Source organism: Ceratotherium simum, chromosome 17, assembly GCF_057802395.1.
Source record: "Ceratotherium simum simum isolate JZ-2026a chromosome 17, ASM5780239v1, whole genome shotgun sequence".
Classification (NCBI taxonomy): domain Eukaryota; kingdom Metazoa; phylum Chordata; class Mammalia; order Perissodactyla; family Rhinocerotidae; genus Ceratotherium; species Ceratotherium simum.
Genome location: NC_141916.1, coordinates 18144548 through 18574476, shown reverse-complemented (window position 1 = coordinate 18574476; position 429929 = coordinate 18144548). Strand labels below are relative to the sequence as shown.

The 429929-nt window shown below is 39.4% G+C and overlaps 5 protein-coding genes and 2 pseudogenes across 12 annotated transcripts in view; 6 read left to right on the top strand and 1 right to left on the bottom strand.

The window, feature by feature from the left end:
- The first annotated feature begins 27645 nt into the window (after window positions 1-27645).
- Window positions 27646-240483, top strand: DIP2B (DIP2 acetate--CoA ligase B (putative)). 3 transcript variants are annotated; one of them, XM_004429014.3, is made up of 38 exons: window positions 27646-27858; window positions 129500-129571; window positions 146065-146193; window positions 160391-160516; window positions 170949-171161; window positions 173895-174050; window positions 174563-174682; window positions 178082-178279; window positions 179780-179871; window positions 181829-181939; window positions 183268-183391; window positions 183994-184103; window positions 187198-187300; window positions 188499-188563; window positions 190621-190714; window positions 191202-191321; window positions 193395-193509; window positions 194081-194220; window positions 194874-195010; window positions 198610-198690; window positions 201062-201189; window positions 202906-203020; window positions 206925-207126; window positions 212699-212808; window positions 212944-213024; window positions 217384-217507; window positions 218794-218915; window positions 220052-220163; window positions 222715-222824; window positions 223312-223442; window positions 225325-225493; window positions 226310-226480; window positions 227523-227584; window positions 228469-228526; window positions 230665-230739; window positions 232260-232437; window positions 234470-234593; window positions 236404-240483. In XM_004429014.3, the coding sequence occupies exons 1-38, from the start codon at window positions 27759-27761 to the stop codon at window positions 236654-236656; spliced, it is 4731 nt and encodes a 1576-aa protein (XP_004429071.1). In that variant the 5' UTR covers window positions 27646-27758; the 3' UTR covers window positions 236657-240483. The 3 variants fall into 3 exon arrangements, with proteins under 3 accessions (XP_004429071.1, XP_014641938.1, XP_014641937.1); XM_014786452.2 differs by having other exon boundaries at window positions 174563-174685; window positions 181829-181921; XM_014786451.2 differs by having other exon boundaries at window positions 174563-174685.
- A 13576-nt stretch (window positions 240484-254059) lies between these two features.
- Window positions 254060-307082, top strand: ATF1 (activating transcription factor 1). Of its 5 annotated transcripts, XR_015554946.1 has the most exons (9): window positions 254070-254621; window positions 261334-261432; window positions 282558-282677; window positions 285156-285256; window positions 294479-294609; window positions 298521-298703; window positions 298789-298948; window positions 301606-301726; window positions 305576-305649. XR_015554946.1 is itself a non-coding variant. In XM_014786456.2 (8 exons), the coding sequence occupies exons 2-8, from the start codon at window positions 261340-261342 to the stop codon at window positions 305718-305720; spliced, it is 933 nt and encodes a 310-aa protein (XP_014641942.1). In that variant the 5' UTR covers window positions 254358-254621; window positions 261334-261339; the 3' UTR covers window positions 305721-307082. The 5 variants fall into 5 exon arrangements, 4 of the variants coding, with proteins under 4 accessions (XP_087298540.1, XP_087298541.1, XP_014641942.1 ...); XM_014786456.2 differs by lacking the exon at window positions 301606-301726 and having other exon boundaries at window positions 254358-254621; window positions 305576-307082; XM_087442414.1 differs by lacking the exons at window positions 298521-298703; window positions 301606-301726 and having other exon boundaries at window positions 254060-254621; window positions 305576-307082.
- Window positions 307083-321826: 14744 nt separating this feature from the next.
- TMPRSS12 (transmembrane serine protease 12) lies at window positions 321827-350640 on the top strand. Its single transcript, XM_087441967.1, has 5 exons — window positions 321827-322070; window positions 322973-323168; window positions 336310-336578; window positions 347881-348023; window positions 350389-350640. The coding sequence occupies exons 1-5, from the start codon at window positions 321827-321829 to the stop codon at window positions 350638-350640; spliced, it is 1104 nt and encodes a 367-aa protein (XP_087298093.1).
- Window positions 350641-361557: 10917 nt separating this feature from the next.
- LOC147914735 (signal recognition particle 9 kDa protein pseudogene) lies at window positions 361558-361860 on the bottom strand (annotated as a pseudogene).
- A 5783-nt stretch (window positions 361861-367643) lies between these two features.
- On the top strand, window positions 367644-373455 carry LOC101389976 (thiol S-methyltransferase TMT1A-like; annotated as a pseudogene).
- A 30659-nt stretch (window positions 373456-404114) lies between these two features.
- LOC101390233 (thiol S-methyltransferase TMT1A) lies at window positions 404115-409084 on the top strand. The gene is made up of 2 exons (XM_004429020.3): window positions 404115-404612; window positions 408812-409084. Exons 1-2 carry the CDS (start codon window positions 404115-404117, stop codon window positions 409046-409048), a joined length of 735 nt encoding a protein of 244 aa, XP_004429077.1. The 3' UTR covers window positions 409049-409084.
- Window positions 409085-424638: 15554 nt separating this feature from the next.
- Window positions 424639-429929, top strand: part of LOC101390487 (thiol S-methyltransferase TMT1A-like) — a 6148-nt gene continuing 857 nt past the window's right edge. The window contains exons 1-2 of one of the 2 annotated variants that reach the window (XM_004429021.3): window positions 424639-425136; window positions 429391-429929. The exon at window positions 429391-429929 is cut by the window's right edge and continues 857 nt beyond it. In XM_004429021.3, the coding sequence (XP_004429078.2) occupies window positions 424639-425136; window positions 429391-429627 (735 nt within the window). In that variant the 3' untranslated portion in view covers window positions 429628-429929. Of the gene's footprint in view, window positions 425137-426679; window positions 426725-429390 lie in introns of those variants that run through there. The other variant, XR_015554884.1, reaches the window with a different exon arrangement.

Genomic DNA, 429929 nt, shown 5'->3' with positions numbered 1-429929 from the left:
TGTGTGTGTGTGTGTGAGGAAGATCAGCCCTGAGCTAACATCCTATGCCAATCCTCCTTCCCCGCCCCCCCCCCAAGGAAGATTGGCACTGAGCTAACATCCATGCCCATCTTCCTCCACTTAATATGGGACGCCACCACAGCATGGCTTGACAAGCAGTGCGTCGATGAGCGCCCAGGATCCAAACCTGCGAACCCTGGGCCGCTAAAGCAGAGCGCGCACATTTAACCGCTTGCGCCACCGGGCCGGCCCCAGAATGAACTTTTTTTTATAGTGGAAATCTAGGTCTTTTAAATATGGGCTAATTTCAGATTAGATTCTCTAATTCTCAAAAATATTTAGAAATGTTTACTGTTTACCAAGTTATTTGATGTATGTTTGTAAATAATATACATTAAGGTAACAGATTTAATGTGAACATTCACTTCAATAATTACTTAACTCATTGGTAATATTGCCTTTTAAACAGCTAAAACTGTAATTTGCTCATCAACAGTTATTTTATATTCATGAAGATGGCTAATATCAGTGAGCAAAATGGTCCCAGTGTTAACAGGTTTAGAAGGGTTCTGTGCTAACAAAGCCTTAGGGCATTATATCAGTGTGTTAGTAAGTCAGTGTGGCCAGGAGAGTGGGGTGCATAACTTAAATTTCTTCTTTATCATATGAGGAACACAATGTAATTGTGCATTCTTTTTCGTGGACTAATAACCAAATTGGTAAACGTTAGTTATGTAGGTTTTTGAGTTGTATTTAAAATGAATGGATTTGGCAAGAGTCTCATCACTGAGATGTACCTTTTATATTTAGCTATGCCTTGTTAGAAAATATTAACCTAAATGTGTCTCCAGGTTTAAATTTCAATTATATGCCTGGAAGTTTTTATGGAAAGTTTAGCCATTACTACTAAAGGATTGTGAATTTCCTTAAAAGTCTTTGGAATGAAAACTCAAAGGTGTCATTAGTTTGTATGAGGTTTTAAAGGAACTGAAATGTTTTCACTTTCTTCATAATGCTACCAAATAAGGACCTTCGTATTCTTCTGGTGTTGTGCAAAGGAGCAACCTACCTAAATGCTATTTTTTAAAATTCGTGTTGGGTAGCTGTTCTGCAGATCTTTGAAGCTGCTGTACTTTTCTCCTGTTTTCTTTGTATACCTCCTGTATCAAACTTAATGAACCATAGAAGGACTCCAGCCTCCCTATAGTATTATGTAGGCTGTTATTTATCTTCACACACATGTATTTTGAATGATGCATCAATTACAATTTTGCTATTTTGCATTCCAAATTCTGCTCATACAGTACAAGTAACTATGACCTTGACCTGTCAAAACTGAAGGTATTGATTTAGCATTCGAGTTAATTGTGATGGGTGAAGTATTCATTCAACCGGTATTTATTGGCTGTGTTCCAGGCATGGTGCTAGGCAGCAAAAATAGGTAAGATTCCTGCCCGTATGTTGCTTAGCATGAAATAGTCATAAGTAATTGCAAAATTAGACCAGTAGTAAATATGAAAGCTGGAATCATAAAGAATATGCAGTTGGAGTGGGAGATGGTGCAGGGATAGAATGCTTCCCTGAGAAACAAGACAGAGATCTGAAAAAGTAGGAGTTAATTAGATGAGCAGGAGGAAGGTGTTTCAGATGAGAGAACAACCTGTACATACTACCTTTTGATGCGCTGGAAGAATTGTGGGGTCCTGCAGATATAGCACGGGGAACATTGTTCTATCCTCCAAGCTCGGGCTGGAGAAAAAGGTAAGAACCAGACTCCTGGGATTTGAAACTTGTGCATTATGGAAAACAGATGGGAGACCAGTGAGGTTACACCTGATGATACAGTTGGAGCAAAGTGGATGATTTGAGAAACATTTAAGAACAGAACTTGAATGGATTAGATACGGAGGAAGAGAGGAAGGCATCAAAAATGACTTGAATTTTGGCCCTGGAATTGGATGAAAAAGTTTATGCCATTCACCATGATTGGTTACATTGACCAAGAATCTTATGTAGAGAGGGAGATATGAGTACAGTTTTGAGATGGTTATGCTTGTTTTTGAAGTGGAAAGTAATACTAAAAATAATAGTAAAATAAAATCATTCCTTCTTAAATCCGAAAGACACAGTTCAACTCTAGCATAGAGTAGTTTTCATTAGATTACATTTTCTTTCAGCTAATTTTTTTTTTTTTTTTTTAAAGATTTTATTTATTTATTTTTCCCCCAAAGCCCCAGTACATAGTTGTCTGTCATAGCTGCACATCCTTCTAGTTGCTGTATGTGGGACGCGGCCTCAGCATGGCTGGAGGAGTGGTGCCTCGGTGCGCACCCGGGATCCGAACCCGGGCCGCCGGCAGCGGAGCGCACGCACTTAACCGCTAAGCCACGGGGCCGGCCCTCTTTCAGCTAATTTTAAAAGTGACTGCGTCAGGGCTAAAAGTTGTTTGGTTTATGTCTGCTCTTATTTCTGTATCTTAACTGTTGCTTCCTTAATCCCAGTCATCATCCTTTCTCCCTCCTGGACAGTTCTCCAGGCCAGAACTATTGTGCTAAGCACTTAACGTATGATTTCAGTCAAGACTTAATGTTTCCAGTCCTCGCCGATAACATCTGTCACGTATTGGAGAGGAATAAAAAGGGTTAAGCTTGTCGTGACTGTTGATCACCTCTAAAATAAACATTTTCCTTGTTACCAACTTGCCAATTTTCTATCTGTAGATCCCTAAAAGTCAATTCATGCCTACCTCGGCAAACCAGTTGTGTGCTAGAAATCATGTAACACATCCATAAACATGGTCTAAAGGTAGAATTTGAATATTAAACTTTTCCCCCCACCTTGAGTGAAATTATAGCCTTCCCATAGATGTAACCAACTCGGCTGCTAATCTTGGTGTGTTTAGGAAAATCATTTAATTCTCTCACCTTGTTTACTCACCTGCAAAATTAGGGAGTAATAGCAGATACTCTTCAGTTTCCAGATGTAAACTTATAAAGTAAATTTTTTTTTTTAAAAAATGTGTTTTATCTTACCACTATCTTCTTTCCTGGCTATTCGTGCAGTATGCCATTTTTCATCAGTATTCAAACCTTCAGAAAATCCCTACGCACTAACTCCCTATGACCTTGATTGTTCCATTTATGTCCATTTTGAGCTTACATATCTAAGCCAAGATACTAGGTGCACAAGATGCTAAAATTATGCAATTCCTACGCTTAATAACTTTAGAGTCAGGCATTATAAGCCAAAATATTGCTATAGTGTTTTGAATGCTTTGATAGAAATACACAGGGGGGCCAGCCTGGTGGTGCAGCGGTTAAGTGCAGGCATTCCGCTTTGGCGGCCTGAGGGTTCCCAGGTTCTGATCCCGGGTGCACAGCAACACACCACTCAAGTGTGTGGCGGCGTCCCAAATAAAGTAGAGGAAGATGGGCACGAATGTTAGCCCAGGGCCAGTTCTTCCTTGGCAAAAAGAGGAGGATTGGCATCAGATGTTAGTTCAGGGCTGATCTTCCTCACACACACAAAAAATACGCAGGAAATAGTGGTCAGCCCGCCTGGTGGGGGAAGGCATTAACCTTCGAGTCTTGATCAGTATGTGTTGGCTAAGTAGGCGAAGGTGGAATGGGCGGCACACTGGCAAAGAAGAGAGCAAGTAAAAGCACAGAGACCTGACGATACGGCAAATTCATCATAGTAGTCTGGAATGGGCACAGATTTCAATAGAGCATGGCAAGAGAAAAGTTGAAGAATTTCATTCGTAGTCAAAGCATGACCAATCGTGTGGTAAGAAAATGAGTTTTCAGGGCCGCCCCGGGGGCTTAGCCGTTAAGTGCGCATGCTCCGCTACTGGCGGCCCCGGTTCGGATCCCGGGCGCGCACCAACACACCGCTTGTCCGGCCGTCCTGAGGCCGCGTCCCACATACAGCAACTAGAAGGATGTGCAACTATGATGTACAACTATCTACTGGGGCTTTGGGGAGAAAAAGGAGGAGGATTGGCAATAGATGTTAGCTCAGAGCCGGTCTTCCTCAGCAAAAAGAGGAGGATTGGCATGGATGTTAGCTCAGGGCTGATCTTCCTCACAAAAAAAAAAAAAAGAAAGAAAATGGGTTTTCACTTGATTCTGTAGGGAATGGAGAACCACTGAAAGTCTTTAAGCAGAGGCTTATGAGAACACAATTCTGATGGCTACGTAAATAGTTTGGGAATTGTCCAGGTGAGAGAGATGTTTGGAATTAAGGGAACAGCAGTTAAGATGGTGTGTTAGGATGAATAATTCTCTCCCACAAAGATGTCCGCACCACATCCCAATCCCCAGAACTTGTGAAAGTTACTTTATACAGCAAAAGGGGTTTTATAGATGTAATTAAAGATCTTGAAATGGGAAGAGTATCCTGCATTGTCTGGGAGGGTCCAATATACTCATAATAGTAGTTGTAAATGGGAGGCAGGAGATCAGAGTCAGTAGTAGGAGATGTGACAATGGAAGATTAAAGTAATGCATCTATGAGCAAAGAAATGCCGGCTGCCTCTGCAAGTTGGAAGAGGCAAGGAAAAGATTCTTTCCTGGATCCTCCAGAAGGAAACAGCCCAGGCAACGCCTTGATTTTAGTCCCATAAGATTCATTTGGGATTTCTGACCTCCAGAACTATACGAGAGTAAAATGTGTTGTTCTAACCACTACATGTGCAGTAATTTGTTTCATTTGAAAGAAGTAGAATGGACAGGAATTGCTATTTGGTTGGATGTGAGAATGAGGGAAAGATTTTAGAATGCCTGTGAGACGTGTCTGGTAAAAGTGAAAAAGATTAGAAATAAGTTACAGAATGAGAGGAGGGCTAAGTACAGAACCCTGGAAAATGTCAAAATTGGCAAAATTTTTTTTAAAATATCAACACATGTTTTGGCAAGGATGGGAAGTTACAACAGTTCTCATATACTGCTATGGGAGTGTAAGTTGATAAAACCATTTTGAGAGCTATTCGGCTGTATTCAGAGAAAGTGATGAGCAATATCATGATTCCACTTTTAGGTTATATATTCTGGAAAAACTCCTGGACTTTATTCATGGAGACTACAAGAATTTGCAGCTTTTTATTTTTATTTTTACTTTTTTCGCTGGGAAAGATTCACACTGAACAAACGTCTGTTGCCAATATTCCTCCTCTTTTTTTTTTTCCCCTCTCCAAAGCCCCAGTACATAGTTGTATATTCTAGTTCTTCTATGTGAGCTGCCACCACATGGATGGCTACTGACAGAGGAGTGATGTGGTTCCGTGCCTGAGAACTGAACCCAGGTAGCCAGAGCAGAGCTTGCCAAACTTGAACCACTTGGCCATCAGAGCTGGCTCAGCTTTTTTTTTTTTAAACAATGAGAAGTGGAAAACAATGTCCACCAACAAAATAATTATAGTATCTTATGATGGAATACTATATATGACAACATGAATGAACTGGAACAGCTTTAATGTGTCAAAAGAAATGTTGACGGAGCAAGTTAGATTGACATGTAGAGTTTGATACCTTTTACTTACAGTTTTTTTTTTTTTAAAGATTTTATTTATTTATTTTTTTCCCCCCAAAGCCCCAGCAGATAGTTGTATGTCGTAGCTGCACATCCTTCTAGTTGCTGCACGTGGGACGCGGCCTCAGCATGGCCGGAGAAGCAGCGCGCCGGTGGGAGCCCGGGATCCGAACTCGGGTCGCCAGCAGTGGAGCGCGCTCACTTAACCACCAAGCCACGGGGCCGGCCCCTACTTACAGTTTTTAAACTACTATATGTTGTTTATGGATACATCTAGTAAAAGCATAAAAATGTACTAATATGCTTGGAAATGATACCCGTGCAAGATGGTGGATACCTTTTAAATAACCATCTTTGGGGAAGAAGGGAGGGAGGTGAATAATATTGGGGATGCGTTTATAGAGCCTTCAAGTGTATCTATAACGTCTTTAAAGTTCTGAAGCAGAAATAGGTGGCGAGGTAGGTACACAGGTATCATTCTCCACACTTGGAAATGATTTCAAATAAAAACAATTTTTAAAAATATAAAAAAGTAGGCAGAGGAAAAGGAGTTCCCAAACAATACTGCCACTGAATGTTCTCATAAGAGAAGCAGAAGAAACAGATGTCCAAGAAATTAAGAAAGGAGAAAATTTCGAGGTGTAGAGTGTTCAAGATAAATGCCACATCAGTGAGATGACTGAAGAGTTCGTTGGATTTGACAACTGGGCAGTTACTGGTAACCATAACCAAACTGATAGACTATGAGTGGAAGCCTGATAATAGAGGGTTGAAAAGAGGTTGGAAAATAAGTAGAGGGAAGCCAGTGGCCTACTTTAAATGTCCAGTGGTGGAGCTGGATCCAAATGCATAATCAATCTTACCCTAGCCCCTATCTCTCCATCTCTCTCCTTCTTCCTTCCTCCCTTTCTCCCCCTCTTTTCTTTCCCAGTCTACTAGCTGTGTCTTGACATCTTTCTCAAGTGGGCTCTCTCCATATGACAGGAAAGATTGGCCAATAGCGGTTGTATGGTTACATGGTCCCTGCAGCAACTTCCAGAGGAGAAAAGAATTCTCTTCCTCAGTGTCCACATAGAAAATCGTCCACATAACAGGACAAATCATCCTCAGGAGTTCTGGGCTTTGGTGATCTCATAGCTTATGAATCCCAGAGATCGAGAGACATGATACTCCCAGCATGTATATATCATTTAGGCATCTCTTATCTGTCATTGCTAAAATTGTACTTCCTTGATTCCTGGTGAGTTTTAAAATCTTCTCATATGTTTATTAGTCATTTATTATTTGTTACTTATTTTTCCATTAGGTTGTCATTTTTTGTTTACTGATAGGGCTCTTTTATGCTCTGGATATTTCATTGTCTGTTAAATATACTGGAAATATATTCTTATCTGTAATTTTTTACATTTTAACTTGTATGTGGTGTCTCTTATTTTTAATTGTTTTTGAGGCCATATCTATCAACCTTTTTCTATACAACTTTCTTAGGAAAGCCTTCCCTATTCTGAGGTTATTAAATATTTTTTCTTCTATTTTCTTCCAATACTTTAATAATTTTGATTTTTAAATTTTAGCTTTTTGGCCAGCCCTGTGGCTTAGCGGTTAAGTGCGCGCGCTCCGCTACTGGTGGCCCGGGTTCGGATCCCGGGTGCGCACCAATGCACGGCTTGTCTGGCCATACTGAGGCCGCGTCCCACATACAGCAACTAGCAGGATGTGCAACTATGACATACAACTATCTTCTGGGGCTTTGGGGAGAAAAAGGGAAAAAAATAAATAAATAAAAGCAGACTTTAAAAAAAAGTTTAGCTTTTAAATACATTCAGTTTATTTTGGTGCATTATGAAAAGTGTTTAACTTATTTTTTCTGAATAGTCATTTGTTCAAAAACCATTTGTTGGATATTTGATCTTTTTTCCCAGATTTGAGGTCCCATCTTTATCATAAAGGAAATTCCGTTATGCATGAGACTGTTTCTTCAATATTTATCAAATACCTTTTATCCTATTCCCACATTAATAACACCCTGTTTTAACTCCTATAACTTTTTAGTATATTTCATTATTTGAAAGGGCAAATTACTCCCATGGTTGTTTTTGTTTTGCCAAGAACGTCCGGCCATTCTTCTGAATTTTCTTCTTTAATATGAATTTTAGAATCACCTCACAAATTTTGTTAAAAAATTTTTTTATGGATATTGCACTTATAGAAAATTTTGGGAGAACTGACTCTACAAAAAGTCATGTAGTCTTGCCACTAAATAATATGCATGTTTGTCTTTCATCATTCAGACTTAATTTTTACATAGATCAGTCACTATTCCTTTATGACTTTTGGGGGTTTTTTGGGGAGGGGAGGAAGACTGTCCCTGAGCTAACATCTGTTGCCAATCTTCCTCTTTTTGCTGAGGAAGATTGGCCCTGGGCTAACATCCACGCCCATCTTCCTCTACTTTATATGTGGGACGCCTGCCACAGCATGGCTTGATAAGCGGTGCATAGGTCTGCGCCCAGGATCCGAACCTGCGAACCCAGGGCCACCGAAGCGGAGCAGGCGAACTTAACCACTACGCCACCGGGCCGGCCCCAACTTTTTTTTTTTGTGAGGAAGATCAGCCCTGAGCTAACATCCATGCTAATCCTCCTCTTTTTGCTGAGGAAGACCGGCTCTGAGCTAACATCTATTGCCAATCCTCCTCCTTTTTTGTTTTCCCCCCAAAGCCCCAGTAGATAGTTGTATGTCATAGTTGCACATCCTTCTAGTTGCTGTATGTGGGACACGGCCTCAGCATGGCCGGAGAAGTGGTGTGTCAGTGCGCACCCCGGATCCGAACCCAGGCCGCCAGTAGCAGAGCACGTGCACTTAACCACTAAGCCACAGGGCCGGCCCTTTTTTTAAAATTAATTAATTAATTAATTTTTTATGAGGAAGATCAGCCCTGAGCTAACATCCATGCCAATCCTCCTATTTTTTTTTTTTTTGCTGAGGAAGACTAGCCCTGAGCTAACATCCGTGCCCATCTTCCTCCACTTTATGTGGGACACCGCCACAGCATGGCCTGACAAGCCGTGTGTCGGTGCGCTCCTGGGATCTGAACCCGGGCCGCCAGCAGCTGAGTGTGCACACTTAACTGCTAAGCCATGGGGCCAGCCCCTGGCCCCAACTTTTTGATTTTAAGGCTTGTAACTTTTTGGTGTGTTTTGACATCTGGTTAGGCAAATCCCCTTTTTAAATTTTTATTCTTAATTTTTCTTGACTTTCCTTGAACATTTTATCTCCTATTTAAACATTAGAATCAGTTTGTCAAGTTATGATTTAGAAAATTACAATAAGATTTTGGTAAATATTGCATTGATTTTTATAGATTAATTTTTGAAGTATTGATATCTTTATGATATTGAGTCTTCCCATCTGGGAATAGGTAACTATTATTTAGGTCATCGTCGTCTTTTTTTGTTTTTTTTTTCATTTAGGTCTTCTTTTAGATCATTCAGTTAGCTTTTACAGTTTTCTTCACATAAGTCTTGTACATTTCTTGTTAGGTTTATTCTTATGTTTTGCTATAACTGTGAATGGATTTTTCTTTCAATTGACTGTTGCTGTAAGACAGGAAAGTTATTTATTTTTATATGTTGACCTAATGTTAAGCCACTTTATAAAAATCTTATAATAATTCTTATAGAACTAGACTGTAAGCTCTATGAGAGTATGATGGACTTTTTTCAAACACTGTATCCCTAGCACCTACACAGTGCATAACATGTTACATTAACTTAATATATTTGAATGAACGAATGAATGTTGGTATTTTCATTGATTCTCTTGAATTTCTGGGTAGGCAATATTTCCAATTTTTCAACTATTATAATTATGAGACTTTTAGTGAAAGATTGCTCTGTAGGTTCATGTTTTGAAGTACTCTTTCTCCTACCTATACATCAGTATTAGAAAAATAGAAAAAGTTTACAAAGCTGTGACCTTATGCAGAAATAGGAAATATTTTTCTGTACTAAAAAAAAAATGTTCAGTTATGGAAATTTTTAAATATATACCAAAGTAGAATAGTACAATCGACCTGCATATTCTCATCAACCAACTTCCATTACGATTTCAGCCAATATTATTTCATCTATACCCCTACTTTCTTCCCACCCAACCCCCCAGTGGGTTATTATGAAGCAAATCTCAGGTATACCATTTCTTTTTTTTTTTTTTTATAGTTTTTATTTATTTAATTTTTTCCCCCGAAGTCCCTGTAGATAGTTGTATGTCATAGCTGCACATCCTTCTAGTTGCTGTGTGTGGGACACGGCCTCAGCATGGCCGGAGAAGCGGTGCGTTGGTGTGCGCCCGGGATCCAAACCCGGGCCGCCAGCAGCAGAGCGCGCACACTTAACCGCCGAGCCATGGGGCTGGCCCCTCAGGTATACCATTTCATTCATAAATATTTGAGTGTGTTTTCCCTTTAAAAAATATTCTTTTAAAGTTATATAATCACAATTCCATTACCATATGTAAAAATATAACAATAATTCCTGAATATCTGGTGTTCAGACTTTTCTGATCCTCAAATTTTTCCTTTATTTTTAAATCTCTTATAGGCTCCACTCCCATATGTTTATTTTTTGTTAATTCATTTATGATCTATGAACTTTAAAAGGAACAGAAGCTTAAAGCAGTAAGCATAGAGCCAAAGCTTTTGTCCTGTGGGATTTGGGGGCCGAGAACAGGCAAAATAGGCTATAAGTTTGGATTCAGTGGGTAATGGAAACTAAAGTTCTGCATGCAAGAGGAATCAAGGACCAGACTCATTGCTTGAGACCAGGGGCTATAGTCAGACTCCTAGGTAGGAAAAATGGCTTTAGAAAAAAAATTGCTGCACCTTAACAGAAGGCTTCAATGAAGCTGTGAGCTTGAGAAAGTGGAAAAAAGATGTCATAGGCTTGAGAAAGGGAATTGAATGAAGCCACTTTACTGTAAGCTTGGTGACTACATTGGCTGTATCCTCAATATTATCATGGTGAAAGTACTTTGCATAACCAATTTAAGTCATGATACTGAACTGGGACTCCATGAGCCTGGGTAAAAGCAAATAAAACTATTAGGAAGTGGTATGGAATAATAAAGTTCTTCCTGCAAGGAATGAGCCTGTAATCCAATTTTCCAAAACACGTTACAATCAGAATGGCAGAATATGAACCTCTGAAAATCCACTCCTCCATAAAAGCAATGAGAATACTGGCAAAAAAAATCTAAATCCACATTTTCAGAACTCTGGAAATTAACTAAAGGCTTGCAATGATCTGAAGAGCTTTTATCTAAGAAAGGCAGCTGGATCTCAGTAAGAACAGCAAACTTTGTGGTACTTTAACTTGATCTATTCCCATCCCCCTCATCCCAACTCTGCAGTAGCCTTGAAAACCAGAAGTCTTGCAGCCACTGGAGAAGCAGAATGTATTTGGAGTCCCCAAAAGTCCCATTCGCAGAGAACTGTCACTATTTGATCTGTCTGGTAGGTCTCTGAAAAGCTCCATTTCCAGGGCTTGTCTTTATTGGACCTGAATCAGAGCTTGCTCAGTGTGAATAACCATATCTCTGAAGTGTTTGTCAAAAACAATCAGTGGCAATTGTTTAACATTGCATCTACCTGAGGTTGTGATGCCAGTTGGGACTAACAAGAGGCTGAACCACAAATCTTAAAAGTAAAAACTAGGGAGTGAGATGTTCAAAGAGAAGCCCTGGGAACGTATTTCTTGGGAATCTAGAAGGTCTTGTGCATGTGCAGGGCTGTGTGCATGCCCAGGAAAACGTAAGAAAGCCCTAATCTCTCCTCTGGCTGAACTTAAGGCTCTGTGCAAGCAGGAAGTAAAGATTAAAGAAGAGTTGTAAACTGCCTGCTGGAGCTTTGAGGGCATGCCCCAACACACACACAGCCTCTTAGCAAAGTCTGGGAGACTTAATGGTTCAAGGAATTTAAGAACATCTCTGTCCAATCATTAGCTGACCACCAAGCTAACTGAGTAGAGACTTCAGTGGCGACACATGACAAAGGATACAGACTCTGCAGAATTAGTCCAGAAAAGTTACTAAACAAGCAGCAGCAACAGCCACAACAACAAATAGTAATAACAACAAACCATGGGGGAGGAGGAGATGATATGATTTCCGGAGTTGCCATACTATACGTCCAGTTTTCAACAATTACAAGACATTCAAAGAAACAGGAAAGTCTAGCCCATGCACAGGAAAAGAAGCAGTGAATAGATACTGTCCTAGAGGAAGCCCAGACATTGAACTTACTAAACAAATAAATCAGCTATTATAAATATGTTCAAAGGACTAAAGGAAACATGTCTAAAGAATTAAAGGACAGTATGAGAATGATGTCTGACTGAATAGTGACTATCATTAAAGAGATATAAATAATAAAAAAGAATCAATTAGAAATTCTGAAGTTGGAAAGTACAATAACCGAAATTTAAAAATCACTAGGGGGGGCCGGCCCCGTGGCTTAGTGGTTAAGTGCGCGCGCTCCGCTGCTGGCGGCCCGGGTTCGGATCCCGGGCCTGCACCGACGCACCGCTTCTCCGGCCATGCTGAGGCCGCGTTCCACGTACAGCAACTAGAAGGATGTGCATCTATGACATACAACTATCTACTGGGGCTTTGGGGGAAAAATAAATAAATTTTAAAAATTTAAAAAAAATTTATAAAAAAAAATAAAAAATCACTAGGGGGACTAGTAAAGGGCTCAACAGCATATTTGAACTGGCAGAAGAAAGAATCACCAAACTTGAAACTAAGTCAATTGAGATTATCCATTTTGAGTAACAAAAAGAAAAATGAATGAATAAAAATGAACAGAACCTCAGAGACCTGTGGGACACCATGAAGCATATGAACATGTACATAACTGGAGTCCCAGAAGGACAAGAGAGAGTGAAATGAGCAGAAGGGACATTTGAAGAAATAATGCCTGAAAACTCCCCAAATGTGATGGAAAATATTAATCTGCACATTGAAAAAGTTCAACGAAATCCAAGTAAGATAAACCCAAAAAGATCCACATCTAGGCACATTGTAGTTAAGTTGCCAAAAGACAAAGACATAGAATCCTGAAAGCAGCATGAAAAAAGCAACTCATTATGTGCAAGGGATCCTCAATAAAATTTTTTTTTTTTTGAGGAAGATCAGCCCTGAGCTAACATCCATGCCAATCCTCCTCTTTTTGCTGAGGAACACCGGCCCTGAGCTAACATCCATTGCCAATCTTCCTCTTTTTTTCCCCTTTTTCTCCCCAAAGCCCCAGTAGATAATTGTATGTCATAGTCGCATGTCCTTCTAGTTGCTGGATGTGGGACGCTGCCTCAGCATGGCCTGACAAGCGGTGCGTCGGTGTGCGCCTGGGATCCGAGCTCAGGCTGCCAGTAGCGGAGTGCATGCACTTAACCACTAAGCCACGGGGTCGGCCCCTCAATAAAATTAATAACTGACTTCTCATCAGAAACCATGGAGGCCAGAAGGCAGTGGAATGATATTCAAAGTGCTGAAAGAAAAAAACTGTCAACCAAGAATTCCACATCCAGCAAAACTATCCTTCAAAAATGAAGGAGAAATTAAGACATTCCTACATAAACAAAAACTAAATTTTCCAATTGCCCTACTAGAAATGAGTGTCATTCAGGTTGAAATGAAAGATCACTAGTCAGTAACTCGAATCCACATGAAGAAATAAAGAGCACTAGTAAAGGCAACTATAGTATAAATACGGTATGAATGTATTTTTATTTGTACCACTTTTCTTCTATCTGATTTAAAATATAACTGCATAAAGCAATAATTATAAAACCATGTGGATGAATGATGGATTTATATTGTATAAAGATATGATTTGTATGATGATAGTAGCACAAAGGAGGGGTAGGGAATAGGGCTATGTTGAAAGTAAGTTGGTATTAATCCAAGCTAGATTGTTTTAAGTTATTAATTGCAAACCCCAGAGTAACCACAAAGAAAGCAAAAGAACAAAAGAAGCAAAATAGTATTCAAGGAAATATCTATTTGACACAAAAGAAAACAGTAAAGGGGCCAGCCTCGTGGCATAGTGCTTAAGTTTGTCATGCTCTGCTTCAATGGCCTGGGTTCACGAGTTCAGATCCTGGATGCAGACATATACCACTCATCAGCCATGCTACAGTGGTGACCCAAATACAAAATAGAGGAAGATTGGCAAAGGTGTTAGCTCAGGGTGAATCTTCCTCAGCAAAAAAAAAAAAAAAAAAGAAAAGAAAAGAAAGAAAACAGCAAGGGAAGAATAGAAAAATTAAAAAATACATGACATATAGAAACTAAATAGAAAAATGTTAGATGTAAATCTTAGTAATTACATTAAATGTAAATGGAATAAAAACTCCAATCAAGGGCAAAGATTAGCAGAATGGATTAAAAAAAAAAACATGATCTGACTATATTCTGTCCATGAGACACATTTTAGATTCAAAGACACAAATACATCAAAAATGAAAGGGTGGAAAAAGATATACCACACAAAGAGTAGCCAAAAAAGAATTAATGTGGCTATACTAATACCTGTCTTAAGATGAAATGAATAAAAACTCAAAATATGAGGAACTCTAGATTGGACAGGGGAAGAAGGTATTGAAAAAAATACCATACTGAGAATACTCAGTATGCAGAAAAGAGAAACAGAAGAACCTGACAGAGCAGTGAAAAGAAAGGAAGAATAGATTGAGAGGCTCTAAAATATATCTAGAAGGATTTCCAGAAGAAGAGATGGAAGGAAATGGCAGAGAAATAATTTTTTAATTTTTTTTTTTTTTTGCTGAGGAAGATTAGCCCTAAGCTAACATCTGGCCCATCTTTCTCCATTTTGTAAGTGGGACACTACCACAGCATGGCTTGATAAGCAGTGCATAAGTCCACGCCTGGGATCCGAACCTGAGAAACCCTGGGCCGCTGAAGCGGAGTGGGCGAACTTAACCACTATGCCACCAGTTGGCCAGAGAAACAATTTTTGTGGAGAAAATGGCTGAGAGTTTTCATTGAGCGTTGAAGAAAAAAGATGAATCTTAATACACTCTGAATAGCTATACAAGGATAAAATAAACAGATCCATAGACACTTTGTAATGAAACTATAAAACATCAGGAATAAAGAGAAAATCTGAAAAGCTTCCAGAGAGAAAATAGATTACCTAAGAATAGGAACACCAGACTGGTAGCAGACTTCTTATCAACAGCTATACTCACCAGAAGACAATGAAGTAATCTTTAAAATGCTAATGGAAAATGACTCTCAACTTAGAATTTTATATCCAGGTAAGCCATCTTTTAGGAGTAAGCCAAAATATAATTAATTAATTAAAACTAAAGATAAAGAAATTTTCAGATACTAAAGACTAAGGAAATTTACTTTCCACATAACTTCCCTAAAAGAACTATTAAGAATATACATCAGGGGGCTGGCCCAGTGGCGCAGTGGTTAAGTGCTCATGCTCTGCTTCAGCGGCCTGGGGTTCACAGGTTCGGATCCTGGGCGTGCACCGATGCACTGCTTGTCAAGCCATGCTGTGGCAGCATCCCATATAAAGTAAAGGAAGATCGGCACGGATATTAGCCCAGGCCAATCTTCCTCAGCAAAAAGAGGAGGATTGGCATCAGATGTTAGCTCAGGGCTGATCTTCCTCACACACACACACACACACACACACACAATTACTAAAATAAAAAAATATAGGGGCCGGCCCCGTGGCTTAGTGGTTAAGTGCTCGCGCTCCGCTGCTGGCAGCCCGGGTTCGGATCCCAGGCGTGCACCGACGCACCGCTTCTTGGGCCATGCTGAGGCCGAGTCCCACATACAGCAACTAGAAGGATGTGCAACTATGACATACAACTATCTACTGGGCTTTGGGGAAAAAGAAATAAATAAATAAAATTATAAAAAAAAAATATATATATATATATGTATGTATACATCAGCAAGAAAAAACAAGCCAAGAGGGAAGACATGGGGTACAAGAAATAATGTTAAGCACAGAAATTGATAAAATGTCCTCAAAATTTCACTTGGTTATATATTTTTAAATGTTCGTGTTTAAATAAAGCTAAAATTAAAATTCTAGATAATAAGAAAATAATGAAGATGGAGGTTAATCATAGTTAAAGCATATTTGGATACTTGTGTTCAGGAGAAAATTTTAAGGGTTAAAACTTTTTAAATAGCCACAAAAAGAATAGCAATACAATCTGTAGCTCCCAAATAAGCAGAATAAAGTAAAGTGCTATCCAACACTTTATTAATTCAACAATAGGAAGAAAAGAAACAAAAAGACAGAGATCCGTAAACAGAAAACATTAAATAAGGAGGAAGAAATAAGTCTTAATATATCAGTAATCACATTAAATGCAAATGAATTTAACTGATTTGTTAAACAGACAGACACACACACACAGAAAGAGGAAGGGAGAAAAGCTGAAAATAAAGGAATGAAAAAATATATTACAGCAAATACTAATTTTAAAAGGACTGGTATAATAATAATATCAGGACAAAAGGGATTTAAGTGAAAAGAACATTAGAGATAAATACATATATATGATAATTCCAGGAATAATCTACCAAAAAAGGTGGAATAATGTGGTGGAAGACTTTTTTTCATCAAAACTTTTCTTTAAATTTTTTCATCAAAAAAACAGATCATGCATTTGTTTTTTTTTTTTTTTTTAAAGATTTTATTTATTCAGTTTTTTCCCCCCAAAGCCCCAGTAGATAGTTGTATGTCATAGGTTCACATCCTTCTAGTTGCTGTACGTGGGACTCGGCCTCACGTTGGACGGAGAAGTGGTGCCTCGGGGCGCTCCCGGGATCCGAACCCGGGCCGCCAGCATCAGAGCGCGCGCACTTAACCGCTAAGCCACGGAGCCGGCCCAGATCATGCATTTGTATGCACCTAATATAAATTTCAAAACTTACTTAAAAACAAAAAAAACAAGTAACTAACTTACAAGAAGGAACCGACACATATATACCCAAAGTGCAGCTTTAATTTAATATACATATCAGAAGTTGGTAAATCAATCAGAACAAAAATTAGTATGGGTATAAATGTTTTAAACATCAATATTAACATTAACATTTTGGGGGGCTGGCCCCATGGCTTAGCGGATAAGTGCACGCACTCTGCTACCAGCGGCCCAGGTTCAGATCCCCGGTGCGCACCGCACCGACGCACCACTTGTCCGGCCATGCTGAGGCGGCGTCCCACATACAGCAACTAGAAAGATGTGCAACTATGACATACAACTATCTACTGGGGCTTTGGGGAGAAAAAGGGAAAAAAACGGAGGAGGATTGGCAATAGATGTTAGTTCAGGGCTGGTCTTCCTCAGCAAAAAGAGGAGGATTAGCATGGATGTTAGCTCAGGGCTGATCTTACTTACAAAAAAAAAAAAATTAACATTTTGACCCATGTACATATAGAACATTGCACCCAATGGAGAATATATTTTGACTACATATGAACCATTAATAAAAATTGACCACATTCTTAGATTACCTAGGAAAAAAACAAATTTCAGTGTATCAGTTTGCATTTTTTTCTAATTAAAGACAATTAAACTGAAAACAAACAAACAAGAAAGTAAAAACCAGTTTGGAGGAAATAGAAAACCTGAATAACTATTAGCCACTAAAGAAATAGTGCCAATAATTGACCTTTTCCTCCCTACTATTATCCTCCTTTCCACTATATTCTAGAAAAAGACAGCAGATTTAGATGGTTTTGCAAGTGAGTTTTACCAAAATTTTAGGGAACAGATATTTTGTGTCTTTTATATATGTTCAGAGAAGAGAAAGAGAAAACCTACTCAGCTCATTTTATGAGGCTAGTATAATTTTCATAGCAAAACAGGAGGAGGACAAACAAGGAAACGATAGACTAATGTCACTTATGAACATACATTTTTAGAAATCCTAAATAAAACATTAGCAAATTTAAATAACTAGTATTTTTTGTTTGTTTGTTTGTTTGTTTTTTGGTGAGGAAGATTGGCCCTCGGCTAACATCCGTGCCCATTTTCCTCTATTTTGTATGTGGGACACCTCCACAGCATGGCTTGATGAGTGGTGTGTAGGTCCGCACCCTGGATCTGAACTCCTGAACCCCGGGCCACCAAAGCAGAGCATGAGAACTTAACCACTACACCACTGGGACAGCCCCAGTAAATTTTTTAAAAGTGCTTAGTAACCAAGTAGGGCTTATCTCAAGAATGTAAGGGTAGTTCAACAATAGGAAAATGTATTAACAGAATTAAAGAAGAAAAATAATGCAATCATTGGTACAAAAATGCTATGTAACAAAATTTATAACTTAAGAAAAACTCTCAAGATAGGAATACAAAGAAATGTCCTTAATGTGAGAAGGGTATCTCTCAAAAACCTAGAGCATACAGAAGATAATTGCAAAACTTTAGACACATTCTCTATACAGTCAGGAGGTAGGAGCAGATGCCCCCTACTGCTGCGTTATTCATCACTCTAGTCCAATGTGCTAGGTGAAGAAATAGAAACAAGGCAAAAAGAATTGGAAAGGAAGAAATTAAGTTGTCACTATTCATAGACATTCATTGATTGCCTCCACGGAAAATCTAAGAGAAACCACAGAAAACTTACTAGAATCAGAAGGTTGCTGGATACAAGAGCAATGTGCAAAATAGCTTTCTAATTTCTAATTATTATCTAGATATGTAACACAGGATTTCAAAATTTGTTTAGTAACTGGTAGGGTTAAAGAAGAGAAAAGCAAAGTTTTCCTGCCTACTAGTATGCAATTAGAAAAGATAATTTTTAAAGATCCCATTTGCAATAGCAATGATTTTTTTTTGAAATCTTCTTTTTGTGTGTGTGTGTGAGGAAGATCAGCCCTGAGCTAACATCCGTTGCCAATCCTCCTCTTTTTGCTGAGGAAGACTGGCCCTGGGCTAACATCCGTGCCCATCTTCCTCCACTTTATATGGGACGCCGCCACGGCATGGCTTGGCAAGCCAAGTGGTGTGTCCGTGTGCGTCCAGAATCCGAACATGCAAACCCTGGGCCGCAGAAGCAGAGTGCGCACACTTAACCGCTTGTGCCACCGGGCCGGCCCCACAATGATTTTTTAAGTACTTAGGAATGACTAGCAAATGCCATGTAAGACATTTTTGGAGAAAATTTTAAATCTTTATTGAAGGACATAAAAATAATGAGTACGTTAAATGGAGATAACATTTCACAGAAGAGAACACTCCATTGAAAGATGCCAATTTGGGGCCGGCCCGTTGGCACAAGCAGTTAAGTGTGCGTGTGCTCCACTTTGGCGGCCCGGGGTTTGCAGCTTCGGATCCAGGGCACGCACCGATGCACCACTTGTTAAGCCATGCTGTGGGGGCGTCCCACATAAAGTAGAGGAAGATGGGCACGGATGTTAGCCCAGGGCCAATCTTCCTCAAGAAAAAAGGAGAGGACTGGCAACGGATGTTAGCTCAGGGCTAGTCCTCCTCACAAAAAAAAAAAGATGTCAATTTTCCCTCAATTAATCTATTAATTCAAAGCAATTCTAATTATAATCCCAACCGTTTTACTTTTTATGGAACTTGACAGGTTGATCCTAAAACTCTTATGGAAGATCAAAAATTGCTAAGACATTTACTAAGATCTTTTATTTTTTATTATCTACTTTGGAGAATAGCACTAAGTTGGGGTTTATTTGTATGGAGCTAAACCAATAGTTCTCAAAGTGTGGGCTCTGGGCCAGCAGCATCAGCATCACCTAGGAGCTTGTCAGAAATGCCAATTCCCGAGCCCCACACCAAACCTACTAACCAGAAACTCTGGAGGTAGGGCTCAGTAATCTGTGTGTTAACAAGCGTTCTTCAGGTGATTCTGAAGCATGCTAGCATTTGAGAAAATCCTGGACTAGACAAACAGACCAATGGTACAACAGAGAGCATCAGAAATTGATTTATGCATAAATGGAACTTGATTTTTGGCAGAATGGTATTTCAAATCAGCAAAGAAAAGATAAAACAGGGCCGGCTCAGTGGCATAGTGGTTAAGTTCACACGCTCCACTTCAGCAGCCTGGGGTTCACAAGTTTGGATCCCGGGCACAGACCTAAGCACATCTCATTAAGCGATGCTGTGGTGGCATCCCACATACAAAATAGAGGAAGATGAGCATGGATGTTAGCTCAGGGCCAAACTTCCTCAGCAAAAAGAGGAGGATTGGCAACAGATGTTAGCTCGGGGCCAATCTTCCTCACCAGAAAAAAAAAAAAAAGATAAGACACTCAAAAATTAGTACTGGGAGAATGAATAAACTAATTGGGATGAAACAAAATAGACCACTATCTCACATCATGCAAATACATGGTTTAAAGACCTAAATGTAAGAACATTTAGAAGAAAATATAGAATGCCTTTAACACTGAAGTAGGGAAACATTTCTTAAGGTATAAAAAATGCAAATCAGGGGTCGGCCTGGTGGCTTAGTGATTAAGTTGGCGCATTCCTCTTCAGTGCCTCAGGGTTCGCTGGTTCGGATCCTGGGCGTGGACCTGCGCACTGCTCACCAAGCCATGCTGAGGTGGTGTCCTGCCTAGAGCAACTAGAAGGATGTACAGCTATGACATGCAACTGTCTACCGGGGCTTTGGGGAGAAAAAAGGAAAAAAGGAGGAAGATTGGCAACAGATGTTAGCTCAGGGCCAATCTTCCTCCGAAAAAAAATGCGAATCATGAAGGAAAAGATTAGTAAAAATGACTACATTAAATTAAAACTTCTGTACAACAAGAAATCATACCTGAAGTTAAACAACAACAACAAACGAAAAACAAGACATAGACTGAAGATACTTTAACACATTTTACCGTATGGAAGATTCATATTAAAAAAAACATTTCTACAAAACAATAGGAAAAAGACAACCCAAAGAGAAAAAGGGCAAAGTTGTAAAGGGCAATTCACTGAAGTGGCAACCCAAGAGCTAATAAACTCAGCCTCTCTCATAATCAGGGAGAAGAAAATTGTATTTTGAAACAAAATATCATTTCATATCCATCATACTGGTGACATCGTAACAGTGATAATACCAAATGCAGTAAGATACAGAGCAGTGGGAACTCGCAGACGTTTCTGGTAGGAGTAATGAGTTTGCAAAGCCATTTGGCAATACGTAGTGTAGATTAAGGTGCTCAGACTCAACAACCTAGATATGTACAAGAAACTCTCACATAGGTACTCACGAAGGTGTATACAAGAATGTTCTTGCAACTCTGTAATAGCAAAAAACAAAAACAAAACAAAACAAAACCCCAAATCCTAAATGTCTAACTGGGATGAATTATAATATTTTCTTACAATAGAATACCAATCAGCAGTTAAAATGAATCATCTAGAACTACACGTAGTTACAGAAAGATGTGTACAATATGATGCTATGTCCATAAATATGCAAAAGATAATGTACATTTGTATAGCCATATTATTTACAACAGACATGTGCAGTGAAAGTATAAAACTTTGCAAGGGATGAAAGTGTTCACAGGGACTTAAACTCTATAATATTTTTCTTGTAAAAAATAAGACATGGTAAATGTTAATACTTTAAGCAGTGTAACAGGTGGCTGTGCGTTTGTTATATTACTCTTTATATTTAACTATGTGTTTGGAATATTTTGTAATTTTTTTCCCTGGTCCTTCTTTGTTTTAAATAAATATTTTTAGAATAGTTTTAAATTTACTGAAAAGTTGCAAAGATAGTACAGAGTGTTCCTATATACCGCTCATCCAGTTACCACTATTGCTAACAGTTACCACTATTGCTAACAGTTACCACTATAACATCTTACTTTACTGTGGTGTATTTGTCACGACTAAGGAACCAGCATTGTTACAGACTCTTAGTAAACTCCACAATTTATTAAGATTTCATTAGTTTTTCTTTAATGTCCTTTTTCTTTCCAGGATCCCATCTGGATACCGCGTTATTTGTAGTCATCACGTCTCCTTATACTCTTCTGGTCTGGTATAGTGTCTCAGACTTTTGTTTTTGATGACCTTGACAGTTTTGAGTATTGGTCAGATACTTTGTAAAATGTCTCTTAATTTAGTTTTCTTCTCATGGTTAGACTAGACTTATGAGTTTTGGAGAGAAAGACCACAGAAGTGAAATGCCATTCGTCCCATCACACCAACATGACTTATCACTGATGACGTTAACTAGGATCGCCTGGCTGAGATGGTGTTTGCCAGGTTTTTCCCCTGGAAAGCTACTTTTTGTTTCCTCTTTGCATACTCTTCTCTTTGGAATCAAGTCACCAAATATAGGCCACACTCAAATGGTGAAGCTCCACCTCACGGAAGGGAGGAGTAGTTAGCTAAGTTATCTGGAATTCGGCATAGGAGATTTTCCCTTCTGCCTTGTAATTTTATTTATTTATTTATTTTTCCCCCCCAAAGCCCCAGTAGATAGTTATATGTCATAGCTGCACATCCTTCTAGTTGCTGTATGTGGGACGCAGCCTCAGCGTGGCTGGAGAAGCCGTGCGTTGGTGCGCGCCCAGGATCCGAACGCGGGCTGCCAGCAGCGGAGCGCGCGCACTTAACCGCTAAGCCACGGGGCCAGCCCCCTTCTGCCTTGTAATGTCTTTTTAAATTAATAATTTTCTACATAATTTTGTATGGCTTACTATTTGCCTTATATTATTTCCTACGAGGTATATTCCTCCAAATAGAAGTTTTTTTGTTTATTCTATTTTTCTACTGCCTGCCAGCATTTCACTTATGATTACAGTGAGAAAAGATGACTTTCCTTTTAAAGCACACCTCAACCTCCCCCAGTAACAGGTCACAACACATTTAGGAGAAGACATTTTTTCCTACTGTTTTTCCAAACCTTTCTAAGTTGAAGAGAGACTATTGTATGCTTCTTGTTTCCCCCCTGGTTTCAGATGGACTTAAAAACATAAAAATCTCCACGTTAATCATGAAATGTTGGTTCATCTCACAAAAAGCTTTCGTTTGTGGAATGTCTTCTAGTTTATATGGAGCTTTCTTATATAGTTTCAAATGTAGGTAGGTTTTGTGTAATTAAATTTTCCCAATATTCAGTTTAGGGGTACAAGTGAGAGCCTACTAACATGAATGTAAAAATGTTGTTGCTTCTGCCTACAGGTCAGAAACTCGCTGACAAGATCCTTCCCTTGTTCTTCACTCGGCTCCGGTACCTTGGATATTCTTAGGAGGTAGATCACAAGTCACTCCAGGCTGCTGCTTTCTGCCACCATCTTCAGGACTCTGTGGCTGTCCCTCTGTTCCAAGCTTTTGTTTGCCAATCTTGCCACTGCCACTCTCTTCTGAAAGTATAATTATCCAAGAACCTAGCAGAGTTTTCAGGATTCTCCTCATATGTCTCCCCTCTCAGGGAGGAATATCTTTCCCAGAATTCTGCCAGCCCCCCAGCCCCAGCAGACTTCCCTTTAGGTCCCTCAGCCAGGATGGGGCGATACGCTCATGCCCTACCAGCAAGGGAGGCTGAGTAACCACCTCTATGGTGGTAGGTGGGATCTCTGAAACAGAAAAGAGGGGAAATGAGCTTTGGGTAGACACCTCGCAGACTCTGCCACAGCCCACTCAATTGTGGCAAACTTTTATTCCATTATACACAATTAAAAATGTGTATAATTCACTTATGTGAAATCTCATCCCCTCCCTCAAAGGGAGACAACCTCATCATCATGCAGCTCCCTCCTCCAGCTCCAAGACCAGGACCTCTGGGCCTATGCAATCTTCTCCTTCAGGTCTGGAGATGATTCCTCATGGACCAGCAACCTGGAGTTACAAGACAAGTTAACTCTTTCCAACACGTCCAACAGACCAATGGTTCTCGAAGCGTGATCCTCACACCAGCAGCATCAGCATCACCATGCGACTTGATAGAAATGAAAATTATTGGGCCACATCCAAAACCTACGAAATCAGGAACTCTGGCTTGGCTCCAGCAATTTGTGTTTTAATAACATTTCCACATGATTCTGATGCATGAAAAATTTGAAAATCACTGCAAAAGACTATGCTAGACTAGGAAGTGTAAGTCCAATAATACTCCCATTCAGAAAGGAAACATTCAGTAGACACTGTTCCTGAGCACATTCCATACCGGTTTTTATCAGCTTTTGCCGTGTAACAAACCGACAAAACTTAATAGCTTAAAACGGCAACTGTTTTTTGCTCATGTGCATTGGCCATTTGGGCTAGGCTCAGCAGGGCTCACTCGTGGCCCTGTGATCAACTGGCAGTCTATGGCCTCACTCGTATACCTTCCAGTCGGTTGGGTTTTGTCTGGGACAAGGAGGGTAGCTGGGCCATATCTCTCCTCATCTAGTAGTCTAGCATATGCTCATTCACAAGGCAGTGGTTTCAGAGTTTCCAAAAGCAGAAAGAGAGGGGCAAGCCCCAAGGCATGAGCACTTTCCATGTCCCTGTGTCATATTTGCTATTGTCTCATTGGCCAAAGCAAGTCATATGATCAAACCCAATGTACAGGAGGGGTCTACCTAAGGGTGGTGAATACTGTGGCGGGGAGGGCCTGAGGAAGAGGGTAGTGCAGCCATTTTTGCAAACTTTCTACCACACTGCCTGACTGGACTAAGTGAGGATGCCCTACTCTGGCAAATGGAGTAAATTAGTTAGCTAGTCTGGCAGCCTCTGGTTCTGATCTCCGGGAGTGTCTTGGTCATCCATCGTCCTTCACTGGCATCCCTAATATGGGCCTTGGGTATATGTCCTTCTTGGGGGCTGCAGAACTTTGGCAGCTCTTTTCCTGTGGGTGGGAGCTGGGAGTTTAGGGTTTGCTTTAAGTGTGGAATAAGTAGAGGCGGTTAAAGCCGGGTTTGCAGTGTCTTTGGCAATACATTTTCTTCAAAAATTCAGTGGGCTTCTGGACTATTTAATCCAGTCAATTCCATGTGCTAATAAAGCAGGTAAAGATTGTATCTAGACCTGTGCTGTCCAATATGGTAGCCACTAGCCACACTTGAAATGTTGCTAGTCTGAATTGAGATGTGCTTTTCTTTCTCCTTTTTAATGTAGCTACCGGTAAATTTAACGTTACACACATGGCTCACATTGTATTTCTGTCGGACAGCACTGATCCGTCGTTAAGCCTGAGAACGTCTGCCTCGCGGCTCCTGTCCCTGTGCTCAGCAAATACCCCTTCTCCTTTAGTTTAGAGGTCTGTTCCTTGAGACAATTTGAAATTAATGACCTCAGGGGAGAAGACCACCCTAAATTGGATCTTTTCTGCCAGGCTTTTGTATTCATTACTAAATGTACCCCCTTCATCTGACAAAGACTGTTTAATGAAAGGTCCTGGGGTCCTCCAGAGATCTGGAGCCCCAATCTTTTCAGTTTTATCACCTGTTAAATCTCTCATGTTTGTGCTTCTGTGTATCCTAGATTTCACTTGGGCATAGAAGAAATGGGCTTCTCCAAGCCAACAAAGCCTCACTCGGCCGTCCCTGTCAACCTAGATTGCAGCCTGAAATGCAAAGCCATATTCCACCCTGCCACCGTCCTCAGAGGGGACATCTTCAGACGGTTTATCTCTTGTATGAATTTACTGAAAGCCACATCAAGTAGTCAACTCACCCCCTGAATCCTGAGTTTTTTGGATCATTTCCCTTGGCAAAACCACCCCAGTCTATATGTGATCTGTGTTGTCACAGTTCACTAGACATTTTGCAACCGTACTTGGCTGTTTTACATTTTGCTCACCCGTAATACCTCATTTTTGGTAACAAATTTAGTATCAGATGGGAAGATTTGGGCTGTAAATAGCAGAATATTCAACTAAAAAAGTTTAAACCTATTATCTCATATAACAAGAAGGAGAAACCCAATAGAGATGGTTCTAGGACTTGCTATTTTAGCAGACAAATTCTGTCAAGTTCTAGGGACGTCTCTGTACCTCTCTTAGCTTTTCCCTTATGGTTGTAAGATGACTGCTGAGGCACTGGACAAGACAACATCCAAATATGGGAAGGAAGTGAAGAGGCAGTTTCTCCTGTGCATCTCTCATCAGGGAGGAAAATCCTCCCCAGACGCTCCCCTTCCAAGAGTTCCCTCAGTGGATCACACACCTGCCAAGGAGGGGGGCGGGGAGTGAGAAGCTGGCATATTCAGCCTCAATAGGAGTTGGTGTGGTCTGGGGGCTGGAATCATCTGGAGGCTTCTTCACCCTGGGCTAGGATGACTAAAAGGCTGAGCTTAGCTGGGACAGGTGGGCAGGCCACCTCACATGGCCTCCATGTGGCCAGCTCCCTGCATCGCTGCTGGGTTCTCAGAAAGAGTGTCCTGGGAGGGAGGATCCTGGGAAGGGTTCTCTGGAGAAGGAACATTCCAGCAGAACCAGGGAAGCTGCTTGGCCTTCCAGCGCCTAACCTCGAAAGTACATGGTGTCACTTGTGCCCTATTATTTTTTTATCTTTATTTTTAATTTAATTTATTTTATTATATTTTTAAATTGAAATATAGTTGACATACAATATTATATTAGTTTCAGGTGTACAACATAGTGGTTTGACGTTTATATACATTATGAATGTTCACTATGATAAGTCTAGTAACCATCTGTCACCATAGACAGTTATTACAATATGATTGACTATATTCCCTGTGCTGTACTTTGTGCCATATTCTATTGGTCAAAGCAGTCAGAAACCCATCCAGATTCAGGGGAGGGGACATGGACCTCACTTTTTGATGGGAGGAATGTCAGTGAACTTGAAGCCTTTTAAAAAACATGCAGCAGGGCCGGCTCTGTGGCTTGGCGGTTAAGTGCGCGCGCTCTGATGCTGGCGACCCGGGTTCGGATCCCAGGAGCGCCCCGAGGCACCACTTCTCCCTCCAACACGAGGCCGGGTCCCACGTACAGCAACTAGAAGGATGTGAACCTATGACATACAACTGTCTACTGGGGCTTTGGGGGGAAAAAACTGAATAAATAAAATCTTTAAAAAAAAAAATAAAAATAAAAAACATGCAGCAGTCCTCATGTAAACCAGAGGACATATGTAAATATATTCCTACAGATTCTTCTTACATTGTTGTAGTTAAAAGGAAACTTCCAAGTCCACCCCTCAATCAGCCATGACGTCACATTTTTTTTCAAGCTGAAATTCTTTTCTCAGCTTAAAAAAATTTTTTTTCCTTCCAGCCCGTGAATGATATAAAACTGTCTAAAAACTCCTAGTGAATAGATGTGGAGTTCCTTTCTCTCAGAGGGCCAGTTTTGGGTCAGCATGGAAGGAAAGTGAAAACACTAGAAGCACTCAAATTGTGAAGGGGAGCTTTGGCATTATAAAAAGATCCAACACTATTAAAGAAACAATATGAATGAGAATTTAAAGTGTCTGCCCAGTAGCTCCTGGTAAACACACACAAATGTTTGGATCCTCCTTATATTGAATTAAAATATTAATATTTTTGGAACACCTGTTAAGTCATACACTGAGGAGGATAAAAAGATAAAGAAGAGTGAGTTCCCCTCTTGCAAGTAGTTGGAAGTCTAGGTAGGAGGAAGCATATTCTCCCTCCATTGTCTTAGATGCTGGAACTGAAATAGAAACAAAGTTTCTGGCAAATAGGACCATAGGACAGGGAAGCCCCAGTACAAGAAGTGGCTTGTGTTCAGGTCCTTATAAATGAGTAGGTGTCAATCGGGGGAAAATGGAGGAAGGGGCAAGACAACGGCATACACTACTAAGTGAAGAGAACTGGAAAAAGTAGGGCCTGGGGCTTCTGAAACCTTCTTGGTCGTGAGTTTGTAAAACGTAAACTCTACGTGTCCACGCGAACATCAACACCATGAGCCCATTTCTCCTAGGAGAACTCGGGGTGGCGGGCTGGGGCTCGTAGTTTCAGAAATTCCCAGTAGAGGGCGCCCGAAGCTCGCGAGTCCTCAGCGGGACTCGGCTGCGGAGGCGGAGCGTCCTGGGCCCGGGGGCGGGGCCGCCACGCTCACGTGACCCTCGTTCATGGCGGCGGCGGCAGCGGCGGCGCTGGCGGCGCTCGGCGGCCGGAGCCGGATCCTGTAGCCGGGGTGTGGGCCCGCGTCAGTCCGTCCCTCCTTCGGCGCCCTCTCTTGTCTTCCGGAGTGCGGCTGGCGGAGCCGGGATGGCGGAGCGAGGCCTGGAGCCCGCGCCGGCCGCGGTGGCGGCGCTGCCGGCCGAAGTGCGGGCGCAGCTGGCGGAGCTGGAGCTGGAGCTCTCTGAGGGTAGGAGCGGGCGGGGGCGCGGGCGCCGCTGCGGAGCGCGGCCGGGGGAGCCCGGGTCCCGCCGCGCGCCCTGGTGGCCGTGCGGGGAGGGGAGGAGGCTGCCGGAAATCTGGCCGGCCGCTGAGGCTCGTCTGCCGTCCTCTCCCACTCCGCGAAGTGGGTTTCCCGGGTGGTTCATTGTGTTCTCGGGGCGGGGGTTCAGGAGGGGCTGGGGGGAGGTCCTCCCCAGGCCCAGGCTGCTTCTGCGCTCCCTGCCCGCCAGAAGCCGAGACAAAGCTGCGCCCTCCCGCTCCTGCCCTGGCGTCTGGGCACGGTGGGGGTGGGGGCGAGGCTGCGAGCCGGGTGGCTGACAGCTTTCGCTTGTCCTCCTCTACGCTTTTCGAGGGGAGGGCCCCACGCCTGTTTCAGTCCCCTTTCCCCTCTTCAGAAAAAGAGAAAGACACATGGGAATCCGCAGCACTTCTTCCTCCTTCTTTAACAATGCGAGGTGCTTCCCCAGTGACAGGAGTGGTTAGAAGCAGGGTGGGCCGTGGAGGGTCCTGGGGAGATGAGAAGCTGTGGCATTAACCGGCATTAACCCAACGTGAGACGCACGGGGCTGCTTTTCCACCACCTTTGTCACAAGCGTTTTTCCTGGTGCCTGTATTCGGGCTGGATTTTCCGCATCCGATCACCTTTTGGAGTCTTTGAAGAGGGAGGGAGAGGCGGCTACCGGTTACATGCAAATCCTGGCCGGCACCCTCTTTCTTTTGACAATGGATTGGTACGAGGAGGGTAGGATTTATTTTGAGAGTTAAAAGAATGGAATAAATCAAGCCACTGTGATGAGAGAAGTCTCTTGGACAACAATGAGAGAAACATTGCTCTGTCGTGGGCATGTGATCAGGCTTCTTCTGCAGTTGTGATCAGTTCTCCATAAAGTTCCTGTTTTTATCACAGGCTGCCTCAGACAAAAGCAGCTTTTTCTCCAAGCTTGATGTCAGTACCGTGCTGGTGTCCCCAGAGTTGCATATTCTTCCTGAGTTCCTTGCCGAAGGCCCCCTTCACTAGCATTTTTCACGTGGATTAAAAATTGTTGATTGGAAAAGAAGAATGTGACAAGTTCCCAGGAGAGAGTTCTGATTTTTTCTTTACTTATCAAGGCATTATCTCCCCAGCTCCCTCAATCCTTTACAGCAAAAAAAACCAGAAATAGATTTGAGTGTTATAAATCCAGTTGGGCATGGAAGGAAATAATTATTTTTAATAACCCCCTGTGAGATTTTCCCAATGTATAGGGAGGTGCTGTTTTCATTTGCCCTTAATTACCAACGTATTATTTTTCAATTAATCAGTTGGGAAGTTATTCTTTGGCCAGTCAGTTCCCAGAATCAGTTTGTTTCTGTGAAGTGTTTAGGGCATTACCGTGGGTTTTGCCTGTGAAGGTACCTCCTTTTTCTTCTAGACTAAAGCATTGTCATTAAATCTGTGATGACTTCCATTCAAGTCTGACTTTTAAAGCAGTTACTTTATAGTAACAGATCAGCTATCTGTGATTAGCCAGAGAGAGAGAGGTTTGGCTGGATGTTTGCGTCAGAATAAAATAAAAAATAGTAGTTGATTGCTTTTACACGGAGAGGGAAATCCTGGAAGCTCCTCATTCCTGCTATATCTGCTTCCAGCTGATTATTGTTTACTTCTCTGGGTGTTTCTAGAGAGGATTCCGAGGAACTGTTTCTAGGACTCACACTGATGAGCTCACCTTTCTCTCCTTCAGCAAGGTGTGAGACTCCTACATAGAAACTGTGGATGCCGAGGCTTAAACAGTTTCAGGACAAGTGCATGGTTTGCTTTCCACTGCAGGATTGTTTTGGTTGGCATATGACTTCGTTTGAGTTGGTTTCTTGTAGCTTTATGCTACGTTATCCTGTATTCATCTCTTTTAGCCGTGGATAACGGGAAAAAATACAGTAGGAAAACCCTGTGCCTGCAGTGTCAGCATCCCAGCCAGCTGTCTTTCTCTCTTGCTTCAAGTACAGAGGATGGTTGACCGGAGAAGTCCGTAGACATTTTTAGGAATTCAAATGAAATTAAAACAAGCCAGCAGCCCCGCATCTGTAGCATGGTGTTATTTGTGATGTCTGTAGCAAATTTTGAACGAACCTGTGCTGGTTTGTTTGTTTTACATTTTCTCTACAGCTACTGCTCTGACAAAAGTACTTTTTTCTTCTGAAATAAAAACGGTGCTTTAACTCTGTGTTTATCGTGTGTTGCTGGCTTTGGTGCACCCATTCCTTGATTTTATTCTTTTTTTTTAGGTTCAGGTTGTAGGTAGTCCTAATCATAGTGATAGTCTGAGCTGTATGCTGTTAAAGAATTTTCTTTGTGCTGGCCTTTATTTGCAGCTGCAGGTTTTGGTCCTGGCTCAGCCAACTCTGAACTGAAATGCAGGTCTCTGCCTCCTTGGCTGTGTGCTGCAGAGCGCGGTGCGGAGCCCTGTGCTGCGTCTGCTGCTTCCAGTGCGTCACCTGGACTCGGTGGGTGAAGCCTCCTGCTTCTGCACCAGAAAGAACAGCCCGAAACTGTCTGGAGAGTCATTTAAAATTGAACTTACACGTAATCACGAGCTTTTCTATAGATGAATTGAATAGGTAGGAGGTTTCTGCAAGTATTCCCAGGATTGAAAATTTTTTCATAATGCACAAATATTATAATATTATAATATTTATTATATGTTTGACAATAAGCTCTGTTGTCTGAACTTTATTCATATGTTTTAGTCAAGTGCGTGTACAGAAAGTAACACTAATGATGAGAATTATTTGTTTAAATCTGTCTGATAATACATTATATTTGTGTAATGATCTTATACATTATGTCATTTGAGCTTCGCTGTGACTTTGTGATTAGGTAGAATAGATATTATTACTACCTTTCTCACCTTTTCTTTCTTTTTGGTTTAATAGAAGGGCAAACTTAGACTCAGAAAGGCTAAGTGTTTTGTGTAAAGTTGCTCGTTTAATAAGTGCCATTATCCTAAGCTGCCATGTAATTATGACATCTGTTACCATTGAATGATTTAAATATCTTTCCTGTTATTGCACAAGCTATTAACTCTAATTTTTACTCTAAGGAAATGCTACAAAACAGTTGTATGCCACAACACCAAATAGTCCTGTTGATTCTCTTTCTGAAATCTCTTTCAAGTCTATTGTTCACTTATTTGACTCAGCAGACGTTTATTTTCTGCCTACTATGTTCTCGGGATACAGAGGTGAGCAGGGTACTGTGTTAGCTTTCAGGGAGCTCTGAGTCTGGGAGGGAAATCACTTAAAAATACCCACAGAACATCACATGAGACCACGATAGAGTTCTGTCCAGAGGCTGCCTTCTAAGAAAAGAGGAAGCTATTGGCTGTATTGTTGTTGTGAAAAAGAAACAACAGAGCTCTATAAATACAATATGCGATTGTGGGGCTAATAGAGAGGGCTAGGAGGTAGCTTGTGCAGTTCAGTCTGGGTGTGAAGGAAAGCGGGACGTAAACGCCATCCTTCTGTGGCATGTGGGAAGGAGCTCAAGTCGTTCGGTGTCTGAGAACAGTCCAAAGATGACAACTAGAAAGATATTTAAGATAAAATAACACTTACAGGAAGAGATCCTCCCTTTTTTTGTTTGAACACTTCTCTGAGCACAAACACAACACACACAGTCACATCGTCCCCTTCTCCTGTCTGTTTCATCACGTACATAGGCAGTCCTCAAAGCATGGCGCAGGGGCCACCATGAAGGCCAAAGGAGAAGAGAGGGCTTCTTCCTGGGAGTTGAGGTGAATCCTCTCTAGGAGTGGGGAAGAGGTCAGCAAGTTGAAGAAAAGGGAAAGACGCTGGATGGAGATTGTATTTCACGGTCTCAGAAGTGGGCAAGTAGAATTAAGTCACCAGAACACCGGTAAATCCCTCCTGCTTTACCTATAATAGGAAAGTGGGCCACTTCCCCCCAAATACATAGCACAGTCATGAATTCATCGGATACACCTTTACTGGAAAATTACATCTAGGCAGTTGTCACACCTGATGCTGGGAGTATTAAGGAAAGCAGGTGTATGGATTTTTATTTTATTTTTTTTTGTGAGGAAGATCGGCCCTGAGCTAACATCTGCCAATCCTCCTCTTTTTGCTGAGGAAGACTGGCCCTGGGCTAACATCCATGCCCATCTTCCTCCACTTTATATGGGAGGCTGCCACAGCATGGCTTGCCAAGTGGTGCATCGGTGCGCACCTGGGATCCAAACCGGCGAACCCTGGGCCGCCGCAGCGGAACGCGCGCACTTAACCGCTTGCGCCACCGGGCCGGCCCCTGGATTTTTAAATAAGCAAAGCCAGGCATCATCTAAGTGATCTACTGAAACTTGCGTGTCTGTATTCTTGGTGGGCCGTACTCATCTTGTGTTGGAACTCATCGTTAGGAATTGCTGTCAGCCTGTAGCACATTCCGTTGAAAATCATCATGGTGGCCAATTTTAATTCTTTGAGGGTGGAGTTTCGTTGTATAGGTTACTTGGCGTCAAGTAGAGAAAAGCTGGTTGATGTTCTTTTGGAGTCCAAACTAGCTATGGTTGAAAAAATTAGAGTGATTATAAACTGCTTTTAGTTGTGACTGTCAAAAAACTGAGAATTGGGGTGGGCCCTGTGGCTTAGCAGTTAAGTGCCCGAGCTCCGCTGCTGGCGGCCCGGGTTTGGATCCTGGGCGTGCACCGATGCACGGCTTGTTGGGCCATGCTGAGGCCGTGTCCCACATACAGCAACTAGAAGGATGTGCAGCTATGACATACAACTATCTACTGGGGCTTTGGGGAGAAAAAGGGAAAAAAAAGGAGGAGGATTGGCAATGGATGTTAGCTCGGGGCTGGTCTTCCTCACACACAAAAAAAACAACTTAGAGTAATTTTTAACTGGTTTTGAGGGCAGTTCCAGAAGAGAAGTGACAGACAGATTCATTGGAAGAATGACTCACCTTACTGTAAAGGATGGTGCTTCTTTGAACACCCTAAGTCTGGTGTGTATTTTGAAAAGTTAATCTGGTTGTTTGACAGTCCCATAGCATTGAGCTGGATTTTTGAATGGAGAGATCAGTAACTCTTCAGTCTTAGTGTAACTCTCAGCCCTTGGTGGCTACTTTCTTTCCCGGCCTATGTAAGGATTAGCACCTCAGAGTTGAAAGTTCAGAAGATTGGCTAAAAAGGGCCTTCACACTATATTTATATTACATATAATTACAGTTCTCCATGGTCCTCTCTCGTGATTAATTCAGGAATGCTCTTCGAAATGCTCCTTCCTCCTTGTCTGCACAATTTCTCGCAATTCTTTAAGAGTTCAGCTGAAGTAGTACCTTTTTTATAAACCTGACCCTGACCACTGTAAGCTCTCTCACTTTGAACTTTATAGCATTTACGGTTTATATCATTTTTGCCAATTCTGTATTTTTTAATTACTTAAATTGTCTTTCATTTCACCTCAATGTAAGCTCCTACAGAGGTGGCTCATATCTTAAACTTGTTTAAATAACTACCCCACTGTTTCTTTCTGGCATTGTTTTAGGAGTGCAATACATTTTTGCTCACTTCAATTTGATTTGAGTTGAAGCATGAAGTCTCTGTCTTGGGGATTTGATTTTGGCACAAGGCGGGGTTGTGCAGTCATTTGAGAGCACAGGTTTTGGCATCTAGTTGGCCAGGGTCCAAGTCCTGGCCTATCACTTATTAGCTCTGTGACCTTGGACAGACTGCCTAACCTCCCTGGTTTTAGTTTCTTCAATTCTTAAAAAAGGAATGACAGCCTCATTCATGTTATAAGGAGGTTTAAAATGAGGTAATAGGAGAAAAGCTGAGTGTAGTGTGTGGCATGCCGCAGGTGCTGGGTACACGTTGTCTTTCTTGTTTCTGATAGTGAATGGATGCATAGTGACTTGGCTGTTTTTAATATCTTGTGTTACTTAGTAGAATATGGTTATGTATGAAGTGATGAATGGAATCAATTTGGTATATATTTTTTACAACTGAGACTTCACTCCACCATCAGTTGCTCCTGTCGGCACCCTCTCCCCTCAGTTCAACACATGTTCGATCACTGCAAGCAGTTGACTAGAGCAGAAAAGAGTAGCTCGTTTGTTTCATACGGACATCTGGCATGTGGACATTTTTGAGTCTCTAGGTTCTGGCAATGGCTCTGAAATTTAAGCATGGTTTCTGATACTCAAGCATCTACAAGCTCTGAAAAGGCACATGGGGATGCTCAGAACCTTCAAATCATTTTTGACTCTTCCCTTTCTTAGTCCTCCATTTGTCATTAGTGAACAGATCCTTTCGATTCCTGCTTCAAAAGTTTCCTTGCATCCTCTTTTCCTTTGAGTTGCATTTACCACCAGCCTTGTTCAGTCCTCTATCTTCAGACGTAAAGTCTGATTTTTTGTCTCTCTTCAACTCTAGATTGATCTTTCACCTTTAAAAAATACTACTTTAATCTAAAGCCATTGCTAAACCCAATGTCTGTCACTCTGTCTTTAAATTCTAAGTTTCCTAAGGCAGGGACGGTCTCCTATATCCTTTATCCCTAGAGTCTAAGTTAGTGCTGTTGTATACATCAAAGAGTCCATCTCTTTTGGTTGGTTGATTATTTCATAGAGGTTTAAGTGAGAGTTTTTCACATCTTTGTGTTTATAAGGAATAAGTTGCTTTCTGTCTGGATGCTCTTTTATGAACAAGATAGGTTCTGAAAGGTCATTTCTTTGGAATTCTAATGCATCGCAGCTGACAGAATCTTTGGATACATGGGTTGGCTTCAGCAGATCTGGATACTCTCTGAAATCATGTGCAGAATTTTTGAGTGTGAGTGCTTATGTGCCTTTTTTGGGAGCAGAGTCTACAACTTTCAACAGTTTCTTAAAGAGAAGTAGGAAGCCAAGTAGGAACCAAGTCTATGTTTTATCACCTTTCCTTCTCACTGGCTTGTAAGGAAAGCCAGACTCCCTCTGCTTCCCTCCTCAACACTAACAAACTTATCTATCTCAGTTCCCACCCTTATGCCCTTTCCTCATTTTCTCAGAGGAAGAGATCTCCTCCTCCTGTTGTACTTTGTAACCCTCTGACTGTGTTCTCAGTCCCGTCCCTTCTCTTCTGGGATCTTGGGATCTTACTTCATTGATTGATCTATTCATTCATAGTCTTTTTGTCTTTGTCTCTTCCTCTTATCTTCAGCCTCTCACTTAGCACTTGGCTCTTGGCTCCTTCCCTTCAGCCTATAAGTATGCTGAAGTTTCTCCCATCTTAAAAAAAAGCAGCTTCCCACAGTCTTGTATTGGAATCTGCTTGCTCTCCTGTGCTTGCGTTCTCTTCTCATAGATCCTGGAAGGTGGAGCCTACATTTCCTTTATCGTCTTTCTTACTTTTGCTCACTACTCCTCAGTCATTACTTCCGCCTCATTAAGGCTCTGAAACAACTGTCTCCAAGGCCACCAATGACTTCTGATTTCAGACTGAAAAGTACCCACTGGATACAGCATCTTTCTCTGCAGCGTTGGATACTGTGGATTATCTTTATAAAACTCTCTCCTTCCTTAGCTTTTGTGGCATCATTTCCTTCTGGCTCCCTAACTTTTTCTTCTTATGCTCTCTCTTGGGCTTCTTTTTCTCTCTCTTCCTGCTGATGTGGGTGTTCCCGATTTCTGTCAGTAGCCTTCATCTCACTTCATATACACTTGCTGAGTCATCTCATCCATGCCCAGGGCTTCAGCTGTCATGGCTGCAAGATGGCTCCTTGGTCTATATCTTGAGGCCTGACTCTCCTCTGCCCTAGATATCCCATCGGTTTCCTCCAGACAACTGTAACTTAGTAAGTCCAAAACTGTGCTCCTTGTTTCAGCCCGTTCCACAAATATTCCCCGCGTCAGAATGTCCACTTACCCAGGTCAGAAACTTGGGGCTCATCCTTAACTTCTAGAAGATCACTAAGTCCTGTTGATTCTGCCTCCTCCCCTCCATTCACATTGTGTCAGTCTTTGTTCAGGCTTTTACTATCTCTTGATGAGGCTATTGCAATAGTCTCCTAACTTGTCTGCCTGCCTTCAATCTCTTCTGCTTCCAGTGTTTCCTTCTCCAGTCTGTGATGGAATGATCATTCTGAAACACAGATCTTTTGTGTTCTTTTCCCTGTTTGAAATGTTTCAGTGGCTTCCCCCATCCACAGGATGAAATTCAAGCATCCTTTGTGTACCAAGACCTGTCTGCTTTTTAGCCTCAGTTCCTGCTCCTTCCAGGTTTTTTCTCTCCTTTCTGGCCAGGCCCAACGATTTGCACTTCCTTGAAAGCACTGTGCTTTTTCACTTCCATGCCTTTGTACACGTTGCCTTTCTCTGAGAAGTGCCCATTCTGGCATGTTCTTCCCCCTTTTCTGCCTGGTTTCTGTTCCACTCAATTTCCTGTAAGAAGCCAGCCTTTCCTAAGCTCTCTTAAGAAGTTAAGATCTCTGTATAAGTGGCCATCAGTTATTGAGTGCTTATTATGTAACAGGCCCTGTGCTTAGTACTTTATATACTCTGCCTGGCCGGTAAGTAGGTTCTGAATAAATAGCTCCTATTATCATGGTGATGAGCAAACTGAGCTAGTGAAAAGCACCTGCACATTGAGTGGAATGCAGTGTGTGCCAGATCCCCTCTTGTTAACACCCAGCCTGATCTTTCCCTTACTCCCTACCGGTAACAGTAACATTCTAAAATGAATGGGCCTGGGCCGGCCCCGTGGCTTAGCGGTTAAGTGCGTGCGCTCCGCTGCTGGCGGCCCGGGTTCGGATCCCGGGCGCGCACCGACGCACCACTTCTCCGGCCATGCTGAGGCCGCGTCCCACATACAGCAACTAGAAGGATGTGCAACTGTGACATACAACTATCTACTGGGGCTTTGGGGGGAAGAATAAATAAAATTATAAAAAAAATAAATAAAATGAATGGCAAAGGAGAAAGAATGCTGGATTTGAGTCATTTAGACTGGGTTCGGGCCGGCCCCGTGGCTTAGCGGTTAAGTGTGCGGGCTCCGCTGCTGGCGGACCGGGTTCGGATCCCGGGTACAAACTGAGGCACTGCTTCTCCAGCCATGCTGAGGCCGCGTCCCACATACAGCAACTAGAAGGATGTGCAGTTATGACATACAACTATCTGCTGGGGCTTTGGGGGAAAAAATAAGTAAATAAAATTATAAAAAAAAAAAAAAAAAGGGGCCGGCCCCGTGGCTTGGTGGTTAAGTGCACGCACTCCAATGCTGGTGGCCCGGGTTCGGATCCCGGGCGCGCACCGAGGCACCACTTCTCCGTCCATCCTGAGGCCGAGTCCCACATACAGCAACTAGAAGGATGTGCAGCTATGACATACAACTATCTACTAGGGCTTTGGGGGGAAAAAATAAATAAAATAAAAATCTTAAAAAAAAAAAAAAAAAGACTGGGTTCAAGTCCTGTTTCTGTTGCTTACTGTATGACTTTGGGCCAGTCTTTGAAGTGTGCTTCTAATCCTAACAACTCCTAAAGATAGGTGTGTGACTTCCATTTTGTGGAGGCTTGTTAAAGAACACGAAGCCTCAAGTACAGTGTGTTGGGGTTGGAACCCAAGTCAGCTTGGCTCCAAACCCCACAGTTTCCACACTTCCATCCGCCTCCATCTCTCTGAATCATGTTTCAAGTAATTTTGGCAAAATTCTTTACTATCTTAACTGTTGGGCCCCATTTTCTTAGGATACAGCTTCTGTCTTTGGAGTGTTGGAGATAGGGCTCCTTGAAGGGAAAAGAATGGGAGTGCTCTATCCTGTTCTCAGAGAAATAGACAGAAATAGGAGTGAGGTTGGGTATTTCCGACCTGGCTTTGCCAGAAGCAGAGGAGTTAGCACCCGAAAATATAGTTGGAGGGTTTCCTTCATGCCAGCCTACTTTCTGGAAAACTGTGACTTCTTTATTTCTTAAAAAAACAAAAAATATTGAGTAAAATCCTATAAGACTATTTATAAAGGGAAAGATAATTTTATATACTTATATTTTGATATGAAATTAATTTTTCTTCCTTGAATTGAGATGGGGATGATGAGAAGCTGAAAAGGGAAAAAACCCAGGAGGAAAATATTTTGGATGCCACCAGGACTGCCCTAAATGAAAATCCACAGGTCTAGCGTCTCTGCGAGGTCCTTTGTACTGTACTTGAGCTTCTGGACTATGGATACGGTGTTGTAGTTACATTCTGGCTCAGAAAGAGTTTTTAGTGTTTTTTTCTTTAAGATGTTTAATGTTTAATTTTAAAATTAATGTGTAAATTAATGTATATATTTCTGTAAGTGACATATACTTTAATTGATTTTTCTTGGAGTTACTTTTTTGTGAAGGAATAGTTCTCTAATATCTCTATTTTCAGAGGAGTATTGCTTTTAGGGATAAATTAAAACATAGATAGGTTTCTTTCCTTTCTTTTTAAGGACCTTGGATTATATTGTCTCAAGTTACTCATAGACTGGAACTTGTGGGTTTTAACTCGGGTCAGGTGTGAATGTATTATGGTGCTGACCAATCTTGTCACTAAATCTCCTTTTTAAAAATAAACCCAGCAGGAATTGTTAGGTAGAAGCTTCTCATAGTTTCTTGTTTAGTAAATCTGTGACTGAGGCAAACAGGCTGTCTTAAAAATTTCTTTTTTATTGAGGCATAATTAACATACAACGTTATATTAGTTTCAGATGTATTACCTAATGATTCGATATTTATATGTATGGTGAAATGATCACCACAGTAAGTCAACATCCATCACCATATATAGTTAAAAAAATTTTTTTTTCCTGTCTTAAAATTTTAGAGTTGTCATTCTTACTTTATTGGACTTCCTCTCTGGCTAGGAGAAACTTTCATTTTTAAATTGAACTTGTAGAAAAAGCCTTGGTATGAGTTTTCCTCCCATAGTTCTTTGCTTGTTGTTTTTCTTCAAGGAGACCAAGGGAAGTATTAGAAGATGAACTTCCTGTTAAAAAAAAACTTCCTCATTTGTTGGTTCTCTGAGCTCTGAGCTGTAATAGTACCCCTATATTATAACTATTTTTCAGATTATCTTTAAGTTATGAAATTATCATTTGCCTAAATATTCTCATCTCCCTTTGTAAGCTACTTGAGGACAGCACGCAGCATCCTTCAGAGTAAGTGCTTTTCAGAACTTATTTAACCAGTGAATGAATCTAGGCTCTGTCATCAACCTCCCTGTCTATTCTTATTTCCCTACTGGTACTGACAGACTCTTCTATTACAGTCAGATGGTGTCATCACTTTTTCCTGGCGGGTTCATTCCCATCTCTTTGCCTTTGCAGTGACTGTTTTCTTTGTCAGGACTGCCTTTTCTCCTATTAAAATTTACCCGTGTCTAATGGCCTGGCTGATGTCCCCTCATCATAAAACCATCTGACTGCTTTAGTCCATATTAATCTCTTCTATTTTTAAACTATTGTTGTATTCAGTAACACAGTTTAACACTTAACTGACCACTATTTATTTGTTCCATTTCTGTTATTTTTGCCTCCTCAGTTAGACTTTACATTTCTTGAATGTAATGACTAGGTCTTCTACCTTTTGGAACTTGTAAGGTACTGAATATATTAATATATCAATAAATGTATGTATTGAGTGCGTATATTTGTAAGATCTTTTGAGAGGGTGAGAGATGCACAGAAGGCAGATTCCCTGCTTTCAAGGAGCTTTCAATCTAGTAACTTCTCAACAAATGGCTGTTTGGGTTTTAAAAGTATTAATTTAGATAATTATCTTTTGAGTACTTAGAAGCATTTTTATTTTCTACGCAAGTGATAAGATAGCATTTAAACAATCTCATTTGAAATGATTCTGGGAAGATGGCAGCTTGAGCACATTTCTCCTGCCCTTTTCTTTTTTTAACTCGGGTCAAGTAAAATAACAATTTCAAAGATTCGAACAAAAATACCAAGAGTTAGAATGGGAACTCATGAAGATAAAGTGAAAGGACTTGAAGGATAGATCCAGGAAACCTAAAATGGAAATAATAAGAATCTTAAAAGGAGAAATAAGTAATAGAATAAAAATTCCCCAAGCTGAAAAAAGATTCCCTGCAAACTGAAAAAGACTGCAGGTTGAAAGAGTTCACTGTGTTCCAGGCAAGGTTGATGAGAAAAGGCACAAACCTAGGCATGTTCTGATAAAATTCCTGAATTCAGTGATAAAGAAAAAAACCTCTACAAGCTCCTAGGTAGAAAGATAAAGTTAAAACTACAACAACAACAAGAAAACAGACTATTCTCATTTGCAGTACTACAACTTTGGTGATGGTGTAACAAACATCCACAGAGGATTTAGAGAGAGGTCTACACTGCAAGAATCCTGTATGCAGTCTAGATATTATTCACCTTTCAAAGAAAAGAAGGCTTTATGTGAGTGTGCAAGGATTCAGAGATTATATCACCCATAGACTCCAATGTGAGCAGTATCCTCTAATCAAAGAGATAATACAAAACAGAGACCCCGCCCCCCAAGGTAGAAGGAGGAGAGGAAACAGTGATGGACAATGGACTTTGAAATATATATAATTACGTCTATTGAGAGTGACAAGGAATGTGTAATATAAATGCTAAATAAGGATCTTTGAAATAGAAGAGACATATTGCAAGAGAAAACCTAGCTGTCTGAGTGAAATATTCTAAATGATTTTAGCAAAACTCAGATATTGTGGGACAGGGTAGTGCGGGGGTAGGTGAGAAGTAAAAACATTAGTTGGTATCATTGGGATGTTGCCAGGGGAATGTATGGAAATGAACAGCCTTGTTGAGGAGAAAATACTTCATTTATAATAGTGTTAAGAATTATGAACTACTTAAAGATAAATATCATAAGAAAGGTATAGGATCTATATGAAGAAAATTGTAAAATCTTAAGGATGTAAAAAACAAGATCTGAAAAAATGGAAATACATGTCATGCTCCTGGATGGGAAGACCAAATATATATAAATTTAGGGGAAATCAATTAACAACTCCAATGGAGAGTTCTCTTGGGGGTGGGAAATTAAATAAAATGATCTCAGTGTTCATGTGGAAGAATAAATGTTTTAGAATAGCCAAGAAAATTTAGAAAATAGTGAGGTGGTCCTTACTTTACTGTGTATTAAAACAGATTCTAATATTACTATACTCAAAGCAGTATGGTATTAGCATTCAACTAAGTATGAGTGAACAGAATAAAGTGCTCAAATCCTTGTATATGTAGCAAAAATAATTGTGAAAACATGAAAGTTTCATGGGCTTAGACCAGCTGTCTTTCCAATTGTCTCAAATTAGAAAAGCTCTTAAAGTAAGTTGCTTAAGACTCCATAGGACATTCAGAAATACTGAAATTCTTGAGATTTTATTTATCCTGCCTAGAGGACCACACTGGAACCAGAAAGAAAAGCCTATTCCTGGGCCGGCCCTGTGGCTTGGTGGTTAAGTGCGCGCGCTGCGATGCTGGTGGCCCGGGTTCGGATCCCGGGTGCGCATCGAGGCACCACTTCTCCGTTCATCCTGAGGCCGAGTCCCACATACAGCAACTAGAAGGATGTGCAGCTACGACACACAACTATCCACTGGGGCTTTGGGGGGAAAAATAAAATAAATAAAATCTTTAAAAAAAAAAAAAAAAAAAAAAAGAAAAGCCTATTCCTCTTGCAGCATCTTTCCAGTGCTCTCTACAGGCAAAGCTTAACATCGAGGCATCAGGCAAAGGAAGACTACTTCAAGGGTGCCCCTTAATTTTCACACAGCAGGCAATGAAGGATAGATTTGGGGCTGAGAAGCAGTAAATTGGTAACTGACACATCCTTGATTCCTCTGCTTTCTTCAGTCCAGATCTCCGTATCTAGTCCATCAGTGAGTTCTTTTGGTGCTACCTTGAGAAATACCCCAAATCTGCTTCTCACCACGCGAATCACTGCTAAGCAGTGCCTTGACTGTTTCCTCATCTCCAGATGTGCTAGCTCCGTACCTAGCGTCCCTGCTTTCTTCTCTCTGACTGATTTTCCACAGAGCAGCTGCAGTGAACTTTTTAAACTACAAATTAGATCACGTTGCTTCCCTGCCTTACAACTCTTCAGTGAGTTCTCTTTGTTTTTAAAATAAAATCCAAACTCCATTCCATGGTCTCCACGGCCTACACAGTCCTGTCCCCTCATGCGGTGCCCTCATCTGCTGTACTTCAGCCACGCTGGCTGGCTCTTCTCTCTCTCCTTCCTCTTTGCCTCCTTCCCACTCCTCCCTCCCTCCCACCCCTCTCCCTTCCTCCCTTTCTTTTTATTTATTTAGCTATTTATTGAGTGCCTACTATGTGCCACATAGGTACAGGCCGTACAGCAGTGGCGAAAATAACAAAAATCCCTGCCCTAATTCCTACAGGCTTACATTCTGTAGGAATAGACAGAAATTAATTAATAAATTAATAAAGGAATATATATTGCCTGTCAGATGGTAAAACTTCCAATGGAGAAAAATTATGAGGCAGGGTAGAGACTACTGGGCCTAGTCAGTGGATACAGTTTAAAGTCAGGCAGTCAGGGCCACCTCATGGTGAGATGACATTTGAACCAGAACCTGAAGGCGGGGAGGCCTTTTCCCTTCCCTTGAACTCCCTAGCCATTCTGCCTCCAGGCTGTGTTCTTTGCTTACCTTCTGCCTGGAACGCTGTGCTCCAGGGTCTCTGCTTGGCCAGCAGCTGTGCCTCTGTTCTGTCTCAGCTCAGAGATGCCTCCCCTGCCCACGGAGTTTAAGTGAGCAGCTCCTCTCCTCTTTCTCCGTCTCAGCTCTCCTTTTTCTTTCTTTTTTCTGTTTTAAATTTTCTATTTAAGACTTCCCACCATCGGAAAGGATCTTGTTCGTGTCTTTGTTTGTTACCTGATTCTCCCCCAGTAAAAGGTCAGGTCGCGAGAGCAGAGACCTTGCTGTCTTGTTCCCCACGGGATGCCCAGGGCCTGGAACAGAAAGCTCTTGTAGACGCTCGTTCAGTGAACAGATGGACTTTGCAGGGAGAAGAGTCCAACGGGATTCCTTGGGTGGTGGCAGCCTTACAGAGTAAAGAAGTATAGGCTCTGTCCCCAGGGCCTCTGCCAGGAAGGAAAAGGGACCCCTGTGGGAGCTGGCTAGGCTGGCACTCAGGGGCTCATGGTGCTTCCTGGCATTTGGTTAGTGTCTAAAGTTCGTTTGTTTTTGCTTGGTTTCCCTCACCTATTAATCTGTGCCCTCTGATTTTCCATGTGACTTTTACAGTTGGATGATGTGTGACAACTTTCCAGTTTGTCAGCCTACCTGGCTGCTTTGCTCGTTCAGTTCAGCTGATGTTTATTATGCAGTTACTTACAGAAGACACCGCGCCAGGCCTGGTACAGTGCTTGTGTGAGCCGCTGAGTGCCTCTGCTCCCTTCACGGGGTGGGGGGTGGACGGTGGACTACGCGACACATCCGTGTCGTGTTTTGTTGTGCTCTGCCCATCTGTTGATTCCCTTTTTCCTTTACCTTAACCAAATGTATTACCCACAGGGTCTGATCTGAGGCCTAAGCTAATTGGGTAGGTTTTTCTGTAGACCAGATATTGTCAGCAACCTTCATTTTGGTTTAACTGGTTGATCCTGGTTGGGAAAAACTAAATATTTCATATACGTGGTTTTCCAGCATCTTTTTTTGGCCACATTACATCTTTTGCAGAATGTTGGGAAACCAGGGCAGTGAAGTATTTAGCCATATGGTAAATATTGGGTTTGTTGAACTAAGTCAGACCTTTGGTTGATTTATCCTAATGTGTGCAAACAGTGTAGCCGCCTAGACTGCTAAGGACATTCATGGGCCACCCATAATGTCCAACTGTGCACACACAACACTTTTGTCTTAGGTCCTACCAATTTTCTCTCAGGTGCCTGTTTGAGTATCTATGTCCAAGATATTGTTCAAACAATAAATTTATTGTAATTTTTCTCATAGGATAAATATAGTAAAATTTCACATATTCCATTTATTTGTTATTCTATCATGAACTTCAAGTTTATCTTTGTGGCTAAGAAAAATAACTTGTGAAACATCTTAATAATTAAGATTATCCTATTTCAGTAAAGATTAAAAAAATCATTAAAATGATTATCATGTTGAAAACATGACTAAGATGATTATTAAAAGTTAATTAACAGAAGATCACTATTGTCAGAAGAAGTAAATTGCTCAGAATCCTGAATTTGATTTGATTATCTTCTAACTTTCCCTTACAATTGTAGAAAGAAGAATTTTTCATTAGAGGTGGGGATTCTTTCCTGCTTTTTTTGTGTGTGTGTATGAGGAAGATCAGCTCTGAGCTAACATCCATGCCAATCCTCCTCTTTTTGCTGAGGAAGACTGGCTCTGGGCTAACATCCGTGCCCATCTTCCTCTACTTTATGTGGGATGCCGCCACAGCATGGCCTGACAAGCGGTGCATCGGTGCGCGCCCGGGATTCGAACCTGGGCGGCCAGCAGCAGAGCGCGCGCACTTAACTGCTATGCCACCAGGCCAGCCCCTTTCCTGCTTTTTTTTTTTCTTGTAGTCGGTTTTAGTTGTCTCGGTTTCCTTGCCTGTAAAATGTGGATAATAAAAGTACTTACCTGAGAGGATTGATATGAGAACTAAGTCAGTTCATACATGAAAGTATGGTGATTAGAACAGTGCCTGGTACATGGTAAGCACTGTCTTTGTTATGCCCACTGTGCTGCTGTGTTATCTTATGTTCCTAAAACTTCCTTCCATGCAGAAATTGTGATTAGTTAATAGAGTATCTGGACGTGGTGTATGAACCAAATTTGGTTTCCAGCTTTATCTAAAACGAGAAGAGAATAGATGGGTTCACGCAGGACAGAGGGCCGAGAGTGAATTGATCGGAGTGTTTCAGACAGCCCCTAAGGAATGCTGACCTGGGCAGAGGGAACGGAAGCCTGTTGTTGCAGAGAGTTTAACTAAGAGTAGACTGAGAAATGCTGTTGAGATTTTCAAGAAGAGAAGGTCGTTGGTGGTGACCTTTGTCTGAGCTTTTAGTGGTGTTGGGGGCGGGGTCCCGCACACCTGTCAGGAGCAGGGTGAGGAACCCATGGCGGAAGAGGAAGGGAAGTAGAGGCAGGCAGTGTACACGGCTCTTTCAAGCCTGGCTGTGTGAAGTGACGGAGAGAAAGGTCGACAGTTAGGATGCTTACACACATGTCTGTTCTTTGTGGCTCCTGTCACTAGAAAGTAAGTTGCATGAGGGCAGGAGCTTTCGTTTTATTCACTGCTTTATCTCCAGGGCAGAAAAGAGCTCCAGGCACATAGGAGGTGCTCAGTAAATATTTGCTGCCCGAATTAATGGATTATGTTAAGAAGGGAGAGATGAGCATGTTCATTTGTAGCCTGGAAGGGTAAGAGGTCTTGGAGAGGAGGGGTTGAAGGTCTAGAGTAGAAAGGATATGATGGAACAAGGTCTCCACGAGTCAGGAAAGTTTGAGATCCCAAGCACCGCTGGAGTGAGTGTCCAGGATACCAGGAGTGACTCCTTTTCTGCTGAAACCGAAGGGAAGGAGGAGAGGATGGGAGCAGAGGCAGATATTTATAGGTGGCGGAGGAGGAAGTTGAGGGAGTTCTCTCCTGATGGTCTTATGAGTGTACTCTGAGTTAAAAATAAATTGAGAATGAGTGTCATGTATGTATCCTTGGAAAAGGCTTTGTGAAGACATACAAAAAAGCCACCCCCGTTTAAGCAGCTATGCTTATGTGGAAAGTCATGGACATATAATTGTAGGCACACACAGGGCTGTGGTCAGTGACATAAAGGGTAGATGAGGTAAGGATGCGCCCGAGAGGATGAGTAAGAGTAGGTGAGACAAGAGGTCTCCAGTCTCAGTGTGAATGCAGGGAGTGGCTGTGAGCTGAGAGAAGGGAATCCACACACCTGTGTGAAAGCCGTTCCCTTCTGCCCAGAGATAGCAGGAGACTGTCCTTGGGCGCTAGGGAAGTGGGGAGAAGGAAGGGCAGTGCGTGAGATAAAAGGAACAGAAACCTGAGCCTTGTGAAGTAGAGTAACTCTTTGTTAGCAGCTCCTCTGGTCCTAACCAGGTGGGTTTTCCAGTGATTTACTTCTGATTCATTTGACAGGAAACTGCTTTCCCAACTTTTGACAACCTGTTATCTAAAATGATTTGTCTATTTAGAAGCAGAGGTAGTAGTGAGAAAGAGGATGTGACAATGTCACAGTGACTCATAAAGAATAAGACATGGTCATATTTGTTTACCTCACCAGGTTTTATCTAGAATTAATTTAAAGAATACTAAAGTGTCCATTTTGTTTTAACTAACAGTTGTGTAGTAATAAGTTCTCACTTGTTCACAATTCTCCATTTTCAGTCTAATCAAGTTCAAGATTACATATTTCTCAGGAACTTTCCGAGAGGGAAGATAGAGTAGTAAGGATGGGTCTTATAGTCTTCTAGACTTTAGTTGAAATTAAATAACCCAAGCAAGCTGATTTTTTTTTTTTTTGCTGTTAACCTCACCAGCCATTATTGCAAATTGACCTCTGACAGTTAAGCTATACAAGGTAGAGTTGGGCTTGAGTTCTGGTTGCTTCTGGTTTTGCATTTCTCACATGTTAAAACATGTTCCCTGTAAAGGAGCAGAGAATCCTTCAGAAAGGGAGCAGATTCTAGGAGTAAAAGGGGTTTTGCTTAGAGCAAGTTGCAAATTCTGGTCATTTATTTAACTGCCCTGTCAGGGAAGACAAGTTCATAGTGTAAAAAGCACCTGTCACTTGTTGGAGATGGAGAGAAGTAACTTTTTTTTTCTCTGACAGAAGGTGAGATCAGAGGTTGACTAAGATATGCTAATTGGAACTTGGTATTGTCACAGTTGGCTCAATACTTAGAATTCATCGCTTCTAAGCCATCTCAATTCTGATGGGGGAAAACCCCATGTGGCTTGCACTCCCCCAGATTCTAAGTTTTTTAGCCATTAGTTGAATAGAACCCAGTTAGGCCTTTATTCTGGGGAAGAAAAATAACTTTATCAGCATTTTGGGAGAACCTAGGAAATGAGAGAGTCTTCTGGTCAATTTCACACCAACAAGCTGAGGACCCATTTCTCATTTTTACGGAGACCTAGGCTATAGCCAGATCCCCATTTTCCTGGAATTTATATTATGTGCGTGTGTGTCTAGGAGACCACGTTCAAGACTTTGAAAGAGACCTGACGTCTGGACCCTTTTTACAGATTCTCATTTCTGTTTTCTCTTATGGGAATCAACTGGGAAAGCGTTCTGAGATGAGAGACACGTCAGAGGCAGTGAGCGAGGTAACATGGAAAAGATCACTGGAGTCAGGTCCCATTTCTGCTTTTTACAAGCTTTGTGACCTCAGGCAAGTCATTTAACCTTTGGTAGCCTCCAGGAGATGAAGTGGCTAGATGAGAGTTCTTTCCAGCTCTTAATTCCTGAGATGACCTTTAAGTATGTTTATGAAAGTATACAAAAAGGAAATCCTATTCTAAAGTCATTGGGACAGTTATTATTTAAAGAAAAATCTATGTATAGTGAGAATCATCATTTCCTGCTTTATATTCAGTCAGTCAAAACTTATATGTTGAATTTTCTTAAAGCAGGGAATACACCTAATTATTCAGGATGTGTGCTGTTACTGCTTTGGCCTAGTGAGAGTTAGGGGACAGGATTTTAGTTCTGACTCTTAGAATTTACAGCTTGTTGAATTTCCCTCCTAATGCATCTCCTCTCCCCTTTGGCTCTCCCTTCCTCCCAACCTCAGCATCCTGTGCATTTATCTTTTGTAATGCTTATCAAATTACTTTATAATTATTTGCTTACATTTCTCTTTATCCTTCCCAGAGGCTGGAAACCATGTCTTATTTATCTTTACTTTCCCTATAGTAAAACATTGAGGAGAAGAAATGTGGTGAGAGATGAGGAAATAGGTAGCAGCCAAGTCAAAGAAGGCCCAGGTTGAGTTTGGGTAACCAGGAGAATGATGGTGTTATATATAGAAACACCTGAGGTGCTGGTTTGGGGAGAAGATGAATATAATTTGGACATGACGGAATCCGTGGCATTGGCAGGAAATTCAGGTAGACTGTTCACTAGGCAGTTAGAAATGGTGAGTTGCATCCTGGAACGGCTGAAGGATTTGGGCAGCATCTTTGTGAGGTTCATCAGAGTGAATTAGATCTTTGAAAAGGAAAGTAAAAAATGAAGCTGACAGGGAATGCTTGTATTTAGGAGGCTAGAGGAAAAAGAAGAGTCATCCAGGGTGCCAGAGGTGATCACGGAAGTAGGAGGAGGACTGGGGTGGGTAGTGTACTGCTTTTATGGAGATAAACACTCAACAGTATCAAAGCTCTCGAGAGGTTAGGAGAATTAGATGAGGGAATGCAGATGATTGGATTAGTCAGTTCCGGTCCTGTGGCTGAATCAGAGGCTAGATTAAAAAGTGATGAGGACATAGAAATGATGAGTGTAGGCTTCTCATTTTGAAGTTGGGAAAAAGGAATGAAAGAACAAGGGCAGATTCAGAGGAGTACTTATTTATTTTACTTTATTACTGTTTTAATAAGAGAAGAGACTGAGAAATCTTTATAGGCCTAGGGAGGCTAAGAAAGGAGGCTAAGAAAAGATTGAGTTGAGTTGGCTAGGGAGATTTGGACACAGATTAGATCCCTCGAGGGTAGAGGAGGGTCAACTTGAGAGCAGGATGGCGGCTGTGGTCCTGTTGGAGTGGAGGGAGGAGCACCTCTCCCTCTGAGACAAGAAGAAGGGTTTGGTTGAAAAGATTGATTTGGGGAGAGGAAATTGGTGTGGGATTAAAGGGAAAAGATTCCTCAGAAAGGCAGAAGTATAGGGTTTTGAGAAATGTGAAAAGAGTTGGAGCAGCAGCAGCCACAGGGGCGTGTGAGAGGAGTGAACGAAAGGATGGGAGCGATGCCAGTGCCGGTGAGGCCGGAGCCAGTGTGGTCAGCCGGAATTTGGCGTGGACACAGTTGTGATGTTTGTGCAGAACTATGAGATGAGGAGGTCATACAGGTCATTAGTGTGAATGACGGTGGCTCCAAGGGTGATGACAGGACCTGGGGTCTAGAGAAAAGCCAAAGAAGCCAGGTTGTAGAGATGGGAACATGCTCTGAGGAGTGAGGGCCTCAGGACCAAGGTGCCCTCCGTTCGGCTTCACAGTTCAAACTGTGCTGTGTTGTTGATTCCTGAGCATTCCTGCGCCACTCTTTTTTGCGTGTATGTGTATCAAGCGGGAAGAAAAGATTGTCTTATTTAAGAGTTAACGAGGTGGAGGCAAGGTATGAGAATACTTGTAAGAATACTATGCATTTTTTCCTATTAATTAAAAAAAATCAAATGGGAACATTGTTGGAAAACTCTATGAAATGGAAAAATCACCTCGTCTCTCTCCCACCCCCAAGCCTACTTCCCAAAATGTAACCGCTTTTTATCAGTTTTGTAGTTCTGGTAGTTAATGGTGTAACTTTCAATAATATGCCAAGTCAGCTTGAGAAAGCATCTCTTGATTTTCTGCTGTGAACAATGAGAAATTTACGCATTTCTAGGACTCTTTTCCTCTTGAGTTTTTATAGTCATATTGTTCTTACGTTATCAAAGTGAATAATGTTTATATTGTTTTGTGTAACAAGAAGTAGACTTCACGCTCTGTGTACAAATTAAGCCTAAATGTTTATACTCCACAAATACCGCTTTTGCAATATCATTATTAAATAAATATCACTTACGTCAGAACCTAGAAGTGTCGTTGGATGCCTGGAGAAGGAGATGTAACGCTGTATCACCAAACCCCTCCTCAAAGAGAGCGGCGTAAACAACAAGATCTATGAATCCTCTTCTAATTTTTTGCAGCTTTCTCTGCTTCTTCTAGGTCTTACTCAGCTGCTGTTGTCTCTCATACTTTATGTTGTCATTTTTCTTATCTTTTCTCAAAATTTGGAGTAGTTATTTTTAATATGGTGTACATGAATGTTAAAATTTAAGTCCTTGCCGTTCAAAAATATCTTTGTCTCTCATTTGATTGTCATTTCTTTGAATGTAACCTATTTTTATACTCTAGAAGCTTTTAGGATTTGCTTTTTGTCCTTGGAGTTCTGAAATTTCGTTATGATGTGTCTAGATGTGTGTCTTTTCTCTTTCATCCTGCTTGGCACTTGGTAGACTCTTTGAGTCTGTCTTGATTGGCTGGCTTTCTAGAGCCCAGGGGGATTTTGTTTTATTTTTTCTTCCCTTCCATGTGTCATGTTTTTAATGTTTTGTGTTTCTCTCTTTCTCGCTTTTTAAATTTACTCTGTCTCTTTTTTAACAACAGTTTATTCTTGATTTTTATGGACATGAATATCCTCTTGAATCTCTCTGAGCATGCTAATTAGAATTTTTAAAAAGTTCTCTTCTAATTCCTGAAATATCTCTTATTTCCTTTGGGACATGTCTTCCAATGGTCCATCTTGGCCTATTTCTTCTGTTCTGGGGGTTTCTGTTCTGTTGGGTTTCTTCAAGTGTCAGGTAACATGGTTAATGTGAGTGACTAGGTTGATAAGTAGAGGTAATTGGCCTTGTTTTCTTCTGGATTTGAATAGGTCTTACTAGGTATTTAAGTTTTTATTATGGAATATCACATACAAAAGAGTATATATTATGTGTGTGCACAGTTTAAGGAAGAGTAATAAATTGTCCATGATCTAATTTAAGAACTAAAACTTTAAAATGCCATTGAAGGCCCCCTGGGCCTCTGCAGTTACTCCTGCCTCACCCTCAAATGTAACCATCATCCTGGATTTTGTTACTTATTTCCTAATTTTGATTTACAGTTTATATATATCCCAAACAAAATATTATTTAGTTTTGCAAGTTTCTGAACTTTACCCTTAGAATCATGCTGTATGTATTCCTCTGTGACTTGCTTTTTTTTGCTCAGCGTTGTTTATGAGATTCATTCTGCTGATGCAAGTTTTTATAGTTCTTCTTTTGTTTTCCTGCTGCTCTAGCATTCCATTGCATGAATTCACCTCAGTTTATTAGTCCGTTCACCAGTCGGCAGATATTCTAGTTGTTTCTAGTGTTTTGCTATCGCAAACATCACTGCTATGAACATTCTTACATATGTCTTTATATTTAAATATATATGTATTTATACCTTTAGTCATGGATTTTCAAATGCATATGTAAAGGTCTAGAATGATATAGAACAAAACCTTTGGGCGGGAAATTGTGAATGATTAAAAATTATTTTATAAATGTCTTTGTATTTTCCATAGTTCCTTAAATGCCCTTAGTTTTATGTTCTAGAATTTAAAAAAACAATTTAACATATACACTGTTTTCCATTGGAGAATATAGAAAAGGGTAAAGGTTAAGAAAAGAAATTTGCGTTAATAATGTGGAAAGAATCAATGCAACTTTTCATGTGTTAACTACGATTTTTGCAAGCTTAATGATTTTGTAGAATCATTGGCATTGCCACCTGTATCATATTAAGTCTATTTGTAAGTACTTCCAGGCTGGAATTACAATGTTTCTGTCAGGTTTGTAACTTTTTAAACTTCTTTTTCATTATTTTCCTTTTCATCTACTGTCAGTCACTCAGATTTCCTTTGTCAGCATTATGCAGGTTAAAGGAGACCCGTCAAAAACTGTTGCTGTTTAAGGACAAAGAATATTTTAAATTGAAAAGATGTAAGAAATTTATTAGAATTAATTGAGCTTTTGAATTGTAAAGTTTTTGATTTTTGTTTTGTTTTTAGTGCTAAGGTTTTTCAGACTGAGGCATGTTATACTTTTGATAATGATTTTTGATACTCTGCCTAAATTATGTAGGCTTACCTGGGGTAACAAGTTTTCTATCCCTCACTGACTCAGAGCCAAAGGTGATTGAGCAAATAGAGGCATTCAGAGCAACTGATCACAGAGCTTGGGAAATTTGTACTCAGTTTTGATTGATTGATAATAGAGCTGATAAACTTGGCCTCAGACATAAGGAGAAATCCACTTTAAATACCTCTAATCTTTGTGGAACAGTTTTGTTTGACCTTCATTTAAAGATAGCCCCCTCTGGGGCTGGCCCAGTAGTGTAGTAGTTAAGTTCGTGCCCTGTGCTTCGGAGGCCTGGGGTCTGCAGGTTCGGATACTGGGCATGAACCTATGCACCACTTATGCCATGCTGTGGCGGTGTCCCACATTTAAAGTGGAGGAAGATGGGCACGGCTGTTAGCCCAGGGCCAGTCTTCCTCAGCAAAAAGAGGAGGATTGGCAACAGATGTTAGCTCAGGGCTAATGTCCCTCACCAAAAAAAAAAAAGATGCCCCCTTCTGACAAACGTCACCCATAGGCCTCTGGAGTTCTCTCTGTACGGCAGGCATCATTGAGTGTTTCCTGAAGTGTAAAACGTGGTGATACATTCATTTAAACATATTATGGGAGTTGGTTGGAAATTTTCTGATGATCACCATGGTACTTCAGTTTGGATAGAACCTAAACCTCGAGTTTTGGAGGGATCCCAGAGGTCTTCCTCACTTGCACCATCCTTGCAGCAACATGTATTGTACAAACTTGAGAAAAATTTGGCCATGAAGACAGGCTTAGTTCAGGAAAGTCAAGTTTCAGAGTTGGGGTGGATGAAGAAAGTTTCTTGATAATAGCTCAGACTTATGTATGGCTCAAGAGATTAGAAAGTAAAAATCGAGGTTGATGCAACAACCCACTTAATGTCTGTGTGAACTCCTAAAATGTGAACACTTCATTTGCTATATCATCTCCTTTTCATATTTCACCAAAGTACTGGTGATCTCTCTGTGCCCTACTGTGGGAAAGCCTTTTAGAGATTATATTTTGGTCCTGGCTGACTTAAAAATATTTGTGAGTGTATTGTAGACTAATGTTAGTTTTTCCCACACAGAATGTAATGCTCTTATTCATTCATTAGCCCCATCCCTAACAATTTATAGAGTCTGGAAGAGAAAATGACCCAAAATATTGTGTTCAACATTTTTGTTATTTTTAAGACAAGTTAGTAAGTGAAAGAGATCCACATGTACTTTGTTTGAATGAAAAGCAAAACCTCTAAAAGTGCTTAGGATGTTAGTAATAGTGGTAATTCCGGTGTGAAATTTGCATCATTGCAGTATGAGAACTGAACTGATGTACTTAAAATCAACAGCATATTTTTTTAACCACGGTCACAAACAGCTTCTGTTTGGAGAACAGAGAAAGGCAGACTAAGAGAAATACAAATAGAAAATGTTTAATCCTGTATTGTGGCTTACTGTAGCATTTTTATCCCCTTAAATTTTGGGCTAGACTTCCACCGGAATTTTATAAACTTGAGGGGTATGTGTGATTGCCAGCTGTCTGACCTTTCTAGGTTTAGAACTTTCTGGAATCTGATTTCTTCTTCTCTCTAACCTGTAGTGTGGGAAAACAACACACACATACACACACACACACAATTAGGGCAAGCTAGAAAATCTCATAAATAGAACGGTAAAAGGCTGCAATTGTCTTGGAATTCATAAATGCGTTCAAAAACTATGTTTTTTCCATCTTTGTAGATGTGTATGTCAGTAATAGTTGTTCCTCTTTTCATTTTCCCTCATGAAAGGAAAAGATTTGATATTCCTGAGTTATTACTCTCCTGAAATCTACTCAGTTTTGCTCAGATTGTCCTATGTATAGAGTGTTATGTTCCTGCCCACATCTGAGGTGGAAGGAGAGACACAGACAGGAGAGTGGGTGACTGACTCAGAGAGATGTAAATGATCTTATTATACTTGAGCTGCAACCACACCTAGAAACCTTGACAATAACAGGGCCTGTGTTTGATATACCTTACTTGTTAAATCCTGTCTGGATTTTAGTATGTCACATGTGTGTTGTGCATCAGCAAAGTTGAACAGGTGCTAGAACAATTACAAAGCTTTAATCAGACTTATGATTACACTGTTTCTCACTTTGGCCATACAAAGAAAATGAAACACATAACCAAAACAAATTTCTAGTTGTTTCTTGTATTGTTGGTTCTGGTTCAGTGGTTTCGATGCTATAGATCCTCCAACAAGATAGATTTTCATGGGTAAATTCATTAAAGTTAAGATAATTTCATTGTCTGTGGCAAGCTGTTAATGTTTTTAAAATAGCTTTTCCCTCATTATAAAAATAACACATGCTTAATCGAAAAAAAATAAAACTAAAGAAGAAAATGAATATTTCCTTAAACCTAACACCCAAATATAAACATTAATACTATGTAAGTAAATTTCAGTTACTTTTCTATTTAGATATCTTTTTAAAAAATTGAGGTAATATAGTAAATTCAGTTATATCAACTTTAAAAAAACTATTTTGAACCTTTTATTTTATTTATTTATTCATTCATTCATTCATTCATTCATTCATTCTTGTGAGGAAGATCAGCCCTGAGCTAACATCCATGCTAATCCTTCTCTTTTTGCTGAGGAAGACTGGCTCTGAGCTAACATCTATTGCTAATCCTCCTCCCTCTTTTTCCCCAAAGCCCCAGTAGATGGTTGTACGTCACAGTTGCACATCCTTCTAGTTGCTGTATGTGGGACGTGGCCTCAGCATGGCGGGAGAAGCGGTGCGTCAGTACGCGCCCGGGATCTGAACCCGGGCCGCCAGTAACGGAGTGCGTGCACTTAACTGCTAAGCCACGGGGCCAGCCCATTTTTTGAACATTTTCTATTTCATCATTCTTTAAAAACATAAGTATGTAATATTCCATTGGTTTGGATATACCATAATGTTTGAATATTCACCTGTTGTTGGACTTATAGGTAACTTTTAATTTTTCTACAGTAAACTTTAATTGAAGTATAACTTACATACAAAAAAGGAGTCCAAATAATAAACGTGTAGCTTAGTGAATTTGTAGTGAATTTTTACAAAGTGAACGCACCCATGAAACTACCACCCAGATCAAGAAAGAGAACATTAATTACCAGCATCCGGAAGTCATGCCCCCTCCCAGTTTTTATCTCCCCAAAGTTAGCCACTACTCTGACTTCTGTCATCATTGATTGGTTTTGCCTGTTTTTGAGTTTCACATAAATGAAGTCATATATATATTCTCTTTTGTGTCTGGCTTCTGTTGCTCAATAGTGTATCTGTGAGTTTCATCCATGTTGTTACTTAGAGCAATAGCCAGTTCTTTTTCATTCTGTACAGTATTTAATTGTATGACTATACCATGATTTATTATTCAGTCTACTGTTTATGGACATTTGGTTTGTTTCGAAATTTTTTTTTTTTTGGTGAGGAAGAACAGCCCTGAGCTAACATCCAGTGCCAGTCATCCTTTTTTTTTTTTTTTTTTGCTGAGGAAGATTGGCCCTGGGCTAACAGCCCTGCCCATCTTCTTCTACTTTATATGGGATGGCGCCACAGCATTGCTTGACAAGTGGTGCGTTGATGTGCGCCCGGGATCTGAACCTGCAAACCCCAGGCCGCCGAAGCGGAGCGTGCGCACTTAACCACTGTGCCACCGGGCCAGTCCCCTGTTTCCAGTTTTGACTTTTATAAATGCCCTTGTATATGTCTGTTGGTGCCCATATGTTGGATATATACCCAGTAGTGGAATTGCTTGGTCATAGATATGTGTATGTTCAGCTTTAATAGGTATTATCAAAGTTTTCCAGAGTGTTTTTGTACCAATATACATTCCCATCAACAATATATGAGAGTTCCATTTGCTCCTATACTTACCAACACTTGGTATTGTTAGTTTTCTTCCTTTTAACCATTCTGGTATATATGTAGTACTCTAGTAGTATTCCCTAGTGGTTTTAATTTTGCATTTCTTTAATGTATAGTAATATTGAGCACCTTTGCATATATTTATTGGCTGTTGGGAGATCCTCTTTTGTGAAGTATTTGTTCAAGTGTTTTGGCAATTTTTAAATTGTTATTTGTTTTTTTCTTATTGCTTTGTAGGCATTCTGTATATATCCTGGATATGAGTTCTTTGGTTGTATGCATTGCAAATATCTTCTCTCTGTGGCTTGACTTTTTATTCTTAATGATCTCTCTTGATTACACAGTAAACTTTAAAAAATTGACAATGTTATTTTGGTAAAAATGTACACACATCATATCTAGCTAGAGGTCACTTACTTGGAGGATGGTGCATAAGAGGATAATAAAATCAGAAGTTCTGTTGTAGTCAGCTTTGCCCAGCATCATGATGATGGTTTGCCTCCCCAGTGGTGCCAGCTGTCTTTCAAATAAATGTGGGCCCTTGGTCACAAGGGAAACCAGCTGAGCAGGTAGATGGATCAGTGAAAATTTCTCTCTAACCAGACTGCTAAAAGCTCCATCCCTGATGATATTGGGTTAGGAGGGTCATGTTTTTATATGAAGTATTGCACGTACAAGTTAATGCTTCAATTGCACACAGTGGTTAGGATCTTGATATGTTTTAATCTGTCCATTTAAAAAGTAGGGATTAGGGGCGGGCCCCATGGGATAGCGTGGTTAAGTGCGCGCGCTCTGCTGCTGGCAGCCTGGGTTGGGATCCTGGGCGTGCACCGATGCACTGCTTGCCAGGCCATGCTGCGGCGGCGTCCCATATAAAGTAGAGGAAGAGGGGCACAGATGTTAGCCCAGGGCCAGTCTTCCTCAGAAAAAAGAGGAGGATTGGCATGGATGTTATCTCAGGGCTGATCTCCTCACACACACACAAAAAAGTAGGGGTTATATAAACGAGTAAAAGTTGACTTTATTTTTCTCCAGAGTTAGAAGAAAATAAGAGCTGCAGGCCAAAAGTTAAAAATGTAGGTACTGAGGGCAAAAAGACAGAAAGGTAGTACCATGTAGTGGTTAAGATCTCAGGTTCTGAGCCAGCCCTCATGGTCTAGTGGTTCCAGTTCCGTGCTCTCACCGCTTCGGCGGCCGGGTTCGATTCCGGTCGTGGAACCACACCACCCGTCTGTCAGTAGCCGTGCTGTGGTGGCTCACGTAGAAGAACTAGTAGGACTTACAGCTAGGCTATACGGCTGTGTACTGGGGCTTTGGGGAGAAAAGAAAAGAGAAGAAGATTGGCAACAGATGTTAGCTCAGGGCTAATCTTTCCCTGCAAAAAAAAAAATCTCAGGTTCTGTAGTAAGTTGGAATTCTAGCTCTTTCGTTTGCTAGTTTGGCAGTTTCATCTTGTTATTTCTCCTCGTTAAGCTTTGGTTTCCTTATCTTTGAAATTTGGGTAATAGTGAACCTACCTCATAAGGTTTTTGTGGGGATTAAATGAGATAATTAATGGTAAATGTCTGGCCCATAGTGAGAGCTCAGTAAATGTTTACTATTATTGGGAAGTAAAGGATAAAGAAAATAAGATTAAAAACATTTATTTATTTATAAGGAGAAGCCAAATTTACATATGCTTTCAGGAAAACAGAATTTTTTTTTTTTTTTTGTGAGGAAGATCGGCACTGAGCTAACATCTGCCAATCCTCTTTTTGCTGAGGAAGACTGGCCCTGGGCTAACATCCGTGCCCAGCTGCCTCTACTTTATATGGGACGCCACCACAGCATGGCTTGACAAGCGTGCGTCGGTGTGCGCCCAAGATCCAAACCCGCGAACCCCGGGCTGCCGCAGCAGAGCGTGCGCAGTTAACCGCTTGCACCACCAGGCCGGCCCTGGGAAAACAGAATTTTTAAAAGAGCTAGAATAAAAAAGATGTAAATGATCGCAAAGGTTTAAAATTTATATATTCAAAAATTATTTTATCCCACTTTTCTCCTTTTCGGTTCAAAGTCCTTTGTGGGTTTGAAATTGCCTCTCCTGTGGACTAAGCTTTTGTCCTTTGTGGGTAGGTCTTCCAGTGGAGCTTTGGCAGTAGACACCAGGAGTTCAGTTTATACAGCCCAACCACTTGCACTTTTTAAGAAAATAAATGATTTTTAAAAAACATGTAATACTTGCACTGTTTTCTAAAAAGTTTTCTTTGCTAAAAAATTAATCTCCCTCCAAGACTACGGTCATAATTTTTGTGTTAAACCATCCTTTGATTCCTTTGGAGGACAATGTGGGAATCCTAAAATTAATTCTCTTCCTTGAAAGTAAAGTAACACAAAGGCATTGTCCCCTGGTTAAGAATTCATTCTGTCCTTTCTGTGATTTGAAGTTCCAAAAAGCAAACAAGATGTATCTGTGATTTCTTATAAAAACAAAGGGAACTGGGGACCAGTTAAGTTTTGAAATATTTCTTCTGCCATGGATTTCTAAATGAACAAAAGGAAGCAAGAAACTTCATGAATATTATTCTCTGCTGTTATAGACTGTCTAAATTAGTGCTTTGTGTGTGTGTGTGTGTGTGAGGAAGATCAGCCCTGAGCTAACATCCGATGCCAAGCCTCCTCTTTTTGTTGAGGAAGACTGGCCCTGTGCTAACCTCCGTGCCGGTCTTCCTCTGCGTTATATGGGACGCCATGTGACAAGCAGTGCATCGGCGCATGTCCTGATCGGAACCTGCGAACCCCAGGCTGCCGAACCCGAGTGTGCGCACCTAACCGCTGCGCCACCAGCCTGGCCCTAAATTAGTGCTTTTTTATAAAACATTTTTTATTGTGGAATATCTCATTGACAAAAGTAGAGAGAATAGTATAGCAAATCCCTATGCACCCATCACCCAGTTTAACAATTACCAGTTTATGACCAGGCTTATTTCATTTTCATCTTTACCGTGTTCCCCCTGCCCCCATACTATTTTAAAGCAAATCCCAGACATATCATTTTATACATAAATATTTTAGTACATATCTCTAAAAAATAAAAACGAAAGCAAAAAAAGTCTAACAAAAAACAAGACTCTTTGAAACAAAAAAGCCCCCATAATACCATTATCACCTAAAAAAAAAGTCCCAATTTCCTCAAATATTCAGGCGTGTGTTCAGAATTTCCCCAGTTGGCTTATTAATTTTTCTCTGTCTTCTTTTAACGATTTGTTAGAATTGGGTGGATCAGTGCTTTTTGGCTGCTGCTGGGCCTTATTCCAGTTCTAGTGTGCTGTGTTTGGACATTTATTTCATGTGTGGGTATTTTATAACAATAGATTTGGAAGAGGGTGAGGTAGGGGACTAGCAGGGAGTATACGAATCTTATATGAGCATACAAGTTAGTAGGCCCGTTTGTGGCTCTGATTATTTGAGCAGGAGAAAAGTTATCAGTGCAAATTGGCCAGTGGACAGTGGCCGTTCTTTAAATTTCACAAAGGGGTCCTCCACACTCGCTGTGGCCACTCTCTTACCTCCCACCCTCCCTACTGTGCCTTCTACCTCCCCCCTTCCCTGGATATGTTCAGTCTGTATCTCTAAAATATTTTATGCTCTTTTGTGTTAAACCCTGTTCTTACCCCTATTAGGGTCATTGCTCTTTGTACTGTAATTATCTTTTTACTTGCTTTTCATCCTTATCCGAATGTAAACCTCTTGAGGGCAGATGCTTCCTTGTTTACAGTTAACAATTCCAGCACCTAGCACAGCTTTAAGAGTTAGTGCTCAGTAAATGTTGTGGAATTATAACTAGGTTTTCTTTATTACTATTGTTATCAGATATTACAAGATTTCAGATCTATTGTAACACTTGCTTCTTTGTATTAAACGAAGTCATGGGGGCCGGCCCCGTGGCTTAGCGGTTGGGTGTGCGGCCCGGGTTTGGATCCCGGGCGTGCAGCGACGCACCGCTTGTTGGGCCATGCTGAGGCCACGTCCCACACACAGCAACTAGAAGGATGTGCAACTGTGACATACAACTGTCTACTGGGGCTTTGGGGAGAAAAAGGGGGAAAAAAGGAGGAGGACTGGCAATGGATGTTAGCTCAGGGCCGGTCTTCCTCAGCAAAAAGAGGAGGATTGGCATGGATGTTAGCTCAGGGTTGATCTTCCTCACAAAAAAAATAAATAAATAAAAATAAAAGAAGTCATGGTGACTAAAAATCTTCTATATTGCCCTTGGCCCTTTACATGAATTTTCTCTAGTCCTTTTAATAACTCTAATAGGTAGATGGAGTCTCAATTTTATATTTGAATAAAGTGAAAGCTCAAGAGGTTAAATAGTTTTCTTAAGGCCATACTTGTCCACACCTCTGTGGCTTTTAAGCCAGTGCTCTTTCCATTACACCACACCTCCTAAAGGGTGGATGTGTCTGTGGGGGGAAGAGGGGAGGTTCTGATAGGAAACCCAGCACACTGCCTTTGCCTCCTGAGATAGTATTCAAGAAGAGTAGGCAGGACCAAGGCAGAGGTCAGTTATCAAGAAGGCTGTATAAAAACAGTTTCCATGAAGGGACTAGGGAGATAGAAAGTAGACCAGGAAATAAATTGGGAGGGTCAGAGCAGGAAAAGCTACTTAGTTAGACATCAGACTGGAAGGACTGGAGCAGATAGGAGGCTGGAGAGGTGGAGATAGAGAACAGAGAAGGGACAAGATAACAGGCTGTCACAGACTGGTTGAGTCAAATCTCACAAACATGGCGTTTCTCCAGCAGTAAGTCTCCTTAAAGCAGTTTGATGTTTCTTGCTGGGCCAGGAGTGGGTCCTCAAAGTGAAACAGCAGACTGAATAGGGCACTAGACCCAGGAACCAGGAATGCCTAATTAATATTCTTAGCTGCTTGCTCGTGCCTGACATCGTAGATAGTTAATACAGGTTTTTGAGTCAATGATGGATTTATTTCTGATCTTTCAGAGTTGCTGACATGGAAGAGAGGCTAAGAACACTGTAATTTTGTAAAAATGCATTTTATATTCAACTGACAATGTTCAAAAAGGGAAAAAATAGCTCAGCTTGAGATTTGGGGCAGAAGTTTGGGAGAAATACTGAAAGATATGTTCAGAAAAAAAATTCTTTTCATATTTGGACTTTGAAAAGAAAGAAGGGGCAAGATAGTGGAAGTTAATGACTTGGTACTTGGTCACCAATATAATTAAATTCATTAAATGTCTTTCGAATACCTACTAATGTGCCAAGACAGTGTGCCAGATATTGTGCTCGGCTAGTAGAAGAGGGATAAATTAGATAACACCCCTCTTTGGGAGCTCACAGTCTAGACTAGAGGAAGACACAAAAAACAGTGTCAATGCTTATCATTGGTGCTTTTGTGAGACTATGCCAAAGGCAGTAAGGGACACAGAGAAGTTCTATGTTAGTTAGAGTTAAGTTCAGCTGAGATAGACAGAACACCCAAACTGACAGTGGTTTAAGTGAGACTGAAGTTTGTTTCCCTCTTATGTAAATGTTAGGTGGATTGGGGCTGATGTGGTGTTGCATGATGTTAGAGTATCCATGTTGTTGCTCCACCGAATGTGGCCTCAGCCTTATGGTCTGAGATGGCAACTTCTTCGTTCAGGCAGCAGGGTGCGGAAAGAAAGAAAAGGAGGCATAGAGCTGTCCCTTAAAGAAGGTCCGTGGAAACTTGTGCTTACCTTTCATTAACGAGAGCTTAGTTATATGACTCCACGCCTACCCATGTGCTTAGCTAAAAATGGGGGATCCCTAACTTAGGAGAAGGGGAGGATGAATTTTGCAGATCAACTAACAGTCTCTGCCAGTAGTACCAAATTGTACCTTTCAGAGAAGGTGATGCTTAAACTGGGACCTGAAGATGACTGGGGTTAGCCAGGTGGACCAGATAAGGAAGGCAGAAGGAGGCATAGGGATGGAAGAGAGGTGGGTAGTTCGTGGAACTTCAGGGCTTAGGTTTGGCTTCAGCATTGGGTAGGTGGAGGAGAGTGGCCTCAGATGAGCCTAAAGAATTATAAAGAGCTGTGTCTGTCATTTTAATGAGTTTGCATTTTATCTTGTAGTCAGTGAGACTCATTGAAAAATTTTAAGCAGAGGAGTGACATGATGAAGTTTCTTTTTTTTTTTTGGTGAGGAAGATCAGCCCTGAGCTAACATCCCTGCCAATCCTCCTCTTTTTGCTGAGGAAGACTGGCCCTTGGCTAACATCTGTGCCCATCTTCCTCCACTTTATATGGGATGCTGCCACAGCATGGCCTGACAAGTGGTGCATTGGTGCGCGCCCAGGATCTGAACCCGGGCTGCCAGCAGCGGAGCACACACACTTAACCACTAAGCCACGGGGCCAGCCGCTGAAGTTTCTGTATCAGAAGGGTAGCCCTTGTTATTTGAAAGACAGATTTTGGGTGTGGTAAGCCCAGTAGAGCTCCAAGACCACTTAGAGAGTTGTTGCAGTGGTCTAGGAGAGAAACGATGAGATAAATTTTGAAGTGATCATAACGAACTACTTTTAGTTCCCTAAGCATGCCACAATGTTTCTTTGTTTTTTTGGTCTCTCAATTTTAAAAAATCAAATTCACATACCATAAAATTCACTTTTAAAATGTGCAAATCAGAGGTCTTTAGTATATTCCTGAAGTTGTGCAACCATCACCACTATCTAATTCCAGAACATTTTCATCACCCCTATAAGAAACCCTTACCTATTAGCAATCACTTCCTATTCACCCCTCCACCCAGCCTCTGGCAACCACTAATTTCTTTCTGTCTCTATGGATTTGCCTATTCTGGACATTTCATATAAACAGAATCATGTAATATGTAGCCTTTGTGTCTGGCTTCTTTCACTTAATATAATGTTTTCAGTATTTATCCATGTTGTAGCATGTATCAATACTTCATTCCCTTTATTTGGCTGAATAATATTCCATTGTATGTGTGGATATACCATGTTTTGTTTATCTGTTCATCAGTTGATGAATATTTGGGTTGTTTCCACTTTTGACTATTATGAATAGTGTGCTGCTGTGCACATTCACAGACAAGTTTTTGTGTGAACATACATTTTCAGTTTTCTTGGGTATATACCTAGGAGTGGAATTGCTGATAACTCTATGTTTAATTTTTTGAGGAACTAATAGACTCTTTTCCAAAGTGGCTGCACCATTTTACATTTCCACTGGGAGGGTTCCAATTCTCTACATCCTTGCCCACACTTATTATCAGTCTTTTTGATAATAGCCATCCTAGTAGGTGTGTAAATGGGTTGTCTTTTTATTGTTGAATTGTAAGTTTTTTATATACCTGTGGATACTCGACCCTTATCAGATATATGATTTGCAAATATTTTCTTCCACTTTGTGTCTTCTTTTTTTTTTTTTTAATTTTATTTATTTATTTTTCCCCCCAAAGCCCCAGTAGATAGTTGTACGTCATAGCTGCACATCCTTCCAGTTGCTGTACGTGGGACACGACCTCAGCATGGCCGGAGAAGCGGTGCGTCGGTGCACGCCCGGGATCCGAACCCGGGCCACCAGCAGCGGAGCGCGTGCACTTAACCGCTAAGCCACGGGGCCGGCCCTGTGCCTTCTTTCTTGATAGAACAAAAAGTTTTGAACGTAAAAGTTTTTAATTTTGGTGAAGTCCAATTTATCTATCGAATATTTGGTTTCTTGTGCTGTTGGTGTCATATCTAAGAAACCGTTGCCTAATCCAAGGTCACGAAGATTTACACCTATGTTGTCTTCTAAGAGTTTCAGAGTTTTAGGTCTCTAATCCATTTTGGGCTAATTTTTGTATATGGTGTGAGGTCGGGGTCTGTATTTATTCTTTTGCAGATGGATATCCAGCACCATTTTTTGAAAAGATTCTTCTTTTCTCCATTGAATTGTCTTGGCACCCCTGTCAAAAATCAGTTTTGAAATTGGAAAGTGTGAGTCTTCCAATTTTTGTTCTTCTTTTTCAAGATTGTCTGCCAATCTGTTTCTTGCTTTCTGACTTTCTGTTCTCTTTGTCTGGAAGACTTATCCTGTCCTTGTTTTCCTGGAGAATTTTATGTATTCTTCAAAATTCAAATCAGCACAACTTCTCTGTGAAGCATTTTGGTTTTGCCTTTGCAAAACTGAGTTATCTCTCCTTCAAGCCACCACTTTATTTATGTCGGTCTTCTTGAATGCAAGAATGGGCAAACCGTAGCCAGAAGGCCAAATCCAGTCAATTACCTTTTTTTAATGACCGGGAAGCTAAGAATGGTGTTTCAGTTTAAAAGGGTTACATTTTAAATGGTCGTATAAGTGTCTACATAATAGCCTTGATTTTGCCTTTTGGCCAGTAAAGCCTAAAATACTTACTATCTGGCCCTTTAAGAAAAAGTTGCCAACCTCTGTGTTTATCATACAAAGTGTATGTAATATTTTACATGTCTTTCATGTAAACTGAGCTTTTTAAGGACAAGGACTGAATCTTGTTTATTTTTTGTTCCTGTTGTCTACGAAAATACTTGATATATGGTAGGGATTTAGTGAATATTTTTTGAATGAATGGTGTGGCACAAGGTGGTATTTTTTTATTATAATTTGATTATTTTTATAGTATCTCTTCCATTTTTTGCCTTATATCACTAGTTATATTTTGTTTATAAATATAAATGATGTAGATTTCAGAATTTCTTTATACCTTAAAAAAGACTTACAGAATATACTTCTAGAACACCTTTTTGCCAGAGAGAAATATCAGAATACAGATTAAGTAAGATTTATTGAGGAATTGTATAGCATGTTACAAACAAAAGCAGAATTCCTTCTCTTGATTTTACAGTTCCTTCTGTAGAAAAGATATGAGTACAATTGCATACAGCAGGCTGCTGTGCCTGTCCACTCTGTTTCCACCCTGCACTGATGCCATCATCTTACCCTCTCCTAGGCCAACCACATGTGCTTCCTTTCTCCCGTAAGATGAAAATAGTTCATTGGATATGCACACGTGCAAATAATGCACAAGTATAGCAAAAGTTGGTCGTGTCCTTCTGGAAATATCATTAACTAGTATTAAGAGAGGCAGCATGGGGTACTGCAGGGATGGCATATGGTTTCAGGTATTGACTTCTTCCTTGGTTGAAGGTACATGTTGTGGAGAATTCTGAGGCCATGCCTGAGATCACTGAATAGTAATGTCTGCTCTTGTTGCAGGAGTGACGTGTATGACACATATTTACCTTGGTGGAGTGAGGCACAGTATGGAACCTGACCGATTTAGATATTTCCAACACTTGCGTTTAAGCAAGTTATTTTGTTCTTCAGGAGTCTCAATTTCCTTATTTGGCAGATGGGTCCAGGGATACCTCCTTCACATCCTTGTTAGGATTAGATGGGGTAATGCATGCAAGTACCTACCCAGTGCCCTGCAGATAATAGGTGCCTAGTGACTGTTGGCTCTCAAATAGGGATACTTTTTTGTGTGTGTGGTGTGAGGAAGATGAGCCCTGAGCTAACATCCATGCCAGTCCTCCTCTTTTTGGTGAGGAAGACTGGCCCTGAGCTAACATCCATGCCGATCTTCCTCCACTTTATGTGGCATGCCGCCACAGCATGGCCTGACAAGCAGTGCGTTGGTGCACGCCCGGGATCCAAACCTGGGCCACCAGCAGTGGAGCGGTCGCACTTAACCACTGTGCCACGGGGCCGGCCCCTCAAATAGAGATACTTTCAAGCCAAGAATGGTTGCGTCATGGCCCTGTGCCTTACCTTTCAGGGCTAATGTAGGAGGCAGTGTGGAGAAAGAAAAATAAATGAGATGTCTCTTTTGAATTCACAACTGGTTTTATGAATATAGATCATTTAGAAATGCATTACTGGGCTGGCCCCGTGGCTTACCGGTTAAGTGCGTGCGCTCCGCTGCTGGCGGCCTGGGTTCGGATCCCAGGCGTGCACCCACGCACTGCTTCTCCGGCCATGCTGAGGCCGCGTCCCACATACAGCAACTAGAAGGATGTGCAACTGTGACATACAACTATCTACTGGGGCTTTGGGGGAAAAAATAAATAAAATAAAATTATTAAAAAAAAAAAAGAAATGCATTACTTACAAAACAGTTTTAAAATGTACCACTTTCTATTTGGCTTTATTTCCTAGTTTACTGACGCCTCTGACTCAAAGGGTTAACAAGTCACCTTGGCTTGTTTTTACTCCCCTTCCTCCTTGACATTCCTAGCACTGTTAACCACCAACTTAGTTGAAGCCCTTTCATCCCTTGGCTTTAGTGAAAACACCACTTTCTAAACAATGAATTTCACTCTTTTTGGGGGGGAAGAGGATGTCCTCTTTTAGAAGTGACAGACTTGTATGTTTCACTTAACCATTGATTATTGATTCAATTGGTAGTTAAAATTAAAGTTCAAAAGATTGAAAGGTTTCTGGGAGGTAATAATTTCCCTGTGTAACTGAATGATGACTATACAGCACTAGATAAGAGTAATTTAAAAATACTTAATGGAAATATTAATTGGTCCCATCATTTTTAGAAGATAATTTGGCAGTTAACTCAGAGCAGGGTTAATTTTGTGTAAAATAGAGCACAATGATTGCATGTCTGGTGATCTCTTTCATAAAAATAATAGCATGATGGTAAAAATATATGTATTGAGATAAAAATCAAAGCATTATTTGTAAGAGCAAAAGTAGGAAACAACATAAGCACTTGTCAATAGAAAAATAGTGAAATTATGGTTTATCTTTCCTATTCATCTCTTTTAAAAAATGGGCTAGAGCTTTATATATGCTGAGGTAAAAAAAGTCTATGAAATATTGTTAAGTGAAGATAATCAGGCTGTTACACAGTATGTATAGCATGATTTCATTTTTGTTTTAAAAAGGCGTGTGTGTATATTAAATTTTGTATAAGCATAGGAAAAAACACATTAATCTTAATGGTGATTTTCTCTGGGATTGGGTTTAGAGAGGCAGAGTAAGGAACTTCCACTTTTTACCAGATGTACTTCCAAAAAAGGTGATACTTAGAGGTGATTTTTAAATTTTTGTGTGTATTTTTCTCTGATTTTTCAAATAAAACAGTCTTACGAGAAACAAACATTAATGGAGAGTAGTAAAGAGGAGATACAGATCCAACTAGCTACATTAAGTTAACCTTTAATTTAACAAGGATGTCCTTTAAAATTGTATGTATTTATGTGCAAACTCATGTATATATATGTATATTTATATATATATATGCACAATCACGTATAGACTGAGTACACTTGGACATTCAGTTAAGCTACAAGATTCATTGTATTGACCTGCGTTTTCAAGTGCAAAACACAAAGAAGTGTTTTTCACACATTGCAGTGTACAGTAATAGTTCTGAAGTTCTTTAAGAGGTGACAAAGTTTGTTCTAGAAATGTAGTTTTCTAGTGTTGTGGTAATATGTACTCAGATTTCTTTAATGCAGGTCAGAGCTTGTTCATGTCTCTGAGTTAAAGTTTAAATTTTATGGTAATTAACCAACTGCATGACCTTTGAGCAAAGAAAGTATTCCAGAGCAATGAAACTCGCTCAGTACAACTGCTCCAGGTTTGGACTGTAAATAGGAATTCCCTTCCACTGACCAAGTCAGGGATGAGAGTGGGGGCTGTTAAAGAAGCTGTGTGGTTGGCTGTTCATGGTTTCTGAATTTTATGTTTAATAGGACATTGGTAGCCTATTTAAATTCATTTTATAATAATGTCCTTCACACATAGAAATATGTAGTTTATGTCTATGTGCTCTTAATTTTGCTTCATTCTGAATAATTTTTTAAAAATTGAATTTTATGACATGTTCTTTTTTAGATATAGAAATTTAAGCTCCTTATGTAGTGAAAAGTCCTATTCCAAATTTAATTCTCGAGGTACCTAGTTGTGTCAGATTTGGAAATTTCTTAAACTTTCCTTCAGTGTCATTGGCAATTTTAGATTTTCTGGGGACCCTTCCGTTGCAGGTTATCTAGGCTTCTGTTTTCCTCCCTCAGCGCCATGCCTACAGAATAGCAACCATTTGCTTTGTATTAGTTCTTTGCCTAGTAAAGGAAATGAGATGCCTAGAAACTGTGAGTTTTGTTTTTTAGGCCTCATTAATTTTGTGTGCAATGGATAACATTAAGTTTTTTAACTTTCCATGAGATCTCTTGGGTGTTTTAAATTTAGGGTTAATAAGAGTGTACTTGTGGGGCCGGCTAGCTTTTTTGAGACTTGGAGCTTCCCGCAGATTTGGACAGTTTCTTCACTGATGGTTTTCCTTCATCTTTCTCATTCCATGGTGACATTCACAAGTGAATTGAGCACTTGAACTACTCAGAGCCTAACTATGAATGTTTAATGAGAGACACCCAGTCTAAAAGGATTAGCCCCTAAGATATTATTCATCACCATTAGTATATTAATTGCTCTGTAAAAGTTTCCCATATTCCAGGGTTCCTGAGGGGAATGGTCTGGATAACCTAACAGGCTTCTCCATCTCTCATGATTCATTTTACCATATGGAAAAATTATCTTAAACAGAAGGAAATGAATGGGCCTGGTGGAACCGGATTCTGAACAGTGCTGCTTCGGCGGGAAGGGAGCAGTTTGTGAGTCAGTGCTCGTGGAGGCTGTCCTTTTGCGGGCAGCACCCCGGCTGACTTCTGTGCAGTTAGTCAACACAACTGCAGGCCGGTGACAGGGGCTGCCCACACACATCTCAAAGCAAGTGACAAATTGTTATTTTTCTAGGGGTTCCATTTAGCTACAAATTTCAGGTTTATGGTAGTGTTTTCAAAACATGAAGTATTTTGAGGACCAGATTCTGTCATTTATTTGTTTTGAAGTCCATAGTCAAAAGCAATTTATGTAATGTATACATTAATAATAGCTTAGATTTATTGAGTACTTGCTTTGTGCCAGGCACTGTGCTAAGTGCTTTACATATATGATTTCTGCAAAAACTCTGCAAGTTGGATTTTGTTATTTTCATTTTACACATGAGGATTAAATAGTTGGTCCTCTATCAAACTTCTTTTTGGTCAACTTCTGTATTTTTCCTTTCCTTTACCTCTTTTTTCATAACAGCTTTATTGAGATATATTTACATGCCATAAAATTCACACTTTTAAGTGAGTATACAATTTAGTGGTATTTATAACTATATTTATAGAGTTGTGCAACCATCACCACTACCTAATTTTAGAATATTTTCAACATCCCGTAAAGAAACCCCAAACCCATTAACGGTCACTCCCCATTTCCCTCTCCCCCAGCCCAAGGCAACCACTAAACTACTTTCTGTCTCTATGGATTTGCTTATTCTAGATATTTCATATAAATGAAATCATACAATAATATGTGGTCTTTTGTGACTGACTTCTTTCACTTATCCCTTTTCTTTTAAAAGATCAATCAAATGTTACATTGGTCAGGGTAGCTGATTCAAAAGAATGAAGCAATAATAATGGGGTAATAATTCTTTTATTATTGTTGAGTAATATGATATTTTGAATGTGTAGATTCCCCAGATGACTGATACTTACCATAAGCGCATTTTAAGAGCAAAGCTATTAGAATTTGAGTCATAGTTGATGGAAGTCAACTGAAATTACATGACATATTTCTCTAATTTTTTGAACATAGCGTAATTTAACCCTTTGTTAATAATCTGGGGTTTGTTATTTTGAGTGTTTATTTTCTTGTACTGTATTATTATGATGTCCTTGGGCATTTGAGATGTGTAAGACTGTTCACTTCTTTTTTTTTTTTTTTTTTTTTAAAGATTTTATTTATTCATTTTTTTCCCCCCAAAGCCCCAGTAGATAGTTGTATGTCATAGGTTCACATCCTTCTAGTTGCTGTACATGGGACTCGGCCTCGCGTTGGACGGAGAAGTGGTGCCTTGGGGCGTGCCCGGGATCTGAACCCGGGCCGCCAGCATCAGAGCGCGCACACTTAACCGCTAAGCCACGGAGCCTGCCCCAAGACTGTTCACTTCTATGCTGAATGGCCTCTGATTGCTGTGCTTTTATAGTTTCTGATACTTCTGTCTGAGATCGGTTCATTTACCTTAGATTTGAATTTGATTAAAATTTTTTCTTAATTTTTCCCATATTGAGCAATGCATGTTCATTGTAGAAAAAGTAAAAAGTCATAGGTAAGCAAAAACAAATGAAAAGTTAGCCATGTACTTACAAACATAACCGTTGTTAATATTTTGTTGTATATCCCTCAAGTCATATACACACACTTGCACGTGTGCAGGCAGGGGTATATATGTGCATGTAAGGACTGAATATAATTTAAATCTAATTTTTCCTTTTTGCCAAATGGAATCATATTCTTTTGTAATCTGCTGTTTACATTTCAATAAATATATTTTCACAACTTTTTTAAAAAATAAATGAACATATATCAAAGAATTTTACAGCCTACTCAAAAGAGAATTCAAAGAGTAGACACTTGTACAGACAATCAGGAATGCTGAAATGAATTTACTAATAGATGTAAAATTGGTCTTTTTGGGGGAGTGGGGGTGGGGCGAAGTGGGGAGTATCAATTACTTTTCCTCTGGTCAAAATTCATTTGCATTAGTATCAATTTTCTACAACTTACAAAGTTGTAAAATAGCTCAGTCAATAACAGTGAAAGCCCGAGACTCCTGTGGAATCAGATAAACCTGCAAGGTTGTGCCTATATTCTATTGAAAGGGCACCCAGTAATCTTTTTTTTACAGAATCATTTTCAATGATTGCTTGCTATTTCATAGTATGTAACATAACATATTTAACCCTTCCCCCATTCTTGGACATTTAGGTTCTTTCTGTTTTTTCAACTTTATAAACAATGTGCATTGTATAGTCTTAAGCACTGTTTATCTTTTCTTAATTATTTCTTTAGAATCAGTTCCTATGCCCTGCCTGCCTTCTTCTCTAGCCCTATAGTAGCACTTGTGGGTCCTGGAACAAGCTGTGTATTTTTACATCTCTGTTCTTTTACACAGTTTACTCTTTTTGCCATTCTCGTCTTTTAAGTCACAGCTCAGTTGACTCCTTCCCCTATCAGTCACTCCCCAGGCTGGGTTCTAGGTGCCTTTCAAATGCCACCTCTTAGTTCCTTTTCTCAACCCTCTTGTAGCACCTCCCAGTTTTTTGTCTGTTACTTGTCGTCGGCTTCCATTAGACTCTGAGCTCTGAGCTATGAACTCATTGTGGGCAGCGTTGGCATCTTCTGTCTCCAGCACTGAAACATTGCCTGGCACGTGATGTATCTTCGTGTTTTTATACGGGTGTTTTTTCCATCCTCATTTTGGGAATCAAATTCTCCCTTCTCTATTCTTGTATAGCACTTACACCTACAGTCTAGAGCTTACCATATACCACTTGGTATTATAGTTCAGTGCTGAGTAAGTCTGATTCATAGGTTGTCAGTTCTTAGGGCAGAGCTGCAGTCCCCTTCATCTCTGTAACCCCCAGAGAACCTAGGGCAGTGTCTTGTAAGCAGCCATAAATGTTTACATGGAATTGATTCATATGCGCCAGAGGGCCTATATTATTCATTAGGCTTCTCTTCCCACTTATCTGCCTCTTACCACTTGTTTGCTTGCATCCCACTTAAGCTTTTTCTTTTTAATATATATATATTTTTATTGTGGTAAAAAACAGCATAAAATTTACAGTCTTAACCATTTTTAAGTGTGCAGTTCAGTAGTGTTAAGTATATTCACGTTGTTGTGAAACAGATCTCCAGAACTTTTTCATCTTGCAAATCTGAAACTGTACCCATCAAACAACTCCCCTTTTCTCTCTTCCCGTGATTACCAGTCTCCGGTAACTACCATTCTACTTTCTGTCTCCATGAATTTGACTACTGTAGATATCTCATATAAGTGGAATCATATAGTATTTGTCTTTTTGTGACTGGCTTATTTCACTTGGCATAATGTCCTCAAAGTTCATCCATGTTGTAGCATGTGACAGGATTTCCTTCCTTTTTAAGTCTGAATAATATTCCATTGTATGCATATACCATATCTTTATCCGTTCGTACCTCCATGGACATGTAGGTTTTTTTCTACCTCTTGGCTATTGTGAATCATGCTGCTGTGAACATGGGCATGCAAATATCTCCTCCAGATTCTGCTTTCAATTTTTTGGGGATATATACCCAGAAGTGGGACTGCTCTATCATATGGTAGTTCTATTTTTTTTGTGTGTGAGGAAGATTAACCCTGAGCTAACATCCGTTTCCAATCCTCCTCCTTTTGCTGAGGAAGGTTGGCCCTGGGCTAACATCTGTGCCCATCTTCCTCTACTTTATATGGGATGCCACCACAGCATGGCTTGATAAGCGGTGCCTCGGTCCGCGCCCAGGATCCGAACTGGTGAACCCCAGGCCTCGGAAGCAGAGCACGCAAACTGAACTACTACGCTGCTGGGCCGGCCCCTGGTAGTTCTATTTTTAATTTTTTGAGGAACCTCCATACTGTTTTCCATAACAGCTGCACCACTTTACATTCCCATGAACAGTGCACAAGGGTTCCATTTTTTCCACATCCTTGTCAGCATTTATTATTTTCTGTTTTTTTGATAGTAGCCCTCCGAATGAGTGTGAGGTGATATCTCATGTTTTTTATTTGCATTTCCCTGATGATTACTGATATTGATCATCTTTTCATATGCTTGTTGGCTATTTATATATCATCTTTAGAGAAATGTCTATTTATAAAGTCCTTTGCCCGTTTTTTGATCAGGTTATTTGGTTTTTTGTTGTTCTTGAGTTGTAGGAGTTCTTTATATATTCTGGATTTTGGCTCCTTGCAGATATATGATTTGTAAATATTTTTTTAAATTTCAGCTTTATTGAAGTATAATTGATGGGCCGGCCCTGTGGCTTGGTGGTTAAGTGAGCGTGCTGCGATGCTGGTGGCCCGGGTTCGGATCCCGTGTGCGCATCGAGGCACCACTTCTCCGTTCATCCTGAGGCCGAGTCCCACATACAGCGACTAGAAGGATGTGCAGCTACGACATACAACTATCCACTGGGGCTTTGGGGGGAAAAAGTAAAATAAATAAAATCTTTAAAAAAAAAAAAAAAAAAAAAAAAAAAAAGAAGTATAATTGACATATAAGCTTGTAACATGTTTAAAGTGTACATCATGGTGATTTGATATACATATACATTGTGAGAAGATTTACCCCATCCAGTTAAGTAACGCATCTGTCACCTCACAGTTATCTACATATTTATCGTTTTTTTGATGAGAACATTTAAGTTCTACTTTATTACTAATTTCACTTATATAATACAGTGTTATCAACCATAGTCACTGTGTTTTACATTAGATCCTCAGACCTTATTGATCTTGTAGCTGAAAGCACCTCATGTTCTCTTTATTTCTAGGTGCCTCCACGAAGCAGAGTAACCCTTCTTCCCCTTTGGTTCTTGTCAGTTTCCCTGCTCCCTAGTATACAAAACACACCCATCAAAGGATAGGTTCTGGCTATGTTTTGTTAGCTGCTCAAGAGGCTCTTCTGAACAACAGCAAAAACCACACACAAATCTTTAGAAATTAAATCTGTTGATTTAGCACATGTCCTGACTGCTTCTCTCTCCTTTGTGCTACCCTTTATACTGTGTTGTGTCTCTTTGACTTCTCATCTTTATGCTAATTACTCATCTATTGATATGTCTTCCTCCTTGCAGGGTTTTGCCACCAAGAAGACAGGTATTTACTTTTTACATAGAATAAGATTATGAATAGTAGAACAAACATTGTATTAGGAGGGCTGAGTTCATTGTCCTAAATGATATTATTTATTGTGAGACTTTCTGAATTGCTACGTCTTTATCCTTTCTCTATAAAATGGGGATAATAATCTCTTCCTACTTTGTGGGACTTTCAGAAGCAAATGAGATAAGAGTGAGTGAAAGTGTTTGGGAAACTCTGAAATGATATGTAGTTTGTGTACCCTGCCCATCTTACCTTCTGCAGATGGTCCACCCTGAGGTCCGGGGGCTGCTTTCCTTCGCGTGGTATATGGGCACCAGTGGGACTGAGTAGATCCCTCCAGGACGTGGCTGTGGCCTGGCTGATACCTCCATTTTCGGGTGGAAGCCATCCCTGCTCTGTCCTCTTAGCCTGGCAGATTTGAAGCATTGATTGTACCATTCTTGGTAGGGGCACTGGTGTTCTCACAGCAATGGCCAAGGACATCTGTGAGGAGTACACGAGGGTGGCTGCCACCTGCTAAACTGTGGCTAGTGGGGTGCTCTGGGGGAGATGTTCTGAGGGATCTGCTGGAGCCCATGGTGGGCAAAAGCCAACAAAAATTTTATTACCATTATTGTGACTACATCTACATGCATGGTCTCCTTAGCCCTGGAGGAATTTAGGTTATGTAAGCTTTGTGATTCTTTTTTTTTTTTTGAGGAAGATCAGCCCTGAGCTAACATCCATGCCAATCCTCCTCTTTTTGCTGAGGAAGACTGGCCCTGGGCTAACATCCATGCCCATCTTCCTCCACTTTATATGGGATGCCGCCACAGCATGGCTTGACAAGTGGTGCATCGGTGCTCGCCCGGGATTCAAACTGGCAAACCCGGGCCTCCGCAGCGGAGCGCGCGCACTTAACCGCTTGCACCACGGGGCCGGCCCGCTGCTTTGTGACTTTTAATAAATGGATTCTAGCATTCTTGTTGTTTCTCCTAAGGTTGAGCTTGCCTCTCCGCCGGGTAACTGGCACTACTGATTTGTTTAGCTAACTAGTTCTTCAAGAACAAGGACAACTAAGTACATAACTGAGAGTGTTACAGAGAGTAAAAAGTGAACTTCAATCCAGTATAGATTGTCAGAAATTTCAAGATTTATGGAGTTTTATTATGTAAATTAATTCAGTCTTGTTCGAAAACTTTTTAGATCTTGCATTGTTTTGATCAATCTCCTTTACCCTTAGGGGTAACACAAATAATAGAAAGAATTAACTAGTTCTAGATACAGCAATGCTGGCTGAAGACATCAAAGTGATTTAAAAGTTTCTGTGCTCTAAGGGTAAAATTGAAGAATCATACACTCCTAGGATTGAAAGGAACCTTAGGAATTCTCTGTTCTAACATTTTTTATAGATGTGGAAATTGAGGTCCTGAGAGTGAAGTAGTTTGCTTGAGGTCACTCACTTGGCAGCCCTGTATTTCTGGACTTGTTTTCTACTAACAAGAAGCATCTCAAGAACAGCTCAGGGAGCTTCTAGTCAGAGATGGTAGAATGAATATGCCTAACAGCCTCTGTTCTTTCTCATACCTCAATAAATGACAATAAAGAAAAAAAAATTTAGACATTAACTCACAGGGACAAAATAGAACTGTAGAAGAGACAACAGCAACAAAATTCTGAAATTTAGAGATCAGGTGGATGAGTGATAACTGACAGCAGACCAAGAAAGCTGAATCCTAAGTGGCATTGGGGGAACAAGGCGATGATTTACACTATGAAAATCCAAAAAGTTCAGAAATGGATTGGTCCGATTCCCTCTCGAAATCGGGGTAAAAGTAGGTTACAAACAGGAAGATTCATTGAAAGTTTGCTTAAGAAAAGTTGACTCCCAGATCCTCTCCCTTCCTCCATGCAGCCAAGAAAATTCATCATCCTAGCAGAAGACTACAGATTTACTTTCTAAAGAGGGTAAAATAGAGGGTCTCTAGAATGGGGACACGAGGCACAGTTGGAGTCAAGGAGAGCACACTGTCAAGCCACTGTCAACTTGGGTGTAGTTTTGTCCACACCCAGAATCATCTATCAAGGTCGGTTTAGTTCCAAACTCAGAACACAGCTGATTAGCTGACCCCCTACCCCGACCCCTGCAAGGTACAGACTTCTTATTAACTGTTCTCCCACTGAATGAATCATTGAGGTTTTGGGATAACATTTCATTTTTCCTTTTTTTTCCTCTCCTGTAGTTTAAAAGTTAATCTTCACAGAAAAGAGGAAGGTGGTGTAATGAAGTTTAAAAGGTAGAAGGGTAAATATTTTCTTGAGTATTATACCAGTTTTATCCCAACAATTGGACTAATCAACAATTGGTGCTTTAAAAAAATTATCATTTTACTATACAAGGCATACTTTGCAAGGCATCTTAGATGTTTTGGCCATGGGGGAGGGGGTGGAGTACAAAGAAATCTAAGACATGTTCTTTGCCCTCATAGAAGGGATGAGCACAAGTTCAATCTAGCTGTCATTCTTTGTGTACATATAAGTGTAAGACTGGGCAAAGAGTTAAAAAAGAAAGAAAGAAAGGAAGAAAGAAATCTTGTTCCCTACCCTCAGAGTTTTCAATCAAAAATGGTCAGTCTTATTATATTCTAATGTCCATTAATCTTGTTAGATATTCTGTCTCTAAAAGATTCAGTGGTTTCTTGAGGTTCACATTAAACAGAAGTATTAAAGGTTTAGGCAAGTATCTGGCAAATAAACTGTTTTAACATTTTTATGGTTCAGTATTTCCTAAATTCTGTAGAATAAAATTTTAGGCAGTAGCAACCTATCTAAGAGCACATACCTCTAACTCCCATGCAAATTAGATTGGCAGTAAATTATATTTAAATCATCAGCCTTTTCCCCCTATTTACTCAATATAGATTGTTTAAGAAAAGTTAGACCCCCGGATCTCCCTTTCTTTCCTCCACTCAGCCAAAAGAATTAATATTGGTGAATATTTGAGATTTAATTTTTGTTGTTGTCCTTCGTTAATTATGCTTAGGGGCCATCATTTTGAATCAGAAACATTTCCAGGTTCTTAAGGAAAGCTGATGAGTGTTTTTTTAAATTATATATTTTATTGTTTGTCGTAGTATTTCCAGACATTTTAAAAGGAGCAAGAATCTTCTGTGGACATTCTCTAATGCTTCCATATGCAGACCTTTATTCATTATCTCCATCTCTAGTTGTGACGTTCACATAGTTAAATTTATTCGTTTAAAGAGAGCTACAAATCTGTCTTTTTTTTTAAGGAGAGCTACAAATACTTTCTCTGCAACTCTTCAGAGTTAAATTAGCACACGCGTAAACACGGTGCATCTAAGATGACGAAATACCTTGATTTATGGAAACGATATTCCTGAGAGGTTGTCTATAAAGTAATTTTTGTATATATAAATTTGTTTTTATCATATAATTGGGGAAATTAATTGACTCTAATGTAATACTCTTCTATCTCTTTTGTAATTATTGGTCTGTTTCCTTTTGAGGGGTTCTTAATCTACTAGTAAGGGACTATGTTTTTTATCTCTGTATTGCTGGGGCCTTTAAGTGCTTGTTGATTGAATTAAAGAGAATAAATAATATACTATCATAACTCAAATATTTGGAATCACTTTCCACAGTGACATGTGAATTGTTTTAGTTCTCTTTCTGACCTAGACTGCCAGGAAAAAACTGTCTTTTTTTAAGTTTTTGTTTTTAAAATATTAAACACAATAAGCATTACCTGAAACCACTACTCCAGATTGGAAAAACTTTTGAATAAAAATAGGTGGTGGCAGTAGGGGGAAGTGTTGTAAGCCGTTCTTCCAGATTTTGGAGCAAGTCTTAAATAGTGATTATACTGGATTCCAGAATACAGAAGACTATCGTACCTAATGAGGGAGTATATATGGTAATAAGGATAGGAAGGAAGTTATCATTTAGGTCTCTTGTGTACACAGGGTTTTTACATTTTATTTATTTATTTATTTATTTCCCCCAAAGCCCCAGTAGATAGTTGTATGTCATTGTTGCACATCCTCCTAGTTGTTGTACGTAGGACACGGCCTCAGCATGGCCAGAGAAGCAGTGCGTTGGTGCGCGCCCGGGATCCGAACCCTGGCCGCCAGCATCGGAGCGCGCGCACTTAACCGCTAAGCCACGGGGCCCTCCCTATGTACACAGGGTTGAAGCAAATGCTTAAAGCATAGAGCAGGGCTTTCCCATACCTTTTCAGCAATGCAGTTTATATATTTGAAAGTTATGGAGTCAGTTTTCTTTAAAAATATCCTCGGATTTTTTTAATAGTCAGATTAACTTGTCACCTAAATACAGTTCATTACTATGACGTTATGGCCATCGTGTGTGTAGGGGTGGAGAGGGACTGATTGATAGTAATTATGATACTGAAATGTAAGTCAGATGAATACTTAGTCATGTTGGTGCCAAGGGAATGATTTTAACTCTTATGGACCACCAAATCCACTTTAACTACCTTGTAAAATCAGTATCTCAGTTGACTTAGCTGCCACAAGGGAACCTATTATACTTCAATAAAATTAGCTGTAGAATGATTGTTAAAATTTTTAAGATTATAAACCACAGCTTGACTTACTCAAGGAGCCAACAGACCGGTGCGTTAATTTTCATTCACTTCATTTGTTTGGGAGCTACTGGTTGGTGTCAAGACACGCTTATGTTTTGTTGAGATGTAATTTCTTCCACTTTGTTTCCTTTTGTTTCTTTTTAAAGATTTTATTTATTCAGTTTTTTCCCCCCAAAGCCCCAGTAGATAGTTGTATGTCATAGGTTCACATCCTTCTCTAGTTGCTGTACGTGGGACTCGGCCTCACGTTGGATGGAGAAGTGGTGCCTCGGGGCGCTCCCGGGATCCGAACCCGGGCCGCCAGCATCAGAGCGCGCACACTTAACCGCTAAGCCACGGAGCCGGCCCATCTTTTTGTTTCTTTTTAAATCCATTGTTCTCTGTACCTTAACTTCTTTGATCCTTAAGTCTTGAAACTTTGACGTGATGTGGTGAACTTATTTTTTAATAAATTTAAAAAATTAGGTGGCCTGGATTGAGCTAATCATATATCTCAGTTCATGGCACACCATCAACGTTGGTCTGTGCAAGTCCTCTCTCTTAGCTTTTAAAATTAATTAAAATGAATTAATTTCCCTTTTACCTCCACTTCCCATTTCTGTTCCCAGTCTCCCAGAGTCAACTGTTCTAATGTGTTTGATTTATATCCTTGTATTTATATGTATTTTTGTAAATATGTAGTGTTGGTGTTTTGGTGTGTTGTGAAATTTACCTAAATGGTACTGTGCTATAGCCTTTGTTCTGCTTCTTGTTAGTCCCCCACCCCCCTGCTGTTTAAGGACTATCGAAGGACAATCTTTGTTGCTGTGTATATGTCTAGTTCTTTGTTGCTGACCGCCATTGACTCTTCTGTGAATGATTTGTTCTCTCAGCGATGGACACCCAGATTACCTTCAGCTCCTCACCACCACAGACATTGGGATGAACAGCCTTGCACTGTTCTCTTATGGTTCTGTGGGAGAACTTCTCTGGACACGTGCATAAGAGTGGATCCTTGTACTTAATTTGCTTAAGCATTGCCAGATTTGGGCTCTTTGTCAGTGTGCGCAAAGGACCCTATTTCTCCATCTTTCTGCTAGCACTTAACTTTATCCACCTTTCTCATTTTTGCCTATCTGATAGGGGTAAAGTGGTGTCTTGATGTTTTAATTTGCATTCTCCAATTACTGACTTGCAGCTTCTCTTTGTATATCATGAGGGCCATTTGGAGTGTCCTTTCAGCAGCTTACCTGTTCACATCCTTCACCCATTTCTTTAATTAGGGTTCCTGTCCTTTCCTGGTTAATTTATAAAAGTCTCTTGTCTAGTTTAGAATATTATTCTGGTATTTGCCTTTTCCCAGTCTGTCATAATATGTCAATGTTGTCAGTGGTGCCTTTTGTTGAACAGAAGCTAACTTTGATGTAATAAGTCTGTAATTTTTTACCTTATGGCTTTCTGGGTCTTGTTAAATATAATAAAGATATTCTACATTTTAAATTATATATTTTATAGTTCAGCCTTTCACATTAGGTCTTTAATCCATGAGTCCATCATTGTGTATGGCTTAGAATAGTAATCCAGTTTTATTTTTCTCCATAGGCTAAGACTGTTTTCCCCACCCCATGAGCTAATTTGTGGTACCAGTGTTCTTATATTTTATGTATCATGTTCCTATATTTCCATGGCTAAGAGTTTTAATTTGTTTTATTGGATATATTTGGTTTTTCTCACATCAGTACCAACAGTTCTTAATACTCTGCTTTGTGGTGTTTTAAACACTCAGGTTACATAAATTAAAAATATATCATTTCTCCCTCAAGTTAATCTATAAAGTTAGCATAGTCCCAATTAAATTCCATTTATTATTAAGAATAAAATTCTTACGTTAGAACAAGTTTAGATTTACAGAAAAATTGTGAAGATGGTAAAGAGAGTTCCCATTGCTTTCGACAAATTCTTTTAGCTTTTTTTTATCTTTATTTTACCTTATTCTTGAAGGATATCTTCACTGAATTTAGAATTCTGGGTTGACAGCACTTTTCTTTCAGCACTTTAAAAATATTGTTCCACTGTCTGGCCTCTGTAGTTTCTGATGAGGAATCCTCATTTATTTTAATTACTCTCCCCCTATGTGTAATATGATGTTTTTTTCTGGCTGCTTTTAAGATTTTAAAAATAATTTTTGGTTTTCAGCAATTTGATTATGATGTGTCTGGGTGTGGTTTTAAGTTTATACTGTTTGGAGTTTTCTTCAATTTGTAAATTTGTGTCTTTCACCAAGTTTGGGAAGTTTGTAGCCATTATTTCTTCAATTATTTTTCTACACCAACCAATTTCTTTCTTCTCTCCTTCTGTGATTCCAATGACATGGATGTTAGGCCTTTTGATAGTGTTTCATAGGTGTCTGAGGCTGTGTTAAATTTTTTTCAATCTCTTTTCTTTCTGTTCTTCAGATTGAATCATTCTATTGATCTATCTTTCTGTTCATTGGATTTTTCCCCTGTTGTCTCAGTTCTGCTATTCAGCTCATCCTGTGGTCTTTTTATTTGACGTACTTTACTTTTCTGTTGTAAAATTTCCATTTGATTCTTTTAAAAACACTTTTTGTTTTGAAATAATTATAGATTTACAGGAAGTTGCAAAGGAATGTACAGAGAAGTCCCACACACTCTTTTCTGAGCCTCTCCCAATGTTAACATCTTGTATACCAATGTTAACATCTTGTATAACTATAGTGCATTATCAATACCAAGAAACTAATATTGGTATAATCCATGGAGCTTATTCAGATTTTTCCAGTTAAACATGCACTCGTGTGTGTGTGTGCGTGTATGTGTATGTGTGGTTTTATGTAATCTTATCGCAGTTATAGGATCATGTAATACCACCACAGTCAAACTACAGAATGTACCATCATCCATTTGGTTATTTTTCATAGTTTCTACTTCTCTGTTGAGAACATCTATCTTTCAAGAGTGGTTACTTTTACCTCATGAAGCATGTTTATAGTAACTTCTTTAAATTCTTTGATAATTCTCATATCTGTTTAGTTTTGTTTTTGGCATCTATTGATTATCTTTCCCCCAAGAATTGGTTATATTTTCTCCGTTCTTTGTATGTTGAGTAATTTTGGATTGTCCTGGACATATTGAATATTATGTTGCGGGACTTTGGATCCTGTTAGAATCTTCTGGAGAATGTGGAGGTTTTCTATTTTAGCAGACAGTCAACTTGGTTAGGTTCAGATCTCAAGTTTGTTTTCACTCTCTGTGGGTAGTGGTTCCAGCGTCATTTCAGTTCAGCACTTGCTATGCTGTTTGGAACTACTCTGCCCATGTGGTAATCAGACTTGGGCAGTGTCTTATATTGTAGTTCAAGGCAGAAAAAGTATCAAATAACAGAGAAACTAGTTAATAGTATGGATTTGTGGAAGCAGAGAACTAGCTGGTATGCAATGCCTTGTAAGTTTTCCGTGGACCTGCCTCTCAGTCTGGGGAGAGTGTTGAGCTGTTAGCATCTAGCAATGTGTTAAACGTTGTGGGGAGATTTGAGTAGTGAGCTGGGGATGCAGTTGTGTCTGGTACACCTTGCTGTAGACCAAACATATTAGGTTGAATCATATGAAATTTCCATTTTTGTAAGTCAGATGGTCAGATATTGTCAATTTCATGTGATTCAGCCTGTATTTAACTCTCAGTTCTGAAATTTGAAGAAAGAAAACAAAACCTCAAGTTTAAATATCCTCTGTGTTAAGGTAGTACTTGCTGCTTTAACAGACAAATCCAAAATCTCAGATGCATAACAAAGTGCAAAATGAACATTCCTGTAGTTGGACAGGGAATAGGGGAAACTGCTCAGTGAAGTCATTCAGAGACCCAGGATGATGAAACCTTCTCCATTGTTCGTATATGGCTTCCAGGTGTCCTGGAGATTGATATCCAGCCAGGAGACTGGGAAAGGGAGATGGTGATGAAAAGAGAGAGGGTGACGAAAGTGTACCCACTTCTTAATCTCAGCCCAAAGTGGACATACTGGTTTGGTGAGTCCCGACCTAGATGCAAGGGGGGACAGGAAATGTAGTCTCTATTTGTCAGCTGCTTTCCAGCACCAGATGTGAAGGGAAACGTGAATCTCTGGTGGGCAGCTGACCATCTCTGCCACACCACCACTTGATCACTTGGAAAACATCTTTTTATTGTGTGTATTAGTTTGCTAGGGCTGCCATAACAAAACCACAGACTGGGTGGCTTAAACAACAGAAATTTGTTTTCTCAAAGTTTTGGAGGCTAGAAGTCCAACCAAGGTCAAGGTGTCAACAGGTTCGGTTTCTTCTGAGGTCTCTTTCCTTGGCTTGCACACAGCACAAGTGTGTCCTCACATGGTCTTTTCTCTGTGTGTGTGGGTCCCTGATGTCTGTGTGTCCAAACTTCCTCTTCTAATAAGAACATCACTTCGATTGGATTAGGGCCCACCCTAAACAGCCCATTTTAACTTATTCATCTCTTTAAAGGCCTTATCTCCAAACACAGTCACATTCTAAGGTACTGGGGGTTAGGGCTTCAATATGAATATTGGGGAGGACACAATTCAGCCCAGAAAACACAATGTTTGTTACAAATGAATATGTTTTCACTAAAAGTAGTTGTACTCCATTAGAAAAGAGAAAGGAATGTTAGATTTATGTTATAATTATACTTTTAATGGATCTGTAATAAATCTTGAATTATATACATTAATGAAGATTGCCAGTGTCTCAAAGGCATTTTTCCTTATTTACTAGTCAAGGAGAAAAGTCTAGTGATGAAGGTAGTATCGTTTTTAGTGGATGTGATTATTGTTTTTCTCTCTTTCAGAGTCAGCTAAATGTTGAGTCCTTATTGTATTTTATCCAAGGGATATGTTAATTATCAGTAAAGAGAGTTCTGAGTCCTTATTGTATTTTTTCCAAGGGATATGTTAATTATCAGTAAAGAGAGTTCCTAAACATGTCACCTGTAAGGAAATTCTGTGTCCTGGGCTATTCTCTTCTCACCACCCTCTACAATGTAAAAGTAAATCTCTAGTGTATATTGGACTTCTTGGAAGAATTTTGTTTCATTGTGACACGTTAAATGACATTTTGTTATTGAAAACCAAGGCCGTGTTATGTGGTTGGTAATATCCTTTTTAGCCTACCAGACATTTGAAGGTGCGAGAGAATGTGCCTGTGAATTCCACCATCTGAACGTTGGACCCCTTCTCTTGGCCTGCTCTTTTGTCCCTTATTTCCAGCGGGTTGGGGGTGAGGCTCTAAGGAAAGGATGAGGCTCTTAACCCTTTTATAGGTGGCAATTAAAGATTGCTTAGGCTCACTGGTGACTGTCACACGCTTTTTTTGACTTCTCAGTATTACCTTTTAGCAAATCATGGCTTAAAATTCAGGTCTCTTTTACAAAGCTTTACTCCACCTCTAAATGAACTATAATTATTATTTTATGTTATTATATAAATATCAGATAAATATTGGTCTCTTTAAAGATTTTGCTTTTATACTTGTTTTCATAATTACTAACTTAAGAGTTCTAAAAATATCAGATAAATACTGGTCTTTTAAAAGATTTTGTTCTTGTTTTTATATTTATTATGAAATGAATAAGTTTAAAAATCATCTAACTTCCAAGAAAGAGTAATAACTAAGCTTCTGTGTTGTCACCTGCTGCTAGTTGTTAAAGTCAGAAGTCTTTTGCAGTTTGGTTGTAGAAACTTGTCACCTCGATGAATGAAGTTCTCTGATTCCTTTATGAGAGATTCTGTACTTTCACTGGTTTTTTGCTGTGTCATGATTCCTTTAGCACCTCTGAAAATCAACTCTAGAAGATTTCCTAAGTCCTGATTAAAAATGAGAAAGTTCTCTGATTTTCCTTTATATGATATTTAAAATCTTAATATCTTAAAAACGGATCTAGGGAATTTGTCTTTTATATTCTGTAGTGTACGGTATATATATTCATTCTCTCTCTATATATGTATGTATGTGTGTATGTCTGTCTGTCTGTATATTTGAACACCCAGAGTGTTCTAGATTTATTTTGGATCAGTATTTATTGGATCAGTAGATATTTAAGCACCTACTAAGTGCAAACATTGTTCTACATGAGACAGTTGCTGACATCCTAAGGTATAAAGATATAGACAGACAATATGTGGATATATGATGCATAAATAAATAATTTTTTTCAATACCTCAGGTTACTTGAAGCCTTCTTTTGAGTGAGCAACCTTAAATTTGTAAAACAATATTCTCAGAAGTTTTGGTTTCATTCTCTCAACATAACTTTTATTGACTGCTTACCGTTTAGTGTAGATACCGGGGATAGCAAAATGACTGTGATCCACTTCCTGTCCACAAATTGTTCACAGTCTAATCAGGAACTGATTTGTAATAAGAAGGAAATTAAAATTTGATTATATGCTGAGGTAAGTGATAATAGAGGTATGAAAAGAAAATGCCATGGTGACCTAGGGGAGGGGTCGGGAAGGATGGGGTTGCCAGGAAAAGCCTCACAGAGACTATATTATTGTTGGCAGCCTCTTGAACAATGACTCTGGCTGTAGGTAGATGAGAGTCAAATTCCCTGTGACTCTGGGAAGCTGGGCCTTTTAATTATTCGTGCAACTTTAACATACATCCTGGACTGGAAGTTTATTTAAAAGATGCGTCTGTCTTTCCAGTTGAACCTTTAGTTTAACTAGTCCTCTAGGAGAAGACATTTATGGGTGCAGCCGTGTGATGGCATTGCCGATGTTTGCTCTTTACACTTCCTTACAGCACAGCTCCAGTTATACTGCTTTCCTTAGGTTGCCCTTTCCTTTTAACACAAAATACTTCTCATTTGTCTTCATCCACTCTGACAAACAGAACAAAACTTTAAAAAAAATCACAAATTTGAATCTACTCTTTTACTTTGTCATCCTTGTGTGTCTTCCTTTTCAAAGCTAAGATGCCCATCACCTGCTGATACACAAATATTACCCCCAGACTAAGACCCTAGTTACCTCAAACTTGGCTGAGTAGTATATGGCTCCTTTTTTAAAAAAAATACACCTTTACAAAAGAGATTCTGGTTTTTTTCCTTTTTTTTTAATTTATTTTATTTATTTTCCCCCTAAAGCCCCAGTAGATAGTTGTATGTCATAGCTGCACATCCTTCTAGTTGCTGTATGTGGGACGCGGCCTCAGCATGGCCGGAGAAGCGGTGCGTCGGTGTGTGCCCAGGATCCGAACCCCGGCCGCCAGCAGTGGAGCGCGCGCACCTAACTGCTAAGCCACGGGGCCAGCCCTGGTTTTTTTCCTTTATGTATTATGAAGTTAAGATATATTTCCTAGAAAAATATCTTGCCGTAAGCGGAACTGAAAGCATTTGCTAGGGAGAGAGGGAAGGGTTGCTGGACTCGGGGCTTGCTGGATTGGTGGTGGTGTGCTGAGAATGCTTTTGCAACAGTTTGATTCAGGAAACATTTACTGAATGCCGTGGTCAGAGCACTACTCGAACAGATTAAAAAAATGAACAAAACACAGGCTCTGTTTTGAGGGACCTTGCACTTTACTGCACTGTTTCTGAATCTCCTCTCTTCCATTCTCCGTCTTTGGCATTTCCCAGATAATGAAAATTTGAGCTGTAATTTATCACTTCTGTAAACTGGAAGGTCTATAAAATTAGTTTGCTTAAAATGTTGGTTGCTGGTTCTCCTTTGTGCTGCCAGTATTTAAAATAACAGAAAACATTTGGTGCCTCCTTCTGTAAATTAACATTTGCACAAGTGGCTGCTTTTTATAGAGCATCTTGATCCAGCTCCTCTGGTGCTGTGACTCTTCATTGACAGTATTAAATCAGATCTGAGCAGCTCTAGGAGACAGTTGAGAGTTTGAGAATATGCTCAGTGTCAGCATCTTGGCTAGAGAGTGCTGTTGAAACAAAGTACACTCTTGGCACTCAAAAACTGATTAGACATGTACCATTCTGCATGTGAGCTCTAATAAATATAGACACACAGGGCATTCCATGCTTTCATTTGAGCAGAAGTAAATGGTTAAGTATCCTTTTAGGCTTTCCCCTAAATCTATCCCAGACTATTAGCACATCATCCAGAAAAAGTAAATTCCACAAAACCTCCAAATATAGCCACTTATCCAGAAGCCAGAGTTCTGGCTTCATCAGCCCTAACACTCAGTTCCATGGAACAGATAACTACTTGAACATTTACTATGTAAGGCTCTGTGCTTCAGGGTATAAAGAGACAAGTAGGATTGAGTACCTGTCGAGTAGTTTACAGATTTAGTAGAGCACCCTGCTCTACTAAATCTGTTGTTGTTCCATCTACCATCCCATTGTAAGTCCATTTCTTCCTGGCCTACCTTGGTTTGTAGTCACCCACAACTCGGTGTTGACCCAGACTCGTGCAGTATGAATATCACAGCACAATCTGTATAACTTTATCATCCTTAATGTAGAGTAGATATTAGAAACAGTAGAGGAGATGTGTCGTGATCCCTGGACAATGTCTGCGGTGATTGGTGGAGCAGCCCATTCATTGTAGCACTAGTCACTTGAGGTACTGTTTCAGGGCAATTTTATTTTCCTAACAGAGTCCCATGATTGTCGTGTTCAGACAGGCAGAACCCAGATGAGAGGCGGTCTTTAAATGGTTAGTTCAGTTTTGTTTACATTTCCTTTTTCTACAGAATGTGTATTTTCTCTTCCTTGGACTAAAAATGGCACAGTGTAGTGTATAATAGTGTGGAATTATTTTGTATGAAATCACTAAATTCATTCAGATAATTTGTCTTCTCAAGTATTTTTAAAGTGACCAGAGATAAATATTTATGAATTATATTTAAGTACTTGGAGGGCATTTTGGAGATGTGTTTTTCAAGAGTAGAATTGTGCTATGATTTCCTTGACTATGTTTGATAATATTGAGAGTTCTTGGAAATTTTTTCCAAATCTTGCAATCTGAAAGTGGATGGAATATTTGAAATTAATTTCAGCTGTAATTATGCCCTAAACGGTGGTAGTCTCTTGCCTGTTTCATATTATAGACAAATGTCAAGGGCAACGCTCTCACCATCAAAATACTTAAATTTCCATCTAAAAGGAAAATGGAGTACTAATGTAACCTGTTTAAAAGTCTTGAATTATTTTATTAGGATTACATTAGATTAATTAGATTAGATTACTCAAAAGTTAGTTGTTGTTTGCTTAAACCTGATGTTAGGATCTAGAAGGGAGGGGAGAACAATAAATCTAGAAGGGAGGGGAGAACAATAAATAGCACCTCTCCCCCACCCAGGTTTTGAATAAATTGAAAAAAAACTAAAAGATTAGCAGCTGGGGGCCATAATATCACCTTTATTATCTGTAAAGGCAAAGGTAAAGGAAGCAGCTTAGTATTAGAGCCAAATTGGCTTGCTAACCGAATTCCAGAATTAGGCAGACTTACCCGCCCCCCCCCCCCACCCCGTCACAGGCGTGCTGGATTGGAGAAGTCATGTGGTGTACAAATCCTCCACCCAACCCAACTTCTACAGGCAGTTCACTCATGTGAGGAGAAGGGCACAACCGGACTGTCTGTTTTTCCCAAATTTGCCAGTTAGATCAGTTGCTTCCCTCCCCAGTATAGAGTCATCAAAGTGGCGAAGAAATGCCAGAGACGTTACAACTGGTGGACCTCTATTCATGGAAGGGGACTTCAGAAGTGAGGATTAAACACTTCCCTCTAGCACTTGGTTTCTTCGTCTATGAGTGGTTTATATGAAGAATGGGTTGGTGCCAGAGCAGGAAACGAGAGTGTAACTAGGCCAAGGAGTAAACCTTTGTTTTGGGGAAGAGACCTTACAACAATTGGAAATTATAGCAAATGTTTGTTTACCAGAAACAGGGGCATTGTCTGTCCTTAAGCAGTCCTCACTGTCCGTCTCAAACATCTGTGATTTAGCATTCTTTCCTGGGCGGTTAATGAAGGTCCACAACTTGGTTTTCTCCTGTCCTTCAGCATTTAAAAGTATACCTGCCCCTGTTTCTTCTTTGTTAGTTTCCTTCACAGACTCCTTTTGTCCTTCCCCCAGCCCCAAACCCTCTCGTTTCCCATGATTGTAGCCAACTTTCTTTTCACTTGACACTCTCACCTTGGCTGTCAGCCACTTAAACACAGTTTTAACTGCTTCGTATCTTGATGATTTCCAAATCTTTGTCTCTTACCCAGACCTCAGTTCTGAGCTCCCTGTTTATATATCCAACACTGTTTAACAATTCCACCTGGGCCATCTAAAACTAAACTTACCTCTTCCACCCACCCTCTCAGCAACAACAACTCAGAAACCCTTGCCTTTTATTTTGTGTTCAGTCTTTGTGAGTGGCACCTCAGCCTGTCTACTAGGGTAGGTCAGAAATGTGGGTGTCACCTCAGGCTCTTCCTCCTCCTTTATTGCTTATCTCCCAGGTCAGGGGTCAGCAAATCTGTCCAGAGACCTGTGAACCAAGAAAGGTTTTTAGTTTTTACATTCTTAAGTGGTTGTTTAGAATAAGCAAATATATATGTTTGTGACAAAGACCTTATGTGGTCTGCAAAGCCTAAGTATTTACTGTCTGATCCTTTACAGAAAAAGTTTGGCTACCCCGTCTTAGGTCAGCAAGTTCTATCCGTTCTCCCTCTAAAACATCGCTTTTAGTTGTTTCCTTCTCTCTGTCCCCACTGTCCCCCTAGATCTCGCCTGCCCTGTTTTCTCTTGGACTAACACAGTAGCCTCCTAACTTGTCTTTTTCTCCATAGTGTTGTCAGATTTCTTTATAAAACACAAATGTATTCATGTCTTCTCTTGTTTAAAATCCTGTGGTGTATTTTGCCCTTTTCTCATCTATTTTCTGCCTGCAACAACCTCTTCACCCTTTAGGACTCTGCTCAGTTGTCACCTTTTCTGTTAAAACCATCTGTCTCCTGTGGAGTTGTGCCCCCATTCAACCTTGTTTGTGCTTCTGTTATTGCACAGTCAGGATTGCATTCTGAGCACTCGTTTGCCATTCAGTCATCCCTGCTGCACTGTGCATACCTTGAGGGCAGGTTCCAAGTCCTGTTCATGTTTATATCCTCTTTACCTAACAGTGTCTGGCATGTTACAGGACTGTAATGAATTAGTACTTATAATGGGTGCTTTGAGGAATAGTTTTTATTCCTAAGATATGAAAAAATATTAGTAGTCTAAAGATTATCATTAATCAGTTTGAGTTGGTAGGCAGGATTTATAGCTTCTAGATTTTTGATAATCAGTCATGCTACATTCTATTGATTTCTCTGTTTCATAGGTTTTTAAATATTAGATTTTTTATTTTGAGATAATTGTAGACTCACATGGCAGTTGTGAGAAATAATACAGACATCCCAGTTACCTTTTGCCCGGTTTCCCCAATGGTAACATTGCAAAACTGTAGTACAAGACCACAACCAGGATATTGACATTGATACGATCAAGATACAGAACATTTCCATTACCTTCTGTTGCCCTTTTATAGCCACACTCATTTCCCCTCCCACCTTAGCCACTCCCTACACACACTACAACCACTAACCTGTTCTCCATTCCTGTAATTTTGTCATTTCGAGAAATGTTATATACAGTAAGTGGAATCAGAATGTGTAACCTGGATTGGATTTTTTTCACTCAGTATAATTCTTGAGAGCTTCATCATCTAGGTTATTCTGTGTATCAGTAGTTCTTTTTGTTGCTGAATTTTCATAACTTTCAAAAGACGAAGCAATCCCCTATTTATATATCACTGCAGTTTTATCTTTAAAGGCTATTTAAAATTGTTACCTCTTGTTCTTTATCTACAACAGTGGTTTTCAAACTTTGCACTCTTAAATTATTGAGACTCAAAGAGCTTTTGTTTATGTGGATTATATCCATCATTATGTACCATATTAGAAATTAAAACAAATATTTTAAAAATATTTATTTAAAATAGCGATAATGCATCTATTATATATTACCATAATTAATATGTTTTGTGAGAAATAAATATATTTTCCAAACCAAAAAAATATATAATGAGCAGAAGAGCACTGTTTTACATTTTTGTGACTCTGATGTCTAGATTCTCATATCTACTTCTTCATTTAATCTGTTATGATAAATTGTTTTGGTTGAAGTATATAAAGAAGATCTGGCTTCACACAGCTATGTAGTGGAAAAGTTAGGAGTATTTTAGCAGTTTTATCATATAGCTGTGGATAGTCTTCTTTGATACTACACCCAAACTCAACAAGTGGTAGTTTATTAAAAGGTAGTTACAAAGTAGAATATGAAACCATATTGACTAACTTTTCATACTATGTTACATTAAAATCCATTTATCTGTCTTGTTCTTTGAATGGATGTTACCCATGTATGATTTTTTTTTAATATGCGTTGGTCATTTGGAAAATATTGAATCACTGAGTTATGCACATCTTGCAAATTACAACATTTCATTATACATTATCAAAAGTCGTATTTGTTAATATCATATCCAATCTTATTGGATAGTTTTCTAAACTTGCTTAAGTTTTCTAAAATTTTGACTTTTGCTTGAAATCACTGTCAGTTCACTGAAATTTATCATTGTCATGGTTGCTCCAGTGACAAGCTCACTTGGTTCATTTTCAAGAAAATGTCCACCAGATACTCAAGTCTGAATAACCATAATTTGTCCATCATTCATTCTTTCAAGTAGAAATGGTGTTAAATAAAAAGACAACCAGTTCAGCTCACAACTGAGGTATGCAAGTGCTTTTTCTTGAGACAACAAAGAATATTAAAAAGATGTGGACTCCCGGGTCAAGATGTAATAAAATCAATAGCTTCCACTGTGAGTGCATGGCCTAAGTTGCCACCGTCTTGCGAAGCCTCCGGCAGTTGTACTCACTGCTGCTTTTGTACCATCAGTGGAAATAATTTAAGAGTGTAAAGTTTGAGATTCATTGTTATAGATAAAGAACAAGAGGTAAAAATTCCAAATAGCCTTTCACACAGTAAAAAAAGGCAAATAATGTCTTATTATCATTGTAAAATATTTTTTACTTTGTGGACTCCTGTAAGTTTTTGAGGGACCCTCAGAAACCCATGGAACCACGTTTTGGAGAACTGCTGATTTACAATAAAATAATTTCTGACTTTTATTTCTTTCTCTCTTCTCTGATTTCTTCTCTTTGCTTTTTCTTTTGCTGAGATAGACCCTGTAGCTGTGCTGATCTGAGTCGAATACCATTACTGGTCAGATCTCCACTCCTGACTGGCAGCTTCAGCATGGGCACTAGGCAAATGCTGAGAATGACCTTGGGCACAAAGGAGAAGACTGGTTCACAGCCTCACCTCGGCCTTGAGGGACAAAAGCATCAGGGAAGGGCCACAAACCTGCTAACCTTGTTGGCTTGCTGTGTGTGCATTCAGAAACTGGTCACGTCACATGGACCTGAGTCCACAGGGAGACATTATCTATGAGTCAAGTGCTTCCTTCTGAAGGAGTCTTTCAGGCTCCAGGGCAGGAGAGATGCTCAGGTTGAGAAGGGCCCTCGATAGGTCTCTCAGACCTACACACTCTAGTCCCAAACCTTCTGAATCATATCACAGGTTTTTCATTCTAATTATCTCCAGGAAAGGGCCTCCAGTTTCCTGGCTGTAAGAAACCTTAGGAGTTCAGAGGTTTTTCCTTATGACTACTCCAGATGCTCCCTTTTGTAACATTTTGTTTTTAATAAAAATAAAGAGCTTATAACAGTGCTTCTTATGCTATTGCTTTATACTTTGAAGACAATTTTTTTTTATATATCTTCACCCCCAGTTTCTTTCTTCTATTTTTAACCCAGTTCCTTTAGTCCAGTGGTTCTGAACTGGGGCTGTTTTGCCCGCCAGCGGACATTTGGCAATGTCTAGAGACATTTTTATTTGTCATGGCTTGCGGGGGGATTGCTACTGATATCTAGTGGATAGACGTTAGAGATCTAACATAAATCAGTTGTTATGTTGTTACAATAAGATTTTCACAGAATTTATGTTCACATGATAGGAGCATCCTACAATGCACAGGACAGCCTCGATCAGCAAAGAATTATCCAGCCCTAAATGTCAGTGATGCCTGTCTTAAAAGACCCTGCTTTAGCCCTTCCGTGTAATTTGTTAGCTCTTTATTAATATTTTTTTGCTGAATTAACAATTCGGTTTTACTTTGTCTATTATCTAGAATTATGGTTTTATTTTGGAGAAAATGTTTTGATTATGTTCAGAATAACTAAAGATTTTAGAGGTAGGTCACTCTTGAATTATGACTTACATTTGTGCCTTAGGTTGTGCTACAACTTTAAGTTTCTAAACCTGAGTGAGCACAACTGCCTGATAACTTTTAAAAATACAGATTTCTTGGCCCCAACCGAGTCTTAAAAAACTCCTCTAGAAATTCCTGTAATTAGCCAGATTTGGGAATCACTGAAACAGATATGTATTCAAAGCTAGAAAACTGATGGACTTCTAAAACTGCTACTGCAAAGAGAAAATGTTCTTTGTGGCTCTCCGAGATAATATGCACCCTCCTGGGCAACCAGTTCTGTCAGTAAAACCAGTCAGGTAACCCTCGGATTGGCAAGGCTAAACTAAAGCAGTGGTGTCCAGTAGGATTTTGGTTCTTTCCAGCTATGTGGTGTCCAGTTAATCTTATTTATTACAAGTTTGGTTTTAGAAGGGGGAGGAGTGAAAAGAGATGTGGGAAGGGAAAGAGGAGAGTTACTAGTGTGCATTCAGAAACTGGTCATTCAGAAAAGAGATGTGGGAAGGGAAAGAGCAGAGTTACTAGTGTGCATTCAGAATCAAAGATATCCTACTTACGTTGTAGCCTAGGAGGGGAATTATTTACTGCTGATTTCCCCTTCATAGTGTCCATTTGTTACCCACAGTCACCACAATGGTGAGTGTCCTTAAAAGCTACTTCTGGTGTAAATGAACCTGACCAAGGTAGCAGGGACAGTGGGAAGCACAGAGGGCTGTCCACTCTATTCCCACTGTCGAGGATGCTATGGTCCCAGTCCTTACTTTACTTCTTGTTGGCTGAAAGGAAAGTTAATAAAGGCGAGCTTGTTCGTTGCAATGGTTCCATAAGCTGTGGAGATCAGAAATTTGTTGAGGAAGGAAAGAAAAGATGATAACTCTTGTTTTCCTTTTTTCTTTTTCTTTTCTTTCTTGGGGTCAAAACGTCACCTTTAATAGTGATCGAGGCAGAGCTTAGTGTGAGAGCCAGGTGAGCCTGCAGCTGAGCACCCGAGTCAGGCAGCAGTGCCCCCCCCCATCTCAGGCTGCACTGGACCCGGGCAGGCCTCCCACAGTGAGATGCACGGCTCTGTGGGCAGGCTTGATCTGGAAAAAAGAGGGAAGGGCAGTAACTTTTGAATGAAGAGAATTTTGCTTGGAGGCATAATAGCTTCTTTTCCTGATTAGTTGATAAGGAAGCAAACTAGATTTTATGAAACTTTGGAATATTAGTTTATATTGGAAGCATAAAATAAATATTGAGGGGCTGGCCCGGTGGTGTAGTGGTTAAGTTCGCATGCTCCACTTCGGCGGCCCGGGGTTCGGGGGTTCGGATCCTGGGCGTGGACCTACATACCGCTCCTCAAGCCGTGCTGTGGCAGCATCCCGCATACAAAATAGAGGAAGATTGGCACAGATGTTAGCTCTGCAAAAATCTTCCTCAAGCAAAAAGAGGAAGATTGGCAACAGATGTTAGCTCAGGGCCAGTCTTCCTCACCAAAGATTTAATAAGTAAATAAATATTGGTTCCATTTTAGCATTCTGGATTTCTTTTATTATTGTTTTTACCTTTTTAACAGAGATTTTCTAACATACCAGAGTAAAGAGACTAGTATAGGGAATCAGCGTTTACCCATCACCCAGTATCAACAATTACTAATACATGGCTAATCTAGTTTCATCTATACCCCGTTCACTATCTCTTCCTGCCCCCCAACCTGTCCCCCCATCCCATTATTTTAAAGCATATGTCAAGCATCAGTATATACTTTCATCCAGAAACATATAAGGTGTTCAGTCTGTGGTCACATTTCCCCTGATTATATACATATATCGTTTTTTTTCTGTTTGATTTGTTGTCTGGTTTCTTTTTTAAAGATGTGGATAATCAGATGACTGAATCAAATTCTGGGAATGTGTAGAGTCTATAATATTCTTTTGTGAAGAGGACACTTACTTATATCAGATCAGTGATTTCCAAAGATGGTATGACAAATCTATTTCTTGGTATAAATTTGGATAATAAAATTGATTGAAGGAAATATTCACTGTGTCCAGAAAGTGTTACTAGAATTCCGTGTGGACATAACCACAAACTTCACATGGGCTTCATTGCTGCCTGGAAGCCCAGCAGATAAGTTTGTTTTCTCAGGTTCTGAGAGGATATTTCATACCCTTTCCTCAAACCTCACAGACTTCTGTTCTCAGCTGATAGCTTTGTTTCATGCTTCTCGGAGAAAATAGGAATCTGTCCAGAGGGACACCCTCATCTTCCCTCCGCCACAGGTACAATTTTTTTTAGCAGCGGGGCCACTCTTCTCGCAGGTCCCTCCGGTTGGTTATAGTGTAGCAAGTACTCATTTCCTGTGTGCCCCCACCCACCGCTTCAGCCCTCCCTTTGCGCTGAGCGTCCCACCTGCTGCACAGGGACCTTGCCGCTCCTGTGATCTCCATCTCTCCTCTCCATCTTCAGGCTCTCCCTTTCTGCTGGAGCCGCCATATTAGCACACAGATATGCTCTGGCACACCCCATCTTAAGAAAGAAATTGTTGCTAGTTAAATCAGCCTCTCTCTGTAGCTAATGACACTTTTTTCTCCCCTTCACAGCAGAACTTTTCAAGAGTTGTCTGTACTTTCTTCGACCTTTTCTTCTCTTCCATTCACTCTTCAGACCACTCAGCTCTGGCTTCCATTCCTCACTACTTCACTGAAACCATTCTTGCTAAGAGCACCAAGGTCCTCTGTGATGGAATCCAGTCATTTTCTTTCTGTCTCACAGACCAGGCCTTCTGGTTCTCCTTTAGTGACCCCTTTCCTTTCCCTGACCTCTGAATGCTGGAATGCCTCCAAGCTCAGTTTTGGGCCTCGCTTCTCTTTTTTTTTTTTTTCCAATTTTTTTTGTGTGTGTGTGTGTGAGGAAGATCAGCCCTGAGCTAACATCTGCCAGTCCTCCTCTCTTTGCTGAGGAAGCCTGGCCCTGAGCTAACATCCGTGCCAATCTTCCTCCACTTTATGTGGGACGCTGCCACAGCATGGCCTGACAAGCGGCGCGTTGGTGCGTGCCCGGGATCCGAACCCGGGCCGCCAGCAGCAGAGCATGCGCACTTAACTGCTACGCCACGGGGCCGGCCCCCTGTGCCTCGCTTCTCTTTATTTGCACTCTCTCTCCTGGTGATTTCACCCACTCCCATGGCTTTAAATTCCATCTTTATGCTGATGACTCCTAAATATGTGTCTGCAGCCCAGGGCTCTCCTCTGAGTTCCCCCTGGAGATCAGTAACGGATTATCCAGACTTCCCAGGTGCAGAAGCGAGTTCTGGCTTTCCTCCCCCCAATTCTTTTTCATTTTATTAAGTGGACCCTAATACACCCAGTTGCTCAAGTCAGAAACTTGGGAATCATTTTAAATCTTTCCCCGTTCCCATTCAGCCCATCAGCATGTCTTATCAATTCTACCTCCATGCATATCTCAAATACATTCACTTCTCTCTATCTGCGCTTCCACAACTAAATCACTATTGTTTCTCAACTGGAGGACTACTTGAGTTTCCTGATTGGTCCTTCTGCTTCCATTTTTGTGTCCTATACACTATTCTTGCAGCAGATAGCGTGTTCTATTAAAAACATTTAACCATATCATGTAGCTCCTTGCTTAGTGCTTAATGACTGCATTTCATGTAGAATAAATGGCTGACTCTCAATTTATTCTAGTACCATAGCCTTCAAGGTCCTGCCTCCTTCTCCAGCCTCATCTACTGCTCCTCCCCTCCTTCACTATGCGGTGGCTTTCCTGTCCCCTTTCACACCAGGGTCTCTCATGCCCTGGGGCCTGGACACTTGCTGTTCCTCCTCTGTGCACTGTTCTGTTCCTGGCTCTTGTCCTTATTGTTCTTCAGAATGCAGCTTACATGTCACCTCTTCTGAGAGCCCTTTGCTGATCTCCCTTCCCAAAGTGACCACTTACCCACCTCAGTCTGTTCTCTGTCACATCATCTGTTTTTCCCAGCAAACGTTTATTGAGGGCCTACTCTGTGACTGACACTATTCTAGGCACTGGGGAGATAGCAGTGAACAAGGTAGACACACTCAGAAGGCTTACATATAGTGGGAAGCAGACAGACCACAAATATATCATATTCTCACTGTGATCTGTGCTGTGTAGACAGATGAAGCAGGTTAGGGGGATGGCGTGAAGTGAGGGATGCTATTCTAGACAGTGATCAGAGGAGGAGACATTTCAATAAGGATTCTAGTGAAGTGAGAGAGCATCATGTGAAGACTTGGGGGACGAGTGTTCTAGGCAGAGGCAACAGCAATTGGGTCCCAGGGGAGGACCAAGCCAGGTTCCTTGGAAGACTAGTCAGCAGACATGGGGCCAGAGTGGAGTAAATGAGGAAGAGTGGAGAGGGAAGACCAGATCACTTGGGGCCTCATGGGCCATGGTGAGGGGTTTGGTTTGTATTCTTTTTTTTTTTTTAAAGATTTATTTATCGCCCCCCCCGCAAAGCCCCAGTAGATAGTTGTGTGTCATAGCTTCACATCCTTCTAGTTGCTATATGTGGGTTGCGGCTTCAGCATGGCCGGAGAAGCGGCGCGTCGGTGCGCGTCCGGGATCCGAACCTGGGCCGCCAGCAGCGGAGCGCGCGCACTTAACTGCTAAGCCACGGGGCCGGCCCTGGTTTGTATTCTGAGTGTGGGAAGTTTTGAAGAAAGTATATAGGTGATTTGATGCACATTTTTAAAAAATCACTCTGCTGAGTGACAAATAGCACAGAGGCCAAGAGAAGACAGAGAGTTGACTCCCTGGAAGTCTGGACTCCCTGGAAGTTGACTGCAATAATCTAGACCTGAAAGAATGGTGCCTTTGTAACTATCCTGGGTACTTACTTGCTTCTTTTTCAGAAATGTGTCTAGAAATATAAGCTTTATGAAGTCAGGGATCTTATCTCTCTGCTCACTGCAGTTGCTGATACCTAGCACAGGGCCCGGCCTTCAGTAAACATTTATGCATGAATGAGTGACCTTTCAGTTCTCACATAATGGTGGCATTCTGTGAACCTGTGCATTCTAGCTGTGGCCCACTCACTTTGTCTCTCTGGGCTTCATTCTTTTCATGTGTTCAGTGAGGGAATCCAACTCGGGAAGCGATCTCTAAAGGCTCTGCCATCTCACTGTGGGTGATCAAGTACCCTGTTCCTAGTTTCACCGAAATGGTAAAAAAATTGTAAAGGAGTTGAGCGTTCACGAAAAACAAGATTTGCATTTAAAAAATTATTTCTGCTACAGTCCTGAGTAGAATGGCTTGGAGGAGGCCAGAGGGTGGATTATTTGGAGGAGATGGAGGGGCCCGGGCAAGTCCAGGCAGAAGTTGATGGTGGCCTGGACTCAAGAGGTGGCCAAGGAGATAAGGGAGAATGCCAGCGAAGTAAGGGGACTTTCCCAAACTTGACCGAGTTGAGGCTAGAACCCAGACTTTCTAGTCCAGTACTTTTACTCTGCTATATATTTTTGTATCTTTGGGTTTTGAACCATGGGTGAATGTATTATAAAAATAACTAGTATACATTAATTAAAACTGAAGCTGGTCTGGGCCGGCCCCGTGGCTTAGTGGTTAAGTGCGCGTGCTCCGCTACTGGCGGCCTGGATTCGGATCCCGGGCGCGCACCGACGCACCACTTGTCCGGCCATGCTGAGGCGGTGCCCCACATACAGCAACTGGAAGGATGTGCATCTGTGACATACAACTATCTACTGGGGCTTTGGGGAGAAAAAAGGAGGAGGATTGGCAATAGATGTTAGCTCAGGGCCGGTCTTCCTCAGCAAAAAGAGGAGGATTGGCGTGGATGTTAGCTCAGGGCTGAGCTTCCTCACCAAAAAAAAAAAAAAAAAAAACTTAAGCTGGTCTGCTCTTAGGTTTCTGTCTCTTCCAGATGCAACCACTTCGTTTTTACACCTGTGCACCCTAGGCGGATGTTTTTCTTCACTCCAGTTGGAAGTACAGTCGTCCTTCAGTATCCTTGGAGGATTGGTTTCAGGCCCCCATGGATACCAAAATCTGAGGATGCTCCAGTCTCTTATATAAATATAAAATGGCATAGTATTTGCATGTAACCTACACACATACTCCCATATACTTTAAATCATCTCTAGATTATTTATAATACCTAATGCAATGTAAATGCTACATAAATAGTTGTTATACTGTATTGTTTAGGGAATAATGACAAGAAAAAAAGTCTGTACATGTTCAGTATAGATGCAGCCATCATAGGCCTTTTGCTCTGTGGTTGGTCGAATCTGAGGATACAGAGGGCCAACTGTATATATGAGGCTTCTGGATAAAATTGGAGCTTTACACGAAGTGAGGGGCTCCTTGTCTCTTCTCTTACCCTTTCCCATGTCCTCTTATTTGTCTATTTTCTTGGGGTGTACAGTGTGATGATTTAATACTTGTATTCCCTTGTCCTCTTAGATTCTGTGGGTACTCTGTTGCTGACCCTGACCAGCCTTTAGACTACCCTCATGCTTCACCGTCCACTTGCTATATGGCTCTTATTAAGATATTTACTTGATGACTAATTAATGCAAAGTTACTTTTTTGCCCTCTTTGTTTTGGATACCTGCCCTATTAGAGGTTCTGGAAGTGTCTTTGACGGGGAGGGAAGATTTTTCATGAGATGATTTGTTAGATTCTGTCCAAAGTAAAACTTATCATCATTTTAATTCATAGAAGTGCATAGAAATATCTTATGCCAGATTGTGGTAGCCTAGGAATATGCCAGTACTGTCTTACTAGTTCAGTCCTAGTCTCTCTATTTTCAGGTTTTTTTCCCTCTCCTTTGTGTCTCCTGTGCTTTGAGATCTTATATGGAAGCAACAACCCTAAAAATGTTTTAACCTTTTACAATTCATTTCTGAGAGCTGAAAACCCACATATACGTTGTATGCCACCCGTGCTTCTCTCATCTACTCTTCCCACCGTTCTTTTAAGTTTTCCATTTACTTGGTAGATATTGCAAGTGTTCTCCTACATTTCTGTTTTGTGGTGAGTCTCAGAGAATAAAAGGACAAGTTGTGTTATACTTTAAACTCTGTCCTAGTTGTGTTTGAAAACCAGGTATAGGAAAGAAAATTGTGTCTTGAGATCATTTACTTTTATAAAAATATAGTCTATACCCTTAGCATTTATTTTGATAGCTATAGAATACTAATGGATGAAAGCAAAGCTAGACTTAAATGTTCAGTTACAAAGAAAACCAACCTTTGAAGTAAGACATTGGTGAAACAGCTTTAGAAGTTTTATCAGGACTTCTACTGTACTGTACTTACCCTAGATTCAGAGTTCCCTGGTACATTTTTTCAGTGGATGTATAGTAGTTATTTCTTTAACAGTAACTTCACTGAAGATCAGGAGCACCTTTTTTAGGGAATGCTATCTGAACAAGATATCTTCTATCCCTTGGGTTGTATACCTCTGCTGGGTGGGGAACAGGCACTCATAACGAGACCATGTTAACTAGAATTCCATTTTAACCCAGCTGCTGAGTCCTGTGTTTATAGCCCCTACTTCCAACTGAATTTTGTGCCTTTCTGTATAGAACGTTACAAGTTCGGAGAATGGGGATGGGGCCTGGTGAAGTGAAGTGAAGTATGAGGGAAAAATCTCTTAATGTTCAGAACTTACATTTCATCATCTTTAAAGTCAGTTGATTAAATTAAGTGATTGCTAAGTGTCTTATTAATTTAGCATTATGGAAATCCTTCTGGTGCTTTAAGATGGCTGATTTTCCTTAGCAAGTAATTGCCATAGTGTGTTACTTTCAGTAAAATAAGGTAAAACTGAAGGGTTAGAGAGTGCTACTTTCTCTAGAGTGGTCAGGAACAGCCTTTCTGAAGAGGTGACGTTTGAGCTGAGACCTGGAATGATGAGAGGGAGCCGGTTTATGAGCAAGTCTAGGGAAAGTGTGTGTTAGGCACAGGAAATGATTGGGGCAAGAATCCTAAAACTTGGTGTATTTGAAGAACTGCACAGAGTGTTAGGCAGGTGAGTTAGGAGAGTGGTGGGAGATCGGGTCTGTAGATAAGGGTAAACGTGGGCCAGCTATTGTAGGCTCTTGTGGGCCAGTGGGAGGATTCTTTGTGTTACCTAAATTTTTAACAATTGAGTGATTTAGGACCATTGGGAAGAAAAATTAGAAGAGGTCAAGAGAAGAAACTTGAATATTACAGTGGAAATATACACTAATCAGGAGCTAATTATCTTCCAAGATCCTCATGCTGCTTTCTTTCTCTTTTCTACCTTGCAACGGGTGAAAGTAAGGGGGTGGAGGAGATAGGCAGAATAACATTTACAGTGTGGTTTCCTTCTCTGTTTAAAGATGCTGTTTGTGGCCCCCACTTAAGAAATGATTGAGGGTTCATAGGTGTGGCCCAAGGAGTGAATCAGTGGTTTAATTGTTACAGCACCTGTTCCCAGAGAATCATTATTGTGATCATCATTTCCAGTGAAAGCATTTTTTTAAAAACAGGAATTTAGACTTTAATATAAAATTATAGATTGTTCAAATTTTGATATTATAAAATTTTAGCCTGTTTATGGACCAGAACCCACATGGGAAACTCCTTTTACAAATTAGGTATACCATCTTTTCAAAGAGCAGGAACTTAATAATTTGTCTCACTTCTCCATGTATTTTCAAGGCCAAGAAACTGGAGGCTACATCTGGTGTCCAATTGTTGAACCTGAAGTTATGTTAAGTTTTTATTATATTGATTTTTTTTTTCTTTTTGTTTATCCATCTGGCATGGTTATTTTAATTCTTTTTTTTTTTTTTCTTTAGTAGACAACTGAATTTCAATCTGAGCTAAACTTGAGTTTCACATTTCTCCTACAACTTTTCTCATTGTTTTTTATGCTTGCTGGAATTAAAACCCATACGCTAAAGTAGAATTTAGGTACAACTCTAGACTTAATTTCCTGGCGTAAGACCAGAGCTGAATTGAATCTTCTAGAAATGTAGAACATGTTGACTCTGTTGAACACAAAGCAGCTGCTCGTTAACGATATATTCCAACTTTAGCCATGATTCCACCTATTTTACATATGAGAAAGAGCCCTTCAGAGATTAGCGAGTCACCTAAGGCCACAAATGGAGATGATGTGTGGGCATTATTGGGAAATCAGTAGTTCCTATTGGGAACCCACCCCTTTGTTTCGTTTCAAGTATGAGGTGTTGGAGCCCAACCAACCCTTCTCTGCTGCCTCAGTAATTAGAGCACAGAACCAAATGTCATTCTGAGTTTGAATTTGAACCATGACATCTTTTGCTCTTCTCTCTTTGATCTGATTCCCACACCTGTAAGGATAGTGTTTACCTCAAGAGATTTTTTTGAGAATTAATTTAGACTTAATATATTTAATAGATGAGGCCTCTGGAAGGAAAGAAACTCTTCCCTTTTTCATTTGGCTAATGTTTAGGCCAAATTTGGAACTTAGCAGAATTTTGTTTAATTTTATGAAGTAAAGCCAATATATATTAATGTGAAACTTGGTACGTGGATTACCTCATCATGTGATATAGATTAAGACGTATGTACTTAATCAGCATAATGCTTTATGTGAACTGTGAAGCAAATTAATCATCAAATTATTAATCTAGAACTCAACATTAACTGTCAAATAGGAAAAGGGCATCAGAAATATTAAAATAATGTATTTTAAAAGCTTAGCCCAGTTCAAACGTAACATATTAAGATGTGTTTATGGTTTGATATATGATAAAATGTGTTGCTTGTTTATCTCTGTCTTTTATCAATTTAGATGTTTTGCTGTTTTTAATTTGCTTGACTGGTTTTTAGATGAGCTTATCTGGTTTATTTTAACAATGTAAAATAACTTAACAGTGTTAGCCCTGGTGTGTCTTGAATGACGAGTCTTAAGGGCTTGTCTTTCAGAATCTGTGATCCACCTTTTAGCTGTAATGTGATTCTTTTGGTTTGCTTGGACATTTTCTTCTTAGCGAGAGGGAGGAGCTGTACTTTGAATAACATGATATGTTTAAAAATTTATTTTCATAGTACCATTAAGTTAAATTGGCCATATAAATTATCACGGAGCTTAGGTTCAAGGTCTAAAAGGAATAACACTTTGGCAGCTATTGGCTCTAATGAGAGTAGACCATTCCGACTCTGGTAATGCATGTTAGCAAGCTAGTGGTGCACGTAGCTGGTAGGTTTCCTGTCCCTTTGTGTATTGATGAATATATTTAGAACTGGAGAGTAAACTGGTAAGGTTTTATTGACAGGAAACTTCAAGTACACAAAGATTATACTTAATGTGGTCATTGAGGAGAGTACTACATCCATGTTGCTCAAGTATGGTTTTCTCTTAATTTGTGATGATTAAATGTATTAACCAAAAGTCTGTGTATTGATTTACATTATAAAATAAGCCATTTATTCATAGAAGAAAAATCTCCAGATGGACTAAAGTAAAAATGTATGAGAAAAGAAATAGATGATCTCTGGCACATGGTCTCCTGGGGCTATAATGAAGGGTTCCTGTCTTCTTCTTTTCTCTCAGCCTTCTCTTTTCTGCCTTCAAAGAGTAGGATTTCTTTGTGCCTTTGTAATCTCATAACTCCAGTTCAGTTCCTGGAGCATAGTTTCTTTCCTGCTCTGTTTTAGATATTTACAATATTCAGTAAAGCTGAACAATTCTACAGCACTTTGCCAATAGGTGGTACCATCTTACACAGAGTATTCCAGTCCCAGAGGTCCATGGCTTTAAGACTGGTTCATGTAAGAAGAATTCCATCTCATTGATCAGGGCTTTATATAACTAATTATGTAAAAGGAGGTCTTTGGCAGGGATAGAGTTGTTTTAGAAATATAAAATAAGAATCATAAGTAGAAATGAAAAAGTGAAAAATTGGGAGAGGGTCTTAAAGATAACAGGTTGACAACAGCAATGTATATGGATAGTTGGAGGATGGTTGTTACTATGTGTCGCCAGTCTGGGGCTGTTGCGTCTTAGAGCTTTTCCTGATCATCTTGTCCTAATGGCTCTATAAGTGCCAGGCCAGCCTGGACTTCCCCTTTGACATGTATGTCCAAGACCAGGAGACTTTCAGAGTGTTACTCTGGTTTGGATGATCCTAAAAAAGGCATTTTTCAACTGGAACTAGAATAGACTGAGGATTCAGTAACTAAGGAGTTCGGTAACCCAAGGTATTTAGATAAATCTGATTTGCATGTTTTTAAAAATAGCTATCACTTGTCTCAGTTTTATTTCTTTGAAACTTGGTTATTTTTACTTTTTATGACAGAAGAGGTAATATTTGGTTTGAACATAGTCAAATATTTATATAAGATCAGTAAAAATTTCCACTAACTTTTTTTTTTTTTTTGTGAGGAACATCAGCCCTGAGCTAACATCCGTGCTAATCCTCCTCTTTTTGCTGAGGAAGACCGGCTCTGAGCTAACATGTATTGCCAATCCTCCTCCTTTTTTTCTTTTTTTTTTTTCCCCCCAAAGCCCCAGTAGATAGTTGTATGTCATAGTTACACATCCTTCTAGTTGCTGTATGTGGGACGCAGCCTCAGCATGGCCAGAGAAGCGGTCCTTCGGTGCACGCCTGGGATCCGAACCCGGGCCGCCAGCAGCAGAGCGCGAGCACTTAACCGCTAAGCCACGGGGCCGGCCCTCCACTGACTTCTTTTAAAAATTATGTAAGCTAGTTTTTTTGTTATATAGGTATTTAAAACTCACCCATTTCTCCATTCTTTTGTGACTCCTTCTATTAATTTGCCCTTTAGGGAAAACTAGCATACACGTGCAGACATATACTCTTTTTATGGAGGGGCTGCACTCTACAAACTCTTCTGCTCTTTGTTTTTGACTTAGTGTATCCTAGGGAACTTTCTGTATCAACATAGATTTACTTCATTCTTTTTAAGGCGGGCATAGTGCACATTGGGATGGGAAATCCATCATTTATTTGACAACAAAACTTCATAAATCACTTTAAAAATTATCTTAATTTAAGCAAAAGTGTTTGAAAATCTGACATCTTATTAGATTGAAATGTTTGGATTCTTTATCAGCATTATGGTATTTCATAGAAATGATTTTTTTAATTTATCCACTGTCCTCAGAGTTTGCAGACAGCGGCTACTTCACTATTCTGATTACTCTAGGGAGGGAAAAGGTTAAAAGTGAGAATGTTATCTTAATATAACAGTGGTAGGTGGGGCCTTCTGAGCCTGGAGAAGTGTTATGAAAAATGAGCACCACTTCTTTGAGTTAGATGGTGGTGTTGGGATGCGTGATGCACAATAGACTGAGAGAGCGTGAGAGAAGGGAGTTGTGAGAACTCACGCCAGCGTCAGTGAGGGGGTCTCTTGGACCTTTCCTGCGCAGTCCAAGACTTTGTCACAGATGACACAGAGTGACATGTGTGTAATGAATGCTGACTCCTGTTTAGCTGAAACAGTAGTGTTTTAGTAATATTTTAGAGGTTCTCTATAAAAAGTTACCTTCTCAGTCTTTGTGAATATGAAGTATATGTTATATTACAGTGCATGCTCACATTTAAGGGAGAAGGTTGCAAACCGAACAGTAAAGTTCTTTTGATGGTTTTACTCGTTGGCTTAGTTGTTTTCAGCCCTTCAGTTTTCTTTATCACGTTTGGCAAGTATGCTTTTCTGCCTCCCACTGGCATGAAGTGAGCGCTCTTGCAGAACGTGATCACACTTAATTCTGTCAGGTTGGGTCCAAAGCAGCCATGTGACTGATGTAAGATTCAGAAATAACTCAAGTAATTTCTAAATATGAGTTTGATTTGTTTTCCTTTTTTTAATGCCGTCAGGTCATCCACACCTACCTATTTCTACGTTACTGAGCAAAGGACTTCTTTTTACTTTAAAGGAAGGACAAACTAGGCATCCTGATGATTTATAAAATCTGGATAATCCACTTAATTCAGGTAACGATAATGATAGTGCCTTGGGAACAGTGGATATAACCTCATCACAAGACATACTCTTCTTGAACATAATTTTCTTAAGTAGTCTTAATCCTGGACTTACACCCGTACGGAGAATCTTAACACAAGTCCTTTCGGTGGTCTGCCTCTGGTCCCTCACACACACTACCCTTCTTCTCCACCTATCTGCTATCCTCCCCTCCTGGGAGACTTTTGTAACATTATTTTACCTGGCTTTTCAGCTGCTTCTCATGTTGCTCTAAAATGTATCCTTGTGCAACTCCAGATCCTTCATGAATGCTGCTGCTTCATCTCTCTGGTCATCTGTGAATGGGTAATTTTACAAGGCAGCCTGCTTTCCTTTTCTCCTTTGTCTAGCGAGAATATAAAATACCTCCTTTCCCTTTTTTATTCTTTCCTTCAGATGCAGCTTTAATGATGATGATCCTTTTTACTAACACCTTTCTAAAGCTTTTCAGATTTATTGCTTTCCTTTGGTTCCTCATACACACAAACAAACCACTGTGGAGTAGGTAAGTTGGATATTCATATCCCTATTTTACAGATGAGGACACTAACAGAGGGCTGGAAATGACTTGCTTAAGGTCACGCAGCTAGTTAGGGATGGAACCAGATCACCAACCAGATCATTTTATTCCCAAACCAATGCTTTTTATACTGTACTATACTGTCTACCTTGTATATTTAAAAAGTTTTTTCCTAAACAAAAGTAGTTCCTTTCTGCTAGAGGAAGTCTTAGTAAACATCTTTTTTGCTAGATACATAGTATTCAAAAATAATTTTTTAAACTGTTCCCCGTTGTTGAACACACAGTTGTCACTATAAAAATAACATTGAGTGGACAAATTTTTATCTTTCTTTTGTGTAGATTCCTAGAAGATGTAACGGGTTAAAATATATAAACATTTTAAAGACTCTTGAACACTGCACAATTGTTTCGCCTGAGGGGATGTTCTGATTTTATTATTTCTTCATATTCACCAGATATCATATCATATAATACAACATAGAAAGCTTGACAGGGTATAATTATAGCCTTTGCCTAGGGAGGTTGGAATCACTGGTTGTTATTTATTAGTTTAGCTGTTATCACCAACACCATTTCTATAAAAATTACCTGTTTTCTGTGATGGCAGTAGGAGATTTTGAGATTATGATCTTTTGTATTGTGTTGCTCTTTTCCTGGTCATGTAATTTATGACAGCAGTTCTGTAAGGACATCCGTATTTACATTCACATTCAACTGCTTCCATTTCCTGCAGCTCAACTGAACAGGAAAAAAACCTGAAATATTGGGAAGCTTTGTTTTTAATTAGTAAGCCGCCTCAAATGGCTGAGAGATGGTGTCAGTTTATAGAACCAGGAAGAGCTATTTTTGCTGATGGTTAGTAATTAACATTTACTCAGGGTAGGAGACAAGTAAATTCAAGAATCCTGTATGTTTGAATGAAATACATCTCTGCCCCTCAGTTTTGTACATAAAACCAGGACAGTTAATTTAGGCATCTTTTGATGTTTCAAATGATTTCCAAAACCACCCTTTGGCCCTTACTAGCTAGTATCTGATGAGAACAAAATATTTTCTTAGAATTTACTGTTTTAATTATTAGCAGAATTAATACTAGAGTAAGTTGATTGCTGTTCTCTACAGAAAAGCCATTGTTGTAGTGTGTGTAAATGTGGGTGTAACTGGCACTTCACAAATGAGAAAAACAAATCTCTCTGTAACCAGTCCCAAACTAGATGTGTTTCCTGTGCAGGGCAGCGGCCTGATAGCTGCGTGGTGAAGATCTACTCCCCGGAAACCACAGGCTGGATCTGGCTGGACAGAGGAGCAGAGAGGCTGGGCACTGGGAGCCTGGCCTGGCGTTAGCTGCCCACAGGCACTCTTCTTTCCCCCGTTGGATAGTTCAGGAGAACATTCACCTACCTATTTAAGATAGCCATTTTAATTGATTGGTTTTTAAATCAGTGGCTTGCTTTTTTTTTTTTATTTTTATTTTTAAAGATTTTATTTATTTATTTTTCCCCCAAAGCCCCAGTACATAGTTGTCTGTCATAGCTGCACATCCTTCTAGTTGCTGTATGTGGGACGCGGCCTCAGCATGGCTGGAGGAGTGGTGCCTCGGTGCGCACCCGGGATCCGAACCCGGGCCGCCGGCAGCGGAGAGCACGCACTTAACCGCTAAGCCACGGGGCCGGCCCTAAATCAGTGGCTTGCTTTTAAAAATGTTTCTATAAAATCCAGGTGCTCCTATTTATCTTTTTTTAACCCCCTTGGAGAATTATTTTCCAAAGATGAGTGAGTGTTTGCGAGAAGCTTGATATTTGTGTCTAGTGTTAAAGTTTAAAACATGTTTATATTTCTCAATTCATTGATTTGCATAGCTGTTTCCTCTTCCTGGAAGACTCCTACTGGAAGGCTCTTCCCAAGATGTCTGTATGGCTAACTGCTCCTTCAGGTTTTGCTCAAATCGCATGTTCTCGAGTTCTGATTGATTGCCCTGGCTCTCCCTTCTGAATCCCCCAGACCCTGCTCTCCTTTTTCAAACTTTTTCTATTTCGGTAGCAATTTCCACCTTCTGACGTTCTATATGATTTATCTACCTGTTATAGTTTAGAGTTTATTGTCTGTCTGTTCCCTCAAGTGTAAGCTCCACAAGGGAATCTGTCTGTTCTGGCACTCCCTAAGTGCCTAGACCGGTGCCTGGCTCCTAGCAGGCAATCAGCACTGGCTCAATGAAGGATTAGTAACATGTACGTATGTGCATGCCTGTGTCTATGTGGACAGTACGGAATGTGTGGAATAGGCTGACCAGAGAGAGCCTTTTAATTTAAAGTGTTTGCTTTTTATATTTTATATAAAATATTTTTATTTTATATATTTGGTTTTTACATCTTAGCCCTTTCAGCAAACACTTCTTTTGCATCTATACGTTGTTTTTGTTGGCCTTCATAATGTTTCTATGCATTCTTACTACATCTTGCCTCGTATTTAACCTGCTATTTTTATTCTAGCACTTAAGTCTTACCCTAAGTCTCATGCCCAGTCTCTAAAGAAGCCAAATCTATTTGCATATGATTTTGGTGCTAGGCACCATCTTAACCCATGTTCTCTGCTCTGTCCTATCCTGGTTTGCCACAATTATTGCTCCTGTTATATAATTCAACATTCTGATCCTGTGATCAGAGAGCAAAAATTCTCTTACTCTTGTTATTAGCCACTCAGGGCTGGGTTACAAAGGAGCTCTTGGGGTTCTGGAAATCCCCCTTGTCAGCCTTGAGCAGGTTCATATATTTCAAACTTGAAGCTTGTATAGTAATTTACTGAAGTAGTTCCCACTTTTTCCCTCTTAGGACTCTATCAGTAGAAAGAAATGAGGCAGAAATAGAGCAAGACTTTGCACACTCATAAATGGTATGGTAGTACCGAAATTGATGTAATTTAATACATACTTATCTCAGCGGTATAATTGGTATCTAAGTTAAAATTCAATATTTAATTTAATATTTGCAATAACTTTTTCTCAAGCAAATAAGTGATGTCTATTTACAGAGGAAAATGGGCAAGGTCATGCCTCTTTATAAATTAGCAGAGAATAGTGTTGCCTTTGATGTGTCCGGGTCTGAAAAGAGGACTAGGCAGAGTAGGGAACTCTCCACAGTGCAAGCAATGGATGCTTAGTTTTGTCTCCATCTGACTACTGCTTAGTCTAATAAAAAGCAAGTGAAGTAGTTGGGAATTGGGTCTTTTCAAAAAGGCTCAAGTCTTTCAGTGACATTTAGCCTGGAAAGGAGAAGGGAGAGCTATGACTTGGTGCGCCATTTTAGCGATGAGGAAGATTATTGGCTGTCTTTCAGATTTTTAAGCTAGTTGGTTGCCTCAGGTGATTGAAGCCTGGTCCCATTTTTCTGCTGGGTTAGGACCCAGTGTAGGTCTTTTCTCCGGAAATGCTCAGGGATAAATCCACAATGATGATAAAGCCATGGACTGGTTCCAGGCCTTGGCTTGCTGAATTAGAAGAACACTTTGGGGAAATGTTGACCTTGGCACTGACCAGAACACCAAATTCCTTTCTCTGCATTGTTTTGCATCTCTTGCAAGCTCCTGATGGATTGTACTCTCCCAGATAGTGATAGTGCACTAAATACTCTGCTAAATACAGAATAAGCTTTTGAAAGAATTAAGTACAGACAAGTTAGGCAATAATTGTTTATAATATGAAAAGATCTACTCCATGAATCCTTTAAATAGCAAATTCCCTAATGCTCCTAAATATGATTGATTACATACACTTTTTGAGAAACAATTGTATTAAATATAACAAGGAAGTCTGTTGGCAAACATATATCCAACCTCAGCCCATTTCCTGATGAGCTAACATCAAGTGGCAATATGCATGTATTTCATGCACAGTATATGATGCAAGTAAATGACACAGTAGTAGACTACTTTTATGGCTGGCCTTTAAAAAAAGTTATCTTTTATTAATTTATAACTTGATGGCATTGTTGACAGATGAAGTGGTCTATATGATACCAGTTCTTTGAAATTTTTATATCTTGCTTTATGGTCTGGTATATGATCAGTTTTCATAAATGTTCTGTTTGTTTAAAAAGAATATATGTTAATTGGAGTTCCACAAGAGAATTAAGCTCTACAGAAAATCGAGTAGCTTGTCTCAGTTCTCCCAGGTATGGTACATAGCTGGTATAATTTTAGATGCACAGGACATAAGGCATCCATTGTATATAATGAGTAGAAAGAAATGAACATAATAAACTGCTCAGGATTCTTATAAATGGCTTACAAGTTTATATTTACATACCCATGATGTAGTCTATTTTCTAGATGACAGTGTATTTTGAATAGCTATGATTTGATTTATTAGATGTTAGATGCAGTGAGGTTTTTTTTTTTAAAAAGCTTTATTGGAGTATAGTTCACATGCCACACAATTTACCCATTTAAAGTATACAGTTCGTTTTTTTAGTAAGTTCATAGTGTTGTGCAACAACCATCATTACAATCTAATTTTAGAACATTTTCATCACCCTCAAAAGAAACTCCATACCTATTAGCAGTCACTTCTTCTCCTATTCTGGACATTTCCTGTAAATGGGATCATTACAAAATATGATCTTTCATGAATGGCTTCTTTCCCTTAGCATAATGTTTTCAAGGTTCATCCATGTTGTAGCATGTATCAGTACTTCATTCCTTTTTATGGCTGGATAATGTTACATTGTATGGATATATCACATTTTGTTTGTTTATCAGTTAATGAACATTTGGGTTGTTTGCACTTTTTGGTTATGAATAATACTGCTGTAAATATGCACATATAAATTTTTGTGTGACTGTGTGTTTTCATCCAGGGAAGTATTGTTAGCTATTCTTCAACATAAATATCACCCATTGCAAAAAGGCATACAACCCACATCAGAACCCTTTCATTGTAATTTATTCTGAGATTTTCATGATTTGTGGTAGGGGCAGAGTGGGAAACTAGCAGTTATTGAGTGTCTACTCTGGACTAAGCACTCTGCTAGGGGCTTTGCCTACATTATCTCACTTAATCCTGTTAACAGACCTGAGAGACAAGTGTGGGTTTCCTCATTTTACAGATGGAAAAAAGCAAGGACCCAGGAACCTCAAGTAGCTTGTCCAGTGAGACATACCTGGTAAGTGATGAGCCAGGCTTAGAATCTAGATCTGTCTGACTTCCAGAGCATCACACAGATATGGAAGATCCAGAAATTTTTAAACGTTAAAAAAAAAATTTTTTTAAGGATAATCTCATTACTTCTTTTCATCAAATCAGGTCTTCCAACGATTTATCTTTCTTCCTTTCCTTTTCTGACAGCATTTCTTTTCAACCGCTAAAAAGAAGGCCATTGCTCTATGCCTATGAGCTACATATTGAGTAGTTTTAAAATCTTTTGACTAAGGTTAGGGTCTTTTGTTCAAACACAGTCTTATACTGAAGCATGACGGAGTATAATCAGTAAAAGCAGAGTTGCTGTGGTTGAAGGTTGGAGAATTTCCTGGAATTACTAATGGCTCTGGTACAGTAAGCTTTTAGTCTGAAAACGGGAAAAACATCATTCCTCACGCAGCTTGCTTATTTCTAGGCTGTAGTCCTTCAACAATTGACAAATTAGTAATTGGAGTTTGTGTTCACACATCTATTTTTAACTGATAGTTTATTTAGATAATATTTTGATGGGGAACTCTTAGCATATCAAATGGTTGCTGTTTTAACTTCAAGAATAAAAATAAATGCAAGTACATTGGGGCTGGCCTGGTGGTGTAGTGGTTAAGTTTGTGCGCTCCGCTCCGTTGGCCCCGGGTTCATGGGTTCAGATCCTGGGTGCGGACCTACGCAGCGCTTATCAAGCCATGCTGTGGCAGGCGTCCCACATATAAGGTAGAGGAGGATGGGCACGGATGTTAGCCCAGGGCCAATCTTTCTCAGCAAAAAGAGGAGGATTGGCAACAGATGTTAGCACAGGGCTAATCTTCCTCAAAAAAAAAAAAAAAAGCAAGTACCATGTAGAAATGCAATTTTGATTGTGCTAAAACCTTTCTTAGAAACAGCATCTATCAGAAATGTTAACACTAGCACAATGTATTGATGAACTCAATTCAATTCCAGACATTTTTTTTTCCCTCCCCAAAGCCCCAGTACATAGTTGTGTATCCTAGTTGTAAGTTGTTCTTCTATGTGAGTGGCCACCACAGCATGGCAATTGACAGATGGGTGCTGTGGTTCTACAACCGGGAAGTGAACCCGGGCCACCATAGCCATGAGCGCCGAACTTGAACCACGAGGCCATCAGGGCTGGCTCCCCAGTTCAAGACTCTTAATGTGTGTATTTAGATAATTTTATATTAGTGTAGGAGTTGCTTTTCAATGTTCTGATTTCAAATAAGTAAACCAGATTTACTTTGTAAGAATTCAGCTTAGATAAAAATTTCATTGATGTAAGATTGGATATGAAAAAAGATTTATCAAGAGGGTTAATGGTAAACAGTTTGTAAGGATATATCTAATCTATGTAACAGTTAAATTAGCTTTTAAAAGTTTTGGTACCATGGTTTGTGGTTTTGGTGGGGACATCAAGTAGCAGCAATTATTTGTTGCCACTTAATGGAAATGATCTCATTTACTACGTATTGTTGGATTATGGGTTTGACTATTTGTAACAGAGACCCCAAATAACAGGTATTTAAGCAAGATAGAAGTTGATTTCTGTGTCATGTATGGCAACTTAGCTTCATGAAGTCGCGGGGCTTCAGGCTCTTTCTATCCTTTTCCTTCGCGGTCCTTGTACCTGGCTGTCAGCTCATGGTCTGAGATGGCTGATTACCACAATCCCATTTCAGCCATCAGGAAGGGAGAAAAAGGGAGGACGTGCCCTTTCCCTTTAAGAACAGGACCTGGAAGTTGCACACATTCTTTCTGTCCGTACCACGTTGGCCAGAACTTAGTTATTTGACCACACCTAGCTGTGAGGGGACTGGAAATGTGGTCTTTATCCTGAGTGGTTATTTTGGCCAGCTAAAAAATCTGTTATAAAAGAAGAGATGATGGGGGCACTTGTCTCTCCTTAAACCCCTTAGCACACTAGCTGCTAATGCTTGGCTTTTTTTTCTTTTATGCTAGGCTTTTATAATGATGTTTCCTCGTCTTTCATGTTTTGTTAAAATGCCAGACTTACATTCTTAAAAAAGCTTCATTCTGAAAAACTGCATTACAAAAACACTTGTTTCAAATGGAAAAATGAATAAGGAAATAGTGTTACAAATTCACAATGACAAAGTATTTTTAATGCAAGAATTTAAATAATAAAATTTTTTAAAATTCTAAGTATATAGCTATAACACCTAAGCGTAATTGAACGAATCCATTTGATTATTTCTAGCTTTTATTCTGGAATAATGGCTTTTCTTATTAGTATCACCACTGTCATTATGAGAAATGTTTATCCTGCTTAACATTCACATTTCCATATATTGACAGCATTCAAAGTTTGTTATTTTTTCGTAATACTGTATTCAGACATGTGATGGTGTTTTGTTGTTTTGGGGTTAAGGTTAGAGAAAGAATAGCGTACTGGGTTTTTTGTTGTTATTAAGGGTAGGTAGCAGTGGTGTTTTTTTCCTTTTAATTCCTAGTTTTGATTGTGATTAGTACATTGAGTGAAGTACAGGAAATATCTGTTCAAACTCTGAAGTATTATTCCTCGCATTGTTGTCTTTGCTATTTTAGGAAGGAATTTGTTATTGTTTTTTTTTTTTTCCTCCAAGTGAAACTGCAGGAAATAAGTAGATTTTTTGGTAATGATATTGGAGATTTAAATATCTCTGGGGGAACAATAGACACACAAAGAAAGAGAGAAACCATACTATATATCAGCCAAACCAAAAGTTACAGCTTCTAACATTGGTGGATAGATGTTTATAAAATTAAAAGTCATTTAAGAGGAGCTTTAAGCTGTTCATCATATTTCTCTCTTTCACTCTGCTTTTTTACCTGTTAAAGTTATCAGCTCTTGGACTACCGAAATCCCCATGGCAGCTTTCTATTACAAATTACATAGCTACAGGATCATTTTTATTCTTTTTTGCTTGTTTTTCCACCTGTGCTCAGGGAGCCTCTATTCCTAAGAGTATTATTAACATTTAACATTTATTCTTTTGCTGAGGCTGCATTGAGGGGCGTGGGTTGTTTTTATTTAATCTTTAAAAATAGTGACCACCAGCTAGTTATTTTAAATTTTGCCATGGTGAAAGAGGAACCAGCAGCAGCATCTGGCTGTCTTTTATGAATCTGATCCAGGGTGGAGCCTGTTGGGTTTAGGAACTCCCTTTTCCCCCCACCGCTACTTCTGATGGTTTTATTTTCTTCCTCTCCATCTTCCTCCCTCTGCCTCTTCCCTAGTAATCCGTCCCTCCAGTTGCTCTCTCACCGTCTCTCACCAGACCTGATCCCACCTCAGCTCCCACCACCAGCTCCCCCAAGCTGCTCCCTGCATCAGCAACGATCTCTTTATTTACAGTCTCTGGCCTTCCCCCGGGTCTTATGAGGAAATGCCCAAGAAAATTTCAATATTTAGTGTTTCTTCTAAAACATAATCTTCAGTCTTCTCTATTCTTTACTACTTTTTTCATGGCTTTTCTCTTTAATAGTTTTGTTTTGTTTTTTGGTCTGTAATAGATTCGAAGTGAGAAAAGAAAAGCAGGATGGGAAGTCGGAGAGGAGAATTAGCCCAGCAGGGAACGTTTCCATAGCCTCCTGATATCCCTTCCCCATTCCTGTCAGCTCTTTCTTGTTTTGGAATCCTTATTATTTCTTCCCGAGGGTGATGTGTTCTGACGTCCCAAGATGAATCCTGAGTGTATTTCCCATAGAAACTGTGAAAAGTTATAGAAGTTAGGTTGATAGTATGGTAAATCATTTATTCAATAAGTACTTTTAATAGGTTGATTGATTATTGATCAATAAATACTTGCTAGCCTGGATCCCATCATCCTCCCTTTCTTCTATCCCCCTTTGCTATCAAACCCCTTTGGGGTTTGGGGAGTTGGTAGTGGGAGCTGAGATGGGATCAGGTCTGGTGAGAAAGTGCCTGAAGGGACGGATTACTAGGGAAGAGGCAGAGGGAGGAAATTATTCAAACCATCAGCCTTCTCCCAGGGACTGCTGGAGAAAATCGCCAGACTGGAATTGGTGCCACTAAAAGTTCTGTTCTCCATCTCCCTGGATCCTCAGCAGTGCCTGGCACGTTCTACATTTCTTTAGCTATCTCCCTCCGCCATTAGAGTAGCAGATGTCACTGCATGCTTACTCTGTGCTAGGAACTAAGAACTTTGCATGTATTATCTCTTTAATTCTCGTAACAACCTACATGTTCTATCATCCTTGTTTTATAGTTGAGGGAATTGAGGCTTAGAGAAGTTAACTAATTTTTTCAGGCACGACTGGTTAACAACTGGCAGAACTAGGGCTACAGACTATATCAACTTCAGAACATGTGCCTCCCAATCCTCTAGTGGCCACTCAATATCTTTACTAAAACCCTCTCTTCCAGCTCCTCTGTCCCTCTCAGCAAAGCCTTAGAGAGGCAGCTCTGAGTAGTGGTCAAGGACTTGGACCCTGGAGCCAGACCATCTGGTGTGAAGCTGGCTCTCCCACAGTGTTGTGTGCTTGTGCAGGTCACTCAGTCTCCTTGTGCCTCACTTTCTCACCTGAAAACTGGGACTAATAATAATACCACCTCATGGGATTGTTTTGAAGATTAAATTAGTTAATACATGTGAATGCTTTAGATGAATGGGACTGGGCATGAAATAAGTACTAAACGAATATAGAGGGGAAAATAGACCAAAAACCTTTACTCTGACTCCTACCAGAAAGAAATTTAAAGGTTATCAGACCAGAGCCCTGTCGTCTTCTGCCCTGCCCCCAGTGCTCCCCCAATATCTAACTTACTTATCCACTCTTATCTCCTTTCTTAGAGAAAGAGATATTGTTAAAGCCCTACAGTGCTTCCAATCATACATCTGGACAAACATAGAGAATGATAATATTTGTTCAATACAGTGGGATAAAAAGGCTGTTTGCCTACCTAAGGTGACTGCCCCAGGGTTTCCAGCTCCTCTAAGCTCTGTTTCCACCAGGGGCTGAGGATAAGCATTTCCACGCCCATAAAGCACTCACAGGTCAAGGACATGCCACGTTCCCAGCATAGGTCGTGACTTGGAGCTAACCCATGAGGTGACCTATAACCCCACCTCTGAGTCTTACTCCTAGTCTCAGAACTTCAGTCTTTATCAGTTATCTTGTTCCTTTGCTATATTTGATCATGTTACTCTCCGTCTTAAAGCCCTTCAATGTCTTTCTTCCTCATTTATAAAAAATCCCAAATCCTTCAGGTGGTCACCATGGCCTTGCAGGATCTGGGCTCCATCGGCCTCGCTAGCCTCCTCACCCTACCCTGCCTGCTGCACTGGCTTTCAGCTGCATTCCTGCCCAGACCCATCCCACTCAAGGTCTTCACAAGGGATATGCTTAGCATACCAATACAGGCCCGAGCCCCTGCCCCCAGCCTCCTGTTTCATTTTCAAAATATTTAAATGTGTTCATTTTTTTTAGGTCTCAGCTTAAATGTTACTTCTTCAGAGCAGCTTTCCCCAGCTGCCCAGACTAGGTCAGGTCTGGAGTTTGAACCTGCCTGCGGGTTTGTGCTGAGCAATGTGCCTGCTGAAGTCTCTGTCAGAGCTCTCTCTGCCCCCTGGACAACTTCTGTGTAGCCCTTATCAAACTTGTAATTAGGTCATTAATTATATAATGGTTTTTGGATGTCTCTCTCTGCTGGAATAGTCTATAAAATTCATGACCAGGATTATAAATTTTGGGACTATGTCCATCCTCTGTCCTGTACTTCTAAAGTAGTGCTTTACGGGTAGGAAGTTGTTAGTATTTGTTGGTTGAATCAGTGTTTCAGCCTCTTTCTAATAGCTCTTTCTCTATAACATATACATTTGTCCATCCTCAGGAAAAGGAAAAAAAGGCTTACTCTCGTTCACTCTGTAGCCTTCTGCCCCCATTCACTCTGTATCCTTCTGCCCCGTGTCTCATTCACTTTATAACAAAACATATTGAAAGAAAAAATCTGTTACTCTCACTGCACCTCTTATTCATTCTTCAGTGCTCTAAATAATGTGTTCTTCCTTCACTGTTCCTTTAAAACTGTTCCTAACTGAGCCACTGGTGATCAGCTGCCAAGTCTAGCAGGTATTTCTTGGTCTTCATTTTACATTTGTGACAGTGTACATTATTCATCTTTTCCTTCTGTCTTTCCCTCTCCCTCCTCTCTCCCTATTCCCATGATTCCCTCCTGGTCTCCCTGCTGTGTCCCAGTATCATCTCTTTTTCCTTTGCCCATTTTTTATTTTTATTTTTTTTAATTTAATTTTATTTATTTTTCCCCCAAAGCCCCAGTAGATAGTTGTGTGTCATAGCTGCACATCCTTCTAGCTGCTGTATGTGGGACGCGGCCTCAGCATGGCCGGACAAGCGGTGTGTCAGTGCGCGCCCGGGATCCGAACCCGGGCCGCCAGCAGTGGAGCGCGCGCACTTAACTGCTAAACCACGGGGCCGGCCCTGCCCATTCTTTAAATGCTAGTTTTCTCCACAGATTCCTTTCTGGCCTTCTTCTCTTCTCACACTGCATTCCTTCTGATGATGTTATTCACACCCAAGCCTTCAGGTACCAGCTCCTACACTGGTAGTGAAAATCTGTATATCTGTCCTAGAGCTCATCTGTCCTACTGCCTACTGGATATCTTCCCTTGGCTTTGACTTGCCACACGTAACAGCGCCAGGCAAGCGGCATTCATCGAACATTGACCAAAAGCAGCCTTAGAGCTCATTTGATCCTTGTTCCTACGGATGAGGAAACTGCGGCCCAGGGTAGTATGGTGGCTTGTCCAGGATCAGAGAGCTAGTGTGGAGCTAAACAGGGAGGAAAACCTGTCTCCTGACACCTGGAGTCTTTGATCATACATCTGTGCCAAACGCGTACAGATTATCTGTTTTCTGTCTTATTGGAAAGGCCCTTTCCACTCTGATCTGAGCGAGCTGCTGCTTTTGTGATCCACCTAGGGTAGAAGTGGCAATATTCTCCCTACTTAGGTTTTTCCCTCTGCATCTGTGGTTTCCAGCGAGTATGAATTGGCTACCGACAACATTCTTCATCCGTTTGTAAATTTTCACTGTATTTCTGTACTTGCAAGAGGATATACGTAGATTTTTATCAGTTGTTAATTTTTTCTATATCATTGATAAAGAATGCCTGTCACATGCACTGTTTAATTCAGATTCAATAATTGATATAGATGTTATTAGTTATTGCTTGGTTTTTAAAAATTATTCTGGTGGCTGCCAGAACAAAGGCAGAGTAATTGAATATACCTAGCTATTCTTGCAAGACATAGTTTTCTCATTTTCTGAGGAAAATTAAAGATAAAAGTCAGGTAAAAGAAGAAGCCATAAAGAAAGTCACCCTTTTTTCTTGGGAGATTTTTCCTAGGCATTTGCAGTTTTAGCCCTAAATTAAAATTATAACATCCATAGTGAGATGCATGTAATCTTGTTTTGTGCATAATGGTACTGTTTTATTTACACATATTTTTAAACCAGTCTCTGCTCATTTCTGGTTTAAACATTTGTCCCCTTGTCTTTGATATCAGTTTTCCTTCGTTTAGACTGTTAGCACCCAAAGGCACTAACTTTGTTAGCTCTTAATGCTAAGGATCTAGCCCCATGATGTGTCTTGAAAGATATTTAATGCATTCTCTCCTCTTCCTTTTCATTTCTTCCCCAAGAGAAACTACCAACCTGGAATTTTCTAAATAAGCCTTGTAAGGATAAAGTTATTGTTAGGACTTAAGGGTGGGGCTGGGGCTGGGGTGGTGTCACCTAAAACCATGAATGTGTGCTGTGTGCCAGGGACTTTGGCATTTATTTTCTCATTTAAGACTCATCACAAGCACTCCAGGTAGGAGTTATTCCAGTTTTACCTATTATGAACTTGAGGCAGAGTTGTTCAGTAACTTGTTGAGGAGCCAGTAAATGACAGACTCCAGGTCCAAACCCAGGTCTGCCTCATGCTAGACATGCTTTTTCTACCGACGGAACCATCCCGGGGATTCCTCCTGCTCCGTTTAAACACTCAGGTCACTTGTATAGCAAATTTCTTTGCAGACATGGTTTTTGTAATGGACAAATGAGCATACCTTTTGCATTAGAGGGATTAATTTAGCCAGCTGCCTGCTGATGTAGTCAGACTTAGAGTGTTCAGTTTCTCAGTGTGTTTCAAGTGTTTTACTCAGTTGCTTTTTGTTTGTTTGAACTTGCTTGGTGCCTTAGGTGAAATACCATCTGTAAGAAGTCATATATGTTTGACCTAGAAAACAGTTGTGCAGCCAAAACAATTCTGATTTGAGTTTTGGGAGAAAGCAGTCTGGGCTTATTCTCAAGTTCTTGATGCGGAAAATGTCTAGTTACTGTCCTAAACGAGGTGAGAGGACATCCACAGAGAATGGAAATTTGAATGTCCTGAAGTTAATTTCCTTGAAAATGGTTTGTAAAATTAGCAAGATTAAGTTAAAAAAAGACTTTTAAAAGAAGAGAAGCTTTTATAGGCTGCCAGTTGAGGACTTTTAGAATCACTGATATTTTTTTTCCAAAAGAAAAATTAGATAAAATAAAAATTCTCATCTTCTTTCAAAAGATTGAACTATTTTAACAGAGGTTTATTTCTGGCTAAACTATGAAAATATTATATCTTTTTATCCTCCTTTCAGCATAAGATTAGTTCTACCTGTGTGTAGAAAGAAACTATGGAGAGTTTTTAAAATAATTCAAGGTTTCTAATTCTTTGGAATCATCTCGCCACTTTCAGTTCAGATATGGCAAGAAAAATGGTAGGAAAGACAAAGGCCACAATGCCCCGTCACTGGTTTCAGGGTAAGGCCATTGTTCTGTGTGCCTGTGACCCTCTCCCACTCCTCCTGCTGCTGAAGTGGTTAGGACTCTGTATAAATAAAAACAGTGCTTTTGGGAAAAATACTATGTGTGTGTGTTTGTGAGCCTTGATATACCACCTCGGGAAGGGGGATGTTTGAAGGACAGGTGGCTGGTATATGTAATTCATTGAATGGAATTATCCTTGTAAGGAGAACGTGATAAAATTTAATAGTAAAAAATTTTCTTTTTCTTTTGCCACTGTCTCCTGGATATGATCCAAATCCTCTGCCTTTTTCAGTTTTGCTAAAATTTACCTCGTTCACATTCTCAGCTGTACTTTTGGCACTTTCTCTCTATGTATTTACTTACATCCCTTCTGTATGAATAGCCATAACCCCCGTCCTCCTCCCCATCTCCAGCCGTAGCCAACATGTACCACCTTCCTGGTCTAAGACTTACATGTAGAGGATAGAATAGGTTTATTAGGTACAGGTATAGATTTGAAGATGATGACTCTAGAACTTTTTCTTCTTAGTTTCTCATTTCTTTCCCTCTTAATCACTCCACAAAAAAACAGGCCAGGGCCGACCCCGTGGCTTAGTGGTTAAGTGCGTGCGCTCTGCTGCTGGCGGCCCGGGTTCGGATCCCGGGCGCGCACTGACACACTGCTTCTCCGGCCACGCTGAGGCCGTGTCCCACATACAGCAACTAGAAGAATGTACAGCTATGACATACAACTATGTACTGGGGATTTGGGGGGAAAAAATAAATAAATAAAATCTTTAAAAAAAAAGAAAAACAAAAACAAAAACAAACAAACAAAAAAAAAAAACCAGGCCACATTCTCTGTTAGCTGAATATTTAATAATGATGTATAATGACTTCTTGCTGACTGTTTTAACTGCAGTTGGACATAGTTTCCACAGTTGGCTGTCTCATTTAAAAGATGATTAAAAGGGGCCGGCCCCATGGCTTAGCGGTTAAGTGCACACGCTCCGCTACTGGCGGCCCGGGTTCGGATCCCGGGCGCGCACCGCCTCACCGCTTCTCCGGCCATGCTGAGGCTGCGTCCCACACACAGCAACTAGAAGGATGTGCAACTGTGACATACAACTATTTACTGGGGCTTTGGGGGGAAAAATAAATAAATAAATAAATAAAAGATGATTAAAAGAGACAGTTCACCCGGGGCGCTATTGAGGAGGGGGAGAAATTTTTTAATGCCTTGTGGAAAGTCATATTTTGGAGTGAATCATAAAAATTATTTATCCCATGTTGTTCGTTTTATGAACAATAGGTTAATTTTATCCTTTTATTGCATTTGATTTGGGGGCTACCTACAAATAAACAATGGACAAAGAACAATAAGAAAACGCCAGAAACCCGGATTCTAGTCTAACTGTCTGTCCTAAGCAAGACATTTATCTTTTCACATCTCAGTTTTTTGTTCTGTGGTAAATTCTGTTTATTGAAGAGGATTTTTAGGCAAATCAAATGAAATGATGTCAGAATATTTTGAAAAGTTAGAATGATGGTTGTGTTATATGGAGGCGTTTAATGAAGAGTGAAATGAATCGATGACCCATGAGATAAATATCAGCCCTCAGCTTCAAGTGTCTGAGGATTCCATGTTGAGGCACAAATGCTGGAGTCCTCCTGTTTGGCTGGGCCTCAGGAGCAGCAGTAGGGCCAGTGTCCTGTTCCTCAGAGACTGGGTTTACAGCATTCATCTCCTTCTGTTGCTCCAAGCGTGCCACTCTCTTCCACAGCTGTGGGTTTGAGAAACTGTATCTTCACCCTCAGTTTCTGTCTCACCTGACAGTCATCCTTCAAGACCCTAACCTAAGAGCAACTTCTGTGAAGTCTTCCCAGTCTTTCTGAAGCCAGATCTGGAGTTTCTCTCTGAACATTAATGTAGGGTAGTATTTAAGAGGAGGGGCCCTGGAGCCAGGTCTGCCTGGGTTCAGATGCTGATCACAGCACTTACTAGGTATGACTCTGGGCAAGTTGCTTAAACTTCTGTGCCTCAGTATCCTCACCTATAAAATAGGAATGATGATAGTATCGCCTTATAGGATGGTTGTGAGGCTCATGGAACAGACTGATACATAGAAAGCCCTCGATCTTATTGAGCATTATAATAATTATTATTATTTTTTAAGATTTTTTGGTGAGGAAGATTGGCCCTGAGCTAACATCTGTTGCCAATCTTCCTCTTTTTTGTTTGCTTGAGGAAGATTGTCCCTGAGCTAACAACTGTGCCAGTCTTTCTCTGTTTTGTATAGGACACGGGCACAGCATAGCTTAATGAGTGGAGTGTAGATCTGCGCCTGGGAGCTGAACCCACGAACCCCAGGCTGCTGAAGCGGAGTGTGCAAACTTAACCATTAGGCCACTGGCCCGGACCCCATTATAATTATTTTTTATCACCATTATTTCCTTTGTGCTTCCACAGGACTTTGTACATAATATCTAGTGTAGCACTTGTCACTTTTATTGCAGTTGTTTAGACCGGGAGCTTCTTGAAGACATGGGTACTATTTTATTCATCTTTGGTTAACACTCGGCATGTCATCCATTTGGTGCTCAAAAAGGTTTTTTCTGGCATCTCCAAAGTCCCCCTAGCCATTGCCACCTCTGACTGGATAGGTGTGACTTTGAGGCAGGGCTACAGTGACACATACCCTTTTATTCCATTGGAACAGAAAGAGTTTACGGCTGGAACTGTAACCCTTGTTCTCTGTCCATCAAGATTATACATACATGTAACTTGGTGACCTTTCAGAATTTCCCAAACTCTGTTTATTTAGCACGTAATTGCTCATGGTGCTGCACAAGGTCATCTATGAAAATTACTTAGCATTGCCCTCCTTCTCTCTGGGAGATAAGAATCCTAAAGGAACTACCAAATATGGCCATACTCCTACAGAGCCAATCAGCAGCAGAGGAAACCACTAAATCCTTCGGAGTTTATGTCGTATTTCTGATATTAGAATGAAAGGCCAGACCCAAACCAAATGTCACCCGTTCTAAAGCTTTCCTTTTCCTACCCAGGCAGAGATCATGATGCTTCCTTCTGGGTTCCACACTGCATTTGGTGTACATCTCTCCCATGGCACTTAATTATGGAGTATTAGTAATGCTTGTTTACTAATGCTTATTTAGTATTAGTAATGCTCCTTCATCTCCTCTCTTTGTGACATAGTTGCTTACCACTACCCTCACCTGGCTGGTAGGATAGGCTTCAGTAGGCTTTCAATAAATACTTGTAGCCCAGACCCCATACTAAGTCCTATTTTTTTGCTCAGGAAGATTTATCCTGAGCTAACGTCAGTGTCCAGTCTTCTCTATTTTGTATGTTGGTTGCTGCCATAGCATGGTGATGCGTGGTGTAGGTCCACGCCTGGGAACCTAACCCAGGCTGCCGAAGTGGAGTGCGCTGAACTTAACCACTAGGCCATGGGGCCAGCCCCCCATACTAAGTACTTTTAATCACAATAAAAACTTTGCAAGGTAGATGTTATTGTTCTGCATTTTACAGACATGGAAACTGAGATTTATCAAGAGGTTAAGTAAAACTTGTGTTGAGTCAGATAGTCAGGAAGTGGTAAGGCTGTACTCCATCTAGTAGTTCTGTTTAGCTCAGACTCTTAAGTTGTTAACCACAGTGTGGCACCGCTTCATCGGTATAAATATACGCTGGAATGGCTAACCGATTTTAGGACTATTCCTCCTGTCACCACTGACCTTGAAGAGGCTTGGGGTGGCTGGCAAACACACACGGCCTGCCAGCCCCCTCTGTCGGTGCCCTTGAAGATGATTTGTGGATTCTCTGTGCCAAGCCGCTTTCATTGACCCCGGGTGGGGAGGAGAGAAGTTGGGAACATATTTCCTTTCTGTTCTGCCCCACATGTATATCTTTCCGTATGTCTGGTGTTGCTGGTCAAGATTGTGGTAGTGCCGAAGCAACTAGACAGTCTCAAGTCATGTGGGTCCCCGGGCTTGGGCCCAGAGCTTGTCTCCTGGTTGTTTGGGTCAGTATCTTCTTATCAGGCCAGGTGCTCCACACCTGCCAGGCACTGCAGACCCCTGGAAGTGGCTACTCATCTAAGTGTACACGTGGGTGGAGGAATACGTTACCCTAGTGGGAGGGATAGGCTAATCCTCCCTTTATTTGTTTAGTTCTCAAAAAACTTGAACAACAGGTTTAACTTAGATCTGTGCCATTTTAATGCAAATGTTATACAGGTATAGTTATGGCACTCCTTTTTGTTTTGTGTGCCAGATGGCAAAAAATCTGTTGTGAGTAAGAATGTCTGTGGTGTGACTAGTGTCTGTGAGCTCCCTGAGCTCTCCCTTGGGGCTGTATTGCGGCCGAGACAACGCTCTTGCCCTTTTCTCGTGTACCCTCCTCACATCAAGTCAGCAGAACCGCCCGGCACACTCCAGACGTGGTTCTTCAGTGCAGCAATTTCCAAACTTGCCAGATTTTCAAGACTCATTGGAAGGCACTTGTTAGAAATACCGGTATCCAGATCTTAATCCAGACTCTGTGAATAAGAATCTTCATGGGAGGGGCCTGGGATTTGTATCTTTACAAATTCCTCAGGTAGTTTTTAAAAATTGGGCACATTTAGAAAACACTGCTTTAGTGCAGCAAAAACTGCTTAACTACAGGTGATGAGAATGATAAGGGCACAGACTCTAGGTGGGCAATGGCAGAAAGGTGAAATAACAAATTTAGTTATGTGGGGTAACTGAATTCCTCTGTCTGGTCTTGCTCTCTGGCTAAGGGATTCATCGATAGATATCTGGTGGAGTTCCCTCGGTGTGTAGTGCCCACCGATTTGTGTGCTAGTTCTCTCTTCAGGCTGGCCCGGTATTGTCTTCCTGGCTACCTTTGAGGTCTAGCTGTCAAGTTTCAGGAAACTTTTGGTTCACTAAATTTCTCTCCCTGGGCTTTTCAGCTCTTGCTGATGTAAAGACCTCTTTTTCTCCCATTTCCACTTTTCCACCCAAGAACTCATGTCTCTTTGATTTATTGTTCTCTTGTGACCCCCATCTTATTAATTCATGCAGTCACTCATTCAGCAAGTGTCTGTTGTGCCAGGCTGTGGGCGAGCTACAGAGATGAACAAGACACAATCCCTGCCCTCAAGTGTACAGTCTAGTAAGGACACAGATGTTTAAACAAGTAATTAAAATACCAGTGATGTGCTAAGCAGCATCTATGTGCAGAGTTCTAGGGGCACTGGGAGGAGGTGACTGACAAGTGGTGGCAGGCGTCACAGAGGAGGTGACTTTTGAGCAGGGTCTGGTGGTCAGAGAAAAGGGGGAGGGCATTTCTAAGTTATTACGTGGCTCATCACCGTAGGCCTCACATTCTCATTGCAGTTCATTTTCTCCTAGGTCTCCTTAACGTTTATGGATCTAATGGAGCTAATTGGCATGGCTGATGAATTAGACTCTCTTGATTGACTTTTTTCAAACCCTGAGATGGTTAGTAGTTGATTAATGTCCAAGATACCAAGACTAACAGTTTGTCCTCCCACGATCAGTGACTGACAGTGAAGGATTGAGACTCTAAGCACTGAGGAAAGCTTTTAAAGGCCTTTCACTTTATCAGATGTGTTCTGAGCCAGCAGAAGTGACCTTTGTCCTTCAGGGAGAATGTGTGTGTGTGTGTGTGTGTGTGTCTTGGAGGTAGGGGAGTTTGGGAGCAGAGAATGAGACAGGAGAATGCTTCATTGTTTCTTTTGCAATAAAAGACACATTTCCTGTGTAGGCATTGTTGGAGATGACCTAAAACTCTTCAGTTTGCTAATTTGGCAAGCTTTGGATTTTATTTCCAAAAAATACACTGTTTCTCTTATTTCACTAGAGAAACAGAGATGCAAGACCATTGTAATTAAATTTGTATAGTTTAATAAGTGGTCATGATTGCAGTTTTAAAATATTGATCGTTTCTTGAAATAATGGATGTCCATTGTGGAAAAATTAGAAAATACAGGCAAGCAAAAAGGAAAAAAAGCTAAAACCAATTCATAATCTTGCAAGCCATAGCTAACCACTGTTACTATTTTAGTGTAGAAAAATCCAGGTTTTTTCCTATGCATACGTATATGTGTTAAGATATTATCATTCCAGGGGGGCTGGCCCCGCGGCTTAGCGGTTAAGTGTGCGCGCTCTGCTACTGGCGGCCCGGGTTCGGACCCTGGGCGCGCACCGCTTGTCGAGGTGGCGTCCCACATACAGCAACTAGAAGGATGTGCAGCTGTGACATACAACTATCTACTGGGGCTTTGGGGAGAAAAAGGGGAAAAAAGGAAGAGGATTGGCAATAGATGTTAGCTCAGGGCCAGTCTTCCTCAGCAAAAAGAGGAGGATTGGAATGGATGTTAGCTCAGGGCTGATCTTCCTCACACACACACACACAAAAAAAGATACTGTTATTCCAGAAATTGAATATACTGTGTAAACTGTTTAGTATCGTGCATTTTTCCTGTTATTTACTGTTTTCCTGTTATATACTGTGACCATCTTATCATGTTAACAAATATATATTTATAGAACCATTCATTCTTAATGAAAACAATCTTTATTTTTGAGATTAGACAAATCATTCAGGCTTGTTTTTTTAAATCAAACTCTGTTAAAGTGTATAAAACAAGTGAAAATTCCCCCCATACTTCTGTTCCCCCAAGGATAAACATTAATTTAGTATATATACATACAGCCTTCCAGACTATTTCCCACATATATGCAAACATATCTATTACTATTTTTTACACAGTTAGCTCCTATTATAGCTACTGGTATGCACCTTGCCTTTTACCATTAATATATTTTAGACATCTTCCTGTGCCAATACGTTTGGAATACCCACGTATTGTTAGGTAGATCAAAGTTTCTCATCCTCAACACTCTTGGCATCCCCAACCCACTATTGGGTTGGATAGTTCTTTGTTGTGGGACTGTCCTGTGCATTGCAAGAGGCTTAGCAGCATCCCTGGCCTCTGTCCCTTAGATGCCAGTAGTGCCCCTTCCTCCAGTTGTGACAGAAATGTCTCCAGACATTGTCCGTTATCCCCTGGGGGGCAAAATCACTCCTAGTTGAGAGCCACTGATATAGAGGGTCTATAATGTAAGCATCTAGAGTCCTTCCAGTCTTTTCATTACAAAGAATGGGTCAGGGAATATTCTTATATTGATTTTTGTGCACCTGTGTGAATATTTTCACTGAATAAATTCCTAGAAGTGCAGTTGGTGGATCAAAACTTTGATAGAAATTGCCAAATTACTGCAAAGAGCTTGTATCAATTTATTTTTCAACTATATCCTGATGATTCCAAATCTGTATCTCTTTCCTGAGTTCTAGAGCCATATACCCAACTGTTGATTGGACATCTGTCTGTCTCATGGGCCTTTCCTAAGCTCAATTCTCATCTTCAACCCACCAAACACTCACTTCTTGCTGTATTTTTCTGTCAAAGAATGTCACCCACCATCTGCCTGGTTGCTCAAGCCAGAAATCTTCTACCATACATCTAACCAGTCGTCAAATCCTATCCAGTCTTCCTCCCTAATGTCTCTTTCAATCTATTCACTTCTTTTTTTTTTTTTTTTAAAGATTTTATTTATTTATTTTTCCCCCCCAACACCACAGTAGATAGTTGTATGTCATAGCTGCACATCCTTCTAGTTGCTGTATGTGGGACGCGGCCTCAGCATGGCCAGAGAAGCGGTGCGTTGGTGCGTGCCCGGGATCCGAACCCGGGCCGCCAGTAGTGGAGCGCGCGCACTTAACCACTAAGCCACGGGGCCAGCCCTATTCACTTCTTTTTTTTTTTTTTTTTTTTTAAAGATTTTATTTATTTATTTTTTCCCCCAAAGCCCCAGTAGATAGTCGTATGTCATAGCTGCACATCCTTCTAGTTGCTGTATGTGGGACTCAGCCTCAGGATGGAGGGAGAAGTGGTGCCTCGGTGCGCGCCCGGGATCCGAACCCGGGCCGCCAGCATCGGAGCGCGCGCACTTAACCACCAAGCCACGGGGCCGGCCCCTATTCACTTCTTTTTATTCCTTCTACCGCTTTTTTTTTTTTTGTGAGGAAGATCAACCCTGAGCTAACATCCATGCTAATCCTCCTCTTTTTGCTGAGGAAGACCGGCTCTGAGCTAACATCTGTTGCCAGTCCTCTTTTTGCTGAGGAAGACTGGCCCTGGGCTAACATCTGTGCCCATCTTCCTCCACTTTTTATATGGGACGCTGCCACAGCATGGCCTGACAAGCGGTGCATTGGTGCACGCCCATGATCCGAACCCGGGCCACCAGCAGCGGAGCGCGCACACTCAACCGCTATGCCACGGGGCCAGCCCCTACCACTATCTTTAATTTAAGCTACTACTAACTTGCCCAGATCACTGTAGTAGCACTGGGGCAACAACCAATATCTACCCTTGGTCCTGTTCTCAGGAAGAGAGAACTTTTATACTCTGCGATCTGCAAGTGTTACTCGCTTGCTTAAGCCCTTCAGTGAGCTCTGCTACCTCTGCACCATGTACTCCATCAGTCAGATGCTGAGGCCAACAGCAACTGACATTCATCACCCTTGATTTCAAATCTGTGTGTCCATCCAAATATACTTTTTCCTCCAAATTGACTATATACTAAGTAAATGTTGTAAGTCTGAATATATAAATTCCTTTTTATTCTAGATTTTGACTTGCAAATAAAGATTTCTGTGAATTAAAAAAAAAAATTCTCTTTTGGAAAACAGTGCTCTATCGTGTCACCTTACCACATATGTTTATTCGCCGGGCTTTGAATTACTCATTTTCCCTTGACTGTCCCCTTGTTCTCCTGCATTTCCTGTTCCTTTCAACTCTGCTCTCTATCCATCCATTTGCTGCCCTTTCTTTGGTACCTAGCATATTGCTTTACACTTGGACCACATGTTTTCTCCTCTCTTAATCAATTTACCCTTATTGCATTTATTGTATATGTACTTTTTGTGTGCTTCATGTATACTTTCTTATTTAACCTTGTGAAAAAGACATATGTGTATATAAATATTACAAGCCAGTGAACTGAGGGGAGATGGTGTGGGAATTCCTGCCCCGGGTTCCAGCATAGATACTAGGGTGCAGAAGAGCCTTTCAAATATCGCATCCCAGTGCCTGAACCTTGACGTCGCCCCTTAACTAGATTTTTGATTTTATGTGGTTCTGTACAGCAGTGTAATTGAATACCTCCCAAATCAATTGCATTCACTTGGTGAAACTGAAACTTTGGAGAGATCATTTGTCTGCCAGCCCTGCAGCATTCCATTTTGGTGTATCTTAAATACCAAGGCAACGAGGGGTGCCTCGAACGCGGGAATCTCTGACAGGGTATGCAGCATATTGCTGTGCTAGACTGGTGTAGGGACAAGCCCTACAATTTTCCACAAGAAGTCAGCTCCAAGCCTGTGGGAAATCACACATGGCAAAATCCTTGGCAAAGGACTATACATTTTTTCCTACTCTCCATGTGGTAATTTTGTAACACTCTATAATTAATTTTTTTTTTTACAGTGAACAACCGCAGAGTAAGAATAATGCGTAACCTATTTCTGTTTCTTGCTATTTTAGGGGACATCACACAGAAGGGATATGAAAAGAAAAGGTCAAAACTCCTGTCTCCCTACATCCCGCAGACACAAGGTAGGCAATGAGAAGTGGTTTAAACCTTTTCAGTATTTTTACACCAAAAAATGTTATCGTGTAGGAGATCTGTCTTTTCTTGGTTCCTGTTTTTTCCCTCCCTTCCTCACCAGGGGAGAGAAAAAAACGGAAGGAAAGAAAGGAGGAAATGAATCTTAATTGAGCATCTGCTATGTGTTAGGCACTTTTAAAATACCCAAGGTCATCAAATCATTTACACAGACCTTGGGTGATACTGGGTCTGTGCTTGTCGACATGATTCAATGGCAGAAAATTCCAGGTCATGGAAAAACTGCATCTTATTTATGCCTGAGCGTGAACTGTGATGGAGAGGAGCAGGGGGAGCAAAGATAAGAAGGAAGGACAGATTCAGTGTTGCAAGGCAGCTCAAGGATTGTAGTGCCTGAGGATTTCGGGGTAAGAACCCTAAGTAAACTTTTAAATTAATTCACAGCCTGACTTATTCCTTCTGCAAAGAGACTGGTGTGTTCTTTATATATCAGAAAGTCCTGAGTCACTTTTGTGCTTAATTCCAGAGGGGTTGTTGTAAGCTTTGCCTCTAGACAAGGCTGTCTGTCTCTAAGTCATCATATTTTTTAAGTTACTCAGATTCCAGGATTTCCTTTGATAGCCTGTTTCTGCTTTAATCACTTTTACTAATAGGAATTTTTTCTTTATTTCTAATTTCCCCTCTGCAATCCAAGTTTGTTTCCACAAGCCTGTTCTTTGTGCAACTAATTGCTTTTACTTCTTTTTTTTTTTTTTTTTTTAAAGATTTTATTTATTTTTTGCCCCCAAAGCCCCAGTAGATAGTTGCATGTCACAGCTGCACATCCTTCTAGTTGCTGTATGTGGGACCCGGCCTCAGGCTGGACAGAGAAGTGGTGCCTCGATGCGCACCCGGGATCCGAACCCGGGCCGCCAGCATCGCAGCGCGCGCACTTAACCACCAAGCCACAGGGCCGGCCCTAATTGCTTTTACTTCTGCATTATAAATACCTTTCGGACTTTGTATCCCTCATGGTTTTAATATCAAGCCTTGCACAGGGTGTATAGTCTGTAGATATTTGTTGAATGAATAATGGAATAAATAAATGAATAATGGTGGTATATCAATATATTTCACCGAGGACCTTGTTATAGTTCCTGCATTATTCTTGGAAATTCCTTCTTACAAAAACTAGTAGGTCACTGCAGTGGCAGCCAATTTAAAATATCTTAATGAATAGATGGCTGTAGAAACGAATTGAGAGAGAAGAGATAGAAATTGGGCAAGTGACAGCTAATGAAAAGCCAGCTTTTGCTGAGCAAGGCATGCCAGAGAAGCAGAGTACTCTGATTGGCTGCCTAATTGTGGATCTGGCTCATGCCTGTGAAGGCCCAAAGGTTTACTTGAGTCATTTTGTGCAAAAGCAAGCAGATTCTGAGAAAATAACTTAGTAAGAAATATAACTAAAAAGGATCATGATCTGTCTGTTATCTGTAGTCAGGCTACATAGAAACCAAATCATGTTCAAAAACCAGTTTATCAATTTACTATGAGAAACCACTGAGACGTACTCAAGTCTGTGTGGTCAGCACATTCTTGCCCCATGGGCAGGCCTACATGGGGAGTCAAATCACAAATAGAGGGTTGCTTAGTGAGTATGGATTTGACGAATCAGACGTTTAATTGCAGTAGGCCAAGAGAATGTGACATAGTTGTCTCACAGTGGGGATGGTCTTGCAGATGACCTCATGGGGGAAATAGAAGCCATTTGATGGTAGCTCCTTCAGCTTCCTGCTACCAGACTTCAAACTTGCCACATCTATGCCTGTCACGTTTACCTCTTTCCTTCTGGTTAAAAAGGTGATCTGTCCCTCTTATCCAAGGACAGTCCTTCCACCTGTGCTTTGGATCCCGTCCTCTCCTCCCTTTTCAGAAACTTTATACTATTGTCAGTCACATTGAGGACAAGGCAGTGGGAGTGGGCCACCCCCGGTTCAGGCAATAAGGGGTGCAGTGTCTGTAGAAAATTAAAAACAATAATAAAACCAACAAAACATTAGTCTGCTTTTTATTGTCACCATGTGTAGCAGTTCTAAACCCTGTAAGGAATAAAATGCTCCTCCTGCTGATGCAGACAGCTGCATTGCCCCCTGGGTATGCCATTGCTGTCAGTACCCCGTCTCTCTTGTACAGTCACACTCTCCCTCTCAACCAGATTCTTCCCCTCAGCAGTTCATCATGCTCATTACTGTTCTGTTAAAAAAATCCTCTCTTGTCACCCGCTCCCCTCTCTACTTTCTCCATCTCCCCTTTATGATCAAACTGCTCAGAACTGTCTGCACTTAGTCCTATTTTCTCATCTCCCGCTCGCTTCTCAGCCTTTCCAGTCCCTTCTGGAGCTATCATAAGTGATATCTCAGTAATATTTACCACTCTACCTCTTGAAACACTCTCCTCCTTTTCTTACTCTCCTCTTCATGTTGCTCCTACTCATCCTTGCAGGCTCATCCTCCTCTGTTAAATGTTGGAATTCTCAAGGCAAGGCCCCAAGCCCTGTTGACAGCTCACTGTGTATCAGTGGTTCTCAAATTTTAGCCTGCTTCAGAATCACTGGAGGGCTTGTTAATACACAGATTGCAGGACCCCATCCTCAGGGTTTCTGATTCATTAGGTCCAGGATGAGCCCGAGAATTTGCATTTCTCTCAAGTTCTCAGGTGATGCTGAGGTTGCTTATTCTGGGACCACACTTTGAGAACCAATGCTCTGTCTCTCTAGAGTATTTAAGCCATACCTGTGGCTTTAATTATCTTTTAAGTACAGGTAATTTGAGCCAGCCCTGGTAGCCTAGTGGTTAAGTTCGGCATGCTCTGCTTTGGTGGCCTGGATTCGGTTCCCAGGCACGGACCTACACCGCTGGTCTGTCAGTGGCCATGTTGTGTGGTGGCTCACATAAAAAATAGAGGAAGATTGGCAACACATGTTAGCTCAGGACAAATCTTCCTCAGCAAAAATAAATAAATAAATACGGGTAATTCCCAAATATGTATCTTCAACTCAGATCTCTCTTGAGTTCCTGATCCATAGATGCAGCTGCATATTTAACATCTCCATTTATATATCTTAAAGGAACCTCCATTTCAACATATCCAAACATGTCCATTAAATTTAACACTCCACACACCATCCCTACCACCAGCACCAACCCCTCCCTACACATACACACACACAAAACAAAAAACTAACTGAAATGACATCCAACCTGCTCCTATGCTCCTCTTCTAGCTTTCCCCTTCTGAGTAAACAGAACTCATATCCATAAGCTCAACAAGTTAGCGACTTAAAGTCATCCTTCAGTCTCCTTCATTTCCTGTCTCTTATCTGTTACCAAGTTCTATCAGTTTTCTGTTTCTTCATGAGCCAGTTTTGGTAAGTTTAATTTTTCTAGGAAATTGTCTGTTTTGTATAAGTTTTCAAATTTATCGTTTTTGTTATTCATAATATTATCATTATTTTTTAAAGCCTTTGCTTTATTTATATTGTTTACTTGTATCTCTTATCTTTTTTCTCTTGATCAGTCTTCCAGAAGTTTATCTTTTCAAAGAACAAGGTTTTGATTTTATTGATCTTTTTGTTAGTATATTTTTATTTTCTGATTTATCATTTTTAGCTCCTATGCATATTTCTTCCTTTGTACTCTTTTTGTTTACTATTTTGTACTTTTTCTTAGTTTCTTGAGTTGTATGCTTAGATTTTCTGTCTTCTTTCTGAGGTAAGTGTTTCTTAATTTCCCTGTGGTCCGAGCACATGCCTGTGCAAAATCAAGTCTTTGTTATTTGTTAAGACACACCTAGTGTTTGGTAAATTTCTGTAACTCATCTATTTGTGTTTTATTTGTTGAGTGGATGGTTCTGGTCCATTAATTCACCGTAGTCAATTGTATTGTTTAGATCTTTTCTGTTCTTACTGACTTGTTGACTGTTTGATCTATCAATTCTGATAGAAGTGTGTTGAAAAATCTGTACCATGACTGTGGGTTTGTCAGTTTTCTTTGTAGTTCTGTCAAGTTTGCTTTATATGTTTTAAAGCTATGTTACTAGGTACACACAAATTAAGAATTATTATGTCTTTCTTTGCAAATTGTTCCTTTTATCATGAGTAACTGTCTTTGTCCCTGTAGTGTTTTTTTATCCTAAGGCTTTTTTTCTTTTTATCTAAATTGTCTAGAGCTATTAGACATCTTAATCCTCCTCCCGACAAAGACTTTAAAAATACTTTAATGTTCACCACCACTACTCCTTGTCTTACGTTTTAGTACCACCTTGTTTACATACCCCCTCAATTATCAAGTATTATTATTATTTTATGTAGTTAACAGTCATTAATATTCGTTTCTTTGTTAACTGTTCCTTTGTAAATCTCACTGCCTTCTCTCAGTTCAATTTCCTTCTTCCTAAAGTCCATGCTATAGTAGTTACATATTTTAGTGAGTGCTTCTTAGTGGCGAATGCTCTCAATTCATGTTTATCCCTTTCTTTGCCCACCTTTGTTCTTGAGTCTATTCATATTTTTCCCAGAAACGGATTGTTTGTAGGGCTGGGTAATCTATATTATGTGGGTTCTGAGTACAGGAAGAGATTACCCCTTGGCATATTTACCCCATATATCTCTGTAGATTTTTTTTTTTTTTTAAAGATTTTATTTATTCATTTTTTTCCCCCCAAAGCCCCAGCAGATAGTTGTATGTCATAGGTTCACATCCTTCTAGTTGCTGTACGTGGGACTCGGCCTCGCGCTGGACGGAGAAGTGGTGCCTTGGGGCGCGCCCGGGATCCGAACCCGGGCCGCCAGCATCAGAGCGTGCGCACTTAACCGCTAAGCCACGGAGCCGGCCCATCTCTGTAGATTTTGAAGAAGGCATTTAGTTTGATTTTTTTTTTTAATGACATTGGAATGCAAATTTTAAACTTATAACTTATATTAATTTCTGATATAGGGTTAAATGAAATAAAAGTCATTTTAACACTTTGGTAGGAGTTTTCTACTTCTTACTTCTAGAGGGATTCAACCTCTTCCAACTCTATTACCTTGTTAGAGTTCATTCACTCCAATTGTGAGAGGCTTCATTGTGAGGAGGGCTACTTGAGTGTAATGTATAACATTCTCCACTAATCTCTTCTGAAATAAAAAATTAATACTGCCTGCAACATTGTATTACTAGAACAATTATGTGCAGATGCTTACCTAAAAATTTATATTATCTAAAAATTTAGTGAATAGTTTTCTGTCTGGAATTGATTTGGAGTTGAGTTATCTTGGGTTGCATATTTATGTATATTTTAGGTTTCTTTGCTCAAATGTTATGTAAATCTTTAAAGTAGGACTTCAGAAAAAAATTAACAATGTAACAGGGAGAATGGGGAGATACGGAAGAGAACACAAGGTTGAAGAACATACTTAGAAATTAAATAGTGGAAATTGAGTGAGGACAATTTTGGTTAATAATAACCATAGTTTAATTCACTAGCATTACAGGAGTTAGATTCTAAAGTCACTGAATGACAAAAATCTGATGTGTCAAAATTATCCTTGAAAATCACTTAAAACTTCCCAACATTGGAACTGATTGTTGTTTCTTTAGTTAAACAAAACCCAAGCTTTATCTGGTATTTAACTGCCATGCTGCATGAAAAATTCATATCTTGATAAAGGTTAAAATCATACTCAGGGTCTCAAGATGTTCTCACTATGAGAGGCATGGAAGAAATGAAGGTATGACAGGTTCGCATTTCCTACTCATTCTGAGCCATATGCTCTTCAGAAGGAATAGCCCTTAGAACATCTTTCAGTAGTTGGAAGCTGCTAGAGCCCGGATGTAAGGCTTCCCACATGCCTCAATTAGCAGATTTGCAGGGAGAAGTGGCCAGAAATTAGCTCTCTTTTGGCATGGCCCAAAGAATTGAATTTGCATACCACATACGCTCTAACTCCTCTGTAAATTAGTCACTCTTGGCCGCTCTTGGAGATGCAGGAAAATGGAAGGTTTTGTGTAGGAAGGCAACTTCCCTGGACTGATCCTGTGGAAATTCAAAGGGACGGGAACTTAAAACCAGCTATTGAAATCAGGAGCAGCATTTTGGAATGCTGTGGAACATTTCCAACTATATAAATATTAAGACGGCAGTGTGCCTCTATGCGTGGGTGTGGAGGCGTCGGGGGTGAATCTGATGATACAGTGGTTACTGACAGAACCTCAGACCAACACGTATTTACTAAGTGCCTCCTGTGTTCCAAGTACTTTTGAGACACCGGGTGGCAGACAGCATTGGACAAGACTGACGAGTCTGCCCGGGAACCCCTGGCTTGCTCTCTCAGTCTACTAGGGGTTTGCTCAACTAGAACTTTGTTTAGAACTTCCACAGAGAAGCCTTCCTTGACCAGCCCCATCAAAAACAGTCCCCACCCCCATTACCTGAGTTGCATTTTTAAAAAGCTGTCTCTGACTGCCCTGTGGATTATGGTTTGTTTGTGTGTTTTACTCCCCTACTGGACTCTTAAGGACTTCAAAATCAGGAACATTCTTTTTTTATTATTATTTCTGTTCTTCATGTCCCCAGTTTCTAGCATTAGTGCTTGGCATATAGTAGATGTTCTGTAAATGTTTGTGGAACCGAACAGAAAGAACATTTAGAATTTCTAGGACCTCCTTTGTTAAACATCTGTGAAGATGAATGTAATGAAAGGTAATGAAGGAAGCAGATTATTCTACAGATTGGAGAGTGATTGGTCCTGGCAACTTGTCTCCACCCTCAATAAATCTTTTAATTTAGATCTACTAAACCTCAAGAGACTGTGCACAGTATGTAGATTCTCATCTCGGATCTAGCGTTTCTCTTTATTTAATTTTTATTTTTAAATGAAATTAATGCATCTATTTTAAATAGTCAAATAGTACTACAAGGTTTGTAATCATAACAGAAATAAACAATGTCCTCGTCTTTCTTAGAGACTACTTCTTTCAACTGTTTCTTCTGGCATTTACCTTTGTATTTCTTTTCTTTTCTTTTCTTTTTTTTTGTGAGGAAGATCAGCCCTGAGCTAACATCCGTGCTAATCCTCCTCTTTTTGCTGAGGAAGACCGGCTCTGAGCTAACATCTATTGCCAATCCTCCTCCTTTCCCCCCGCCCCCCCCAAAGCCCCAGTAGATAGTTGCATATCATAGTTGCACATGCTTCTAGTTGCTGTATGTGGGACGTGGCCTCAGCATGGCCGGAGAAGGTGTGCGTTGGTGCGCACCCGGGCTCTGAACCCGGGCCACCAGTAGCAGAGCGCGCGCACTTAACTGCTAAGCCATGGGGCCGGCCCCACCTTTGTATTTCTAAGTAACGTTTTACTGCTATGTCTTGACTTTGCTTCAATTTGAAGCATTATTTATTCATTTCCTACTATAAAAGATTGGAGTTTTCTCTCTTACATATTTCCTCCCTCAACTACACAGACACCCTTTTTCCCATTACTACTTCCTTCACATCTCCCTTCTCATACTCATTCTGGGCTGTACGCTCAGTATATTACTTTTTTTGTTGTTTAAGTCAGCATTCAGTGTTTACGTTATTATGATTATGTAAATATTGTTCACAGCTAAGTCACTTGGTTTACTAGGATTACGTTTCCTTTCTTTTTCTCCAGTTAATTTGTCAGTTTTATTATTGTTTTTGTAGAAATGACTCTTGGTGCCATCTCCCTACCTGAATCTCTCTGAATCTATTGTCTTCTTGTCCTGCACGGGCCTTCATTATCATTCTGGTGGTGTATTGGGAAGGAATAGGAATAGGGATAGGTAGACGTATTCATTCTGCCATGTTTAATCAGAATTCTTTATCCTAACATTTCTATTTAAGGATTGTTCAAAATTTGTACAAAGATAATTTCTATCAATCTAAAAGCTTTCCAAGACCTTAGTTCTTCATTTTGGCTGTTAAGCAGCCAGCTAATCATATGATCTCCACAACAGCCCAATTATGTACTGTTGTGTGAACTGGGAGGCCTCCCTTTTCTGCATGGGTCTGAGAGGAGCCCTGCCTCAGCTGTTTTGCAACTCTCTGCTATTTAAAATTGCCCTTGACATTCAACGGTGGCGTCTTCTCTTGGACCCACATCTTTTGCTTTGGCACCTTGCTGCAGCTTCTGGTTTTGATGGCATTGGTGTACACATGCCGTTCTGTCTTCGTGTATTTGAGGTTATTTGTGTCCTTGGTGAATTTGTTTTTCTTCCTTCATCCTTTGACTTTGTTCTGCTTTCACTTCGTTTAATTTTGTTCGTCTCCTGCTTTAGACCAGGATCTCACCTGTTACGTGTTCTTTCTTGGCCTAGGTTTCCATGTTACTTTTTCCCCAGACCCAACCTACTACCCTCTGAGGGATAAGACATATCAGTTTATGAATATGGTTATGTGTTGACATTCTCTAGCTCGTCCTGGTAAGAAGTTCTGGTGACCCAAAGGTTTTTCCCAAATTTGGCTTCCTTTTGTGACTGCTGGAGGGTATTTGCTCACCAGTATTTCAATGTGTATACATACGCTCACTGCATTTGCCAGTGGTTCTACACCCTTTTCATCACAGTTCTTCTAAGTTCAGTCCTGCCTTTGAGATGGTGCACATGTGTATGACCGAGTTAAAATCAAACAAAAGAAAACCCATGTGTTTTATGCTGTCTCTCTAAAGCCTCTGACAACGCCTCTCAAGGATAGTCTGTGATCTTGTTTTTCTTAATGAACTCATGTAATTGTATGAAAATTTTGAAAGGCACAAATTTTTGCATAAATCTTGTATGGCTTAGAGATATACAAATAAGCAGGCTTTTCACATTAACATTTAACCATTTTCTTTAAATTGGTATCTCTTCATTTTTGTCTTTGTTTTTCCCAGCCACCCCCTGTCATTAGTGGATGTGAGGAGGCAGACAAGATCTTAATTATTTATTTTAACTAAACTATGGGGCACCTGCAATGTGTAAGATCCAGAGCCAGTGACTGCAGGAGTTATGAGATGAGTTCAGACCAGCCTCTGACCTCAAGTTATTTATACTATAGGAGGAGAGATAAGACAGGTATACAAATGAGGGTCATAAGAGATAGAGTGAAATAAGTACTGTAAGAGAGTTCTAAACAAAGTACTGTGGAAATTCAAAGGGACGGGAACTTAAAACCAGCTATTGAAATCAGGAGCAGCATTTTGGAATGCTGTGGAACATTTCCAACTATATAAATATTAAGACGGCAGTGTGCCTCTATGCGTGGGTGTGGAGGCGTCGGGGGTGAATCTGTTGTATTTTATCTCTCTCATTTGATTTAAAAGTTCCTTCCCAAGTGAGGATCACAGCATAGTGGAAAGAACGTGAAGTTTTTCATTCTAGTCCCAGTTCTGCTCTTTCATTTGCCAGGTTTAGACAGTATTATAGTCGCTATGAACTGGAGCACACATTGCAATCATATCTGTCCCCACATGCCTTATCAGAAAGAAGTCCGCTGTCTTTCTCTTGGGACTTCTCTTTCCTCCCGAATTGTCCAAGAACACCCTGGGATATAGGTAGTGCGGAAGGAGAGGTGGTCAGTGCAGCTACCACACCCAAAAGGGAAGAGCCCCATGGTCTGCTGCTGCCTCTCAGAGCCTCATGGGTGCTATTGAAAACTGATCCTCACCCTGCCCAGTAATGCTGACCCACTGCTAAGCCTGCTTCGCATATCAGCCCCTCTGACGGAGGAGCCCACACTGCTCGGCTCAGCCAGGGTACCCCACTTGGTTCTCAGGGCAGAGCTCTTGATATTGTGCTCTTTTAGCCCTGTACACAGCCATTTTCCTGATGCCAAGAGGCCAGGAAGCCCTGGGTCAGGATCTCTTCAGACACTCACCACTTCACAGACTCCCAGAATCAGGCAGGTGGCCCCTTTTCCAGACTCCAAATGCAGACACTCTCATTCTTTCCTCCCTTTCCCCAGGCAGTGAGGTTAATCACCTATCCTTCTAAGGAAGGTTCTCCTCAGTGACTCAGGGGTACGTTAGCTCCCAGGGAAGATTCCCTGAGTGACTCAAGGTACCCTCACCTACCCTTCTTGCACGGGGTGGGAATGGGAGTGGGAGTGGAGGCTCTGTAAGGATTCAAGGTGCTTACTGACACACTGTCACTATAGAAAAACATATTTATTCTCTGATGGGTGTCCTGCTTCCGTAATGGTATCTATCAGATAGTGTTATTGTGAAGATAAAATGAGATGGTGTTATGAAAGTTTAAAGAGCTGTAGAAATATTACTGTCATTGTTATTCTGTCATTTCCTGTTTAAATCTCTTCAAAGGCCCTCCTTTGGCTTAGGACAAGTGACCTGACCCGGCTCTTCTTCTCCAGCCTCATTTTGTATCACTCTGCCTCTTCACCGTGCTTTTAGCCCCACTAGTCTTTCTTAGACTTGTCAAGGTTTTCTCTCACTGGACTTCTACAGATTTCATGCTTTTGAATAAAATAGCTCTTGCCTCTTTCTGCCTAGCTAAAGCCTACATCAGTGTCTCCTTTTAACAGACCTTCCCTGAGACTCTGATACCAATTAAATTCCCCATTATGTGTAGGCCTCACAGAGCCTGTTCTTTTCTTTCTCAGCACAAATCACGATGTAAGAGATATACGTGCATTGGTGATCATTCATTTAGTATATTTCTTCTCTGGACACCAGCACCAAGCAAGACCAGTGAGCATGTCTGCTCTGTTCACTCCAGAAAGTTGAATTATTATGTTACTTGGTTCTCAGAGCACATCCTGCCTCACTCTGTTATTCTTACAGGTGAGAATATCTGTTAAATCATAGGTAGAGTTGAAAGATAAGAAGCTGAGGTTGGCTTTCTTCCATCTTCCTGTTTGCAAGTTTTGCATAGTTTTATAACTACTAAATATCAACTTCTTTTTGAGGCTATCATTGTTATTATGTTCAAACAGTAGAATCATAGAAGACTCTGATGTCTCTTTCTGCCAAAGAACAATAACTTATGTACATATTGATCATTGAGAAAGAAAGCTTTGTGTTGCAGAAGAACTTAAAATTTGTGGTTTTTCTTAAACTTACTGTTATTCACCTTTGTAACTTCATCACTATTTAAACGTAATGGTGACCCCTAGTGGATATTCTGTATAACAAACCAAAAGATGAGGAACCCCCACACAGGCACTGTCACTGTGATAATCAGCGAGCAGTCTTTTTCTTTGGATCTTAGGTATGTGATATTCCCAGCTCTTGTTCCAGCACTTATGTGTATTTAGTGTCCTTTAAAATTACTTTGATTTTATACATCACTCTTTCTGTAAATAAAATAATGAAATGGTAAAGAACTCCAGCTGCTTAGGGGATTTTATGTCCCATCTGATCCTTATAATTGTGTATAAATAGTTTTTACATACATAATTGGGATCATATTGTATACATAATATTTTATGTTCTTTTATCACTTCACATTATTTCATTTAGACCATTTCACATGCCTGCATACTCAGCATATTTTTCATGGCATATAGTATCTCATGATGTTGACACATGTAGTTAATTCTAGCTTTGCTTTTAGCTTCTTACTGTGGTAGCGAAACTGTGCACATCTTATTCAAAATATAGAAATCTCTATTTTCTGGTCCCGGGTAATTCCCGAGATCTGGTTGGAGTGTGAAACCCTGGCCAAAGAATGACTCATCTTTAATCAGCATCTTGCTTGCCCAGCTGATGTCGGACATGCTGTTAAATCATGTCCTACTGTGCTCCTGTATCCCCAGGCCCCTCCTTGCTCTCTTAGAGGAGCCCTGAGGTCCCTTGTTTCTTTCCTCCTTCCATGATAAATTGTTGCCCTGGCAAGTAAGCTAAGGTGAGAATAAGCCTTCCAAAATTCTTTTAATCCAACTGGGACATAGTTTTCTCCCTCTCACCCCCAAATATGCATTGATTTGCCAGTTGTTTTGGGGGAAAGAAAAAGGAGACAATTGATTTTAGAAGATTGGAAAATCTTGCTCATAGGAGTCATAATTTATCTGGGAAGCTGAAAAATGAATATTATTTTAACTTATTTTGGTAAGAATCTACTCTGTTTGAAGATGTGACCTTCAAATTAAGAAAATCCAATATCATTTTTATTTTCTTCTTTAAACTTAACTATTTCCTTGATGTTTTATAATGAACATATATTATTTTTATATTCTGAAAAAGAGTTACTAAATTGTAGAAACCCAGTAAAACCTATGGAAAAGTATGTAAAACATCCAGAATCTCATTACCTAGAGATAATTGCTATTAGCATTTTACTGTATTTGCTTCCAGTTTTTTCAGTGCACATATAAAATATATTTGTAAGGCTTATATCTTAAAGAATAAACTCCAATACATGGGAATAAAAATTTATAAAATTCATATGAATCAGAGAGTGATTATATTCACATTCAAAGAGATTATCTAGGGTTTCGTCATTAAGCTCCCCTGTTATGCTTAGAGTGATTCAGTTCCTAAGAATCCATTTTACTCTTATTTTTCTTTTGTATCTCTTTTAGATAGTCTCTCTTGAACTTGAAGCAGGTGTATTACACGTTTGAACCAAGGCTGTTCTGTCAGAAATCCGTGTTTTTGTGGCGTTGTGCTTTGGGCACCAGAGGAGTGCTCACTGAACACACCTGTCAGCCACTTGTTGAAACTGCACATTGACCTCTGGCAAGCTGTGAGGAAATGTTTGTCATGATTTTAGACCCAAAAAAGACCTGGTCTGCTTGGATGACTAAATTCCTGAGGGAACTAAGTAAACATTGCGGAGCATCATACTAGTGTTGCTTGGTGAATAGCTGTTGTGAGGCCCATTTTTTTTTTTTTTTTTTTTTCAGTACCAGTTCAGTAGATCTCTTGGCTAAGTGTCATCTGACTCTCAGTTCTTATCAAATGTTTGTATTTGTGTTGCATTTCCTTGTAGTTTGATTTGTGATAACCTCTAGATAGTCCTGAGTGAAAATGTTCATTCTCCCTAATTCTTCCTCAAACAAATGTATCAACTCCCAGTTCCCCAATTACCTCCCTATTATTTCTTTGTAACAATTTTTAGTCTTTAGCTCACATTATTTTCTTTCTCCTAATTAATTACATTGAAAAATACAAAGTAAAAACATAGGTGAGAGAGGAATGGCAAAAAATACATAAATCTGTATGTGCATCCTTAGTGAAATGAGAATCCATGTGCATTCTTTTCACCCTTTGGATTATTAGCTATCTAATATGGAAGCAGCGTGTTTCTTAGGGTGGTTTGGTCTGTTTTTGCGAATCTGCTTATTTAATTAAAAAAATAATCAGTGATAGGTAATCCAGTTACATATTCACTTATGACACCCCCCCCATTGGTACAAAGCTAGTATTTTAAACTTGGTCACACCATTTTCTCTGTTTATATTTACAAGCAAAGTAACTCATGTGTGCTAATCTGATTTCCTTGCTGTATATATCATCTGACTATACAAATAAAAATAGCCCTTTTCTATTTATTGTTCTCTATTTAAAGTTAATGGGAATAAGTTTTTTTTTTGTTTTTGTTTTTTTTTTTTTTGTGAGGAAGATCAGCCCTGAGCTAACATCCATGCTAATCCTCCTCTTTTTGCTGAGGAAGACTGGCCCTGGGCTAACATGTGTGCCCATCTTCCTCCGTGTTATATGGGATGCTGCCACAGCATGGCCTGACAAGTGGTGCCTCGGTGCTCACCCAGGATCAGAACCTGGGCCGCCAGCAGCAGAGCGCGAGCACTTAACCACTACGCCACGGGGCTGGCCCCTGGGAATAAGTTTTAAATAATTTCTCTATTGAATGGCTGAAAACTTTTATTTGGAGGGGCTTTTTGCCAAATCTTTCACATGATGATGGGTGATTATTTAAAAAACACTGTTATCTAACTGCTAACTGTAAATCTTGAAGCACTTAGACGCTCCTAAACTAAATTATTAATTCTGATTGCTTTTCTCTTTAGAGTTTTGGGAGAATTTTCTGGTTGAGAACTGGTGGAGTTAGACAGACCTGGGTTTGAATCCTGGCTCTGCCATTTCCTGGCTCTGTGACTTTGGATAAACTAATCCATGTCTCTGTTCCCTTTTCTATAAAAAGTTGGTAGTGATAGTGCTGACTCTGTAGGGTTGTTGTGAGGAATAAATAAGATAAAATGTGCAGACTTCTGTATGCACAGTGCCTGGCACAAAGCAAACACTTAAATGTTAGCTTTTATTATTACAGACCAGGGGTTGGTAAACTTTTTCTGTAAAAGGCCAGATAGTAAATATTTGAGTCTCTGAGGACCATATAGTCTCTGTCACAATACTCAGCTCTGCCTCTACAGCATGAAAACGTCCATAGGCAATATGTGAACAGATGAGAATGGTGTGTTCTGATAAAACTATTTGTAAAAACAGCCATGGGCTACTGTTTGTTGACCCCTGTCCTAGAGTAATAAAGCTGACAAATGAAACAAGGTATGAAAATATTAAGAATTCAGTATAGCTCTTCTGTGAAATGGATTATCAAGAGAATTTTGGTTAATTAAAAACTTCAGTTTACAACCCCAGACATTACATTTCAAAATCTCAGTGTTGAAACATGTTCTCCTCAGTTAATATATTTTATTAATAAAAATCTCAGCTACCAGGAACCATCGAAAATAAACATTTCTAGATCCATACAAGCCCTGTAGTGGAAAGTATCCTAAAATATACTCTTCCTTCCCTTCCTAACAGCAGTGCATAAAAAATAATCTAACCATTTAAAAAATTAAAAACTTAATTTTAAGTTATATCTTATGATTTTGAGGGTGAGGAATTTGGGCAGAACTCAATTGGGTGATTCTTATGCTCCACGTGGGAGCAACTGGGTTCACTAGGTGCTTTTCACCTGGTGGATGGGCTGCTCTAGAAGGTCCGAGATGGCTTCTCTCACATGTCTGGTGCCTTGGTAGGGGCAGACGGAAGGCTGCGCTCAGCTGGGACTGTCCACCAGAGCTCTTACACATGGCCTTCCCAGTATGCTAACCATCTTTTAAAAATGATGTGATATTGTCATTATGAGTCTCATTTCCTGTAGTACTGTGATGCCCTCAGCTTTTCCTGAGGTACATGAGACTGTTACTTCCACTCCCCAGACCTCTGTGCTTTCAGTCTATTTTTTTATTTTTTGCTTTATTAGGCGATTCTCAGCTGTGGTCTGGAGCAGTGCATTTGCTGGATAGGTGACACCTTACTATAGTGGGCACGTAATTTGCTACATGTAAGCTGCCTTGTAGGCACAACTAAATGCTATTTAAGGCACTTAAAATACACCTTAAAAAAGAAGGAAATCCTGGGGAGTGGGTGAAATAGGTGAAGGGGGTTAAAAGGTACAAACTTCCAGTTATAAAATAAGTCATGAGGATGTAGTGTACAACGTAGTGACTGTAGTTAATAATATTCTATTACATATTTGAAAGTTGCTAAGAGAGTGGGTCTTAAAAGTTCTCATTGCAAGAAAAAAAGTTTGTAACTATGTATGGTGACATGTTAATTAGACTTACTGTGATAATTTGCAATATATGAAAATATCGAATCGTTATGTAGTACATCTAAAACTAATATAATGTGTATATTATACCTCAATAAAAAATAAAGGAAATCCTGCAATATGTGACAACATGGGTAAACCTGAAGGACATGATGCTGAGTGAAATAAGCCAGTCACAGAAGGATAAATACTTCATGATTCCACTTATATGAGGAATCTAAAGTAGTCAGACTCATAGAAGCAGAGAGTATATAAAGGGTATATCTCATGTTAAATAACTTACTACAATTTAAAAAAATTATGACTTGGGAGCTAACACCATTTGAAAAAAAGAAAGGCTGTAAAAGATCAGAACTTAAAGTGTTTTTCTTCTGCTTATTTTACCTGCTTATTTCCCCCTTCCCATATTCTTGATAAGACAGTAAATGTCGGGAGAGCAGAGTGTGGGGGAAAGCTAGGGACTGGGAAGTGACAGGTTCAGTGTTAGCAGCCTTGACTTGAAGCTCTGTTTGCATAATAAGCATCCTAGTTTTGTTTAAATCGTGTTTATTTGAAGTAACTTATGTTGGGGAGGCTAAAGCTCCCCAAGTTATTCTTTGTACCACTGTGCGGGATTGGGGAGTTCATATGCACGCCCACCTTACCCCACCCCACCAGTTCTTGGAGTCTTTGGAATGGCCTCTTCACTTTACATATAGCTTCTTGCTGTTTCCCCCCTATCGCCTGTTGGCAGTTACGGCTGTAAGATGATATTTTTTAGTCTGGATGTCTTTGCATCATTTTTATGTATATATATTAAAGCTCTTTGACCCTTTACTATTGGTGGGGTAGTAGTACCTACCTCAAGGTGTTGTGAGAATGCTGTAAAGTGCTCAGAAAACATTAGCTATTATTGTTATCAGATAACCATCTTCCAAACTTTCTTTTTTAGAAACTGATTCAGCAGTACAGAAGGAACTTAGAAACCAGACACCTGCTCCATCTGCAGCTCAAACTTCCGCTCCGTCTAAGTACCACCGAAGTCGATCTGGGGGAGCCAGGGATGAGCGATATCGATCAGGTGAGAAGAAACTGGAAATTAGCCGCAGAATAGTTTTCACTGACTGTAGTATGAACTGTGTATCCTGAGAGCTTCCACTGTTTGTTTTGTTTTTTCCCTTGAAGCGCCAACAGGTCTATATTAATTCATTTATCAGTCATTTATTGAGTACCTATTATGTGCCAGGTGTAGTAGATTTTACTCAGTATTTGCTGGGGATACAGCAGCAAATAAGACGTTCCTGCCCTCAAGGGCAGACGGGGAGCCAGAGAAGTACAAAGGCAATGTGAATAGATAAATAAGAAAGCAGAGGGCTGGGATGGAGTAGGGTGGTCCTGGGAGAGCTCAGTGGACTCTGTTGGAAGAGGCAGGTCCTGCTGTGTTTGCCAGAGCTGTTGATTAGGCTCTTAACTGATGGGGCTGGAACAGAAACTCACAGTGAAATTTCAGATTAGTAAACTCTTAAACTTTGTTTCTTCTGATACAAAAGGTACCCATGGGAAGGGAAAAGGCAACATGCCGTGTCTGGTAGTAGGAGCCTGTCCAGTCCTCCGTGGCCAGGACTGATGAGCAGAGACACAAATCATAGACCCTCAGGAGGACGTGTGGCATAGTGGGCCTGCCCCCAGCCATCTGCTGTCCGCTGTGCTAACATAGTCTCTGCAGCGCATTTTTTGTTTTGAGAAGTAGCAGAAGTAATCCAGAAGACTAACTAGAGCGATAGTTTACTTTCTCCAGATCTTTGACTCTCTCGTACCGGCCAAGGTTGCCTTAACCTTTTCTTGAATTTAGAAGCAGGGTGTATACCATATCCTCTCAGAAACTGCTTTAGGAAAAACAAGGAAAAGGGCATGGTTGCAGAGCCACATCAGCCATTTGTGAGCTGATTGTATTAGGTGTATATTTTCACTCACTAGAAGGAAGGAATGAGAAGTGTTTGATCGAAAAAATAGAGATTGCATGCCACACCAAAATTTTCTCTCAAACCTAACTTGGTCTTGAGTGATCAGGGGAGGCTTTCTCGGAGAATAAGACATCTAAGCTGTGTCCTGGCAGACAGAGTTAGGGAAAGAGTATCAGATACTAGCCCTGACAGTAGTTCATTATGGCCAGAACGTAGAATGCAAGGGCCCAGAAAGAGGTGGGTGATGAGGCTAGAAAGAAGACCAGGGACCAAATCTTGAGGAATCTTGAACCACTGAAGGATTTTCAGCAGAGCAGTAGCAGATTTATATTTGTTCTAGTAGCTTGCTGCAGCTGCAGCCTGCCTGCCCTGCCACTGCTGTGTCCCAGTGCCTGGCACGGGGCCTAACATATATAAGAGCTAAATAGATATTGTGGAGAAAGGAAGGAATGAAAGCAGTGAGTAGTTAAGGAATGAATTAGACGGAGGCAAGGCTGGATGTAGACAAGCATGTCAGGAGCTCCTGTTTGTTTCCAGGACCCAAGCCTGATTTCCCAGACGCCCAGTGTTGCCTTTTGAGCCTGGGGCCCAGGTTCAGCAGCAGCCTGTTCTAACCAGCCCAGGAGGGTTTTAGCCTTTACAACTCTCATCTCTGGCCATCTGGGAGTTTTTTTTTTTTTTTTTTTTTCCTTTGTTTTTTTGTTTGTTTTTACAGCATATAAAAAAAGGAATAGTAAGGAACCAAAAAGATGAATCTCTGCATCCTGTGTCCAGGCTGATCACAGATAGAAGGCTTTAGTGAGCTCATTCAGTAGTGTAAAAGTTTGGCCTTCGCCTACTAAAACCCAACTGTGATCTCCAGCCCCTGTTCCTTTACACCAGTTCTTTCAGGTTTACCCCAAACATCAGAATGTGTAGTCTGTGAATCAGATACTGGAAGCAGACTGGAGTCTCTTGGTTAGGTGCAGGGTGTGGAAGAGAGTTTGATAGTTGGATTTGGGATATTTGTCTCAATGGGACTGTTTTTAGGGTGGTAGTGGGAACTAGGCCAGAGAGGAGGTAGAGTAGGAGGAAATGATTTAAAAAACCCTGGAGATCTTGGAGGCTGTGAGAGTACTGCAGGATCATGAGGGGAACGTGCAAGAGGAGGCATGCAAGCACGAATTTTGGGTGAAAATCACGTTTTTGAATACATTAGGAATTGCCCAACTAAATAGCAAAGGACAGCTCAGCACACTCTGAGAATTCTGGCTTTTCCTTGAATAAGAAGAAACCAACAGTAGCAGAAGTAGAGCAAATGAGTCGTAAAAATGGATGGGAGGTGAACTTCACCTCTTCGCCCCTCCGTTCATAAGAAGAGTTACATTTACAAGTCCTGTGCAAAAATAGCTTAAGAACGTAGGGTGTGTTTAGTGAAAATTATAAGCATTCAAAATAGAGTGATGGGTACAGAGAAAGGATTTAATATGAATGTCAGTGAGTGTAACTGGAAAATCCTCTCCTATTAACACCTACAACATTTCAACCAACCATAGTGAAATCAAAATAGACTTAGTGTTTCATGTTTCAGACATGGTGTAAAGAGCTTATATTTATTCAGAGTTTAGATCGTCTGACTTGATTCTGTTCTTTGTTCTTAGCCAAGAGGGTCTGACATTTCAAGTACACTTATTTAGTACCTCTTTTTTCTGCACATCAAGGCGTGATGCACCTTTCTATACATGTGTGTTATGGTCACAAATGTAGAGGGGGGAGGGAGGAGGGCGAAAGGGATAATTAGGCACATGTGTGTGGTGATGGATTGTAATTAGTATTTGGGTGGTGAACATGAGAACATGATGTAATCCATGCAGAAGTAGAAGTATAATGATGTACACCTGAAATTTATGCAATGTTATAAACCAATGTTACCGCAATAAACAAACAAAAAAAACAAATGTAGAAAATACACAATTAGTGCCTGAGATGGAAAGTGATCCAATTGTAGGTCATTCTGACAACTTTAATGTTAATATTTTGTGCAATTAAAAAAAAAAGGACTTTAAAGGAGTATTTGTATCACCTTACTCAGCTCAAACATTAGTGCTGGAAAGTAATTCCCAGCTTTCGTTTGCTTCTGGTAGAGATGTCCAGAGTCAGCCGTGTCTGGGGACTGAACTTGGGAAGTGATTTCTTTATCAAAGATCAAGGTGAGGGCCGGCCCTGTGGCTTGGTGGTTAAGTGCGCGCGCTGCGATGCTGGCGGCCCGGGTTCGGATCCCGGGTGCGCATCGAGGCACCACTTCTCCGTTCATCCTGAGGCCGAGTCCCACATACAGCAACTAGAAGGATGTGCAGCTACGACACACAACTATCCACGGGGGCTTTGGGGGGAAAAAATAAAAAAATAAAAAAAAAAAAAAGATCAAGGTGAATTGTCTGCTGGTGAATGAGTCAAATCCAGTTAAGAGCGCTGCCTGTTTTATCAATAAGAGGCTTTCCTAATACAGTAACTGTGAACATCTCCTTTTGACACAAGGGTATGTGTCAGGGTTTATCGTGTTAGAAAATAGATGGGTGGTTTGATTTGTTCTGTGGTCTGATGCTATGAATCCTTGTGGCAGAGAAGAGCATCCTCTGTAATTATTAATGATCCAAATGTTATGGCCCTTCTAAAGCTTATTTAATGTGAATAATTCCCTCGTTTTAGCAAGTTTGCTGTCACGTTTTATATCTCATGCAAAAATATACTTTTGAAATGTAGATTTAATTAATAAGTGAGCATTTGATTTGCTCTTGTTCTGTTGAGAAAGTGCTTTTTATCAGCGTAAGCAGTTAATCATTTGTTTTGAGACAGCTAAAAACCATATTTCATCTAAGGATACTTTTCAATTTTAACATATCTAAAATCAGTATATGTTTTATATAAGATAGCATCATAGATTCAATTAAATACGACAATTGTGATTCAACTAAGTAAACCTCAGGACACTAAAATAGTATCAAATATAAATGCAGTATAAAATTATTTCTTTTCAGAGCCAAAGTGAGTTGGTACTGTGGTTTTAAAAGAGATCTCACAACAGTTTGGAAATATCTTTTAACTTTAAATAGTCATACACTTTGACCCAGAAATTTCACTTCTAGAAATTTATTTTATAAAAACACCTATATATGTGCACAAAAATATGTATACAAAGATGTTTGTTGTAGTATTGTTCACAATAATACAATGGTTAAGTAAGTTATAGTATGTCCACACAATGGAATTCTATGAAAGCTGATTTAAAATTCTATGAAGGCTTCTTTAAAAAAACTGAGATACATCTATTAGTGCAGATATGGAGAGATGTGCAAAATATATTTTTAAGTAATAAATGCAAGACAATATGTAGCATATGATCCAATTTTTGTAAATATTAGTAATAACAGTAATTACATATATTAGTATATACACAGACATAGAAACCTGGGAAAATATGTACCAAACTGTTGAGGTGGGATTATTTCTGGGAACTGATGGGTCTAGGGAAAATTTTCACTTCAGCATTGTATTTGTATAGATCTTTTTCCAGTATGTATATTAATTTTTTCCAGTTTTTTAAATTTTAAAGATTTTATTTATTTATTTTTTCCCCCCAAAGCCCCAGTAGATGGTTGTGTGTCATAGCTGCACAGCCTTCTAGTTGCTGTATGTGGGACGCGGCCTCAGCATGGCCGGAGAAGCAGCGCGTCGGTGCGAGCCCGGGATCCGAACCCGGGTCGCCAGCAGTGGAGCGCGCTCACTCAACCACCAAGCCACGGGGCCGGCCCTAAATTTTAAACAAAAAATGATGAAGATAATTTTTGAAATGATAGCCCTGGGTAAATGATTTAAAGCCTTAAATCAATTATTGTTCTTAATGATTTTCACTCTAAGTATGGACTCTTCTGACTTAATGCTAGGAGCTAAATGCAACAATAACTCCCTCTGAAACCCTAATTGAGAACTTTCTTGTCTCTGTCCAAATCCCATCTCTGATCTGGTGACATTTGCTAAGGTGACTGCCACTGGTACACCAGGACCATTTTATTTCTATATTAATACACTTTCTCGTCCCAAGAAAGGTAAATTGAGTTCAGCTCAGCAAGCATTTATTGTAGACCTCCTATGAGTCGAGCACAGTTTAGATGCTAGAGAAACAAAGATGAAAACACAGGAATCCTTTATACAAGGTACAGAAGCAGAATGGAAGAGGGAGTGACAGGGGAGGGAGCCTGGACCCTGGGCACTGTCAGGGGCAGGCTTCATGGAGGTAGTGAGGTCATTTTGAGATGAATAGCTGTTTGCTATATAGATATTCCAGGCTGAAAAAATAATTTGTAAAGGCAGGGAAACGTGAAATGCAAATTAAAGTTTCATTGCCCCTCTCCACCAGCACACAGAGTAATATCAAAATTAATGTCATATCCTAATGTTCCAGAACTTTATAGTTGATGCCTCTGCCTTAATTTAAAAGGTTCAGGTAATCGGTACCTTAGAAATTGGTAAAAATGGCATGACTGATTGTTGACTTGCAGGTAACTCCTTGAACTGTACTTCTCTACTTAATGACTGAACCCACCTATGTATGTGTTTTAATCTGTCCATGTCTACCTATCTACCTGCCTGCCTGCCTGCCTGCTTGCCTATCTGTCTGTCTGTCTACCTACCTACGTATCTAAAATAATATTCTAACAGATAAGGGCTCTTGGTGTCTGTTCTGCCCCTCGTCCTTAAAGCCCAGTTCTACCACTTATGTACCATGTCTTAACCTCTTCATAAAAACAAGCCAGGAATAGAAGCAGCTACTTCAAAACCTGTAAAAAACATTTTCCACTTATCTTTTTGGGAAAGATGAAAAAAAAAATGGTCCAGTGTTCAGACAGAACTGTTTGGTGGTTACCAGGGGCAAGGGGGCAGGGGGGTGAGCACAAGGGGGGAAGGGATACATTTATACAATGACTGACAAACAAAACAGCTAAAATATCACAGTTATTAACTATTATGACATCAATTAAAAAAAAAGAGAAAAAAGGAAAAAAAAATGGTCCAGTGTTGTCCATAGATGTGGGGAAATGGACACTCTCCTACCCTGTTGGTAGCGGTATTATTTCTCTTATGTACTAATGATTGGGCATTTGAGGATGTGTTTATTATCCTTTCGTGCATCTTCTGTAAACTACCTGTTTATTGCCTAAGCTTATTTTTTTTTAAATTGGGCTGTTCATTTCTTTTCTTATGTATTTACAAGAGGTTTTTTTTAGTTCTAAGGGTGCTATCAGTTAAATCGTACTAGAGCTATTAGCCAAGGCAAATAGACAAGAGAAATCAATTGGAGGTGTAAGAATTAGAAAAGATGAAGTAAAACTATATTTGCAGTTAATATGATAATTTATTTAGAAAACCCAAGAGAATCAATGGCAAAATTAATAAAGTAATTCAGTCAGGTAGCAAGATGTAAAATTAGTAAAGAAATCAGTAGCCTTCATATGTGCAAACAATAGCCAGCTAAAAGATATAATGGTAGAACAAACCTCATTTACAAAAGCAATAAAAGAGATAAAACATATTTAGGAATAAACTTAAGAAATGTGTAAAACCTTTATTAAGAAGACTTTAATACACCCTTGAAAGACACAAAAGTAGACATGATAAATGGAAAGGCATCCCTTGTTCTTAGATAGGACAATTCAACATCACAAAGATGTTAAGACTCCTGAAATTACTTTATAAATATAATCTAATCCCACTAAAAACACTATCAAATTTATTTATGGAGCTATAAGGTATATTTTTGAAGTTTATTTGGAAAAATAAACGTAAGAATAGGAAAACCTGTGAGGAATGACTATACCTACTCAATACCAAAACGTTCTTTAAAGACTCTATAATTTAAAACGGTGTGGTATGGCAAGACAACTTGGCAGACTGACCATTGGAATAGAATAACAAATTCAGAAATAGACCAAAGTATATCTGGGATTTAGTGTATGATAGCGATAGCGTTGCAAACTACTAGGGCAAAAATACACTTTTTAGTAAATGGTGCTAGGACAGCTGGAAAAAGAGGAGTTAAATCCATACCTCACACCATAAGCAAGCAAAAACTTCAAATGGATCAGAAATCTACATGTAAAAGAGAAACCATACAAGTACCAAAAGAAAACATCAGTGAATTTTTCTATAATCTGATTTTATGTAAAGGCTTTCTAATTGAGACTCAAAATCCAGATGCAATGAAAGACTACATAAAAAAATTTTTTATTATGGTAAAAAACACATAAGATAAATTTACCCTCTTAATTTTTAAGGGTACATTACAGTATTTTAACTGTATGCATATTGTTGCACAACAGCTCTCTAGAAATCTTGCATCTTGCATGACTAAAACTTTATACCATTGAACAACTCCTGGTTGTCCCCTTCCCCCAGCCCCTTGCCAGCCACCATTCTACTTTCTATGTCTATGAATTTGAGTACTTTGGATACCTCATATAAGTGGAGTCATGCAGTATTTGTTTTTTTGTGGTTGGCTTATTTCACTTACATAATGTCTTCAAGGTTCATCCATGTTGTAGCATATGACAGGATTTTCTTCTTTTTTAAGGCTGAATAATATTCCATTGTATGTTATACCACATTTTCTTTATCCGTTCATCTATTCATGGACATTTAGGTTGCTTCCACATCTTGGCTATTGTGAATAATGCTATGATGAACACAGTGTGCAAATATTCCTTCAAGACCCTGCTTTCAGTTCTTTTGGATATACACCCAAACGTGAGATTGCTGTATCATATGGTAGTTCTATTTTTGATGTTTTGAGGAACTTTCATACTGTTTTTCACAGCAGCTGCATCATTTTACAATCCCACCAATAGTGCACAAGGTTCCAATTTCTCCACATCCTTGCCAACACTTGTTACATTCTGTTTTTTTCTTTTTTTCATAGTGGCCATCCTCATGGGTGTGAGGTGATAGCTCATTGTGATTTTGACTTGCATTTCCCTGATGATTAGTGATGTTGAGCACCTTTTCATGTGATTTTTGCCCTATTGTTTATCTTCTTTGGAGAAATATCTATTCAAGTTCTTTGCCCATTTTGAGTTATTTGGGGCTTTTGTTGTTGTTATTGAGTTGGAGTTCTTTATATATTCTAAATATTAACCCCTTATACAATATATGGTTTGCAAATATTTTCTCCCATTCCGTAGGTTGCCTTTTCACTCTGTTGATTGTTTCCTTTGCTGTGTGGAAGTTTTAAAGTTTGATATAGTCCCATTTGTCTATTTTTTGCTTTTGTTACCTTTGCTTTTGGTGTCATATCCAAGAAATTATTGCTTATTCCAATGTCATAAAGCTTTCCCCCCTATATTTTCTTCTAGGAGTTTTATAGTTTCAGGTCTTAGATTTAGGTCTTTCTTTCATTTTGAGTTAATTTTTGTATATGGTATAAGATAAGAGTCCAACTTCATTCTTTTACATGTGGATATTCCAGTTTCCTCAGCACCATTTGTTGAAGAGACTATGTTTTCCCCATTGTGTAGTCTTGGCACCCTTGTGAAAGATCATTTGACTATATACACAATGGTTAATTGCTGGACTCTCTATTTTGTTCCATTGGTCTTTATGCCAATATCATACCATTTTGATTACTATAGCTTTGTAATATGTTTTGAAATCAGGAAGTATGAGGCCTCCAGCTCTGTTCTTTTTCAAGATTATTTTGGCTGTTTGGGGTCCTTTGGGATTCCATATGCATTTTAGGATAGTTTTTTCTATTTCTTGAAAAAATGCCATTGGGTTTTGATAGGGATCATATTAAATTGTAGATTGCTTGGGTTGTATGGACATTTTAACAATATTAAGTCATCTGATCCACAAACATGGGATGTCTTTCCATTTATTTATTTAAAAATTGAAGAGGAGAGAACACTTCCAAACTCATTTTATGAGGCCAGCATTATCCTGATACCAAAGCCAGACAAAGATACTATAAGAAAAGAACACTAGAGACCAGTATCCCTGATGAATATTGGTACAAAATTCCTGAACAAAAAACTAGCAAACCAAATTTAATAGCACAGTAAAAGTCATTGAATAAACAATGGTATACAGTGGAGTGCGATGCAGCTATAAAAAAGAATGAAGAAGAGCTCTAGGAGCTGATATAGAATGATTCCAGAATATATTGTTAAGTGAAAAAATACATAGTGCAAAAATAAGTATATGTAATATGCTGCCCTTTCTGTATGAAAGATGGGAAAATGGGAAAATAGACGCATTATCTGCTTATTTTTGTAAAAAGAAATATAGGAAGGATAAATCAATAACTAAGGAGATTGGTTACCTATCGAGGGTGGGTGGATTTGGGGTAGAAGTGATTGTTGGGGATGGTGAGACATCTTTAGGCTTACCTTTTGGAACCATGTTAATTAAAGGAAAACTGTTTTTCTACTCACACCACTCCTGATACCAAGTCTGTGGGTTTTCTTTTCTGGTTTTTTGTTGTTTTATGGACGTATAGTTGACATACAATATTATATAAGTTTCAAGTGTACAACATAGTGATTCAACATTTATATACGTTATGAAACGATCACCCTGACAAATCTAGTAACCATCTGTCACCATACAAAGTTATTACAATATTATTGACTATATTCCCTATGCTGTACATTACATCCTCGTGACTTATTTATTTTATAACTGGAAGTTTGCACCTGTTAATCCCCTTCACCTATTTTGCCCACTCTACCCACGCCTCTCCCCTCTGGTGACCACCAGTTTGTTCTCTGTATCTATGAGTTTCTGTTTCTGTTTTGTTGTGTTTTTTAGATTTTATGTATAAATGAAATCATACAGTATTTGTCTTTCTCTATCTGACTTATTTCACTTAGCATAATACCTTCTAGGTACATCTAAGTTGTCACAAATGGCAAAATTTCATTCTTTTTTATGGCTATTATTCCATTGTGTGTGTGTGTGTGTGTGTATATATATATATATATATATATATATACACACACATACATCACATCTTCTTTATCCATTTATCTATCAATGGACAATTAGGCTGCTTCCATATCTTGGCTATTGTAAATAATGCTGCAGTGAACATAGGATGCATATATCTTTTCAAATTAATGATTTCATTTTCTTAGGATAAATGCCCAGAAGTGGAATTGCTGGATCATATGGTAGTTCTATTTTTAATTTTTTGAGGAACCTCCATACTCTTTTCCATAGTGGCTGCACCAATTTACATCCCCACCAACAGTGCACAAGGGTTCCCTTTTCTCCGCATCCTCGCCAACACTTGTTGTTTGCTGTGTTTTTGATAATAGCCATTCTGACAGGTGTGAGGTGATAGCTCGTTGTGGTTTTGATTTGCGTTTCCCTTGTGATTAGTGATGTTGAGCATCTTTTCATGTGTCTGTTGGCCATCATGGGTGGGTTTTCTACATCAGACAATTCTCTAGTTCTCTGCAGACACCAACTAGTTGTCCTACAATTTAATTCAGTTCTGACATGAATTACCTGGAGTTAGTGCAGACCCCACAGGTTAATTCCTACAAGACTGCCCTCGTTTTCAGACACCAATTGCAAGTAGTGGGTCCCCACGTTACCCACACTTCTGTCAGACTTGCCCATAAATCGGGGTTCCTATGACCCTCTCCTCAGGTTTGATAATTTGCTGTAACGGTTCACAGAACCCAGGGAAATACTTTACTTACTATTACCAGTTTATTGTAAAAGATACAAGTGATCAGCCAGATGGAAGAGGTACAAAGGGCAAGGTCCAGAAGGGTCCCAAGCCCAGGATCATATGTCCCTGTGGAGTTTGGAGTACACAGGGTTACACCACCCTACTGGCACGTGGATGTGTTCACCAGCCCAGAAGCTCTGCAAACCCCTTTATTTAGGGTTTTCATGGAGGTTCCATTACGTAGGCATGCTTGATTAAATTGTTGGCCATTGGTAATTAGCTCCATCCCTAGCCCCTTTCCCCTCTCTGAAGATGTAGGGGAAGGCTGAAAGTTCCAAGCTTCTAATCGTGGCTTGGTCTTTCTGGTGACCAGCCCCCATCCTGAAGCTATCCAGGAGCCCACCAAGAGTTGCCTCATTAGAACAAAAGACGCTCATATCATTCAGGAAATTACAAGGGTTTTGGGGGCTCAGTGTCAGGAACTAGGCAGAGACTGAATGTATATTTCTTATTATGGCACATAATGTTTAATCTGCTACTTTGGGAGGGACCTATGGAATATGAAGAAAAACGAATGAACCTAACTGTATTATTCAATGGTACAATATAACCACACCAAAGGGGGAAGGGATGAGAACTAACCCAAATAGCTTTTGAACACAGTACTTTACCTCAGTCTAAAGAACTACAAACAAATATTGAACTATATAGTTAGAAGATTTATTTTTCTTAGTAATATGGAATAGCAATTTTGAAACTACTTTCTGTGTATCATAGGATTGAGTCAATGAGTAAAAGATATTGAGGATATTGTGAACCAAATTTCTTACTGTTAGAGAAGGGAGTTATAAATGGAAAAGGGGAAGATTAGAATGAACTCTGTGGTGTTGCATTGGAATTGGAGATATTAATATGAACTCATGGTTTTTAACACAGATATTAGATGGAAATAGATATATGTGTGTGAATATTTGCTTATGTTTACATTTATATTCCTTTATCCACTGAAACGGAGCTTAGAAGAAAGATACTTCAATAGTACTGAGCACTCCTAGTTCTAAGATCTTGGTTTCTAAATACCATTCTCCACTGAAAGGAGCCAAGGGTCCTTGGAGAAATGTATAATTCCGGTGCTGGAGCAGGGACCATACCAGTTGAGCCTGAAATATCTTTTACCAGAAAACAGAACTGCTCAAAATGATGGGAATATGTCAAAATGACATAAAAGCTGGTTTGAAGGGGCTCCTATTGGCCAAATCTGGGATGATATGAGCATCAAAATAAGTAATGATAGGGCCGGCCCCGTGGCTTAGCGGTTGGGTGTGCGTGCTCCGCTACTAGTGGCCCGAGTTCGGACCCCGGGCGCACACCGACGCAGTGCTTCTCCAGCCATGCTTGGGCCACGTCCCACATACAGCAGCTAGAAGGATGTGCAGCTGTGACATACAGCTATCTACTGGGGCTTTGGGCAAAAAAAAGGAGGAGGATTGGCAATAGATATTGGCTCAGAGCCGGTCTTCCTCAGCAAAAAGAGGAGGATTAGCATGGATGTTAGCTCAGGGCTGATCTTCCTCACAAAAAAAAATAAATAAATAAGTTATGATAGTAACAGAATAGTCATGGAATAAAACAAGAATCAATAGATCCACCATTTTGGGCCGGCCCCGTGGCTTAGCAGTTAAGTGCGCACGCTCCGCTGCTGGCGGCCCGGGTTTGGATCCTGGGCGCACACCGACGCAGTGCTTCTCCAGCCATGCTGAGGCCACGTCCCACATACAGCAACTAGAAGGATGTGCAGCTATGACATACAACTATCTACTGGGGCTTTGGGGGTAAAATAAATAAATAAATCTTTAAAAAAAAAAATAGATCCACCATCTTAACCAAGTAATCCAAATTACTATCACCAGTAATGAGGCAGGTGTAACCTGACGTGTTTCAAGAAGACACATTACTTCTGTGGTATTCCTGCAAAAATGCATAACCTGACTCTAATTATGAGGAAATACAACAAACCAAAATTAAGGGGCGTTCTATAATATAACTAGTCTGTACAAAAGGTTGAGAAACTGTTTCAGATTATAGGACGGTAAAGAGACATGACAACTAAATGTAATGTGTGATTCTATATTAGGTCCCAGGTCAGGAAAAAAGGGGAAAAACCATAAAGGAGAATATTGGGACAGTTGACTAAGTTGGAATATGGGTTGTGGGTTAGATAACAGTTTGTATCAATTTTGAATTTCTGGATTTTGGTAGATGTGCTGTGGTTATGTAACAGAAAAGTCCTTGTTCTTAGGAGATGCATCTCAGCAATTGTTGGAATTAATCCTAAAGAAAAAGGATTAGGCTTGTGTGCTAAGGTGAAAATACTGAATTATTCTTGCTGTGAATAGTTGCTATGAATAGTAGCAAAACTTTGGAAACAAAGTTGCTTAAATAAATTATGGCACATTCATACAGTGAAATACTATGCAGCCCTTTAAAACTATGTTGTAAGTCTATATTTACACAGAAAGATGTTTCTAGTATATTAGTGAAGGTTTTTTTGGTTGCATGAAATAGACCAACTCAGGTTACCTTAAATAGCTGGGGTAGGTCGTAGAAGCAAAGGAACAGCTGAGAAATCCCTAGAAAGGGAGAGACAGCTCTGAGGAATCTCAGCCTTGAAGTTCAGGGAACCTTCCATCTTCCTAGGGCACTGTCATTAAAGTGACTTAACTCTAGGACCTGCAGTTTCTTGATTCAGTTTAAATTCCCCCCAAAAAGGATCTGATTGGTCTGGCTCTTAGAAGGGGCACAGCTACATAGCACAGATTGGCCTTTAAGGATGGTTTACATGTGGATTGGGCCCATTGCTTGAGAAGAGGAACTTGTTTGTTGTGAACTAGGAAGCCATCTCAGTTGTTACCTACCTCAGTAGGATTTTGTAAGCGTTACAAAAATCAAAGCACAATACAAAATACTGTGTACGGTATGATCCTATTTTGTAGAAATGTAGAGTGAGTTTTGGGGTGGGAGTGGAGAATTGAGTTCAGTCTGGATGTGTTAATTTTGAGATTCCTATTAGACATTCAAGTGGAGAGCTGCAATTCTTTTGTGGCCAAAGTATAGTAACATCAGTCCTTAGATTTTTCTGGATCAAAATTAGCCCCTCTGTTCCTGTGGCATAGAACTGAGGGGTCTCAACCAAGTGTTGTTTCAGACAGTTAAGCAAATCCTAAGCTTCTTTTCTTGAAGAATAGTGGGTGCCCTCTAGGCACGTGTACAGCACTCACTCTGCTTGGAGGTGGGAGTTCCTGCCTGGCACAGGTGCCTGTTAGACTCTTTACCCTCCCGCCACCCCCATCTCTATCAGCTCCTTTTCTGATGTGTTAAGCAGTCACACAATCCTTCTGGGCTTCATTTTTCTCCTCTGTAAAGTTGTCCTCGACGACTTCTTTTGTCTCTGTTTTGATTTTGATTTTTAATTGTTATAACACAAATGATAAATAAAAATAACCAAAATATCCCCTTTTCAACTGTTGAGGCAGTGATAGTTGAGTCCACGGAAGTAAACACTTTCAGAGCCAGGAGCTAATAAATGCAAATGTTTACTCTTTCAGATATCCATACGGAAGCAGTTCAAGCCGCACTGGCAAAGCATAAAGAACAGAAAATGGCTTTGCCCATGCCAACCAAAAGGCGGTCCACATTTGTCCAGTCTCCTGCGGATGCCTGCACACCTCCCGGTAGGTTTATCAGAACCTTTCTCTCTGACAGTTGCTGCTTTGATGTTCCTGAAATAAGTTCTACTCTTTCTTTTCTAAGATAGGAGCTGGAACGCTCTCCTCGTCATCAGAGGTGTATAAGAGTATACGTTGAAGGTGGCAAGTTTTGGTTGTTGCATTGTAAACAGCACACACAAAGAGGCCTTAAGAGTAAAGCTATTAAAAAATTTTTTTTTCCTTCTGAATTTCCAGCATATTCTTGCTATAACCCCCAAATTCGTGTAGTCATAAATAAATGCAGGCTAAAGCTTAGGATCTAAAAAAATACTGCTGTGATTACATAGCTGTTTTCACTGACATCCAAACTATGACCTGTAGTCATATATTTCTTTAACAAATTTCTACTCCTAAATCAGGTGCTTTGTCTGCAATAATCATAGGAATAAGTGGACTTGGGACAAAATTTTGTGTGTCATTAGAGATGATGGGAGAGCAGTCGTGCAGAGTTGTAATGGATTAAAACATATGTGTTTATGTATTTGTGTTATTATATACATTAATACATAATACATATATATTATGTATACGTTGTGTCTATTTAAGAATCCACTTGTTATAATGGACTTGTAAGATCTAAATGTCTTCATCCCATCCCCATTCCCCAGATTTGGAATCCTTACTCCCCCTAAAGTAAATTTGAGAGTTATAGCTTCATATTTGAGGAGCAACTGGAACAACTTTGATTTGTCATGTCTATTCAGAATCTCTCCCGAAGTTTTTAAAAACCGTAAACAATTGTTTTTAGATGAAATTTCAGACAAGATCTCAATCTAGGCCTCTGAGACTAAACATAGTAAATCTATTTCAGAGCATCAGTATAGTGTCTGTCTCCCTCCTGTCATGTTACTGGCAATGAAATCTTTCGGGGGAAACAGCTTCCTCATCCTGTTTTGGTCTAAATGACTTACTGTGTCTTTTTGGGAGAGTCCCAGGAAGGTTATGTCTTTGTGGTTGACTTGGATTCATGGCTGTCAAGTTGAGCTATTCACACCGATCCTATTCCCTGGTCTAGGTTCATGTTAATAGTTTTCTCCTAGGTTTTGGCTAACTTCTCAGAGCATTTGAGTGTGCTGTGGGCTCATTAACTGTGTGTGCTTTTTTTCTTTACATCTGTGGTGTCAATATGTTTGAAAGAGAAATAGCTCTGTGGCTTCAAGTGTTTCTCAAAACGTAACACGGGATACCTCTAGCAGACCATCACAATAAGATATTTTGTGTCTATAATGGTGCATACTTCCAGCCCACTCATTCAGAATCTTGGATGGTTTCCCTTCCACATTAGTACAGCACCAGTTGGGTCCCCGTGGACAAAGGAGGCTCTCAGTTTAGTAGCTATTCCTTGGCAGATTCTGCTGCAGCACAGCTGAAGGTTCAGTTGTAGTAAATGGCAAAGGGTAGGGAGCGATGTGACTTGTAGTTCTTAGAAACAATCCTCTCCATAGCTGTATTAAAGAAATGCAGTTTCAGTGTAAGTAGTCTGCTCTCATGGCCTTGGGTTAAATGTGAGAGTGCAGCAAAGGATCTTGAGAATGCTCAGAAGGAATGGAAACCTTTTTTATCCCCTTTTACAAAAGTCACTGCCTGAGGGGAATTTACCAACTCTAGAAACAAATCATGGCTGTTCATTGCTGAATGAGACCATAGTCCTTTGGAATTCACTGCAGGCCTCTGTGTTTCTAAACACTAATGTTCTACTCTGTCTGCAGCCTTAAAGATGTGGCGTAATGTTCCTGATCACCTTACAGGTTTTAATAATTTTAAGATTGTAAAGATACGGTCCTCTCTCCTAAGAGCTCTGTTGAGCAGAGCAGAGTAATAAAAGGGTTTCCTATCCATTTATCTCCCGTTCTGGGGATCTCTGAATAGTATATGAGAAACCTTGGTGTGCTGTTAGGGACATCTGTGTTGTCAAATAGAAGAGGAATTCCCTCCCGTCGGGAAGAAACATTGAGAGTAGCCTACATCGTGATTTCTCTCGCAGTCCCCACATGGAGGTAGATCTTGATGCTCTCGATCAACAATTATGTACATAGGACATAATTGTTGGACAAATACTGTGCTCTAGTGTGGGGAATGTGGGAAGAACTGTATCATAAGGCGTCTGTTAGCACCTTTCATTTTAAGGGATGGAATTTGCTGCTCCCAAGTTAGGATTCAGATTCCATTCTCTCCAAGCTTCTGAGAGCCACCGGCTAGAGCTCTGGCTGTCTCCTGTTCCTGTTGCCGTTTACACTCGTATCACTATCTCCCGGAACCTGTTACAGGCTAGCCCAGGATGGCAGGTGGGTTTTTATCTTGCATATTTACTCTTATAGCCCCTGAAACACTGAAGTTTAGAAGAATGCTGAGGCTACACTCCAGGGGTAGGGCGAAAGAAGTGAATTGACACTAATTATTGCTGGTTATAGGCCTTTTTTAAAAAATCAGGTTCTGGGAAGCTATAAAAATGACCTTTCTATGACTTTCTAGAAAAATTATGCTACTTTTGCAGGGCAAAATTAACCTCAGATTTCACTATTTTAGTCATGTTTTCCTTTGTGCACTGAGAGGTCACACTGCACATCACAAAGCATGTTTCTGGTCAAGGCCCTCACTCTGCATGTGCTGTCCGGTGTGAACCTGGTTTCTGGGACACCTGCTGGGCTGGCCAGCCAGTCTGCTTCTTTGGGAGGCGCTCAACACATGTTACTGATTTAGTGAATTGATGGCAATTTTGAGCTATTTTTGGAGGGATTTAATAAAAAGGATTTAAGTGGGGCCATCCCGGTGGCACAAGTGGTTTAAGTGCGTGTGCTCCACCGCGGCGGCCCGGGTTCCGCAGGTTCCGATCCCAGGCGCACACTGACGCACCACTTGTTAACCCAGGCTGTGGCGGCGTCCCATATAAAGTAGAGGAAGATGGGCACGGATGTTAGCCCAGGGCCAGTCTTCCTCAGCAAAAAAGAGGAGGATTGGCATCGGATGTTAGCTCAGGGCTGGTCTTGCTCACAAAAAGAAAAAAAAAAAAAAAAGAAGGATTTAAGGAGTAAAATAACTCATAAATCTTGGCTTCATTTATAGTATTATATAGTCAGGAAAATATGGTAAATAGTTCGCATGGGAAATAATTTGTCTCGATCATAAATCATTCTCAAATTATAAACTGTCAGTCAACCTAAAATTTGCTTATTGATATGTACACTAATTTCTGTCTGGTGGATTGAAAACTTTAAATTCTCCAAGTTGGTAGCAATCGATGGTTCTTTTAGTGCCTGTGTCCTTTTCCACAGTCTTTTAGACTGCTTGAATTACTGCCATCCAGTTCCCTTTATGTGCTGAAATCATTAACTAATGTCATGAGGCAATTAGCTCAGCTCTTTCTTTGTAGGGGTTCTTTGTGTAATGCTATGACTCATTCATACAGATAAACACAATGCAGAAACTACAGCATATGTTTATTCCCCTCTAAGCTTTTTCTGCACCCATGTGGAGTTAGCCTACACTGCATTCTGAGAGTGACCAGATAGACCACATAATGACCTAAAAGCGCAGCAAGCTATTTTGACTGGCTTGGGTGGAATGGAGCTTCAATTTAGACATTTGTCTCTCCCAGGGTCCTGCTTGAGAGTGACTATAGTAGTGATTCATAGGGCCAGGCGAGGAGAAATTTACCTCCCTCTATTTCTCTGATGCCCGTGCACAGCCTGGGATATTGTTATACTTTTAACATACTCTAGTAATGCTTCATGGCATTATAGTACATTACAGTATATAAAGGACTTGCACATACCCGTGGCAGCCCTGCCTCACTTGTTCCTCATAAGCACTGTGTGAAGTAGAAAGGGCAGATTTCTTCAGAGATGAGAAAACAAACAGTTTCATAGTCACTAAGTGATTTGCCCCAGGTCAAACAGCAATTGTGTGTCAGACTCAAGTCTTCTTGATTTTGTTTTTTACTCTTCTAAAGTGTCATATTTGGAAAATCATTTTTTACTTAATAGATATTCATGTATGAGTGGTACTCGAATGGTTATTATTCCAAACAAATTGAAAGCTATTGCCTTCCGAGAGGTTATAGCCCAAAGCACGTTATCAGTCAATTTGAACTTAAAAGATTAATTTGAATTTAAGAGATTACCTGTCTGAATTACCAACCTGGGCAGTTTTTCCCAAATATTCTAATTTTGTTCAAAATTACAAAGTAAACTGAGCTGACAAATCAGACCTCTCTATAAATGTACTCTAATAGATTTGGATCATTTTAATAGTGTACTTTCATTATTGGTCTGGGTTTGAGCAATGGTCCGCAATTACTTGGGAGACTAGTAAATATTCAATATTCTTTAAGCCAAAGTACAATAAAACCCCATTCTATCAAATTGAATTCGTTTATTTCAATAGCTGATTGTAAAATTTAAGGTTGGCCAGTAAAAGTAATTTCATAGTTACCATTTGTTGAGTACCCTGTGTGTACTAGTCAAAAGGCTAAGTGCTTAACATATATTTTTTCATTTTTAGTTCTCTTGACAATCCTCTATCCCATTTTACAGATGAGAAAACAGGTTTAGAGAGGCTCAATAACTTGCCCAGACTTCCATTTCTAGCAGTGTGGTCAATTAGGTAACTTGAGAATTCTCTCCTAGACACAGGGGAAAGAAAACTTCCCTTAGAAATGCTAGCTAAAATATAACCAGCTTCCTCTTACGTACATACTGGAGCAAGAGAGAGAGAGAACGGTCACTGAAAATCAGAGTGGTGAGAGGGGGCTCACTTTGACTGCCCTGAGGGGAGGGGAGGCAGAAAACAAGGGACCTACATTTTAGTTACCCTAAGGGTAGAAAAGATGAAACTTTGGACCTATATCAGGTTGGAAGCTGGAATCGAGATCCCTGGAAAGACTTATATCTTCAGCAGAAGAGTGACTTTGAAAAATTAAGCTGCCAGCAGAAGATGTTGTCAAGAAAGCTTGCCTTGTGCCTGGCCTTGGGATGATGGGGTTAGGGACCTTCCCGAAGAATTTGTGGTCAGTGGGTACAAGATCTGAGTTTCACTATCCTGCCTGGTAAGAACCAACATTAAACATTAACTAACATTAAAAAGAACTAACATTAAAAGAGGCTGATGATAACCCTCAGGCACAAATGGTTTCTGGAAGGGTGCAACCTCAACCCAGGGACGTAGGATTCCCACAGATTAAGATCCAAGAATGTGAGCAGACAATGCAAAAATAGAAGACACTCCCCATGAGAGAGAATCAATAGGAAAGGAATAACAACAACAGATAGCAGAATGAAGACCCCTAAGAACTGATTAGCCCAATAGCCATCAGTGGCGGAGCTAAGATGGAAATCCGGAGCAGTCAGACGTTAAAAGCCCATTCTCTAAACCACTTGGCGTATTGCCTCTCATTCTACCATATTGTCAATAAATATTTTCTGGTAATTTGGAGCTCTAACAATTGCCGCGTGTTTGCTCCAACTTTTCAAATAGGCAATAAGTGAAAAAAATCTCTCTTCTCACCCCAATATTCTTTGTAATATTAATCAGTTTTGTAATTTTCATAGATGTGGGAAAATAGCTAGAAAAACAGTGCTTGGAGATCGCTTGTCGGTAGAGTGACCCTGGAGTAATTATTAATAGTGCGTGCCCCTTCTCTCAGAAGTATCCCAGTTTGGATGTTGATGGTCAGGCAGCTCACGGACCTCCTGCCAATTAGGCTCTGCATGGTGATTTCAGTCCCAGCCAGCTTTCTGTGCACACGGATTATTGTGGGATGCTGCGAGTCTCTTGGGTAGTTCTGAAAGTCTCTGTAATGCTTGTCTGGTGAATCAGTACCCACCCTGGTTGGGTTTAGTGCTAGATTAAGTTGCCCAGAATTTGTAGCCCAAGGTAGGTTCAGATTGGCTTGCTTCCAGAACTAACCTTTTAATATTCTCTTCTATATGTGCTTTTACGGCTAGGCTGCCCCCTCTTGGGTCTCTAAGCATTTTCCTTCTTAAGCTTCAAACTTTTTCCTTGCCAACAGAGAAACTTCCTTTGCCTCTCTTGAAGGTATTTCTGGAAGTCTTTAATTCCCCTAACCCACTAATGCAAGAGAAAGTGACACTTTCCTGCCTGACACCACCCATTCCCACCCTACCCCGCCAAAACACACACATATACACTTCTTCCATGGGCTGCAGAATGTCGCACACTCGCTGTCCTGGTGGTTGTTTCCCTGATTTATTCTTTGATGTTCGCATTTCCTGGCCCAGTTTAGGTGGCATATTTTGTACTAGTTGTTAGGATGAGATCTTTCTTTCAGTGGATCTTGCCTTACCTGCTGTTCTAAGCTGGTATCTGGGCCTAATTTTGGTGTCAGCTGCCAGAACCCAATGGCAGGCACTGTCTTTTCAGGCACTTGCCAGACTTGCACAATACCCCTCAGGCTGTGTAGACTGACTCTCCAGTGTTACCATCCTCTCACCAAGGCATCATTTTCACCCCCACAATTCTTTTTAAATTAGTTTTTTTTTTTTTAACAGCTTTATTGAATTATAATGGCCATACAATAAACAGCACATATTTAAAGTATATACTTTGCTAAGTTTTGACATAGCAAAACTATGAAACCATCACCACAATGAAGATAATGAACATATCCATCACCTCCCAAGTTTCCTCATAATCTCTTTGTAATCCCACCTCTCCCCATCCCCAGGAGGTAACCACTGATCTGTTTTCTGTCACTATACATTAGTTTGCATTTTCTAGAATTTTATATAAGTAGAATCATACAGTTGTACTTCTTTTTTTGGGTGGGGGTAGGGAGAGATTTGGCTTCTTCCACTCAATATAATTATTTTGTGATTCATCCATGTTGTTGTGTGTATCAGTAGTTCATTCCTTTTTATTGCTGAGTACTATTCCATCATATAGATGTACCATAACTACTTTATCCTTTTAATTGTTGATGGGCATTTGGGTTGTTTCCCATTTTTAGCCATTACAAATAAAGTTCCTATGGACAATCATGTACAAGTCTTTGTATAGATATATGCTTTCATTTCTCAGGAGTGGAATGGATCTAGTAGGTGTTTAAATTTTTAATGTTTTTAGATAGAATAGGTATATTTTCCACCAAGAAGAGGGGAGTCATTTCCCCACATAGCTAAAGTCTAAAAGTGCTACCACAGTTAAAAACAGTTAATAGATTTAGGACTTTTCTTCCCTTAAAATCAACAAGCTGATAGTTTATATGTTTCCTAATTGGTTATAAATGGATTTTAGGCTTCTGGTGATCAGTATTAAATGATGCTGTGTTAAAATCACATCAGTTATAAACTGAAGGGCAAACCATGTTTTCAAAATTGTTTTCTGTTGTGTAGACCCATTGTATTCATCATACAGAAGAGCTTAGCAGGGACTTTAGTTACCATAGGTAACAGTTGTGAGTTAATGTTCAACCAGAGCAGAATCAGTGGGGAATTAACTTTTATTTCTATTACTATTAATTTAATCTTGCCCAAATTTCCACTAATCCATTGCAATTTCCTGGGTGACAGTTGCCTTAAAAAAAAAGAAGCTACCAAATAAACGTATAAATATTTAAGGGAGCTTGTTTTTACTTAGTCCCATAGCAGTGCTTATATTTTATGTGATCTTAACACATGATCAGCTTTAAGCTTGGCCCGGTCACAGTTTTGTGTCTGTGAGGTAACACAGGGTGTGTGATTCGGGGAGGAGAAGGGGAATAATGTTTATTGGCCGACTGCTGTGTGCTGGCCCTGCTGGGGGTGCTTTCTGTACATCGTCTTGTTTTGTGGTCTCCCGCTGCAGTGAGCATGAAGGCGAGCTTTCTTAGCATGTCCTACGCGGCCCTTAGCAACCCAGTGCTGTCCACTTGTCCAGCCTCATTTTTCATCATCACCGATTGTGCTTCAGATAGTCTCATTTCTTTGATCTTCCAATGTGCCTTGTTGTCTGTCCCCTCCCCGCTTTCTCACATGCTGTTCCTTCTACTGACTCCTCGCTCCCCACCTCTGTGCCCCTCATAACTAATTCCTCCTTCCAGCCTGGGTTTAGGTCTGACTCTTTGCACACCTACCTTGAACTCCTATAAGACTCTTAAGTTCTATTAAGTAGGGAATGTGTTCCTGCTCACTATTTTATTCCTACCAACTAGTGTAGAGCTTAGTAGTATTTGTTGAATGGATGAACAGACAGCCTTCTCAGATGGGTAATTTTATCCCCAAGTCACAGAGCTAGTAAGTGTTGGACCCCAGAGTTCAAATGGAAGACGAACCCAAACCCATGTTTCTTTCACTACACTAAGCCGCCCCACAGTTGCAGTCACTAAACACTCTGAGGACTGGCAGGCAAGTGAAGTAATTGAATTGAAACAATACACCTAATTACATAATTGATTCAATATAGAAACATAATGAAGCCAATTTTCCATAAACCTAATCATGAAAATACTGGTTTTACTATCTTTTGAAAATTGGATTATTCTGATTTTAGACTTACTCAGATTAAAATAAATGATGCAATAAAGACAGCCTGCAAAGCTAGTGGAGTTTGTGGGATCCTGTGATGTGTTACCCTGAAAATATTTTATTCTTAGGGTCAGATTCATCTGTCCCATGCTGCTGCCCCCCGCCCCCCCCCTTTTATTTAGCGTGTTTGCAAAGAGAGAAATCGCTGCCTCTCATGGTACAGTTGGAATGTTAATCTCTGGAAATTATGCAAGACACTTGCCTTAAATAAAAGTTACAGATGCTGTTACTTTTCTTTCTCTATATTTTCCTTTGATCACCTTCTTTTGCATTATAGATCTCTTTCCCCTTTAAAGAACCTCATCACTTTACCCCTTTGGGGTCTGGTCACCATTACCTCTCCAGCCTCATCTTTTGCCCTGTGCCTCCTCAAAGTCTTTTCTCTATTTGCATAGAAGTACTTGAAATCCTGGGCTGAGATTGGTGCCCCCTCTCGCGTGAAACCCTTTGCTTACTCTGTTTCTTAGCATCTGTTGTATTCTTGTGAAACAGTCTGTGGAGTTGTGTGTCTCCTAAACTGGACTGTAAGCTTTTAGGGCACTTACTGTCTCATAAGATCTCACACATCTCAGAATCCCCGGAACCTGACAGTTCCCGGCACATATTGTAGTTATGTAGTACATTGTAAAAAAACCAAAAACAATCAGTCTTGGGCCTCAGATCTCCTTCAATATGAGATAATAAGTTGGATGTAGTCCAGAGTAGGAAGCAAGGATATAGTCATTATTTCAACTTTCTCTCTTACTCTGGCCCTGCAGAATTTGACTTCTAGATTAAATTCATCTTTTGTAGTTCAGATTTCCATTGTTGGCACTAGCAGTGTTCTGGCCCTGTTAATTATTATCTCTGGCTTTCTGAACCAAAGTAGAACATGGACCTACAGTTTCACCTGAGTTAGAAGAAAGTGTTGGCAGGACTAACCCCAGAATAGTTAATTTAAAAAAAATTGAATGAAATACAGTCCACAGGCCATAAATTGTAATCCCCAAGATCATTTAGAAAGGTTTGTCTCACATCGGACCAAATGTGCCTTTAACTTGTATGCCTCATAAGCTTGGAGCCCTGGAATAAATTCTTGACTTCTGCTTCCCTTGGCTATCCTATATTTGGTTGAACTTTTCTTTTTTTCAACATGCTTTTCTAATTTAGGCCTTATTTTCCTAAGTCAGAGCCAGGCTAAATACAGACATCAGTGAATTTCTCACAATTCTTCTCCGACTGAGAATTAAGGAGAAAAATACAGATCTGTGCCCTCTCCTCTCATGTTTGGAAAGCTTACCTGTGCCCTGTGAGCAGCTGGCTTTTCCATTAAAACCATGACTGCCTCCAGGCTGAGCACTGTTTCTTATTCCGCATCAGTTCCCTAGCACCTAGCTCATTGTTTGGCACTTAAGTTGTTGTTAACAAAAATAAATTTTTATGTTTCCCTATCAAGATCATTTCCTTTCAAGTAGACACTAATTAATAAGTACTTGCCAAAATTAGTATAGCAGCCTATCATAAGGTTCTCTAATTAAGAGATTGAGAAGATATGTAAGCACTTCAGTATTATTTGATCATAAGTAGATAACACAGAACAATTGAGATACTAGTTAAGCTCAGAACAAAAAAACAGTGAATGAAGTTTAAATGTTCTAAAAGGGTTTTTTTTTTTTAAAAGAACTTAAAATTACCTATAGATTTCAGCTGTTTTATTTTTGCAGGTTTTGGTCCATAGACGTTTCCTTGAGATTCTTGAGAAACTTTACATATTAATCTACCTTAAGAATGCGAATGTTTTGCTGCTGTCAAAATTGAATGTGTGATCAATGAGCAAGAACTGAAAGGTCTCTGTTCTAGGCAGGATCCAGAACTTCTTTTTTTCTAATTCCACACAGACACATCTTCAGCCTCCGAGGATGAGGGCTCTCTGAGACGCCAAGCTGCGCTCTCTGCTGCCTTGCAACAGAGCTTACAGAATGCTGAGTCCTGGATCAACCGTTCAATTCAGGGATCGTCCACTTCTTCATCTGCATCTTCCACGCTGTCCCATGGAGAGGTCAAAGGAACCACTGGGTCTCTAGCTGATGTATTTGCCAATACTCGAATAGGTAGGAGCTGAATCTACCCAAGAAGCCCAAATTATGTTCCATTTGGCTCCTAGTATCCAGGAAATAGTTGATGCTTTGTATTAGGTTTTTTAGAGTGGCTTTAAAAAATAGAATCAGAAAGAACATGACAGTTAATGAAGCAATAAGGAAACACCAGGAGTACATTTGGAATGATAGGTACCATCTGCATTATTGGTGCATAGTATTGCCCACCTGAAGCCATAGCTATTTCCATAAGCAATACTCAAGCTGCAAGATATAACACCAGTCTTAGCATGGGTTTATCCCCATTGAAGAATACTCCATCTGTTAAAAGGTGTTAAAATATATAACATCTTAGATTTTCCCAAGATTGTTGTCTACATTCTCTCAAACAAAAAACATTAAACCCAAGCAAATTCTGCACTAAGACAATATCAGTGAGGCCTTGTTGTCTTTAGCATAAAGACTGGATTTATTGTCCTTGCTGCTGTGTTATTGCTACATGTGGAGTGTGCAGGCTGAGGATGTTGGTACTCTGAGAGCTGCCACCTGCTGCTGATGCTTCTGTGTGGAGTGTAGCTTTTGCTTGGCTCTGCTTTATGTCTGTCTGTGTGTGTGTGTGTGTGTGTGTGTGTGTGTGTGTGTGTTTTAAGAGTTTGTGACATCTGCAGATAAAGATAGAGCTCAGATCTCTGCTTTTGCTTAATTGGTTGGTGCACATTGCACTAAGTGATGTATGTGAACATCATGTGTCTGTGATATTTGCTGTCTTAATTTTCATATCAGTGACCTTTCTGTATCACCTTACATATATCTTTATTGTATCACTTGACTTCTGAAAAGAAAAACTCAGAAAATTTTCAGTTCCAACCTGTAATTTTTAAAGAAAATATCTACCTTGAGGGTATGATTGCCCTTATTAAAAAGCCAAGTGCCGGCAGCTGGTGGCTTGTCCTGCACGCACAGCTCTGCCCTGTAATTCACTGAACACCCTAAAGCAACTACAGAGGCGCATGCTCACCACCTCTCCTATTTGGAGGGTAAGCAACAGAGCCAGGGTTGGGTCAGGTGTTTACTCCTACATTTGTCTAAAAGAAAGCAGTTTCACTTGTTAAAAATGTTGTCCTGATACCCAGTTAACTTTATCTGCATTTTTGTTAACAAGATGATTTCCTCTGACTTCATATTTTTCTACTGCTTCTACTACTCTGTGAAACATTGTTCAGGCACTCACAGAAACCATTGTATCCAACATTATTGCCTTTTGGATGTTGGTTCTAACAGAAGTAATTCATTTTTCTAATAGAAAAATTTGAAAATACAGATAAAAGAAAAATAAAATAACTTATAAACCTACTTCCTGTGGATAACATTTTAGTGTTATCACTTCAGTGTATATTCTTCTAAAGACTTTATTTGCATATAAATGGATAGGGTTTTGGTTTTGTTTTTACAAAAATGAAATTGTACTAAATATAATGTTCATAACCTTCTCTTAGCAGTGTATCACAAACATCTTTTATATCATTAATATAGAATTACACTGTTGTTTTTACAGTTTCAAAATATGCCACTGCATGGTTGTGTCCAGGTTTATTCGGCCGTTCCCCTATATTGGACATTTAAGTAGTATCTGGTTTTTTACTCTTATAAAAACTGCCGGAATGAGCATCCTTGAACACACAACGTGTGTGCATTTGTCTGATTATTTCCTTAGGATGTATTCCTATAGGAATTACTGGGTCAAACAAAAATGTCTATTTTTAATGCTTTGTTATCCCCTTATCCTACAGAAAGGACATACTGCAATATGCTTGTGCTAGTATATTGAAAACTTTAAAAACTATTAAACTAGTAATTAGAGACTTGAGGGGCATACAGACCTTACTCCCAAATTGATTTTAGAAATTGTTTACATTATGATTTTTTCCTTTTTAGTTTTGAGTGGCTTTTCGTTATTCTTGTGAATTGTATATTTTTCTTCTCCTAATTTTCTTTTTCTTACTTCCCCAGATGTTTTCTTCTTCTAAGTTTTTTGTAACATATCCCTGTTGAATGGTTCTCTTCCAACTTATACCATTCAGTTTCTGTATATTAAGAATGCCTACGTGAAGCAGAGTACCATAACACTATTTCATCACGCTTAGAACAAGGGAAGAACCTTGTCTGTCAAGGAGATCCAAGTAGCCTCTGGGTTATTTTATAAAAATTAGAAGTGGACTTTATCTGGTTTTCTTCATCTGGGAACTTGAGTGATCTGACCCACTCCCAAGACATAATTTCGGTCTCCAGTGGAAAAGGAAACATTATGGATAAATCAACATAAACATGAAGAAAAGCTCAAGAGACTAGAATATTAGTAGCCATTGTGATCATACTCACTTTGGTTTCGTTTTGAAGTCACTTGCAATTTTTATTTTATTATGATTATTTTTATAACATTGGGTTTCTACGAGACTTTCTGTGTAGAAAAGAATGTTTTTGAGAAACATTTGATATGTGATTTGATCTTATTAAGGCTATCCAAGTTCTTGAAAATAATAATTTTGGAAAGCTGATATGCCCTGGCTTAACCTCTTGCTCTCTCATTATGTCTTGTTAGTAGATTTGGATTTGAAAGGTTGTTTGACAAGAGCTAATGCCTGATTTATGTAGTTTTTTTCCTTGTTAAAAACCACAAAAGATTTGAAGGTTCTTACTTTTCCTGCTAATGTAATATATAATTCTAAACTTTGTTTTCTCCCCTCTTAGAGAATTTCTCTGCTCCCCCTGACGTCACTACAACTACCTCTTCTTCATCATCATCTTCCTCAATACGCCCAGCAAATATTGATCTGCCCCCCTCGGGAATAGTTAAAGGCATGCACAAAGGATCCAACAGGTCCAGCCTTATGGATACAGCTGATGGTAGGGAGTTCTTTTGGGTAGCTAAAAAGGGAATATTAGTTAAACTGGAAAAATTCAGATTATAAACAGTAACACCTGACTGGTCCAGCGGTTACAGAACTACACCGTGGTGGACCCACTAACATAAGTCATCTTGAACGCCCTCTGTCCATCAGTCGGCACTGTGGCAGCACTGACACTTGTTCATACTCAGTCTATACTTTCAAAAGATGCTTTGAGCAAAAAAATAAGTATGGAAAAAGAAAAGAACGCTATAAGAGAAAGGTTAGATGAAGAGATTGAACAAGATTAGATGAAATCTTTAAGCACTGTATTAATAGTAGTGCCATATTTGTTCGCTATTGTCATAAAACTTGTTATGTATGTATTTGTACCTATTTGGTCCAGTTGAAATAGAATGAGACTGTGGGCAAAGCCCAAATATCATTAGAAATAAAAGCTCCTAAGAGAATTGAGGAACTAAAATATCCCTAAAATCAACTAATTTTGACTTACCATTTTTTCCGTTATAGGTGTTCCTGTCAGTAGCAGAGTATCCACAAAAATCCAGCAGCTTCTCAACACTCTGAAACGTCCCAAAAGGCCTCCCTTAAAAGAATTTTTTGTGGATGACTCTGAAGAAATTGTGGAAGGTAGTAGTAATAATACCAAAAACATATATTCCTTAAACATTTCTTAAGCAATTACTACATGTCAGGTACTGTGGGATTTAAGGATGAACAAGGCATCATTTTTGGTTGAAAGAGTTCATAGTTGTCTGCTCTTTTTTCCCTAAAGATCATTTATATTTTAAATCTCAGATGAAAATAAGGAGGGAGGGAAAGAGATAACTATGAAGCATAGAACTGTCCTTGGAAATATGCTCTTTGAAATTAGGAACTTTCCCAAATACATAATTTTTAAAATTATTTATATTTGACATTATCCTAGAATAGAGATGTCGTATCCTAGAATACAATCTCAAAAGTTGGCCCATCTTTTTTGATATAACATAGTCCTTTCATTAAATCAGCCAGTCAGCATGTGTGTATATGTATCTGCCTTCTACAAGACAACATGGTGGATGGTGAAAAAGGTTCATGAAAATACAGTCACTTCCTTCTTCCTTCATGTTGTTTACAATTTAGACTGGTGCTAAACTAAATACTTATGAAAACCGAGCTTTGCCGATAAGTATGTATCAACTCATATAGACAGTTTAGAGAAGGGAGGAAATCACTTCCATCTCTGTGGTTAAGGAAGGCTTCATAGAAGAAGTGGTAACAGTCAGTGATTTATTCATTCAGTAACTTAAAAAATATCTATGGATGAAATCATATGATGTCTAGAATTTAATAGGAAGGATTGAGAGGGGAGTGCTTGGGAGTCGAGATGGAATGAGGGTGGCCATTTGATAATTATTGAAGCTAGGTGACGGATATATCTACCTAACAAAAGAACTAAGCCTTGGTGCTTTGTATTCCATTTTTACATCCTGAGACTAATACTGGGCTTTGATCACATCAGACCTGTTAATGGAACGAGGCGCATTAGTAGACTAGATCCCCTCTTAGCCCACTTATGCAGCAGGAAGCAACAAGCAACCTGAGGTACAAGATTAAGGTGAATTTCTGTTTCTTTAGGAGTCACTAACCTCATTGAACTATGGACATCTTTCTTGATGCACTGATGTTCAAGATGCTCATGCCAGTAATAGCCTCTCCAGTCTTTTTAGCACTGTGTATTGACCAGGCAAATGAAGGTCAAAGTTTAATAGATATCATACTTGAACAATTTTCTTTGGCAGAATAGAGCTAACAGCTTTCCACTAATTGTAAATAGGCAACAATTGTTTATTCGAATAATGATTGCCTTTAGAAAAGAAAATTACCCCTATGTGTTTGGAAGTCTGAAAGAATGTGCCCTAGGGTCTGCATTGAGGCCTAGTGGATGGCAATAATGTGCAGACTTTTATGACCAGAAGACTATGCCTACCATATATACAGTCTTCCCATAAAAACAAAACTAGTTAGAATTAACCTTTTTTTTTTTTTTTTTTTTACTTAGACTATGCCTACCATATATACGGTCTTCCCATAAAAACAAGTTAGAATTAACCATGTTTTTTTTTACTTAATCTAGTGGTTTCGGGTCTGGAAATATACAAAGTAGAAGGGCAGCTGAAATGTTCTTTACCTAGGTCAGTGAATTGGGAAGTGAAACTATTTCATTAGTTTTATGTCAGTAGAAAATGAATTAAGACATTTTAAGTAAATTTCCCAAATCTGTCATTAAATTGAAGAGTAAAATACAATTTATTTTGTATTTCATTTCCCTTTCTAATGCTTGTTGCTCATTCTGTCTGTTCTCCCTTCTATGGCTCTCCTCTCTTCTGTTCACCTGGCTGATTCCTACCCTTCCTTTAAGACTCAGCTCAGGCATTACCTCCTCCAGGTGGGGTACCCTAGCTCCTGAGCTGGGTGCTGTGGCTCTCTTCTGCCCTCTCTGTACGTATTTCTGTCATGCACTGCTCGTGTGTATTTAGCTCCGTGTATGAGTGTGTGTCCCCATTGCACTCTAGGTGCTCCTGGAGGCCGTGGACTCTGTGCTGCTTGCACCTCCCGTCATTACAAACAATACGTGTTTGTTCAAGGAATGATATGTGCAGTGGTTATTTTCTCAATGTTTATCACATCCTGTGCACGTAATTGGCACTCAGTAAATACTTGACTTTTTGTTCCATGTGTAAATTATCTTTGCTGCTACGAAAATGTAGGATTTTTTTGCTTTTTATTTGAATAATACTTGTTTATTACAGAAAAATTAAGAGGACTTGAGTTTTATCTATATGAAAGAATATGAAATATTATTCACCTCCAGTTTCTGTAATACCATGTTAATAATCTGGCGTGTTTTTTTCTCTCCCAAATTCAGTTCAGTTTAATTAAAACTGATTGAGCAACCGTTGTGTATTAGGACTGTAGGCAGTAAGAGGAATAAGAACTATGCCTTCTCTCAAAAACTGTCAGTCTCGGGCCAGCCCCAGTGGCCTAGTGGTTAAGCTTGGCGCTCTCCACTTCAGCAGCCTAGGTTCAGTTTCTGGGCACGGACCTACACCACTTATTTATCAGAGGCCATGCTGTGTTGGCGGCTCACATACAAAATAGAGGAAGATTGGCACAGATGTTAGCTCAGGACAAATCTTCCTCAGTCAAAAAAAAAAAAAAGCTGTTAGTCTTAAGGGGAAAAAATTCGTACGGTAGTAATAGAAGCCCTTGAGAATTCTCAATGCTTTAATAAGGATGGACCACCACATAGTGTGGGAGCGCTAAGAAAGGAATGGTTGGAGACAGCTTCCCAGGGAATGTGCTGTTTGAGCTGCATCCTGAGAAGGATGAGGATGAGTTCATTAGGAAGCAAAGGGGTTGGCAATATGAGATGTGTACAAAGGTATGGAGACGTGGAAGGAACATTGTCATTCATGCCCATTATCTGTTTGAGTCTAATAATGACCCTGTGGTATAACTGTAACCATCCCCATTTTACAGATGAGGAAAAATGAGGCTCAGGTAACTCAGTTTGCCTAAGGTCACACTAGTAAAAAGTGAATGTAAACTTGAGTTTTCTGACTCAACAGTTCAGTGCTTTTTTATTAAACATAACATGGTGAAGTGGAACCTGGCTGTCTAACATTGGACGTAAACTCTTTAGTTTAAAAACAAGTTTACTAAAAATTATAAAATGGCTTAAAGGAAATTTATACTTTGTGCTTTTCTGTGTGTTCAGTGATTTGCTTTGTCAGGGTCAGGATTTGTTTATTGCATAAAATATATTAAATATGATTTTACAATTATGGAGAAATGAAGTAAAGCCCAGTTTGTGGATTACCGTTTCTAATGACGTCCTTTCTTTTCTCAGAGTGAGTTTAAACCAGACAAAGATGAAGAGAAAGAGGAAATGTATTTGAGATTAGAGACCTAAGCTGTGGTTAGTTGGTACTTGTACTTATTTCAGATCTTATTTTCATAACCATTGGGGTTTTTTTGGTACAGTACCTCAACCAGACCCCAACCAGCCCAAGCCTGAGGGACGGCAGATGACCCCTGTGAAGGGAGAGCCCTTGGGAGTCATCTGTAACTGGCCACCTGCTCTTGAGTCTGCCCTGCAGCGCTGGGGCACCACTCAAGCCAAATGCCCCTGTCTGACTGCACTGGACATGACAGGGAAACCAGTTTACACTCTTACATATGGTGAGTTGACAGACTCCAGCCCCTCCCTTTTCTCCTAATAATTCCTCAGATCATCATGGGGAGTGTTTTTATCTTGATATTTAGTAGTTGCTGGTCATTGTGTTTCAATAGCTCTTTTAAATTGAAGAGAATTTTAAGTTCTAAGTACATCTTTTGCCAAATATTTTCATTTGCTAAAGTGACATTTACAATCCAGCTAATATTTAAAAGAGCAAAAAGAAGAAAGAGACTTTGTAGATCCACTAATGTTTTAACGGGGAGGATTTTAGGAAGACATTTGGGCAACATTAATGGTGTATGGTGAAAATCAGATATAGTTTTATCTAAAAATTGAAAATGATTACTCTGTAGATCTTTATCGTTTACTTCATCCTGCCTCTTGCTTATAATAGGCACAAAATTCTATAATGATCAAAGAATCAGTACTTTTCCATTTAGTTTTACATCCCAGCTAACGTTTTTATTTTTCTTTTTAAAATAACTTTTTAAAGTAACTTACTTTTCTTTTATAAACTCTTTTAAAAATAACTTCATTTTTCTTTTTCTTTTAAATAACAAGAAGGTGAGATTTTGTACTAGTTTATTCAAACAGATTCCTTTTTCCCTTCACAAGTGGGGCATGTTGTCCATAGACCTAGATATAGAATAATTTTAGAGGACAAATAGTTATTTAAGGAATTTTGCGGATTGACATGAATTTAAAACTTAGATGCCCCTCTGAATGCGTTGTATGTAAAACTAACATATCTATTCAAAATAACGTGATTTCTCTTTCACTTTCTTCATAATCTAAAATAAGAATTTCTAAGGGTGGTTGGGGGGGAGGGAGGAGGAAGGGGGAAAGAATAGGGTTTTTCCCCTAGAACAATTTTTAGTGTTCATTTCAGAAGCTGTGTATTAATTTCATCCATATAACTCTTACAGAAAACAGTCAGCTGGCCAAATCTTTACACGTTTATTTAACATCTATGACTATATCCACGTTTCACATAGTTAATTTTCATTTTACTGTCTGTTTTCACTGAAGTACAGTGGTATGGAATGCTTAATCGTTTGAGTCATACTTTTGCTTTGTAGTTACTTCGTCTCTCATACCATATATGTAAGTGGTTCTTCAGAAAAAGCTTATAACAGAAGTAGTCCTCTGATTTTCAGTCCTGTGATAAAAAATTCTTTCCTTCCCTTTAAATGTGATCAGCGCACATTGAATTATTTCTAAAGATACTCAGATTACTTCAGAAAAGATTTTGAAATACTATTTAAACCAGAATGAGCTTCCGGTGATGTTTTCTTTTTGCTTGGAGGCGGGACTGGCTTTCCTAAACTAGAGTGAATATAAAGTGTTTTGTGGGAGGGGGCTCTTTGTGTGTTGGGTCGATGCTTGTCTATGCGTCATTTGGCAGTGGCCACTGTCTTATTAAATGTGCTGATGAGCTGAAGGCCTTCTCTCGGAGGTAGACCTGTGTTTTTCTATATGGCTATTTTCTTTTCTTTTTCCAGGAAAGTTGTGGAGCAGAAGTTTAAAGCTGGCCTACACACTGCTTAATAAACTGGGGACCAAAAATGAACCTGTATTAAAACCTGGAGACAGGGTAATTGGTTTTTTGGTTTTAGGGAGGTGATAGTTTATTGTTTTCTAATATGCACCTTCTGGATTTTTAATGTACGACAGCATAATTTATATAAGTCTAGTTCTTGGAAAATGAAAATGATTTGATTCCAATCCAGGTTAGCCCAATGCCTGGTGATAATTCCTGCATTCATAGATTGAAGGAAATTCATGTGTCCCTTCCTGTAGCTGCTAATCAATAAACTCTTGAAGTGCTAACAAAAAGAAAGAAACCTAAGTCTTTCTGGAAATAAATGTTTCAATATTTAGACAACAAAAAAGCAGTGAAGTTTACTCTCTGATTTTTTTTTCTTTAAAAAATAAAACTTTTGAAACAATTTTCTGTGGTTTTATGTAGAAAGAGAGGGAGACTCATGTTACTTCTAAGAAGAAACAAATTGACGTTGTTTAATTTCTTCTTTAATTGGAGATGACATTAAAAAAATTTTTTTTAATTTTTGAGGAGTTTTTCCTATTAATGACTTTCTAAATATGATTACTTCTTACCATCAGACATTCCTTTTCATTTGAAATTTGTGGAATGAAACACCAACTACACAACAGAATTCTTTTTAGTAGGCTTATGATTACAGAATCTCCTAAACTAGCCTTTTTTTTTTTTTTTTTTTTTTTGGTGAGGAAGATTAGCCCTGAGCTAACATCCGTTGTCAATCCTCCTCTTTTTGCTGAGGAAGATTGGCCCTGGGCTAACATCTGTGCCCATCTTCCTCTACTTTACATGTGGGACACCTGCCACAGCATGGCTTGATAAGTGGCGTGTAGGTCCATGCCTGGGATCTGAACCTGCGAGCCCCGGGCTGCTGAAGCAGAGCGCGCGAACTTAACCACTACGCCACCAGGCCGGCCCCCTGAACTAACCTTTTAAAGATACTTGTGCATTGTGGCAAAGGGCATCTAAAGGATGACTTCCACTTAGAAATGTGACGCATGGGTGTTTCCTAATCCTCACTGAACCCAGAAAGGTAATTTTGTGTCTTCCTAGCAATGTGGACACTTGTGTGCAGGAAAGGAATGGGTTGTTTAAATATCTTGTGGAATTAGTTTTTTTTGGAACCCTAGAAGGTTTAGAATTGAACTTATCTTGAGAGTGAGTTAAGAGAATTTGAAAGCAAAAGAAGGGAAAACAAGAGTCTGGTGACATAATTAAGTTTCAAATGTTAATCTATGAATATCCAAGCCAAGTAGCAGACTCCACAATAATAGTGGCTTCTATGTTTTTGCATTCCTTGAGTAAATTAAGTCAGTTATCCCTGTGATGCATTACAGGTTGAGATCACAGGTTTGAACATATTATAGAAGTTTCACTGTTTGTCTTTCATAGATGAATTAACTTTATATCCATAATGGTTACTGCCATTTTGCTTATACCTATAACCAAATGCCTTCATGCTTAGAATACTTGCTTTGTTGGTTAAGTGAGTAAGGATTAATACAATGAATTTGTTAAAGGGTAAGAAACCTTAGGTTGGCTCTAAGGTGGTAGTCGAGTCAATCAGTGCTTGCAGATTCTCTCTGAGAGTTGTAAGGCTTATTCTTTAATATGCTGATCTATCTAGAGAGATCCATTACATTTATTTTACTATGTTAGCCCTGCACTAAAGTAAATTGCCTTCGGTTTCACAACTAATTAACTTACTACTTAAGGTGAGTTGTTTACTGCTAAATCACCAATAGAATTGGTGAAAAATTCTTATGATGATGATGAATTGCATTGTATAGTTCCCAAAATGTGTCTAGTATAATCATGGGGACGACAGAGATCCTTCTCAATAACTTAATTTCCTTTGGGCTATTAAATAGTTTGATTTATTGTGTTCATGATAAATGTTATACATAACAAATGTGTATCTTTGAGAGTGACATTGAACATGTTAGTCTGTTTTTATTCCTCTGTTATTGAATGTCATTATGCATTTTAGGTAGCCCTGGTTTACCCCAACAATGATCCAGTCATGTTTATGGTGGCTTTTTATGGATGTCTCCTGGCAGAAGTGATTCCAGTGCCTATAGAGGTACCTCTTACCAGAAAGGTAACATTGCTAAATTTAAGAGAAATGTAGCCTGATGTGACATGGTGGGTGTCAGGTTCTTAGATTGAATGACTCAGTCACGACATTAGAAACAGTCTGATCATTTTCTTAAGTACTCAACTTCACTTTCTAAAAACATGAAAGTTGTAGACAAATTATTTATTAATATTTATAAGTTTCGTGAAAATAACATGTTTTCAACTAAGGTAGAATTTTTATAGTATTATATATCACTTAAAAATCATGGGGCATAATTGACTTTTCAACAATTACCATTTATAAAGAGTACCACTCTTGCTTCAGAGACTATAGATAATCCACATTTACTAGGTGAGACCTTTTTGTAAAGAGATTTCCTTTAACTGTATCATACGATGTAGGATTTCCATTAAGTCCTGGCACGTTGCTATGCTAGGGTATAGGATTTTATTTTGATAACATATCAGCTCTACTAAAATGAAGTGTATGTAACAAATTTCCAGGTATAACTGATTTCTCTATGAACTGTTTGACCCTAATTTTCTCATGCGGTTATATTATTGAGAGTTGATGATAAAGACGAATATGGTGAAGACTATGGATTTATAAGAAAAAATTTATTTTCTGAAAGGAATATAAAACAAATTGTTAACATCACTGAAACTCTGGTTGATGGGATAGAGTATCTTTAGATTGGTCAGAAAATCATAGGGTTGTTCTTAAGTTATTAAGTTGGCAGTGTTTGTGTGGTTTCATAATGATACTTTTAAGATGATATTTTAATGGAAATACTTGAGACTATATCTTTTTTGTTGTTTTCTCTGCTGTTGTTGTAAGGCTTAAATCTACCTCCTTTAAAATAGAATAGTAAGGAGTATATGGATTTGAGTATAACCGTCCATTCACTTTCATTGTAAATTTGGACATTTGGTGTCCATTTACATTATTTATTTTGTTCTGACCTGAATTGCTTTGCTTTTGAATTTGGGGCTTTGGTTAGATCAAGACAACTTGACCATGTTAGCATTTATTTCATCTGCCTGAAATTAATCTAAAAGAGGAGGATTGCTGACCTTTGAATAAAATGGTCACATTTGGCTGGTAGAATTCATCATTAGCAATGTTGGATTAATAAAATATTTGATTTGAACTCAGGAAATCATTGAATTGTAGAAAGTATTTGGAAGAACATATTGTCGCTGGATTTTGACAATTGCCAGATATCAGTAGGGTTTCATGAATGTTATCACACAAGTGCCAGAGCGTTACGAAGTTACGAAGTGTTAGATTCTGGGCATGAGTCTGCTCACGTTCGCTCCCCTACCGTGCTCATTATCTTTTCTCCGCAGGATGCTGGAGGGCAGCAGATTGGCTTCTTGCTAGGAAGCTGTGGTATTGCCTTAGCCCTTACCAGTGAAGTTTGTCTAAAGGGACTGCCAAAAACCCAGAATGGAGAAATTGTACAGTTTAAAGGTTAGTAATATTTGTACCTGAATTATCAGTTAAAAGTTAAAGCTGCGTGTTTTAATTTAATAATAGCTAAGTACTTAACATATATTTTCTTATTTAATTCTCACAATCCTATGAAGTAGGTACCATTATTATCCCCATTTTACAGGTGAGGAAACTGAGACACAGAGAGGTTAAGTAACTTGCCCAAAGTCACAGCTAATAAATGGCAGAGCAGCGATTTGAACCCAAATCTGATTCCACAGCCCACACCCTTAACCTTTATGCTGATGGTTGGAAAAAGCTACCACTCTGTTCACTAAAGCTAAATGCTACATGTAGAGACAGAGGATAGACCACTAACCTCAGTGGACTTCCACTGCCAAATGGACCTCCCAGTTGTTGAGGTAATGTCAAGGTCTGGAATTAGCATGTTGAAAGATTGTACTTTTGAAAGAAGGTATAATTGTCTGGTGACTTATCTCTAAAAACTAATAAAAATAAAGTATTTTACTGATTATAAAGTGACCTTGATTTGGTCTCTTGATATTTAAAATGACCAATTCAGTGTGAACTTCTTCCCTTATGGCTTAGGCAATTCAGTTTTTATTTTGGGATTGATTTAGGTTGGCCCCGGCTCAAATGGGTTGTAACAGATTCCAAGTACCTTTCAAAGCCACCTAAGGACTGGCAGCCCCACATCTCACCTGCTGGTACAGAACCAGCATACATTGAGGTAAGTCCTGAGACTAGAACATACATTCTGGCTTTTTCTTTGGCTTCACCTGCTGTCTTACAAAATTTTAAACTAACGTTTTGCAGTTTTAATGTTAGAAATTCCTCCTGGCTTGTTAGATTTCCATCTTTTGGCCTGTGAAATGCCTTGTAGTGGACCTTCTATTCTAATTATTTTTAACATAAATACACGTTTAAGAGAAAGACAGCAAAGAAATCGATCCTGGCCATGTAAGAAAGTTATGAAAGACTTAGAGAAGTACAAAGGTTTAAGAAGTGATTTACTGGCAGAGATATTTCTCTGCTGCTGTGAGGGGGCTGAGTGGGAAGCCAGAGACGGGAGAAATGAGGAGGGAAGACAGCTATGCTTGAAAAGAACAACTGTAACAGATAAAAGATAAAGAGCAAGAGGAAACAAATGGCTAGAGGGTTTGGTATTGAAGGTTAGTGTAGGAACTTGATTGGTTGATAACATGATCCAGTTGAGGGATTAAGTCCTGCTGCATATCAGACACCAGGCTAAGTGCTTTATTTATATTTATTTATTTATTTTTTTGGTGAGGAAGATTAGCCCTGAACTAACATCTGTTGCCAATTGTCCTCTTTTTGGTGAGGAAGATTGACCCTGGGCTAACGTCCATGCCCATTTCCTCCACTTTATATGTGGGATGCTTGCCATAGCATGGCTTGATAAACGGTACATATGTCCGCACCCAGGATCCAAACCTGTGAACCCTGGCCGCTGAAGCAGAGCGCACGAACTTAACCACTATGCCACCGGGCCGGCCCCGAGGCTAAGTGCTTTATTTTCATTTTATTTATTTATTTATTTTTTGGTGAGGAAGATCAGCCCTGAGCTAACATCCATGCTAATCCTCCTCTTTTTGCTGAGGAAGACCAGCTCTGAGCTAACATCTATTGCCAAACCTCCTCCTTTTTTTCCTTCCCCAAAGCCCCAGTAGATAGTTGTATGTCATAGGTGCACATCCTTCTAGTTGCTGTATGTGGGACGCGGCCTCAGCATGGCCGGAGCAGCGGTGCGTCGGTGCGCGCCCGGGATCCGAACCCGGGCCGCCAGTAGCAGAGCGTGCACACTTAACCGCTAAGCCACAGGGCCAGCCCAGGGTAAGTGCTTTAAATGCATTATCTCAATCAAGCCTCACAAGTACCCTGTGAGGTGGGGGCTGTTATTAGACCTGCTTTTAGATGAGAAAAATGAGCTTGAGCAACCAACCATAGGTCATATGACTCAAAAATGGGAGAGCTGGGACTCCAACTCACACCTGTTTCACTCTAAAAGCTATGCCCTTGACTACTCCGCATGCTGCTTGAGACATATTAGTAAATGCTCACCAACTGTTTGCTAAATTAATGAATAAATAAATCAATAAAGTTTTTTAAAAAAGGTTTGGAGGAAAAAATCCACATGTCCTTGAGCCCTGTGGTGATTACTTTGGCTATCAAAGAGAGTGGCAGTAGCTTTGAGAGGTGATCTGGGAATGTTGGATGCAAGGGTTGCTTTGAAAGATGGAAGAGATTTGAGTATGTTTAAATGACAGACAAGTAAATAGGCGATTAAAATACCAAATTTAGCGATCAACTCTCAGTCCATATCATCTCTCAGTGATGACATGGGTCATCACTCCATCCTCCTTAAAACTACTCACCGGCTTCCCTGACTGCTCTCTCTGTTCTCCTGCCTCACTGACCACTCCTTTTCAATCTTCTTTATTAGTTCTTCCTAAAAGGTGAAGGGCCTTTCATTATATGGCCCCTTCTTAGCCCTCTGGCCTCATGTAGAACCATTACCCTCTACATTTCTAGGCTTCTGCTATTCTGAATTAACTTGTAATTTTCACTTGGGACCCTCTTATTACCCACAGGACAAGGCTAGTGAATTTAAAATATCCTGTGGGTAATAGGGTGCTCTTAAAAGGTGATAAGAATAAATATGTTCTTAAAGATTTATCTGGTTTGGTTGAGTTAAGAAGGGAAAGAGGGAGACCAGCTTTTACAGTTATCCAGTTGGGCCCAAGCTCATGGTGATGGGGGTAGAGAAAGCAGATGGAGTTGAGAGACACTAAGGAAGTAGAAGAGGCAGGACTTCGTGACTGACTCTGGAGAGCGAGGAGGCAAAAAAGACTCTCAGGTTTCTGACTTGGGCATCCAGATGGCGCCATCTTTCAATAAGATAGAAAATACAGCAAGAGGAGTCTTCATGGGTGAGGGGTGGGGGTGAAGACAGTCTTGGATACTTTGCGTTTCACAGGACTATGGGTCATTCAAGGGGAACAATTGACTCTATGAATCTGGATGTCTAGAAAGAGGTCTGGGTTGGAGATAGAGAATTAGGAGTCATCAGGAATGTGGTACCCTGATTGAATAAAGTGAAAAGAGAAGAGGAAGAAGAACAAAACTTTCAGGGAATGCCAACATTTAAAAGATGGGCAGAGAAAGTGGAGGGGAGAGAGAGAAGGAATAGGAGAGAGGAGTATCACGAAAGCCAGGGAAGAAGGGTCAAGAAAGGAAGCGTCAGATGTTACAGAAAGGTCTGATAAAATAAAGTATGTGGTGTGTCCTTTTGATTTAACAATTGAAAAAGTTGCTTGGTAAAAGCAACTTGAGTGGAGCATTGAGGTAAAAGCAAAACTATAGTTGACTGATTTGTGGGAATGAATGGGTCATTTCTAGTCTCCCTCTTCCAAATTGGGAGCTTCTGACACACGGGGACGCTGTCTTTCGCACCTTTGATTCTTCAGTGCTGAGTTTTTGATACGGTGCTTCTATTAATGCAGCTCAAGTCTCGTGTTTGTTTTAGCTTCTTTTGCAGCCACTTCACACTGATGACTAATTAAACTTTTAAGAATTTTTCACACATGCTTTTGTTGAGCTTTGTCATTCCCCAATCCTATCTTTGTGTGATTAGAGTTTGGGGCCCAAATGCATAGCCTCAAATATTCATATGAAACAATGTTAAATTCAGCCCATTATCATGGCTTATCTGAGGTTTTTTTTTTGGATTCTAGTTTTGTTATTTGAAATAACCCATTTTATTGTGTTTCTTATGTTTTGTTTTTTGTGTTTTTTCCCCCTAGTATAAAACAAGCAAAGAAGGGAGTGTGATGGGAGTTACAGTGTCCCGCCTTGCAATGTTGTCTCACTGCCAAGCCCTGTCCCAGGCCTGCAATTATTCTGAAGGTCAGACTTCATCCCATGACTGCCCTCATTGTGAGCCTCAGATATACGGGACGACGAGCAGGGTGCTTGGTGATTGGCTTCCAGTTAATGACCAGATTCAGAGGGAAATGTTCTAAGACACATTCTTGGCTTGCTTTTGCTTTCTTCTTTTTCACAAATATGCTGTAATTTAAAGGAACTAAAATTCTGGGGAGACCAAATCTGTACAGCATGATTTCTAGAGTGCAGAAATAGAAAACTAATTAAAACCGTGTGTTTATTAGCTGCGGAATATCAGTGTCTCCATCTTCCTGTGTATATGGAGCTGCCACCAGCTGTACGTTTGGAGTTAGAGTCAAAGAAATTCACCTACCAAAAAGCACAAATTAAAACACAAAAGTATATTCTCTTTTGTTGAACTTTAGATGTGTTGATATATATTGTGTAATAACTATTTGCCTTAGAATATTCTTTACAATATTAATTTTTTTAGTGTTTTATTTTCCTTTCCTAGAATGAAATAAGTTAATACATCTTCACTATAGAGCAGCATTATTGCCTGGTAATATATATATAAAATAATGTTATATATATATAATGGAAGCAATAAAAATGCCAAAAAATAAGGATTGATTAAATTATAATACATTCATATAATGGGTTATATACCCTGAGGCATTAAAACTCATGTTCTTGAATATTAAAGATATAGGGAAATTGTTTCAATATATCGTTAAGTGGAAACAAATTAGATACAGAGCAGTGTATGACAATTTTATGTTAGATATCTTTCTGTATATAAGTATGCTTAAAAATAGATATGTGTATATATAGATAAAATATACAGATATATGTACACAGCAACATTTTTAATTTTCTCTAGGAAGTATAATTTTTTACATGTGTTTGTGAAACTTCCAAAGTTTCTAAAATAAACACATGTTCTGTATATAATTAGGGAGAAAATATTATCTCTTGGAAGACAGTGCCTAAGTTATAAGGAATTTCAAACTCGTTGTCTCTTCTTTCACCACATCACCCTATGATCAGCTCCCCAGCCAGTTTGAGGGGACCCTCAAGTAATCAGAAGATCCTGAGAGCTTTTAGTAATTTCTTTAAAAGTACCAAATCAGTTGTTTAATAGAAGTAAGTGACATGACTTTGCTACTTAACACTAAAGATGATTTCCTTATGTTTTTTCCTATTTTTTCTATTTTAGGGGAGACAGTAGTAAATGTTTTAGACTTTAAGAAGGATGCCGGGCTGTGGCATGGCATGTTTGCGGTAAGCTCCTCAGAATTAAGGCCTTTAGTGTAAATTATGCTTAGGATTCAGGTGAGTATGCGTGCTATGTAACCAGAGCATCTCTCAGTGCTTGATTGAAATTTAAGCCCTCAAAAGATCAATAATATTTTCCAGAAGAATTTAATTTTGTAATACAAACAGTAAGTTTTTTAAAGGAGAAGGTAATTCTGTTTTTTCTTCATGTGTAGTTGGGCATACCCTTCACATAATATTGTGGGGGAGAACTGAGGATCAAAAATTATAAAAACATCTGCTATGATGGCTCAAAGCCTAAAAGATTCTACAAATGACTATACATTTATTTATGATTAAAAAAGTATGTTTGAGATTTTCCTCTTCTCTTTTCTGAAGGAAGGATTACATACATATATTTAGAACTTGGCAACTGTGGTTAATAACATCTAGCCTTTCCATGGGACAAAATGTATAGAACGACTGCATGCTGCAGTTAAAGAATAGAGTAACAAGGGAGATCAGGCTACTTTCTGTAATAGAGGAAACAGAAGATGAGTTCCTCTCAGCTCTGGCATCAAGGCCATTTTTATGGAAGAGGTGACAGCTGAGTTGGACTTTATATGGCTAAATTTTATCCATTTTTCAGAGATATTTTTGAGGTGGAGGTAGAGAGAGGGGACATTTCAAGTGAGAAAAGCTATCATATGTAGCAAGCTGATTGGGAGTGGGGAGAGAGAAGAGAGACAGATTCTAGAATTAGAAAGGACCTTTGAGAGGATCTCATTCACCTTCCTTACGCATTGCAGGAGTCCGAGAAGGAGTAGAAAATGAAGCATGGGGGAAGAGGAGGAGGGTCCCTTTTCACCCAGGACCCCTCAAATTAGTAAGGGCCTCATTCCTTGAGTATACATACTTTATGGCTCTTTTCTGAAGCCCTTCCCATTTTGTTTTTTATCAGAGGTTAAAAAACCCTTGTGAGAAGTTAGGGGGATCTTCTCCTTGTGATACAAAGAACGAGATAGGGACATGTGTGAAGAATTAGTTATAAAAACTCTTCTTTACCTGAAATACAAACGTTTGTCATCATAGCTGGAAAACTTGGGTTGGGGAGGAAAAAGAGGTTTATAATGGTATCTTGGTTTGTTTGGGCCACTTAGGTGGTGAACAAAATGGCCAGTCTAAATACCAAGACTTAGTTTCTCTGCCGGGCTGAGTCTCTTTGGAGACAGGAAGTCCTGGGTATGTTTGGTTTGGGTGGCAGGAGAGATACCAGATTGCGTGACTCCCTCAGCTCCCTCGGCTTTATCTACCCAAATGCCTAACAGGTCTGGGCAGGATCTCCTGTAAGCAACAGGGAAACTTTGATTTCTTGCTTTGTAATACCCAAGCCTTTGTGGTATGTGGTGAACATGAGCATGGTGAAGGCACTTGGTGGGTTGGAGGGCAGTTTGGCGGTATCTGCTCAATTTAAAAAGCATATATCGTAAGGCCCAGCATTACCACTTTTCTCTGTCTACCCTGGAGAAACACTTGCACACGTGCCGAGGGAAGTGCGTATAAAGGTGTTCCTTGAAACATTGTTTGTAATAGCGAAAAAATGGTCAGTAATAAAGAAATGCCTAAATAAATTGAGGTATAGTCATACTATGGAATACTATGCAGCGGTTCAAAAGAATTATGTAGATCTCTTATACTGATGTGCATAGATTTGGCTCTAAAACAATTTAAGTGAAAAAAAGCAAGTTGCAGATATATGTGTAATATGATGTCTTTTATCTTAAAAATACTTTTACATTTCTATGGGGACAAATACGTATGTAAATACATAGAAAAAGGACTGGAGGGACACATGCCAGATTCATAACAGTGATTATCTCTGAGGAGGAGCGGAGGGAACCAGATTTGAGGGTAGGTAGCAGAGGAGACTTCAACTTGAAAGTTAATATTTCAGATTTTTTTTAAAGAGCATGTATTTGAGTATTACTTGTATGATTAAAATCGTTAACAAAATATCAGTTCAATTTTAAAATGCTAAGTATGTATTAGGTGTTGGTTACTTTTTATCTTTCTTTGCTTTTCAGAATGTGATGAGTAAGATGCATACAATTAGCGTACCCTACTCTGTTATGAAGACTTGCCCTCTCTCTTGGGTCCAAAGAGTACATGCCCACAAAGGTAGTTACACACAGCATCTAAGCTTCCGTTATGTGACTGTTGGAACCAAGATTTCAGGGATTTTCAAATTTCTCTTCCAGAGACATAATTCTATGCCTAGGTGGCTTGATGAATTTTAGAGTTCAGTTACTATAAAATTAGGTATGTTGTCTATTTCATCTCACTTGATGTCCTTTCTTAAGAATTGAGATGAATTTGCCTGAATCTGAGCCCTGAATTAGATTTTTTGGGTGCTTTGGGGTTCAAAGCTTCCTGGGCTGGGATATGTAGCCTACCTACAGGTCACAGTGAGCAAAACAATTGTGTGTCCAGTCAGTCGCTGCTGCCTCAGAGCACCTGGCACAATTTCTTTGAAACATTTTTTATTTTCTCTTAGTGAAAATGATGATCTCTAAAATAAGTAAAAATGTTTTTATTATAGTATATTAAATATCTACCAAATTTAGGGTGTATGTCTGTGTTAACTTTATTCCTTTTGAATTTATAGCCAAGGTAGCTTTAGTGAAATGTCGAGACTTGCACTGGGCTATGATGGCCCATCGGGACCAAAGAGACGTGAGCTTGAGTTCCCTCCGGATGTTAATTGTAACTGATGGAGCTAATCCCTGTGAGTATTTCTAGAGTGTGGGTCTGGAACTATCCTTTCCTTTGGTAGGTTGAGGTTTTGACCCCTTTATGTTTTTTTTTTTTCTTTATGAGGAAGATTGGTCCTGAGCTAACATCTCTTGCCAGTCTTCCTCTTTTTTGCTTGAGAAAGATGGTCCCTGAGCTAACACCTGTGCCAGTCTTCCTCTACTTTGTATATGGGACACTGCCACAGCATGGCTTGACAAGCAGTGTGTAGGTCCGCGCCTGGGATCTGAACCCCTGAACCCTGGGCCGCCGAAGTGGAGTGTGTGAACTTAACCACTATGCCACTGGGCCGGCCCCTAAGTATTTTTTTTTAAGATCTGTATTGAGATATAACTCACATACCATAAAACTTATCCACTTAAAGTGTACAGTTCAATGGCTTCGGTATATTCACAGAGTTATGCGACTATCACCATGATCTAAGTTTAGAACGTCATCATCCCCACAAGAAATCCCATACCCCTGAGTAGTCACTCTCCATTTCTCCCCCTCTGTCCCCTAGCCCTAGGCAACTGCTAATCTGTCTCTATAGATTTACCTATTCTGGACGTTGCATATAAAGGCCATCATATTGTATGTGGTCTTTTGTGACAGGCTTCTTTCACTTAGCGTGTTTTCAAGTTCATCCATGCTGTAGCATGTGTCCATACTTCATTCCTTTTTATTGCCATATAATATTACATTGTATAGATATACCACATTTTATTTATCCATTCATCACTCGATGGGTCCATAAGCTTTTTTTTTTTTTTTTTTTTGAGGAAGATCAGCCCTGAGCTAACATCCGTGCTAATCCTCCTCTTTTTGCTGAGGAAGACCAGCCCTGAGCTAACATCTATTGCCAATCCTCCTCCTTTTTTTTTTTTCCCCCAAAGCCCCAGTAGATAATTGTATGTCATAGTTGCACATCCTTCTAGTTGCTGTATGTGGGACGCGGCCTCAGCATGGCCGGAGAAGCGGTGCCTCGGTGCGCACCCAGGATCCGAACCCTGGGCCGCCAGTAGCGGAGCGCACGCACTTAACCGCTAAGCCACGGGGCCGGCCCCATAAACTTTTAAAACCACTCCTTGCTCACTCATTTATATCGTTTTTCTATCATGCAATTAAAATGAACGTTAAGAGGGTGACTTGATGTAACCAAGTGTCTGGACTTGATGAAAATTCCCCTTATCATCAAATCAAAGGAATTTGCAAAAGCTTTTAGAGATCTTACTATGTTACCTGCTTCTCCCCACAAGCACAAACACCCTGAACCACCACACAGTAGGATCAGGTGAAGCCTTAGATACTGTGCTCTTTGTCATAAATGGATTTTGTCAGTAGTCACAGTGATCATCCAGATATAAAACATAGACATGGGGGGCTGGCCCGGTGGCGCAAGCGGTTAAGTGTGTGCGTTCTGCTGCGGCAGCCCGGGGTTCGCTTGTTCGGATCCCGGGTGCGCACTGACGCACCACTTGGCAAGCCATGCTGTGGCGGCGTCCCATATAAAGTAGAGAAAGATGGGCACGGATGTTAGCCCAGGGCCAGTCTTCCTCAGCGAAAAAAAAAAAAAAGAGGAGGATTGGCAGATGTTAGCACAGGGCTGATCTTCCTCACACACACACACACAAAAACATAGGCATGGGATTGACTTTAGTAAGAAACAAGGCAGAGAATATCACATAGAAGAGAATGGAAGTCAGAATATTAGTACTGCACTGGCTAAAATAGTTACTTCAGGGAGAGTTGCTGAGTTCCAAACTGGCTACCTACTGCCTGCAGTGCATCTCTGCTATTGATTGGGCAGTTTGGTGGGAGCAGCCTTGATTCCAAATTGTAACCTTAAATAGTGTCAGTGACCTTTCACGGGCTGGATGAGTATTCATTTGTCCTTGAAACGTATCAACCATCTCACAGGCACAATAACATATTTGTATGGAATTAATGATGTACAATGAGAGTTCTCATGAGAAACAAATATGTTGGCTCTCCATTCTTTACCAGTTTCCTGCAGTAAGGAAAGTCACAATTTCAGCTTTCAAGATGATCTGTTCCACCTCCTTAGGGTCTGTGTCATCCTGCGATGCCTTCCTGAGTCTGTTCCAAAGTCATGGGCTGAAGCCTGAGGCCATCTGTCCATGTGCTACTTCTGCTGAAGCCATGACTGTTGCAATCCGAAGGTACTGTTCAGAATGTCAGTGCTCTTGATGTAATTTACAATTTCGATCAAATGTGCAGTACTTACCAGGCGATGCCGAGGAGTGCTGATTTTCTGCTTCATAAGTCTAAAAGTGGAAAATGACTTTGTAAAGCAGTCTGAAGCATCTCGTTTATTTTTCCCACTCTTGCCTTGAGTGTAACTGGCAAACTGAAAATTTACTTTAATTATTCTCATCTCGTATTTGGGAATTAGTTCTTTTTCTGTGTTGTTGTACTCTTCAAGAATCCTTAGTTAGCAACTTAGACTAGAAATAGTCTGTTCTTGATTGTAGTTTAAGTATAGAAAGTACATATATAGTACACCCAAGCCAATCTGTTCTTAACAACTGATTAAAATTTACTTTTTCCACTTGAGTGAAAGTTGACCATGCTTTGTACATGTAAATTTGATTAATTTGGCATGTTTTTGGTAGAGAAAATGAGGATTTTTGTGTGTGTGGTAGCAAGAGGAAATTTGGTTTCCTACCTATTCATACTTTTTACTTAATATCATTTAATTTGCCAAGTTTGATGAGTTTATGTTGTTTTCAGGCCTGGAGTTCCAGGGGCCCCTTTGCCGGGAAGAGCCATTCTCTCAATGAATGGATTGAGCTATGGGGTCATACGGGTCAATACTGAAGATAAAAATTCAGCACTGACGGTCCAGGATGTGGGACATGTAATGCCCGGTGGTGAGTTCTCAGGAGCACGTTTGGTTTTCCATAAAGATTTATTGTTAGGGATAGTCAAGTCTGATAAAATATGAGATTCAAAACCAGGAATCCAAAATTCAGTACTTAGTCACTTAATTTCTCAAAGCCTCTCTAATGGTTAGGTGATTCTGATTATACTTACCTTCCAGCAGTGTTGTATGATTTAATTGTGAATTCTTCAATTACAGTCGTTCACATGGAAAGCTAAGTACTGAGTGATACTAAAATTGTCTGGTTTTCACTGTAATTGCCAAGACCTTGGGGCTGGCAGAAAGTTAGAGCACACTGCTTTCGTGAGTGTTGGATCTACCTAGGGGTAAATTCATTTAACCTATTTCTTTGGACTTTGCAGTCATTTTTAACAAGTCACTGTCTTTAAAAGCTTCAGTTTGCATCTGTTGTATGTTTTATTTGCTGAATTTTAAAAATTATTTGTTTTTCATTAGGGCTGAAAAATGGAAATTTAAGATATCTTTTTGTAGTGTCAGGTCTATTTTTAACATTCCTGTTTGGTATTCTTACTTAATGCCACTCAGTAAATGCACAACTTCCCTGGGTTCACAAGGATGAGCTGTTATTTTGCAGAAGTTTTCCAGAATCTTTATCCCTTAACTGTGTTTTCTGTACGCTAGGGATGATGTGCATTGTGAGACCCGATGGACCTCCCCAACTCTGCAGAACAGATGAGATTGGAGAAATCTGCGTCAGCTCCAGAACAGGAGGCATGATGTACTTTGGGCTTGCTGGTGTGACCAAAAATACATTTGAGGTACATGATATTAAAGTTTCACAGGGAAACTGTTTGGTGAGGTCAGGGTGTCACCAGGGCAGATAAGCTGGCTGATGGGACATGGCATAATGTCATGGTTGAGAGTGTTACTCTAGAGCTGGGCTGGCCAACTTCGAGTCCTAGCTCTGCCACTCACTGCTGCCCTTGGGTGAGTTGCTTAACCTCTCTGTGCCCCAATTTCCCTATCTTTAAAATGTGAGTAATTATAGTGCCTACCTCATAGGCTTGTTGTGAGAACTAAGTGAGTTAATATTTATAAAGTGCTTGGAATAGCACCTGCCACACAGGAAGGGCTATTGCTTATCTGTTAAGTAAAGAAAGAGTAGGAGGCCTCACAACAATTCACTCTGGTGCATATGCCATGGTTTGAACTTTATAAGCCCCAAAATGTAATTTTGAGACTACAGTGAGAATGGATCCATCTCTTGAGAGTAGACTCCCATTAACGGAGCTCGTAAAGACTGGTGTAAACCAGAATGCCAGGTTCCTGATGAAAAATGAAGAGCTGCCCTGTCACGGGGGCAGATTGCTCCCATTCTTCAGTCTTTCAGACAAATGTTTATTGAGCACCTTCTATGTGTCTGGCACTATTCTAGATGCTTGTGGTACATCAGGAAAACAAACAAAGCTCCTCAAATCACTCATATTCTAGTGAAACTAGCACATTGTTTCCCTGCAGGGGGTTCTGCGTGTGAAGCCAAATTGTGATGAAAGTTGCCTGGTGAGGGCCGGCCCTGTGGCTTGGTGGTTAAGTGCGCGCGCTGCGATGCTGGCGGCCCGGGTTCGGATCCCGGGTGCGCATCGAGGCACCACTTCTCCGTTCATCCTGAGGCCGAGTCCCACATACAGCAACTAGAAGGATGTGCAGCTACGACACACAACTATCCACTGGGGCTTTGGGGGGAAAAAATAAAATAAATAAAATCTTTAAAAAAAAAAAAGAAAGTTGCCTGGTGAGCCTGGAAATCAGAACAGGCATAATTAATTATCTATATTTCATAATTGGGATTAACCTGCCTCAGGGTACCTTTTAGGGATCAGAGAACTCGTTTCTGGGCCATGTGCCCTTCACACTAGACAGGGGTTATATGACCACTGCCAATTTTCAGTTCTTTGAGCTTCCTTTTTATATCATCTAGTCTAGTGATTCTCAATCTCAGTATGGCTGGGTACATCTATCTACCATCCCACTTGAAAGTCAGTGCATGTAATTATGTAATAGTAGATGTAACTGGTAACAGAGTGTTATCTATATGAATGGTGTGGTGGCTGAAAGAGGTTAAGAGCTCCTGGACTGACCCTCGTCTGTGTTTACATAGCCTAAAATGGTATAATATAAATCACTACATTCATCATCTTTTTACTACTACATTCTTGGCCTACCTTCAGAAGTTGTGACCAGTTCACCTTGATAGGAGTGGACCTTTACAAACTCTTAAAGCATATGTTCACTGCCAGTCTCTTGGTTTACTTTCACAGGTGACCGATTACCTCTACTGAGTCTACATACATTGTACCAACTTAAATCTCACCCTATTTCTGTTATTTTTAAATGCTTGGTGTACATTATGTTTCCAATATCTGAAGTTTTCTTCATTGCATTTTCCTTACTATCAAGCAGTGTTTGCAGGTACTGATAGTATTTTATTACGTTGCCTTTCCTATGAGGGCAACTGCCTAGTCAAAATTCTGAGATTTAATATCAAACTGCTAGGTCCATAGTGATGAAGAAATTTTGAAATCTGCAGTATAAATGTAATGGTAATGAAGTAGAATAAAAATCCTAACCAAAAAAGGAGAAAACTATTGCCTTGGTTTTGCAAATTAAAGTTTCTTATATTTTTCTCACTGGATTCTTATATTTAAACCCTGAGAGAGTTTTCCAATGTGGTTAACATTTCACCAGGGCAAAAGACCTAGTAATGACTGGGCAGAAGATAAAAGTGTATTTTAAAAATAAGCTACTGGTGAGAAAACTTTTCTAACACATATGAGAGCAAAGAGCTAATTTTCCATCACCACTACTTACTAACTGTTTGATGGGAGGCAGAGGAAACTCTGTGCCTCACGTTCTCATCTGTAAAATGGAAATAATAATCCTGCTTCATAGGGTTGTCCTGAGGATTAACTAAAGCAGTTGGAAATATGCCTGGCACATGATAAGCATTTAATAAATGTTAGCTCTTGTTATAATTGTTCCCCATATGAAAAAAGAAATCTTAAAAATCAAAGGGAGGGCCGGCCCCGTGGCTTAGCGGTTAAGTGCGTGCGCTCCGCTGCTGGCGGCCCGGGTTCAGATCCCGGGCGCACACCAACGCACCGCTTCTCCGGCCATGCTGAGGCCACGTCCCACATACAGCAACTAGAAGGATGTGCAGCTATGACATACAACTATCTACTGGGGCTTTGGTGGAAAAATAAATAAATAAATAAAATTATAAAAATCAAAGGGAAAAAACCCAATAAAATAGAAAAAATAGACAGGAGACATGAATGGGCTATTCACAAAAGAAATACAAAGGGCCATTAAACAAGGGAAAAGAAATTCATCTATATTGTTAAGAAAGAAATGCAATTAAAGTAACAGTGGGATATATTTTTTTGCCTACCAGATTGGCAAAGTTTGGAAAAATTGATAATGTATGGTACTAGCCAGGGTGTAGGAAAAACATTCTAATATGGTATTGGTGGAGTGTAAATTGCTATAATAATTTTGTAAGATAGCCTGTTAAAATTGAAAAGACTCATCTTGCCTTGTACAAATGCACAAAAATATGTGCAGGAATATTCGTTAAAGCACTGTTTGTAATAGTGAAAAGTTAGAGTGACCTACACAGCCATAAAGACTGGTTACATTCTATTAGTACTAATTCCAGTAGTTTCCTGAGTACTGACTCTGGGCAGGCACTGTGCTTATGTCTGCAAATCTGTTTACATTCCCTTAATCTTTACCCTCAGCCTGTGAGAGGCATTGGGAGTTCCATGTTATGACCAAAGAAGCTCAGGTGTAGAGAAGTTACTTGCCCAGGGTCCGTGTAGTATGTGAAGAACGTATTATATAACATATAATATAGTATGTGAAAAAGCAAGTTGCAAAACAGTATATATAATATGATCCCTTAAAAATTTTCTTTATGTGTTAATATATGCATCTAAAAAAAAATCCAGAGAGATAAACAGCAAATTGTGAATGTTTGTTTTCTCTTAAGGAGGTGGATTACTGGATTCACTATTTATATAATTTCAGTTTTTCAACAAGCATGTTTTTTAAAAGATTTTATTTATTCATTTTTTCCCCCCAAAGCCCCAGTAGATAGCTGTATGTCATAGGTTCACATCCTTCTAGTTGCTGCACGTGGGACTCGGCCTCGCGTTGGACGGAGAAGCGGTGCCCTGGGGCGCGCCCGGGATCCGAACCTGGGCCGCCAGCATCAGAGCACGCACACTTAACCGCTAAGCCACGGAGCCGGCCCTACAAGCATGTTTTACTGTTATAATTTTTTAAAAGACTTTTAAAAAATCAAGTGCATTTTTTAAGAAAAAGCTAAGATTTTCACTTTCTTCCTTCTGTCTTTTAGGTGATTCCAGTGAATTCTGCAGGCTCTCCTGTCGGGGACGTGCCGTTCATCCGGTCAGGATTGCTGGGATTTGTAGGGCCGGTAGGTGTTGCTTTCATGCTTGTTTTGGTGCATCTGATCCAAATATTTGTACTTTAGTTCACAGAACAGAACAAATTTTGATTAGTTCGAGTGTTACAAGGATGCTTTTATATTTAGGACAGTTCCTATAAGAATGTCATAAAACGAGTTAATATTTATTGCTTCTGTTACCCAAGTTCATTTGACTCCTTCAAACTAAGTCACTCTTTTTTTATTTTCAGAACTCTTTTCACTTATTCTTGCTGCCTTTCTTTGATTTGATTAATATGTTTCAATAAGTTAGAAGAGTGCTGAAAAAGTTTCTAAAGGAAACCATAGTAAATAGTGTACAAAGCATTTTCATACCAATCATCAGCACTACACCATGTGTGATAGTAAATTCTTTGAATGAAAGAAATTTGTTTTTCAGCAAATGGTATTTATAGGCACTGGGTTTACAGAGACAATTAGGATGTAAAACCTGTTCTCAAAGAGCTCACAGTTAGCTTTATGAGCCAACAAGCAAGGCAGAGAGCCAGATCATAAAGGGCTTTGCATGACATAATGGAAAGTTTGGATTTTATTTTGTAAGTAATAAGCATTCATTATCATAGTTAAGCCCATATACCTTCATCCATCTCTAATTACCACCTTACCCTCTCTGTCTTCTCTTAACAGCTTAAGTTATATCAGAAAAGATCTAATTTTATTTATTTCTTCCCCACTATTTATGGGGGCAGTGGAGGTGAGGGCATACCTCTAAGAGAACCTCTCTCCTAGAAAAAGAAGTCTATACCTACTGTCTTGACTTCTTCACTCAGCACCAGGAAATTCTCAAAGACCCAGCTCCGTTTAGCTTACCACTCCACTAGTGAGGTCCAAGGTGGAGCTCCAGCCATCCCATCTGTATTCCAGGAAACAGGACAGAGGAAAGGGTGCAGTCTTACTATCTCTTAAGGAAGATTACCTGAAGCTGCTGAGCAACACTTCCACTTAACATCTTATTGTTCTGAACTAGTCACATGGCCATCTAGCTGCAAGGGAGGCTGAAATGCAGTCTATTTTGGTCAGCCATGCCCAGCTAAAAATTCTATTACTGTGAAAGAAATGGAGAAGTCCACTTTGGGGGACTAGCCATGACTGTCTTGTACTCTTTATTTACTTCCTGTAGCTCTTTTCAGACTGTGTTGGAAATGGCTGGTTCTCTTCTGTCTTCTGGGATGGTCCAGTAGCTTCTTGAGACTAGAGGTTATGTCTTACTTACATAGGTCGGTCAGTGTACTGCCCTACATTGTGCTCCCTAAATCAGTGAGTGACATTCACGTGGAAATGACTACTATTTAATGATAATTAAATATATGTAAATGGTCCAAGAAATTTAGGAATTCTGTAACCAATGGGAAAAGTTAATTTATTGCAAATGAATCTGGGGGAATTATTGATAATAATTATATTAAGTAATAGATAATAAAATTATTTATACAGCCTTTTAAAAGGGGCATTGATAGCAGACTTTCCTGCAGCCCTGTTGTCTTCCTGGAAAGGAGAGGCTCCTATAATGTTCCTTAGACCTTTCTTTCTTTTTTGTTTTTTGAGGAAGATCAGCCCTGAGCTAACATCTGCCAGTCTTCCTCTTTTTTTTTTTTTTTTTTTTTTTTTGCTGAGAAAGTCTGGCCCTGGGCTAACATCCATGCCCATCTTCCTCCACTTTATATGGGACGTCGCCACAGCATGGCTTGCCAAGCGGTGCGTTGGTGCGCACCCGGGATCCGAACCGGGGAACCCCGGGCCTCCGCAGCGGAGCGCGAGCTCTTAACCGCTTGCACCACTGGGCCAGTCCCTCCTTAGACCTTTCTTTATTAGCCTATTTCTGATATTGCCAGATGGAAACAACATTACCCGTATAAACCTGAAACAGTCCTTCTCACATTAAAACTGTTTTAATCTCTTCCTAATTCCAGTGTTAAATGAATTAATGTTTTTCTCCTCTGTATCCATCCCATGAATAGGTACAGAAGATGAACTAGCACATAATCATGGCTGGGAAAATAAACTGTGCTTGTGTGGAATCCTGGTTGCTTTCTTATAAAATTCCTCCCTAAGAATTAATATGAATGGATTCCCTTCTTATATACTGTATGACCCCATTAATTGTGAGATGCCACTGACTTCCCCACTGATTTCTGAGATGTCGAGATGTGAAACACTTTCTTAGAATCCATAAAATATGGTACTGTTTTCTTTCTTATATTTTTGCTGAGATCTATTTCAAGGCAGGAAGTAAAATGTCTGTTTTAATTTAAATTATGTCTATTTTAATTTAAATTATGTTTAATTTTAAAAATGTCTATTTAAATTATGGAAATCAAGGTAAATCGTTGTTACCTTTCAGGGCAGCTTGGTGTTTGTAGTTGGAAAAATGGATGGGTTACTGATGGTTAGTGGTCGAAGACATAATGCCGATGACATTGTTGCTACTGGATTGGCTGTTGAATCAATAAAGACTGTTTATAGAGGAAGGTGAGTAGTATGAAGTTCAAGTGTTAGCAATTCCAGTGAACTCTAAATATATCTTTATAGGGTGATTTGAGTTGTATTCTGTAGATTCTCTTTCCAAGTGATTAGGTTATTTTTGGTTACGCATAACAGAAACTGGGCTTTGTAATTCTCAATTAAGGTAATTGAGAGGAATAAGACATTAACATATCCTGTATTTTGGTTTTTAATCATCACTATTTGTTGAATCCTGAGGACTGAGAATTCTAAAACATTGAACTTCCTACGTTCCTTCAATACAGAAATAGTCTCAGTCTAATTGAGATGGATGCTACTCTGTAGGAGTTTTACATCTAAGAATTCTTTCTCTTACTCATCTCTAACTAAATTATACTGTTTTAATGCAGAGGTTGACGTGATACATAAGTGCTAATTTCAGATTCCATGGATGAAGTCAATTACATATCCTTTTTTATTTGCTTATTAATTCAAGAAAAGATATTTGGTACATATTTGAGTAATTGATGTCCTATTTACAGTGATGGACATATGTTGTTAAAGCAGTCTTGGTGTCCCTTTAAAGTAAGAAAAATTAATTAAACCAATAAAGAACCAATTCCTGAATTGTGTAATTTATTGTAGTGGTGTGGCATCGTGTGAGATGTAAACTCCATGGGGCACTAGACCTTCTGTCTTTGGTCACAGTTATATCCCCAGTACTTAGCACAGTGCCTGGCACATGGTAGGTGTTCAATAAATATGTGGATGAAAGGAAGGAAGAAAGGGAGATGGTCCGGCATGCTGGCGTATTCAGCTCTCCAATGGCTTCCCCTTCTTTTATGCATTCATTCAACAAATATTTATTGGGTGCCAGCTGTATGCCACTGTTTTAGATGCTCAGTCTCTTCCCTTGTGAAGTTCACATTCTTGTTGGGGGAAACAGTTTCACATAGGGAAATAGATAACACGTGAGATGGTGATAAGTGCTCTGCAGAAAAAACACAAGGGGGTGGGAGTGGGCTTGCTGGTTTATATAGGGTGGTCTGAGAATGCCTCACTAGTAAGGGGACGTTTGAGCGGAGACCTCACTCAGAACATCCCCCTCCCTTTGGCCTGCCAGGTCCTCCGTGGCCGCCCTGGCCTGGGTCTGACCTCTCCCCACCACTCTCTGCTTCACCACTCTGCTCCAGGCACACTGGCCTTCTTGCTGTTCCTCAAACCTGCCAAGCTCGTTCCTACCTCAGAACCTTTTCGCTTTCCGTTCCTTCTGCCCGGAAACCTCTTCCTCCAGATCTTCGCATGGCTCGCGTCCTCACCTCATTCAGGTCTCTGCTCCAGTGTCCGCTCCTCAGGGAGGCGCTCCCCAACCACCCTGCCTTCATAGTCCACCCCCTGCACACCACTCCACCTCCTTACCCCGCCTTAGTTTTCTCCCAGTGTATTTTACAACGTGACATTATTTTATATTGATTTGTTTGTCCTGTCTCTCTGAGACGCAAGCTCCATGAAGACAGGGACTTTATCTTATTTATCGCTGTGTCCCAACATTCACGACAGTGGTGCTTAATACATGTTATTTGAGTCCTCGTTTTGATGGTAATGATTGTGACATTTTCTTTTCTAAACTACTCATTCCTGGGTAGTGTGGTGGGGCTGTCCCCTCTCTGTGATTCCAACCGAGCAAAGCAAATAGGACTGGTTGTGAAGGGAGTGCTGATGTGTCTGATCTGTCTCTCTTAGAATTGCTGTGTTTTCTGTGTCTGTATTTTATGACGAGCGCATTGTGGTGGTTGCGGAACAAAGACCTGACGCTTCTGAGGAAGATAGTTTCCAGTGGATGAGCCGTGTGCTGCAGGTGAGCGTACCTGGGATCTTGGTCCGGGTGGTATGGCTTTGTTGTCAGAGGTGGCAGCAACCACTGCTTAAGCATTTTCTTTGATGGGCCAGTTATGCTACTTTATTTTCTTCTTGCTGATCACTACTCAGATAATCTGGGTACTATTAGCAAAATGAGGTAATTGATACCATTTCTCCTTGTGGACCACATAGTATTTTTCTACTCCGGTTGCCAAGAACACATCACTGACTTGCCTCAGCAAATTCTTTAACTTTTTTGTGGCTGCGTGTTTACTACTCATGAAAGTTTTAACTGTCCATATGTGGAACACATCTTTGACAGTAATCAATCCGTTTGTCAACAGCTACAATCTTAGGCTATAAGTGGTGCCTAGAGTTCGAGGAATCCAAGAAAATAAAAGCTGTTGTTCTTACTCTGAAGGAGCTTTAATGTGGTGTTAGAGATCTAGGTGAGATAAACCATTAGGGAGAGAGAGAGATTTGGCTCAGTATAAGGGATATATTTCTAGAGGGGGCAGGGTAGAATGATGAAAAGAGCCTAGTCTTCATTTAGAATCACAGATTTTGAATCCCAGCTTCACTCCCTACCACATATGTGCCTTTAGGTAAGTTACTTAACCTCACTGAGTTTATTTCCTAACCTGTAAAGTGGGGATAAAATTATCTATATTATAGAGCTATTGGAAAGATTAATTGATAGTAATTAGATAATTAATTGAAGTATTTAGTGCCTGCATTCAGTAAATGATGATAGTGATTATTAACATCAAAAATAATAACCATAAACATAAATTCCAATAAGGAGTTTAGAGAGGCCTACTCTATCTTAAATAACATTCCCTTTTACTCTCTGTCCCCTCACTCTTCTTTATTTTTCTACTTAAACCATTTATCACCATGTAACTATGTTTATATTTATTGTTTTCTACAAGCACTGTAATATAAGGCCCGTGAAGGCCAAGACTTTATCTCTTCTGCTCCCTGCTCAATCCCCAGAGCCTAGAATGTCAGCATGTCATCATAGTAGGCTGAGTAAATATTTGTTGGATAAGTGGATGATCCAAAGAAAGCATGGACTATCCTTACCATAGCAACTTACATGTTATTGGGAGTGTTCCCAACGTCTATAACTTGTCTGCTTGGGGCATTTGGACTTATTAACTGCCAGTTAGCAGTAATGTAGAAATGATGCAAGCATGAGATGAGTGATGGGGCTAGATGACTCTTACGATTTCTTCCCATCTTCAGGATATGTGATTCTGAATTATCAGCTGGTATAGCATAGGCTATTTGTGGTAGAAAATGAGAGAAAAGAAAATCTACTGAAGATGGACTAGACAGAAAAGACTATGAAGAAGGTGGGACCAGGCTGATCTCTGAAAGATGGCTAAGAATCAGGCCTGCAAAGAGAATACTTTTTTATACTGTTCGTATTTTCAAACAAACTGCTTATTTCATTCAGAGTGAACTTTGGGGCATAATGGTAGAATCTTGTGGTGAATTACACATTTCTTCCTATTACAGGAAACTGAAAAACTCCCCAAGATATTGGTTACTTTTTCCTGGAATTAAATTAAAACTAGCTTACTAATGCAAATTCTTCTAAAAGTCATTTAGGGTCTGATTTGGGCATGAAATAAGGGGCATTATTTCTCCATCTCTGTAGCTTCTCAGCTTGGGGCACTTGGATCCATAGTAGAGCAGTAAGGACATCGTATGTTCTGCAGGTTAGAGCTCAGAGGTTGTTTGATTCCGGGTCCATGTATAATATAAACTGAATACCAAATTCAGCACCTTCTGAGGAAGGTAGTGAATAGATGACTTACCAGATGGTGTATTTTCAGTAGAAAATCCAGAGTCGTATTTAAATCAATCATTACTTTAGATCATATCTGGTAATAGAAGTAATATGAGGTAAACAACGTTAAAAAAAAAAGCCCTGGGGGCCGGCCCTGTGGCGCAGCCGTTAAGTGTGTGTGCTCCGCTGCTGGCGGCCCAGGTTCACATCCCGGGGGCACACACACCGCTGGTCAGGCCATGCTGTGGCGGTGTCCCACATAAAACAGAGGAAGATGGGCACGGATATTAGCCCAGGGCCAGTCTTCCTCAGCAAAAAGAGGAGGATTGGCATGGATGTTAGCCCAGGGACAATCTTCCTCACCAAAAAAAAAAAAGCCTCGGCATTTTATGACATCTATTTTCTTAGGGTGTTTAGGAATTGCTCTTATATAAATATAGTCATAGAGCATGGACTCTGGAGTGAGATTCCATGAGATGTAAATCCCAGCTCCACCAAATTTTTTGCCTCAGTTTCTTCATCTATAAAATAGAGAATTAAACCTGTAAAATGGAGATGGTAACATTTCCTACCTTGTAGGATGGGGTGAGGACTGAATGAGATAATAGAGGTAACTTGTTCAGAGTAATGCCTAACCTGTACTCAGATCTAATAAATATTTGCTGCTGTTATTATCCTTAGCTAAAAAAGTACGCTTGTTGAAGGAAAGACATTTCTTAGTTAGTTCTGACTCTCTCATGTCAGGAGTTTGCACTGGCAAATGAACTTCATGGAGTCCTGTTCTCCTGCAGTTCTGGACCCTCATGTCCTGCAGTGCTCCCCACTGTGTCTTTCCAGTGCTCCACCCCGGGTCCTGTAGTGCTCCACCCCATGTCCTTTAGTGTTCCACCCCGGGTCCGGTAGTGCTCCACCCCATGTCCTCCAGAGCTCCACCCTGTGTCCTGTAGTGCTCCACCCTGTGCCCTGCCAGTGCTCCACCCCTATGCCCTGCAGTGCTCCACCCCGTGTCCTGCCATATAAAATAGAGATTAAGGGAAGATTTGCAATAGTTTGGCCCCATGTGCTCTCTGACATCAGTTGGCATAAAATGTGCATAAAATTGCACATTGTACCAGCTATTTTACAACTGAGTAGCCACCTTTTGAGTAATTGCTCTTACACGTGTAATGCTTTTCAGAAGTAATTTCTAATTTTTATTTTTGTACTTGTAAATTCTCTAAACAAAGGTAATTTTAATTAAAATAAATTTATAAAACCCCAGCAATTCAGGTCTTTTCCCATAAAAAATGATGGGTCATAATCGTTCCAAAAGGTTAGTAATACTGTCTTCCAATTTGTAAAGTTAGATGCCTCAGATTGGTAATATTTTTGAAAATTTGGGACCCAGGCTTTTCAAATTGCAACTTGTCTTTTTTGTTGTTGTTTTTTGCTTTTCCCCATACCTATCAACATAGTTATTAGGAGCTCACCTTCAATGAGTCTTTCCAAAGCATGACTCTTTATGTCTCTCTGCACTCATATTTTATCACTTGATATGATAGTTACTTAAATTATGTGAACACAGTAACAAGAACAACTGACATAAAAGATGTAGAAGCCAGCACAGCTGGCGCTCCGCACGTGTGCAGGTACGAGGCTGCGAGCAGAGGCGCAGTGAGGGAGCTGGTGGCCTCCAGGCCCCAGCGTGAGGCGGGCCTTGCCCAGATGCTTTACAGAGGGGATCCCCACTACAGAGCTTCTGTCATGTTCATAATAAAAATACTTTGCTTCTTTTTAATTGAGCTGTGTTGGACAATGAAAATATTAAAAGAACCAAAATAAATTTCTGGGTTTCTGACGTCACCAGAGAGAACATATTGAGGTTTGTACGTCAGTAGCCGCCTCTGACTGTTTAGATGAGACCTTAGTCCTCTTCTGTAGCTCTCTGCCGTCTCTGAAAGGATTAGCTACCTTTACATGTGTGGGAGCTCAGTAACCTACGAGATTCTAGATCTAAAATGGTTGGAGAAAGAAAAAATCCTAGAGTAAAATAATAGATTATGTTAGGAGGATGTAAAAGGTAGTAAAATTAATCTCACTGAATATTTCTTTTGTATTTTTCTAGGCAATCGATAGCATTCATCAAGTAGGGGTTTATTGCCTTGCTCTGGTGCCTGCCAATACATTGCCAAAAACTCCACTAGGAGGGATCCATATATCTCAGACGAAGCAGCTCTTTCTGGAGGGATCTCTACATCCTTGCAATATCCTCATGTGCCCACATACGTGCGTGACTAATTTGCCAAAACCCCGGCAAAAGCAACCAGGTAATATGCTGGCTTTGAAGACATAACGTTAAAGTTGTAGCTTCAGGAAGCTGAATTCTTTCAGCATGATTCTGTCTCTAGAATTAGGCTTTACAAAGGTGCATAACACAAGTATAGTGTCAGCTGACTGAAGGCAGGGAGAACTGAGACCCTGCAGAATAGGCTTCTCTGGGTTTACTATTGGCTCCCTCTTCTGAGTAATCCTCAGGAGGTGCCTCCATTTACCCTGGATGTAAGGTATGGCATCAAGATGATCAGCATCCTACTTGTTGAAGTAGAATAAAGCAGTCTTAAAGGGAAGATTCTGATCATAAGAATACTTAGTATTTATTGAGAGCTTGCTGAAAGCCAAACACTAGCTAGTTTTTACATTTTACAAATGTGATCCTAAAGCTTTGTCCCTGGCTGTGGAAGGTAAAGTTCAGAAAAGTTAAAAATTGTGCCTAAAGTCATGTAGCTAGTCATATAGCTAGTTAGTGGCAGAGCTGAGATTCACACTAAGTGTGAGTGAAATCCCCACCCTGAATTGTTGTGTTATACTGGCTTTCTGTTGAGCATCTCTTACCTAGAGTCATCCCTCATTCCTTTTTAGCTCTAGGGGTCTGATTTGGGTCTATAACACCACTGGGGAGCAAGATCCCTAATTCAGAAATTTTCTGGATTATAAGCACAATATAAATAGCATGTTCTGCATTTGCCATATTCTGATGAATTCAAGATGCAAATAAGAGTATGTGAATTGTCATATGGAAAAGAGAAAAAAGCCAAATACTCAATTTCACCTGTTTGCCTAATTTCTGACCAGACCTAAGTTATAGAGCTAACTGAATAGGAGGCTAAACGCATGACTAATTGGTGATGAGTCCTGTTAAAATATCTGTTCAATCCAACGTGAAATCAGTAAGTTTTGTTGATGCTTTTTCATTTTAATTGAGGAGTTAATGAGAGGCTCCTCATTTCTCCTATGCCTGAAAACACATGAGAGCCCAAATCTGGCCTTTACAGATCCCACTGCCACACACACACACACACACACACACACACACAGTACATGAGCACATCAGCCTCCAAATGTGTTGGGAAAAGAAGATAACAATGGGAAGTGTGGCGTTCAATTATATTTCTGTGAGACAGCTTTTGCTGAAAGGTAAACATGATATACTATAATAAAATGTAAAGTGAGCCTCTGACCATCTAGGATAATTTTATCAGGGTATTAAAATGTTAATATACTGTGCTCCGCAGTGGTTACTTCAGTGGTCTGGTGGCTGAAGATCGTATCACAGTTGTTTATCTAGATATTATTGTCAACTCATCAACTAACCTTATCTTAATAACATGTATTAGAGCTAAAGCATATAGGATATTTATCAGTTTCTGCTAATGGAAATAAGAGTTTATGGAAGCTGATATTCTAAAGGGATGGTCAAAATCAAGATGTCTGTACATTACTAATTAAGAAATGTATAAAAAGGGGGCCAGCCCGGTGGCGCAGTGGTTAAGTGCGTGCTCTCCAATGCGGCGGCCTGAAGGTTCGCTGGTTCGGATCCCAGGTGCGCACTGACGCACCGCTCATCAAGCCGTGCTGTGGCGGCGTCCCACATCAAGTAGAGGAAGATGGGCACGGATGTTAGCCCAGGACCGATCTTCCGCGGCAAAAAGAGGTGGATTGGCATTGGATATTAGCTCAGGGCTGGTCTTCCTCACAAAAAAAGAAATGTACAAAAAGAAGTATTGTTCAAACACATTACCTGCCTAAGTATCTGACAGATGTATAAGACACACAAATCCTTCTCCATCTCAAATCCTGTTACACTGAGGTCCTACATTCACTTGTCATATGAGTAAAATCCTGTTTTAAATAGCATTTAATCTAGGATTCTTTTAACGAATCTTTTCATGTCATAGTAGATGCTTGAAAGATGCTTAGAGACATAGTAGATGCTTAACACATGGCTTTTGCTGACCAGATTTCAGCAAATTTTGTTAAATGATAAAACCTGTATAAAAGATTGATTCCTGAGCCCCCATAGGCATAGCAGCCACCTGTCTGATGAAAGCATTAGGTTTGGATCCTGTATTTTTGCTGTGTGTTGTGATTGCCTTGCTCAGATCTTAGTGGGGTGGATATGGGTCAGACCACAGCAGTTTGAAAATCACGGCATAGCTTCGGTGGGGATGATGTGGAGACAGCATGAGAGGCTGGGGTTTATGAAGAATACAGGACAATGGAAATGGGTAGGAGTGAGGTAAGAAAGAGAGGAGAAGAGAAGGAAGATAGAAAAGGTGTCAAGGCAGCCCAGGGACAAAAATCTCATTGAGTTGCCTACTGGAGCTATTGTGTAAAGAATGGGAATGTGTTAGGACTGGTTTTGGCTGCAAGTTTCAGAAAAACATAACAGCTGCTTAAACAAGAAACAAGTTTGTTTCTGTCTCGGGTAAAAGAAACCCAGAGCTAGGCAGTCCAGATCTAGGATGGAAGCTCCTCGGTCATTGTGGTTCCAGCTTCCCATCTTTTTGCTCTTTTGTTGTGTCAGTCAACTGTTGTTATAGATATGCTGCATAACAAATAACCCTAAAACTCAGGAGCTTAAAATAAGAAGCATTTATTTTTCACTCCTGGGATGTAGATCTGCTGAGCTTGGCTGGGATCAGCTGGGCTGGGCTTGGCTCCAGGCTGTAGGTTGGGTTCAGAACTGTTCCATGTGTCTCCTCATCATGGGACCAGCAGCTACCTGGGTCATTTTTTTCTCAAGGCAGATGGCAAAAACAAGAGGCAAGCCAACCACACAAGCATATTTAAAGCTTCTGTTTGTGTCTTGTCCCCTAACATTTCATTGTCCAGAGCAAGTCGGACCGTGTCCAAAGTCAACGGAGCAGAGAAGTATACTCCTCTCATGTAATCACAGCAAGGACAGGCAGGAAAGGAAGGATTGTAAGAAAATGAAACAGTCTGCCACAACCATCTTTGGCCTACTGCCTCAGGGTCCAGTTAGGCTCCCTGACCTCCAGCCGTCATTCCTGCATTCCACCTAGCAGGGGGGAGAAAAAGGCAAAGAAGGAAATACTCTTCCCCTTTAAATATTTTCTAGAAATTGCACACATTACTTCCCCTTACATGTTATTCTCCCACACTAAAGAATATAGTTTTTATTCCAGGCGTTTGCCCAACTGAAAACTAGGGGTTCTGTTTTTAAGGAAGAGGAAAAGAATAGATACTGGAGTTTGTGACTAATGGTCTTTGCCACAGGAAATTTATAGAGTTCTGTGGGAAAAATAAGGCATATTTATAGGTACAGCAAAGTGTCAGCAATTAGCCTCCGAGGTGTGATTGCTTTCAGTTACTTTTCACTCTTTGTGACCCACAGACTCAAGAAGTGCACACAGAAGGACCTCAAGAAATTGCTGCTGAATTGTTTTTGTTGTTTTAAACTACTCTGAAAAATTCACTTTTTAAAATGTCATGCCTTTATTAATTTTACAGTGTGAATCCAGGAATAGGTAATTTACACAGTCATGTACACTGAGTCCCTGCCTTTGTAAAACTAACAGGATATATCTGCAGCTAACTGTGCAGTTTCTTAGGAAGGAGTTTCATATATTATACTTAAAATTACAGTAGACACTTTGTAGACTGAAACCGTTCAGCAGGCAGAGTGTTGGAGTACATTATCCTTTCTGAGGTTTTTTTTAAATTTTTTTTAACTATTTTTTTTGTTTGTTTTTTTTTTTTTGGTGAGGAAGATCAGCCCTGAGCTAACATCCATGCCAATCCTCCTCTTTTTTTTTTTTTCTTTGCTGAGGAAGACTAGCCTTGAGCTAACGTCCGTGCCCATCTTCCTCCACCTTATGTGGGACGCCACCACAGCATGGCCTGACAAGCGGTGTGTCGGTGCGCACCTGGGATCCGAACCCGTGCCACCAGCAACAGAGCGCACGCACTGAACCACTACGCCATGGGGCCGGCCCTTTAACTTTTTATTTTGAAATAATTTCACACTAACAAAAAAACTGCCAAATAATTCCCTTATACTCCTTACCCAACTTCCCCAACTATTTAAAAGCGATTCTATGATTTAAGTAATTTTGTTCCAGCTGTTTCAGTACATTTATGATGAACAGATTTTGGCAAAAAAAGTTATTTAATATTAATCCAAGCATAGCATCAGCATTATTCAAAGCTCAACTGGGGATAAGTTTTATCTTTTAGCCATCTTCTTAGTTTGATAAGTTTGAGTCTTAATCTTTAAGTGACCACGGAGAAAGCAGCACCCGAGCACTGGTTTCCTTGAGAGAGGGAGAGGTCTCCCTACCCATATACCTTCCCCTGGATTCACCAACTCTTAACATTTTGTTTTAGTGAACTCTTTGAGAGTAAATTGTTGCAGGCATCATGACGCTTCACCCCTAAGTATTTCAGCATTGTATCTCCAAAGAACAAAAACGTTCTCCTTAAATTTTCCTAATCAACCACAATGCCATGATCCTATTAGGAAATTGATCCTTAATATAATGCTGTCATCTATGCAGTCTGTATTCAGATTTCTCCACTTGTTTGTTACAGCTGATTTTTTAAAAGTCCAGTATCCTCTCAAAGTCATGCACTGCATTTGGCTGTCATGTCCTTTAATTTAAAAGCTCCCAACTTTTATTTTGTCTTTAGGACACGGACCTTTTTGAAGAGCCTGGGCCAGTGGTCTTGCAGAATGTCCCACAATCTGGATTTCCTTATTCACTTTTAATAAATCCCTTCTGATAGTCCTGATGAACTCACTCGCAGTCCTCGTAGATGGCAGATTTCTTTCTAGACCACACGTTCACTACTGTTAAGCGCACTTTTAGGGTTGCATCGTGATTGGAGCAGATGAAATTATTTATCAGTAGGAACCAATGCGGCCAACTGTCCTCAGAGTGAAAACTTCCCTATACCCAAGCTACGGGAGCCCACCTGCCCCCTCTGCCCCCCCAATCCCTGTCTCTCCTGTGGTCCTGTTTTGTTTTTTCCCAGCACTTCCTGCTACCTGACATCATTTATTTGTGTACAGTTCTCCTGCCGTATCTGCACGTTCCACATCCACGGATTCAACCAAACATGGATGGAAAGGCCTACAATGGCTGCGTCTGTACTGAACACACACAGACTTTCTTTTCTTGTCATTATTCCCTAAACAATACAGTGTAACAACTATTTACATAGCGTTTACATTGTATTAGGTATTATAAGTAATCTAGAGTTGACTTAAAGAATACGAGAGGATGTGCATAGGTTATATATACTAGGCCATGTTATAAAAGGGACTCAAACATCTGCAGATTTTGGGATGGGGGGGCGGTCCTGGAACCAGTCCCCCGCGGATACCAAGGGACGACCGTATGTACTTATTGATTGCCCTTCCCCACTAGAGTACAAGCTGTTGTCTTGTTTGCTACTGTGTTCCCAGTGCCTGGAAGAGTGCTCAGTCAGTATTGTTGAATGAACGTTTGAACCAGTTTTGGGCAGTCTGGCAATGCTTTGAGGGTATGTAGCTTGAGTTACCATCTCCAGAGAGTTGATTTTTGCCTTTACTTACAGGTGTAGGCCCTGCTTCTGTGATGGTTGGGAATCTGGTTGCTGGGAAACGCATAGCACAAGCTGCAGGAAGGGATCTCGGGCAAATTGAAGAGAATGATTTAGTCAGGAAGGTGAGTGTTCAGAAGCATTGATTTCTACAAACAAGTCAAGGACAGAACTTACACTTCAGGTAACAGAGGGGGGATGCATTGTCCAACTTCTAGAAAGTTGCTAACCCTGATTCTTTTTCTGCTTTATGACTTCAGCACCAGTTTCTGGCGGAGATTTTGCAGTGGCGAGCCCAGGCAACTCCTGACCATGTACTCTTCATGCTGTTAAATGCCAAGGTATGACAAAGTCAGTTGTCTGTCTAATCAGCTGCACATTGTGAGAGTATCTTAGGCCCTCTTGATTTCTTTCTTTCATCATAAAATTTTTATTGCCAATTCTGAGGAAGGAGTTACTGTTTTCTCCTTGTTTTGACATATGAGCATAAATTGTGCAGTCACTTCAAGGTTGAAATGGGGCTTCCTGGGGTGTTATTTAATACTGTCTCTTCTTATGTTACAATCAAGTCGTCTTTACTCAGTTCTGATAGGAATGGTGGGGACAACAGTGAATTACATAGATCTGCAGATATATAGAATGCATTGTGTCATGTAATTTTTTACCAAGTTTGACTTTTAATTCTTTGATTTATGCCAGGAATAAAATGACTATAGACCAACATTTTAAAAACCAGAGTTATTTTTAGTACATACTTAAATGATTTATTGCTAACAGATAAAAAATAAATTGAAAATTATTCAGCAGTACATTTAACTACTGCTTTCTAATGGATAGTTCACTAGAATATTGTATTTTTCTAAGTTATGCATTCTGTGGGAGTCTGCTAAGATTTGTTTGAATGGCTGAGTCAGAGGCTAAAAGTACTGTGACCATGGCATATAACAGTATTCCTCACCAGCAGGGGCAAGACTGGAGGGCCTATTGGAATCTCTTAGGGGACTTACCCAAATTGCCCCCTTCTGCCCCATCCCCCTAGATTCTGATATTGATATGTATAAACACACACACACACATGCATACATATACCTTTGAGAATTTATGCAATGGTAGAACTTAATGGTAGGAATATGCTGTGCATCCCAGAGAAAAGTCATTAAAAATTTTTAGAACCATTGCTCAAAGATTGATTAGGGTCTTTGCATTTCAGCAAGAAAATGTCAGTCCAGCTTGTTCCTCACTCTGCTCCCAAGCTTGGCTACAGTTAAAATCATAGCCCTGTGAGGGCTGGCTCCGTGGCTTAGCGGTTAAGTGCGCGCGCTCTGATGCTGGCGGCCCGGGTTCGGATCCCGGGCGCGCCCCGAGGCACCACTTCTCCGTCCAACGTGAGGCCGAGTCCCACGTACAGCAACTAGAAGGATGTGAACCTATGACATGCAACTATCTACTGGGGCTTTGGGGGGAAAAAAATGAATAAATAAAATCTTTAAAATCATAGCCCTGTGAAATCTGTACCCCAGATATTTGTTAGTGAGCATAAGTTCAAATTTCCTTCTTGGTCAGAGAAGTAATATATATGGCTGACTAAAGGACATGTAGTCCGTTTATTCTTCCGCATATTATAACATTTTACCTTGGATTAGCCCACACCACCAGAAAGCTTAGTAACCATACATCATTGTTCCCTCATGCTCAGAAAATTGTTTTTCCTGAAGTTTAGTTTGCTGCTATACCATGGACCAAGATGAGGAGTGTTGTAAGAAATGGCCTTAGGAATTTGACCCTGACTTTAGCCAATGGGATATTAATTTTAGCGTTATAACCTTAATGTTCAATGACAGGCAATTGACTAAATAAATTATGGCATACGATGGCGTACAAAATACAATATAGCCTTTCAAAACAGTGTTATAAAAAAATATTTGATGACCCAGAAAATATTCATAATGAGTAAGTAGAAAAAGTAAGATAAAACTTTAATGAATAGTTGAGTACTTACTGAAGACCCTGTCCTGGGTGCTTTATATTTTACAGTTCATTTTATTTTATTTTTTATTTATTTATTTTTTTTAAGATTTTATTTGTTTATTTATTTTTCCCCCCAAAGCCCCAGTAGATAGTTGTATGTCATAGCTGCACATCCTTCTAGTTGCTGTATGTGGGACACGGCCTCAGCATGGCTGGAGAAGCGGTGTGTGGGTGAGCGCCCGGGATCTGAACCTGGGCCGCCAGCATCGGAGCGCGCGCACTCAGCCACTAAGCCACGGGGCCGGCCCTCATTTTAAGACTGAGGAAACTGAGGCACAGAGACATAAAATAACTTGCCTGAGGTCGCAGGGCTAGTAAGTGGTAGAGCGAGGAGATTAGCTCTTTCACTGGAACCCAAACTGGCTTCAGAACCCCCCTTCTTAGCCAGTGCCCAACACAGCCTGTGGCAGATAGTATAAGAGGATGCCTTTTTTTTTAATGTTGCTTGTGAATTTATGTATAATATATACTCATTTTTTAAAAAACAGGGAAATAGGGGCCGGCCCCGTGGCATAGCGGTTAAGTGCGCGTGCTCCGCCGCTGACGGCCCGAGTTCGGATCCTGGGCGCGCACTGATGCACGGCTTGTCAGGCCATGCTGTGGCGGCATCCCACATAAAGTGGAGGAAGATGGGCACAGATGTTAGCCCAGGGCCAGTCTTACTCGGCAAAAAGAGGAGGATTGGCATGGATGTTAGCTCAGGGCTGATCTTCCTCACACACACAAAAAATAAAAAAATTAAAAACAGTAAAATATACACTGAAATGTGAATAGTGGTTACATCTTGTATTTATCTGTATTTTCCAAATTTTCTATACTGAACATGTACTATTTTATATTAATGAAGCAAAAAAGTTATTTTTAAAAGAAACAGCTCAGTAAAACTTGTTTTTATTGTGAGATTTTTTTAAGTTATAAAGTTACAATAATTAAAACATTGTGGTATTGGCATGATAAAGAACAATTTGGTATTATCCAGTAAAGTTGAAGACAGGCATACCCAGTGACCCAGCAATTCCATTTCTAAGTCTATACCTAACCAAAACTCATTATGTTTGTGCACCAGGATACATGTACAATAGTAAGTGTCCATCAGCACTAGAATGGATGAATAAACTATCATATGTTCATGTGATTAAATACTATACGGCAACAAAAATGAATGAACTACACCTATGCACTGCAGCATAGATGACTCTTAAGATAATGTTGAGAGAAAGAAGCAAAGCACAAAAATATATACAGTACAACTCCACTTGTATAAAATCAAATATTTCATGGGTGGTAAAAATATTTTAAATAAAATAAATCAGCGATGAACGTTAAGAAGTCAAGATAATGGTGACCTGTGGAGGGAAAGAGAAGGCTGGGCCGATGGGCCTCATGGGGGTGCTTTTGAGCTGCCATCAGTGGTCTTTTTCACATCATGCTGGGTCTTACACAGAGGCTTGCTGTATAATTTTTCATTAAGCTGTACATTCATATTTTATGCACTTTCCCATTTGTGTGTTATATTTTACAAGGGAGCAGGCGTTAGCCCGGTTCAGTGAAACTTGAATCAACAGTAAGTTGAGGGCCGGCCCCGTGGCTTGGTGGTTAAGTGAGCGCGCTCCACTGCTGGCGGCCCGGGTTCGGATCCCGGGCTCCCACCGACGCGCTGCTTCTCCGGCCATGCTGAGGCCGCGTCCCACATGCAGCAACTGGAGGGATGTGCAGCTGTGACACACAACTATCTACTGGGGCTTTGGGGGGAAAAAATAAATAAATAAAATCTTTAAAAAAAAAAAAACAGTAAGTTGAAGACTCGCAGGAGAGCTTATTCTCAGGACCAGGAAGAGTTGGCCATCTTCTATCTGCTAATCTTTATTATTAGCTCGTGGACTCTGATTCATTGTGACTGTTTTTGTTTCCATCTTTGCTGTTAGAAAACTCAGAGCCAAACTTGTGTTTCATGCACAGCAAATATAGGAGACCACATAGCCGGTGTTTATTGTCCTGACCTCACTCCTGCCCTCATCCTGCTTTTGTTTCCTTTATTTTTCCTCCCCCTCTTATTTCTTCATTTAGATAAAAAATCCCTGTGTATTTTGAAAGCTACCTTAAGACAGACTATAAATACTTATGTTTGATATAAGTTAATGTTGCTATGTTGCTATTCCCTGACTACCTTCAGACATTGAAAAAGAAAAGGAATACTATACCTGTCTTTTGGTACTCAGGGAATTTTCACTGAATTTGATAACTTGCTAAAGATAATCATCCAAGGCACCAGCCTTTCATATAATGTTTTTATGTGTGTGTGTGTGAGGAAGATCAGCCCTGAGCTAACATCCATGGTAATCCTCCTCTGGTTGCTGAGGAAGACTGGCTCTGAGCTAACATCTATTGCCAATCCTCCTCCTTTTTTTTTTCCCCAAAGCCCCAGTAGATAGTTGTATGTCATAGTTGCACATCCTTCTAGTTGCTGTACGTGGGACGCAGCCTCAGCATGGCCGGAGAAGCGGTGCATCCGTGTGCGCCCGGGATCTGAACCCGGGCCGCCAGTAGCGGAGCACGCGCGCTTAACCGCTAAGCCATGGGGCCGGCCCTCATATAATGTTGAATTGGCATATTTGTTACTGTTTTATTTCCTTACTGAGCTTTGACCCACTTATACTTTCTTCTGTTTAAAGGGCACCACTGTGTGCACAGCCAGCTGCCTGCAGCTTCACAAGCGAGCAGAGAGGATTGCGTCTGTTCTTGGTGATAAGGGACACCTAAACGCAGGAGACAACGTGGTGTTGCTCTATCCGCCTGGTAAGTTTGGGGTTGGTAGGCTAGACTTGAGCTCCAATACTAGACTACGAACTGTAGGAGGACAGGAACTCATGGCCGCTGTGTATGACCACGTAGGCTGGTCCCATGGTAGACTTCCCAACTCCAGGAGCCCGTGCACATGGGCTAAGGTGTGAACCAGCCTCACTTCCCAGAGTTGTGCAGCACAATGTTGTGTTTACTCTTGTATTTCCACTGTCTAGCTTAGTGCCTGGCACTGTGGTAAATATTGAATGAGTGAAGGAAGACTTCCTGACTTTTGGAAACCCTCAAAAGACATGCATTGTTTCTAGTGGTGTTCAGGAATGGGACCATTTCACCTAGTTTCCAAAAGGCTGTTGTGCATGAACTCTTTGACTTCACATTCTTCATATCATGATTAATGTTTGGTATTCGTCAGTTGCTACTTTCGTCTTCCATGCTCTAATTTAAATCAACAACCTTCTCTTCACAGTAAGAGGGACTAAGAATTATTTGATCCTAGTTTGATGTAAATATTCAAAATTTTAGGTAAAATATCTGAGTTGTCCCTTTCTTTATTCTTCTGCCACGTAACCCACTCGTACATCCACCTTTTTTGGTCTTTTATCTCCCTTCATTTTGCTCTGTGATTCTTACTATGCTATTTTATTTACATTGATACTAAGATTCTTTAGAAGGTCATCTGGTAAAAGAATCCTCCGGTGTTCCTGTGAGATTGTCTTCCATCCGCCAGTTAATGACGTGGTGATGGACCAGAGCACTTCCTGGAGGAGGCCCCCCTCCAGGTCCTCATGTTGCAGAGTCTTCTTCATGTTGAGTCACACTTTGCCTCCCTAAAACTTGCACCCTTTGATGGAGCAGCTTCTCAGAAGTCTAATTGCTCTTCACCTAGCGGCCTTCTAAATATTTAGAGGAAACTCGCAGGTTCTTCATGTCTCCTTTCCCATTCTTTTATTTCCCCAGGTCAGCATCCCTAATTTCTGCAGTTATTTCTCCGAAGTAATATCCAGTAATGATATCAAAATACCTTCTTCAAGTATCTTTCAAGAGTTTTCTTTACTTTGACTTTCTTTCTTGTTACTTATTCTTGGCTTCTCTATATTTTTTTAAGTTGTTTTACATGCTTTCTTCTTTACCTTCTAAATTTAAAAGATTTCTTCTGCTAGGGTCTCTATTAAATTATGGTCTAAATAACCCATCTGGCGCATGATTTATTAAACTGGTTTGGTAGGTCTGCCTTTTAGTTTCTCAGTGGTACTAGGCAGCTAAGTGCCTCTGTCTTGCAGGCATCGAGTTAATCGCGGCATTCTACGGCTGTCTGTATGCGGGCTGCATACCTGTGACCGTCCGGCCTCCTCATGCCCAGAACCTTACTGCCACACTGCCCACTGTCCGCATGATTGTGGATGTGAGTACCAAAGGGACCAGAAGTCCCGTCCTGCCCCTCATGTCCCCTTGCTCCCCACAACAAGTATTTTTTGAGCAAAAGAATATATATATATCTTGCCTGTCCTCATCCTATAAAATCTAGATTCAGACAGTTAAGGATCCTTACTAGTTTTTCAGTTTTGTTGAGTCAGGAAGCCCAATCTGTCTCCTGAAAACTACCTCCTTTTCCTTAATCTGATCATAGTGACCAGCATTATTCAGTGAAGGAACGTGGGAAAGTGGTTACTGGTGAGTTACAGAATTGTGTGCATTTATCGTGAACATTAAAGAGGCAAACATTAAAATCGTGCTCTGGAGGTGATAGAAGTTTCTACAGGATATGAGAAGTTAAGAAAATAGAATAAATCTGTTTTGCATCAGATCCTAATGTAGTTTAAAGCAAAGAGTTACAAAATTCCAATTTATGTAACATTTGTTTATCTAAGAACTGCTGCGCTGCCGGCAACTGGAGCCTGCAGCATAAAACCTGCATTCACCATAGGCGATTTTATTACAGAGTTCAATTCAGCAAAGTGCTCTTGTCAGATTCTGCAGGGTGTGCCAGAGCAGTAGGGAGGGAAGTTTCCTTCATTGACACAGTTTATGGGGGAGGTTGGTCACTTTGCATTTCCATGTGCAGGTGAGCAGGAAAGCTCGGTTTCTGTGACAACACAGAGTCCCTCAAATTCAGAGTATGTTCTGGGTCTAGTAAGTTTCACCATTCACTAGACTATTGCAAACACTAGCTCCTCCAGAGATGATCTGACTCTTCTCATTCCCTGGGCACTACAAAATCCATGTGTTTATTTTATTATGGCCTTCATGAAATCAAAAGATCGTGGGATTCATGCTGAGATTATAGATATGGAATATTTGAGAGTCACTGTTGTAAACAGTAACTTGTGTTGTGAACAAGTCCGCCATTCTGAGACAATTAAGTGTTAGTCATTTCCAGAGGACAAATGTGGAGAAAACACCGACCTCCATTGTCCTTTGAAAAACTGGTCCTGCCCTGCCCGGTATGGTGTGCGAGTTGCTTTTAGCAGCAGCCAGAGCCTGTGGTGCTCCGTGGGGGCTCAGCCTCCAGGTGCTTACTTCTGTCCACTTGTTCTCTAGGTCAGCAAAGCAGCCTGCATTCTCACCACGCAGACCCTAATGAGGTTACTGAGATCCCGAGAGGCGGCGGCAGCTGTGGATGTGAAAACCTGGCCAACCGTCATTGACACAGGTGAGAGAGACTTCTCCAGAGCTGTTGAAGGAACAAGAACATTCACTCCAAGATTTCCTAGATTCTCATGCTGAAGGTGTTTACACAGCTCTTATGTCACAACACTTCTACCTGCTAAGACAGAGGCAAACCTAATATTCAGTCAGCTTGTGTTACCAAAGAATTGGACACTGCAACAACCAGATGCAAAGAAGCAGATCACAGTATGCCAAGAACTCTTGAAATGAAAAGTGTCTTGCTGTTACTCTTGGCACCATCCAAAGGTGGTTAGGTGTTTATGCTGGATGTGACCATGTACATGTAGAGCGATATAAAATATTGAGAAGATCTGATCCTTGACTTCTAGACATGATATAGTCGAAACAGCATTAGACTAGGAGCCAGAAGGCCTGGTTCTAGTTCGAGCTTCAGTACTTGTTTTCTGTGTAACCTTGTCTGAGATTACCCTTTCCTAAAATACTACCGACCCTTGCCTGATTCTCATGTTTACTGAGAATATCAAATGCAATATACAGTCAGCCCTCTGTATGGCGGGTTCTGCATCCACGGATACTGAGGGCCGACGAAGAGACTTGAGCATCTGTGAATTTTGGTGTCCTCGGGCATCCTGGAACCAATCCCTTGTGGATACCGAGGGATAACTGTAATATGAAAGTACTTTGAAAACCATAAAGTCATGGATTTTAGATGATATGCATAGTAAAGAAGGGGGCGAAACCCAGGGCTCTCTGGAGAATGGTGGTGTAGGGCAGAGTGTGTGTTTTGGAGTCAGGCAGATGGGGTTTAAGTCCTGATACTCTGTTACTCTCTGAGTATCCCTACTACCTTGGGCAGAACTATCTATCCAATGGGGGGCTATAATAACTACTCCGTGGGGCTGTGAAGATTAAACAGCATAATGTAGAGCACCTCGCATGTAGTCATCGTCATAACGCCTTCTGTTGAGTCCTTACTGCCTGCCAGGCCTCTCACGTGCATTACGTAGTTTATCCTTACACCAGCCCTATTAGATAGCAGCTGTTTGTATCGTCATTTTACAGGTAGGAAAACTGAGGTGCAGGGAGGTTAAGTAAGCAGCAGAACTGAAATTCAAACCCAGTCAGTTTGGCTCCATTCCCAGCCTCTTAACCATGAGTTTCCTCCCTCCCTGTTTTTGGTAAGTACAACACAGTATCCACCTCAGGAACATTTACATGGGTTTCAATGCAGGGATCACATGGATTTGTGGTTATTGTGTGCCAGATGCTAAACTGGATCTTTGCATTTGTTACTGAGGGACATAAGCACAGTCGTGTATAATATATAACAGGTGGCTTGTGCTAGTGTTAATGATGCAGGTACATCTACTGTGGTTATTGGACTCGATCACATTTCAGGAAGACCTGAAATGGGCTGTGATACAGACAGCAGGAAGGTTTCTTCAGGCACATGAGTGACCCTGCCCTACACAAAGGTGGCTTGAAGGTGATAGAGAAAGTCTTTAGTTTAACCAGAGATGGGCGCCCAGTGATACAGAGATTTAAAAGTCAGAGTCAGAGTTGTTTCTCGATCCAGAAAGCCAAAGGAGTCGTTGAAGAGGCATGGTTGGGCCAAAGACATCCTTGGTTTTGACATATTTATAAAGCAAATTTGGGGAGAAAGGAGAGATATATAAATAAACGAGCAAAAGAAAATAGGAATCCTGGGGGCTGGCCTGGTGGCGTAGTGGTTAAGTTTGCACGCTGCACTTCGGCGGCCTGGGGTTCGCACGTTTGGATCCCAGGCGTGGACTTATGCACCACTCATCAAGCCGTGCTGTGATGGTGTCCCATATACAAAATGGAGGAAGATGGGCACAGATGTTAGCTCAGAGCCAATCTTTCTCAGCAAAAAGAGGAAGATTAGCAACAGATATTAGCTCATGGCCAATCTCCCTCACCAGAAAAAACAAAGAAGAAAATAATTCCTAACTCTAGATTATCATTCTTAAAAATCTGCCATGTTAACCTGGAGAAAAACAACTTTTAAAGCAGTCCATGATTAATATAACATGTACTAGACTGTAAATAATGAACTCTAACTGGAAACCAGTATGATAACAGCAACTAAAACTTTTTGCGCATTTAGTCAGTTGTTTTCAAAGTGCTTTATCTGCATTAACTGTGCAATAATCTATGAGGGTAGCTAGTCTTACCATTTTAGAGATCAGGAAACAGACGTATAGAGGTTAAATAACTCCAGGGTCACATTGCTGGTAAATGGCGGAGCTGGGATTTAACCACCACCAGTCTGCTTCCTTAGTCCGTGTTTTCCACTACTGTGTTGTAATACCCTCACTAACCTTCTAGTAATTATGTTTACCTGATGTAGGTTTGCTTGCTTACACTGTCTAGTGGTGTCCCACCTCTAGGAGTGACATGCAAGCTGCTTGGTTAAATACGAGAAGCTTAAGCTTTAGCAGATCCCAGCAGCTAAATTTGGCCATAGCAGAGCCACAGAAAACCAGTTGAAGAGCAGTGATTTTCATGTTCCAACATGTGTGATTGACATCAGGTTTTTCTTTTCATTGCAGATGATTTACCCAGGAAAAGGTTACCTCAGCTGTATAAACCACCTACTCCTGAGATGTTGGCTTATCTTGATTTCAGTGTCTCCACAACTGGCATGCTTACAGGAGTGAAGGTAGAGTAGTCTGGACGTATTCACTCCCTCCCTGGATGCTGGTAAGGTGCCAGGTCTGCAGAAAATAGAGATGGCCGCTGCCCCAGGGACTTCAGATGTAGAGGCCAACTGGTTGTACCAGTGACCAGTAGGCGGAGGATCAAGGGTCCCTGCTATATTTAAATAAAAGCCTTGGCCCTTCCGGGGTAAGTTATCCCGAGGAATTTGTGTTATGCAGTGTTCTGAACCCAGCATAGAGGCGAACGGATAGTAAGAGTTACAGTTAAAGCCAGTATGAAATCACAGACTCATATTTTATAAAACTCAGAATTGACTGAGGAACAGAAATATGTTAAGTTAGACTTAGATTAAGCTTTTTGAAGCAATGAAAAATACACATCATGTTGAGGAGTTTGGGGGAATCAAAATTTCCCAAAACTATCATGAGAGCTGTTTTTCTGCCTGTGGGATGCCAGTTCCTTCCTGTTCCATGTTCCTCACTTTCCAGATGTCCCACTCCGCGGTCAATGCTCTTTGTAGAGCCATCAAGCTCCAGTGTGAGTTATATTCTTCTCGGCAGATCGCCATCTGCCTTGACCCTTACTGTGGACTTGGCTTCGCACTCTGGTGTCTCTGCAGGTAGGAACGGAAAAGCAAAGAAGCAGAATGCATGGGGCTGTCTTTGGGGCTATAACCATCTCATGCTTCCATTTGCTCCCTTAATTTGGTAAAGTTTCAATAAAATGCTGATGTTTCCAGAATTTGTGTACCTAATGTATCTCTTATGTTTGTTTAGTTTTGTTTGTATTCTCTTTTTTTCTTTTCTGTTAGTTTTATGCCTCATACGAAAGGTCAGTGATCTTATTACCTGCTCTCTGCTCCATCCTGTCATCCTTATTTTAGAAGCAGAGCCAAGTAGAAGGATGATACTTGGGTAAAATATGTCATGCTTTGACAGCCAGAATGCACCCCCTAGGCTTGGCAGGAAGGAATATAATGAGGTGGGATGACAGCATGTGGCTGGCAAGTAGCACGTCTGTCCTGGCCAGATTGTTTCTTGTGGAATAGCAGATCCCCACTCCTTCCACTCTCCGCCCAGGGAACCTTCTCTCAGACCTACGTCTGAGACATCGGTGGATATCTCCATGAATGCTTCACAGTTGTCTGCAACTCAACATCCTCCTTCTGTGTCCCCATCCTTGTTGGAATGGGATCGTCCACCCTGGGGCCCAAACTAGGAACTTGGGCATTATTTTCAACTTCTATATCTTTAGGTCTCGCATCCAATTAAATGTCATGTCCTCTGGCTCAATCGTTCCCAAATCTATCTGTACATAAGAATCACCTAGGGGTCTTTAAAAAAAAAATTAGTAGGCCTACCCACACGAACTACCTTAGATCTCCAAAGGTGGAGACCACAACTGCAGTATTTTTTTGTGTGTGTGAGGAAGATCAGCCCTGAGCTAACATCCAATGCCAAGCCTCCTCTTTTTTGCTGAGGAAGACTGGCCCGGGGCTAACATCCGTGCCCATCTTCCTCCACTTAATATGGGACTCCACCACAGCATGGCTTGCCAAGCAGTGCGTCAGTGCGCGCCCGGGATCGGAACCGGCGAACCCTGGGCCGCCGCAGTGGAGCGCGCGCACTTAACTGCTTGCACCACCGGGCTGGCCCCCTCCAGTATTTTTTAAATACAGGATTCTTAGGCTCCTGGTGATTCTAATCGATACTCACATTTAGAAAGTTAAGGATTTATGGCTATAGATTATACATACGATATGTGACTCTGCCGTTCCTTCCTTTTTATTCTGGCTGCACTGTCGGGGTTCAAGCCCTCATCAGCCCTCACCTGGACTATTGCAGCCTCTCCTAACTGTCTCTTAGCCTTCAGTGTCTCGGATCACTCCTCCATGTTGCTAGGTTTGCCCCAACTTAAAGCTGCGACATCTGTCTGCTGGGTAGAGTCTAAACTCCTTCCTACTATAGTTAAGCCTTTTCACGGTTTGGTCCCAACCCTTCTGGCCTCACTTCCCACCACGTTCTGTGTATCCTGTGCTGCAGTATTTCACACTGGGGTACTATTTCTGACGACCTTAAACATGCCGTGCACTTTTATACCTCCATGCCTTTGCATATGCTGTTCCTCTGCCTGGAATGCTCTCATCACCGTTCCCACTTCCACCAGCCACTGCAAATTCCAGCTCATTCTTCAAGCCCCTGCTCAAGTGACGCCTACTCAGTGAAACAGCTCCGCCCCAGCTTCCCCAGTTTGAATGGCTTACTCTTTATTCTGTGATCTCATTGTCCTTTATGCACGTCAGTTACCACAGCCCGCTTTGTTTTATAGTTACTGTCTTGTGAGTTGCATAGGAACAAGGCTGATTCTTAGACCTTTATATCTAATATGGCCCTACGCTGTCCTTCGTGCTCAGTAAATATTTGTTGAATTGATGGTTTTCTAAAACGTCAAGATATCCAGGATGAATTGATAATATCAACTCCTGCCTTTCTTCCTTGCAGTGTCTATTCAGGTCACCAGTCCATCTTAATTCCTCCTATGGAGTTAGAAAACAACCTTTTCCTCTGGCTCTCCACCGTCAACCAGTACAAAATAAGGGATACTTTCTGCTCCTATTCAGTGATGGAGCTCTGCACCAAAGGGCTTGGAAACCAAGTGGAGGTGCTGAAGGTAAGAAGCTACCATGAGGAGCCGGTCCTGAGGTTTTACAGAAAGAGGCCAGGCCTGGTGGTATCCACGTAGGGTTGACAGACATATCTGCCTGCTTTTTTCTAGCCTGTCAGACAGGTGTTTTGCCTCAGGAAGTTTCTCTCTTCCACATTCTAATTTCCTGCACTCTTGCAGTGTTTAATCTGAGTCTTCACTTTGTGGAGAAGAAGGTGAAACTGTTGCAGAGGCTGAATGAAAATGACTTTATGTGAAGATGAAAGGGAACTGTGACCTCCAATAGCATTTTTCCAATAGAATTTGCAACCTCAGAATGTTAGAGATTGAGGCCTGCTCCAGAGATTAGGGCAGCCCGTTCATGTGTATTCAGTGATCGTATGTCTAACTGGCATATGAGAGAGTCAGAAAACCCCAAATTTTCTTTAATCGAGAAATATGACCTTAGAAGGAAAAAACGAGACAAGAGATTCAATCTCCAGGGAGGTAGAGTCCTTTTTTCTCGGTCCCATCTGTCCATTTTGAAATAGGGAGAAATCTAAGGTACAGAAATGGGGAGGGATAAAAATGGATTGCTGAAGAACCTAAGATGTTCAGGTGAAAGAGGAAGGAAACAGAGAATGAGCAGACTTACCATTGGGTAATGATTTTAGTGGAATGCCTTGGCATTTTCTGAAAACTTTTGTCTTTTCTCTGGGTGTCCGAGGTGAGAATACACAGTTCCTTGGTTTTTCCTGATCAGAAAGGTAGAGCAATGGCCCTACCTCTTCGGTTCTTTTTGTGATCCCACTGACTTCAGCTCCCGTGCCTCGTGTCTTACAGACCAGGGGAATCAACCTCTCTTGCATCCGGACATGTGTGGTGGTGGCTGAGGAGCGGCCCCGTATCGCCCTCCAACAGTCCTTCTCCAAGCTCTTTAAAGACATCGGTCTGTCCCCTCGGGCTGTCAGCACCACTTTTGGATCAAGAGTCAATGTAGCGATATGTTTACAGGTGACTATCATGATATCTTGGTAACAAATGGAGGAGGAATGCGTGGTGCTCCAGAGCAGAGGCTGCGAAGCCCGGCTGCCTGGCATGAGCCACAGTTCCACTTACTGGCTGTGGGACTGTGGGCTTTTTATTTGGACTTGCTGTGCCTCATTTGCTCATCTGTAAGGTGAAGATAATAGTATCGTCCTTCACAGGGTCATTCTGTAGAACCACTGAGTTACTAGGTACCACGCTCTGGGAGCCATGCCCGGCAGTTGATACCAGTGTAAATGTTTACTCTTAGTAGTAGTTTTATGGTCCGTGACGATGAATCAAGAAGATTTCTGAGTCCTATTAGAATTTTATTTATATCTCACCTTCTGTTTTTCTGTCTCCTCCATATTTTACAACTGTTTTTTGCAAAGGAAGCACAAATAAGCCTGCATTCTTTTTCTCCAGCCAGATGGCAAGTTTGCCATGTTATTCTTGGTGGGTAAATAACAAAAAAGGGACTGAAATAACAGAAAAGAACTGAGTCTGATTTTATGTAGCTTGAAGGCTAAGGTAAATACAGGCATGGCCGAGAGTGGGAGTGAAAGAAGGCAGCACACGTGGGGATACTCGCAGGGCTTCTGTGACCATGGTCGAGGGCCTTTCAATCAGCAGAATGATGCTTTGCCCTTAGAGCCCATCATGGGCCCCTTGCTGTCCGCTTGGGCCAGTGCTGGTTTTGAAAGTCCCATAGAGGCTGGCCTTTGAGGCTTTGAGTCCTGGGATGAGGACCCTCCTCAGCCTGGTAACCTTTCAGTGCTGCGTAGGCCCCTGGCCCACCCTCCCGAGGCAGTAAGGACAGAAACATGAGGAGAAAGCCAGCCCGTGGGCCTTTCAGGTGTTGACTGCAGCCCTGCCTCATCTGGTTGAAGAGAGGGTGAGCTTTCCAAATAGAGGTTGGGTTTTTCACGTATATGGCTAAATTTCTGTTTCTTGATTTGAAAATGTAAAATATGGAAATATAATTCATTTACATTTTAAATAAACAATGCATTGATTTATTTTTCTTTAGGGAACCTCAGGGCCTGATCCAACTACTGTGTATGTAGATCTGAAATCATTAAGACATGACAGGTACAGTAGATTTATTATGCTCATTCCCTATTAGAGTTCGGAAGCATAAGAAGTTCTGAGCTTTGAGAAAGCCAGCGCTCTCTCTCATCTCCTGGGGAGGGATGGGAAGAGGGAAGGAATTCGTTTTCATTATTAATAGCTGATAAGATTTACATTTATAAGAAAAAAGCTTTAATTCTCACAGTTGCTGCATTGTTCTTTAATATTAAAATGTAACACTTAGTTCCTGCCTGTGTAAAAGTATTTTGTGACATTTGATATAAATTAAACTAAAGTGGATAGACTCTTTCCTGTGGGAGTTTAAAAATAAAAGGTGGGACAGACAAGATAAATGAGGCCGAGGACGGTTTTTGAAATAATACTTTATCTGAACCCCAGGAGTAACAGCCTTCCTGCTCATCAGCCTACAAGGAAATTTTAGCTGTGTGGCAAGTGAGCACCTGGCCTGAGGTCTCTGGGGCCTCTTCCCAGGTCCCGCTGACTTTGGCTGTGCTTGCTGCTGTGCCCGGGGCCCTGACCCAGCCTGCACAAGTAGAGCATCTCTCTAGTGCAGAGGGTCCAGCCTGGGGAGATTTTGGCCTCCAGAGGACCTTTGACAAGTCTAGAGACATTTTTGGTTGTCACAAAACGGGGTTGCTACTGACATCTAGTGGGTAGAGGCCTGGGATGTTGCTAAACATCCTACAATGCAGGACCGCCCCCTCACAAAAAATTACAACAAAACATTATCTGACCCAAAATGTCGGTAATGCTGAGTTCAAGAAACACTGCTGTAGCGTGAGGAGAGACAAGTTAGAGGTCTTGGGAAGGCGTACGTAGCTGTGGTAGACATGTGCAATGGTTTTTTAAAAGCCTTATGTACAGTAAATATTGTTCTTCTGCAGGGTTCGTCTTGTGGAACGGGGTGCCCCCCAGAGTTTGCTCCTCTCAGAGTCTGGAAAGGTAATTCATTCTGTTAACCATTGGGAAGGTAGTCTCTGTGGAGAAGTGGTTCATTCAGGTTCTTTGGAAACCTGAAGCCATATAATATATTGGTACCCAGGGCAAGACTTAATTGAAATCTGGAGATAATTCAACAATTTCAGCTTAGCCAGTACTTTCAAATTCATACGGGTACATAGACAAGAAAATACTAGATTTGGACTTTCTTAATTTCCATAGATTTTTTAAAAATCCAATTGATGTGTTATTCTTATTTGACAAAGCAGCAAAATTCAACATTCTTATATTCAAGGTGGAGAGATGAGCAACACTTGAAAAGAGCCAATTCTATGTTTATAAATGTTACAAGGAGAAGAAGAGAGTGGCAGGTGGGGGATGTGGTTTACATGTGGAAAGATGTACGCCACATGTTGAAAGTTCAAAGAGAAATCAAAATGGGGAAGTGATTAAGATATTTGAGAGTTATTGTCTGTGGGGATAAGATTTCTTAGATTAGAATGAGGCTTTAAAACGTTGAAGGAAAGATTTAGTTATTGTCCTAGTCCATTCAGGCTGCTGTAACAGAATATTGTAGACCAGGTGGCTTATAAACTACAGAAACATTTCTCACAGTTCTGGAGGCTGGGAAGTCCAAAGTCAAGGTGCCAGCAGATTCTGGTGGGGGATTTCTGGTTCACAGATAGCTTATCACTGTGTCCTCTCATGGCCAAAGGGGCAAGGGAGATCTCTGGGCCTCTTTTCTAAAAGCATTAATCCCAATCATGAGGGCTCTGCCCTCGTGACCTAATCACCTCCCAAAGGCCCCACCTCCTAAAACCGGTTGTCACATTGGGGATTAGGTTTCAACATATGAATTTTAGGGGGGACACAACATTCAGTCTATAGCAGTTTTGAACAATTTACTAAGAGTGATAGAACATCAGCTAAGCTATCAAGGTTCTCATCCTTTTGAAGAGATAGTGATGATGCTTCAGAATCCCTTCTAGTAATTCTGAAAGGCAGAGGACAAAATTGGGAAGGAAGAAAGGGATCCTGGGGCCGGCCCGGTGGCATAGTGGTTAAGTGCGCGCGCTCCGTTGCTGGTGGCCTGGGTTCAGATCCTGGGCGCCCACCGACGCACCGCTTGTCAGTCCATGCTGTGCGGCATCCCATATAACGTGGAGGAAGATGGGCACAGATGTTAGCCCAGGGCCAGTCTTCCTCAGCAAAAAGAGGAGGATTGGCATGGATGTTAGCTCAGGGCTGATCTTCCTCACAAAAAAAATAAAAGGGGGGGATCCTGCTTAATGTGTCCAGTGGCAGATTAACCCCCTGGGGAGTTTACTCCAATTTCACTCTTCCGTTTACACTCTTCACAGAGGAGTTGGGTTGATCTTCTGCCTCAGCTAGCAGCTGGGCCTCTCAGGAGCTTGGCGCAGTGCCTGGCCCAGACTAGCGGAAATGGCCTTTTCTCTTCTTTCTTTGAGATTTTATATGTATGTGCCTAGGTAATTGCTGTAGGGCTTCTCAAGTAACTGCATGCTCTAGAAACCCAAGATAAAAGCGAGGTTTAAGGGACAGAATACTGGTAACCAGAGGCCCTGAGCCATTCTCTCAGCCAGCACCTGTTTTTTCCTTTTTCCTCCTGAGGGAGCTCTCAGGCACGTACATCTTGCATGATCCTGGAGACATGGATGTCTTCTGTTCTGCAGAGCTACCTCCGTCCTCTCTTACTCTTCAAGCTTCTCTCACTCTAGCACTGGCTGTGGACTGGGGCCGAGTCTCTCAGGCTGTCCCTCCCTGCTGCCCTTTTGGCTGTCAGCTTTACTGCCATCACTCCAGTGAGCAAGACAAATTGTGCAGGAGGGCAGTTACATGGTTAAGTTATTCTACAGGTTCTTTCCGTCACGGTTCTGGTCTGCAGTTTCTCATCCTTTGAAGAGATCGTAGACTGGTTGGTTTCCTGGTGTATTTTTGAGGATGAATCTTATACCTCTGGTCTTCACTGAGGACAGTCCAGTGAGCGCCCTCAGTTAGCTCCTGCCCTGTGCGCACTGGCGTACCTCACAGGGGTGGGGAGGGCAGGGAACTGCATTTCCTAGAGGTCGTTAGATTTCATTGAACCCAGTCTTTCTTTGTGCTTTCTCTCTGATTCTTAGATTTTACCTGGAGTGAAAGTGGTTATTGTTAATCCCGAGACCAAAGGGCCTGTTGGAGACTCTCACCTTGGAGAGGTACGTACCATTTTCACCTTGGCTCTGAAGAATCAGTAATAAAAGACTTTAGGGCTCACATTCTAGACCTCAGGGAAACTGTGGATTTAGTTTTTCCCCCATTGTGAATTTTCATCTTCTAAAAGAGTTTCGGTCTTTCTCTGTAAGGCTTGAGACTGAAATAGACAGAAGGGCGAGGTGGAGACCAGGATCAAGAGGAGATTTAGGCACCCAAACTAGAACTAGTCCTAGATTTGTCCACTGACGTTCCCTTAGCTGAGAAGGAAAATGGACAAATCCAACCTGTTCCCACCTATTGAGTGATGGAGCTGAAAGGAGCCACAAATATAAATTTCTTTAAATTCATGCAAGTTTTATATTCTATTCCAAAATGTATACATTTTTGTATTAGTATAAAAATATTTTAAGAGACTTAACTTTTCTTCCCCCAGATCTTTGAGGGACACTGCTCTTTCATCCTGTAGCTTATTGGGAGGTGTGTTGTAGGTGCAGGGGCCAGCTGACCTGGCCTCTGCCAGTTACCAGCTTCTCAATATTGGGCAAGTTCCTGAATCTCTCTGGGCCTCAGTTTCCTCATCCATAATAATAATTGCAACTACCTCACCTACCTAGTAGAATTGTCTGACAATCAACTGCATTAATACCTGTATCTGTAACGTACATGGAACAGTGCCTGTCACATGAGTTCTCAATAAATACTAGTGTTATTACCATTGTTTCAGATACCCTGTAGTGTTTTCCTGAGGGCTTTATACCTTAGTTTCAGAAGCACAGAAATGACCCCTTGGTGCAGAAGTGGCTGAGAAATGAGCCAGGGAGGCAGTGTAGCATGGTGGTTAAGAGCATGGCCTCTGCAGTCACACAGGCTTGGATGTTGGTCTCCTAGTTTCTGTCTCTAGGGCCAGTTACTTAACTCCTTGTTTTTGCATCTGTAAAATGGGAATAACAATAGTGCAAACTATACATAAATTTTAGAATCAGTTTGTCAATTTCTATGAAAAAGGAAATCTACTAGGATTTTAATTGGGATTACATGTATCAACTTGGGACAAATTACATGTTTACGATACTGAATTTTCTAATTCATGAACATTGTATATCTTTCCTTTTAATTTGGTTTTTAAAAATCTCTCAGTTTTCTAAGTGGAGGTCTTGAATATCTTTGGTCAAATGTATTTCTAGGTATCTGATAATTTTACTCTCTTCTCATATTTATTTTCTAATTTTTGTCACTGTAATAGAGAAATAAAGTTGATTTTTGCATATTGAAAAAAAACAATAGTGCAAACTATATTGTTGTGTCATATATGTCAGGATTGATGGAGATAAGGCATTTAAAGTCTTACCTCACTGTTCAGCAGATAGTAAACACTTGATAAATGTCAGCTGCCTTCATTGTTCAGTTGTGGTGGTGGTGTTAGTATAAAAATGAGATTAAAAAAACAAAATAATCAGTCCCAAGAGAATTGAACTGATAAAGTTCAATGTTCCTGGTGAAATGTGACCTTTTCTTATTGCAGATTTGGGTGAACAGTCCCCATACGGCCAGTGGCTATTACACCATCTACGACAGTGAGACTCTTCAAGCTGATCATTTCAACACTCGCCTCAGCTTTGGGGATGCTGCTCATACGCTCTGGGCTCGGACAGGATACCTTGGTTTTGTCCGCCGGACTGAGCTCACAGCAGCCACTGGAGGTATCTTCCCCAGCAGCCTTTCCCCCTTCATCCCGCTTTGCGTTTCGGCCAGTAGCACTGTCTGGCCTTCCTCAGCCTACCTTTGCATTGTGGAGTTTGTGTATTTAATTATTCTCTTCAACAACTCTTGAACCCAGATATGAATTTATATTCATTCAAAGTAAGACTTTGCCCCATGGAGAGAACCTAGGAAGTAAGCTCCCAGGGCAGCACGTCAGCATCCCTGACCTGTGGGTTAGCACGGCCGGGCAGTCCTAGAGGTGGCCTGATGATGAGTAAACGCTCCTGCCAGAACACAGACTCTCAGCCCCTGTGGGCTTATTCAGTCAGCCTGAATAAGCCCCTGGGACAGGTATTTCATCCTTTAGCTCTTCCTCTCCTGCACGCCATTTTGGGAGCAGGAGGAACCACCCTATTCCCTGAGAGGGGGACTCGGTGCAGAGGAGCAGTCTTGCTGAAGCACTCCATCCCTTTGGCATCTCATATTGGATCAGGCTGCTTCTTGGCAAGACTCTGGTGTCAGCATTTCCCCTGGTCATCCTCTGCCCAGATGACTGTCATGGCTTCACTGCTATGTGCTTTTAATCTTTCTTCCTGATGGCATTAATAGCCATTTAAAAATACCCAACACTAGCTGTATCGTGCACTTCAAGAACTGATACAAATAACTCACTGGCCTTTAAAGGCCTGAATCAGGCCAGGTCATTTCTCCTTAGCTCCTTGCATCTGTTCCATACCGACCAGCGTCCATAGTTTCTCCATATTTCATGGGGAGGCAGGATAACATACTGGAGAAGGAGGAGGCATCCCTCCTTCTCCAGGTGCCCTGGTTTTGAAGCCTGCCTCTGCCATTTGCTCTGTGACCTTGAGCAATCACTGAACCTCTCAGTTTCCTACCTCGAAAATGGGAGTGATAATGTTTCCTGCCTCGTGGCAATAATGTGAGATTAAATGACATGATGCATTTAGGTGCCTAGAATGGTGCCTGCACATAGAAAGCACTCACTCGTTGTTACCTACTGTGTTTCTGTTGTCATTTTTGTCATTTCAGTCTTTATGAGCTCTTCTTGTATGATGCGAGCTCTGCTGGACCTCCTCATCCTTCTCTCTCCAAAAGCTTCTGGCACTTTATTTTGCTAAATTTTTCAGAAATCTATCTTTTCCTGAAAATACTGTATTCAGTAGACCTAGCAAAATCATCTCTCTTCTTCAAAATGCAGTATCTAGATAGACATAAACCATGTAGTCTTATATATACAGTGTGTGCATAAAATCTTTAAAAAAAAAAATGAATGACATTTCTGCCATGTCCCAGCTGGATTACAAGCCTATTAATAACCTGGACCTGTCTCTCTGTATTCTGTAATCCTACTCCTTATATCTGGATTCCTTGAAGATGTCTAGAAACAATGACACATGTTCATTTGTTCTCCGTCTCAAATCCCCGCTTCCGTCCCCTCCCCCAGCCTTCTTCTGGCTAATTCTTATTTATCCTTAAGAGCTAAGCCTGGCTTCAGCTTTTCCAGGAGCCTTCCCTGAACCCTGAGCTGAGCTCGGGGGTGTCTTCTGCTCTCCTCGCACCTTGTGCACACTCCTGTCATTGGCCCACCGCGTTATGATGGAACACCTGTTTGTGTGTCTGTCTCCCCCACTGGACAGTAAGTATCTTCGGAGCAGGAATTGTGCTTTCTCATCTTTGCCTCCCAAGCACTTGGCACAATCCTGGCACAGAGTAGTAATAATAATGATAATAGCTAACGTTTTAGCATTTACAGTGTACCAGGCATCATATTAACTCCCTTATGTGGATTATCTCATTTAATCCTCACAGCAGCCATTTGTTGTTATCCTTGTCTCACAGAGGGGGACGCAGGACTTGGAAACTTAAGTAATTTGCCCAAAGTTACACAGCCGGTGAGTGGTGGAGCCAGGGGACATGGCAGGCAGTCTGAACCCTGTGCTCTTAACTCCAACACTGTATTGAACTCAGTACGTGTGTGATGGACCAAATTTCTCTTTTCCTTTCTGTCAGAGCGTCATGATGCATTATATGTGGTGGGAGCTCTGGATGAAACGCTGGAACTGAGAGGACTACGATACCACCCGATCGATATTGAGACCTCAGTGTCTCGGATCCACAGGAGCATTGCTGAATGGTAAATTTCCCCTCCCAGAACAGGCTTCCCGCCTCAGTTGTAGTATCAGTTAACGTTGATCTAAGTAGTCAGCCGTCTGTACCAAATACCTCCTACAGACATAGAACTCCACGGGGAGTAAGAAAATAAACAGATTGATTCTTGCTTGGTGTGCCGTCTGCTGTGGCAGACAAGGCTCTGAGGAACTAGTATGGAGCTGAGTCCTTATTAATGATAGACTCTCACCATTGGAAGGGACCTAGCTGATCATCTGCGTCTAGAAATCGGTGTAGTATGGTGGAAAGAACCATGACTTTAAGTCAAAAGACCCAGCTTAAAGGCCTAGCTTTCCTACGTTGGCTGCTTCCCTCGTCTGTAAAATATTGCCTCTGCCACTTGCTGATTGTTGAGGATCAAATGAGAATGTGGTTGTCAACTGTTAAATGGTAAGCAGATGAAAAGGATCATTATTATTATCTCATCCAATTTCCCTCTGAATGCAGGCATTCCCCCTACATTATCCCTGATAAAGAATCATCCAACCTCATATTGACTTAAAATTCCTTATAATTAAAACTCTGTAGTTTTTCCTATTGGCTTTCATCCTGGACTCTTGACAATACAGAATCCATCCAGTTTCTTTCCTACATATTTAAGTCAATGTGTCCTTCCTCATTTTTTTTCCATGCTAAATAGCCACAGTTCTTTTAATGGTTGCTCATGCTTTCCAGATGCTTCTTTGTCTACAGACGTTCTCACTTTGGTCAGAGTCTCTCCCCGGACCTGAGCAATGCCCATGCCCAATAATACAGAGTGCCATGGCTACCCTCTAATTTTAGACATTCGACTTTTCATGCAACCAAATATTGTATATTTTTCTTTAATGATTGGACTCTGTTAAAGCAGTTTAACACTGCATATCACAAGTCAGGTCATACCTTTTAACCCAGTGATCCCACTCACTCTCTACCTTATGGCACTTTTATGGCACAATAGCAGAGACACTTATGTGGGGCACTAAGGTCAGATATGGCCAGGCCAACTCCCTTCCTGATGGGTTTAAGAATATTATCTTAGTCAAAGCTCTTATGTTGCAAATAACAGAAGCTCTCTTCAAAAAAACTTAAGCAGGGCCGGCCCCATGGCATAGCAGTTAAGTGCATGTGGTCCGCTGCTGGCGGCCCAGGTTCGGATCCTGGGCGCACACCGATGCACCGCTTATCAGGCCATGTTGTGGCGGTGTCCCACATAAAGTGGAGGAAGATCGGCACGGATGTTAGCTCAGGGCCAGTCTTCCTCAGCAAAAAGAGGAGGATTGGCTTGGATGTTACCTCAGGGCTGATGTTCCTCACAAAAAAAAGAAAGAAACTTAAGCAATAAAGAGTTAATGGAAAGAATACCTGGCTCTCTCAGAGGTTCCTAAAAGTCTCTAACTCTGGATCTCAAGAAAGGTAGAAACAAGGCCATCAGGAACCACTATTCTCTCACTTGCTAGCACCATGTGGGCATCCACTTCATTCCTCCTCTCCTCCCTGAAGAGCCATTCTTTGTGCTTCTCTGCACACCTGGCTATACCAGAACTTTCCAGTCCACACGTCCTCAGTTCAAGTGACCAGCTAACAACTTTCAATCGCACTCCCAAGAGATTTTGGCTGGCTCAGCTGTAATCATAAGGGCAAGTTTATACGTTACAGATGTGGCTGCTAGCCTTCTGGTTGGATCCAGAAAAGCAGGCAGTTCTCAGGGAAAGGAGGTTACGTCTTGGGCAGATACTGTACAAGATGACTGGTAAATGTAATGACGTGTTAACTGAATGTCATTGAAATTTCAGCGCCGTGTTCACGTGGACCAACTTGCTTGTGGTGGTTGTGGAACTGTGTGGCTCTGAGCAGGAAGCCCTAGATCTGGTTCCTCTAGTGACAAATGTGGTCCTGGAAGAGCATTACCTCATCGTTGGTGTCGTGGTTGTGGTGGACCCAGGCGTCATCCCCATCAACTCCAGAGGAGAGAAGCAGAGGATGCACCTCCGTGACAGCTTCCTAGCTGACCAGTTAGACCCCATCTACGTGGCTTATAACATGTAACCAGCCTTGTGGAGAATACAGGGGGCCACCCTGAAAAACCACAAGGACCTGAGACCCGTGACTGGGAGCAAGCTTTCAAATGATGTGAAATACGCTGCGATGGCTACATTATATCCTTCATCTCACCTGTGGGATTCTGCAATCACAGGACACACAGGAAAGGGGAATTCTGTGGTGGCAAATGAAAAAAATGGTAACAGTCTGTTAGTCATGAGCTTTGACATAGCGTGAGCAGCACGTTACTAAAGCAATTACATGCATGTTGCATTTTTTTCATCTGTTGTATATACTTGCATTTTTATCTAATGCCATTTTAGAATTTTTTAAGGGAGTTTGATGAATTCACATAAGGGGGGTAGTCTGAGTTACACAGTTCCCCGCTCTGTACTGTATTTTGCCATTTTACCATAGCTAGACATTCTGAGGGTTTTGTTAACATGGAACTACTCAGCTTACTTTCAGTCGACCCATAAGCAAATCAGATAACCCACTGAATATGAGAATTACCTATATATATAATTCTTGACTGTAAAACATTTTGACCAGTGTTTTAAACATGTAAATAAGAATACACATAATTCAGCTAAAAAATCGAATTGGCTTGTATAGTTATAACAACCAAAGTAGAAACAGTTCTCCTCTGAGAGAATTTCAGTATTCTCTTAATGTGGTGTAATTGAATAGGTAACTAAAAAGTGCAAATTGTTTGCAGGTTTCGCTGCACATTGTACTGTCCTTGTTGGCTGGTGTATTTTATAAACTAAAACTGCCTATGTTTGTTTTTAAAGCTTGCATTCCCAGAATCAGCTTAAGCTTTTAAGAATTCAGCCTGTTTCTACAAGCTGAAAAATCTCAGTTTAAGAATCAAAATGTTGTGAAACAGCTCAGATTCATTAGATCCTTCCCTATTCTAAGGAACTACAATAACTCACTCGGGCCCCCAGTGTTGAAACTGTCTTTCAAATTTAGAGTGACTACATAAGAATTTAGAATTTCCTCTTTTTCCAGGCCCATTGTAAACTGTGTCTACAGTTTATACATGTGGCTTCTCTTTTCTGAAGAGCGTCCTCTGTTCTTCCAGTTCGTGAGGGCAGGGATTTTAAGAACAAGAATGACAGGCTGGGAAGGCAGTGGGATCAACAGTCAGGTGAAACCATAAGGCCACGTAACTACACCTCTGAAAACTGACAAGTCTGGGTCACCAGAATAGCCAGGCTTATGCTGAAATAGCGGAAGTCTGATGTATGCAAGAAACTCTTTTGAAATAACTGCGGTGCCCGGGCCAAGTGGGCTGAGCCTGGGACTGAGTCTGGCCTCCGGCTTGGTTTCTTTCTTTGGTCTGATACTTCATGTATTTGAATATAGTTGAATTTTATTATTTTTTTCTTACAGAAATATTTTTAAAAATTAAAAAAAACAAGAAAGTGAACAGAGTTAACTTGTTAAATCAGAATGGTTCTCTTTGACCCACTCTGGTCTATTGTGTAAATATTTATTTAGGCTATTTTAATAATACATATTTACCCCACTGTAACATCATGTAAACTAAAATATGTTTTTAAACAATTTCTAAGACTTGTAATTACCCTGAAAATAAGGTTTATAATGCCAAGACCAGACCCTTCACCATGGCAGCCCTCTCTGGGCTTGCCCTTACACAGTCTGTGACTCAAAGCCACTTTATCCCTTTTACCTAATCCTCTTTTCCTCCCAACTCATTCTCCACAGAAACATTTTCCAGTTCCAGATCTCTTTTCAACATTTTGGATGAAATTAATTTGCACGTGATGGAAGAGGTTCTAGGATATACAGAAAAAAACCCCCTGACAGTGGGGAAGAAATCCCAGTGACTAGCACCGGTTTGATTTGCAGAGAAGACAGCCTGCTTATTTGGAAAGTAATTTTTTTAAAACGGTTTTTAATGATTCACTAAACAAAGCAAGGGATCCTGAGGCTTAAATAGTTCTATCTACAAAATCCACAAGTTCTAAGAGAAAAATATAGGCAGTTTGAATTGCTTTGATAATTCTTACTACACAAGTTAGAATGTCTGCTAGAAATATAATGTGAGCCACATCTGTCATTTTAAATTTCTAGTAGCCACATTTTAAAACGTAAAAAGAAACAGGTGAAATTGATTTTAATATATTTTATTTAACCCAATTGACATCAAAAATACTACCATTTTGACATGGAATCAATATAAGAAATTAATAATGAGATATTTTACTTTCTTTTTTCATACTAAGTCTTTGAAATCCAGTGTGTATTAATTAAGCACATCTCAATTCGGACTAGCCATATTTCAGGTTTCCAGTAGCCACTTGTGGCTAGTGGCTACAATATTGGACAGTGCAGATCTCTGCTGATTCCTGCAGGTGAGATGCTCTGTTAATCTCAGATTGTGGCCAGCTGCCGGTTACTTAGGGGCTGATTACCTAGCTTCCTGGTTCCTCAGGCTTCTGATGTATCTTTAGTTTTTGCTTTCTGCCTTGTGGCTGTTTATTCATCTTTTGCATATTCCCAGAATTTGCTAGCGGAGGAAAGCAAGCTGAGATGTGTCTTTGGGGAACTTCATCAGTAACGCTGGTAAAGTATCCTCTGGAAGGGGAAGAGAGTCCAGTCATTACCTTAGAGGTGTTTGCGGGTCCTCTGCAGATTGAACACCTTGTCTCTTGCAGACTTGGATAAGAAAACTTTCTCTTGATGACACAATGCTCTTGCTCTTTCCACAGTAGGTAGAACCTTTGTGGTAGAACTGACTCTTAAGGCAGGCACAAAAGACCATTATTGATAAAATCAGCCTGGCCAATCCTCTGGAACACATTCTGTTTGGGTTTTTATGCCTGTGAAAAAGAAAACTAAATTAATAGCAAGCTTCCGTTTCAGTTAAGAGAAATCTATTCATCTGAAAGTTTTTGAACCTCTTTCTGCCTCTCAGCAGAAGTAACTGAGGTAGATCAGGAAAGGGTTGCCTCAGGAAAATTCCTAGGCCCTAGGGATTCTTAGAGCTGCGCAAATGCCATCTCCTGCATCAGTGAGACCCAGGCAATGACCAGCATGCTAACGGGCATCAGTGAATCCAGTCTTTATTTACTTCCTGCCTCATTAAGGGCCCTGGTCCCACTGAGTACCAAGTCCTTTCCTCCTAAAGTTGTGCTGCCTCAGGCTTTGTAGGGACCATTGCCTGTCTGTTGGTCATATGAGTGTGTCTCCTTAACTTTAGTCCTTGGGCGATGCTTGCTTATTGTGTCTGTTGACTCAAAAAAGGGCCTGAGGCCTTAGGTTTTTGTTAAGGTCTCTGCCCCAGGCATGGTGCTCAATATCTTGGCCAAATAAATTACTTTCCTTGAATATCCAGGAACCTTTTAGACTAAAGCAATGAGGAGTTATCACCTCATCTTCAAACTCTAACATGATCTATGCCTTAGTGTTGTTTTTGTTGTCTGCTTTGATGTAAAAGCAAGCCTATTTGGAGCAAGAAGCTGCAGTACTCCAAATACACAACAGGCCTTTTCTTTCTCATTCACACAACATTTCTGGTTTAGGTATATGTAGATGGGCCATGTTATTTGTCCAGAGAAAGAGAGTGTAAAGATATAAGAATAATTTTTGAGTCCTAAACGCTGTTTTGTTTACTTTCTGTCAAGATATTTACCAGTGTCAAATTCAAACGATAGTACTGTGTAATTATGTATAAAGTTTTTTTATTTATTTGGAAGTTAGACTAGATATACATTTTTAAATTTAACATCTGGCTGGACAGTGTTCTATTAACTCATTGAATGTGTTTCCTTTGTCTTGTGTTAATAAATATTGATGCCTGATTGTGTTTAATGCTTCACACATTGGGAGAACTGACAAATTGGAATTGATAAATTTTAAATTTAACCTCAGATGGTAAGACCCAAAGATAGCCGGAGTGGTCTAAGGAAAATGAACACAGAGATCCAAAGTTATAGCAGTCAGTGCTATCAAAGGACGCCAGATCAAGGAACAGTAGAGAGTCATTTTGAAAACTAAGAAGCCTTTTGTCAGGAACAATTATAGCTTAGTATTTCTCCTACCTGTGTGGCATTTGGTAGTTCTAAACTGTTGATTAGAAATTTTAATTCCTTTCTAATCTGTAATTGGGTTGGATTTTAGCTCTTCCTAAAGTGATACTTCATTTGCTTTTCCATTTCCTGATTTCAAGAAACTTACTGGGAGCTCATCGAATTGTGCATGTTGTTAGACACTGAAACTGGCCCTTGAATTATGGTCCAAGCTTTTTAGGCAGCTGAGAAGATTTTTTCATGTAACACACATTTATCAAGTGCCTACCCACAGGCATAAGGCACTGTGATGATAACTGAAGCTAGAGAGAGAAAAATACCAAGTCACTGCCCTCAAGGAGATACAGGAAACAATACAATATGTTAAGGGTTACAAGTAGAGGTGGACTGTGGGAGTGTAGGGTAGGCCCCCAATCCAGTGATGAGGGAGAATAGTGAGTAAAAGATGCTGGAGGAGGTAACATCTGAACTGAGTTTTGAAGGATGAGACAGCCAGATAAGATAAAGACAATATTCAGGAAGGCAGAGTTTCATATTCTGGGAACTGCAACTCACTATTAGGCTGTAGAGTTTGAAGGCAGAAAAGTAAAACATAGTTATCTATGGAGGCTTGAGCCAAGGACAGCTCAGTAAGGGCCTTGTGTATCATGCTAAGAATTTTGGACTTTCATCCAGAAGGCCAGAGGGAGCCAGTGAGAGATGTAGAGCAAGGGAATAACATGGTCAGATTTGCAACATAGAGGATTATTCTGGTAGTCATATAGAAAATGGACTGGTGTGGGTAGGGAGGTAAAACCCAAGGTGGGGAGACCAGTTGGGAGGCCTTTGCAGTCACTGCAGTGACAGAGCAAAAGCACTGCAACCAAGTCAGTGACAGGACAGAGACGAGGGGTGTGCACAAACCTGGGAGGTAAGCAAGGTTTCAACTGCTGAATATTCAGGGTAAGGAAGGAGGAATCCAAAACAACTCCTAGGTTTGTGACTCAGAGAGTTAGGTAGATGTGGGGCCATTTACCAAGATAGGGAACAAAAGAGGAGAAATAGATTTGGGAAAGAAGATGCTGTGTTCTGTCTTGGTCATGCTCATTTGAGGTGCTGTGGAACACAGAAATGAAGAGGTCCAAGAGGCTGCTGAATATTTAGGTCTCTGCCTCAGGAGAGCTCTGGCCAAGAACTAGATATTTGGGAGACATCCTTTTAAAAGTGGTAGTTGAGGGCCGGCCCCGTGGCTTAGTGGTTAAGTGCGCGGGCTGTGCTGCTGGCGGCCTGGGTTTGGATCCCGGGCGCGCACCGACCACCGCTTCTCCGGCCATGCTGAGTCCACGTCCCACATACAGCAACTAGAAGGGATGTGCAACTATGACAGACAACTATCTACTGGGGCTTTGGGGGAAAAAAGGAGGAGGATTGGCAATAGATGTTAGCTCAGAGCCGGTCTTCCTCAGCAAAAAGAGGAGGATTAGGGGCCGGCCTGGTGGCGCAAGCGGTTAAGTGCGTGCGCTCCGCTGCGGCGGCCCGGGGTTCGCTGGTTCGGATCCCGGGCGCACACTGACGCACTGCTTGGCAAGCCATGCTGTGGCGGCGTCCCATATAAAGTGGAGGAAGATGGGCACAGATGTTAGCCCAGGGCCGTCTTCCTCAGCAAAAAAAGAGGAGGATTGGCGGATGTTAGCACAGGGCTGATCTCCTCACAAAAAAAAAAAAAAAAAAAAAAGAGGAGGATTAGCATGGATGTTAGCTCAGGGCTGATCTTCCTCACAAAAAAAATAATTAAAAAAATAAAAAATAAAAGTGGTAGTTGAAGCCATGAAGTGGATGATATTACCAAGGAAGATTATAAGAGTGAGAAAAGGATCAGTAATGAAGCCATGGGGAGCAAACGCTGGTGGAAGAAGAAGAGTCCACAAAAGGGAGAAGGAATGACTGGAGGGATAAGGGCAAAACCAAGAAGAGCATGGGCATGGAAATTGGAGGAAGAGTTGTAAAGAGGAGGAAGTGGTCGACCACGCCAAAGGCTACAGTGAAGCTGAGTAAAACAGACTGGCTAGCATCCGCTGCATCTGGCAACTAGGCAGACATGGTGACCTTGGTCAGAATGGTTCCAGTTGCAGCTATGGGGGCAGAAGCCAGAAAGCTGTGTGGTTCAGGAAAGCAGTGATGGGAAGTGTGACTGAACAGAGGATACTCTTTCCAGAAGCCTTATCTACATATAGGAAGGAAAGAGATGGGATAATAGTTAAAAGATGGATGTATGGGCCGGCCCTGTGGCTTGGTGGTTAAGTGCGCACGCTGCGATGCTGGTGGCCCGGGTTCGGATCCCGGGTGCGCATCGAGGCACCACTTCTCCGTTCATCCTGAGGCCGAGTCCCACATACAGCAACTAGAAGGATGTGCAGCTACGACACACAACTATCCACTGGGGCTTTGGGGGGAAAAATAAAATAAATAAAATCTTTAAAAGATGGATGTAGAATCAAGGGAGGCTGTTTTAAAGGTGAAAGAAATAAAATATTCCTGTGTCAGGGGAAAGAGCCAGTAGAGCGAAAATTTCCAACTATAGCGATGAGGGGTAACTGACAAAGTAAGGTCACTGAGGAAGCAGAAGGGGCGAGATCCAGCGAATGGGTGGGAGGATTAGCCTTTGAGAGAGGGAAGCACATTTTTTTTTAATGAAACTGGGTAGAGGCAAAATCCTGATAGTAAGAAGTTGCTAGACGCCTACCTGATGACCTCATTCACTTCTCTGAACCTCCATTCTCAGTCTATGAAGATGAACACTCATTTCTGAGATAGTTTCTATAAATAAATATGATAGAGCTGACAACATATGAAATCTGCAAATAATGGGCATTCCTAAGAAGCAGATATAAGAGGGAAATTTACATTAAATGCATTTATTAAAAAAGACTAAAAATAAATTTGTTATATTCAACTAAAATAAGAACAAAAGGACTCTCTAAGAAAGTAGAAGGAAGGAAATAATGAAGAGAAAAACAGAAATTAATAAATAGAAAATAGGGCCGGCCCTGTGGCTTGGTGGTTAAGTGCGCGCGCTGCGATGCTGGTGGCCCGGGTTCGGATCCCGGCTGCACATCGAGGCACCACTTCTCCGTTCATCCTGAGGCCGAGTCCCACATACAGCAACTAGAAGGATGTGCAGCTACGACACACAACTATCCACTGGGGCTTTGGGGGAAAAAATAAATAAATAAATAAATAAATAGAAAATAAAGCAAATAGAAAAGGCTCAACAAAACCAGAAGCTGATTTCTTCAAAATAACCTAATAAAATCTCTAATAAAATTTCCTGTGCTTGCGCACGTGCACACACACGCACAAGTAGGAAACACAAAGGATACTATAACTACAGCTACGGTATTTTTTTAATCTTAAGGGATTATTATAATTTTGCAGTAAATTTGAATTTTAAATGAAACGGATAACTTTCTAGAAACTATGTAACTTGAAGATTCACTCAAGAAATAGAAAATCTAAATTTCACCAAACCCGCAAGGAAGAGATAATCCCTTTTTTTTAAATTATTTATTTATTTTTTTCCCCCAAAGCCCCAGTAGATAGTTGTATGTCATAGCTGCACATCCTTCTAGTTGCTGTATGTGGGACGTGGCCTCAGCATGGCTGGAGAAGCGGTGCGTTGGTGCGCGCCCGGGATCCGAACCTGGGCCACCAGCAGTGGAGTGCACGCGCTTAACTGCTAATCCACAGGGCCGGCCCTGATAATCCCTTTTTCATATATAAAAAAACCACAACTCAACTTACAAAGTTAGTAAAAATCACTCTGTGAAACAATATAATCCATTCTAATGATACCAAAAGCAGACTCAGGCAGTTTTAAAAAATTCTAAATCAATCTCACTTGTAAAAAAATGCAAAATTATAAATAAAATCTAGCTGTTTCAGTTATCTAATGCTGTGTAATTTACCACCCCAACTTAGTGGCATAAAACAAAGCCTTGAATTTACATTGTACATATCGTGAATTGGACAGAACACAGCAGGAATGACATCTCTACTCCAAAATGTCTGGCCTCAGCTGCAAAAACTCAAATGTCTGAGGATGATTTGAATGGATCAGGGCTGGAATCCTCTAGGCTTCTTTACTTGCATATCTGAAGCCCAGGCTGGGAGAACTCAAAGACCGGGCTCAGCTGGGACTGTTGATCAAAGCACTTCAATGTGGCCTCTCATAGCTTCTCACAGCACAGCAGCTTGGTTCTGAAAAGAAGCATCAGTAGAAAGAGCATGTTAAGCTGTAAACTTCTTAGCCACTCTTGGAAGTCATGCACATCACTTCTGTTGCATTCTGCTGCTCAGCCCAGATTCAAGGGACAGGACTCTCCATCTGGATGAAAGAGAGGCAAAGTCACATTGCAAAAAGGCATGTGCAATGGGAGATACCTGGTGGATAAGTGTGGAAATATATTGGAAAATACCATCTCCCACACTTAGCAAGTCAAACCCAGTAGTGTATAAGAAATAATACATGAGGATCAAAGAGGGTCAAACCAAGGGTGGTTCAATATTAGAAAAATCTATTTATATACTACCTCTTATCAACAGCTTAAAGGAGAAAATCATGTGATCATCTCATCTCAATAGATTAAAGAAAAAGAAAGATAAACTTCAATATAGACTAATGAAAAAATCCAACAAGCAAGGAATAGAAGGAGACTTCTTTAACTGATAGAACATTATCAAAAACCTACAGTAAAAAAGAATACTAATCATCCTTTAGAAGCACTACCATGAAAGTCAAGACTAGGATGAGGATGCTTACTTTCTATCCAGCATTGTACTTGAGAGTATAGCTAGCATAATTAGGGGAAAAGAAATGAGCTATAGGAATTGGACATAAAGGAACAAAAACAATATTTGGAGACAATATGATAGTCTGTAGAAAATACAAGAGAATCTACAAATTTAAACAAACAAGAGTTTAGCAAGATTGCTGAATACAAGATAAACGTAAAAATCAATAGCATGAGTCTCTAGTTTATGATAATGGTGGAGTAACTTGGTCAGATTTAACCCTCCCAGAGATAAAATTTTTGAATTTGGACAAAATTTTTTTTTTTACCTATTTGAAGGCGCTGGAAAATGACCCACAGGAGACAAATTGGAGAGAAACTACCTTTGAAAGATGAAATGCAATAGGTGATATTTGTGTGTGTGTGTGTGTGTGTGTGTGTGTGTGTGTGTGTGAGAGAGGAAGATCAGCCCTGAGCTAACATCCATACCAATCCTCCTCTTTTTGCTGAGGAAGACCGGCTCTGAGCTAACATCCATTGCCAATCCTCCTCCTTTTTTCCCCCAAAGCCCCAGTAGATAGTTGTATGTCATAGTTGCACATCCTTCTAGTTCCTGTATGTGGGACGCCGCCTCAGCATGGCTGGAGAGGTGGTGTGTCGGTGCGTGCCCGGGATCCGAACCTGGGCCGCCAATAGCGGAGCGTGCACACTTAACCACTAAGCCACGGGGCCGGCCCCCGTTTGTGACTTTTTGTCTGAGGACATCCCCTAACTCCAAGCAGCCTGAGTGGTAGAGAGCCACAGCCTATTAGCTTAAGGCATAAAACCAGAGTTCCAGGTTGGCAGAGCAGCCAGAGAGTAGTTAGGTGGGGAATCTATGAAGGGAGAGAGCCCCACAAGGTATAAATCACCAAAGCTGCATATAGAATCTGTCAAAATCTTTGGCTGATGGCTAAATTATGTGGAGGAAAATCCAGAGTTCCTGGTGAAAAAAAGCATCAGCTGGAAGATAAAAAGAGTTGAGCAGAGATTTCAGCCATTGTCCATGACAGAGGAAAAAGAGATTGTAAATTAAGTCCTCTCAAATGAACTGCCTTCAGGAATAAAAATCACTCTGTAAAACAATATAATCCATTCCAATGATAAAACTACTAGGAATGTGAAAAAACAGGGGCTGGCCCTGTGGCGTAGTGGTTAAGTTCGGCACATTTGGCTTCAGCGGCCCAGGTTCACAGGTTCAGATCCCAGACATGGACCTATACCACTTGTCAGCCACACTGTGGTGGCAACCCACATATAAAGTAGAGGAATACTGGCACAGACGTTAGCTCAGGGCTAATCTTCCTCAGCAAAAAAAAAAAAAACAAAAAAACAAAAACAGTAATGTGAAGAAATAGAAAACTATGACCCATACTCAAGGAAAAAGAAAATCAGTCTATAGATATCAGCTGCAAGATCACTCCACTCAGATGTTGTGATTAGCAGTAAAGAGCTTTAAATTAGTATTTTATATATATATATATATATGTGTGTGTGTGTGTGCGTGTATATATATATATATATACTGGGACTTAAAGGGAAATAAACACACAATGGATGAACAGATGGGGAACCTAGCAGAGAAACAAAAACTATAAAAACAAAAGAATCAAATAGAAATTCCAGAGCTGAAAAATACAATAATTGAAATAGCTGAACAGCTAGTTGAAGATGGCATAATAAAGAATAAGCGAAGTTGAAGACAGATCAATAGATTATCTAATCTGAAGAACAGAGAGAAAAAGGAGTGAAGAAAAAAAATAAAAAAGCCTCCGAGTCCTGTGGGAAAATATCAAGTGGTCTAAGATATGTGCAATTGGAATTCCAAATGGAAGAGAGAGAGAATGAGACATGAAAAATACTTGAAGAAATAATGACAAAAGCTCCCCAAATTTGGAAAGACATAAATTTACAGACTGAAGAAGCTCAAGAAACTCCAAGCAGTATAAATATAAAGAAAACCACAGTCAGGCATAATCATGGGCAAACTGCTAAACGGCAATAAAGCTAAAGTCTTCAAAGAAGCCAAGGAAAAGTGACACATTACACATAGGAGAACAATGATACAAATGATAGCCAATTTCTCACTAGAAATAACGGAAGCCAGAAGAACAAAGAATGATATAGTGTGCTGGAAGAAAAAAACCCATCAACTCAGAATTCTATATCCAATGAAACTATCCTACAAAAATGAAGGTGAATTCTCAATCTGATAAAGACCATCTATGAAAAATTCACTGCTTATGCCACACTTAATTGTGAAAAACTGAATGCTTTCTCTCTAAGGTTGGGAACAAGGGAAGAAATTCTGTTCTCACCACTTTTATTCAACATTGTACTGGAGTTCTATCCATGGCAATTAGGCAAGAAAAAGAAACAAAAGGCATCCAGATTGGATAGTAAGAATTAAAGCTATCTCCAGTCACAAATGAAATGACTTGTATGTACAAAATCCTAAGGAATACACAAACATTAACCATTAAACAAGTTCAGCAAGGTTGCAGAATACAAGATCAATATACAAGATCTATTTTATTTATATTTACTAGCAATGAACATTCCAAAAATGAAATTTAAAAACCAATTCTATTTAAAATAGCATCAAAAGGGATAAATTATACTTAATAAATTTAACCAAAGTGCAAACTTGTTTGAATACTGAAAACTACAGTTTTCAGTATTGGTTAAACTTGGTTAAACTGAAAACTACAAAATCATTCAAAGAAACTAAAGAAAACCTAAATAATGGAAAGTCATCCCCATGTTCATGGATTGTAAGATTTAATAGTTAGGGTGGCAGTACTCCCCAAATTGATCTGCAGATTGAATGCCATCTCTATCAAGATCACAGCCACTTATTTTGCAGAAATGGATAGACTGATCCTAAAATTCATATGGAATTGCAAGGGACTCAGAATAGTCAAAACAATATTGAAAAAGAAGAACAAAGCTGGAGCACTCACACTTCCAATATTTCAAAACCTACTACAAAGATATAATAAGGACAGTGTGTACCGGCATAAGGATAGACCTATCAATCGATAGAATAGAATTGAAAGTCCAGAAATAGGGGAAGCCTCTGAAACCGTGCCCAACCCAGCCAAGATAATAAATCACTAACAATATTAATATTGCATCTCAGGGAGGAATGGTGGAGATTAGCGCCACCCATAAGGATGTCAGGATTCAGAGATAGTGGTCCTTGTTTAAGCTCTGTTTAATTCACCAGTCTGGTTGCTGCAGAAACTCATGGATCCTGGAGGATGGCAGTCCATTATTGCAAGCTCAACCAAATATTAGCCCCAATTGTAGCTGTTGTGCCTGATCTGAAATCTTTGCTAGATCAGATTAATATGCTCTCAGGTACATGGTATATAGCCATCGATTTGACTAATGTGTCCTTTTCTATTCCAATCAAGAAAGAGAATCACAAGACAAAAAATGTAACTATGTATAGTGATGGATGTTGACTAGACTTACTGTGGTGATCATTTCACAATATATACACATATCGAAGCATTATGTTGTACATCAGAAACTAATATAATGTTATATGTCGATGATATCTCTATTTAAAAAACAAGTTAAATAAAAGAGAATCAGAAGTAGTTCACATTCATAGAAGGGACAAGAATATACGTCTATAGTTTTGCCCCAGAGTTATGTTACATGACATTACTCTGATCAGACAGAACAAGAAGTGTTTAGTACACTGAAGGTCTTGGTAAGCAGCATGCAATCCAGAGGATGGGAAACACACTGTGAAGATTCAGAGGTCTAGTGTTCGGGGCATGCTAACCTATTCTCTAAGACATAAAAAGCAAATGACTGCATCTTGCATTCCCTTTCTCAGAGAAGGAAGCACACTCCTTGGTAGGCCTCTTCAGGTTCTGGAGACACCACTATACACGCCTAGTAATGTTGCTGTGGACAATACACCAGGTGACACCTTTGAGTAAGGTTTGGAGCCATATAACCTGGCATATCCCACGGTGGTGGAGGTGACAGTTATAGTAAAAGCAGCACTGTGAAGTTCATGGCAAGACCCAGTGGGAAAATCACAATGCGAGCTATTGAAATTCTGGAGCAAGAACATGCCAGATCTAGCAGAGAACTATATGCCTTATGAAAAACAGCTTCTGGTGTGCTACTGGGCCATGGTGGAAGTGGGAAACTTGACCAGGGGACACCAAGTGACTATGCATCTGGAACTGTCCAGCATTGGCTGGATTCTGCCAGACATAAGTCATAAAGTCAGATGGTCCCAGCACCAATCCATCATAAGATGGAAATATTACACCCGGCATCAAGCATAAGCAGGATCAGAGGACATAAGCAATCTGCACGAGCAGGCAACCAAGAACCCCATGTTACCCACTACAGTTGCACCAGCATTCTTCACCATAATGGAGCATGGGTGTGTGTGGGTGTGTGTGGGTGTGTGTGTTCCCGCTGAGGCAGGTGGAAAAGGTTTATGAGTGGGTTATGCGTTGGTTTATGGGTGGGTTATGGCCATTCTCAGAGGTGACTTTGAAAGGCAGTTGCAAGGGAAATCTTCCCAATGGGCAGATAGTAAAGTGATCATGCGTTTTGCGTGGAAGAAGTGGCTCAAAGTGAGAATATATATGGACTCATGGGCAGTGGCAAATGGCCTGGCCAGTTGGTCAGTGTCTTGAAGGGAAAAAGACTGGAAGATTGGATACAACAATGTCTGGAGTCGAGGTACATGAATGGATATAGGGAAGGAGGACAAAATATGAAGATGTTTGCTTCACATGTCAATGCCCACTAAAAAGCATCCATCATGGGAGAGACACTGAACATCCAAACAGACAAAATGACTTGGTTGGTTGACGTCAGCCAGCCACTGACCATCTCAAAATTGGCACAAGGAGCACCTAAATAGAGTAGCCACAGTGGCAGAGATGGACGCTACGCAAGGGCCCAACAGCATGGACTCCCACCTACCAAGGCTGATTTAGCTACTGCTATCTCTGAATCTTCAACTAAACTGACAGAGACCAATACTGAGCTCCCTATGTGGCATTATTTCTCCAGGAGACTAACTGGCCACTCAATAGTAAGTTGACAACATTGGGGTTCTTCATCCTAGAAGGGCCAGTGATTTGTTCTCATGTGAATAGACTTACCTTTTCTGGGTAAGGATTTGACTCTCCTGTCCTCAGAGCCTCACTCAGCCTCACTACCTGGAGACTTACAAAGGTGCCTGATACTTGTAGGCTGCTCTGACCAACATAAAGAAGGTTCCTCCGGGGGCCGGTCCAGTGGCGTAGTGGTTAAGTTCGAGCATTCTGCTTCGGCAGCTCGAGGTTCGCCGGTTTGGATCCTGGGCACAGACCTGCTCACCACTGATCAAGCCATGCTGAGGCGGCATCCCACATAGAACTAGAAGCACCTAGAACTAGGATATGCAACTATATACTGGGGCTTTGGGGAGAAGAAAGAAAAAGAGGAAGATTTGCAACAGATGTTAGCTCAGGGCCAATCTTCTTCTTCAAAAAAAAAAAATCAGAAGAATAATATTAAAAAAAAAAAAAAAGCTTCCTCCAGTAAACTGAATTTCAGTTCTAAGCTGTCTTGCTACAACTCTGTAATCACAATCTTGAAGGTAAATAATTTGTTTGCTCATACAATCCAACTAACACAATAACCAGTACTTGTCCTTATACAGTTTTACTAGTGGAACCAGCTAGGAGGCTACTATAGTATACAATGCAAGAAATAATGATAGCCTGGACTAAGATGGTAGTGGTGGGGTACAGAGAAGGGGAAGAGGTCACAAGGAAAATATTTCTTCTGTATCCAGGTGTATTAGCCTTCTAGAAATAACAGCAACCAAAGTAAGCTGGTTTAAGTAGAAAAGTGCTATTCATTACAAGGACACAGGGTGACTCATGAGACCTAAGGGCTGTGGCAGGCAGCTGTGTCTCCAGCAGCTTCTGGAACTGGGGCCTAGAAAGCCACTGGGTTGCTCTCTCAGCTCATCTGCATTATTTACAGATGGAAGAGGCTCATTACAAAGCTCTTAAGCTTTAGGTCCATTTACCTAGAGAAAGACTAATTTTTGTCCAAAGACAAATTTCCATAGGGGAGACTGATGGGCCAGCTTGGGTCAGGTGCCCATTGTTGGTAAGATATGGATGACTGTGAGAAGTTCCCATAAAGAGGAGGAGGGATAGATGGACAGCCATATAGTTGTCCACTACTCCAAGGGCCTCATAGACTAGTTCTATGCATTCATCTTGGGCGTAGTTAACATGAAGCAACAAACAGTTTCAGAGCTAAGTTATCTGGGACCACCCTGTTTCAGGAGTGTTAGCTGAAACTGTATGGTAGTAGTTCATACAACCCCTGCAGGCATTTAGGACCTATCCTTGCTTAGGTTTTCCTGTGTGTTTACACTTGAGTATCGAAGAAGGACAAAACAAAAAGAAACAAAAACAATGAAGCCTATTTTTTCAGACCGCAAAGCGTACATCTATTAGCTTTAAATAATTTCTGCCTTTTGAGAAATGGGCTGGTCTGGATACCGTTTCACGGCTCTCAAGTCCTCCACTCCGGCTCAGTCCTTTTGTTAATCCATGAGGATTCTCAGGAAGTGTGGCCACTTATGGTTTTTAGCTAAAATTCCAGTAGTTACATTACAGTATCTTCCATATTAATATCTAACATTTAGTTAGTGCTTACTCTGCCAGGAAAGGCTCTAACTTTAGATGTATTCAACTCATTCAATCTACAAAACTCTATGGGATAGGTAGTATTATTAAACCCATCTCATTATAACGTCTCTCTCGCCTAACTAGAAACCCCGTGCGCCAGAAGGGCCAAACAGGTGCCATCACTGGCTTGACCACTTTGTTTTAAAACAATCATCTTTGGCTCTTGAAAGATAGGTTTCTTTGTTTCACTTTATTTCCTCACTTCTAAAGTCAAAGACCTGTCCGTTTGGTTTATAAAACTCCTACTATTCAGATAGAACTGTGTATATCATAACCAAGACTTCTTTTTTTCTTTATCTACAGTTATTCCTCAGGTTCAGAAGAGTGGTAGGTACAGCTTGTGACACTTCCATGAGAAAGAAACAAGGATGGTGGAAATATTTGTGAGTGGCAGTGTTGCAGAGCACAGTATTTGATTTAGACCTAAGATGCTTTACAAGTGGAAAAGGAGCTAAAGAGAGAGCAGCCCATGCACATTTTGAAGTTTTCAGTAAAATTTAATTTCTTTTGATGGTAACATTTTTCAGTCCCCCAATCCTTCTTTTACTGATCAACATTTGTTAGGCATTTTGTGTTCCAAGGAAGAAACAACCAAATGCAAAAGAACAATCAATTTACAGCCAGCCTTCCAGCCATTAATATTCTAAATTCTAGAACGAGTGACACTCGACCTTGTTAATCAAGAAAGGCTCATGTCCGAGAATGTTTTTCCCCACTCCTTACCTTTATAGAGCATTTTGCTGTCCTATGGTATATGACATTTTGATTCTTTAAATAATGCTGGGACATGGGCTGAGTATTTTATACTTTCCCCAATTTTGATAATGAGAAGACAAGCTTAGAGAGGTTGGGTAATTTGCCTGATCAAAAATCTATAACAAGGGCAGTCACTTGTTTTAGCTTTTAACAGAGAGGCAACAATGTTTGCTGAATGAATGACAATGGCTAAAGGTTAGTGAGTTCTTAGGGGTGTCTCCAATAAAGTAACTCTTTGAGCTTTAAATCACATTATCTGGCCCTAAAGGTCAAAACCAGGAAGGGCTCTATCCACTAAACCAGTTTCCTACATTGGAGATCTCAAACTAGTAAAATTTCAGAAAAATTCTGGAACTTTTTATTTTGTCAGGGGCATACTAAAAGGTTTATCATTTGTTGTTTATCATCACTATAATATAAGCCATAAGAGAACATATTACAAGGAAATGGACAAAGAAAAAATTCATACTGATGCATAACCCCTTCTCCAGAAGGGCAGACACACATTAGGCGTCCCACATATAAAGCAGGGGAAGATGGGCACAGACGTTAGCCAGGGCCAGTCTTCCTCAGCAAAAAGAGGACGGACGATTGGCATGTGACGTTAGCTGGTCTTCCTCACAAAACAAATAAAAATAAAAAAATAAAATTAAGTTTTGGCAATGTATTAAAATGACAGTGTAGCCTTTTATTTTATGACACTCCATTGTACGTAACTTTTTTCTAAACAGCTTAACAGTTGGAGTAAAACTGTGCTTCGGCGTCACACAAAGGGGAACTCAAAACACCCTACCGGCACCCTGTGATTTTTTTAACCACTCTTTGTAGAAAATCCTTTCATATGGGATAAAGGATACGACTCTTAAGGCAGTTGCATGGGGTTAAGAGTCTGGGTGAACTAAGAGAAGCCGAGGAGAACAAGCCTCCGTGCTTCAAGTCACTTCTCCAGCCAGAAGCGGACGGGGGGGCGGGGGTCAGGGCCAGGCCCCCAGCGCTGGGCCTGACCACCCACAGAGCAAGCGGGAGCTGAGCCGAGCTGAGCGCGACGCCGCTAACCGATGGAAACGGCCCCAATTCAAGCGGCCTCCCGACACCACCGAGCCGGGGACGGCCTCCGAAAACAGACGTGTGCGAGGAGTGGGGGCAGAGCTCCTGAAGAGAAAAGGAACCGCAGCCAACTTTCACCTCCAACTCCCGCCAGGGGAACACCTTCAGGAGCCCCAACCTTCCATTCCGAGGAGACCCGGAACAAGATGGCGGCGCGTCACGTGGGCGACGCGGTGACGTGAGACGGCGGCCCGCGCGGAGGGAGCGCCTTAATCTCACCCCCCACGCTCACTTACTCAGTTTTGCCCCCCCTTCCCTCCCCCGCCCCCGGCCTGGTGTAGATCATGCCGCTAGTGGCGGCCCTGACTGCCGAGGAAACGGTAGCCTAGGACGGTTGGCTGTTGAGTGACACAGGTTCTCCCCGCCCCGCCTGACCCCCGAGAAAGAGGCACGTCCCCCGCCGCGTGAGGGGGTGGGGAAGTGGGCTGTGAATTCGGATCCACCTGGGAGGGGGGAGTGGAAGTTCCCGCCCCGGACAGCGGCTAGGCAGCAGCCACAGGTAAGCGGGAGGCGGGGGTGGGACGTGCCCCTGAGTCCCCGGGCAGGGGGAGGGCGCGGGGACGCGGCGCCGGCGGGGACGCCGAGCCGGGTCGCGCGCCGGGTGGGGGTCGCGCGCGGGCGGCCGCGGTGGGGGAGGGGCGCGGCGGGCGCGCGGCGGAAGGGGGTGGGGCTGCCGCTGTCCCCCGGCCGAGCGCGCTTCCGGTTCTCGCGCCGAGGCCCAGCTGTGCCAGTTCTGTCGTCGGTGTCCTCCTGCTCCCGCCCCGCAATCAAATTAAACCCGGAGACCTCCGGCCGCGGGGTGGTTTTCGCCTCTGAAGCCGCCTCTCTGCGGCCCAAGGCGTGCGCCCTCCGTCGAAGCTCTCGGAGTTGGGGCGGGAAGCAGCGGGGAGGGCGGCGTGGCCTTGGCCTCCGCGCGGGGCCCGAGACCGGTTATCTCCCCAGGGAGCCCCCGAGCGCACCGAGCGGCCTCGGGGTGCCAGGTCCGGGCCGGCCCGCCGGGGAGGGGGAAAAGCCCTTATCCTCATGGCGCTTACAGTCGAGACACAGCAAACTACTCACACAGACGCACGACAGTCGTGGGGCGGTGCAGCCGAGGAGCGAGGGAGGAGGGTGGGGAATGACAAGCCCGTCTGTTTATCTCGGGGCAGACGGTCAAACGGGGGCAACTTTCTCTTTGATTTTTCTCCCGTATCATAAAACCAAGCATGGTATTTCACAGCGTCAGCTGGGCTGTGGAGCGTGCAGCTCAATCAATTTCAAATTACTCTAGATGCTAAGTCATGCCTAGTTTAATTTTTGAGGAGCCATGGGCTAGTGATAGTCATTGAGAGCCTTTACGCTTCTGAGGCTTTTTCAGCATAGATTTGGCAAGCGTCTTTGTCGACTGGCCTCGTTTGTGATAAGAGTTTGTACACTATGTTTGTTTATGTTCGCAAAATGCATTTTATCCTGAGAATTTTGTTACCAGTAGAAATATGCAGTTTTACTAAAATGCTGTTTTTCCTAGAGACTTTATAATGTGGAGTTACCTCGATGTCTCAATTGGAATCAAGAGTGTTGTCCTAAAGTTGAATGTGTTAGCCCTGTTGTTTGTCGTTATCCTTTGAGGTTATGTTTGGTCTGTGATACATCTGTGCAGTACTACTATATCACCAGTAGGTGGCAGTCCCTTTTAAAAATGCTTTTTTTTTCACGTCATCCCATTTATTTATAATGAATTTCCAGCTCTCAAGTAGTGTTTTCTTGTGCTTGAATTGCCCTGTTTCTTTTTTTTTTTTGGTGAGGAGTATTGGCCCTGAGCTAACATCTGCCAATTCTCCTCTTTTTTTTTTGCTGAGGAAGACTGGCTGTGGGCTAACATCCATGCCCATCTTCCTCCACTTTTTATGAGATGCTGCCACAGCATGGCCTGACAAGCAGTGCGTCGGTGCGTGCCCAGGATCTGAACCCGCAAACCCCAGGCCGCCGCAGCGGACCGCTCGCACTTAACCGCTTGCGCCACCGGGCCAGCCCCTGAATTGCCCTGTTTCCAAAGCTGGGTTGAAGTAATTGTCTAAGATATTTCTTTAACCATTATTTCTATCAGTTTTAAGTAGGTAAACCCAATAAACACATTGATTTATTCAGCAATAATAAATGTGCAATGTATTAGAGCTATATTGGGAACGGAATGTGGTCTTTGACTCCCTAGAGCTTGCATTCTGGTGGGGAAACAGAAAACACGCCATTACAGTCTGTGCTAAGTGTCATGAGAAGAGGGGTAACATGTGCTGTGGGGATACAGCCCGAGGTCCTAGACCAGTCTAGGGGAGACATGAAAGTTTGCCTGGAAGAATAACTGGTAGGAATAGGCCACATGAAGAGAAGGGGAATATTGTTTCTGGCAGACGGAATAGCATATGTAAAAGCCTGAAGGTTAGAGAAAGCAAAGCAGACATAGATCTGAAAGAAATTCAGTATGACTAATTGGAGCAATTTTGAGGGGAGATCATGAATTCAGTTGTGGAAATGTTGAGCAAGGGACTCCTTGCCCTCAAGTTTATCATAGTTCAGCATCCTCTCCAGATGAGGAAACTAAGACCCTCTTCATTCATCAGATGAGAATACTGTAGTGTCTTTGACTGTTTACTGCATATGTGAGGGTCTCTGTTGGGCACAGAGCATACATTCACATGCTACAGGCGCTGTCCTTAGGCTCCTCAAGACTGGCGGAAACAGACATGCCAATAAACACAATTCGGGGTGTTAAGTAACCTCATTAGAAACATCTGCAAGGCATAGTGGAAGCATTAAGGAGGGAAGGACCTGTAGCAGTCGGGAACATAATATTTGGATGAAACTTGAAAAGAGAGTAGGAGTTTATGAGGCGGAAAAGTTGGGAATATGAGGGTATTCCTGGAAGAGGGGCAGTGTGAAATAAAAGAACATGGACTTTAGATTAAAACAGATCTGGCTTCAGGTCTTGCATTCACATTTTACTGTGAGATCTGCAGTAAATGACAATTTCTTCGAGCCTCAATTCACACATCTATAAAATGGAATCCAGGAGATGATATATAAAAAAGCTCTTAGTTTAGTGCCTAGCATATAATGTTCCTTTCTTTGCAAGCTTTCTTAAAAGTGCCATGCCTTCACTTACATTGTCTATATGTCAGCAAGATCACAGCTTGCTGCGATTTCTCAGCTCCCCAAGTTCATTTCCATCGAATTTACTTCCATTTTAGCTGTATTTCACTGCCCCCTTGTCATTCTGCACGACTTGGGGTTGTCTCATGTTAAGCTTCCCTGCTTGGGCCTTACTTGAGTTTTACAGAAAATGCCTTTGTACACATAAAATTTATTGTGTTGAGCAACTTTTTAAACAGATTGTTAATCTTCAGTTTTATGAATGATAGCTAAAAAAAGTGAGCAAATAAAGGTTATACTCTGATAATATCATTAAAAAATATGGAGTATGTATTGTTGTTCATAATGAGATGAAGCTATAAAGGTGTTTTCATTTTGGAAAAAAGCTAAGCAGTTGATTAGTCTTTTAAAAATCATGGAAAATAGGTTATCTTCTTTTCTATAGAAAATGTGATTGTAATAATTGTCCAAAATGTTATTTGCTGACTGTAGTGGCTTTTACTAGGAAATGTGTATTGTTTTGTTGATCATGTTAGTGTCCATTAGATATAGGATATCTTAATGATATTGATATGGGGGGGATATCAGTGAGTCACATAGAAAATAGAAAAAGTATCATTTCCAGTATTTTAACAAGGTTTTAAAAAATTGCCTATGGTTTCTTTCAATGCTTTAGCACTACATCTTTTTTTTTCTTCTTTGCTCTATATCCTAACTTACGTCTTCTGAAATGGGGTGTTTAAAAAGCCGTTTTCAATAGAGATGGTATGTAGAAAATATATAATTTCATCTTTGATGCTGTCTGTGTGTTTAGTCTGTGAGATTATACTTGTATCAGTTTAGACTAAAAATCGTTGCACTCTTTTTTTTTTTTTTTTAATTTTATTTTTCCCCCAAAGCCCCAGTAGATAGCTGTATGTCATAGTTGCACATCCTTCTAGTTGCTGTATGTGGGACGCGGCCTCAGCATGGCCGGAGAAGCGGTGCGTCGGTGCGTGCCTGGGATCTGAACCCGGGCCACCAGTAGCGGAGCGCGCGCACCTAACCGCTAAGCCAGGGGGCCGGCCTGTTGCACTCTTTTTGAAGAAGAGACTATATGTATGCTTAGGAAACACTAGATGAATTTATCAAAATTAAAAGTTCTTAAAAAATCGTATTTAAGTCATATTGGAAAAATATTTGTATCAACATGATAGAAATAAAATTTGTATGAAGAAATAATATAGGCTAATAAGAAAAATACTAAGATCTAGTGGATGGACAAATAATATGAACAGACAGCTCACACAAGTTGTAATGGAGAATTAAAGAAACGTAAAGCAGTGTACCATTTTTCACCTATCATGTTAGTAATGACTTTAAAAATTTCCCGTTGCTTTCTCTTGTGCTTCTGATGGACTATAATTCTCTCAGAAAACTTGAAATATTCATACTCCTTGATCAAGTAATTCTCTTTTTTGGAATATATACTATGGAAATGATTTTAATTACAGAAAAAGTTTTATGTACCAAAGATATTAATCACAATATTGCTTTGTTTGGCAAAAAAATATGAATTATGTACTTTCACTGGATGGAATATTATATAGCTTTTAAATATGTTTCTATTTAAAACCTAGAAACTATTTGTGATAAATGGTAACAGGATTTGTGAGGATACAGAATTGTACATACAGTATGTTTATGACTTCCTAAAAGTTATGGAAAGAGAAGACTGAGAAGAAACTAAATAATATCATAATTAAGATTTTGTCATCCTTTTTCCTTTCTGTTATATATTTTCCATGTTAGGAAAAAAAAGGCTAGTGATAGGGCCAGCCCCGTGGCTTAGTGGTTAAGTGCGCGCGCTCTGCTGCTGGCAGCCCGAGTTCGGATCCCGGGTGCGCACCGACGCACCGCTTCCCCGGCCATGCTGAGGCCGCGTCCCACATACAGCAACTAGAAGGATGTGCATCTATGACATACAACTATCTACTGGGGCTTTGGGGGAAAAAATAAATAAATAAAATTATAAAACAATACTTAGCCTTAAAAAAAAAAAGGCTAGTGATATATTTAGAGGGAAAAAATTAACACTTTGTGTTTGAGGTAATTTTATACCTTTTCTGAATGACTAAAAACAATAGCTTCAATCCAGATGTTAAGAATGAATTTCTGTCTTCTGATCTCAAAAAAAAATGAAGAAGAAAGAATATGTAGGCTTAAACTTCACAGTTACTAAGTCAGTGATGCTAAGGGCCACTACCTAGTTGCCCTCTCTCTCTCTAAAAAAATTTTAAAATTGTGGTAAAATACACATAACATAAAATTTACTGTCTTAACCATTTTTAAGTATACGGTTTAGTAGTGTTAAGTACATGACATTGTTGTGCAGCCAGTCTGCAGAACTTTTTCATACCCATTAAACAACGAGTCTCCATTTCCCCCTTCTTCCAGCCCCTGGCAACTGCCCTTCTGCTTTCTGTTTCTATGGGTTTGGCTACTCTAGGTACCTTATATAAGTGAAATCACACAGTATTTGTCTTTTCGTGACTGGCTTATTTCACTTAGCGTAATGTCCACAAGGTTCGTCCATGTTGTAGCATGTGTCACAATTTCCTTCCTTTTTTCAGGCTGAATGATATTCTGTTGTATGTATATACTATACTTTGTTTATCTATTCATCCATCGATGAACATTTGGGTTGCTTTCACCTTTTGGCTATTGTGAATAATGCTGCTGCGCACATGGGTGTATAAATATCTCTTTAAGACCCTGCTTTCAGGGCCGGCCCGTGGCTTAGCGCTTAAGTGCGCGCGCTCCGCTGCTGGCAGCCTGGGTTCGGATCCCGATCCCGGGCGCGCACCGACGCACCCCTTCTCCGGTCATGCTGAGGCGGCGTCCCACATACAGCAACTAGAAGGATGTGCAGCTATGACATACAACAATCTGCTGGGGCTTTGGGGGGAAAAATAAATAAATAAAATTTAAAAAAAAGATAATGTTTAAAAAAAAAAAAGACCCTGCTTTCAGTTCTTTTGGATATATACCCAGAAGTGGAATTGCTGGATCATATAGTAATTCTATCTTTAATTTTTTGAGTAACCACCATACTATTTTCCATAGTGGCTGCAGCATTTTACATTCCCAATCACAGTGCACAAATGTTCCAATTTCTCCACATCGTCACCAACACTTATTTTCTGTTTCTTTGGTGTTAGCCATCCTAATGGGTGTGAGGTGATAATCTCATTGTAGTTTTGATTTGCATTTCCCTCATGGTTTGTGATATTGAGCATCTTTTCAGATGTTTGTGGCCAGCCCTCTCTTTTCTTTTTGTCTTTGCACATAACCATAAAAACTTTAAATTCTATCCAAATCATTTACCAGTGTTTTTCTAAGTGGTTCTCATCCCGTTTGACATATTCCATCTCTCATAACCTGTTTATGCTTATTATCACTTAGCCTACGTATCCTGCATATTGATTATCTAGATCATCTAGATCTTTAGAACCTCCTTGGGTAATAGTTTTATTTATGTATTTATTTAGTTCAACTTTTACTCAGTAAATTTTATATATAAAACTATATGGGCAATTAGAAACTGTTCCCTAGACTGGAGAAAGGAATGCTTGTGTCCGTGGGCAGGAAGACTGTCACACTTCTTGAATAGGATAACGTTTGAAAATTTAGTCACAATAATTTATGTACATGTTTTGCCATTTTAAATGTTCATGTGGATCAGAATTCAAAAAATTTAAAAGAATATGCAAGAAAAAGTCTCTTTTCTATCTCTGTACCGTAGCTACCAGTTCTCTTCCATGGAGGCAACCAAGTTATTAGTTTTTACACATCTCTGCAGTATACTGTACATATTCTGTAGCACTTTTGATTTGCCATTTTTTAAGATCTTATAATTAGATTGCTACACACCCAGAACAGAGTTGTGGGAACATATTGAGCGTGGATAAACTGAGCTCAGCCCATAGTATAGAAAAGCTTTGTCTTGTTCCTCTGAAATTATATGCATGTTAAAAGAAATGGCTTAAGATTTCTTGAAAATGAAGTTAGAAAACGTCTTTTAACTGACTTTTTTCCCCTTATAGTTGATTATGGAAGATTCCCACAAGAGTAACACTTCAGAGACAGCACCTCAACCTGGGTCAGCAGTTCAAGGAGCTCATATTTCTCAGATTGCTCAACAGGTAAGGCAGTGCTCAGCCAAAATAGTGAGCCAGTTAGTATTTTTATGCAGATTAATCTGTTGTTTCAGAGCTCTAATTACTAATGTTCAAAAAAATAACCAAGCGAAAAAAACTATAAAATGTTGAAATGCATGGAAGGAAGGTAGATTTGATTTAAATATTTTCTAAAGATCATTCGGTTTTATCTTCTTTTATACAAAGTATATTTAGTGTTGTTTTACTACATATATACTTCTCAAAACTTGGAGAAGTAGATTTCATTTTATGTGATAGATGATTATTTAGATTTTTTTCCAGACTAATTTTGTTGCTGCAAAAGGAAAATGAAAAATTATTTGGCTCTTTGAACTCACTTGAAACAGAGACTAATAGTTTCAGGAGGTAAACCATCTTCAATATATTGTGGATATATAGGAAATATTTTTGCTGAACTGGAAAATAGGTTTATTCATTAGAGAACTGAAATTGACAGGCCTGCATATTGTAGAACTGATGATATTTTTTTAAATTTCAAATTGTCTGATCCATGCACCTGACCCACTTCAAGGAGAAAAGCTGAAAGTATTTGTTGCCAGAGATAAGATTTGAACTTTCAAGCAAAAAGTAGAATTCTGGAAAACTTGTATTCACCATCGTGAACTTGACAGCTTCCCAGTAGTTACAAACTTTTTAGTTAAAAAATTGTGTTATAAAACCATGCATTGGTATAAGATCCATTCAGAGTACAAGACAGACCAATGGATTTTCTTGTTAACAGAATACACTAAGTTCAGATTGTACATTGCAAACAACCTTTAAGAAACTAAAGCCTGTTGAGTTTTGATGTGGTATCAGAGAAGAATATCTACAATCCTCTGAAAAGACTATTAAAACACTCCTCCCTTTTCTACATATCTCTGTGAAGCCAGACTTTCTTCATATACCTCAACCAAAACAACATAGGGCAACATATTTAATGTAGAAGCAGATAAGAGAATTCAGCCATTTTCTCTTAGCTCAAACATTAAAGAGATGTGCAGAAATGTAAAACAGTGCCATTCTCTCACTAATTTTGGGGGGGAAATTTAGTTAATGGAAATATATTATTTATGTTATTAACACGTAATGGATTTGTTATTAATTTATTATTAGTAGTAATGGATTGTTATTTTAAAATGAATTGTTAAGTATTTTTAGAATTTCTGTTTTAATTTTAAATGTATTAGAAAAATCCCACATAAATAAGAATTCTTTGGGGTCCTCAATAATTTTTAAGAGTGTAAAAAGGCCTTGAGACCAAAAAGTTTGAGAACCAAGGACCTAAAGGGTTAATCCTTCAAGCTTGATGCATTCTTCTCTATTATTTGGCTATATCTGTGAAGAATAATGGTATCTTCTCCAGATGGTGCTGGAAAAATAATTATGGAATGTTTTGGTTACCTTTCTGTTAATGGAACCCTTCACAGAAATGTTTTAATTTAGTTGGCTTAGTTATATATTTCAGTTATTTTGGTTAGGTGTGAATGTTTTCAAAGTTTCCTCAGAACCATATTTACAATAAGGTAGAATAAGTACATTTCTAGGTGGTAAATAATTTTATAGTGATTTTTAAAAATAATGTCACTAACTTCATATCCAAATTCTTATGGCTTGACTACTTTATTAGACTCTAAATTCTGTAAGGAGAGAGTATCTAATACAGTAATATTTATTCAATCATTCAGTATAAGCTGGGCATATAACAATGAACAAAACACTCAGCTCTCACAGAACTTACGTTCTAGTTTTGCGAAGACAGGCAATAAAACAGGTATCAGTTGGTAATATGTGCTATGGAGGCTAATAAAGCAGGGTAGGAGAGATAGGGGAGTTGTTGGTAGGGATAGGAGGACTTGCCCTTTTATATAAGGTGATCAGAGAGGTCCTATCTGTGCAAATACCTCTTCAATTATTTGGACCAAGACTTGTAAAACTGAGACTCATATGTGCTTGGCATAGTTAAGGAGCAGCAAGGAGGCCGGTGTGGTGGGAGAGGGATGAATGAGGGGAGAGTGATACAACATGAGGCAGAGAGGTTTTGCCTGGGAGGGGGAGTGCCAGATAATGTAGGCCTGTATGCCACTGTAAGATTTTTGGCTTTTAATCTGGGTGAGATGGGGAACCTTTGGAGTGTTTTGAGTAAAAAACATTATCTGACTGATATTTTAATAGGATCACTCTGGTTGCTCTGTGGAGTGGAAGCAGGAAAATAAGTTAGGAGGCTGTTATAGTAACATGCGTGAGAGATGCCAGTGGCTTGGGCCAAGTGGGTAGCAGTGGTGGTGGTGAGATAAAATTAGATTCTGGATAGAATTTGGTTATCAAGTCAACAGTGTTTGCTTTTGGATTGGATGTGGGTTTTAGAGAAAAAAAGGAGTCAAAATTGACTACAGTTTTTGGCTTGAACAACTGTAAGAATGGAGTTGCCATTTATTGAGTGGACAACAGTGGAGCATGTTTTTCTTTTCTTTTTGGGGGGATGTTGGTAATCAGGAAATTGGCATTTAGGCATGTTAAGTTTGTGATACTATCTGTATTAGTTTTCTATGCTGCACAAATTTGGTCACTTCAAACAGCGCACATTAATTATCTCACAGTTGCTGTGGGGTCAGGAACTTCTTAGCTGGGTTCTCTGCTGCAGTTTCACCAGGCTGCAATCAAGGTATTGGCTAGGGCTGGATTCTTATCTGGAGGCTAGACTGGAGAAGACTCCACTTCCAAGCTTACTCAGGTTGTTGGCAGAATTTATTTTGTTGCAGCTGTACGACTGAGAGCTTCAGTTTTTTGTTGGCTGGAGGCCACCCTCAGCTGTTAGAGGCTACCTGCAATTTGCTGCCCTGGGGCCCTTTCCATAAGCAGTTTACAGCATGGCAGTCCAGCAAGAGAATGAGAGTGAGTCTACTGGCAAGATGCAGTCTTATGTAACATAATGGAGGGAATGATAGCCCATTCCTTTGCCACAAAGTGTAACATAATCATGGGAATGACATCCCATCACCTTTGCCTTATTCTTTTTTTTTTTTTTTTTTTGTGAGGAAGATCAGCCCTGAGCTAACATCCGTGCTAATCCTCCTCTTTTTGCTGAGGAAGACCGGCTCTGAGCTGACATCTATTGCCAATCCTCCACCTTTTTTTTTCCCCCAAAGCCCCAGTAGATAGTTGTATGTCATAGTTGCACATCCTTCTAGTTGCTGTATGTGGGACGCGGCCTCAGCATGGCCGGAGTAGCTGTGCGTTGGTGCGCACCCAGGATCTGAACCCGGGCCACCAGTAGCGGAGCGCGCGCACTTAACCGCTAAGCCACGGGGCCAGCCCGACCTTTGCCTTATTCTTTTGGTTAGAAGCAAGTCACAGGTCCCTCCCACACTCAAGGGGAGAGGATTACACAAAGGAGGTGGGGATCATGGGGGCCACCTTAGAGTTTGTCTGCCAAACCATACAAGTAGATTTGTCCAGTAGGAAGTCAGATATATATGGTCTAGAGTCCAGGAGAGAGGTCCAGACTAGAAATGTAAATTTAGGAGTTGTGAATATATAGGTGGTATTGAAACTCATGGGGTGATTTCTGGCTTCCACTTACCATGTAGAAAGCTGGAAAGAGTATTACTCCCACCCTAAAACAAGAATAAGCTGTAATATACAAAATCATAACTTCTCTCAACCCATCAGAGGTGAGATGTGGGCATGGCTCACCTGTAGCAGAGCACAGGAAGAAGGCAGGGCTGTCATATAGGGGGAAAGAAGAATTTAGCTAAATTTTTAATGAATTGCTAAAGTCTAAGTGTAGGCTAGCATGAGAATATAGAACCCTTGGGAGCTACAGACATAGGGTAGGTTAACACCCACTTGTAGGCTTTTCTCCAAGGACGTCCAGCAGTTGCTCCTGAGAAAGACTGGGGAAAGCAAGGGAGACCAGAGAAACGCTCGCTAGGTGGTCCAGGCCTGCCTGGACGCCTTTTCCCTGTGGAAAAGAGCTTTAAGCCACTGGGGGAAAGGAATAAACCCTGTTTTCCATTGTGGCTTGGAGAAGTGAAAAAAAAAAAAGAAAACCCATAAGCCCTGAGGGAAGGGCAGGAAGCTGTCCTGGGTTCAGACCATTAGTTTTCCTACTACTGGGAGAAAGCCCCACCCCTGAGACCCAGGGATATAGGGCTTGCCTGAGACTGAGACTGGGCCAGGATAACAGAGAAAACCTCCCTGTCCCCCACCAGCAAGTAAAGCAACAGCAGTCTACCCCTGGGGAGAGGCAAGAGTATGGAGAGTGCCTCTGGGGCCGGTGCATAGAGAAAGCCTAAAACTGAGGGTGGAAAAACCAGAAAAACGCTCTGGCTAACCAGCCCCAACCCTAAGCAGGTCACACTAGAGGAATTTGAAGCTGGTACTGCACTTAAGGTAATCATAATAACAAAACCCAAACCCAGCTCAATTTCTGAATAGACTGACTCAACCCTTCCCCCTCAGCTCTCCCCTAATAGCCTAGTAGAAAAAGAAGTGTGCCCCTTTTTAGGCATAAATACTGTTTCCTCAGTCTCTACTGTCTTACAGGATGTCCATCATTCAGGCAAAAACTATGAAATACATACAAAACAAGAAAAAATAACCCACTGTCAAAAATCAAAATAATCGATAGAGTCAAGATGATCCAGTTGTTAGAACTATCAGATAGTGAATTTAAAATAACAATGAATAATGTATTAAAGGCTCTAGTGGAAAAGGTGGACAACATGCATGAACAGACGATAAATTTCAGCAGAGGAATGGAAACTATGTGAAAAAGTCAAACGAAAATGCTAGAAGTAAAAATTATGACATAGATGAAGTATGTCTTTGGGCTTGTTAGGAGACTTGACACAGCCGACGAAAGAATCAGTGAACTTGGAGATAGGTCAACACAAATTATCCAAGCTGAAAACAAAGAGAAAAAAAGTGAGGAGAAAAACAGAATAGAACATCTAAGAGCTGTGGAATAATATCGAACTATTTAACATAAGTGTAATTAAAGTCATAGGACGAGATGAGATTACTGAGGGGTGAGTACCTTCAGAGATGAGGTCAGTGGATTTGACTCTGGGGCTCTCCAACATTTGGAGTTTGGGGAGATTGAAGAGGGATGGTCAGTGAGGTAAGAGGAAAATCAAAAGAAATTGAGATCTTGGAAATTAAGAATGAGGTGATGTCAGCTGTGTAAAATGCTGCTGGTAGGTCAAATGAGGAGTAAAAATTAACTGTTGTACAGTCAATCCTCATTATTCAAAGATTCTGTGTTTGCAAATTTGCCTACTTGATAAAATTTATTTGTAGTCTGAAAATCAATACCGCACTTTTGTGGTCATTAGTGGACATGCGCAGAGTGGTCAAAAATTTGAATCACTTGGCACACGCCTTCCCAGCTGACGTTGAACAAGGCAATGCTCTGTCTTCTTATTTTAGCTCTTATATTGTAAACAGTTCTCCTTTTTGTGGTCTAGTTAGTGCATGTTTTTTGCATTTTTGTGCTTTTTGTTGGTGATTTTGCTGTTTAAAATGGCCTCCAAGCATAGTGCTGAGGTATTATCTAAGTGCAAGAAAGCTATGATGTACCTTATGTAGAAAATACATGTGCTAGATAAGTTTCATTCAGGCATGAGTTGTAGTGCTGTTGACCATGAGTTTAATGTTAATGAATTAACTACGTATATATATATATAAAATATAATATTATATTAATTGTATATATAATATACATTAAATTCTATATATATTAAATAAGATGTTTTTAAACAGAAACACACATAAAACAAGGTTATATATTTACCAGTTGATGAAAATGTGCCCAGAGGCTCACAGAAACCTAATCCTGTATTCCCCCAGGAGCAGTGGTTCAGTGTTGGCTAATTCAGCGTGCATGGCGACTTTATAGATCATAACTACCACAAATAACAAGAATTGACTGTATTTAGCAATGTGGAGTTCATTGACAACCTTGACAAGAACTATTTGAGTGAGAGTGGGGATAAAAACTAATTGAATCCAAGAAAACATGGAAAAAGAGGGGAGAAAATGAGTAGACAAACTCATTGCCAACAAAATGAATAGACAGTTCCTTTGAGGAGTTTTGCTGCAAAAGGGAGCTAAGAAATGAAGTTGCTGGAGGGGGTGGTAGGTCATGGAAGTTTTATTTTTATTATTACCTTTTTTTTGTGTGAGGAAGATCAGCCCTGAGCTAACATCCATGCCAGTCCTCCTCTTTTTGCTGAGGAAGACTGGCCCTGGGCTAACATCTGTGCCTGTCTTCCTCTACTTTATAGGGGAGGCCGCCACAGCATGGCCTGACAAGCGGTGCCTCAGTGCACGCCCAGGATCCGAACCCGGGCCACCAGCAGCGGAGCGCATGCACTAAACCACTACGCCACGGGGCAGGCCCCTGTTATTACCTTTTAAGATGGGAGGAATTAACAGCCTGTTTGTATACCAGTGAGAATGATGCAATAGAAGGGGAAATTTGATGGTACAGGAGAGAGAGGACAACCCTGGGATGATGTCCTTGAGGAGGAGAGCAGATGAAAATTAGTCTACAAGTGGAGAAATTTATTTTATATGAGCACAGGTACATCATTCATAATAAGAAAGAAGGTACATACAAGTTAGGTGGGTAGATTGGGGGTGAGATACGCTGAAAGCTTCCTTTTGATAACTTCTTTGTTTTTCAGTGAAGTAAAATGCTTTGAGAAGAGAGGGAGGAAGGAGAAAGTATGAAATAGTCTGCTAGGACAGTAAGAGATGTAAACGGACTAGGGATATGTAGTAGGCTCTCCAGAGAGCATTAACAGTCCACTTGAGGTTACTGATCGTGAGTGTAAAGTGAGACCATTAAGTTTATTTGTGTGTTTTTCTCCAGTCAGATTCAGGTACGTGCATATAGGTTACAGGCATAGATTAGGTGAATTAACAGGGTTGCTGTTTAGTCAAGGGACTGCCGTGAAGCAAGAAAAGGACATTGAAGGTGTATGCAATACAGTGATTATAACGCTGGACTATAAAATTTAAACTGCATAAGGAAGGAAGTGGGGACTTCATAGGGTCAAAGGCAGGGAAAAGAGAGTAGGCTCAATGGATTATAGATTTCTGGGGAGTCCAAGAATTGTTGAGAGTCCAAATAGTAGAGATACTGAGTTGGAAGTAGGTGGTACTCAGAGAGAGGGATACTTGAATTTGAGATTATGGAGGGATGCATTTATTGGTAATGATAAGATTTAAGTAAGTGGGTTCGCAACTGGAGTGGTACTGCTTCCCCACTGAGATGTCTGGAAATATGTGTGTGTGGGCAGGGTTGCCGCTGGCAGTTAATGGGCAGGGACCAGAGACGCTAAATGTTTTGCATTGAGAAGGATATTCCAGCACAAGGAAGAATTGTCTCGCCCACAATGCCTGTTTAGTGTATGACAATGGGAGTGGATGGCTGAGGGTGGAAGACAGGGCTTTGGAGGAGAGGAATCAAAAACAGAGTGCCAGCATGGAAGGATGCTGGATGTTGCATATTGAAATCACCACAAATTATATCAGGAGTAGTATTGGAGAGAATAGAGGGATCCAGGTGCTAAATTCTGAAAGAAATGAGGGGACGTGTTTGCCACAAGGATAGTCTGCTGCTGTGAGCCTCAAAGTTGGGAGATTTCAGGGAGGACTTTGAAGAGACAATGGTCTGGAAGTAGCAATGAAGAGCAAAGGAGACATGCACCCTATCTGTAGGCTCATGGTATGAGGAGAGCAGGAGAGAGCTGTAGGAGAGGCAGCGTTCTTCAGAGGAGAGGTGAGGTTCAATTATGGCAAGAAGGTAGAGGGGAGGGACTCAACACTTGTTGAATTTCATTTAATTACAAAGTATATATTGATTGAGAGGCAGCCTTGCTTAGTAGAAAGAACAATGGATACACTCAGAAGACCTGGTCTGAATCCTGGTTTTGTCGCTTAGTGACTCTGGAACATTGGCTAAGTCTAAGTCACTTATTTAGACTGATGTTCATCATCTGGAAATTGAGAGTATCAGACTTGGTGATCTCTAAAGTTTTTTCCAGCTCATAACTTTTAGTAATTCTCATATTGTAGAGAGATTTTCTACTTTAACCATGTGTCAATGGGGAAAACAATGATGGTAGTAACAGCTAACATTTATTGAGTGTCCACTGTCTGCCAGGTGCATTTCTAAGCATTTTACATGTTTTAATGCCTTCAAATCTCATATCAACCTACTGTGTTTTTATAATCCCCATTTTAGTAGTCATACAACTAATAAGGCTAGAGACATGATTTGAATTCTAGCAGTTTGACTTCTGTCACAGTTTGGGTTTCCCGGGAAGCAGACTATGAGATGGAGATCAGCATGCAGGAGGTTTATTAGGTAATCCCAATTATTTGGGATTACCATCTGTGGGAGGGAAAGAAAGGAAGAGAAGGGAGCAGGTTTGAGCAGAAGGAGAAGTTGGACTGTGATTCAGTCTCTGTGAAGGCCTTAACTGACCGCATAGGGAGATTTGAACTGAGATAGCTCTTCAGAATTGAAGTAAGGGGCCATCAGGCCTTTATATCCCTGCGTGCACCAGTCATTGGAGCTTGACTGACCTGGGAAGAGGTGTGTGCGACCTTGGGCGAGGTGACTCTCATCAGCCAAGGCAATTCCAAAGAGGGCTGACAGCTGAACACTGTCTGCCAGCAGCTGGGGAATAAGTCTTTCACTAGTGAAAGGGGATCTGGGAGTTGCGTCATAGTGTCCACTACAACCCTGGGGGTATTATCTTGATGATCTATGATAAGAGATGAATGTTCCCCAAAATATAGAATGAATGTTCTAATCTACAACTGAAGTGCAGTAGTAGCAAAATCGTGTCGTAATATGTTAAGGTAGAGTTGGTGAGGTTACTGAGAATGTCTGGATGTTGGAAACCCAACAGGTCTTGAGTATGAGTTTTTCAAAGGAAATATGAGTACACACAGTAGCATTCTCTGTTGATAAAAGAGGCTTTTGTGGTAATAGGACTAACAACAACAATTGCGCCTTAGAACAAAATTTAGTACATTGTATCACTACAACTATTCAGAGGAACCATGATCAGCAAGTTTCTGTCCTTCAAATTAAGACTCCAACTCTGCTGAATTCATTTAAAGAATATTGAGTTTGCAGCTCAAATTTTTCATATTCAATGCATTTTTCTAAAAAAATATAATTTTGAGTACTTGTTTTGAGAAACCATTTTGTGATTCTTTGATATCTCTTCCCATAAAGTAATAGAATGTGAATGATTTTGGTCACAAAATTAATAAATCGGGAACTAATTTGCAATACAACTTTGCTCTCATAGAATCTATGGTAAATTTTTTTAAATGTTTAGTATGTACTTGAAAACAAAGTATATTCTACAGTTGTTGGTTGCAGAGTTATGTATAATTATTAGGTCAACTTTATCACTTGTGCCGTTTAAATCTTCTATATCTTTATCACTTTTTGTCTGCTTGTTCTATGACTGAGAGAAATGTATTAATCGTCCATTATAATTGTGGACTTATTTCTCCTAGTGGTCCTTCAATTTATGCTGTGTGATTGAGTATGTGTTACAAGGCAGTGTTATTAAATGAATGTAGATTTTTAAATTATTGTATATTCCAGGGGAATTGTCTCTGTTGCCTTTAATTCTAGAAACGCTTTTTACCCTAAAGTCTAATTGAGGGCCGGCCCCGTGGCTTAGCAGTTAAGTGCGCGCGCTCCGCTACTGGTGGCCCGGGTTCAGATCCCGGGCGCGCACCAACGCACCGCTTCTCCAGCCATGCTGAGGCCGCGTCCCACATACAGCAACTAGAAGGATGTGCAACTATGATATGCAACTATCTACTGGGGCTTTGGGGGGAAAAAAAAGGAGGAGGATTGGCAATAGATGTTAGTTCAGAGCCGGTCTTCCTCAGCAAAAAAAAAAGAGGAGGATTAGCATGGATGTTAGCTCAGGGCTGCTCTTCCTCACAAAGAAAAAAAAAAGTCTAATTGATACTAATTTGGCAGTATCTTTTTTTTTTTTCACTGAGTCCCCCCCGCCCCCACAAAGCCGCAGTAGCTAGTTGTATGTCATAGTTGCACATCCTTCTAGTCGCTGTATGTGGGACGTGGCCTCAGCATGGCCAGAGAAGCGGTGCGTCGGTGCACGCCTGGGATCCGAACTCGGGCTGCCAGTAGTGGAGCTGGCGCACTTAACCACTAAGCCACGGGGCCGGCCCTGGCAGTATCTTAATGGCATCTTTTTTTCTCACTTTCAAACTTTCTATATCCTTATGCTTTAGGTGTATCTCTTGTTAACATTACATACCTAGATTTAAAAAGAAATCCAGTCTCGTAGACTTTTTTTCCCCAGTTTTTAGATATTGTGAATTGTGCTTAATGAACATTCTTGTACATGTCTATGCTGCATGTGAATTGCTTGGTTACAGGGTATGCAAACATTTAATTATAGAAGATACTGCTGACAGTTTTACAAACTTGTAGTACCAATTTACAGCACCACCAGAAATGCATGAAAGCACTGCTGATCCATTTATGTGCCCAAAATTGGTATTGTGTGTTTAAGTTGTAACCATTCTGGTGGATATGTAGCAGTATCTCATTGTGGTTTTTATTTTGTTTGCTTTTTTGAGGTATAATTGACATATAACATTATATTGGTTTCAGGTGTACAACATAACGATTTGATATTTGTATATATTGCGAAATGATCACCACAATAAGTCTAGTTAACATCTGTAACCATACATGATTAGAAAAATTTTTTTTCTTGTGATGAGGACTTTTAAGATTTACTCTCTTAGAAACTTTCAAATATGCAGTACAGTATTATTAACTATAGTCACCATGCTGTACATAACATCCTCATGACTTATTTATTTTATAACTGGAAGTTTGTACCTTTTGACCCACTTTACTCATTTCGCTCTCTCCCCACCCCTGCCTCTGGCCACCACCAATCTGCAATCTGTTCTTTCTGCGGGCTTTGTGGGGTTTTTTGTTTGTTTTAGATTCCACATGTAAGTGAGATCATATGGTGTTTGTCTTTCTCTGTCTGACTTGTTTCACTTAGCATAATGCCCTCAAGGTCCATCCATGTTGTCACAGATTTCATTATTTTTTATGGCTGAATAATATTCCATCGTAGTCTCTTAGACTTTTAACAGAGCTTTTGGTCCATGTACATTTATCATAATTACTCATACATATAGATTTAAACCTACCATCTTATTTTGTGTGAGGAAGATTAGCCCTGAGCTAACATCTGTTGCCAATCCTCTTCTTTTTTACTGAGGAAGATTGGCCCTGGGCTAACATCCGTGCCCATCTTCCTCTACTTTATATGGGACGCCACCATCCCATGGCTTGATGAACAATGCATAGGTCCACACCCAGGATCCTAACCTGCGAACCCTGGGCTGCCAAAGCGGAGCATGGGAACTTAACCACTGTGCCATCGGGCCGGCCCCCTTATTTTGTGCTTTTTAACCCACATGTTCCATGTTTCTTTTTCTCTCCTTTCTTGTCTTCTTTTGAATTATTTCTTCTCATTTCATCCTGCCATCACTTGTATAAATTTGGACTGTACGTCAACTTGATTACTACTTTTTTAGTGATTATCCTAGTTACAGCATGCCTACTTAGTAAAGTCTAAAGTTAATCAATACCTTCACTCTCCTCTCACATGATCCAGTGATCTTAGAACATTTATTTTCATCTATCCTCTTTCTAGTTTGTTACCATTGTTAGGACTTATCTTTTTCTCTTTTAATTCCATAAAACATCATAATTATTTTATGCAGTCAACATTGTTTTTTTCCCACATAGTATCGTTTTCTTTGCTCTTCATTCCTTTTTACATGTCTAAGCTTCCATTTTAGATTACTTTTATTTTGCCTTAAGTATATGCTTTAGAAAAACCTCAGCATTATAGACATTTTGGGCTGGATAATTCTTTTTTTTTGCAGGGAAATATTCGCCCTGAGCTAACATCAGTTGCCAATCTTCCTCTTTTTTTTTTCTTTCCTTGTCAAAGCCCCAGTGCATGGTTGTATATCCTACTTGTAAGTTGTGTTAGTTCTTCTATGTGAGCTGCCGCCACAGCATGGCAGCTGACAGACGGGTGGTGGTGTTCCATGTCTGGGAACTGAACCCAGGCTGCTGAAGCGGTGAGCGCCAGACTTTAACCACTAGGCCGTCGGGGCCAGCTCAGGGTGGATAATTCTTTGTTGTGGGGGACTGTGCATTGTGGGATGTTTAGCTGAGTTGATGGCCTCTGCCCACTAGATGTCAGTAGCATCATCCATTGTGACAACCCAAAATGTCCCCAGATGTTGCCAGATGTCGCTGGGGGGCAAAATCATTCCTGGTTAAGAACCACTGTTATAGAATTTCCTTTGATGTAAATCTGCTAATGGTGGTGACTTCTCTGTTTTCGTTTGTTGAAAATACCTATTTCATCCTCATTTTTAAAAGGTATTTTCACTGGGCATAGAATTCTAAGTTTTTTATTTTATTTTATTTATTTATTTTTTGTGAGGAGGACTAGCCCTGAGCTAACATCTGATGCCAATCCTCCCCTTTTTTCTTGAGGAAGACTGGCCCTGGGCTAACATCTGTGCCCATCTTCCTCAACTTCATATGGGACGCCGCCACAGCATGGCTTAACAAGTGGTGTGTCGGTGCGCGCCCGGGATCCAAACCTGCGAACCCCGGGCCGCTGCAGAGGAACACGCGCACTTAACCGCTGCGCCACCAGGCCGGCCCCTAAGTTATTTTTTTTAGCACATTTAAAATATCATCCTGCTAGCTTCTGTCTCCTGTTGTTGCCTTTGGGAAGTCAGTGGACTATTGCTGTTTTAAATATAATCTTTTTTCCTTCATCTGCTTTTAGAGTCTTCTCTTTATCTTTATTTGTTTTGCAGCTTCCATTATGTTGTGTTTAGGTGCGGAATTCTTTTTATTTATTTCATGTGGAAGTTATTAGGCTTCTTGAATCTATGGATTGGTGTCTTATCATTAGTTCTATAACATTTTCAGCCATTATCTCTTCACATTTTGCCCCGACCCACTTTCTTTGTCCTTCTCACTCTGTCCTCCATGTCTCTTAACCTTTCATATGTTTTCCTTCTGTCTCTGTGTTGCAATTCAGATAATTTCTTCTTACCTGTCATCCTGCTCACCATTCTCCCTTTAGCTTTGTCTAATTTGCTGGTATATCTGAACAATGTTTTTTAAAATTTCTATATCTTTATTTCTAGAAAATCTCTTTGGTTTTTTTTCAAATCTACTATAGTTTTCTGTTTCCTGAAGATATTGTCAAGCTTATCTTGAAACATAATCTACTGTTTCTTTGAACATAGTAAGTGTAATTGTTTTATAATGTGTCTGATAATGTCAGTATCTAAAATCACTTGGGTCTGATTCTGCTGTCTGTTGTTTTGCTTCTTGGTTATGGTGCCTTGTGTGATTGATTATTTTTTATGCTTTGCCATCCATTAATCTTGAAAAATTGTTTGTGGGAATTCTTTGTGTCCAAGGATCAGAGTGCCTCTCTCCAGAAAGAATTTACTATTGCCAGATGTCTTGGGAACCACTTTCAGGGTTTGAGCCTCTTTTTGTCTTTTTGGACCATCTAGGTGATGTTAATTTGGGCTGTACGTCTGCTGGAGAGCTAGTTACATCATCTTCAGCCCTTCCGTCCCCAGTATCTACACAGCTTTCCTTCTGTTACCTTACTCTGAGAGTGTAGCCCTTTGGAAGTCCCAGCTTAATAGAGGGTCTCCTGTCTTTACCTAGAGAAAACCCTGGCCGTTTACATCCCCCTCTCCTTTGAGAGCAGTTCAAGTCTGCCTTGATAGGTGATTCTGTTTACTCTTTATTTATTCTCACTCTATCTCAGATTTTGGCTTGGTGATTTAGAATCTGGAGTCTTTAGAATATAAGTGAAGCAGAGGACAGAGAAGCGTCAGGAAATATGAAAGATCTGAGATTTTACCCTGTCTGCAAACTAATAAGCAATCTAGCTCAGTTTCATGGATGCTGGCAGAAGACATGAGAATCCTGGTTCAGAGAAAAAGGACTTTATAATTTGTGGCACAGCAAACAGCACGAGCTTCACGTTGCTCAGTTCCCCTTGCCCTCCAAGTCCCATGGGGTAATGCTGAGTGGCTCCGGTGGATGTTGCTCATGCAGTGGGTTTGCATCGTTGCTGAGGGGGACTCTAAGCTTAGGAAACTCCAGACTGTTAAAGGGAGCTGCTAGCAAACCTGTCTAGCCTTTGCCCTGGAAGGAGACATTGCCTTTATTGATCTGGACAGCAAACAAATAGGCCCTTTACTCTGAAGGGAGTACCATCTTGTCTTCCAAAGCTGTTCACCATACCAACATCCTTGAAAACAGAGTCCAGAAACAAAAGTTGTCAGTGCCTCTGCTCAGAAGACATGCAGAAACAGAAGAGACCCATAGAGAATTGTCTTTCAACCAGAAGAGTATAACAGTGTATTTCCTTTTTGTCCCGCCTTCTCCGTTCCTGTGTTCCCAACAGTTTTTCCTAGGTAACAGAAAACTTGATGATTTTATTTTTTTAAGCTTTTGCCACACATGTCCCTCCTCTTTCCACACACACCCATACACTCTCTGATACATTTTTTGATGTGAAATTTTGCTTTCCACCCAAGCTTTTAAGAACAAATAAATGCCACATGTTGAGGCATATGTGTGCTGAAATAGTATATTTAAAACTTTTAAATCAGTATCTTTGTGATTGGCTCTGAAGGCAGCAACTCACTGTCTGTTGTCTGTCTTTTCTGTCTTGAAGGTCTAGCACAGCACCTGCACATAGGTAACGCTGAGTCTTGTTATCTGTTTAATCCAAACTTAGTCCTGATATTCAAAAGGTAATATTGCCTAGATTTGCTAATCTAACTACCCCACCCCTCCAATTCTCTAGTGTAGCGTTTCTCAAAATACGGTACACATTCCACCACAGGTGGTATTCCATATCTCTTTAAGTGGTGCATAGATGGACATTTTGGTTTTGATGTGTTGAATTCACACACATCAGGTCTCTTATTTGAAAGTTAGGGCATTGGCTGGAACAAGATGGGTTCTCAACAATGAGAATAGTCCTACTAAAACTTAGAGCACAAAACATTTCTCCCTGGCCATGCTGGCCTGAGGAAGCTGGGAAACTTAGCATCATCTCCTGTGCCCCATCCTTTATTGTTGCTTGGCTGGAAATAAAAAAATGGGTCAAATGTCCTGAAGTGAGGAAATGGAGAATTCAAGTTAGAAAAGTCAAAGATATACCCAGAAGAATTTATAGGAATAACTTCACTAAGTTATAATGTCCAAAATTGGGAGATACTTCATTAATTCACTAAACAATGATTTATTTAGCATCCAGTGTGCCAGTTGGGTTAAGACTCTAGCTGGGAATACAGTGTGGAGCAAAAAGAGGCAAGTTCCTCTCCCATGTGGCGCTTGCTACCTAGTGGAGTAGACAAGACATGGGCCACATATTCACCTAGATGTAAAACTGTGACCCTGAGAAGTGCTACTACAAAGGATAGCACATAGGATACATAGGATAATACGAGAGCCTATAATAGGGGCTTGGACCTTGTCAGGAATAGGACAGCTTCCCTACGGAAATGACGCTTGAGTTGAGACCTGAAGGATGAGTAGGTGTTAACTTTCCAGGAAGGAAGGGAAGACCTTTCTAGGCATGTGAGGGAATATCTTACGCCAAGGCGTTGTGGTGGGAAGGAGCATGAGAAGCAGAAGGGACTGTCACGCTGCACTGTGGGCAGAACTAGGGAACATGGTTTAAGATGAAACAGGAGAGGGAGGAAGGAGCCATTCTGTGCAGGGCTTTGTAGACCATGATAAGAAGTTTTTAGTAATTGCTTTTAAATTATTATTTTTGGTTGGATTTAAATTAAAAATACAATATTTAAAAATAACAACATTGTCTTTATTATATTTATTTTTATAGTTACCATATAGTTATGGAAAATGGTGGTAGTTTCTATTTGTCATAGTGAAATAAGGTTTTCTTTTTAAGTACATTTGAGTTTACAAAAGGAGATACTTTAAAGAAAAATAATAAGTAAATAATTGTATAGGAGATATATGGATTTGGCATTCTCCTGAAAGCAAGCTGTTGAGTGTGAATTCTTTACTCCAGTCAGTTTGTGTTTACCATGTGTAAATCCTGACTGTCCAAGGACCATCTGAATCTTTTGAGACCTAGGAACAGTGACATTTTGGGGCAAGTACAGCATAGGCTTAACTATGGAAAAAAATTTAAAACCATTATCTTTACATTAAGTAGTAAATTAAAAGATGTAAAGATCTGGTTCATTTTGTTTTTTATTTACATTTTATTTTATTTTTATTTTTTTTTTCGTGTGAGGAAGATCAGCCCTAGCTAACATCCGTGCTAATCCTCCTCTTTTTTTTGCTGAGGAAGACCGGCTCTGAGCTAACATCTATTGCCAATCCTCCTCCTTTTTTTTTGCCCCCAAAGCCCCAGTAGATAGTTGTATGTCATAGTTGCACATCCTTCTAGTTGCTGTATGTGGGCCGCGGCCTCAGCATGGCCGGAGAAGCAGTGTGTCGGTGCGTGCCCAGTATCGAACCCGGGCTGCCAGCAGCAGAGCAAGTGCACTTAACTGCTAAGCCAGGGGGCCAGCCCTCATTTACATTTTAAATTAATGGTTCCAATCCATTAAGAACTGAGCAGATACCCTGGGCTTAAGGGTTTGCCACAGTTGATACTGTAATGATTAACAAATCATTATTCTAAATGTCAAAACACTCTCTGCTTTCTTTTTCCTCGAAATGAAAAAGCAAAACAAATATACTTGATGTGTGGGAAGCAAACTTGAGAACATAAAGAGTGAGAGGTTGTAAAACTCCTTGATTGGCACCAGGAAGAATAAGATGTCTTGGAAATAGCACTGGGCTCTGGAGCCAGACAGGACCTACCACTGTTGTGTTCACTATTGTGTTGGGTACTTTTCAGAAAACTTATTATGGGAATTTTCAAAAATATTCAGAAGAAGAGATTATTAGGTTGAACCATCATGATTCCCATCACCCAGTCTCAGCAATTATTATTATTATTTTTTTTGTGAGGGAGATCAGCCCTGAGCTAACATCTGTGCTAATCCTCCTCTTTTTGCTGAGGAAGACCGGCTCTGAGCTAACATCTATTGCCAATCCTCCTCCTTTTTTTTTTTTTTTTTTTCCTTCCCCAAAGCCCCAGTAGATAGTTGTATGTCATAGTTGTACATCCTTCTAGTTGCTGTATGTGGGACGTGGCCTCACCATGGCCTGAGAAGCGGTGCGTCGGTGCGCGCCCGGAATCCGAACCTGGGCCGCCAGTAGCGGAGTGCGCGCACTGAACCACTATGCCACTGGGCCGGCCTTCAGCAATTATTAACTCATGACTTTTGTCTTCTCCGCTCACCCGCCTCCAACCAGCTGGATTATATTCAAGCACATCCTAGATATCATCATTTCAGCCTTCAATATTTTAATATCTATCTCTAAAATATAAGGACTCCTGGGCCGGCCCTGTGGCTTGGTGGTTAAGTGCGCGCGCTGCGATGCTGGTGGCCCAGGTTCGGATCCCGGGTGCGCATCGAGGCACCACTTCTCCGTTCATCCTGAGGCTGAGTCCCGCATACAGCAACTAGAAGGATGTGCAGCTACGACATACAGCTATCCACTGGGGCTTTGGGGGGAAAAATAAAATAAATAAAAAAAATCTTAAAATATAGGGACTCCTTTAAAGAACATAACCACACTATTATCACACCTGAAAAGAAATTATTCCTTCATATCATCAAATATCCATTCAGTGTTTAAAATTTCCCTGATTACTTATTGTGTGTATATGTATGTGTGTGTGTACACACACACACACACACACACACACACATATATTTTTTAACCGTTTGTTGACCAGGATCCAAGTAAGAGATATATATGTAGGCTCCTTCTCTTCACCTTTGTCCTCCACCTTTTGTTTTTCACTTATTAATCATTTAATCTTCACTGTAACTCTATGGAAAAGATAATATTAGTTCTCTTTACAAAGGAGGAAACTGAGGTCCTGAGAAGTTAGATAGTTTGCTTAGTATCACAGAGCTAGTGAGTGCCTTTCACTGAAAAGCAGCCCAAGCTTGTCTGACTCCAAAGACTGTGTGTGCCTTTCTGGAGTTAGAAGACTTTGGATTCAAACTTTGGCTAAATAGAAACTTCTTTCCCGTGCCACTCTACCAACTCCTGCCCTCCCTCTCCCAAGTATTTATGGTCCAGGGATCCCCTAATTAGGTTGCAAAGGAGTATGCTAAATTTTGCCCAGTCACTTGTGTAAGAGGAACTTTGGGCCCAGCTACCCGATGGAGTGGCAGGAAATCAGGGAGCTTTAGTTCTGCAGCTCCCAATTTAACCAGAGCAGCTCCAGAAAACTCCTTTTCTTTCTGCTTCTTCTAACATCAATTAAAAGAGGTTCTGAGATTAGAGCCATAGTATACTAGTAGGTTCTATAGTTCTAAGATCTAGAACTGCAGTGTTCAATATGGTAGCCACTAGCCACAAGTGGATATTTCTTTTTTCTTTTTTTTTTTTTTTTGTGAAGAAGATCAGCCCTGAGCTAACATCCATGCCAATCCTCCTCTTTTTGCTGAGGAAGACTGGCCCTGGGCTAACATCCATACCGATCCTTCTCCACTTTATATGGGACACCACCACAGCATGGCCTGACAAGCAGTGTATTGGTGCAATGCCTGGGATCTGAACCCCGAGCTGCCAGCAGCGGAGCGCATGCACTCAACTGCCACGCCATGGGGCCGGCCCCCACAAGTGGATATTTCAATTTTATTTTAAGTTACTTAAAATTAAATAAAATTAAAAATCATTCCCTTGGTCACACTAGCCACATGTCAAATGCTTGATATTCACATGTGGCTAGTGACTACCATAATGGATAGTGCAGATGTAGAACGTTTCCATCCTTACAGAAAGCTCTGTTAGCTCTGAGAAGTAATGGGTGGAGGCAGTCCTCTGTGTTTCAAACTCAGGTTAAAATTAGGAGACCAGCTCCTTCTTTTCCTCCTTTGAGAGAGATCTCAGCATTTAGATTATCAAGTTTGAGAGTGGGGCTGGGAAGACATCAGGCTTTGGGACCCTGAGTAATGAGTGTTTTGTGGGGATAGAACAGTGATGATAAGGGGGAAGGACTACTACTAGCTAAAACAAAATCTGGTGCCTTTTTTCCTCTTCCATCTGCCAGATGCACAGTCTGCACAAAATCACAAGGAGCCAGAAACCCTGGAAGAATGATTGCTTATTTATCCTTTTAGAAATGTAATTTAATCCCATCACAAACTCTCCCCATTAGTTGAGTGATTGGCTTCAATTGGGGTCTGAAAGGTAAGGGGACCTTTCATTTATTTTCCCTGAGTGTAATGGTAACTCTAGAGCTGGACTCTTAAGGTTTGTGCATCCTGTTTGTTTTTACTCTTTAATTTCTGTATCCTCATATTGGGATACTGTCAAAGAGAAACAGAGCCGGACATTTGTTAAAGGCAGCATGACAGATTTCATTCAGACTAATGCAGTAGGGAAGAGAGACTCCAGCATGGATTGAATTCAATTTTGCTGAAACAAAAGGTAGGAGCCTTTTTAAATGCTGGGGTGTGCTAAAGGAAAAGTTTAGGTGGGGAGGTTGGTCAATGTGATTAAGCCATCTCTGTTGCTAATTGGTGCTCATCAGTTAGGCTCCTACCCTCCCACAGAGACTGGGAGACAGGGCCCTTATCCCTCATGATGATTACATTTCAAAGGGATGGCTCCCAGGTCCTTGAGGAAGACATTTCTGGGTTGTAGAAGATTTAGGGTCAGAGAAAGGATTTACAACTGCACGTTTGCTAAAGTAAATGCTCTAAGAAAAGTGAGGTCAGGGACCTCTAGTCAAGTTTGGGCTGTAACAAACAGTAAATTCTTTTGGCAGCATTGAGCTTTCTCAGGCAGGCATTTTAAGGAGGCTGGGGTCATCCTAAGGACATGGCCTTGAGCTGATAGAAGCTGTGCTGGAGTTTGGCCCTGTCTCTTAGTGTGGGGGGAGGTGGGATGGAGTTGTTGTGCTGAGAGTTTGCAGTTCTAAGTACCTGGATAAGATTTCATATACAAAATTTCATGACCTGGGCATTTTGGCGATGATGAGACTGGAATTTAATCCAATCTTGGGAAGGGGAGAAGAACCTTCAATGAAAGGGAATAAGGCATTGTTTTGGGGCCTGACAGAAAGAAAAGAGGGGAGCAGTCAGGAAGGTGGCTTTCAGGACCTGAGAAGCAGCCTGGGATTTTATTTTGTGATTTAAGTCCAGGATGAATGGTATGAACCAGAGTAGTCCAGAGGAAGGTGAGAGATCTCTGTTCACTGAAGATATCTGAGAAAGCTTCTTGGAAGAGGTGGAACCTGAGCTGAGCCTTGAAGGATGATGGGTGGACTTTTCTTGAGTTAGCATTTTATTGTGGTATTTCCAGAAATAAATTATAATTTCATGATTCAATTATTTACTTGAAATATTTGATTTTTCTTTAAAGACACTGCGCCACATTGGTATTTCTCTCACTTTTTGACTTTTGATTTGATTGGTTTTCACCCAGATCTCTTCAGAATAACATGTTCTCAAGAGCCTCCTGACTGTTTTTGCACAGTCAGTTCCTCTGCCCCAAATACCTTCCAACCCCTTCCCCCATACACATCTTCAGGGAATTGTTTACCCTTCAAAATACAGCTGAAGGAGCACCCTTTGTTTGCTCCCACAGTACAGTACTTTCTACTTTTCCTCTTATATTATAGCTCTTATTCTGTTTGTTGTAATTAGTTTGTACGCTGAACCCTCTAGTGCAGTCTCTGGCCCATAGAAGATACCTCATGTTTGGTTAATAGATATGGTTAAATATAATAAGCTCTGAAATGTGTTTTCCAGTGTTAAGAACTCAGCTATCTTATGTGCATAGGTACAATATATATTTTGTTAATTGAATTTTTATTTGTTCTTAGATGTCATTAAGAGGATCTGCGCCAGTGACAATTGTACCTCTTCCTGGAGAGCAAGTACAGGTTCAGGGGGTCATCCAGACAGCTCAGTCTTCTGTAATTCACCCACCACACGTGCAAACGGTACAGAAATTCAAAGACTTAGTGGTTCAGAGAGGGGACAGTTATACCCTGAGTCTTCAGACACATTGAAGTTGCTGTAGTTATGATATTTTTTTTTTTTTTTTTTTATTTATTTTTCCCCCAAAACCCCAGTACATAGTTGTCTGTCATAGCTGCACATCCTTCTAGTTGCTGTATGTGGGATGCGGCCTCAGCATGGCTGGAGGAGTGGTGCCTCGGTGCGCACCCAGGATCCGAACCCGGGCCGCCGGCAGCGGAGAGCACGCACTTAACCGCTAAGCCACGGGGCCGGCCCTGTAGTTATGATATTATAAACTGAGATGATAAAGTTGTCTTAGAAATTAGACTATAGAAAAAATGAGGCAAATAGAAAAGTTTTAGAAATTTTTAATTTCATGTATGTATATTCTACCCAATGAAAATAGAAGACAGTTTTGAGGGAAGTTAATGCTTACAATTTAAGGAAATGAATGACTTTCTTAAGGGAATGCACCTTTTTATCCCAGTGGTATCCTTCAGGAAAAAGAGAATTCTGAAGCATATGGAGGTCAAATAAAAGAGAGTTCTCTCATAGTAGAGGACAGTTTTTATTTATATCTCTCTACCTTCATATTAACACCTGACAACAGTAGGAAGGAAAGAGCCATCTTGGGTTCCTTTTCTTTCTACTCTTTCTCCCCATTTTCTCATCTGGCTCCTGTGAGTCTCAGAATGCCTTTGGTCATCTTTCATTTTTAGAAGCAGCTATCCTGGAAGAAAAGCTGTATACCTCATTTTTTCCTCCTGAATATATGGTGTCTGGCAGTGTTGTCAGCGCTAGAGCTGCATCTTTATGTAGTTTTCCTGTAGGAAAGGTGGCTGCTGCATGGATTTTTGAGTTTTTATGTGAAGATTTTACTCTCATTTGCTAGTGCTGTCATTGAAGAGAAATACTTGATCTTAGTAACCAATAATCTCTTAGTTTTAGAAATTATTTTCTTCTCGAGTTGAATTTAGGGACAAACAGTGAAAATAGTTTGAGGTTTAGATTAGAAATGGAATACCCATGGTGCTAAAAGCAGCAGATTTTTCTTATTACTTTATTATTTGTTACTGTTGTTATTTCTTAATTATTACAGGTGTGACCAGTTCTTTCTTTTCTATCAAAAGATATAGATTTAATATAAAATATAAGTAAGTAGTTGTACACTAGAACTTGTTTTTGAAGCAGATTATAGAAAGTAAAACAAACTTCTCTGGAAATTTAAGGTCTAAGAATAAATAGTTTAGGGGAAGGCTTTCTGTAGATAGTCAGGAATGTAGAGAATTGATTTGTGTCCTTTCTAGAAGCCTGTTTGGATTATTTTATTTTTTAAAATGAAGATAAAGTCAGGTGTCACAATGCAACTTTCAACAAATGTTGGGAAATTTAATACATTTTAAAAATTGAAAATAACTTGTTTTCTCAATTGTAAGATATTATTATAACTTAAAACTTGCATATGGTTATTGTGTTGACATAGTTTTAAAGGGTGTATTATTAATAATAGTTGACATTTAATGTGTGCTTGCCATGTGCCATTCACTAAGTGCTTTACATGTATTAACTCATTTAATTGTGAAGTGAGATAAAGCTAATTATTACAGATTTTTAAATTGCATATGTTCATACCTGCCCTTGCCAGTGACCTCCATCTTGCTAAATCTAATGGTCTGTTCTCAGTCCTTGTTTTACTTTACCTGTTAGCAGCATTTGACATGGTTGATCATTCTTTTCTCCTCAATATACTGTTTTCGCTAGTTTTCCAAGGACACCTCATTTGGTATTCGTCCTGCCTCACTGGTGGCTTGTTCTCGGTCTCATTTGCTGATTCTTCCCCTTCTTCCCACCCTCTTAATGTTTGAGTGTTCCTGGGTTTTGTCCTTGGTCCTCTTCTCTATATTTATCCCCTTAATGAGCTCATCCAGTCTTACAGCTTTAAGGGCTATCTAAAGAGCTATGACTCCCAAATCTGTGTGTCTAGCCCAGACCTCTTCCCTGACTTACAGGCTTGTATATTCAGCAGTCTCCTCAATGTCATTACCTAGTAATTAGATATTAGTTGGTTATCTAATAGCTTTTCAAAGTTAGCATGTCCAAAATCCAAATCAGATAGCATTAATGATAAAAGAAGCTTAGAGTAATGTGCATCAGTATAGAAATAGGGTAGAGATCAGAGACTGGTCTTTACAACTCTAGTGAAATAGTATTGCTCTATTTTGGGGATAGACTGTCTTCATAGTTCTGAGCCTACTGTATTGTATGTTCCTTTAATTAGCTGGGGCTCCTGAAATAAACTTTCTCCTTTGTCCTTTTGTTCCTTTCTTTTAGACCCTAGATTTAATGACAGACAAATTTGGGTGGCATGAGACAGATCATTTTTTCTGAAAGTAAAAATTAAATTGAATTCTTTTTCCACCTGCATTGTTCATTACAGTAAAACCAGTTCTGTTTTCCAGGTATCGTCTTTATCAGAAAGTGAGGAGTCGCAGGACTCATCTGACAGTATAGGCTCCTCACAGAAAGCCCACGGGATTCTAGCACGGCGCCCATCTTACAGGTGAGTACTGTCGTATCAAACCCTGCATGTGTTACCAGGTGAGTTTGAATGGTGCTGGGCAAAGCAAACTATAGAAAGAGGGAGCATGTGTTTGTATAGGAAGGGAAGTGTTAAGAGAGAGAGATTTCAGCCAGATTATGTGAAGGGTCCAAGTTGCTGTGCTGAAGAAGAATTTAGACTTATCTTCTGGCAAAGTATTAGATTTCCATATTTACTTCTAGATAGTTAATTTGAATAGCAATATGAAAGAAGGACTGTAGATTTTAGGAAATGAACTACTTTGTGTTCCCTTTCTTAGCTTCTTAACTCTGGGCCTTTGTCCCTTTGCTAACACACATTCTTCTACATTCTGCATAATTCCTGCACGTACTTTAGATCTCACTTCCTCCTGGAAGCCTTCTCTGATTACTTCTCTCCATCTCCCCAAGACCAAGTTAGGTTTTTCTTCTGTAGCATTTTTTTACTGACCCCTGTTACAGTACTTATCTCATCCTGTTGGAATTCCAGTTTATTTAAGGGTATGGCCCACGTATTATTTTTTTGTGATCCCAGGGACTACCAAAGTGACCATACACAAGAGATGCTCACTAATTAGTTGTTGAATGAATAGAGTGCTAGAAGTAGTACAACTAATTGACAGAAAGCTGTTGAAATAATATGGGTGATTTCATATGGGTAGTGGGATATCTTTGGGTGGGTAGATTTGAGAGACTTCTGTGGTAGAATTGACCAAAGCTGCTGACTAAATGGTAAGATGAAATGCTATCTTTGAAACACATAAACAAATGCAGTAAGATTTTAAGATGTTATGAGAGAACTATATGTAGGGTATAGTCATTCCTGCCAGGAATAAGTAGGAAAGATTTTCATAAAAGATGTGATTTGGATCACCACCAACCTGATAAATTTTGTGAGATAGGGGCAGGAAAGGGTTTTGTAAGGCAGGAAAAGAGCATCTTAGGCTGAAGAAACAGTGTAATCAAAGGTAGATTGTATGATATGAAAGAGGTTGGCTTGTTCTGGGCATTGGGAACTTAAGGTGCAGGGAGGAAGAGGAGGTTTAGCCAGAAAAGGTAAACAGGAGCCAGATCACTTAGAACCTTGTTACCATGTTAAGGAGTTTGGACTCTATTGAATAAATAATTAATGAACAGACAAAATTTTGTCTGTGAATTTTTGGGGGGTGAAAAATAAACTCTACTAAAATGAGCTCATAATCTGAAACTATAAAAAGCTGAAAGAAATAATCCATTACTAGCAAGCATCAGCAGATACAATAAACAGAATTAAACCCCTAAAGAGCTTCACATAATAAAATTACCAGGGAATATAAGTACAATTTAAATTATTAAAGACATAAAGAGGGAATCAAAATCCTAATACTAGGATAAGAGATTAGGGGGGATTTAAAAAATTAACTAAAACTTCTAGAAATGAAAAATAAAATTCCTAAAGTCTATTGAGGAATTTTAAATAAGTTATGCAGCAGATTAGATATAACTGAAGAGAGAATTAGGGAACTGGAATATAACAGCTCTGAGTAAATTAACCTAGAATAGATCACAGAAAGATAAAGAGAAGTTAAGAGACACAGAAGATAGAGTCAGAAGGTGCAACATACAACATACCTCTAATAATACTTCCAAAAGGAGAGAATGGGGAAGAGCACTTCCAGCTCCTTTCACTCTAAGAGAGAAAAGGTAATGACAGAAATTTCTAAGACATGAATTTCTCAGCTTTAGAAAACAGGGTCCCAAAAAATATAAATTAATATAAACCTACATCTAGATGTGTCTTATGAATTAAAATTGGAGAACATCAAAGATAAAAATAAGATCTTAAAAGATTCCAAAGAGAAAAGACAAATTACCTAGAAAGGAATCACCATTACACTGACAACAGATTTTTGAATGGTAGTATTAGAAGACAATGAACTAAAATCTTTAAATACCAAGAGAAAGTAACTGTTGGCCTGGAATTCTATACCCACCTGAACAATCACTCAAAAATAATGGTGAAATAAAAATCATTTCAAACTGATTTAAGAAATTACTAAAAGGTATTCTTCAGGAAGAAGGAAATGAAACCAAATGGAAGGAATGTGAATGTAAGAAAGAATGGTGAACTAAGACATTCATTTAAGTTACCATTGACTTTTTAGAACAATAATAATGATGATGAATTTGGGTAGTTTAAAAACAAAATGGAAAGAAATATTCCAGGCATGTAAGACAAGAAAGAATGGCCTATTGCAGTCTTCTGCTGATTACCTTTAGACTTACCTGAGACTGTCAGAGGCAATCACCAGAAGAATACAAATAAAAAGTTTTGGGCTCTCCCAGCACAAAACAGTTAGCTCCTGGATAAAATACTTGTTAATGCATTGTGCAATTATAGGAAATAATAGAAATCTCTTATCACCCTCCCCCAAAAAACATAAAAACCATATACATACAGATACCTGAGTTGAAACCAAAATGGGAAGCAGAAGCAAGCATGAAAACCAATGTACACCCATTAATTTAGGTCTACTGCAGGAAGCGACTCTGAACCTGCGATTTCTTTGCTAAGCTGAGATTACTGTAGGAGGCTAGAACAACTGAAAGGAAGCTTCCCCAAGTAAAGCTTTCTGGATTACTTCAGTTTAGGATCAACCAAATATGAATTCACAGTGACAAATCATCAAACATACAAGAAAATAAACCACTGTGAGAATCAGCAGAAACAATAGATAAGCAACTCAATAAATGCAGAAAAAGTATTTGATAAAATTCAGCACACATTCATAAATTTTTAGCAAATAAGGAATAAAAATGTGCTGCCTAGCATACGTTGACTTTTCGAACTGAACTATGTTTAGGACAGACCATGGCTCAAGTGCCAGTAGGGCCACCACTTGGTTTGCACGTGGACCAGATCTGAATAGCGCTGCAAAGGCTTTGAAAACTGACCTGACCTTGGAACCACAATCCACAGAAGGCTGGTCAGAACTTGTGGTCTGGACTCAGCCAGGTTGATAGCCTGCTAAAACAAGAATATCAAAAATTCTCCACAGGATTTAAACAAGACCGAGAGTCTGATATAATATTGGAAATGTCCAAAATTACTCGGCATACAAAGAACCTGGAAGAATCTTAACTTGCATGGGAAAAGACTACCAGTAGATGCCATCTCCTGGATGACACAGATGCTGGAATTATGTGACTAAGACTTTAAAGGAGCTATTATTAAAATGTTCTAACAAGTAAGGGTGAATTCTTGAAATGAATGGAAAGATAGGAACTCTTAGCAAGAAACAGAAGATATAAAGAGAACCAAAGATAAATTTTAGAGCTGAGAAATACAGTAACAGAAATAAAACTGGATGAGTTCAAGAGGGGAATAGAGATAAGAAGTTAGTCAATTTCAAAGATAGTTCCATGGAGATTATTTAATCTGAACAATAGAGATTCTAAAATTTAATTCTCAGGGACTTGTGAGACAATACAAAAGATCTAACATTTGTGTCATTCGAATCATAGGAGAGGGAAAAGTATGTTGCGGAAAAAATATTTGAAGAAATAATGGCTGGAATGTTCCCAAATTTGGTGACGCCTACAGATTTAAAAAGCTCAGCAAACCCAAAACAGGATAAACACAAAGAAATCCTTGCCCAGACATGTCATAATCAAATTGCTGAAAACTAAAGACAAAAAAAAGCCTTGTGAGCAGCCAGAGAAAAATGACAGATTACTTATAAGGGAGTGATGTGAATGACTACAGATTTCTCATTAAAAACCATGGAGACTAGAAGGAAACGAAATAGCGTTTCAGTAGTGCTGAAGGAAAAGAATTGCCAATCTAGAATTCTGTATTTAGTGAAAATATCCCTCAGAAATGGCAGTGAAGGAAAACTAAGAGAAATCATTGACAGCAGACCTGCTCTAAAATAACTGCTAAGAGAGTGCTTAAGACAAAAAGAAACTTGGAAGATTAGGAATGAAGGAACAGCAACAGCAAGATCTGGATAAATATGGACTATTCCTCTCCTATTGAAGTCTTAAAAATGTGTTTGATGGTTGAAAAAAATATATGACATTGTCTGATGGAGTTTTCTGTGTATGCAGATGTAATATAGAAGACAACTACAACATAAAGGGGGGAGGATAAAGAGATTTAATGTGGTGGTAAGGTTTCTAAGGTTCATTTTAACTGGTAAAATAGTGACTCTTAGTAGACTAGGTATCTATATTATAATACCTAGAGCAACTACTAAAAAAACTGTGTGAAGAGATTTCATCAAATACACAATAGTAGATAAATTAAAATGGAGTTTCAAAAAATCTTCAGATAACTCGAAAGAATACAGAAGAATTTAAAACAGAAAGCAAATAATAAAATGGCAGATCAGCCAATATCAGTAATTATATTAAGAAGACATGGCTTAAGCTCACTAATTAAAAAACAAAGATTATAAAACTATAGACCAATATTCCTCATGAATATAGACACAAAAATCCTTAACAAAATATTAGGAAACTGAATCCAAAAACATAGAAAAGGTATTATACACCGTGATCAAGTAGGATTTATCCCAGGAATACAAGATTGGTTTAATATCCAAAAATCAATTTATGTAATACATCATATTTATAGAATAAAAACAAAAAACTGATGATCATCTCAACAGACACAGAAAAAGCATTTGACAAAATTCAGTACCCTTTAATGATAAAAATGCTCATCAAACAAATAGAAGGGAGCTTCCTCAACCTGATAAAGGGCGTCTACAAAAGCCTATAACTAACTATTGAATGGTGAAGGACTGAATGTTTTCCCCCTAACACTGGGAACAAGACCAGGTTGTGGATGTGTCCTCGCACTACTTCTATTTAACATTGTACTCAGGCAATTAGGCAAGAAAATGAAATAAAAAACATCCAGATAGGAAAGGAAGAAATAAAACAATTTGCAGATGGCATGATCTCATATATAGAAAATCCTAAAGAATCCACTAAAATAGAACTAACGAACAAGTTCAGCAAGGTTGCAGGATACAAAATCGATTTACAAAAATCAATTTTATTTCTCTATATTAGCAATAAACAAGCCAAAAATGAAATTAAGAAATCAGTTTCACTTATAATAACATAAAAATGTGTAATATACTTAGGTTTAAAATTAAATTTATAAATTTAAATTATTTTTAGATATAAATTTAACAAATGAAGTATAATACTTGTACATTGAAAACTACAAAACCTCGTTCAAAGAAATTTTAAAAGATCTAAATAAGTGAAAAGACATCCCACATTCATCAACCAGAAGATTAAACATTAAGACAAATAACCTAATTAAAAAATGAGGAAAAGATTTGAATAAACATTTATCCAAAGAAGATATACAAAGGGCCAATAAGCATATGAAAAAATGTTCAACATATTTGTCATTAGGTAAATGCAAATCAAAATCATGAGATAACACTTCAGACCCACTAGGATGCCTAAAATAAAAAAGGATGTAAGTCGATAAGGATGTAGAGGAATTAGAACCCTCACACCTTGCTGATGAGAATGTAAAATGGGACAGTCACTGTGGAAACAGTCTGGCAGCTCTTCAAAATGCTGAACATATTTATCATATGGGCCACTACTTCCACTGATATACATACCCAAGAGAAATAAAAATATAATCAAAAGAAAACTAAAGTGGCTGTATTAATATCATATAAAATAGACTTCAGATCAAATAACATTACCAGAGATAACGAAGGGAGTCAGTTCACCAAGAAGACATAACAATCCTAAATGTGTATGTACCTAATAACAGAGCTTCAAAATACATGTATCAGAAACTAAGGCAACTGAAAAGCAAACTAAACAGATCTACAGGTATAGTTGAAGATTTCAGTAGACCTACATCAGTATCCAACAGAACTTGTAGTCTGAAAATTAGCAAGATTACGGAAGAACTGAGCAATTGTATCAACCAGTGGGATCTAATTGACATTTTTAGAACACTTCACCCTGTGCACAAAGAACATCCACCAAGAAAGACCACATCCTGGATCATAACAAACCTTAACAAATTTAGAATAATTGAAATCATGCAAAGTATGTTCTCTGATCATACTTGAATTAGACTAGAAACCAATAACAGAAAGACAATAGGAAAATCTCCAAACACATGGAAATTAAACAACACAGTTAGAAATAATCCGTGGACCAAACAAGAAATCTTAAGAGGAATTAGAAAATATTTTTAACCAAATGAAAATGAAAATACAAAATAAGAAAGTTTGTGGGATGTAATTAAGTCCGTGGGAAATAATTAGAGGAAAATTTATAGCATTAAATTTTTATATTATAAAAGAAGGGAAGTCGCAAATCAATAACCTAAGCTTCCACTTTAAGAAACTAGGGGGGAAAAAAGCCAAATAAGCTCAAAGCAAGCAGGAGAAAGGAAATAATAGAGTAAGAGCAGAAATCAATGAAATTGAAAAAAGAAAACTAATAGAGATAATCAATATAACTGAAAGCTGGTTCTTTGAAAAAAAATCAATAAAATTGATAATCCTATAATAAGTTGGGGGGAGAAGAAATTAATATAAAGAGGGGTATAGAATGAACATAAAGAGAGGTGGGACTTGAGGTTGAAGAGGTCACAGGGGACAAGTTATGGCCTTGTAGGCCATGACATTTGTTCTGAGATAGGGAGCCATGCAGATTTTTAAAAAGATGACTGGTTGCTCTGTGGAGAATAGACTGTAGCAAGGGAAGGGTAGACTAAAGGAAGACCTGTAGAGGCTATTGAGACTGTCCAGTCAAGAGGTGGTGGTGGCATGGACTGGGGTGCAGCAGTGGAAGTGATGAGGGTGAGTAAAATTCTGGATATATATATACATACATATATATTTTTTTGTGAGGAAGATTAGCCCTGAGCTAACATCCATTGCCAATCCTCCTCTTTTTGCTGAGGAAGACTGGCCCTGGGCCAACATCTGTGCCCATCTTCCTCTGCTTTATATGTGGGATGCCCGCCACAGCATGGCTTGATAAGTGGTGTGTAGGTCTGCAGCTGGGATCCGAACCTGCGAACCCCAGGCTGCCAAAGCGGAGCACACAAACTTAACCACTACACCACTGGGCCAGCCCCTGGATATATTTTTAAGATAGAAACAATGGGATTTGCTTATGAATTGGATACAGGTTATGAGAAAGAGAGAGGATGACTCCAAAATTTTTGGAGAATGTAGTTGATATTTATTGAAGTAGGGAAGACTGCCAGGGGTGGAAGGATATCTGACATTAGATTTTGGATGTGTTAAGTTTGAGGTGTTTATTGAACGGAAGTATTCAATACACAATTCGATTTAGGAGTCTGGAGTTCAGGAGAGAGGTTGGGGAAATATCATTTGAAGGGTCATTAGTATACACAGGATATTCAAGCCTGTGGGACAGATAAGATCGCCAAAAAGAATACAGATAGAGAAGAGAAGTCCGAAAGACTGCTCCCTAAAGTCAGGAGAATGAGGAATAATACAAAACAATGGTAAATAATCTCTCTAAATACTATGTAGTAAAAATAAAGTAATATATGGGAATGATACACAACACTTTTAGATAATGGTGCTCTTTGATGGGGGAGAAGAGAAGGGCAAAGGATTGGGGGGCGACATTTTGGTGTATCTGTAACTTTATTCCTATTAAAAATATGTCTGAAGCAAATATGGCAAAATATTAGCATCTTTTGATTCTTGGTATATGGTACATAGGTGTTTTATTTTCTGTACTTTTCTTTATGCTCAAAATGCTTCATAACTAAAATGGAAGAAGAAATGGGCACAGCGTTCCATAGTCTCATGCTAGATTGGCTGCATTAAGACCATGGAGGCAGCTTGTTAAATGGATTCTGGAGCTCTGTCCTGACCTGCTCACTCATCTGGATTCAGTAAACCTCTCCAGATGATTCTAGTATGTAAGCAGGTTTAGGAACCACCATGACTATTCTACAAATGCATAAAACAGAGTCCTATGGGACTGCTACCTCCTTTGTTCTCTATGTGGAACTTCTGTGTGTTAGCTCTTGGTGGGACGACTCTCCAGAGTAAGGAGACCAAGCTGGAGAAGGAGCTTCAGCATGTTGTACAACAGCTGAAGGAACTAAAATTATTTGGCCTCGAATAAAGAAGACCTGTAGCAGTTGTCAAATATTGCCAAGTAGGGCATGGATATAGAATTAGGGTTAAGCTTAAATTTCGCTAGCTTCACTGGGTGGCACTAGCTTTGGGTCTAAATAAGGAAGGGCTCTAACTGTTCAGTAATTGAATGGTTTGCTTTTTGGAAGTTGTAGATGCCTTATTCCTGGAAGTAGAGGCTGTTAGGAACGTTAGGGAATTCCTGCATGGGCTAGAACGTTGGTATAGGTAACACAAAAGGTCCCTTTTAATGCTAAAGGGTTTTTTTCCTTTGTGATTCTTTTTTCTTGTTGTTTTCACATGAGTATTTCAGTTTTTCTGATTTTTCTACATTGAACATGGAATTCTTGAGTAAACATTTCCTTTTTTCTTTTCTTTTTTTCCCGGAAACAAATAATGCTTATTTCTTCCTTCACCCCCACTGTGTTTTGGAAGACTTTTCTTTTCAGCAAGGAATCTTTTTCCATCCCCTTATTCCTGTCATGAGTCCCATTTACCAAGTCTGAGGGATACCTGTAGGATCATATTTACTTCTTGTTAAAATAAGCAGTTTTATCTATTACTGATACTTGGTGCATTTTTATGGTAGTATTTCTAATCTTGTTTTCTTTCTGAGAACTGTGGGCTTCTCTTCTTCTCTAGAGTTAAAGGTTGAAAAAATAAATTTGATCCTTCTAAATGAAGGTCACTGACACTATGTAAAAAATGAGTAGTACCTTGTTAATTAATGAAATACCTCACAACGGAGCCATCTCTCCTATAGGGGAAAGAGATATTTCATATCTGTACAAGGGCCTTCTACATTGAAAGGTACTCTGTGTGAGTATTTGTTCAATGTTTGTTTTCAGGTAGTCATAAACTAAAATATAATTAGCCTGTAGTACATCATTATAATAGTATTTGCTAAACAACAAGATTCCTTGACACAACAGTTGAGGTGTCTAGTAGATTATTGTACTTTTAACCTGAGATTGAAAAAGGTTTAGCAATTTCTTTTTGTAAAGCCGTTCTCATTACCAACATTAATAGAGTTCTATTTTTCACAGAAAAATTTTGAAAGACCTATCTTCTGAAGACACACGGGGCAGAAAAGGAGACGGAGAAAACCCTGGAGTTTCTGCTGTCACTTCTATGTCTGTTCCAACTCCCATCTATCAGACTAGCACTGGACAGTACAGTACGTATAGGAATAAATTTCCACGTGATAGACACACAAAAACTAACTTTTCCCTGTAAAGAAGTGGTCTGTAGAAGGACTGTCATACTTCAAATAGTGGTGATTACTAAAGGATAACGCTTTTTTTCTTTTTGCTGAGGAAGATTGGCCCTCGGCTAACATCCATGCCCATCTTCCTCTACTTTATATGTGGGATGCCGCGTCAGCATGGCTTGATGAGCAGTGCGTAGGTCCGCACCCAGGATCTGAACCCGCAATCCTCGGGCCGCTGAAGCAGAGCATGCGAATTTAACCACTAAGCCACCGGGCTGGCCCCAAGGATAATATTTTGAGCCAGAAATAATGCAAAATACTTTTTCAGCATTATCTCATTTACTCCTTACAACAACTTTGTGAGTCAGGCAGTTCCCAATTTATGAGGGAACTGAGACTTAGAGAGTTAGATAATGTCCCTAAAGTCACACAGCTTGTAAATGATACACTTACTTTGGGGTATAAGTCTATGAGTTTTGACAAATACGTGGAGTTGTCTAACCACCACCACAATCAAGATATAATCCCATCACCCCAAGAATCACGTGTGCTGTCCATTTGTAGATGATCTCTCCCTCCACTCCTAATCCCTGCTCTTGAAGTCTAATTGGCTCTTGCCACAAAATACATGTCTCATCTGACTACCTCTCACCATCTCCAATCACCACAGACATCTTCGTTTACACTCTCATCTGAATTACTGCAGTAGGCATCCAACTGGTCATCTTGCTTCCATTCTTGCTCTCACAGTTTCCCAAACTGCAACCAAAGTGATTTACTCAAAATGTCAATTAGATCACACCACTCTTGCTCAAAATCCTCCAGTGACTTTCCGTCACACTTAGAATAAGTCCTACAAGCCATTGCATTCAGGATCTGGCCTTGCCTACCACTCTGAGCTCATCTCCTGCCACTTGATGGCATTCTGCTCACACAGACTTTCTTGCTGTTCTTCAAACACATGAAGCTTGTTTCAGGATCTTTGAAGTTGTCATCCCTACTGCCTGGCATGTTCTTCTGCCAGACCCTCACATGGCTTGCATCCTCATTCCTGCTATGCTTGTGTCACCTCCTCAAAGAGACCACTCTTTTTAAACTATGTTGCTCCTCCCTTTAGTTTTCTTTACTTTCCTATATTTTTTATAGCATTTAGGGGCTGGCCCAGTGGCATAGTGGTTAAGTTCATGTATTCCACTTCAGCAGCATGGGGTTTGCAGGTTCAGATCCTAGGCGTGGACTTACACCACTCATCAGGCCATGCTGTGGCAGCATCCCACATACAAAATAGAGGAAGATTGGCACAGATGTTAGCTCAGGGACAATCTTCCTCAAGCAAAAAGAGGAAGATTGGCAACAGGTGTTAGCCCAGGGCCGATCTTCTTCACCAAAAAAAAAGGGGGGGGCATTTATATGTAATTACAAAAAAAGTATACATTAGTTTAATTATAGATTGTATGTAATGTAGACTAGTTTATTTATCGTCTATTCTCAAGGAATGTAAATTCTTTAAGGGAAAGAACTTTGTCTTGTTCACAGCTGTATCCTTGGCACATAAGGCCTGGCACATAGTAGGCTTTCAGTAAAATTTGTTATGAATAAATGACTTAAAGAATACATGTAGAATACCTCTGTGAAGACACATAAGAAACTGGGAACAGTGGTTGCAAGGAAGGACATTTGGGAGCAGAGATCAGAGGCAGTTGGGAGGTTTACTTTCATTTTAAACAATACAATTTTTCTTTTTCCCCCTTACACATGTATTACTGTTTCTAAAAAAAAAAAATTTTTAAGGCAGCGTGTTAGCAAGTTAAAAATTATTTATGATATATTAATATGGTTTATTATTCTAAAACCATTAAAAATTAGAATTATGAAAACTGTATAGACACTTATGCCAATATTTCATATGTCATAATTGAAATAAGTACAATACAAGCTAGTATTTAGGGCAGCATGATCCAATAGAACTTCCTTGATGATGGAAATGTTCTATATCTGCATTGTCCATTACAGTAGCCGCTGGCCGTGTGTGACTGTTGAGCACTTGAAATGTGTCTGGTGAGACTAAGGAACTTAATTTTTTATTTTGTTTAGTTTCAGTTAATTTAACTAGCCACATGTGGTCAATGGCTACCATATCAGACAGTGCAAATTTAGAGTAAATTCAACCAGGTAAATATGCATGTTAAGCAAGAACAGGAAGATATGTTGAAAAATGAAATCAGTTCTGTATTATCACATACATTTAACATGAAAAGATGTACATCTATACATATGTGTGTACAGATACACATATTTTGATATATATTAATATATCAATCTATGGGAGCATAGGAAAAGTTTAGGAAGAATGGGGTGGGGAGTGGCCAGTGGAATAAATAGGGATAGATAATGGGACTTTTACTTTTTATTTTATTTATATATTTATATAAATATATATGTATGTAATGTGTGTTGCGGGAAAGGAGATCGAAAGTGATTGCTAATATAAGTTAAAAACAAATCTCTGTATCTAAAAAGTTTTAATGTCTTCTAAAGTCATATAAATTAAAGTACGTGGGAATATTTGTTGTGTGGCAGTAGAGGAGGAATAATTAGAAGCTCCTAAAAAAATTATTTTCATTTAAAACACACACACACACACACGTGTATTTTGGCTTCCTGGTAGCCAAAGCATAAAAGAAAATACAAATGTTGTGTAATTATAGTCTGAAAAGAGAGTACAGAGATGAGGCATTCGATTCTTCAGGGATTTATTATGTGGGAACTGCATAATGCTGAAATGTTTTCTATTTGGTCATGCCTTATGGGTGTTTCATTTAAAGTTTGAGGGGAAAACATTAACATAAGTATAATTCAGTGAAAAATTCATGTGAAGAGCTTAGTAATGTGATCTATATAGTGGCTTTCTGATGACTTAACTTTATTGGTGATTTTTGCTTAGGAGGTGACTGAATACATTACATTTTTAAAATATCACTTAAGTAAATAACATTTAATATGTTTAACAGTGGTTACCACTAGAAAGTGGAGCTAAGAAACAGTATGAAGATTTCTTTTTTCATTATGTAACCTTTCATCCTATTTGAATTTTTTCCCATAGGCACACTTATCTATTCAAAAATATTCTTTTTTTGTGTGTGTGTGTGTGAGGAAGATCAGCCCTGAGCTAACATCCATGCCAATCCTCCTCTTTTTGCTGAGGAAGACTGGCTCTGAGCTAACATCTATTGCCAGTCCTCCTCCTTTTTTTTTTCTCTTTTTCTCCCCAAAGCCCCAGTAGATAGTTGTATGTCATAGTTGCACATCCTTCTAGTTGCTGTATGTGGGACATGGCCTCAGCATGGCCGGACAAGCGGTGCGTTGGTGCGCACCTAGGATCTGAACCCAGGCTGCCAGTAGCGGAGCGCGTGCACTTAACCGCTAAGCCACGGGGCCGGCCCCCAAAAATATTCTTAAGTTACAATCTTTTTAATGCTTCTTTTGAATAAAAATTAAAAACTATGTTAATGTTTCCTTCTCCTTATTTTTCCTTTAAAAGTTAGCCATTGGTGCCCTCTTCTGATGCCCCCAGAACTTCTGTGACAACATTAGCAATTAGCATGGAGTGCTCCATAGATCCAAAAATGTGTTTTGACCAATCAGTTATATTGGACAATTTGAGTCTAAATTTAAGATTAGTACATCTGAACTATAAAATTTTATGAAGAAATGCCATGTATTTCTTTTACATATAGCTTACCCAAAGTCATCAATAGTTATCAAGTGGAACTGCATTCAAACCTATTTTAATAAGCAGTGTTTGTTTCTTTCACCAGTCCTTTGCAACTAGTGTATTGTATAGCCTTACAATAGCTATGTTCTCTCTTTGGTTAAAGTTGCCATTGCCCCAAATGGAGCCTTACAGCTGGCCAGTCCAGGCACAGATGGAGTACAGGGACTTCAGACATTAACCATGACAAATTCAGGCAGTACTCAGCAAGGTACAACAATTCTCCAGTATGCACAGACCTCTGATGGACAGCAAATACTTGTGCCCAGCAACCAGGTGGTTGTACAAAGTAAGTATGCATAAATGTCTATGGAAAGCATCCTAAAGTACTTTCAAAGACACTTATGAATTAACTCGTTCTTTTGACCACACAGCTGCATCAGGAGATATGCAGACATACCAGATCCGTACCACACCTTCAGCTACTTCGCTGCCACAAACTGTGGTGATGACATCTCCTGTGACTCTTACATCTCAGACAACTAAGACAGATGACCCCCAATTGAAAAGAGAAATAAGGTTGATGAAAAACAGGTACGTAGTAAACTGCCAGAATGGATAATGTTTTTGCACATCTCAAAACATAACCAGATGTTAACTGGAATTGTATATTAGAAATAAGGAGAGGTTTATATCAGCTTTATTTTACTGAGTGTTAGGTTATGTCTAGTTCATTTCCAATGGATTAGTTAGTCCCATTGCTCAATCTGTTTAGTTAATATATGACCTAGAGTTCTTCCATTTTTATTGTGTCCTTTGAATAGCACTGTTAATCAAAGCTTTTCAAACAATATATTTTGTTCTTGTTGGGCTGACAAAGTTAAATGAAAATAATAATTTGCTGCTTGCCATTCACTATAGCAAGAAGAGGAAAGAATGTGGGATTCTTGATAATACCTAGTATACTTACTGACACAGAAATGCTCTTAAAAATGAATTTTGAGGGGCCGGCCCCATGGCGTAGTGGTTAAGTGTGTGTGCTCTGCTGCTGGCAGCCTGGGTTCGGATCCCGGGCATGCACTGATGCACCGCTTGTCAGGCCATGCTGTGGCAGTGTCCCATATAAAGTGGAGGAAGATGGGCACGGATGTTAGCCCGGGGCCAGTCTCCCTCAGCAAAAAGAGGAGGATTGGCATGGAGGTTAGCTCAGAGCTGATCTTCCTCACAAAAAAAAAAAAAAAAAAGAATTTTGATTATGAAAATACAGCAGTGATTTAACCCCCAGAAACATTTACTTTCATTTTAAATGTATTATAAACATTGCTATATGCACTATACATACATCAGGCATGAAAAACCACTGGTTCTTTGAGAAAAAGAATATAATAGGTAGCCTTCTGCAGAGTGTTCAAGGGGAAAAAAAAAAGAGAGGAAATACACCAATAAACTATAATAGGAACAAAAAAGGGTAAATTAAAAAAATTACAATAGGATTCTATTTTCAGCTCCTCACCAATAAGTTAGAAAATTAGAATAAAAGGATAATTTTCTAGATCAATAAAAATTGCCATAAAAGGACCAAATGGATGCATTTAATTACTTCAAGATAAAATGTTTCTTGACTAAAAACTAAGAGCAAGCCATCAATGTAAATGAACTTGGTAACAAGGCAGGGACTGTCTGTTGTTTTGGAGGTTTCAACAAACTCAGTAAGATAAGGAAATGAAGTAAGTTATGTAAATATTAGAAAAGAAGAATTGCATTTGTTTGCTGATGATATGTTTGTGTACCTAGAAAACGCAAAAGACTTCTGAAAAATTACTTGAATGAGACTTCTCTTTCTGACAATATGACCTCAGCTACATAATATTTTTAAAAGCTTGATGAAATATGAACATCTCTTTTGAAATGATGGGATGAACCTGCAGGGACAGTAGAGAAATCTGTTGAGATTATGAAGGAAGCAGAAGCACAAGGTCCGAGGTTCATAAGCACTGGAACAGCCCTTGGACATCCTGGAGATGAATTCAGATTTTTGTGATTGCTACAGCTTTCGTGTGCAGAGGCGACTAGGGACAGAGCCTGGAGCCTTTGCAGACTGGGGAACGGGATCAGAGAGGATTTTTCATGAGGTCAAAACCCAAGAAGTGCTATACCCATAAGCTGAGAATTGTAATTTAAAAACGGGTCTGGGTCCTAGTGCCCCCAGTTGCTTGGAAGAAAGCAATCTCAACACAGGCTTTAATGAATTCCCATACATTGAGTTCTAACAAATACAAGTTGAAATATCACGGACTACCCAAGGAGTTAGGCCTCCATTGTGGTATGTGCCAAGCACTTATGTAATTTTCACACTGATGTTATTTCTTTTTATTTGAGATGAAGAAACAGGCCTTGAGAGGTAAGGTACTTGCCCAAGGTTACACTGCTTAGTAAGTGATAGAGGTAGGATTTACACTCACAGGTCCAGGTTTCAGAGTCCAAAGTCTTAGGTAATACTACACTGCCTTTCAGGAACAAGAGTCAGCAGAAAGGGCAGACAACAGAACAAGTATTGTAAAGTCTTCAGTTATCTAATGGAGAAAGGGAAAGAAGTATGTCTGCTATATTTAAAGAAAAAAAAGATGTCATTGAAAATCATCAAAGATCAAGAGACTATAAGAATGATAACAATCATAAAAGAAAAATAAAACTTATTATTAGCAAAGATATATTTATCTGCTTAGAATATCTGTGAGAATCATCTACAAACTATTTATCTGAAAGCTTGAAAAAGAACCAGTTCTCTTCAACATTGTACTAGAAACCCTTGCCAATTTAGTAAAACAGGAAAAAAGGGAAAAAAATTAACAGGATTTAAATGAAAGAAGTAAAACTCTTACTATTTTTTATATGATTGCCTATTAAAAAAGAAAAATGAAATGGACTTACAGAAAAAAATGTTAGAAGTAATGAGTTTATAAGGTTGCTAGATATAAAATCAGTTTTCAAAAATCAATTGTATTTCTTTGTATCAGCAATAAAGAGTTTGGTAAATAATTATTTAAAAGATTTCATTTATGTTATCAACAAATAAAATACCTGAGAATAAATCTAACAAAAGATGTCCAGGACATTTATGGAAAATATTGTAAAATGTTTTTGAAAGACATTAAGGAAGATCTAAATAAATGGAGAAATATACTATGTCCATAGATATGGAAACTCAGTATTATATAAAGATGACTATTTTTCCTCCAATTGATCCATAGATACAATGCAGTTCCAATCAAAACCCAAACAGGTTGTTTGAAGAACTTGACAAGTTGATACTAAAATTTATAGAAGAGTTAAAGGGCCAAGAACAGCCAAAATATTCCAGACAAGAATAAGGTGAGGAGATATCAAGTTTTATTTAAAACTGTGATAATTAAAATAGTGTGCTACTGTCACTGAGATAAACAAAATGACCAACGAAATAGAGTAGAGAGCTCAGAAACAGATCCATGAACATGTGAAAACTTGATATGACAGGGCAGATTATTGGGGGAAGGAGGGACTCATCAATAAATGCTGCTAGGATAAATAGTTATTTATTTGTGAAAAAAATACTGGATTTTTTCCTCACACCATACACAAAAATCATTCCAGAGGGATTAAAAACATAAATGTGAAAGATGAAATTTTATAACTTTTAGGTGAAAATATATAATCTTATGGTTTCAGGTATAGGAAAAGATTCCTTAAACAAAACAACACACACACAAACATTAACATAAAAGACTGATGAATCTTCATTAAAAATAACGTCTATTTATTCATCAAAAGATAACATAAAGCAAGTGAAAATATAAGCTTCAAACCTATAGAAGATATTTGCAATATATCTAACCAAAAAAATTTGAAAACATATAAAGATCTTCTAAATTAATAAGAAAAGTACAACCCAAGAGAAAAAAACTTGGCAAAATATATGAATAGGCATTTCTTAGAAAACAGGTGGCTAATAATCATATGAAAGATTATTCACCCTTATCAGTAATCAAAGAAATGAAAATTAATACCACACACTTAGATACCATTTATCCCCACCTAACTGGCAAAAATCTTAATGTATAACCAGGAGTTGGCAAGGATTTGGAACAATGGAACTCAGCTGTTTTAGTCTGTATGTGACTGAGAGAGACTTTTGCAGGAAGCATGCATAAGAACGTGAGAGACTTTTGCAGGTAGTATGCATAGGAATGTTAATAGCAGCAAAAATCAGGAAATAACCTAAATATCCATCAGTAACAGAATGTGTCCACAAATTGTGGTTATATTTCTACAATGTAATTGTGTTCATTTGTAATGATTGAGGGAATGATCACTTTAACATGAATAAATATTAGAAAAATAAAGTTGAGTGAAAACAAGTTGCAATAATACATAAAGTGTGATATTTTATAATAAATTTTAGAAAATAAGCAAACTGATAAATAATTTAGGGGCATATACATATGTACTAAAACTATAAGAATAAGCAAAAGACTGAAACTAGTAATTGCTTCTGGGCAAGAGGCGAGGGGGATTATGGAATCAGGAAATAGCACAGAGGGCCCTTCAACAGTATGGATAATATTTTCTCTTAATTAAGTTGGATATTAGGTTTACATGTGTTCATTTTATTATGCTTCATAACTTACATCTACACTACATATAATCTTTTGTATGGATACTTCGTAATAAAATTTTTGTAAACTACAGTAATTTATAAGGAAATTTAGTAAGGTGTTTTTCTACTATGAATTACCATCTTGAAAATAATAATGGGAAGTAATATTACATTCACATTAGTGACAAAAACCATAAAATACTTAGTAAACTTAACAGGAAAGGCATAGAATCCACATTGAAAAAAATCTTACTGAGAGGTAATACAGTATCTGAACAAATAGAAAATATATGGTGTTCTTAGATGAAGACAGTTAATATAAAATGTTGATTCTTCCAAAATTCACATATAAATTTAATGTGATTCAAATTAGAATCTCTATAGATCTTTATGGAATTGGACAAAATAAGCTGAAAGTTTACATGGAAGAAATAAGTATCCAAGAATGGTCAAGAAATAAGTATCCAAAAATGGCCAAGAGATTACTTGTCTTGTTAAGGCATTGAAACATACTCTAAAGCCACTGTAATCAAAACGTGGTATCAGCACAGGGGCAGACAATAACATTAACAAACAGGATAGAGAGCCCAGAAATAGCTTCTTGTGCTAGTTAAGTACACTTGTAAAGGACAACTTATTTAATAAATGATATTGACACAGTCAAATCCACATCTGGAATAAAATTAAATTGAACTCTTATTTTGTACCATACATAAAAGTAATTACAGATGGATTAAAGACTTAATTGTGAAAACTTAAGCAATAAAATGTTTAAAATAAAATTTAGAGGAAAATCTATAGTACATAGCATTTTAATCTAAGCCAAGAAAAAGAGGCTAAAAAAGAGCATTTAGGGGCCGGCCCCGTGGCTTAGCAGTTAAGTGCGTGCGCTCCGCTGCTGGCAGCCCAGGTTCGGATCCCGGGCGCACACTGACGCACTGCTTGTCTGGCCATGCTGAGGCCACGTCCCACATACAGCAACTAGAAGGATGTGCAGCTATGACATACAACTATCTACTGGGGCTTTGGGGAGAAAAAGGGAAAAGGAGGAAGATTGGCAATAGATGTTAGCTCAGGGCCGGTCTTCCTCAGCAAAAAGAGGAGGATTGGCATGGATATTAGCTCAGGGCTGATCTTCCTCACAAAATAAATAAATAAATAAATGAATAAATAAATAAATAAGTAAATTAAATAAATAAAATTAAAAAGAGCATTTATGGCATAAGATATAAAAATATCAGAGTCAAATGGTAGATTAGAAAATAATGCAAAAACACATAAGGATTAATATGTATAATGCACACAGAGTTCTTAGGTTGTTTGTCTTTCTCATTATTTCTAATTGTAAAATGGGCAAAAGGGGGGCCGGCCCCATGGTGTAACGGTTAAGTGCGTGTACTCCACTGCTGGCAGCCCAGGTTCGGATCTCGGGCGCGCACCGATGCACTGCTTGTCATGCCATGCTGTGGTGGCGTCCCACATAAAGTGGAGGATGATGGGCACAGATGTTAGCTCAGGGCGGTTCTTCCTCAGTAAAATGAGGAGGATTGGCATGGATGTTAGCTCAGGGCTGATCTTCCTCACAATAAAAAAGAAAAAAATGGGCAAAAGGTATGAATGGATGAAGGGTATGAATAGGCAGTTTACATAAGAGCACATCTAAAAGACCAATAAACTTTTAAAAAGATGCTCAATCTCACTAGTAGTTAAGAAAATGAAAATTAATTAACAACAAAATGTCCACATGGCAAAGATCTGTGTACCAACATAGAAACATCATTAAAATGGTGTATGTAACAAAGCAAGTTGCAGATATTTACAATACATAGTATAAAAAAATACTCAAAATAATACTTTTTACTTTTATATGAATATAAAACTTGTATGTGACTGAGGATGTGTACAAAACTGAGTATCAAGCACTGTTTGTAATTAAAACTCAATAAATATAAATTAATTGAAAGAATCTGTGTGTCACAAGTTAACCAAAGGACCCATAAATTTCACTCCTTGGTATTTATCCAAGAGAAATGGGACATATGTTCACAAAGAGACTGGCACAAGAACATGCATAGCAGCTAAAACTAGAAACAGCCCAAGAGAATGGATCAACAAATTGTAGTGATATTCGTACAATGGAATATGCCCAGAAACACAAAGGGACAAACCACTGAACAGTAACATGGATGAGCCTCAAAAATATGAGTGAAAGGAGACCAGACACAAAAGTACATACTGTATGACTCTGTTATGTGAAGTTCTAGAATAGGAAAAACTTCATCTGTGATGATAAAAATCAGAACAGTAGTTGCTTGGAGAGAGGACTGATCGGGAATGGGCATGAAGGAACTTTCTGGGGCAATACAAATGTTCTATGTCTTGATAGGCGTGTTGGTTATACAGGTATATGTAGTTGCCAAAACTGATTGAATTCTACACTTAAGATCTATGTATTTCACTATATATAGAGGATACTTTAATTTTTTAAATGAGGAAAAAAGGATGACCAGGGAAAATTACTGAAGTACATTTACCATTTAAAGAATGTGAATTTTTTTCTAACATTGGCTTTTAATGCTTATATTTAGAGAAGCTGCTCGAGAATGTCGCAGAAAGAAGAAAGAATATGTGAAATGCCTGGAAAATCGAGTTGCAGTCCTGGAAAATCAAAATAAAACTCTAATAGAAGAGTTAAAAACTTTGAAGGATCTTTATTCCCATAAAAATGTTTGATTCTTAAGACAGAAAATATTTTTGTGGACTTGCCTAAAAATTAGATGGATTTCTTTTTAGTGAAGTTTTATAAATTAAAAGGTCAAAAATGAAGCTTTTTATTTAGGCTTTTGCAACTCAAAGATATCTTATGCAAGAGATCTGGTGACAGAGGATAAAGTGGAAAATGACCTCAAGGAAGTTACTGGCACAACTGGAAGCTCTGTACAAATTAAACATACTCAAGAAGCAGGAAGTGAACTTTCACCAATTTGAATTTTCTAAGTAACAATAGTTGTCAGTAATCCAAAAATGGCAGATAAGATGAAATTTGGTAAATTGAATTTTTAAAAATAAATCAGTTTACCCTATAGGTTTGCATTTCTTACTGTTTCCTAAAATTTACCTTTTTCAGTTGTGTGTGTGTGTGTATTTTATTTCTGCCAATAAATTCTAAATTACAAATATAAAAGAAAAGCTAATACATAACAATGTATAAATTATGTGTTCTGATTATGTATACTTGTTCTATTGTCAGGTCTTTTAAATGGGTTTTTAAAAGTTTGTTTATTGGACTTGAGAGGGTTTTTGAGACTGGGTTAACTATTTTTGAGGCCTTGTCCTAAAAGGCATCTAAGGTACATGAATGGAGTGTGGTGATTTTGTAACATTTTTTTATCAGAATGGAAAGAGAATTGTTTAAAAGTTTGATACTTTTAAATAGTTTGTTTTTTGGTTACTCTGGGAGTGGTGATTTTCTACAGATATATAATAAATTGGTTTTTGATTCTATAATTCTGTATGCAGTTGAATATACCTTACTTATTCTTTTGTGCTTTAATAGAATGGAATGTTTACAGGCCCTTGAGATGATATTAGAGTATTTTTCAAAAACCTTCTGAAAAGATGGACACCAAAGCTTCCAAGAGGATTTTATAATCGACTTAATGTAAGGTTTATCAGATTCTAAAATAGTACAGTTAAGGCAATTTTACGTTAGAGACTATTTTGTAATGTAGTAAATGGTACATTTATAAGAAAAGTGACCGCCAATATATTTTTATAGCTAATCTTTATAAATTCTAAAGTTGAGTTTTTAATGATTATTTTAAATGTTTATATAGTTTTAGTAAAATAATATTTTGCATCTTAAAGTATGATTTTTATATTATGGGAAGTGAAGTTTTCAGATTGGCTAACATTTGAATGGTAAGTTTTGTATGCAGTTTATCCAAAGTTCAAAAATGCTGTCAGTACACCAGTGTTTAACCTCTGTATCCCAATTTGTATACACTTTGAAATTGTACTGCAAAACTATTGTGCTCATCTTATACAATGTGTATCATATTGTTGTCTATGAAATTAAAGAACATTTGATAAAATTAAGTTTGCTGAATGTAAAATATATTGCTTGATAATGAATGACAAACTTCCTCTTAGCCATTCTGTTAATTATACTAACTATAGTGCATTTCTAGTTTTAAAATGAGAATAATTTTACAGTTTTGTTCTACACGACCTATTTTAAGAGAGGATATGTTTATATGTTTTGATTCAGTCAGAACCAATTATAATAAACTAAATTTTTTGTTCTGCAAGTGTTGAGGACATAGTTACGGAGCCTGTTCTGTAGAAATCTTAACCGGATTGATAAATTTGTGATTAATCCTAATGAAAAATTTCATTAACAGAGTCTTTTAAAATGGGACTCCATTGACTGGGCAGCAGTTTATGAAAAGAAAAAAAAAGTTTGATCACCCGTGGGATTACTTATATCACTTATTATCCTGTGTCAGGCAGAGTCTCAATCTAGTAGCCCATTAGGCCTGAAGAATATGAAGAGGTATAGATAGGGTCACTGGGTAATATCAAGAGTGTTTTAAAAAATAATATATTGGGTAGATGTTACACTTGGCTGCAATATAGGTAGTGTAGTTCTTAGTGCCTTAACAGCTGGACATCCATAAATATTTATAAACTCTCTACTGGCTTCAGACTTCTGGTGTAGGGCCTTGTTCACTAGATCAAGTTACCTAGTCTAGCTGTATGTAACAGGCATGGGCAAGCCACTGATGATTCCATATGCATACAAAATTATCTTCCTAGATGTTTTTCTAATTGAATCCAGTGTGGGGCTTATGAAATTTTAAAGGTGATTATAGTCCAAATCTGAAATGAGACTTCAAAAGTTCAACAGACCAATGAAATTATTTCCCTAGCTCAACTTACTATTTTATGTAAATTTATTATCAATTTATTAATTTATATATTGATGGAAATACATTATTGCCCATGAACACATCTTAAGCATATAAAATAAGATATCCCTTTAATTTTATTGAATAGAGCATGAAAAATGGGCATGTGTTAGAGCTTTAGAAATCTTACTATATTTGTTTATTCATTCAGCAATTATATCAAAGTTACTGGTTAAACCTGTATTTTCCTCTAGTTAAAACTGTTGACATAGGAAGGATATAAAAATATATATTACAGCTTGGACGTATGTAGTTGTCATAATGGCAGTTCAAATTCCCAGAAAAGATGCTGTAAATGATATAAAGTGAGTAAAATTTGACTAAGGGCTTGATAGCTAATTTAAAGGAAAAGTCACAGGTTATAGTGAAAAAAAATGTCCAAGTATATCAAAATCTAATTGCATTAATCATATAACTATTTATTATACAAAGTAGGTTTTTATTTTTAATACTGCTTGTTTTTACTATAAAACAAAATGAAGGAATACTTATGTCAAGGTTGTAGAATGCAGAAGCCTGCTCTAGGGAGAGTTTGGCAGGAATCTTTGAGGGACAGTAATTTAGAGGTTTAAGCCATTTAACTGCTTTCTTTTTTTGTTTGTTTATTGTGGTAACATTGGTTTATAACATTGTATAAATTTCAGGTGTACTTCACTATACTTCTGTTTCTGCATGGATTACATCATGTTATGTTCACCACCCAAATACTAATTACAATCCATCACCACACACGTGCATAATTCTCCCTTTTGCCCTCCTCCCCCCCTTCCCCTCTGGTAACTGCTTGCTTTTTAAGAGACAGATTCTGATACCTCTATCCCCCTTTTGTCAGTAACTTCTTTGCAGCAAACATAGGTAGGCCTTAGAGATTGAAGCTTTGCCGTTTCATGGTTGAGATCCTTTCTCTCAAAATTGACAGGATTTATATGGTAGTTTGCTGCCTTCAGTAAGTATATATATCAGTTTTTTACTGGTGAGTTATGTAAATATGTATCAATTTAAATTGTTATAAATCCAGGGTTACCTATATACATAATATACCCAGTCATACCATTTCCTCAATAACTACTCTTTGTTGATTTCTTACTCTGCACCAGAAACTGTATTAAAGTAATGACATTCATTCATTCAGCAAGTATTTCTTGAAGGCCTTTTATATGTCAAGCATTACTAGGAAAAGAGCGATTATAGCTCTTGTGGAGCTTAGTCATCCTGTGAGACTGGTACTTGCCTGAGGTTGTATGAGCATTAACAACTAGGGATCTGGTATTTAAACCTAATCTCCAACCACTCAATCTAAAATAGTAGTCTCTCCCACCCCCGCCCCTGCAACACACACCTTTATTAAACTCTAGGGGGAGAGTGTTTCTTTTGTGCTCTTCCGTATCCCCCCAGTCTAGGGCAGGGCTTAACTGGTTCAGAGGAGTGCTCCATAATGTTTATTAAATGAATGATGGTCAGGGGTTCAAACTCACTAAGGCACAGAGAGGTTTGATACTTTGCCCAAGATCACACAGTAAATAACAAAACTAAGGTGCAGACCTAGGTCTGATCAACTCCAAAGTCTGTGGTCTTAACTACCAGAATGTACCTTCTTACCTTGTTGAAGAGTCTGAAAAGCTTGGTTCCATTATATCTTTATGCACCCATAATGAAAGATTTTAAAAGTTCTATTTAAATGTGTCCACTAGATGGCAACCTCTATTTTAAAATCACAGTAGTTTTACAAACTTTAAATATAAATATATAGTGAACTACACTTTAACTTAAATCCTGTGCACCCACCATCCAGAATTAATAAATGTTAACGTTTTGTTATCTTCAGATCATTTTCTGAAGAAGAAAAATGCACAGATGAACTCCCCACCTTTCTGTCCCTAATCCAATTTCCCTCCCTAAAGGAAACCACTATCATGAGTTTAGTGTGGATCCAGACCTTTTTTTTTATATTTGCTTCATGAATCCATAAATGACACAAGTCCGACTGTAGTATCTTTTTTAGACATTCATAAAGGTACCATTCTCTAAATGAAAGGTGAAGCAGACCAAAGAAAACTTAGGATTTTAGCTATAGTCATTTAACACTTTGTTTTTGAAAAAACTAAGCATCAAAGCATTTTATTTTCAACTGACAACTCTTAGAATTTAATATCACATCTGGGAAAAAAATGCCAAAAAAATTTCTTTTTAATTCAGAAAACATTATGTGAATAACACACTAAGTTTATTAAACACTAAACGAAACTGACTTAGACTTTCTAATGGTGAATTTTTTTTTTTTTTGAGGAAGATCAGCCCTGAGCATTAACATCCATGCTAATCCTCCTCTTTTTGCTGAGGAAGACCGGCTCTGAGCTAACATCTATTGCCAATCATCCTCCCTTTTTTTTACCCCCAAAGCCCCAGTAGATAGTTGTATGTCATAGTTGCACATCCTTCTAGTTGCTGTATGTGGGACTTGGCCTCAGCATGGCCGGAGAAGCGGTGCGTCGGTGCGTGCCCGGGATCCGAACCCGGGCCGCCAGTAGCGGAGCGCGTGCACTTAACCGCTAAGCCACGGGGCCAGCCCCTTCTAACGGTGAATTTTAAAAAGAAAAAGGCCATATCACTTCTTTGCCCACTACACATTGCCATCATAAATAAGTAATCAAATATAATTTCTATGAATTAACTATGTACAAAGCATTGTGCTTGGTGAAGGATACCGAATAAACATGAAACATGGCCTTTCACAAGCTCCAACTACTTGGGGAAATGACAAATAAAACAAAAGTGCCATCTACTTTTCACTATATCATTGTAGCTAGTAAAAAATCTAGAATTCTATGCCTAGTAAAAACACTCATCAATCCAAAAGAAGACAAGGAAGGAAAGAAAAGAAACAAACAGGCAGGACAAACTGCCCAAAATAAAATGGTAGAAATCTATGTGTTTCATAATAAATGTAAATGCACCGGGCATTTTAAGTATCAAAGATGGTCATGTTGAACTAGGAAACAAAATCCAGCTGTGTGTGGTTTATAAGGGGTAAATCTAAAATACAAGCATACAGGAAGGTTGAAAGTAAAAGCACCGAAAAAGTTATACCAGTCAAACACTAGCCAAAAGAAAGTGCTGGAATAGCTGTATTTATATTGAACAAAATAGACTTTAAAGAACAAATTATTACTTGGGACAAAGATGATCACTATAAAATGATAAAATATTCAATTCATCTGTAAGATAAAACACGTCTAAACGTGAATGCACCTAATAATGCAAAGTCAGGATGTTAAGCAAAACGTAGAAATATATTGAGAAGAAAAATTCACTATCTTAGTAGATTTTTAGCATACCTCTCATAATTTATACAAAAAGCAGGAAAATAATCAGCAAAGACATAGATTTGAACAATTAAAAAAATTCGACCTAATTTACTGAATTTCATCAACTATTAAGCCACCATTGATTGTAAGGCACACTATTATCCTAAATACCAAGAAAGATAAACCACTGCAGTTAAACTGTGATGTGCCACTGATGGCCAGATAGTTACTGATTTCAGAGATGTTTAAATGTGAAAATTGTGCATCTTTATAATCAATGAAATTCGATGTAGAATACACGACTAGAAATAGTTCTTTTCAAACACATAAGAGTGTTTCTGAAAGTAGAACCACATATAGGGCAATAAAGTAAGTCTCAACAAATTTTCAAAGGATTGGTTTCATATAGACTATGTTCCATTGATCTATATGTGTCTATCCTTTCATCAAAACCACTCTATCTTGATTACTGTAGCTTTATAATTAGTCTTGAAATCAGGTAGTATGAATTCTTCATTATATTTTTTTGTTTTTTTCCCCAAAATTGTGTTGGCTATTCTAGTTCCTTTGCCTTTCTACATAAATTTTATTTTTTTTATTATTTTTTTTAATTTTTATTTTATTTTATTTTTTTATTTCCCCCAAAGCCCCAGTAGGTAGTTGTATGTCATAGTTGCACATCCTTCTAGTTGCTGTATGTGGGACGCAGCCTCAGCATGGCCGGAGAAGTGGTGCGTCAGTGCGTGCCCGGGATCTGAACCCTGGGCTCCAGCATCGGAGCACGTGCACTTAACCGCTAAGCCACGGGGCTGGCCCTCTACATAAATTTTAGAATCAGCTTGTCTGTATCTATAAAAAAAAATCCTGCTGGGATTTTGATTGGGGTTGTGTTAAACCTACATATAGATCAATTGCAGAAGAAATGACATCTTAACAATATCGAGGCTTCCAATCCATAAACACAGTATATGTCTTCTTTGATTTTTTTCTTCAGTGTTTTGTAGTTTTTGGCATAAAGACCATGCAAGTATTTTGTTAGATATAGACCTAATTACTACTTCTTTTTCTTTTTTGTTTTTGTAGTTATTTTAAATGTCTAAATTTCAGTTTTCAGTTGTTTCTGGCTAGTATATAGAAAGAGGCCTTGTGTTCTGCAATCTTACTGAATTCACTTCTTAGTTCTAGGAGGTTTTTTATTTTTGGTAGATTTTGTTTTTCTGTGTAGATAATGTCATCTGTGAATAGCGACAGTTTTATCTCTTTAAAATCTGTATGCTTTTAATTTACCTTGTTTTATTGTACTGCCAGGATTTCTAGTATGATGTTAAACAGGATTGGTAAGAGTGGGCTTTCTCAATTTGTTCCCAATCTTAGGGGGCAGTCACTCAGTCTTAACATTAAGTATAATATAGGCTGTAGGATTTTTTGTAGAAGCTCTTTCTCAGTTTAGAGGAGTTTCCTTCTATTCCTAGTTCATGAGATTTTTTATCAAGGATAGATGTTGAATTGTATCAAATGCTTTTTCTACATCCATTAATATGATCTTGTGGCTTTTCTTCATTAGTCTGTTTACATGGTTTTTTTGTTATAGTTATTAGTGTCATCGAGTGGATTCCAACTGCTAGTGACCCTGTGTACAGCTGAGCGGAATCCTGCCCAGTCTTTCTGGGCCATCCTCTCACCTTCCGGCACTATATCAGACAATGCTCCACTGCTATTCACGGGGTTTTCATGGCCAATTTTTTCGGAAGTGGGTGGCCAGGTCCTTCTTCCTCGTCTGGAAGCTCTGCTGAAACCTGTCCACCTTGGGTGACCTTGCTGGTATTTGAAATACCCGGTGCATAGATTTCCGCATCACGACAACACGCAACCACCACAGTATGACAACTGACAGACGGATGGTATGGTTCCCTGACCAGGAAACAAACCCCAGGTGGCGGCTGTGAGTGCAGAATCTTAAGCACTGGACCACTAGGGCCGGCTGTTTATATGGTAGATTTTGTTAACTGACTTTCTAATCTTGCATTATCAGGATAACTACCACTTGGTCATGATGTATAATCATTTTTATATAATTCTGGACTTGATCTGCTAATATTTTATTGAAGATTTTTGTGTCTCTGTTCATGAGGCATATTGGTCTGCAGTTTTCTGTTCTTGTAATGTCTCTGTCTGGTTTTGGTATCAGGGTGATGCTGGCTTCATTTAAAGAGTTGCTATTAAAGAATTATAATTCATATTTTTAAGTGTGATAATGGTGTTGCAATTATGTTTTAAAATACTTTATATTTTTGAAATAAATATTAAAATATAGACAAAATTATATGATTCTTGGAATTTACTTTGAAATAATTTTGGTAGTGGAGGAAAGTAGAGATATAAATGTAGCAAGATTGGCCATGATATGATAATTGCCAAAGCTGTGTGATGGGCACATGGGATTTATTATTCTATTCTATTTTTGTATATATTTTATATTTTCCATACAAAAAAAGTTTAAAAACTAAATAAATGGTGCTGGAACTATTGGTTATTCACATAGGAACAAAAGGAAATTGGATTCCTACCTCACACCATACATAAAAATCAATTCCAGGTGGATGGAAGACTTAAATATAAAAGACAAAAACTATAAAACCTTTAGAAGATAATGTAAGGAACAGCTTTATGACTTCAACTTAGAGAAGGATTTCTTAAGCAAATCACAGAAAGTACATCCTAAACAAGTCACAAAAGGTACAAAACAAAGGGAGACATTGCTAGATTCAGTTACGTTAAAATTAAGAATTTCTATTCATCAGAAATAAGTAAACTAAGCAGCAGAAAATAAATAATAAAAATTAGAGCAGAAATCAATGAAATTGAAAACAGGAAATCAATGGAAGAAATCAATGAAACCAAAAGCTGGTTCTTTGAAAAGCTTAATAAAATTGATAAGCCTCTAGCAAGGCTAAGAAAAAAAGCAAGAGGACAAAAATTAATACTAGAACTGAAAGAGGGGACATCATTACAGATCCTGTGGACATTAACAGAATAATAAAGGAATGCTTTAAACTCTTTGCCAACAAATTTGATAACCTAGATGAAATGGAGCAATTCCTTGAAAGACGTAATCTGACAAAACTCACACAAAAAGAAATAGACCATCTGAATACGCCTATATCTATTAAAGAAATTGAATTAATAATGAATAATCTTCCAAAACAGAAAGTACTAGACCTAAATGGGTTCACTGGTGAATTTTACCAAACATTTAAGGCAGAAATTATACTCCCTACAATCTTTTTCAGAAAGTATAAACAGAAGGAATATTTCCTAACTCATTCTATGAGGCTAGCATTACCCTAAAACCAAAACCAGACAAAGATATTACAAGAAAAGAAAACTACAGAGCAATATCTCACATGAACATAGATGCAAAAATACTCAATAAAATATTAGCAAATCAAATCCAACAATATACAAAAAGAATTATACACCATGACCAAGTGGGATTTATCCAAGGTATGCAAGGCTAGTTCAACATTTGAAAATCAATGTAATCTATCACAACAGGCTAAAGAAAAAAAAAGTCACATAATCATATCAATAGATGCAGAAAAAGCATTTGACAAAATCCAACACCCATCCACAATAAAAATTCTCAGTAAACAAGTAATAGAGAGGAACTCTCTCAACTTGATAAATATCTACAAAAAACCTACAACTAACATTATACTTACTGGTGAGAAACTTAAAGCTTTCCCACTAAAATCAGGAACAAGGTAAGGATGTCCCCTCACAACTGATTTTCAACATTGTACTGTAAGTCATAGCTAATGCAACAAGACAAGAAAAGGAAATAAAAGTTATACAGATGGGGAAGGAAGAAATAAAATTGTCTTTGTTCACAGGTGACATGATTGTTAGAAAATCCAAAAGATTCAACAAAGAAACTCCTGGAACTAATAAGTGATTACAGCCGATTTATAGGATACAAGGTTAATATACAAAAGTCAATTGCTTTCATATATACCAGCAGTGAATAATTGGAATTTGAAATTAAAAATACAATACCATTTACATTAGCACCCCCAAAAAAGAAATACTTGGGTATAAATCTAACAAAATATGTACAAGATCTATATGAGGAAAACTACAAAACTCTGATAAAAGAAATCAAAGAACTAAATAAATGGAGAGATATTCCACGTTAATGGATAGAAAGACAATATTGTCAAGATGACAGTACTTCCCAACTTGGTCTACAGATTCAATGCAAACTCAATAAAAATTCCAGCAAATTATTTTGTGGCTATCAATAAACTGATTCTAGAGGTTATACAGAGAGGAAAAGACCCAGAATAGACAACACAATACTGAAGGAGAAGAACAAGGTTGGAGGACTGACAATACCTGACTTCAAGATATAAAGCTACAGAAATCAAGACAGGGCCGGCCCTGTGGCTTGGTGGTTGGGTGCGCGCGCTGCGATGCTGGCGGCCCGGGTTCGGATCCCGGGTGCGCATCGAGGCACCGCTTCTCCGTTCATCCTGGGGCCGAGTCCCACATGCAGCAGCTGGAAGGATGTGCAGCTGCGACACGCAGCTATCCGCTGGGGCTTTGGGGGGAAAAAATAAAAAAAAAAAAAAAAAAAAAAAAAAAAAAAAAAGAAATCAAGACAGGGTGGTATTGGTGAAAGGACAGACAAATAGATCCATGGAACAGAATAAAGAGCCCAGAAATAGACTCACATAAATAAAGTCAACTATCATCAACAAAAGAGCAAAGGCAATACAATGGAGCAAAGACAGTCTTTTCAACAAACAGTTCTGGAACAATTGGACACCCAAATGAAAAAAATGAATTTAGACACAGACCTTACATCCTTCACAAAAATTAATTCAAAATGGATCACAGACCTAAATGTAAAACACAAAAGTATAAAATTCTTAGAACATAACATAGGAGAAAATCTAGATGACCTTGGGTTTGGCAATGACTCTTTAGATGCAACACCAAAGGTATGATCCATGAAAGAAAGAATTGATAAACTGGACTTCATCAACATTAAAAATTTCTGCTCTGCAAAAGACAGTGTGAAGACAATGAAAAGACAAGCCACAGACTGGGAGAAAATATTTGCCAAAGACATATTTGATAAAGGACTGTTATCCAAAATATACAAAGAACTCTTAAAACTCATCAATAAGACTACAACCCGATTAAAAAATGGGCCAAAGACCTTAACAGACACTTCATCAAAGAAGATATATAGGTGGCAAATAAGCATATGAAACGATGCTCCTCATCATATGTCATCAGGGAAATGCAAATTAAAACAACAAGATATCACTACACACCTATTAGAATGGCCAAAACCCAAAACACTCATAACACTAAATGCTGATGAGGATGTGGAGAAACACGAACTCTCATTCATTGTTAGTGGGAATGCAAAATGGTACAGCCACTTTGGAAGACAGTTTGGCAGTTTCTTACAAAACTAAACATAGTCTTATCATATGATCCAGCAGTTGCACTCCTTGGTATTTACCGAAAAGAGTGGAAAACTTATGTTCACACAAAAACCTGCATGCAGATGTTTCTAACAGCTTTATTCATAATTGCCAAAACTTGGAAGCAACCAAGATGTCCTTCAATAAGTGAATGGATAAATAAATTGTGGTACATCCAGACAATGGAATATTATTGAGGACTAAAAAGAAATGAGCTATCAAGCCATGAAAGACATGGAGGAAACTTAAATGCATATTACTAAGTGAAAGAAGCCAATCTGAAAAGGCTACATACTGTATGATTCCCATTATATGACATTCTGGAAAAGGCAAAACTATGGAGACAGTAAAAAGATCAGGGGCTGCCAGTTAATGAAATCGATAAGACAAAGATAAATAAAAGACCTAAATGGTACTTAATATGAGATAATTAATGAATGTCCCCTAAATATATAAGATATTCAAAATCTCAAACTTGTTCAAAATGAGGAAAACGCAGATTGAAACCATGAGTTATCAACTCATCTCCATAAGATTGGTAAAAAATTAAAAGGTGTTGGTGATAATATGAACAGTGGGAACATTTATATGCTGCCAGTTGGATAATTTATCGGTACAACATTTTGGAAAACAATTTGGCATTATTTAGATAAGGTGACGGTGTGTATTCTCTATGACTCAGCAATCCCAACCTGGTATAAAGTCCAGAGAATCTCATGCTCATATGCATAACGATATTAGTTGTAATAGCAAAAATCTGGAAACAATTCAAATGTCCATCAATAATAGATTCCAATGTAGATAAATACATTGTGGCATATTCACACCATGTGTATGGTAAAAATAAATGAATTACAGTTATAGATAACCACATGAATGAATGTTAAGAACCTAATACTGAATGAAGCGAAGCTAGCTGCAAAAGAAAATTCATTGTATGATTCAATTTACATAAAGTTCAAAAACATGCAAAGCTAAACAATATATTGTTTAGAGCAGCACTGTCCAATAGAACTCTCTGCAATGATGCAAACAGGCAGCCACTAGCCACGTGTGGCTGTTGAGCACTTAAAATATAGCTAACGTGACTGAGGAACTGAATTTTTATTTAATTAAATTTAAATTTAAATTGTCACCTGTGGCTAGTGGCTACCATATTGTACAGCCAGGTTTATAAAGAGAATCAATGGAATAATAAATACAAAATTCGGAATATTGGTTATTTCTAAGGGAAAGAGAAAGGGATAGAATCAAGGAGGGGTACACAGGAGATTTCAAAAATAACAATACACTTCTTTTTCTTAAATGGGTATCCTTGTATTGTTATTCTTTAAACTGTATATAAACTATACTATAAAGGTTTTTTCATACCATTTAAATATTTAATAAAACAAAAATAGAGAATGAGGTGGTAGGTTCATGGATGTTTATATTGTTATTATTTAAAGTCTACATAATAAAATATCTTTATTTAAAAGATTTCTAGTACTAACTCAGATATGCCCCAAGTGGAGAAGGACAACTAGAAAGAATAAAACCTCCCCCAACTCCAGACCCAGTCAACCCTGTCCCCCCTAAATGCCCCCAGCCAACCCCTGAACCCAGCACTAACGCCCTCATCCTCCTTCAAAGTAGGGGAAAAAAGATGTATTACCTGTTGCTGCATAACAGATATTCCAAAACTTAGTGGCTTAAAACAAAAATTTGTTATCCCACAGTTTCTGTGGGTCAGATATCTTGAGTGTGGCTTAGAGGGGTGACTCTGGCTTAAGGTCTCTCATGAGGTTGCAGCTAGGGTGTTAGCCAGAACTCTGGTCTCATCTAAAGGTTTGACCCAGGGGAAGATCTGCTTCCCAGCTCACTCATGTGGTGTGGTATGATTTGGCTCTTCATGGGCCGTTAGATTGAGGACTTCAGTTCCTCATTGGCTACTGCTGGAGGCCACTCCATAGGGCCATAGGGCAGCTCATAACATGGCAGCCAGCTTCCCTCAGAGCAAGAGAGCTAGAGAGAATGGTCAAGACAGAAGTCACAATCTCTTTATAACCTAATCTCAGAATTGATAGCCCATTACCTCTGCCCACTTTCTATTTGCTAGAAGCATGTCACTAAATCCAGCCAACACTAAAGAGGTGGGGACCAAACAAAGGTGTGAATACTAGGAAACAGGGCTAGTTGGAGGCTATTTTGGAGGCTGCCTACCACACCAGAGGATATTTTGTTGATGGGAGTGAGCCCACAAAGAAAGGAAGTGACAATGCAGGAGAGAGGAGTGAAGACCTGGAAAAGACAGAGGAAATCCAGGCGCAGGACCTTTGCAGTTACTGGTCCACTGTATTTTTCACTGCCCTTTCATAACTTGGCTGCATGCACCTGTTTTTGATCAGGATATGTAAAAGAAATCTGTTGAATCTCTGTTATCTGTCACAGCAAGACCCATCATCGTGCCCTACTTACAAAGCCATATGCAATCTAATCACACCCTGCACGCACAGAAACACACGCCAACTGCGTTTCCCTTCTTTCAGGTATCACCTTCCAATGACATGTTTAGGGAACAGGAAATTTGTTTCTTGTCTGCCCTTGGGTCAGTTCATGCTGCCACTCATTTCTCCAATATCACCTGCCTCCCACCCACTGATTCCAACTCAGCCCTGAGCTTCTGTTCCCTTTCCCACGTGTCACCATCTGTAAGCTCCAACTAATAGCCTCCTTTGATTTAATGCTGCCAACCATGACAACCTCAGAAAGATGATATGAGCAAGGTGGCTGTCCTTTTACTGACCCCTACTTTAATTCCCCACTACGTGACCAACCTCCCAGACTACCACAGCCCACATTGTTCCCTTGTTACTGAAGGTGTGGGTTAACAGAGGCAACCTTCAGCACAGCTCAAGATAGCAACGATAAAACAATATAAAACCAAATATTAGACATCATTGTTCTTAAAAACCGTGGGTCAACCCCCCACAGTGAAACTCGCAGACATCTTTTTGGCTCAGGCCTGGCCTTCTGCTATGTTGTTGGGCTGCCTGCTTCTTTCCTCCCTCTTCTCGGCTTCCTTTTGCACACTGAAAAATTTCTCTTCACTATGCTGAGCAATCAGCACCCTTACCCCTAAGTATGAAGCAGGCTTCAGGCCTACTACTGCATATCCAAAAACCATATTGAATAGCTCTGCTGAAAGGAAGAAAGGTCATACACGTTGATTCTGGACTCAAAACAGAATCAAATCAAATACAAAACCAGGAAGAAGCCTTCAACATAGTTTTTTCTCTTACATATCCTGACCGAAAATCTTAAGGCATGGTTTCTCTCTTCAGTCTTTGTAAGATAACAGAAAACAGTAAAAATAATAATAAAATTATATACTCACACATTGCATTACTATTATTGTGATGATTAATTTTATGTGTCAACTTGACTGGGCTAAAGGATGCCAAATAGCTGGTAAAATATTATTTCCGGGTATGTCTGTGAGGGTGATTCTGGAAGAGATTAGCATTTGAATTCGTAGACTGAGTAAAGAAGATCTGCCCTCACCAATGTGGCTGGGTGTCATCCAATCCACTGAGGGCCCAAATGGAACAAAAAGGTGGAGGAAGGGCAAATTCTCCCTCTTTCTTCTTGAGTTGGGATATCCATCTCTCCTGCCCTCACAGATCAGAGCTCCTGGTTCTCAGGCCTTTGGATTGGGACTGAATTATACCTGTGGTTTTACTAGTTCTCCCAGCTTACAGATGGCATATTGTGGGACTTCTCAGCCTCCATATTTGCAATATGCAGCCTACATATTTGTATTGTAGTGGCAAACCACTACAATACAATACAATACAAGCCAATTCCCATAATAAATCTCCTCTTATATATCTCTATATATCCTATTGATTCTGTTTCTTTGCAGAAACATGCATGGATACATATCCATGCCTTTGCTTATGCTGTACCTTTAGCCTAGCCTGTCTTCACTACATCTCCTTCCTCTTCTTGATGTTCCCCCTCAGTCTAGGCCTAGCTCATATCCCTCTCCTGCAGGGAGTCTTCCAGACTGCCACAGCCCACACCAATCCCTTGTGTCTGAATCTGTATTAGGCTTGGGTGTCATGGTTCATTTCTTTGTTTCCCAAGTGACTTACTCTTGATTTTCTCTGCTAGCCAAGTTATAAAGTTCTCTGGGTCAGAGGGTCAGGTCCTAACATACCCCCCATGATGTGATACTTATTTTGGTGTACAGTACATAGTGTGAGGTTAATACCTACTTGTTCAATGGCTCGATTAACTGGAGCCACTTATCTGCGCCCTCTTCCCAGTGTTTGGAATATCAAGGGGTATCTCAGGGGTTCTGATAGGGACAAGGAATAATGCACCTCTCAGGCCAGGACTGAGGTGCGCGTGTGTGTATTTGTAGGGAGAGGTGGTGGAATTACTTTGTCAGGCTTTGTCCTCAACTTTGCAGGTCCTTAAATTTGACTTTATCAGCTCACCCTGAGGTGATCAGTTGAAGGCAAACCACTACAATACAATTAATAATGAGATTAATTTGCATCACAGATATTGAGTTCCCCCAATGGCTATATTGTCTCAAATCCCAACCTCTGCACTTGCTTTGCCTTCTGTTTTACCTCTCTCTTCTCCAGCCTACCTGCCTAGGTTTAGATGCCCTTGCTTCTGGAAGCCTTCCTGGCCCTACAAGTCTGAGCTAGTAGCCTCCAGTGGTTCCGGCACCTCTCCTCCTACCACAACAGTCCTACTGGCCTGTACAAGCGTGTGGATCTGGCCCAGGTAAGTATCGCCAATTAAGGGAACCCCAGATCCCGGCTAAGGGCAAGACTCTTCACGTACATCTGCTCAAGAAGTGGATGCCAACTGGAATACAGCTCGGAGGCATGACACGTCCGGGCAACTCCGCCAGCCTCACAGGCTTCTCGCCCCCTCACGCACCTGGCCTACTTCGCCCGCTTGGCACTCCCGGCTTGCCTCACGCGCCTCCCTGCCTCTCCCGCCTCTCGCACCTCACACACCTCGTCACCCCGGCCGCGCGCCCACAGGCCTAGGGTGGGCGGGAAATGCCTGCCGCCATCTTGCCCACCGGGAGTTCCAAGATGGGGCTGGGCCTCCTGAGCGCCGTGCTGTTGTTTGTGGGGAGCTCTCTCGTATACTCAGAACACGACTTGCTCCCCGAAAAGAGTAGGCGCGGCCCCTCGCACGAACAGGCCAGTGGCCCAGGGTGGCCTGAGGCCAGGCGTGGGAGGCTCTGGCGGCAGAAGGTGCACCACGACCCGGAAGAGGAAGGATCGGAGGCAAAGGGCAGTATCTGTTTATTCCTCTCTTTGGACGCTCTCCGTTGCCTTGTTCCCGCTTCCGTGGTGTTTGAATTTGGGTCCCTCCTTTTCTGTTGTTCAACTGCCTTTAACTGAGAATTTACAGACCTAAGCAGTCCAATTATAATGATGACTGTAGTAATAGCAATAGAAAAAGTGCCATGCACTTGTGTAGGGTGGCTGTATATACTCCTCAAAACATTCTGGGGTTTGTCATTCCCATTTACAGATTAGTAATTCATTGGAATTCAGAGTTGAAAGGGCCATTAGGTGACTTTTCCATGCTACAGTTGAGAAAAATTAATCTAACAAGTTAAATGGCAAGTATTTTAGAATTTGTAGCTCTTGATCCACCAGTCCTAGGCTCTTGAATCACCATTTCACTCAGAGAGGAAAGTGATATCTGTCTAGAGAAACTAATCTCATTTTTATACTTTTGGGCAACCGAGTTTTAAAATTAATGAAGTGCATTCATTTAATGGCTTTCTTTTTGTAAGTAATCAATTAAGGCATGATTGTCTTAGCTCTCCTTTAAGATTTTTTTCAAAATATGGGCATGCCTTTGGTATCCAGCTTGCTTTATCAGTTTTTGTTTTGTTTTGTTTTTTACTGAGGAAGATTCGCTCTGAGCTAATATCTGTCCTAATCTTCCTCTATTTTGTATGTGGGTCACTGCCACAGCATGCTTGCCAAGAGTGGTGTAGGTCCACACAGGAACCGAACCCCGGGCTGCCAAAGAGAGCCATTGAACTTAACCACTAGGCCACGGGGCTGGCCCTGCTTTATCAGTTTTTTAATAGGAATTTAAAAGATTATATTAATGTGTTAAGATTAGGAAGTAATACATATTATTAGATGTTCAGTCCAATAATATATCATTTTTATTTCTAGATTGTGGAACAGCGCCGCTTGCCAATGTGTTGAAAGGATCTCGTATTATAGGGGGCACAGAAGCTCAAATTGGCGCGTGGCCGTGGGTAGTTAGCCTGCAGATTCAATCTGGCAAATTTCCTGCTCATATATGTGGGGGAAGCTTAGTGAAAGATAGATGGGTCCTCACAGCTGCCCACTGCACTAAGCAGTCTAGGTATGTATTCAGAACACATCTCCTATTTTATTCTCTTAGGGGATATATATGTATGTGTGTGTATATATATATGTATATGTATATGTATGTGTGTATATATATATGTATATGTATATATATATTTAATTGAGGTAACATTGGTTTATAACATAAATTTCAGGTGTACATCATTATATTTCAATTTATGTGTAGATTACATCATGTTCACCACCAAAAGATGAATTACCACACACATGTGTGACTCAACCCTTTCGTCCTCGTCCCTCCCCCCTTCCCTTCTGGTAACCACCAATCCAATCTGTTGTTTGTTTTTGTTTTTATCTTCTATGTATGAGTGAGATCATACAGTATTTGACTTTCTCCCTCTGACTTATTTCACTCAGCATAATACCCTCCAGGTCCATCCATGTTGTCGCAAATGGCGAGATTGCATCTTTTTTATGGCTGAGTAGTATTCCATTGTGTATATATACCACATCTTCTTTATCCGTTCATCCCTTGATGGGCACCTAGGTTGCTTCCAAGTCTTGGCTGTTGTGAATAATGCTGCAGTGAACATAGGGGTACATATATCTTTACGCATTCATGTTTTCATGTTCTTTGGATAAATACTCGGCAGTGGAATAGCTGGATTGTATGGTAGTTCTATTCTTAATTTTTTGAGGAATCTCAATACTGTTTTCCATAGTGGCTGCACCAGTTTGCACTCCCACCAGCAGTGTATGAGAGTTCCCTTTTCACCGCATCCTCTCCAACACTTGTTATTTCTTGTCTTATAATTATAGTCATTCTGACTGGTGTAAGGTAATATGTCATTGTAGTTTTGATTTGCATTTCTCTTAGGGGATATTTTGAAGTGGTAGAGGACCGTTTGACTTCAGCCATGTTCAGTTAAGCCGTATGTCTACAAGTTGCCATAATGCCTTAGATGTAGTACACTGAATTTTTGTTGAAATGAATCCTTTAAATCAGAGGTCAGCACACATTTTCTGTCCAGATAGTAAATATTTTAGGCTTTGCAGGCCATATGGTCTGTGTCTCAGCTACTCAGCTCTGCCACTGTAGAACCAAAGTGACCATAGACAGTACATAATTGAATGAGTGTGCTGTGATCCAATAAAACTTTATTTATGAAAACTGAAATTTGAACAAAATGCTACTTTGTTATTTTATATTTTTTCCAACCATTTAAAAGTGTGCAAAATATTCTGTGTTCGTGGGCTGTATAAAAACAGGAGACAGGCCAGATTTGGCTTGTGAGTTGGAGTTTGTCAAACTTTCCTTTAAATAATGAAGCTTTTCTTTTAGCTTTTAAGATTTATTATATTGTGACCATCTGTTTGTCTTTCTCACCATTAGATCATGAGTTCTTTGAAGACATGGACTACATGTTTTATTTGGTATTCCTGGTACTGATATAGGATTTGGCCTACCTATAGGAGACATAATACATTTTTATTGAGTCTATGGCTGTTTTGGAGAAACAGGATTTCCCAGAGTTAGAATACAAATTTATGACCCTCCTAACCGTTTAATATGAAGCTCTAAGATAAGTCCTTTGGGAAATGAAACGATGGTGCCTGTCATATAGTCTCCCTTTAGTCTTTAAATTTTAAGAAAACAGCTGTCTTGGAGAAGAATGAAAAGTCCTTAAGAGGAACTAACAACAACTTTAAAATTCAATTGAGGGCAGCTGGCCTGATGGGGTAAATAAGGTTTTAATCTGTATCATCTTATATTTTTAAAACATGTGTTTCAGTTGCATAAATTGACCTTTTGAAAAATACAAATTAGAAAAATGGGAAGACACTAACGGGTACAGAAAGAGATGTAGAAAAAAGTTTCAGAATTAGGAATCAGTTCCGTTCCTTCAGGTGTAGGTGTTTTACAACTGTTTTCTAACATGCTGTCTTTAAAAACTGCTTTTTAACATCTTTCAAACCTTAAATCAAGGGAGGAAAGGCCTGCTTGGTATGGTTTGAAGATTCTTGGAAAAGCTCTTCTCGCCTGCTAGGTCCTGGCATTGTGCCTTTACTGGTCTGTTCCTTTGACACAGTGGGGAGAACAATCAGTCTTGAGTGGGAAGACCTGTATCCTAGTCCTCCCCTGACACTTTGGGGTGCAGTGGCTTTAAGTAAGGTTCCAAAACCTGCTAGATTTATGACCTTGGTCAAATAATAGAGCTTTATTATATTGTCATAGAATCTTAGAGTTCAAAGAGGCATTTTTAAAGGTCTGGTTCAATCCTCTGTCTTGTGTATGAATCCTTCTTACAATATTGAAGTAAAAGGTTCTCTAGTCTGAAATAATTATTGCTTCAATGTATTGAGCCAGGCATTTTTTCATACATAATTTCCACTAATCTTCACAACCACTCTTTGCTGTAGGGAGACCCTGAGACTTAAGCATTCTTAAGTACCTTGTTCATGGCTCCATGGCTGGAAAGCAACAAAATCAGGGATCAAATCCAGGTGTGTCAGAATGAAAATGCACACACATAACCATAACTATATCATATGGCTCTCTACTTGAAACACTTCTTGTGATGATGAACTGCTGTCTTGGAAAGAATCTTATTTCAGTTTTGGACAGCTTTAATTCTTAGAAAACTTTTGCTTATGTTGAACTAAGTGTCTTGGTTTTCATTCTGCCTTCTGAAGCTGTATATATTAAACCTAATTCCTCTTCCAAGCATTTGAAGATAATGTTCATATTCCACTTAACAGTTCTCAAGACTAAATCTTATTGATATTTTTACCCCTTTACTCAACAAACATTTATTGAATGTATGTTATATACTGGGGACTCAGTTAGGTGCTGAGGAAGTAGACATTACTGAGGCATAGTCTCTACAGTTTCCTCCTGTCTCAGAGCACTAACTCTGCCACGTTCTGTTCCTGCTCCCTCTCATTTCTGAAACCCTGCACCATCAATTTTCCCTTATTCCTTCTTATAACAACCATTTATCAAAGACCTGCTGGAATAAGGTACTGTCTAGGGATGTGACATATAATTCTGTATTTAAAAAGCCCTCCCAGTAACCCTTTGAGATAGCTATTATTATCTCCATTTTACACTTGAGGAATGCAGAGATCAGAGAGATTTGGTAACTTGCCCAAGATCACATTGCTGTTAAGTGGCACCCCGTTGATTTAAACTCATAGATCTCAAACCTATGCTGTTTCATTATACCTCATTGTCTCTTTAGTATTTTTCATTCTCTTCCTCTTGTTTCTTCCCTACAGCTTTTGAACACGTTTAGGTCACCTCATCATTATTTAAAAAAAGAAAAAAAAAGAAGAAAAAAAACCAAACCCCTACCTGTTTCTGTTCTTCCCAATACTGTTAGACTCCTTGAAAGAGAGACTCCCTTTTGCTTCATCTGCATTGACTCATAAAATCCCAAATGCATTCTGATTTCTGTGGCCAAAATGTGCTATGAAAGATCCACCTCCATGCAAAATCCAGTGACCTCTTCTTGGTCCCCATCCTATTTGATCTCTATGACATTTGGCAAAGTTGACCACTGCTCTCCTTGAAACGCTCTTCTTGCTTTCTAAGACACCACTCTCTTTTTTTTCTTTTCTTCTCTTTGTTGATGAGTTTTTGTCATCATTTAAATGGCAATATTTTCTAGAGTTCCACCTCGTACCCTCTTCTTTATCATCTGTACTCTTTCCTACAGATGTCTCATTTACTTCTGTTTCAGCAACACTATGTGCTGGCAACTCCCAAGTCTCTCCAGCTAAGTCATATTTCCAGCTCCCTGCTATACATTTATATTGGAGCTACATTCTCAAGTCCAAAAATAGAATTTTTAAAATCTTTCCTCATCTTACCCCTTCTCTGTTCTCTCAGATAACAACATCACTAACAGCTCCACTACCCAGAGAGTTAGTTGACTCTCTCTGTGCAGTCTCTCTTCAATTTGTTTCTTCTGTCCCCAATACTCCCCACTGTTTAGAAGTAGATTCAGAATATCAGTCTCCATATTTCTAGTTCGTCATTTACTCTACTTACATTTACCCTACTACTATGATAACTATCCTAATGCGTATGAAGTGGTATCTCATCATGGTTTTGATTAGCATTTCCCTAATACTAGTGATGTTGAGCATCTCTCCATGTGCTTGTTGACTACTTGTATATCATCTTTGAAGAAATGTCTATTCGAGTCCTTTGCTTGTGTCTTTTTTTTTAGTTCCCCCCCTCCGCTTTTTTTTTTGTGAGGAAGATCAGCCTTGAGCTGACATCAGAACCCAATCCTCCTCTTTTTTTGCCAAGGAAGATTGGCCCTGGGCTAACATCCATCCCCATCTTCCTCTACTTTATATGGGACGCCTCCACAGCATGGCTTGACAAGCGGTGCATCGGTGCACGCTTGGGATCCGAACCTGCGAACCCTCGGGCCACTGAAGTGGAGCACGCGCACTTAACTGCTACGCCACTGGGATGGCCCCTCCTTTGCCTGTTTTTGAATTGGGCTGATTTGGTTTTGTTGTTGACTTGTAGGACTGCTGTATATATTCTGGATATTTGTCCCATATCAGATATATGAATTTGTTTGTTGAGTTATAAGAGTTCTTTATATATTCTGGATATTACTCTCATATCAATATATGATGTGCAAATATTTTCTCCAATTCTATGGGTTGTCCTTTCATTCTCTTGAGGGTGTCCTTTTTTTTTTTTTTGAGGAAGATCAGCCCTGAGCTCACACCCATGCTAATCCTCCTCTTTTTGCTGAGGAAGACCGGCTCTGAGCTAACATCTATTGCCAATCCTCCTCCTTTTTTTCCCCAAAGCCCCAGTGGATAGTTGTATGTCATAGTTGCACATCCTTCTAGTTGCTGTATGTGGGTCGTGGCCTCAGCATGGCCGGAGAGGCGGTGCATCCGTGTGCGCGCAGGATCCGAACCTGGGCCGCCAGTAGCAGAGCGTGGGCACTTAATCACTAAGCCACGGGGCTGGCCCCGAGGGTGTCCTTTGATGCACAAAAGTTTTTAATTTTGATGAAGTCCAATTCATCTATTTTTTCTTTTTTCAAAAGCCTGTGCTTTTGGTGTCATATCCAAGAAATCATTGCCAAATCCAATATCAGTAAGCGTTTCTCTGTTTTCTTCTAAGAGTTTTATAGTTTTACTCTTGTATTTAGGTTTTTGATCTATTTTGGGTTAATTTTTGCATATGGTTTAAGGTAAGGGTCCAACTTCATTTTTTGGAGGCAGATATCCAATTTTCCCAGCACCATTTGTTGGAAAGCCTGCCCTTTCACTGTTGAATTGTCTTGGCACTCTTGTTGAAAATCAGTTGACCACATGTGCAAGGGTGTATTTCTGGGCTCTCTATTATTTTCCATTGGTGTATATATCTCTCCTTATGCCCGTACCACACTGTTTTGATTACTGTAGCTTTGCAGTAAGTGAAGCTTTGAAATCAGGAAGTGTGAGTCTTCCAACTTCATTCTTCTTTTTCAAGATTCTTTTGGCTATTTGGGTTACCTTGATGTTCCATGTGAATTTTAGGATGGATTTTTCTATTTCTGCAAAAAACATCCTTGGGATTTTTATAGGGATTGCACTGAATCTATAGATTGCTTTGGGGATTATTGTCATCTTAACAATATTAAGTCTTCCAATCCATGAACATGGGCTGTCTTTCCATTTATTTGTGTGTTCATTAATTTCTTCCAGCAATGTTTTGTAGTTTTCAATGTAAACAACCTGGTTTCTAATCTTACGGTCTGAATGTAAGTTGAAGTAAGTAAGTAGTATAAATTGAAGTAAGTAATATATATTGATTCAGCCATTCCATGTCTTTTGATTGGAGAATTTAATCCATTTACATTTAAAGTAATTATGGATAGGTAAGGACTTACTGTTGCCATTTTATTCATTGTTTTTTGGCTGTTTTATAGAGCCATCATTCCTTGTTTCTTATCCTGCTGTCTTTTATCATGTTTTGATGTCCTTTGGTGTCAGTATCCTTTGACTTCATTATCATGTTCTTTTGTGTAATTGCTACAAGTTTTTCCCTTGAGGTTACCATGAGGCTTACACAAAATGTCTAAAAACAGAACACCCTATTTTAAGCTAATAACAACTTAACTTCAATAGAATTCCTAAACTTTACACTTTTACTTCTCCCTTTCACATTTTACGTTATTGCTGTTATAATTTACATATTTTTTGGGTGTGTGAGGAAGATCAACCCTGAGCTAACATCCAATGCCAGTCCTCCTCTTTCTGCTGAGGAAGATTGGCCCTGGGTTAACATCTGTGCCCATCTTCCTCTGCTTTATATGGGATGCTGCCACAGCATGGCTTGATAAGCTGTATGTCAGTGTGCGCCCAGGATCCGAACCTGCCAACCCCGGGCCGCCAAAGTGGAGCACGTGCACTTAACTGCTGTGCCACCAGGCCAGCCCCATATATTTTTTATATTGTGTAACTAATAACAGATTATTGTAGTTATGGTTATTTTTACTATGTTAATTTTTTTTAAATTTTAAACTAGAGTCATAAGTGAATTATGTACCACCATTACCAAATTACAGAATCTAACTTTGACTGTGTATTTACTATCACCAGTAAGTTATACACTACCTTTGTATATATTTATGCTGTTAATTAGCATCCTTTTACTTCTACTCGAAGAACTCCCTTTAGCATTTCTTGTAAGGGAGGTCTAGCGGTAATCAACTCTCTCAGTTTTTGTTTGTTCAGGAAAGTCTTTATCCAATGATATGCTGCCAACAAGAAACTCACCTTAGCCTTAAAGACACACATATACTAAGAATGAAGGAATGGAAAAAGACATTTCAAGCAAATGGTAACAACAACAACAACAAAAAAGCAGCATAGCTATACTTATATTTATCAAAATAGACTTTAAACTAAAAATGGTAAAAAAGACCAAGAAGGTCATCATATAGTGATAAAGGGGTCAATCCATCAAGAAGATATAACAATTGTAAATATTTATGTGGCCATCAGAACACCAAAATATATAAAGCAAAACTAACAGGGCTAAAAGTAGAAATAAAGAGCAATACAGTAATAGTTGGGGACTTTAATACCCCACTGTCAACAATGGGTAGACCATCCAGACAGGGAATCAGTGAGGAAACAGTGGATTTGAATGTTATAGACCAAATGGACCTAACAGACATATACAGAACATTTTGTCCAACAACAGCAGAATACACATTCTTCTCAAGAGCACATGGAACATTTTCTAGGATAGACCATATGTTAGGCCTCAAGACAAGTCTTAGCAAATACAAGAAGATTGAAAGCATACCAGGTATCATCTCTGACCACAATTGCATGAAACTAGAAATAATAACAAGAGGAAAACTGGAACATTCATGAATACACAAGTTAACAGTCTCCTGAACAACCAACTGGAAATTAAAGGAGAAATAAAAGTTTCTTGAGACAAATGAAAATGGAAACACAACATACTAGGACTTACAGGATGCACCAAAGGCAGTTGTAAGAGGGAAGTTCATAGCAATAAATGCCTACATTAACAAGCAAGAAAGATCTCAAATAAACCACCTAACCCTGTACTTTAAGGAACTATAAAAAGAAGAACAAACTGAGCCTAAAGTTAGCAGAAGGAAAGAAGTAATAAAGATTAGAGCAGAAATAAATGAAATAAAGAACAGAAAAACAATAGAAAACATTAGCCAAACTAAAGAGTTAGTTCTTTCCAAAGATAAAATTGACAAATCCTTAGGTAACCAAGGAAAAAGAGAAAAAAGAAGAGAGGATGCGAATCAACAAAATTATAAAGGAAAAAGGCATTACAACTGATACCATAGAAATACGAAGGATCATAAGAGGCTACTATGAACAAGTATAGACCAACAAACTGGACAACTTATAAGTATTGGAAAAATTCTTAGAAACATACAACCTACCAAGACTGAATCAGGATGAAATAGAAAATCTGAACAGACCAATTACTAATAAGGAGATTGAATCAGTATTCAAAAATCTCTCAATGAAGAAAAAGCCCAGGACCAGGCTTCACTGATGAATTTTGCCAAACACTTAAAGAAGAATTAACACCAATCCTTCTCAAACTCTTCCAAAAAAACGAAGGGGAAGAAACCTCCCAAACTCATTTTATGAGGCCCAGCATTACCCTGATACCAAAGCCAGATAAGGAAACTACTAGAAAAGAAAATTACAAGCCTATATTCCTCATGAATATAGATGCAAAAATTCTCAATGAAATACTAGCAAACCAAATTCAGCAGCACATTAAAAGGACCATTCACCATGATCAAGTGAGATTTAACCCCAGGATGCAAGGATGGTTCAACATCATACAAACCAATCAATGTGATACATCACATTAATAGAATGAAAGAAAAGAATCATATGATCGTCTCAACAGACACAGAAAAAGCATTTGACAAAATTAAACACCGAGTCATGATAAAAACACTTAACGAATTAGGCATAGAAGGAACGTAGCTCAACATAATAAAGGCCATATATGACAAGTCCACAGCTAACATTAGTCTCAATGGTGAAATGTTGAAAGCTTTCTCTGTCAAATCAGGAACAAGACAAGGGTGCCCACTCTCACCATTCCTATTCAACGTAGTACTGGGAGTCCTAGCCAGAGCAATCAGGCAAGAAAAAGAAATTAAAAGGATCAGAATTGGAAAGAAAAAAGTAAAATTTTTTCTATTTGAAGACGGTATGATTTATTTTAGAGGTACGCATTTTTATTCTCATTTTGCCAAAAAGGAAACAAAGGCTTAGGTATATTACATAACTTATCAAACATCACTCAACTAGACAACAGTAGAGCTAATATTTGAATTCAATTCTGTTTGACTCCATGATGAGTCCTCTTTCCATTTTATTGCATAGGTTCAAATCTATCTTTCTAGGAAAGGGATGAAAACCACGTAATTGGACTTGAAAATTCCCATGCTATTATTACAAGTGATTTGGTCACATTTCAGTTTAGACTTGTTGAAGTTTTTCATGGAAGAGTTGCCTTAGTTATTTAAATGATGAGACCACATTGTCATGCTCGTCTTCACATAGTACACTCAAGGAATCGCTGAATCTGAATGTTGAGTGCAAAATCTTTTAAAAGCTTTAAAATCTGTCCCACAGGCATCCTGTTGTCTCAGCCTAATCTCGTCAAGGAACCACGTTTATAGAAATCAAGTGTATAAGCATTAAGTGGCATTCCTCTTCCTTGGTTATCTCATATCTGTGACCATAGCACAGGAACCTGAGTACCATTGATACCAATTGTCCAGAGAATTGATAGGCTTTGGGTGCATCTCAGAGAGAGGTGAGACCCCCTCAGGCTGGGACCACCTCCCCAGGGACCATGACAGTGGTGGCAGCCATTATTGTGACCTAGTGCAGGTGCGCTGACACAGACACTGGCAGATGCCATTGGAGTTCTTCCCCTGGCCTCTGAAGATGACCTGATTTTATATATAGAAAATCCTAAAGACTCAACAAAAAACTGTTAGAACTAATCAATAAATTCAGTAAATTTTCAGGACACAAAATTAACATACAAAAATCAGTAGTGTGTCTATACACTAATAATGAATTCTCTGAAAAAGAAATAAAGAAATCAATCCCATTTACAATAGTGTCAAAAACAATAAAATACTTAGGAATAAATTTAACCAAGGACGTGAAAGATCTCTACTCTAAAAAGTAGAAAAAAGTCTATAAGACAAAGTCTATAAGACATTGATGAAAGAAATTGAAGAAGACACAAATAAATGGAAAGGTATCCCATGTTCATGGACTAGAAGAATTAATATTGTTAAAATGCCAATACTACCAAAAGCCATCTATAGATTCAATGCAATCTCTATCAAGATTCCAATGGCATCTTTTGTGTGTGTGTGTGTGTGTGAGGAAGATCAGCCCTGAGCTAACATCCATGCTGATCCTCCTCTGTTGTGCTGAGGAAGACTGGTCCTGGGCTGACATCTGTGCCTGTCTTCCTCAACTTTTATGTGGGACTCCACCACAGCATGGCCTGACAAACAGTGCATCGGTGCACGCCTGGGATCCAAACCCAGGCCGCCAGCAGCGGAGCGCATGCACTTAACCACTACGCCATGGGGTCGGGCCCCCAATGGCATTTTTTAAAGTTGTAGAAAAACACTCCTAAAATTTATGTGGAACCACCAAAGATCCCCAATAGCCAAAGAAATCCTATGAAAGAACAATGCAGGAGGCATCACATTTCCTGATTTCAAGCTATCCTATAAAGCTGTAGTAATTAAAACAATATGGTACTGGCATAAAAACAGACAAATAGAGCAATGGAACAGAATTGAGAGCCCAGAAAGAAACCCATGCATATACAGTCAACTAATATTTGACAAGAGAGCCAAGAATACTCAGTGGAGAAAATACAGTCTCTTCAATAAATGGTGCTGGTAAAACTGGCTATTCCCACGTAAAAGAATGAAACTTGACCCCTATCTTATACCAAGCACAAAAGTTAACTCGAAATAGATTAAAGACTTAAATGTAATACCTGAAACCATGAAACTCGAGAAGAAAATATAGGGAAAAAGCTCCTTGACATGGGTCTTAGTAATGATTTTTTGGAAATCACACCTAAAGCACAAGCAACAAAATCAGAAATAAACAGTGGGACTACATCAAACTGTAAAGCTTCTGCACAGCAAAAGAAACCATCAACAAAGTGAGAAAAAGTATTTGCAAACCATCTATCTGATAAGGTGTTAATATCCAAAATATACAAAGACCACATACAACTCAATAGCAAAAAAACCAAATAATCCAATCTTTAAGATGGGTAAAGGAGCTTAATAGACAATTTTCCAAAGAAGATATATGAATGGCCACTTTCATAAAAAAGACAAGAGGTAACAAGTTGTGGCATGGATGTGGAGAAAAAGGAACTCTTGTGCGCTGTTGATGGGACTGTAAATTGGTACAGCCACTATGGAAAACAGTATGGAGTTTCCTCAAAAATGTAGAAATAGAGCTACCATATGATCCAGCAATTCTGCTTCTAGGAATATATCCAAAGGAAATGAAAACACTAACTCAAAAGATATCTGCTCCCCCATGTTCATAGCAGCATTATTTATAGTAGCTAAGACATGGAAACAACCTAAGTGTCCATCAATGGATGAAGGGATACAGAAGTTGTGGTATATGTTTATGCAATGGGATATTATTCAGCCATGAAAAATGAGAAAATCCTACCATTTGCAACAACATGGATGTTCCTGAAGGCATTATGCTAAGTGAAGTAAGTAAGACAGAGAAAGACAAATACTGTATGATCTCACTATATGTGGAATCTAATAAAAAAAAAAAAACCACACAAACCTCATAGAAAAAGAGATCAGACTTGTGGTTACCAGAGGTGGGAGGCAAGGGGAGAAGTAATTAGAGGAATGTGGTCAAAAGGTACAAACTTGCAGTTATAAGATAAATAAGTACTAGGGATGTAGTGTACAAAATGATGGCTATAGTTAACATTGCTGTATGATATATGAGAAAGTTGTTAAAAGAGTAGATCCTAAGAGTTCTCATTACAAGGAAAAAATTTTTTCTTTTCTTTTTATTGTATCTATATGAGATAATGGATGTTAACTAAACCTACTGTGGTAATCATTTCACAATATATATAAATCAAACATCATGCTGTATACCTTAAACTTATGCAGTGATGTATGTCAATTGTTTCTCAATAAAACTGGCAAAAATTTTTTTAATTCAAAAAAATATATAAATTGAGTAAGTTCAGAAAGGAAACATTATTTCAAAGTAGCTTAAAGCAGTAATTTCTTTTTACACAAAATAGAACTTGGACATTAAAAAATTTTTACAAACTTTTTTAGAGGTCACTAAGTCCACTTTTAAGATAGCCAAATATTTTCTATTTCTTTGTGATAAATTCTAAGAATTTATAATAGTCAAATACAATGCAACTTTTATAGGTTATTAATACATGCTGCCCAAGTGCCCATCTATTTATACTTTCCACAATGAATAAGAGTACCTTTGTTCCTCTGACTCTTGTCTATACTGAGCATTATCTTCAAACACACACATAAACTTTGCCAATTGGAAGGGTGAAAAGGAATTTCAGCATTTGTAAACAACAGTGTACAAAGTAAAAGTTCCTGCTTCCTTCCTAATTCCAGATGTAACAACTGTTAACCACTTGGGGGTTTCTTAATTTTTGACCTCCAGATTTTTTGGTTTGGTTTGGTTTTTTGCTTGCTTTTTGTTTTTTTTTAAAATAGTTGCTTCTTGTTTTTATATTTATTCTCATGCTTTATGAAGTCCTTTCTCACAGAGATACAGTCCACTGGAATGTTCCTACTTGCTCAAATAATTACAAAAAGGAAAATTGTGTTTTTCATAGAGATAGAGTCCACTGGAATGTATAAAGTCCTTTCTCATGTCAATATTATGTGTTCATCTATATTTTCTTTCTGGTTTAGTTTTTAAAATTCTTTTGCTGATTTAATATCCAAATGTTTCATTCTAAAATTTCAAAAATTTACAAACGTTTAGGGAATAGTTTAGTGAATTCCCATATACCTAACACCGAGCTTCAGGTTATCAGTTCATTCCTGATCTTGTTTTATCTTTATCCTCACGAACTCCCCCCTCCAATTATTTTGAAGCAAATCTGAGCCATACTACTTTATGTATCTCTAAAAGATAGGAAGTCTTTATTAAAAAGTTTTGTGTGTTTAAATATTTAATCCATTTGGAGTTTATTGTAGTGTTTTTCAGCAATTTAATTTTATTTCACTTTTCAAACTAGTTAGCTAGTTGTCCCAATACCATTTATTGAAAAATTCATCCTTTTGTCCATTGGTAAGAAGTGCTACCTTAATCATATATTAAATTCTCCTGTATTTGAATCTGTTTTTGGACTTTCTGTCCCATTGATCTTTTTCTCCTTTCCTACATCATGATATTTAAGTTTTTATTTGATGTGACTTTGTCACATGAAAGTAGGATTAAATTTTTTTGTTATTAATCTAACATGAGAAAAACAAAAACTAGTAGGAGATTAAGAATATTTACTTAGTTAAATAAACATGTTTATAATAAGAACATTTACCTTCTTTCAGAGATCCTGTAATGTGGAGAGCTGTGATTGGAACTAATAATATACATGGGAGTCATCCACACACCAAGAAGATAAAAGTTAAAGCAATCATTATCCATCCATTCTTTGATCTAGAATCTTATGTAAATGATATTGCGCTTTTTCGTTTAAAAAAAGCAGTGAGGTACAATGACTATATTCAGCCTATTTGTCTACCTTTTGGAGTTTTCCAAAATCTTGACTGGAACACAAGGTGTTTTATAAGTGGCTGGGGAAGAACAGAAGAAGAAGGTAATTATAATCTGAATTTTATTGATGCAAACTTACCTGATTATTTGCAGTGGGTGAACCCTTTTATATATTTCTTTATCTCTTTATATCATGAGTTTGAACAATAGGTCTTTATAAACCAGTGCAAAGGAAATGCCTTTTTTTCTTGTCTGTGAGTATTTTTTTCTTCCTTGTAGGAGAGAGAAAATTATGTTCCAAAGCGGAAATAGAAACTTTCTCTGGTCATACGTGCCAAGATACTTGAACCTTTAGACATTCTCAGAGAGAATGATGGTTCCAAGTGTTTCTGTAGTTTCTGAGACTCATAGATGATGGAGCCGGCTCTGTGGCAGAACTGCTTATCTCAAAAAATAAGCTTCTGGCTGTAAGGAATCTAAAAACGTAGTGTCCTTATTATGTAATGTCCTGTTCAGTATCAAACAGGTTGATGGCTATGTATTTTCTTTAGTGCACAAAGGGGCACTAATTATTGATTGACTGAGCTAATGGGAGGAATAAAAAAACATAGAAAATAGTCTCTGCCTTTGGTAATGACAACAGCTACCATTTGGGAGCATTTACCATGTTTCAGGTCCTGTTCTAAATATATTACTTTATTTTATCCTATCCTCCCAGTTTTCCTATTAGAGAGTTGGTGTTATTATTCCCACTTAACAGACCATGAATTGTAGATCTTAGAGGTTGAGAAGCTGGGACTCAAATCCAGGTCTTTTTTATTCTAAAGCCTGAATATTTAAGTACCACATTAAGAACAAACTGCACTTGAGGGAATCAAAGTCTAGTTAGCAATACATGAGATCAAGTGCTGAGACTCTTTTTCTCTTCCCCATAGAACCCAGCTATTTAAATATTTGTGGATTATTTAGATAGCATAGAGGTAAATGTATGGAAGATCTGTGAATTATTATTTTTCTTTTTTTCCTCCATGAATACTTTCTAAGGACGATAACAAAAGCAATATGGTGTAGGAAAAGAGCATGGGCTTTAGAATCACAGACCTAAGCCTGAATCTCAGCCCTGCCGTGTGCTAGCTGAATGACCATAGGCAAGTTATTGAATCTTTGACAACAATTAGAACAATGATGATAGCAACAACTACCATTTATTCAGGGCTAGGTACTTTTAATAAAATGCTGAGCATTTTAAAGCATTTCTCATTTAATGCCCCCCAAAAGACTATGAGAAATACTATAACGTGGATGAATAAACTGAGGTTTAAAGAGGTTAAATAAGTTGCACAAAGTTACACAGCTAACTGAGAAGTCAAAATTCAAGCCCAGGTCAGCCTGCCTCGAAACTCATGTGTTTCCACTATATTATATCATCTCTCACAATGTCATACATTTTCCTGATCTGTAAGATGAGAGCAATAATACCTATCAGAGAGTTGTTCTGAGGATTAAGTTGGCTCTCCAGCAACATGGTAGATTACACACACACCAACCTTCCCACTGGAAACTATTAAAGAAGGAAAATACTTACATCAAGGACTGAGTGTGAAGGTGGGAACTTAGATAACTGGAGCAGCAAAGCTGGCTTTCATCTTGAGGGTATTTGCCAAATTGGTAACACTGAATATTGATTTCTGTGGTTTTATAGGCCTTGAGAGGGTTAAAGAACAAAACCTGCTCAAGTGTGTGTGTGGAGACTCCCATAAAGCTGGAGCCCCAGGGCTATACTCTAAGAGAGAGTCAGACTCATGACCCAGAATGTAGTTCATATATACATAGTTCAAATATGATATAGGTAGGCTGAAAGTAAAAGGATGGGAAAAGATATACCATGGCAACATTAATCAAAAGAAAGCTGGAAGGGTTACATTAATATCAGATAAAGTAGACTTAAGAGCAAAGAAAATTACCTGGGATAGTGAGGAACATAACATAATTATATAAGGGTAAATCCACCAAGGAGACATTGCAATCCTAAATGTGTGTGCACCAAACAAGAGAGATACAGTTTCTTAAAAACATATAGATGAATATACACTTACCATATGACCCAGCAATCACACTTCTGAGCCTCTATCCCAGAGAAATGAAAACATATGTCCACAAAAAACCCATTCACAAATGTCCATAAAAGCTTTATTTGTAATATCCAAAAACTGGAAAAAACCTAAATGTCCTTCAATAGGTGAATGATTAAACAAACTGTAGTATATCCTTACCATGGAATACTACTAAGCAGTTAAAAGGAATTATCTATTGATACATGTAACAACTTAGATGGATCACAAGGGCATTATGCTGAGGGGAAGAAAGCCATTTTCAAAAGGTCACATATTGTTTGATTCCATTTATATAACATTCTCAAAATGACAAAATTACAGAGATAGAGAAGAGATTGCTGGTTTCTGGGGGTAAAAGGGTTAGGTACCATGAAGGAGATCTTTGTGATGATGGAATAATTCTGTCTCTTGATCATAGTGGTGATTACGTGAATCAACACATGCAATAAAATGGCATAGAACTACACACACACATGGTACCAATGTCACTTTCTTGATTTTGATATCATGCCTCAGTTACATGGATATAACAATTGCAGGAAACTGGGAAAAGAGTACACTGGACTCACTGGACCAACTTCGCAACTAGCTGTAACTATAATGATTTTGAAATAAAAACCTTTTTCAAAAAAAATGAACCAGATATAATCAAAACATTCTTAACCCCTACCCCCATCCCCAGACTTGCTAGGAAAACTGCTTAATGGAATGGAAAAAAGATAGAAAATTCCCCAGAAAATATGTAACTACAAATACCATTCATATGGATTTGCTGCCCCAACTCTGAGTAGACTAGAAAGCCTCAAGCTTAGAATTTAGTTTAAATGGGTCCTAGACTGTTAAGGTCTGTAGGTGCCTAAGAAATCAAATGCGAATCATTTGTATAGAAATGCAGTTTCATCTAAGACCTCAAAGAATTTCATCAGATAAAGTTTCAATGAAAATGATTGGATTATAACTTTAAAAACCATTAAACACCAAAGGAAACAAGGGACTATGAATGAGAGTCAGCAGAAACAATAGATGTCAGAAAAAGATGTGCAAAGATTTCAGATATTGGAATCATTAGATAATATAAAAAGTGATTCATATATTATATGAAATAAAACATGTGCTTGAAAATATGAATAAAAAATAAAGAGTTATGAAAAAGAACCAAACAACTGTGACAATTAAAAATAAAATCATTCAAATAAGCTTAATGGGCTAAACTAGTACCAAGTCAGAAGGCACTTAGGAGTCCCACTGATTAAAATGAACCAAATATCAGCTCACAGAGATCACCAAACACATAAGGAAACAAATGATAATAATGAAAGTCAACAGAAATAAAACAACAGATTAAGGTCCCCAAGGATCTCAGATATTAATATTTAGGTATAGAATATAAAATAAGTATATGTGAATTGTTTAATGAAATAAAAAAGTAGAATTAAAAATAAGCAATAGACTATCTAGAATGATCAGGCAGATTTAAAAGAGAACCAAACAGAATCTTTGAAAATGAAAAGCATAATTGCTAAAGTTTAAAACTCATTGGATAAATTAAGCATCATATTAAATTCAGCTGAAGAGAGAATTTGTGAATGAGAAAATGTATCTGAAGAAATTGCCTGGACTGTGGCACAGAGAAAAAAGAGAAAATATGAAAGAAAATAAATATAAGAAGGATAGAATGAGAAAGTCAAATATACACCTAATGAGAGTGCTAGAGAGAAAAAACGAAGAGAATGGAGGAGAGGCAATATTCAGTGGATTTGGATTGAAATTTTTCTATAACTGATGAAAGACATGAATCCAGATATAGTAAGCACAATACGAGCAAAAACAAAATGTAATCCCTTTTTATACATTGTAATGAAGTAGAAGAAAAAAAAGAGAAGATCTGAATATACCTAGAGAGAAAAGAAAAATCCTTATAGAATAACTACAGCTTGTCTTTCAGAAAACTTCTCAATAGCAGTAATGACAGTCAAAATACAATGAAATATCACGATCAAAGTACTGAGAGGAAATACCTATAAACATACAATTGTGTATCTGACAAAACTATCATTCAAGAATGAGAGTGAACAAAAACTGAGTTTACTACCAATAATCTTTCACCAAAGAAAACAAGAGATACAAAGAAAGAAAATGATGCCAAAGGGAGGTAGGAGATGCAAAAAGTAAGCAAAGAAATAGGTAAATATGTAAATAAACATTGTCTGTAGACAGCAGTGGTTCTCAACTTGGGGCAGTTTTGCCCCCAGGGGACATTTGGTAAAGCGTGGAGAAAATTTTGGTTGTTACTACTGAGTAGAGGGTAAGAATGCTACTGGCATCTTAGAGGATAGAAGCCAGGGAAGGGATGTTGCTCATCATCCTTCAATGCACAGGCTAGTTCTCCCACCCTCCACAACAAAAAATTATCTGGCCTAAAATGTTAATAGTGCCAAGATTGAGAAAACTTGGAATATAATAAAAATAACATGTAATTTGTGGAATTAAAAAAAGAAAAAGATTTTTAATTACTGGGAAAAAAGCATGTATTTCAGAATGAGTAATAAGAGTTAAAGTGGTCTTAGGTCCTTGTATTATTCAGGAGACGTATTAAGATACTGGTTAACATTAGATTTAAGTATGCATGGTTAAATTTCAATAATAGAAATAGAGGATATGACCTGTAAACCAGTAGAAAGAAACAAATGGAATAAGAAAATAAAGACAGAATCTCAATCAATAAAAAAATCAACAGAGGAGAAATAAGAAGCATAGGAAAATGAGAAAACTAGAAAGTACAAAATGAGACAGTAGAAGCAAGCCCATATATATACATAATCACAATAAATGTTAATGGACCAAATCACTAGTTAAAAGACAGATAATCAGATTAGGGAGCAGGAAATCCAGCTTACTTTAGCAAGATATACCTAAAATGTAAGGATTGAAGTCAAACAATAGGAAAGAAATATACCAAGTAAATTCTAATTAAGAGAAAGCTGGTATCACTATACAAATAGCAGACAAAATAGACTTTAAGACAAAAGAATTATTAGGGATAAAGAAGGTCATTATATATTTAGAAAAGGTTAAACTCACCAGGAAGATAGAACAATTCTAGACTTGTGAGCCTAATAAGTAGGATCCAGATAACATTAAAGAAAAATAGACAGAATTGTACAGCAAACGTTATAACTCCCCTATGACAGAAGGGAATTTTAACACAACTTTCCTTTTATTAATGGCATATCAAGTAGATGAAAAATTAGTAAAGATTTAGAATATTGAACAACATAAATAGCAAGCTTGATTTAATAGCCAAATCAGAGAATTCTGCATGCAAAAATCAGATAATTTAATTTTTTTGATTACAAGTGAAATGTTTATGAAAATTGATCACTTGTAGGCCATAAAGCAAATCTAAAAGTTCAAAGGATAGGTAGTGTACAGACTATATACTCTGATTATAATTAATTCAGAAGCGATAAGAGGGATGGGAATATTGGCTGTGGTGGCATGAGGAGGTGGGCAAATCCTCTTCCCCCAAAATAAGCATAAACTGGACAAATTGTCAAAAACAACCATCTCAGGGCTCTGGAAATCAATCAAAGTACACAGCAAATTCAGGAGTACTTGTTCATTACAAACAGCTAGAAAGTTGGGTAAAAAGAGGAGTTGCAGCTTTCTTGCTTCTAGCTGCTCCCAAGTCCCTTCTCAGATCAGGTAGTGCAATAGTTTTACCAGGGCCGTGAAGAACAAGGATCTTGCTACCAAAGGATGTGGGCTTGATTTGCAGCAACAGTCGAAAATCCAGGCCATCAGTATTATCAATAAAAGTAGTGGACTCAGCAAGAGATGGATGGGGAACACCCACAAGCAAGCTAGCCTGAGATTGCGGTCCTAGATGCTGCCAGCAGTGGAACAGTCAGAAATTTGACAGGAAGGTCCTGAAGATGAGAGAGCTATAGAATGGCTAGATAAGCTCTCCAAACATCCTTGGCTTCCTGCAAACTATACATGTGTGGGGAAAATCTGAGACAGCTCAGTGTCAAGTGAAACCGGAGGTAGATTCAAAAATGGACTGAACTTTGAATGTACTCCCTAACACACACACAGATCTATCAGCAGAGGATGGAAGCCCAAATCACTGACTAACCACTGAGCTGTGCAGATACACAGGCAAGCTCTAAGAAGCCAGGCTAAAAGGTAAGACTCAGAATTAGAAAACTGAGCAGAGACATCAACAGTCACACAATGTGACAGATTCCACAATTTAAGGCCAAGCAAGTTACTTTAAAAATGACAACAACATTGTCGAGGAGGGAATCAGAATCCAGAGTTCTTACAATATATTATCTAAACTGTCCAATTCTCAACAAAAATATTCAAAGACATGCAAAAAACAAAAAAAACAAAACAAAAAACAAAAAACCCAGGAAAGTGTGACCTATACTCAGGGAAAAAAAGTAGTCAATAGAAACTGATTCTGAATAGGCTCAGATGTTGAATTTAGCAGATAAAGACTTCAAAGAAGCTCTTTAAATGTGCTCAATAAGTTCAAAGAAACTTGTTCAAAGAATGCAAGGAAAATGTAATGACAATGATTTACCAAATAGGGAATGTCTATGGAGAAACAGAAAATTTTAAAAAGAACCAAATGGAAATTCTAGTGATTTGAGATGGCACAAGAAAGAATCAGTGAACTTGAAATAGAGCAATAGAAATGATCTAATCTGAAGAACATAGAGAGAAAATATTAAAGAAAAATGAACACACACTCAGAGATCTGTGGCACAACATCAAGTGTACCAACATACATATAATGCGATTTCGGAAGGGGAGGAGAGAGAAAATGGGGAATAAAAAACATTTGAGAAAATATGGCCCCAGACTCCCTAAATTTCAGGAGAAACCTTAATTTATAGAAGAAGCTCAGTGAACCCCAATGAAGGGGAAAAAAAAGAGATCCACATCTAGACTCACTATAGTCAATGAAAGATGTGCAACACCTGTACATTGAAAACTATAAAATATTACACTGAGAAATTAAAAAGACCCTATAAATGCAAAGACATACCACATTCATGGATTAGAAGACTCAGTATTGTTAGTATGGCAGTTATCCCCAGGTTGGCCTGTATATTCAATGCAGTTCCTATCAAATTCAAGATTATCTCCAGCAAGATTTTTCATACAAATTGACAAGCTGATCCAAAAATGTAGATGTAAGGACAAAGGGCCTAGAATAGCTAAAATTATTTTGAAGAACAACAAAGCTGAAGGAGTTACTCTACCTAATTTCAAAATATGCTATTAAACTATAGCCATCAAGACAGTATGGTATTGGTTTGTTTACTTTAAAGATAGCATAGAGATCAATGGAACACAATAGAGAGTCCTAAAAAAAAACAATGTAAATTTCTGGCCAATTGATTTGTTTATACAAAATTTCTAGAATAGGCAAACCCATAGGAACAGGAATCATCTTAGTCATTTCCTAAGTGTGAGGCTGGAGGTGGGAATTGATTGCAAATGGGAGTGGGAGGACTCTTTGGAGTGAAGGAAATATTGTACAACTGGATTGTGGTGCTGGTATAAATTTACCAGAAATCATTGAACTGCCTGCGTACAATGTGAGAAATTTATGTTATGTAAATTAAACATCAATAAAGCTTTTTTAAAAATGACAAAAAGGTAATTTTTTTAAAAAACCACACATTTGGAAAATTCAAAATATGCTACTAAATAACTCATGCATCAAAGAGGAAATCATAATAATTTTAAATCTTTAGAACTGAATATTAACGTATACTACTACATAGCAAAACTTGAGTGCTCCAACCAGGGTGCTACATAAAGGGAAATTTTAAGCTTTAAATATGTACACTTTTAGGTTCAACTATAAGGAAGAGCAAATATTTGACCTAACAGAGAAGAAAGGCTGAACATTATGCATTAAATGTCCAACTTAAAAAAATTTATAAATGAACATTACATGACCCATAGAAAGCAGAAGAAAAGAAATAAAGATAAATACAGCAATTAATGAACAGAAAATAAAGTCAGAAAAAAGAGGACCAACAAAGCCAAAATTTAGTTCCTTGAAAAAACAACAAACCTCTGGTAAGACTGATGAGGAAAGGAGAGAAGGCACAAATATAAATAATATCATGAATTAAAAGATAATATAATATTTTAAACAATGTTATGCTCTAAACTTTAATGATTAGATAAAATTAATAAATTCCTAGAAAATTCTAACTAACCCAAAATGACTATATAAGAATAGTCCTATAAAGAGTAAAGGAATTGAATCAGTCATTAAATTACTTTTTTTCAAAAATAAGACACCAGAACTCAGAATAAGTGAGTCCTACCATAATTACCTGAGACAGATTATTTAAATCTTATATAAATACTTCAAAAGGATGCAAAGGATGCAAAAAGATGGGAACACACCCCAACTCAGTGTATGAGGACAATAATCATTTTGATGCCTGAGTCAAGTAAATATAGTACAAGAAAGGTCAATATCAGAAATGCAGATATTCCAAACAAATTAATAGCACACTGAATCTATCAAGAATAGTATAAATAGAATTCAACATAACCAAGATGAGTCTATCTAAGGAATTCAAGGGTGGTTTAACATTCGAAGTCTCTTAACATAATTCACCATATTAACTGATTAAAGAATTAAAAAACACGATTATCTCAATAGGTGCAGAAGAAGCACTGTTAAAAACTCTAACAATCTAGACATAGAAGGGAACTTCCTCAGTCTGATTAAGGTTATTCCAAACTACAGCAAACATCATTTTACAGAAAAACATTTCCTTTAAAATCAGGAACAATTTCCCCCACCATCACCACTTTTATTCAATATTGTAGTAGAGGTTCTAGCAAGTGCAGTAACACTAGAAAAAGATGCAAAAGACGTACGACTTAGAAAGATAACAACAAAACATTCATTATTCATAGATGATGTGACAATCCACATTAAAAAAGAATCTTTAATCCATTGGAATTAAGACAGTCTAGTGAAGTGCCCAGATATAAAACCAATATACCAAAATCTATTTCATTTCTATATGCTATCCATAGTCAGAAAGTGTCATTTTAAACGCTAACGAATGTCACACCCACAAAGATAACTATAATCAAAAAGTTAGGCAATAACAAGTGTTGACAAGTATGTGAAGAAATTGGAAACTCATACATTGCTGGTGGGAGTATAAAATGGTGCAGCTCCTTTGGAACACAGTTTGGCAGGTCCTCAAAAATTTAAATATATTGTTACCATGTGACTCAGGAATTCCATTCCTAGCTATATACCCAAGAGAAATGAACACATATGTCTACACAAAAACCTGTATCTAAATGTTCATAGCAGCATTATTCATAATAGCAAAAAAAAAAAAAAAGAAAACAATCCAAATGCCTTCAACTGGTGAATAGATAAACAAAATGTGGTATATCTATACAATAAAATATTATCCAGTCATAAAAAAGAATGAAGTACTGATACATGCTACAACATTATGCTAAGTGAAATAAGCCAGACACAAAAGCCCATATATTGTATGATTGCATCTACATGATGAAACGTCCAGAATAGCCTCCTGCAGAAGACACTCCTACAGAAGAAAAATACATTGGAGGAATTACCATCCAGAAATCAAGGTTTATTCTAAAGCGATAGCAATTAGTCAGTTATCCTTTGTGCAAGGATATTCTAAGGGACCAGTGGAACCGAATAGAAAACCCAGACATCTATTTCTGAGCTCTCTCTCTACCCACTTGGAAAATCTCTGGTGATTTTGAAGAGCCCTACACCAATACCACACTGGTATTAGTATTGTTCAGGTTCATAAGTTGGGCAGTAGGATCACAGGTGTTCATTTCATTATTATATTCTATAACTTACATGTTACATATATTCCTTTATATGCAGCCAGTATTACTTTAATTATTTTTAAATGAATGGCAGAAATGTGGCTGGACTCTAGGAAACCTCGATCCAGGAATCTGAACGCCATTAGGACAATTTTATGTGTTTCTATTTCCTATTCCTATTCTCTCTGCATGTTGACTTTATTTTCTTAGGCTGCCTGTCCTCAGAAGGCTGGAACTTTGGCTGCAGGCTGCTTTGGACTTAAAGCTAACCAGTCATGTGGCTAGGGTGATAAGGTTCCTCTCTGGCTGCTCCAGTTTAAAAAAATGCTGCTGAACTATTCCAATTGGCTAGACTTATACCAAACTATAGTCACCCCTAGACCAATCAGTGTCATCAAGAGAATGGAATTCTGTGAATGGAACAGCTGGGTCATTTGACCACCTGAAGCCAAGGGGACAACGTCTATTACTAGGAAGGTTGGGGACGGGTGCAGGCACACAAAATATTCAGCTACCATGTGTGAAAACTGCAACTCTGAGATGAGCTGATGGGATCAGATGCTGCTGTTACAGCAGCTTTTCTGTGGATAAATCTCACAATGATCTGTCCTGGTTCCTGAAGTGCTGTCTTGCATTTTCCCATCTTCTCTATACCAAAGAACCACTTTATGTTCAGGAATTACTAGAGAAGTTAGGGAAGCACATGAATTTAAAATCTTAAAATTTTATTTTGATGTTCACCATCCTTTAAGACTAATTTTAATTTTAATAAAAATTATTCACCACTTACAACATAAGAAAGATTGACCCCAGCATTTACCTCTTTAACCCTTGACAATTTTATTTATTTTATTTTATTTTTTGGTGAGGAAGATCAGCCATGAGCTAACGTCTGTTGCCAATCCTCCTCTTTTTGCTGAGGAAGATTGGCCCTGGGCTAACATCCATGCCCATCTTCCTCTACTTTATATGTGGGATGCCTGCCACAGCATGGCTTGATAAGTGGTGTGTAGGTCCGCGCCCAGGATTCAAACTTGCGAACCCCAGGCTGTTGAAGTGGAGTGCACAAACTTAACCATTACGCCACCGGACTAGCTCCCGCTTGACAATTTTATATTGCTTTATTTTTTAAAAACTATAGATCCTTTTGTGAGACCTTAAAGAAATATATGAAGGCAAACGTAAAAATAACCTGAAATTCCTACTATCTAGAGATAAATATAATTAACATTTTGGTGAACATTCTTCCACAATCTTCCTAGGAATGCATACATACGTACATACATGGATACAATTTTACATAATTGTTGAATTAGTCACTTTGGAAAGTAAACCATTTCAACATGAACATTTTATACCACTGTCAAAATACCTGTTCTCCAAAATAATTTATTTGTATTTTTTTGTTAATAGGTAATGTTACAAACATATTACTGGAAGCAGAAGTGCATTATATTTCTCGAAACATTTGTAGTTCTGAGAAGAGTTATGGAGAGATAATTCCTAACACTTCGTTTTGTGCAGGTGATGAAGATGGAGTTTTTGATACTTGCAGGGTAAGACCAAACAACTTTCCTTAGAAATAGTTTCTGAAGCCAGACGGGAAGTTTTACAAGGTCTTTGATCACTTTCTGTGAAGTCTTAATTGATAGTCTTTTATTTTTTTTTTAATTTTATTTATTTACTTTTCCCCCAAAGCCCCAGTAGATAGTTGTATGTCATAGCTGCACATCCTTCTAGTTGCTGTATGTGGGACGCCGCCTCAGCATGGCCGGAGAAGCGGTGCGTTGGTGCACGCCCGGGATCCAAACCCCGGGCCGCCAGCAGCGGAGCGCGCACACTTAACCGTTAAGCCACGGGGCCACCCCATGATAATTTAGTCTTGATAAGACTAAAACTACTGAAATCTTTTTTCTCCTTTTTAACTGTTCCAACAATCCAAATCCTCTTGCTTTACTAATTCCTTGGTTTCTACAATCATGGTCAACCTTAGGCAAAATTTGCCTTGAATCTTTCTTTGTTTTTTTCATTACCATCTTTATTGACATATATTTACATATATATAATTCACCCATTTAAACTGTACAACTCAATGGTTTTTAGTGTCTTTACAGAGTAGTGCAACCATCACCATAATCTAATTTTAAAACACTTTTTTAATCTAATTTTAAAACCCACTGTGAGTCACTCCTCCTTCTCCTCCCACCCACCCCCAGCCCTAGGCAACCACTAATCGCTATAGGGTTGCCTACTCTGGAAATTTCATATGAGTTTACATTCTCACCAGCAATGTCTGAGGTCCAGTTTTTCCACATCCGTGTCAGCATCTGTTATTGTGTGTCTTTTGATTGTAGTCATCCTTGCGGGTATAAAGTGGTATCACATTGTGGTTTTGATTTGCATTTCCCTAATGACTAATGATGTTGAGCATCTTTGCACGTGCTTATTAGCCATTTGTATATCTTCTTTGGAGAAGAGTCTATTCAGATACTTTGCCCATTTTTAACTTGAGTTATTTATATTTTTATTATTGAGTCATAAGCATTCTTTATATATTCTAGATTCAAATCTCTTACCAGACATATGGTTAGCAAATATTTTCTCCCATTCTGTGGACTGTCTTTTCACTTTCCTGATGTTATCACTTGTAGCACACAAGTTTTTGATTTTTTTTTTTTTGGTGAGGAAGATTGGCCCTGAGCTAACACCTGATGCCCATCTTCCTCTTTTTGCTTGAGGAAAAGGGGCCCTGAGCTAACATCTGTGCCCGTGTTCCTTTATTTTGTGTGTGGGACACCTCCACAGCATGGCTTGATGAGTGGTGTAGGTCCGCACCAGGGATCCGAACCAGCAAACCTGGGCCACCAATGCGGAGCGCGCTGAACTTAACCACTACACCACTGAGCCAGCCCCAAAAGTTTTTGATTTTTTATGAAGTCCAATTTACCTCTTTTTTGCTTTGCCTCTTGTGCTTTTGGAATCTTTATTCCTCTTTTCTTCACTACCTCTAAGTCTACTAGCACTTCCCTCCCAAGCAGTACCCCGTGCTCTGATCTCTTCCTACTCATTCTGATTCCTGCAACCCAGGGTTTATCTTCCTGTGTCCTTTTCCTTAAAAATCTTGCTGAGTAAAATAGTGAAGAATCCAAGCTAGTTCAGTTACATTCATAAGTGAAACATTCTCATCGTCAAAAAATAACTATTCAACGCCTACTTAAAGCAGAGAATTTGAAAACATGTTAGACAGTCCTTAGCCTTTGGGCACCGACACAGTTATCTCAGTGTCCTTGTTGTTTTGAGCGATGAACAGCGCTTGGTAATACTATTTTGGCGCATTCACAGTCTTGTATAAACTATGATAGAGGTGTGTTGTTTGTAACACTGTTGAGAGGCTTAGCCATTTATTCCTGTTATCCCGCACCAGCCAATGTCGACACTTAGAAAGATGCCATCTCTTGCAAGATGCCAGTTCACTCCTCTCCTCTAGCTAGCAAACCACACACACCTAAAAGAATCCTTCATATACCTTAAAGTTATACCTTTCACACACAGAGTTAAGCAATAGAAGTATTCTAATAAACAGTATTCACAATATTTTGCACACTTCCTAAATTATATTTCTCCTGAGTAATTGTACTAAAAAACCCAAACAATTTGATTTCTAGTAATCTGGTTCATAAATATGCAGATGGGAAGATTACCCACCAGCTATATGGTTCCTCTAAAAACCAGGCCAGACTGAATACTTCTTGTGTGAGTTGGAATATAAAACTGAAAATCTATGGATCTTTATAACTTGGAGGTATATTGAAAATGTATATTTATATAAATGTCCGTTTAATGTGATTAATTTATTCCAGCTTTACTGTTGTTTACAGATTACTAGAAGTAACTAACACTATTTTGGGACTTTTTTAATAGGGTGATAGTGGTGGACCATTAATGTGCTACTTACCAGAACATAAACGATTTTTTGTAATGGGAATTACCAGTTATGGATACGGCTGTGGTAGAAAAAATTTTCCTGGTGTCTACAGTGGGCCATCCTTCTACCAAAAGTGGCTGACAGATCACCTCTACCAGGCAAGCAATAAAGGCATGTTTAATATAAATATTCTACTTGGACAGGTCCTTGTAGCCTTAGGTTCTGTTGTCTTACTAGCAACTCCATAAAGAAGTTCTGAAGAATCTTTATTTTTGCAACGTGTCCCTTTCCATGTTATATATAATGAAAATCATTTATTGTTTTGGAAAGTAATTGTGCACTTTAGAGTTCTCATGTGAACAATTTTTGGAATTTGGCTTGTGACATATTAGATATGTGATTGTAAATTTGGCACAGAATCACATGCTTCCTTGATGTATCTTGATTGTTTTATTTTATAATCATAATTTTGCATTTGGAATACTTTCTTCGAGTTTGTATAAAATTTTCAGGCAAAGATATACTTTATGCATATAAATGCCAAATAATAAAGAGCTTATAATTAAAATGAAAGCTATTCTTCTGTTAAATTAATCAAAACTCTTTCCTTTTAAGTTAGATTTTATTTTATTCAAAAACATTTGTTTGTATGATATATTATTTTGTTGAATTATCATCTTGTTTCTGGTTCTCAAAGGCTATTTGGAGAAATAAGTATTTGCCTAGTATTTAAATTCTAATTAAAACAATTTATTCAATATTAATACTTCCTTTCCTATGCCAAGAGAGAACTATGGTGCAGACACTCTAACATAATTTAATTTTTATTTAGAAACTTATAATGTTGACTTTTTGCAGCATCATAACCTACTTTCTGACCTTGTTTTCTTGAAGCCCAGAGAAAAGTTTGTATTCCTAGGGCCCTCTGAATTAACTGCGAGGAGAGGTAACTGGAGAACATGCTGGGTAAAAGAGGGAAGTCAACTTGGGATAAACTTTACGATGACTAATCTATAAAATAAATTATTAAAACAAAGAAAAAGTTGAGTGAATTAGTATCTAGTATTAATCAATTCATATCTCCCTTGAACTTTGGAGAAGCCATGTAGTAAAGGAGAAATTATTTTCTCATCCTTCTTTTTCCATTCAACCAGCTAAAACCAAGTGTTTTGTTGTCGTTTTGTTTTGCTTTACCTTAACCTTATTTCAGGGTTTAACTGAAAGTAAGCCAGAGTTTTCCATCTAGTAATTCCCTTAGGTATCATTACTGATTTAATACTCAAGGGGTAGGAGACTGTGATTTTTATAGACTTGTGAGCAACACTGAGGGGATGTTGACTATTCTTTCTCAGAAGAGAGCCTAGGTTAAGGTCTTATAAGGAATTAATAGGTAATGCTTGTATAGCAATCATCATAATGCATTAGTGTTTTCCTATTTATACTACCTGAGTATCATTCAGATTCACTTGATAGCCCTGCGTGTTAATACTAAGAAACTGTTCTGAAGTGTATTGACAGCATTGGGGGGAAGCTCTTGCTTTTCACTTCAAAGGTGTGTCCTAATTACTCTCTAGGTCTGCATTGCTAATCAGGCAAGAGCTTCTACCAGCAACTTCTTATCTTTTTGCCCAGCTTAGTTTACTTATTTCAGCCAACCTGAATTCAGTTATATAACATTTCTCTTTACCACAAGAGACTTTGCATTCTAAGACAGACTTTGTTTCAAGTTTCATTCTGTTACTTTGCAGTTGTAAGAGTTTGGACTATTATTAATAGTCCACAGCGTTGTTGTGATGATTACATAAGTTGATTATATGAAGTACTTAACATGTTGAAGGTACTCAATAACTGATAACTATTATTATTATCCCAACCATGATTCACACGATGTTTTTTATTATATAGATCACTATGTTATTGGACAAATATCTCATTACTTTCATCTGAAAAACTTACTGGAACAAAGGACTCTTTTCTACTTAAAAACTCAAATTAAAGAAGTATACTATTTTATTTTTCTAATTCCCCAAATATTACAGCCTCATTATTAAAAATTGAGGAGGTACAGAAAATAAGTAGAAAGAAAGTCATCCATACCCCTACTATGCAAAGACAGCTCCCATGAATCTTGCCTTTTTCATTTATTATAATTGTTACCGCACAAAAGGCATGATCTGCTCGCAGGAAGACAAAAGCCAATCGTCAAGAGGCAAGATGGTGGAAAAGAAAGGGCAGTTTAGTACAGCTTGCTAGCAAGGGGGAAGATGGCTGACTCATGTCTCAAAGAACCATCTTAAGGGGCACAAAATCTTACACAGTTATACAGGCCGGTGGGTTCTAGGGGAGGGGGTTAGGAATGTTGACCTTCTGGTGTTACAGACTGGGAATGCTACACCAGATCTTTCAGTTTGCATTGACTCTGTGTTCGAGAGTCATCACATTCCTAAGGAACTCAAAAGAACACAGTTATCATCTTATCACAGCTGGAAGGTAAATGCACAAGCAGGGGTCATAAAATCTATAGAGCAGTTAGATCTCCTGGAGGGTGCGTATCCAGCTGGGTTAGTTTGTCAGAGGTCATTCAAACTTACAATAGGGTTTCTTTTCTTTTTTTTTTTTTTTTTTAAAGATTTTATTTATTCATTTTTTCCCCCCAAAGCCCCAGTAGATAGTTGTATGTCGTAGGTTCACATCCTTCTAGTTGCTGTACGTGGGACTCGGCCTCGCGTTGGACGGAGAAGTGGTGCCTTGGGGCGTGCCCGGGATCCGAACCCGGGCCGCCAGCATCAGAGCGCACGCACTTAACCGCTAAGCCACGGAGCCGGCCCAGGGTTTCTTTTCTACAATATGGCTTCCCTTATGTCCACCTTGTCTTGAGCCGGTATCATAACGAGTATCTTTACAAACTCTGCTGAAACATTATTTTACCCCAGCTATTTTGAAAATTTTCAATCCTGTAGAACAGTTGAAAGATAGTGCCATGGGGCCGGCCCTGTGGCTTAGTGGTTAAGTGCGCATGCTCTGCTATTGGCGGCCCGGGTTCGGATCCTGGGCGCGCACTGACACACCGCTTGGTCCGGCCATGCTGAGGCCGCGTCCCACATACAGCAACTAGAAGGATGTGCAACTATGACATACAACTATCTACTGGGGCTTTGGGGGAAAAAAAGGAGGAGGATTGGCCATAGATGTTAGCTCAGAGGCGGTCTTTCCTCAGCAAAAAAAGAGGAGGATTAGCATGGATGTTAGCTCAGGGCTGATCTTCCTCACAAAAAAATAAATAAATAAAAGAGAACTTTAAAAAAAAAAAAAGAAAGTGCCATGATTGCCCACCTTTATTTCCCCAATATTAACATCTTGCCCTGTTTAGATGCTTTCCCCTTCTCTCTCTGCACACACACACACACACACACACACTTTCTTTTTTTTCTGGTTGAACAATTTGAAAGTAAATTGCTAACATCATATTACTTCATCCATAATACTTCAGCATGTATCTCCTAAGAACAAGAACATAATCACAATACTATCATCACACCAAAGAAAGTGAATTGACTAATAATATCTTCTAATATAGATCTATATTCAAATTTCTCTACTGTCCCAAAAATGTTTCTTGTAGTCCCCACTACCCTTACTCCAGGATCTAATCCAGGTTCCACGTGTCGCATTTGTTTTTCATGTCTCTACAATGTCCTTCAATCTAAAACAGTCTCCTCTGTCCTTACTTTTTTCTTTTTTGTCTTTCATGAGAGTGATAGAGAGTCCAAGTCAAATGTCTTATAGAATTCTCTGCATTCTGAATTTATCAGATTTCCTCATGATTAGAGTCACATTAAAGGTTTTTGACGATGGTACTGCATAGATAATATACTTCCTACTGCATTCCACCAAAAGGCACACAATGTCAGTTTGTCCCATTATAGGTAATGCTCTGGTCACTTCAATAAGGTGGTATCCATCATATTTCTCTATTGTGAAGATACCTTTTCTCCTTCATAATTAATAGTAACCCTTGACAGGATACTTTGAGACCATATGAATATCTTGTTCCTCAACAAATTTACACCCAATGGTTTAACATCCATTGATGACCCTTGCTCAAGTCAGTTATTACACTAAGCATTTTAAAATGCCAATTTCCTAATTTTTCATTCTTTTTACATTTAATAGCTGTCATTTTTCTGCGAAAAAGAGCTTTCTTCCCCACTCTTCTTTTTTGTTTTCAGCATCATGATGGATTCACAGGCTTTTTAAAAAATTTAGTGTGTAATCCAGTTACCATGAATATTCTTTTTGGTGCCCAAATTGTCCCAAATTTGGCCAGTGGAAGTCCATTCTAGGTGGCTTCTGTGTTCTTTTGACATTCCTCCATTAGCTTTCAAGTACTTCCGGTCTAGCACAACATGGTGTTCTAGGCTAAACTTGTAGTTTTCCTGACCCATATCTAATATCACTCATTTCTCCAAGGAATCCTGATTTCTTTTAGTGGAGAATGGCTTTAGAAACCAAGTATAAAGTATAGTCATCGCTACTGAGTTGCCATTAATTCTAGGTTGTTTAAGTGGACAGAACTAAGAAATACATTTTTTAAAGCATGATTTCATACTGATACTCCCAATTCAACTCCAACACCAAAGCGTTATTTGATACCTTTCCCCATTCCATATTTGTATCTCACTTCTCTTGCAATAATTACCAAAAATATAAATTTATTTACTCATTTGCTCTATCATATAATACACACAAAATACTTTCAGAATCACTAAATTAAAATCCCTACAGCAACACATCTACTCGGTAACATTCAAGATCTCTCTGCACCTCTTTTTTGTCCTTACAATATATTCCACTGTGAGTAAGCAGTCAGAATACTATAGTGAAAGTTACATGAATTAAATAATTTTCTGTGTAGTAAATTTATCAACTGATAACACTTTTTTCCATTTGCATTTGATTTTAGGGTTTATTCTTTCCTTTTAACTAAAGTATAATTATTTTCTGTTTTATCAACTTTATTGAGATATAATTTATGTGCAACAAAATGCACACATTTTAAGTGTACAACTTGATGAGTTTTGATAAATGTATACACCTGGGTAACCATCACCATAATCAAGACATAGAACCTCAAAAAGTTCCCTGTGCCCCTCCCAGTACATCTCACCCTTGTACCAGGGAAACACTGATCAGCTTTCTATCAATATAGATGATATGGTCCTTTCTAGAGTTTCTTATTAATGTAATTGTATAGTAGACAATCTTTGGGGTCTGGCTTCTTTCACTTAATATCATGTTTCTGAAATTCTTCCATGTTGTTTCATTTATCAGTGTTCACTCCTTTTTCCTGCTGAGTAGTCAAATGTGAATATGCCACAATTTGTGTTTCCATTTATGTACTGATGGGCATTAGAGTTTTTTTAGTTTGTGACTATTATGTACAAATCTGCTATGAACATTTGTGTACACTGTGTGGACATATTTTTCCTTTCTCTTGGATAAATACCCAGGAGTGAAATGGCTGAGGGTCATATGGTAAGTGTATATTTAACTTTATTAGAAACAGCCTATTTTCCAAAGTTACTGTACCATTTTACATTCCCACCAGTAATGTTTGAGAGTTCCAGTTGTTCTCTATCCATACTAACATTTGATATTGTCAGTCTTTTAAATTTTAGCCATTCAGTTAGGTGTGTGGTAGCTTCTATTTGTAGTTTTAATTTGCATTTACCTGATGACTGATGATGCTGAGGATTATCATTAGCCAATATATGTCTTTTTTTGTTAAATATCTATTCAAATCTTCTACTCATTTATATTGGGTTGTTTGTCTTATTAGTGAGTTGTAAGAGTTCTTTACGTATTTTGAATATAAGTCTTTTGTCAGATATATGTACTGGGAATATTTTCTTCCAGGCTGTGGCTTGCTTTTTAGTTTTAAGTGTCTCTTAAGGAGCAGAAGTTTTAAATTTTGATGAAATCCAATTTATTATATATATGATATTTATATATCATATGCTTAATGTAATTTATATAACACATGCACCATATTTATCTATGACATATAGCACATATATGATTTGTGCTTTTTATGTCCTAGAAACTTTTGCCTAACCAAGGTCATAAGGATTTTCTCCTAGGTTTTCTTCTAGAAGTTTTATAGTTGTTGCTTTTATGTTTAGGTCTCTGATCAATTCTGAGTTAATATTTGTATGTGATGTGAGGTAAGGACTGAAGTTTATTTTTTCTGCATAAGGATATCCAGTTGTTCCAGCTGTTTTCCAAAAGACCACCCTTTTCCTCATCAAATTACCTTAGCAGCTTTGTAAAAAATCAATTGACCATATATGGTGGGTGTATTTCTGGACTCCATTCTTTTTCATTGATCAATATATTTATCTTTACACAAAAACCACATTGTCTTCATAACTGCAACTTTTTAATAACATAGTTTAAGTCCTCCAGCTTTGTTTTTCTTTTTCAAAATTATTTTTAGCTACTCTAGGTCCTTTGAATTAACATGGGAACTTTAGAAACAATTTTTAACTTTTACATAAAGCCTGCTGACATTTTTATTGGAATTAAATTGAATTTAGAGGGCCGGCTCCGTGGCTTGGCGGTTAAGTGCGCGCGCTCTGATGCTGGCGGCCCGGGTTCGGATCCCGAGAGCGCCCCGAGGCACCACTTCTCCATCCAACGCGAGGCCGAGTCCCACGTACAGCAACTAGAAGGATGTGAACCTATGACATACAACTATCTACTGGGGCTTTGGGGGGAAAAAACTGAATAAATAAAATCTTTAAAAAAAAAAAAAAATTGAATTTAGAGATCTTAATTATATTGAATCTTCTGATTTATGAACATGGTATATTTCTCCATTTATGCCGTCTTTAATTTCCCTCAGCAATGTTTTGTATTTTTATTGTATATGTCTTACTCATTTTTATTAAATTTATCTCCAAATATTTCATGGTTTTGATGTTATTTAAATGGTATTTATTTAAATTTCAATTTCCAGTTGTTCCAATAAATACTATTGGTTTTATCTGTTGAACTTGTATCCCACGACCTTGCTAATAAACTCACTAAGTAGTTTTAGTGGCTTTTCTGTAGATTCCTTAGGATTTTCTACCTACATAATTGTGAATAATGACTGCTTTACTTTTTCCTTTCTACATGCCTTTTACTTCTTTTTCTTGCCTTATTGTAGTGTCCAGGACATCCAGTACAATGTTGAATAGAAGAGGTGAGACTGGAGAACTTTGCTTTATCTCAATCTTAGAAGCAAATACAACTATTTAAAAAAAAAACAGAAACAAAAACAAGTGTTTATTAGTATGTGGAGAAATTGGAATCGTGTGCACTGTTGATGACTATGTAAAATGGTGCAACCACTATGAAAAACAGTCTGGTGGTTCCTCAAAAACTTAGAAATTGAATTACCATATGATTTAGCAATTCTACTTCTGGATATATAATCAAAAGAATTGAAAGCAGGCTCTCGAAGAGATATTTGCACATTCATGTTTATGGCAGCATTATGCACAGTAGCCAAAAGGTGAAATCAACTCAAGTGTCCATTGATAGATGACTAGATAAACAAAATGCAGCATATACATACAATGGAATATTATTCAGCCTTAAAAAGGAAGGATATTGTGACACAAGCTACAACATGGATAAACCTTGAGGACATTATGCTATGTGAAACAAGCCAGTCACAAAAGGACAAATACTGCATGATTCCAATTATATGAGGTACCTAGTCAAATTCATAGAAACAGAAAAAATGGTGGTTGCTAGGTGCTGGGAAAAGGGGGGAATGCAGAGTTATTGTGTAATGGGTACCAAGTTTCAGTTTTGCAAGATGAAAAGAGTTCTATGGATAGTGGTGATGGTAGCACAACAATGTGAATGTACTTAATGCCACATTGAACTGTATACTTAAAAATGGTTAAGATGGTAAATTATATGTTATGTGTATTTTACCATAATTTAAGATATAAAAAAAAATTTAAGGCAGTTATTATCAGAATACGTAAAAAAGCAAGAATCAACTATATGATGCCTACAAGATGTACCTTAAATATAAAGATATAAATAGGTTAAAATTAAAAAGTTAGAAAGAGTAAGCATAAGAAAGCATAAGGAGTGGCTAAATGCATATCAGACAAAATAGACTTCAGGACAAAAATAAACACTAAAAACAAAGAGGGACACTTCATAATGACAAAGAGACAAGTATATCAAGCAGCTGTAACTATTATAAATTATAAATATGTGTGCCTAACAAATACTTGTGCCTAGTAATGGAGGCTTAAAATACACAAAGCAAAAACTGAAATAACTAAAGGGAGAAACAAATGCACAATCATAATGGTAGGTGTAATACATCTCTCTCAATAATCGATAGGGCAGCTAAGTAATTAATAAGGATATAGAAGATCTGAATACACTTTCAACTACCTTAACCTAATTGACATTTATAGAACATTACAGCTGATAATCTCAGAATACACATTCTTTTTAATGAACATAGACCATTTTCCAAGACAGAATATATTCTAGGCCACAAAACAAGTTTCAATGGATTTCAAAAGACTGAAATCTCACATAGTGTGTTTAGTGACCACAACAGAATTAAATTAGAAATCAATATCAGTAGATATCTATGAAAGCCCCAAATATTTAAACAATTTCTAAATAACCCACAGAGTCAAAGAAACAAATCACAAGGGTGATTACAAAGTATTTTAAATTGAATGAAAATGAAAACACAGCACATCAAACTTAGTGTTTCCACCTGAAACAGTGCTATAAGAAAAATGTATAGGGCCGGCTCCATGGCTTGGCGGTTAAGTGCGCGCACTCTGATGCTGGCGGCCCGGGTTCGGATCCCGGGAGCGCCCCGAGGCACCACTTCTCCGTCCAACGCGAGGCCGAGTCCCACGTACAGCAACTAGAAGGATGTGAACCTATGACATACAGCTATCTACTGGGGCTTTGGGGGTAAAAAACTGAATAAATAAAATCTTTAAAAAAAAAAAAAAAAAAAAAAAAGAAAAATGTATAGCTTCAAATTCTCACATTAGAAGAGAAGAAAAGGCTAATATCAACCATCACAGCTTTCAACTTAAGAAGTAAAAGAAGATCAAATTACACTCAATGTAAGTAGAAGAAAAAAAATAATAAAGACCAGAAAATAATGAAATAATAGAAAACAAACACTACAGAAAAATCAACAAAACTTAAGTCTAGTTCTATGAAAAGATCAAACTGGTGAAAAAAGACACAAACTATCAATATCAGCATTGAAGAGAGGACATCTCTATAGATCCTACAGATATTAAAAGGATAATAAGAGAATATTATGAACAACTCTATGCCAATAAATTCAAGAACTTAGCTTCAATAAGTGGCAAATTTCTGAAAGACAAATTACCAAAACAGATACAAGAAGAACCAGAAAACTTGAATACTCCTCTGTTTACTAAAGAAATTAAATTTGAAATAAAAAATATAAAGTATTTATGTAATTTAAAATTTTACAAATTTTATATAAAAATGCAAAGTACCTAGAATAGTCAAAGCAATTTTGAGAAAGAAAAACAAAGTCAGTGGACTTAAACTATCTAATTTCAATATTTACTATAAAGCTACAGTGATCAAACCAGTGTGGCATACTGACATATGGATGGACATATAGATCAATAAAACAGAGTAGAATTCCCTGAAATAGATCCATACATGTATGACCAATGGAATTTCAACAAAGGTGCCAAGATAATTCAATGAGGAAAGGATAGTCATTTCATCAAATTGTGCTGGAATAACTAGATGTCTCTACGGAAAATATTAATCTTTATGCTGTGTACCTTAAATTTATACACTGCTGTATGTCAATTATCTCAATAAAACAGGAAAAAATTATGAACCTTGCCCTTTACCTTATGTCCCATATAAAAAATAACTTGAAATGAATCATAGACCTAAACATAAAAGCTAAAACTATAAAACATGTAGTAAGATAATATAAGAGAAACTCTTTGCAACCATGGAATAGGCAAGGATTACTCAGGCAAAAAACAAACACACAAACAAACAAAGATCGTAGACCATAGGAAAAAAATGTATAAATTGAACATTATCAAAATAAAAGACACAGCTAAGAAAAGGAAAAGGCAAGTCATGGACTGGGAGCAAATGACTGACACATATATGTGTTCTTTATAGATTCTGCAATAAGTCCTTAGTCAGATGACAAAGAAACTGTGGTTATTTTTATCATTGAAAACTGAATTCAAAGTGGGTTATAGCTAATAAGCTGATATTACAAATTCTTTACATTCACAAATATAGTTTAAATCTGGAAATTTTAAAGTAAAGCACACTTGTTACTCATAATTACCTTTAGATATCATTGAGACTACACTACTATACATAATTAGGCATACTGTTGTGCATAGTTAATTCCAGTAACCATATTTTATAGTATTGGTTATTATCAATATTTTATAGTTATTGGTCATTATGCTCCCAAAGAAATATCAATCCAACAACATGGTTGCATTAAATATTCTTTCAAGACAGATAAGCTTTAAGGAAGAATTAGCCCTTCTTGATACCTCATTTTCAAATTACTGATATAACTTTACCAGAGAAATAATTACATACCTTGTCAAATATCAAAAAATTTGCAAAAAGTTTCCAAGATAGATGTATTTCTTGTTCAATTTCCAAAAATAAATAAAGGCTTTCTAACTGAAAGTATTTACATTCCTAAGCTTAAGTAAACATTAAAAAACAAAGTAAAAAAAAAGAGACCTGGCCAGGGCAAGCCAGGTGGTGTAGTGATTGTGTTCACGCCCTCTGCTTCTGTCGCCTGGGGTTCACAGGTTTAGATCTCAGGCACGGACCTACCCACCGCTTATCAAGCTATGCTGTGGCAGTCATCCCACAGATAAAGTAGAGGAAGATGGGCACGGATGGTAGCTCATGGCCAATCTTCCTTAGCAAAAAGAGGAGGTTTGGCAACATATGCTAGCTCAGGGATAATCTTCCTCACCAAAAAAACCCAAAAAAGACAGAGACCTCTCCACTATAAATAGTCTACTGAGTTACATAAAGTATTTTCTATCCAACACTTTCTCAAATTCCAAAGATATTTATTTCCTAAGAACATGTGGACAAGAGTTCACTTCAAACCATTTAGCCTGGGTTATGGCGATCCTGCAAGTCTCCTTAGCTACCATAAGTCACATTTGTTGACTGTGAAACTTCTCAATCTTCTTTGCATCTTGAGCTTGGTCTGTTGTATACACCAAACAAACTAAATCATTTGTTACTTTAATACACAGATTCTCATCAGAACACCTACATTTGAGACCCACATGCATCTTCCAAGGGTCCACAAGGTAAGGCTTCTCAGCTGCATGGCTGACCTTCTCCCAGGTCTGGTACTGTGGCATTATAGGCCAGAGTAGAAAGATACAGGGGAAGAGAATGGCTGGGGCATAGGAGGCGGTAAACCTGATCCACCGACCTACCTCCTACAACCACCAACAGACTCAAATCAATGGAGAAAATATAGATTAAAAAATAAATGATGTTGGGTCAATTGAGTAGCCAAGTGAGGAAAAACACAGATCCATAACTCATACTTTACCCAAGGATATCTTTCAAATTAGGATCAAGGATTTAAATGTAAAAAATGAAACCGTGAGAAAATTCTAAAAGAAGCCGTGAGAGAATTCCTATATAACTTGAGAGTAGGGAAGGCCTTTCCAACTATGACACAAAACCCAGGAGCCATACAAGAAAAGATTAATTCTACTGTTCTCTGTTTAATTCATTTCAATATGGCTATCATCCCAACAACTGTAATAAAATCTATCAAAGGTGACTATTGAGCTCTACATGCCAAATCCAGTAGTCAATTCTCAGTCCTCATTCTTTTCCATCTCACTGTAGTGGTTGATAGTGTTAATCACCACTATTTTCTTGAAATAGAGTTTTCTTCTGGCTTCCAAGTCATCACAATCTGCTAGTTTTCCTTTCACTTTACTGGCTGCTCCTTCTCTGTCCCCTTCCCTGGATCTTCCTCTTTTCCTGATCTTAAATATTTCAGTACTCCAAGACATAGTGCTCATCTATATCTACAAATATCCCCTAGATGGTCCATCCTGTCCCACATAAATGTTGATTACTTGCAAATTTATGTCTCTTGATAACCCCCTCCCCTAAACTCTAGATTCATATAGCAAATTATTTACTTGACATTTCCTGTTGTATGCCCAATACATTTCTCAAAGTTAACACATCTAAACCTAACTTCTTGATTTCCCTTTAAATAGCTACCTCAAGAAACAAGAAAAACCTCAAACAACCTAACTTTACACCTCAGGGAACTAGAAAAAGAAGAACAAACAAAGCCCAACATTAGTAGAAGGAAGGAAATAAAGATTAGAGCTGAAATAAATGAAAAAGAGACTAAAAAGACAGTAGAAAGATCACTGAAACTAAGAGCTGGTTTTTTTGAAAAGATAAAATATCAAAACTTTAGTTAGACTCACCAAGGAAAAAAAAGAGGACACAAATAAACAAAATTAGAAATTAAAGAGGAGATGTTACAACTGATACCATAAAAATACAAAGGATCATAAGAGACTACTATGAACAATTCTATGCAAACAAATTCCACAACCTAGAAGAAATTAATAAATTCCTAGAAAACATACAACCTACCAAGATTGAATCATGAAGAAACAGAAAATCTGAATGACCAATTACTTGTAAGAAGATTGAATCAGTAATCAAAAAGCTCCCAACATCAGTGAGGACCAGATGGCTTCACTGGTGAATTCTAACAAACATTTAAAGAAGAATTAATACCAATCCTTGTCAAACTCTTCCAAAAAACAGAAGAGGAAGGAACACTTCCAAACTCATTTTATGAGGCCAGCATTACCCTGATACCAAAAACAAACAAGGACACCAAAAGAAAACAAAAATCACAGGCCAACATCCCTGATGAACATGGATGCAAAACTCCTCAACAAAATATTAGCAAACTGAATTCAACAATATATTAAAAATATCATACACCATGATCAAGTGGGATTTATTGCAGGCATGTAAGGATGGTTCAACATCTGCCGTTCCATCGATGTGATACACCACATTAATAAAATGAAGGATAAAAGTCATATGACCATCTCAGTAGATGCAGAAAGAGTATTTGACAAAATTTAACATTCATTTATGATAAAAACTCTCAACAAAGTGGGTATAGTGGAAATGTACCTCAACATAATAAAGGCCATAAATAACAAGCCCACAGCTAACACCATACTCGATGGTGAAAAGCTTTTCCTCTAAGACCAGGAACAAGACAAAGATGCCCACTCTTGCCACTTTTATTCATATAGGGTTGGCAGTCCTAGCCAGAGCAATTAGGCAAGAAAAAGAAATAAAAGGCATCCAAATTGGAAAGAAGATGTAAAACTGTCACTACTTGCAGATGACATGATACTATATGTAGAAAACCCTAAAGCCTCCACCAAAAAACTGTTAGGACTAAAAAACAAATTCAGTAAAGTTGCAGGATACAAAATCAAAATACAAAAACCTGTTGTGTTTCTATATACTAATAATGAACTATCAGAAAGAGAAATTAAGAAAACAATCTCATTTTCAAGTGCATCAAAAAGAACAAAATACCTAGGAATAAGTTTAACCAAGGAGGTGAAAGACCTGTACGCTGAAAACTATAAGACACTGATGAAAGAAATTGAAAAAGATACAAACAAATGGAAAGATATTCTGTGCTCATGGACTGGAAGAATTAATATTGTAAAACTGTCCATACTACCCAAAGCAATCTACATGCAATCCTCATCAAAATTCCAATGGCATTTTTCACAGAAATAGAGCAAACAATCCTAAAAGTGGTATGAAATCACGAAAGACCCCAAATAGCCAAAGAAATCTTGGGAAAGAAGAACAAAGCTGGAGGCACCATGCTTCCTGACTTCAGACTATATTCCGAAGCTATAGTAATCAAAACAGTATGGTATTGGCATAAAAACAGACACATAGATTACTGGAAGAGAATAGAAAGCCCAGAAATAAACCATGCATATATGGTCAATTAATATACAACAAAGGGAGCCAAGAATATACAATGGGGAAAGAACAGTCTCTTCAATAAATGGTGTTGGGAAAACTGGACAGCTACATGCAAAAGAATGAAACTGGACCACTATCTTACACCACACACAAAAATTAACTCAAAATGGATCAAAGACGTGAAAGTAACACCTGAAACCATTAAACTCCTAGAAGAAAACATAGGCAGTGACCTCCTTGACATTGATCTTGGCGATGATTTTTTGGATTTGACATCTAAAGCAAAGACAACAAAAGCAAAAATAAGCAAGTGGGTCTACCTCAAACTACAGAGCTTCTGCACAGCAAAGGAAACCATTAACAAAATGAAAAGGCAACCTACCAATTGGGATAAAATATTTGCAAATCATGTATCTGGTAAGGGGTCAATAGCCAAAATATATAAAGAACTCATACAACTCAAGAGCAAAAAAAACCCACTGGTTTAAAAATGGGCAGAGGATCTGAACAGACATTTTTCCAAAGAAGACATACAGATGGCCAACAGATTCATGAAAAGGTGCTCAATATCGCTATCAGAGAAATACGAAGCAAAACCACAATGGGATACCACCTCATATCTGTTAGAATGGCTATTATCCAAAAGACAAGAAATAACAAGTGTGTGGAGAAAAGGGAACCCTGTGCACTGTTGCTGGGAATGTAAATTGGTGCAGCCACTATGGAAAACAGTATGGAGATTCCACACATAATTAAAAATAGAACTACATATGATCCAGCAATTCCACTTGTGGGTATTTTTTGAAGGAAATGAAAACACTAACTCGAAAAGATACATGCACTCCCATGTTCATTGCAGTATTGTTTACAACAGCCAAGACATGGAAGCAACCTAAGTGTCCATCAATGGATGAATGGATAAAGAAAATGTGGTGCATATACATACATACATATATATATATATATATATACACACACACACACAATGGAATATTATTATTATTCAGTCATAAAAAAGAAGGAAATCTTGCCATTTTATGACAACATGGATGGACCTTGAGGGCAATATTCTAAGTGAAATAAGTCAAACAGAGAAAGGCAAATACTGTATGATCTCACTTATATGTGGAATCTAAAAAAAATTAAAAATTAACTCATAGATACAGAGAATAGATTGGCAGTTGCCAGAGGCAGGGGGTATGGAGGTAGGCAAAAAGTGTGACACTGTTAAGAGAGTAAAAAGACAAGCCACAGACTAGGAAAAATATTTGCACGTTACATATTTGATAAATGACATAGAATAAACAAAGAATTCTCAATACTCAATAAGAAAACAACCCAATTTAAACATGGGCAAAAGATTTGAACAGACACCTTACCAAAGAAGATACACGAATGGCAAAAACGCCTGTTAAAAGATGCTCAACATCGTTAATCTTCTGGGAAATGCAAATTAAAACTACAATGAGAGACTACTACACACCTTTTAGAATGGCTAACATTAAAAAGACAACCAATCCAAGCGCCAGAGAGGATGTGGAGCAACTAAATCTCTCATACACTGCCGGGGGCAATATAAAACGGTATAACTGCTTTGGAAGACAGTTTGGCAATTTCTTAGAAGGTTAAACATACACCTACCATGTGACCCATACATTCTCATAGAAATTTATCCAGGAGAAATGAAAACATACGTCCATACAAAGACTTGTACACTAATGTTCACAGTAGCTTAATTTGTAACAGCCCAAAACTAGAAACAACCCACATGTCCATCAATAAGAGAATGGATAAACAAATTGTTATACATCCATACAATGGAATACTACTCAGCAATAAAATCAATGAATACATGCAACAATGTGGATGACTCCAAATAATTATGCTGAATGAAAGAAACCAGTCAAAAAAGTACAAATGATTCCATTTCCATAAAATTCTAGGAGATGCAAACCAATCTCTAGTGACAGAAAACAGAGAAGTGGTTGCCTTGGCATGGGGAGCCCAGGAGGGAGGGATTACAAAGCTGCAAGAGGAAACTTGTGGGGGTGATGGATGTGTCCATTATCTTGACTGAAGTGATGGTTTCACAGGTATGTACATACTTCAAAACTTATCAAACTGTACACGTTAAATATGTAAAGTTTATTGTATATCAATTCCACCTCCAAATAGCTGTTTAAAATGGAATGGATATAATATTTATCAAATATGTGTAAGGTATAACAAATAATGAAACAGAACACTCTCTGTATCCATCACCGAGTTTAAAAAAGTAAATGTAACCATTATTTTTGAAAATTTCTGTGTTCCTTAACCACCCTAAAGCCCCAGCCTTCTTGTTAAGAACATATGCATGTTTGAAACTATTTTCCGAAGGCTTTAGTTTCCCAAACATGAATATTCTGCGGACAATTTTTATGTAAATTAGCTGAATACTGTAGTAGTTGGGCACAATTCGACGTTGAAACTTGCCCTTTAAAAGATGAGCAGCCAAGAAAAGTGACTTAAAAAGAATCCTGTTGTTGAATTATGAACGTCTGAGAGCCTCAGCCCAGAACGCAAGAGGGGAAATTGTTTGTTCACTGCGGTCAGGCAGGCATGGCCCTTCACTTCTTTTTTAAAAAAACACAGGTGGGGAGCGGGGATGGGGACCGGAGCGGGGCACGAAGTAATAAAGAGGCTGGCAGCGGTCTTCTAGTGCGGTGTAGCCACACTCCGCCCATGGATCTTGTTTTCTTGGTAGAGGGCACTGGAAGACCCGTACAGGGCGTCAGCGCACTGTGCATATAAAACTCCAGCAGCAGTCTCCGAACCCAGAGAAGGAGAGGCAGGAATAGATTTGGAATAAGGGGTTGTAGTCAACTTTCCTTCCAAGGAAAAGCTGGGAACCTTCTCATGTTGCTTCATGAAAACTAAGCTATGAATCAGCCTTTGCCAAAGATCTATTAAATGGGTGAAATGGGCCTCTTGCCCATGATTTGATTCAACTGCCTCTTTCCAGCACAGCCAGTTCTTCTTTTCTCTGGAGCTGATTGGCTCGGGAGTGTGGCCAGAAGCCTACCTCCTGCTATTAAAAGAGTCAGGTCTCTAACTGTTGACTGGTTTTTTTCTCTTCTGAGTGATGGCGCTTCCCATCTTCATCCTCCGGCTGGCCGTCTGTATCCTGGCATTTCCCATGTACCTGCTGAACTGTCTCGGCATGTGGAATTGGATATGCAGAATTTGGCTCCCCTACTTCTTTTCGTGGTTCACCGTGGAGTACAATGAACAGATGGCGAGCCAGAAGCGGGAGCTCTTCAGCAACCTGCAGGAGTTTGTGGGCCCCTCCGGGAAGCTCTCCCTGCTGGAGCTGGGCTGTGGCACAGGGGCCAACTTCAAGTTCTACCCGCCTGGGTGCAGGGTGACCTGTATTGACCCCAACCCCAACTTTGAGAAGTTCTTGATCCAGAGCATTGCCGAGAACTGACACCTGCCGTTCGAGCGCTTCCTGGTGGGTGTGGGGGAGGACATGCACCAGGTGGCCGATGGCTCCATGGATGTGGTGGTCTGCACCCTGGTCCTGTGCTCCGTGGAGAACCAGGCGCGGACCCTCCAGGAAGTGTGCAGAGTGCTGAGGCCGGTGAGTGAGGGGTGTGAGGAGGACTGGATAAGTAGCAACCACCACCAAGGGCAGTCCAACTTCAGGTGGATCAAACATTCTAACGTGACTACTAGAGAAGACACGGTTGAACTAAAAATAAAATCTTAGAGTGGGAAAGGGGCTATAAAGGGAAAGATTGATAAATCTGAATACATAAAATTTTAAAACTCCTGCAGAGACTATAAACAAAGTTAAAGTATAAAAGCAAACTTGTAAAAAGTATTTGCCAGCAATGATAGACAAAGGATTAGCTTCCTTCATATTAAAAGACATTACAAATCCATAAGATCAATAGGATTTTTAAATCATGAAAAACACAAGAGAAAAATAAGCAAAGAGCGGGAACAGATATATAAATAAAAACAGCCAATTATATGATAAAAATGCTCAACCTTACTCACAATTAAAGAACAAATTAAAGCAGGATGCTATTTTTACCTTCTATACTGTCAGAGACTTTTAAGGCCTATATGATGTTGGAGTGGGTTTGGGTGATTGGACACCCCCATATACATTGGAGGAAGTGCCCTCTTTAGAAGGCAATTTGATAATATCAGAATTAAAAGTGCACATTCTCTTTATCTAGCAGGAATTTATCCGACAGCTATACTGCACAAATGTGCAACAACTCGTCCATATGAAAAGATATTCATTACGGTATGTGTCATAGGACAAATTAGAAATAACCCCAACATCCATCAACAGCAGGCTGTTCAAGTAAATTGTCACATAATATAAAGGAATTCTGTGCAGCTGTTAAAAAGAACAAGGAAGAGTTATCTATGTTGATATGAAAAAAATCCCCAAGAGATAATGTCAAATGAGAAAAAGCAATCAAAGCAGAGAATGTTATGTAGAGTATAAGCCCATTTGTGTGAGGGGGAAAAGAATACACCTATATATGTATACATGTTATTGGGAATGATAGACAAGAGCTATTAACAGTGGTTACCTCTTGGGAATGGAATTGGACACAGGGGAAGAATTACTTTTCATTTTATACCTTTCTGTATAGTTTGAAATTCTTTACACGTGTATGTCATTTTCATATATTACCTTTATCATTTTCTTAAAAACTCATTTAAAATAGTTTAATTCTAAGTGTTGTTGAACATAAAGTATGGATATCTTAACATTAGGATTTACTATTCTAGGAGAAACGGCTGTTCTGTAATCCCCAGTTTTATTTCTAATAGAGGAACTTCCTCAGGAAGAAAAGGACTTGGAGACAGAGTTTAGAGACAGTAAAACAGTTCTGTCTCTGGCTCAAAGACAGGCCAACATCAAAGCAGTAAATGAAAAAGGTCTGATCCTTATCCCCAAATGCTGGGTTCTTGTATCCTACGACTGGGCACTAATGGGGCACAGTTAGTGGATGTTTTGTCTACAGTGTTACTAATCTCACAACACCCCTGCAAGGCAAGCAATCATCATCTCCACTTTATAGCACTGATAATACTCTTAAGGAGATCATATTCTTGGAAGTCTTCCTTAGCTCCTGCAAAGCACCCACTCTCTGCTGAATGTAACCACGACTGACAACAGACCTGTGAAGCAGGTACTGTCTTCATGTTGGGTGGGGAAACAGACCCAGAGAGGTTATGAAACTTGCTCCAAGTCACACGGCTGGTAGGTCTGACTTTCTTTAATGCAAATATTCTTCTCGCTGCACCACAGTGCTTGTCACTGGGGCTTTTTATCTCTCTGACTTCAACATTTCTACCCCTTTTGCTGGCTGTTCTTTCTCTGCCCATCCCCTAAATATTAGAGCTTCTTTTTTGGCTCTCATTTCACTTATATATGTCCACTTGGTGGACTTAAGTGCCCCCAAAGTTTTCAGTTACCATGCTTACACAGATGGTTTCCATATCTAAATATCTAGCCCAGATCTCTCTCTAACCCCAACCTGCATATCTAGCTGTTTACTTGACAGTCCTCTCCAGCCCTGGGTCTCCTCTCTTCTCTCCTGTCCTACTCTGTGGAAATTCTTTGTTTTTTTTCAATCAGGAAACCCCAAGTTTTCCATTCCTGAACATATGTCTTATACTTACCCATAGAATTTGGGGGAACTCCATCTCTAAACCCCGTGCCTGAGATAGCCAAGACTAGGGTAGCTAGAAGAGGCTAAGAACAGTGGGACAGGCACTATTGGTTTTGGGGGTGATTGTCAGGTCCTTTCCCCCATACTCCCCTCAGAGGTAGACAGGTAGAAAACTTCTGAAAACCCCCTAATAATGTGTAGCCTCTATTGTGTCTATATTTGACCTATATTTATATAGGACTGTCCTGGATGAAAGTAGCAATTGCTAATTCTTACAAGACATTAATTTAAACATAGTATCCACTGATTGCATAAAATACCTAATGACAAAATATTACCATGAATTCAGTAACGCTTTTAGATGATTCAGTATTTTAATTAATCATGTCATTTACAACCTGTGACAATGGTGCAAAAGCAAAAGACATGGTTAGTTAGTCTCAGGCAGTGCTTGGTGTGGATTCAGACTCCCCACGGGTTTGCACAGCAGAGCCTGAGAAGAATTTTCAGATGAATTAAAAAATTTTCTTAAAAAATAAAAGAAGCAAAAAAAATGTAGTTAAATGGCAAACAAAAAATGGGGGAAAACATTCCTAGTATACATAATCTTATGATACTAAAAGCCCTTACTAGTCAGTAAGAAAAAAGCCAGCTCCCTGTTAGAAAACTGATAAAGGACATCGACAGACGAATCAGAAAAGAAGAAATCCAAATAACCAACAAGGTTTAGTAAAAGATGTTATCTCTATTAAGAAAAGCAAAGATATGCATATTATTGTAAATGAAATACCATTTTACCCATCAAGTTGACAAAGATACAGGGGGAAAAGGTATTGATGAGAGTTTAGTGGAAACGGACACTCCCATCCATTGCTGGTATGAAGGTACATTTGCTACAACTTTTCCAAAGGGCCATTTGACAGCCTGTACCGAGAGTTTCAAAAAGGCACAGACTTTTGACTCAGCAATTCCACTTTTTAGCAAGTTATTTGGAAATAGTTAGAAATGGTCACAAAGATTTGTGGATAAGGATGTTCACTGTAACAGTGTTTTGAACAGTGAAAAATTGCAAGTAACCTAAATGAGAATGGTTAAATAAGAGCTGGTACCTTCAGTGTGTGAAATATTGCGTAAAGATTTTTTAAATGTTGTAGAATAATATTCAAATACATAAATAAAATAAAGCAGGTTACAAAACAGAATGTATATTCCAATCCTAGTTTTAGGGGAAAAATACACATTCATGTAAAAGTACACACAGTTGATTGTTTTTCTTCTTATATTTTTCTCTATTTTCTAAATTTTCTAAAATCAACATATTGGGGAGGCAGTATTGCCAGCCTCTGGAGCCAGACCACCAAGGTTCTAAACCTGACTCTGACATTTACAAGCTGTGTGACCTTGGATAAGTTCCTCATTGTCTGTCTGACTCAGTTCCCTCATCTATAAAAATAGGAATGATAACACTACTACTTACCAATAAGTTTCTGGTGAGGATGAAGTGAGTTAACGTGTGATAGGCAGTAAGGATAGCGCCTTGCATGCAGTAACTGCTGTAAGTTCTAGCTATTTTTATGTATTACTTTTATGATCAGAAAATGTAAGTGTTAATTGTTTTAGATTGGCAGGTCTGTATAAAATCTGACAGACGATGAAACCATTGACCAAAATGGTGTCTGAATAAGTTTTAAGTTACCTGTGTCTTCTCCTGAAGTTGGCCTCTGGGGCTACTGAAATCTGAAACTTCAATCATCTTATAAATCTATTTCCCCAAAACTAAAATCCTCAAAAGGTTTTTCTTTTCCCCTCGCAGGGCGGGGCTTTTTATTTCATGGAGCACGTAGCAGCTGAGCGTTCAACCTGGAATTACTTCTGGCAGCAGGTCCTGGATCCTGCCTGGTACCTTCTGTTTGACGGGTACAACCTCACCAGAGAGAGCTGGAAGGCCCTGGAGACGGCCAGCTTCTCCAAGCTGAAGCTGCAGCACTTACAGGCGCCGCTGTCCTGGGAGCTGCTGCGCCCTCACATCTACGGATATGCTGTGAAATAGCGCACACACAGTAGGGAGCTGAATGGCTCAAATAAATTCAGGCCTCAGTTGTACACTTAGAATACTAATTGGGAGAAGAGAAATGTTTTTTTTAGGTCAAGTTGAATGTCATCCCTAAAAGTTTATGTTATAACCTACTTAGCCATTTTCTATTGTCTCCCAGAGAATCAAAAACAGAACAAAACAAACCAGCTTTGAACTCTCCCTTAAAAGGAAACCGTGGGCTTTCATAATTGATAATTATGAAATTGATAATTGCCATTGATAATAATAATTGATAATTGCCATTATCCCCAAATCTTAGTTTATTCAGTAGCTTCAAAAGTTTTCCAACTGTCTTATTTATGTTGTTTTACCCGATAGAGTTTAACTTCACCCCCTCTTTGAGAGCTTGGTGCTAATAAACAGTTAAATCACTCGAAAGAAGACTTTAAAAAGGGAGAAGTGAAAAAATCTTAATAATTCATAAACCGAATAAAGAAATACTAACTCGTTGAAAGTCCACATCTACATAGCACAGATCTTTTGAAAAAGAAATCTGAATCTATCTGTTGTTCTTTGTATCACTGGGCTGGCTTTCAAAATGAACGTACCATGCCGCCACGCCTAGTTCTGCACGGCTTTGTTATGTCTTTTATTCCAGCATTCTTCCAAGGTTTGTTTTCTTGCATTCCAGTCTCGATCCTGAAGATGAGGAGTGTACTTGACGCTTCAGCGTATCCATAAAACTATCTGAGGCAGTTAAGGTTCCTGGGTTCCTTTTCCTTATTATCTAGCATACACTCTGCTGAAGGTAGCAACCTGCAGGCAAAGAAAGGCCCCCTGTGATTAGGAAAACCTTGTATGATTAGGCACAGTTTGTAGGAGCCCCTAAAAACCAGGCAATCTGTGAGCATGTAAAGAAGTAGAAAAGTATTTTTTGGATGATTCTGATCAAATTTCCACTCCTGTCCCAAAATGCCTTCTTTGTTCCTTGCAACCATGGAAACCGCTAAAAATCATCACAAGTGCTTTGCAAACAAACATTAAGTTGGTCAGTCAGAATGTTTAAGAATAGAATTTTCAGCAATAGTTTGTATGTATTTTAATAAATTTAGTGTATTTTCTGAGATGATTTTGCAGAGAGACTTTTAAATATCAAATCAGTCAATAAATTTACATACATTTTAGGAATGGAAATAAAATAAATGGTTTTTCTCTTTGCTGGCTTGGTTTTGTTTGTCTTAATGTCTCTGGGAGGGCTTTACTTCATTGTGGAAAAATAAGCTATTTGAACGCACAGATTTTTTTCTTTCTACAGCCAGATAATGATAAACACAGCTAGATTTTGGAAAAAGCAATTGTGGAAGCATCAGAATGAGTTTTGAAAAGTTCAAGTCCAAAGATCCCATTTGTGAAATCCATAGAGCAGAAAAAAAGGAAGCTTACTGGTCTCTCTTGAACATGAAAAGTTATTGTTATGGTGAGCTTAGGACGCTCATCTAAGGCCTCCTAAGCTATGGAACATGAATCTCCTCCCTCCACAGTCTCCCAAAAGTAGGAACCTCCTTAGTCTGCCCACCTCACTATTGATTAGGTCAGTCTAGTGGCTGAGAAATATGAAAAGCCACAGGTCGACGTGGTGAATTGTTAGACGTGGTAAAATGTTATCAGCATGTTGGAAGGTAAATAGCACTAAAGTACAAAGTATTTGCCACATTCTTATCAACTCCCCCTTGTCTAAGTGGTGCTACAAATAGTATCCTCATTTTCTATAGACAAATCTGAGGTGTAGAGACACAAATAAATGAAGTTTCTTACATTCCACAAGCCACTGAGCAAGTCCTAGAAGCCAAGTCCCAAAACCACAAAACCTGTTCTGACAATCGTCGCTGCTGTATTACCCTCTCCCTGCTTTCCTGCTCAGGGCTAGCAAACACCCATATGTGATCATTCCAAGAGCCTGAGGAAGGGACTGCATCCTGTGCAAAAGGGAAACAGAAAAAAGACAAAAGATGCCCCATGTCTTTTAGGTCCTGTGTTGGTTAGGATTCCTTTGATTGCAAGTGACAGAACTCCCAACCCAAAGAGGCTTAAGCAGAAAAAGGACTTTACTGACTCAAATTAGCGAAAAGCATCAGGGGAGAAGGCCTCAGGCACAGCTTGAGCCCCTGCTCATAATAATAACGTTATCGGGAGCCAGACAGTGTCTAAGGTCACGCCTGCCCTCCTCTCTGCTTGCCCGACCAGGTGGTGAGTCTGTGGAAGCAGGGTCCATCTTCATGCTGCCAGGGCCCAAGGCCAGCTGGAAAGATCAAGTCCACTTGTGCAAAAGCTCCAAAGTTCTGGATTGAGTCCTAATTGGCTCTGACTGACCATACTGGCTCACAAGCCCAATCATAATATTTAGATGGGATGGATTACGCTGACTGGTTCAAGTATAGGTCATAGTCTAGGTCCCTGGGGCTGAGCACATCCAGACCACGTGGACTGAGACAAGGAGATTTGTATATTCCTCAAGTGAAAACAGGGCCTGTGTGGGCTCACACTTGCCCAGTAATAACCTGCACGCTCTATCTCAACCGTGTGTCCTTCAGGCCCCCTTCTGGGCAGGAAGCCAACCATCTGGTATTGTAACTGTTTCTCTCGAAGAACATCACTTCTGAGGGAACACAGAGGCCCTCCACGGGAGCTCCTGGTCCTTGGAATGCTTAAGGACAGCTCTTGGGGAGCACGCAGCCTTTGTTCCCCTGCCCGTACAAGCAACCCCCACCTTGTTCACGACAGCAGGTGTAGGTGCACAACTCCGTCCAGCCGGTTGCTCCTGGACATTCTCCGTAAGTAAGACGCAATAAACCTAATGTCTTGTCTGCCATCTCTGGGTCTTTTCTTCTGTCTCTCGGCAACCCATCCCTGACTGCTTACACAACTGGGCATGTGGCCAGATGGCTTGTGGCTGGGGAAAGCAGGAAGGCACACAACAAATGCCCATTATAAGCACATGGCTGCAGTTTGATCAGCCCCTCTGTCTGCTCTCCTGGGGTAGATCACAGAGTATCGTGCTTAGAACACTGGCTTTTCAGTGAGATAACTGAATGCAATAGGGAAAATAAAAGACAAAATGACACTGGCTTTGGCATCCAAGGTCAAGCTGACTGTGTCATTGGTTGACTGTGTGACCTGGAGCAAGTCACTTCTCTAGTCTCACTTTCCTCATCTGTTAAGGGGGATAATACCTACCTAAAGGGTTATTATGATGAGTTAATGAAGTGAAGCACTTGGTGCGTAATAAATGTTGAACTTCATTCAACAAACATTTATTGAGTGCCTAATGTGTACTCTGCCCCCAGTGCTTGACTTAGAGTCCTGAATAAGCTAGACTGAGTCCTGTCTCATGGAGCATACAATTGTGATAAATGCTATCTATGAGAGAGAAGTTCAGGGTGCCTGGAGAATATAATCTGATTTATCCAGGGGGAGGAGGATCAGAGGCTTCCCTGAGGAAGTGACATCTGAGCTGAATTCCAGAGGATGAATGAAGAGCATTTCAGCCTAACGGAACAGCGTATGCCACAAATAAAAGGAGGAAACACAGTACATTCAAGGAACTGAAAGAAAGCAGGCAAGATTGGCACCAGAGCCTGAAAGGCGGATTTGGGGATGCCTACTACTTCCATCAGCTTCTTCCTAATTTTGTTAAGACCCTGGCCCCATGATCCCCAAACTTATTTTAAACACTAACAAAAATACCATGTTACAATTTCTTATGTTTATATTATAAAAATTCTGTTTCTAAATGTTCTAATAATCTAATTGTTTCTTCTGAATTCCTACATATTTCACACTTGAATAGAAGGTGAAGCAAACATTGCATAATAGTTCCTTTTGTACTCTTGACCCTAACATAAGCCTTTCCCTTTGGTATTGCTTTGGAAAACACAGAACATAACATAACTGAAATTCAATTCTTGTTTAACCTTTGAGGCAATTGAGAGTGTAATGAAGCACAGCAAACTAACGTCAACAAAAAAGAAAACTCTTCAGTAACTGTCACTTTAACTATCTCAATATTTAAAACCAAAAGCATTCAGGCTACACTGAACAATCACCAGAATTCCCTGAATCAGGGAACGGCCAGAGAACAGGGGGCAGAGGTCATGTTAACTGAGGGCACAGGAACTGAACGTAGAGTGGCCAATGCTCCCAATTTCTACTTCAGATAAGAAAACACAGTAACATGCCGATCAAGTAAGGTGAATACAAAGAATTTTTGTTTCTAGAGGAAACTACTTGGGAACCTGTAGAGAACTACATGAGCACAAGGAAAATTAGCATTCAGAATTTACTGTTCTTAAAAGTAAAAACTCGCACATCCAATAGTCTTAACTCAGGCTGCATCCTTCTCAATCTTTAAAATGTTTCTGACGCTGATGTCAATCTTCTCCTTATAATGATCCTTTTATTCCATGACTCTAAAAGCTAGTAATAAAAATGTTCACTCATTACGTGTCTTCTTTATGCCATGCACTAACTTCTTACACAATTACTTCAGATAGTACTCATAAGGCTACAAGGCAGGTATAATTATCTGCATCTGACAAATGAGAAAGCAGATCAGTGGATGTTATGTCACTTGTCACTTGCCCAAGGCCACACAGTGAGTGGCCACGCTGGTATTCCCATGTAGTTTACCTGACTCCAAAGCCCAGGCCTGCCCACAACACTGCACTGCTGCCTGAGATCTTCTGAATCCAAGTGCCTGGAATTCTGTATCCTCCTTCCTCCACCATTTCCCTGTGAATGGTCCCCTCAGATTCACTCAGTCTGTGTTCAGTCCCCAGTATATTTTTAAAGAAATCTCTCATAAAAAATAACTTGGCAAAGGTCTCATTTTTGCACCTAACAGTAAAAAATTCGGCACCTACATGAGATGCACTTGCTTCAGTTGCTGCAAATAACTTCCACACAGAGTGCTGTGGACACAGACGTGATTTCCTAAGTTCCTCTAATCTTGGCTCCCAGGTTCCCTGTCAAGCTAAGCGGGTAGCATTAAGACTGTAAAAGAGGCAGCACTCAGTTCAAATTCTATCTCACCTCTCAGGTTATGGGAACAGATGATTAACTCCGACCCCAGAGGAAGAGTTTCTTCAATTTTATTGTCCACCAAAGCCTAGGAACAAAGAAATCTAAAAACCTTCTTTCTAAAAAAGCAAAGGCTGCAATATTAAAATAAATGTATGTATGTATTATTTATAAATATAAATGATGCCATATACCTAATGGTTACCACACAAAAATGGAGTTCTCCTACCCAATGTGCATTAAAAAAGCCATTAATTACAGCATCAGTTTTTGGGAAAAGAAAACAGCTTTATTGCAAGATCGATCTGCGAGGAGACAGGTGGCGTGTGCCCTCAGATCTGTCTCTCTAATTCAGGATTTGGGGTGAAATTATAGAGGTTAGGGAGAACAGGCTGGCATGCAGAAAGACTGGCGGGACGGGTTTTGATTGGCGGGCTTTAAGCATTTATGGTAAGGTTCTAAACATTTATGGTAAGGTTTTAAACATTTATGTTAAGGTGGGGAAGGTATTTTAACTTCGGATCTTCCTGGATGACAGACCCCTCTCTTCTGATGAGAATCTAACTTTCAAGTTCCACTCACATCCTGGTCCTTTGATTCCGTGGAGAGGAGAATCTTTTGTTCTGCAGTCATTCCAGGTCAAGATTTGTTCTGCACGTACTCCAGCTACGTGACTGCAAATTTTCTCAAAAGCAATTCTTGGGCCGGCCCTGTGGCTTAGCGGTTAAGTGCGTGCTCTCTGATGCTGGCGGCCCGGGTTCGGATCCCGGGCGCACACCGACGCACCGCTTCTCCAGCTACGCTGAGGCCGCGTCCCACATACGGCAACTAGAGAGCTCTGCAACTATGACATACAACTAACTACTGGGGCTTTGGGGTGAAAATAAATAAATAAATCTTCAAAAGCAATTCTTAATCACTCTGTTGACAAGAGATGGGATCTGTTTGAACTGGCGCTAATGGGCCCACGGTTACAAAACTGCTTGCCTGCGCCTACCACCCCATCGGCCCCTAAAATTTTAAAAGTGGAAACACTAAAGAAAGTGGACACTATTAATAAATTGTTAACCTGCCAGCCTACATTTTTGCTATTGTGCTTTTATTTTCTTCCCTTCATATTCTGGGTAGGAGCCCTTCTGGGATCTTGAGTAAAATTTTATAAAGAAACATTTGCCTTTTGCTCATAAAGCACCTACACGACAGGTGTGTCTGAATATGTGAGAATTAGGTAAAAATGGTGCTACCTAGCACCAATTCTTAATTTTCCTGGGGTCATAAGAGACTCCGTGAGAGTCTGATGAAAGGTATAGATCCTCTCTCTGGAAAAATGCTCTTACAAATAAATATACCATTTCTGGAGGAAAACAGACATGCCGAGCACCTGTCTAAGCATGCTGTCATCACCTCCAGAGAGCCACATGTGAAATTTTAAACTCTGAAGTCCCATTCTTGGAACATAGCCTCCTAGCCTTTCCTCTCTCATACTAAACCTGTTCTTCAACTTAGAGACTGCTAATGCTTCTACCTGCCTTAGCCTGTCTCAGGCTACCACCTGACACTGACTCCCTTCTCTGACCAGGCTGGACCACAGAGTAAATCAATTCATCATCATTTTCCTATTCATGCCCACTTTTCCTACTGCTATACAAGGCTGCCAACTTCTGACCATAAAGTCGGCTTTATCTATAATCTGCTCCTTATTCGATATTTTTTTATCTTAGTAAATAGCAAAACCATTTTTGTCACGGTCACTCAAACTGGAAACCAGGACATCATCCTAGCTTTCTCTCTCTCACCTCTCACAACCAGTCAGACACCATCCCTTCCTTTCTTCCTCCATCACTTCTGCACACATCACTCCTTCCTTGGATTAACTGGCTTCAGCCTGACTCCCTCCAATCTGTCCTCTATGCTGCTTCCAGAACCTAAATAAAAAATCACTTCCTGCCTGAAATCTTTTGATGGCTTCCCATAGCTTTCAGATTAAAGTTCAAAATCGTTACTTTAAAATTCAAGGTCCTCGTAGCTCCATTTGGCCCTGTAGCTTGATCCTCTACAAGCTACTCCCATCCCTGGTTCTACACATTGTGCCCTTTGGGTTGTTTGCCTCTGTGCGTTTCCACAAGCTGTGGCCTCTGCCTGGAATACCAATACCCTCTCTTCATCTAAAATTTACTAGTTCTCTAAAACATCCCATAAGTCACTTTCTCCAAAAACAACTTTCTTAATCCTCCTGTTTGATTTTTAGGTGCTTAATCTCTGCTCCTACAGGCCCAAGCCTCCTCCTCCCACCTTCTCAATGTGCTCTCACCACGGCTTTACTCATCTGTCTCCCCAACTTGACTCTAAACTTCTTGAGGACAAGGCAGTTGTCTTAACTCATCTTTGCATCCGCTGCACTCAATTAATCTTTGTTAAATGGACAAATGCTTCCTCTGTTGCTGCTCCCAGGAGAATGTATAAAACCTGAGTTAGACTTTCAGTGCTGCTCAGGAATCTTGTCATTTACCCTCAGCTGCCACCAAGGCCAAACCTGTACCACATTCATTTCCATACTCTCCCTCTCGGCAGACGACTTCACTACTCGTCTCACAGAAGAAACGCAAAAGGAGCCACGGAGTGGGACTGGAAATTTAGGAATCTCACAGATCCCCACTCCTGACCCAACGGGGAGGTCTCCTCCCAGGCTCTGCCAGGGTAGCCCTGGGCTCTTCACTCATCTCTTTCAGGTCTTCTTCTGCCAAGTCAGACTCCTTTGGCATCTTCATGCTTCTCCTCTCCAGGGATTCCTTCCCCTGTGTTTAAACTGCCGCAAATCCACTATACCTTCCTCTAGGGAAAACAAAAGAAAACAACACACACAAAAAACTTAGCTTTGCTTTCCTCACAAATTACTGCCTTCTTTCCCACCCTTCACTGTCAAATCTCTTGAAAATGTCAAATCCCTTTTTTCAGTTCCCACTCACATCTCAATCCTTTACACTTGGGTTCCACCTCCATCTGAAACTGTTCTCCACAAAGTCACTATTGATTTCCTGCTTTTCAAACGTAAAGGCTTCATCCTGTGTATGAGCTGTGTAATATCTGATTCCGATCTTCCTTCTTGAGATCCTCCTCCTCCTCCGTGGCTTTTGGGCACTGTTTTCTCGTGAGACTCCTCAACCCTCTCCAGCTGCTCCATCTCAACCTCGTTTGCTGCCTTCTACTTCCCCAGGATTCCATCCTTAGTCCTCTTCATTCCTACAGGCTTCCCTTTGGAGAGTTCAGCACAGCTATGATTCCCAATTCTACATCTCCACGCTCTCCTATCCTTCGAGGAAGAATGGCGGTGTAGGAGAATGCTGGGCACATGTCAGCCATGTTAGTTTCCTATTGCTGATGTAACAAATTACCACAAATTTCATTGCTGAAAACAACACAAATTTATTATCTTACAGTTCTGGAGGACAGAAGTCCAAAATGGATCTCAATGGGCTAAAATCAAGGTGTCAGCAGGGTTGTTTCTTCTGGAGGCCCTAGGGAAGAATCTGTTCCCTTGCCTTTTCTGGCTTCTGAAGGCCACCCTGATTCCTTGGTGCATGGTCCCTTCCTCCATCTTCAAATCTCTCCCTGAATCTGACTTGCCTCTCTTGCCTCTCACTTTTGCTAATAAGGGCCCTTGTGATTACATTGGCCCCACCCAGATAATCCAGAAAGTATACTCTCTGACGGTCACCTGGTTAGCAACCTTAATTCCATCTGCAACCTTAATTTCCCTTTGCCACGTAACATAACACATTCACAAATTCTGGGGATTAGGATGTGGATATCACTAAGGGTGGAGAAGAGGAGGCATTACTCTGCCTACATTAGCTGGACTGGAAAGGAAAGAAAAGGAAATATGTAAATAATAATGGGATCTTGAGTGAGGAGCCAAACTGGTCTAACAGAGCCAAGGTGAGAACAGTATGGAATGAAGAACAGTTGTGGGAAGAATTGAATGAAGGATACAAAGAAACAAAATGTTGTCTGGACACTCTAGGTCTCAATAAGAAAATTAGGCTGCATTTTATGGGGTAGTTCACATCATCTCTGACAAATCTCTCCATGCTAAAACAATCATTTCTATTTCTAGAGCCTTCCCATATGATCCCTTGACTCAGAATTCTTGGATGAGTCCAGGGATATCTTCCAACCCTCCCCAAACTCTTCACAATTTTAAAATTATGAAATGTCACAAATAATTTTTTTAAATATGTAAAAATGGCCCCTAAAATATGAAAATATGTTCAGTTTCACTCACAATAAAGAAATGCTAATCAAAATTACTGTGAGATACCATTTCTCACATATCAGATTGGCAAAAACTTCAAAATCCTGACAGCACATTCTGTTGGGCAGGCGATGGAGAAACAGACACTTATGTATGTTGCTGGTAGGAATGTGACCTTGTACAACTCTTGTGGAATATTTAACAAAACTATACTTGCATTTACCTTTTGACCCAGCAATCCCACTTCTAGGAATTTACCCTGAAGACTCACTTCCAACAATATGAAAATACAGATGCACAAAGTTCTTCATTGTATCATTGTTTGTAATGTTTCCATGCTAGTAGCTCATATATATGAGTGTCTGAATAAACTATGGTGCTGCTGCACATGTGGAGTACTATGCAGCTGTAAGGCAGAATGAGGAAGAGCTCTATGAAGTGATAAGGTGTAATTTCAAGGATATATTATTAAGTAAACAAAAGGTATGTTAGGTAAAACTATCTATAGTGTGGTACTTTCTTTGTAAAAAAGAAGCATAAATAAGAAAATACGTATGTATCTGTTTATTTTTCCAAAAAGAACTTAGGAAGAATCAGCCAGAAACTACTGAGAATGGTTCTCTGCCCTGGGTGAGTGGGAAGAGAGTAGAAATAAAGGGGAGAGAGGAGTGACACATTTTTTAATATACCCTTTGTATAGTTTTGATTTTTGGAACCACGTTAATATTTTACATAAAATATGTAAAAGAATGTCTCACATAAAACAAATGAAAAATGGGGAAACTCTAAAATGGAAAAATAAAAAAACATCTAACTGTATTCCAACTCAATACTAACCACATTGATGCAGTGGGAGAAAATCAACCCAAATGGCTTTTTTTCCAAGTGACTTTTTTTAACAACAGCTTTATTGAGATATAATTCACATATCATAAAATTTACCTAAGTGTACAATTCAGTGGTTTTTAGTATATTCAGAGTTGTGCAGCCATCATCACAATTTACTTTTAAAACATTTGTCATCACCTCCTAAAAAGCCAAAACGTGCTATGAAAGATCCACCTCCATGCCAAATCCAATGACCTCTTCTCGGTCCCATCCTATTTGATCACTGTAACATTTGGCAAGGTTGACTGCTGCTCTCCTTGAAACTCTCTCTTTTCTTGCTTTCTAAGATACCACTCTCTTTTTTTCCTTTTCTTCTCTTTGTTGATGAGTTTTTGTCATCATTTAAATGGCAATATTTTCAGAGTTCCCCCTTGTACCCTCTTCTTTAACATCTGTACTCTTTCCTACAAATGTCTCAACTACTTCTGTTTTCAGCAACACCATGTGCTGGCAACTCCCAAGTCTCTCCAGCTAAGTCATATTTCCAGCTCCATGCTATATGTATATATTGGAGCCACATTCTCAACAAGTCAAAACATAGAATTTTTTTGAATCTTTCCTCTTATCTTATCCCTTCTCTGTTCTCTCAGATAACAGTGTCACCAAGAGCTCCATGACCCAGAGAGTTAGTTGAATCCCTCTGTGAAGTATCTCTTAAATTTGTTTCTTCTGTCCTCAATACTCCCCACTGATTAGAAGTAGATTCAGACTGTCAGTCTCCATATCTCTAGTTCATCATTTACTCTACTTACATTTACCCTACTACTATGATAACTATCCTAATGTGTATGAAGTGGTATCTCATTGTGCTTTTGATTAGCATTACCCTAACGACTAGTGACATTGAGCATCTCTCCACGTGCTTATTGACCACTTGTATATCTTCTTTGAACAAACATCTATTTGAGTCCTTTGCCCATTTTTGAATTGGCCTGCTCGGGTTTTGTTGTTGAGTTGTAGGACTGCTTTATGTATTCTGGATATTTGTCCCATATCAGATATATGAATTTGTTTGTTGAGTTGTAAGAGTTCTTTATATATTCTGGATATTACTCTCATATCAATATATGATGTGCAAACATTTTCTCCAATTCTATGGGTTGTCCTTTCATTCTCTTGAGAGTGTCCTTTGATGCACAAAAGTTTTTACCACACTGTTTTGATTACTGTAGCTTTGCAGTAGGTGAAGCTTTGAAATCAGGAAGTGTGAGTCTTCCAAATTCATTCTTCTTTTGCACGATTATTTTGGCTATTTGGGTTACCTTGATGTTCCATGTGAATATTAGGATGGATTTTTCTATTTCTGCAGAAAACATCATTAGGATTTTTATAGAGATTGCACTGAATCTATAGATTGTATTGGAGATTATTGTCATCTTAACAATATTAAGTCTTCTAATCCATGAATATGGGATGTCTTTGCACTTACTAGTGTCTTCTTTAATTTCTTTTGGCAGTGTTTTGTAGTTTTCAGTGTAAACATCCTGGTTTCTAATAATATGGTCTGAATATAAGTTGAAGTAAGTAAGTAATGTAAATTGAAGTAATATATATTGATTTAGCCATTCTACATCTTTTTATTGGAGAATTTAATCCATTTACATTTAAAGTAATTATTGGTAGGTAAGGACTTACTGTTGCCATTTTGTTCATTGTTTTCTGGTTGTTTTATAGATCCATTGTTTCTTCTTCTTATCCTGCTCTCTTTTTTCATGTTTTGATGTCCTTTGGTATCAGTATGCTTTGACGTCATTATCATGTTCTTCTGTGTAAAGGCTACATGTTTTTCCCTTGAGGTTACCATGAGGCTTACATAAAGTACCTTAAAATTAGAACACCCTATTTTAAGCTAATGACAACTTAACTTCAATAGAATTCCTAAACTTTACACTTTTAATTCTCCCTCTCACATTTTAGTTTATTTCTGTTACAATTTACATATTTTTTTATATTGTGTAACTAATAACAGATTATTTTAGTTATGGTTATTTTTACTATGTTCATTTTTTTAAATATTAAACTAGAGTTGTAAGTGAATTATGCACCACCATTACCAAATTACAGGATCTAACTTTGACTATATATTTACCATCACCAATGATTTATACACTACCTTTTTATATATTTATGATGTTAATTAGAATCCTTTTACTTCCACTCGAAGAACTCCCTTTAGCACTTCTTGTAAAGCAGGTTTAGCAGTATGAACTCCCTCAGTTTTTGTTTGTTCAGGAAAGTCTTTATTCAATAATATGCTGCCAACAAGAAACTCACCTTAGCCTTAAAGACACACGTAGACTAAGAATGAAGGGATGGAAAACCACATTTCAAGAAAATGGCAACTAAAGGAAAAAAAAAAAAGAAAAGAAAAGAAAAAAAAAGAAGTAAGGTAGCTACACATATATTCGACACAATAGACTTTAAACTAAAGTCTATTAGTTGGGAGGAAATCAAACCAAGTAAAAAGAGACAAAGAAGGTCATTATAGTGATAAAGGGGTCAATACATGAAGAAGATATAACAATTGTAAATATTTATGTGCTCAACATCAGAACACCAAAATATACAAAGCAAAACTAACAGAGGTAAAAGTAGAAATAAAGAGCAACAGAGAAATAGTTGAGGACTTTAATACTCCACTGTCAACAATGGGTAGACCATCCAGACAGATAATCAATAAGGAAACAGTGGATTTGAACATTATAGACCAAACGGACCTGACAGAAATATACAGAACATTTTGTCCAACAATAGCAGAATACACATTCTTCTCAAGAGCACATGGGACATTTTCTAGGATAGACCATATGTTAGGACTCGAAACAAGTCTTAGCAAATTCAAGAAGATTGAAAGCATACCAGGTATCTTCTCTGATCACAATTGCACGAAACTAGAAACAATAACAAGAGGAATGAATACGCAGAAATTAAACAACACTCTCCTGAACAACCAATGGATCAAGGAAGAAATTAAAGGAGAAATAAAAAAGTTTCTTGAGACAAATGAAAAGGAAACACAACATATCAGAACTTACAGGATGCAGCAAAAACAGTTGTAAGAGGGAAGGTCATAGCAATAAACACGTACATTAACAAGCAAGAAAGATCTCAAATAAACCACCTAAACCTGTACTTTAAGGAACTAGAAAGAGAAGAACAAACTAGCCCAAAGTTAGCAGAAGGAAAGCTATAACAAAGATTAGAGCAGAAATAAATGAAATAAAGAACAGACAAACAATAGAAAAGATTAACCAAACTAAAGACTTGGTTCTTTCAAAAGATAAACAAAATTGACAAACCCTTACCTAACCAAGGGAAAAAAGAGAGAGGATGCAAATCAACCAAATTATAAATGAAAAAGACATTACAACTGATACCAAAGAAATATGAAGGGTCATAAGAGGCTACTATGAACGACTATAGACCAACAACCTGGACAACCTAGAAGTATGGGAAAAATTCTTAGAAACATACAACCTACCAAGACTGAATCAGGAAGAAATAGAAAATCTGAACAGACAAATTACTAGTACACAGATTGAATCGGTAATCAAAAATCTCCCAATAAAGAAAAGCCCAGGACCATGCTTCACTGATGAATTTTACCAAACATGTAAAGAAGAATTAACACCAATCCTTCTCAAACTCTTCCAGAAAATCAAAGGGGAGGGACCCCCCTAAACTCATTTTATGAGGCCCAGCATTATTCTGATACCAAAGCCAGATAAGGACACTATTAGAAAAGAAAATTACAGGCCTATGTCCCTCATGAATATAAATGCAAAAGTTCTCAACAAAATACTAGCAAACCAAATTCAGCAGCACGTTAAAAGGATCATTCACCATGATCAAGTGGGATTTAACCCCAGGATGCAAGGATGGTTCAACATCATGTAAACCAATCATGTGATACATCACATTAATAGAATGAAACAAAAGAATCATATGATCATCTCAACAGATACAGCAAAAGCATTTGATAAAATTCAACATCTGTTCATGATAAAAACACTTAACAAATTAGTCATAGAAGGAACATATCGAGAGAAGTCAAAATGGCAGCGTAGGTGGACTCTGAACTCACCTCCTCCCGTGGACACAGCCAATTTATAACTACTCTTGGAAAAATTACTCCTGAGACAGAACTGAAAACTGGATAAGAGGAACTCCTGCAACAAACGACAATCCTAATTGAGGTGGAAGGGGCAGAAATTTCCTTCTGGAGAGAAAAAATGCCACCTTCACAAGCCTCAGTGCTTCACAGCCAGCCGGAAGCAGCCCAAAGGTACGCAGCCTTCCCTGGAGGAGTAGGGCCCTGAGTCGGGGAGACCCCCCACTGTAGGCACTTTTTGGACCCAGCACAATCTAGACGAGTGGCATAATATCTGACTTTGCTTGCTACTAACATTGGGGAGTACACCCAGAAAAGCTGATTCACAAAGAAACTAAAACTGGCTCTTAAAGGGCCCACACAGAAACTCATCCATTTCAGAAAGCAACCTAAAATTACCAGAAAGAAAGGTACACAGTCCTTTGGTGAAAAGATACTCACCCGATAGGCTCTGAGTGCATCTCGGTGAGAGGTGAGGCCTCTCCAGGGACTGGGACATTGGCAGTGGCCATGGTTGTGGCCTGGTGTGGGCATGCTGACACAGATGCTGGCAGACATCATTGGAGTTATCCCTGGGACCTGCTAGCCCAGGGTCTGCCCCACACACTAGAGCTCCAATTTAATCCAGCTCAGCCAGGGAGGGCAGCCCACCCTAGGGACTGGCGCCACCCAACAACAACCCCACAGGCAACTTGTGGGCCTGCATAGTTTGGTGACTGGATTCTCTTCAGCCTGGCTACTGAGTCCACCTCTCTGTGGGTCAGGGCGTGTGCAAGGAGTGGGGGAAAGTGTGGCGTGGTGGTGGAGTGTGTGGGGCTCCCGCCTTGGAGAGACTGGGTCTACTTCAGGAAGTCGGGGCACGGGCATGGGGCAGGACTGTGTTGACTGTGTGTGTGGACCTGTGGGCAATGGGGCTTGCCAGCTGCAGAAGACTTGTGCTTCTCAAACAGCCACATAGGGATCAGCCCTACCTTCCAAAGCCTGAAACAATTGGGTGCTCCCCTGCCTGAGGCCAGCTCCACCCAGCTGTAATCCTCAGAGAGCTGACAAGAGACCTAAAGGCTGGAGGCTTATAACAATTGTAAGCCCCTGAGTCTAACAACCTGCCATGCTGTGGGCCTACTCACTTAACAGAAATACTGCAATAGGAATGTGCTATTAGAACTTGCAGCCAACTGTGCTGGGGCTCCCCAAGCCTGATAAAGAGACTGAAGGGCCCACAACAACGACAAGAAGCTGAGAATTACAACAGCTGGCCAGGGGCATAGCTCAGCATCCCTGGGCACCTATGGGAAGAACAACCTCGCCACAACAGAAGGACACACGTAACCCACATAGGGGTCACTCCTAGAACATTCAGAATGAGGGAAGCACACTGCAAGGCCTCCTAAGGCATCACTTATATAAGGTCAACTCTCCAAGAGCAGGCGACATAGCTGACCTACCTAATATATAGACACAAGCACAGGGAAAGAGGCAAAATGAGGAGGCAAAGGAATACATTACAAGTAAGGGAACAGGACAAAACTCCAGAAAAGGAACTAAGTGAAACAGAAATGAGCAACCTACTCGACAGAGAGTTCAAACTAAGAGTGTTAAGGATGCTCACTGATGTGGGGAGAAGAATAGATGAACTCAGTGAGAATGTCAACAAAGAAACGGAAGATATAAAAAAGAACCAATCAGAAACGAAGAATACGATACTGGAAATGAAAAATTCACTAGAGGGACTCAAAAGCAGAGTAGAGGATACAGAAGAATGGATCTGAAAGCTGGATGAAAGACTAGAAGAAATTACCCAAGCTGAACAGGTAAAAGAGAAAAGAATTAAAAAGAGTGAGGACAGTCTAAGGGACCTTTGGGACAACATCAAGTGCACTAACATCCATGTTGTAGGTGTCCCAGAAGGAGAAGAGCGAGACAAAAGGGCAGAGAATCTATTTCAAGAAATAATACGTGAAAACTTCCCTAACCTAAGGAAGGAAGCAGACATCCAGGTACAGGAAGCACAGAGAGCCCCAAACAAGATAAACCCAAAGAGGCCCACACCAAGACACATCATAATTAATATCTCTAGAATTAAAGATAAAGAGAGAAACCTAAAAGCTGCAAGAGAAAGTCAAGTTACATACAAAGGAAACCCCATAAGGCTATCAGCTGACTTCTCAGCAGAAACCTTACAGGCTAGAAGAGAGTGGCACGATATATTTAAAGTGCTAAAAGGAAAAAACTTACAGCCAAGAATACTCTACCCAGCAAGGTTATCATTCAAAATGGAAGGAGAGATCAAAAATTTCCCAGATAAGCAAAAATTAAAGGAGTTTGTCACCAAGAAACCAGTGCTACAAGAAATGTTAAAGGGACTGATTTAAGGGGAAAAGAGAAGACCACAAATAGGAAAAATTATCTATTTCCATGATAAGAGGGCAGTGGATACAAATGCACAAGAAAGAGGTTAGATATGATATCAAAAACATAAAAGGAGGGAGGAGGGGAGTTAAAGAGTAGAGCTTTCAGACAGAGGTCAAACTGAAGAGACCATCAATTCTGTATAGAAAGAGAAAGGAACAGAGAAGGACTACTAAAATAATGAGAAAAAAAGTTAAAAAATGGCAGTAAGTACATACTTATCAATAGCTACTTTAAACATCAATGGACTAAATGCTCCAATTAAAAGGCATAAGGTGGCTGATTGGATAAAACACCAAGACCCATATATACGCTGCATAAAAGAGACACACTTCAGACCTAAAGACACTCACAAACTGAAAGTGAAGGGATGGAAAAGATACTCCACGGAAATGGCCATGAAAAGAAAGCTGGGGTAGCAGTACTCATATCAGACAAAATAGACTTTAAAACAAAAACTGTAAAAAGAGACAAAGAAGGGCATTACATACTGATCAAGGGAACAATCCAACAAGAGGACATAACACTTGTAAATATCTATGCACCCTATGTAGGTGCACCTAAATATATAAAGCAATTATTAACAGACATAAAAACAGAAATAGACAGTAACACAATGATAGTAGGGGACTTTAACACTCCACTAACACCAATGGATAGATCATCCAAACAGAAGATCAATCAGGAAACATTGGCCTTAAATGACACACTAGAAGAGATGTAGATATATACAGAGCATTCCATCCAAAAACCGAAGAATACACGTTCTTTTCAAATGCACATGGAACATTCTCCAGGATTGATTACATATTAGGCCACAAAACAAGTCTCCATAAATTTAAGAAGATTGAAATAATACCAAGCATCTTTTCCGACCACAATGGTATGAAACTGGAAATCAACTATAGGAAGACAATTCGAAAAGCCACAAACACATGGAGATTAAACAAAATGCTACTGAATAATGACTGGGTCAATGAAGAAATCAAAGAAGAAATCAAAAATACCTGGAGATAAATGAAAATGAAAATACGACATGCCAGAATTTATGGGATACAGCAAAAGCGGTTCTAAGAGGGAAGTTTATAGCAATACAGGCCTATCTCAACAAACAAGAAAAATCTCAAATAAACAATCTAACAATGCACCTAAAGGAACTGGAAAAAGAAGAACAAACAAAGCCCCAAATCAGTAGAAGAAGGGAAATAATAAAAATCAGAGCAGAAATAAATGAAATAAAGACTAAAGAAACAATAGAAAAAATTAATAAAACCAAGAGCTTGTTCTTTGAAAAGATAAACAAAATTGACAAACCTTTAGCTAGACCCACCAAGAAAAAAAGAGAGAAGGCACAAATAAGTAACATCGGAAATGAAAGAGGAGAAATTACAACAGACACCTCAGAAATACAAAAGATTATAAGAGAATACTATGAAAAGCTATATGCCAACCAATTCGACAATCTGGAAGAAATGGATAAATTCTTAGAATCATACAACCTTCCAAAAGTGGATCAAGAAGAAATAGAGAATTTGAATAGACCAATCGCCAGTAAGGAGATCGAAACAGTAATCACAAACCTCCCCAAAAATAAAAGTCGAGGACCAGATGGCTTCCCTGGTGAATTCTACCAAACATTCAAAGAAGACTTAATACCTATCCTTCTCAAACTCTTCCAAAAAATTGAGGGGCGGGGGGAAGCTCCCTAACTCATTCTATGAAGCCGACATTACCCTGATACCAAAACCAAACAAGGACAACACAAAAAAGGAAAACTACAGGCCAATATCACTGATGAACATCGATGCAAAAATCCTCAACAAAATACCAGCAAATCGCATACAACAATACGTTAAAAAGATTATACACCATGATCAAGTGAGATTTATCTCAGGGATGCAGGGATGGTTCAATATTCGAAAATCAATCAACGTAATACACCACATTAATAAAATGAAGAATAAAAATCACATGATTGTCTCAATAGATGCAGGGAAAGCATTTGACAAGATACAGCATCCATTTATGATAAAAACTCTGAATAAAATGGGTATAGAAGGAAAGTACCTCAACATAATAAAGGCCATATATGACAAACCCACAGCTAATATCATCCTCAATGGTGAAAAACTGAAAGCTATCCCTCTAAGAACAGGAACCAGACAAGGATGCCCACTCTCACTACTCTTATTTAACATAGTACTGGAAGTCCAAGCCAGAGCAATCAGGCAAGAGAAAGAAATAAAAGAGTCCAAATTGGAAAGCAAGAAGTGAAACTGTCACTATTTGCAGATGACATGATTTTATACATAGAAAACCCTAAAGAATCCACGAGAAAACTTTTAGAAGTAATAAACGAATATGGTAAAGTTGCAGGATACAAAATCAACATACAAAAATCAGTTGCATTTCTATACACTAACAATGAAGTAGCAGAAAGAGAAATTCAGAATACCATCCCATTTACAATTGCAACAAAAAGAATAAAATACCTAGGAATAAACTTAACCAAAGAGGTGAAAGATCTGTACACCGAAAACCATAAAACATTGCTGAAAGAAATTGAAGAAGACACAAAGAAATGGAAAGATATTCCGTGCTCTTGGATTGCAAGAATTAACATAGTTAAGATGTTCATACTTCCTAAAGCAATCTATAGATTCAATACAATCCCTATCAAAGTTCCAACAATATTTTTCACAGAAATAGAACAAAGAATCCTAAAACTTATATGGAACAACAAAAGACCCCAAATAGCCAAAGGAATGCTGAGAAAAAAGAACAAAGCTGGAGGTATCACACTCCCTCATTTCAAAATATACTACAAAGCTATAGTAACCAAAACAGCATGGTACTGGCACAAAAACAGACACACAGATCAATGGAATAGAATTGAAAGCCCAGAAATAAATCCACACATCTATGGACAGCTAATCTTGGACAAAGAGCCAAGAACATACAATGGAGTAAAGAAAGTCTCTTCAACAAATGGTGTTGGGAAAACTGGATAGCCACATGCAAAAAAATGAAAGTAGACCCTTACCTTACACCATACACAAAAATTAACTCAAAATGGATTAAAGACTTGAATGTAAGACCTGAAACTATGAAACTTCTAGAAGAAAACATAGGCAGTACGCTCTTCGACATCGGTCTTAGCAAGATATTTTCAAGCACCATGTCTGACCGGGCAAGAGAAACAATAGAAAAAAAAAACAAATGGGACTACATTAAACTAAAAAGCTTCTGCACAGCAAAGGAAACCATCAACAAAATGAAAAGACAACCTAAAAATTAGGAGATGATATTTGCAAACCATACATCTGATAAGGGGTTAATCTCCAAAATATATAAAGAACTCACGCATCTCAACAACAAAAAAACTAACAACCCAATTAAAAAATGGGAAACGACCTGAACAGACATTTCTCCAAAGAAGATATACAGATGGCCAACAGACACATGAAAAGATGTTCAAAATCATTAACTATCAGGGAAATGCAAATCAAAACTACAATGAGATATCCCCTCACACCCGTCAGAATGGCTATAAGTAACAAGACAGGAAACAACAAGTGTTGGAGAGGATGTGGAGAGAAAGGAACTCTCACACACTGCTGGTGGGAGTGCAAACTGGTGCAGCCACTATGAAAAACAGTATGGAGATTCCTCAAAAAATCAAGGATAGAACTGCCATATGATCCAGCTATTCCACTGTTGGGTATTTATCCAAAGAACTTGAAAACACCAATTTGCAAAGGTACATGCACCCCTGTGTTCATTGCAGCGTTATTCACAATAGCCAAGACTTGGAAGCAACCTAAGTGCCCATCAAGGGACGAATGGATAAAGAAGATGTGGTATATATACACAATGGAATACTACTCAGCCATAAGAAATGATGAAATCCAGCCATTTGTGACAACATGGATGGACATTGAGGGTAAAATGCAAAGTGAAATAAGTCAGAGGGAAAAGGTCAAATACCGTATGATTTCCTTCATTAAGTAGTAGATAATAACAACAATAAACAAACACATAGAGACAGAGATTGGATTGGTGGTTACCAGAGGGGAAGGGGTGAGGGAGGAGGGCGAAAGGGATAATTCGGCACATGTGTGTGGTGATGGGTTGTAACTAGTATTTTGGTGGTGAACATGATGTAATCTATGCAGAAATAGAAGTATAATTATGTACACCTGAAATTTATAAAATGTTATAAACCAATGTTACTGCAATAAATAAAAAATTAAAAAAAAAAAAGAAAACGAAAGGTACCTGAATGCCGATGATATCATCAGAGACATTTTAAATTGTAAAAGATGTTTTGAATCTGACATCTAGAAAACTTTTTGACTGACTGTTCCCTGGACTCAGAAACTGGTTCAAAATTTGCTCCCACCATTAACTTTGTTTTTCTTTTTGTCTTATTAATTACCTGGTTACTTGCTTTCACAATATAGGCCTAACTTTGGGAGCCCACCTGCATCACTCTCTTACTAACAGTCTGGTGCAATAAGATGGAACAAGAGGGTATCCCTCAAGATTGAGGGATGAAACAGCAGAAGGGGGGACTTGATACTGGCTCGATACAAGGTTGACATAAGGGAAGCCGCATTGTAGAAAAGAAACCCTATTGTAACTTTGAATGACTTTGGACTAATTAACCCAGCTGGATATGCACCCTCCAGGAGATCTAACTGCCCTGTAGATTTTATGACCCCTGCTTGTGCATGTACCTCCCAGCTATGATAAGATGATAACTTTGTTCTTTTGAGTTCCGTAGGGCTGTGATGACCCCTAAACAGAGAGTCTATGCTGATAGCCATCATCAATGAAAACTGAAAGATCTGGTGTGGCACTCCTAGTCTGTAACACCAGAAGGTCAACATTCCTAACACTCTCCCCATAACCCTCCAGCCTATATAACTGCTGTTACATTTTGTGCCCCTTAAGGTGGTTCTTTGAGACATTAGTTGGCCATCTTCCCCCTTGCTAGAAAGCTATAATAAACTGCCCTTTCTTTTCCACCATTCTGACTCTTGACGATCAGCTTTTGTCTCACGGCGAGCAGACAGTGCCCTTTGCGTGGTACCATTATTAATACCTACTTACAGCGTTGTCATGATGATTACATAAGTTGATTATATGAAGTAATTGACATATTAAGGTTCTTGATAACTAATAACTATTATTATTATCCCATCCATGATTCACACGGCCCTTTTTATTATATAGATCACTATGTTGTTGGACAAATATCTCATTACTTTCATCTAAAAACCCTACTGGAACAAAGGACTCTTTTTTACTTAGAAACTCAAATTTAAAAGTTTACTCTTTTATTTTTATAATTCCAAAAATATTACAGCTTTATTATTAAAAATTGAGAAAGCACAGGGACTGGCCTGGTGATGTAGTGGTAAATTTGTGCACTCTGCTTCGGTGGCCTGGGATTCAAAGCTTTGAATCCCGGGCTCGGACCGATGCACTGCTCATGAAGCCATGCTGTGGCAGCATCCCACATACAAAGTAGAGGAAGATGGGCACAGACGTTAGCTCACGGCCAATCTTCCTCACCAAAAACAAAAACAAAAACAAAAAAAGCAGAAAAAATTAAGAAAGTATGTAAAATAAGTAGAAAGAAAATCATCCATACCCCTACTGTGCAAAGACAGCACCCATGAATCTTGCCTATTTCATTTATTGTAATGAATATCTTTAGAATCTCTTCTGAAGCATTATTTTACTCCAGCTATTTTGAAAATTTTCCATTGTATAGAGAAGGTTACCAGAGGGGAAGGGGGGAGGGAGGAGGGTGAAAAGGATAATTCGGTACATGTGTGTGGTGATGGGTTGTAATTAGTATTTTGGTGGTGAACATGATGTAATCTATGCAGAAATAGAAGTATAATGATGTACACCCGAAATTTTTACAATGTTATAAACCAATGTTACTGCAATAAACAAAAAATTAAAAAAAAAAAAAAGAAAGATAGTACGGTGATTGCCCACCTTTATATCCCCAATGTTAACATCTTGCCCTGTTTATATGCTTTCCCTGTCTCTCTGTGCACACACACACACAGACACATTTTTGTTTGGTTGAACAACTTGAAAGTAAATTGCTAACATCATATTACTTCATCCATAATACCTCAGCACATATCTCCTAAGAACAAGAACATAATCACAGTACTATGATCACACCAAAGAAACTGAATTGATTAATAATATCATCTAATATAGGTCTATATTCAAATTTCTCTACTGTCCCAAAAATGTTTCTTATAGTCCCCACCACCCTTACTCCAGGTCTAATCCAGGTCCCACGTGTTGCATTTGTTTTTCATGTCTCTATTATATCCTTTAAACTAAAACAGTCTCTTCTGTCCTTACTTTTTTCTTTTTTGTCTTTCATGAGAATTATAGGGAGTCCAAGTCAAATGTCTTATAGAATTCTCTACATTCTGAATTTATCAGATTTCCTCATGATTAGAGTCACATTAAAGGTTTTTGACAATGGTACTACATAGATACTATACTTCCTACTCCATTCCACCAAAAGGCACACAATATCATTTTGTTCCATTTCAGTAATGCTCTGGTCACTTCAATAAAGTGGTATCCATCATATTTCTCTATTGTAAAGATTCATTTTCTCCTTCATAATTAATAAGTACTCTTGGAGAGGATACTTGGAGACCATATGAATATCCTGTTCCTCAACAAATTTACACCCAATAGTTTTAACATCCTTTGATGACACTTGCTCAAGTCAATTATTATATTAAGGGTTTCAAAAAGCCAATTTTCTAATTTTTCATTCTTTTTACATTTATTAGCTGGCAGTTTTCTGGAAAAAAGAGCTTTCTTCCCCACTCTTCTCCTTTTTTCCTTCAGTATCATGATGGACTCACAGGCTTTTTGAAAATTTTAGTGTGTAACCCAGTTACCATCAGTTTTCTTTTTGCTGCACAAATTGTCCCAAATTTGGCCAGTGGAAGTCCATTCCAGGTGGCTTCTGTGTTCTTTTGACATTCCTCCATTAGCTTTCAAGCACTTCTGTTCTAGCACAACATGGTGTTCTACACTAAACTTGTAGTTTTCCTGACCCATATCTGAAATCACTCATTTCTCCAAGGAATCCTGATTTCTTTTAGTGGGGAATGGCTTTAGAAACCAAGTATAAAGTATGGTTATTGGTACTGATTTGTCATTAATTCTAGGTTAAGTGGACAGAACTAAGAAATACATTTTTTAAAGCGTGATTTCACACTTTTACTCCCAATTCAAATCCAACAACAAAGGGTTATTTGATGCCTTTCCTCATTCCATGTTTGTATCTTACTTTTTTGCTATAATTACCAAAAATATAAATTTATTTACTCATTTGCTCTATCTTATAATACACACAAAATAGTTTCAGAATCACTAAATTAAAAACTCTACAGCAACACATCTACTCGGTAACATTCAAGATCTCTCTGCATCTCTTTTTTGTTCTTAGAAAATATTCCACTGTGAGGACACAGTCAGAATACTATAGTGAAAGTTACATGAATTAAATAATTTTCTGTATAATAAATTTATCAACTGATAACACTTATTTCCATTTGCTTTTGATTTTAGGGTTTATTCTTCTTCCTTTTAACTAATATATAATTATTTCTGTTTTATCAACTTTATTGAGGCATAATTTATACACAACAAAATGCACACATTTTAAGTGTACAACTTGATGAGTTTTGAAAAATGTATACACCTGGGTAACCATCACCATAATCAAGATATAGAACCTCAAAAGGTTCCCTTGTGCCCCTCCCAGTACATCTCACCCTTGTACCAGGCAAACACTGATCAGCTTTCTATCAATATAGATGATATCGTCCTTTCTAGAGTTTCTTATTAATGTAATCATATAGTAGATAATCTTTGGAGTCTGGCTTCTTTCACTTAATATCATGTTTCTGAGATTATTCCATGTTGTTTCATTGATCAGTGTTCACTCCTTTTTTCTGATGAGTAGTAGTGAAATGTGAACATGCCACAATTTGTGTTTCCATTTATGTATTGATGGGCATTAGAGTTGTTTGTAGTTTGGGATTATTATGTACAAATCTCCTACGAACATTTGTGTACACTGTGTGGACATATTTTTCCTTTCTCTTGGATAAATACCCAGGAGTGAAATGGCTGAGGGTCATATGGTAAGTATACACTTAACTTTATTAGAAACAGCCTATTTTCCAAAGTTATCATACCATTTTACATTCCCACCAGTAATGTCTGAGAGTTCCAGTTGTTCTCTATCCATACTAACATTTGGTGTTGTCAGTCTTTTATATTTTAACCATTCAGTTAGCTCAGTGGTGGCATCTATTTGTAGTATTAATTTGCATTTAACTGATGACTGATGATGCTGAAGATCACTATGAGCCAATATATGTCTATTCAAATCTTCTACTCATTTATATTGGGTTGTTTGTCTTTTTTTTCTTCTTATTGAGTTATATGAGTTCTTTATATATTTTGAATATAAGTCCTTTGTCAGATATAGGTACTGGGAATATTTTCTTCCAGTATGTGGCTTGCCTTTTACTTTAAGTGTCTTTTAAAGAGCAGAAGTTTTAACCTTTGATGAAATCCAATTTATTATATATATGACTTTTATATATGATATGCTTAATGTAATTATTATAACACAGGCACCATATTTATATATGACATCTAGCATACGTATGATTTGTGCTTTTTTTTTCTTTTTGGTGAGGAAGATTAGCCTTGAGCTAACATCTGTTGCCAATCCTCCTCTTTTTGCTGAGGAAGATTGGCCCTGGGCTAACAGCCATGCCCATCTTCCTCTTCTTTATATGTGGGACGCCTGCCACAGCATGGCTTCATAAGCAGTGCATAGGTCCGTGCCTGGGATCCAAACCCGTGAGCCCTGAAACCCCGAAGCAGAGCGCATGAACTTAACTACTACACCACCAGAACGGTCTCTATGGTGTCTCTTGATCCTGTTTCCAATATTCCAATGGTTTCCCATCACATTTAAAATAAAATCCAAGTCCATACTATGTTATAGCCTTTGACTACCTATCTCTTTGTTTCTTACTACTCTTACTCTGACTCACTGGGCTCCAGCCTCACTGGAATCTTCAAACATACAGAAAATACAGTGTGATGTCGTGTGGTGTGATGTAATGTGTCCAATATTGATAAGAGCTAAGAAGACAACTAAAGCAGAGTCAGAAGACAGAAAGTAATGGAGGTGCTATTTTAAATAGGATGACCTCTTTGAGGAGGTGACATTTGAGCAGAGACTTGAAAGAAGTGAGAGAGTGAACCATGCAAATGTCTGCTGTTGCTGCTGTAACAAATTACCACAAATTTGGTGGCTTAAAACAACACAAATGTATTATCTTATAGTTCTGTAAGTCAAAAGTCTGACATAGGTCTCCATCTTCAAAGCCAGCAATGTTGCATCTCTCTGATCCTTCTTCCATCTTCATGTCCTTCTCTGTGACCTCAGCTGGGAAAGTTTCTCCACTTTTAAGGATGCATGTGATTAGATTCGGCCCACCTGCATAATCCAGCATAATCTTCCCATCTCAAAGTATGTGCCCTTAATCATATCTTCAAAGTTCCTTTTGCCATGTAAGGTAACAAAATTACAGGTTCAGGATATTAGAGTGTTGACATCTTTGGGGGCCATCATTCTAACTGCCATACCATATGTAGTGCTCCACTCCAGAAACAGCATATATTCAAGCCTATTTTATGTATCTTAAACTTTTTACAAATTTATTCTTGTAAGGCCACACATCTCAATAAGAAAAGCTATTCTTGGGCCGGCCCCGTGGCTTAGTGGTTAAGCGCGCGCGCTCTGCTACTGGCAGCCCGGGGTTCGGATCCCCGGCGCGCACCGCCGCACTGCTTCTCTGGCTGCGTCCCACATACAGCAACTAGAAGGATGTGCAGCTATGACATACAACTATCTACTGGGGCTTTGGGGGAAAAATAAATAAATAAAAAATTAAAAAAAAGAAAAGAAAAGAAAAGAAAAGCTATTCTTTGTACTTTGTTTTTCTTATCGTTGCTATGATTGTTTCCATTATCTTTTCTACCTGGTTTTTATATTCATTGACTTTGTTGAGTTTAACATTAATTCTAAGAGTACTTCAGTTCATTCTCTTTGGGTTATAGTTCTATAATTGTTGACAAATAAAGATAATTTTGTCTAGTAGTTATACTTTATTTGGTCAGCTATACTTTACTTGGTCAGAATTTCTAGAAAATCAATAATAATGCTGACAGTGAAAATTCTTGGTTTTACTCCCAAATTTTAATGGAAGCATGCCTCTTAAGAGATAGTATTAAGTATGATGCTAACATTCAATGTAAGATATTCTTTATTGAATTGTAGAAAAATCCTATAGTTTTTAAAAGGAATTGATATTGGACTTTCTGGAATGCTTTTTAAATATCTGTTCATTTGATCATACTTTTCATAGTTCTTACTGACTAAAAGTATGTATTTTCAAAAGTAAAGATAATTAAACCAGGGCCCCACTTGGCCCAGCTGTTTTGAATTTTTAAAAATGTTTTTTTAGTGTAAAATATACACATACAGAAAAAATTGCATAAAACATATATACAGCTTAATGAATTATCACAAGGTGAATATGCATGTAACTACCACCTAGGTCAAAGAATAGATCTTTGCCAGAACGCTAGAAGCCCTCTGAGTTCCCCTTCTACATAGTGGTGTATCACATTGATGGATTGGCAGATGTTGAACCATCCTTACATGCCTGGAATAAATCCCACTTGATCATGGTGTATGATATTTTTAATATATTGTTGAATTCAGTTTGCTAATATTTTGTTGAGGAGTTTTGCATCCGTGTTCATTAGGGATGTTGGCCTGTGATATTTTTTTTTCTTGTGGTGTCCTTGTCTGTTTTTGGTATCAGGGTAATGCCGGCCTCATAAATTGAGTTTGCAATTGTTCCTTCCTCGTCTGTTTTTTGGAAGAGTCTGACAAGGATTGGTATTAATTCTTCTTTAAGTGTTTGTTAGTATTCAGCAGTGAAGCCCTCTGGTCCTCACTGATGCTGGGAGCTTTTTGATGACTAATTCAATCTTCTTACTAGTAGATGCAGAAAGAGTATTTGACAAAAATTCAACATTCATTTATGATAAAAACTCTCAACAAAGTGGGTATAGCAGAAATGTACCTCAACATAATAAAGGCCATATATAATAAGCCCACAGCTAACACCATACTCAATGGTGAAAAGCTTTTCCTCTAAGGCCAGGAACAAGACAAAGATGCCCACACTTGCCACTTTTATTCATGTAGGGTTGGAAGTCCTAGCCAGAGCAATTAGGCAAGAAAAAGAAATAAAAGGCATCCAAATTGGAAAGAAGATGTAAAACTGTCACTACTTGCAGATGACATGATATTATATGTAGAAAACCCTAAAGCCTCCACCAAAAAACTGTTAGGACTAAAAAACAAATTCAGTAAAGTTGCAGGATACAAAATCAAAATACAAAAATCTGTTGTGTTTCTATATACTAATAATGAACTATCAGAAAGAGAAATTAAGAAAACAATCTCATTTTCAAGTGCATCAAAAAGAAAAAAATACCTGGGAATAAGTTTAACCAAGGAGGTGAAAGACCTGTACACTGAAAACTATAAGACACTGATGAAAGAAATTGAAAAAGATAGAAGCAAATGGAAAAATATTCTATGCTCATGGACTGGAAGAATTAATATTGTAAAACTGTCCATACTACCCAAAGCAATCTACATGCAATCCTCATCAAAATTCCAATGGCATTTTTCACAGAAATAGAGCAAACAATCCTAAAAGTGGTATGAAATCACAAAACACCCCAAATAGCCAAAGAAGTCTTGGGAAAGAAGAACAAAGCTGGAGGCACCATGCTTCCTGACTTCAGACTATATTCCGAAGCTATAGTAATCAAAACAGTATGGTATTGGCATAAAAACAGACACATAGATTACTGGACGAGAATAGAAAGCCCAGAAATAAACCATGCATATATGGTCAATTAATTTACAACAAAGGGAGTCAAGAATATAAAATGGGGAAAGAACAGTCTCTTCAATAAATGGTGTTGGGAAAACTGGACAGCTACATGCTAAAGAACGAAACTGGACCACTATCTTACACCACACACAAAAATTAACTCAAAATGGATCAAAGACATGAAAGGAACACCTGAAACCATTACACTCCTAGAAGAAAACATAGGCAGTGACCTCCTTGACATTGATCTTGGCGATGATTTTTTGGATTTGACATCTAAAGCAAAGACAACAAAAGCAAAAATAAGCAAGTGGGTCTACCTCAAACTACAAAGCTTCTGCGCAGCAAAGGAAACCATCAACAAAATGAAAAGGCAACCGACCAAGTGGGATAAAATATTTGCGAATCATATACCTGATAAGGAGTCAATAGCCAAAATATATAAAGAACTCATACAACTCAAGAGCAAAAAAACCTCTGGTTTAAGAATGGGCAGAGGATCTGAATAGACATTTTTCCTCAGTAGACATCCAGATGGTCAACAGATTCATGAAAAGGTGCTCAACACGCTAACCATCAGAGAAATACGAAGCCAAACCACAATGAGATGCCACCTCACATCTGTTAGAATGGCTGTTATCCAAAAGACAAGAAATAACAAGTGTGTGGAGAGAAGTGAACCCTATGCACCGTTGGTGGGAACGTAAATTGGTGCAGCCACTATGGAAAACAGTATGGAGATTCCACACATAATTAAAAATAGAACTACATATGATCCAGCAATTCCACTTCTGGGTATTTATTCGAAGGAAATGAAAACACTAACTTGAAAAGACATATGCACTCCCATGTTCATTGCAGTATTGTTTACAATAGCCAAGACATGGAAGCAACCTAAGTGTCCCTCAATGGATGAATGGATAAAGAAAACGTGGAATGGAATATTATTATTATTCAGTCATGAGAAAAGAAGGAAATCTTGCCATTTTATTACAACATGGATGGACATTGAGGGCATTATTCTAAGTGAAATAAGTCAGACAAAGACAAATACCATATGATCTCACTTATATGTGGAAACTAAAAAAAATTAAAAATTAACTCATAGATACAGAGAACAGATTGGCAGTTGCCAGAGGCAGGGGGTATGGAGGTAGGCAAAAAGTGTGACACTGTTAAGAGAGTAAAAAGACAAGCCGTGGACTAGGAAAAAATATTTGCACATTACATATTTGATAAATGACTTAGAATATACAAAGAATTCTCAATACTCAATCAGAAAACAATCCAATTTAAAAATGGGCAAAAGATTGGAACAGACACCCTACCAAAGAAGACACACGAATGGCAAAAAAGCCCAGTAAAAGATGCTCAACATCGTTAATCTTCTGGGAAATGCAAATTAAAACTACAATGAGAGACTACTACACACCTTTTAGAATGGCTAACATTAAAAAGACAACCAATCCAAGCGCCAGAGAGGATGTGGAGCAACTAAATCTCTCATACACTGCCGGGGGGAATATAAAACGGTATCACTGCTTTGGAAGACAGTTTGGCAATTTCTTAAAAGGTTAAACATACACCTACCATGTGACCCATACATTCTCATAGAAATTTATCCAGGAGAAATGAAAACACACGTCCATACAAAGACTTGTACACTAATGTTCACAGTAGCTTAATTTGTAACAGCCCAAAACTAGAAACCCACATGTCCATCAATAAGAGAATGGATAAACAAATTGTTATACATCCATACAATGGAATACTACTCAGCAATAAAATCAATGAATACATGCAACAATGCAGATGACTCTCAAAATAATTATGCTGAATGAAAGAAGCCAGACAAAAAAGTACAAATGATTCCATTTCCATAAAATTCTAGGAGATGCAAACCAATCTCTAGTGACAGAAAACAGAGAAGTGATTGCCTCGGGATGGGGAGCCCAGGAGGGAGGGATCACAAAGCGGCAAGAGGAAACTTGTGGGGGTGATGGATGTGTCCATTATCTTGACTGAAGTGATGGTCTCACAAGTATGTACATACGTCAAAACTTATCAAACTGTACACATGAAATATGTACAGTTTATTGTATGTCAATTCCACCTCCAAATAGCTGTTTAAAATGGAATGGATATAATATTTATCAAATATGTGTAGAAGTATAACAAATAATGAAACAGAACACTCTCTGTATCCATCACCCAGTTTAAAAAAGTAAATGTAACCATTATTTTTGAAAATTTCTGTGTTCCCTAACCACCCTAAAGCCCCAGCTTTCTTGTTAAGAACACATGCATGTTTGAAACTATTTTCCGAAGACTTTAGGTTCCTAAAAATGAATATTCTGTGGACAATTTTTATGTAAATTAGCTGAATACTGTAGTAGTTGGGCACAATACGAAGTTGAAGCTTGCCCTTTAAAAGATGAGCAGCCAAAAACAGTGACTTAAAAAGAATCCTGTTGTTGAATTATGAACGTCTGAGAGCCTCAGCCCAGAACGTAAAAGGGGGAATTGTTCACTGCAGTCAGGCAGGCATGGCCTTTCACTTCTTTTTTTAAAAAAAAAAAACAGGTCAGGAGTGAGGACGGGGCTGGGAACGGGAACGAAGTAATAAAGAGGCTGGCAGCGGTCTTCTAGTGCGGTGTAGCCACACTCCGCCCATGGATCTTGTTTTCTTGGTAGAGGGCACTGGAAGACCCGTACAGGGCGTCAGCGCACTGTGCATATAAAACTCCAGCAGCAGTCTCCAAACCCAGAGAAGGAGAGGCAGGAATAGATTTGGAATAAGGGGTTGTAGTCAACTTTCCTTCCAAGGAAAAGCTGGGAACCTTCTCATGTTGCTTCATGAAAACTAAGCTATGAATCAGCCTTTGCCAAAGAGCTATTAAATGGGTGAAATGGGCCTCTTGCCCATGATTTGATTCAACTGCCTCTTTCCAGCACAGCCAGTTCTTCTTTTCTCTGGAGCTGATTGGCTCGGGAGTGTGGCCAGAAGCCTACCTCCTGCTATTAAAAGAGTCAGGTCTCTAACTGTTGATCTGTTTTTTTCTCTTCTGAGTGATGGCGCTTCCCATCTTCATCCTCCGGCTGGCCGTCTGCATCCTGGCATTTCCCGTGTACCTGCTGAACTTTCTGGGCGTGTGGAATTGGATATGCAAAATTTGGCTCCCCTACTTCTTGGCGAGGTTCAGTGTGATGTACAATAAAGAGATGGCGAGCCAGAAGCGGGAGCTCTTCAGCAACCTGCAGGAGTTTGTGGGCCCCTCGGGAAAGCTCTCCCTGCTGGAGCTGGGCTGTGGCACGGGGGCCAACTTCAAGTTCTACCCGCCTGGGTGCAGGGTGACCTGTATTGACCCGAACCCCAACTTTGAGAAGTTCTTGATCAAGAGCATTGCCGAGAACCAACACCTGCAGTTCGAGCGCTTTGTGGTGGGTGTCGGGGAGGACATGCACCAGGTGGCCGATGGCTCCATGGATGTGGTGGTCTGCACCCTGGTCCTGTGCTCCGTGGAGAACCAGGTGCGGACCCTCCAGGAAGTGTGCAGAGTGCTGAGGCCGGTGAGTGAGGGGTGTGAGGAGGACTGGATAAGTAGCAACCACTACCACCAAGGGCAGTCCAACTTCAGGTGGATCAAACATTCTAATGTGACTACTAGAGAAGACACGGTTGAACTAAAAATAAAATCTTAGAGTGGGAAAGGGGCTATAAAGGGAAAGATTGATAAATCTGAATACATAAAATTTTAAAACTCCTGCAGAGACTGTAAACAAAGTTAAAGTACAAAAACAAACTTGGAAAAAGTATTTGCCAGGGGTGATAGACAAAGGGTTAACTTCCTTCATATTAAAAGACACTACAGATCAATAAGATTAATGGGATTTTTTAAATCAATGAAGAAACATAAGAGAAAAATAAGCAAAGAGAAGGAACAGAAATACAAATAAAAACAGCCAATTATATGATAAAAATGCTCAACCTTACTCACAATTAAAGAACAAATTAAAGCCAGAGACTATTTTTACCTACTATACTGTCAGAGACTTTTAAGGGGAATATGATGCTGGAGTGGGTTTCAGGGATTGGACACCCCCATATAAATTGGAGGAAGTGCCCTCTTTAGAAGGCAATTTGATAATATCAGAATTTAAAGTGCACATTCTCTTTTATCTAGCAGGAATTTATTTGAGAGCTATACTGCACAAATGTGCAAAAACTCATCCATATGAAGACGTATTCATTATAGTATTTGCCATAGTACAAATTGGAAATAACCCCAACATCCATCAACAGCAGGCTGTTCAAGTAAATTGTCACATAATATAAAGGAATTCTGTGCAGCTGTTAAAAAGAACAAGGAAGAGTTATCTATGTTGATATGAAAAAAATCCCCAAGAGATAATGTCAAATGAGAAAAAGCAATCAAAGCAGAGAATGTTATGTAGAGTATAAGCCCATTTGTGTGAGGGGGAAAAGAATACACCTATATATGTATACACATTGTGGGAATGATAGATAAGAAACTATTAACAGTGGTTACCTCTTGGGAATGGAATTGGACACAGGGGAAGAATTACTTTTTATTTTATACCTTTCTGTATAGTTTGAAATTCTTTGTACCTATATGTAATTTTTACATATTACCTTTACCATTTTTTTAAAAACTCGTTTAAAATAGTTTAATTCTAAATGTTGTTGAACATAAATAAAGTATGGATATCTTAACATTACAATTTACTATTCTAGGAGAAAAGGATGTTCTGTAATCCCCAGTCTTATTTCTAATAGAGGAAGTTCTTCAGGGACAAAAACGACTTGGAGATAGAGTTTTTTTGTTTTATTTTTGTGAGGAGGACTAGCCCTGAGCTAACATCCGATGCCAATGCTCCACTTTCTTCTTGAGGAAGACTGGCCCTGGGCTAACATTCGTGCCCATCTTCCTCTACTTTATATGGGACGCCCCCACAGCATGGCTTGACAAGGGCCACCGCAGTGGAGCGTGCCCACTTCACCACTTGCACCACCGGGCCGGCCCCAGAGATAGAATTTAGAGGCAATAATACAATTCTGTCTTTGGCTCAAGGACAGGCCAACATCAAAGCAGTACATGAAAAAGGTCTGATCCTTATCCCCAAATGCTGGGTTCTTGTATCCTACGACTGGGCACTAATGGGGCACAGTTAGTGGATGTTTTGTCTACAGTGTTACTAATCTCACAACACCCCTGCAAGGCAAGCAATCATCATCTCCACTTTATAGCACTGATAATACTCTTAAGGAGATCATATTCTTGGAAGTCTTCCTTAGCTCCTGCAAAGCACCCGCTCTCTGCTGAATGTAACCACGACTGACAACAGTCCTGTGAAGCAGGTACTGTCTTCATGTTGGGTTGGGGAAACAGACTCAGAGAGGTTATGAAACTTGCTCCAAGTCACACGGCTGGTAGGTCTGACTTTCTTTAATGCAAATATTCTTCTCGCTGCACCACAGTGCTTGTCACTGGGGCTTTTTATCTCTCTGACTTCAACATTTCTACCCCTTTTGCTGGCTGTTCTTCCTCTGCCCATCCCCTAAACATTAGAGCTTCCTTTTTGGCTTTCATTTCACTTATATAGGTCCACTTGGTGAACATAAGTGCCCCCAAAGTTTTCAGTTACCATGCTTACACAGATGGTTTCCATATCAAAATATCTAGCTCAGATCTCTCTCTAACCCCAACCTGCATATCTAGCTGTTTACTCGACAGTCAACCAAATGAGTGACAAACATTTCTAGCTTAACCTCTGTTAACCCAGAGGGTAAAACTGACCTCCCCAGACCTGGGTCTCCTTCCTTCTCTCCTGTCCTACTCTATGGAAATTCTTTTTTTGTTCTTTTCAATCAGGAAATCCCAAGTTTTCCATTCCTGAACACAAGTCTTATACTTACCCACAGAATCTGGGGGAACTCCATCTCTAAACCCCGTGCCTGAGATAGCCAAGACTAGGGTAGCTAGAAGAAGCTAAAAACAGTGGAACAGTCACCATGAGTTTTGCAGGTGATTGTCAGGTTCTTTCCCGCTATTCCCCTAAGAGGTAGACAGGTAGAAAACTTCTCAAAATCTCCTAATACTGTATAGCCTCTACTGTGTCTATACTTGACCTATGTTTATATAGGACTGTCCTGGATGAAAGTAGCAATTGCTAATTCCTACAAGACAGTAATTTAAACATAGTATCCACTGATTGCATAAAATACCTAATGACAAAATATTACCATGAATTCAGTAACACTTTTAGATGATTCAGTATTTTAATTAATCATGTAATTTACAACCTGTGACAATGGTGCAAAAGCAAAAGACATGGTTAGTCTCAGGCAGTGCTTGGTGTGGATTCAGACTCTCCCACAGGTTTGCACAGCAGAGCCTGAGAAGAATTTTCAGATGAACTAAAAGATTTTTTTTAAAAATGAAAGAAGCAAAAAAAAAAAGTAATTAAATGGCAAACAACAAATTGGGGAAAACATTGCTGCTATACATAATCTTATGATACTAAAAGCCCTTACTAGTCAGTAAGAAAAAAGCCAGCTCCCTATTAGAAAACTGATAAAGGACATCGACAGACACATGAGAAAAGAAGAAATCCAAATAACCAACAAGGTTTAGTAAAAGATGTTATCTCTATTAAGAAAAGCAAAGATATGCATATTATTGTAAATGAAATACCATTTTACCCATCAAGTTGACAAAGATACAGGGGGAAAAAGTATTGATGCGAGTTTACCGGAAACGGGCACTCCCATCCATTGCTGGTATGAAGGTAAATTTGCTACAACTTTTCCAAAGGGCCATTTGACAACCTGTACCGACAGCTTCAAAAAGGCACAGACTTTTGACTCAGCAATTCCACTTTTTGGCAAGTTATTTGGAAATAATTAGAGATGGTCACAAAGATTTATGGATAAGGATGTTCACTGTAACTGTGTTTTGAACAGTGAAAAATTGCAAGTAAACTAAATGAGAATGGTTAAATAAGAGCTGGTACCTTCAGTGTGTGAAATATTGTGTAAAGATTTTTAAAATGTTGTAGAATAAGATTCAAATATATAAATAAAATAAAGCATGTTACAAAACAGAATGTATATTGCAATCCTAGTTTTAGGGAAAAAAATACATATTCATATAAAAGTACACACAAAATCTTAACAGCAGTTATCTCAAGGTAATGAAATGGTGGTTGATTGTTTTTCTTCTTAAAATTTTCTGTACTTTCTAAAATCAACATATTGGGGAGGCAGTATTGCCAGCCTCTGGAGCCAAACCACCAAGGTTCTAAACCTGACTCTAACATTTACAAGCTGTGTGACCTTGGACAAGTTCCTCATTGTCTGTCTGACTCAGTTCCCTCATCTATAAAAATAGGAATGATAACACTACTACTTACCAATAAGTTTCTGGTGAGGATGAAGTGAGTTAACGTGTGATAGGCAGTAAGGATAGTGCCTTGCATGCAGTAACTGCTTTAAGTTCTAGCTATTTTTATGTATTACATTTATGATCAGAAAATATAAGTGTTAATTGTTTTAGATTGGCAGGTCTGTATAAAATCTGACAGACGATGAAACCATTGACCAAAATGGTGTCTGAATAAGTTTTAATTTACCTGTGTCTTCTCCTGAAGTTGGCCTCTGGGGCTACTGAAATCTGAAACTTCAATCATCTTATAAATCTATTTCCCCAAAACTAAAATCCTCAAAGGTTTTTCTTTTCCCCTCGCAGGGCGGGGCTTTTTATTTCATGGAGCACGTAGCAGCTGAGCGTTCAACATGGAATTACTTCTGGCAGCAGGTCCTGGATCCTGTCTGGTACCTTCTGTTTGACGGGTGCAACCTCACCAGAGAGAGCTGGAAGGCCCTGGAGACAGCCAGCTTCTCCAAGCTGAAGCTGCAGCGCTTACAGGCGCCGCTGTCCTGGGAGATAGTGCGCCCTCACATCTACGGATATGCTGTGAAATAGCGCACACACAGTAGGGAGCTGAATGGCTCAAATAAATTCAGGCCTCAGTTGTACGCTTAGAATACTAATTGGGAGACGAGAAACTCTCTTTTTAGGTCAAGTTGAATGTCATCCCTAAAAGTTTATGTTATAACCTACTTAGCCGTTTTCTGTTGTGTCCCAGAGAATCAAAAACAAAACAAAAAAAACCCCAGCTTTCGGGGCCGGCCCCATGGCGTAGTGGTTAATTGCGCGAGCTCCACTGCTGGCGGCCCGGGTTCTGATCCTGGGCGCACACCGACGCACCAGTTGTCAGGCCATGCTGTGGCGGCCTCCCATATAAAATGAAGGAAGATTGGCAAAGCTGTTAGCTCAGGACCACTCTTCTTCAGCAAAAACAGGAGGATTGGCATGGGTGTTAGCTCAGGGCTGATCTTCCTCTCACACACACACACGCACACACATAAAAAGAAGCATTGAACTCTCCCTTAAAAGGAAACAGTGGGCTTTCATAATTGATGTCTGCCATTATCCCCAAACCTTAGTGTGTTCAGTAACTTTAAAAGTTTTCCAACTGTCTTATTTATGTTATTTTATTTAACAGATTTTAACTTCACCCCCTCTTTGAGAGCTTGGCGCTAATAAGCAGTTAAATTACTCGAAAGAAGACTTAAAAAAGGGAGAAGTGAAAAAATCTTAATAATTCATAAACTGGATAAAGAAATACTAACTCGTTGAAAATCCACATCTACATAGCACAGATCTTTTGAAAAAGAAATCTGAATCCATCCGTTGTTCTTTGTATCACTGGGCTGGCTTTCAAAATGAACGTACCATGCCGCCACGCCTAGTTCTGCACAGCTTTGTTATGTCTTTTATTCCAGCATTCTTCCAAGGTTTGTTTTCTTGCATTCCAGTCTTCAATCCTTTAGATGAAGACTGTACTTGACGCTTCAGCGTATCCATAAAACTATCTGAGGCAGTTAAGGTTCTTGGGTTCCTTTTCCTTATTATCTAGCATACACTCTGCTGAAGGTAGCAACCTGCAGGCAAAGAAAGGCCCACTGTATTAGGAAAACCTTGTATGATTAGGCAGTTTGTAGGAGCCCCTAAAAACCAGGCAATCTGTGAGCGTGTAAAGAAGTAGACAAGTATGTTTTGGATGATTCTGATCAAACTTCCACTCCTGTCCCAAGATGCCTTCTTTGTTCCTTGCAACCACGGAAACCTCTAAAAATCATGACAAGTGCTTTGCAAACAAGCATTAGGTTGGTCAGTCAGAGGGTTTAAGAATAGAATTTTCGGCAATAGTTTGTGTGTATTTTAATAAATTTAGTATATTTTCTGAGATGATTTTCAAAGAGACTTAAATAACAAATCAATTCATAAATTCACATACATTTTAGGAATGGAAATAAAATAAATGATTTTTCTCTTTGCTGACTTGGTTTCATTTTTCTTAATGTCTCTGGGGGGGCTTTCCTGCATTGTGGAACAATAAGCTATTTGAACACACAGATTTTTTCTTTCTACAGCCAGGTAACGATAAACACAGCTAGATTTTGGAAAAAGCAATTTTCGAAGGGTCAGAATGAGTTTTGAAAAGTTCAAGTCCAAAGATCCCACTTGTGAAATCCATAGAGCAGAAAAAAAGGAAGCTTACTGTTCTAACTCTCTTGAACATGAAAAGTTATTGTTACGGTGAGCTTAGGACACTCATCCAAGGCCTCCTAAGCTATGGAACATGAATCTCCTCCCTCCACAGTCTCCAAAAAGTAGGAACCTCCTTAGTCTGCCCACCTCACTATCGATTAGGTCAGTCTAGCGACTGAGAAATATGAAAAGCCACAGGTCGACATGGTGAAATGTTATCAGCATGTTGGAAGGTAAATAGCACCAAAGTACAAAGTATTTGGCACATTCTTAACTCCCTCTTGTCTAAGTGGTGCTACAAATAGTGTCCTCATTTTCTATAGATAAAACTGAGATGCAGAGAAACAAAAAAATGAAGTTTCTTACACTCCACAAGTCACTGAGCAAGTCCTAGAAGCCAAGTCCCAAAACCACAAAACCTGTTCTGACAATGTCACTGCCGGATTACCCTCTCACTGCTTTGCTGCTCAGGCCTAGCAAACACCCATAAGTGATCATTCCAAGAGCCTGAGGAAGCGACTGCATCCTGTGCAAAATGGAAACAGAAAAAAGACAAAAGATGCCCCATGTCTTTTAGGTCCTGTGTTGGTTAGGATTCCTTTGATTGCAAGTGACAGAACTCCCAACCCAAAGAGGCTTAAGCAGAATAAGGACTTTACTGACTCAAATTAGCGAAAAGCATCAGGGGAGAAGGCCTCAGGCACAGCTTGAGCCCCTGCTCATAATAATAACGTTATCGGGAGCCAGACAGTGTCTAAGGTCACGCCTGCCCTCCTCTCTGCTTGCCCGACCAGGTGGTGAGTCTGTGGAAGCAGGGTCCATCTTCATGCTGCCAGGGCCCAAGGCCAGCTGGAAAGATCAAGTCCACTTGTGCAAAAGCGCCAAAGGTCTGCATTGAGTCCTAATTGGCTCTGACTGACCATACTGGCTCACAAACCCATCCCTGAACCAATCATAATATTTAGTTGGGATGGATTACACTGACTGGCTCAAGTATAAGTCACAGTCTAGGTCCCTGGGGCTGAGAACATCCAGACCACGTGGACTAAGACAAGGAGATTTGTATATTCCTCAAGTGAAAACAGGGCCTGTGTGGGCTCACACTTGCCCAGTAATAACCTAGGTGCCCTATCTCAACCGTGTGTCCTTCGGGCCTCCTCCTGGGCAAGACACCAACCATCTGGTATTGTAACTGTTTCTCTTGAAGAACATGACTTCTGAGGGAACACAGAGCCCCTCCATGGGAGCTCCTGGTCCTTGGAATGCTGGTCATGCAAGGACAGGTCCTCTTGGGGAGCACGCAGCCTTTGTTCCCCTGCCCGTACAAGCAACCCCTGCCCTGTTCACGATAGCAGGTGCAGGTGCACAACCCTGTCCAGCCGGCTGCTCCTGGACATTCCCCGTAAGCAAGACCCAATAAACTTTATGTCTCGTCCATCATCGTTGGGTCTTTTCTTTGGTCTCTCCACAACCTATCTTGCACTGCTCATGCAACCGGGTGTGCGGCCAGAAGCCCGTGACTGGGAAAGCAGGAAGGCACACAACAAATGCCCATTATAAGCACATGGCTGCAGTTGGATCAGACCCTCTGTCTGCTCTCCTGAGGTAGATCACAGAGTACCATGCTTAGAACACTGGCTTTTCAGTGAGATAACTGCATGCAATAAGGAAAATAAAAGACAAAATTATACTGGCTTTGGCATCAAAGGTCAAGCTGACTGTGTCATTGGTTGACTGTGTGACCTGGAGCAAGTCACTTCTCTAGTCTCACTTTCCTCATCTGTTAATGGGGATAAAATCTACCTAAAGGGTTATAATGATGAGTTAATGAAGTGAAGCACTTGGTGCGTAATAAATGTTGAACTTCATTCAACAAACATTTATTGAGTGCCTACTGTGAACTCTGCTCCCAGTGCCTGGCTTAGAGCCCTGAGTAAGCTAGACTGAGTCCTGTCTCATGGAGCATACAATTGTGATAAATGCTATCTATGAGGGAGAGGCGCAGGGTGCCAGGAGAATAGAATCTGATCTATCCAGGGGGAGGAGGATCAGAGGCTTCCTTGAGGAAGTGACATCTGAGCTGAATTCCAGAGGATGAATAAAGAGCATTTCAGCCTAATGGAACAGCATGTGCTACAAATAAAAGGAGGAAACACAGTACATTCAAGGAACTGAAAGAAAGCAGGCAAGCTTGGCACCAGAGCCTGAAAGGCGGATTTGGGGATGCCTACTATTTCCATTATCTTCTTCCTAATTTTGTTAAGACCCTGGGCCCGTGAGCCCAACACTTATTTTAAAGGCTGACAAAAATACCACATTATAATTTCTTATATTTATATTATAAAACATTCTGTTCCTAAGTGTTCTAATAATCTAATTGTTTCTTCTGAATTCTTACGTTTCACACTTGAATAGAAGGTGAGGCATACATTGCATAATAGTTCCTTTTGTATTCTTGACCCTAACATAAGCCTTTCCATTTGTAATTGCTTTGGAAAACACAGAACATAACATAACTGAAATTCAATTCTCGTTTAACTGTTAAGGCAATGGAGCGTGTAATGAATCATGGCAAATTAACATCAACAAAAAAGGAAAACTCTTCAGTAACCGTCACTTTATCTCAATATTTAGAACCAAAAGCATTCAGGCTACATTGAACAATCACCAGAATTCTCTAAATCATGGAACCGTCAGATAATTGGGGGCAGAAGTCATGTTAACTGAGGGCACAGGGACTGAACATAGAGTGGCCAATGTTCCCAATTTCCAGTTCAGATAAGATAACACAGTAATATGCCAATCAAGTAAGGTATTCTTTTGTTTCTAGAGGAAACTACTTGGGAACCTGTAGAGAACTACATGAGCACAAGGAAAATTACCATTCAGAATTTACTGTTCTTAAAAGTAAAAACTCTCACATCCATAGTCTTAACTCAGGCTGCATCCTTCTCAATCTTTAAAGTATTTCTGATACTGACGTCAATCTTCTCCTTGGAATGATCCTTTTATTCATGACTCTAAAAGTTAGTAAGAAAAATGTTCACTCATTACGTGTCTTCTTTATGCCAGGAACTCACTTTTTACACAATTACTTCAGATAATACTCATAACGCCACAAGGCAGGTATAATTATCTGCATCTGACAAATGAGAAAGCAGATCAGTGTATGTTATGTCACTTTACACTTTCCCAAGGCCACACAGTGAGTGGCCACGCTGGTATTCCATGCAGTTTACCTGACTCCAAAGCCCAGGTCTGCCCACAACCCTGCACTGCTGCCTGAGATCTTCTGAATCCAAGTCCCCGGAATTCTGTATCCTCCTTCCTCCACCATTTCACCCTCAGATTCGTTCGGTCTGTGTTCAATCCCCAGTATATTTTTAAAGAAATCTCTCATAAAAAATAACTTGGCAAAGGTCTCATTTTTCACCTAACAGTAAAAAATTCGGCACCTACATGAGATGCACTTGCTTCAGTTGCTGCAAATAACTTCCACACAGAGTGCTGTGGACACAGACGTGATTTCCTAAGTTCCTCTGATCTTGGCTCCCAGGTTCCCTGTCAAGCTAAGCGGGTAGCATTAAGACTGTAAAAGAGGCAGCACTCAGTTCAAATTCCATCTCACCTCTCAGGTTATGGGAACAGATGATTAACTCCGACCCCAGAGGAAGAGTTTCTTCAATTTTATTGTCCACCAAAGCCTAGGAACAAAGAAATCTAAAAACCTTCTTTCTAAAAAAGCAAAGGCTGCAATATTAAAATAAATGTATGTATGTTTATTTATAAATATAAATGATGCCATGTACCAAATTGTTACCACACAAAAAGGGGGATCTCCTACCCAAAGTGCATAAAAAAAGCCAAGTAATTTGAGCACCAGCTTTTGGGAAAAGAAAACAGCTTTATTGCAAGATCAATCTGCAAGTAGAAGGGGGCATGTGCCCTCAGATCTCTCTCCCTGATTCAGGATTTGGGGTGAAATTTAAGAAGTTAGGGAGAACAGGCTGGCACGCAGAAACACTGGCTGGACAGGTTTTGATTGGTGGGCTTTAAGCACTTATGGTAAGGTTCTAAACATTTATGGTAAGGTTTTGGACATTTATGGTAAGGTGGGGAAGGGATATTAACTCTGGATCTACCTGGATGATAGACCCCTCGCTTCTGCTGAGAGTCCAACTTTTAAGTTCCACTCACGTGCCAGTTCTTTGGTTCCATGGGGAGGAGGATCTTTGGTTCTGCTGTCATTTCAGGTCAAGATTTCTTCTTCTGCACATGCTCGGGCTATGTGACTTTGCAAATTTCCTGAAAAACAATTCTTTTTCTTTTTCCTGAGGAAGATTCACCCTGAGCTAACATCTGTGCCAATCTTCCTCTATTTTACATATGGGTCGCCACCACAGCATGGCTGTCTAGTGCTGAAGGTCCACATCTGGGATCTGAACCCGTGAACCTGGGCCACCGAAGCGGAGTGTGCCAAACCTAACCACTAGGCCAAGGGGCTTACCCCTGAAAAACAATTCTTAATCACTCTGTTGACAAGAGATGGGACCTGTTCGAAGTGGCTCTAATGGGCCCACGGTTACAAAACTGCTTGCCAGTACATACAACCCCATTGGCCCCTAAAATTTTAGAAGTGGGAGAAAACTCTAAAGAAAGTGGACACTGTTAATAAATTGTTAACCTGCCAGCCTACATTTTTGCTATTGTGCTTTTATTTTCTTCCCTTCATATTCTGGGTAGCAGCGCTTCTGGGATCCTGAGTAACATTTAATAGAGAAACATTTGCCTTATGCTCACAAAGCACCTACACGACAGGTGTGTCTGAATATGTGAGAATTAGGTAAAAATGGTGCTACCTAGCACCAATTCTTAATTTTCCTGGGGTCATAAGAGACTCCTTGAGAGTCTGATGAAAGCTATAGATCCTCTCTCTGGAAAAATGCTCCTACAAATAAATATACCATTTCTGGAGGAAAACAGACATGCCGAGCACCTGTCTAAGCATGCTGTCATCACCTCCAAAGAGTCACATGTGAAATTTTAAACTCTGAAGTCCCATTCTTGGAACATAGCCTCCTAGCCTTTCATCTCTCGTACTAAACCTGTTCTTCAACTTAGAGACTGCTAATGCTTCTACCTGCCTTAGTCTGTCTCAGGCTACCACCCCACACTGACTCCCCTCTCTGACCAGGCTGGACCTCAGAGTTAGTCAATTCATCATCACTCTCCTATTCACGCCCCCTTTTCCTACTGCCATACAAAGCTGCCAACTTCTGACTGTGAGGTCACCTTTACCCTTAATCTGCCTCTTATTCTGTATTTTTTTTGTCTCACTAAATAGCAAAACCATTTTTGTCACCATCAATCAAGCTGGACACCAGAAAACCATCCTAGCTTTCTCTCTCTCACCTTTCACAACCAGTCAGACACCATCCCTTCCTTTCTCCCTCCATTGCTTCTGCACACACAACTCCTTCCTTGGATTAACTGGCTTCAGCCCGACTCCACCCAATCTGTCCTCTATGCTGCTCCCAGAACCTAAATAAAAAATCACTTCCCGCCCGAAATCTTTTGATGGCTTCCCATAGCTTTCAGATTAAAGTTCTAAATCCTTAGTTTAAAATGCAAGGCCTGGCCGGCCCCATGGCTTAGCGGTTAAGTGTGCACGCTCTGCTACTGGCGGCTCGGGGTTCGGATCCCGGCGCGCACCGATGCACCGCTTGTCCGGCCATGCTGAGGCGGCATCCCACATACAGTAACTAGAAGGATGTGCAACTATGACATACAACTATCTACTGGGGCTTTGGGGAAAAAAAGGAGGAGGATTGGCAATAGATGTTAGCTCAGGGCCGGTCTTCCTCAGCAAAAAGAGGAGGATTAGCATGGATGTTAGCTCAGGGCTGATCTTCCTCACAAAAAATAAAATAAATAAATAAATAAATAAATAAATAAATAGGATGACCTCTTTGAGGACGTGACATTTGAGCAGAGACTTGAAAGAAGTGAGGGAGTGAACCACGCACATGTCTACTGTTGCTGCTGTAACAAATTACCACAAATTTGGTGGCTTAAAATAACACAAATGTATTATCTTACAGTTCTGTAAGTCAAAAGTCTGACATAGGTCTCCACCTTTGAAGCCAGCAATGTTGCATCTCTCTGATCCTTCTTCCATCTTCATGTCCTTCTCTGTGACCACAGCTGGGAAAGTTTCTCAACTTTAAAGCATTCATGTGATTGGATTTGGTGCACCTGCATGATTCAGCATAATCTTGCCATCTCGTAGTATGTGCCCTTAATCACATCTTCAAAGTCCCTTTTTCCATGTAAGGTAACAAAATCCACAGGGTCAGGATATTAGAGCGTTGACATCTTTGGGAGGGCAATCATTCTACCTGCCATACCATATGTAGACTTCCACTCCAGAAACAGTATATATTCAAGCCTATTTTATGTATTTTAAACTTTTTACAAATTTATTCTTGTAAGGCCACACATCTCAATAAGAAAAGCTATTCTTTGTACTTTGTTTTTCTTATCGTTGCTATGATTGTTTCCATTATCTTTTCTACCTGGTTTTTGTGTTCATCGACTTTGTTGAGTTTAACATTAATTCTAAGAGTACTTCAGTTCATTCTCTTTGGGTTTATAGTTCTATAATCGTTGACAAATAAAGATAATTTTGTCCAGTAGTTATACTTTATTTGGTCAGCTATACTTTATTTGGTCAGAATTTCTAGAAAATAAATAATAATGCTGACATTGAGAATCCTTGGTTTTACTCCCAAATTGTAATGGAAGCATGCCTCTTAAGAGATAGTATTAAGTATGATGCTAGCATTCAATGTAAGGTATTCTTTATCAAATTGCAGAAAAATCCTATAGTTTTTAAAAGGAATTGATATTGGACTTTCTGGAATGTTTTTAAATATCTGTTCATTTGATCACACTTTTCATAGTTCTTACTGACTAAAGGTATGTATTTTCAAAAAACATAATTAAACCAGGGTCCCACTTGGCCCAGCTGTTTTGAATTTTTAAAAACATTTTTTAGTGTAAAATATACACATACAGAAAAAATTGCATAAAACATATATACAGCTTAATGAATTATTACAAAGTGAATATGCATGTCACTACTACCTAGGCCCAGGAATACACATTTACCAAAACTCTAGAAGCCCTCTGAGTTCCCCTTCTACATCAAAACACCTTCCTATCCCCCAACTAATGGCAATTACTGCCTTGTTTTTCTTTATAATTTAATATTTTTCTTTATAACATTATATTTATAATGTATGAATCCTTATGCACTATCATTTCATTTCTCCTGTCATTGAAATTTACATAAATGGAATCATTAATTATGTACTCTTTGATGCCTGGCTTTCTTCACTCAATATCCCATTGTTCACATTTGTTAGAAGCTAGGAGTCAACTCACTACTCTGAAAATTGTTAAAACATAGCGAAAGATTCAAGCATTTATTCTTCCTTTCCTGAATAAATTGTAGCTCAGAGTAACTGAACTGTTGGTAAGGGAAAGTTTTTATTTATACAAGTATTCCAATTAATAAACAAAGAAGAAAGAAGAGAATATCATCATTCAGCCTCTAATGAAATAAGGGATCTAGAAAATGATCTTTGGTGGCTGCTAAACCCATTAGGGGAAAAGTGAATGAAGAACTTTATCATGGATGAATCAGGTTGACAATACCAGAACACAGTGATCCATGTAAATATTAGAAAAGAGTGACACAGCACCTAAATATATAAAGCAAATATTAACAGACATAAAGGGAGAAATAGACAACAATAGAATAATAGCAGGGGACTTTAATACTCCACTTTCATCAATGGATAGATCATTCAGACAGAAAATCAATAAGGAAACATTGACCTTAACTGACACATTAGACCAGATGAACTTAACAGACATATGCGGAACTTTCCATCCCAAAGCAACAGAATAAACATTCTTCTCAAGAGTACATCAAACATTCTCCAGGATAGATCATATGTTAGGCCACAAAACAGGTCTTAATAAATTTAAGATGATTGAAATCATATCAAGCATTTTTTCTGACACAATGGTATGAAACTAGAAATCAATTACAAGAAGAAAATTGTAAAATTCACAAGTACGTGGAGATTAAATAACATGCTACTGAACAACCAATGGGTCAAAGAAGAAATCAAAAAACACCTTGAGACAAATTAAAATCGAAATATAACATACCAAACTTATGGGATAGGGCAAAAGCAGTTCTAATAGCAATAAATATTTACCTCAAGAAACAGGAAAAATCTCAAACAACCTAACTTTACACCTCAAGGAACTAGGAAAAGAAGAACAAACAAAGCCCAACAATAGTAGAAAGAAGGAAATAAAGACTAGAGTTAAAATAAATGAAAAAGAGACTAAAAAGACAATGGAAAAATTCAATGAAACTAAGAGCTGGTTTTTTGAAAAGATAAACAAAATAGACAAAACTTTAGCTAGACTCACCAAGAATAAAAAAAAAGAGGACTCAAATAAACAAAATTAGAAATGAAAAAGGAGATGTTACAACTGATCCCACAAAAATACAAAGGATCATAAGAGACTACTATGAACAATTAAATGCAAATTCCACAACCCAGAAGAAATGAATAAATTCCTAGAAAACATACAAGCTATCAAGACTGCATCATGAAGAAACAGAAAATCTGAACAGACCAATTACTAGTAAGAAGATTGAATCAGTAATCAAAAACCTCCCAACAAACAAAAGTCCAAACCAGATGGCTTCACTGGTGAATTCTAAAAAACATTTAAAGAAGAATTAATACCAATATTCTCAAACTCTTTCAAAAGACAGACAAGGAAGGAACACTTCCAAACTCATTTTATGAGGCCAGCATTACCCTGATAGCAAATCCAGAAAAGGACACCACGAGAAGAAAAATATCACAAGTCAATATCCCTGATTAACATGGATGCAAAACTCCTCAACAAAATATTAGCAAACTGAATTCAACATTATATTAGATATATCATGCATCAGGGCCGAACCCGTGGTGTAGCAGTAAGTGCATGCGCTCCACTGCTGGCGGCCCAGGTTCGGATCCCAGGTGTGCACCGATGCACCGCTTGTTCAGGCCATGCTGTGGCGGTGTCCCATATAAAGTGGAGGAAGATGGGCATGGTTGTTATCTCAGGGCCGCCAGTCTTCCTCAGCAAAAAGAGGAGGATTGGCATGGATGTTAGCTCAGGGTTGATCTCCCTCACACACACAAAAAAAATCACACACCATGATCAAGTGGGATTTATTCCAGGGATGCAAGGATGGTTCAACATCTGCCAATCAATCAATGTGATACACCACATTAATAAAATGAAGGATAAAAGTGGTATGACCATCTCAGTAGATGCAGAGTATTTGACAAAATTTAACATTCATATTATGATATACCCACTCTCAACAAAGTGGGTATAGAGGAAATGTACCTCAACATAATAAAGGCCATATATAACAAGCCCACAGCTAACACCATACTTGATGGTGAAAAGCTTTTCCTCTAAGACCAGGAACAAGACAAAGATGCCCACTCTTGCCACATTTATTCATATAGGATTGGAAATCCTAGCCAGAGCAATTAGGCAAGAAAAAGAAATCAAAGGCATCCAAATTGGAAAGCAAATATAAAACTGTCACTATTTGCAGATGACATGATATTACATATAGAAAACCCTAAAGCCTCCACCAAAAACCTGTTATGACTAATAAACGAATTCCATAAATGTGCAGGATACAAAATCAAAATACAAAAATCTATTGTGTTTCTATATACTAACAATGAACTATCAGAGAGAGAAATTAAGAAAACAATCTCATATTCAAGTGCATCAAAAAGAATAAAATACCTAGGAATAAATTTAACCAAGGAGGTGAACAAATTTAACCTGTACACTGAAAACTATAAGACATTGATGAAAGAAGTTGAAAAAGATACAAACAAATGGAAAGATATTCTGTGCTCATGGACTGGAAGAATTAATATTGTAAAACTGTCCATACTACCCAAAGCAATCTACATGCAATCCCTATAAAAATTCCAATGGCATTTTTCATAGAAATAGAACAAACAATCCTAAAATTTGTATGAAATCACAAAAGACCCCAAATAGCCAAAGCAATCTAGGGAAAGAAGATGCTGGAGGCACCATGCTTCCTGACTTCAAACTATAGTCCAAAGCTATATATATATATATAGTAATCAAAACAGTATGGTATTGGCATAAAAACAGACACATAGATTAATGGAAGAGAACAGAAAGCCCAGAAATAAACCATGCATATATGGTCAATTAATTTACAACAAAGGAGCCAAGAATATACAATGGAGAAAGAATAGTCGCTTCGATAAGTGGTGTTGGGAAAACAGGACAGCCACATGCAAAAGAATGAAACTGGACCACTATCTTACACCACACACAAAAATTAACTCAAAATGGATTGAAGACTTGAAAGTAACACCTGAAACCATTACACTCCTAGAAGAAAACATAGGCAGTGACCTCCTTGACATTGATCTTGGCGATGATTTTTTGGATTTGACATCTAAAGCAAAGACAACAAAAGCAAAAATAAGCAAGTGGGTCTACCTCAAACTACAAAGCTTCTGCGCAGCAAAGGAAACCATCAACAAAATGAAAAGGCAACCGACCAAGTGGGATAAAATATTTGCGAATCATATACCTGATAAGGGGTCAATAGCCAAAATATATAAAGAACTCATACAACTCAAGAGCAAAAAAACCTCTGGTTTAAGAATGGGCAGAAGATCTGAATAGACATTTTTCCTCAGAAGACATCCAGATGGCCCACAGATTCATGAAAAGGCGCTCAATATCGCTAACTATCAGAGAAATACGAAGCCAAACCACAATGAGATGCCACCTCATATCTGTTAGAATGGCTGTTATCCAAAAGACCAGAGATAACAAGTGTGTGGAGAAAAGGGAACCCTGTGCACTGTTGCTGGGAATGTTAATTGGTGCAGCCACTATGGAAAACAGTATGGAGATTCCACACATAATTAAAAATAGAACTACATATGATCCAGCAATTTCACTTGTGGGTATTTTTCGAAGGAAATGAAAACACTAACTCGAAAAGACATATGCACTCCCATGTTCATTGCAGTATTGTTTACAACAGCCAAGACATGGAAGCAACCTAGTGTCCATCAATGGATGAATGGATAAAGAAAATGTGGTGTGTGTATATTGTCGGGGAAAGAGGGAGAATCTCCCTCTGCCCTTTCCCTTAAGGTTCTTCTGGCTGGCCAAATAATCAACAAGACAGGTTAGCAGGAGAAAATAATACCAAGTTTAATAACATGTATACATGGGAGAAAGCAGGGACACTGCGTTTTTCTATACAATAGCAGAAATTCTCGTCTTAAATATCATTTTTAGCCAATGACAAAGGAGGATTTGGGGGTGGGGGGAGTCAGTTACAGGAGATTACCACTAAGCACAGTAAACAAGAGTAAGGTTTATTATACAGCCCCAAGGCCTCATCTTCCACATTGATAAGTTACTAGAAATGAGCTCACCCCCTCTTTTTCTCAATACAGAGAGGGAGATACCTTTACAAATGGAGACTTCCCTTGTAAATGATTGTCTGACAACTCCTCGCAGGGCCATCCAAAGAATGTGGCCAGAGAGACAGAACTCCCGATAAGATGGGCTTGTTGGTGCCTTTTCTATTGTAACCTCTATCCTAAATTATCTTTTATAGCAGTCATGATAATAACCCCTTCCTAAAACAGATTTTTTGGTTTTAAATTTTTTAGGCAGTTTGGGAGGGGAAACTCAAATATTTTTCCTGAGCTCTCTGAGTCCTTATTGTCTTCAGCTCGAAATAATCCGCATACCAGAGTGGTGCTTCCTGGAGCAGCTTGCCCTGAGCACCATCAATATATATATATATATATATATATATACACCGGGAATATTATTATTATTCAGTCATAAAAAAAGGAAATCTTGCCATTTTATGACAACATAGATGGACCTTGAGGGCATTATTCTGAGTGAAATAAGTCAGACAGAGAAAGGCAAATACCGTATGATCTCACTTATATGTAGAATCTAAAAAAAAGTAAAAATTAACTCACAGATACAGAGAACAGATTGGCAGTTGCCAGAGGCAGAGGGTGGGCAGGTGGGCAAAACGGGTGACACTGTTAAGAGAGTAAAAAGACAAGCCATGGACAAGGAATAAATATTTGCACATTACATTGATAAATGACTTAGAATATACAAAGAATTCTCAATACTCAATAAGAAAACAATTCAGTTTAAAAATGGGCAAAAGATTTGAACAGACACCTTACCAAAGAAGATACACGAATGGCAAAAAAGCCCATTAAAAGATGCTCAACATCGTTAATCTTCTGGGAAATGCAAATTAAAACCACAATGAGAGACTACTACACACCTTTTAGAATGGCTAACATTAAAAAGACAACCAATCCAAGTGCTGGTGAGGATGTGGAGCAACTAAATCTCTCATACACTGCCGGGGGGAATATAAAACGGTATCACTGCTTTGGAAGACAGTTTGGCAATTTCTTAAAAAGTTAAACATACCCCTACCGTGTGACCCATACATTCTCATAGAAATTTATCCAGGAGAAATGAAAGCGTATGTCCATACAAAGACTTGTACACTAATGTTCACAGTAGCTTAATTCGTAACAGCCCAAAACTAGAAACAACTCAAATGTCCATCAATAGGAGAATGGATAAACAAACTGTTGTATATCCATACAATGCAATACTACTCAGCAATAAAATCAATGAATACATGCAACAATGTGGATGACTCTCAAAATAATTATGCTGAGTGGAAGAAGCCAGACAAAAAAGTACAAATGCTTACATTTTCATAAAATTCTAGGAAATGCAAACCAACCTCTAGTGACAGAAAACAGAGAAGTGGTTGCCTTGGGGTGGGGAGCCCAGGAGGGAGGGATCACAAAGCGGAAAGAGGAAACTTGTGGGGGTGATGGATGTGTCCATTATCTTGACGGAAGTGATGGTTTCACAGGTATGTACATACGTCAAAACTTACCTCGGTACACATTAAATATGTACAGTTTGTTGTATGTCAATTCCCCCTCAAAAAAAGCTGTTTAAAATGGAATGGATATAATTTTTATAAAATATGTGTAAGGTATAACAAATAATGAAACAACAGAACACTTCTGTATCCAACTCACAGTTTAAAAAAGTAAATGTAGCCATCATTTTTGAAAATTTCTGTGTTCCCTGACCACCCTAAAGCCCAGGCTTTCTTGTTAGGAACATATGCATGATTGAAACTATTGTCTGAAGACTTTAGGTTCCCATACGTGAATATTCTAGGGACTATTTTTATCTAAATTGGCTAAGTAATGTAGTAGTTGGGAACAATTTGAAGTTGAAACTTGCCTTTTAAAAGATGAGCGGCCCAGAACAGTAACTTAAAAATAATCCTGTTGTTGAATTGGAACGTCTGAGAACCTCAGCCCAGAATGCAAAAAGGGGAACCAGAAGACCCGAACAGGGCGTCAGCGCACTGTGCATATAAAACTCCAGCAGCAGTCTCCAAACCCAGAGAAGGAGAGGCAGGAATAGATTTGGAATAAGGGGTTGTAGTCAACTTTCCTTCCAAGGAAAAGCTGGGAACCTTCTCATGTTGCTTCATGAAAACTAAGCTATGAATCAGCCTTTGCCAAAGATCTATTAAATGGGTGAAATGGGCCTCTTGCCCATGATTTGATTCAACTGCCTCTTTCCAGCACAGCCAGTTCTTCTTTTCTCTGGAGCTGATTGGCTCGGGAGTGTGGCCAGAAGCCTACCTCCTGCTATTAAAAGAGTCAGGTCTCTAACTGTTGATCTGTTTTTTTCTCTTCTGAGTGATGGCGCTTCCCATCTTCATCCTCCGGCTGGCCGTCTGCATCCTGGCATTTCCCGTGTACCTGCTGAACTTTCTGGGCGTGTGGAATTGGATGTGCAAAATTTGGCTCCCCTACTTCTTGGCGAGGTTCAGTGTGATGTACAATAAAGAGATGGCGAGTGAGAAGCGGGAGCTCTTCAGCAACCTGCAGGAGTTTGTGGGCCCCTCCGGGAAGCTCTCCCTGCTGGAGCTGGGCTGTGGCACCGAGTCCAACTTCAAGTTCTACCCGCCTGGGTGCAGGGTGACCTGTATTGACCCCAACCCCAACTTTGAGAAGTTCTTGATCCAGAGCATTGCCGAGAACCAACACCTGCAGTTCGAGCGCTTCGCGGTGGGTGTCGGGGAGGACATGCACCAGGTGGCCGATGGCTCCATGGATGTGGTGGTCTGCACCCTGGTCCTGTGCTCCGTGGAGAACCAGGAGCGGACCCTCCAGGAAGTGTGCAGAGTGCTGAGGCCGGTGAGTGAGGGGTGTGAGGAGGACTGGATAAGTAGCAACCACTACCACCAAGGGCAGTCCAACTTCAGGTGGATCAAACATTCTAACGTGACTACTAGAGAAGACACAGTTGAACTAAAAATAAAATCTTAGAGTGGGAAAGGGGCTATAAAGGGAAAGATTGATAAATCTGAATACATAAAATTTTAAAACTCCTGCAGAGACTGTAAACAAAGTTAAAGTACAAAAACAAACTTGGAAAAAGTATTTGCCAGGGGTGATAGACAAAGGGTTAACTTCCTTCATATTAAAAGACATTACAAATCCATAAGATCAATAGGATTTTTTAAATCAATGAAAAAACACAAGAAAAAAATAAGCAAAGAGCAGGAACATAAATATAAATAAAAACAGCCAATTACATGATAAAAATGCTCAACCTTACTCACAATTAAGGAACAGATTAAAGCCAGAGACTATTTTTACCTCCTATACTGTCAGAGACTTTTAAGGGCAATATGGTGTTGGAGTGGGTATGGGGGATCAGACAGCCCCATATACACTGGAAGAAGTGCCCTCTTTGGAGCGCAATTTGATAATATCAAGATTTAAAGTGCACATTCTCTTTGTCTAGCAGGAATTTATCCGACAGCTATACTGCACAAATGTGCAAAAACTCGTCCATATGAAATGATATTTATTACGGTATTTGTCATAGTACAAATTGGAAATAACCCCAACACTCCATGAACAGCAGGCTGTTCAAGTAAATTGTCACATAATATAAAGGAACTCTGTGCAGCTGTTAAAAAGAACAAGGAAGAATTATCTATGTTGATATGAAAAACATTCCCAGGAGATAGTGTTAAACGGAAAAAAAGCCATCAAAGCAGAGAATGTTATGTAGAGTATAAGCCCATTTGTGTGAGGGGGAAAAGAATACACCTATATATGTATACACGTTGTGGGAATGATAGATAAGAAACTATTAACAGTGGTTACCTCTTGGGAATGGAATTGGACACAGGGGAAGAATTACTTTTCATTTTATACCTTTCCGTATAGTTTGAAATTCTTTACACGTGTATGTCATTTTCATATATTACCTTTATCATTTTCTTAAAAACTCATTTAAAATAGTTTAATTCTAAATGTTGTTGAACATAAAGTATGGATATCTTAACATTAGGATTTACTATTCTAGGAGAAACGGCTGTTCTGTAATCCCCAGTTTTATTTCTAATAGAGGAAGTTCCTCAGGAAGAAAAGGACTTAGAGATAAGAGTTTAGAGGCAGTAATAGAATTCCAGCTCTGGCTCAAGGACAGGCCAACATCAAAGCAGTACATGAAAAAGGTCTGAACCTTATCCCCAAATGCTGGGTTCTTGTATCCTACGACTGGGCACTAATGGGGCACAGTTAGTGGATGTTTTGTCTACAGTGTTACTAATCTCACAACACCCCTGCAAGGCAAGCAATCATCATCTCCACTTTATAGCACTGATAATACTCTTAAGGAGATCATATTCTTGGAAGTCTTCCTTAGCTCCTGCAAAGCACCCGCTCTCTGCTGAATGTAACCACGACTGACAACAGTCCTGTGAAGCAGGTACTGTCTTCATGTGGGGTTGGGGAAACAGACTCAGAGAGGTTATGAAACTTGCTCCAAGTCACACGGCTGGTAGGTCTGACTTTCTTTAACGCAAATATTCTTCTCGCTGCACCACAGTGCTTGTCACTGGGGCTTTTTATCTCTCTGACTTCAACATTTCTACCCCTTTTGCTGGCTGTTCTTCCTCTGCCCATCCCCTAAACATTAGAGCTTCTTTTTTGGCTCTCATTTCACTTGTATACGTCCCCTGGGCAATCTTAAGTGCCCTCAAAGTTTTCAATAACAATGCATACACAGATGGTTTCCAGATCTAAATATCTAGCCCAGATATCTCTCTAACACCAAACCTGCATATCTAGCTGTTTACTTGACAGTCACCTGAATGGGTGACAAACACTTCTAGCTTAACCTGTGTTAACCTAGAGGGTAACACTGACCTCCCCAGACTTGAGCCTCCTTCCTTCTCTCCTGTCCTACTCTATGGAAATTCTTTTTTTTTTCTTCAACCAGAAATTCTAAAGTTTTCCATTCCTGAACACAAGTCCTATACTTACCCATAGAATTTGGGTGATCTCCATCTAGAAACCCCCTGCCTGGGATAGCCAAGACTAAGGTAGCTAGAAGAGGCTAAGAACAGTGGGACAGGCATTAGGGATTTTAGGGCTGATTGTCAGGTCCTTTCCCCCTACTCCCCTCAGAGGTAGAAGGGTAGAAAATTTCTGAAGACACCCTAATAATGTGTAGCCTCTACTGTGTCTATACTTGAGCTATGTTTATATAGGACTGTCCTGGATGAAAGTAGCAGTTGCTAATTCCTACATGACAGTAATTTACACATAGTATCTGCTGATTGCATAAAACACCTAATGACAAAACATGACCATGAATTCAGTAACGCTTTTAGATGATTCAGTATTTTAATTAATCATGTCATTTACATCCTTGTGACAATGGTGCAAAAGTAAAGGATACGGTTAGTTAGTCTCAGGCAGTGCTTGGTGTGGATTCAGACTCTCCCACAGGTTTGCACAGCAGAGCCGAGAACAATTTCCAGATGAAGTAAAAGATTTTTTTAAAGTAAAAGTAGAAGCAAAAAAAATACGAAATTAACTGGCAAACAACAAACTGGGGAAAACATTCCTGCTATACATAATCTTATGATACTAAAAGCCCTTACTAGTCAGTTAAGGAAAAAAGCCAGCTCCCTATTAGAAAAGTGATAAAGGACATCGACAGATGAATCAGAAAAGAAGAAATCCAAATAACCAACAAGGTTTAGTAAAAGATGTTATCTCTATTAAGAAAAGCAAAGATATGAGTATTATTGTAAATGAAATACCATTTTACCCATCAAGTTGACAAAGATACAGGGGGAAAAAATATTGATGCGAGTTTACCGGAAACGGGCACTCCCATCCGTTGCTGGTATGAAGGTAAATTTGCTACAACTTTTCCAAAGGGCCATTTGACAACCTGTACCGACAGCTTTAAAAAGGCACAGACTTTTGACTCAGCAATTCCACTTTTTAGCAAGTTATTTGGAAATAATTAGAGATGGTCACAAAGATTTATGGATAAGGATGTTCACTGTAACAGTGTCTTTAACAGTGAAAGATTGCAAGTAAACTAAATGAGAATGGTTAAATAAGAGCTGGTACCTTCAGTGTGTGAAATATTGTGTAAAGATTTTTTAAATGTTGTAGAATAATATTCAAATACATAAATAAAATAAAGCAGGTTACAAAACAGAATGTATATTGCAATCCTAGTCTTAGGGGAAAATACATATTCATATAAAAGTACACACAAAATCTTAACAGCAGTTATCCCAAGGTGATGAAATGGTGGTTGATTGTTTTTCTTTCTTTCTTTTTTTTTTTTGTGAGGAAGATCAGCCCTGAGCTAACATCCGATGCCAATCCTCCTCTTTTTTTGCTGAGGAAGACTGGCCCTGGACTGACATCCATGCCCATTTTCATCTACTTTATATAGGACGCTGCCACAGCATGGCATGATAAGCGGTGCGTTGGTGCACGGCCAGCATCCGAACCTGTGAACCCCGGGCTGCCAAAACAGAGCTGTGCACTTAACCGCTTGCGCCACGGCACCGGCCCTGGTGGTTGATTGCTTTTCTTCTTAAATTTTTCTCTATTTTCTAAAATCAACATATTGGGGAGGCAGTATTGCCAGCCTCTGGAGCCAGACCACCAAGGTTCAAAACCTGACTCTGACATTTGCAAGCTGTGTGACGTTGGACAAGTTCCTCATTGTCTGTCTGACTCAGTTCCCTCATCTATAAAAATAGGAATGATAACACTACTACTTACCAGTAAGTTTCTGGTGAGGATGAAGTGAGTTAACGTGTGACAGGCAGTAAGGATAGCGCCTTGCATGCAGTAACTGCTTTAAGTTCTAGCTATTTTTATGTATTACTTTTATGATCAGAAAATGTAAGTGTTAATTGTTTTAGATTGGCAGGTCTGTATAAAATCTGACAGACGATGAAACCATTGACCAAAATGGTGTCTGAATAAGTTTTAAGTTACCTGTGTCTTCTCCTGAAGTTGGCCTCTGGGGCCACTGAAATCTGAAACTTCAATCATCTTATAAATCTATTTCCCCAAAACTAAAATCCTCAAAAGGTTTTTCTTTTCCCCTCGCAGGGCGGGGCTTTTTATTTCATGGAGCACGTAGCAGCTGAGCGTTCAACATGGAATTACTTCTGGCAGCAGGTCCTGGATCCTGCCTGGTACCTTCTGTTTGACGGGTACAACCTCACCAGAGAGAGCTGGAAGGCCCTGGAGACGGCCAGCTTCTCCAAGCTGAAGCTGCAGCACTTACAGGCGCCGCTGTCCTGGGAGCTGCTGCGCCCTCACATCTACGGATATGCTGTGAAATAGCGCACACACAGTAGGGAGCTGAATGGCTCAAATAAATTCAGGCCTCAGTTGTACACTTAGGATACTAATTGGGAGAAGAGAAACTCTCTTTTTAGGTCAAGTTGAATGTCATCCCTAAAAGTTTATGTTATAACCTACTTAGCCATTTTCTATTGTCTCCCAGAGAATCAAAAACAGAACAAAACAAACCAGCGTTGAACTCTCCCTTAAAAGGAAACTGTGGGCTTTCATAATTGAAGTCTGCCATTATCCCCAAATCTTAGTTTATTCAGTAGCTTCAAAAGTTTTCCAACTGTCTTATT

What these genes read in the sequence shown, in the direction of transcription:
- DIP2B (XM_014786451.2), top strand. Translation starts at nt 27,759, where the DNA reads ATGGCGGAGCGAGGCCTGGAGCCCGCGCCGGCCGCGGTGGCGGCGCTG. An exon ending in AAGAGTACATGCCCACAAAG is followed by an intron (nt 190,715 to 191,201) that starts GTAGTTACACAC and finishes TTGAATTTATAG; the next exon opens with CCAAGGTAGCTTTAGTGAAA. An exon ending in GGTGTTGCTCTATCCGCCTG is followed by an intron (nt 217,508 to 218,793) that starts GTAAGTTTGGGG and finishes TCTGTCTTGCAG; the next exon opens with GCATCGAGTTAATCGCGGCA.
- ATF1 (XM_014786456.2), top strand. Translation starts at nt 261,340, where the DNA reads ATGGAAGATTCCCACAAGAGTAACACTTCAGAGACAGCACCTCAACCT. An exon ending in TTTCTCAGATTGCTCAACAG is followed by an intron (nt 261,433 to 282,557) that starts GTAAGGCAGTGC and finishes ATTTGTTCTTAG; the next exon opens with ATGTCATTAAGAGGATCTGC. An exon ending in CAACCAGGTGGTTGTACAAA is followed by an intron (nt 298,704 to 298,788) that starts GTAAGTATGCAT and finishes TTGACCACACAG; the next exon opens with CTGCATCAGGAGATATGCAG.
- TMPRSS12 (XM_087441967.1), top strand. Translation starts at nt 321,827, where the DNA reads ATGCCTGCCGCCATCTTGCCCACCGGGAGTTCCAAGATGGGGCTGGGC. An exon ending in CACTGCACTAAGCAGTCTAG is followed by an intron (nt 323,169 to 336,309) that starts GTATGTATTCAG and finishes ACCTTCTTTCAG; the next exon opens with AGATCCTGTAATGTGGAGAG. An exon ending in GAGTTTTTGATACTTGCAGG is followed by an intron (nt 348,024 to 350,388) that starts GTAAGACCAAAC and finishes CTTTTTTAATAG; the next exon opens with GGTGATAGTGGTGGACCATT.
- LOC101390233 (XM_004429020.3), top strand. Translation starts at nt 404,115, where the DNA reads ATGGCGCTTCCCATCTTCATCCTCCGGCTGGCCGTCTGCATCCTGGCA. An exon ending in TGTGCAGAGTGCTGAGGCCG is followed by an intron (nt 404,613 to 408,811) that starts GTGAGTGAGGGG and finishes TTCCCCTCGCAG; the next exon opens with GGCGGGGCTTTTTATTTCAT.